At 44.5% G+C, this 576,716-nt stretch overlaps 3 protein-coding genes and 2 non-coding genes across 9 annotated transcripts; 1 reads left to right on the top strand and 4 right to left on the bottom strand.

Annotated features, from left to right (window-relative positions):
- Positions 1–124,925: 124,925 nt before the first annotated feature.
- On the bottom strand, positions 124,926–298,576 carry STS (steroid sulfatase). 5 transcript variants are annotated; one of them, XM_053579484.1, is made up of 11 exons: positions 298,001–298,576; positions 262,656–262,781; positions 215,524–215,667; positions 211,385–211,506; positions 211,152–211,274; positions 207,420–207,843; positions 192,116–192,252; positions 155,816–155,953; positions 140,238–140,397; positions 133,020–133,141; positions 124,926–127,116 (listed from the first exon to the last, which is right to left on the bottom strand). In XM_053579484.1, exons 3-11 carry the CDS (start codon positions 215,661–215,663, stop codon positions 126,740–126,742), a joined length of 1,743 nt encoding a protein of 580 aa, XP_053435459.1. In that variant the 5' UTR covers positions 215,664–215,667; positions 262,656–262,781; positions 298,001–298,576; the 3' UTR covers positions 124,926–126,739. The 5 variants fall into 5 exon arrangements, with proteins under 5 accessions (XP_053435459.1, XP_053435460.1, XP_053435462.1 ...); XM_053579485.1 differs by having other exon boundaries at positions 126,739–127,116; positions 298,378–298,576; XM_053579487.1 differs by lacking the exon at positions 298,001–298,576 and adding an exon at positions 270,766–270,949 and having other exon boundaries at positions 126,739–127,116.
- Positions 297,778–403,884, top strand: PUDP (pseudouridine 5'-phosphatase). The gene is made up of 4 exons (XM_053579489.1): positions 297,778–298,031; positions 339,849–340,067; positions 363,732–363,961; positions 403,064–403,884. Exons 1-4 carry the CDS (start codon positions 297,812–297,814, stop codon positions 403,238–403,240), a joined length of 846 nt encoding a protein of 281 aa, XP_053435464.1. The 5' UTR covers positions 297,778–297,811; the 3' UTR covers positions 403,241–403,884.
- A 152-nt stretch (positions 403,885–404,036) lies between these two features.
- Positions 404,037–405,580, bottom strand: LOC128577311 (uncharacterized). The gene is made up of 2 exons (XM_053579490.1): positions 405,012–405,580; positions 404,037–404,957 (listed from the first exon to the last, which is right to left on the bottom strand). Exons 1-2 carry the CDS (start codon positions 405,045–405,047, stop codon positions 404,304–404,306), a joined length of 690 nt encoding a protein of 229 aa, XP_053435465.1. The 5' UTR covers positions 405,048–405,580; the 3' UTR covers positions 404,037–404,303.
- Positions 405,581–515,966: 110,386 nt separating this feature from the next.
- On the bottom strand, positions 515,967–516,103 carry LOC128578831 (small nucleolar RNA SNORA2/SNORA34 family). Its single transcript, XR_008377935.1, has one exon. It is a non-coding gene; the product is annotated as a small nucleolar RNA SNORA2/SNORA34 family (small nucleolar RNA).
- Positions 516,104–537,771: 21,668 nt separating this feature from the next.
- Positions 537,772–537,877, bottom strand: LOC128578785 (U6 spliceosomal RNA). The gene has a single exon (XR_008377906.1). It is a non-coding gene; the product is annotated as a U6 spliceosomal RNA (small nuclear RNA).
- Between the last annotated feature and the right edge of the window lie 38,839 nt (positions 537,878–576,716).

The following is a 576,716-nucleotide window of genomic DNA, read 5'->3' as shown; positions in this document are numbered from 1 at the left end:
GGTGCAAAGGGGACACAGAAGGTGACGGAGGAACGTGTTTCAGAACCACTGGAGGGACAGCACTGGGGCAGAGTGTGTGGACACAGTGTGCACGCCCCAAAGACCTTGAAAATCACACTTGGAGTGATAACAGGGACCACACAGCAGCTGCACTGACGTTCACAGAAAAACCCGCCTCACTCAAGATTTGATCTTAACTGCCTATGACCATTCTGCACAGGGAATATATAGGTGACACTTTTAAACAAATAATGCTCCATTTTTTTAAATGACAGTTTCCATTCTTCCCTCCCCCAGACATTTAGTTGCTCATCTGTTTTTCTTCCCGTTATTCCAGTGATGAGAGTTTGGCAAAGAGGGGAGACCGGGCTGATTCACATACCCCTCTCTGTCCTCACACTCCTGGGTGGCTCCCAGCACCCCCCGTTCTGATGCCCTCACCTCGCCTGTTCTGTGGAAGATACCCCGACATCTCCAGACAATGGATGAGGTTAAAGTGCAGACACCAAGGCAGACAGAACGAAACACAGCTTCCACATAATACAGACAGACTACAAACCCACCAGGCAGTGAGGGGAAAGAAATAGAAAATTTCCCTCTGTGGCAAAAAGGAACATCTTTTATCTTAATTTCTTTTTAAAGATTGAGTTTTAAAGTTTCCTCATACACCTGAATCAAAAACTCTTGGTTTCAACAACTTACATTGACAAAGATGAAAAAAGTTAGTAACGCCGAATATTCATTTATGATGTCAACAGCTGTGTAGAAGAATGGTGGGAAATAGGTATGAAAAGTCCTTAGTTGTGCACGGTCTTTCTACTCAGCAATTCCTCCTTACAAATTTATCCCAGGAAGATAATCACGCAAATATGCAGAGAGATGTACAAAAACACTCATCATGGTTTTGTTTAAAAGTGTGAAAATGGAGAAACGCTCTCAATCAGTGGTTCTCAACCTTCCTAATGCCTCCTAATGCCACAACCCTAAAGGGTTCCTCATGTTGTGGTGACCCCCACCAAAAAATTATTTCTTTGCTACTTCATAACTATAATTTTGCTACTGTTATGAATCATAAATATTTGATATGCAGGATATATTTCCATTGTTTACAAAGGGGTCGTGACCCACAGGTTGAGAACCGCTGCTCTAAATGTTCATCCGTTAGGGTCTGTTAAGCAAATTACAGTACAAGGAAACATAGGGAGCTACTGAAAAGGATGACAGAGGCTGGGCATGGTGGCTCCCGCCGGTAATCCTAGCACCCTGGGAGGCTGGGGAATGAGGACTGCTTAAGCCCAGGAGTTTGAGGTTGCTGTGAGATGAGGCCACTGCACTCTGGCCTGGGCAACAGAGTGAGACTCTGTCTCAAAAAAAAAGAAAAAAAAAGAATGATAGAGACAGATGATGAAAAGAAAGACAGAAAAATTCTTTTTGACCTATTTTTAGGAGGGAGAAGCAAATTTAAAATAGCCTGAAAAATAACTGACTATCTTTATGTACAAATGTACATGGATTAGAGATTACACCAGGACACTTACGGTGACCCTCTCTGGCTACTGGGGTATGGAGCCACACTTTGACATCTGTTTTATTTCTGTGTTGTTTGGAGTATTTCACAGTAAACATGCATTTATTTCTATAATTAAAAAAAAAAGGCACGTTTCATTGAAATGAGGAAGGAAAGGCCCCTGTGTCACTCAATGGCCAGCTCTGGAGACTTCAGGAATTATGACTTCAATATAAAACTGTTGTTTATGTTTATTATGGAAGCCTATACTCAGGGCAATAATTATGTTACATTTTTTGTTTTTATGCCAGGATGCATTTCCTTGTCTAAAATAACTGAGATATGTTGCACAGATCTAGACAATGTAATGAACAGATAAAGTGTGATGCCCTCCGCCAGAAGGTCACAGCCAGGAAACTGGGATGGCGTCACCAGGCTAATAATACCGTAGACGCATCTGACTGGTGGCAGGTGGCTCAGCTGCAGAGATAATGCTCTCAGCAGAGCCCAGGTAACCGCCAGCAATCACGATTCATGAACAATTGCAGACAGCGCAAAGTCCTCTCCTCCAGCCAAGGTCAAGTCTGCAGACTTCCTTCCAAATGATTCTAGCTGAGACGTTTCTGATGCTGCTACAGAGTTTAAACCATTGACCAGAGACCTCCACTTTGTCCTCTGGAAGGGAAGGATGTCGGCTTTCAGGGTCTAACTCAAGTTTCTCCCCTCCTTCCTTCTTTGACAAGGTCTCACTCTGTTACCTGAACTAAAGTACCGTGGCATCATCACAGCTCACAGCAACCTCAAACCCTGGGCTCAGGGGATTCTCCTGCCGCAGCCTCCTGAGCAGCTGGGACTACAGGCAAGTGCGACCATACTAGGATAACACAGGGAGGCCACAAAGTTCATGTGCAATTTGAACTTGCACACTATTTTAAATTGCACATGAACTTTAGGTCCCCTTGTATTTTTATTATTTTTTTTAGAAGCAGCATCTTTCTGTGCTGCCCAGGCTGGTCTTAAATTCCTGTCCTCAAGCTAATCTCCTGCCTCATTCTCCCAAAGCGCTGGAAGTAGAGGTGTGAGTCCCAGTACCTGGCACCCTCAGGTTTCTTACAGGTGCAAAACCCTTTGGTTACTTCTATTCCTATTGCTGGACACGGCTGCCTGTTCCTGAAACTCATGCCCAGGAGAAATGTGTCCTCTCTCTGCAAATCTCGTGACCACAGAACACACAAAAAAGTGAGAACGCGGCTGTGGCATGTGTGAGTTTTAATTGTCACCATACCATACAAACTGAAGACCACCTGTCCCGCGGGTGGTCGGCGGCGGCACTACCATCATTAACGATGGCACAGGCCTACTGCGCTTAGCCCTAACCACAAGCCACGTCGTGGGTTAGAGGTGCACGGGGATTCGCCCACTGAATCCCATCAGCTGTTACTATTTTACAGATGATTGCATGATAGTGTGAAGCAACTTGTCCCAAACAGAGCCGGCATTTGGGCCAGGAGCGTCACGTAGGAAGCAGCATATGAAGTGAGCTTTTGCTACAGGCAGAGGAACATTCTGGGGCAGAACATTTTGGAGTGCGAACACGGAAACACCCAAAATACTAAAGCCAGAAAAGGGCAGGGTGGTGTGGGGAAGAGCAAATGTTGCAGGGCGTATGAGGAGGCGGCTTTGGAGCTCAGTGTTCACAGAGCCCTCATCTCTCCTCAACTTCTAAATTGCTATCACCACTTGTCATCTGCCCTGCAGAACCATGAGTATCGCCACAAGATTGGAATAGCTTTGTTTTTCAACTAGATTATAACCTTCTGAGGGAAGAGGAGCTCTGCAGTCCAAATTCTAGCATTCAGAGTGGACAGAGAGAGAGAGACTACTCAGGTTGCCCTACTGGTGACTGACCACCCATTACCTCCTCAACATGCTCCTATTTTGCAATAACTCCTTCTTTATGTGTCTATGGAGTGGAAGATATGGAATCAGATCCCATCTGTTCTTTTTTGGAATTATCTCATCTCTGGCCTCATTTCTTCCTTTGGCACTTAAGCTTCCAAATCTAGGTTGGGCCTCTCTTCATACGTGGAAACTCCATAGCCAACCACCTCCCTTCACTGACCACCTCCCTGCACTGACCACCTCCCTTCACTGACCACCTCCCTCCTGCACTGACCACCTCCTTGCACTGACCACCTCCCTGCACTGACCACCTCCCTACACTGACCACCTCCCTGCACTGACCACCTCCTTACACTGACCACCTCCCTGCACTGACCCCCTCCCTACACTGACCATCTCCCTGCACTGACCACCTCCCTGCACTGACCATCTCCCTGCACTGACCACCTCCCTTCACTGACCACCTCCCTTCACTGACCACCTCCCTTCACTAACCATCTCCCTGCACTGACCACTTCCCTGCAGTGATCATCTCTGTGCATTGACCACCTCCCTGCACTCACCACCTCTATGCACTGACCGCCTCCCTACACTGACCACCTCCCTGCAGTCACCACCTCCCTGCACTGACCCCCCTCCCTACACTAACCATCTCCCTGCACTGGCCATCTCCCTGCACTGACCACATCCCTGCACTGACCACCTCCCTTCACTAACCACCTCCCTTCACTGACCACCTCCCGGCACTGACCACCTCCCTTCACTGACCACCTCCCGGCACTGACCACCTCCCTGCACTAACCATCTCCCTGCACTGAGCACCTCCCTGCAGTGATCACCTCTGTGCACTGACCCCCTCCCTACACTGACCATCTCCCTGCACTGACCACCTCCCTGCACTGACCAACTCCCTGCACTGACCACCTCCCTTCACTGACCACCTCCCTTCACTGACCACCTCCCTTCACTAACCATCTCCCTGCACTGACCACTTCCCTGCAGTGATCATCTCTGTGCATTGACCACCTCCCTGCACTCACCACCTCTATGCACTGACCGCCTCCCTACACTGACCACCTCCCTGCAGTCACCACCTCACTGCACTGACCCCCCTCCCTGCACTGACCCCCCTCCCTACACTAACCATCTCCCTGCACTGACCACCTCCCTGCACTGACCACCTCCTTTCACTAACCACCTCCCTTCACTGACCACCTCCCGGCACTGACCACCTCCCTTCACTGACCACCTCCCGGCACTGACCACCTCCCTTCACTGACCACCTCCCGGCACTGACCACCTCCCTGCACTAACCATCTCCCTGCACTGAGCACCTCCCTGCAGTGATCACCTCTGTGCACTGACCACCTCCCTGCAGTCACCACCTCCATGCACTGACCACCTCCCTACATTGACCACCTTCCTGCACTGACCACCACCCTTCACTGACCACCTCCCTCTCTGCACTGACCACCTCCCTGCACTAACCACCTCTTTAATTGACCTAATTTTCATAGACCAGACATGCACCCCATGTATGCATCAGCACAGCAGGCCTGTTTCCTCAGGTTGAGCACCTCCTTTTGTTGACCAGTTTGTTACAGTCCCTTGGGTGGTCACTTTACAGAGCTTCTACTGCATAGTAAGCTTCCCTCCTTGTTGTAGAATTGTCCCTCTTGTTACATGTAAGGTCCTAGAGGGTGGAAAACACACATCTCCATAGCTCCTCTAGCACAACACCTGCCACGCAGCCGATAAACGCAATGTGCATGGCCTATGGCTGGTAACCATGACATGTTTGCTACAGGAAATTGAGATCATATTCACTGTGTCCCTAGGATATTAGCTCACCCTATGGTGTTTGGTTTTTTCTTAATCAATTATCTTACTTATGAAATTGTTGGTTTTACTATAAAGTTCTATAGCAATATACAATAGGGATAAATATTAGGTTATCTTAAATTGTGATAAAACAGCTTCCAGGGACAGTTTTCCAACCGAGGATATATAAACTAAGAATTCCGGTGATATTAATTTTCAGAGTCCATTACAATACCTCACAGGATAGCTCAGGAACAAGGCGGGGTGCTACCACTAGCCAGAGAACCTCCTAATGAATTTGAGAGAGCGTCTGAGTTTATTTGTAAACTGATAGTAGTTAACATTTTTTTGAGCTATGGAGTATCTGACATTCTCTGGAAACTCAAGTGAGACAACATCCTAACTGGGCCTTGGAATCAGCCGTAGCCATGCATCTGGGTTCTCCACCCTCTAGAACAGGGCTCCCCAACCTTTTTCTGCACCAGAGACTTGTTTCATAGAAGATAATTTTTCCATGCACAGGGGCCGGGGAATGGTTTTGATATAAGACGGCAAGCAACTGATTTGTTATGGTCTCTGCACAGACAAAGCCCTCTGCTAATGATGATCCATGTTTGCAGCCATTCGCCAGCAGCAGCAGCACTGCCTCAGCCCTGCCTCAGATAATCGGGGTTCTCATAGGAGCACACAACCTAGAGCCCTCCCACATGCAGTTTACCGTCAGGTTCACACTCTCAGGAGAATCTCATGCCGCTGCGGATCTGACAGCAGGTGGGGCGCAGGCGGTGACCTGAGTGCTGGGAGCAGCTGTAGACAGAGGAAGCTTCACTACCTCACCTGCACTCACCTGCTACTCTGTGGCCTGGTTCCTAATCCATCACGGACCACTGCTGGTCCATGGCCCGGGGGTCGGGGACTGCACCTCTAGAGGGTATATCTGAGCTTGATAAAATGAGCAGGTGCTGTTAGCACCCCTCTACTCTTTCCTCTGTGGCCGGTCTCTACCCCGTTTGGAGGATTTGTATTACCCCTCATTTAAGCCCTCAGGACAACCTCATCTCTTTTTTGTGACTTTAAATGTATTTCATCAGATAAAATAAAACAGACACATTGGATGCCACAAAAATTGCAGAATTTACCAACCCAGGCCATTTTTTCCGCACAATAAGTTAGAAATCTCTTGCTCAATATTCTTTTAAAAGTGATGTTTCCCTTTCTTTTCTTTCAGTGATCCGATGGATAGGACCATGAATTTCCCCCTCTAATGTCAAATTGTGTTTGTTCAACATTTATGAAGCTTGCTGCCTGGGAACATTTATCAGACAATTTGGGAGCAAAATCAGATATATGACAACAGAAAAATATTGGGCAGCTCTCATTTTTCAATTCGTACTTATGGCGAACTTACAGATTAAACAATAACTGCCTGGGGGTGGAATCAAAATGACATTATTGAAGGATGAGGATGTCTGATTCCTTAAACTCTTCTGTTGTCTTCTAGGACTCCTAAATTAGAGAAAGCATAAGCAAGAAAGAAATGTCCATATCTGATATTATTAGTTTTATTATCACAGCAACAGTTCTCTAAAATGACCTCCACTTAAGCATCTTGTCAGATTAATCGACAGAATTCACTGCTTCCATTAGACATTGAGGCTAATTCATGAACAGGCTGAACTCTTGTTATGAACAAGATCCTCTATGTTTCTGATACCCTTCTGCTTCCACGAATGGAGTTGTTTGCCTACCGAAAATCCATTTCTTTGATCCCCAAACAGTTCAAATACTTGTACTTGTTATTGCAATTATGAGATTTAATTAGCCATCGTGCAATCTAATCACAGTTGAATGCGTTAAGAAAAAGAGCAGCTCCTCTCAAGAAAAAGAAGTTGTGGGTTTGGGGAAAAAACAATGAGAAAGGAGGAACTAAGTATTTCTATTGATTTGGTGATGGGCAACATCACTTTGAAAGTTTGAGAAGGAAATCATAAATATCCAATATGCTTCTGCATTGAGATTGCTTTACATGTGCCTGAATTTCTACTTCTATTAAAACCCACCATGAGACTGGCAGTTGTACATAACACAGGGTGTCTCCAAAGCTGCCCCTACCCCGAAAGTCAGCACACACGGGGGAAACAGGAAGTTATAGCTACATGTCCCTTCATTTACAAAATCTCACTATGAAATTTTATAAAGCGGTGGCCAACAGGCAGACAACATTTTGCAAACCATTTCAGAAAATTAGGTAATGAATACTCGGTAAATAAAGGAAACTTTAGCTACAATTTTTCATTTCCCTATGTATGCTGACTTTAGGAATGGCTTTTGGGATACCCTGTACATTAGTCACCTACCACTGTGGAGCACAAATTAGCAAATTTTATGTGGCATGAAACAACACACATTTTTTAGCTAGTGGCTACTGTGAGTCCAAAATCCGGCCATGAGTGAGCTGAGTCCTCTCTGTCGGCATCTGTCACTGAACTACAGTTATGGTGTCAACTAGGGTGCAGGTCTTATCTAAAGGCCTGAAGAGGTGGGTTCCAGCTCATGTGTCCTGGCTCAAGGTGGATATGATTTATATGAAAGAACTCCAAAAGAAAATAAAAGACTGAGTGTAGTTTTAAAATGCAAGATTGATGAAGAGAGTAAGAGAGAGCACCCTTCATCTGTCTACCAACAGAGAGATACGATAGAGCTATAGATGTAGATAAGTTGAAGTACACTCTTTAAAGTACGCATGCACCATTTCATGTGATCTTCCATTTTAACTGACTACTTAATAATTGGGAGTGAAATCCTGGATCTGTTCAGATAAGAGCAAGCTCATGCAAATTCTTTAAAAAAATTAAATTCCCTAAGAGTTTTTTTTAGCTTTGTTCAGATAACCTTGCAAGGCTAGGAAGTGGGACAACAACCTTAGCTTTGTAGTCCTGGTTAAAGAAAGACAGACAGGTCTCCTAACTGTCCTTCCTAATTTGAAGATAGCCAAATCTTTCCAGCAAACCAAGGCACATGAGAACATTCCACCTGTCACTGGCCACAACAACACAGGAAGCAAATGAGACTTTCATCACCTCCTAAACTGTGAAGAACAGCAACTCGGACCCATGTAAAAGAATTAAATCTGACTTCGATAACTGTTCATAGAATTTTGGGGAAAACAAATATGTGTAATGTTTATCTATGAACCAAGGATTTTTAAATAATTTCCTCTAATATCAACTTTTAACTTTTTTTGTTTTTAAACCAAAGAATGTAACTTCATCGAAGAAAATCTAATGTATTAAATCCCAGATGTGTCGGGAAATATTCCATGCAGGTTTCTCGTACCCCTGCCCCTGGCAGTGCTGATAAGACACTAACAAAAGTTTTTGGTTGTTACATTATTTCTGAATCAACCTGATGATGTATTATTGTTCATCAAACTATTCAAATTGATTGAACAAGCTTCCTTTTCCAGATTATAGCCTCATTCCAGGATGGGTTATTCTTGCCAATCCATCGAGAACAACGTTTACAGCATCTCCTTGGCCCGTTGCATTGGGGGCTGGAAAAGTGTCAGAAAGTGACCCTTGCTCCCCTTGACCTGACCTCAGACCCACCATGCAGCTGCATGGCACTTAGCGCCAGGGATAAGGGAATTTATATCCTTCTATAAATCTATAAATGCAGCACTCTGGTGTGGATTTTCTGAAAATACTGTTTTTTATATCAAATACAATTTCTCCTTTTTCTATTTACTGTGAAATCGATAATTAGCAAGTTCCTGTGCCATGTACACATGACGGGTGAGATCACAGCCAGAAGCCTGAAGGCTGGCGACTTAGCTCAGCACCTTGCCTACCCTTGGCACTGATGCTTGGACTTTGAGAAGTCATTTCAGCATTTCTTCCCCTGCTCATGTCTGAAGTGGGGGTGATGGAAACACGAGCACACCCTGCTCACACGTGGTGATGAATAATTAACTCAAGCAGTGTGAGCGCTGGAGTGCCCTGTGCCTGCCACGGCTTGGGAAATCCTGACCTTTCTCTTTGGACTCCTTCGGCAGACAAGTGGGTTTGCGTTTGGGGCAGGAAGAGCCCTGGATCCAAGGCCTTGGCTGCCGTCAGCAATTTGGATCCTTCTGAAGGTCTGCCTCGCTCCAAATTAGGAACTACAATTCAGAGAGGATGAGCTTTTGGGTGTTGGATCATGAAGGATTTCATTTCAGCTGGCAGTGGGTTTATTTGGTTACTAGGAAGATACAGAGGAAATTGGCCAGGGAAGAGCTTAAACTGAGAGACATATGAGGTGTACCTTGACCAAAATGAATAAAAAGGTGATGAGAAAGACAAGTGTTACTTAGGCATCTAATTATCTATTTACCCTCAGATGCACGGCTCTGCAGGGCTTTGGTGACCTGACCCTAATTTGCATTTGCACCTGCCATCCCCACCCCCCACCCCAGCCCCCGCCTAGGCCTGGATGGCCACCCTAGTTCAACTCACCTCTGGCCAACTCTTGAAATGTACAGCAGACATTCATAACCCTGGGACTGGCTCTCTGCATTCTCTTTGAGTACAATTCTCCACCTCCAGTGTTGGAAACAAGGCAACTGAGCTTATAGGTCACTCGTGCAATGTAACCAGAAATCACCTGTAATCCATTAAAGCACAGGTGCACCCCACACAACGGGACACGATAGCCATTGTCATTGATACACCTCAGTATGTGTCCTGACCTGCAAAGTGTTGGGACGGGGAGCTCACTCATCTTATGGCCCCCACGTTTGAGCACAATCCCCAGAACACGGTAGGTACACAATTAATCTACAGGAAAGGAAAATGGGGAGGGACAGACTGAAGGCTGGGCACGTGGAGAACGATGCCCGCACGTTCTATGTACTAATGATTCCATGGATGATCATCACGCCAAGGTTCCATTCTGTTTACCTGGGTGTATCGCTCCTGAGAACGTACCTGCCCCCTCTTAGTCATCTAGATGTTTTCTATTGCTGCTTGCCTCTTCCAGCTTCCTCCCCCTTCCATTTATTCTTCTGTGTGATTTAATCCTGTCTAAACTGAACTTCCTCGGGCCCATTTTGCCTGGAGTTAAATTGAAACTCGAGTGGAGCAGGGATGACCCAGGTTCTTCTGGTTTGCTCTCCTCATCTGCAGTCCCCAGCTTTTCCTACTGTCTCCAGGAATTGAAAGGTCTCACGTCACGTGAACTCAAAAGCAAATCGTTCCTGCCAGCAACGTGCTTCAGGCTCTCCCATCTATGGAAGCCATGGGCACCTCCACGGTGGCCCGTGGCTCCCCACTGGAGTGTCCTGCTGACCCCCAGGAATCACAGTAGCTGCTGAGGCACATGGGGTGCCCAAGATGCAGAGTTCACTACTCGGCAGTGGACGGGAGACCAGCGGAGGAGGGAGATGGGAGAAGGCACTTCTCGTCTTACTGTGAAAAGTGCCATCGGCTGCCAACTCCTAGCTTGCTCTTGATGACTTGCCAGTTTTAGTGAAGTTCTTCTTTGACCTTGTACAGTCCTTGGGCACTTAATAAATGCCAGGCCCTGGCAATATGCCTAATGAACTTGCCTGGTTAATACCATCCAGATACTATCTCCCTATAAAACTGGCGTTTCTGTCCTGTGGCTGAGCTGGAAACAACTTTTGAGTGAGATTCACTCAGGTGGTTGCTTTTGTCCTGTGCTTAAAAACTAAGTGACAGAGAAAGTGCTTTTCTCAGCCACCATCTCTTCTTAGAATGTGTTGTTTTACCAGACATCTTTTAACCCATCTCAGTAGAAGAATGTTAGGGCTGACTCTCCTGCTTGACCAGATGTATCTAGAAGTGTTCAATCCAGGCAGTTCTTCCCAGAGCTGACTGCAGCCCCGAGGTACACGGGCTCAGGAAGCCTCCGAGTCATCACACAAGACGCCGATGCTCCAAACCTTCCAGGGTCAAGGGCCCCACCTCACCTGTATTTTGTCAGGCTTCTTAGGATGCTGTGAAAAGCCTTGAGCCATCAGCTGAACATTCTAGAATAAGAATAAGCTAGAACTGCCATGAATCTCCTTCCTCCACTCCTGCAGGTGTGTCTACTTGGGCATTACCGTGTGTGGCCGGGCTTCCCCACTGCTGTGAACGCTGTCCTAGGCAGTGGCTTCTCCACACCCCTGGCCTCTCCACATTGGGTCCCAGCTTCGCCACCTTCTTCCACCATAACTACCAGAAATATCCTTGGACAATGCTGACCAGCACCTCTGCAAACGCTGTGGCCAAGCACCCTGTCCTGAGTGTCCTCAGAGAGCAAGACTATGGTAAAGGCTCTGAAAGTTCCACGGTACAAAAAAATAAATCTGGTGAACTGGATTTTTCCAAGTATAGTTACCATTTATTAGAGCATACATAACAGGTTACAGCCTTGAACAGAAAGAAATTATAGAACTACTGTTCTGGAAAAATCTTCATCTTTATTTTAAGTATGTGAGAAAACACCTGACCTAACTAACACAGGTACCTGAGAAAATATAGCCCTTCATCAAATATCTATTTTTAAAAACCTCTTATTATTTATTATGAATATTAATACATGCCTGATAGATGCATTTGTAATGGAGATTCAGTCTAAAATTACTTCAATTACTGTGTGATTTATTATTTGTTAGTCTATCTGTGTGAGGGGTGTGCGTGCTTGTGTGCAAAGGGTGTCAAAAAAGTATGTATGTTGAAGAAAGGAAAAAGTGTTAAAATTTCCATACTTAAGTCACCTTTGACTTCTACAATTATAAAAGATAAAATATGCTGCAATTATAAAAGATATAATCAACATGTAACAAATATCAACAGTATATATTATTATAATTTTAATACAATTTTTTCCTTTCTTAAAATGTGTGTACACTTTTGGCATCTTCTATACGTACATAAAATATATCTATTTTTTTCTGTGATTACAGGTAGTCCCTAGGTTACAAATGACATGGGTTGTGTAGGTTTATTCTTAAGTTGAACTTGTAAGTTGGAACAGGTACATTTAGCTGTTGCCTGCAATGGCCTCTGTTCACAGGTGCGAGTTGGCTGTCAGTTGGATGTCTGCAACTTGGGGACCTACTGTGTACAGTGCCTCACAGCAGCACCTTAGTGTGGTGTGCTCTTGTCACATCGATAATATGTTATGCTTAATTATTTATTTGCACACACTTCTTCATGCTTTGAATTACTGTAGGACTTGATAATTTTCATATATGTGAAATACTAAAAAGAGAAGGAACACTGTATCCAACTCTTACCCTTTCCTAAGCAAATGCAGCAGCACAGGAAACTTGCTCAAACCCCCAGCTGACCTAAGAGTGCAGATATTTGGTCCAGGAAAACATTGCCCTGCTACAGGGGAATCTGTGAAATTGCCCCAGCACCAAAGACGCCCATCCCAAGTGGACGAATGTCCAAGGCCAGACCCCCACCGCCTGCAGCTTAACGAGAAGGAATGCCTGTCTGGGGTTTCTACAAGTTTAGATTGTTTTTGTTTTCAATTACTTTTTATTATAGAAGAAATACTTCCAGGCTTATTTTTTAAAAATGCAGAAAATATATAAATAAACAGAGACTAAAAGAAAATTCATCTGTTACTTTATCATCCAGAGATAAATCTTTGTTTAGAGCCGGAGGTGTTTCCCTTTTCTCTAATGTCTGGAGAGTTTTAATAAGAACAATAAACAAGAAAATGCATTGCTTTTCTTGAGATGAATGATAGATCTGTGGTCTTGCTGTCAAAAGTCATGAAGGGGGAGGGGGGAGGTATTACAGTTGTTGGTGTCCACCCAACCCCGAGTGCAGAGCTCAGCAGACATCTGTGAAGAGCCACACACTTCAGTATTTCAGGTTTTATGAGCTGCAGCGTCTCTGAGGCAACTGCTCCCCTCTGCTCTCAGAGCTCGAAATCAGCCACAGATCATCTGTACACAAATGGGTGTCGTGGTATTCCAATAAAACTTTATTTGCAGGACCAGGTGATGGGCAGAGTTTGGACTGTAACTTGCTGCCTTCTGTCTTACAGTCTCGAGTGCTGAGCAGGAATGAACAAGTAATGAAAGTCAGGAAATATATGAGCACCTGTCACTAACTGCTAGAGCACTTCCTGTTCTAAAAAAGAGAAAAGAAAAATGAGCATGCAGGTGAAAACCCATCAGAATGTATGACTGAATCATCATTTACCGAAGGTTTCTATCGGGGAAAACAATCGCTCTTCTGAATTCTTTTCAGATTGAAACTCTGTCACTGCTTTGTGGCCGGCCTTCCCAAACTGCTGTTTTCTTCACAGGCCAAACCTGAATACTTTCTGATAGCCTTCCAAGTTATAACCAGTTCTGCTACCACACAAATCTCATCAATAATCTTCCCCCACTTCAGTCCCTCCCATCTTTTCTGATCAAACGATTTCGCTCCTACAAACTCCAGATTCGATCAGCCACATACAACCTGAATAATCTATTTTTAAAAAAGGACAGTTGGCAATAAAATAATTTTCTTCTAAAATAATTGCTCAGAAAAGACATCAGGATTATTATTTACTTTGCAAGGGATATATTGGAGAGGATTCCTTTCCAAAAGAAAAGAGTATTTCTTTTTTTGTTTTTGAAGTCTTCAATTTGGCAGAGATTGACTCATTGCAGAGTCTATAGGTAAATGGGCCGTGAGTTTCACAAATATCGAGTGGCCTCAGCAGCTAGAGTTGTCGCTCTGGCAACTTCCCAGCAGATCCCATTGGCCAGTTCTGTGTGCCGACCGTGCACCCCGTATGAGGGTGCTGCAGCCCTGAGCTTCCTGGAGAGCTAGCAGCGTCTCCTGTGATTTCTGTCTCTGTCTCTCCAGCCTCTCACCCACCAAAGCCCGAAATTACAGCCCACACGGCCGGTGATGGGAGGGGGGCAGGTGGGAATGCCCAGCTTCCCCACCTCCATGGGAAGAATAATCAGAAGGAAGACGAGGAAGGCGAGGAGAACGAGGAATGACACTCTGTCTCTGGCCTTGTTTAAGCTTCGGTCACCCCCAAAGATCAGGCTGAGCCTGGGACTTTGCAAAAATCACATTCTGTTTGACTTTTCCCTATTTCCTGCCCTGTTTCCTCACTTTCTTGTTGGCCTCCTCACACTGAGATCCCAAGAACCACCCCCATCCAACACGTGCCTTTGGGGACCCTGACCCAGTGAAATTCTCAAACAACAGCAGGTGTTGTGTGCTGACCAGGGGCTTCTCTCTACCTGAGAACACAATGGATGCCGGGAAGCCAAGCTGGGACACCAGAGCTTCACACAAAGGTCTGGAGTCAAAGTGCCAGAGACTGTGGCGACACAACTAAAGGGCGACACCAGACATGTAGGTCTGTAATTATGGTGGCACCAGACTAGCACCAGACACGTAGGTCTGTAATTATCCACATTGTCCTGGATTTTTGAGACTGGCTACAAGGCATTTGTTATGGGTAGGATGTTATATTTTCAGGCATCTCCAGAGAAACAGAAGCGATTGGAGGTTGGTTCTCCAACTGAAGAGGGAGATTGGAGAAAACATGAGAAGGAGGGAAGAGATGGATTAAGAGTTACTGGCTCGTGTGATTATGAAGGCGGAGGACCCCCACCACCTGCCATCGGCAAGCTCTTTTTCCCAGGAAAGGAGACCCTTCTGTAGACACACCCAGAAATAATGTTTAAGCAGACATCTGGGCATCTTTTGATCCAGCCTGGTTGATATGTAAAATAGACTATCACAGGAGATGTGGGTCTGCTACAAGGCATTATAAGGACTATCTGGGGACTTAACTGACTTAAGTATGTTCGAACCACACGATACATCTTGTTCTGCCGAGTCACTGAGATGGCAAAAAGGCTACAGCCTCCTTTGATCGGTACCATTGCCTCTGCTCTCAGATCAATATAGTCTGGACGGGCTCAACAATACAATTCTTATCTATTTACCCAGCATTGATCAAGCCTTGGCAAACTGATTCAAAATGAGGATACAGAATAATGTATGAAACACAAAATGTCAGCTTACATAACAGACAGGAGAAAGAAATTGGAGTTTATTTTTGGGGGCGGGGGATGGGGGAGGTGAGGAGGGTGTGCAGCTCAGCCCATGTCTGCCGGTGGCCAATGAGAAAGCCAGTGGTGCCCTTAGGAAGCAAGATATGGTACCACAGGGAGTCTTTGCTAGAACTAGAGGAAAATTATTTAAGAAGGTTACCAGCTAGGCTTCAGCATAAACGCCTTAAACAGGAGCACTTTGTATTGGGAATTAGCTCAACACTCAGTAGCATGGAATCAAAATGGTTTGCACAGTAGCAAGTGTCTGATAGGAACAAAATTTCCACAAAGGTGACTTTTTCCACCTTCATGCCCGCATCTGTCCAGGTGGTTAAAGATACTTGATAATGACAGTGATTATCTTTATTTTTTATTAGCAGTTAGCCCTGAGTATGTTGTGTTCATTTTATTTCCTGTTATTCAACTATTATAACCCTTCTTGCATCCTAAAGATCGGATTGGACAACTGTTAGAATTCAGAAGCCAGATGATTTTCAAGGAATGCTATTTCAAAAGAAAATATGATCCATTGTACCTGAGTGTGAAAAACAACTTTTAAACTTATTTTAAAAAAATAGACTGAAATGTTGTTATGATTTTCAGCAGACAGAAGACAGATCAAGAAGGAAAGGCTGATATTTTGGTAACCTTAAAAACTTGGGCTGGGTGCAGTGGCTCATTCCTATAATCCCAGCACTCTGGTGGGGCTGAAGCCAGTGGATTGCTTGAGCTCAGGGGTTCAAGACCAGCCTGAGCTAAAGCAAGATCCCATTTCTAAAAGCAGCTGGGCATTGTGGTGGGCACCTGCAGTCCCAGCTGCTTGGGAGGCTGAGGCAAGTGGATCACTTGAGCACAAGAGTTTGAGGTTGCTGGCACTTAGAAAAACAAACAGAAAAAGAAAACAAAAAACAAACAAACAAACAAAAACTATCAAATATCTCTGCTTGTCCAGTGAGAAAGAAAGAAGGAAGGAAGGAAAGAGAGAGAAAAAAAACTATCAAATAAAACAACCACAAAAAGAACACAAAAATAAAAACCATGTTTGGTACCAGGAATGTTTTATGCATGTTACTGACACAGGTTTTAGATCAATAAATACACACATGCACACAGTAGGGCCTCTGTAAGTTGACCACCGAAGGGACTGTAACAAACTGGTCAGCATAAGGAATGAGGGCCAACTGTACTGATAGGTACGTGTGGTGCCTGTCCAGTCAATGAATATTAGGTCAAGGTCAGGACGTGGTCAGTGCAGGGAGGTGGGCAGCTATGGTGGGTCTACTGTATGGTAAAATATTTTGTATTGATAATAGATGCATTATGTGTGAGTATATATGACTCTATTAGAGGAATAATGGTCAAAGAATATGAACAGGAAATACTCAAAAGAGAAAATTTAAATGGTAATAAATATATGAGAAGATATTTGCTGCACCAGTAACCAGGAGAATGCAAATAGAAACTGTGTAAGACATTATTTCATGATAATCACACAGGCAAATATTAAACAATCCCCCTTGTCAGGAGTACATACGTATAAACTGGTTCAAACCCTGCACTGCTGAGCAACACAAGAATGTACCTGCCCTCTGCACCGGCAATTTCATTCCTAATTATTTACATACGTCAAAGAAACACTCATACCTGTGTTCCAAGGGACTCAGACAGGAAAAGGTTCTTGAAGCAGGTCCTAAAACAGCACAAAATTGGAAACAAGTTAATTTCCTGTCAACAGAGAAACAAAATCAAGTGTTGTGTATTCACACAATTGAAGACTTGTACAGCCCATCAAATGAATCAACTAGAGACGCATCAGCATTGAAAAATCTCTGACACAAGAGACAGGGTGGAGGGGGGTGGGGGACGACCAGAGGATACGCTCAGCACGGAGGCATTTACGTGACGTTGTTATCATGAAAACACGCTCATCTACGGTTTCTGGATACCCAACCCATAACAACAATTTTAAAGTCTATATGCAAAAATACAACAGTTAGGTTTTTGTCTATGGGGGAGGGAGAGAAGTCCATATGGAAATGAATGGAGAAAGGGTATCACATGCAACTGTGTCTGAAATCTTCTGTTATTAAAGACAGATACATAGACAGACACAAAGCGTGATGGACACAAAGCGGCGTCTGTTTACTTATCATTCTCTGAGAAGAGCTATCCAATATTTGTCAGACAGTCATTGTGTGTAACTCTATGTCAGACACTATTTATTTAGCGAAAATAATTAAGCCACTCCATTTTCTCAAGGTAAATGATGTGTGTATCTGAGATGTGTGTTTCAAGTGGGGCTCTGGATTCCAGGTAATGAACTGTGCCTGGGTTTTGCTCCACTTCTGTTCAATACACGTGTTCTTGCTAGCTCTAAATTAATTTTATATCACGCTAAGCTGACGGTGACTGGGAAGTTGATTGTTATACTAGAGTTAAAAATAAAATCTCAATGAAAGCAATGCCACTACTTTCTTGTGATTCTTGGACAGCACCACCTCGCTTCATGAGTACAGATTCCAGAAGGTTAAGGGTTTCGCTGAGAATTCAGTGTCCAGGAATCCATTTTCACATGTGTGACTTGAAGCGTGGAGATTGTCATTATAAGCGCTCTCTTCTCTCATCCTCTTTTAATTCACAAGGTCATTTTATGTAACTACCGTCACAAAGTGCTTCTTTAAAGGAAATCCACACTCGGAGAGCATTCGCGGAGATAAATATGTAGAAAAGAGATTTTCAAAAGAGAGGAGCCAATTAACTTTCTGCCCTGTAAGAAAGTCTATACAAATTACTTTCAGGAATCTTAATAAGAAGGTCAGTTAACGCTCAGATATTACGAATAGGAATCAAATCCTCTAATATTTAACATCTATGACTCTCATCCACAGTCATAGAATTGTTAATCTGATAGTAAACATCCCAGGGTTACAACAATTTGTTATTTTTGAACCCACACTTGCCTAATTATAAACATTCCCAGAAAGTTACCTCCACCAAAGTGGTCTGGAGCTGCAACAGATGATAAAACGTGCTCATCATCACAGGCTGAGGCTATAAATTGTGTCTCTATCTGAGTTATTGGCTTCTGACCTTCTATGGAAACATAATTTGAGATCATGTTTTATTTAAATATCTGACGTTTTGACTGACACGCACGATGCTTTTTGTCACTCATGAAAGTTTATATAATTTACTCTTAACTCTGAGGCTTACTGAATTTTAAAGATGTAACTTGTGCATAATAAATGTAACAAAACCAACAGAAAGCAAAAGCAGCCTCAAGGTTACGGTTTGGTTGATTATTTGACACAGAAGAAACAAAGAACACCCCCCCCCATTCTAAAGAAGACATAAATGAGACCATTTCCATATGTTTTTGTTCAATAGCCCTCATAATATGGGCATTTGGAAATTAATCATGAAATACACGCATTGCTCATGTGCACACACAAACACGCCATTTTGTAATATACGTACACACACACATTTTTTGTAGATTATGGCATTGGTCTGCTTAGTGTGTACCTGGTAGAGAGTTGGTAACATATCACATGAAATCCAACCACCTCTTTGAGCATCCACGCACCTCAAGTAATCCCTCAAACATTCCATTTTCCCTTGAAAGTCCCAAATCCATTAAAAAAAAAGCATAAGGCTTATGCAGACGAAAATACCACCTTAATCACTGACATGACGGATATTGGAGAGCGCGGTTTTGGCATCTGACCCCTAAATCACTCTCCTCCCCTCTGTCCCAGCCAGCTCTGGGCTGAGGTGGGCTTCCCTACGAAGACATCCCTCTTGGACTCACAACATTGAAAGACAGCAAAGAACAGCTGCTCTCTGCGCACTGCTGAGGACACCCAGGAGAAGGGAAAGAGGATGGAGCTGAAAGAAGGAACCCTGTCTCTCTTCAATTCAGATAAGTCACTCAGGGAGTGACTACTCAGGGAGCAAGGAAGGAAGTCAAGTGCAAGAGGAGTTTCAAATACTCCACCAGCCTTTGGAAAGACACAGCCACCATGCAGACATGTGCCCTCTCTTGTCAACTTAGAAGACAGAAGTTATTGAAGTGAGGCCCTGCGCCCTGTGGCTATTCAGTACCACATCTATCGACTGCATAAGTATTTATTGGTGCAGCTTCTATGTGTATATTTGCAAAGAGTGTACACTCCTGAGTCCTGCCTGTTGGAGTATGCAGCTCGCATTGGCAGGTGCTATGGAAAAAAAATGTACTTGTGGCTATTATGTATTCAGAATAACACCCAGAACAGTTTCAGCCCAAGATGATTTAGATAGAGGCTTTAACCATAAAACAAAGCTGAACCAACCAGTCTTGATAAGGCTGGATGACAGCCAATGGCTATTTAACATGGTACTGAAACCTCCAAGGATTTAGTTATCCAAGGAGAGGGTCTTATCTTCTGTTGACACAAGAAAGGGAGATTGGAAAGAAGGAAAGGAAGAAGGGAGGGAGGGGGAAGGAAGAAAATAGAATAACACAAAAGTCTGTGCATCCACCTTGCTAACGACGCCGTCATACCCAAAATCAACTTCTCTGATCTTTTCCAGGTTATACAAACCATGGCAAACATTTAATAGAGAAGCTGAGAGAAAACACAGAGGAAGGAATTATCCTAAGGCAGAAATATTTGAATAGTTAGTGAATGGAAAATAAAAATATGAAAATATGATTTGTAGCCCTGATATTAGTCATTGAAGAGGTAATGTTCTGAACTACTAGATTAATCACCACCATTCCTGAAACAGAGACAGGGAACCATTGGGCCATAAAGACACCCTTGTCTTCCTTAAAGAATGATGCTGTTGAGTTTTCATAAAACACTAAATTAAAAATGACTGGTCACGTGTATCTGTGTGTATTTGCAAGGTAATTTTTAATGTCAGAAGGCTCTATAAATCTTAATCTATTAGATATGCATAGGTTCTTCTGCACAAATAATTTAATGAGGTCTTTTCTGTTTAACTTTAATTGCACAGATAAGAATAAAGGATTATTTTGACATGTACATTAGTAATTTAAATCCAAGTAAACTTCTTCAGGGAAGGAAATTCTGGCAGTAAATTTTTCTTCGGTTTTGTAAATATCTTTCTTTGGTTCTGGGTACAACTATTTCATGCTCCAATGTTAAAAAAAAAAAAAGTAGAAATAATGGGGGGGAAATTCAGTAACTGTCTGGTCCTCTGTTACGTAATTGATTGATTATGAATTTTAGGAACATAAATTGAATAATATGTTTTGAATCTAAAGGCTCCATTTCCTGCATTATGAGAGACTGTATATTTCAGCAAATATTCCTCCAGCTATAAAGCCTCTAAAATGACAGACAAAAAGTGAACAGTCATTTTTTTTCTTAAAGCAAATCTCATCTGGTGATTAAGAATCAGATTCTATGAAACTGCACAAGGAATCCCCTACAATAATATTCTGAATCCTGCCTGCCATGACCCTCTCATGTAAGTCTGTCTGAGCTGAGAACATAAATCTAAGGTTTGGGTCTGAAAAATGGAACTGCAGTTTGAAATTCTTGCATAAAGCCAAGATTCTCAAACAATTAGGACCTCCATGGTAAGCTGGTTATGGGAAAGTGTTTCACCTCTGCAGACAGGTAACAATTTCTTTACAATGGCCCCAAATATGTAAATACCAAGAGGTGCCTTGTGGAAGCCAACACTAGTCTTTAGTGAAGAAGAAATCATTCAAAGTGCAGACTGCAAAGAATTTCCACATATCAAGTTCCAAAGGCCAAGGCAGCGTGACCACTCCCCTCTCTCTCTCTGTCTCTCTCACTCACCGCCCACCAACACAGTCACGACAAGCACAAGAAATTATTACAGAATCAACAAACTTTTAGAAATGAAAACACTTTAAATGCAATAAATAAAAACACCAAAGAGCATCAAATACGCAAACATAAATCTAAGAGAAAATGTATTAAACTTCTATACTGAAAATTGTAAAACTATACTGAGAGAAATTTTTAAAAGATACAAATAAATGTAAATATATATCTACTTTTTTGAATTGGGTGACTCAGAATTATTAAGATTTCTAATGTCCCAAAATGCTGTACAAATTCAATTCAATCCCAATCAAAAAAATAAGCAAACATTTGTGGAAATTAAGAAGCTAGTTCTAAAATTTTGGAAATTCAGGGACCCAGCACAGGTAAGACATTCTTGAACATGAACAACATTGGAAGAGACTTATATTACCATATCTTGAGACTTATAATGGTGGAAATAAGGTATCTCCAACCCAGTGCTAAGAGAGGGGAAGGGGGATCTCTGTAAAATAATTTAAAGAGGATTATTCTGAGCTAAATATGAGTGACAATTAATCTAGGGAGCCACACGAAAGCAGCCTTGCCTAAGTGATACTGAGCTGACTGGGTGACAGTTTGGTTTTACACATTTTAGGAAAACAGAAATTGCAGATAAAATCACAAATCAGTGCATGAAAGGCATGCATTGGTTTGGTATAAAAAGTCAAGACATCTTGAATTCAGCAGCGGCTAGACAGAGGATAGCTGGGTTCAGAAATTCTTTGATTTTTAATTGGTTAAAGGAATAAAGTTTTGTCTAAAGACTTGGAAGGTTTCAGACACGTTCATGACTAAACTTTAGCCTGCATGGCCTTGGGTCCTGTCCATAATTTAGTATCTGATTGTCACAAAGAGTCTGTTTTTTGTTTTTTTTTTGTTTTTTTAAATTTCAGATTGATATGAAGGTACAAATGTTTAGGTTACACTGCTTTCATTTCTAAAGTAAAGTTCAAGGTGCAGTTGAGCCCTTCACCCAGGGGTGTGCTGAATGTCACACTGTGTATGTTAGGTGAGATTCCGCCAATCACCCTCCCTCCTGCCTTCCCTCTTTTCTCTCCCCTCCTCCTCACTAGACTATGCTCGTGCTTTTTCTTTTTGTGGGCTTGTGGTTGTTTATATATTGGCTTCATATTGGTATTGAGTACATTGGATTCTTGCTTCTCCATTCTTGGGATACTTTACTAAGAAGAATGTGTTTCAACTCCATCCAGGTAAACGCAAAAGATGTCAAGTCTCCATCTTTTTTATGGCTGACTAGTACTCCATGGTATACATGTACCACAGTTTTTTAATCCATTCATGTCTGTTTTTTGTCTTGTATGATTCCTGTTTGAACACTAATGCTGGTCCTTTGCTGTATCTATACTCTAAAAGGGTTGGGGTATAACAAAGTGAGCCAAACTCCCTTCCCTTATAGCCAGGAACTCAGTTTTAAGGTTTTTCTAGTGTGAACTAAAATAAAATCCTAAGGAATCCTCCCAATGCCCCCTCCATGCTGACTGAAAAAATTACCTGTCACCCCAGGGGACCTCAGAGAATTCTTAAAACTGAGCCATGTTGGATTACAGATCAGACACACATCATTTTACCCCCTCCCTTGCTAAGGGCCATGGGGCTTTTTTTCCTAAGGGCCAGAGCAGCGTTCTCTCCTGATAAAGGACCACCAACCAAGAAGTTGTTGTAAACAGTCTACAGAGCATGTGCAGAGAGGGTTTTCCACGTCCTTTCTTTACCCTTTGGACATACAGGATGGCCATTTCCAAACACAGACCTCGCAGAGAGGCTCAAAGCTCCATTGCACACATGCAGATTTCTCTTGTCATAAATACGCATGATTCCTCTCACAGCTTGTTAAAGATAATATTTGGCTAGGCAGTCAGTATAAATTCCTGTTTCCATTGTCCCTGTTTCGAAACGCGTGTTCCTGGCCTATGGTCAGTGGTCCTTCTGTCCAGCCTGCCAAATGGCAGCTCACAGGCTGCTCCTTTTCAAATTATGAACCCCATCATTTCTCCAATCAACACTAGGGTCTTCTTGGCTAAGAGAGAGACCCATTCAGTAAGAAGGGAGTTTAGTATTTTATTTTTAGTTTCTATGTAAGTGAGAATAGAGACTCTTTCTTCAGAGCTTATTGTAGAAAAGAAGTCAGCCACCATCACTTGTATCTGCCTGAGATTTACAGATAAGTCAGGGAAGTGTTACAGCTTTGCAGTAAAAGAAAAAATGAAATAAGAAAAAAAGAAGGCTTCCCATACAAAAATGGGAGGTTATTGGTGTGAGGAATATCCAGTGAGGCTAAGTAAAAGTAGCATGTTATAGGTGGTTAGTTTCCAAAATAAATTTAGCTTTCTGTAGTTGGTTCTGACTTGGAAGAAGGAACAAAAGTTAGAGAAGCTGGTGTCTGTTGATCATATCATAACTGTTCTGAGTCAGTTGCTGCAGGGGCTGTGCTTTGGCTTTTGGTTGGTCAAAATTCTATTTTTGGCCAAGCATAGGGTTTCATGCCTGCAATCCCAGCACTCTGGGAGGCTGAGGCAGGTGGTTTGCTTGAGCTCAGGGGTTTGAGATCAGCCTGAGAAGGGTGAGACCCTAACTCTACTAAAAATAGAAAAACTGAAGCAAGAGGATCCCTTAAGCCCAAGAGTTTGAAGTTGTTGTGAGTTATGATGACCACATGGTACTCTATCCAGGGCTACAGAGTAAGAATCTGTCTCCAAAATAAAAAAATTTAAAGAAAAAAGAATTCTATTTTTGTATGTGGTCTTGTTGTAAGGGACTGAAGCAAAAATCTCAAACAATCGAGGTTTAGCAAGCCAAAGTTGAGGATGGACCTGGGAAAAACATGATATGTAAAATGAAAATAAAGATCTCAGGGACACTCTCCCAACTCCTTATGCACAGGGGAAGGTAAAGGCCTTGGGCACCTGTGAAGGGCTGAGCCCATGATCATTCATTAAGGAAATTCCTTGCTGACCGCCCATAACAAGGGACATGGAAATTGTAACTGCAGATCTGCAGGCTGAGTCTGGCCTTCTAACTAAAGTCCATTTGATTCCACACTAATGATGAGTCACAAGTTCATCTCTACCAGTGCAGACCGGGAGACAAGGCAGGATCAGACCTTATTCCACCTACACCCGGGACATCTGCATACCCCAGGCTTCCTTCACTCCCTCTTTCTCTTCTAACATACCCCCTTTCTGACTTAAAACGTGGATTCCTGAGCCTCACAAGAACGTACAATTTTTGCCTCATCTCTGGGCACCACCCCGTATTTTTACCTTCTCTTCCCACGCCTTAAATGCTGGACCTTCCAAATTCCCCTTTGGAAAAACGACCACAGGAAAAAAAAACAACCACAGATCTCCTTACAGTTCACAGTTTTTTGTCCTGGGTGCATCCTCAGCTTTGGTTTATCAACCTCCATCAACTGGAATTTTTGCCTTTGTCACCTTTTTCAGCTAACAATCTGGACATTGTGCACTTTGTACTCATTCTATCCATGTAGCAATGAAAGAACCAGACCAGCGCCATCTTAAGAGTTAAGTTTCACTCCCCCGCACCATTTCACTCAGTAAGTTTACTTTCCAGACAAGCCCAGGCAAGCCCAGGCAATTGCCCAAAATCATGAGACAACTGCCCACCAATCAGGAACCCCCCACCTAACCAATCCAGAAGCGCCCCCTTTGTTTCAAGCTGTGCACACCCACCCGCTGCGCGGGACCATAAACCCCCCTGCTCCAGAGCTCAGGGCTCCTGACTCAGATCCATTGCTGTGGAGTCCCCGGGAGCCCAAGTTCGAACTTGCAAGAAAAGGCCCTTTTGCTTTTGCATCGCACTCAGCTCCTTGGTGGTCTTTGTGGGGGATTTCAAGATCTGGGCACAACAGCACTACTATAATTAAGATTGTGTAGTTGCCCCTGACACAAACATAAACAGACCAGAATAAAGAATTCGGAAAGAGAGTAACATATGACGGAGGACAAAAAATGTCACTGCAATTCAAATGGGGGAATGATGGTCTTTTCAACAAATAAAGTTGGAGCAGCTGAATATCTTGATGGGAAAAAGGCAACCTTTGTTTCATTTGAGACTTTAATAAGCTAAAGGTGCATGTTAAAGAATAAAAGCAAAGTGTATACGACTTCTAACTGTGTAAGTGGAAAAATGAAAAGGAGAAAGAACATCAGGGTGCTGCACAATATTTCTCAGGTTGTATTTTTTACCCCTGTGCATCAGTAAATGTAAAATTCAAATCCGAGCAAAAACGAAACCCCACAAACTCTAGGACATCCAGCTTCATGAGCTAAATTTAATTATTAGGGGCACAAAATAGCAATAGCAATTGCTAATGGAATACAAATGGCTGGAGGTTTCGAGACAGACAATAAACAGAAGTTAGATCCATGAATACAGCCCCAGCCTGCAAAGTGTTCTTTGAAATTACAACCTCAAAATGAGGTTGCTTTTTAACCAAATATACTGTGTTTAAGCAACAAGATGCCAGAGCGCATTGAGACTTAAGGCCTTAGCCGCATGCAGTAGTCAAGGGTTGAGAACATTTGAATAAGTAAAGTGATGTGAGTTAAAGTGGTGATGACCGTAGTACCCTCCCACCATTGTTCCCTCAAAGCTTCCTGCGCCAGGTGAATCCTCGCTGACTGTAATATTTCCGTTTCTGTTAAGCACTACTCACCATTCCAAATCAGGAAGAACCCCTGACAGAATGCATTATGCAAGGGGATATAACAGAGGGAATAAATGGCACTCTCAGAATGCAGAATCAGCAGGGATCTGTAGGTTAGAGGAAAAGGGAGAGAGCTGATGTTTCTTCACCCAGTGGCAGACACTGCTATGTTTCCCAGACAGCCCCTTGTTTGCAAATTTGGGATGGGTTAGGCTCCTAAGCCCCTCCATCCACACGTGCCAAAGGGCCTGCACACATTCATTCACGCACACTTAGAAAACTATAGAAAGTCTCTGAGAGTAGGTCACCCTGGTTCTTTGAGGCCAAGGAACAGGACTTCATTTGCTTCCTAGAGTACTGAAGATAATTCCATTGTCACGTGCAAGAAAGCCCGAGGATAAGGAATTCAAGCCTTGTGGAAACGCAATCGTTATTTAAATGAAAAGCCCGGGGTTAAATGTAGGCTTCTCTGTCCTAGGACAAAGTCTGCTGCTATGGGAAAGGAGTCAGCCTCCAGCACTTGTGCTTGGCATAGACTCAAATGCAAGTGGGGCATCAGGACCGTGGAAAGGGGGAAGGCTTCCTGTGTGCCCTGAGTGGAGGGTATCGGCCTGGGGAAGCAGCAGGTGGCTCAACCAGAAGGAGGGCCTCTCACACGATTGTTCTGGATAATATATTTGTATTCCCGTGGTTGTTCCTATGTTGGAAGATAGAGGCAAATATTGAAGAAGTTGGTAGTCATTAACAGGGTACTCACCAGCCAGCTGATGCCCCCAGCAGTTGTAAGAGTTCTATCACTAAGCATGGTCTGGCCACCGGCTTCTTGTATATCCAGTCTTGAGTATGAAACTGTAAGTGAAGCATGTAGCATTATACAAGAGTGATAAGGTTTATAAAAAGAAGAGCAGGTATCTGACCCTGTTATACAGCCAAGTAGATACAACTCATTATATACATGTTCTTAAGATGAATGATAATTAGTCCTCAATTAAAAGGACTTGACATCATTCAGAACACATAGTTCATCCTAAACTCACCTGGTAATTGGGGTGACCACTCGTGTTAGTTAATTAGCTTTAGAAGAAAGAAAAATTCCTCTTATCTGCATGACATGTTAGCTTTGCAGGTGGGAGCCAAGCCCTGCTGAAGTCAGTCTCCTACGCTCCAATAGGGACTGAGAGATAGGGGTCTACCTCCCTTGGTGCTCACAAGTAAAGAAGATGGCTCCCAAGTCCTCAGGAAGACACTCCCAGGTTCCAAACTGGAAAGAATGTCTTTTAGATTTTGAAAGGATGCATCTATCATAACATATTTGAAAGATACTGAGAACTAAAACACTTTTAAAAATAAATATTCTAAGACAAGGGAGCAGAAGTCTTTCTTCCCTTATAATTTAACAGGGAAAATGACTCCTCTTATTTGTCATATTTATTTGCCGTTACAGTGCCTGGTGGGTCCACTTCCCCCTCAGAAGGGCAGCACCAAGGTCTACAGTCATTTGCCAAAATGCTTTCACATTTGCCAAAATGAATTCACCAATGCTAAGTGCTGAGGTTACCTCTGAATATATAATTAGATAAGGGAGGAAAAGAAAACATTTCTTTTTAACTCTACTGACCTAAGTTGATGTTACTTCCCAACGGCCCAGCCCATTCTCTGGTCCTGTCACTGGCCCCTTCTAGTGGGATGAGAAGAAGTTAAGGATGCTGGGTAGATGGGCAATACTTGTCTCGACCCTTCTCCAAGCCTTTGAGAGGATGACAAAAGAGATGCTTCCAAGGCAGCCTGTGAGCAACACACTCCAGATGGCATAATGCTGGGAGGATTCAAGGGTAACAATTTAAAAACTGATTTCAGAATTATTTTATAAAGAAGGAACGGGAGGAATAAAAACTTACCATTTGGTTTTACTTCTGATTTAACAAGCACACCTTTCATGCCATCCCCCATGCCAAACACCATCTTCTTCAAAATCGGGTCCAGAGAGAAGTAACCAGAGAATTAAAATCAAAGAAACACAAGTCTCTTTAACTTAGGTGCCATGTCCACCATCATATAAAATGCTGTTCATCTTGGCATAGATATTCATTGATTCAACCTGCACATCCTAATTATAACACCAAATAAATAAATAAATAAATAAATAAATAAATAAATAAATGTCTTTGCTGAGAAGTAAGGTCAGAGCGTTATACGCGGCCGCCAGCCTCCTGACAATCTAGGAAGGGTAAAGAAAGTCATCTGATTAGTATTCTGGAGCCATTTTTGCTTGTTAATGCCATTGGGAATCACTGTTTCCACGCCTTCCCCTCTGAGCTCTGGTTCTCATTACAGTTGGATCTTGCGGCAGGGCTGGCTGCACGGGCAGGGGACCTGTGCACTGCAACACAGGAAACATCTTTCCTTCTACCCGTCTAGGTTCTTGACTGGGGCCCCTGTAACAAAAGACAGGTTAAGAAGAGAAAAACAAATAGAAGTTTATTAATAGGTATATCTCATCGCTGCATGGGAAAAACTCAGATTTCAGTAACCCTGGAACTTGTCCTAAAATGCCACCTTTAGCTAAAACAAAGGACGAAGGGTGGGAATGAGAAGTGTCATGAGCAGGTACCCAGGAAAAGTAGAAATGATCAGGTTTGTGATGCAGATTTAAATCCTGCCTTCTCCATTGAATCCGTCTCCTGAACTTCATAGTCCAGAGAGGGAGAGACCTTCATACACAGGGACTTCCTTCATGGAAGTACATTTCTCTTCTAGACAGGTGACTTGTATTCTGCTTTCAGAGCTTTTCCTGTGCATTCTGTTTCTCAAAACAGTCATCTCAAAATAAACTTTATACCAAAGAGGACTATTTGGGGTGGCACATTCTGGTCTCCCGTGATAGGCAAACAGACCCTGTGCTTGGTTTAAGCTCTGGTGTCAAGCCATTAGAATTCTTAACAATTACATCTTTGAACTGGTGTCTTGTAAGTGAAATCCCATATCCCAGGGGGTATGCACGTGAGAAGAGGAAAGACACACAAAGTGGGAGTTTGCTGCTCTTTATGACCCCGTGTGCACAGGTAGCACAAGAGATGTCCGGGGGCAGAGACTTCTGCAGGGCTCACAACGCATGGGACATCAGTCGGACTTAGAGGAAGGACAGGGTAAGTATGCGTGAATTAAAATTAAATCCTAAGCTCCCCACCAACTAAACGAACCTCCTTTGGGCCACGGGAACCCCCAGAAAAAGACCTTGAAACTGAGTTCTGGGCCGTGAAGGGGAGGGAGGTCTGAGACTCTTTTTTGCACCCCTCCCTTTTGCAGTTTAGGTTAATTACAAACAGGACCTAAGGTCATGCAAGGCAAAAGTTAAGTCAGACCTGTTGGCTCTCCATTTGCTTAGTAGAACAGTTTGAATCAGTGTATTGTGACTTTGTGATGAACAGACTTCCTTAAGTGTGTGTGTGTGTGTGAACTTTCTCTTCATTCTGCCTCAAGGTTGAACACTGAAAGAGCAACCCACAATAAGGCAGATTATAAGGAAAAGAGATTACAAATTTATTCACCATGCCCATGGGGAGATGATAGAATGATTGCCAAGTCCACAAGTTTATATGGAAACTTCCTCATTTTCCAGAGGGGCAGGGGAGATGAGAAATATTGGTAGTTCACTTTAGGGGCAGTAAATGGTTACCAGGGAAGATGAATGGATAGTGGGAGAATGAATCGATGGTGGGGGAAGACATCGACTTGTAAATGATCCTCTTCAGACATGAAATTAACCTGAGAGACAGGTATTATTTTTAAAATGCATTGGGCCAGGTCTGGTGGCATTCTTGATCTTCTTCCCTACAACGGATATTGGAATAACTGGGTGGAGAGTGAAGGACAGTTGCTCTTCTGCATGGGCTCATCTGGTCTTCATGGAGATGGAGGGAAAATCTCTTCCAACACCTGTTGACCATAAGGACCCCTAATTCCAAATAATCTTTATACCAAAAAGTCATATTTTGGGGTAAAATTCCCCGAGCTCCTTCGCTTATTTTAAAATATTTCTTTCCACTCATTCTAAGCCTGTACACAAAACTGTACTTCTTTGACAAATCAAAGAATCTTTGCACCCACTTATAACCCCCATAAACCTCCCTTTCTCTCTCCCCCTACGCCTCCATACCTTCCACGTATTGATTTATGATTTTATCCATAATTTCTTTCCCCTTAAACTGTGTAAAATCAAACTCTAACCTAACCTTTTCTTGGGACCACTTGCTGAAGACTTCTTGGGCATGGCTTCCTGGGCCACGTGTTGGCTCAGAAAAACTTCTTTAAATTATTTCGCAAAGTTTTGGGGTTTTTTTTTTTTTTTTTCTATTAACACACAGCATGTCTGCAGCTCAGTATGCTAGTATTTTAGGGAGGCCATGCTTTCCATTGGAAGGAATCACAACTTTTTTTCAAGTACAGAAAGAAGATTAGCAGGGGTGTCCAATCTCTTTTCTGTTCTGTTGCACTTTGGAAGAATTAAAGAGTTGTTTGGGGCCACACGTTAAATACACAAACACTAACGAAAGCTAATAAGGAAAACTACCAAAAAAATGTCTGTGGATACCTTTTGCAATGTCTGACACCACAGATAAGCAAAACAGTTCTCAAATAATCTGCATACCTCTTGAGGCCACAGGTTGGATACTCCCGGATAAGACATTCTGAGAAACAATCTCGTGGATATGTGCTTAGGATGAAATCATTCTTTTTCTTTTGCGTAGATGCATAGTGGTGGGATTGTGGGGTCAAATGGGAGTTCTAATTTGAGTTTTTTGAGGGTTTTCCATACGTCATTCCGAAGAGGCTATATTAGTTTGCAGTCCCACCAAAAGTGTTCCCCTCTCTCTACATCCACATCAGCATCTGCAACTTTGGGATTTTGTGGTGTGGGCTAATCTTCCTGGGGTTAGGTGATATGTCAGCGTGGTTTTGATCTACATTTCTCTGATGATTAGGGATGAGGTGCATGTTATCATGTATTTCTTAGCCACATGTTTGTCTTCCTTAGAGGAGGTTCTGTTCATGTCTCTCACCCACTGGTACAGAGGATTGTTAGCTCCCACTGAACGGGTACAATGTAGGAGTGTATGGCACCTTTTGGGTGTAAGACTTAGCTACAAGAAGGATTCTATCTAAGAAAATTCAAAATATTGTGATTTGTTTGTACCCTCACATTAACCTGAAATAAATAAAGATTAAAATTAAAAAAAGACATTCCCAGAAACTGTGACAGCAAAAGGACCCTGCCCTTTCATTTTCAAGGTGACTTCCTCATGTTGGCTGACGACGTAGGCTGAGAAACAGTGACGCGGAGGGAAGTGCAGCCCATTTTGCCTCTTCCATTCAGTCCTCTGACCCATCAGTAACTAATGGTAGAGAATGGCAGCACAAGGTGCTCAGAGAAAGCAGCCACATAAAAGCAGTTGATTTAGTTTTGTGCAGCGTTTCCACTGCTCTAAGAGCAAACTACATATGTATGTACACACCGAGAAACATAAATTGGATAATTTTAGTGATTCTGTACACAAGTTAAATGCTTTTAAATTTGCATTTAGAGCTGGCGCTGCAGCACATAAAGACAAATGGCAATGCTCATGCCAATGATCTAAAATTTTAAATTATTAAACACCATTAAATAGCAAATATGAAACACCGTGACAAGCAAACGAGAGACTGCAGGAGGGAAGAAAAAACTTTTATCTGTTTTGTTCTTCTGCGGCACAGTTTTCTGCTTTTGAAAAAAAATGACCATATTTTCATTTTTACTGGACCCTAAAAATGATATAGTCAACTTTGGCTATGTACTCTTTACATCTTGCACTCAATTTTTCCAGAAGGTTCTAGAAATTATAAGCAAAATTCTGTCATTCTGCTTATTGGCAGCTTCTATTCACTTTGACATTCAAAAAAAAAAATCTTAAAAGCAAACATTGTGCGCTTATGTTTACCTTTTGGAACATTTCAGAATGAATCACTTTAACATGAAAAGTGAAGCTGGCAGGCTTGCACTGAGTAAGCCAATCTTGTGGGAAAGCACATCTTTCTTAGAACTTGAAATATCCCTGTCCCTCTTCCCTAGGATACAACCCACGTGGGCACTTGATACAGTCCTTGACATTCAGTATCAGTTCGCTTGGGCTTTATGTAAACCAGCAGCTCTCAAACTTGGCTGCACCTCAAAATCACCTGAAGGGCAACTACAAAGAGAATGATCCCAGAATGAACCTCCCTCTCAGACAAAGCGCTCCAGACAGCACGGAAGCCCAAAGTGTGAGCAAGGAAGGTCACCATCCATGACCAAAGTGTGAGCAAGGTCACCATCCATAGCACTTCTCAGCTTTGCATAAGTAAAGGGGTACCATGGGGTCTTGATGAATTCCAGACTCCTGGGACTGCCCCCCTCCCCACCAAATGAATGAGTCTGATGACATGAATTCTGGACATTTCACAGCACTCCGGGTTATCCTCATCATCAGCAGCATTTGGAAAGCACTGCTCTAGGATGAGTTGAGAAGGAAGAACAAAAGGTTATCAGGAATAAAGCTTCCTGTGATAAAAGGCTCCAAGAATCCAGCCGAGAGGACGTGCAGTGACAATAAGATGGAGTTAGGCAGGCTAAGGCTGACATGATGGAGCTGGTCTGCTCAGTTTACATCCTAAGCGACCTTTACCTCACGTCTCCCATTCTTAGGGTTTTGCAAATTTAGCTCCCACCCTAAGAGGCCCATCTTGAGTCATTCAGGAGTATTGATCTTTGAAATTGACTTTTGAATTGGAAAATAGATCACTGAGTTTTACTGATTATTATTGAAAATAATGGTTAACATGGTCTTTGCTTTAAATTGTTATGTGTAAAACTGTGATTTTGGAAATGGAAAAACAGAACAGTCTTTGAGAGGCTACTCTCACTGTTCTCCAGAATCTCTGGCCTTCTGACAAACAAGGCTTTGTGGACCCATCCCTGTCTCTGCATGTTGGCTGGCAGTGACAGGTGGGTGGACTCGTCTTCATCTGGCAACTAAGCTGTTCTCTAGACTTCCCTCTCTAAATGTAATAACCCACCTACGTTATTTATCTGTGTAACACCTTACCATGCACTTGGTGACTTAAACCAGCACACATTTATTATCTCGTGGTTTCTGTAGATCTGGAATCTGGGTATAGCTTGGATAGATTTTTAGCTTCAGGACCTCATAAGACTATAATCAAGGAATCAGCCTGGGCTTTGGTCTCATCTGAGGCTCAACCAGGGAAGGCTCCACTTCCAGAAGTAACACGCTTGGCAGAATTCAATCCCTTGTGAAATGTAAGATAAGGGCATCAGCATCTTGCTGGCTGTCATCTGAAGGTGGTCCTCAATTCTTTTCCCTGTGGGTCCCTGCAACGTGGCAGGTGACTTCTATCTTCAAAGCCAACAAGGGAGAGAGGTGCAAAGCCAGATGGAAGTTTTAATCTTATGTAACATCGTCACAGAGGGGCATTGCACCTGCTCTGCTGTGTTCTGTTAGTCAGAGGCAAGTCTCAGGTTCTGCCCATGCTCAAGGGAAGGGAATTTGAGCCTTCCTACCACATCTCACAGAGAGCAGAGCGCTGTAGCTGTGAGGACTGTATGTGAACTCCAGACTCGCCCATGCTCAAGGGAAGGGCATTAAAGTCTTCCTACGACATCTCATAGAGAGCTGGGTGCTGCAATGTGAGGACTGTATATGAACTCTAGACTCAGAATACCTTTGTTCCTAAGCCTGGCCTCTTAGTTTAACAACATTGATGCTTAGCTTCTCAGATCCTCAGTGTGTGTACAATGGTGTTAAAATAGCATAGACCTTCCAGCATTGCTGCGGTGGTCTTTTGAATGATTTCATGCAATGAGTGCAGCAAACTGGCTGGCATGCATTAACAGTTGTTTAAATACAAGTTAGCATTGTCATTGCTATCTGCTGACACTTGCTTGTGGCATATTCTCTTTTGTCCAGTATCAGTGAACAAGCATACTTGCTCTGTATATACTAGCTGTGCCAGACATTGGTAGAGCAAGGGGCAGCCTCTCTGACCCTCTTGGGGCTAAACACTTGTGCCCAGTGGACAGAATGGTGCTCCTATCCCGTTATCACGTGCACTAGTTATCTCACCTCCAGCAGACATGGATTGTGTACGGCACTGCCAGATGGTGGGTAGACAAGCCATGTTCCATAGCTCTGCAATCTACTCACACAACAGGTATGTGTCTGAGGGCTCATGCATTAAGTTGTTCAAGAGAGTGACAAGCCAAATGCTACGGCAGCTCATAGTAAAGAGAGTCACGTCAAGCTGTGGAGAAAAAGAAAATTCCATGTAGAACACACCAAAGGAAACAGCAATAAATAAAACTTATTGCTATTGGAAAGTATATAAAAAAGCCAAGTTATTCAAATATCAATGGGTGGGTGCATTATGTTGCTCAAAGGAGAGAATTTCTGCTTGTTTTGCAAACTGATACTGGGCTCGTCCATGGCACTGCTCAGGGTGGGGACTTAATAGCTATGGTAGTTGTTCCACTGAGGTGGGACAGGCCTCCTGCTGTGCGTGCTCGCGTGCGCGTGCGCACGCGCGCGCACACAGACACACACACACACACACACACACACGATTTGCTTTAGAGGTCAAACTGATCGCATCACATGCATTGGGAATGTATGGAAAGGTTTACTACACAGTAAACTGCCCTCCCTGGGGGCAGCAAGGCCGGCTCGCAGCTGGTAGAAAAATGGCTTCAGAGAGCAGGGAAAGGCAGTGACTCACATTTTCTGGTGGTTAGGGGCTGAGGCTGGGGGGAGGCTTCCTGAACACAGGCTAGACCCTGCATAGTTTCAACCTTTTGGTTTTTTATCTTGCTGGGATGTGGGGACAGAATGGGCGCTGTGGGCATGAAGCTGTCAGCATTCAAACATCCACAATGGACTCACACTCTTCACTGCAGCCTCTTTCTTGTGCGTAATAACCAATCAGATCACAACGTTTCATCCTTTTGCCCAGGGTCACCTGCCAAGGCAAGAACCCCAGAAGTGAGCAAGGATTCAGGCTTCTCTTAACTCTCCTTTTATCCTGGTTAAGCAGAAGAAAAAGAGGCTTTCCTCTTCATGAGACCTCTAGAAATGCATTTTCAAGGATGGAAGACCATGAACTCTCGTCACCCCGAGAAGAGGACAGGTGAAAACACACAGAAGCCAAGGGTAAGGGCTCAGTCCGGGAGGAGGTATGTGTATCATTCCCTATTTTTGTGGTAATGCCCTCAAATTAAACTCAAAGATTTCAAAAAAGGATTCTTTTTAAATAAACAATAATTTTATGCCGGGGGTACGAACTGCACATCTCCAGCGGAGACAGCTCAAGGCTTTTTATCATTATGGTATTTTTATTAAGTAAACAATAACCAGTATCAATTCATCCTCTTCGGATCGCTGTTTTGTTTTTTTCTTTTTTTTTTTTTGTCAGAGTCTGGAGAATCACGGAAGCTTTCAGAGTAAAGGGCCCTCCACTGGTCCTCTTAGGAGAAGTAAATAGAGGTCAAAGACGACAGCCAAGGACTTCACTATCTGGGGTGCCTTTTAGCACTAGTTATCATGGCCTGTTAATATGGCGATGAGAGAAGTTCAATTCTCATTCTCCAAGATCCATTCATCTTTTTTCAGTCGCTGAATCCAATTAGCCAACATAAGTGTTGGAGACAACATAAAACAGATACTCTCCCTTATAATTAAATCTCCTTTAAGCATTTTTTTAAATGACCCTTAAAGGGGGTGGGGCGGAGAAAGCAACAAATGCTTCTATTGCCTGAGAAGTTTTGTTTTTTTCCTCCCCCAAGACAAGACACAAACTTCAGAAGTTATACAGGGATCTATTCTGTGCTCTGAATTACTGCTAGGAAATACATCAGTGAATAACCAGAAATGCAAGTGGGCCAATTCTTGCAGGGTTGGGAAGGCACAGTGAGGAAATGGAATGTGCCCGGCGCTAACTTCAGCAGAAGCAAAGTCAGACCAAATCAGGGACGACATTCAGCTTGTCATTCAGCACCTTGCCTGAAGGCATTTTTCTTTTCCAACATTCCTGGATGACCTCTTATTCAGTCTATGCCTGAGGGTCCGTTAGCTTGTTTTCTATTTGAGGGGATTATAAACAATGCTCCAAAAAAAACATTATTTCCCCGGATGGTGGTGAACAAACATGTGGATTTCCAAGAGTAGAACTGCCAGTCCACAGGATCATGTACGTTCCGCTTTAATCGATTCTTGTATTTAAACCGCTTCCCAGACAGACCAGTTCATAGTCCCTCCCACTGTGCATGAAATTTCCATTTGTTCCACACCCTCACTTTTTACCAGATCTCAAGTCTCTTTTCTATTTTGGCAGATATTGGAGTTCGTGTCTATGCCTTCAATTTTTTGTGAGACAGGGTCTTATTTTGTCACCTTGGGTAGACATAGCTCACAGCAACCTCAAACTCCCAGGCTCGAGTGAGTGATCCTCTCGCCTTAGCCGCCTAAGTTGCTGGGACCACAGGTACCTTTCACAACGCCCAGCCGGTTTTTCTATTTTTAGTAGAGATGGGGTTTTGCTCTTGCTCAGGCTGGTTTCGAACTCCTGAGCTCTAGCCATCCATCTGCCTCGGCCTCACGATTACAGACGTGAGCCATCGCGCCCAGCCTTATGGCTTCCATTTACATTTCTCTGTTGACTAATAAGTGAGAATCTTGTAATATGTTTAACCGGTTATTTAGACAGAGTCTCTTTTTAAAGTGCCGATTCCTGCTCATCTTTCCATTTCATTTTCCACATTTTAATACTGATTAGTAGGAGTTTTCTACGTTTTATGTATGCGGTACATAAGTCTTTTATCAGATGTACATTGTGATTACTTTCTCCAACTTGATCTGGCCTTACCATTTGTTTACTGGTGTGTATTCGTGATCAGAAGTTATTCACACTTTTATTTTTGATTGTGGTATAATTTCTGTTTCTCTGATGACTCTAGTACTTGCCACCCTGACCACTGGAAAGCAGGTTTTTAAGCCACAGTGTTTACTAATGCATCCAACTGTGGTTTTCAGCAAACTGTATGGCGTGCACAGTTCATCGATTTAGATCACCATACGGAGAACATAAATTCCACCACAGAGTAAGTCTTCACCATAACAGGACCTCACTGACACTCAGTAGCTACTTTTACAGTTGTGACAATTTAAGCAACACCCCATAGGTTTACCATAAAAAAAAAATTCAGCAGACAATTTATAATACTGAAAGTCATAGGATAACTTCTTATCAAAAGAGTATGCTCAGAGCGCTGGAGACAGGGCTTGTTCAAAGATGACTCCCGCCTCAATGTGCTTTAATTCACATACCTATCACACATCTGGAATCAATGTGTTTGATTCCAGGAAAGTATAATTAGGAATATGCTATCTCTTGAAAAGTCAGATTAAGGCAGGGTTTTCGCTTAATCTTTTACATTCAAGGTACTTGGAAAACTATTTAACAGATAAATTGTCTAGTTAGCATGACAGTGAACAGGAAAATACTTAAAATAAAGGGTGGAGAAAATTGGACTGGTATTGTCTTGTGCAAAACACAAAGAGGAGGGACAGAGAATGCTGCTGCTAAGTGGGAAAGTGTCATAAAACATCTAACAATCACAGGATTAGACAAGGGGACAGGTGGTTATTAACATGCCCACAAATTCCCAGCAGCAGCCGTAAAGGGGAAGTGATCAGTCAGGGTTTACAGAATTGGTAAACCAAGAGAGGAAGGATTGACAGATTCAGAGGATAACAGACACTGGCGGCTCCCAGCAGATGCAAAGTAAGAGACTTAAGAAGCAGAGGGGTTTACATGATAAAAGAGAGGGGTTTAATACAGTTTTATAACTGTCTTACACTCCCTGGTTTCTGATCTTGGACAAGCTCCTTCAGTACAGTGGCTGGCCCTGGCAGAATTAGCATGCACAGATAAAAGAGTGCAGAGCTGAAAATGTCAAGGTGCAGGCTAGGTCAAAGGGGCTCCCAGCAATATTGTGGACATCACATGAGCAGAATGCTTCCCATCAGTGAAACAGACCACAGGAGTTACATATGCAGTGGAACATCCTTATACTGACTAGCTCCCTACACAGACCAGCTCCCTACACGGACCACCTCTTCACCTTGATCTAATTATCACAGATCAGACATGCACCCCATGTACTTATCAGTACAGCAGGCTTAACTCCTTACGTTGATCACCTCTCTCCGTTGACCAGTTTGTTACAGTCCCTTGGGTGCTCAACTTATAGAGGTCCTATTGTATTTGAAAGGCTTCAAATAGATGAAGATTAGAGCTAAGAGGTTTTTTTGTTTGTTTTTTTGAGACAAAGTCTCACTCTGTCACTCTCAGTAGAGTGCCATGGTGTTGTAGCTCAGCAACCTCAAACTCCTGGGCTCAAGCGATCCTTCTTGCCTCAGCCTCCTGAATAGCTGGGACTACAGCTATTTGCCACAAAAATGGGCTAGTTTTTCTATTTTTAGTAGAAATAGGGTCTCACCCTTGCTCAGGCTGGTCTCGAACTCCTGAGCTCAGGCAATCTACCCATCTTGGCCTCTCAGAGTGCTAAGATTACAGGTGTGAGCCACTACGCCCAGCCTTAAGAGATTTATTTTATCTAAATACTTTTGGAAACCTCATATGATGTTGCCAAAGCAAGCAGAACATGGTTGCCCATCTCGGTTGAATCTCTGAATGAAGAGGCGGTCGTTGAGTGAGTGCACAGATCACGTGGATTGTATACACTTGCAGGCTCTGAATCAGGGGGTCTATGGTGAAATCTAAGCCTCTGCATTTCCAACAAGCTCCGACGTGCTGTCTAGGCTGCTGGTGCACCGACCCACCTGGGGAAGTCTTACATGAGGTGGTTAGGTAGAGACCCCAAACTATGTACACCTGTATGAGTCTTTTCTTGCTGCTGTAACAAATTTCCACACACTTATCAAGTTAAAAAAATACCCATGCATTTTTTTTCTCCTTTCTGTAGGCCAGAAGTGTGGGCTGCTCAGGGGCTCACAATGGTGAAATCAAGGTGTTGACCAGGTTGGGCCTTCATCTGGGAAGAATTCACTCCAAGGCTCATCCAGATTGTTGGCAGAACCTGCTTCCTTGCAGCTGTAAGGCTGAGGTCCTTGTCTTTCTAGCTGTCGGTGGTGGCTGCCGTCAGCTCCCGGAGTCATTGCTACTGACCTAGCACACAACCCACTGCATCTCAGAATAAACATTTCCCCTCTGTTCTTCTTCTGCAACATCCGTTAAACCAACTCTTCTGCCTCCGTCTTAGACTTTAAAGGGGTCAAGTGATTATGTTGGACCTATTCAGATAAGCCAGGATAATCTCCTTATTTGAGAACCCACGACTTTAATCACATCTGCAAAGTCCCTTTGGCCGTGGAATGTAACAACTTCACAGGTCCGAGGGATTTAGGGCCATGGGCATCTCTGGACGATCCTTACTCTGGCTACTGCACCACTGGTGGTATCACTTTCTGATCACCAGTAGTCTAAATTCTCATGTCATCAAGAATGGGTGTATGCAAGGTCTCTTGATTTATCTTTGAAGGACAGCTACACCCAAACACACATTCCTCCCAGCCCTCCATATGCAGTGTCCTTTCACAGTGTAGTGGTTTGCAACAAAGGACCACAGACAGAAGGGGGTGTGGCTGAAATAGGAGACATTGATTCTCTCACATCCTGGAGGCTGGAAGTCCGAGATCCAGGTGTGGCAGGCTGGCCCCTCCTGAGTCCTCTCTCCTTGGCATGTAGATGCCGTCTTCTCCCTGTGTCCTTAGGTGGTTGTCCCTCTCTGTGTGTCTGTGTCCTCAACTCCTCTTCTTAGAGAGACACCAGTCCTGGTGAGTCAGGCCCACCCTAGTGACCTCATTTGACCTTTGTCGCTGCTGTAAAGAGTCCTCTTCAAATACAGCCTCATTCTGAAGTACTGAAATGGAGGGCGGCAACATATAAATTTCTGGGGACATAATTTAGCACATAACACACAGGAAGAGCCTGTCCCCAGCTGTCTTTCCCACTCACTTCCAGCTGCCTTTGACCAACCACAGGCAGTAACAAAACCAGATCTAAAGCTGAGCTTCCACACTCAGCAGGGAGAGAAGCCTTGTGGGTCCGTCCCCACCAACATCTCCGCCCACACGGCAGGAATGTGTATGCTCTCTGCCCTTGCACATTGGCCCTCCCGGGGCTGTGGATACAGGGGGGCACTTAAAGAGAAAAGCTGGTCCCAGCAATAAGTACAAGAAAAGTAAAGCTCACTTCTTCCTAATAGGTTTGCAAAAGTCTTGAAATAGCTTCAATTATACAGTAGTGCACTTTTCTCCACAAGTGGGGCTATTTGTACTGGAGTTATTCTCTGATGTCAGATTACGGGATACAAAAAGCAATTAGTTTGAAAGGGTTTAAGAGTAGGCTTCGGAACAAAGGTAGGTATAAAAACGGAGGAATTCAGCTCTCAAGTATTCAAATGCAAAGTCCAACAGCAAGAATCAATATGTTGTGTTTTTTCTCAATGACAGGCAAATTTGCATAAGAAGATATGTCAATTTTAGGGTCCCCTATAACCATGCTGTCTAGTTTATCCTTCCTATTATGGATTCTACTAAGGATGAGGCAAGGGCTTCAAGCCTTTTCCTTCAGAGGGCAGTCAGGTGGACCTTATTCCATGTATACACGTACCCAAGGCCCTTTGGCAAGGCCTGCTAAGTGTTTAAAGATTCCAGGGTTGGGGTTGGTTAGACTACTAGCAAGAGCCCCAACCAGCTCTCAGAAGTCAACCTGCTGCGCTACAAGAGAGCACCAAAGAGCTGTTCAAACCGGCCACAACTTAAGTGACTTCAGATTCCAAACATAATCACGGCTGTGAAAATACACTTGACCTCAAAATCTGTGCTTTCAGATCTCTTTTACATTTTGTCTTTATTGAGGTTCGATTCCATCTGTTTAATAAGATTAATGTACATCTGGCAATGGGGTGGGAGGAAACCACTAGAACTTAAGAATTTTGTGAGTGTGCTGTTTTGCAGAATCATGCTAAACCCTTATCAGATAATCAAGGAAATGACTTCTAAAAAAAGTAGCAGCGTTCTTTATAGGAACCAAAAGGAGGAGGGTGCATGAGAAGTTTAGAAAGCTGAGGGCTAGGACTTTGAAAAGAGAGCTTGTCTCATTAAGCACACCAACAAAGAAGGACATTCATTTGAAAGGCAATGATGTCTTGTGTAAACTACGCAAGACAGAGGAGGTGGGGGATTGGAATCAAGTTTGCCTTGAAAAGAGTTACAGTTCCATGCCCATATTGGCTAAACAAAGCACTTAGTGGTAATGTCCAAGCATAAGCAGACCACATGGATGCAGCCCAAGATGTATTCAGGATGCTAAAGGTGCAGGCGTTTTGCGTATCTTTGTGCAAGGTATCAGGGCTCAGCCTTCCTGCCTGTCTGGGTGCACGCAGCACCCACCCACATGGGCCAGGAAGAGGCAAAGCAATGCTCTCACAAACATGCCCTTCCTTCTAGGTCACGGCTCTTGTCCCCACATTCTCTCTCTAGTCTTCCTCTTGTTCCTTACCTCCTGGTTCATCTCTCTACCTTCAGGGTGACACAGAGGATGGCCTAAGCCACCAAAGAAATTCCTTATAGTGAAATCAAGGAACACACCTTCCGTGGTGACTTCATTGTTCCCTGCTGCCCCCAAAGTCCACTTTATGGCCAACTTAAAAAAGGCAAGTGTGGTATCACTCTCCAGAGGGCCACTTAGGGCCAGATGTCTTTGTGTCAAGATAGGGGTCCTGTTAAACCTGAGGACTCTGATGACTGGAACATTCCATCTTCCACTGGGGAGATGCTTTGGTGCCCTGGACTCAGAGTTTTCTTAGGCCTAACCATTTCTAATCTCACCCTATCACCATCCTTATAAAGACAAAACCTCAGGAAAAGGGCAAGAAAACATAGCTGGGGCGGGGGGCAGGGGCTCTGGGATATTTAGAGACAGTCCTTAAGGCACCTACACTGGGAACCAAAATAAAAGGAGATGACAGAAAAGATAGGTTTTGCCCACAGCACAGTGTTGACTTCCTGTAAGGTATCATAAAAGTTGTTCCTTCCAGCCTGGCACAGTGGCTCACAGCTGTAATCCTAGCACTCTGGGAGGCGAAAGGGTGGGGGTGGGGTTCCCTTGAGCTCAGGAGTTCAAGACCAGCCTTAACAAAAGTGGCATCTCTTATCTACCAAAAATAGGAAAATTAGGTAGGCATGGTGGCAGGCACCTGTAGTCCCAGATATTCATGAGGCTGAGGTTCATCATTTGAACCCAGGAGTTTGAGATTGCTGTGAGCTATGATGATGCCATGACACTCCAGCCTGAGCAACAGAGGGAGACGCTGTCTCAAAAAAAAAGTTGTCTCTTTCACCTAGACTGTGGAATCATTTCATTTTCATGAACAAAAAATTTTAACTCACCTAAAAAAAAAAACACTTGTTCCTAAATGTGATGTGAACAGCTCAAGCATTTCCAACCATTATTTCTGTTCCAAGAAGCAAATAATTTTCTTTGTGCAAAATCAGGTTTCTTGAAAATGAAAGTCAGAATGAAAGTCATAAAGTCAAATTATTGTCCAGAATGAAAAATCCTAATTCACCTCGTGCCCTTTATTTTTCTCTTGTTCCTTTTTAATGAACAAAATTATTTTAATTTCAAATGAAATTGGGACAACATGGGGCCTGCAAAACAAATGCTGCCAGAGGGCTTTATTAGCACAAAGCTAATAAAAGCAGAGATCTGGGCAAATGTTGACTGTGAACTGTACACCTTGCTCACTAAGAGCAGGCGGAAGCAGGAACAAAGCTTATGTTGTTCATTTCCGGATGCTTTGTGCAAAAAGGTTTTATCTTACCCCAAACTGCACGGGGTGGACTTATTCCTATTGTGTTTGTTGTCAGATTCGGTCTACTATGCTTCTTAAAATTTAAAAGAGGATTAGACTGCATTTATAATTGTACCTATAAATATAGTGCTTGAAAGGTTTTCTTCCTCCTCTTGGGGATAAAGAAAAATATTCTTTGGCTTATATATTCTGCATAGATTCCCATTTTCCTTTATTTTCTACTGAGATCAACTGTTCCCTCTCTCTGTCAAGTCTCTCTTTTAATTTCTCCCTGAGGCCATGTTCCAAATTTTACCTAACTGAGTCATCACCATGTACACTGAAGTGGCAGCTGGCTGCATTTAATATTATTGGGATTCAACATGTCAAAACAGCTTCACTCCAAAGAGATGACATTTCCGTATATTGACTTTGGATTGTCAGTTATGAGTGCCATTTATTATTAATTGCTAGTGATATCAGGAGTGTTTATTAATGCTCAAGATGTTTCTACAGTTTCTGATTGCTCAGAGAAAACTGGGGACAGTGTGTTACTCCAAAGACCTCACTCTACCCCACAAAAAGGCTCTGACTTAACAAAAGCTATCACAACTATATAATAAGCAGGGGAAGGGTCTGACTACTTTAGAACTCATAATTTCAGGAGTTTTGATAACCTCCCAGGAAAAGTTCCCAAATAGGAGTTCTAGTGAGTAGGAATCTCTGACACCAGAGTGCTTGGAATGGTCACCCCCCTCCCTCTAAATCTTACGTAGACAAACGCTGAGTCTAATCTTACCATCGACAGCAAATATTATTGAGTATTGCTGACATCACAATTATCCCCCCCACCCAGACCATTGTGATTCAGAATAATCGAGGTTAATTATTGAATATAACCACTTGGAAATATCACAATTTCATATGGTGCAGCATAATAATATCAACAGAAGGGCATAAACGTGTTTAAAATAGACTTCATTAAATAAATGACCCTGATCATACTCTGGGGTGACGACAGCAACATAGTGAGACACCAGCAGAAAGTTGAAAAGAATCTTTGCTCTTCTCAGGCTCCTTCTGGAAACACAGTGGATTTATTTGAATTTGTTTTGAGTGAAGCGTACTATGTGTTCCGAGGAAGGTGACCAAGTAGCAAAACCTAGAAGCACGCGGCCCTGTGACTGTCTTATAATCTCCCTTCTTAATTTTTGATTCATCTCCTCTTCCTCTACCTTGGAGCACACTCAGAGTCTGCTTTGTTCTACCTGGAAAACTTCATCTAGCAGGAGGTTCTTTCCTGCCCTGGCTGCCTGGAGCCTGGCTATAGTGGTGCCTGAACCAACTACTCTCCCAGGATATGTGTTTGGACAAGATCTTTCTGGGAGAAAATTGAGCCCAACTGGACACAGATTACAGGATCCATTTCCAAAGAATAAATTATATCTTGTCCATCCAGTTCAATGTCATAAAATCCTCTTTCAAAAGTACAGGCCCAAACATTTCCAAAAATTTTTAAATTATATTAGCAATGTTTTTCTTTTTTTTTTTTACACTATCTAATCTCAGCATGTCATTGAAATAGGGAAGGAGGAGGAGGAAGAGAAGAAATTTTGTTCTAAAAGCTAGCAAAGGATGTTAGGCAAAGTTTGATTTTACTGTGCTCTAAATGTTAGCATTTCGAGATGAAAATGTTGGCATTCAAATGCAGTCACTTTGGAATGATGGTGAAATGATGCCCAGACAATGCAAATCAGATCATCCGATTACCGCTGTGGGTATTTATAATCCTTCAGTCTGGAAATGTAGCAAATGTGGTTGTAGTTTTTGATGCTGAATGTCCAAGGCGCTCTCATGAATGCAAGGGCACACAGCTGCCGACAGCAAGTGGGGAAAGGCACCCACCTTTAATGCTGAAAGGGAGGTATTAAAGAGAAGAAACAATAACAAAAATTTACATGGAAAAGAACACAAAGCTACTGCATTTATTTTAGATACCCACACTGAGGAATGACAACAGACAGATGGAAACAGGGATAGCAGTCTGCTCTCTCCTCCAGCCTCCGCATTCCTGAGCTTGAAGACTAATGCTCAGACTTTGCCAATAGATATGTTCAAATGTTTACTTTTTACTTTATTAACATAGATCATCATTTTATTTAAGAAGTAATAACATCTGTCAAAACGTTTTGGGTGGCTTTCCTGTCTAAGGAAAGGAAGAGAAAGAAAAAGTATCTCCTTAAAAGATTTAATGTTAGGAACTCATCAAGTTGGCATATTTTGCACTGCATTTTAGGCAACAGATGAGTTGATGTTGCATTTAGTTGACAACACCGATGCCTTCTAATCACTCGGTCCAGCAAATGTTCCCAAAACCACGTGTATCCTTGCCTTGTGGTTTGTAGCATCTGTCATTTAGCAAAAATAGAAGCAAGGCATATGATTGATCAAGAAGAAATCTACTTGTAATAAGCGTTTTTCACTTTTGCCTTCCTGGAATCCTACCCTTTCAGAGTTGGCAACCTTTGAAATAGCTCTCTAACTCAAGTCTCTTTTTAGTACACGTGTTTTGGCTACGTCTGCATTTGTTTGATTTTTACTTACCTGCTGCAGTTCTGAGTATGTGCGATCAATGGTTGATGTTACGGTAAAATACCCTCCTATAAGGATTAAAAAAGATTTAAAATGATCTTGATGATTGGACATGCAAATCTAAAGAGATTCGATTGTCTTTTCTTAGTTCTGGTCAATTTTGTTGCCCAGACAATTCAAGAAGGTTTCACCTTCCTGTTACAACTTTTCTATGGTTAGGGTGAATAGACAAGTTGCTCCCTTTGTTTGCCATGTGGCAGCTTTCAAGGCACAAGACTGTAAACGGTCATGGTGTGGACAAAGGTGAGTTATTGCTAACTTTCCTCCTCTTTTGCGATTGTTAACCAATCTAGAAAACATCAATCGTTCCCATAATAGTTATATACCAAATATCATATAAGTGTATAAACTATTTGACATCTAATCATCACCAACTTGACTAAGACGAGTGATTTAAAATTATACCGAACCTAAATCAAAGAAGACAACATAAAATCCTTTAGATATTTCTGAGAATTTGAAGTCAGGAATGAATATGAGACCTTATTTTCATATAACTAATTAAGAATATGTTATGAAATGGTTATTTTAGGGGGATTGAGAGTGGTAAAGGCCACCGGGGGGGATGAGTTAGTTTGGTTTAAAAAACAGTGATAACAACAGATGGTAGGAATGAAACTTCTCACGAGACTGGCATTAAGATTGTACGGTCCCCATTAACAGATAAGCTCGATTTTGCTGTAAAAGAAAAGATATGGAAAGTATAAGAATGCAGAAAAACATACGTTTTAGTCACTTTGAGCTGTTATAACAAAATGCCATAGACTGATGGCTTATTCACAAATGTACTTCTCACAGTTCTGGAGGCTGGAAGTCTAAGATCCCAGCACGGCCGAGGCTGTGTCTGGGGAGGACCCTCTTTCTGGTTCACAGGCGACACCTTCTCACTGTGCACTGTGTCCTCACGTGGTGGAAGGGGTGAGGGAGCTCTCTGGGGTCTCTCATCACCTGCCTCAAACTCCACTTCCCAATACCGTCACCTTGGGAGTGAGACTTTCAACACATGAATTTGGAGAGGACAGAAACTTTCATGCCACAGCAGCACCTATATCTAAGGAAGGACCGCAGAGGCACAGAGGAGTCACAGTTCTACGTTACTTTCTTCCCAGATTCATGATACTGCCCAAACTCCATGCTGGGTGCACCAATAACACTCATCCTGTGTATAGCAAATGTTTTCGAGTGTCTACTAGGTGCTAGGCAGTATTCCAGACCCTGAGAACACAAAATCAAGTCCTTCCCTCATGTATTTATATTGAATCTTTGGGGAAAGAGACACGGATGATGGACAGATGGAGGTACATGAAAGGTAGACAGATGATTGATAGGTAGATAGCTGATAGAAAGGGACTAGATGATGGATGGGCGACAGACAGGTGATAGATGATGAATGGGTGACAGACAGGTGATAGATAAATAGATAGCTAGACAGAAATGAGAAAAGATCCAATGGGTGTTGAGGTGGGACTTGAGGTTGCCCTTTTATATGGACTACTTAAGGAAAGTCTCTCTAATAAGGGGATTTTTGAGAAGAGAACTGAAAAAAAATGGAGAGCAACTAACGTGTCTTTCTACCTAGAGAAAGGAAACTGTGAACACTCAAATCTCTGAGTGCCATTGGCAGAGTTGAAGATTGAGTACAGCCAACAAGGCCCCATGCGGGGGTCCTGTAGACAAGACGCAAACAGAAACCGGGTGGCGGGAAGCAAGGAGGGAATGCCAACCAGCACCAGGAGTCTTTACCCAGAGGCTTGGAAGCAAAGATCTGAGTTTTCAATGAGAGCTGAAAATTGGTAGAGATAAAATGCTGTAACTCTTTATTTTGAAGTTTTGCCACAAAAGTAAAACATTGTCTTGGATTCCTGAGATTCCCCTTGACACCCTCACTGGTGTGTTAATCTGCCACGTTCCCTATCTCTTGCATTTTATATCTGTCCACGAACTAATACCATTGGTCCGTTTTCAAATCCCGGTTGGGTAGAGTGTCATAGGATTCAGAGAGACATGTGACGGGCTGTGCTTGCAGTGACCGGCCCTGGAAAAGGTCTCACTTTCTTCTCCCTGGGTTTAGACATGACTTGTGTGGCTCTCTGAGTGATTTTTACAGCCAGATTTTATGGCTTCTTTATATTGTCTTTCCCGAGACTAGCCTAACCATGGTAGAACTGTGCATTTTTGTGTTGGGTTAAGTAAAAATATCTGATTTCTTTTAAGTACTAAGTTTGACAGTTGATTTCTCTGACACTGCACTTTGAAACATTTTTTTTTTTTTTTATCGTGAGGGTCCATCCTCACTCTTTCAAGCACACATGTTGACTTGTGATTATCTTTCAAGAAATTTTTTAAAGCCATTTTTGTGAGTCCAGGGATAAGTCAAAAATGTGTGTTACTTTTGAATAACACAAATTGGTTGTGGAACCAATGCAGTTCAGACAGTCAAAATGTCAACAAAGTATTTGGGGAGAATGTGGCTAAGGAATGCACAGTACAGGAAGGTTTGTGAAGTTCCATTCTGGTGACTTGAACTTCGAAAATGAGCCACGAGGACAACCTGACACCAGGTGGGTAATGGTGAGCTGAGAGCTGTGGTGGGAGCGAATCCATCTTCACCTGTGGCTGAGGCAGCAGCAAGGTTTGATGTTCCTATTCTAACCATATTGGACCATTGGAAACAAACTGGCCAGCTACACCAACCAGATTGATGGGTTCTGCATGAATTAAACAAGTGTCAGAAGAGAAATCCTCTCACAGCTTGCTGTCACAACATAAAGGTGAACCATTTCAATAACATATTGGTAGGAGTGATGAAAAATGGATGTCAATAATTTTTGACAATTGCAAGTGTTGCACAATGGCTGGATAAAGATGAAATCCAAAGACCAAATATTCATCAAAAAAAAAAAAAAAGCCTACCTGGGCCTGTGTGGTGGTCCAGCACTGGTATTATCCACTGCAGTGTCACGAAGCTGGCCAGTCTGTTACAGCAGCTGTCTACTGCAACCAAATGGATAAATTGACGAGGAACCTTGTGATGAAGCGGCTGAGATTGCTCAATGCGGACAGGCCAATCCTCTTGCGAGACAATGCTTGATCTCATATCACACAAACAACACTGCTCAAACTGTAGACGCTGGACTCGGAAACTCTCTGTCATCCACCGTATTCACCAGACCCTGCACCAACTGACCAGCACTTCTTCCAGGCTTTGGACTACATTTTCAAGGAAAAATATTCAATTCTCAACAAGCTGTGGAAAGCACCTTTTACGATTTCATCCCCACTTACTCTCCAGGCTTCTTTGCTGCTGGCAGACACAGCCACCGTTAAGATAGTAAAACCGTGGGGACAGTTTAGGTGAACACTTTGATTCATTGTACTGCCTCGTGTTTGAGATACAATGAAGTTTTAATGTGAAATGGAACATTTCAGATGTAACGTCCATTTCTGCCTCTTTCACTAGAGGGCAAGCTTCCTGAGGTTCGTTGCAATTCTGGGCCACTCACTGGCCTAACACAACCCACAAGGTTATTGCCCAGCAGGTGTGTGCTGCTTTGAAGGCAAATAACAAGAACTATGATGGAGAATGGAAATATGACCAGTGAAAAGGGGATGGAAAGATGTCTAACTAGAAAGACATGCAAGGAAAATGAAAGAAAGGACACTCACGGAACAAATGTATTCATTTTTAACTGACAAACAATTGTGCATACCTAAGGCATGTGATGTTCTGATCTGTGCGTGCATTATAGAAAGACTCAGATCTGTATTCTAAAATACGGCTTCAACATTCTCACCCTGTCTCGTGAAGAAATGTGTCAGGACACACAGAACAAAATGAGATTTCTGTCCCCAGCCTTTAAGTACGCCAGTTTTCAGGATGCTGTTTATGCATCTGTAACCTGAAGGGCACGTTGATGTGCACATTTTCTGGAGCCGACCATTTTATTTGCCATATCAAAAACCAGGAACTCTGCTTAATGGCTTTTTAAAAATGTGACAGTAAGCTTTTGACAAAAGAGTGAACTGCAAGAAATTCTTGATCACAGCTGGGGACAGAATGTGTGAGAACACGCACCTTACAGACAAGTCAGGTGTACTGGAAGTCAGTTAAGTAAAATAAGATTATTATTAGATCTTGAAAAAACCTCTAACTAAATATTTTACTTTTTTCTTTACCTAAAAATAGTTATTTCTGTATGTGGTATAACCATTTCCTCGAGTCTGTAACAGGTTTTGAAAATTGTGAAACTGTGAACCTTTCCCTACCCCACTGATACTAAATTGATATTTGCAGGGATAAAAGTCATATACTTCTAGTCTGAAAACTAGTATTTTTGCACAATTTGAGAGAAGCTTCCACAAACACGCATATAACTTCAACACTAAGGCAGAGCTGAGGAGAACTTTGATACTTGGGTAGCAGTGTGGAACTATGAGAGATTTCACAAAAAAAGAAAACAATAACTTGATCCCAGCAGGGCTGGCTGAACTTGCTTTCTTTCCTCTTACACTAACGGTTCATGTCTCGGTTTACGCTAGCTTATTTAACACAAACGTGCACACGTCTTATTTTTCCCAAGACTCTCCTTTTCAAGTCTTTATTGGAAGTGAGGGCAGTCTGGGGAGAGGCTACTTTTTTTCTCTATGTCCTGTGTCCATCAGAATAACACCAATTTTACTTGTGGATTGCTTCTGTGGCCAATCTCTTTAGCCTTCCTTTGACTCTTTTATTTATTTACTTGTCTTTTGTCTCACTCTGTCACCCTTGCTAGAATGCCATGGTGTCATCATGGCTCAGAGAAACCTCAAATTCTTGGGCTCAAGTGATCTTCTTGTCTAACCCTCCCAAGCAGTTGTGATTACAGACTGCCTAGTTTTTTCTATTTTTAGTGGACACGGGGGTCTTGCTCTTGCTCAGGCTGGTCTCATACTCCTGAGCTCAAGCCATCCACCTGCCTTCAGCCCCCGACAGTGCTAGAGTTACAGGTGTGAGCCACTGCGCCTGGCCCCATCAACTCTTTATTCTTACTTTCCTTGGGAGAAAACTTAATTCTTTTTATCTCACAGAGGAACCTCCTTTAGAAGAATTGCCCAGTCCTTTGCATAGTAGAAAGACTTAATAAATGGTAACTATTATTACTAGGAAATACTATGATTTGCTCTGTGGTCATATAAGTTATATTCTTTCCAAGAGAATGGGCTCTCAAACAACTTCATACTTTATATAACCAAAATAATCATGTATTAGTAAGAGCTACCACTGAGACTCACATTTTCCTCATCTACTTTCCCAGTTTAAGGGAAATGATATGGAATCCAGTCTTATATAGCAATACATGGCTGAAATTCTTTCCCCACATTAGGCCTCAACAGAAATTGGCCTAGAACATTTTTCTATCATGAGTGTTGACAGCATCTCATTTTGGACTTGTGGATTTTTCTGGAGCCATTGTGTCAAAGTTGCCTTATCTGTGGCTCCCCCAAACTGACGTAGCAAATTGCTTGTACCATTTCTTTGTCATCTACAGCCCAACAAGCTTGCCTAAAGATGTCACCATAGCTTTTCAAATTTCCCGCCCTGGCTTTCTGTGACCATCGGCCTTTAAGGGTGAGGCACGATGGTAGAGAACTGAACAAAGATACTATTGCGTTTGATTGTGTAGGCCTGGTGTGCAGGAAAGTTTTCGACAGTCCCCATCCGAAGATACTTTTACTAGGTCATTGCTGCATAATTATCTCTGCTCAGCTTCCAACATTTTCTCCCTTTGTCTGGGAATTGGTCTCCCTCCCCTTCAGTCTTTGAAGTTGAGAATAATTAAAAAGCCATTAGAGTTCTCTCTGTGCAATGCCACTACATAAATTAGATCTTGGTAGTGTTGAAAAGCTACAACGTGACCTAACCCTTCCAAAGTGTCACTTTATCTACAATTCAAATTTCATTTGTGCGAACAGGTCTCCTTCAAATGTTGTTAATTTGAAACTCGAGGATTTGGGTGAAAATAATGAATGTGTGTTACTTGTTAGGAATGCGAGCCCTCCCAGATAATCTTTAGTTTTGGAGATGTGTATCAATAGGTCAAGAGCAGTATTTTCTAAGGTATCCCTAGTAGGAAAATCTCTATTGCTCTTTTAGACGTTGAATATTTGGTTTCCTTGTATTATTTAGCAGGAATAATCATCATACTTTCTGTCAATGTGTATCTAAGCAAAGAGGACATGTATTGGTTTTCAAGTAGAAAGGATTGAGATGAGAAAGAAAGCAATCCAGGGTGATTGTGGAAACAGGCAACAGGGATATTGAAGAGGGTTCCAGAGAACCCCCTGCATTCAACTGGATCCAATGTTCCAACACGTCTGTGTCCTCAGAAGATGCTTGCTCATTTCTCCCTCTTCATTCTCTCCACGTCCTTCCCTTTCTATAGTGGGCAGACATCATGTTGGTGTGTTATAGGAAGACTCTGCATGATCTGCCCCTGTGCCTTCCTTTTAACATCTGAACCCCTCTCCTCAGAGTAGCAGGTGTGGGTAACAGGGGATGCAGGCTTTCTGGCCTGACAATTACATCGATAGCCAGCCATCAAATGGCAGAGGGGAGAGTCAGATGGAGAAAACAATTCTCCACATCAGCAACACACTCCCAGATGCACGATTCACTGGGAGTCCCGGCCACTGTAGGACTTTTACCAGCATCTCTAGTCTCCCTGGGGCAGGGGTGATTGACAACCCATATTATAAAGTAATAAATATATACAATGCACTCACTCATGAATCATGAAAATGATTTTTTTTATATGTCAAAGAATACTTGAAGTGTGTAAGATTGCATTCAAACATCAACATTAAAATTCAGGATATATTAAGAATTTCAGAAAGTGTTTAAAAAATTAGATGAGATATTAGTTTTAGAAGAAAACCAGGTTTGGAAGAATAAGTAATGAAAATACTGGTGTTGATTCTCCTAAAATGCTATAGAAACGAAATACAAATTAAATATGAGATGCTCATGGTTAGCCTCTAATGAGAAAATAAAAGCTCCTCTTCAAATTTCTTCCCCTTCCAAGTGACTAAGCCCTGGTGTGGTAGTTTCACGAACCGTGCTCTCCTAAACTTGAAGACACGTGCGTCAGAGCTCATGGTCTTCATCCCTGAAATCTATTTCTCAAACATAGTCTTTCCCGAGAGCATAGTTTCCTCCACTTCCTGTGACTTTCTTGAAGATAGACACTTTGTTCCCTAGAGACCATGGTCGCTATGTTGCCCAGACTGCAGCAAGGCGGCTAGGCAGAAGTGCAGACCCACTAGTGCTCAGAAGGGGACTTGGGACCTGCCCTGGACCTGCCCTGAACCTGCCCTGTTTCTGAACCTGGTGGTTCCTTGCTCCTGGGACTTCACCATCAGTATAGACGCCTAAAGAGCTATGACCACAGGTGCACCCAGAAAGAGAAACATTTTCCATAGCCCACATTTTCACTCCATGTAACAAAAGTTCCATCTTTGTCTTTGAATCTGATATAATTGCTGAACATGGAAAACAAGAACAGGATTTTGTGATAATAAGATTTTTTTTACCCTGGTCATTTTCCCTTTACCATCTGAATTCTGGGCTTCCCTTAGTTTATAGCCAGCTGCTATCGCGTCTCCTCACTTTAAGGACATTTAAAAATATTTGTAATCTGTCGTAGTGGATAAATGTTACAGGGTAGTTTTCAAAAACTGGGTAACTGAACAACACAAAAAATAAAGCTCAATGCAAACTGTGGACTTTAGTTAATGATAAAGTGTCATTCTGAGCTCCCTGGTTGTGATAAAATGTACCACCCTCCCACTAGAGGTGGGTAACAAGGGAAGGAGAAAGAGGAAAGAAAGTATACAGAGATGGTTTTTACTACTTACTCAATTATCTGTAAATACAGAGCTGTTCTTGAAATAATTGAAAACATATGTTGCATTTAATAATACTCAAACATATTTAACTCCTCCTGACCACCGATCATTAAAATGAAAAATACTCTTTTTGAAATATTAACACTGGAATGTGTATTCTTTTCTCACGTTGATCACATTAATCCCAAGGAAGAATCCAAACATTCTCCCTTTATCAGAAGTGGCCACAAATGGATGTGAGACTATGAACCCTCAGGATTTGGTGCTGCTGGGGGCCCTCAACTGCTTGGCCTCTGGGGCAATATGCTTGGGAGTGAGCCTCGGGCACTTTCCCGTGGGTCAGACACTCTGTGCCCCGTGGCTGACTCAGCCTAGGCCTCTGTGGCTCACGCAGGGCCTCTGAGCCCCCTGCAGTCCCCACCCCACCACCCCCAACGTGTCTCCATCAGGAACGCCGCCCACATCTTTCCCCGAGCTCTCTGTTTCCCTTGTTGTAACATGTGCTGGTGGTACTGTGTGGCCAGAATCCCCTGATTGATACTCATGAGTGCCTCTGGAGAATCACTGGGCTGGTTTCTAGATAGGTAAGTCTACACCTATCACTCCTTCTCTGGTAAGTTTATTCAAGAGAAATGAAGGTGTGTGTCTGAACTCAGACTCATACAGAGTGACCTGATGCACACAGCCAGTTATGAGGCAGAGCCACCATGGCCCCCAACAGGTGACTATGAGAACAAATTACACTTATTTTCATTCCTACTGAGTAAGGAAATACTTTCATTCAAGAGAATCTGACTCAGTCAATAATCCAATGATACATACCAGATGAATCCCAAATCGTTACCGAGGGAAAGAAGGCCAGACACAGAAAGGCGTGTACGGCGTCACTCCATTCATATCAAAAGATAGCAAGTTACATACAGTTCCCGAGAGCATGTCCTTACCTCCCTGAGCTGTGGCAGTGATGGTGACAGAGGGCACAGACGCGCTCTTGGGGTCAGAGGGCACAGAAGCGCTCTTGGGGTCAGAGGGCACAGAAGTGCTCTTGGGGTCAGAGGGCACAGAAGCACTCTTGGGGTCAGAGGGCACAGAAGCGCTCTTGGGGTCAGAGGGCACAGACGTGCTCTTGGGGTCAGAGGGCACAGAAGCGCTCTTGGGGTTTGGGGAACCCTCCACTGTACTCTCATGGTCGTGATTTCCTGGTGTACACGATTCATTTCACAGTTTTTGTGGATGTGGCTTGTTGTCTATAAATTGTACCTTAGTAAAATTATATTTTTAAAGATCCATAGAAGCACATTTCATTCAATGAAGTAGTAGTTAGGATGACTTCTGACTTTTCAATATTAAATGTGGGAAATACTATAATATAATATAAGTATTTCAATTTTATATATAAAACATAAAATATAACTAATGTGTAACAACCCAGACACAGGAGGAGACTCTAAAAGGAAAATGTACAAAGAGGTTGGAACAAACAAGTGCAAGAAAATAAACCTTGTAAATATCAATAAACACTACTTTAAAATAAACATTAATCAAATAAATAAACATCAGACAAAATACATTTTAGGAATGAATCATTGGTTACATAAATAAAAGACATACTAAGAGAAACATAACAAAGCCTAAAAGTACATAAAGCAAAAACCAACAGAACCAAAATGACTTACAGACTAATCTCTATACTAGAGGAGAAATATTTACCAAGGAGGGATTTAATTGGTCTTTTCCACCAATTAATAGAACCAACAGAGAAAACTTGTGGTAGGCCTAGAGGAATAAAGGGAGCTAGATTGTGGGTACGCACGAGCACACAGAGATATTGGAAACCAAGAAGCAGGGAGGTGAAAAGGAGTGAGGGATTAAAAACTTACCTGTCAGATCCGATGAGCACTATTCTGCTGACAGACACACCAAAAGCTCCAACTTAAGCATTATACGAGGCATCCACATAACAAAGACATTTCTACTTCCATAACATTTTAAAATAAAATTAATTAATTTCAAAATGGAGAAGAGATTGGAAGTATTCAATCAGTATACTTGACTTAATGAACATATATAGATTATTGCACTGAAACTAAAAAGTAACAGTCTCTGCAGTCATACATAAAACCTTCACTAAAATTGATGATACACCCCCAAAAAAGCAAAAACAAAAAATCAAGTCTGCATATACAGTGTGGACATAAAGTTTGTGCGCCATTAAAAATAGTAAATTGCGCAAAACCTTTATGTCTACCCTGTACATCAAAAGATGGAAAATACACAGTCCAGATCTCTGATGACTGGTACAATTAACTTTGCAATCTCTATTTGTCGGAACTTTTTAAAAAGTGTGCATTATCCACAAGTAAATGGAGAAAAGTGTAACAGAAGTTGGAAAGCATTTTTCAGTGAATGACTGGAAAAAATACGTAGGAAATCTTTTAGATACATCCAGAACTGTGTTGCGGGAAATGGTGTGTGTTAGCAAAGAAGAAAGACAAAATTCCTAAACTCATAACCATCTTAGAAAGTGAAAAAATGGCAAACATTCAAAAAGGTAGAAAGCGAATGGACACACAAGTAAAATTTAGTTAACCTGAAAAACACACACACACACACACACACACACACACTAGGGAAAATTGATAAAACCAAAAGTTGGTTCTTCAAAAACCCAATAAAATTCACAAATTATCAAGTCTGATTAATAGGTAGTGAAAGAGAAAATGTAATAATAACTAACATTAGTTATTAGAAATGAGAAAGAGAACACTGGGAGATATTACTACATTAAAAAGATAACAGAAAATCCTAGCATTATTAAGCCATTAAAAAGATAACAGAAAATCCTAGCACTCTGGGAGACTGAGGCAGGTGGATTGCCTGAGCTCAGGAGTTCGAGACCAGCCTGAGCAAGAGTGAGACCCTGTCTCTAAAAATTGCCGGGGATTGTGGCAGGTGCCTACTGTAGTCCCAGCTACTCAGGAGGCTGAGGCAAGAGAATCGCTCGAGCCCAAGAGTTTGAGGTTGCTGTGAGCGGTGACGCCATGACACTCTACTGGGGGTGACAAAGTGAGATTCTGTCTCAAAAGAAAAAAAAAGATAACAAAAAAAAAAATTAAGGCAATAAATCCCTGTAAAGATGCAACTGAGCGGGTAAGTACAAAGCCCCTAGTCATGTATTCATTAAGAAAATTGCACCCCTGTCCAAATATTTCTAGAAAGAAAATGCCAAACCCACACACCTTCAGCAGTGAGTTCTGTAAAGCATGGCAATCAATTTGGATTTCATTCAGATGCTCACGGGGAACAGAGAAGGCACACTCAATAAATCATTCTGTGATAGTGGCATAATCTTCATTCTAACACCTGGGTGGCGCCTATGGCTCAAAGGGGTAGGGCACTGGCCCCATATGCCGAAGGTGGCGGGCTCAAACCCAGCTCCAGCCAAAAACAAACAAACAAAAAAAACTTCATTCTAACACCTGACACGGCAGGATGAGAAAGAATCCCCATGAACCAATCTCCCTCAACAGATGAAAAGAAATCTTTTTTGGCACACACCTCTAGCAGTGTATAAAAAATGGTAGTACATCATAAGCAAGTGGTTTTTTTTTTTTTTTTGCCAGTAATGCAAGTACTAATTTTACATATTAGTCTCATTCCAAAGCCCCTTCCTTATCAACTAAGTTTTTGTTGTATGCATTTCCATTCTGGTATGAAATTAATCACTTTATTGGACTCTTTATATCAAAATGATGCCAAATAAAAGATGTGGTCTGTTAGGAAAGATTTGACTGTTTGGAAAAATAAGCTTGGAAGTAAGTCATGTATGAGTTAATATCTGCTTAATGATACTCATGCTATCTTTAACAAGAATTTTTATTTATTATTATTTTTTATTTTTTTGAGAGAGTCTCACTCTGTCGCCCTGGGTAGAGTGTATGGTGTCATAGCTCACAGCAACCTCTAATTTCTGGGCTCAAAGGATCCTCCTGCCTCAACCTCTCAGGTAACTGGAACTACAGACACCAGTCACCACAACCGGCTATTTTTTTCTATTTTTAGTAGAGACAGGGTCTTGCTCTTGCTCAGGCTGGTCTCAAACTCCTGAGCTCGGGCAATCCACCTGCCTCTGCCTCTGCCTCTCAGAATGTCAGGATTACAGGCGTGAGCCTCCACACCAGCCTTTACCAAGAATGTTTAAAGAAAAATTTGTTTTAGAATCTTTTCAAAAGCATTTTTAAAGAGAAAAAGACGTGTAAAAGGAAAACCTTCTCTGTGTTTCTTTCCTTCTACAAACCATACTGCTGAGATAGATGTAAATAGCATTCTCTCTCTCTCTCTCTCTTTTTTTTTTTTTATGGAGACAGAGTCTTACTATGTCCCCTTCAGTAGAGTGCTGTGAAATCACAGCTCACAGCAACCTCAAATTCTTGGGCTCAAGTGATTCTCTTGCCTCAGCCTCCCAAGTAGCTGGGACTACAGGCACCCACCACAACACTCGGCTATTTTTTGTTTGTAGTTGTCACTGTTGTTTGGCAGGCCCAGGCTGGGTTCGAACCCACCAGCTCCTGTGTATGTGGCTGGTGCCTTAGCTGCTGAGCTAAAGGCACCGAGCTGTAAATGACATTCTTGATCAAGTGTTGTTATTTCTCTATTGGGATTAACCACACTGAATGGGACAAGGTACACCAGAGATTTGGGGGAAATGTGAAATGTAGGTTAACCTCCCCTTACTCAGCACCAAAACAATTTGTGGTCTTCTGGGGGCTGAGGATGGTGAATGCGTAGTGCTTGGGAACAAGGTCTTCCTTGAGATGCTAGTGACCTCAACCCCAACAATTGTCCCTGTACCCCTTAACGTCATCCTCACCAAAGCTCAAGTTTCCATGGTTCTCCAGGAGTAGCGTCTTCGGTCTTCCGCCGGCCTCTGTCTGTCTTTGTGTCACTGTGTCTTTGGTGATCTCCAAACTTCCCCGTGGGTCCATTCTTGTTCTTCTTAATGGGCACCCCACCTTCCGCTTCCCCGTAGATGCCGGTCCTCTCTGCAGTGACTTCTGAGGTCCTCTGTCTATCCCTCATTCTCAGGATAAAATTCAATCTTTGCGTCTCAGCTCACAGAGCCCGGCTGGTCTGGTCTCTTTACTCATTAATTAGTCACACACTGCTGTTGCTGGTGACATGGAAATAATACTGCTTCTTCTTTAACTGGTTCTTAGCGGGTCCCAAAATGGTGCAGTTTGCTTCACCAGAATTGTCTTTTTTGTCTGCAACGTGCCCATCATGAGCTGATATTTCCTGAACCTTCTCACATTCCATTTTATGTGTCAATTTCCCTATCAGACTCCTTCTATGTTACAAGATCTTGGAGGGAAAGAGGTTTAATTTGGGTGAGCATTCCTATGCTTTAGCCCAGGCTTGGGACTCGGCGTGCACGGATCACAGACACAGCAATTACGAGAATGTGCTAATGGGAGACTCAAGTCAGCAGTCCTGTTGGGAAGGAGGATACCAAATACTGTATGTACATTTTGTCACTGACAGGCATCAGGCTTTACAGCTCATTTCAAGACACGTGTGGTGGAAAATAAAATAAAATTGGGTAAAATTTCCAAATGATTCAAGGTTGTCCTTCTATTTGGAATTCTTTCCACCACTGGGTTCACTAGTAACCAGTTAAAAAGAAGCCTAACTGCTGAGTTTTGCACAAAATGGATCTCATTCCCCTTTGTTATGGATTTTGTATCTAAGGGAACAGAAGAAATTTTGAATCAACATGAAGACAGAACTTTGGACGTGGCCACCTCAAAGCTTCATCTATGTAGGATCTGGGGACTAGCTACTTTCCTGAACGTAGTCCTGTTTAAAGCAGGATTACCTTGCTCCAAAAGAAAAACAAGTAAGGCACATCCTCAGAAAACAGGGCAGTGTAACTCTTTGACTTTCAAGCAATCATACAAGAGTTTTCTAGTGTCAGGGGGAAAAAAAATCACTGTAATTTTAGACTACCTGGAAATAATGCAACTGAATAGCTTTGCAGATCTATGGCTCAGATTTCAGGGTCATCTCTCCAGGCAGTGACAGTCTGTGCTTTGTAAAATTGACACAGAAGCATTAAATAAAATTCTTATCTCTCAGCTATCAATGTGTTTTAAAGGTCATGCATGCAAGCAAGGTCGATTTACCATCAGCAAATGAGGAGGAATGTGGGCAACCTGCAGGATGTAATTTATTCTCTATGCCATGATCCTAAAACCAGAAGTCAGAAGGAAACACGTGCAAGGGTGCATTTCTGGTAACTCGTTAGCATCCTGCCATATTGGTTGCACCTACATAGACCAGAAGGCAGGAAGCAGGAGGTAGATTCTGGGTAAAGTGCAAAGGTGAAGGGTTCTCTTCTTTGTACTCTGGCTAGCCTGGTGTAAAACGTTTGTCAGTTTGCTTAACTTGCTGGTCCTAATCGTGGCTTTCAATGACTGGAAGTAGATATCTCTGTAAGGCAGGTTTCTGAAACAGCTACAGTGATCCTCACCTTTTAATATTCACATCCTCATGTGATCCCTTCACCTTGGGTATGGGAGGAACTAGCAACCTCCTTCCATGAGAATGTTGCAAAAGTAATGGGTGTTCTTCCTGCTGAGTTCACAGGGGACTGTGACTCCCATCTTTCTAGCAAACTCTTGTGGTGCTCCTCTAACTGTGTTGGAGACTCCCCATTTACAAATTGGTGAGTCCTGTTTCAAGGAATTGGGGGTGAGTGAGCAAGGAACAGAGGCCCTCAAGCCAACAGCTTGCAAGAAACAGAATCCTGACAACAAGCATCAACTGACTGAGCTTGAAGGCACGTCCTTCCCCAGTCAAGTCTTGAGATGAGAACACAGCCCCAGCCAATACCTTAATTGCAGCCTTGGGAGACTGAGCTGGGGTGCCCAGCTGAGCCACAGCTGGACGCCTGACCCACAGACATTGCACGATGATGCCTGTGTGCTATTTTTAAGCCGCTCAAGTTTCAACTTTAAAAATCTAGACTGCCAAGTCCAGTATATTGATAGTGACCTACCAGATGTTCTTTTTTCCCCCCTTACTTTGGGAAATGAAGGTAATAATAATTACACAATTTAAAAAAAAAAAAAGGTTTCTATGACTGAGCTAAGATCATGTTACTTACTTCCCACATCCTGGATAACCTACCATATTTTTCAAGATTTATTAGGGGTGATGTGCAAATAGAAAATACGACATAATTTTGATGGTCGTTCTTTTACTCCCAAACTGATAAGCATGCTTTAAGTATGGGGGGGAAAAGCCCAATAATTTTCTTATTTCTTGCTAGGAAATAACAACAATCATCTTCAAGTCACAAAATCTGTAATTATCTGAGCCCAGCATACAGAGGTTGCCAAAAATAAAAAAAAAGAAGGTATACATGTTTTAAGAAAGGGAAAAAAACACATTAAAATTATAATGCTTGATATATTCCAGTAATGTCTGTTATCTTGTATATTGTATGTCATATAATTGCAGAAGTCAGATGTGACTTGAGTATTACAATTTTAATACAGTTTTTTCCTTTCTTAAAATGTATATTCCTTTTTTTGGTATCTTCTGTATATTATCCAGCAATGATAATTCATGAGGCTAACTTCATAACATGCCAAGCCACACCAAGCCTTCCACGGAGATCCAATAATCTCAGTCATTTGCAGTCACATTTACTTCTAGACAAGAGAATTCTTTACAAAATTGGAATTTGCTTGACTGTTACTTTATAATTGTTTACTCCTTACTTTTTTTTTTTTTTAAGATGGAGTCTCACTCTGTCACCCTGGGTAGAGAGCTGTGGTATCATCATAGCTCACAGCAACCTCAAACTCTTGGGCTCAAGTCATCCTCTTGCTTTAGCTTCCTGGGTAGCTGGGACTACAGGTGCCTGCCACTATAGCCAGCTATTATTTTAGAGATGGGGCCTCACTCATCCTCAGGCTGGTCTTGAATTCCTGAGCTCAAGCAATCCACCTGCCTCAGCCTCCCAGAGTGTTAGGATTCCAGCCATGAGCCACTGTGCTGGCTGCTTTTAAATTTTTTAATGACCAGGTGAGTATAAGGTTATCATAGGATGGGAAGATATTTAACATAACAAGACTGAGGACTATATCCAGGAAAATCAGACCTTCTTCAACATGACACAAAACAATCCTGAATCACACCATTAATTTATAGCACATGTATTAGATCTGTTTTTCAAAATTATGTATGTATCGCATAGTGGTTGCCTCCAAATTAATAAGCACAAACGTAAAAAGAAAAAAACACTCCTGAGAAGAAAAAGATGAATTATTACCTCTGGCAGTCTTGTTCAAAGGATTGTTAGTAGGTAATATGCATTTGTTATTTCAAGATTTATAGAGCATGAAGGAACTCGTGCAGTCTCTGCAGACAGCCCTGATGTAGTGCGTTGCAGCACCAGCCGTGCGCACTCTGTAAGGGAACGTCAGCCTCACGAGTCTGATGACGTGGAATGTGGCAGGGGCCCAGGGAAGAGGAGGGAGTCAGAGACAGATGGGGGGCACCAAAGGTGAGTCTGATGTCTGCCATGTGGTGACCAGGGTATGGACCGGAGTGTTAGAAGCAGTGACGATTTTTACAGGGAGGTTGAAGTGACTGAGCCTGGGTTCTGCAGGAAGCAGGAGGACCTCATAGAGTCATGGCCAATGTAATGGGCAGGATGACCAGAGGGGGCAAGGATGGCGGACCCCACACAGGAGCTCACACTCTGGATTTGCAGACTTGGTAGGTGGGAGATTACCCGCGTCCACCACTTGGCTGCATCTTCAGGTATACAACACCTGCTCCGTGCCAATTCCTGATGGACACTCCTGACCCAGCCACACCTCCCCATGCAGCCGACCTCAGCAGCACTGCTGTGGCTATGACATGGGCTGCTTCTCAGGGTTCCAGAGCTTCTCTGGGTCTGTCGTCTTCAAGAGCAAGTAAGACAGATGCTAGAGCTCCAGTTATTTTTAATTCATGTTAGAATGAGGTTGTCAAAACCATATTAGCTTTGTTATTTAAGTGGATGTGTAAGGTGTTTATATATTGACAGTAATCTAATTGAATCAATCACTGTTTTCCCTTATATAAAATGTAAGGCATTGGACGTAGCAAATTTTATTAAGAGGTCAATAGAGTGTAATAGATATTTTGCAATAGGGGAAACATATCTTTATGGACCTGATTTTGAGTTTAGTAAAGCAGCAAATGTTTCAGGATTGTGGACAGCACTTGGAGCAGGAGGGTAGGAGACAGGGCTGAGACTGGCTGCAGGGGTCTGCAGACAGGGTGCAGGGGTCAAAATGAACAACGTTCATGCAGAAGCTAATGAGAAGGGCTGATAACCACAGGCAGGAATGGGCTTCGTCTGACTTGTCACACACAGAGAGGAGGCGAGAGAATAGAGAAACGTGGTCGAAACATTAATCACGGGCAAATCTCATTCAAGTGTTTACAGGAGTTATTTAGACTAGCATTGCAACCTTTGGGCTAATTTAATGCAAACAGACAAAAATCCCTCCAAAGAAGTTAGGGACAAACTAAGTGCATTGTGGGTGCTTGGTTTTTTCCTAAGCTTTATAATTTTGTTCATATTTCTGCCCCTCCCTCAGGACTTTGTATGGTTTCCAATATAAAAGGAATGGACTCAAAATCACTAAAAATGGGTTGAGGCCCAGGCATCCACTCATTTTCCAATCACTTTTGTTTCACTGCTGTGAAGTTCAAAACCAAAACAAACACAAGCTGGTTGTGAATAACCAAAACGTATCCTTGTGAAAATCTTCTACCAATGATAAAACCCCACCCAAGTATAAACTGTCAGTGTTTTTAATACATGTGTTATTGTTTTTATACATCTTCTCAGCCAGACTCTACTCACATGATTTGCACTATCTCCATTGAAACCATGTAGCCCCTCCCAGGATAGTAATTTATCATGTGCATGGAATAGAATTGCATTTTGGATGTTCGGATGATTTTGAAAATCATTAAAAGGCCATTGTAGTCTTGAGCACCGGGTGTGCAGGGCACTTCATCAGAACTTTGATAGGATCCATATGAACAGTCTTTTATGTCCCTTTAGGGGCAGAAAACCCCTCATCACACTCAATGTTTAGTTCATTGAATGCATTAGTAATGACTAGTTATTAATCTTATAACCTTTTCTAATTAAAAGAATAAACTCTAAAATGAAGACAAATTGAACGCACCCATTCAAGCACAGAAGATGAGCTTATCCTGGAAAAATAACCTATGGATGCTTTACTACAGTAGGAAGCTGGTCTGTGCTTATTTATGGACAAAATGCAAACATGCAAACTAACCCCTCTGTCATTTGCTTCTCCTGCTTCTTTCACAGTGCTGTTGAAATTGCTAGGGATAAGTGCTGTAAATATCATCATTATTGTTATTTATTTCATACAGCATCTCTTAGAAATATCCCAGAGCTGCAGAATAAATAGCAAGACACGGAGAAATAACAAGTAACAATATACAAATTTGCAGCAGCACAACACTTACCCACAGGGAGGGGGAAAAAGCATAAACAAAGAGTTGGGAGGATGTAGGAGGCAAGAATCATAAAAAGGAAGGGGATGAAGGGCTGTGGCCAGCAGTCATGAATACAGAATTTATCTCTGCACAACTACTGCTGAAGAGCAAAGGACTCTTTTTGCTTTTTGCTTTTTTCTAAGAATGATATGTGAGAAACTGAGTTTAGAAATGCAAAATGTAGTGCAGTTTCCCAACCTCTCCTGACGTTGGTATTACTGAATTGTGGGCCAGATAATGCTTTGCTGTGTGAGGGGCGTGAGGGGGGTCGTCCTGTGCACTGTGGGATATCCGCTGCATCGTTGGTCTCTATCCACTAGCAGCAGCCCCACCCCCCTAGCCAGATATAACAGCCAAAAATGTCTCTGAACATCCCAAATGCCCCCAAGTCAAGGGTGGGGCAAGGTGGGATGACCCGCAAATGTGGTGTAAAATAAGGGGTAAGAATTTGTTACGATGTGGGACAGACTGCACAGGGAGACGCGCTATCCTCACGACTTTCTGACTCGGCTTCCAGGCGGTTAGAACCACTGGATTGACAACATCGATTCATGAGAGGTCATGACATTTAGATGAAACCTATCTGGTTTAAAACATCTTATTAGCTCTATGACATCAAGGCAGTCAAGTCATATTTGTGATCACAATATTCCTCATCTGTAAAATGAGAGTAAAAGTTCACAATTCCCAAGGATAACTGTGAGGTTTAAAAAGATGCCATATCCTGCAGGGCTCTATGGCTCAAACCTGCAGGTAACAATAAACAGATTTGCAACAGCACGACACCTACCCATGGGGGGGGGGGAAGCATAAACAAATTGTTTATTGTTACTTGTTATACTTGTTATTCAAATCCTAACACTCTCGGAGGCTGAGGCAGGAGAATTGCTTGAACTCAGTAGTTAGAGAGCTGCCTGAGCAAAAGCGAGACCCCATCTCTACTGAAAAATAGAAAAATTAGCTGGGTGTTACAGTGAACACCTGTACGTCCCAGCTACAGGGGAGGCTGAGGCAAGAGGATCCCTAGAGCCCAAGAGTTCAAGGTTGCTGTGAGCTATGATGATGCCACAGCACTCTACCCAGGGTGACAGAGTGAGACTGTCTCAAAAAATACAAAAAAAAAAGAAAGAAAGAAACTCTACAGGGAAGTCCCTAACCCAGTGGCTGCTCCGTATAAACAGGCAACTTGTGACGATCCTGTGGATAAAGGATTCACGATGCAGCCGAGATGGCATGTTGGAACGCGGATAGAGCAGAAGCCAGTATCCGTGTGAGAATCCCAGATTTTCGGCAAAAGAACCAGCTTTGAGTTCTCTGTTATGAAAAGCAACTAGATCACTGGATGGGAAGCCAGACTTTTTTTAAAATTCCAGATAAAGTCTGGTGGTCGCTTGGGACACCTAAAAAAAATGAAATTGGTAAGATCAACCCCTTGAAAGGAAAGCCAATGTCCCCACATCCCACTGCCTTGAAAGAAGCCAGGATTGTCGGAACAAAACCTGTCATTTTGTTCACTCTGCTCAGAAAGAACGATGGTGAGAAGGAAAATGCTAAAACCATGATCTACATTAGATTCATCTTCAGTCTGGACGAAACGTCCAGAGGGAACTAAAGGGGAGATCCTCCATGCTTCGTCCCTCTTCCTTCCCGGCAAGGGCGCGTCAGGGAGAACCCTGAGTGTGTCTCCGGAGAGACCATCTTAGCACAGCACACACAGAATTAAGGGTAAAGAAACGTCCATGCAAACCGGGTCTGCCAACCAGGACAACACGAGTAGGCAGTCATGTAAAACTCTGTATGGCCAGGCCAGGCGGCTGATGGCCATAGCTGTGATGACAGCACTCTGCCCAGGGCCACTGAGACTCCATCTCAAAAAAAAAAAAAAGAAAAGCTCCTGAACTGAACACCACCCCTAAGAGTAGTGTGTCTGCTGTACCTACATGCTCAGACATACAAATTATCATCACAAATTGGAATTAGAGGTAGAATTTGAACATGACATATCTATGCCAGTAAGAAACATGTATGTTCCAAAGCCTCAGCTCAGGAACACACATGAGGTCCCAAGCCTGTCAGGTGCATTCACAATGTAATCATTTAAATGGAGCGAGGCGGACCATGCCCAGACTCCAAACACTCCCAGGGCCTCACCTGACTCAGCTCAGTGAGACGGCCAGACCACAAGGTTCCGGGATGGTTTCATGTTGCAAAGCCTTTTACTTTATTTTGTTTTGTGTTTTGAAATTTACTTTCCATCAGTAAATTATAATTGTGTATATTTAGGCATAACAATGCAACATTTTGATATATGTGTCCAATGTGGAATGATCAAATCAAATCAATGAACACAGCCATCACTTCTTATAGTTGCTGTCCTTTTTGTGTAGGGAGATAATTTGACATTTATTCATTTAGCAGTTTTGCAATATACAATCTGTGATTATTAACTATAGTTACCCTACTGTGACTCATCAGTTATTTGTACAAAACCTGCAAGAGTGGCACATTTCCCCCCAAAGGCCGCTGTTCCCAATCCACATTCTGCGAGGCGGCAGAGCTCGTCACCTCTGAAGTGCGTCTCCCTCTGGGGCACACTGGGAGAAGAAAGGGCATCTTCAAATTAGGAGGATCTGTGGGAGGATTTTGTTGTTTTAATTCACTGATTACAAGCATGTGCAGGGATTCCCGACCACCAGCACAGAGTGCTCGTGAGAAGGAGGGCGGCCAGCCCACAGGAGCCGCAGGGGAAGATTCCTTGTCTTCTCTGTTGAGGTCACTGCAGCCTAGGTGTCGTCAGGGGAAGGGGTGCCACCCTCGCCAGGACTTCCCGCCAGGGGCCACCATTGCACACACCGTCCCTTGACGGTGAGCGGCACTTGTGTCCTCTGCTCTGGTCAGCCTCCCAGCGCATGGACAAGCAGAGAAAGGAAAGCAGTGAGCACAGGTGTAGAAGCCAGCGGCCAAGCTCACACGCTGCGGAAACGTCCACCCCGCGCCAGAGAGAGTCACACGATGACAGCCAGGCCCTCCACGAGCTGCTAAACAATTCCTCTCCATCCACGGAGCCTGCTGCAGTGGAACTCTCAGCTATATGGTACCCATGGTGGTCAGCACTGGCTGAGTGCCTGTTGCTAACACCAGGCACTGGGTAAATCACTGCTCACGAGCCATCTTATTTGTACCCTTGCTACAATTCAGCATGAGCGGTACTTGTGTCCTCTGCCCTATAGCTAAGACTCCTGGAGCATAGTTCAGGAAGCTCCAAGGGCTGCAAGGCTAGCAAAGGGAAGAGCTGAGGGTGGAGGTTCAGACAGCCTAAGTCCAAAGCCAGACTCCACCCGCATTGCCGCTCATAATAAGCAGGCATTAGGATTACTGGGGGTCCAGGGATTTTTCCAGATGCCCAGAGTGACCTCCGGGAGGACCACAGGTAGCCATTTGAAGGAGACAGATCTAAGCTCTTTTCTAGCTCATAAGCACCATCACTACAGACAGACGGCCGCATTTTCCCTGCACTGCTAGCCAAGAGGGAGCCTGGCGCTGTGGTGCGGTTCCCTGCCACGTCTAAGAAACGACGATGGCCCTGGAGGTGTCCAACACACCCTGAAGGGACATCTCTCCCTCATGCCTCTCCATCCCTGTCAGATGTCTGAGTTGTACTTGATAATATTCTATTTTGTTCTACTTTGTCCCTCTCTTGTCTTTATTGAATCAAAAAACACACGACATTTTTCGTCCTGATATCTTGGAAAGTCCCCATGTAAGTTCAGCTTTGAGGTCTTTGAGTCTTTGGATCCAAGTCTGACTGACGGGATATTTGAACAAATGAAGGCCAGGTGAACGAGCCGCATTGTGTGGACACCTGCTGGGACTTTTCAAATAGTTGCTTGTCTCTTACCTTGATTGTCTTTGTGGACAATTACAGAAAAAGAAAAAAACTGGAATAATACAGGTCTTAGCACTTATTCAAACTCACAGAAGCATGAGCAAAAGTTCTTTGTGGGCTTGGAAAGTAGGAAATCTGTTAGATGAAAACTCACCTTGCTCTGCTGGGCTTTAAAGAGAATTAAAGATAAGACTGTCTGGATGTGGGGGGTTGATTTATGCCTCCTGATGGAAAAGACTGAAGTGCGGTCACTGTGTGTCTATGATCCCTGTGCTGTCACAAGTCCTGGCTGCAAATCAACACCTGACTCAAATACGTCTTTGTCTGCAGGGTGGTGCACAGAAGGCTGAAGTGAAGCGGAAAGAGATCCTGACTACTTTACATTAAATTTGGAACACAGTTGGGTTTCCCTCACTTCACAGAAATCTAAAGAATCTGTGATGTTTTCCACAGTGAACCAAAGTACCTGTGTATGTACGTAAAAAGGCAAAAAAAAAAAAAAAAAAAAAAAGAAAGAAAAGTACAGCATGTAATCCATGCATTCCAGCAAATCTTTGAAGGTTAGGTGTTTGATAATTTTTTTTTTTAATCCAACTCAGAAACCGTCAATTATTCATGATGATCTAACATGCTCATTTTTCATCATGGACACTGAAGAAAGATAGAAAAATACCTGCCATCCTATTGGCTAATGTCTGTTACATTTCTGTGAAGACAATTCATTAGTTTCTCTGGGAAAATAGTAACAAGAAGGGAAATGTTGGCAAAGAAAAGGTTAATAGGATCCATGTGAACAGGAGGGCATTTTGGCCTGTGTCTCCTTCCAAATACTTTGAAGTCTCATTGAGGTGCTTTTCTGATACATGTACTAAAATTAAAAAAATAATAATGACGTGCACATTTGTATTCCCAGAATTATGAGGGCAAGTATTGGGTCTTTCTTGGACTATGTGAGCTGATAATTTTGCCCCAAGAGAGAATCATCTCTGGGTGCCATGGCAACACGAGAGACACCACCAAGTGGGGGTTCAGTCCCATGGTGGGCTATCTTCAGCATGGACAATGGGTGGGCTATCTTCAGCATGGTCAATGGGTGAGCTATCTTCAGCATGGTCAATGGGTGGGCTATCTTCAGCATGGTCAATGGGTGGGCTATCTTCAGCATGGTAAATGGGTGGGCGGGCTACCTTCAGCATAGTCAATGGGAGGGCTATCTTCAGCATGGTCAATGGGTGGGCTATCTTCAGCATGGTCAATGGGTGAGCTATCTTCAGCATGGTCAATGGGTGGGCTATCTTCAGCATGGTCAATGGGTGGGCTATCTTCAGCATGGTCAATGGGTGGGCTATCTTCAGCATGGTCAATGGGTGGGCTATCTTCAGCATGGTCAATGGGTGGGCTATCTTCAGCATGGTCAATGGGTGAGCTATCTTCAGCATGGTCAATGGGTGGGCTATCTTCAGCATGGTCAATGGGTGGGCTATCTTCAGCATGGTAAATGGGTAGGTGGGCTACCATCAGTATAGTCAATGGAAGGGCTTTCTTCAGCATGGTCAATGGGCGGGCTATCTTCAGCATGGTCAATGGGTGGGCTATCTTCAGCATGGTAAATGTCTTCACCACCGCTATGCTCTGTTGCCTGGTGCCTTTATGGACCAGAACACTGTGCTGGATACTCTGCAGGCATCAAAGTTGCTAACTGTGCTGAGCGAGGATGCTCAGGAAAAAAAGAAAAGACTTTGAGAAGAGAATAAGGGAGCTTTTCTAAGAGGTTAGCTCATTGGACCAGTTTCCTGTTGTTGCTCTAACAAATTATCACATACAAGGTGGCTTGAAACCAGGCCACTGTGGAAGTCTTAGTACTTACTGTTCTGGTAGTCCTAAGCCTGAAAAAGGTCTCAAGTGCTAAAATCAAGGTGTCCACAGGGCTGTGCTTTTCCAGAGGTTCTGGAGGGAACCTGTTTTCTTGCTGCTGCCCACAGTCTCTGGATCAGTGCCACAGCATTCAGGCCTGAGCCTCTGTCCCCACACCTTCTCTCCTCGCTTTGATCCGCCTTCTCTAACCCTCGTAATTACGTTCAACCCCCTGTACTAATTCAGGGTCTTCCTATCATCTCAGCCTCCCTGCCTTTTTTTTTTTTATTGTTTGGGATTCATTGAGAGAACAAAGAATTAGGTTGCGCTGATTGCATTTGTTAGGTAAAGTCGCTCTTATAATTGTATCCCACCCCCAATAGGTGGGTCATACACCACGACCCCATCCCCCTCTTTCCTCCCCTCTCCCCGCTACCTCATTCCCCTACATAGACACAGGTTCTGTCAAGTAAAGTGACATATTCAAACATTCCACAGATTAGGACAGGGACACCTTCAGGGTGGGGGGGGGAAAAGCCATTATGCTGACTACTACACTAAGAGTTACTGGTTGCTGGGAACTTCCAAAGATCGTTTCACCACCAAAGCAGGAGACACATGGTGGTCAGCCATGCAGAGAATCCATCTCTTTTCGTAATACTCTAGAATAATAACAAAATACTGACAATATACTACCTCTATAAAAATTGTGGATTAAGTATATAAACATGTACATGCACAAATATAAGCATGTGCATTTATTTCATTTATCAAACTCTTGCTCACTGGAAATTCCATTGAGAATTGTGCTAATTTTAGACTTGTGTGCCCAAAAGCTTTGGGAAAATGTGAGCACACACACCCGATTGGCCTGCAGCACGCTGACTGTATTTTGAAACATCATTGTAAAAGGCGTAGATGTGTTCTGCACTCTCAGGAGGTAGACTGGGAAAAAATTACCTCTTTATTTTAAACTAAGAAAATGAATTTTACATTGACTAGAACACAGGCATACCACAGGCAACTATACCAGATATCACTGACTCTGTATGTGTGCAGGATAATGGGAGGATTATTTGTCCAATTTCTACGCCATTCCACTTTCTTGCCTCCAGTCTCCTTTTCTTATCATCTGCTGACTTCTTTTAGCAAAGGCTAGAATCCCTCTCAGAACAAGAAATTTCCCTCTTCCCAGACTGAGCCCACATTCTCACACAGGTTGAAGGAATTTTCTTAACACTCTGCCTTCTCATGTCACTTTAAAAAGGCTTCTGGGCTCCCAATGTGGAAACAAGAAAACAGGCAAATGCTTGAAACTAATTAGCACAACCAGACATACCTGTCCCAACCATTGCTCTCTGTCCCACCAAGTTAGCCCACAGGAATCCCAGCACCCGTGAGCATGGCCTTGAGAGCGAGCAATTACCTGTCCCAACCATTCTTCTCTCTACCACCAAGTTAGCCCACAGGAAACCCAGCACCCGTGTACATGGACTTGAGAGCGAGTGACTACCTTTCCCAACCATTCCTCTCTCTACCACCAAGTTAGCCCACAGAAAACCCAGCACCCTTGTGCATGGCCTTGAGAGCGAGCAACTACCTCTCCCAGTCACTCTTCTCTCTACCACCAAGTTAGCACGCAGGAAACCCAGCACCTGTGAGCATGGCCTTGAGAGCGAGCGACTACCTGTTCCAACCATTCCTCTCTCTACCACCAAGTTAGCCCACAGGAAACCCAGCACCCATGTACATGGCCTTGAGAGCAAGCGACTACCTGACCCAACTACTCCACTCTCTACCACCAAGTTAGCCCACAGGAAACCCAGCACCCGTGAGCATAGCCTTGAGAGTGACTACCTTTCCCAACCATTCCTCTTTCTACCACCAAGTTAGCCCACAGAAAACCCAGCACCCTTGTGCATGGCCTTGAGAGCGAGCAACTACCTCTCCCAGTCACTCTTCTCTCTACCACCAAGTTAGCCCACAGGAAACCCAGCACCCATGAGCATGGCCTTGAGAGTGAGCGACTACCTGTTCCAACCATTCCTCTCTCTACCACCAAGTTAGCCCACAGGAAACCCAGCACCCATGTACATGGACTTGAGAGTGAGCGACTACCTGACCCAACCATTCCACTCTCTACCACCAAGTTAGCCCACAGGAAACCCAGCACCCATGTACATGGCCTTGACAGCGAGCGACTACCTGACCCAACCATTCCACTCTCTACCACCAAGTTAGCCCACAGGAAACCCAGCACCCATGTACATGGCCTTGACAGCGAGCGACTACCTGACCCAACCATTCCTCTCTCTACCACCAAGTTAGCCCACAGGAAACCCAGCACCTGTGAGCACGGCCTTGAGAGTGAGCAACTACCTTTCCCAACCATTCCTCTCTCTACCACCAAGTTAGCCCACAGGAAACCCAGCACCTGTGAGCACGGCCTTGAGAGTGAGCAACTACCTTTCCCAACCATTCCTCTCTCTATCACCAAGTTAGCCCACAGGAAACCCAGCACCCGTGTGCACGGCCTTGAGAGCGAGCGACTACCTTTCCCAACCATTCCACTCTCTACCACCAAGTTAGCCCAAAGGAAACCCAGAACCCATGAGCACAGCCTTGAGAGTGAGCGACTACCTGTCCCAACCATTGCTCTCTGTCCCACCAAGTTAGCTCACAGGAAACCTAGCACCCGTGAGCATGGCCTTGAGAGTGAGTGAGCAAAAGGAAGTCAACAATCTCTTCCTTGTAGTGAATTGGTTTCCTTGATGGACAGGTTTGGGATATCCCTTTCTCATCCCTAAGATAGAGTTCTTAGCTGCAGAGTACAATGACAGTTTTGCATTTCTGAATTGGCATCTGTGCTGACGATCTCCAAGTAGCGTGTTTACTTCTTTTCTGCCATGAAGAACTTATGCTCAAGAAAATCTATCTCGACACAGGTTGTGTTTCTCCCAGACGTTATTTTATATTTAAAATCCCGTCTGGCTCTGACTCTTCTGCTACAGCAGCATCCAGGGCTTCTTTGGGTAAGGACAGCAAAGGTGAGGGTATGCAACCCGGTCACGCAGCTCCCATGCACGTTTACAACCCTTACTATCGCAAACAGGGGACATGTAGCATTCACAAGGCGAACACAAAGCTTTGGCAGCACTCCATGAACACAGGGGTGAGAGGATTCAAGTGCAGAGAAACGGGCAGCATTAGCAAAAGCCCTCACACTCCTCCGCTGACCTTTACCACAGTGCCTGCTGGAGCGAACGGATTTATGAAGTCCATCAAATGCATATTTTTCACAGGACATGTATAACATTTCATAGAGGCTTTCAATAGAGGCTGTTGAAAACAAGAGATCTCCTGACATTGGAGAGGCTCACAAGGACCAAAATTCAGCAATGTGATGACTTTACAAGCAGAAGTGTTCACGGTGGCAATTGCAGTTTTTTTGTGGATTCTGGGTGGAAGCTAGGACACGTCAATGTGTGCATTACAGTATAGAAATGCAATTAGAAAGTGTTCTTCAAAGGTAGCCAGGGATTTTTCCTCAGTGTATTGGGTTGAGGAAAAGTTTAGGGCTAGACATAAGCAGTTGAATCCATTTGTTTTCCTCGTAAACAATACTAGATTAAAAATACCTTTTTGAATGTCTTTCTCCACCCCTCTTCCCCTTCTCTTGACTCAGTCATTAGATTACATCTTTTGAACTTCAACCCCCATGTCCTACTATGACACATACATTTTTCTTTCCTCTGAGCAAAAAACTAATTCTACTGGCAGAAATTGCATTTTGCTCATGAATATGAGCAGAAGTGCCACAGCACTAAAGGGCAGGCAGGAGATGGATTTTCCTCCATGTGTGTAAAACTTTTCAATCATGCAACTGTAATCACCGTTCCCGTGCCATGTGGTGCTATATTCCCCTGCGTTAATTCTCCAGCTACAAGTGACAAAGTCAAAAACCCTTCCCTCTGATCAACCGGAGTCACATGAATCAACGGGATTTTCCACTGACCTTGAACACCATGAATATTTAAGGAGACTAACTTAGAAATAAACATGGGAAAATAAAAACGATTATGCAGTCTGATTTGCATGTCGACCTCTGACGCTCAGGACCTACACTGTAAAAAGATATTCTGCCCCAGGGTTAAAGGGCAGCTGAGAAGAGGTTGTTGAGGGGAACGCTCCAGAAGGAAAAGAAAATCAGCATTTATTGAGAATGTAAATAAATGTACCATAGTTGTTCCTCCTACTAGTCCTGCCATGTAGGCAAAATGTGGAAATTATTCAGATTTTGCTGCTGAGGAAGGGGAGAGTTTAATAGCTGAATTACTTTGCTCAAGGTCACACAGCTAGTGTATTACCAACCAGGAATTAGAAACAAGGATTCTAAAGCTCAGTCTCTTTTATGCCACGCTGGGGGAGCAGGGGCTCTGTCTAAGCAAGCGTGGGCTGGTCACTAGACACGTGTCCCTGGGAGGGGACAATAGGAGACTGTGGTATCACAACATCTGTCTTCCCTCCCTGCAACTCTTGGAGCCCTGCCTCCTGGTTCCTAGCCTGCAAAAGGGCAGAGAAGTGAAGTGGGAATATTCTAACCAAGTAGAAATGCAGAGGTGACGGGGCAAAGCATGAATCAAGGTGACACCAGGATCAGAGCAGAATGAGTCCAAAGTCGGAACATGGTGATATCCCCAGACTGCCCCTCTCTTCCTTGTGAGGACGTTATGGTGATGGCCAGGACCACTTCATTCCTTTCCAAGATTGACAAACCCTGGGCCAGCTGAATGACAGCATGACCCCCAGGACAAAGGCTGAGAGGGTGTAAATGAAAACTGGAATCTGGGGTGAGAACTTGAACCCACTACAAGCTATGAAGAGAATCTGTCTACATTCTTTGAGGGAGAGAGTGATAATCTGAGATCTTTAGAATTTACACGTCCTCTCAAATCATCCTGCCCTTTATAGTACTAGAATTTGAAATTGCTGCTTCCCCTAATTATAAATATACAAAACTGGCATATTTTAATAAATGGCAGCAGGCAGGGAATCGGTGTAATTTGACAGGAAATATGTGTACAGTATATTGACTCAGGAAGCCGATAATAGATTGAAATCATAATCCAAAATATTCTTTATTCTCCATGGTTCATGAAACTCTCCCCCACTGACCCTGTGGGACTGACTACTCCAGAAGGAGGTCCCTGTCTCTACAATAGAGAACTCATTGTTCCATTTGGATTTGCAGAGGGGGCAATGTTTCAATCTTCAGAAATGGTCTAGTTTTGCATGCCCAGTACTGACAATAAAAGAAAAGGCTTTCTAAGGCCAGAAAGTTTTCCTTGATAAACCAAAAGCAAAACTCAGAAGCACGAGCCTGGTGTGGCTATAAAGCAGAGAGGCACAGAAGTTAAAGTGTACAGAAAGGGCTCCCTGGACATGAAGGTAAAAACAGGCTGTTTGGTATTTGAAGGCAGAACTGAGGAGGGAAAGAGAGAGGGGGAGCGCTAGAGAATGCAGATGTGGTTGATGAAGTTCTTTAGGCTAAAAAAGTTTAAGAGAAAGGAGGAGACTCCAATGCATGGAATTTGCAGTGGAGAACAGAGTGGCATCTCTTTCCTAGGCAGAGAAACACATGCAACAAATAATCCCAGAGAAATCCCCCAAATACATACTGCCCTGACTGTCCATATATCCCACATTTAACTGGCCTGAGATCTGGTAATTCTTATGTGGAAGACAGCTAAAGACAGAAACCAGTGTGCTTTTCTTCTGAATGGAGAGAAAGTGGGATGCTCAAAGCAAGGGACAAACGGAAACACAAGTCAGAATCCAGGAGCAGCAGGGCTCACCAGAGCCAAAGTGGGGCCCCATCAGCAGGTCCCCAGCAGCAACAGGGCACAGCAGAGCCAAAGTGGGGCCCGGACAGCAGGTCCCCAGGAGCAACAGGGCTCACCAGAGCCAAAGTGGGGCCCTGTCAGCAGGTCCCCAGGAGCAACAGGGCTCACCAGAGCCAAAGTGGGGCCCTGTTAGCACTTCCACAGGAGCATCAGGGCACAGCAGAGCCAAAGTGGGGCCCTGTCAGCAGGTCCACAGGAGCAACAGGGCACAGCAGAGACAATGTGGGGCCCTGTCAGCAGGTCCCCAGGAGCAGCAGGGCACAGCAGAGCCAAAGTGGAGCCCTGTTAGTACATCCACAGCAGCAACAGGGCACAGCAGAACCAAAGTGGGGCCCTGCTAGCAGGTCCACAGGAGCAAATGCAAGTATCCTTCTCACCCAGAGAGCTGACCCCAAGATAAGCCACTTCAGATGCTTTAGCAGGGCTGAAAGAAGGAAAGGAAAGAGAAAACCCCTGGCTACACAGGCCACACTCACACTTCATGACTCTACAGCAGCTCCTCCCACGTCCAGACACCATGTGAGGGTGAAAATAGGAGGTGGCTTTTGAGATAAGGTGGGAGAGGATCCCAACCTGATGAGGTCTCAATGCTGAAATAACTGAATATTAACTCCAAAACATAAGATCAAAAGAGGCTATCATCTCCAAGGGTAGGTTGAAATTTGAGAATGTTTTTCTTTCCCACTTTGCCAGAGGAAATAGTTATGACAATTATATGTGGACAAAAAAGAAGGCATACTCTTTAGAATTATTTAAAGAGGCTTATTGGGAGGTAAGTAATGGCGGCTGAGTAACAGCTTCTCTGCAACTGGGCACAGTGAGAGTGGGGAGATAAGACTCCAGGAATCTCTGGCCGGTGGGATCTGCCTGTAATCATCCCTTTGAGGATACAGGGAGTCAGCAAGGGACTTCTGGACCCCAAGAGGAGGACAAAAACAGTGGAAAACTGGCAAGTAGTTGCATGTGTTCGATGGATCTAATCCCGCCGGCAGCTGTAAGTACAAGCAGCAGTGAGACTGCAAACTGGAAAGGCCTTACCTGTGAACTGTTTCAGTGTTTTTGGACTTGGCACTCAGTTGAACTGCCTTGGGGAGAGCTTGAGCAAGAGTGTGGAGAACTTTGGCATTGTCTAGGCCCCAGAGTGAGCCGCTGAGCCGGACAGAACTAATAGTGTTTGGCTGTGGGATGCAGGGAGCCATTGTGAGAGAACTGCCCCGGCAAGCTCCGCCCTCAGGGTTGCAGAGCAAGGATTGGGCTGGAGCTAGTAACCTAGTGACTGAGCAGCCTAAAGGCGGGGAAATGAGCAGCCTTACAGCTTTAACCCTCAGGGGTAGAGTGAGACCGGTTTTGGCACACTGGAGCGTCGGGCTATTCCCCTGGGTAGAGTGCCGTGGCATCACAGCTCATAGCAACCTCAAACTCCTGGGCTTGGTGCCGTCCAGACCTCCATAAGAGCTGCGCAGTGACACCTGACCCGTGACCCACGCCCACCGGGCCTCCACATGCCCTGACCAGGAACTGCGGGAGCCGCGCAACCCTGTGTCCTCCCTCCTGTACGCTCCCTGTCTCCACACCGGCCCACTCATCTGGCCAGGGACTCTGGTAGCCATGTGCCCTCTGGAGCCCTCCCTGCCTCTGCACAGAGCCCTTCTCCTGGCCAGAGACTGCTGGAGCCGTGGGCTCTCTGTGCCAAAGTCACTGGGCGCCAGGCACTCCCAGAAACGTGTGCACCACCTCCCGCCCTGTTGCTGGATCTGGGTGTGTCACACTCTGGAGCTGCTCCCACAACCAGAACTCCCTGGCTGGGGCAGCCCCAGAGGAACCACACAGGGTCACGCCCTACAAAGATCCAGAAACAATAGTGATCCTGCTGGGGTCTAATCTTGAAGAGACACCTCCCCAACTCCGAGGATGGCCAGAGGCAACAGGGAAAAACAATTATGAGGTGAAATCAACAGAAAAACTCTGGCAATATGAATAATCAGAGTAGATCAACTCCCCCAAGGATCAATGGGGCAGACACAGCACAAGATCCCATGCACAAACAAATAGCTGAGATTTCAGAAATCGAATTCAGAATCTGGATAGCAAATAAGATCGAATTAGAATTCCAAGCAGTAACCCAAAAGATATCTCAAGCATTCAACGAAATTAAAGACCAAATGACCAAAGATTTTGACACATTGAGACAAGAAGTTGCAGCCCTCAAAGAACTGAGAAACACAGTAGAATCCCTCAGTAACAGAATGGAGCAGCAGAAGAAAAAATTTCTGACATTGAAGACAAAGCTTACGAACGCTCCCAAACTCTCAAAGAGGAAGAGAAATGGAGGGCGAAAACAGATCACTCTCTCAAAGAGCTCTGGGATAACTCAAAGAAAACCAATATTCATCTTATAGGGATCCCCGAAAGTGACAAAGTGGCCTCACAAGGCAAAGAGTCTCTTCTCCATGAGATTATGAAGGAGAACTTTCCAGACATGGCAAGAGATTCTGAAATTCAGATAGCGGACAGTTTCAGAACTCCAGCACGACTCAACCCAAATAAGACCTCCCCCAGACACATCATAATCAATTTCACTAAATAAAGTTAATATGAAGGAGAAAATTCTGAAAGCAGCCAGACGAAAGAAAACCATCACCTAAGAGGGCAAGAATATTAGAATAACTGCAGATCTCTCTGCTGAAACCTTTCAAGCTGGAAGAGGATGGTCATTGACTTTTAATCTCCTAAAAGAAAATAACTTTCAACCCAGGATCCTGTACCCAGCTAAACTGAGTTTCATGTATGACGGAGAAATTAAATACTTCAATGACATTCACATGTTGAAGAAATTTGCCATAACTAAACCAGTTTTCCAGGATATTCTCAGAACTATCCTCCATAAAGACCAGTGTAATCCTCCACCACAAAAGTAAACCCACCCAGAAAATTTTGATCAAATTCCAACTTCCACAGTCGCAAAAGGATTAAAAATGTCCACTGGACTCTCGAAAGGCTTATCAATAATCTCAATTAATGTGAATGGTTTAAATTGTCCTCTAAAGAGGCACAGGTTGGCTGACTAGATACAAAAACTCAAGCCAGATATCTGCTGCTGCATTCAAGAATCGCATCTTACATTAAAAGACGAATATACACTCAAGGTGAAGGGATGGTCATCTATTCTCCAGGCAAATGGAAAGCAGAAAAAATAGGTGTTGCAATACTATTCACAGACACAACAGGCTTTAAACCAACCAAAATAATTAAGGATAAGGATGGACACTTCATATTTGTTTAAGGTAATATTCAATGTGATGAGATTTCAATTATTAATATTTATGCACCCAACCAGAATGCACCTCTTTTATAAGAGAAACTCTAACACACATGAGCAACTTGATTTCCTCCAGTTCCATAGTAGCTGGAGATTTTAACACCCCTTTAGCAGTGCTGGATAGATCCTCCAAAAAGAAGCTAAGCAAAGAAATTTTAGATTTAACCTTAACCATTCAACATCTGGACTTAACAGATATCTACAGAACATTTCATCCCAGCAAAACTGAATACACATTCTTCTCATCAGCCCATGGAACATACTCCAAAATCGACCACATCCTAACGAATGTGATCATGAATCTAACCTCAGCAAATTTTAAAAAATAGAAATTATTCCTTGTATCTTCTCAGACTATCATGGAATAAAAGTTGAACTCAATAACAACAGGAACCTGCATACCCCCATACAAAAACATGGAAGCTAAACAACCTTATGCCGAAGGATAGATGGGTTATAGATGAGATTAAGAAGGAAATCACCAAATTTTTGGAAGAAAACAACAATCAAGACACTAATTATCAGAACCTCTAGGATACTGCAAAGGCAGTCCTAAGAGGGAAATTTATAGCACTGCAAGTCTTCCTTAAGAAAACAGAAAGAGAGGAAGTTAATAATGGGACATCTGAAGCAACTGGAGAAGGAAGAACACTCCAACCCCAAACCAAACAGAAGAAAAGAAATAACCAAAATCAGAGCAGAATTAAATGAAATTGAAAACAAAAGAATTATACAACAGATCAATAAATCCAAAACTTGGTTTTTTGAAAAGATCAATAAAATAGATAAACCTTTGGCCAACCTAACCAGGAAAAAAAAGAGTAAAATCTCTAATTTCATCAATCAGAAATGGTAATGATGAAATAACAACAGACCCCTCAGAAATTCAAAAAATCCTTACTGAATACTACAAAAAACTCTACTCTCAGAAATATGAAAATCTGAACGAAGTCGACCAAGACTTAGCCAGAATGAAGTGGAAATGTTGAATAGGCCTATATCAAGTTCTGAAATAGCATCAACTATACAAAATCTCCCTAAAAAGAAAAGCCCAGGACCAGATGGCTTTACGTCAGAATTCTACCAAACCTTTAAAGAAGAACTAGTACCTATATTACTAATCCTCTTCCAAAATATTGAAAAAGAAGGAATATTACCCAACACATTGTGCGAAGCAAACATCACCCTGATCCCCAAACCAGGGAAAGACCCAACAAGAAAAGAAAATTACAGACCAATATCACTAACGAATATTGATGCTAACATACTCAATAAGATCCTAACAAACAGAGACAAGATGGCGGACTGAAGCCAGCTTTCAACAAAGGCTCCCGTCCAGAAGGAGAGTTAAGGGACAGGAATTTAGTAAGTATCCTGGTGGACTTGAGCCTCACCAAGAGAGAAGGCTGAAGAACGCACATCAACACCGCTGAGGCAAGTTGTGATCACAAGGACGCAAACAAAAGGTACAAAATCCACCACCAAGCGGACGGGAGTCCCCCTCCCCCATGAGACCGGCTCTAGAGCCCCACAATTGAACAAGCGGGCAGAAATTAAAGGCCCTCCCACTACACTCCACGGGAGAGACCTTCTAAAAACTGGACCTACCTCCCCTACTGGGGTGCCGTGGCGTTCTCCTGCCGGACATAGGGCTGAATAAAACTTTGGGAATCCTTTGCCGGCAACCCTGAATCCCCGTCGCTCCCCTCCCGCCCACTGAGGTCTGGAGGCCTGTCCCCCAGGACTTCGGATCCTTGGGTGATTTCTCAAGGGGAGTGGACAGTCCCCGAGTTGCGACTGGTCAGCATTGACTCTGAGGCGCACCGAGTGAGGAGAGGGCACCGGGCTGAGGGGGAGTCACACCTCGCGGCACTTCCCTGCGGTGCAGTGCACCAACCCTCCCCGGGCATAGGGGGCCCAAGACTGAATAAGACTCTGGCCTCCCCGCTGAGAGCTGAGAACCCCTACTCTCACTCGGGGTCTGAGGGCCTATCCCCCAGGAGTTCGGCTCCTTGGGTGATTTCTCGAGGGGAGTGCACAGTGCCTGAGCTGCGTCAGGTCAGCGCTGACTCTGGGACACGTGAGCGAGGAGAGGGCACTCTGCTGAGGGGAAATCAAGCTTTGGCGGCACTTCCCTGCGGTGCAGTGCAGGAGCCCTCCCCGGACCGTAGTATTGCGTGAAACTGAATGAAACTCTAGCTTCCCCCCGCCCCACTCCCAATCGGGGTCTGGGGGCCCATCCCCCAAGAGTTCTGATTCTTGGGGGATCTCTTAAGGGGTGTGGACCCAGCACAAACTGCGGCCGCTCAGTGCTGACTCTGGGGCGCGGGACAGAGGAGAAAAGGGTCGCCTGAGTGCCCACACCAGAGCAGCAGTTCCCTGGAGGTAGATCAACAGCCGTTTTTTCTTTAACAGCAGAACGCTCACTTCTGGATATCCTGAGGCCACACCCCCTGTCTCCCTGGGCAACCAGAGGAGGCCACCGGTGACACGGCTCACAAACCCAGAAGCCTCCAGGGCGGGGCCGACCCAGAGAGGTGTTCAGACGCAATTCTCCAGCGGCAAAGACGTTTGAACTCAAAACAGCCCGTCTCCTGTAGGCGACGACAGGAACAGAGACAGAACCTCACAAAGTTGTCTGTTCTGTTCTGTTCTGTTAGCAGCATCCATCAGGGACGGGGCTAAGCCTGAGTGAACACCTCCTTCCCATCACCTGCATCAAACACTCAAAGATGTCAGGCCACATCTCCTCCTGCTAGATAGCGGCAGTCTGCGGGGGCCTGGCAGACTTCCTTGTGATTCAGGCAGGTGCAAACCCCTGGAGTGTCTGTTCACTGCAGGCAACTGGGTTAGCCATCTGCAGAGATACCAGTGACTGGGTCCGACGGAGGGGCAAAGTGGGGAAGGAGACGTCAACCTTCCCAGACTGCTCTGTTTGCTGGGTGGCTCCTCCTGACTCCACGCTGCACTGTGGTGAGCTGTGTCAGAGGAGTCACCAGGCCCCTGTGATCCAGTTCCCAGAGACCTCTTGAACCCTTCCACCCTATACAAGTGCCGATTGAGACAGTTGATTCGGACCTTTTGAATTGGGCTAATAGACTGAGGACTTTTCAGGCAGTGCCCTGGGTGTGCGATTGTAGGAAGGTTTGATTCTCCTTTTCCAACTGGGGCCAGAGGTGGGCAGGCGGGGTGACTTAATTGCTGATTTTTCCACACAGCTGAGACTTCAAGCCAGAGTAGAAGTTGCAATAGGATCAAACAGAAACCAGCTGAAAACAAGACAGAACCACTTTGCTCCACCACACCAGACAGGGCCCCAGTTTCTCAGGCCACAACACTGTACGGGCCCTCGATAAAACCCCAGGGGAAAAACCAAAGGGAGTAAACCATGGGGCGGAATCAGCGGAAAAACTCTGGTAACATGAATAACCAGAATAGATCAACCCCCCCAAGAAAAGATACGGCAGATGTGATTGAAGATCCCATTCATAAACAACTGGCTGAGATGTCAGAAGTCGAATTCAGAATTTGGTTTGCAGACAAGATTAATAAAATGGAATTAGGAATTCGAGGAGAAATTCAAAATCTGTCTCAAGAATTTAACGAATTTAAAGACAAAACCACCAAAGACTTAGACACACTGAAACAAGAACTTACAGCCCTCAAAGATATGAAAAATACAGTAGAATCCCTCAGTAACAGAATGGAGCAAGCAGAAGAAAGGATTTCTGACATTGAAGATAAAGTCTTCGAACGCTCCCAATCTCTCAAAGAGGAAGAGAAATGGAGAGCAAAAACGGATCACTCACTCAGAGAGCTCTCAGATAATTCGAAAAAAAAACAACATAAGGCTTATAGGAATTTCGGAGAATGATGAAGTGGCTGCCAAGGGCACAGAGGCCCTTCTACATGAAATTATGAAAGAAAATTTTCCAGACATGCCTAGAGAATCTGAAATTCAGATAGCAGACAGCTTCAGAACCCCAGCACGATTCAACCCCAATAAGCCATCTCCCAGGCATATCAAAATTAGCTTCACTAAAGTTAACATGAAAGAGAAGATTCTCAAAGCAGCCCGGCGAAAGAAAACTATAACGTACAAAGGTAAGAATATTAGAATAACTGCAGATCTCTCTGCTGAAACTTTTCAAGCAAGAAGAGGCTGGTCATCAACTTTTAATCTCCTAAAGCAAAAAAACTTTCAACCCAGGATCTTGTATCCAGCTAAACTGAGTTTCATCTATGATGGAGAAATTAAATACTTCAATGACATTCATATGTTGAAAAAATTTGTCATAAGTAAACCAGCTCTTCAGGATGTTCTCAGACCTATCCTCCACAATGACCAACCCAATCCTATACTACAAAAGTAAACTCACTCAGAAACTTCGGATCAAACTCCAACTTCCACACTGGCGAAAGGATTAAAAATGTCCACTGGACCTTTGAAAAACTAGATACCCAAAATTCCACCAGACTTATCAATACTCTCCATCAATGTGAATGGCTTAAACTGTCCTCTAAAGAGGCATAGGTTAGCTGACTGGATACAAAAACTCAAGCCAGATATTTGTTGCATACAAGAGTCACATCTCAACTTAAAAGACAAATACAGACTCAGGGTGAAAGGATGGTCATCCATATTTCAGGCAAATGGTAATCAGAAAAAAGCAGGTGTTGCAATTTTATTTGCAGATACAGTAGGCTTTAAACCATCAAAAGTAAGGAAGGACAAGAATGGTCACTTCATATTTGTTAAGAGTAATACTCAATATGACGAGATCTCAATTATTAATATCTATGCACCCAACCAGAATGCACCTCAATTTATAAGAGAAACTCTAACAGACATGAGTAACTTGATTTCCTCCAGCTCCATAATCGTTGGAGATTTCAACACTCCCTTGGCAGTGTTGGATCGATCCTCCAGAAAGAAGCTGAGCAAAGAAATCTTAGATTTAAACCTAACCATCCAATATTTAGATTTAGCAGACATCTACAGAACATTTCATCCCAACAAAACTGAATACACATACTTCTCATCAGCCCACGGAACTTACTCCAAAATTGATCACATTTTAGGTCACAAGTCTAACCTCAGTCAATTTAAAGGAATAGAAATTATTCCATGCATCTTCTCGGACCATCATGGAATAAAACTTGAATTGAGTAACAACAGGAATCTGCATACCCATACAAAAACATGGAAGTTAAATAACCTTATGCTGAATGATAGCTGGGTCAGAGATGAGATTAAGAAAGAAATCACCAATTTTTTGGAACAAAATGACAATGAAGACACAAACTATCAGAACCTCTGGGACACTGCAAAGGCAGTTCTAAGAGGGAAATTTATAGCACTGCAAGCCTTCCTCAAGAGAACGGAAAGAGAGGAAGTTAACAACTTAATGGGACATCTCACGCAACTGGAAAAGGAAGAACATTCCAACCCCAAACCCAGTAGAAGAAAAGAAATAACCAAAATTAGAGCAGAATTAAATGAAATTGAAAACAAAAGAATAATACAACAGATCAATAAATCAAAAAGCTGGTTTTTTGAAAAGGTCAATAAAATAGATAAACCTCTGGCCAACCTAATCAGGAAAAAAAGAGTAAAATCTCTAATATCATCAATCAGAAACAAAAAAGACGAAATAATCACAGACTCATCAGAAATCCCAAAAATCCTTAATGAATATTACAAGAAACTTTATTCTCAGAAATATGAAAATCTGAAGGAAATAGACCGATACTTGGAAGCACGCCACCTTCCAAGACTTAACCAGAATCAAGTGGAAATGTTGAACAGACCCATATCAAGTTCAGAAATAGCATCAACTATACAAAACCTCCCTAAAAAGAAAAGCCCGGGACCAGATGGTTTCACGTCAGAATTCTACCAAACCTTTAAAGAGGAATTAGTACCTATATTAGTCAACCTGTTCCAAAATGTAGAAAAAGAAGGAAGACTACCCAACACATTCTATGAAGCAAATATCACCCTGATCCCCAAACCAGGAAAAGACCCAACAAGAAAAGAAAATTATAGACCAATATCACTAATGAATATAGATGCAAAAATATTCAACAAGATCCTAACAAACAGAATCCAGCAACACATCAAACAAATTATACATCATGACCAAGTTGGTTTTATCCCAGGGTCTCAAGGCTGGTTCAATATACGTAAATCTATAAATGTAATTCAGCACATAAACAAATTAAAAAACAAAGACCATATGATTCTCTCAATTGATGCAGAAAAAGCTTTTGATAATATCCAGCATCCCTTCATGATCAGAACACTCAAGAAAATTGGTCTAGAAGGGACTTTTCTTAAACTGATAGAGGCTATCTACAGCAAACCCACAGCCAATATCATATTGAATGGAGTTAAATTGGAATCATTTCCACTCAGATCAGGAACCAGACAAGGCTGCCCATTGTCTCCATTGCTTTTCAACATTGTAATGGAAGTTTTAGCCACCGCAATCAGGGAAGAAAAGGCGATCAAGGGTATCCATATAGGGTCAGAAGAGATCAAACTCTCACTCTTCGCAGATGATATGATCGTGTATCTGGAAAACACTAGGGACTCTACTACAAAACTCCTAGAAGTGATCAAGGAATACAGCAGCGTCTCAGGTTACAAAATCAACATTCATAAATCGGTAGCCTTTATATACACCAACAACAGTCAAATTGAAAAAACAGTTAAGGACTCTATCCCATTCACAGTAGTGCCAAAGAAGATGAAATATTTGGGAATTTACCTAACAAAAGACGTGAAAGATCTCTATAAAGAGAACTATGAAACTCTAAGAAAAGAAATAGCTGAAAATGTTAACAAATGGAAAAACATACCATGCTCATGGCTAGGAAGAATCAACATTATCAAAATGTCCATACCACCCAAAGCAATATATAATTTCAACGCACTCCCTATTAAAGCTCCACTGTCATATTTTAAAGATCTTGAAAAAACATTACTTCGTTTTATATGGAATCAGAAAAAACCTCGAATAGCCAAGACATTACTCAGAAATAAAAACAAAACAGGAGGAATCACACTACCAGACCTCAGACTTTACTACAAATCAATAGTGATCAAAACAGCATGGTATTGGCACAAAAACAGAGAAGTAGATATCTGGAATAGAATAGAGAACCAAGAGATGAATCCAGCTACTTACCGCTATTTGATTTTTGACAAGCCAATTAAAAACATTCAGTGGGGAAAAGATTCCCTATTTAACAAATGGTGCTGGCTGAACTGGCTCGCAACCTGCAGAAGACTGAAATTGGACCCACACCTTTCACCATTAACTAAGATAGACTCTCATTGGATTAAAGATTTAAACTTAAGACATGAAACTATAAAAATACTAGAGGAGAATGCAGGGAAAACCCTTGAAGAAATTGGTCTGGGTGAGTATTTCATGAGGAGAACCCCCCGGGCAATTGAAGCAGCTTCAAAAATACACTACTGGGACTTGATCAAACTAAAAAGCTTCTGCACAGCTAAGAACACAGTAAGCAGAGCAAGCAGACAGCCCTCAGAATGGGAGAAGATATTTGCAGGGTATAACTCTGACAAAGGTTTAATAACCAGAATCCACAGAGAACTCAAACGCATCAGCAAGAAAAAAACAAGGGATCCCATCGCAGGCTGGGCAAGGGATTTGAAGAGAAACTTCTCTGAAGAAGACAGGCGCACGGCCTTCAGACATATGAAAAAATGCTCATCATCTTTAATCATCAGAGAAATGCAAATCAAAACTACTTTGAGATATCATCTAACTCCAATGAGACTAGCCTATATCACAAAATCTCAAGACCAGAGATGTTGGCGTGGATGCGGAGAAAAGGGAACACTTCTGCACTGCTGGTGGGAATGCAAATTAATACATTCCTTTTGGAAAGATATATGGAGAACACTCAGAGATCTAAAAATAGATCTGCCATTCAATCCTGTAATTCCTCTGCTGGGCATATACCCAGAAGACCAAAAATCACAACATAACAAAGATATTTGTACCAGAATGTTTATTGCAGCCCAATTCATAATAGCTAAGTCATGGAAAAAGCCCAAGTGCCCATCGATCCACGAATGGATTAATAAATTGTGGTATATGTATACCATGGAATACTATGCAGCCTTAAAGAAAGATGGAGACTTTACCTCTTTCATGTTTACATGGATGGAGCTGGAACATATTCTTCTTAGTAAAGTATCCCAAGAATGGAAGAAAAAATACCCAATGTACACAGCCCTACTATGAAACTAATTTGGGACTCTCACATGAAAGCTATAACCCAGCTACAACTTAACAATAGGGGGAAGTGGGAAAGGGGGGGGGTGGGTAGAGGGAGGGGAATCGGTGGGATCACACCTGTGGTGCATATTACAGGGGTATTTGCGAAACTTGGTAAATGTAGAATGTAAATGTTTTGGCACAGTAATTGAGATAACGCCGGAAAGGCTATGTTAACCACTGTGATAAAAATGTGTCAAATGGTTTATGAAGTGAGTGTATGATGCCCCATAATCATATCATTGTATACAGTTATGATTTAATAAAAAAATTAAAAAAAAAAAAAAAGATCCTAACAGAATCCAACAACACTTCAAAAAAATTATACACCACGACCAAGTGGGATTTATCCCAGGGTCTCAAGGCTGGGTCAATATATGTAAATCTATAAATGTAATTCAACACATAAACAAACTAAAAAATAAGGACCATATGATTTTTTCAATTGATACAGAAAAAGCTTTTGATAATATCCAGCATCCCTTCATGATCAAAACACTTAAGAAAATTGGTATAGAAGGGACATTTCTTAAACTAATAGAGGCTATCTACAGCAAACCCACAGCCAATATTGTATTGAATGGAGTTAAATCGAAATCATTTCCACTTAGATCAGGAACCAGGCAAGGTTGCCCATTGTCTCCATTGCTCTTTAACATTGTAATGGAAGTTTTAGCCATTGTAATTAGGGAAGGGAAGGCGATCAAGGGTATCCACATAGAGTCAGAAGAGATCAAACTTTCACTCTTCGCAGATGATATGATCGTATATCTGGAAAACACTAGGGACTCTACTACAAAACTTTTAGAAGTGATCAAGGAATATAGCAATGTCTCAGGCTACAAAATCAACACCCATAAATCTGTAGCCTTTATATATACCAACAATAACCAAGCCGAAAAAACAGTCAAGGACTCTATTCCTTTCACAGTAGTGCCAAAGAAGATGAAATATTTGGGAGTATACCTAACAAAGGACGTGAAGGATCTCTACAAAGAGAACTATGAAACTTTAAGAAAAGGAATAGCCGAAGATGTTTACAAGTGGAAAAACATACCATGCTCATGGCTGGGAAGAATCAACATCGTTAAAATGTCTATATTACCCAAAGCAATATATAATTTTAATGCAATTCCTATCAAAGCTCCATTGTCATATTTTAAAGATGTTGAAAAATAATACTTTGTTTTATATGGAATCAGAAAAAACCTCAAATAGCCAAAACATTACTCAGCAATAAAAACACAGCAGGAGGAATAACACTACCAGACCTCAGACTGTACTATAAATCGATAGTGATCAAAACAGCATGGTATTGGCACAAAAAATAGAGACGTAGATGTCTGGAACAGAATAGAGAACCAAGAGATGAATCCAGCTACTTACTGTTATTTGATCTTTGACAAGCCAATTAAAAACATTCAGTGGGGAAAAGATTCCCGATTTAACAAATGGTGCTGGGTGAAATGGCTGGCAACCTGTAGAAGATTGAAACTGGACCCACACCTATTAACTAAGATAGACTCTCACTGGATAAAAGATTTAAACTTAAGACATGAAACTATAAAAACACTTAAAGAAAGTATAGGGAAAACTCTTGAAGGAATCGGCCTGGGTGAATATTTTATGAGGAGGACCCCCCAGGCAACTGAAGCAGTATCAAAAATATACTACTGGAACCTGATCAAACTAAAAAGCTTCTGCACAGCCAAGAACATAGTAAGTAAAGCAAGCAGACAGCCCTAAGAATAGGAGAAAATATTTGCAGGTTATACCTCCGATAAAGGTCTAATAACCAGAATCCACAGAGAACTCAAACGTATTAGCAAGAAAAGAACACGTGACCCCATCTCAGGGTGGGCAAGGGACTCTAAAGAAGACAGACACACAATCTACAAACACATGAAAAAAAGCTCATCATCCTTAATTATCAGAGAAATGCAAATCAAAACTACTTTGAGATATCACCTAACCCCAGTAAGAGTAGCTCACATAACAAAATCCCAAAACCAGAGATGTTGGCATGGATGTGGAGAAAAGGGCACACTTTTACCCTGCTGGTGGGAATGCCCACTAATACGTTCCTTCTGAAGGATGTTTGGAGACTACTTAGAGACCTAAAAATAGACCTGCCATTCGATCCTATAATTCCTTTACTAGGTATATACCCAGAAGACCAAAAATCACAATATAGCAAAGACATCTGTACCAGAATGTTTATTGAAGCCCAATTCATAATTGCTAAGTCATGGAAGAAGCCCAAGTGCCCATCGACCCACGAATGGACTAGCAAATTGTGGTACATGTATACCACGGAATATTATGCAGCCTTAAAGAAAGATGGAGACTTTACCTCTTTCATGTTTACATGGATGGAGCTGGAACATATTCTTCTTAGCAAAGTATCTCAGGAATGGAAGAAAAAGTATCCAATGTACTCAGCTCTACTATGAAGCTAAATTATAGCTTTCACATGAAGGGTATAACCCAACTATAGCACAAGACTATGGGGAAAGGGCCAAGGAAGGGGAAGGGAGTGGGGAGGTTACAGTGGAGGGAGGGTAATGGGTGGAGCCACATCTATGTGCATCTTAGAATGGGTACAGGCGAAACTTACTAAAGGCAGAATACAAATGTCTACATACAATAACTAAGAAAATGCCATAAGGGTATGTTGAACAGTTTGATGAGACTATTTCAGATTGTACATGAAACCAGCACATTGTACCCCTTGATTGTACTAATGTACACAGCTATGATTTAACAATAAATAAGAAAAATTTTAAATTAGGGTTTGAAAAATAACATTTCATAAGGAAACTTGTATCTGTCTATCTTTATTTCCAATTGACAGTTCCTATTATAGTGACAAATCAACAAGGTTCACACAATAATCAAATAAATGAGGCGAAAGCTATGTTGATTGGTTTGATGTAACCACGTCAGAGTGTATAAAAAAATCAACACATTGTACCCCACATATGCATAAACGTATTCATGATCTATGTGCATATGACTTAATAAAAAAAACTGATGAAAAAAATTAAAAAATAAAGAGGCTTATTGGAGCCAAATTTGGGGAGTATGACTCAGAGTCACATCCAAGAAGCCTTGAGCACAAGGACTCGAGGTGGTGGGTGACTGGTTTTATACATTTCAGGGAGACAGGGTGGATGTGGAGAAAGGGGCACACTTCTATCCTGCTGGTGGGAATGCACACGAATACGTTCCTTCTGGAAGGATGTTTGGAGAATACTTAGAGATAAAGCCATAAATCAATATGTGGAAGGGTTACATTGGTTTGTCCCCCAAATGTGGGACATGTCAAAGTGGGGGTCCACAGATGATAGGTGGATTTTATGATTCTTTAGCTGACTGTTGGCTGGAAGAGTGAGGCTCTCACAGACCAGGAGTCAGGGAAAAGGAATGCTGAGTTCAGGTAAGGATCTTTAATCAGAGACAAACTATAGGACACGTGTCCAGACCCAAGAGGTTGGCTGTGTATATTGGGGACCTGCAGGTGTGTCTTGCAGAGCCCTGGGACTGTTAGTGAGTCACAGATCATGTCTCTAAGGAGGGCGGGGGATGATTAGGCAGGTCTGGTCTCCTGGGTCATGGCTAGAAACTCAGTTTTAGGGGATCTCCTGGATCAAGAAGGCATCCAGTCAGTCAGCTGCTGGTGGGGTGGGGGTGGGGTGGGGGCTTAAGGTTTTACTTCAGTTGACAAATATGAGGCCAAATTAAAAATAATGAAACTTCATTTTTCCCCCTATACCTGAAATACAGAGTGAAGTATTTTGACATATTTTTAGTTTTTGGCCTCAGAGTCTATGGCTATTACAACAAGCTTTCCTTTTTATGTTTATTTTTTTTTTTAATTCATCCAACAGATGGAATCCTAAGCCAAAGAGAATCGCAGCACTTCTTCAGATGACTGACAACGCTGCTGGGATTTCTGCTCTGCTTGGATTATGCCTGTGAATTTCCCACCAGCTGATCTGAACGCAAACGCCTCTGCCAGCCACACACAGATGTGCAGCTCTCGTTGCTGGAAGTCTAGATGAATACATGTTTCATGGTTCACAGCTGCAAAACGGGCTAGTGTGACAACTAGGTGCACAGTGCTCAGGCTGTGTGTTTAAGGCTGGCTCTTAGGGCATGCTCGGTGGTCTGTCCATAGTCACTGAGCGTTTGCATGTGCCAGCCACGCACCTATATATAGAATATGGGAAGAATGTTCATGGTCACATGTTTATCTGTATGACAGATTCAGTGGCAATAACAATAACTAATGATATTCAGATAGGACTGTCAACATACAGATCATGCTTTTAAATTAATCATGCTACATGACCCGTGATTCTAGCACTCTGAGAGGCTGAGGCAGACGGATCACCTGAGCTCAGGAGTTTGAGACCAGCCTCAGCAAGAGCAAAACCCCATCTCTACCAAAAATAGGAAAATTAGCTGGATGTTGTGGCAGGCGCCTACAGTCCCAGCGACTCAGGAGGCTGAGGCAGGAGGATGACTTATGCCTAAGAGTTTGAGGTTGCTGTGAGCTATGATGATGCCATGGCACTCTACCCGGGGTAACAGAGAACTTGCCTCAAAAGAAAAAAAAAAAAAAAAGAAAGAAAAAATAATTTTATGAAAGGACAGATTGCTTAGTTTCTGTGCTGTTTCTGGGGACCACTGTGGATTCTCTCGAATGACAGAAACAGTACTGTCCTTATTGTATGTAGGCTGGCAGGAGCCTGCTCTGCTATTCACTAGGGAGCCCAGGGGCTGCCATCTCCAAAGGAGTCATTTCAATGACAGAGTAAATCTCAGTCAGTTGATAAAATATGAGGCTCGTGGCCCCATGTAATATTTTTAATAGGTGCATTCAGTCCTATGGTCCCAAATTATTTCTTCCTGGATATCCTTAGATACCAGAAAAATGTTGAATTTAAAGATATGTTTTTTTCATTACTGCTATTTTTAAACTTCTCACCTGCTGGTCAATGACAGAGGCAAGAGGGTCGCTTGAGCCCAGGAGTTGGAGGTTGCCCTGAGCTATGATGCCACAGCACTCTACCCAGGGTGACAGAGTGAGACTCAGTCTCAAATAATAATAACAATAAATCCGTCTCCGTGACTGGAAATATGGGAAGACTATGTTGGTTTCCCTCGATGAGTAACTTATTTGCCTGCCTTTTTGGCAATTAACAATTAGGCCTTCCGACAATATAAAGTCTCCTGATTCCATGAGAACACACGGTAGAGAAGCAGAATCTGATTCTGTCACCAGGGGTGCCTTCTGTGCACGTGAAATCTCTGTATCACAGTGAAGGTTCTATCAAGGGATGCTAATACCATGTCTTAGAATGTACAGGACGTTGCCCTGAGCACCTCGTATGTGCTGTTCACATTGCCATTTCCAAGGCCCTTGTATCGATGTTTCCCTATGAATGACCATTTTATGGTATGTGCAATAAATTCTCAGAACACTCCAAGACTGTTTATGTGCTGTCTGTGGTTTTGTTTATATGACTACAGAATGACAAGGTCAAAAAGCTGTCATCTAACACTTCTGCTCGCTTCGGAAGTATTTCTTCACCATCCATGGAATAATTACTATGTGAAACAGCTACGTGGTGCCAATTAGTTTGAAAGGTCTTTTTCCTCTCTGCCTTCACCACTTTCGCAACGTGACGGAATAGACCAACTATTTTCCAGAATTTCAGCTTTACAACCCTTCTGAGCTTCTTGAGAGCTTGGAATACAAAAACCCATTTTCAGGATAAAGCACATCAAAGGGCAAATTTATCAGAAGGAGAAATAGGCAGGCTCATTAGTATGAAAAAGAGCTCCATCATTTTATTAAAATTAGATAACTGAGTTTAACGGTTTGACACATATTTATTCCAATTAATTTCAATTAGGAAAAACAAGTGTTAATGGATGTGTAGACATAAAGTCATCAGGCAGCCTGTCTGAGACCATTAGACACAATATTCATGCGTAACTATTAGTATAACTAGTAGATAGTGACTCATTCCCTCTCAATACTCAGTTCCATTGGGTAGCGGTCACGGTGTGGCAGTCTTTGAATTAAATACATCATTAAAGATTCTAATCAATCCTGACACACACACACACACACGTGTGTGTGTGTGTGTGTGTGTGTGTGTGTGTAGGGGGGCTTGGTTAAGAAAATTAATAATGCGTAAGAATTACAGAAATGAAAGCATTCTTCTCTTCATCTCTTTCATTTGCTCTGAGAATACCGCACACAGAGGGAAGGCAAGAATGGGCAGATAATTCTGAAGCAGATCTTGGTCATGAATACTCAAGGTAAACTCTCAGGAGTTCAAATCATTGCACATTTATCTGGGAGCTTGAGATCTATCATTAACGGTGCAAATGAAAGAATTGTGATAGTCACGTCAGCAGATGCCACTTTTTCTGAGGGTTGTAGGCAAGAAGACTAGGAGGAGTTGTGAGAAAGGAAAGGAGATATGTGGGCCTTTCCCCACATGAGTTCATCAACAAAAGATGACCAGGGTGAGCCTCAAGTCCAGAGGGTGGGGGTGCCCAACACAGTGAGCAAATGAGGTGAGGGTGAAACTTGGGTCGTTAGTGACAAGTGAAGTCCTTAGAAGGGGTACCTTGTAGGGGGTGACTTACGGGGATATTGAATTTACAATCATTTTCTTAGGCATTAATGAAATGGGAAAATGGCCATGTGATGAGGGAGAACAGCCCTTATCAAAGCAGCAGTTATGCTTATTAAGTGTCTATCACATGAAGTGTTGTATGGACAGTAGACCCTCCACAGTTGACCAGCTCCCTACACTGACCACCTCCTTCAGTTGACCTAACTTTCGTAGACCACACATGCACCACATGTCAGTACAGGAGGCCTAGTTCCTTATGGTGACCACCTCCATATGCTGGCCAGTTTGGTACAGTCCCTTGGGTGGTCAACTCACAAAGGTTCCACACTATATGATTTGTAACTTCTACAACACTCTTGGAGATATTTTTATTCCCATTTCATAGAAAAGGGAACCCAGGGTCAGAGGGATGCCATGGAATCTCCAGTTATGACCACCTTCTCCTTCTTAGTAGAGCCTAAAACTCTCTCTCACCTCGGTCATGCCTCGGAGAAGACAACGGAAAGTTCTAGGTACAATTTAGGAAATTCGATCTTGGACAGATGGCAAGTGATAACATCCTCAATAAGAAATGATCCATAACCAAAAAATTTGTACCAACTTCTAACCCACATTGTGCAAAACAAGCTTTAAAATGGAGATGACAGCTAGGCCTGGTGGCTCTTGCCAGAAGTCTCACCACTCTGGAAGGCCAAGGTGGGTGGATTGGTTGAGCTCAGGAGTTTGAGACCAGCCTCAGCAAGAGTGAGACTCTGTCTCTACTAAAAATAGAAAAACTAGCTGGGCCTTGTGGTGGGCATCTGTAGTCCAGTACTCAGGAGGCTGAGGTAGGAGCATTACTTGAGCCCAGGAGTTTGAGGTTGCTGTGAGCTATAATGTCACAGCATTGTATCCATGGGGACAGAGATTTGTCTCAAATCAAAAACAAAAACAAAACAGAATAAAACAATCCCCTCCCCACAAATGAGATGGGGGCCCCCACCAGGCCATGGACACTCAGAATCACCACCACATGCTGACGTATTTCCCTTCTGCAAAATCCACTGATTCGAGACTAAAACACTTGCTTTTAAGGGTTATGTTGTTCTTCAATCAATTTTTACTTTAACTCCAATTCATGTCTCTCTCTAGAACTGCTTTTATTTGTGATTGTTAGTGTTGCCTATGGTAGACACGTCATTGAGCTTTTCAAGGTGTGTTTTAATAGAAAAGAACTAAAAGATTGTGGCAGTTTGCTTTTCATTTCCAACTTGGCATTTTGCTGTTACTAAAACAAGGACCGTTGCATTCACTATGTGGCTTCCATACCAAACTGAATCTTCATTTTCTTCATAGTTCAATTTAATGGCACATATTTCTTTGCCTTTATTTAACAAAGATCTTTAAAGTGTTTGATATTTCAAAGTATCACGTTATTTACTAGGAAAGTCACAGAATCTCCAATGAGGTATTGGGTTTGGTTGAACAGACAAATCTTCAGAAAACTGTAAGCAAATGACCAAACTAAATAAATTAGTTAAAAAACAAATCAAAAGCCAACAACAAAACGCGAAGCTCTGAGAACCTAATTTTGGCTGATATGTGGTAGAAACACTCCGTACTAAGTTTTTCCTAAGTTGAGAAGTTTTGCTTTGTTTGGGTGTCCAGGGAAGTGATTGGAGAAAGTGAGAACATTCTGCTAAGTTTTAGCTGAAGAGCAGCTGGCGGGGAGTACAGCTGAGTGATGAATCAAGTGGACCTTCTCCTCAAAGATCCCTCCAGGATGCTGCCTGCCGTATTCCGGAGAAATGGTTTGCAGAAGACAGACCTTGGACCCCTAAGGGTAGGCGAGATGTTTTAAGGGATACGTGAGGACACAGCTATTTCCATACTGAGATGTCCTTGGCCTTTATCACCTTGCCCACCGTGACATGGATTCACCAAAGCAAGGACAGGAAAGCTGCAGGCACTGTATATAAGTCCCCACCAAAGCAGTGGCCCAAACTATATTAATACTTATTTATTACCACCATGTTCTCGCAAAGAATGCTGGTTGAATGGGAGAACAGTGTTGACAATTTTATTAACTTTAATGTTCCTCACTGTCTCTTGAGGACGTGTCTTTTTTATACTCTGCATGATGAGGTGGGAAGCCCACCACTGCACAGAAGGCTCTTCTGCTGCGCAGCGACATTGGGTGGCCGTCACCAGGAAGAGGATACTCTCCACTGAGTAGTGAAGGGAAACAGCGCCTACCATTTTCAGTCAGAAGAGTAACAAATAGTCTGTGGTGACCCAGAATTGGGTATTTGGTGGATAATTTCTCAAACGTGAACAAAGGGAGCCTTTCCGTTCATGGAAAATAACTGACAATGTTACTGAGGATAAAACTGAAGATTTCAGGGAAAAACAGAATCATAGAATTCTTTTATCTGTTACTATGAACTTGATAACCTCCTAAAACTGAAAATTCTGTCCTAATCAAAACAGTGGTGATGTCAAAAAATGTGAATTTTCAATCTTGTGTAATAAAATGCATGAATATTTACAAGTCTTGCATAACGAACTTAGTGAACCAACATTTTCCAAAACCACACATGGGTCAAGTGCAAGATATAATGGATTTTAATGTCACAGAGGACAGAAGGGTTTTTGGTGTGGGCTCCCATTACACATTTAAATTAATCTTTGAGAACTATTAGTGCTGAGTTTTGATGTCGTGTTAAAGAAGAACTTCCACAATTATCTAATTATCCTTTTTCCTCCCAAATACATGTGCATGGCGGTCAGAGTTTCTTCATACATGCCAATTAAAAAACATATGGCCACAGATATGAGAATTCAGCTTTCTATCATTGAAATTGGATGTCAAAACATTTGCAAAAAATATAAAGTATTAATAACTCTACTTATCTAACAATTTCCCTCTGCTTTGGGAAATATAGTTGTATTGAAAAAAATGTTTTTTCTTTATGTTAACCTGAAACAGGGTTGTGATTATTACTTTAAAACAAATTTATAAATATTTGTAAATGTCTCAGTTTTAACTTCTAATTTGATAAACATCAATAGATAAAACACACATCCGTAATATCTCAGGGTGGGTGGAAGGTTCTCAATAACTTTTATAACTGAGATGGAGTCCAGGGAGCAGAGCATTTGATAACCAGTCTTCTAGAAGCATCCTGACTTTTGCACACAGGTATGTGTTGTGTTGAGCTTTCCTATGTGTACAAATGGTTGTTAACTGCTGGGCGATGCCTTGGTTGATTACGTCAAGACGGCTAACTTCAGTCCTGAATGGAAGCCTTTCTCTATAAAGGCATAAAGGCGTCCACTCATCTTCTCTCCATCTACCAAGTCACTTTCCTCAACATTTCAGCCTGTCCATCTTTCTTACTGATCCCAATCCCAGGGAACTCGACAGTCACCTGCTTTCCTTCTGTCCCAGTGCACTGTCTACTCAGGCATGCAGGGTGCTCACGTGTCCGTGTGGCTGTGTATGGGGAGCAAATGATCAGATGAGCTTCAGTGAACCTTCCCGGTGTGTGGGCCATCTTAGTAACTTGCCCTAACTAATAAAAATGATAAGGGTGATGGCTTATGTCTTCCATATTCGGTTCTGAAAGACTATAACTTCTGCCTTGCTTTCAGACGTTCCTGTCTCCTCAACTGGCAGCCTTGGAGGAAGCAAACTACTGGACTGGAGTTGCCCACATGATAAGAAGCTGAGGGAATCTTCTCTCCGCAATGAGCTGGGAAGGAACTGGACCTGCCAATAGCCTCATCAGCTTAGAGGTAGCTCCCTCAACCCAACTTTCAGATAAGACCCAAGCCCTGGGTGACCTCTTGATTGCAAGGTTTGTAAGAGGCCTTGGAACAGAAGATCCAACCAAACATGCCTGCACTGCTTATGTGTGGGGACTGTGAAATAATACATGAGGGCTATTTTAATCCCTAAGTGTGTGATTTTTGTTATTTGGCAACATAATAACACAAGTGGGCAGGGATATTTATTCCTCTACACTCGGCAGAGTGTGACTTGACCTAAGTAACGCTGACAAGTTTTGCCTATCATGTTTAGGGTTAACTGATGTCTTGAGGTTTGCTTATAATCTGGAGGTCACAGTGCCTCTGACGTTGCACAAGCGTATTAAACATTTACTACATTGTTACAGAACACACTCAGCTTTCTAACACATGCACAGAAGGCCCTGTGGTAGATTCTGCACGGGAATGTCAAGGTGGTTAGGGCGTGCTTTCTGCATTCACATAATTTACTAGTGATGGCAGGAGACATCCTCGTTAATAAGCTGCCTTCATAAAATACTGCACCAAGTAAACATCACAGGATGTTAATAATAAGCACAATCTTAGGGTAATACCGTGAAGGAGGCAACTAAGTAAAAAACACACTTCACAGAGACAGAATTTGAAAAATCACAGGGCTTTTGTGGTAGGCAGAAAGCACCCCTGCCAACCAACCATGTCCGCAATCTAGTCCCTGGAACTATGAATATGAATCTGTGGTTACATGACAATTACATTGCAAGTGGATTTAAGGCTGCAGAACTTAAAAGATGGGCATTGGCCTGGCTCTTCCTGGGGGGTTCAATCCCATCACGTGAACCCTGACAAGCAGAGAACTTGCTCTGGCTGCAGTAGGGGAGAGACAGAAGGAACAGATGGGAGAGTCAAAGAGAGAAAGGACTCAGTGCTTGGTCTGGGTTTGGAAATAGAGTGGGCACCTGGACCAGAACTACAGGCAGACACAGGGAGCTGAGGACGCCTCCTGGGGCACAGTCAGGAAGGAAACCGCTGCAGGGCATGGAACTCTGCTGGCTGCCTGGATGAGCTGGAAAGCTGATTGCCCCTCGGAATCTGCAGCGAGAGCTGAGGACATTGACCACCTCGGTTCCAGCCTTTGGACCTGGCAGAGAGAGACCAGCCAAGCCCTCCTGAACGTCTCTCACCTACACAACTGTGGGGTCATAAAGCTGCTCTGTGTGCGATCACTTATTATGGAAGCCACAGAAAACGAACACAGGTGTCTGTGTGTGGAGGGGGGTGAAGGGAGCCAAGTCATTCCAGAGAGCAGGACGTGTCACCGAGATCTAAGACCCACCACCACAAGCAGGGACAGGACACAGCAAGTTATCTGATGTAGCTACAACTTGGGAAATATGCAGAGCAGAGCAAATGGAGACGGAAAAGATAAGGTCAGAGGATGAGTGTCGAGAAAGACAGTTCTTGCCTCTGTCGCCAGAACAGATTTCAGCCTGCAGGAAGCCGCAGGAAGGATGATCAATCTGAAACAATCTAGATCAAAGATGACAGGACCCTAAGCTAAGAGTGCACCATCTGTAATCAATAAGGGCTTACAAGTTCAAGAGATATTTCTAAAGTAGAATCCGTGGAACTCAATAAAAATTGATTGAAAAGTTGAGAAAGAAATAAAAGGTGACTTCCATATTTAGAGGCTAAATGAATCAGAACATGCTAATACAATTAACTGAGAGAAAGGGAAGGGCTATCTCTATTTCTTTTCTAAATTCTTTTTCTTCAGGGAAAGGGGAGGTTAATTCATGCTGTATGGGACACATTGAGTTTAAAGTGCCTAGCAAGGAATTTAGAACACTGATTTATACCATCAGGTGAAGGGGCAAACTCGGGAGGTGGAGGGGACTGGAAGTCATTTCTATGGAAAGTATTATAGTTGCCACCAGGAAAGGGTACCAGAAGAGGATGGGCAAAGATCGAGGGCAAATCCCCATACTGAATAGAAAGGCAGCAGGGGGTAGGATAAAGGAGAAATAGTGGGGAAGCATAACTCATTCCAGGAAAATAAGCAATCTCAGGAGACAATAGGAAAACTTAGGGGTGATTAAGAAAGAAGCATTGATTACCAGTGTCAAATATACCAAGCTTTCCATGCGAGTGAACAGGAGAGGCCACTCAAGTAGGCAGTTAGAAAACTGCCAGAAACCTTTGAAAGGAGAGTTCCCCATGGACAACTGTGGAAGGTGCACCCCATGGTCAGGGGGTGAGCTGGAGAGGTGGCATTAGAGCCACCATGGGCAGACATTTGTCATGTACCAAAGAAGGCCATCAAGTGTCAGGGAAGGAAAGTCGAATAGTATGTTGAGGAGCGGGACACATGGTGGAGAGGAGGAGCTGGAATCTATGAAAGAAAAATGCAGATGGAGAAGGAGTTTGGTAGCTGAGCACAGCAGGGAGGACTCTCAAAGCAGCACACGGGGACACACACAAAACAGAACACAACAGCATGGAGAATGTTGGAGAAGAAGAGTGGGAAACATGAGCAAGTGTCAGCCAGGCACTTCCCCATGCTCAGCTCAGCCTCCAGAGGAGGAGGTGCAAGTGTAGAGACTCAGTAACTGTGAATGTATGTCAATATATGTTCCTGCTACACGGAACAGGACTGAACACGCATTAAATACACAAAGACCTGGGGGATGGGCCAGGGATGCCGGGAACAGGATCGAACATGCATTAAACACAGAAAGACCCTGGCGGATGGGCCAGGGATGCCGGGAACAGGATCGAACATGCATTAAACACAGAAAGACCTGGGGGGATTGGCCAGGGACACCCGGAACAGGATCGAACATGCGTTAAACACAGAAAGACCTAGGGGGATGGGCCAGGACACCTGGAACAGGATCAAACATGCATTAAACACAGAAAGACCCTGGCGGATGGGCCAGGGATGCCGGGAACAGGATCGAACATGCATTAAATACAGAAAGACCTGGGGGGATTGGCCAGGGACACCCGGAACAGGATCGAACATGCGTTAAACACAGAAAGACCTAGGGGGATGGGCCAGGACACCTGGAACAGGATCAAACATGCATTAAACACAGAAAGACCCTTGGGGTTGGGCCAGGGACGCCTGGAACAGGATCGAACATGCATTAAACACAGAAAGACCCTGGCGGATGGGCCAGGGATGCCGGGAACAGGATCGAACATGCATTAAACACAGAAAGACCCTGGCGGATGGGCCAAGGACGCCAGGAACAGGATCGAACATGCATTAAATACAGAAAGACCTGGGGGGATTGGCCAGGGACACCTGGAACAGGATTGAACATGCGTTAAACACAGAAAGACCTAGGGGGATGGGCCAGGACACCTGGAACAGGATCAAACATGCATTAAACACAGAAAGACCCTTGGGGTTGGGCCAGGGATGCCTGGAACAGGATCAAACATGCATTAAACACAGAAAGACCTGGGGGGATGGGCCAGGGATGCCTGTATATGTGGATGTCCAGGGAGCGCTGGAAGATGAGAGTTGGATGTGCAATCTAGATACTGCAAACACACTGATGTGTGTGTGTGTGTTAGCAGTCATCTGATGAATTACCTAAAATTTCTGGCATGGGATCCATTTGGGTCTTGATGTAATGTCAGCCCAATAGATGTTGCAGAACTGTTGAGAATCTGTATCATAAATGGAAAAAATAACATGTGCAATGGCCACATAACACAACTCACTTCACAACTCACTCTCCTTTGGCTTCACACACAACCTGTCACCTTCCCATGGATCTCTCCGGTAGGAAGTGTGATGTAGAGGCAAAGTGTGGCATCTGCTTCACATCAGCTGAGGAACTTAACTTTCCCAGCCTCACTTTGCTTTTTTTGCAAAATAACAGAGTCTATATCCAGAAAGCTTTGAGAATACTGCCTAGTGCTCAGTCAATACTCAATAACCATAAACTAATTTTAAATTAAAGTGAGGCTTGATTTTTATTCTTGTAACAATCAGACATCCTCTCCAGGTAGCTCAAATAGGGGAGTTCTCAGAGTTCATGCAAACTTTAGGACATCTAGAGAAAGGAAATCAAGAATCATTGGAACCAAGGGAGCTGGAAACAGAGTCCCTTTTTTTGCGGAATCATGGCATTTGGGTCTCAGACATGTGCCTCAGTTTCTGAGGTTCCCAAAGTCAAATTCCTGGCAAGAAATTTGACTGTTCCCCCTCCTGCTCTCACAGCAAACCCCACCACCCATATCCTCCTTCTTATCCTGAAAATGACTCTATTGTCCATTCCTAGTCCAAGCTTCTTGGGAGTTTAGAGGGGACAGTGAAGTGAGGAGAGAAGGGGACCACCTTGTTTAGAAGAGGGCATAGCCTCCGATCCCTTTGGGCAGGGATCATTCTAGGAAAGAGTTCTAGATAGCATCATTACTTTGAAATACATCTAGCACACATTGCCAAATGTGGAATTTACTGCACCTCCACGCTCTGTTCTGACATCATTTATTTGATGATGGAGCATTTTATACGGTGCCCCTGAGTAAATAAGGAGAAAGGAGGAACAACCGTCTCTCTGCAGAGATATATTGCTCGGCATAGATGTTATATGTCAAGACAGCCACTGGTTTATTGCAACTGCTACTCCTCAGATTCATTTAAAATCCTAATACAATTTAAATGTGCCTTGGTGCAGGATGCTGGAGGCTCTCACAGCACACTCTGTGCAAAAGGAGGAGGAAGAAAGTACGTAGACAAACACTGACCTGGGCCCCGCTGCAGAAGGGTCATGTCATCTTGAGAGGGGAGAATTTGTTTTTGTTTTCCAGTAAAATAGATTCGTGTATTCCTTGTCTATATAGTTATGTACTGAGTGCCTTGTTTTAATTAGAAAACCTCCTAGTTTTTGTACCTTGCCCTTTCACCCAGCTGATCTACAGAGCCTCTCCAGGCACCACCAGGGGGAACAAAGAAACATATGCAAAGATTAATTTCTGAGAAACATTTTAGCCCCATTCTTATAATCTTCCCATGTTCTCCCTTTCCACCATAGCTCTCATTTCTAGCCCTCCCAGTTAACACAGACAAAAGCATACTCAAATACTTCCATATGAACACACAGACACATGAATACACGCAGAAATTCACACACACACACACACACACACACACACACACACACACACACACATGCACACAGGCACAAGAATGTTTAAGAACCGGGAATTGCCAGAGCATAGAATTCATCCTCCCTTCCTTTACTTCTCTTCTACTCTCTGCCCAGAATTTCTTCACTACTTTATCCCCACCTCCCTGAGCACTAACACCCCCAAGCAACATAGCTTTTTTCTTGGTTGTAAATTGAGAAATTTATTGCTCCTTCACAGATCTAGGATGAGAATAAAATGATGTAATAATGTAAGCAAGACTGATCACGTACTGGGGCATAAGTCATTACAGCAGGTGGCAAAGGCTGCCAGTGGTAAGGCAAAATCTACTCTACACTTCTTCTTTTCTTTTTTAGGATGGGGTCTTGCTTTTGCTCAGGCTGCTCTCAAACTCCTAACTCCTGAGCTCAAGCAGTCCACCTTCCTTGGCCTCCCGTGTTGCGTGACCGGAGATGTGAACGAACAGCAGCTTTGCCGTGGGTGTAAACTCGCTCCTGTAATTATTAAGTCAAGAAGCAGACTACACAAGATGAGATGGCATGTAGCGAAAATCTTTATTCAAGGTTTTGATTTTATACTTTTCTAGTCACGTGCACACTTAATCTATTATCTATTAGTTCATTGTGGTAGAATGTGTTTGTCTGAGTCACAGCTATGCTGCCAGAGACTACACTACCCAGCTTTGGGACCTGCTTTGGTCACGTGACTATGTTCTTGACAATGAGATATGAAAACCATGAAATAACCTCCTTTCCCAAGTAGGACTTCCTGAAAGGAGGTAGAGCGATAGTGTTGTTGAACAAGGAAAACCCAGTAGGACAGGGTCACATTTTAGGTTAGAGAAGGACTGGGCTTAGTAGAATACTATTCAGGAAATATTGACCTCTGCACCTGGAGCACACAGAATTTTGGCTACCAAGACTTTTACTTCCATGTGCAGCTCCTGTGATTAGAGTAGGTTATGTAGCAAAAAGGACTTTGCAGGTGTAATTTATTACTAATCTTCTAAGTTTATCTTCCAAATTATAAGAACTTTAGTTGAATAAGCTAAACCTATCTTCCAGCTTCAAAAGGTCACTCAACTTATTACAGCCGAGTCATCTTCCTACTCAAATGGAGATTAGCCCAACATAATAACATGAGCACTTGGGCGTGAAGATGAAAGCAGAGGATAACATCAGAGACACCTGAGTATGAGAAGGACTTGCCCTGCTGTTGCTAGTTTACATATGGAAGAACCCATGCACAGTGTGTGTGAAGAAAATTAATTCTGCCAATAATCACTGACCTTGGGAGAGAACCTCAAGCCTCAGGTGAGAACAGAAGTCCTCATCTATACATCAATTTCAGTCTAGTAAGACCTGAACAGAGACACTAGGCAAGCTGCTTTGGATTTCTGCCTTACAAAATGGAGATAATAATAAATGGGTATTATTTTAGATTGCTAAAAAATTTTTTTTTAATTTTTTTATTGCTATCATACAACAATGGAAAACTAAGTTACATAGTCCCCTTCAATCTCCATGACAGAAACTTTCCTCCCCACCACAAGATCTGGCCAAAGAAATGTAGGCATAAATGATGATTATGCACATAGATCCAAAGAGCAGCCTATTTCTTCTGACCCGTCTGTGTGCTCTGTCTTCTGTCCATCAAGCCTGACCCTGAATGCAGCACAGAGCCACAGCCACAGAAAAATGAACATGAGAATAAATGCATATTTTTATGTGTTGAGTTAGGGGACAGCTTGTTACACAGCATATTGTGGAAATAACTGACTGATACATGGCCATGTCCAAGCCAAAGCCTGTGAGACCCAGAGGTGATACAGTGCTCTGAAGGCCTATGATCCTCAGGTACAAGGAATTCTAGAGGAGGCCCTAGCATCATAGAGGTGAAGACCAATCTTAAAACTAACAAACTATCAATAGAATGACCTTTACCCACACAAGTAAAGGTCAGCTCTGAACCAGATCTGTTAAATTCCATATACTCAAAAATACCTTTTCTATTTAATATTAATCAATTAGATAAGAATAAGAAAGTGCACAGTTTCTTGCATCACCAAAACGATCAGGTTCATTCATTAACAATCTACGTAGTTGAGATTAAAAGCCAGTGCTTTAATTCCTGATGTCAGCATCACTCCATTAGCTCAGACTAATTCTACTTTGCACTTGGAAACTCTACATCTTCTTTAGAATATCCTTCCTTAGGACAACTGTTTCCAAAATGCAAAACAGCTTAGACAACAAGGGAATATCAATTGATCAGTTTGAATAAGGGTTAGAACAAGTACATGTAAATTGTCTTGTTCTTTTTAAGGCCTTAACTCTATGGATAAAGTTTACTTATCATTGACCAACCCTCAAGTATATGATGTCTTGGATAACTGAAAGTTGAATATACATCACATTAATATATTTTTCAGAACGTGTAATTTTAATTAGGCCAATATCCTATTCCCATGACTATCTTCAAACATGAGTTAAAGCTGCTCTAAATCTGTGCTACCTATAAAAATTAAAAAAAAAAGGTTACCTTTTGCCTTGTGACTCAAGTAGTTTTATTTCTAGAACTGGTAAAGTTTGCATTTTAATTTTTTATCACTAAATTCTACCTTTCCAAATATACCACTATATCAAGGAAAGCTTGAAATGCGCTAACACAGGCGCTTCCAGGAGATGCTTTATTATTTCAAAGTACTGGCTCGAAGAAAGAAAAGAAACTGTCCTCTCAAGAGAGAAGTGACTACAAATGTTCACAACATAAAAGCAGTCGTTAAAGACTTTATTTTTTAGAGCAGTTTTAGAGTCACAAAAAACTGAGTGAAAGACACAAAGATTTCTCACAGGCCTTCTCCCCCCTCTGCCAGGCAGCCTCCCACATCATGGGCGTCCTCCACCAGGCTGGGAAGAATCCACACAGACACATCACCCTCACCCAGAGACCACAGCTGACATTAGCAACCGCCAATCTTTTTATGGTCCCACAGTTTTGCCTTTTCCAGAATGTCCTATCTATAGTTGGAATCACACCGTGTGCAGCCTTTTCCGACTGGCCGTTTGAATTTAATCATATGCATTTAGGATTCCTCCTTGTCTTTTCACGGCTTGCCGGCTCATTCCTTTGCAGCACTGAGTAACATCCCACTGTTCATTCACTCCCTCGTCTGCTAAGACATCTTGGTTGCTCCCAAGTTCTGACCATTAGGAATAAGGTTGCCATCAACACTCACAGGCAGGTTTTTGTGTGGAAATAAGCCTTCAACTCCTTTGGGACAACACTGTTCTTCAGTTGCCTTGACAACACAGCCAGCGGAGGAAGAATGGACAGTGTATGCTGATCTGGGTTGAACTGTTCCCAACATCAAGGGAGAGAGAGTTTTTAGTGTGCCTGGAAAATAAGAGCCATCCCTGCTATGGTGCCTCACCATCTTCTGCACTTCAGATAAGAAGATGAATAAAAATTAGTCCCTCTCTCAAGGACTTGGTGGGCTAAATCACCTGTTATGAAAGATACATTAGCAGCAGCAGTCCTGAGTTCCAACCTGGAAACAGCAAAGTTTTTTAGAGAGGAGATGATTGAGCTGAGGCTTCCAAGAAAGACCACGGTTTACACCCTTGCGAATGGGAGCAGGTGGGTACAGGAGGAAACATTCAAGGTAGGATCAGCAGTGGGAATGCAGACATGAGAGCTTGTCTCACAAGGGAAACCGGAGGAACAAAGTGCCATCACATCTCCACCAATCCATCCTAAAAATGGTGGAGATAGACATTAAACAATTTTGCAATAACATGTGTTCAGAGAGTTCATGTTGAATAACTGGAAGCAAAAGAAACTCACTTTCTTGTTTTTGGGTTCTCATGTGTTGAAATAATGGACTTCACTAAAAACAAAAAGATAGAATTCACAACCCATGGTATCCTGTATTGTAACCTGGACAATTCAGTGATTTGGTTTGAATGCACAAAGTTGTACGCCCATTGTGACTGCCCAGTTTCAGAACCCTCCATGGCTGGGGAAAGAAACCCTCTACCCTTCGGCGTCACTCCTCTCCCCCAGCCCCTGGCAAGCACTGATGGACATTCTGTTTCTATGGCTTTGCCTGCTGTGGGCACATCCTATAACGGGTCCTGGACTGTGTGGTCCCCGCATCTGCCTTCCTCACTGAGCATCCTGTTTTCAACGTTCACCCATGTGTTACCCGTATCTCCACTTCAGTCCCCAGGGAAAAGATTTCTCTGCACTAGGCACGCCCAAGTCGTGTCAAACACAGAGAAATGCACCCTCCTAAGAATGCGGATCTCACGGCCCTCCAGCCACATTCCACTCTCTCTGCCACCAGCCAGCTAGAGATCCCAGGGGCTGTTGCTTTTCAAGCCCCAGTACAGCTGGGGAGCGGAAACTTGCGTTAGGGCAAGCTCCAATGCCACCAAGCACGTGGTGCTTTGCAACCAGTTTTGTTGAATAAATGTTTCCCAGGGTTGCTTTGGCTGGTCTCTAGAGTTGTATAAAAGTTATTTCTGACAACCTTCTCCAGCTTATTATTGATTTTTATAGAGAAGCATTTTTTGGAGGTCCTTACCCTGCTATGCTGATTTCATGTCCTTTGGATCAAACTTTTAATTTTACAAAGTAGGTTGTAAAACAGGTCCATTCTCCCCGCTCTTGTCTGCACGTCCTTCTGCAATGTGCCCTCACAACTCTTCCCTTGAAAAATTAAAGTCTATTTATCAGGTCCTTGCGTCTGCGCTTGACTACACGACTTGTTTGGGCTAAAGAGAAAGCAGTGAAGAGACACAAGTGGAGATCTGCGTGGTGGGTGTCTGGACAGTACCATCTGCTGCCAGTCCTGCAACCGCTAGGACCACAGCTTTGAGTTGGGCTGGAGCCTAAGAGAAGCAGGTGGAGGGAGACCTCTGTTGTTCCTGTCTCCCCCGATGAGGCCACAGTCACCCACGTCCTCTAGCTGTCCATCAGTGAATGGCAGACGCGGGAATGAGCCCAGCCTCGGCCATCCGAGCAAACCACTCACCCATCCACAAAATCAGCACTAAACCACTGCATTTTGAGATGACTCAACACACAGAAAACCCTGATACGCCTTACATCTTTCTGAAATTCACCTCCTTTTATCATTTACACTCAGAAGAAACACTGTCATGGTGACTTATGCAATCTATCTTGAAAACATTAGAATCCTCATTCTCTGCCCCTAATGACAACACAAACTTTCAGAATCTTGCGATTGCATTTATGTTTGAAGACTGGTGGAACGGCGATAATTTCTGAAGCTTGGGGAAAAATGTCACGGGGGTTCAGTCTAAGTATTTCTTCTTTTGTATTTGTTTGAAATTTTTCACAATAATTTTTTTTTTTAAATATGCCTAGCAATTACAATGTGCCTTTTCTATCCCATACTCCCCTTAGGAAGAGCATAGATGAGTTTGGAATTTAAAATTTAAACTTTCATCTCAGCCTGTCTGAAGAAACATGCTTACATTATTTCATTCTAAGCTTTCATTCCAAATTGCTGAGGCTTCAACAGACAGACCAAAAGCATTTTCCTCTCAGCATGAGCACAAAGCAATCCCATGCAAATTATGAATAAATGATCTTTACTGTTATCACATTTAATGTAAACACGCAAAACAATTTAAAAAAGAGTTTCCCCTAGAAGCTCCTGTTATATTTCAGTGTTTGGTGAAGATCTGTGCTTCTGTAACACCCAAGGTACTGCCAACTAAGACGGACCACACAGAGAACTGTGACCCATGCTGCAGAGAACTCTGTTTCTCTGCCAAAATAAAAGAAAAGCTAGGCCAATGTGATTAACTCCCTGCACTGGTAAATCCTTATTTTATGGTTCAGGAGAACATTCAGCAATGAACTTGGAAATACCATAGAGTTTTACTGCAGTTTCCAATCGTCCTTCTGAACCACAATTAAAACAGCAGGAAAGATACCGAAAATGGATGTTAATACGGTACCATCAACAACATTCTCTAATCGGGGGATGCTCTCTTATTAGGATAATTAAAATGTGTTATATAAGATAATTGTGTTTAATCACAATAATGCTTTAAAATTCCGCCGTCACTGCCTTCCCCCTCTTGCCTTCCCAGGTATGAGAATAACTCAGGCTGTGGAAATGGAATTATTTTGTGTTGAAATGAAATCCTCAAAATTACAAGACTTAGGGCAATGTGAATTCTCAAAGTCAAATCCTTTTCATTCCATAGTATGCAAATTTCTGGGCTGATGTGCAAAGAGGAGAAACTAGACATGCAGCCTAGCCAAGGAGGTTGGTCTAGACGGACGTGGTGTTATTGCTGCTTTCAGAATGGGTGGGAACGCCAAGTGTCCGTGACACTCACAGAACACACATAGACATGGTGTTATTGCTGGCTTCAGAATGGGTAGGCAATGCGAAGTGTCCGTGACACTCCCAGAACACACATGAACATAGCTGCCCAGAGTGCCACAAAAATAATCTCGTCATTACCAATAATTCCCAGAAACGGCAGCGTGCCATCTCTCTGTTAGGGACGGCACTCTTTGCCAAATTCCACTGAAAGATAATCTCAGATCATTGTCACTTCCTACAATAAAACTGCATCTCCAAAGGGAAATTCCTTTTATTTTTAGGAAATTTCTGGGGAGCAGAAAAGCACCAAGACAATCTTTTACAGAGAAATCTGTATTTTTGCACACGGTGAGTGATGAGCTGACATTAGATCCCTGCACATTTTAGACAGTGAGAGGTGAAGGTCTGCACTGCTGGCTCTTCTCCATGCCCCAGAGCTTAAATCGTGGTTCGGACAGACGCATTCATCAGACACTTTCTTGTGCATTTTCTAAGATAGCTGGAGATGGACTATTGCAGGGTAATTGCCACATGGAGACAGATAGCACACGCGTTCCCTCAACCTCTATTTTATCGCCTTGAAGAGGAGTGCCCCATGAACACATGTGGGATGATGAAGCTTTGCCTCTGCGTGCATTACTGATCTTTCTGGGGCCTTCCATTCCCTTCTCTCATTTTGGCTGGACTACTGGTCTCATTTCAGCTTGGTAGCCCTGTCACACGTGCCATGGCTATTGAATTTAAACAGCTTTACAAAAAGCGGTACCATGTACAGTCCTGGAAAACCTTTAACATTGCTTTGCTCTGATGGAAATTATACAGTGCACAAGTTGCCCTTTAAAGCATTATCAAGAAAAATAACAGCACTATGTAATTTTTTAAACACCAGGATTCACTCAACATGATTTGGGTGGGGAAGAAAAAAGGCAAATTTAATTCAAATGAGAAAAGGTCAAAAGATTGTTTACTTGCATTCAACGAGCAAATAAGCAGGATGCAAAGATGGTTTACTGTTTTCTACCTTACGTTCTTTTTACTTTAAAAGGACTGTCAAAATTTTTTTTAACATGCAATTAAACAAGATTAAACATTTTTTTCTTTTTCTTTTTTTTTTTCTTGCAGTTTTTGGCCAGGGCTCGGTTTGAACCTGCCACCTCCGGCATATGGGGCCGGCGCCCTACTCCTTTGAGTCACAGGCACCTCCCAGGATTAAACATTTTAAACACATTAAAGTATAGGGTTTTGTTGCTTGTTATTAAAGGGATTTGAACTTGTACAGTGACTGTTAAATTTCCACATGGCGTAACATGTTATGAAATGAAGTTCACTGTGCTTCCCAGGTGCTCATTAATGAGAAGCTAGAAGTATGCATTTCTGAAGATAGCATCGACCTCAACATGAGTTTTGTTTGGTTCTGTCCAGATTTGACCTGGCCCATAAGCATTCTTATTTTTCCTCTCCTTCAACTACTTAAACTATCTTTTCAAGTCATATTGAGCTTCAAATATTCCAGTGTCCAAAAGATCCAGAATTCCTTCAGTACAGAGAAAAACAGGTGGTAAAATATTTTGCAAAACATCTTAATCATGCCTCTGCAGACACAGGATGGGCATCATGAGTTACTCAGGCTGAATGTATTTGTGCTGCTGCAGTGATGTCCCAATCTCAGAGGCTTTACCTGCAGTAAAGGTTTCTTCCTTGCTCACACTGTGTCCATCATAGCCCATTTGGGACTTTGGTGCTGCCTTAACTCTGAGACCAGCCTGAGTGAGCATCCTCTATGTTAGATGTTAAAACGGTGCTAGAGCCTTTTATACTGGTGACAGACGCTCTAACTCTGCAGTACCTTGTGACATTGTTAATCTGCACTCTGACGTTGTAACCATCAGAACACTGGGATTATTCTCACTGTAGAATGTGTGACATCAGTATGCTAGCTTGTGGGCTTGCTGCATGGCTTCCCATAGCATAGTCCTGCAACCCTTGCTAGACCCACCAACATGATCAATCCTGTCCTGGCCTCTGCTGACACAGCCACCAATGTATGTGGCATCACTCTCGGAGGTTGCTACACATGGTGGCACAGGTTGTGCACAAACTTAAAAAACATCCCTCCTGCTGTAGGCTCCGCTATTGCTGCCCCCTGGAGTTGTACGGTATGAAGTATGCACAGTTGTATATGAAGGCTGTGAATCTATCCACTTTTTTTTTTTTTTTAACCAAAAGATCACTCTAAACATCTAAGCATAAAGCAGCTTTTGTCTGTGCTTTTTCCTCATCCATAACAGGACAATAATAACAGCATCTGATAGGTGTGTAGTGAAGATGAAATAGAGGAACTGTGCTCCTGCCTGTGATGTGTGTCAGCGTGTGGCCTCCCCCGTCCTCACCTTCAGCATGATGGATGTGCTGTGGAAACCCACTTTGTCCCTGCCTCAGATGCAACAGCGTGAACGGCTCTCCCTGACACAACCCTGAACAGACGGCCTGATCCCACTTCCTCTCAGCAGTCCCCGGCAGGACTCATTTCTCTGGTCTGATAAAATGCCACCAGTGCCCTTTTCTGAGTTCTCTGAAGCTCTGACTTTCCCCAACCTCTTCCTACATCACTTTCTGCCTTTGTACATATCAGCCTGAGAAGCTCCAGGCAACGGTGCTCTCACACCCTGCCACAGAACATCCCTCAGATTTTAACAGAGAGCCTATACTTTGCACTATCTGCACAATTTAAAATCTAACTTTGAAAGAGAAGTTCAAGAAGGTCCCACCACACCAAACAGGTCCCCGGTGTCTCAGGCTGTAGCACTGTATGGGTCTTCGGCAAAGCTCCAGGGGAAAAGTCAAATGGTGTAAAATAATCATGGGGTGGAATCAGTGGAAAAACTCTGGTAACATGAATAACCAGAGTGGATCAACCCCCCAAGGAAAGATATGGCAGATGTAACTGAAGATCCCATTCATAAACAGCTGGCCGAGAGGTCAGAAATTGAATTCAGAATTTGGATTGCAAACAAGATGAATAGAATGGAGGAAAATTTGGAATTAGAAATTCGAGGAGCAATTCAAAAGTTAGAATTAGAAATTTGAGGAGAAATTCAAAAGTTGTCTCAAAAATTGAATGAATTTAAAGACAAAACCACCAAAGATTTTGACACACTGAAGCAAGAATTTGCAGTCCTCAAAGATCTGAAAAATTCAGTAGAATCCCTAGGTAACAGAGTGGAGCAAGCAGAAAAAAGGATTTCTGACATTGAAGACAAAGCCTTTGAAAGCTCCCAAACTCTCAAAGAGGAAGAGAAATGGAGAGAAAAAATGAATCATTTTCTGAGACAGCTCTGGGATAATTAGAAGAAGGCTAATATCTGCCACATTAAAATCCCTGAAAGTGATGAAGTGGCTTCGCAAGGCACAGAGGCCATTCTCCATGAAATTATGAAAGAGAATTTTCCAGACATGCCAAGATATTCTGAAATTCAGATAGCAGACAGCTTCAGAACCCCAGCACGACTCAACCCCAATAAGACATCCCTCAGGCATATCATAATTAACTTCACTAAAGTTAATATGAAGGAGAAAATTCTGAAAGCAGCCAGATGTAAGAAAATCATTACCTACAAAGGGAAGAATATTAGAATGACTGCAGATCTCTCTGCTGAAACTTTTCAAGCCAGAAGAAGGTGGTCATCGACTTTTAATCTCCTAAAGCAAAATAACTTTCAACCCCAGATCTTGTATCCAGCTAAACTGAGTTTCATTTATGATGGAGAAATTAAATACTTAATTGACAGTACATGTTGAAGAAATTTGCCATAACCAAACCAGGTCTTCAGGATATTCTCAAACCTATCCTCCATAATGACCATCCCAATTTTCTACCACAAAAGTAAACTCACTCAGAAACTTTTGATCAAACTCCAACTTCCATAGTGGTGAAAGGATTAAAAATGTCCACTGGACTTTCGAAAAACTCGATACCCAAAATTTTACCTGACTTATCTATATTCTCCATTAATGTGAACGGCTTAAACTGTCCTCTAAAGAGGCACAGGTTGGCTGACTGGATACAAAAATTCAGGCCAGATATTTGCTGTATACACGAATCACATCTTACCGTAAAAGATAAATATAGACTCAGGGTGAAAGGATGGTCGTCCATATTTCAGGCAAATAGTAATCAGAAAAAAGCAGGTGTTGCAATTCTATTTGCAGACACAATTGGCTTTAAACCAACAAAAGTAAGGAAGGATAAGAATGGTCACTTCTTATTTGTTAAGGGTAACACTCAATATGATAAGATTTCAATAATTAATATTTGTGCACCCAACCAGAATGTGCCTCAATTTATAAGGGAAACTCTAACAGACATGAGCAACTTGATTTCCTCCAGCTCCATAATAGTTGGAGATTTCAGCACTCCTTTGGTAGTGTTGGATAGATCCTCCAATAAGAAGCTGAGCAAAGAAATTTTAGATTTAAACCTAACCATCCAACATTTGGATTTAGCAGACATCTACAGAACATTTCATCCCAACAAAACTGAATACATATACTTCTCATCAGCCCACAGAACATACTCCAAAATCGATCACATCTTAGGTCACAAGTCTAACCTCAATACACTTAAAGGAATAGAAATTATTCCTTGCATCTTCTCCGACAACCATGGAATAAAACTTGACCTCAGTAACAACAGGAATCTGCATACTCATACAAAATCATGGAAGTTAAATAACCTTATGCTGAATGATAGCTGAGTCAGAGATGAGATTAAGAAGGAAATCGCCAAATTTTTGGAACAAAACGACAATGAAGACACAAATTATCAGAACCTCTGGGATACCGCAAAGGCAGTCCCAAGAGGGAAATTTATAGCGCTGCAAGCCTTCCTCAAGAGAATGGAAAGAGAGGAAGTCAATAACTTAATGGGGCATCTCAAGCAACTGGAAAAGGAAGAACATTCCAACCGCAAACCCAGTAGAAGAAAAGAAATAACCAAAATTAGAGCAGAATTAAATGAAATTGAAAACAAAAGAATTATACAACAGATCAATAAATCAAAAAGTTGGGTTTTTAAAAAGGTCAATAAAATAGATAAACCTTGGGCTAACCTGACCAGGAAAAAAAGAGTAAAATCTCTAATCTCATGAATCAGAAATGAAACAGACGAAATAACAACAGACTCCTCAGAAATTCAAAAAATCCTTAATGAATATTACAAGAAACTTTATTCTCAGAAATATGAATATCCGAAGGAAATTGACCAAACTTAGAAGCACGTCACCTTCCAAGACTTAGCCAGAATCAAGTGGAAATGTTGAACAGGCCAATATCAAGTTCTGAAATAGTATCAAGCATAAGAAATCTCGCTAAAAGGAAAAGCCCGGGACCAGAAGGTTTCACATCAGAATTCTACCAAACCTTTAAAGAAGAACTAGTACCTATATTACTCAACCTGTTCCAAAATATAGAAAAAGAAGGAAGACTACCCAACACGTTCTATGAAAACATCACCCTGATCCCCAAATCAGGAAAAGACCCAACAAGAAAAGAAAATTATAGACCAACATCACTAATGAATATTGATGCAAAAATACTCAATAAGATCCTAACGAACAGAATCCAACAACACATCAAAATAATTATACACCATGACCAAGTAGGATTTATCCCAGGGTCTCAAGGCTGGTTCAATATACGTAATCTATAAATGTAATTCAGCACATATACAAACTAAAAAGTAAAGACCGTATGATTCTCTCAATTGACAAAGAAAAAGCTTTTGATAATATCCAGCATCACTTCATGATCGGAACACTTAAGAAAAATGGTATAAAAGGGACATTTCTTAAACTGATAGAGGCCATCTATAGCAAACCCACAGCGAATATCATATTGACTGGAGTTAAATTGGAATCATTTCCACTCAGATCAGGAACCAGACAAGGCTGCCCATTGTCTCCACTGCTCTTTAACATTGTAATGGAAGTTTCAGCCATTGGAACAAGGGAAGAAAAGGTGATCAAGGGTATCCATATAGGGTCAGAAGAGATCAAACTTTTGCTCTTCGCAGATCATATGATTGTATATCTGGAAAACACCAGGGATTCTACTACAAAACTCTTAGAAGTGATCAAGGAATACAGCAGCGTCTCAGGTTATAAAATCAACATTCATAAATTGGTAGCCTTTATATAAACCAACAATAGTCAACCTGAAAAAACAGTTAAGGACTCTATTCCATTCACAGTAGTGCCAAAGAAGATGAAATATTTGGAAGTTTATCTAACAAAGGACGTGAAAGATCTCTATAAAGAGAACTGTGAAACTCTGAGAAAAGAAATAGCTGAAAATGTTAACAAATGGAAAAACATACCATGCTCATGGCTGGGAAGAATCAACATTGTTAAAATGTCCATATTGCCCAAAGCAATATACAATTTTAATGCAATCCCTATTAAAGCTCCACTGCCATACTTTAAAGATCTTCAAAAAATAATACTTCGTTTTATATGGAATCAGAAAAAAAACCTCAAATAGCCAAGACATTACTCAGAAATAAAAGCAAAGCAGGAGGAATCACACTACCAGACCTCAGACTATACTATAAATAGTGATCAAACAGCCTGGTAGTGGCACAAAAACAGAGAGGCAGATGTTTGGAACAGAATAGAGAACCAAGAGATGAACTCAGCTACTTACCATTATTTGATCTTTGACAAGCCAATGAAAAACATTCAGTGGGGAATAGATTCCATATTTAACAAATGGTGCTGGGTGAACTTGCTGGCAACCTGTAGAAGACTGAAACTGGACCCACACCTTTCACCATTAACTAAGATAGACTCTCACCGGATTAAAGATTTAAACTTAAGACATGAAACTATAAAAATACTAGAAGTGAGTGCGGGGAAAACTTTTGAAGAAATTGGTCTGGGCCAGTATTTTATGAGGAGGACCCCCCAGGCAATTGAAGCAGCTTCAAAAATACACTACTGGGACCTGATCAAACTAAAAATCTTGTGCACAGCCAAGAATACAGTAAGTAAAGCAAGCAGACAGCCCTCAGAATGGGAGAAGATATTTACAGGTTATGTCTCCGACAAAGGTTTAGTAACCAGAATCCACAGAGAACTCAAACGTATAAGCAAGAAAAGAACAAGTGATCCCATCGCAAGCTGGGCAAGAGACTTGAAGAGAAACTTCTCTGAAGAAGACAGGTGTACAGCCTACAGACATATGAAAAAATGCTCAGCATCCTTAATCATCAGAGAAATGCAAATCAAAACTACTTTGAGATATCATCTAATTCCAGTAAGATTAGCTCATATCACAAAATCCCAAGACCATAGATGTTGGCGTGAATGTGGAGAAAAGGGAACACTTCTACACTGCTGGTGGGAATGCAAATTAATACATTCCTCTTGGAAAGATGTTTGGAGAACACTTAGAGATCTAAAAATAGATCTGCCATTCAATCCTATAATTCCTCTACTAGGTATATACCCGGAAGACCAAAAATCACATCATAAAGAAGATATGTGTACCAGAATGTTTATTGCAGCCCTATTCATAATTGCTAAGTCATGGAAAAAGCCCAAGTGCCCTTCGATCCACGAGTGGATTAATAAATTGTGGTATATGTACACCATGGAATATTATGCAGCCTTAAAGAAAGATGGAGACTTTACCTGTTTCATGTTTACATAGATGGAGCTAGAACATATTCTTCTTAGTAAAGTATCTCAAGAATGGAAGAAAAAAGTATCCAGTGTACTCAGCCCTACTATGAAACAAATTTATGGCTTTCATATGAAAGCTATAACCCAGTTATAACCTCAGAATATGGGGAAGGGAAAGAGGGAAAGGAGGGAGTGGGGAGGATGGGCAGAGGGAGGGTGATTGGTGGGATTACACCTGTGGTGCATCTTACAAGGGTACATGTGAAACTTACTAAATGTGGAATATAAATGTCTTAACACAATAACTAAGAAAATGCCAGGAAGGTTATGTTAACCAGTGTGATGAAAATATGTCAAATGGTCTATAAAACCAGTGTATGGTGCCCCATGATTGCATTAATGTATAGAGCTATGATTTAATAATAAAAAAATAAAAAAAATGAGATATGTGCAGTGTGTATAGGAATTTGTTCGTAATTTTTCTTTTTAACTATAGTCCAGCCCTCCAACAGTCTGAGGGACAGTGAACTGGCCCCCTGTTTAAAAGGTTTGAGGACCTCTGGAAGTCCAGGAGTTGGAGGTTGCTGTGAACTGTGATGCCATAGCACTCTACTGAGGGCAATAGAGTGAGACTCTGTCTCTAAAAAAAAAGGTTTATAGGGAATTTAAAGAATATATTATAAAATATATCCATTGGAAAACTGTGCCATTAAAAATACCATCATCCCTCAATATATGTGATTTATTTTGAAATCTACTATTCTCATAGACTCTATTGGAGCAGGACGTGTTATTCTAAAAAGAATAGCATTTAAGTAATCAGTAATATGTTTGTTGTATAGATTAACCCACTCTGATTTTCTATTCACTTAAGAGTTTTCACTTATACTGAAGAATCATTTCTCTTCAGTTCCAAGCCCTGGTCCTTTGACGGCCGACCCCACTCTAATTTGTTCTTTATCTGATTCTCACCTTTACCCCCATAGCTGATCCTCTTTAAAGAATTAGTGCATGGGGCTTCTATTGAAAGCAACATTGTAAATCATAGCATCTTTTTGAAATGCAAAGAACTATCAGAAAATGTTTAGGTTTATCCAGTGTGGCTAACCTCTTGTATTAGTCAAGGTAATTAACTCTAGCTGCTGTTACACTAACAGCCTCCAAGTCTCAGTGGCTTTAAAAAACAAAGTTTAATTCTTGTTCAGGTCAGTCACCTGGGGATCAGGCAGGTCTCTGAAGCTGCTCCAGGCGGTGACCCAGGAATTCAGGTTCCCTTGCTCCTTCTTCTAACATCCCTGTACCTTAGAACAGTGAATTTTAACCCATGTGCTGTGGGTTCGATCAATGATCCTTAGATCTTAGGTGTGCCCCTCAAATTTTTAAAGACCTTTAACTGAATTATTTTGAAAGAAGTTCAAAACACAATAAGTTTTTTTTACATTTTTAAAAAAAAATCAACGTTAAGTGTGCGGTGGAAGTTTAACTATAGGTTCAAGTGTGCCATGAGATAAAAAAAAAAAAAAAAGGTTGAAAAACAGTGCATTAGGGCATCCTCAGAGTTCCTACTAGGATGTTCTGCATTAGGAGTAATAGGTGAAGAATACCCACAGAAGACCATGAAGGAGACTTGGGGCTGGACCTCAGAGGCCCATCTGGCCCAATATAACGATAAGAGAAGCAGGAAAACGTCCTCTTACCCAACACTAATTAAGGTAAAGTGTACATTTGAGCCAGGAGATACTTCCTATTTCAATTGTAATTACAACTGGGTCCTATCCCTGAGGGCTGAGGCCTCAGGCCATGAACGGGTAGTGCTCTGTGGTCTGTTAGAGAATCTAGGCTGCAGAGCAGGAGGTGAGCAGGGAGCCAGCCAGTGAAGCTTCCTCTGTATTTATAGCTGCTCCCCATCCTCACTTCACCACCTGAGCTCCGCCTCCTGTCAGGTCACGGGCAGCATTCGATTCTCACAGGAGGGTGAACCCTACTGTAAAGTGCCTGGGAAGGACCTGGGTTGTGTGCTCCTTATGAGAACTGAATGCCTCTCACTGTCTACCCCTGTCCATGGAAACATGCTGTTCCATGAAACTGCCCTAGTGCCAAAAGGTTGAGACCACTATACTAGGGGATACATCATATATTTATAAATATGGTATTTTATATAGTTTTAGACCCTTTATTAAATTAGACAACATACATCTTATTTTATTTTTATTTATTTATTTATTTTGACACAGAGCCTCAAGTTGTCACCCTGGGTAGAGTGCCATGGCATCACAGCTCACAGGAACCTCAAACTCCTGGGCTCAAGGGATTTCTTGCCTCAGCCTCCCAAGTAGCTGGGACTACAGGCTCCCGTCACAATACCCGGCTATTTTTTGGTTATAGTTGTCATTGTTGTTTGGCAGGCCCGGGCTGGATTCGAACCTGCCACCTCAGGTGTATGTGGCTGGCGTCTTAGCTGCTTGAGCCACAGGCACCGAGCCAAAATACATTTTAATAAGCAACTAAAAGTACCTATTTATAAAAATATATTCATTGAAAATTTTTCCTTCAGAGAGATATCATCATATCTGTGTATGGATAGTATAGTTTGAAACCTTATATCTTCACATAATCAGTGAAGCAAATTTTATACCCCAGACCTCCGTATGCAAGTGATGATGTTTGCGCACTGTGTGATGGGTATATAAGGAATCACACAATTTTACTTTGAAGATGGGATGTATCTGCCGGGTAACATAAACACCAAAAAATTGTCCAGAAGAAGAGACGCCCAACTTGGAGGTCTCCTATATGAAAGGCTGATTAAGTTTTATTTAGAAAATAGATACATAGTTACATACCTAGTTACATGATGTTTCCTTTCTACAGAAAGTAGATGTTAAGATGCCTTCTAATTAGAAAAGCTGATGTTTCCTTAATTAGAAAGGCTCTGCTTAACATACTATTTGACACTGTTGAATATCGGTAAATTGTAATTACTTTATTCAGAGCCCAACATACAAAGAGATGGCCTCATGTAACACTGGCTAGTTAGCTGCTGCCACGCAGAAGTGGTTCAGGGCGCGGGGAAACCGAGGATGGTGGAGGTTTCATGAAGCCTAGCACTCATGCTGTCCCAGAAGGTTTTCAGTTGTGGATGACGCTAAAGAAAAATGACTTAACGCCTCTCGCTAAACTACAGTTCAGAAAGTTTTTATTCTAAACTACTGCAATATGTACAGACCACAGAAACAGGGGTCTTCAGTATGAGGAGAGATTGGGCTCAACTCTCAACACAGCAGGGCAAAGTGGGGGCAGTGGACAGCAAATGACTAAGAAGAGACATTTGGGTGGGGGCGGGGGTTCCCGCTGAACTGCTGTGAAGGATTCTAGCCGAAGCCAGGCCAGGGGAAGCAGACATCCCTGGGGTGGGAGGAGGATGAGGCACCTGATCAGATATCCAGGGTCACCAGACATTGAAGGTAAGGGGTCCTTGCTGAACTGACGGATGAGGGTTCTTGTTGTCAAAGCTGATTTTACAAGCAGGTGCAGACATTGCCCTTGGAGAAGTTTAGGAGCCTGGCTAAAGTTTGGCCACAAAGGAACTCTTTGTCCATAAAGTCTGGGATGGATGTGAGGTCTACATGTGATTCAAGATGTTCCAGGGCAGGGGTGTCCAACCTGCAGCCCATGGGCCACATGCTGCTGTTGTGAGGACTCCTTTGCTTATCTGTGGTGTCAGATATCACAAAAAGTATGCACAGACCCTTTTTTCTGCTCATCAGCTTTACTTAGCATTTGTTATTTACCACGTGGCCCAAGACAACTCTTATTCTTCCCATGTGTAGCAGAGAACAAGGTTGGACACCCCTGTTGTAGGGCATTTATACCACACATCACTTTGGGCACTAAAGAGAAAATAATAAGGCTCAGCTTTTATATCATAAAAGTACAAGTCATATCTTCCACCCAGGGTCTTCCAGCCTCAACCAGCTTCCCCATGGATACTTTCTGCCTTCTTCCTCAACGTGGCTAGTCCAGCTTCCCCGTGGACACTTTCTGCCTTCTTCCTCGACGTGGCTGGTCCAGCTTCCCCATGGATACTTTCTGCCTTCTTCCTCAACGTGGCTAGTCCAGCTTCCCCGTGGACACTTTCTGCCTTCTTGCTCGATGTGGCTGGTCCAGCTTCCCCGTGGACACTTTCTGCCTTCTTCCTCGACGTGGCTGGTCCAGCTTCCCCATGGACACTTTCTGCCTTCTTCCTCAACGTGGCTGGTCCAGCTTCCCCGTGGACACTTTCTGCCTTCTTGCTCGACGTGGCTGGTCCAGCTTCCCCGTGGACACTTTCTGCCTTCTTGCTCGATGTGGCTGGTCCAGCTTCCCCGTGGACACTTTCTGCCTTCTTCCTCAACGTGGCTGGTCCAGAGAGCTATGCAAGTCCCGGTACTGAGCTCTTGTCACCAGTCTCACTGCTGCGGGGCATTGTTCTGACTCTCGTTTGCGTTCCCTTTTTCTTTTTTTTATTTCAGATGAATATGAGGGCACATATGATTAGGTGACATTGTTTGCTTTTGTTAGGTAATGTCTAAGTGGTAGTTGAGCCCCTCACCCAGGAGATGTGCCCTGTATCCCTACCTTGTACCCGTTAGGTGAGAGCACACCAAACCCCTCTCTCTTCCCCTGTCCTCCCTCCTCTCTGAACTTTCCTCCTCCTCTGCCCTCCCCCCTTCTTTCTCTCTCCCCCGTCTTCCGCCTGTATCCCTACATTGTCCCTGTTAGGTGAGAGCACACCAAACCCCTCTCTCTTCCCCTGTCCTCCCTCCCCTCCTCCCTGAACCTCCCGCCTCCTCCGCCTGTATCCCTACATTGTCCCTGTTAGGTGAGAGCACACCAAACCCCTCTCTCTTCCCCTGTCCTCCCTCCCCAACTCCCTGAACCTCCCGCCTCCTCCGCCTATATCCCTACATTGTCCCTGTTAGGTGAGAGCACACCAAACCCCTCTCTCTTCCCCTGTCCTCCCTTCCCTCCTCCCTGAACCTCCCGCCTCCTCCGCCTGTATCCCTACATTGTCCCTGTTAGGTGAGAGCACACCAAACCCCTCCCTCCTCCCCCTCCCTCTTCCTCCCTTCTTCTTCAGTTATGTTTTTCTCTTCCGTGGGCATGTAGTTGTTCACCTACTGGTTTCATATTCGTACTGGGTACACTGGCTACTTGCTTTTCCATTCTTGTGATGTTTTTACTTAGCAGAGGATTCTTCAAATTCATCCAGGTAAATACAAAAGATGTAAGGTCTCCATCTTTCTTTATGCCTGACTAGTATTCCACGGAAAACATACTCTGGTTTGCTTTTCTAAGGAATCCATTTGAGAGAAAGAGAACCAAGAACAGTATTCTTCATACCCTATTTGTGCCCTGGAAGTCTGTAGAGCAAGGCAGCTATGGCAGGCACCAGGGTGAGGTCCCTCCCCCAGGGTCAATTAAGACTTTTATGGGCCATAAAGGCAAAACATAGAATATATCTCAACCTAAGAATATACCGCATTCACATAAAACACATGCTAAATTGTGTTTTACGACCACTGGTACAAATCCCAATATGATCTCCAAGCTCCAGGTTCATTTTATTCTCTGATTTTAAAAGGAATTAAAACATCTCTGTGAAACCCCAAATGGCCCTTAACGAGCTGCCTGACAGGTAAGAAGCTGGCTTTGCCCCCCCATCTCATCTATTTTATTTCCCATCGCTCCCTGCATGACTTGGCCCATCTCTTGAGCTAAGAAGGGACTTGATGAATCTTTGCAGAACTGAAACTTGCACTGCCCATCGCTTCACCTCACACCGGAAACACGGGGAACACCGCACACGCTGTTCAACTGAACCCCATTACAAAGGCTGGGACGACAGCACACCATTATTAATTGCCACGACACATTTTATTTTAATTTTGCATTACATGTTCTAAGGAAATGTTTTACTTGATGTATTTTGATGACAAGTGAAGACATGATTTTACTGAGATGCGCCCAACACTTATCCTGTTTTCTTTCCTTGTGTTTTTTCTCCTCCACTATTCATTGTATGTCCTTCAGGGAAACCTGAAGAGTGGGCTTCCTCTCTTGAATCTTTAGTTGTGCAGATGTATACTTGCAATTCAGTTTACCTGCAGTGTTGCTGACCTTGTAAAATGATGCCTTGCATACTTTACTAAATCCTTCGCCTAACTTTTAACATCTGTGCAATGCTAGGAATATAAGCATTTAAAATAAAATTGGTCAAAAGCTTCCAAATCCAGTGAAGTTTGATTGGACTTGAGAGGTAACGGTAATGGACGCCTTGAAAGCAAGTGGCCATGCCTTCCAGCTCTGTAAACAACAAACAACTGCGCCTTTACAGCTTCCTTAGGTTTCTCCCAGACAAAAAAAATTCATAGTTCATGCTGTAAAATCAAAGCAAAACTTTTAGACGGTAATGGCTTGACTATAAGATAATTATGGTCATTATAAATAAACCAGATTTTAAAATGCCCTGAAATACAATGGTGATCTCAGGTACCGGGAGCTGCTTTTACGCTCCACCATTTGCATCTGGAGGTACGTACTGTTCCTGCATTTGCTGGTAGCATTTTACAGATTAAACAGCTAATTCTCCACACAAATAGGCATTCACGTAATCTATGAAGGCTCTTCAAGTTATTTAATCCTCCAACATAATCAAGTGATGTTCCCACATCATCAAGTATTTTCCAAAAGTCCACTTGCATGGAATGTGCTCCGCTCTGAGTGAACACCGTCATCTCAAAGCATCAACTCACGACTGTGACTTTAAATGCCGTCAGCACAACAGCATTAGCAACAATTCTAACTCTTCATCCATGTGCTCGTACTCTTTACTAAGAATGTTTTCTAAATTAGGATGAGAGATTTTCCTCAATTTCTAGGATGAGAAACCATGTGAAAAGGAACAATCCTGTTTGCTTTAGACAATTCCAGGACGCGGGGTGGGAATCACATTTTTTTTGTTTGTTTTTCAGTTAAGAAAAAGAAAAAAATTAAAGTCTGAAATAGAAGAACTTTTAAAGTTCTTCTAAAGGAGTTGAGGAAATGTGGTTAAATCTGGAAACTTCTTAAGGTGGAGGGCAGGCATAGAGGAAATTCTAGTCAACTTTCAGAATGCTCAAGATCGGGCTACCTCCACTCCAGACCAGCCCGTGGGGTCCCGGAGTTTCATTCACCTGCCCTGCCTTTAGAACTGAGCAAATGCTGGGCAAACAGCAGGTGCTTAAATAAATGGGTAAGCAGGTGGGTGGCAGTGTCTCTCGATTTACCCATAAAGGAATTGCATCATTTGTTGGAGAAGGTCTTATGTCTGAACAAGTGACTAAACGGTACACTGCACAGAGGGAGGGCTCTCCCAGGAGGCCGCTGGCTCACTCACACTGCGGCACTGACCTGTGCACTGCACAGAGGGAGGGCTCTCCCAGGAGGCCGCTGGCTCACTCACACTGTGGCACTGAACTGTACACTGAACTGTGCACTGCACAGAGGGAGGTGTCTCCCCAGGAGGCTGCTGGCTCACTCACACTGCGGCACTGAACTGTGCACTGCACAGAGGGAGGTGTCTCCCCAGGAGGCCGCTGGCTCACTCACACTGCGGCACTGAACTGTACACTGAACTGTGCACTGCACAGAGGGAGGTGCTCCCCAGGAGGCCACTGGCTCACTCACACTGCAACACTGAAGTGTACACTGCACAGAGGGAGGTGTCTCCCCAGGAGGCCGCTGGCTCACTCACACTGCAACACTGAAGTGTACACTGCACAGAGGGAGGGCTCTCCCCAGGAGGCCGCTGGCTCACTCACACTGCAACACTGAAGTGTACCCTGCACAGAGGGAGGTGTCTCCCCAGGAGGCCGCTGGCTCACTCACACTGCAACACTGAAGTGTACACTGCACAGAGGGAGGTGTCTCCCCAGGAGGCCACTGGCTCACTCACACTGCAACACTGAAGTGTACACTACACAGAGGGAGGGCTCTCCCAGGAGGCTGTTGGCTCACTCACACTGCGGCATTGAACTGTGCACTGCACAGAGGGAGGTGTCTCCCCAGGAGGCTGCTGGCTCACTCACACTGCAACACTGAAGTGTACACTGCAGAGAGGGAGGGCTCTCCCAGGAGGCCGCTGGCTCACTCACACTGCGGCACTGAACTGTGCACTGCACAGAGGGAGATGTCTCCCCAGGAGGCTGCTGGCTCACTCACACTGCGGCACTGAACTGTACACTGCAGAGAGGGAGGGCTCTCCCAGGAGGCCGCTGGCTCACTCACACTGCGGCACTGACGTGTGCACTGCACCGAGGGAGGTGTCTCCCCAGGAGGCCGCTGGCTCACTCACACTGCAGCACTGAACTGTGCACTGCACAGAGGGAGGTGTCTCCCCAGGAGGCCGCTGGCTCACTCACACTGCATCACTCAACTGTACGCTGCAGAGAGGAAGGCTCTCCCAGGAGGCTGCTGGCTCACTCACACTGCGACACTGAACTGTGCACTGCACAGAGGGAGGGCTCTCCCCAGGAGGCTGCTGACTCACTCACACTGGGGCACTGATCTGTGCACTACACAGAGGGAGGGCTCTCCCCAGGAGGCCGCTGGCTCACTCACACTGCGGCACTATCTCTAGCTCTGTCACTATCCTCTGCTCTCCTGGGCAATGGGTCATTCGTGCATTTTCCCTGATGGACTGCAATTTGGTGGAAATGGAATTAAAACCACGTTGTGCATCTCATCCTGGAACTGGGGCACAGGCATTTCTTGGCCACAGATAAAATTACACAAAACAAGACCAATAACAAACACAAGTGCTCCCGTCACTAAATTCTGCCTATGACTAAAGACAATCACACTTATACCTACACAGAACATGGATTGCTAGTGGGGGGGCTTTTGTTCCTCTCAGACATTCCAAACCAATGATTCTGAATTATGTTCACAGAAATTTCCTGAACTGTAGCACCCCCGAAGTGGTCTTTGTGTTCAGAGCTTCCATTTGCTTAACAAAAACAACCCCCCCCGCCAAATAAAAACCACTGGAATCCAAATATAATTAGATATAATCAGTTCAGCAGAGATTTATCTTGGAATTATTGTTACTGAAGGATTTCACAAAAAATTATTGTGCAAAAAAATCTATTTCTGAGCCTCTCTATATATTTTTAACTTAAATACTGATAAGCTTCTTTGATCCTATTTTAAACATCTCAACCTTGTTGAGGAAAGAGAAACACTGTGTGTGTGTGTAGATATGTGTACATCCATACATGTGGGGAATAGCATTGGATACGTGTTCTAATACCAATAATAATGACTAGTCTTCTGATGAACAAATGGGCACTTACCACGGTCTACTACTGGTAAAGAAGATGTTCCTTTGTCCACTATAAAGTTGCACATGTGAAGATTTACTGAACTTTTTTAAACTTGACTATCTTTTTTTATCATGCTGTTTGGGAGTCTTGGTGGTTATTAAATAACTTCACGTCACGGGGTGAGAGATGCCTTACGCTGTCAATGACACACGTGTGCTGAGCGCTGGATTAAGTTTACCTGGTGCACCTTCCTACCATCTGTCTGCACTGCTGTGGGTGTACTCGTGAGGACGCCTTTCCACCCCGTCAAAGAGGGCAATGGGTCTGGCCAGGGAAGGCACACATTGCCCAACTTCAACCCCCCCTCAGCCCCGAGTTCAGTGGTTGGTGAGTTCCCGCTCAAGTCTTCAGGTGATAAAATAGAGAATTGGTCCAAATCCCAGACTGGGACGGGGCTGGCGTCACCCTGTGCCCTCTGAGGCCTGGGTGTGTGCGTGGACGGCTGGCTCTGCACACAGCCGCCCAGTCCCGCAGGTGTGGCTACAGGCTGGTTCTCCAGTCTTGCTGTCTGTCTCTGTCACACTGGCAGGTCAGGCCGGAGGAGGGGCAGCACAGCTGGAGCCAGGGCTTCCAGAAAATGTTCCCCAGGGACAGCTGGTTGGGGACGTCTCTCAGGGTCTTGTTGTGTCTGTGCACGGCGGCCCGCATGGCTTTCAGGATTTCATGGAATCGCGGCTCGATGGCCGGCGTCAGTGGGTTCCTCTCTCTGGGATCTTTGGAAATGTCGAAGAGCAGAGGAGGGTCATGGTAGGTGACAAAGCTCCCGAAGCAGAAGCAGACGTGTGTGGAGAAGCAGCCGTTGGCACCTTCGGGACTGAAGTTGGGGGTGAAGTAAAAGGCTTTCCAGATAGACGTGCCTGCAGTTTCAAAGGATGGGAAGGGTTAGGTGTCAGGCATCACCGCCAGGGCCCTCGCCACAAATGACCAAGTGACACAGACACTAGGCCTCACGGGTCTGAGAGGGTGAGGGCTGGTGAGCTAGTGGCAGGCACAGTGCTGATGCGAGCATCAGTGGTAAGAAGCCACACACAGGCGCACACACAGCCGGACCCCAGCTATGGCCTCAAGCGCGCGACCACTCAGCCACCACTTCACTTTCTCGCTCTCAGACAGTCTTGTAACACTGAATCAAGAATTAACTGAGGCCGGGAAGTGAGTGTGGGGGCCACAAATGGGGAACAGAGATGACCTCTGGGGTTTGGAGATGTTCTAAAATCAGATCGTGACCAGGGTGGCATAGCTCTACGATTTTGCTAACAACCTTTGAATCCGGGTATCATGGTGTGCAAATTAGACCTTCATGAGCTGACGGAAATTCCACATTGGCTGAATTCGACTACACCAGATGGTTAGTTTTTTAAATGTTAAGTTCTCTGTTAAGTCACTCAATATTGAATGTCTTAGAAAAATGGATTTACAAACAAATGAGAAATTATGACATAACAGACTCATTTCCGGTTTCTTGGCGAGTGTAGGGATTTTCTGAGGAGCTGCCTGCTCTCCGCCTCTGAGAGAGCTCTACAAACACTTCCCGGGTGTGAACATGTGGCAGGTAAAAAGGGAGAACTAAAATGCCTGGAACCTGAGCTGCGGGGGCAGAACGTGGGCGCGGCCCTCTCGGCTGTTCACACAAAGCGGAAGACGCCTCATTCCTGCTCAATCGCCCTCATCTTTGTGGAGATGGACAGAGATAGCTTTGGTATCTCGTGGCCGACTGGTCAGAATACTAAATAAATTAGTGGAACCAATTTAAACCAATTTAAACAGTCTCTGGCAGGCAGTATATTTGCATTGTGTCAAACTAACAGAAGTAATGCCTGGGACTTTTTCATCCCGGTATTAATGTAATCTTAGGTCATGTATGCATTAGTACCTCCAGCCATGGGGGTCCTACCCACACTGACCCCCTCCTTACATGACCTAATTTCCACAGCCTGGACACGCACCATCTGCACATGTACAGCAGGTCTCATTCCTGATGCTGACTGCCTCTGTGTGTTGACCACTTTGTCACAGTCCTTTCCGTGGTCAGCTTACAGAGGTTTTCCTGTACTACAACTTTAGTTGAAAACTGAACACCTATCTCAAAAATCGATCTAGTCTATAAGGCAAGATTAAATTTCACGTGAAAGTAAATGTTTACGAGATGACGCTGGAGCAAACACAATCTGCGAGGGTTTTATTTTCCTCCACTGAAGGAAATGAATGGTTAGGAAAGGTAAGTGTGTTACTGATATACCTAAATGATAATGATACAAAATAAACTGAACAGAAATGTTAGAAGTTTGGGGAAACCTGTTCCAATCTCTGAAGTCAGTCCTTGCCCTAGGTCACCAAAGCAAATTCTGTTCATCTTGGGCTGATGTCATGAGTCTGTGTGTCTACATGGTGCCTTGATACCGGGCTTAGTGGGCATGTAAATGAATTAATGGTTACATGCGAGACAGATCAGAAGCTTAGGGCAAGGCAGCGTTTGGCCAAGGTATTCCTAAGGGGCCAAGAAATCTTAAGACTTATAATACATCCTTGAAATGATTTCCATACATATGCCTTTTGTTAATCACTACCAAAGTGATGTGAAGGTGAGTGTGCGTCCTGTCTAAGGTGAACTGAAATGCGGGGAGTTCTTGGTGAGATTAAATTTGGACCTACTATATTTCACGTTAGTTCAGCTGCATCCCTCACCACTGTTTTATTGGTGACCCTTCAGACCCATCCAACTCCTGATAATCAGATTAGGAATCACATCCAATGTTAGACACTAAAATGACAAGTGAAATTCAACACCAAGCGCACTCTTCCTGACACTGGCTAACTCATGAGACACAAGCAGCTATAATTAGAATCTCCTCTCTTCCATTAGGTGTATTTTAGGGGCAAAGTAAATTGTTTAATTAAATGAAGATTTTAAATACTGAACAATGCAAGCATTTTCCCTCACCACAGGGAGGCTGATTTTAACTTTAAACCATTACTTAGCCCTCACATTGAAAATAATGTGCCTTTCGGAAAGTTACATAAGAACATATTCCTTTAGAATGAATTCTATTGTCCCACTTGTTTTTATTTTATTTCATTTTTTTGGAGAAAGAGTCTCACTTTGTCGCCCTCCTTGGTGGAGTGCCATGGCATCACAGCTTGCAGCAACCTCAACCTCTTGGGCTCAAGTGGTTCTCTTCCCTTGGCCTCCCAAGTAGCTGGGACTACAGGTCCCCGCTACAACATAACACCCAGCTATTTTCAGAGACTGGGTCTCAGTCTCGCTCAGGCTGGTCTCAAACCTGTGAGCTCAGGCAATCCACCTTCCTAGGCCTCCCAGAGTGTTAAGATTACAGGTGTGAGCTACCGCACTCAGCCTCCTATTGCTTTTTGTTGTAATGTTTTTTTACTGAAACCCAGTGGCTATAAATATTTGGGGGGGGGGTGCATGTGGTAATTTGATACGTTCCAATAATCCAGTCAAGATCATTGATTTGTTTTGATCATTGGCATCCATCACTAGTTAATGTTGATTGTACATCTCAAAATAGCTAGAAGAGAATAAATCAAATGTGCCCAGTGTTGTAATTTTTGAAGGGTTTTTTTTTTTTTTTTAATCACAGGGGAAAGAAAAGTTTCCAGCAAATGTGAACTGAAGTGGAATAGACTTTCTGACGTCCCGCTGGTTCACCATGAGAGTGGCTACGTTCTTGTCCAGGAGGAAGAATGGTGTCAGTGTCCTGTGCCTCTGAACTAATTTCTGCAGCTTCCTGGACAGCTTGTTTCCTCACAAAAGCATGACATTTTAAATAAATGTGACTTTTCTTTTTCCCCTCAGAGAGGTCAAGATTCCATGCATGTTGCAGAAAATGCTCTAAGGTACTAATAATTAGGTCTGACATTGAATTGCTTTCCAGAATATGCTTATAGCTATTCCATGGATTTTTGGTATAACCAGCTGGTCTGAGGGCTCCCCCATTAATGTGAGCATTTAATTCAAGATTATATTCATTGGCCCAAAAATCCTGAAGCCAAGAATCTATCTACCTTCTAAGATGAATTTTGCCCATAAAATTCACTTGTCATTATTTTGAATTTTTAATAACATTAATTCATATGTCAAACGTGAAGGACAAAATTTTTCATACACATTGAATAGTAAATTTTAACTCAAAATTCCCATTTTAATGCCAGAAAAGTTATCCTTGTTATAATAATGCTTTCATGAGTTCCTTAAATATAATAGGAATAATGATATCAGAACATAATCAAATTTTGTCATTCACTTTGCCAAGACAACTAAATTATAGAGAAGACTTTGTATATAAAAGTTAAAAGGGTTTCATGCTTTTAAAGGGTGAAAACAGAATCCTAGCTTTAAGTTTTTAAAGCTAAGTATTTAATGAGCTTGACATTGTAACATTTAGGCCTCTAATCAAGACAAATGATAATTGCATCTTAAAAACATTTCCAATCAGCTTTAGTTTACTGCCATCTATGAACTGCTGAGGATATAGCTCTCTGAAGGAGAAATCAAGCCTGGATTTGTGGTGTTTGCCAATTGCTGTGGTGTAAACACTCCTAGCATGGCTGAATTAAAACTGAGGATGGTTTAACACCCATTTGGCAAGATTCCTGAATGGCCAAGAGCTGTTTACAGTCTGGTAATAAACCCTGATCCTAAATTTCTCTTTCCTTTTCTAATAAAGAATTATGAGGTCAGGTGGCAACACTCTTACTCCTAAGATCTATGGCCAGTGTTTGGTCTTGCCCAGTGATTACTGACCATGTCCTGCCAGTGCAGATCTGAGATGCTCTGAGCACTCTGTCTCACCTAGGACATAATACCTGTCTTTCCCAGGGCATGGGAGGAACATACTAAAGAGAGTCCCACTTTCTCTGTGCCTGGCTGTATCCCCAGCACTCAGCTCCCCTAGAGCATCAGGCTCTGAGATGTAAGAATAACTCCTTGGCTGGAAGCTTCATCTGTTTTTATCCCTGAAAGATGCCGTATGTTCATTCTCCGCAGTGAGTGATCAATAAATATCTGTAGAAAACAATCGGTAGATAAAGTAGTAAATAACGAAACCCCAAGCTGTGCGTGGAAGTCGAGACAGAGAAAGCATGGCTACTGAGTGTCAGATATACTCCAAGAAGTGAATCATAAATGATTCATAAAATCCCTGGTGTTTTTAGACCCTTCAGCTTGATGAATGGTTCTACCTTGAAAAACTGTGATTTCTCCTTTTTTGGTGCTGGTTTCAAGTAGAAGAGTTAAGGAACTGAGCAAAGAGAAAATGTTCCTTGTGTCTGTTGAAGAAGCAAATTTTATCCCAGGGCTAGTCGACAGAAACTGGGTCTTGTTTTTCTCACTTACTCCTATTTTCTGCCTCTCCCTGTCCCTCCTTGCCTTTACTCCTCTGCAGAACGTGTTCCTCCAGCCCCTGAGCCAACATGTCTCTTCTGCCTGCTCTCACTGGGGGTTTGGCTGTCTGCAAATGCAATTTCGCAAGGTCTGGGATGTGATATCACCCTTCTACAAACAACCAGGTATCACGGCAACTCTGTTGTTTACATCCTCATGGGTTCCATATAAAAAGAAATGAAGAGAAGTGGACCTCTCTCATTTATTAGAGGGCTCAGCCCCCAATGCTGTCACGCGTCTAATTAGACACAGAGACTAGAAGTGTGGCCACCCTGATGACATACAGCAGAACCTTTTTAAGGTGACCACCCCAGGGACTGTAACAAACTGGTCAACACACAGAGGTGGTCACCACGAGGAACCAGGCCTGCTGCAGTGACACGTTCATGCCACGGCGGTGGTCTCCACGAGGAACCAGGCCTGCTGCAGTGACACGTTCATGCCACGGCGGTGGTCACCACGAGGAACCAGGCCTGCTGCAGAGATAGGTACACGTGGTGCACGTCCTGTCTACGAAGGAGAAACCCAAAGTGCTTTCCAAGGATTTAGGGGAACAAAGCCTGAAATCCATAACCACACTTCGGATTATGACTTGGTTTCCCCTTTGTCCCTTTGTGCTATATGGAAATAGCACTGTAAAACGGGTATCAGAAAACCCAGATTAGACTACGTTAAAGTGTGGATTTAAAAGAGCCCCGATTTGGCAATGTGACGGCAGAGGAGTATTTTAACTTTGCTTTAAATACCTAAACCTAGTAAATATACACGATGAGCAACAAAACATATTTTCAGCGAGTCACGATGTGCCACGTTTGAGGCTGGGAAAAGGAAAATCAGGGAAATCTTGTAATGCCCTTCATTCATTCATCCATTTGCTAGCATTGAGCACAAAGCTAGAGGCTGATGAAAGTGCTTTGAGCGCAGGCAGGGAGGTGGCCTTTCAAGGAGGGTTTTGGGGAGATGGGTGCATGACCTCTGGGAAGGAAGGGACAAGAAGTCCTTCCAGGCAGAGGAACTTGCAAAGGGGGGGGCACAGCAAGGCATAGGCGGGACACAGCAGCTGTATGGGGGAAGCTGAGGGTGAGAAGCAAAGGCCAGAAAATCAGGCGAGCAAGGGTGGGGCCGCAGAGCCCTGTGAAGAGTAGGGACTGCCTCTCCTGGGAAAGAGGTGTCCAGGAGGGAGAATGACACAGCCCGGTGAGGTTCTCCCTAGACAAGTGTATGGCTGCAGGGACACAGAGAGGAGGAAGAGGGCGGAGAGAGGACGAAGCCTCCGCAGCAGGAAGCTGATGCCAACTATCCACGCAGCACAGGAGGCACAAGGCATGCCGAGTGTGACGAGGTCTGTGTACTCACTGTTGCGAGGGTGCCAGCGCACGGCATTCAAGTAGGCATTGCAGTAGTGGAAGAGGAACTCGTGCTCAGAGTGCTGGGTTTCCCCTTGGAGCACGGGCATCAGATCGTGCCCATCAATGATCCTGTGTGAGATAAACCAGCCAGGCATCAGCCACCTCACCCTTGGATGAAGGCGCCCTGACTTCTGAAAAGTCCTTGTGACCAACCACACACAGAAGAGCCACAGGAAGACGTGAACCCCAGCTGGGAGCCGTGGGCGGTCCCCCGTCCCCCAGCTCTGGGCATGCATTGTCTCATCAAACCTGTAAAGGGCAGCATGGCCTGGGACTGTTTCCATCCCCACCACACAGAGGACAAAACAGAGGCACAGAACGTTTAGGAAGCTCCTCTGAGGTCCTGGGACCAGCCCGGGAGCTGGCGGAGTTGCAACCCACGCCATCTCCCACGCACGCTCCCAGTTCTTCCCCTCACCACTTTTCCAAAACTGGAATTTCCATCGTTTGATCAAAGGAAGAGTTTTATTCATGAAATACCCATCTGTTGAAAATAAGGGTACCCCCAAATTACAGTTAAAAAAAAGATACTACAGTAGAAGGTCTGTAAGTTGAGCACCCAGGGACTGTAACAAACGGGTAAACACAGGGAGATGGTCAGCATATGAATTGGGCCTGCTACACTGATATGTACATGGGGTGCATGTCCAGTCTATGAAAATTAGGTCAACCTAAGGAGGTGGTCAGCGTAGGGTGAGGGTCAGTGTAGGGAGGTGGTCAGCTGTCGAGGTTCCACTGATGGGCCACGGGGCAACTTGGTTTGGATAGCCTTCAGTGAAAGCGTATTTGTCCAAGAGAATGAATTTGTATACAATTATGGTGGTGTTATTCAATAGCAAGAGGATGGATTATTCCCAAATGAAAATGTATCTCCTGTACTACTGGGGTATCTATCAAACTCGACAAAGAAGAGGCATTTTTCAGATTGCAAACAATGGACCTAGCACTGGGGCTGAGCAAAATAAGCCTTTCTTTAGTTTCCATGGAGGGAGAAAGCCTAACATGTTGTTTTGAGCTAAACACAAATTAACAGCCACTTGAGAAATTGAAGTCATTGACACCATTAGGTTGCTGCCATCCAAACAAAGGGCAGAGAACTGTTTTGGAAGAGCTGAGTGTTTAACTTGAGGGTTCTTTCTCTGATTAAATTAACCCCTGCGTCCCGTCCTCTGTAGTTAGGAGGCGTTCAGAGTCTGGAAGTCTAGCGTGGCTCTGTAATTTGGGTGAGCATGCCTGAGAGGTCTCACGTCCCCTGAGCTTTTTCCTGTGGTTTATTTCGGTGTCGCTAAAAACCAGTAATGTAATTATAGCCTCGTTGCTTAGCGCTTCTCCGGCCTCAACCCTCGTTATTAAATCATGTGCTCTGCGGAAGTCTAAGGACTGAAAATATTCTATTATCATAAGTTAAAAATAAAGAACAAAAGACAGGCTGGGCTCGGTTCCCAAGCCTGCGCTCCTGTTAACCACGCACAGAAGAGAAAGAAACTGGGTGCAGGCTGTCCTGTTCAGACGCAGCGTGTCCCCTGAAATTCTGCTGCCATCCTGAAAGGACAGGCATTGTACGTCCCTCTTTTCAAATTCCTTTCAAGAAAAGCTCAGGCCTTTGTAATGTGAGATCCTGAATAGGGATTGCAAGAAAGGAAGAGGGGAGAGGGCAGGTGGGCAGGTATGAGACTCCCACCATGAAAAGCCCCCACCCCATGGCTTTTCCATCCTCCGCCACGCCCACCCCGGCTGGACACAGAGACTTTCTGTGACACTCCCCTAAAAGCAAGATGAAACCTCCACTTTGGGGACACAATCTCTACCTCAATTTCTTGACTATGGGTTGGTCTTTTTTTTTTTTTTTTCATTTTCCAAAAACTTAACATCTGATTTGAGAATGTGGGAGATGAAACTACTGACTTCAGATGAGTCTTTGTAACTGAAGTTGGTCATGGTAAGAAGGAAGGGGTTAATAACAAGACACCAAGGCTCATTAACTATTTTTCTTACTTAAAAGCAAGACATTTGTTTTTATCTGTTTTTAAGGGGAGAAACAGAGTCTATTCTGCAGACTTCTTTTTTCTTCAAAAGTGGAGATAGATTCATTTTTTAAAAAATATCCTTCCCTAACACGCTCTTTCCTGAAGGCATACAATAAATCACAGTGCTGTGGAGAGCCACCGCTTAGCAGGGCTGCAGAAAGATGGCCTGTCACAGACAGACTCACTTCTGCAATGAAAAATTGAAAGTGACCCCGTTGAGCTGAACTTTTAAGGCATGTCTAAGCTATCAAAATACTTGGGATTGTTTTACGCCACTTGTGGGATTCACAGTCAACCACGGTGATCACTTGGAGAAGCTGTGCTGAGCACAGACAAGACCACACTGCTGTCGTTGTGGCTGAGACTAAAGTGTTTTTGTTGATGCCATGATTTGGAGGACATGGCCCAATGCACTTTCAAAGTCCTAGAAAGCACTGCTGTTTTTGTATGGAAATAGTCTGATGGGTCTTTTCCTACAAATAAATTCAAGTTTTTACAGCAAGTTTGTGTAGACGCCCAATGACATAGAATTGGCTCAGTTTTTGAGCAATGTCTTCATGACTCTTGATGAAGAAAAAAAGGGTGCTTGTTTGGGTGTGTTCTTAAGTTGGAGGGTGGGGTTATTCCCCTAGGGCTCCCGAGACGAGGACGTTACTGGCACTAACAATCTTTTTTCTGGTGCCGGCGTTTCAGAATTTCAGGTCTGCAGTGCCCCAACATGGAGACCACGTCCCACCATGTCAGGCAGTGTGTCTTGGAAAACTTGGGATGCCATGACCGGATTCCTGCGTGAAGGTGCTGAGCTCTCTCTCGTGTTCAGCCTTTTCACATCCTGGGAATGTCCTTTCCACCTGCCCTTTGGTGACTCTGGGAATGATTGGAGGATGACAGGAGAAGGAAGAGGTTTGGAAGGTACCAAAGGAAAGGTCTTGGGGACCAACGTGGGGCACGGTGTTGATGAGCTGACTGTATGATATTCAAAACAAGGTGATTTCAGCGGAGAACGTAATCACTAGGGGCATACTTTTAGGATATAGCACATCCATCCATAATAAAACAAAGGGAATTCTCGGTATCTGGAGAGTTATTCTCACAATTTAGAAGAATGTGTTTACATCTGTAAACATGAAACCCTCCTCCACAGTTGAACAGGAGGGCAGATCTGCTTTGAGTGACCGCATGAACAAAGCTGCAATTGTGAACAAGAGCATCAACTTTTTTTTTTTTTTTTTTTGTAGAGACAGAGTTTCACTCTATGGCCCTCCGTAGAGTGCCATGGCATCACATAGCTCACAGCAACCTCCAACTCCTGGGCTTAAGCGATTCTCTTGCCTCAGCCTCCCAAGTAACTGGGACTACAGGTGCCCTTCACAACGCCTGGCTATTTTTTTGTTGCAGTTTGGCCGGGGCTGGGTTTGAACCCGTCACCCTCGGTATATGGGGCCAGCACCCCATCAACTGAGCCACAGGTGCCACCCAAGAGCATCAACTTTTATGCTGTGAAACACATGTGCAGTGTGGGTAGAGCCGCCTGACTCAGCCATCAGAACCGCTCTGGGGAAGAGACCTTCTGTGGTGACTCAGCTCTGAGTCCACACACTTCACTGGGAGACGTTAACTCAATCCCTTCCTTATCCTCATTTAAAAATAATAATAATAAGCCATGTTAAGCATTAAAGTTATTAATTTCTTTTCCTAACTGAGAGAAAGAATCAAATTTGATTTCATTTTAACCATGGAATAGAGAAGACTGCAACGTTTTCTCTCTAAAAGGTGACAGTGCAGGACGCCAGTGTCCCTTCCCCTTGCCTGAATCCAAATGGCCTGTGGCTACAATTTAGATGTTTTCCAAAACCCTTCTCTGGCTATGGCACATGGGGAATTTTTATCAAGGTCATGGTCTTGACTGTGTTACACCTGCTTGCAAAGATGAGACCCACAGAAGGCTGTATGTTTTAATAAGCTAATACAGTCAATCAGATGCCTCTTTTATAAAACCTGGGTTACCTGTCTTTTATAACACATACAAAAAAGCCTGCCATCCACTTAATCCACAATCAGCTTACCTGGAGGCATGGGGGGAATGATTTTTCTGAATCTGCCTGGGGTGATGGCCACTGAGAATTCTATTGATAAGTTGTGGCAGGGAATGCAAATGAGGCCTAGACGTGTGCACTGAGCAACAATTCCCCACCGTGGAGAAATCTGCAGGAGCCACATAGTGGGGCTGCATCACAGGACTCTTCTCTGCCCAGAGGGATATGATGCCACAAAGCAAACATCTCTCCTGAGCACCTGTCGACCTGCTCTCTTTACTTAAGTACATACCCTGGATGTCAGGGTTTCTGATCTCCCTCCAAGCTTTGATGGGCCAGGAGCGGCTCTCACCAGACACCATGCCTGCAGAGGGAAGCCTGTGGGGCAGAAATTCTCCTCTGCAGGCAAAGCGCGCAGACAGAAGTGAAGGCACCTTGCTAAGTGCTCCTCAAACAGCATAGGGCCAACTCTCTGAGTGAGTGTCTTCTCCTGAGAAATGCAAATTTAATATTACTTTAGTGGGAGACTGAGGACACGGACTTCCACCAACCTTAGCCACAAGGAGCTGAGGCTGTTTCCTAAAGGGTAGATATCTGTGCCTCAAATTTACAGATGATCGAGACACGAAGGTACTATCTAGATGTTGTTAGTGAGACGTCTAGATGGGATTTTCCATCATAACATATTTTAGGGCAGGATTTCTCAACCTCGGCACTGCTGATGTAGGGGCCAAATCGTTCACGGTTGTACAGGGCTGTCCTGGGCCAGATCATTCATGGTTGTACAGGGCTGGCCTGGGCATAGCAACAACTTGGCCTCTAAGGATGCCAGTAGCATCCTGAGCCAAGATAATCAAAACTTTACCCAGGCATTGATAAACAGCTTCTCAGGGAACAGTCACCCCCAGGTGAGAACCGGTGCTTCAAAGCCTCCTGGACAAATACACAACCTGGACTTGGTTGGTAATGTGCTTTACATAAGACATTTTGTGACGAGTTTACTAGCACAAGGTGTTGGATGTGCCCTCTGTAGGATGACGGAGGCACATCACAGTGGGGCTGTACCAGGCCCTCAGACCCAGACAAGAGACGGTACCCATTCCCACGGCTGACGTAGGTCAGTGAGCGCCACCGAGAAGCATGAAAGCAGCCCGCCTCAGAGGGGCCTCGTCAACATCGTGACTTCATTGTACTGACGACACAAGTTCCCCCACACGACACTCGGGACCCCCTTAGAGGGAGGCTGTGTCCTTCTTCAACCACCACGCAGAAGAAACACAGATTCACCTGCCAGCCTCAGGCCGGAACAGAAAGGGGGTGCGTGGCAGGCCCTCCCTTTGGGGATTCTCCTTTTTGCTTCTGAACTTTGCCCTTTCCCCCACTGTGTGGAAAATCATGTCAAGGTGCTACAAAAATGAAGAGCAGTGAGGATCTTAATATTATGGGCCATGAGAGCAAAGTGTACAGAAGGAGATTGCCAGAACACACTGTTTTTGCTACCTGAGGATGTATTAAGTTTATTCCAAAGTTGAAAACGTGGGCCAATGACACAGGGAACGGGGGTTCTGCCTTTACATTAGAAAAGATTTTCTGTGAGTTACGGACACCAGGTTTTCTACCACTAGAGTGCAAAAGAGAATAGTTTAACTGCAGTGGATCCTTAAAAGTCCCCTCTGCCCTCAGATTTTATGATTTTGTGACCCTGAATGGAGGTTAAATGTGGAAAAGGAAAGAACTGAGCTTACAACATCTTACTACTCCCACAACAGGGCAGGAAGGACGGAAACAGCAAACATCCAAGAGTTCTTTATCTTGCTCTTCATGTGCATGGAAGTTTTATCCTCACATCAACCCTGTAAAGTTGGTGCTATTACTGAACCCACTTTCCAGACAAGGAATTGAAGGCCCAAGAAGGTTCTGGAGACAAGGACCCAATTGGCACAGCTCTAGAACATCCGCCGTCGTCCATAGCACCTTCTAGTCTCAGGGTGTGGTCCAGAGACCCTCAGAAACCCAGAGACTTTGTCAAGAGGTCTGGGGTTTGGGGGGGCAGAATACTTCCACAATAACAGGGAGGCATCCTTTGTCTTTCTGACTGTCACTTTCTCAGGACTGTACAGTGGTCTCTGCTAGTACTGTTGGGTGAATGACACCATCACTATATCGGAAGATGAAATTGTGTGCTTGGGACACTTTTGTGTTTTAAAAACAAATTCTGCTTTAATTGCTAATATGATAAGCATTGATTAACACAGCCAGCACACATAAAGGATTATGGGAGCCCTCAGTCCCGGGCGAATGCAAAGGGTCTGGAGAGCACAGAGGCTGAGAAGGCCTGAAGGTCACCGCTGCGTCCCTCACCTGCCTGTGTCCCTGCGTGTGTCTGTCGCAAACGGTGAGGACACAGGCTGGCAAAGCCGGGCGGTGGGGAAAGCGAACTGTGGGCTGCTTTGGCAGAGCTGTTGTGTTTGATTTGCTTTCTCCTTTCTTCTCCTCCTCACGGCAGCCGCATTTAAATAAGATTTGCAGCCGCCTGGATGACATCGGCCTGGCCTGCCACTAAACTAATGAAAACAATTAATCAGCGAGCTTCCCTTAAAACTCTTCAGATTGGTAATAACACTAAGGAGGAGCCATGGGCAGTGTCACACGAAGTTGTATTTAGATGTGAGGGAAAGGCGTTTCCTTGAGATTTGCTCCTGGAGATGTGCTGGGGAACGGGGCCCTGAGCGGGGATTAGACGCCTTTCTCTGCAGTGGAGGAACAGCAAAGGAGGAGGTGAGGAATCCCACTGTGCCAGACCCAGGGGCAGTCACACTGCTGCCCCTCGTCCAGCCAACGATGGGGACAGGCAGACTGAGAGCGACAGCAGCAGCAGGAGAAGGCCCAGCTAAACACCACTCATCTCATTCCCGTCCACAGAAAATGTTCAGGGCCTCTGAGATTCTTTCCCTCTGGGACAACAGGATGGAAGGGAGGTTTACAGCTGCCAACCCACTCGTGTGCCCCTGCCAAGCCCTGCCGCAGGTGGCCTGCCCTGAGGAAGGCACCCCAGCCTATGAAACTACAGCCAGACAATACCGGCCACCCTCCAATCTGTACCTGTCCTCGGGCTCCGGTGACCCAGCCAGTCTGGCCACCGTGGGAAAGATGTCCATGTTGCTAGTGACGGCATCCGTCTTCTGTCCCGCCTGAATCACGCCGGGCCATCGGAAGATGCCTGGGACCCGAATGCCTCCTTCCCAGTTGTTGGCTTTTCCTCCTAAAATATCAGAAAGGAGTCAGCAGGGAAATGTCAGGCTTCTCAACACTGCCCTGAACGTACTATCCCCCAGTCCACACGGGATAGGAACTCAGTGTCCTAAATTACATGCATTCCGTGAGTACTCTGTGAGCAAACACGCAGTGCCAGAGTAAAAGTCAAATGCACGATACCGTCCCCCCACGTATGGCAGGGTCAGCGTGTTATGCTTGACGAAGGTGACTACGACTCTGTAACCAGAAGAGACGGGGATATCAGAGGAACAGACACTCAAATGCAGGCCTCTGGGGTCAGGAAATTCAAGCCCCATTTCTGCTTCCTACCAGCTGAGGCAGTAAAACAAGCGTGTCAGCAAGCGTCAGTGTCCAAATCCTCGGAACCTGGGGATATGGCAACCTTGCCTTATATGGTAAAAGGGACTTTGAAGATGTGATTGTGAGATATGCTGCCTTGTCTGAGAGGATCCATACAGGGAAAGAGGGTCAGAGAAGCAGGGAGTAGACTCACACAGAGAGGGTGGAAGATGCTTGTGGCTAACCCTGGGGACAGAGAAGGGTGTCCCAAGCCAAGGAGGCTGGCAGCCTCTAGCTACAACAGTGATTTTTCAAGTGGTGTGCCGTGAAAATTTTAAAGATCATCAATTAAATTATTTTCAAAAAAAGATCAAAGCACACAAAATATATTCTTTTTTGTACTCTTTTTTTTGATCAACATAATTTAAGTGTGCCACAGAAGTTTAACTACAGGGTCAGTGCCCTTGGATAAAAAAGGTTGAAGAACACTGGGTTATTCTGTTAACTCTGATCCTCACCATCAGTCTGTGAGGTACACCCCCCGTTCCACAGTTAAGACAACTTGGGCAAAGTTTACATAGCATATAATTTCAATGCCGGTGGAAAATCCCTGTTCTCGAGGCTGCCAGCTTCCTTGGCTTGGGGAGCCCTTCTCTGTCCTCATGGTCAACAAGAGGCAACTTCTGGTCTCTGTGATTCCAACCCCTGCTTCTCCACTCTCCTCTTTCCCCTATAAGGACCCTCTTAGAGAAGGCACCGTGGCCTTCTCATCTCAAAATCACATCTTCAAAGTCCCTTTTGCCACATAAGGCAACATTTCCATAGCCTCAGTGTTGCACGGATTTGGACACTGACAGCTGGAGGGATGTGTATCAGCTGATAGGAAGTAGAAATGGGACTTGAATTCCCTGACCCTGGAGGCCTGCATTTGAATTTCTGTTGCTCTGATATTCACCTCTTGTTCCAGAATCTATCCCAGAAAACACTGGCTCTGCTGACACTCAACATCCCAGAAGGGACACAAAGACATTTGAGTGGGGACTGTGCCCTACACAAACTCCCACTCCCCAAGGACAGCTCAGAAGCGTGGGTCATCACGACAGTTCTAACATATGCAAAGATCAAGACACATCAAATCCGCGTGGATGGAAATAAATGAAGCCTTCCCAGCGACTCAGGTAAGCTGAGCAAGTTGAAACTTGCAGGGGTGAATCAGAAAGGACGCTGCTGACCGCATTCTTGGCAGTGAAATGATGAACCTTAACACTGACAACGTACGCAGTGACCCCCCCTACGTATCCCCACTGATAACTCTTATTGCGGAGCTGACAGGATCCCACAGAGGACACAAACACAGGGACCCTGCCTCGCAGACACTCAGCATCTCAAAGGACGGCTCAAGAGTGCCGAGGAACATCACAAGAACCGTCTTCCACCTGGGAAAACCTGCCCTGTGTTGACTGGTTTTGAGTTAGGTTGCAAAGGAGAAATAAGCTTAGGAACGTCAAAAATTGGTGGCATGTGTGTCAGGATTAAAAAGGAAAAACAGGTGCAGGGGTCCTCAAACTACGGCACGCGGGCCACATGCGGCGGTGTGATTGTATTTGTTCCCGTTTTGTTTTTTTTTACTTCAAAATAAGATATGTGCAGTGTGCAAAGGAATTTGTTCATAGTTTTTTGTTTTTTTTTTTTTAAACTATAGTCCGGCCCTCCAACGGTCTGAGGGACAGTGAACTGGCCCCCTGTTTAAAAAGTTTGAGGACCCCTGGATTAAGGAATGTGGATCATTTCTTTTTCCAAAAATTGATAAGCAGAGAAAAAGGCACGGTCTAAGCTTAAAATCTGGTTGAGAGATCGTCAGCTTCACACTTGGAAGATGCTCGTGGCAAGCAGCAGCGGCGGCGGGGGGATGACGGCTGAGTTACTCCACATCTCCAGGCAGGCCGAGAGGAGATTCTCCCACGACGCACTCCCAGACTCTGGGGAGGAACAGCTGTTTCCAAACCCGGCTTCTATTTTTGTCCTTCCGCACGCGACTGCTCAGCAGGTCAAATCACTTTCAATGGCAGGAGCATATGCTTGTCATCTTAGGCTTCATCTCGGCAGGCTGTTATGGAAGATTCTATTTTTCATTTTTCCCCAGCCGGGATAACACTGATTCCCGGAACTGAGGTGAACCACACTGACGCTCATGATGAGCGTAATTCACACTAAGTGTTTTCTCACCCAAGATGCTACATTTTACACTCCCCTGGGCCTTGTCGTCATGGCAGAGAAGAAAACCCACCAGACGCACGTGGGAGATATAACAGTACTTCTGCGAGTTCTGCCAGCCTGTTACCCACTTGTTATCAGGGCAAACGTAAGGAACAACGATCTCCTAATGGCAGTTCTAAAATGAGGGATAAAGAATTGAAGAACAAACTTACAAGTAACTGACAGAGTTGGAATATAAGACAGTAACTAGTTAGGTAACTCGCCATGCGGCTAAGTCATCTAAGTCAGGGGTTGGCAAACTTTTTCTCTAAAGACCGAGAAAGTACTTAATTCAGGCTTTCTCTGAAATTGCTGGGTGGCTTTCTCAACAACTCAACTGGGCTGTTGTAGCCATGAACCACCCAGGAACCAGAAGCCCACAAATGGCTGTGGGTACATTTCCACATAACTTTATTCACAAAGTCAAATGCCTGTTTGCATTTGGCCTGCATGCTATACTTTGGACAGACGTGCTATACTTTCTGACCTCACTCCATTAATATGTGGGTCGTTATGAAAGTTTGGAGACCGACCGTGTTATGGCCCATTATTTCACTTCCAAGAAACACTGTTGGCAGCATCCTTTCTGATTCACGTGTGCCAGTTTCAATCAGTCTTGCTGGGAGGAGCTGTATTTGTTTCCTATGATTTTACTGGTCATAATAACCCATGTATTGAATCTTTCAGTGTTAGGGGGATATGCCACAGCCAAATCTACTGAAAATTTATTTATTTTTACTTAATAGAACTCCTTCTTCATATTTTCTGCAAGAACAAAACCCAACAACCATCTATCTCATCCTGGAGTATAAAGCTGACTATATCCTGGGCATGGTCTACCTTTCTGACATCACTTCCTAATTGATCTGAGTCTCATAGGAATGTCTCACTCAACAGGCCATCCTTCCTGACAGTCTAGAAACTTCACTGCTCTTGACGTTGGCTTTGACAGGATTTTGCCCCAAACCCACATCATTTCTACAACTGCTTGGAAGTTTGGATAACATGCCCTTCTGATTTTGCTGAGCCTTCTAAGACAACCACTGCAGGTAATATTTGGCCTTCAACCACTGCGGGTAATATTTTACTACTCTCAATTTCCAGGGTAACTTTCCAGTTTTGGTTTGTGGGATGTATGACAACCAATTCTATCTGTGTCTCTTCATCTCAATGGGATGGATAGTAAATAGTATTTCAGAACAGTCTACCTAATTGACTGTTGAGTCAACTGAAGTCTGCAATGCCATCCAAATACATGATGCTCAATGTATTTTTTGAATGAATGAAATAATGAATTAATCAAGAAGAATGTCACTGTAGGTTAAAACAAAACAAAACAAAACAAAACAAAACAACCCTCTAGATGAGTATGGTTACAAATTCCTCTTTCCAGCCTCTTCTGATCTGTCACCTTTACCAGAATGTTTCATCTCCCAAATACATTCCATTCTGAAAGTTTCCTCCACCAGAGTCTTACCTCACAGCTTATCCTTGGACTCCCAAAAGGGAAACTCAACCTTTTTTGTCATCCAGGAAAATGAGTTGATAAACACAAGCTGCCTCAACTCCTTGCCCTCACCAGACAGATTTGACCACTGTGGTCACAATTGTCCTCCTCTCCCCAAATCTCAGCCTTCCTCTCCTGCAGACAGCCCTGGCTCCAGGTGACCGCAATCTGCTCTACCTCCAAAGTGAGGAATTCAAGCATCCCATCGTCCTACTTCAACCTCTTTGCCTGTACACGTGGCTCTTTTGCCCGTGGGTCCAAAGCCCACCACATTGAATGATGTGATATTAGGTCATGCGTTTTGTCAAATGAAGCCAACACAATCAAATCACTTGGGCAATGCCTAAAACTGTGCAGATTTGCCAGTTTGATTCCCTGCTTAAATGGACAGGTCCAGTCACTGCAAATAGCGATTCGATTTTAAGGTTATTTGTTAATTTTGAACCTATCTTTCTGGTCCCTATAGCAGCTCAGAACACATAATGCGCCATTTTGATCACTTTCTTGCTGAAACACAGACATCTATATGTCCTGGGATATGCATTATACCTCTCAGCAAGATACCAGCCCTACATGAAAATATCCACCTTGTGTCAGTGTTGTGCTTCTGACCAAAGAGACCAAATAGGTCCCTTACCGCTACTGCAAATTCCAAAACTGCAACCAGGATGTCAACTCTGCCCTGTCTTTGCACTCGTCACCTCCACGCCCCACATACTTCCCTCTTCCTCCCAACCCGCTCCCCATTCAGCATTAACTCTGCTTCATTCTACAGAGAGAAAACAGAAGGCTTCTTTGGGGAACACCTTCCATGTCCTGCCACCGATGTTCCCACCTGCTGGCATCTGCTCCCCTTCTTCCCCCTTGCCTAGAGAACATCTTTCCTCCTTCCAAAGACCAATCCTCCTTGTGTGTTTTGGATTTCATTTCTTATGATCTTCTCAGACATCTGACCTTCTCAGTTATCCCTTGTATCTTAATCACCTCTGCATTAAAGCACACTCAAGAGAATCCAATATGCTCCAATCTTCCCCAGGACAAATGTCCTCTTTCCGCCTGCCTCTTGTCATAGACAGATTTCTCAACAGGATTTGAAAGCTGTCTCACCTTCAACAACCCTTCAATCCATCAGTCCCCTGCCTCTCTCTCCATTAAAAATACACTTATTAGCACCATGTATGCATTCAGCACAACGAACCTTGTGAGCTGTCATCTGACTTGGTTTTTTAGCAGCATTCTTTCTGACCTACTTTGCCTATCCCAGAACCTTCTCTTCTGTCTTGGTTTTCTTCTCACCTCCCCAATTGTTCCCTCCCTTTTCCCTTTCCTGGGTTTCATCATCTTCCATTTCACTCTCTGTGTTAAAGATCCTCAAGACTTGGCCCTTGAGTCTCTTCTCTCTTCACGCTAAATGACCTCAGACCCTCCCCTCAAGCCAACCAAACAGCAGTCTCTGCCTGTGAGCCCTAAACCCTAAAGAGTAACTCTCTCCACTCAACCATCCAAGCCCAAACACGAGGCATCATTGCTGTCTTCCATTCCCTCCCGCCCAATATCCAATCAATTACCAAGACCGATGGACTTGCCAAAGCAATCATGCTCTCCACCCCTCCTCATCTAGTTAAACTATCTACCTTTCAAACCCAAGTGGCTTTGTTTTTTCATCCATGTAGTCAGTTAGAAATTGTTTCTTAAAACAAGAATCGTTCTGGAAATACAGTAGTGGATAAAATGACTTAGGTACCCTCATAAATCTCAAGCTCTCACGAATAACAGAAACACCTTGTGGCTTGCGAGGCATGGTTTTAGGGCACTTTCCCTGTGCTGATATCTTCACTGTGACAGGAACAGCCAGAGGGATGCGACAACAGTCCTGTGATTTTAATTCTAAACATGAGGACACTGATGCACTGAAACCTTACCCAACTCACCTAAGGCTACAAAAATAATAAGACGCAGGGCTGGGATTTGAATCCAGACCATTCAGGTAAATAGCTTGTTGTTCTTGACACTCTGAACTTGAATGCCTCCATCTCATACATGGTTACTCAATAATCTCGTATCAACTTACTGATGTCTGTCTCTGCCATCCAAGTGTCAATGCTACAATTCTTTAGTGTAATCTTTGCAAGAGTCCTCTCCAAGAGAATCCTCAATCTCTATTACAAAGCCTTACTGAGAGTAGGCATCTGATACATATCTGTCTGATGAATACATGAATAAAACGCCCTTCTATTCTGAGTGAGTTTCCCCAGTTGGTGCTCTTGGAATCAACCATCCCATTCTCCTATCTGATTTGGCTTCATCAGTTTCCCCTCTTTTTCCTCTGTCTTTAATATATCTCCTGTTTTACTTCAGCCTATAAACATTTATACATACAATTGTCCGTCCTAAAAAGGAGATACACTTTCCAGGCTAGAGTGCACAGGTGTGATCACAGCTCACAGCAACCGCAAACTACTGGCCTCAAGTGATCCTCTTGCCTCAGCCTCCCAAATAGCTGTAACTACAAATACTTGCCACCATGCTCAGCTAATGATTTTATCTTTTGTAGAGATGGTATCTCACTATATTGCCCAGATTAAACTCCTGGGTTCAAGCAATCCTCCTGACTCAGCCTGTCAAAGCCCTGGGATTGCAGGTGTAAGACATCACACCTGACCAATAATTCATCTATCAGCTAACTATCTGTCTGTCTGTCTGTCTAGCCATCCATCTATCCTCTCCATGATCTCAAGTATCTATTTATCTATCTATCTATCTATCTATCTATCTATCTATCTATCTATCTATCTATCTATCTATCTATTATCTATCCATCCATCCATCCATCCATCTATCTCATCTATCTATCTATCTATCTATCTATCTATCTATCTATCTATCTATCTATCTATCTATCTATCTATCTATCTCATTTTTGTAGGAGATGTTAACTTGGATGTAGTGTGTCAGATGTAGAGTACTTCAGACTCTAGTCCAGAAATGAACTCACATTTTCCCATCCGAATGATGCCACAGCACCCAGCATGCCTGATCTCAATCACCACCAGTGTGAATACACAATTCCATGAGCTTCTCCCTTCTCCAATCAATAACTGATGCCCATTTTACCACCAAAGTAGGTCCTGACCCCATGCTCTCCTTCCTTCCTCTACATCAGTTTCACAGCACTGCCATCAGCTGCTTGGTGTTGGAGCATGGCCTGCAGATGTCCATCCTATCAGGGAATACTCAAGCTAGAAGGGCCCCTGAATCCGTCCATACTCCACCTTGGCTGAACATCTGCCCATGGCCCTTCCTCACACACGGGCAGAGCTTGGTGTCTGTTCACAGCCCCAAGTCTCCGCCTCCTAATCCTCTGGTCCTCACCAGCCTCATCACCCACATCCCTTGCCTACATTTTTATTTCTGTAAGTACTGAGCTGCTGTTTTAATGACCAAAAGCATCTCACATCTGTGTAGCATATATTTCCTACCACCTGTCCTCCTCACAATCAACGATTCAACACATCAACCTGCAAAACGTCATCTCTTCACCGAATGTTCTCTGCATCCCAGCTTGGACTCCCTCTCCCGTCCTTCAAGAGTCCCCTTACCAGTACATTACACTGATGTGTTCTCTTTATATCTCTACTCCACAATTAGAACAGAAGCTACGAGTGGGCAGGCCCGTCTGCCTTACCCCAGTGCCCCATACCTGACATGTTATAAAGTCAGTGTGCAATGATGCTGCATTAGTTCACCCATAACTGGAGGCGTGAGCAGAGGAAATGATGTTCTTTCAAGGGGGAAGATGCTAGGAGATGCCCCTGGAAGGGCTAAGTAACGACATTGGCAAGAAGGAGCACCTCTGATAACTCTTGGGAAGCTGATGAAAATGTTTGCCAACATCTGAAGATCAAAGCCAGACATAACTACCTTGTGTTAATAATAAACTAGCAGAGTTTCTCGCTGTTATTTATTCCCCCAATAAAAGTATCTGTCATTCTTTGAAAGCTGTGTCATTACTGCATGAGGGGAGATGTCAAATCAGTAACTGCAAGAAGCAAGTCATCAGTGGCCATCGACTCAGCTGCTTTGGGGTTTTAAGATAAAGAAGAAACACACAGGGAATCAGTGCCTTCCACGAGGCCATGGGGGAATTTTAAAAGCATTTCTCTTGATGAGGACAAGGTTTACATTCTTGAATGCTCGGGAAAATATGATTCCCTTCCCCAACACCTCTGTAGAAACCATCTACACAGTAAATTTGTTCTTTACACTGACATTTATTACTTGCCAGTAGGCAGAGGAAAAGGGAGGGAGGAAGTGCCTTCTTCAGGGTGACCTTGACTCGGGAGCGGGATGGAAATGAAGCCAGACCTGTTTGCTCCTGAGGTTACAGGGGACCCTGTACTATGAGGAGGAGGTAAGCCACTGTGAACTCCACTTTGAGAAAATCTGGGAAAAGAAATTCTGGTCCCATCTAAGGGAGGGTATTTTAGGGACAAGGGGGAAAATTCTCCGGGATTTCCTGAACATTCCTTGCTCATATGGAATGGCTACTCCACGGTGCTAGGTAAGGCAGCCCAGATCCCTGCTCCTTGGGGCTCCATTGTAACAGGAGAGGCAGATTATGAGAAATAAACAACAGACAGGTAAGACAGCGGGTCTGCAAGGAATCAGAATAAGGAGGTGGGGTGAACACAGGAACCTCTGATCTGGTGGTCCAGGGAGACCTCACACGGGCATCGTACAAGTGAAAGATCAAATCCAGGCAAAGATGAGCAGGTGGGTTTTCCAACAGAAGGAACAGGCCCTGAAAAGGTCCTAAGGTGGGAGTAAGACTGATATGTTGGGAGACTTGAGGAGAGGGGGAGGACGAAGCTGGACCAGGTTGTGGTAGGACTAGGTACAGTGGGGTGCAGACTCCACGTGTCCATAAATTTGTTTGTACCTCTGTCTGCAAGGAAAGCCCTGAGGGCTTAAAACCGTAATAGAGACAAGGAAAGCTGGGGATGGGGCCACCAGCTCCTTCAAGAAGAGACGTGCTCCTAGTGAGAAAAGCCCACATCACCAGATCCTGCAGCAACAGATGCTGGTGTGTGCAGAGAGAAGGGACACTCCTGCACTGCTGAATTCTCTACAAACTAGGACAGTCTGTACAGAAAGAAGGGTGCAGAGTCCTCAAAGAACTGAACATAGGCCTTCCATTTGATCCTGCAACCCCATTACTAGCTATCTACCCTGAAGAAAAAAGTCACTTCAACACAAGGACATTTGCACTGGAACATTTATAGCAGCCCAATTTACAATCACAAAGATGTGGAAACAAGCCAAAGGCCCTTCACCACCACCCCCGCTCAGCTAAGTACACCTCGTACCTGCTCAGGTTTCAGGAACACAGACTGAAAACCGTATTCCTTGACTCCTAGAAAGAATGCAGGATTGCACAGAAACCTGAAGTTATCTGCTAATTTCAAGCAGTGGCTCCTGCTCCCAAGGTCCCAAAGTAACAACACTGTGTGGACATTTCAATCCTTCACAGCCCCGATGGAAGGTCCACTTTAACAACTTCTGTCTTTTGCCACGTATAATGCACATGCACATTTTTGCTTCAAATTTTCAGGAAAAAAAAAAATCTTTCATTTTAATTCAAATTTTTACTTGTTTATATTTAGCAACTTATTTCTTGTATTAAAAAGGAATATCCGCATTCATTTTTTGACATATTATGGTATAAAAAATTTCATGTGACACATAAAAGAATTTAAAACATTTGTTAGATACAGAATTAGTCCTACTCATGTTTAATGTGTATCTTTATTTTTCTATCAAAAATTTGGACAAAACAGTGGGCATTATACACAGCAGAATACGATATAAAGGATCACGGGCTAATGCAATGGGTGTGAAATATTTTGTTGTTTACTTATTTATCCTGCTGCCTATGAAAGTCATATAAAACAGACTAACAGGACTGTCAAATTAACTTAGAAGCTCTACTGGAGATAATGATTCCTTAATTCTTAAAGGTAAGATGGCTTTTTCCTTAGAAAATCAGTTTTATTAGAGTAACTGGCTCTATGGACAAATTTAAGCGATATATATAAACACACATATAAATATATATGACATACATGTATTTTTATCAGTGACATATATACATTTAAATAGATATATATACGCATATATATATTTACATTTAAATATATTTATTTAAATCCTCTTCCTTAACTAACTACTAACTTGACCTTTTCCCTTATTTCCCTGATTTTCTGTAGGACAAAGGAGCTGAGATTTGGAAGGACCCCTGGCAGACGTCCTGGGGCCAAGATTCACCCCGCCTCACGACCTGCTCAATGCACATGGCCCCTTGTTAGCTACAGCAGACCTACCCCAAGGCACCTGGCCTCTCCTTTAAAGGCTGATGACCTCCATTACGGAGCCAGATTAGAGACAATTTCTTCTATTCTCCTGACAAGACGTTTTCGTATTAAAAGAATTGCATTCTTCCTTGGCAATCCTGGGTATTTCAATTATTGGATCTTCATGCAATGAACAACTGGACCTAGGCCAATACCCCTTTGTGGTTTCAAGAACGATCACTCACAGAATGTGGACAGTAGAAGGAAGTTTGTTTCCGAAGGCTCTCGGAGGGAAATATTTGAGGAATGGCTCTAATGAAGGAGTTATTGCCAACATTTCTAAAATTTGGCCAGACTTAGTTCCAAAATGCACAGTTGACCCTACCCCTATCTCCCAATTTCTTTTTATCCTAGAGCCTTTTGACAAAGACAAAATTTGCTCATATCTAAATCTAAACAAATAATACAAACCTATTTCCTTAACAAAATGAGAGGAAATAATTAGGCGTGTTCCTATTCCCTCAGCCCGGCAGTATTAAATAATACTTTTTAAAATGTAGACAATAGTGATTTACGTTCCTATCATTAAAAAGAATAATCTGTTGAATTCTGTACAAGGATGACCTCATCATCACCATTTTAGCAATTAGCCTGTGGTTTTTATTAGCGAAACATTTGACTTGGGAATAAAGAGGATCCAACAGAGGATCTGTTTCAACCAGTAAGTATCTTTTTTGAGAGGTTTTGATGGGGAGTAAGAAGTCATTGGTGTTCAGAGAGGATGCTCTTTTGATCAGGGCATTAGCTGGCAGGATTCCTTTGCACTGGCATAACCCATGGGTTTGTCTTCTAGAGGCTGCAGCTTTACGGGGTGAGATGTCTTAACATTCAGAAACCCACTTCCCACAGCTGGAAGAAAAGTGCATTTTTCTTTAAGGGCAGCCTCCCCAGCCTTTATGGCACCAGCCTTTGTTTCATGGAAGGCAATTTTTCCATTGATTACAGCGGAGGGACATGGGTATTTGACAGGGGGCAGAGCTCAGGTGGGATACCAGTGATGGGCGTGGTTATAAATACAGATGAAGCTTTGTTCCCTTGCCTGCCACTCAAGTCCTACTGTGTGGGCCCTGCCTGGTTCTCAACAGGCCTTGGACTAGAACCTTTCTGGCGCAAGTGACCAGTTTTGTGCAAGACAATTTTTTAACGGACTGGCGTGGGTGGGGGTGCTGTGGGGACAGGAGGCAGAGCTCAGGCCATGATGCTGTGTGACCTGGTTCCTAACAGGCCGTGGACCAGTCCTAGTCCCACAGTTCTAGAGCAGTGTATTTTAGCAATGTTTCACTGAGAAGTTGATCTCTACTAAGTTTGACAAAACAGTAATGCTTCCCTACAGAGCAGCAGCTGAGCCATTAATAAGTGTCATTTATTGATGATATTTGTAGCACTAAAGTAAAACATTTCTAAGACATCTAGCACATCGCATATTAGATGTCTTAGAAATGTTTTTATTCAAAAAAAAAAAAGAAAGAAAGAAAAAGAAACACACACACACACACACACAAGAAAATCGTGGAGCAGCTACTGACATGCTTTTAGGATTGTACGACAACACCACTTCCTAACTATCGTTCAAGACCCCCGACACTCTCTTGCTGACTGGTACTAATAGAGTCTTCTAACAGCCAAATGCCTTTCATAGCAAAATTCCAGTAAGTTTTCTCGTTCCCACAAAGCCTCCTTTGGTGTCCACAGCCTCTGGCCACCCCTCCCTGCCTCTAGGCTCCACAGAATTGCATCAGTAATTTCCCTAAGCAACCTGCTCCTTTCTAACCATTTCTGTTACTGTGATCTGTGTACGTGTGTCCCCGGCAGCCGCTAAACTGCATTCTGTGAGAGAATGGATGGAACGTGAACTAGAGCATGCAACTCGCCTGGAACTCCGTCCTTAGAGACTCTAGAATCTGCAAAATAAAAATAAAACAACTCTCTCCACCCGGGCCACAGCCTCACGTAAATAAAACTGCAATGCTGTCTTTGCATTATTAGCATTACACATTTTCACTTCTTGCGGCTCCAAGATAAGAGGAAGGCTGCAAGACAGACATCCTGGTGGGTCAGTGCCCTTCATTTAACCCACATCACGTGTGGAGCTGCGACTCTGGGACAACAAGGAAGGGGGTGGGAGGGCAGCCTATGGCCACCATGTGGACACCCTGAATGCCCTGTTGGGCTGGATGTAGGGTAACCACAGGTGTGAGAAACATTCCTTGCCCAGGGTACTCAGCAGGGGACGAGCATCCAGACCTGCACATAAAGTCACAAACAGCGGCATAAGGCTTCCCGGGTCGCATACGGCCTGTGGGACAGCACAGGGACTCTTTCTCTCTGCCTGTAGCGGGGATCCTCCTGCCTTACTGAGCTCCTTGCAGTTGGCAGAGCGAGTTACGTCTCCTCCTCCTGATCACTGTTGAGGACGGCACATGATCAGAGGTGCAGAGGGGAGCCAGAGAGCACGCTCAGACACCGGGCCGCTGCCAGAGAGCACACTCAGACCACCCGCTGCCTCCTCCACCCTGGACCTCCTGGCCAGCCGAGGGTCTCTTTGCTACTACAGTCTGAGCACCTGCTGCATACACATGTTAAGCCTTCATTGAATCACACTGCGTCTCCCTAAATGCACCCACCAGTCGGTCCTGAGTGCCCTCCAGGCAGGGACCACATTTTGTATTTCCTGCAGTCTCTGGCCCACTATCACACATGCAGGGGATGAGCCATCGTTATGTTTAAACTACCTCATAGCTCGAGGCACTCCATCTTTACCCTTGTAGCTCTTTGCCAGTGAACTCTGATTCATCCTTCCCCTTGCCCAAGGAACTAAAACAAATTAGAAGTGTTTTACCCCAAGTCTCACAGATAGAAAGAAGTAACACTGGAAAGCTGTCTTTTGGGAGACGGGAGAGGAGGAGATTTACATCTGTAGAGAATGCGACCAACTCTATCCTCTCTCAAGCTAGAAGGGATTCACCGACAGTCTGACAGAGAATCTGTAGAGAATGAGGCCAAGTCTATCCTCTCTCAAGCTACAAGGGATTCACCGACAGTCTGACACCTTTAAGGTCTGAAAAGAAATGCTTACCGTCCGTTCTCTATGGCAGCCACCACCTCTCAGCTTTCGTCCATGTGACAAGACCATCCTTGCCGGCCACTCAAAGCCTCTTCCTCTTTCCCTCCCAAAACCTGTTTTTGTGCCATCAAGCCCCCATTCCTTAAAAACTCTGTACCTCACTGAAGACCTGAGTCTTCATTTTCTGAGAGTTCCCAAGTATGTATGTTGAAATAAATTTGTATAGCTTTTCTCTTACTTTTTAATTAATTATTTTTTGAGACTCGCCGTAGGTAGAGTGACCTGGTGTTATCATAGTTCACAGCAACCTTGGCACCTGTGGCTCAGTCGGTAAGGTGCCGGCCCCATATATCGAGGGTTCAAACCCAGCCCCGGCCGAACTGCAACAAGAAAATAGCTGGGCGTTGTGGCGGGCGCCTGTAGTCTCAGCTACTTGGGAGGCTGAGGCAAGAGAATCGCTTAAGCCCAGGAGTTGGAGGTTGCTGTGAGCTGTGTGATGCCATGGTACTCTACCGACGGCCATAAAGTGAAACTCTGTCTCTACAAACAAACAAACAAAAAAACTCTTGGGCTCAAGAGATCCTCCTGCCTCAGCCTCCTAAGTAGCTGGGACTACAGGCACCCACCAAAACACCTGGCTAATTTTTCTATTTTTAGTAAGGGAGAGGTTCTCACTCTTGCCTGATCTCCAACTCCTGACCTTATGCAATCCACCTGCCTCAGCCTGCCAGAGTGCTGGGATTACAGACATGAGTGACTGGGTGTGGCCTGTATAGCCTTTTTTTTATTAATCTGTTTTTATTATGAGTTGATTTTTTAGCTAAAGTTCTGAGGCCAAAGGAGTTTTCCTTCATCCCGACAATATCACCTCTTCTTGTGCCTTCAACCCACATCCATGGGCGGTTTGGTGGAGGGTCCTGACCCTGGCACAGACAGACACACTTAGGAAGCTTATCACCTGGGCCATTTTGCATCAGAACTAGATATGCATATTTTATATTAAATATTTGCTGAGTATGAGCCAGGAGCTGGGTCCCACTGAGTATCTCTGATGCAGAGTGATGCGTCATCCATCACAGAACAGGCTCCTTCTGTGCTGCAGACACAATGAAGGCTTGGCTCCAACTGCTGCTGTGGGCTTGCGTAAGCCCAAAGATGCTCTCTCCCTAATCCCCAGAACCCGTGAGTATGTTACACCACATGGCAAACAGGCTTTACAGATGTGCTTAAGTGTGTGGTCTTTACAGAGGGAGGTGATTCTGGATTATCCAGGCGGACTCACTGGAATCCCATGGGTCCTCCTCAGACAGAGGCAGGACAGTCAGAGGAAGCTCAGGAGGTTAGAGAAGCAAAGATCAGAGGAGACACAGGGTGGGAGGTTTGGAGATGCTAAATTGTTGATTGTGAAGATGGGAGAGGGGGCAGAGAGCCCAGGAAAGTGGTCCACTCTGGGATATGGAAAAGGCAGGGGAAACAGATTCTCCAATTTGATTGGAGAATTGGCAATTTGATTTTAGAAGAGTGAGGCATCTCCTTTGGACTTCTGTTATGTTAAGCCAGTCAGTTTGAGTCAGTTTACAGCAAAGATGGGAAACTCCTACACAGGGATGGAGAGATTCTTGTTTTAGTCAACTGGGCAATACGGCCTTGTACTTACACTTGGGGTCACACACCCTCCTTCCAATGTCTTGACATAGGTGTGAGCTTTTAAGTTCCATGGGGACCAGAACAGAAATGGCCACATTGGCCTCCCCATCAACTTCCCATAAGGCTGGGAGGCCCTTCGTATCCCAAAGCCACAGAGGATCAGAAAAACTCTAAGATCAGGGAAAAAGTAGAGAGTACATGAGCTGGGAGGCCAGTGCTCGTGGACGCCCATGCTGCTCACCTTTATAGATCCCGTTACTCCCGCCGTGAACGTCTCCTTTCATATTCACTTCTTCTACATGTGCGCCATGGTCCGACGTGAAGTAGACAAGGGTGTTATTGGTCAAACTCAGTTCATCTAGGACGTTCAAGATCTGCCCTGGAGGGGGGAGAAACACTCGATTTTAAAACACTTCAATCTTCATGAGGGGAAGTGGCTGGCCGGCTCCCTCGTGGGCTGGTCAACCTCCCAAGGAGGGCAGGACAGGCACTTGTGTACGGGGGCTGGTTCTCTGCTGAAACCCCAGGGGGATGATTCAGTCCATGGTGTCAGTGTCATGTAGGGGAATCTGGGTATCAGGATGTGACTCGGTTGGGAGGCCCAACAAAGCATACCCAATAAACAATCACAGTTCCTCTTATATGAAGGAACCTTTATAGAAATACTTAACAAATGTCCTCTTTTCATGTGCATAGTACACACACAAGACTAAAGGTGTCACAGACATTTATGTTCCTCCCCTTTCCATGCTTATGTCCTCACCTTTTCCCCCCAAAGCAACATCAAATACCATCCCCAAATAGCAACCCTTCAAAATAATGATGTCGAGAGAACAAGCCTGATGTGCAACTCAACTCCATCAGAGTTTTCTCTCCAGTGACTTTTTTTTTTTTTTCTAGCAAAGGGTGCCTCTGAAGGAGCGCAGTAGACAGGTTCCAACCAGCCAGGGATATTTCAGGAAATCTGCGGCCCGAACCTCCGCCTTCCAGTAGTTGTGGGATTGCTGCCCCACAGGGAGCCACCCAGCCCGAGGATCAACCGAGCCCTGTCTCTCTGGATCAGGAGAGGCTGTGCAGGCTGGCATTCAGGCGGCGAGCTTGCCCACTCACTCAGCCCAATCCCTCGTCCTCCTGCCAGCGAAGATGCCAGCCAAGCCCGATGTTGGCATAGCCTGCGAGGCTTCTCGGCAGATTGTGGCCGGGGTTTCTGCCATCCTTTAAAACTTATTTTACAAGGGCGGAGACAAGATGGCTGACTTAAGCCAGCTTTCCACAGAGGCTCGTGTCCAGAAGGAGAGTTAAAGGACAGAAATTTAGCAAGTAACCTGGTGGATTAGAGCTGCACCAAGAGAGAAAGTTGAAGAATGCACATCAACCCTGCTGAGGCAAGCTGCAACCCCAAGGATACAAAAAAAGGTACAAAATCCATCAGCAAGCAGACAGAAGTCCCCTCCTCCATGAGAATGGCTCGGAGTGCCCTACAAACAAACGAGCAGAGTTCAAAGGTCCTCCCACTACACTCCACGGGAGAGATCCTCTAAAAACTGGACCTACTTCCCCTACTAGGGTTCCATGGCATTCTCCTACCAGGCATAAAACTGTATAAAAGTATACAGTATACAACTGTATATATTCTCTACCTGCAATTCTGAGCTCCTAGCACTCCCTTCCACTCTCACTCTGAGGTCTGGAGGCCTGTCCCCCAGGAGTACAGATTCCTGGGTGATTTCTCGAGGGGTGTGGACAGGGCCTAGACTGCAGCTGGTCAGTGCTGATTCTGAGGCATGGGAGTGAGGAGAGGACGGTCGGCTGAGAGGGAACCACACCGGAGTGGCGGTGCCCCAAGGCGCAGAATAGCAGCGGTTTTTGGCAACAATAGGACTCACTTCCGGATATTCTGAAGCCACAGCCTCTCTCTTCCTAGGTAACCAGAGGAGGTCGGGCATCTTCTGAGGTGGCAACCACGGCGGAACAGATCTGGGACGGAAACGCAGGCCCCGTGAGTAAAGGGTTTGCCTGAGGTGGTACCAGCCTGGGCGGAGCGTGGGGACTAGAAAACGCAGGTGCAGAGCCGGAAAATTCCCAGGATGAGGCTGACCCAGAGGACTGCTTTACTGAGCCTAAGATGCACCCGGCCCTCAGGAGATCATCAGCCTATAGACAAAGGAAGGCAGGAGGCTAGAACTGACAGCTAACCAAATACAAACCTGCAGGTGCAAAGATAGTGCCTGAGGTGCAGGGTCTGGGAACTCAAAACAGCTTCTTCTCTGCAGGGGAATTTAGCAAGGACAGAAACAAATTCCCACAAAGTTGTTCTGTTCTGTTCTGTCGGTAACGTCAATCAGGGGTGGGGCTAGAACTGAGTGAACACCCCCCCAGCCACCATCAAGTGCCCAAGGTTGTCAGGCCTCATCTTCTCCTGCTGGATAGAGGCAGAGCACAGCAGCCTGGTTGAGCATATATAGATTTCCCTGTTATTCAGGCAGGTGCAACCCCTGGAGTATCTGTTCACTAGAGGCACCTGGGTCACAGTCCTGCAGGGCTATCGGTGACTGGGTGTGACAGAGGTGCAAGGTGGGGAAGGAGGCATCAACCTTCCCAGACTAATCTATTTCCTGGGTGGGTTCTCCTGACTTCACGGAGCACCGGAGCAAGTCATATCTGAGTTGTCAGCAGACACCTGCGATCCAGTTGCCAGAGACCTTTTAAAATCTCCCACCTGAGACAGTTGCTGAACTGAGACACTTGATTTGGAGCTTTTGAACTGAGCCAATCGCCCGAGGACTATTCAAGTGGTGCCCTGGGTGTGTGGTTGTAGGAAGGTTTGATTTTCCTTTTCCAGTTGTTGCCTGTGGGGGGCGGGGTGAGTTAATTGCTGGTATTTCTCCACAGCTGAGACTTCAACCCAGAGTAACTGTTTCACTAGGGTCGGACAGAGACCAGCTAAAAACAAGATAGAGCCACTTAGCCCCACCACACCAAACAGGTCCCCAGTTTCTCAGGCCGTAGCACTGTACAGGTCCTCAACAAAGCTCCAGGGGAAAAATCAAATGGTGTAAAATAATCATGGGGCAGAATCAGTGGAAAAACTCAGGTAACATGAATAACCAGAATGGATCAACCACCCCAAGGAAAGATATGGCAGATGGAACTGAAGATCCCATTCAAAAACAGCTGGCCGAGATGTCAGAAATCGAATTCAGAATTTGGATTGCAAACAAGATGAATGGAATGAAGTAAAATTTGGAATTAGAAATTTGAGGAGCAATTCAAAAGTCAGAATTAGAAATTTGAGGAGAAATTCAAAAGTTGTCTCAAGAATTTAACGAATTTAAAGACAAAACCACCAAAGAATCTGATGCACTGAAGCAAGAATTTGCAGCCCTCAAAGATCTGAAAAATACAGTAGAATCCCTCAGTAACAGAGTGGAGCAAGCAGAAGAAAGGATTTCTGACATTGAAGACAAAGTCTTTGAACACTCCCAAACTCTCAAAGAGGAAGAGAAATGGAGAGCAAAAATGGATCATTCTCTCAGAGAGCTCTGGGATAATTCGAAGAAGGCTAATATCCGCCCATTTGGAATCCCTGAAACTGATGAAGTGGCCTCGTAAGGCACAGAGGTCCTTCTCCATGAAATTATGAAAAAGAATTTTCCAGACATGCCAAGATATTCTGAAATACAGATAGCAGACAGCTTCAGAACCCCAACACAACTCAACCCCAATAAGACATCAGCCAGGCATATCATAATTAACTTCACTAAAGTTAATATGAAGGAGAAAATTCTCAAAGCAGCCAGACGTAAGAAATCCATTACTTACAAAGGGAAGAATATTAGAATGACTGCAGATCTCTCTGCTGAAACTTTTCAAGCCAGAAGAGGGTGGTCATCGACTTTTAATCTCCTAAAGCAAAATAACTTTCAACCCCGGATCCTTTATCCAGCTAAACTGAGTTTCATTTATAATGGAGAAATTAAATACTTTAATGACATTCATATGTTGAAGAAATTTGCCATAACCAAACCAGCTTTTCAGGATATTCTCAGACCTATCCTCCATAATGACCATCCCAATTTTCTACCACAAAAGTAAACTCATGATCAGAACCCACAGCCAATATCCTACTGAATGGAATTAAATTGAAATCATTTCCACTCAGATCAACAACCACAAGGTTGCCCATCGTCTCCATTGCTCTTTAACATTGTAATGGAAGTTTTAGCCATGGCAATTAGGGAAGAAAAGGAGATCAAGGGTATCCATATAGGGTCAGAAGAGATCAAACTTTCGCTCTTTGCAGATGATATGATAGTATATCTGGAAAACACCAGGGACTCTACTACAAAACTCTTAGAAGTGATCAAGGAATACAGCAGCGTCTCAGGTTACAAAATCAACATTCATAAATCAGTAGCTTTTATATATACCAACAACAGTCAACCTGAAAAAAAAACAGTTAAGGACTCTATTCCATTCACAGTAGTGCCAAAGAAGATGAAATATTTGGGAATTTATCTAACAAAGGACGTGAAAGATCTCTATAAAGAGAACTATGAAACTCTAAGAAAAGATAAAGCTGAAAATGTTAACAAAAGGAAAAACATACCATGCTCATGGCTGGAAAGAATCAACATTGTTAAAATGTCCATACTACCCAAAGCAATATACAATTTTAATGCAATCCCTATTAAAGCTCCTCTGTCATACTTTAAAGATCTTGAAAAAATAATACTTCATTTTATATGGAATCAGAAAAAACCTCGAATAGCCAAGACATTACTCAGAAATAAAACAAAGCAGGAGGAATCACGCTACTGGACCTCAGACTATACTATAAATCGATAGTGATCAAAACAGCATGGTACTGGCACAGAAACAGAAAGGTAGATGTCTGGAACAGAATAGAGAACCAAGAGATGAACCCAGCAACTTACCATTATTTGATCTTTGACAAGCCAATTAAAAACATTCAATGGGGAAAAGATTCCCCATTTTACAAATGGTGCTGGGTGAACTGGCTGGCAACCTGCAGAAGACTGAAACTGGACCCACACCTTTCAGAATTAACTAAGATAGACTCTCACTGGATTAAATATTTAAACTTAAGACATGAAATTATAAAAATACTAGAAGAGAGTGCAGGGAAAACCCTTGAAGAAATCAGTCTGGGCAAGTGTTTTATGAGGAGGACCCCCCAGGCATTTAAGCAGCTTCAAAAATACACTACTGGGACCTGATCAAACTAAAAAGCTTCTGCACAGCCAAGAACACAGTAAGTAAAGCAAGCAGTCAGCCCTCAGAATGGGAGAAGATATTTGCAGGTTATGTCTCCAACAAAGGTTTAATAACCAGAATCCACAGAGAACTCAAACATATAAGCAAGAAAAGAACAAGTGATCCCATCCCAGGCTGGGCAAGGGACTTGAAGGGAAATTTCTCTGAAGAAGACAGGCGCACGGCCTACAGACATATGAAAAAATGGTCTTCATCCTTAATCATCAGAGAAATGCAAATCAAAACTACTTTGAGATATCATCTAACTCCAGTGAGACTAGCCTATATCACAAAATCCCAAGACCATAGATGTTGGCATGGATGTGGAGAAAAGAGAACACTTCTACACTGCTGGTAGGAATGCAAATTAATATATTCCTTTTGGAAAGATGTTTGGAGAACACTTAGAGATCTAAAAATAGATGTGCCATTGAATCCTATAATTCCTCTACTAGGTATATACCTGGAAGACCAAAAATCACATCATAACAAAGATACTTGTACCAGAATGTTTATTGCAGCCCAATTCATAATTGCTAAGTTATGGAAAAAGCCCAAGTGCCCATCGATCCACGAAAAGATTAATAAATTGTGGTATATGTACACCATGGAATTTTATGCAGCCTTAAAGAAGGATGGAGACTTTACCTCTTTCATGTTTACATGGATGGAGCTGGAACATATTCTTCTTAGTAAAGTATCTCAAGAATGGAAGAAAAAATATCCAATGCACCCAGCCCTGCTATGAAACTAATTTATGGCTTTCATATGAAAGCTATAACCCAGTTATAACCTAAGAATAGGGGGAAGGGGGAGAGGTAGGGGACGGAGGGGGGAGGATGGGCAGAGGGAGAGTGATTGGTGGGATTATACCTCTGGTGCATCTTACAAGGGTCCATGTGAATCTTAATAAATGTAGAATATAGATGTCTTAACACAATAACTAAGAAAATGCCAGGAAGGCTATGTTAACCAGTGTGATGAAAATGTGTCAAATGGTCTGTAAAACCAGTGTATGGTGGCCCATGTTCGCATTAATGTACACAGCTATGATTCAATAATAAAAAACAATAAAAATAAACTTAAAAAACAAAATGATGATGTCAATGACATTTGTTGCCATCTGTTGAGTGCTCTTCACACCCCAGAGGCTTTATCACATGTTCTTATTCAGCCCCACTGAACCCTCCGAGTACGTAGCACTGGCCCCATCAGACCAATAATCGCAAGCCTGCTGTGAAGAGATGAACAACTGTTCAACTTCACAGGTGGGAAAGAGGGAAGCAGAAAATGGAGGCAAATATGACTCTAAATCCATTATGGTTAGTTTGAAGAAGAGGGTGCAGCACGGACTCCATGCAGGAAGCTATTGCCAGCTCTGCTCTCACGTCAGAAGACATGCCAAAGAAATACGTAACTCCTGCTTTCCACGGGGTTTCCACGTAGTGCTGGGCTGTGTGCTCGAGCAAGGACGTTAGTGAATACAGCTACACATTGATGGCTGTGTTACCGTCTGACTCCACATTTTCTATTTTTTTCGAGATAGAGTCTCACTCTGTTGCCCAGGCTAAAATGCAGTGGTGTCAGCTTAGCTCATGACAACCTCAAAGTCCTGGGCTCAGCTGATCCTCCTACCTCAGCCTCCTGAGTAGCTGAGGGTACAGGTACCCACCAGGGTGCCGCAATAATTTTTCTATTTTTAGTAGAGAGGCAGTCTTGCTCTTGCTCAGGCTGGTCTTGAACTCCTGAGCTCAAGCAATCCAACCCCCTCAGCCTCCCAGAGTGCTGGGATTACAGGCCTTGTGAGCCACCTCGCCCAGCTGCATCTTGATGTTTTTCAGCCTCCCTCTCCCTCTCCTGCTGTGCTGCATGAGCTGATCAGGACTCCTGGCTCTCCTTCCTTCACTGCCACAGGAAGGCTGGGATGACGCACACTCCTGCCTGCACCTGGGCCACCCTGACGTGAGCCCCCACCGCAGGGGTCCGCGAAGCGGAATCAGTCTCTTTTCCCTGTTGTCTCAAGCTATTCCTTGATCAGCTTAGGAACTATCCTGTATTCCCCTAGAGACCCTCCCTCCATACCCATTTGGACTCAAGAACCTGGAAACCTGGCTTGGCCCTCTTTTCCCATCTTCCCATATTGCCTCTATTCATTGACGGTGGCTTAATCTCAAGAGCCACGTAAACCTATAAACCCATTTACCTACATACTAGTTGCTCACACGGAGTGTTATGGCAAGGAGATATTCTTAGATTGATGGTAACAACAAAATAAGTGAAATAATGTGAAAATTGCAGGGGAATTCGCAGGTGGGGCTAAATTGGTATGGATAACTGGGGTCCAGAGGGTTATATGCTCACATCCTCTTTCTGGGTGTGCTGTGCCAATGGCCTCGACACAGGAACCAAATTTTGGGTGGAGTTCATTTAGCCACAAGAGTGACCACAACTGCTATTCTACAAGGACACCAGGTATGTTCTGTGACAGAAATAAGAAACACGGGATGCCAAATATACCGTACCCAGCAGGTAGGTCACGACCTGAGGAGACAGGCTGTGCGCTCTGGGTGCACGCTCACCTCCTTGGCCCAGAGTGAGGGGAGAAGGACCATGGAGTCAGCTGCTTACGGGGGTGGCAGAGATGATTTCTGATGGGGAAACAACACTCAAATCATTCATTACGAGACATATTTCTGCCATTTGAATGCAAATGCCACAGGCTCAAGTGTGCTCAATCTCTCTCAATTTTTAACTAAGTGATAAACATTCGTAGAACCCACACCGTATTCATAAATGTCATCCTCAGAACCAAGCAATAAGACACCCGAGGGCCGCTTTAGTAATTTGTGTCCCATGATAAATCATTAACAGGCAGACGTTTATTGTGGTGTTATCCGGTACAGCCAAGCAGACCACCTGGGCGCTGGGGCTTGGGGTTATTTGGCTGCAACACTAATTTAAGCCTTATTACTTTGAAAATGGTAATTAGCTTAATGAGTTGAAATAGAAGGAAACGATCAGGCAATGTAACCCCTGCTTATACTGTGAAGGAAAAATGCCCTGTTCTGTTCACAGAACAACATGTAAAACTGCACAGATGAGGCAGAGCAGCAGAGGGAGGTGTGTCCTGCCCTCCACGGCACCTCCTATTCACCAAAGGCCATGCAGCTGTGACCTTCATTTCAAGTAGAAGTCATCCTTCATACATGCCGGGGTGCCTAGGCACAAAGAAAGTGCTATGAAGAAATGTCACATAAAAATGGGACTTCCCAACCCAAGTGCCCATCGGTCCATGGACAGACTAACAAGCTGTGGTCTATGTACAACACGGAGCACTGTTCAGCCATAACAAAGACACATCATGGAGCACTATGCAGCCATAACAAAAACACCATGGAGCACTATTCAGCCATAACGAAGACACACCATGGAGCACTATTCAGCCATAACAGAGACATACCATGGAGCACTATTCAGCCATAACAGAGACACACCATGGAGCACTATTCAGCCATAACACAGACACACCATGGAGCACTATTCAGCCATAACACAGACACACCGTGGAGCACTATTCAGCCATAACACAGACACACCATGGAGCATTATTCAGCCATAACACAGACACACTGTGGAGCACTGTTCAGCCATAACAAAGACACACCGTGGAGCACTATTCAGCCATAACAAAGACACACCATGGAGCACTATTCAGCCATAACACAGACACACCATGGAGCACTATTCAGCCATAACACAGACACACCATGGAGCACTATTCAGCCATAACCAAGACACACCATGGAGCACTATTCAGCCATAACACAGACACACCACGGAGCACTATTCAGCCATAACACAGACACACCACGGAGCACTATTCAGCCATAACACAGACACACCATGGAGCACTATTCAGCCATAACACAGACACACCATGGAGCACTATTCAGCCATAACCAAGACACACCATGGAGCACTATTCAGCCATAACACAGACACACCACGGAGCACTATTCAGCCATAACACAGACACACCACGGAGCACTATTCAGCCATAACACAGACACACCATGGAGCACTATTCAGCCATAACACAGACACACCATGGAGCACTATTCAGCCATTACAAAGTCAGAGCTGTCACATGTTTTGTGTTGACCTGGATGGAGTTGAAACACATTCTTAGTACAGTATCACAAGAATGGAAAAGCAAGGATCCAACACATTCATTACTAATATGAAACCAAGAGATAAACAACTGACATGGGCACGTGAAAGCCAAACACAAGTGGGAAAGGAGGAGGAGGGGAGGGGGAAGACGGCAGGTGACTGGCGGAGTCTCACCGAATGTGCACAATGTGATGGTATTCAGGACACCCACTGGATGACGGGCTCAACTACAACTTCAACTTTACCTTAGAATTGAAAACAAGGAAGCCTAAACATTTGTACTCTCATATTAATCTGAAATTTAAATTAAAAATCAAACAAGATTTAGATGGACCTCATTAATCACACAGACATGGCCTGTTTTGATATTGTATCCATATTGGCTCAATTGTAACAAGCATTCCACTCTATATAACTCGAGAATAATTAAGAAAAAGTGTGTGTGGGGAGAAGGACTGTACGAAACCTCCGTACTCTCTACTCAACTTTTCTGTAAACACAAAACTACTAAAAAAAAAATACTCCATTAATTTCAAAAATGCCTTTCAGATGCAATGTGGGACTCCAAGCTTCCTCATTCACTCCTTCAACGTGTGTTTTCGAAGCTCCCCACTTCCACAGGCTGTGTTCTAATGGCTGGGGTCTCAGAGTTCCAGGGACAGCCTTTTTTTTTTAAATAGTGAAAGCATTTTTATTTTAAAAGCAAATTTGTATCCCCAAAGTCAGAGCCTGCTCCTTCCTATGCATGGTTTCTCCTTTCGGTTATTTCTATCTCCACACAAATTTACAGCTGTGTTTATGATACAGATTCTTTCAACTAAAATATCCTGTATCCATCCATATCTGAACACTCTTCCCTAAATATTTTCTCAAATCTCAGTATTTCAAAGGACCACAATCAGATATTTAACATGTCCCCATGAAAGTTTCTTATTCGATGCGCAAAGGGATCCTTTGTTTTATAGGTGCCCTGCACAACCAACCCAGCAGGGACTAACAACAGAGGAACAGTTGAGGCCATCGCACAGGTAGGAATGGTGAGACATTTGGCTCAATCTGCTGACAAAGGCTCAGATTTCTGATTTCCTTTTAGTCCTTTCTTTCCTGAAAGCCATACTCTGCACCCCATACTATTTAAATCTTCAGCCAGAATCTCATTTGTAAAGCCCAGAGTCCATTAAACATTTAATTTTTCATAAGATTGATCTTATAAAGGTCTAACATATTTCTCTCCTAAGACTTCTGAACAGAAATCTCCCATGGGAACAGATGCTGATGTATTATTTTTGCTTTCAGAGCAATACATTGCAAGTCAGAGGTCTGCAAATATTATTTTTCAGTAACATTCTCAAGGTATAATGATACCAATTTATACAGAATGATAGTTTTGAATTACTGGTGGTGGGCTGCGGGCTAGCTTATAAATGAAATGTTCTATTTTCAAAGCTTTCTCACTTTGTTTCCCGAATGAAACAAGCAGGGAAAATGAGCCATTTCAAGAGTACTTTGTTATTTAACTGGAGACGACATTTGAAAGGCAAAGTGAGGGCTTCCTGACAAGACTTCTTGTAAATCTAAGGATGGAAACTTGGAAACAGGGAAATCTGGGTCCTTCTTCAGTCAAGAGTCCATGTAGTTGGCAGAGGAAGGCTAAATTCTAAAGAATTGTTCATTAATTCATTCCACAAACAAGTATTAAGCCATTATTAAGAGTCAGGCTCTGAGCTTCACTGTGCAGGAGAGAGAAGGGCTTGATGTGCACAGGGACAAGGACTGGTGTCCAGAGACAAGGGCACCACCCCGTAGCACCATGTGCTCCAGTTCTCCCTTCCGTGCTCTGAGTTAAGCAGACGTGCTTTGAAACCCAGGTGATAAAGGACAACCATGGGGGGCTGCCAGGAGGAACGGTGTGCAAAACACCATCTAGGACTGGGGCCACAGTGAGCACTCGCTGCCTTCCCTTTTACGGTGCAGTTAAGACACCAGTTTGTGCAAGAGTCACATTAGATGCCACTGCCCTGAGCCACACCACCACATCTGCTCAACTCCTGTGCCGTTTTGCCTGCTCCTCTCTAAAAATACCCCCAAAGCAAATATCAAATGAGAAGCCATGACAAATACCACCCATCCAAGCTCTGAGAGGAAGCACGCCACGTGAGTATTTCCACCCTCTTATGGAATACAGATAAATACAGAATGAGGACGTTTAGGGGGTCCTATATTTTTTCTTCTATGTGTAAGCTTTTGAACTTGATTGTGTTATACAGTACAGATAAATTGTCTTGCTATTTCAGTTAATTCAGCCTTGGATTTTCTTCAACAAGGCAGATAGACTCAGACAAAATATTGAAGAAAACGCTGTGAAGTAACTATACTTTTGGAAATATCAGGCTCATTAAAAAAATAAAAAACAATATATACATATATATATGCACACACACATATATGTAGAGAGAAATGCTATATAAAAATAGAGCGTATAACATTATATACGTGTGTGTGTCTATATATCTGAATACACACTAACAGCCCCTCGGCATCCGCTGGCCATGACCTGTTTAGAGAGCATTTGCACTTGCTCTGTGTCATTCCAGGAAACACAAGGAAATCCTAAATAGTGCCCCCTAACCTATTTTAGTCAGCAAGGTAATCCTTCCCTGACCCAAAGGTTGGTGATGGGACTGCTGAGTGTTAAGATGGATGAAAATTACAGTATTTGCTGACCTGGTGGTGGCTGGACTCCCCCCTGGACATGCGAGACGCCAGGCATTGTTCCAGTGCTGAAGCCCTGAAGGGCTGTGTTCTGGTGCTCATTTGAAGCCCCTGTCAAGTGGCCCAGAGCTATCCCACTGCCACTGACCCTAGAAAGGCAATTCTGTGTCAGCTTATACAGGATTAGCACATCCATCACCCCAGACATCACGGTGTATCTGTCACTGTACAAACAGGACGATCGTCTCTGGTTAGAAGCTCTGTCTATCTCATGTAGGCAAACTCGATCTAGTGCTTTTTAAAATAAATGGTCAGAATTCCCAAAACTTCAGTGCCGCTATTCTCCACTCCTGTGGAGCTCAAGAGACCCCAGTGATGGAAAATTCAAAACCATATGACTTACCTTTACTGTGGAACAAAATCAAGATCAAAAGGTTACACATGCAAGAAATAAATAGGACCCCCTCCACCCCCCCAAAAAAAACCCATCGCAAATTGGATTATTTATCTGTATTTCATATGCTGGGAGAGACACGAAGGTGGCGTGCTTCCTCTCGGAGCCCTCACAGGTGGTGTCCGTCCTGGACGCTCACTTGATATTTGCTTTGGGGGATTTTTAGAGAGAAGCAGGGAAAATGTCACAGCAGTTAAGATGTGGGGTTCTGCTTTTGTGTGCTATGTCTAATGTGACCCTTGCCGTACATGTCACCGGGGACTCCACTGGTCAAACACCACTGGACATCCAGGTTGAAGGCAGGCACTGGAAATGGAACACCTGCAGAATATTTTCCAGAATTGTGAAGTAGGAGGAACAGGTGGACACCAGTACATAGCATATTCCCGCTTCCCGAATGACAACAGAAGGGGCCTTCCATCTCCCCTAACAAGTGAGCAAGAAGAAAGTCGCTTGAACTTTTGGCAGGAACAACGTAAGCTGTGTGCGAACATCCGTACCTGAAACTGAGCAGGGAAGCACCCCCCTCTCTGAAGGTGTCTGATCAGAGGGCTGACCCTGCCCTGACAGCGATGGATCCAGGCACCCAGCACTGTACCCTGATTGGTTTTCATTCATCCGGACTCCCCACACTCATTCATTTTGGGCTCATCATCCTTTTTAATATTTTCCTCACGTCCACATGTCTTAACATAAAAATTTTGCTCACAATGTGTTCAGAACATATCCTTAATCATTTTTAAAATAGCTATGAAAAAGTAAGCAAGTGTGACATGAAGAAACCAATGAGATTAACTTACATGTTCTTCTTTCTTTCATTCTGCTGCTGACCCAAGTAACAACCGAGACATTGTTCTCAGCATCTGGGTCCTCCAGCATGTTGACATCGTGTGTCAACGTTCCTCAGATTTTAATGGGCATATTTGTGACATGGGGACCATGCTAAAATGAAAGTTCTGATTCAGTAAACTGGGAAGGGGATGGGGCATCCCAGGAACTTGAATTTCTAAAAAAATAAATAGCTCTTACAAGATGGTGAAGATGCAGGTCTGGGGACCATGCTTTACGAGGAAAGGTGACGTGTGACTACATGTTAGTTAATGCTGACACAGAATGAAAAGGGGTGTCTGGCATTTCACAGATTTCAACAACTTCACTGCACTGATGAGGAGATTTGGCTGGTTTCAGGCAATTTGACATGTAACGTTCAAATACAGTAAATAATCATAATATGCGTCTAACTGGGGTCATTAAGGCAGTGAAGACATGGAAAACCGTAAGACTAAAAGGTTCTACCAGGGACCCTCTCTGTGCTTGGCTGCCGTCTCCCTGTTGGGTTGGCTCCTCTCTGAGTCCCGACTGCCTCCTGAACTTCCATTCGGCCCATCCCTGCCCTCATCACAGTTGAAATGTGGGATGTATCCTCCTGCACCGCTGTCTGCTCTTGCCACCTGGGACCCCTCCACAGCTCTACTCCACCATCTTCTTGGATTAACAATAACTTGTGTTGTTTCTGCGTTGTTGCATTTGCTAGAAATAATTTGAATGACTTCGACTCATTCTCCTGCTCACAGAGCACGCCTTTGTTTTCCTGAACAAATGAGGCAAAGGCACAGGGAAGAATAGAGTCATTGCATCACTTTGGTGGAATTACACTCGTGTGTCTGGGAGAAAACCCCAAGTCAGCACGGCTGCGGGCCCGTGGAAAGTACTCTGGGTCTGTGCCAGTGGACACCACGACCACAGGGTCATCGACATCACCCCGGGCTGGGGGGGATCACACTGGGAGGAGTATTTTGAAAGGCAGCTTTCTGGGTGAACATTCTGTCCACTCTCCAACCAGGTCCACCACCGTATTGCCTGGGCTTCCCCTTCTTGCAGAAAATAAGGATTGGGTCCTCTGGTGTAGCTCTGTATAGAACTTGCAGCTGAACTTGCCCTGGGAGGTGACCGGGGCTTTGCTGTGCAGTATGAAGTTAGTTGGCCAGAGGCTCATGGGACATTTCTATTGAATATGACAGAAGCCAGTGCAAAGTGACAGAGACCAGCCACAGTTGATGGTAGGTGCAACCTTAAACCTCCTGTCTGACGCAGAGGGCACTGTGAGTGCAGTGTGGCCCAAGGCTATAGTTCTGTACCAAGGAAATTGAGCCCTTCAGATTTCTCCTTACATGGGAGTCGCCACCCAAACTCATCATTATCCCTTGCTTAAGTTTGAACAGATGTCCTTTACAGGATGCGAGGCCAACTCCAGAACTTGGGACTTGATGGGATCCCAGCATGGAGGAGCTGGAAGGAACCCACCAGAGGCCGCTTGTCCAGACAGTCTTGTTGCATAAACACGCTGAGGCCACAGAGTGAGGACTCTCTACCAACCGCAGCAATTAAATCCCCCACGGCAGAAATCCTCTCCTGCTACTGAGATGCAGGGTAGCCTCATGCAAGGGACCCCACCTCCCCTGGCTTTGCTTTCTTCCCTACAAACCAGAGAAGATGAATAAAACACCACAAGGCATAGTTGCAGGGGTTAAATTAAGATACCTGAGTAAAGTGTTTAGTTGCATGGCTGCACTGGACTGTATACTTTTGTATTTCAGTGGCTGAGAGTTAATAACTGTGTATTACTTTCCTTGTGGGAGTGGTGGTGGCTGTTAACACGTTGTTGGTATTATAGATAGCACTTAAGTGATCCCCTGTATTTTTATTATTCTTGCTTGAATTAATTGGGCAACTTGAATCCTGGATAATTTATTATGGTACCTTCTCAATGGAAAGGATTTTTAAAATAATGCTAATCACACTATTCATTTTAATTTGAGATGTAAACTCAAGGTAAAACAATATTAGTCCTGAGCTCAAGAATGTGAAATTAATATTCTGGCTGTTTAAAAATGGTAACATTATTAGGGACATGATAAGACCCAGAGGTTAATGATTTAAGAGCTAAATGAGTTTAGAGAACCAAAATCAATATTCTACACAACGAATTTCCAACTAAGTATTACAGCCAAAGACGGCTTAGCTTTTCAGGCCTGTTTCCCCATCCCTCCCCACTATGTTTCAATCTCTAGGCTAAGGCTGCAGAAACTTCTTCCTGCAGAAAGTTTCCTGTTTTGTCACAAATGCTGATTTCTTAGAAGCTCGAATAGAAAACTGATAGCCGAGAAAAACATTGACAATCTCTGTCCCCTTTGTCCTTGCCGTCCTGTTGTTAGTGGCTTTCCTGACATCCTGATTTGCTCTGAGCTTTCCACATGTGCAGAACTGAGGCACACACACATTTCCAGTCTAGAATAGGGAAGTGAAGAATAAAGTGCATTTTGAGGGCAGAGATTCATCTGCAGGACCCAGGCCTTTAACATCAACGCGGTGGAGAGCACGCCATCCCCTGACTACAGCACGTAGGCAGCATGTTAAATTGGCAGGCGAATGGGTCTCACAAAGGGTCACAGAGGAAGACAGCAGGAAATAAGTTCAATGCCACCTGCCCATATAAGACGGCAAAGAGAGGCGGTGAGGCGTGCTAATCTTTCTGTCCCTCGTGGCCATGACTTGTCCTTACTTTAATCACACTTAGGTTCTCAAAATTGGCTCTCTGTAGGAACTCTATCCTGCAACCCTTAAGAAGTCCAATAAACATGTCTGCGGTACTCACCATGTGCCACAGGGGCGGCTCAACCACCAAACACCAGGAGGCTGTCACAGGGCACAGCAGCCTGACCACAAAATGTGAACGGACGGGCAAAGGAGGGCCAAAGGGGGCAAAGGAGGAGTGGAGCTGGGCACCAATGTTTAGACAGCACCCACCCTGAGGTCATTCTTCTCTTCCCAAAACAAGGGCAGACACTACCACTTAGCCCACTGCTGCTTCAAGAGCAAAAAGAGAAACTGATGCCCAGCACCAGCAGCTGGCATTTAAACAGCGTGTGCCGGGACAGGGGCTTCTGTGTGGGGACCTCAGTGCCAGCCCTGGCTAGCCCTCCCCAGCACCAGTAGCTGCATTTAGAGAGCGTGCGCTAGGACAGGGGCTTCTGCATAAAGACCTCATGCCAGCCAGTCCCATCCAGCACCGGCAGCTGCATTCAGACAGCATGTGTGGGGACAGGCGCTTCTGCATGAGGACCTCAGCGACAGCCCTGGCTAGCCCTGTACAGCATCGGCAGCTGGCATTTAGGCAGCGTGTGTGGGGACAGGGGCTTCTGCGTGAGGACCTCGGTGCCAGCCCTGGCTAGCCCTGTATAGCAGCAAAGAACGGTAAGCTGTCAGATCCAGAAAGGCCTCACCCAAACTGCTGCAACACACATTGGCTCATCACTCTTCCTGGCTGAGCAGTACGCCGTGGTATAGACACGCCACATTCTATAACCCACTCAGGAACTGACATGGTAAAGGCATGCCACATGCTGTGACCCACTCAGGAACTGACAGGTACCTGGCTGATTCCCCAGCTTTGCGATTTGTGAACCATGCTACAATGAACATTTGGGTGTAGTTGTCTTTTTCATAAAGTGATTTCTTTTCTTTTATGCAGATAACTAGTAAAACTACCCATGTGATAACAAAAACATTTGCACCCCCTTAATACTTTGAAATTGAAAAAAAGGAAAAGAAATGCTTCACTTCAGACTTTGGAGCCACTGCAAAGCAGAGGCATTGAGAAAATTGACAAGGATTCAGACCCTCCTACAGGAAATGAGGTTCTAAGGATGGCCGTCTTGGCAGGTAGCACGCAGCACAGAACTAATTTGGAAAGAGTAAACAAGCAGAGGCCATCTGTAGAGTCACAAGTAGCTAAGGGCTTTATTGGCTTTTGGTGCAAGGAAATCAGCTTCATGTGATGGTGCCTATTCCTAGTGTTCTGGTGTCTGTGTTTCACACAAATCCACATGCGCATAAGTGGATGTATATTCTATGGTGTGGATTCAGCCAGTATCACCACCGGTGGCTGTTACAAGTCAGTTTATGCTGTTCTGTGCAAAGATTCCCTTTCCTTCTCCCAAACCAAGAGGACTGCAACCTGCCTTGGCCAATGATACCTTAGCAAGACCCACTCCTGCCTGGAAGAGCTGTGTCTTGTACAGAGCATCCCTCCCCAAGCTGGGACATGCTTTCAGAACCTTCTGCAAAGAGAAAGTTACTAAGAAAGGTTAACAGCAAAGCATCTTCTCTGTGAATATGGTAATCCTCTCTGTTTCAAAATAAACTGTAATGTCATCTCACTTCTCTCCTTTCCCTTCACTTAATTGCAAGGCAGCACAGAACAAAACCAAAATGTCAAGTTGTGTAAACAAAACAAAATAGTTTTTCTCAAAGTCAAGACTCAGAGCATCGAAGCCTGTCAAAGAAGCTTATTTCCTGCAAGCTTCCTCCTTCCTAAATATGGTGTATTTACTTGCTAAAAATCAGCTGCATAAATGCATTCAGAAGATGCTTGTTACCGATGAAACTTGGCAGGGAAGAAACAGCTACTGTCGACACCCGCAGCTGACGGGCAATTCCACCTTCAAATGATCAAAGGTAAAACATTTAAAAGGATATAATTGTGTCATCTTGGTTCTCTTCTGGCTATTGTCTTAACTCAGAATGCAAAAATATATTATGACAACAATGTTCTTTCTCTAACAATTTTCTGCAAACTACAAGTGAGATTGGGTGCAAAAGGTCCAGGTGCCTTAACTAGCAGGAGAAGATGTAGATGACTGCCACCGAGGTGCTTGTTTTAAAATTTAGGTAATTGATAAACAGCACGAGCCAAATCAGTCACAGATACACCTGCTGCGAATGACCTTAAATGAATGAAATTTGTGTTAAGTATGCCAAGCATCAGGTGATTCCAGAAGCAGCAGAGACATTCGTTCTGAGTTTCTGCTTCAGTGCTATTAGGGGGTTGCCCAATGAACAAGGTCCATTTGGTATTGACAATTCATTTACGTGAGTATGTGCTACCTGATAACCTTCCTTCCCTTTCCCCCCTACATCTTGGGAGCAAATGAAATGACTTACAGAGTCCTATTGTAAAGAAAATTTCCTTCCCAAATGCGTATATCCCAAAATTAACCAAGGGCTGTGTCTGACCGCAGGGATTTATTGCAAAAGACTCCACAATAAAATGAAAAAACAACAACAAAAAAGAAATGTAGGAAAAATATTTGCAACATACAACAAAGAAAATCCTAATGTCCTTAATATGTAGATAACATACATAACCAATGAGAAAAAAATGTGTAAACAAATAGAAACGTGCCCACAGAATATGATCAGAGAATTCTTGGGAGAAGGTACACAGTCACAGAGTAAAACGCATAGAGTCTCAGCTTGATGTGCAAGAGAAAGGAAACTTTAAACATTGAAGGAGCATATTTCCCCTGACAAATATAAAATAGAATGATACTATCTAGGGTGCATAGGAGTAGGAGGAAATCGGCTTTCCCACAGATCATCACTCCGTCTCCTATTCTCACGGTGAAAAAGGAGGATACTAGCTTAGGCAATATCAGAAAACTTCACATTTTAAATACTGTCTGATTCAGCATTTTAACTTTGCTGAATTTTTATTTCAAAGTTGTTCTCACAAGAACATACATTTACAGAAAAGAATATTCACTATAGCACTACTTGAATCAGGAAGAAGAAATTGGTGGAAAATTGGACGTCCCTCACAGAGGGATTACACTATATTCTAATAAAAAGGAAATGCAAGTCAAAATGCTGAAAAGGAAAAATGTCCAAATATCCAGTTGAGTGAAAAAAGAAAGTTGCAAAACAGTGTATAGAGTTTGTGTAAAATACTCTCAATACTCATATCTTACTATTGATATTACTATAGAGCGGGCGTCCTCAAAGTGCGGCCCGCGGGGCACATGGTGTGGTGTGAATTGTATTTGTTCCGGTTTTGTTTTTTACTTCAAAATAAGATATGTGCAGTGTGCATAGGACTTTGTTCATAGTTTTTTTTTTTTAAACTATAGTCCGGCCCTCCAACGGTCTGAGGGACAGTGAATTGGCCCCCTGTTTAAAAAGTTTGAGGATGCCTGCTCTAGAGTGTTGGCCACAGATACAAAAAAAAGCTGTGCAGTCACCTGGGAGTGAGGCTGCCCCTCTGGGGTGGTGATACGTGAAACCTTCCCTTCCTGTGTTCTTCCTGCCTGTGTGCTTTGCTTTTGCATCATGTGGGTTACTTTGGTAATGAGAAAAAAGAACTATATGAAGTAGGGAAAACACTAAAAAAAGAGAGAGAGAGAGAGAGAGAGAGAGAGATGACCACGGTAACAATTAAATTTTTTCCCTGCTACAAAGAGTTATGTGAGATGATGCTTCACACACAGCCTAGAGCTCTGTTATTAAACTATTTGAAATATGTGAAATTTGGTACCTCAGCTCTCAGGTAGGGGGCCTGAGCCCCTGTATGAACAGAAAGCTGCCTCAGGGCCAGGCCAGGTGGCTCATGCCAGTGACCATCATGGGAAGGCTCAGGAAAGAAATTTGCTTGAGCTGAGGAGTTTGAGACCAGCCTGAGCAAGAGTGAGACCCTGTCCCTAAAAACAGCTGGGCATTATGGTGGGTGCCTATCATGCCAGCTACTTGGGAGGCTGAGGCAGGAGGATAAGTTGAACCTGGGAGTTTGACATTGCTGTGAGCTAGGCCGAGGCCACAGCACTGGAACCAGACTGAGATCCTATCTCTAAAATAGAAAGAAAAGAAAGGAAAAGGAAAAAGGAAGGGAAAGGAAAGGAAAAAGGTTAAGACAGGATGGGGAGGGATGGAGGGAGGAAGGGAGGAAGAAGGGGGAGAAAGAAGGGGAGGAAGAGAGGGAGAGAGGAAGGGAGGAAGGGAGGAGGAAGGGTGGAGGAAGGGAGAGAGAGAGGAAGGGAGGAAGGGAGGAGGAAGGGTGGAGGAAGGGAGAGAGGGAGGAGGAAGGGTGGAGGAAGGGAGAGAGGGAGGAAGGGAGGAAGGGAGGAGGAAGGGTGGAGGAAGGGAGAGAGGGAGGAAGGGAGGAGGAAGGATGGAGGAAGGGAGAGAGGGAGGAAGGGAGGAGGAAGGGTGGAGGAAGGGGGAGAGGGAGGAAGGGAAGAAGGGAGGAGGAAGGGTGGAGGAAGGGAGAGAGGGAGGAAGGGAGGAGGAAGGGTGGAGGAAGGAGAGAGGGAGGAAGGGAGGAGGAAGGGTGGAGGAAGGGAGAGAGGGAGGAAGGGAGGAGGAAGGGTGGAGGAAGGGAGAGAGGGGGGAAGGGAGGAAGGGAGGAGGAAGGGTGGAGGAAGGGAGAGAGGGAGGAAGGGAGGAGGAAGGGTGGAGGAAGGGAGAGAGAGAGGAAGGGAGGAAGGGAGGAGGAAGGGTGGAGGAAGGGAGAGAGGGAGGAGGAAGGGTGGAGGAAGGGAGAGAGAGAGGAAGGGAGGAAGGGAGGAGGAAGGGTGGAGGAAAGGAGAGAGGGAGGAAGGGAGGAAGGGAGGAGGAAGGGTGGATGAAGGGAGAGAGGGAGGAAGGGAGGAAGGGAGGAGGAAGGGTGGAGGAACGGAGAGAGAGAGGAAGGGAGGAAGGGAGGAGGAAGGGTGGAGGAAGGGAGAGAGGGAGGAAGGGAGGAAGGGAGGAGGAAGGGTGGAGGAAGGGAGAGAGAGAGGAAGGGTGGAAGGGAGGAGGAAGGGAGAGAGGGAGGAAGGGAGGAGGAAGGGTGGAGGAAGGGAGAGAGAGAGGAAGGGAGGAAGGGAGGAGGAAGGGTGGAGGAAGGGAGAGAGGGAGGAAGGGAGGAGGAAGGGTGGAGGAAGGGAGAGAGAGAGGAAGGGAGGAAGGGAGGAGGAAGGGTGGAGGAAGGGAGAGAGGGAGGAAGGGAGGAAGGGGGAGGAAGGGTGGATGAAGGGAGAGAGGGAGGAAGGGAGGAAGGGAGGAGGAAGGGTGGAGGAAGGGAGAGAGAGAGGAAGGGAGGAAGGGAGGAGGAAGGGAGAGAGGGAGGAAGGGAGGAAGGGAGGAGGAAGTGTGGAGGAAGGGAGAGATGGAGGAAGGGTGGAAGGGAGGAGGAAGGGTGGAGGAAGGGAGAGAGAGAGGAAGGGTGGAAGGGAGGAGGAAGGGAGAGAGGGAGGAAGGGAGGAGGAAGGGTGGAGGAAGGGAGAGAGAGAGGAAGGGAGGAAGGGAGGAGGAAGGGTGGAGGAAGGGAGAGAGGGAGGAAGGGAGGAGGAAAGGTGGAGGAAGGGAGAGAGAGAGGAAGGGTGGAAGGGAGGAGGAAGGGTGGAGGAAGGGAGAGAGAGAGGAAGGGAGGAAGGGAGGAGGAAGGGTGGAGGAAGGGAGAGAGGGAGGAAGGGAGGAAGGGAGGAGGAAGGGTTTAGGAAGGGAGAGAGAGAGGAAGGGAGGAAGGGAGAAGGAAGGGAGAGAGGGAGGAAGGGAGGAAGGGAGGAGGAAGGGTGGAGGAAGGGAGAGAGGGAGGAAGGGAGGAAGGGAGGAGGAAGGGTGGAGGAAGGGAGAGAGGGAGGAAGGAAGGAAGGGAGGAGGAAGGGTGGAGGAAGGGAGAGAGGGAGGACGGGAGGAAGGGAGGAGGAAGGGAGAGAGGGAGGAAGGGAGGAAGGGAGGAGGAAGGGTGGAGGAAGGGAGAGATGGAGGAAGGGAGGAAGGGAGGAGGAAGGGTGGAGGAAGGGAGAGAGAGAGGAAGGGAGGAAGGGAGACAAAGAGAAAGGGGAGGAAGGGAAGGACAGAGGAAGGGAGGAGGAAAAGAGGGAGGAAGGGAGGGAAAGAGGAGGGGAGGGAGAGAAGAAAGTGGGAGGAAGGGAGGAAGGAAGGGAAAGCTTCCTGGATGCTGAACGAATGCGGCAGGGGAAGCATGAACTTTGGGCATCAGGAAACGTCTAATACCACTCCCAGTCACCCACAAACACTTCCCAGAGACTATCCTGAGAGTGACAATCGATACAAAATCTCCAATATGTCATTTTATTTCCCTTTGTCATAAATTTATTTTCTTCCTTCAGGAACGGTAGGAATAGAAACCTGGATAAAATCACATTTCAGGAACTATATCGTCTATACTAGCTGGGGAAGCCCTGCATTTTCACAGTATACCGAAAGCACTCCCCAACTACAGGACAGCACATTATCCTGAAGCTTCCTGCCTACCTTTGCGATGGAGCATGTAACTGTGACTTTTAAACATCTCTCTCTTGCTTCCCTCCCTCCCTTCTTTTTTTCATTGTCTAAATGCAGTTACCACTTTGGAGAATTAGTATTACATTAACATTATTGAATTAAGTAGATTTTACCAACTCATTTTTTAAAGTGTGATACAGGATGCAGTGGAAGAGAATTGAACGTAAAAATATTGTATGTAAACACACACACACACACACACACACACACACACACACACACACACGCCTTCTGAAAATTCCAAAAGGGAATTTCCAGTGAAGAAAAACACTAAGTGTGAAAATAAAAGTCCAGTTTGTTGCTTGACTGAAGTTTGAATAACTGTATCATAGATTCACAAGTGAAAAGTGTTGGCTGAAAATGTAAGGCGTACTTTTTAGGCTGAAGTAAGAGGGGACGGCTGTCAGAGGCAAACTCATGGGAGAGTCAGCGGCTGTAGCTTCCACTAGGTCCCCCACAAGTGCTGAGGCTTAAGAATGTGTTTTGATCCCACTGGACTTGAATGGCACAGATTTTTTTTTTTTGAGGGGTGAGTTTAATTAGTTTCTAAAATACCAATATAAAAAATGTCTGACCTTTTAATCAATCAATAGAGTGTAGTATTATTACACATTTTTGAAGTGGAGTTGTCATCTTTCACTCATAATTTTAGCAATTATTTTTTTTTAATTGTTGGGGATCCATTGAGGGTACAATAAGCCAGGTTACACTGATTGCAATTGTTAGGTAAAGTCCCTCTTGCAATCATGTCTTGCCCCCATAAAGTGTGACACACACCAAGGCCCCACCCCCTCACTCCTTCCCTCTTTCTGCTTCACCCCCCCATAACCTTAATTGTCATTAATTGTCCTCCTATCAAAATTGAGTACATAGGATTCATGCTTCTCCATTCTTGTGATGCTTTACTAAGAATAATGTCTTCCACTTCCATCCAGGTTAATACGAAGGATGTAAAGTCTCCATTTTTTTTTAATAGCTGAATAGCATTCCATGGTAAACATATACCACAGCTTGTTAATCCATTCCTGGGTTGGTGGGCATTTAGGCTGTTTCCACATTTTGGCGATTGTAAATTGAGCTGCAATAAACAGTCTAGTACAAGTGTCCTTATGATAGAAGGATTTTTTTCCTTCTGGGTAGATGCCCAGTAATGGGATTGCAGGATCAAATGGGAGGTCTAGCTTGAGTGCTTTGAGGTTTCTCCAGACTTCCTTCCAGAAAGGTTGTACTAGTTTGCAGTCCCACCAGCAGTGTAAAAGTGTTCCCTTCTCTCCACACCCACGCCAGCATCTGTAGTTTTGAGATTTTGTGATGTGGGCCAATTTCACTGGGGTTAGATGATATCTCAGGGTTGTTTTGATTTGCATTTCTCTAATATATAGAGATGATGAACATTTTTTCATGTGTTTGTTAGCCTTTCATCTGTCATCTTTAGAGAAGGTACTATTCATGTCTCTTGCCCATTGATATATGGGATTGTTGGCTTTTTTCATGTGGATCAATTTGAGTTCTCTATAGATCCTAGTTATCAAGCTTTTGTCTGATTGAAAATATGCAAATATCCTTTCCCATTGTGTAGGTTATCTCTTTGCTTTGGTTATTGTCTCCTTAGCTGTACAGAAGCTTTTCAGTTTAATGAAGTCCCATTTGTTTATTTTTGTTGTTGTTGCAATTGCCATGGCAGTCTTCTTCATGAAGTCTTTCCCCAGGCCAATATCTTCCAGTGTTTTTCCTATGCTTTCATTGAGGATTTTTATTGTTTCAGGCCTTAAATTTAAGTCCTTTATCCATCTTGAATCAATTTTTGTGAGTGGGGAAAGGTGTGGGTCCAGTTTCAGCCTTTTACATGTAGACATCCAGTTCTCCCAACACCATTTATTGAATAGGGAGTCTTTCCCCCAAGGTATGTTCTTGTTTGGTTTATCGAAGATTAGGTGGTTGTAAGATGTTTGCTTCATTTCTTGGTTTTCAATTCGATTCCAAGTGTCTATGTCTCTGTTTTTGTGCCGGTACCATGGTGTCTTGACCACTATGGCTTTGTAGTACAGACTAAAATCTGGTATGCTGATGCCCCCAGCTTTATTTTTATTACTAAGAACTGCCTTAGCTATACGGGTTTTTTTCTGGTCCATACAAAATGCAGAATCATTTTCTCCATATCTTGAAAGTATGAGGTTGGTATTTTGATAGGAATGGCATTGAATAGGTAGATTGTTTTGGGAAGTATAGACATTTTAATAATGTTGATTCTTCCCATCCATGAGAATGGTATGTTCTTCCATTTGTTAATATCCTCTGCTATTTCCTTTCTGAGGATTTCATAGTTTTCTTTATAGAGGTCCTTCACCTCCTTCGTTAGGTATATTCCTAGGTATTTCATTTTCTTTGATACCATGGTGAAGGGAGTTCTGCCCTTAATTAGCTTCTCATCTTGCCTGTTATTGGTGTACACAAAGGCTACTGACTTGTGGACATTGATTTTATATCCTGAAACATTACTGTATTGTTTGATGACTTCTAGGAGTCTTATGGTTGAGTCTTTGGGTTCTCTAAGTATAAGATCATGTCGTCAGCAAAGAGGGAGCATTTGACCTCCTCTGCTCACATTTGGATTCCCTTGTCTTGCCTAATTGTATTGGCTAGGACTTCCAGCACTATGTTGCATAGTAAAGGTGACAGAGGACAACCTTGTCTGGTTCCAGTTCTAAGAGGAAAAGATTTCAGTTTTACTCCATTCAGTAAAATATTAGCTGTGGGTATGTCATAGATAGCTTCAGTCAATTTTAGAAATGTGCCACCTATGCCTATACTCTTCAGTGTTCTAATCAGAAAAGGATGCTGGATATTTTTAATTTTTTTTTATTTTTTATTTTTTTTGTAGAGACAGAGTCTCACTGTACCACCCTTGGTAGAGTGCCGTGGCATCACACGGCTCACAGCAACCTCACAGTCTTGGGCTTACGCGATTCTCTTGCCTCAGTCTCCCGAGCAGCTGGGACCACAGGCGCCTGCCACAACGCCTGGCTATTTTTTTGTTGCAGTTTGGCCGGGGCTGGGTTTGAACCCGCTACCCTCGGTATATGGGGCCGGTGCCCTACTCAGTGAGCCACAGGCGCCGCCCAGGATGCTGGATTTTATCAAATGCTTTTTCTGCATCTATTGAGAGGATCATGTGATCTTTATTTTTGCCTCTGTTAATATGGTGGATAACGTTTATGGACTTGCGTATGTTAAACCAGCCTTGCATCCCTGGGATGAAGCCTACTTGATCATGATGAATGACTTTTTTGATGATAAGCTGTAATCCATTGGCTAGGATTTTGTTGAGAATTTTTGCATCTATATTCATGAGTGAGATTGGTCTGAAATTCTCCTTTTTGTTTGGGTCTTTTCCTGGTTTTGGTACCAGGGTGATGTTAGCTTCATAGAATGTGTTGGGGAAGTTTCCTTCTTCCTCAATTTTTTGGAATAATTTGTGCAGTACAGGAATAAGCTCTTCCTTGAAGGTTTGATAGAATTCTGGTGTGAAGCCATCTGGACCAGGACATTTTTTGGTTGGAAGATTTTTTATTGTTTCTTTGATCTCAGTGCTTGATATTGGTCTGTTCAGGAGCTCTATTTCTTCCTGGCTAAGTCTAGGGAGAGGGTGTGATTCCAAATATTGATCCATTTCCTTCACATTGTCAAATTTCTGGGCATAGAGTTTCTGGTAGTATTCAGAGATGATCTCTTGTATCTCTGTGGGATCAGTTGTTATTTCCCCTTTATCATTTCTGATTGAGGTTACTAGAGATTTTACTTTTCTATTTCTTGTTAGTCTGGCCAATGGTTTATCTATTTTATTTATTTTTTCAAAAAAAAACAACTCTTAGATTCATTAATTTTCTGAATGATTCTTTTGTTTTCAAATTCATTGACCTCTGATTTGATTTTGGATATTTCTTTTCTTCTACTGAGTTTAGGCTTAGATTGTTCTTTTTCCAATTCCATAAGATGGCTTGTGAGATTGTTGATGCGCTCTCTTTCTGTTTTTCGAATGTAGGCATCTAACGCGATGAATTTTCCTCTCAAAACTGCTTTTGCAGTATCCCACAGGTTTTGGTAGCTTGTGTCTTCATTGTTGTTATGCTCAAGGAATTTAATGATTTGCTGTTTTATTTCTTCCTGCACCCATGTGTTATTCAACAGAAGACTGTTTAATTTCCATGTCTTTGGGTGGGGTCAAGCATTTTTGTTAGAGTTGAATTCCACGTTTAGTGCCTTATGGTCTGAGAAGATACAAGGCAAAATTTCAATTCTTTTGATTCTGTTGATATTTGTTTTGTGTCCCAGGATATGATCAATTTTGGAGAATGTTCCATGGGGTGATGAGAAGAATGTATATTCTTTATCTTTGGGGTGGAGTGTTCTATATGCGTCTATCAAGCACAGTTGTTCTAGTGTCTCATTTAAATCTCTTATATCTTTGTTTAATTTCTGTTTAGAGGATCTGTCCAGCTCTGTAAGAGGAGTGTTAAAGTCCCCTGTAATTATGGTATTATCAGATATCATATTGCTCAGACTGAGTAAGGTCTGTTTCAAGAATCTGGGAGCATTTAAATTGGGTGCATAAATATTTAGAATTGAAACATCTTCTTGTTGTATTTTTCCCTTGACCAATATAAAGTGACCATCTTTGTCTTTTTTGATTTTAGTTCCTTTAAATCCACATGAATCTGAAAATAAGATTGCAACTCCTCTTTTCTTCTGAATTACATTTGCCTGAAAAATTGTCTTCCAACCTTGACTCGGAGCTTTAATTTGTCTTTTGAAGCCAGGTGTGTTTCTTGTAGACAGCAAATGGATGGTTTGTGTTTTTTAATCCAGTCAGCCAATCTATGTCTCTTCAGTGGGGAATTCAAGCCATTAACATTTATTGAGATAATTGATAAGTGTGGTAGTATTCTATTCATCTTATTTTGTGAGAGTCCATTGCTTAGTTTTGTCTTGTGCACCAGTGTGGAGGTTAGTTTCTGTCCTTTAATTTCTGAGTTCTTACTTTGCTGCTGATCCATTGTGTTGGTCAGTGTTCAGAACAGGTTCAAGTATTTCCTGTAGAGCTGGTCTTGTTGTGGTGAATTTCCTCAATGTTTGTATATCTGTAAATGTTTTGATTTCTCCATCAGTTTTTAAGCTTAGCTTAGCAGGGTACAGAATTCTGGGCTGGAAATTGTTCTGTTTAAGTAGATTAAAGGTAGATGACCATTGTGTTCTTGCTTGGAAAGTTTCATTACAGAAGTCTGCGGTCACTCTGATGGATGTGCCCCTGTAGGTCAACTGGCGCTTACTCCTGGCAGCTTGCAGAATCTTTTCTTTTGTCTTGACTTTGGACAGGTTCATCACAATGTGTCTTGGAGAAGCTCGGTTAGAGTTGAGGCGACCTAGGGTCCGATAGCCCTCAGAGAGCAGTGTGTCAGAATCTTTGGTGATATTTGGGAAATTTTCTTTTATAATATTCTCTAGTATGTCTTCCATTCCGCTGGGGCATTCTTCTTCCCCTTCTGGGATTCCTATAACTCGTATGTTGGAACGCTTCATAAAGTCCCATAATTCTGACAGTGAACGTTCTGCTTTCTCTCTCTTCTTTTCTGCCTCTTTTACTATCTGAGTTATCTCAAGAACGTTGTCTTCTGCCTCCGAAATTCTTTCTTCTGCATGGTCTAACCTGTTGCTGATACTTTCCATTGCATCTTTAAGTTCCCTAATTGACTGTTTCAGTTCCTTCAGCTCTGCTATATCCTTTTTATAGTCTTCATATTGTTCATCTCTTATTTGATTCTGTTTTTGGATTTCCTTTTGGTTATTTTCCTCTTTATTAGCAGTTTCCTTCATTGTTTCCATCATTTCTTTCATTGTTTTCAACATGTGTATTCTAAATTCCCTTTCTGTCATTCCTAACATTTCTGTATAGGTGGAATCCTCTGCAGTAGCTACCTCATCGTCCCTTGGCAGGGTTGTTCTGGACTGGTTCTTCATGTTGCCTGGAGTTTTCTGCTGATTCTTCCTCATGAGTGATTTGTTTTATCTGTTTCCTTGCCCTAATTTTCCTTTCACTTCCTCTTGCTCTTTAAGTTCTCGTGCCTGTGGACTAAGGGTTCAATGAGTCCTGTTGGTACAGGACCAGAAGGGTGAGAAGGTTGAAGAGCAAGAAAGGGATGAAAGAAAGGAGGACCGAGTGATACGAAAAAAAAAAAAAATAGAGAAAGGAGAGGGATGGGTAAAAGGAATATTGACAAAAAGCAGAGAGGCACAGAAAGAGGGAGACAGAGCAATATAGGTGTACAGTAGGGTACTTTGACAGAACCTTTAAAAAAACACACCTTCTGGGGGTGCCCAGTTGGGTGGTTCCCTTGAGGTCAGCAGCTCTTTGCTAACCTGATCAGACACAGTACCCCACCTCCACCAAGTAGAAAGACAAAAATGCTATAAATCAAACCAAAAGAAGCAAACAGAAAACTTTACGGGATAAAATTGGGTGAAAAACCAAATAATAGTGGTAGAAACACTAGCAAAAATGAAGTTCTAGTTATTGAAAAAGGTGGCAATGGGAAATTATAATTAAACTAGAAAAATTGAGAAAGAAAAAAGATCTGTACGGAAAAGGTTAAAATTAAAAAACAAAACAACATCAACAACATCAAAATAAACAAAAAAGCAACCAAACCAAAAAAAAAAAAAAAAAAAAGAAAAACACACAACCAAAAACAAAGCAGTATGTATATGTTGTTGAATATTGTCTGGGCAACACGTGGTCTTCTGGGGTATGAGATGTTAATCACAGTTCTGATATGACTGGAGGCTGCTGATTTCTCAAACCCCAGCAGTTAGACACCCTAAATCTCTCTTCAGCCCACTTAAAAGGCACTTTGAACTTGTAAACTTGCTGAACAGAAGCTTTCCCAGGAAAATGCTTGCGGCTGGAATCACTGCTGAAGTGGCTATCCACTTACCCATTGTGCCAAAACAGGTCTCACTCTGCCCCTGAGGGTTAGGGCTGCAAGGCGGCTGAGACCCCACCCTTAGGCTACTCAGTTGCTAGGTTACCGGCTCCCACCCGATTCTAGCTCTGTGACCCTGAGGGCGGAGCTTGCCGGGGCAGATCACTCACAATGGCTTCCTGTGGCCCACAGCCAAACACTATTAGCTCCGTCTGGCTCAGCGGCTCAGACTGGGGCCCTAGACAACGGTCAAAGTTCTCCGCACTCCCGCTCAGGCTCTCCCCAAGGCAGTTCAACTGAGTGCCAAGTCCAAAGACACCAAAACAGTTCACAGGTAAGGCCTTTCCGGTTTGCAGTCTCACTGCTACTGAACTTACAGTTGCAGGAGGGTTTCGGCTGACTGAACACATGTGACCACTTGCCGGTTTTCCACTGTTTTAGTCCTCCACTTGGGGTCCAGAAGTCTCTTGCTGACTCCCTGTATCCTCACAGGGCTGATGACAGGCAGATCCCACCATCCAGAGATGCCTGGAGTCCTATCTGCCCCAGCCTTGTAACACCATTCCCAAATACCCACCTGGGGCCATCACCTCCAAGGTCCAGAACCCTGCTCCCTTCATGCCCCGCCATTGTGTCCTCCCCCTTGCTAGTCACCCAAACTCCTCTGCCCAGTCACCTGTGGTTACACTCCATGCTGGCAAAGTTCCTATCATCAGCTCATTTGGTAACCCTGCTTCTTATCCCAGGGTTGGACTGAAACTCACACGATTCTACGCACGGGTGCCAACATTACACAATTCCACACACTGATGCCAACGTCCAGTTCAGAGCAGAGCTGACCTCAGACACAGCCCTATAAGTCATCCCTTGGTGCAAATCCCTCCGTTCCTCTTAAAAGCATTATCCAACCTCACCAACTCCCACTGTCTGCCATCTCCATCACCATCCTAAGATTTACGGGAGCTCCACCCTGGTGTCCCTTTCCACCTCTTCCTGTCATCTCTCAAGTACTCCCTGGTGTCCATCTTCCTTCCTTGAAGTGCTCTTTGTGCCTCAATTCCCTGACCCCACTCACTAGTTTCCTTCCCATTCCAAAGACCCGCCTTTGTCAGTGTGCACCAGAAGTAAGCATGTTATTTTCACATTTCAAGGAAGTCCCATTGATAAAATGAAAGGGAGGGAGGGAGGGAAGGAAGGAGAAACTTAACACAGACAAGTGATACATTGACTCCAAGGGCAACACAGGCTGGCAGCTCAAGCTGCATTCTGTGTGGAGCACACACGATAAAGAGAACTTGGACGTTGCTTTTTTAGGTCTTACAGGTTTTTTTTTTTTTTTTGAGACAAAGTCTTACTATGTAGTCACCTGCCACAACACCCGGCTATTTTGTTGTTGTTGTTGTTTTTGTAGTTGTCATTGTTGTTTAGCAGGCCCAGGCTGGGTTTGAACCCGCCAGCCCTGGTGTATGTGGCTAGCGCCCTAACCAATGAGCTATGGGCACTGAGCCTGGTCTTACAGTTTTTGATAAGTAGAAACATGAAGATTGATTTCTAAACTCTGATCCTGGATTTACATAGAAACTGTGGGGCATAAATTCCTCCTGGTGCCTTAAACATCCTTGCAGGGTCATCTTACTCCACCGCCATGGTTGGACCTTTACCTCCGTAGACAGGAGAAAGCCAGGACAGCCTCATCACGATGGTGTTCCTGGCCGTCCTTGGCACTCTGGACATGGCCTTGAAAATATCTGGCACCTGTTCTCCAAGATTTCACATATACAAAGTACTTGTTAAGGCCCTACCATGTTCACTGTCTGTACGGATCTAAAAATTAGTGTCTTCTACATACACTAAACCAGAACACTCTTGCCCAAGTAAGTGAGCCTTTAAGTGAAGGGTTCCACATTGCCTGTTGGTGTCCATTCTCCCACAACTACTTTAGTCCTGGGAAGAGTCTGTTACGGAATGACTAATCCATTAGAACCAGGCCTGTTAAGCCAGACCCTGGTTACAATTATGCTGTATCTTTGAACATTACCCAAGGCTCCCAAGTGGCAGCACTTTCTTTATTCTTGAGGTTCCTGAGAACCTCTAAATCCTTCTCCGACCCCGACAGGGACAGGGTGCAAGGGCCTTGCTGCTGTGTTGAGTGGCGGGCAAGTGACCACACATCCATCCTGGTAAGGATGGAGGTCTCTGTTCAAGAATGCTGACCACACATCAGCATGGTAAGGATGGAGGCATCCTGTGCCAGTCCCTAAGATCACCCTTCAAGAATGCATCCCTTATTCTTTCTCTAGGTGGGTTCTCTGTGCTCAGAGGTGGTGACACTGTCCAGAGCCCCCCAAGGTGGGGGGTGGGCAGAAGAAATCATAGAAACTGAAGGCTGCCTTGTGAGGCTGAGCCACTGCGGGGTGGCAAGAAAGAAAACCATGTTTCTTTGCTTGTTTGCAACTGTGAGCCTCAGAGCAAAGTCTGGCTCTGAAATGCAAAGTAAACCATTGTGCCCAACGATGCAGCAACACCTGAGTTGTATCAGTGGGCAGAACTCTTGAAAAGGAGCTTGCTGGGCGGCACCTGTGGCTCAAAGGAGTAAGGCACCGGCCCCATATGCCAGAGGTGGCAGGTTCAAACCCAGCCCCGGCCAAAAATGGAAAGAAAAAAAAGAAAAAGAGCTTGTTAAACAGGTGGACTAACACAGGGGCTGGAAAAACACCCCTTTCCCTCTTGAATACAGCTAGCCCTAAGACAGATATGACAGATTAGGGTTAGGGGTGGGGTTAGGGTTAATCCTGAGATCGTGACCAACTGAACACCAAACTCAGGAAACCCAATGTGCTGGCATTTCTTCCACTGTGCTTGTTTGAAAGAGAGAACGTCACAAAAACCATCTGATAGATTCCAACCATAGCAGTGGCAGGATTTGTTTTATTTTGTTGTTCATTAGAAAGTCTGACCCAAAGCCAGAGATCTGTCTGGCTATCCACCTGATTGCTCTCTGCCTGCATTTCTCTTCATTTCATAAGAGGACAGTGTTTGCTAGTCTCATCCTGAGCAGGCCTGGTTTCTGAGTCCTTTCCGTGACTCTATTAATAGCACAAGGGGCTCTAAGTAAACGCTGATTGCATGCAAATTCCACCTCACAGACTGGGCCTGTAGATAAGACACCACTGGGGAGGACTCCGTCCTTCCCGCCACCCGCCCCTCCCACCGACCATGCACCAGCAGGTCTGCGGTAAATGTCAGTCTCTTTCCAATGCAAGAAAAACAGGTACAATGACACCCCCCCCCAAAAAAAAAAGTTTGCTGTGCATTTGAAAACAAATGTGATTTTACACATTTGCTTCTCCCCAAGACCTGTTTCAGAATTAGTTGGATTGAAAATCAGACTTTGCAATAGCAGCAGGACTGCCCAGCAGGTTGCACTGTAGGTGTGTCCAGTTGTATCCACCCCCCACATGCCCACCTTCCCACCCTCCTTTGGTCCAAAGGGCACTTCTCCTGCACCTGCTAGGGGTGTTCCTTACAGTCTGCCCTGCGCCCTGATAACATCTCCTGCAAGATTCTTAAATCCTTCGTAGCCTCTCTGTTCCCTTAAGCCAAGCATCTTATCACGATTGCATCCCTTCCACCAAAACAATTAGGCACACAGTTGGCATCCAGGAAACGTGACTGTGGAGTAGGTGGGATTCGTTCCTGGGCAGCACGATGCCACCTTGCTTGTCACTCAGAAAAAAGAGGAACCAGGCAGTGTAGACACCAGCCTCTGGGAGGAGCAGCCGCATCTCAACACCTGTTCCCCCACTGCGCATTCTGGAACCTGTGGTGCGGGTTCTCAACCCTCCCTAGCCTCACCTGTAGAGAGGGGGGTGATAAAGGTGCTGCCCACAGCACAGACGATTGGTGGCACAAAAGGAGGCCACGTACGTGACTGCGGGGCCAGGTGTGGGAACGCTGTCCATAGCGGTCACGAGGATCTCCAAAAAAGTGCTGCCCCTACTTTGGATTTGCATAACACTGCAGCTGTAGGAGTTTAAAGAGCCCCGTGTGGCTTTATTGCAAAGGCCCCCGTAGCTCTCACATCATCTCCATGGCGTCAGCCTCTCTCCAGAATGGAAATGATAAGAAGCAGAGCCCTCTAAGAATAAGCCTGCTAAGAATAAGGCAAGAGGCTGCCATAATGTGGGGTGGAGTTGGGTGTGGTGTACAATTTATGCAATAATCTCTTTGCTGCAAATTTGCCTTTCCAGGCACAAAGAAGCCTGCCATGGACAAAGGGATGCTCCCTGGAAATGATGGTGCCCTCAGGTTTCGAAAGTAAACGCTCTGAATGAGGGACACGTGCCCATCCTGGTGCACTCTGATGCTTCTGTCCCAGCTGTCCTTTGTGTGGGGAGCATGTCTTTGCAAGCAAATATCCCCTTTTAATTTTATTACATTATTATCCAGAGTGTTTCTGTGTAATAATGAAAAGGCCTTTCTTGGAAAGAAGGAAATGTTTCTCAAAACACTCAGATGTATTGAATTTATAAAACAAAAGCTTCCTTAAAAATTCATGTGATGCCTAGGGCAAGGATTTTATCTTTTGGCAAAAAAAATAAAATAAAAAAGAACACAATCATCTGTAATATTATATCAGGGTCTAACGCAGGTGTCAAAGATTGAAAAATAACTCTGTTCTAGAGGGAAGGAGTAGGAAGACGACACTGGAAGTTATCATTTTTAACGCATCCGAAGAGGCATTTGTGCCATTATAATTAAACAAAATCAAATCAACAGGTGTGATGATACAGCAGGAAGTGGCCTGCTCGCCAAGAGAAGGGTGAGAATTGTCTCAGAAATCTGATACATTAAATAAAACACTTATTAAAAACATTAAAAAATTCTACTTATTTACACTACACAATAGTCTGCTGACCTACACCACTAAGATGTGAAATACGTAAATGGGTTTATGTGCAGCATTTCAGAAAGGAAAAAAATACATGAAGGAAGGAAAAAGGCTTGTCCTCATCCATATGAAAGCCCTAAGCATGGTGCATTCTTCTTATAAGTCTTGCCAGGGAGAATGCTGTGGGTTTTGTTTTTCTTAGTGTTACAAGTGACACTCGGTCTTGTTATATTATAAAGCCACATACTGCCAGAAAAAAAAGAAACTTAGAAGTTGCACTTAGTGAATTCTACCATCAAGGTCACAGATGTGTTAGAGATTTAAGACGTCTCCCAACTTCACAGAGACAATGAAAGAAAGATCTAAAAGGTGGAAGACGAGTCAAGTCTTTGTTTTGGTTTTTTTTTGAGACTGAGTCTCAAGCTGTTGCCCTTGGTAGAGTGCCATGGCGTCACAGCTCACAGCAACCTCAAACTTTTGGGCTTAAGAGATTCTCTTGTCTCAGCCTCCCAGCCTCAGCTGGGACTACAAGAGCCCGCCACAATGCCTGGCTGTTTTTTTGTTGCAATCGTCATTGTTGTTTAGTGGGTTTGAACCGTCCAGCCTTGGTGCATGTGGCCGGCACTGTAAGCACTGTGCTACGGGTGCGGAGCCAAGATTCAAGTCTTCTTGTTTCTCCTTTCATGATTAAAACAAGACAGAACCAAACTTGTTCTACAATCCCCATAGGAGGTGTCCATCCCCGCAATCAATTTGCTGCTTAATACAAACCAACAAAGACAACTCGTGGCAATGACTGGATTTCCAAAATGTCCGGATGAAAAGGTTAGAAACTATCAATTTAGTGCCCAAAAAGGAAAAGGAAGGAAGGATAAGAGAGAGAAAGGGAAAGGAAAGAAAGGCATGAAAACCTTTTCATTCTTTTCCATATGTTTTCTTTTTTTCCCTAGTTATAGAGGGTAAATTAACATCGTGTGTCATGAAAATCTTAAGCAGGCCGGTTGACTGCCGGCATTTGGCCAACATCATCCCCGCCCTGTCTCTGATGCTGTCCAAATGGACCCAGCAACGTCAAAACAGCAGGATATCTCACTAGAAAAGACTGACACTCGGAGTTCAGAGTCGCCGATTTTCTACTCCCTTCGGTAACCCAGACGCTACGGCCTTCCCTGTACTCTGCGAGGTCGGCCTGAGATTGCTGTGCTGAGAAAGGGAAAGGAAAGCGTGTGAAGATTACCTCACATGGACACGGGGACTTACTGGTAAACAAAGCCTCAAAAAGGGAGCCTTTCCACTATCTAGGAGAAATGCCAGACACGGACTTCTCAGAAACAGAGTTGCTGGGCCAGGAAAGGGGCGAAAGGACAGGAGATCAACAAAGTGTGCAGTCCTCAGATGGGGCTGTGAGTGTGGCTCTGAGACGCCCTGAGCCCCCTGCAGCTATTCTGGACGGCAAACCCACCACGTCTCTAACGTGCTGATGATGACCAGGCTCTGCCTAGCTTTCCCCGTGACTCTCCTCCGCCAGCAGCCCACAGATGCAGACCTCCCAGAATGCAGCCACCAGCTACTGCAAACACCCACATGGGGCTGACGGTGCTTTCTGTATCCTGTTTCCTTTTAAAATATAGTAGAACCTCTGTAAGGTGACGACTCAGGGACTGGAACAAACTGGACAACACACAGAGGGGGTCCCCATAAGGAACCAGGCCTGCTGCTCTGATATGTACGTGTGGTGCATGTCCGGTCTATGGAAGTTAGGTCAACGTGAGGAGGTGGTCAGTGTAGGGAGGAGGTCAGTTTGGCATTTCCTTTAACACACACACATATTTGCTCTTTAAAAAGGCTTCGGGAACACAATAGAAATTCACAGGAAAGAGGACAGAAGATCAAAGACTTGGCCACACGATAAGCCCCCCCTGAAGACACACGTACCCACACTCCAGTCCAGCTCCTCGACAGCGTCCCCGTATGCTCCGTGCTGACTTCTGCCGGCAAATTCCCGGGCGGCGAAGAGGGCGGTATGCACATGCAGGTAAGACAGGAACAGCAGGAATGGCCTGTCAGAGTTCCTGCAGAGAAAGAGAAGCCCAGGTCATGGCAGTATGTCCACAGCCATTGTGATTACCGTCCACTTGTCCCTGGGCACGGCCCTTTGAAAATTCACTATCAGACTTCATTGGCCCAGGATGGCGGCTGCTAGTCACAGAAAAGGAATTGCCCGAGTGTCTCTGGGAAGTAGGTTATTGTTACCCTCTGTGGATCAGCCACTGAAGTATTATGTCATTGAAACACCGTGCAGGGACACAACGCAGGAGGAAAGGTGATGGAAAGCCACCCGTATGTGGACTTCTGTTTGTACTCTGTCCTCCTTTCTCTATATGGTGATTAATGTGAATCCACCCAGCCTGAAAACAATATTGTCTTTGAGAAAAAAGAATGTTATATATATACTCACAAAAAACAAATAAAGACAGTATCATTTTTTCTTTTTAATCGACAAATAACAATTGCATCCATTTATGGGCTACAATGGAACGTTACCATATAGCTACACATTGTGGGATTAAGCCAAGCTTACAGATACTTCTCATATAATTTAAAATCCAGCTTCTCTTATAATTTAAAATCTACTCGGTTAACAATTTTGAAACAGACAATACACTGCCATTAACTGTGGTCCCCCTGCTGTGCACTGGGTCACACTACTCCTCCCATCTAACTAAAACTTGATATCTTTTGAGCAACTTGTCCCCCTTTCCCACCCACTCTACTCCTCCAGCTCCTGGTAACTACCATTCCACCCTCTGCTTCTAAGAGATCAACGTTTTTAGATCCCGTTTTTAGATCAGGCACAATCTGTTTTTCCATGCCTGCCTCATCACTCTCAGCTTACCGTCCTCTCAGTCCATTCACGTGCCCAGGGGCAGAATGCCCTTCTTTTCTAAGGCTGTGTAATAGTCTATCCTGCATCTGGAGTTCTGTCATCCAGTTCCATCAATGCCTAACACCAATGTAACTCTGTGGCTGACGTTAGTGACACACTTCCCCTGACCCACAATAAAACATGTCTCTCAGAATGAATACCCAATTTCCAAGATTTGGGAAGGTAAATGGCACATTCCTTGAACTGGCATTGTGGTTAAACCTATAGTTCAACCTGGAGAGGTGAATGGTATTGCCAAAGTATTTGTCAATTCGGAGTGCACCGAAATCTACTTCTCTTGAGTGGATTAGAACACATGGGTGCCACAGAGGTCTAAGTCACAGTGAACAGGTTTCCTTTGCCATGGTGGCCATCGCGACATTGTACACAGGCCTGATGGTTCCCACCGAGTGTGTGGAAAGGGAGCAGTGAGGTCTATCACTTATTCTTCATGTCCCGTGACCTCTGATAAACGCGCTTACTTCTGCAGCTCAATGTCACACAGCAGGCCCAATCTTTACCTCTGTGTGCGAAACAAGGGAGTGGCCTTTCCAAAAGCTACTGGGGCACAGGACAGCTGTCCACTGCCCAGAAAGCTACTGGGGCACAGGACAGCTGTCCACTGCCTGGAAAGCTACTGGGGCACAGGACAGCTGTCCACTGCCCGGAAAACTACTGGGGCACAGGACAGCTGTCCACTGCCCGGACAGGTGGCTGCAGCTTTCGGAGGTATATGTGAGGAGTGGCCATGCGGACAGCAGGTGCACCCAGTGGCAGCTGCTGGCTTCCTGCCCAGTCTCCGTGCCTGGCTGTCACCCTGATCCCAGCTCTTCCTCTAACTGCTCCTGTGAGTGGGGGTGGATTCCTAAAGTACCCAGGCTTCTGGTTCATCTTCCAAACACGAAAAGTTCTGACCAAGCCTTATCCTGATGCAAACACTCACAAGTCCCAAACTCTACCCCAGTGAACACAACCAGCCCCCAAACACAGCTTGCACTTTTGCAGCTCAATGCCTGGAACGTGATCATCTCTCTGCCTAAAACTCACTTCCGCCTCTTCTTGGCAAATAGTCATGACTCAGAAGCCGTCTCCAGGGCCACCTTGTCTGTGAGGCTGATCCCTCTGCCCAGGTAGTGCCATGAGGGATGAGCACTTTGGAGCATCTTCAGCTGAACACCTGACCCCCAGCAGCCTGCCCAGTCCCTAGCAGGGCCCAGCAAAACTGCCACAGGGAAGAGTGAGTGGAGGGGTGGCCAGCCGAATGAATGTGGTTTCTAATAAAGCACTTCCAGCACCACGGGAACCAGCGATGTGCTCTCTTCTCTGCACTGAGGTGCCCACGTGTTCCTGGCACCTGCCTTGGGATTGGCAGGTGCTCATACGCAGGAAATCTCTGCTATTGGATGAAATATTTTGTCAGCCCTGCCAGCGTGGGCAGCTCCACTCAGCAGTCAACTTTAGGGACTTGTGAATTCAACACAGTTTATATAAAAATTGCTCCAAAGCAGGGTTTTGTTTTTGGTTCTTATTTGTTAGAGACAGAGACTTGCTTTCTTGCCCAGGGTAAAGTGCCATGGCGTCATAGCTCACAGTAAGCCTAAACTCCTGGGCTCTAGCAATCCTACTGCTTCAGCCTCTGAGTAGCTGGGACTACAGGTCAGCTAATGGTTCTATTTTTACTAGAGATGGGGTCTCGCTCTTGCTCAGGCTGGTCTTGAACTCCTGAGCTCAAGCAATCCACCCGCCTCAGCCTCCCAAAGTGCTAGGAATACAGGTGTGAGCCACCACGCCTGGCCCAAAGTAGGTATTATTGGATCCTAAGTATCTTCATTTTGAAGGGGTCAGAATTCATCACTAAAAACTGTTCAATATGTTGGCCAGCCACTGAAACTTCTAAAGAAATAATACAGTCAATTAAATTAACTCTGGTTCCTTTTTTTATTTTTGGATCCCTTACCTCCTCATGCCAAAGACATTTGAAATTTAGGAATGAATCTCACTACTCTAATAAATGGATGCACACTTTCCTAAGTATACATCCTAATATCATAATGTACCATAAGTACACATCTCTAATATCCTAAGGTTAATATAGCCTGTCTTCCTTCCTGCAGCCCACACAGCTGTTCTGGGTCAGCTCCTCAGATCTGCAGGGTGTAACATGCCTCTCATAAGGTTGGTCCTTGCATTAATTAACCCCTGGCCTTTGGAAACAGAAAATGAGCACAAAATATCACACACACAAACACGAGAGCTGAGCAGGGTGTCTCCTGTCCACTGAACACAAGCGGATCCAATCCAGCCCATCGACGGTAGCCATTAGCACTGTTTCATCATTTCAGCAATTGGTGGGGAATTGAGTCATTTTTTAAATAACAATATGAAATGACAACACATCTCCTGGGTGAAGGGCTCAACTTGAACTTCACCTTAGAAATGAAAACAATGTGACCTAAATATTTGTACCCTCATATCAATCTGAAATACATAAAGTTAAAAAAGGAAAAAAAATGAATATGAAATGAGGGAATGCCGTTATTATTTCCCAACCAAGAAAAAGAAGTTGTAAGTGGCTTGTCTCACCTCTCACCATAACTACAATGGGAAGGCGTGAGATTAGAACCTACAGCATGTGGTCAAAAGCCCTCACCATATCTTCACCAAAAAGAAGAGATACTGATGTTTGGATAGGACCACTGGAACTGCCATCCTGGCTGCGATCTGCACACAGAATGTCTACAAGGCTTCGTCTTTAGCTACTTGTAAAAGCAGGTGCCCTGGAGGAGGCTGGAGGAACGGAAACTCAGCCCTCATGTCAGAGGAAGAGCTGGGATCAGGGTGACAACCAGGCATGGAGAGCGGGCAGGAAGCCAGCAGCTGCCACTGCCCTCCAGGGCTTCCTGGGAGGCCTCCATTCTGGTATTTATCACAAGGGAAGTTTATTCAGACCCAGATGAATTGCACCTCCTTGCACAGCCGCAGACCATGATCCCCCCAAACTGGCTTAGATGTCTCAAAATGAACATGAAATTACACTCTCTACGCTCGCTCCTAAATAGAGAGCTACATTATGGACAAGAACAATTGTCTGCAATTTCACTCTCATCTGTTCTCCCATTTATTTTTAGATTGAAAGTTAAGGGACGTAGAGAAGGAATCTTAAAAAGTCAATCTTCCAAGCGCAATATATGGTCATAGATGCAAATAGGGGAAGTGAGTGGCAGAACTTGCCAGAACCAAGAGCCACTGCACGGACGGAAATGCCCAACACCAGGCTTTAGCCCAGTTCCAACTTGCGGGTCCAATTCTGAATGTTAATCCTCTTGTCCAAAAGTTTAAAAAATATATATATATATACACATATATGAAAGAGGCAGCTGTCCGTGTGATGGGCAGAATCACAAGATATATAGTATCCTGTTAACACGTGAGGTGGGAATTTAAAAAAAAGATAAAGACGGTACAACGAGCAAATGAGGAAGCCCAAGGCAAGCAGTGTTTCAGGAGGAAGGTAGGAAGAGCGGAGTCAAAGACCCCAGTTTCGCAATTCAATCGAGGAGGCACATGACTTCTGTCCTGGAAGGCAGGAGGGTCCTCTGTAGAAGAGGGCAAGGGAATTCGTGTGTTGATTATGAAGATGCAGCTGTTCACAGAATTCGATTCCTCATCACTCTGTACAGCAGTGCCTTTTCATTAAGTAGGGGAGACACCACAGAGCCCAGTAGTTTCATGTGCACACTACTAACCTCTGTGCCGGGTGTGCGAATAGGGATTGGGTCTTATACACAAAAAAATAAACCTGGAAAACATTTTTTAAAAAGCATATTTGACGTGCAAAAATGCTGTAGCAAGAAGATTCACCACCCAGGAATGGAGGTAAAATCAACAGTGCATGGGAATGTGGCCAGACGGACAGAAGTCATTGGCATTCCTGGGAACACCTGGGGGCTGATTGACAGCTCGAAGCCAGGTGAAGCAATTCTCACTTAGTCACATTGTTTTGGAGACCAGGAAAGGCCAAGGCCTCCATGGCCAGGCCTACCAAGAATACGCAGGGGCTGTCTTCCTCTCTCTGACCTTGGACACTCACTGATACATCAGTGGGTTGGTGGGAGGGAGATTTCTCAATAACAGCTTAACTCCTTTTTTATTAGCTGGAGCACTTTCAGTAAACAACTCTTTTGAAAATTTACTGCCACTGTCACGCACAGCGTGTGGAAAGATAGAACTTTCAGCTGCCACATGCCTTTGCTCCATTTGTTAAAAATACAGAAGGAAGCTCCGAGCCTTCCCAGCAATGTGTAATCGTCCCCAGTGCAGAATAAAAAGATTTACATCCTATGGAGTTACCAGGGAAAAGCCTGGTGAGAAGATGGCTGAGGCATTTCTTTTTTTTCCTGTCTGCTGCAAACGAGACTTTTGATGGTTGAGTGTTTGACCTTTATTATCCCGATAGCGTCCTAACTCGAGTGGGAGCAGGGAGTGATGTGAATGCAAATCCGGATGATTCTGTGGGAATCATTCTGTCTGAATGCCCTCTGCTGCTGGCAATCAGACTGTGTGATAAACCAGACAATGGCGTCCGCTCCGTCAGCCTGCCGGATGTCGTGTGACCGCTGATGTGGACGGCAGATGCACGCATATGACCAGCTGTTCATTTCTTCCACGGGTGAATTGTGCAGCTTTTAGACAGATGTCATGCTGACATACCATATTAGGCACTAGAAATGTAAAGGGAGCTGGACGGGACCCTGTGGTCAGCACCCCACGCCTGGACAGGAGCCTGGATGGTTCCTCTTGGCTGTCTTTCCTGCCTTGCACAGCGCTGCAGACAATTCTTTATGGATGTGTGTGTCCTTTGAAATTAAATCTGACTTATCGTTCTTATCATGAATTAAAATCAATACCACCCCTATTCCTTTCCGGCTTGAACTCTCAACTGAACTAATAAGGCCCTCCCAGGATTCCGTTACCCAAAAACATGCTTTGTACCAGATTACAGGTATTTATCATAGCTGCTTACACTGTGGCCCAGCTGGACGTGTGCGAGGCCAGGCTGGAGGTCATCTACAAATGCATTTCAGGATTTGGACTGTTACTGATTGCTATGGCAGCACCCATAGTGGGATAATAGGTTGTATCTCCTGAGGATACATTTACCTTTACCAGCTGTCACCGATTTCAAGGCATTCTTATTATGCGAACAATGTCCCTAGAAAGGAGTCCGTGTTTGCCATAAAACTAAAGCCCAGCGAGAGTAGGAAGGGGAATTGTTCTCCATGACTCCCCACTAAGCAAATATTCTTTCTATGCACAGGTTCCCCTGGTTATTCACGTCTTCCGTAATCCTGAAGTCAGGATAAGTGGTCAGGGACAGGGTTCATCAGAGTTACAAGAAGGTCCCACCACTCTAGAAAGTCACAGATTAAAAACAGATCCCTACATAATTTCCAACTTTTGGATTTGTTATCTGTAAACCCTTTGCTACAGTCATCCCATCTTGAGCTTAACTGAAAATCATTTGCTTTTATTTAATTTGTGATTACAGCATCTCAAAATGCACATGCATCTCCAGTGGGCCCTCTGTAAGTTGACCAGCCAAGAGACTGTAATAAGCTGGTCAACACACAAAGGTGGTCAACATAAGGAACTAGGCCTACTGTACTGATATGTACAGATGGTGCATGTCCAGTCCACGAATATTAGGTCAACTTAAAGCAGGTGATCTGTGTGCACAGGTGGTCAGCTATGGAGGGCCTACTGTCTATCTGATATACTGATAAAACTTACAGAAACTGGGACCTGAAGAACAGAATAATCACGGCAAACGTCACATGAGCTTGTAAACCCAATAGCCAGACACCATCGGCTACACAAAGTATGTGGGTGTAAATGTCACTGCCGTTCTCGGAAACTACTTTGTTGAAAATGAGCTTGTGCGTACTTTCAGAGAAAAATACATGCTGATCTCTTTGAACTTAAATGTTTTTCCTAGCAATGAGGCACTGTTTCCTATGAATTCAGAGAGGAAGAGGGCCAGTGTATCTAGCTTTTCACAAAGCAGAACCACACGGGTCCACTGCTCTCTGTTGAAGATGACAGAAGGCATGGATCTCGTTCTACCCACCAGCATGACACCTTGTGAAAATGTAGCCTTGACTTGAACTAAAGAAAAAAAGAAAAAGAAAAACTGCTTTGTAAATAAAATTAACTTGGTGAATTCACCCACTATCCTGCACCTTTTATTTTCTTTCCAGAATATCCAGATACTTCTCCATCACCATGGCAACAACATTACTGACATTGGAGCTATATAAGAATCACAGAGATTGGTTCTGCTCTCTTGGCTGGGAACGGGCTTGGGACCCAGACTTTTCTATCTGGGAAAAGGGTGTTGAGAGACCTGCACAAAGCCTAGGTCTTCTTTGCTGAGATGCACTTGGACCTTATCAACAAATCTGCTACTCTAGTATGGATGGAAGAGACAACATTCACTCACCTCTCTGGGGTCTCTACTCCAACACGAAGAAGTTTTGTTTCCCTCTAAGCTTAAATCCAGCCTACGCTCTCACCTGCGGGATCCTGGCTATTCACTGGCAGGTTCTGAGCCTCCAACTGTCTCCACTACAACACACCTGCGTATTGATCTCACAAAGCTGTTATGTAGCACGAACGAGTGACGGACACAGAAAGTGTACAAGATGATGCATCCATCTCCGGTGGCTTTGAACAATTGGAAACCACGGGGACAAGCATCCACGGTGCCAGCCCACGCCCCGCGCTGTGTTTCCAGGTATGCCGGGCCCTGAAAGTGATGGTTTCACATGGCGCAGAGAAGAGGGCTGGCCAAGCCCAAAGCTGTGATGATAGGATGACCTTAGAGGACCAGAAGGAGAGCTCTATGTCTCTAAAACAGCACACAGTTCACTCCTCCTTGTAACAATCAGGAGGAATTCTTGCTAATTAAAGTGTATTCAGGATGACCCGTCTCTTGAATTGCTGTACAGCGTGTAACATATGCTGTGCTAATTACCCAGCTCTCTGACAACAGAAGCAGCTCTCCAAGATAAATCCATCCCTGAAAAAGGGAATTAGGTTGAAAGAGTGTAGAGTACATGGTTGTGTATTGTCAATCGTCAGTCTCTTCAACTTAAAAATACGCACATGTAACCCAAGGCTCCGCACCAGACTTGGCTAAGCAGACCTCCTTCACGAGAATCACAAACGGATGAGGCCTCTCTGCTCACGCTCTGTCCTTCACAGCCGGCTCTTTCAAGCCAGCGTCTCAGGAGCAAACCCTTGAGTATAAATCACATCAGCAACACGGCACAGGGAAAGATCGTAAATTTTAGAAATAAGCATTTAAATCATTTTCGTCACTGAAACTTTGATGTATGAACTGAGGGGGAGCTACATACACAAAAATTGTTTTTTATGTTAAACCGTCTAAATAAGGCACAGGCTGCCAGCAGGAAACTGGATTCAGAAGCAATCTGAGTAAATTCCACTAACATTACCACTGCTTTGATGAGGCGTTCGTGTTTTGGCATCTAACTCTGCCTCCATTTCTCACAAAGGTGGAAAGTCCTTCCTGAATTGTTTAGAGTCTTCTGACTAATGAGATCTCACATGTAAATGGTCTTTAGATCCTTGAGAGGGCATTTTATGAACATGGTGGTATCACCCGTTGTTATGACTCTGCAGTGGCACATCAAGACAATTCTCTTAATTCAGCTCATCGGGTAACTAATATAACACAGGAAGACAATTTTACCCAGAAGCTTTAAATCCTTGTATCTTCAGATAATATATATAAGAAGCATCCCATAGGCAAAATGCTATTAATGGTATTTTCACTAATATTAACCATGCACTTCTCCAACATGGACAATACCTATTTACACTAGAATCATCTATATCAAACAAAGAAAAGAAGCATTTTTTTCATAACTCGATAACCATCACCTCCAACTATTGCTAGAATATCCTGAATTTCTAGTTCTGGGAGAAAACTGCAGAAACCTCAGTATAATCAAGATAAACTTCTTCAATATTCTTCAGATAATCAAATTTGGTTCTATCCCCTCGCAAAATAATGTGGTGAGGAATCCATTATCCCTTGTAATTATATGAATATTCATATAGTCAATAGATTAAATCATTTCAAAATACAACATGTTAAAAAAGTGACTCACCCAGGAAGCTGAGTGTCATTTCTGAACCCTGCCGTGGTACAGTGGACATTGCACTAACTTCAACCCTGTCTGAGATTGCTAATAGATGAGTGTTCTAAGGACGTTCCCCTGTCCCAGCAAATCTGCCCAAAAGCACTTAGTCTGTAGCATTTTGCCTTAAATGGACTGGTCTGACATTCCCCACAGAGTACTGCTCCCACTAGGCAAGAGCTTGGTCAGTCATGCAGACTGAGTCACGACATTTAGTGTCACAACCAGGTCCCTTTTTTTTTTTTTTTCCCCAGAGTCTTTCTCTGTCGCCCTGGGTAGAGTGCTGTGGCTTCACAGCTCACAGCAACCTCAAACTCTTATGCTCAAGTGATTCTCTTGCCCCAGTCTCCCAAGTAGCTGGGACTACAGGCACCCACCACGATGCCCAGCTATTTTCTATTTTTAATAGAGACAGAGTCTTCCTGCTGCTCAGGCTCATCTTGAACTCCCTATCCCAAAGGACTGGCTCACCTCGGCCTCCCACAGTATTAGGATTACAGGTGTGAGCCACTGAGCCCCACAATAGCCAGATCCTTTTTTAAGGAAGTAGAATGGGATCAAAAGTGATCAGTCTGGTAAGAATAACAGATCATTTCAGGAATCTTTTGTTTCAGTCACATCTCTGTGTACATCTTACCCAACGATGATATAACATTATATTATGAAGCCCAGAACTAAAACTTTTACGTCACATTACCTGTTGGAATCACCTTCTAAAAAATCTAGGTGACAAATAATTGTGGTGATTGTCCACAGGAGCCAGAACTTACAATCCAGTGCTTCTTGGCATGGCTCATGGACCACCCAGTCTAGAACCCATGGGGTTCACTGTGGTTTGGTATGTCTCCATGAGAACTGCAGAAGTGACCTTGGCCATGTGTCTCCATGAGAACTGAGGAAGTGACCTTGGCCACGTCACGTGTTATTGTACTGCAGGACTTCATTATGCAAAGTCTGTGGAATCGCTCTTCCGCCCCCACAGTCAAGGACTTTCCCCTCTTCCCTTTGCGGTTTACCTGTAGGAAGTCATAATGGTCCTGTTTGATGTCCCACTATGTACTAGGCTAGCAAAGGCCATATGCAAGGGATCGTTCTGAAGCAGGTGCCACACCCTGGAGGAGGGTGGCCAGTCTCTCCTCAGCCTGTATGGGCCGACCTTAGGCTCAGATAAGTGGGCAGTATCTCTGTGCAAATAATACCTGAAATAAAGGTTGAGGGTGTGACTGACGCTGGACATCTTCCTCCTTCTCCTAGGAATTGCACCATGCCCTTCACCATGCCTTTTTGCTGCCAGCAGGATCTGATGAGTCCTTGGTACCCACTTGGTACCTTGGAAAAATGGTCTTTCAGCACAGGCAGGGCATTATGGGGCCAGGCCTTCCCAAAAGTTAGCCAGGCTTCCCCAGAGTTAGCCAGGCTTATCCAAAAGTTAGCCAGGCTCCCCAACGTTAGCCAGGCTTCCCCAAAGTTAGCCAGGCCTCCCCAAAAGTTAGCCAGGCTTCCCCAAAGTTAGCCACGCTTACCTAAAGTTAGGGGAAGCCAGGCTTAACACATAGTTAGCCAGGACAGCCATGGGACTGCAGGAAGCATGCCCCAGAACCAGCCATATCCCTTTCCCTGTAGGCCTTGTAAACTCAGACCTGTGAAAATTATGACAAACAGCCAGGACCCGTGTGGATTTCAATAGTCTGACAAGTAGTGAGTTACTTATGGGACTTGTAGTGGTTATTATCTATCCCGGGCAGGACATTCTCTATGTTTACATTAATAGTTTGTACTGCCCTAAACATACACTTCCTACAGCTTCTGTGGGAAATGAATTTCAATGCTTTTTCTTTTTGTAAACTAAATATATTCCTCTATGCAGACAATCAAACTATTTACATTGTTTTCTTTAATGCACTCTATTTTTCTGTGATGAAAATACTGGAATCTTGATGGACAATACGCTTCACATCAAACCGGCACATGCAGCCCTGCATTGTCTAATGATAGGGATTTGTTCTGAGAAGGGTCTCAGTAGGAGATTGTGGTGCTGTGCAAACATCCTGGAGTGTATTTACACAGCCCCCCTAGACGCCTCATGCACTACACAACCAGGACATGGGCTACAGCCCATAGCTCCTAGGCTCAGTATTTGTAGGCAACTGTAACACAAAGAAGGGTATTAGTGTTTAATCTAAGCTTGTCCAAACATAGAAAAGAAACAGTAAAAATATGGTATAAAAGATGAAGAATGGTGTGTCTGTGTATGGCAGCTCCATTAGAGTCTTACTGGACAACCATCGTATACATGGTCTGGTTGTGAACCGAAATGTTGTTACATGTTGCACAATCATAATTTTATAACATATGAGACCCTTTTAGTTCACACTTATCTATAAAATCGTGCAAATTCCTTCTAACTCCACACATAATCTCCACTCCCATAGCCATTCTTTAATCTCCACTCCCATAGCCATTCTTTTTTTTTAAATTCCAAGGCCCGTGCTGACTTCTCTCATCATTTGCCTGCCTTTTGTACTTAGAAATGTCTGTTAAATATTAATTTACCTACAGCCTGGACTAAGGAGGTGTTTGCTCACACTTCTTTTCTTCTTTTGTTACTGACTCTGCCCTTTCTCTCTGGCTGTTCATTATCTTTCCACAGGGCTTTTTAAATGTCAGCAGTTTCCAAATGCCGTTCTCTGTCCCAGATGAACCCAAGCACTACAACTTTTATTCCTATGACACATTTAGCTTCTAATGAAATCTAATCTGAAATATTCCTCAGCTGTAAAACAATTTTGAAAAACCACTGCTTGTGGTAGACGGTGCTGTGTGTTCACCAAGATGTGTTCTATTTTCTTCTTGCTGGGCACAAAAGGACGTTACATCTTAGCCCATGTTCAGTGGAAGGTACGGAGTTGTGCTACACAGCAAGTGTGGTGGCTCACGCCTGTAGTCGCAGCACTCTGGGAGGCCCAGCAGGTGGATCACTGAAGCTCAGTTCGAGACCATCCTGAGCAAGAGTAAGACCCCAACGCTAACTAAAAATAGAAAAATCTAGCCCAGCATCATGGTGAGCAAATGTAGTCCCAGCTACTTAGGAAGGTGACACAAGATGATCACTTGAGCCCAAGAGTTTGAGGTTGTTGTGAGCTGTGATGATGCTATGACACTGTACCCAGGGTGATGGAATAAGACTATGTCACATACACACACACACACACACACACACAAAAAAAAAAAAAAAAAAACAAAGATGACAGAGCCATGAGATCTTACCACTCTTGATCCCTGGGTCTCCGCATGGAACAAAGCTTCCCTGGAGCATCACCCAGTCAGCCATAAATTTTTCATGGGAAAGACCTATATTCAAGTGCTAACCCAATGAGATTTTTGGCAACTTTGCCTGACAGACACAGAAATTGGTTCCAGAAATGGGATACTAACCAAAATAAAAACTTATGATTAAAGATGATGAGCATTTTTTCATATGTCTAAAGGCCGTGCGCCTGACTTCTTCAGAGAAGTTTCTCTTCAAGTCCCTTGCAGCCCTATTCATAATTGCTAAGTCATGGAAAAAGCCCAAGTTCCCATCGATCCATGAATGGATTAATAAATTGTGGTATATGTACACCATGGAATATTATGCAGCCTTAGAAAAAGATGGAGACTTTACCTCTTTCATGTTTACATGGATGGAGCTGGAACATAATCTTCTTAGTAAAGTGTCTCAAGAATGGAAGAAAAAGTACCCAATGTACTCACGCTTATTATGAAACTAATGTAGGACCTTCACATGAAAGCTATAACCCAGTTACAACCTAAGAATAGGGAGAAGGGGGAAAGGGAGGGGAGGGAGGGGGGAGGTAGGTGGAGGGAGGGGGATTAATGGGATTACACCTGCGGTGCATCTTACAAGAGTATATGTGAATCCTAGTAAATGTGGAATGTAAAGGTCTTAGCAAAATAACTAAGAAAATGCCACAAAAGCTATGTTAACTAGTGTGATGAAAATGTGTCAAACGGTCTATGAACCAAGTGTATGGTGCCCCATGATCATACTAATGTACACGGCTATGATTTAATAAAAAACAAAAAGAAAAAAAAACAAAATAAAAACTTAAATTGTGTGGTGCTATCTGAGCAGATGGACAGCTAGAACACATGGTATCCCTTGGAACCAACTCCCAAGAGGCCAAAACTGAACACAGTTATAAATGAGCAGTGACTTGTTTCTGTATCTCCTAGTTAAATTGCAATTTAGACTTTAAGAAAAAATATGTGGAAACATGAAGGTGATGTGAACTGCAGGCATTAATCGTTCTATTTTTGTCTTATGTTTAGAGACAGGATGTGGGATTATCAAGGGCAACTTTTGTGTAAGTCACTTAGCCGCCTATTCAGACACCCAAGTCAGGAGTACGTTTCTCTTGGAGCTGTCTACCACACCTTTGTGATAATACTAGACACATGCACTAAATGCGCCTTCTGATTTATCTATTGAATTACCAGTGATGCTGTGGGTGCTGGCACATTTGCATCCCAGGTGGATGGGGACCATCATATTGTTTCATAATTGAAAGCAGGAAAGAGTCAAAGGAACCGTCACCCACCGCAGACCGTCCCTGTGCACGATATTGACAGCAGAACCCATCTTGTACCTAAGTAAATCACTGCATGATTCTCAGAGTAAGTTGCCTTTTACCTTTTTCAGCAGCCCTAAAGTAAGTAGCTTCTCTAAATCTGTGTATTTTCTGCTTTGGCTGGCATTACGTCTCAAAAAAAAAAAAAAAAAGAGGTTGTTTTTAAATGAAATCCCTGATAAATTTCCTTTCATTGCATCAACTTCCCTTTTGTTGTCGGGATTGATTTTATAATGTTGCATGATGTAGTTAATTGTTCTGTGTATTATCTCCAACTCCTTGATAGTCTTTCAATCCCCCGAGAAAGCTCTCTTTTAAATCCTTCATATGGTTTAAGTTGCCATAAAGACCCAAGGTCTGACCTTCAGAGGAAATTTTTCTTTAAAGTACTATCCTCCACCTGCGGTGTATCTTACAAGAGTACATGTGAAACTTAGTAAATGTAGAATGTAAATGTCTTAACACAATAACTAAGAAAATGCCAGGAAGGCTATGTTAACCAGTGTGATGAAAATGTGTCAAACGGTCTATAAAACCAGTGCATGGTGAAAAAAAATAAAAGAAAATAAAGTACTATCCTCTAAAGTTACAAATGGAACAAAATAGCTCTACTGGCTTACTTATACTTGTTTTGAATAGCAAGGGTTCCTGGCTATAGAGATATAGCCTCTATATAGGTAGTCCCCAGGTAACAAACATACAACTTCTGTACAAGTTCCACTTAAGACTAGAGGCTATTAACAGGTGATAGGTAAACGTACCTGTTCTAACTTACAAATGCAGCTTACAAACCAACCCATGGAAGCTATGCTGTTGCTGGCCCAGGGACAGCCTGTATTATGCCATTTCACTGTCACGGCGCACATTATAACACAGACACACATAGTTAAGTATCTGTATCACTCAGGGGGTCTGTTCCTCTTTTCACGGGCATTCCATTTGCTGACTGCAACCCCAAAAACTATGAACCCAAAAGACCCCAAAGAGATCCTTCGCTTCACCTGGTTTTCTCACGGAGTTTTGGTTTGGTTCTTTTGTTTTTTGAGGTATTATTTGCTCAGAGGTTGTCCCAAAATATTTCTCATCTTTCAATGCCATTTATATCAGAAGGACAACTTGTAGCCTAGACGTCTACCGTTCTCTTTCTTCCCTTGCCCGCCCTATGTGAAGATTATAAAGACCACGCAGTCTGTGAAGCCTCCTCCATCACCAGCCTCCCCAGCCCAGCAATTCTGAGGACGGCTCACTACCTGGTGACTCTTTTCCCAGGCCCTCAGGTTGGATGGGACAGGTGCCCTGTGCCTCCCCATACTCTTCCTAGGGCACCTGCCTACCTTAATCTGTTCAGGACATAAGGGACAATGTGGTGGCCATCCCCCAGCCGCACCCTCCACCTGCACTGGACAGATTGGCACACGTTCCCTCCTCGGGGCCTTGTGAGAGACGACGAGACACACCTGTGAATGAAGCCGGCCGCCTCCGCCGTCAGCCTCTGCGTGAGGTTGTCGTACAGCATGGGCTGCTGGATGATGTCGTAGTCCCGCATCAGGAAGCAGTTCAGGGGCCGGAAGTAATGCAGGAAGCAGAGGAAGAGGCTGAGGATGGTGGCTGCCAGGAAGAGGAGGCAGAAGAAGATGCTGTGGGGCACGTGCAGCAGCCCCAGGAAGTTGAGCACGGCCAAGGTGAGGATGGTGACCCCGATGATCTGCAGCGGGATGAACACGGTCATGCGGAACACCATGGTGAACACGGAGCCTTGCCCGGGTTTGCAGTCGCGCAGGTTGGTCCCCGACAGGCCGTAGAAGTAATCAAAGCCGTGACGGATCGGGTGGTGACAAAAGTCCGTCTTGTTGTGACAGTTCAACCCCAGGTGCCACTTCCCTGAGGAGACAAACAGGTGGATGATGCCCATAAACACCTCAATTCCAACAGCCTCTGGTGCCCCCATGCAGAGAAGCAGCCTCCTCTGCCCATCCCGCAGGCCTGCAGTTTCTCACTTCCTGACAGCGCGCGCTAACGCAGCCCATTTCTCACCTCCTGACCATGCGTTAACACAGGGGCCGGCTTCTCACTTCCCGAATGCCACGTGATAACACAGAGGCCGGTTTCTCACTTCCTGACTGCCATGCACTAATGCAGCAGCCTGTTCTCACTTACACGGCCCGTTTCTCACTTCCTGACCAAAAGCTAATGCAGCCGCCACTCACAGGACTAGAACAAACAACTGACTTAGTGACCTCAAGACAGAAAAACAACAAAAACAAAACTAGTCATTGCAAAAGAGGAAAACAACAAAAACAAAACCACTGAACATCTTCAGTAGGCAGGAAACAAAACTACATAGAAAAATACAACCTTCCTTCTTTTCTGAACAGGTGTTTTTCTAAGACACATCCTTAAAGTTTTAGCACCAAATCAATTTTTTGTGGCTTGAATGTTAAGAGTTGAAATAAATCCTTACTCAAAAACCCAAATCGTCCCCCTGAGGTATGAAGAAAATCATACTTAGTAACTCAGCAATTATTTTAAACACCTCTGAAAATGTCTTATAAAATGTTAATTATGTCATGAAATTAGGGAGTGCCTCACAAAAGAAAAAAAAAAAGACAATGGTTTTATAAAAATACATCAGAGGAAAGAGAAGGGCCATTTTTCTCCTAGGAGATTTTTTAGACCCACACCTGTCATGCCCACAGGGAGAAATCATCACTCCCACCAATGGGTAAAATCAATGGGAATGTCAACCGAGGCAAATTCTGACACAATTTTAGTATTAAAAACTAAAGTGAAAATCCTTGTCAGTAGCACAGTGTATATGTAGCTTTGTGTGCTCTTTCCGCATTTGTCTGTGTGTCTATTATCTATCATTGTCTTTCTTATCCATCCATCCATCCTCTGTCCACCGGTCCATCTACCTTATCTGTCATCCATCTACCCATCACATCCCTATGTATGTGTCTGTCTATCTCATCCATCTATTTATCATCATCACCATCATCTGCCTCATCTGTCATCTATGCCTGCCATCCATCCATCCATCTCTTCTATTATCATATGATTCATCTATCATCTAGCTCATCCATCCATCCATTAACCCACCTACCTATCTATCCACCTATTATCATCGGTGTTTCCTGTCATCTATCTCATCCATCCATACACACATCCATCTAACCATCTATCTCTTCTACCTGTCATCTGTCTACCGTCATCATCTGCTTCATATACCATCTAGCTCATCCACTCATCCATCCATCCATCCATTAACCCACCTACCTATCTATCCATCTATTATCATCCGTGTTTCCTATCATCCATCTCATCCATCCATACACATGTCCATCTAACCATCTATCTCTTCTACCTGTCATCTGTCTACCATCATCATTTGCTTCATATACCATCTATCTCATCCACTCATCCACCCATCCATTAACCCACCTACCTATCTAACCATCTATTATCATCTGTGTTTCCTATCATCCATCTCATCCATCCATACACACGTCTATCTAACCATCTATCTCTTCTACCTGTCATCTGTCTACCATCATCATCTGCTTCATATACCATCTATCTCATCCACTCATCCATCCATCCATTAACCTACCTACCTATCTATCCATGTATTAACATCCGTGTTTCCTATGATCTATCTCATCCATCCATACACACATCCATCTAACCATCTATCTCTTCTACCTGTCATCTGCCTACAGTCATCATCTGCTTCATATACCATCTATCTCATCCACTCATCCATCCATCAATCCATCCATTAACCTACCTACCTATTTAACCACCTATTATCATCCTTGTTTCCTATCATCTATTTCATCCATCCATATGCACGTCCATCTAACCATCTATCTCTTCTACCTGTCATCTGTCTACCATCATCATCTGCTTCATATACCATCTATCTCATCCACTCATCCATCCATTAACCCACCTACCTATCTATCCATCTACTATCATCCTTGTTTCCTATCATCTATCTCATCCATCCATATGCACGTCCATCTAACCATCTATCTCTTCTACCTGTCATCTGTCTACCGTCATCATCTGCTTCATATACCATCTAGCTCATCCACTCATCCATCCATCCATCCATTAACCCATCTACCTATCTATCCATCTACTATCATCCATGTTCCCTATCATCTATCTCATCCATCCATACATACATCCTTCTAACCATCTATCTCTTCTACCTGTCATCTGTGTACCATCATCATCTGCTTCATATACCATCTATCTCATCCACTCATCCATCCATCCATCCATTAACCCATCTACCTATCTATCCATCTACTATCATCCATGTTCCCTATCATCTATCTCATCCATCCATACATACATCCTTCTAACCATCTATCTCTTCTACCTGTCATCTGTGTACCATCATCATCTGCTTCATATACCATCTAGCTCATCCACTCATCCATCCATCCATCCATTAACCCATCTACCTATCTATCCATCTACTATCATCCATGTTCCCTATCATCTATCTCATCCATCCATACATACATCCTTCTAACTATCTATCTCTTCTACCTGTCATCTGTGTACCATCATCATCTGCTTCTTATACCATCTAGCTCATCCACTCATCCATCCATTAACCTACCTATCTATCCATCTACTATCATCCGTGTTTCCTATCATCCATCTCATCCATCCACACACACGTCCATCTAACCATCTATCTCTTCTACCTGTCATCTGTCTACCGTCATCATCTGCTTCATATACCATCTGTCTCATCCACTCATCCATCCATCCATCCATCCATTAACCCATGTATCTATTATCATCTGTCATCTATCCCTTCCAACTATCTACCTATCTGTCCAACCATCTATCTCTTCAATCTATCATTTATCTATCATCTGCTCTATCATCTATTTCATCCATCCATCTATGGATCCATCCATCAACCATTTCATCTATCATCGTCTGTCTACACACACACACACATAGTCACAGATATGGACACTTATTTATATATTTGGCTACACAGGTGTAGCACTGTGTTTTAATCTAGTATTGGAATTATTTCCTTCCCATTTGAAGTTGTGCAAAGTATATCAGTGCTGACACCCCTAAGAAGGCTGAGGTGACACCCTCTCCCACTCCCTCGCTAACTGCCCATGTCCCTCATCTGCTGCAGGTGCCCGCACCTATAAGGGCGGTTGTGTAGCCTTGGTTCTTCAGAAGCTTGGTGAATGTCATCTCACTGGTGGGAAGTCCTCCAGAAGAGGCTGTGAAGAGGAAAACTCCAGATCGGTCCCGAGATGCCACTCCTGAAGTAGAAAAAAAAAAAAAATCAACCCTTAGAAACCAGGAGAACATTGGGGCTTTGGAGGCCCCCCTGAGGGGGACAACAGCCCTGGCAACACAGCCAGGAGGTTACCTGATCGCACGGAGTACCGGCCCGTCAGGAAGGAGGCCCTGCTTGGAGTGCACAGGGGCGAGGCTGCCAGGTGCTGGGTGAGTTTCATTCCCTCCCTGGCCAGCCGATCAATGCTGGGAGTCCTAGAACAAGAGAACCAGGGCATTTGTGATGATCTTCAAAATGAACTGTTGTGTAGTTTATTATAGTGGGAAATCACTCAATGATCAAGGGCAACTGGGTATCATGTGGAGGAGAAAGGCAGTATGGCAGTCAGAGGAGGCAAGGAAGATGAGGCGCAGAACCAAGACTCGAAGTACAACAAAACCACGGGGGCCCATTCTCGTTCGGAGAGGGCTCTGAGGGCCTGTCTTCTGCAGCTCTGGGTTAGAAAAGAGGAACCATGTTTGGGAATGAACCACTTCTAGAATCAAAAGGTAAGAAATGAATAAAGATCACTTTTCCCCTAAGTTACCTCTGTGCTTTCAAAGGAGAAAGCTCTGGGGTTAGCCTGATTCTTCTTTCCTAAACCACACTTGGACCCAGCCAAAGGGAATCCCACAAGCAGCTCTCATGAGCCTAATCTCTACATGCTCCCAGGGACAAGGGAGTAATCGGGCTCCATGTAGCTCTACCAATGAACATCCACCAATGGGCTAATATGGTCCGGGAGAAAGGGACACAGACCAGAGTAAAGAAGTGATAAGCTGTGACCTCCACACACCCTTTGTTGGCATATTTATTTTATGCTTCACAGATACTTATTTATAACCTCACTTCCAGGAGGATGCACCATGCAAGATAAACCATCCTGCTGTCTTTTTTCTATGAATGGATGGGCTGATCATCTTTGGAAGTCATTCAGGAATGAACATCTCTCAGTTTCTGACCACACCCAGCTGTATCTCCTCTCACCCTGCAGAAACCCAGGCTTCTTCCCCTCTGCCTGTTCACCTTCCATCCCTCAGTTCTGGGTGTAGATGGAATTTTCATGGCTATCCAGACCCGCCTGTCCTGGCCCAGGGGAGGGCACCGATACATGTGAAGGACAGCAGTCCCTCTATTCTCATGGCAGTAGGCTCCTCACTACAAAGCAATGACACAGTTAATTGTGCTCCCCTCCAAGAAGGCTGGCTGTGGGGTGGAAGTCTGCGTCCAGTTCACTGGTCCCGTGGCTTTCCTAGACCCATGTGTGGCCCGTAAAGGAGTGCCACAAAGATGCACAGTGGAAAGTAATTTCATTGCATTTGTAAGGACAAACTAGTTTGCCATGCACTACTTCAGTGTTCCACGTCAATACCCCTACTTTGCTTTTGCCTGAAAAAGGGTGAGATGATTAGAAGATAGAAATTACTTGTGTGTTTGCCCTTAAACCTCAAAATGCCTAGACTGGCCCATGGAATAACTTGACTACTTGGGGGTATGACATTGTAAGACATAAAATGACAAATGTACTTTAGAAACAATAGGACTGACTCCACTGTGGGAAGGAAGACAGATTTTGGGTAGATACTGCCATGATGTTTTCTGTGGGATTTTATAGACCTTTTCTTCTTTTGATAACTGGTAGAGATTTAACCTTATACCATTGATTTTAGTTTTATAATTAAAACATCTTAGTAGAAACAGGTACTTATTATCTCAATAACGTTAGGAATACACACTATTAAAAATAAATAAAATGGGGGAAAAACTCATAGAAATTATGGCCCTGATAACAAAAACTAAGTAAGATCTGTGTTGTGAATGTCAAAACTTTTACAAAAGTCGGCAAAGGTGGGGCAGAAAACACACATGATCAACCAAAATTTTAAGAAAACAACATTGAGTGCAGATTTTATCCCTCTGTTTGCTTCTTTAACATTTTTTTTTTTTGCAGTATTTGGCCAGGGCCGGGTTTGAACCCACCACCTCCAGTGTAAGGGGCCAGCACCCTACTCCTTTGAGCCACAGGCGCCACCTGGTTCTTTAAAATCTTAACTGATGACATAGGTCAGTTTACATATTAAAAAGAAAAAGCAACATTTAATGCAAAGATACATTTGGATATGTCTTGTGGGCAAGTTTTTCCTTTAAAGAATAACTGATTTAGGCTGGGTGTGGTGGCTCACACCTATCATCCTAGCAGTCTGAGAGGCCAAGGTGGGAAGATCACCTGAGCTAAGGAGCTGGAGACCAGCCTGAGCAAGAGTGAGACTTGTCTCTACAAAAAACAGAAAAACAAGTGGGGTGTAGTGCTGGGCACCTGTTGTCCCAGCTACTTGAGAGGCTGAGGCAAGAGGATCACTTGAGCCCAAGAGTTTGAGGTTCCTGTGAACTATGACTTCATGGCACTCTACCCAGGGCGACAGAGTGAGACTGTCTCAAAAAAGAAAAAAAAGGAAGAATTTATTTAATTTCCATTTGATCTTCTATGTAAGGATGAAAGATAGACTTTTCATGGTGGCTTATGACGTGGAAAAAAGATATAGAGTCATCAGAGTGAATGACATAAAAATAAATCTGTGTCTCAGGGCACTTGCCAATAGGTCTATCCCCTGCTTCAGATGTTTAGTGTTTGCAGACTCTACAAGAGAACTGTCCTGAAAGCCAACGCTCTCCCTCCCATCCCCTCCTCTGCGGTAGCTCGCAGGGATCTTCTGTGTGACAAAGCTCTCCACGGAGCTGTCTTCATGTCATCATTGCCTCATTATTGACAAGGGAAAATGACACTTTCATGTCCATATTCTACTCCACAAGGACTCACTTTCTCTTTTCAACTAAATGGCCTTTACAATGTGTCTTACATTGAGTCATTTTTTCTTTTTTTTTTTGAGACCAAGTCTCACTATGTCGCCATTGGTAGAGTGCCGTGGCATCACAGCTCACAGCGACCTCAAACTCTTGGGCTTAAGCGCTTCTTCTGCCTCAGCCTCCGAAGTAGCTGGGACTACAGGTGCCCACCACAATGCCCGGCTATTTTTTGTTGCAGTTGTCACAGTTGTTTAGCTGGCCCAGGCTGGGTTCAAACCCGCCAGCCCTGCTGCATGTGGCCAGTACCCTAACCACTGAGCTATGGGCGCCAAGCCCATTGAGTCAATTTTTGGCAAAGGGCTTAGAAACAAACACACAAGCATTTGATGGTCCTGAGTCTAGTTCTTGTTGTGTTTTATTCCACCATTGTGATAAAAAGTTATGTTATCATAAAGCATGACATCTCTCCCCATGACTGTTTCTTAGTGCCCTGGTCTAAATGTTTGTATCCCCTCAAAATTCACATGTTGAAATTTTCCTCCCTAGGTGACAGAATTAGGAGGTGGGGCCTTTGGTTGGTGATGAGGCCTTGAGGGTGGAGACTCATGATTTATAAAAGGGACCCCAGAGAGCTCCCTGACCCCTTCTACCACATGAGGACACAGCCAGGAGGCGCCGTCTGTGAACCAGGATGTGAGTCCCCACCAGACACAGCATCTGCCACACCGGGATTTTGAACTTCCAGCCTCCAGGACCGTGAGCAGCAAACACCTGCTGTTTGTAAGCCTCCTGGCCGTGGGATTTGGTACATCAGCTTGGATGGACCAACATATCCTGGGTGGCTGAGGAAGAAGGGCCTCATGGGGAAGGAGAGTTAGGTGTGGAGGTGAGGGTGGCTGGCCGACAAGCAGGATGGAACAGGACAAGTTCAGAGTCAAGCACAACAGAGCCAGATGCCAAAAAGTGAAGAGGAGAGTGGCGAACCAAAGGGCTGGACGGGAGAGTGTGTGCAAAGCAGCACGGGACTTGTCCACAGCAAAGAAGTACAGAGCTGTGTGTGGACATGTGCCAGTGGGAGGGCTGGAAACATTCCTCGGTGGTGTGTGACCCACAGATCTGATAGCCATCCCCAGACTAGTGCTTGCCCCGTTTGTGCAGAAGTTCAGTGATACCACCTGAGAGTCTTGTCCGGGGTCCAGTGCCTGCCCCGGGTTTACGCAGGAGCTCAGTGACCCCACCTGAGAGTCTTATCCGGGGACCAGTGCCTGCCCTGGGTTTATACGGGAGCTCAGTGACCCCACCTGAGAGTCTTATCCGGGGACCAGTGCCTGCCCTGGGTTTATACAGGAGCTCAGTGACCCCACCTGAGAGTCTTGTCCGGGGACCAGTGCCTGCCCTGGGTTTATACAGGAGCTCAGTGACCCCACCTGAGAGTCTTATTCCCGTAGCATCCCAGGTCTCCAATGCCAAGGTCATCAGCCATCAGTAGGACGATGTTGGGCCGTGGCGCTTCCTCCTGGCTCTGGGCTCCACACAGGAGTAACAGCAGGATGCAAAGGGTCCTCATCTTCCTGCAAGGGGCAAGGACACAGTGACGTGAGGGACACCAGCTCGTGGCTGGCCACACCTTCCCTTCCCTCAGCCCCTTCTCCCTCCTTGCGCAAGGTTCCCTAGGGGCCATTTTCAAACCCGCCTGCCCCAGACAATAAATGCTCAAAATACAGTTGTCTTAGAGGTTGTAAGGCAAAGAATTTTATCCTCTCTTCCCTGTGGGTTTGTTTGTGAACCGCACACTGCCTTCTCCGAGGCTCACCACGGCCTGTCCTTTCTCTCCTCCACTGGAACAGAAACATAACGCAACTCCCCTCCCTGAATGATCTCAGCACTGAAGGTGGGCTCCTTCATGAGCTAAACAGCCTTTCTTTGAGTGCAAGAAAGACAGGTGTTTCGTCAGTGTCCAATTTTCAATGCTGTATCCTTTGTAAGATTAACTGTGAGTTTCAGTTTAGTAGCTTTTTTTTTTTTTGGCAATTTTGGCCGGGCTGGGCTTGAACCTGCCACCCCCGGTGACCCCAGCCCCAGTATATGGGGCCGGCACCCTACTTCTTGAGCCTTCCAGCATCTGTGCAGTCCCAAGACACTGTCACCTGCTGGCATTTCATTCCCTGCATGAATAGCAGGCTGTGGAATTTAGCACAGAAGGCAACCTGGCAGGCTGTGCACAGAGCCTGCCCTCCCCAGAGTTAGAGGCCCCTCGACAGGGGGGCCTGGGTGGGCGGCCGTTTTCTAGTTCATTTTGTTTTTTGTCTTTCCCTCGTTCCGGATTTTCTGCCCCAGCCCCCGCACCTCCTGGCCCCTAGCCTGCAGCACTTTCCCCAGTACGAATGGGCACCTGTGTTGACAGCAGTCCCTGGCACGCTGCCCACTGGCTTCCCAGGCAGAGACAGGCCGGTCGCGCTCAGCATCACCATTGTTTCACCTTCTTGCCACCAGTGTTACGAGGTGGCTTTGCTTCAGCCACTGGCTTCCAACCCATAGCCAGGTTCTTATTCTCAACAACTTCCAGAGCCAGGTCCCCAGCCCTGTGGCCCTGCACAGGCTCTGAGATTTGGCCTGGGAGCTCATCACCTTGTGTTTCAAAAAAAAATTTTTTTTAATAAAAGCATTCAGTCCCAGGGAATTGGGGATTATTGTTTAATGGGTAGAGAATTTCAGTTTTTCAAGATTTAAAGAATTACGCTGATAACTACTGAGTGGTGGTGGCTACACAACAGTATGAATGTACTTAATGCCACTTAAAAATGATTGGATGGCAAATTTTACATATGTGTATTTTACAACACAATTAAAAATAGCAACAATTTAGCAATAATAATAGCAATCAAAAAATACCCAAATGAGTTAAAGAAGTTCTTGTAATGTTACATTTAAATGGAAATAATAAAATGAATTTATTAGTTGAAAAAAACGCCCTTTTTTTCTCCAGTGGTGTTGCATGAGGCTGGCTCACTTGCAGTAGCCTCCTAGGGAATACAGTACACTTGTGCACACCTTGACTTTGAGCTTGCCCATGTGATTTGTCTCAGCCAATGGGGTGACCCCAGCTATCAGGGGGAACCAACTTTATGTCTGCTTACTCTCTCCGGCCCTCCTGCACTCCTGCCGTCACCATGAGGAGCTTTCTATCACCTACACTACCCAGGAGAGATACATTTTTAGAAGACCCCGCCCCATGTGCAGCCCAGAGCCTGCATGTTGCCGCTGGCAAGAGAAACCCCAGTGAGGATGAGTGAGGACATACCCGGTTAACCCGTTGAGTTTGGGGTGTGTTATTCCAAAGTATTATTGTGGCAACAGCTCAGGGAAACACTGTATCATCTGAATTGACAATTCGCAAAACCAAAGAGAAAAGGTACACACTGCAAATGTCCATGAAATGTCCAAAATAACCAAAATGTCAACGAGATGTCCACAGACTACCCATTGATTAAGGTCCAGAAAAAACAAAAGCCCATGACGTTTTACAGTGGCATTTTTCATGGATGTTTACCTCGCCTTCCAAACTGCCCATTTACAGTGTCTCAGTGCTGAGGCCATGTGTGATTTTCTTTTGCAATTCTTCCCGGTAGCTCTCTAAGGATGTGCACATTCACTAAATTGCTTAATGGAGCCTCGGCACAGGAGTACACACCAATGCAAATGAGACAACCAGAAGAACTGACTCCACTACAGGTCGGGTGTGACAGTGAGTCGGCATTGCTCCACCGCGCACTGCTGACACTGGGGATTGGATGACTCTGGTGCAGGGGCCTGGCCTGGGACGGGGGGATGCTAACTGTACCCCTGGCCCCTACCCACTAGGTGCCAGTAGCATCCATGAGACCATCTCAGTTGAAATATCTGATCTCCAGGGTCTATAAAATGTCCCCTGGAGGAGAAGGATATGGAAACGGCCCCAGTGTATGCACCGTTGTGTCACACAGAAGAAGCTGGCATCAGAGCGTGGGTGCCCAGCAACAGAGAGAGCTCACTGCCGACTACACTTTCCCGTCAGCCCCAACAGACCATTTCCCTTAAAAGCTCCTGTAAGGTTGGTCTATGCCCTCACTAATCATGTTCCCACAGCTAACCTCTTTGAAATTAAAATATTTTGAAAAGCATTTCTTTTTTTATTTTTTCTAAGAAGACAGGTAGGAAAAATTATATAACCAACATGTGTGCACCCCCAACATATTCTCACATAAAAAAGAAGAGGAGGAGAAGGAGAGAGGCGGATGGGGGCAGCTGCGTGGCTGGACGTCTGTGTGTGTTTCCCTCTCACCCCACCTGACTAGTCACAATGAACCACCCCCTCTCTCCTGATAAATGCCTTATTTTGGTTGATTTGGCACTTTCATTAGTCACTTAGATCCTTAAACTTTTAAAGAGATTGACCCTCTCACTCTTAATATTTGAAAAGGACAAAAGCATGTTGTGTGTGTTTGTTCAGATTCAAGCTCCTTCTCTTTAAGGACGGGATGGCCGTGGCGCCGAGCCTGGGATGCAAGGATGTGTCCGATGGCCGTGCTCACTTTCAGTGACAGAAAAAAGAATTGTTTGTATTTTTAAAGATATATTTTTTGGTGTGTCCAGATTATTCAGCTTGGCTACATCCTTAACTATCGTTACAGAATTATTTTATATGAAACATTTGAGTTTTGTTTATATTTTGTAATATCCATTTTGCATGAATTATATACAAAGCCTAGAGATGATTTGGTGCTTGGGAGAGAGGTCTGTCCTCTTCTCTCATTTAAAACAGGCTAGAAAAAAAATGATCCCTTATCTCATCATAAAATTATTATTTTGCAGCTCAAAGACCTAATGGCTTCATGCTGGCCCCGGGACACAGACTGAGGGTGTAACTAATGGATCTTCTGCCTGCAGGGTGAGAATTATCATCCCCTTAATGTTGTTAGTGTTAAATCTGTGCAACTCCCAGAGACCCTCCGTGTGGGCTGCAAACTCTGAACAAGGCAGGACGTGCCGAAATGCTGAAAGTCTCTCCCCATCTTAACTCCTTCATCACAAACTTGACGACAAACATTGAGTAATGAATGGTCTGGTGAATGTTTTTTTTTTGAAGACTAAACTCTGAGGAGGATGTAGGCTCCACCAAATGTCCCTTCTATTAGAAACACCATCCCTTCCTTGGAACAGGTCATTTGAGATATTTTTCATCATCATCAGTGTTAGTTGACTCATTCTTTGGTCAATTCCAGCTCCAGCCCCACATTGGAGACAGAGAAGTTCCAAGTGGCAGCAAACACATCTGTACAAGTCCTGTTCACCTCTGTCTTCAACAGCCAGGAGGACTTCACTTTCCAGCAGTGTGGTAGACACGGTGGTCGTAACAATGAACCTCAAATTTCAATGAGGTGCAGAGAGGTTGACGAAGGAAACACCACAGGGATAATACCGAGAGGCCAATGTTCAGCCTGCACCCCCAACTCTGTGTGATTTCTGCGGGGCACCCTTCCCTCCCGCCCCAGGTGCCCTGAGTAGGAGAAAGTGCCCCTGCTCTTACCACACCTGTGGTTCTTTCTTAACACCAGTGGTACTAGCGAGGGTAGACTTGAGTTATTTTGTGTTTAATCTTCTCTGCTGCACTGATAACAGAGAAGGCTCCCATGTTTTCCTACCAGACCTTAGAACCTGCCCTTCTTGGTCGGCTCACATTAAATAGTCAGTATTTGTGGCCTGAGCCAGTGAGTATATAACCACAGAGAATTTCTGTGGATCCAAGGTCAGGTGGCTGCTCCTCTTCCTGTCTGGGTGGTAGGCCCCAGGAGAGCTCTACTGCCTGAGCAAGTGACAAAGAAAGTGGCAATCCATCCAGAATTGATGTTTATTCTACTTAATTAAAAACCCCTCACACCAATTCAAACAAAGAGGGAAGAAGGGCCATGCACCATTTTTAAAATGGTTGCAAGGTTCTCGTGTGGCAGGAAGGATCCAAAAATTAGCCTCCATGTCTACACATAAGCAGTGAGGCATGGAGATGTTCTTAAGATAAGCAGAAACACCATTAGTAATGGTGTGCAGGGCTCAGAGCCGGGGCACCAGGGGTCCCTAAGTGGATTTAATGGTTTGCCAATCCACAATGAACACCAGGAGTATGGAAAAGAGCTTGGTTAGCTCCTGACCCCAGAAGAGTGCCGGGCGCTGTTCACTCCCAGGGTCTGGGGCCCAGAAGAGGACATTCCACATCTCGGCTGCATCAGTATTTTTACATCTTGCATGAGGTAGAAAATAAACACATAATTTTTCTTATTTTAAAATGACACTTTGAGTGCTTAGCATATAACAGGCATTAAAGTGCTTTCCCTGTGTCTCAACCGTGTGGAAAAACAGCAGGATCCCGAGTTCTAGAGGACCCAGGGACCTTCAGTGCGGTGAGCAGGGCTCCCCACTACTGATGTATGGAGCTGGATAAGTCCGTCAGATGAAGGAGGGGGGCCCTGTGCAGTCTGAGGTGTTCAGCGGCCTCCTGGGTCTCTACCCACTAAACCCCAACACCATGTGGACCAAGCCCCCTCACCCCCACCCCGTTCTGAAACATAAAACCCCTCCATATATTGTGAATTATCCTCTGGGAACAAAACTGCCCCTAGTTGCAAGCCCTGAGTTAGCCCCAGCACGTCACCCTCCCTATCACCTGTAACGTCTCAGCCTTCGAATATGACACAATTGCCACTTATTCTGTGTCCTGCCTGCAGGCCGCCGGGCCTCTACCCAAAGATTCCAGAAATGAACTCCAACCCACTTGAGTAGCCAGGGATGTCTCCTTTGCACCCACACGCACATCTCAGATGCTAAGGGATCACGTTCCCCCAAGTTACAGAAGTCCTTCGATCCCTGTACCCTGAGGCAGCTGTCTCTGGAAAGGCTCTTGGAAGAAAAGGTCATGCTGCAAGCCTCCCTTCTCATGCCTTCCCAGGGGCTTGTTCCACCATCTATCTGGGAGGCAAGTCTTTCCCTACCTTGCTTTTCATCAGGGCTCACCCTCCCCAAATCAGTCAACTTGTCACTCATCTGTCTGGCCCAAATCTATGCATCCTTAGTCCCCCACGTGAGCCGTACCATCCTCTCTCTCCCTGACTTTTGATTCATTCTCAGCCCCATATCACCACCCTCCCTTTTCCAGATCTGTCTTTTCATGAAAAGTGTACGCACCTCCCCGCTACTCCCACCTCTAAAGATAACCAAACCAAGAAACAGGATACGAAGCTTGTTTTCATGGGCCCTAATCTCTCATTCCTAATTTTCCTCACTTCTCTCCTGGGTGGCTTTTATTCCTTATCTATCAAAAACTAGTGGAAAAGAGAATTAGGAATCAGAGGTCTGGCCTCACCTCAAGCCACCAGCTATGAGGTTTTGGCCACAGTACACCGTGTCCTTGTGAAACAGCCTGAGATGCCTCCTCAACGACAGGGAGCCAACTGGGATAATGGAAATAAAAGGTTTCCTCAATGATGGAGTGCTGGACAGATGTGACTTGCTGGAGCATTCTAACCTTTGCAACTGAAAGCAATTAATTCATCAACAACTCAACCAACAAATGTTTATGGGGCAAAACCTGGGAAGAAGACATCACAGCAGTCCCTGTGGTTTCAGGGTTGCAACACACGCAGACTCTCCCCGCAAGACTGTGCCTGGCCAAAGCACTTTCTCCAGGATGAGTTTGTGAACTTAATTGTCAGACCTCATAAGACAACAGCTCTGAGGGCCCTTCCAGAAGAAGAGTTCCACAATTGCTCTGAAGGGTGGCCTGGGCACTGGCGTCAGTGCAGAGCTTTCCAAGGGGAGCGCTTCTGAGGTGACTATAGTGATATTCAGCAATGAGGCAGGTAGCACTGGTTCCGGGATGAGTTCGTGAACTTAACTGTCCAACCTCATAAGTGTTACTATGTGCATAAAATTACACACTTAGTACTTTGATTCCATAATGGGCTCACAGTGAGCAGCCAGTAGTAGCAGTCGTTATTCGCATTATTATGAAGATTTTGTGTGGAATATAATGAGTAGAGGAATACATTTTTTTTTTTTTTTTGAGACAGAATTTTACTCTCTGCCCTGGGTAGAATGCCACTGCGTTACAGCTCACAGCAACCTCAAACTCCTGTGCTCAAGCAATCTGCCTGCCTCAGCCTCTTAAGTAGCTGTGACTATAGGCACCTGCTACAATGCCTGGCTAGTTTTTCTATTTTTAGTAGAGACAGGGTCAGCTTCTTCCTGGTCTCAAACTCCAGAGCTTGAGCAATTCTCCAGCCTTGCCCTGGGATTACAGGTGTGAGCCACCTGCTCAGCTGTGATAGAGACTTTTAGACAAACAGGTCGTAGACCAACTAAAAGACCAACGAATCCTATCATGTATACAGCTTGCAACTGAAACTGCAAAGGGGTCTCCTAGACCGAGTGAGTTAGTTCTAATGAACAGAATAAGGCAAAAGTGATAAGATACCTCCATCTCTATCTCCTGCTGCGACTGGATGGAGTAAGTGTCTATCATGGAGAGACTCACATGATACGGGACAAGAGGGAGGTGTCCAGCCAACACCACAAGCAAACAAATGAGGCTCTCAGCTCAAGACTGCCAGGAGCCCTCTGGCCTACGACCATCCAAGTGAGCTTGCAGGGCGATCCTGCCCCTGTTGAACCTTGAGATGACACTTGGAACCCCCTGTAGAAATTATTAACATCTCACAAGCACAGCTTAGAACAGGTGTTTATAAAGTTGTTTCAAACTATTTTAACAAGGTTAGCTGATAGAAAAGTACTTAAAAATTAAATAAAAGTGTTCCACTCCAAAACATTAACACACGCTAACTTCTGAAAAATCACCTAATTTCCCCTTTAAAATATGATTTTTGTGAACAACTTTAATTTGGCAAAAGAGTAAGAAAAACTTTTATTTTGATAAAGTATCTGTTCCTAGAATTGCATTATTATAAAGGAGAGAGACTAAAGAACATGTTCATAACTAGAGATGTAATTATATTAAATTTGTTCATTGAAGAAAATGAACAGTATGCTTATAGGATGGAAACCTTTACCAGGGCAAAGACAATTTTCCTCATCTATTTGCTAGATAGGTGAGAAGATCTATTAAAAACAGAGAAAAACCTGCATGACAAACCATGTTTTGTAGAAGAAATCCAGTTTCATTCAGTTTCTAAGCTATGTATAGTGGTGAAATTGGGTTTACAACACATTATTATCTAACAGAACTCCTGTTTTAAATCAACAAGAAAAACACTTTAAAGTGAGGACAACAAAAACTCATTCTGATACTGTGTCTAGATAGGTATTTCTATAGACTTAAATACCTATTTAAGGCTGGGCATGGTGGCTCACGCCTGTAATCTCAGTACTCTGGGAGGCCGAGGCAGGTGGATTCCCTGACCTCACAGGTTGGAGACCAGCCTGAGCCAGAGTGAGACCTCCTCTCTAAAAATAGCCGGGCGTTGTGGCGGACACCTGTAGTCTCAGCTACTCAGAAGGCTGAGGCAAGAGAACTGTTTGAGCTTAAGAGTTTTGAGGTTGCTGTGAGCTGTGACACCAGAACACTCTACAGGGCAATAAAGTGAGATCTTTGTCTGAAAAAAATAAATAAATACCTATTTAAATCTCTTGTGATTTTCCTAAAATACATGTTCACATTGTATCAATTCCACTGGCAACAGCAGCTGGTGACCTGGGTGGTTGCAGTTCTCAGTACACTCAATTAGACCCAGTACGATTAAATTCATTATGCTAATACATTTAAGAATATCAATAAAGTATTAGAGTAGCGCCTGTGGCTCAGTGGGTAGGGCACTGGCTCCATATACCGAGGGTGGCAGGTTCAAACCCGGCCCTGGCCAAACTGCAATAAAAAAATAGCCGGACATTATGGCAGGTGCCTGTAGTCCCAGCTACTCAGAAGGCTGAGGCAAGAGAATTGCCTAAGCCCTGGAGTTGGAGACCCAAGCCCTCAGTTGTGAGCTGAGACGCCACAGCACTCTACTGAGGGCAATAAAGTGAGACTCTGTCTCTAAAAAAAAAAAAAAAGTATTAATCAAGAAAAACGTGTTTTTAAGCAAGTAAGTCTTGCTTTGTTCACATGTGAAGACTTTACGTGGACTCTAGCAACGCTAAATGCTGCCTGCAAGAAGACATACTGTCTCACTTTAATTCCCTACCCTCTGCCGTGAGTCCTGCCGATGTGCCCTGAGACAGAGGGGACGGCAGCGGGTGAGGATGCAGAGATGGTGGTTCCCATTCCTGCGCTGCCCCTAACTAGCTGTCAACATGTGAAAATCTCACCCAAACTTTAGCCTCCTGTCAGGGCTAATCCCTGCCATGTTCATGCTACGTCAATCTGATGGTTTTCTGAGTTTACCTGGAACTAAGCCTAATTAGGAAGGAGAGGGGTAGAGTCCACAGGCATCAGCACAAAGCAAGCCCTTCGATAACGACACACCAGCACACTGAAGGTTCTGAAAAACCACTCTGCCTGGTTTTCCTGCTAGCTAGCTATCTGCAAGGCGGAGGGCTCACCTTGAGACACAGACTTGCCAACAGGCAGGTTCCTGCGGGGGCACAGGTTGGCCTATGGCACAGAGGTGGCTGAGCCTGTCCTCAGATTAGATGCTTTCCAGCCGAGGAGCTGGGGGACTTCTCAGACAAAGTGAGAGAGTGTCCTGTGGTCTCCAAAGGACCCAACCAGGTTGGAGAGCTGCAAGGGGCTCCCTCCCTAGAGGTCCAGGACAGCAGACAAGGACAAGTGTAACCCCAGCAGAATAAGAATAGAAGGCTTCTCAGTGAGGGCAACACAGACAGCCATGATAACTGCAGCCAATGGCGCTTTGGTTATAACAAGTTGTTAGCCTGAAGCTACCCATTTTATAGGATCACCATTTACTTTTAACAATCACTATGACCCGCTCTATTATTCCCATTGCACAGATGAGGAAAGTGAAGCTGAGCCATGAAATCACTTGTTCACAGACATGTGGCAACAGGATGACACGGGGGGGGGGAGAGAGGGGCGCAGGAGGGGAACACAGACCCTCAATCCATTCATAGGACAGGTGAGAGTCTAGGAGTCCATTCCTCAATCCATTCATAGGAAAGGTGAGAGTCTAGGAGTCCATTCCTCACTCCATTCATAGGAAAGGTGAGAGTCTAGGAGTCCATTCCTCAATCCATTCATAGAGGTCAGAGTCTAGGAGTCCATTCCTCAATCCATTCATAGGAAAGGTGAGAGTCTAGGAGTTCATTCCTCCATCCATTCATAGAGAAGGTGAAAGTCTAGGAGTCCATTCCTCCATCCATTTATAGAGAGGGTGAGAGTCTAGGAGTTCATTCCTCCATCCATTCATAGAGAAGGTGAAAGTCTAGGATTCCATTCCTCAATCCATTCATAGAGAAGGTGAGAGTCTAGGAGTCCATTCCTCCATCCATTCATAGAGAAGGTGAGAGTCTAGGAGTCCATTCCTAAATCCATTCATAGGAAAGGTGAGAGACCCACCTTGGAAAGGGGCTGGGCAGGGTGTGGCTGGAAGTTTTCTAGTTTAGGTTATAATTACTTTATAATTCTAGTTGACTTTTTAATTGTGTGGTTATTTCATGACAAATAAGCATGAATTGTTTAATTTTTTTGTTTGTTTGTTTGTTTTTTGTAGAGACAGAGTCTCACTGTACCGCCCTCGGGTAGAGTGCCATGGCATCAGACAGCTCACAGCAACCTCCAACTCTTGGGCTTACGTGATTCTCCTGCCTCAGCCTCCCAAGCAGCTGGGACTACAGGCGCCCGCCACAACACCCGGCTATTTTTTTGTTGCAGTTTGGCCGGGGCTGGGTTTGAACCCGCCACCCTCGGCATATGGGGCCAGCGCCCTACTCACTGAGCCACAGGCGCAGCCCTGTTTAATTGTTTTTTAACAGTGTCTCACTCTGTTGCCCCAGCTAGAGTGCTGTAACGCCATCATAGCTCACAGCAGCCTCCAACTCCTGGGCTCAAGTGATTCTCTTGCCTCAGCCTCCTGAATAGCTGGGACTGTAGGTTCCCACCACAATACCCTGCTAATTTTTCTATTTTTAGTAGAGATAGAGTCTCACTCTTGCCCAGGCTGGTCTCAGACTCCCAAGCTCAAGCAATCTCCCACCTCAGCCTACCAGAGTACTAGGATTACAGGCACAAGCCAGTGAACTTGGCCAGAATTACATAAGTTTTCAAAAGAAAACACAGAAAATAAGACATCAAATAGTTAACCACCAGGAATTTCAGTCCTGGACTCCCAACCACCCTGGTGAAGTTCTTTTCTCAGCTATTTGCAGGATTAAACTCTGTAAACATCAGTGTCCTTTGAAATAAACTGTATAACACTCACGGTAATAAAAACACGCTTGGTTATTTTGAGCTGTATTTTGCTGTCTTTGCTTCTGAATATAAGACATTTTATTTATATACAACACAGATGAAAACTTATTCTTCTCAGTGAATTCTTAACTGAAAAAAGTACTTTTTTGTAATATGTATTCATTACATAAATTGTGTATGTATGTGCATATAGGTGCACCCGTGTATAGCTCTGCATATATATCATCCATATTGTAATAGGTATTCATTACATAGATTGTGTATCTATGTGCATGTAGGTGCACCCGTGTATAGCTCTGCTTTTGTAACATACATATTGTAATAGGTATTCATTACATAGATTGTGTATGTATGTGCATGTAGGTGCACCCGTGTATAGCTCTGTATATGTAACATACACAGTAACATGTATCTTTATGTGCCTATATGGGACATATAAATTAACACGTATAGCGCACACATACACTTTTATGTGTACATATTAATACACAGGGTGTCCATAAAGTTCATGTGCAAATTAACATAATAAATTCCACGTGAACTTTACGTCCACTCTGAATGCCAAACATACATAGATTTGTCTCTGTTCATATATAGATGGACAGCCATAGCTACAGACACGGGTTATACAGACCACAGGATGGAGATCATACACAGCCATTGAGATGTAGCCTTGCAGCTCATGTCTGTGAATATCAATGCTTTGTAAACATTAGTATTTTCAATGTCCTCCCAAATTTTATAAAAGAAATTCTTACTGGGGCTGCTTCATGGTCTTCCTCCTAAATCTCTGAATCTCGCAGAGTTAGGTATCAATATCTAGTATCTTGGTTCTGTGAAAAAGGAAGACCAGCAATTTCCCACTCTGCACATGGTTCACAGTCAGTAACCAAATATTTGGTTATATTACGCTCCCCAGGAAGATATTCGATGTCGTGAAGCTTTGATAAAGTATCATTTTGTTAAAAGTATATTTTGTAACAAGTGGGCTGCCTTTGAAGATGAGAGATTATCTTAGTACTACCCTCCATTATTTTATTTTATTTTTTCAAATTAAAGAAAAAAGCACACTTTGGTGTTTCACGGCAGGGCAGCGCTGTACAGAGGGCCTACTGTACTTAAAATGTGCATGACCGATGATGCATGTCCCCGCCGGCTCTCCCATTTCCTTTAACTTCTCTGTGCTTCTGCAAACTAAGTGTTTCCTAAATAGTTCCTCTGAAGGACAGTCAAAGCTCCCTGTGTGAATGACGCAGATGACAGAGGAGGCCGTCCGGAATTAATAATAACAGCCTATCGCCTGGGTGTATGGTCCTGCTGGGTTAGTTCATTTTCCCTTGGGAGACTTTGGAGTGAGTTCAAAGATGGGACCCTCCTGTTGCGATTCCAGTTTTAACCATGCACGCAGGTGACATCCCCAATGTCTGTCTGCTGTCCCATTATCACGCACGCTCTCGCAAACATGTGAAGTGTGCTCCCCACAAGCTACCATTTCCCTCTTGCTCAGAACTAAAACTCCCCCAGCCTCCAACTCTACATGCTCATCACAGCATCCATAATGCTTTAACTTATTTACAGTTTTCCAAATGTGACGGAGAAGACCATCCCATAGCTCTCCTAGCGGTCCTCGACATTCTGGTGAAAGTGAACAGGTTCAAAATCACCTCTCTGGCCTGGGACAGGGGCGCTGTACTCACAGAGTTCTTGGTGCTGAAGAACACTGCACAGACAATTCATAACCCCAGCATGTGGAGAAACGGGGGACAAGGGCAGGTTTCAGTGACCTCTTGGCTGATAACAGCAACGTACAGAAGGATTCCGTAAGAAAAACGTGTAGAGACATAGACTGAGAGTTTGGTATTTGACAGAGGGTGAGCTGACGTCATCTCTCTTCTATAGAAGATTCAAGTTCGAGAACAATAAACTTCCCATGAGGATCAGAAGGGTCGTCACATCCTCAAAATGTCTGAGGAATGCATGGATTTGAAGTCATTGATTAGTTCACAAATTCCAGCTCTGTACACAGAGCAACAGGCCCACCAGGGTCCCAGAGACTGCTCTAGAGCTGCAGCAGGCTAAGAGCCCGGCTGCCTCTGCCTATGGGCTCACTGCTCTCTCCCTGGCCACCCTGTGCCCCTCCCAGGGAGCCTCTGCCCGGCCTGTATTTCCACTGCCCCTTCACTGGCTCTGTCCCTTCATTTCCTCTCCTGCTGAGCCCAGAGAAGTGCCTTGCAGCAACCAACTCAAACACGCATCTGCCCTGAGGAGGAGATGACGGTGGGATGTATGGACACACTTAGTCTTCTTTGGGAGACTTTGGGGGAGCAGTGCTAAGGACAATGAGAAGTGTCGCTCTGCCCACAGAGGACGTCCTACCAAGGACAACGAGGAGCGTCGCTCTGCCCACAGAGGACGTCCTACCAAGGACAATGAGGAGCGTCGCTCTGCCCACAGAGGACGTCCTACCAAGGACAATGAGGAGCGTCCCTCTGCCCACAGAGGACGTCCTACCAAGGACAACGAGGAGCGTCGCTCTGCCCACAGAGGACGTCCTACCAAGGACAACGAGGAGCGTCGCTCTGCCCACAGAGGACGTCCTACCAAGGACAATGAGGAGCGTCACTCTGCCTACAGAGGACGTCCTACCAAGGACAACGAGGAGCGTCGCTCTGCCCACAGAGGACGTCCTACCAAGGACAATGAGAATGAGGAGTGTCGCTCTGCCCACAGAGGACGTCCTACCAAGGACAACGAGGAGCGTCGCTCTGCCCACAGAGGACGTCCTACCAAGGACAATGAGCAGTGTCGCTCTGCCCACAGAGGACGTCCTACCAAGGACAACGAGGAGCGTCGCTCTGCCCACAGAGGACGTCCTACCAAGGACAATGAGGAGCGTCCCTCTGCCCACAGAGGACGTCCTACCAAGGACAATGAGCAGTGTCGCTCTGCCCACAGAGGACGTCCTACCAAGGACAACGAGGAGCGTCGCTCTGCCCACAGAGGACGTCCTACCAAGGACAATGAGGAGCGTCGCTCTGCCCACAGAGGACGTCCTACCAAGGACAATGAGGAGCGTCCCTCTGCCCACAGAGGACGTCCTACCAAGGACAACGAGGAGCGTCGCTCTGCCCACAGAGGACGTCCTACCAAGGACAACGAGGAGCGTCGCTCTGCCCACAGAGGACGTCCTACCAAGGACAATGAGGAGCGTCACTCTGCCTACAGAGGACGTCCTACCAAGGACAACGAGGAGCGTCGCTCTGCCCACAGAGGACGTCCTACCAAGGACAATGAGAATGAGGAGTGTCGCTCTGCCCACAGAGGACGTCCTACCAAGGACAACGAGGAGCGTCGCTCTGCCCACAGAGGACGTCCTACCAAGGACAATGAGCAGTGTCGCTCTGCCCACAGAGGACGTCCTACCAAGGACAACGAGGAGCGTCGCTCTGCCCACAGAGGACGTCCTACCAAGGACAACGAGGAGCGTCGCTCTGCCCACAGAGGACGTCCTACCAAGGACAACGAGGAGCGTCGCTCTGCCCACAGAGGACGTCCTACCAAGGACAGCGAGGAGCGTCGCTCTGCCCACAGAGGACGTCCTACCAAGGACAACGAGGAGCGTCGCTCTGCCCACAGAGGACGTCCTACCAAGGACAACGAGGAGCGTCGCTCTGCCCACAGAGGACGTCCTACCAAGGACAGCGAGGAGCGTCGCTCTGCCCACAGAGGACGTCCTACCAAGGACAGCGAGGAGCGTCGCTCTGCCCACAGAGGACGTCCTACCAAGGACAACGAGGAGCGTCGCTCTGCCCACAGAGGATGTCCTACCAAGGACAACGAGGAGCATCGCTCTGCCCACAGAGGACGTCCTACCAAGGACAACGAGGAGCGTCGCTCTGCCCACAGAGGACGTCCTACCAAGGACAACGAGGAGCGTCGCTCTGCCCACAGGGACATCCTGTTTGCAGCATTTCCCTCTGGCCCTCACAGGGACGAAAAGCATGTTGGATATTTGTACCTTCCAGGATCTGCTAGGCAAATACCACAGAGTACCCTTGTGTCCCCTGGGTATAGCCTTCCATGGAAGAAGATGGGCTTATGTGATAGGGAAGCTGCTGTTTCTTCAGAGATTGTGAAGGTGCAGGTGGCTGTGATGCTTTGAAAGTAGAACATAGAAAAAAAAAAAAAAAAGAAAGTATAACATAGAGACTTCAAAAAAAACAAATGCTTTCGTACCTAGACAGGCAGCAGCGTGGGTGGGGATATGAATGAGCACAGCCGCCACAGAGAACAGCATGGCGGTTTCTGCAAACACTGAACACAGAACAAGCACATGGCCAGCGGTCCCACCACGGGACGCTTTGCCCAGGCAGAGGGACTCAGCCTGTCAGAGGGGCACCTGTGCTCCCAGGTACTGCGGCACAACTCTCCAGTGCAAAGACAGGGAACCCGCTGTGCCACTGCTGGGGCAGGGCCACAAGGTCATCCCTCCAAGGCAGTCTGAGCCTCACGCGAGTGTCCCAGCTTCCCTTCTCCCCAGCGAGGGTGTGACTTTGTGATACCCAACTGTGGGCAGCATGGAGAACAAGGGGGACTCTTCAAAGGCCCAACAAGTTAGCAGGGAGAGCTACCTGCTGAAGCGTCACTAATGCCCAGATCCTTTGCTCTGCCAAAGGCAAAGTGTGGAGGCCCTTGTGAAACACTGTGAAACCAAGGGGGTGAGTGGAATCTATTTAACCTTGTAACAGGTGACAGCTCCTGACCCAGCAGCCCACCAAGGGCCAGACAGATAAAGAGCATGCTTTCTAAGGAAAAATATGACTGACTTTGTCTCCACTCTTCTGTTACACTCAATGTCCCTCCTACACGTCCGTGCGTACCAACACATCTGGGTATGTACATACAAACACACACAGGTATACACACACAAATATGTATGTACGGGACAGGTGAATAGTGCGGGACGTACCAATGTTAAAACTATCACATTCAGCTTTTAAGACATCAATACTAAATATGTGAAGGGATGTATAACCAAACGCAGCAGGAAACGGAAACAGCACGTGTTAAGAGATGAGGAATTCCAGGGGTAAGATGAAAATACAAAAGAAACAGCTGTAAGCACTAGATTCAACAAGAAACACATGTAACATGAGAAGCAAAGAATTCATCTCAGAAAGGAAAGAAACAGACCTTGAAAACAGGGCAACAAAAACTACCCAAATTAAAATATAAAGAGTGAAAGGTAAAAGGAACAAAGAATCTCTACTCATGTTAAGACACTTTTAGAAATACCATAGGCTTCCACCAACAGAAGCAAAAACAAATAAATAAAGCTACATAAAAGTAACAAGGTTTGTGCAGCAATGGAAACAATAAGAGATTGAGAAGGAAAAGGGGAGAAAACATTTGCAAACCATATTGCTGATAACCATTTATCCAAAATACATCAGGAACACCTGCAAATTAATAACAAAAGATAACTCGATTAAAAATGGGGGGAAAGGGCAGCGCCTGTGGCTCAGTCGGTAGGGCGCCGGCCCCATATACCGAGGGTGGCGGGTTCAAACCCGGCCCCGGCTGAACTGCAAGCAAAAAATAGCCGGGCGTTGTGGCGGGCGCCTGTAGTCCCAGCTACTCGGGAGGCTGAGGCAAGAGAATCGCTTAAGCCCAGGAGTTGGAGGTTGCTGTGAGCTGTGTGAGGCCACGGCACTCTACCGAGGGTGATAAAATGAGACTCTGTCTCTACAAAAAAAAAAAAAAAATGGGGGGAAAGACTTCATCTGACATTTCTTCAAAGAAGAGATACACATGGCAAAAAATATATACTAAACTATTTCCAGGTTCTAAATTTAAAAAAAAGAAAAAAAAATGGCCTAAAAAGCACAAGAAAAGATGCTCGCTATCCCTAGTTATCAGGGAAATGCAAACCAACAGCCAGTGAGATGCCTTGCACACTTGTCAGAAGGGCCGTCAACAAAAGGTAACAAGGGGTGGTGAGGCTATGGAGAGACTCTTTGCACACTGTTGGTGGCACTGTGGAAAGGCGTAGACAGCAGCGTCTAAGCACGTCACCAAATCAAAGATGGGACTACCGTATGATCCAGCAACCCCACCTCGGGGAACACAGCTGCTCCATCCAAGAGAACCGTGATCAGGATCTCAAAGAGATGCCTGTACTCCCTTCCTTTCCGCAGCAGTCTCCACGGTCGCCAGGGCCTGGAAACAACCTCCATGTCATCAACAGACCAATGGATGAGGGAAACAGGGCGCACACACAGAGATCGCTGGACTATTCAGCCTACAATGGGAAAGACATTCTGCAAGACGCACCCTGGATGGACCCCCAGGACCGTGATGCGGGGTGAAACAAGCCAGCCTCAAAAAGACAGATTCTGCATGGGCCCATGCATGGGCGGCATCTAAAATAGTCAAATTCATAGGATCAGAATGTCGAGCGGTGGTTTCCAGGGGCTAGAAGAAGGGGAAATGGGGAGTCAGTAATCAAAAGGCATAAAATTTTAATTGGGCAAAATGAATAAGTTCTAAAGATTTACTGTGAAACATTGTAACAGTAGCCAAGGATACTATATTGAATACCTAAAAATTTAAGAGGGTAGATTTCATATATAATATTCTTATCATAATCAAATTTTTTTTAAAACCACATTACATGCATGGAACAATACGATGGCAAAGATTAAGGTCAGGACTCATTATTTCACGTTTCATGTCTATTCTAAAACTTTCAGTTATATTATGCACTTGAAAACTTTTCTTAATAATACGAACATCCATAATGCTCTGATCAGGCAGAAAATAAAGCTTGCTATGGTAAAATGAAAAAGAAAAACCACAATTTGAACAAGGCTAATACAGTAACTAGAACAGAACAATGAGCTACCAGAAATGTTTTCTTTTCTTTTTAGAGATGATTACTTTTGTAGATGCTTCAAATTTATCACTTAGAAATGGAAGCGTGATTGTTAAGAGAAGAATGGGATAACTTAAACTAATTAAAAGAAACATTCAATTAAAAAAATCAAGACATTAAAAAAACTCTGAATAAGTAAGCCACACATCAGGGAGATCCTTGTGAGAAAACTATCTTTAAAGGATTTATTTCCAGTATATAAAAGAACAAATTAGTAATAAAAAGAACAACATAATGAAGTGGATAAATCATTGAATATATGCTTTCTATAAGATATGGTAATAAAAAGAACCAATCAGCAAACAGGTGTTCAGCCTTATTGGTCATGAGAGAAATAAAAATAAAAACCACCATGAGATACTCTTTTACATTCACTGCAGCAGCTAAAAAACCAAAAAACTCTGACAACAGCAAATGTCAGCAAAGATTCAGACCAAGTGCAATGCTCATGTATCACAAGTTGATGTGTAAAATCAGGAAATTAAAAAATAAATAAATAAAATAAAATCGTTAAGATTAGAGAAAAGCTTGGCAGTTTCTTATAAAATTAAATATACATGTTTCTTACTACTACTGAATGTCGAGAAATGCAACTGTATATCCATCCAAAGCCATAGTCACAGTAATCCTGCACCGGAAACAATCCAAATATCTGTCAGCAGGAGAAAGGGCGAGCAGACGGCAGAGCAGGAGTGCCCCGTAACACTACTTAGCTAGAAAAATAAACAGAGTGCTGGCAGCGCAACCACTCGGAGGACCTGCAAAGGTATTATCCTGAGTGAAAGACGCAGGGCACCAAAAAGATGCACCCTGCATGCATCCCATCTCAGACGGGGCTGCCGACCGGCAGTGACACTGGCCAGGGTGCCTGCGCCTGGTGGGGGCGTTTCTCAGAGGAGGGGAAGTCACACGCCCTGAGCCGGGAATGGAAATGCTCGTGTTTGGTCCTGGACTGTGATCATATGCACGACTACAATTGTCCACACTTACCAAGGGGAACACCGAAGATTGAACTCTTTTTTTTGCATGTATATCTCATAAAAATATACTAAAAATAATAAAATTTTAAAAGAATGGATTGGCTTCCTTATTTGTAAAGTGAAGTCATGAGCTAAATTCCAAGATTCTCCTATAGCTTTTATATTCTGAGATGTATCTGGGACTTCACAGTGGCAAAGCTTATTTCCTTACAAAAAGATAATAAACACAAAACACTTTCTAGAAATAGACAGACATAAGATAGCAGACCCTAGACTGCCCTCCTCAGAAAGGCGGCTTGCGAGGTTGGCGCCTGGCTGGCTTCTGGGCTTAGGGTGTGGGGAGGGTTCTGCCCTTCCCAGGATTAACAAGAATGGCTCTCTCTACCTAAAATGCCTGTGTAAACAATGCGGCAGGTGCCGAACATCTGTTTTCCTTCTGGGAGTCTGTGATTTTAGCAGTGCTAGGCAAAGGGGGCCTACGGGAACAGACTCCAAGAAAGACCCTAGATGTCAAGTGTCCAGCGGGCTCCTCTGCTGGGCAACATTTCACAATCGTTGGCAACTCCTTGCTATAGGCATAAGTGCGTCCTGCGTGACTCGTCTGGGAGAGAGGCCTGCAAGCCTGTGCCTGGACTGGCCCAGGCCTTACCCCCCTACACCTTCTCCCCTAGCTGGTGTGGTCTATAACTCTTGCTGAAATAAATCTTAGCCATGCGTTCCACTGTATACGAAGTCTCCAAATCCTCCCAGCAAATCTTTCAACCAGGCAGACAGCAGGGGGCCTCTGAGACAAGAAACAACATCAAGTCATTCTGGCTTTGGGGTTCTTACAGCACCCCCTCTACATCTCCTGCTATTGAATCTGAGCCACATTTAGTCCAGTGAGCAAAAGGGCATCTATCTAAAGGTTGATCTGTAAGTGAGACTGCCTTTAACTAGGCCAGTGGTTCTCAACCTTCCTAATGCCGTGGCCCTTTAATACAGTTCCTGTGGGTCACGACCCACAGGTTGAGACCCGCTGAAGTAGACAGTGGGAATACAGGGAGGATTGATGCTCTAGTCCTCCAGAAACAGTGCGAGCCCTGACCTACAGTTTTAAGTTTTGTGGTCTTCCCAGCTGTTCCTGCACCCTCAGCCAAGTATCTTTTGAAGGGTATCTTCCACGGCCCCCCGGTGCAATTCTAAGTGCCGTACAGAGTAAATTGCATGAGAAGAACAGACTCGGGAAAGGAAGCCAGGATGAATGAAATAAAGTCAGAGAGCAACAGAGATGTTTACCAAGTAGGGAACACGAGCTTGCAAACGGGGAAGGCTCTAACAACCACAGAGTTCTAAAGCCCAGCAGAGGTCTGGAAGATCCTGTGGGCAAATTCCTTCATTTAATAGGCTGTCCTTGTCCATTTGTGCTGCTACAACAGAACACCATAGAACAAACAGCTCACAGACAACACTTATTCTCACAGTTGTGGAGGCTGAAGATCCCAGGGTGGCAGACGCTGTGAGTGGTGGGGACTCACTCCCTGGCCCAGATGGCACCTTCTTGCTATGTGCTCACAGGGTGAAAGAGGTGATTGGATCAGAGCCCTTTATAAGGGCATTGATCCCATCCTTGAGGTCCCACCTTCGTGACCTTATCACCTCCCAAAGGCACCACCTCCTCACACTATCAGCATGGGGGTGAAGATTTCAACATAGGAATTTGGGGGAGGACCTGGACACTCAATCTATTGCATAGGTTACAGGGCTGAAGTCCAGGGAGGTTAAATGTGTGACTCTAAGGACAGTCCTAACAGTGGTCTGAGAAGAGACTAAGCCTACTTCTCCACTCACTGCTACTGGCTACTCAATTATTCACTGCTTTGTAGGCCATTAGATTTTAATTCCTGCTCGAGTCACAAGCTGTCTACTATTAAAAAAAAAAAAAGTCTAGGAAAGCTACTTTTTTCATTTAAAAATTGAGGAGTTTGAGTGGAAAGATCAGAGATTGAAATCAGGTGGTCCTCCTGTCAAAGCCTGGTTGTGTTACTCAAAGCTTTTCTGTCTCAGGGGGGTCCACTGTTAGGAGAACTCCCTGGGCAGGGGGGCGATGTTCAGGGGGCGCGGGGGCAATGTTCAGGGGGTGCGGGGGAGATGTTCAGGGGGTGGTCCTCTTTTCCTTTCTTCTTCTCTATCAGCCCACAGCCACACGTCTCCGCGGTGCTGTCATACATCTCAGGGTATTTCCTTGATGGACAAAGAGCAGAAGACAGATGTCTAGATGGTCTGTGTCTTCAGATGGATTCCACTAGTTTAAAAAAAATACATTTAATTCCCTCTGGAATTTTCTTCAAAAGCAATAGTAAAAGAAAAACCGATAACAAACAGCATGACTTTGAAAGACGAATTCCTGTAAAGGCATTTAATACCACTGCACGGCACTGCTTTTATCTCAAACTTCCTTCACAGCTAGAATTCAAACAACTCAATAAAGTCATTTGAATTTATACAAAATTAAGAAAAGGAAAATATTGGGAATAGAATTATTGATAGAATTACGGCCACAGGCTCTTCTTTTTGCTTACAAAGAGAATATTTACTATTCCGTTAGATTTATATTTTTAAAAGTTTTTTTTTTAATTCCTTTCCTTTGGTGATACTTAAACTATTAAGCAGTTCATGAATTTGAATTCTCACTGTCACTGGAAAAAAAAAAAGGATACTTCAATATACATATAAATGTTCCCTATAGACTGAAAAGGCTTGCTGTGTTGGACTGTTGGGCTGATTCACTTTAATTTTCCTGCATTGTCATGGTTGGAGCACTAAAGCCCCATGTACTAGGAACCCCTTCAATGGTGAGCTGACCAGAACGGCCACTCACCCAATCAAGACTGCTGAAAGTAAATATTTTTTAAAGATTAAAAAAGCAATCACTGTTTATAAGCATCTTAGTTGTTTTTCATCAGTATTGTTATTCAGATAAACAATATCTATAGACTTAGCCAATCAATTAATAAGATAAATAGGAAGAGATTCAAAAATCACCTTCTGCTGAAAGGGAGTTTTGATACAAATGTGTACGTTGACCTAGTCTGGAATCAGAAGTGCAAACCAAAACTCTCAGGCTGAAAGGAAGACAGGCATTTGCTCGTTCATAATTTAGGATGGCGTCCTCTATTCTGAAATGAACAACACTGCAAAAGTTTGGATAAAACAAGAAACGGAGTTTCTGTTCACTGTCTTAGGTTAAACATGACCTGGCCCCTAGGTATGAGGTCTATGTCCACAGCGGCCCACACAGTGTGATGACATCCTGTAAACAACCACAGATTAAAAAGAAAGAAAGATATTAGAAACTAAAGACTAGTTAACTCAAAATTTTTCTGGCATAAGATTCCTGAATTAATATTTCTGTAGAAGGTTTGTGTGCACTTGAAGGTAAGTGGTGACCATTTGGTTCCACCCAGACCTCTCCAGGAACGATGCTGGCCTCCTCTATCTTCTAAGCTAATGCTACCAGAGCTCCTCTTGCTACACATAATATCAACAAGTAGGATGAACAGGCCTCCAAGCACAGGATTAAACAATCTCATGTTACAACATCTACAAATTGTAGCTTGTTAAACACATGTTCCACATGAGCGCTGATTAAAGAGTTGTACCAAATTGTAAAGATTTCTGAAACTGAGCTACATGGCTCTGCATTTCTTAGTAATTTACATCAGTGATCTGTACGAAGGGGCTATTAGAATATTTATCCAACGTGTGGAAGATGGCTGGTGTGTTGGGAGAGAATAGAGATTCAGAAAGACCTTGATAAGTGGAACAAAAGACGAAAACTCAACGGAATTTAATGCAGCGGGTAAAACGTACCATCTACTCATTTAAGGAACACAGTCAGAGGCACAATGATGATCATATTCAGATGTGGCAGACTTGTTAAAGAAGACAAGGAAATAAGACTTTAATCAACTACAAAACAATTTTAGCCAGTTGAGTCAGGCAGTGACTTAGAAGGCTAAAGTTAATGAGAATTTACTATACATTAATATTCATAGGGAGATGTTTTTGAGACAAAAAAGTTAAGTCCCACTCAAGCTTACGCTGAGTGAGACCAGAGTTGGAATGTTACTTAGTTCAGAGCACTGGGATTTAAGAGAGATAGAGACTACAGAATGCTGAAAGACAAAAAATGTTGTGCATTCCTGATTACTTAGGAATTGGTAGCGTTTCACCTAGAGCCTTAGGTAGTCCCTTCATATATACAAATGTCTACGTATGAAAGAGAGGAAGGAGTTAGGTGTTGTCTAGGAAGCCAGGGCGAGGACAGCACCCAAAACAAAACCCAGGAACTTAGAAGAGCTGCCGGACCACACAGTGACCAGCTGGTGAAAGCTCCTGCTTCCCACGCTGAGAGTGGGCAGGGGTCAGAAAGACCCCATCTGTCAGGAATAGTGCACAAGGGATTACTTCATGGAGAATCGGGGAGTTTAAACAAAGTGGCTCTTGGCATCCTTCCCAACCAGAAGATTCCAAAGGCCCAAAGGAAGCCCATCACCAGACACGCGTGGAAGCAGAAAGAAAACATACAATCACACCAACCGAGAAAGGAACCCAACAAAACAAGAACAGTATCAACAAAACAAGCCTCCTCGTCACTCTGTGAACAACATGGGGCTGCAATGCCCTATTAGATGGAGGAGGAGATCTCCTGACGAAATAAACTGGATAGGAGGATGATAACTAACAAACAGTCTGGCAACATTATTTAATTACAGGTCATTTAGACGTTTTGAAACAGCCTCAAAAGCCATTTGCATCTTACTAATTAGCCCCATCTATAACCCCTCCTACACCCTCCCTGGCTAAGCCTCTCAGAAAATCATTATGATCGATGGAAATTACCAAGCGACATGGATTTAAGCAACAATAACATAACACATGTCGTGAGGACACGCAGCTCAGACAAGGAGCTGCTCTGAACTTCCCCACTTGGTTTCTTTGAAGGTTGAAGGTGGCAGCCTGGCCAGCTCAAAGGGCTCTGACCGTCACCATCTCCAGCTTCTGCCCCTGTCCTCAGGGAGGTGAGCTGTGATGAAGGGGATTGCAATGTAATCCACCTGTCCTCCCGTGGCGCTATCTGCGCCCATGTCAGTTTAATAAGCATATTCACACAAAGTGCTCTCTTTCCGGAAGCAGCTCTGCCCACCTAAGTCTCCTTAACGTCCCAGTACAGCTGGGTCTGGTCTGTGCCCAGAACTTGGCCACCTGTGCTTGTGAGGAGGACACAGCCTCCGCCCAGCTGCCTCCATTTGGGGGTTTTAGGTGCTGCTAGTGAAGCAGTTTCCTGGAAGGACTTCTCCGTTCTGATTTGATGAGAGTCAGAAAAGAATCTGGACCCGCCTAACACTCACCAGTCGGATGTAGCTGTGCTGTTGTAAGACAGATGGCAGGTGCAGGCCAGAGGCACGGACCAGGTACAGCCAAGATGACCACTGACTAAGAAGTTAGGGGGTTCAGAGTCTGGGTCAATTAGGAACTTTAGCTATTCTTGTCGGATTAAGCTTTGGTTGCAATGGTATTCAACCTGCAGCCCACGGGCTGCATGCTGATTATTTGAGGACTGTTTTTCTTATCTGTGATCTCACAAAAAACCATGCATGGACCTTTTCTTTTTCTCATCAGCTTTCATTTGTGTATTATTTGCGTGGCCCAAGACAACTCTTATTCTTTCAATGCTTGGCAGAAAAGAAAAAAGGCTGGACACCCCTGGAAGGTGTATAAAATTGCACCTGTGGGTGGCTCCTGTGGCTCAGTGGGTAGGGCACTGACCCCATATACCGAGGGTGGCAGGTTCAAAATTGGTCCTGGCCAAACTGCAACAAAAAATAGCCAGGCCTTGTGGCAGGTGCCTGTAGTCTCAGCTACTCGGGAGGCTGAGGCAAGAGAATCACCTAAGCCCAGGAGTTGGAGGTTGCTGTGAGCTGTGATGCCTCTACTGAGGGTGAAAAAGTGAGACTCTGTCCCTAAAAAAAAAAAAAAAAAAATGCACCTAAGCTGAATTCATCTTGCCTTCTGGAAATCCTCCAGGGCCAAGGTTGCAAACCCCAGGGCCAGGCTGTGACGTGCAGACTATCAAGTGGACCCCAGGGCCAGGCCATGACATGCAGACTGTCCAGTGGGCTTTATGGTGATTGCTGACCTTATAGCCACAATACGTCTCTCAGAGCAGCAGTCCCCAACCTTTTTGGCACCAAGGAGCAGTTTCATGGAAGATGATTTTTCCATGGACAGAGGAAGGCATTAGAAACTAGTCAAGAGCCTGCAACTTAGATTCTGCCCAGTTCATGGTAGGATTTGTGCTGCTATTTGAGGATCTAATACTGCCACTGAGGTGACAGGAGGCAGAACTCAGGTGGTGATATGAGCAACAGGAAATTGCTGCCAATACAGATGAGACTTGGCTCAGTCACCCTGACCCCCAGCTTTGCAACCTGGTTCCATTCCTAGGAGCCCACAGACTGGCCCTGGTCTGTGTCCCTGGGGACCGAGGACCCCAGTCGTGGCATATACGTGCCAGGCTCAGCAAGCATTCTCTTGGGGGACTTCTGCAATATTTTCTGCTGTGCAGCCCAACCACTAGCCCCACAAACAGAAAAAGAGGTTGTTAGATTGAGACCATGCCCCTGACAAGGCTGAATTACACCCGAGCCTATGATCTTGGAAAATGGCAAAGGTTAAGAAAACATTCTGATAAAGACTCTTTGCTTGACCAACGTCAGTCACATTCCTGAGCCTTCTCTGAAGCGTATGTCTGCACTTCTCTGTAAAATCCAGTGTTTTCAAGAAGCCCCCCCGCCCATATCAGATTACCCTGTCTATATGATCGGGTTACTCATCTCCCCTCTCCCCTCCCAGGGGAAGTCTGGTCACCCTGGCCTGGCTTCAGCTAGAATGCTGTCCTTCAGTTCAGCAGGAATCCCCCTTAGCCCTGATGTTTCCTCTTAGCCATTTTCTACCCACTTCCTCCCCACCCCCCGCTCCACATCTGCCCAGCTGTTTTTAGAGTAGAGCCAAATCTCTCTCCAACACTGCAATACCTCATCCCCACTGTCCCTGCACCTGCTACTGTGATGTTCTGCGATGTTCTGCAGAAAGCCTTCCTCACCAGGCTTTGACAAGTGCCACTACACACACTTTTCTTCGACACTTTGCACCCTTTGTGCTCTGGAAAATGGCTGACTGCAAAGAACCACGCCCCAAGCCTTCCCTGTATATCTAGAAAAGACTAGAATGTGCCTTTCTAGGACCAAGCCAGAGGCTGACTCTCCAAACTCTCACCCTTTGTCTTAGAAATGGTTAGCTGCACAACTCATCCCCACCAGTCAAACCCTGGGCCCACTGCCCCTCTTCTCCCACGACCCTGAGCTTTGGTCTGCTGATAGCCTGAGCTCACAGGGGGCCCCTCCTGGGGCCTGGCCGGCCTCAGAGGAAATATTCTCTGATCTACTGTCATATCAGGTCACCTTGACTTTCCTCTTACTTAAAATAGACTTTTCCTAGGCTTGTTTACTCCACTCAATAATAGAAAACCTATTTGACCCTGGCCTTTGAGAAGCTTGTGGACTGTACAGCCACAGCATTTTGGACTCACAATAATCCTTTTGAATAAAAGTATCTCCTAAGTTCACATTTGTTCTTTTATGAGACACCACTCAGAGCAAGCTTGGCTGAGGGGAGACTCTGGGGGCTCAAGGGGTTGGAGCCCTGTTCGTGTTTGAGTTTTTATGTGAAACAAACCTTCCTTTCCTATGAGAATTTCTATAGGCTACAGAATCACACCATGGTGGTCGTTCTGGTGGTTCAGCTTCCATCAGAAATCAGAAGCCACTTATCTCATGTGGATGAAAATTAGTGCAGGCCGGGTCTGCCCTAGCCCACAGGATGCCCCTGTCATAACTAGTGCAGGCCGGGTCTGCCCTAGCCCGCAAGATGCCCCTGTCATAACTATCACTTGCAGGTGGATAATGCCACCCGTGACTCTGATGACTTAGTTACTGCTCAGCTTGAAGGAGCAACATATTCCAGTATGTTTTCAAAGCACACGAGCTCCAAACTACCATCTCTGGCTTCTCTGCTGTGGGACAGCCTTGTGGTATATGAATGAGATGTCATCACTTTTTTGGCAGCGGGGTAGGAGGGTGCCAACAAAGACCTACTATCCATCACAGAGTCCCAGCAGAGAAGATAAGATGCATGCCAAATAGGAGAACTGGGGGGATTTACCAAAAAGATGGCCAGCAGTGAGGACACCAGGAGCAGGGGAGCCAGGAGAGGGCTGGCCCCCAAGGCTGGTACCACCCCAACACCCGAAGGAGGGGGCATTCCCTGGACGGAGCCTATGATGACCCGTGAGCGGTCCAGGGAGCAGTCCTTCCCAGGGGACGTGCAGGGGGAAACGGGGTGAGGATCCCTACACTACTCTCCTTCCCTGCCAGGTACTGACTTTCCGTGAAGGGCCTGAGAACCTGTTGGCCTAGTACACACAGGGTTTCCTCCCTGTGGGGTGGGGGACAGGGTAGAGGTAGGGGGATCCGCTCTAGAGACAGGAGGAAAGATTCCAGTCCAGCCTGCTCCCAAAGGGGCCAGCATCCTCCCAGAGCCCTGAGCGATCCCTGCCCCCCTACCTTCTCACCCACGTTAGGGGCTAGAGTCCCCTCCCTCTTTCACCACAGCATCCCAGGGACCCCTGAACGGTCCCTGCCTCCCTCACTCCCATTAGGGGCTACTGTCTCCTCCCCCTTTCACCAAAAGAACAGTGAGGCTTAGGGGGCTCTTCACACTTGCCCAGGATTTGGAGAAACAGAATACAGAAGGGAAGTCCACGAGTGGAAGTGGCCTTTACCTGGCTGCAAAATACTTTGATGAGTTTCCCTGAGCACAAAATTATCCCAAATGGTGATATACTGCAGATAAGCCTGGGTTTGTAGGTACTGGTTGGATCCCCCAGTGAACCACTTTGTTTTTTTGCAAGAGCTTATTAAACACGTCGTATCTTAAGTCACCTTTTAGTGTTTTGTTCATTTTCAATTTCTTTCCATGTATTACAAAAATGCCAACGATACTTGGGGCAGCCACACTTGCATGTAAAATAGCCACGCATATATGATACATTGTAATGTAAGATTTTCACACCAACACAGCAATTACCACAACTAACTTGAGTTTTTTGAACTATGGGAAACTTTCCATTGTGTGAGAATCTTGCATATAACGTTGACATACACTGACGTTCAAAATAAAGCAGCCATGTACATGCTGAGAAAAAATACCTTATTCTCCTCAGCACTCTGCCTGGCCATGTGAATCCCTTTCATCCCACCGGCCAGGAGACATTAAAAAGGAACAGGGGAGGGACGGCAGTGAACCGGATTCCCACTGAAGTACAGAGACAGCCAGGCGGACAGCAGGTCCACCTGTGTCCAGAGGCAGTGATGCCGCTCACTGAGCACGACAAGGCTTTGGAGCGATGGTTTTACAGGAAGGTTAAGAAAAGGAAGCTGAAGAGAGACCTGCCAGAGTAACCAATTTTGCACTGAGTGCTCCTTGCAATCACTCAACAAGTAATGTGACTCGGAGCAGAAAAACTAAAGATTCTCAAGTAGGAAAAACCAGATAAACAGTGTTTATGCATCGCTATTATGCACTAGGTCCAGCTCTGTGTGTTTTTTATAAATGGCAATGAAGACAATTAGTAGACTCTTCATGGAAGAGGCAAGACTGACCACAGCATATTGCAACCCCGCAGCCACTGGGAGCAGCTCATCACAAATACTTGTTCTGACATCGTCAGAATCAGCACCCTCCTTTCATTCTCAGGGGCACCCTGGTTTGCATGCCGAATGGTATGGTGCTCTTGTATTTGATCCTTATAGAAGCACAGCTATCACCCAACTCCTCAGCATGAAAAATCTAGGGCTCAGTGAGGTTCTATACAATGCTCTCATCAGACGGGAAGCCACCATTCAGACACAAGTCTGTCCAATCTTGGGGGTCTGTGTTTAGCTGGAACAAATGACTCCACAAATTCCCACTATATGCAAAGAATATGATTAGAGAGTCTCTCACTGGGACAGCTACATGGAGATTTGGTCTGAGCCAGATTGGGTCTGTTCCCAGGCCAGCTTCACATACTCTTATGGGTCTATCTCTAGATGACTTGACCTGTGATAAAAATTCTTCTGTAGAAGCAGTATTTGACTGAAGACACAATTTGAGGCCCTTACGGCCGTTAAGACTTAAGTAGTAATGGCAAAAGAGAACTTTTAGTAAAACTATAGAGAAAACTGTAAAACACGACCACTGTCAAATTCCAATGTGAGGCCACCTGGCATTATTTTTTGGCTAACTCTTTAGAGAGTCTAGATATTATTCATAAAAATGAAATTAAAGTACTCTCCACTTAGGAAACTTCACCCATGGAAAGAAAATACTGATTTTCACTTTTACCAGTTTCTCCTTACAGGAAATGCACGCACGTGTGCACACACACCCCACCCCCCATACCAAGTATCTGCTAAAACTGAATTCCATCTCTTAAAACTATTATGGAAACACACACAGATCCAGAACGGTGACTCGATGCTGATCCAGGTGATCATCAAAAGTATCTGCTCTGTTCACTCTAAATATAAAGGTCACTGTCATGGGATGGTCTTTGGACCCCAAAAGACCAATAAGGAAGACACCTCACGGGACATCCACCCTAGAGCTCAGTCTGGTGCCCAGGGCCAATAGAACAGCTCTACTGCTAACCCCCATCCCGCTGCCCTCACACCCGCCTCGAAGCCAACACCCAAACAGCCTCCTGTGGTCCGTCCTGGGTTTTGGTGATCAGGATGCCATTAACATGCTTGACACAGAATAGCACTGGGAGGCACAGCCACCCCATCTTCAGTGATGCAGGACTCTAGACAGAAGTTCCTTGCACAGTAAGGTCATACAGAGCTGGAAACCTCAAGAAAACAGGGCCAACAGTCTTCACAGTAGATACGATGGGTTGGGTGAGATGGCGCAAACATCCGAGAAGGACACACAAAACGCAAGACGACGCCAGGAGGGTGGCTGCAGATGAGCCAATTTGTATACATGAAGGAAAACAAAATGTCTATCTCTAAAATACTCAGGATTCTTGAGCTGACGGTGGTTAACCTGCAGGGACAGACAGTGTGCCCCTCCCTCTGCTTACCTGATGGTAGGACACCAATTCACAAAAACAAGGGTCTTCGCACCCCGCTGTCTGCCTGCCTCAACTCAGACGCAGACCCAGAGGATTCCGGAGCAGAGTTTTCTCTTCCCATAAATTTTCCCTGTCACGTTTTCTTGCCCTTTGGGAGCCCACAGGTGCCGTCCTCTCTGTCTTGTGACTGTATGAGATTTATGGCTGTGGGTTACTATTTTAAGCAGCCTGTAAGGTACTGCCTGGAGAGAGAAAAACTCCAGGACTGAGGCTTCCCTGGGTGGTGTGCACAGCAGACTCGATAAACTTCTGTGCCTTTTTCTCTGGTTAATCAGACTTTACCTTTCAGCAGAGCATACTGACTAACACTCTATGAAGGAAAGAAGAGAAATCATGTTTTCTTCCACACACACAACAAACATGAAGAAAGCTGAATGCCCGGGGGGAAAGAGGGCAACGTGGCCGACTGAGGCAGCTTTCTCCAGGAGCTCCTGTCCAGAGGGAGAAACGCTGGACTGCAGTGAACTCGGAGAAGTTGAGAGTAGGGAGTTGAGCACGGGGAGAAGAAATGAAGGTGCCCACCATCCCACTGCGACAAGCTGCGAGGCCGAGAAGGAGGAGGGAGGACAGAGATCAGTGCGGGGGGACCAGACTGAAGGTGCCTGGTGCCCAAGGTGGTGGAGACCCCTCTCCCAACCCGAAGGCCCGCCCTGGGATTTCCACCAGTGAGCCAGGAACAAAGGACTTCTCACCTCATCCTGCCGGAGGGAGTCGAGAGGTCCCGGTTGTCCTGAACCTGGGAGTTTCCAACTCTGAGTCCAGTCCCCATCTTGGCTGCCACAGAAGTGAACAAATCCTCTCTCCTCATTGGTGAGCCCACAGCCCACCCTTGCACCTCTCCGACTGCCTGAAGCACTGCCCGAAGCACTGCCCTCTGCAGAGGCCGCAGCACTCAGTGAAATCTCCAAGAGGCCCTTGCATAGCGTGACCTGAGCGTGCACTGCCCAGGGGAAACCGTGGCGCTGCAGTGCTAGCTTTGGTGCAGGGAGGTGTGGTCTCTCCTGGCTCTCATTCCTGCTGGAGAATGACCCCTGGAGAGTCATTCCTGGTGTCTGTGCCCAGGGACCCTTGGTGACCCTCTGAACTTGTTTGAGAGGGTGTTGCTCACGCTGCCTGAGTGAGTAACTGGAATTCTCGGTCAGAATAGTCCTCGGAGTCTTGTTCTCCAGCTGCCCCTGCACTCCTTATGCAACTTTGTACCATCAGGGTCTATTGGAGCAGTGAGGGGCAGAATTAGCAGGTCTGCCTGTGGATTTCCCCCTCCAGCTAACCCTGGTGGGGGCAGGATCACAGCGGTGCACATGTTTGTGAGGCAGAGGTTCCAGTGAAATACTGTCACTCACTGGAATGGGTTAGAGGACAGGCTGACAGCAGGACAGACGTGGACGGCACGACCTCCCCAGGCCCGCCCTCACAGCGGTAGTCGGCAAAGGCAGCTTCACCAGGCTGCAGGGGAAAGGCCACCAGCACAAGCTCCAGATGAGTAGCCAGCGGGGTGAGCTGCAGCTCCTGGGGCCTCCTGATCCAGTCTCACTCCACCAGTTTTAGTTGCGAAATAGGCCTGTGCAGTGTTTCCCAAAGGTTCTAAATTTGATTCTCTCTCAAGAACTATCTGGGGACAACCTATCATTTCAACTACAAAAAGTATAAATGATATAAAAAAAGAAGATGAAAATAGTCACGGGGAGGAACTAGCAGACGAATTCTGGCAACATGAACAATCAGAGATTAACTCCCCCAAGAGATTATAAGGAAGATACAGCAGAAAATTCCACACACAGAGAAACTGCTGAAATGTCAGAAATACAATCCATAATATGGATGGCAAATAAGATCACTGGAACTGAGGAGAAGACAGAAATAAAAATAATTAAAAAGAAAAAAAACAGTCCAAAAGTTGTATCAAGAAATTAGTTAAAGACAAAGTAGGCCAGGCGCAGTGGCTCACACACCTGTAATCCTAGCACTCTGGGAGGCCGAGGCGGGTGGATTGTCTGAGATTGGAGACCAGCCTGAGCAAAAACCAAGATCCCTGTCTCTACTAAAAATAGAAAAACGGAGACAAGAGGATTGCTTGAGCCCAAGAGTTGGAGGTTGCACTCTACCCAGGATGACAGCTTGAGACTCTGTCTCAAGAAAAAAAAGAAGAAAACCAATGAATCAATCAACAAAGACAAAGTAACCAAAGATACAGACGTCCTGAGGAAAGATAGAGCAGAGCTTAAGGAATTGAAAAGCACAGTAGAGTCCTCAGTAACAGAGTAGGACATGGCGTGTATCATGGAGCTGTTTGCAGACACCGAAGTCCACGTCTCCAAGAGGAAGGACACGGATGACACGGTGCTAGCTGTCACTTTCTGGATAAAATGCAGCTCCTTAGCATTGCAGAAAAATCAGTCGGCAACTCTTACAAATGTGTTTCCTCTGCATGAAGGAACCAGTGTAATTTTTAATAAAAATGAATAACACAAAAAGAATATCCAATTTGGTTGCCAAACCTAAACTAAGCGTTTTTTCTCTGATAACCATGGGATCTACGTGATCTATCTAATAATAATTAAATTCACAACAGATCTTTCAGCACACCTTTCAGAGCAGTACTTTCTTAGAAACAGGACTCGTAGTTTGTTCACACGGGCCACAGGCCTCTTAATGCCCTTGGATCAGACAGTTCTATGAAAAAGAAGGGCTTTAATTATTGATAAATGGGACATCTTTTTATCAAAGTGTAGGATGAATCCCTTGAAATAGCCATTTTTGTAGGTCAAAAATTGTTGCCTATCAGCAATGTCAGATGACGTATTTGGACAGAGACCAAATTGCCAATAAAAACAAACAAGAAAGAAAAGAATGATCATTGGATCAACCAGTAAGCAAACACATTTAGAAAACAAAACAGAACTTTCGGAAACTCTGCATTTGATAAACGAAATAATTCTGCAGAACGCCGGGAAGATCAATTTGAGGACATCTCAAAGGAAACACAAACAAAAAGGCAAGATGATCGATAACAGGAGAGAAAAGATATGAAAACTGGGATATCATGATGTGGGGTCCAATCTTCAGCTAATAGATATTGCAGAGGAAGACACAGAGCAATTGTCAGGGGGATGAATCACCAACGCAATAAAACAGGACACCGTTTTAGAGCCGAAGGGCATGAATCCATATTGAACAGACCCCTGTGTGCCCAAAGCGATGAACAAAAACAAACCTGGAGCAAAGCCCAATCGTGGACTCTTTGGACACCCAAGTGCCCAGGGCGGAGTTGGGGGGCAGTTATATGCCACAAACAATAAAGCTTTGGTTAACTGACTGACTAGTCAAGTAAAAATACAGAGGAAAAAAAGACATACAATCCAGAGTTTTATGCAGTCAAACGACTCCAGCCAGAGTCACTGGTTCTGAGCTCAGCCCATGACTACACTGAGCGCTAACTATTGACTCCTCAGGCTGAAGGTCTCCGCTCCCAAGGCACCTGCTGCTCAGGGTGGGAACAGAGCCCTCATGTCCAGTTGATTTTCTTACGGTCACACTCTCCCACAGAAGATCCCAAAAGGAAGATCCCACAGTGTAGGGTTGTCACTTCCAGCTCAGGGGAACCGTGAAGCATGTTGTATAATAATCGCTCTAATTAAATTCCTATTATTTCCGTCCTCTGCTGTGAAACCAGGATGTTGGTTATTAGGCAGGAAAACCACCCTTTTCTTAAATGTACTTGAGCCAGAATAAAAAAAAAAAAATCTCTTAAGAGCATCAGTGCGCTAGCCTAGGTGATGGTTCACTTGACCAAGCATCCGTTGTACTGAGAATGGTCTCGCTCGCGCACTCCTTCTGACCTTTCCCGGAGGTTTAGGCACCACACATGCCCAGGCTTACCGGTGTCTGCACAATAGGCAACAGAAGCTCAGTGACTGGGAACAGACTCCCAGAGGGCTACATGGGGGCCACGAAGAAGATGCACACAGTCTGTCACTACTCTCCCTGACCGTACAGTGGGGAATGAAATAATGAATGTAAATAACTGATGAAGAAGGAAGGCAGGGAGGGAGGGAGGGAGGGAAGAAACACAGGGAGACAGAGGAAGGGAGAGAGGAAGGAAGGAACAGAAGGAAGAAAAAAGGGCAAAAAGATGGAAGGATAGAAGCCAGGAAAGAGGAAGAGAGAGAAAGAAGGAAGGAGGGAGGGAGAGAAAGGACGGAAGGAAAGGAGGGAAGGAAGAAGGGACAGAAGGAAGGAAGGAAGGAGGGAAAAAGGAGGGAAAGGAGGAGGGAGGGAGAGAAAGGACGGAAGGAAAGGAGGGAAGGAAGAAGGCACAGAAAGAAGGAAGGAAGGAGGGAAAAAGGAGGGAAAGGAGGAGGAGGGAGGGAGGGAGAGAAAGGATGGAAGGAAAGGAGGGAAGGAAGAAGGCACAGAAAGAAGGAGGAAAGGAGGAGGGAAAGGAGGAGGGAGGGAGACAAGGAAGGAAGGAGAGAGAGAGAAGGAGCAAAGAAAGATCAACAGGAAAAGTAATCAATATCCTAATATTTTTAAAAACTGCAAAAGACAAACTATGGCCTGCATAATATTCTAGTACATTATTTACTTATCTTTCCTTCAAGTCTCCTAGTTCACAATTTTCTAACCAATACTGGTAAGATTATAAAGAATAAAAGACACGGTGTGTCTCTCAACACAGTAGCAGAGAAATTCCTGGAAATAGAAACACTGCATAGAAAAAAGTGGGAAAACACGGAGGCCCTTGCCGGACACTGTCACAGTCGCTCCCAAACACAGAGGCTCTCGCAAGACACTGTCACACTCGCTCCCAAACACGGAGGCCCTCTCCAGACACTGTCACACTCACTCCCAAACACGGAGGCCCTCGCAAGACACTGTCACACTCGCTCCCAAACACGGAGGCCCTCGCAAGACACTGTCACACTTGCTCCCAAAGTCTGTCCAGTTTGCATGTGGATGGTCAGGCACAGGCCTCTTGGTTTTCTCACCTGTTTCCGGAGATAGAGTGTTATCCTCTCATAATATTGGCCAAATCAGTAGGTTGAAACAGAGTTTTCTTTGTGTTTTAATTGCAGTTTTCCTTCATTTCCTGGTAAGGCCGACCATTTTTCATGGTCTATATAGTTTTCGTTTTGCCCATCATTTGTCTTTCACCATTTTCAAAATGAGTTTGGGGACAGTGGGATTACCAGTGGTTTTTATATGAGGCTTAATACATTCTCATATTTAGTAAATGTTCTACTTATTTTTATAATCAGGAAAAAAGAGTTTGGAAAATACAATTTAATCATATTGTATTCTTGATGATGGGGAAAGACATTGTCGTAGTCAAATTTATAAGCCTCCTCGAAGATGATAATTTGCACTAATGGGAATAAAAAGAAAATGAGCCTGGGCTTACAGTTGGCTTGAAGAGACTCCTAATTTAGAGAACTTCAATTTGATGAGCTCTGATCACTCTGCAGCTGGCCCTCGTCACATAATCAGAAAAAAAAAAATTATAAGGTTCCCTTTTAAGAGAAATTTGTTGAGTCCTTATTTTTAAAGCACCAGTCCATGTTAAATGCCTAATAAATATAATACTTGTTGCAGAGAATTGAATTAGCACAAATTTCTTGTCTTCAGGGCTTTTCTCTGAAGACATTAATTCTCATTTTGAGGCTGAAGGCTACCTGGGGGGTGCCGGTTTTTCTCCTAGAGTCCAACAGCAGAAAAACTGGAGTTCTGATGTTCAGGGCAAGAGAAGAAGATGTCCCAGCTTTGGGAGGGAAAAGGACACAGGGAGAGAGACAAAATCCACTCTTTCCCTTCTCATTCCATCTGGCTCCCCAGCCAATGGGCTGATGCCATGCTGAGAGTGGGTCTGCCCCACTCCACCTCTGAGCCGCACGCCAAGCTCCTCTGCACACCCCTCACAGACACGTCCAGGAGCAGTGGTTACCCAGTTCTCTAGGGATCCCTTACTCCAGGCAAGCTGACACGAAGATTAGCCATCTCAAATGCAGTTCTCCTCAGTTTGGCATTCATATGCATCTCTTTAATCTCCAAATAAAAACAGTAAGAAGACAGTATTTCCACTTAATGTGGCACAGCTACCCTGCATGCCACTAAAAATGCACTCCACCCCCCAGAAGAGGAAGGTCAGCCCTGGGTGGCATCGAGGCATCTGCTTCCGTTCTCTCCACCCCCCAGAAGAGGAAGGTCAGCCCTGGGTGGCATCGGGGCATCTGCTTCCGTTCTCTCCACCCCCCAGAAGAGGAAGGTCAGCCCTGGGTGGCATCGGGGCATCTGCTTCCGTTCTCTCCACCCCCCAGAAGAGGAAGGTCAGCCCTGGGTGGCATCGGGGCATCTGCTTCCGTTCTCTCCACTCCCCAGAAGAGGAAGGACAGCCCTGGGTGGCATCGGGGCATCTGCTTCCGTTCTCTCCACCCCCCAGAAGAGGAAGGTCAGCCCTGGGTGGCATCGGGGCATCTGCTTCCGTTCTCTCCACCCCCCAGAAGAGGAAGGACAGCCTGGGTGGCATCAGGGCATCTGCTTCCGTTCTCTCCACCCCCCAGAAGAGGAAGGACAGCCCTGGGTGTCATCGGGGCATCTGCTTCCGTTCTCTCCATCCCCAGAAGAGGAAGGTCAGCCCTGGGTGTCATCGGGGCATCTGCTTCCGTTCTCTCCACCCCCCAGAAGAGGAAGGACAGCCTGGGTGGCATCAGGGCATCTGCTTCCGTTCTCTCCACCCCCCAGAAGAGGAAGGACAGCCCTGGGTGGCATCGGGGCATCTGCTTCCGTTCTCTCCACCCCCCAGAAGAGGAAGGACAGCCCTGGGTGTCATCGGGGCATCTGCTTCCATTCTCTCCACCCCCCAGAAGAGGAAGATCAGCCCTGGGTGGCATCGGGGCATCTGCTTCCGTTCTCTCCACCCCCCAGAAGAGGAAGGTCAGCCCTGGGTGGCATTGGGGCATCTGCTTCCATTCTCTCCACCCCCCAGAAGAGGAAGGACAGCCCTGGGTGGCATCGGGGCATCTGCTTCCGTTCTCTCCACCCCCCAGAAGAGGAAGGACAGCCTGGGTGGCATCAGGGCATCTGCTTCCGTTCTCTCCACCCCCCAGAAGAGGAAGGACAGCCCTGGGTGGCATCGGGGCATCTGCTTCCGTTCTCTCCACCCCCCAGAAGAGGAAGGTCAGCCCTGGGTGGCATCGGGGCATCTGCTTCCGTTCTCTCCATCCCCAGAAGAGGAAGGACAGCCCTGGGTGTCATCGGGGCATCTATTTCCCTTCTTAGTGTCTCCTTTCCACCACTGAGTAAATAAAGGGAAGTCTATCTTGCCTCCTCTCACTCCCAGTCCAACAAATGTCCAAAAGCAGCAAGAAAAAGAAGGAACCCCACAGCAGGGCTTTCAGCGCATGCCTTGGTCCCATTTCACTCATTCTGACTCTTGAAATGAGAATACGGAGCTATTAATTACACGTAGGAGGCAGGGAAACCCAAGCATGTTTTTACGTCATAGACATTACAACATGACCAGAACTTTTAGCATCTAGAGTTCCTGTATAGAATTTCAAAATTTCTGGAAAGCCTGATGAAAATTTTTCTTAAGGGAATTAAATCCTAGTCATTTGAGGCTTTCCCCATGTTATAAAAGAATGATACAAACATTACTTAAATAATACTTTCAAAAAACCAAGAAGAAAACTAGAGATTGCAGACTAAACTGGTTCTTGAAATTCTTATAGATGAGGACCAAAAATATATTTGAAATCAACCACAGAAAACTATTATTAAAAAAAATGAGGTTCACAAAGTTCTCTAGTACTTCAAATGTGTGACTGCTAGATAGGAAATCAAAATTACTTTTAGTTATCATTATGATGCTCAGTGTTATTAAATGTGCCTCACACACTTATCTTTTACATTTGTATGGTAATGTCTCCAAAGCTAAGGATGTTATTAGGCAATTTCCTATCCCAGCAAAGAGAAATGTCTTTTAAAACTGAATTTATTCTGGAGTCAAAATTTTGATCTCAGAATAACTGGTCTGATGCTTATGTTAAAAAGAACTTAGTAAGTAAGCAAGGAAATGACAACTGATTAATTATTGGAAATATACATTACCTATGCACTTAATCAACCCCCCCACCCTAAATATTAGAATTTTGAAATAAATAAACTTGACAGATGACTAAAATCAACTGGCTTTCCATTCACCTGGTGTGAAATGTTACCCAGGTAAGCTCACAGCAAATCCCCTCAGGCTCAGGAAATAAACTGCAAAAATGCTGACAGATGGGTGGTGCCTGTGGCTCAAAGGAATAGGATGCCAGACCCACATATGGGAGGTGGCGGGTTCAAACCCAGCCCTGGCCAAAAACTGAAAAAAAAAAAAAAATTGCTGACAGACTACAATAGCCATAAAAATGTAGAATTTGAAGAGAGAACTTAAGTTCTAAGTTATAAAAACAAGGAAGTATGAAAACATTCTTTCAAATGGTAAATTTCCCGTATGTTATCAAATTTGGAGATGATTTTAGTAAAAGTAGAGTTAAAAGGTAGGGTAGGCTAACAGAAATACTATGCCACTTGTTATCAACTGATTATTCCAAAACCAGAAGGCTATGCCCCTAAAACGTAAAATCAACCTCCTTTCAGACATTGTGTTTCCATCTTCTAACATTTTATATTGAAACATGATGACGAATTTGAACTTGTATTATAAATAGGTCACATCTTGACTTACTTCCTATAATATCATATTTTGTACTTGAAAACTATATTGCAGGCTTACTCCTCACATGAAGAATTTCCACAGAACTTTCCTAAGAAGTCACTCTTAAGATGGAGGATTTAATATGTACTTCAGACGGAAAAAAATCATAAACGAAATCGCTCACATGCACTAGGAGCTAAGGAGCTGCTACCCTTCTTAAATAATTGTCAGCCACCGTGCTGAACCACATGCACTGGGCTGTGGCAGGAACTCCACTGACCTTACTTTAAAATGTTGTAAGAAAAAGAAAACAAAGAAACAAAAATGCTTGCTGCTGACAGGGAGCAGATGCTTTTGCTCGCTCATGAAATCTCAGGTAGGTTTAATGGAAATAATCTTTAATAGGTGTTTTTTATTTATTTATTTATTTTTTTTTTATTGAGACAGAGTCTTACTTTGTCACCCTGGGTAGAGTGCCGTAGTGTCACAGCTCACAGCAACTTCAAACTCTTTGGGCTTAAGAGATTCTGTTGTCTCAGCCTCCCAAGTAGCTGTGACTACAGGTACCCGCCACAACACCTAGCTATTTTGTTGTTGTTGTTGTTGCAGTTGTCATTGTTGCTTTAGCTGTCCCAGACTGGGTTCGAACCTGCCAGCCTCGGTGTATGTGGCCGGTGCCCTACTCACTGAGCTAGGGTGCCACCTTTAATACGTATCTGGTGTCAGCAAATTGGAGGATATACACTTGCGAAGTAAAATAAAATTGTAACCCTCCCACTGACTGATGAACCTCCTCTTGGCCAAGGGGACAACAGAGAAATCTTTTTTTTTTTTTTTTTTGTAGAGACAGAGTCTCACTTTATGGCCCTCGGTAGAGTGCCGTGGCCTCACACAGCTCACAGCAACCTCCAACTCCTGGGCTTAAGCGATTCTCTTGCCTCAGCCTCCCGAGTAGCTGGGACTACAGGCGCCCGCCACAACGCCCGGCTATTTTTTGGTTGCAGTTTTGGCCAGGGCCGGGCTTGAACCCGCCACCCTTGGCATATGGGGCTGGCGCCCCACCCACTGAGCCACAGGCGCCCCGACAACAGAGAAATCTTAAACTGAGTTTCCAGTCATGATAGGGCAGAAGGTCAGACACGCCTCATTATAACTCCTCCCTAGCTAACAGCCACCAGGCTTTCTTCCCTAAGGGATAAATAGAAACAATCTCATGATCCTCTCCTTCTTTTTTGTGGTTTTGGCATTACAAATGACCAGCATGATTCCCTGATAAGACACCACCCACCCTGCAGTGCTTCTGATCTGTCCATGAGGCTGCGCACAGTAAGGGTTTTCTTGTCCTCAGCTTCACCTTTTGACATCAGAAGGCTGAAAATTCCACCCATGCTAACATTGCTTTTCCCTTCCCTTCTCTTCCCTTCCCCTTCTTTTCTTCCTCCCTCCCTCCCTCCCTTCCTTTCTTTGAGACAGAGTCTTACTCTACTGCCCAGGCTAGAGTGCCATGGCCGCAGCCTGGTTCACAGCAATCTCAAACTCCTGTGCGTAATTGATCTTCCTGCCTCAGCCTCCTGAGTAACAGGGACTACAGACACCTGCCACAATACCTGGCTAATTTTTTCTATTTTTAGTAGAGATGGGGTTTTGCTCTTGCTCGGGCTGGTCTGGAACTCCTGAGCTCAAGGGGTCCTCCCCCTTGGCCTCCCAGAGTGTTAGAATTCTAGGAATGAGTCACTGTGCCTGACCAACCCTGCCATTTTCTGAACATGAACTCCAGGAAGGGGCAGGAAGCTCAGCTGCACAAGGCATGCTTCTCCTTTCATAAATCTCCATGACTCCTCCTATAGCTTGTTAAATGTGCACATTCAGCCACCCTGCTTGGCATACATTTTTGTTCCCTACACCATTCCCTGCAAGTATATGTTTACGGCTTTTAGCCAGAGGCTATTCTTCCCAGAATGGCCGCCTACAGGCTGCAAACCTTTCTCTTTTGAAATATACAAACCTTGCCATTTATTCAGTTGATACCATCAACAGACAATGAGAAAGTCTGTGAAATCCCAGAAAGGGTTAAAGATCATTTGTTATACTGGTATAAATTATATATCAGAAAAGTTTCCTTCCTTGTGGTTGAAATCCAAAGAATATCATTTAATACCAACATTGTATTAATATGGCATTGGAACCATATTCTTTTCATTCATGTATTTGGCAATTGTTTACTTACCTAATACTAAGGTATTCTGTGTATTGTAAGGATATCATAGTCTACTGTAAGACTGTGTAGTCTTGCCCTCATAGAGTTTGCATTGTGTTTGCAAAGGCAGAAATTATTCAAATAATTAGTACTGGACAAATATAGCCTAACAGTATGAAACTGCATGGGACAAGAGTGCCTGAGGCACGGAGTGGACGTTACTAGTGAAAGAGAGGAAGGATGTCCACTGCAAAGGGAGTTGACTGGTGAGGTGGCACCAGGGGAATGGAGCCGGCCAGTAGGGTAGAGTTTAAGACAAGGTGCCTGATGGGGAGAAGGCAAGCAAATGGCAGGCAGACGACAGGAGGCCTGGGGGTAGGACACAGGTAGGAGGCTACTGACAACACAGGGTGACCTAGTCCTGATTCTGAAAGTCCAGCTTCCTCCCAAGAGAAAGCAACTGAAGTGTTCCAACAGGGCCAGTGGCAGGATTAGGCTGGGCTTTTGAGAGGGCATCTTCAAAGATGAGGATAGAAGAAAGACCTTGCTGGGTGCAGACAGACCACGAGGAAGCCAGAATTTTGGATACCTAACAGATGACAAAGGCTTAGCCCAAGGTGTCCAAGGTACAGATAGATAAGTACACTGTCAAGAAACAGCTAAGAAGCAAATGTAAGAGAGCATTGCATCTTTTACATTAAAGATCTTTGAATCTAAAAATAATTCTTCCTAGTAATTCATGCATTTGTTTGCTGTTAGGGAGACTAGGAGATAGCAGGGGCAGTGATTTGGAGAATCTATGACCAGAAAGCGTGAAAGACCAGTACATGCTGAAAGAACCAGACCAGCGCCATCTTAAAAGTTAAGTTTCGTCCCCCCCCACCGCCATTTCACTCAGTAAGTTTACTTTCCAGACAAGCCCAGGCAAGCCCAGGCAATTCCCAGAAATCATGAGACAACTGCCCACAAATCAGGGACCCCCCCACCTAACCAATCCAGAAGCGCCCCCTTTGTTTCAAGCTGTGCGGGACCATAAAAACCCCCTGCTCTAGAGCTCAGGGCTCCTGGCTCGGATCTGTTGCAATGGAGTCCCCGGGAGCCCAATTTCAAACTTGCAATAAATGGCCCTTTTGCTTTTGCATCAGACTTGGCTCCCTGGTGGTCTTTGTGGGGGAATTTCGAGACCTGGGCACAACAATGCCACCCCAAAATATACCTCTTTGGTATAAATCGAATCATTTTGAGAAACTGCAGATCCAGAGAAGCCCTGAAAACAAAGCAGATGTCACTCTTTTGTAAAAGAAATGTGCATCTATGAAGGAAATCTCCCTGTGTCAGGGTGTCATCTCTCACAAGGTACCAGGAAGAGAAGGAGGGCTGAAGGCACCCAGCTGAATCTGCATGACAAACCTTACCCTGGTTTACCATACTTTTCCTGGGAAGCTCACCATAATAGTTTTCCCCACACCCTTCTTTCTCTGTTTCTGTATGATGGTATTTAAGCCTCAACTTAAAACCACTTCTTTGAAATTTACTCACTTTCCCCTGTGTATCTCCAGTGAATAAACAAGGTGTGCGCTGTAACAAACATGTTTGTTCTTCTCTCACTAATCTGCCTTTTGTTACAAGGGTCTGTCTGAAGTAAGAACAAGACGGGCTTTGTTGCTCTTGGTCTACTTCAAGAGTCCACACAGCCACAGCACCTGAGCTAACCCTGCTTCAGCAAACCATGCAGAGACAAACTCAGAATGGGAAGTGTGAACCATATCACTGCTGCTGGAAAGCCTGAGACAACCCCCACGATTGTACCAAGTAGTGATTATACTACCTTGTGAACTCTGTCTCAAGGAAAAGAAAGTAGATGGAGTTGGGAAGGAGGGGAAGGGGGCATTCAAATTACCAGAGTTCTGAACGTGCCACTTTGCAAGAATATACTGCATGCAGACTGCCACAGAAAAGCGAGATGGCAGGCCCCACAGTTCTTTCAGAAACACAGTCGTGCTTCACATCATCATGTCAGTTACTGATGGACCACGTGGACGATGGTGGCCCCGTAAGATTATAATACCATATTTCTGCTCAACATCACCTATGTTTAGATACACCAATATTTACCATTGTATTCTAATTGTCTGCAGTATTCAGTACAGAAACATGTTTCATGCGTGTGTAGATTAGTAGCAATAAGCTACATCGCACAGTCCAGGTGCATAGCCAGCTGAATCGCCTGTGTTTATCTACATACTCCCTACACTGTCCACATAATGACAAAATTGCCTACTATGGGATATCTCAGAACATATCCTTGTTGTCAAGGGATACATGACTGCATCATGAAACCAAGAAAGACAGATTCATCATCTTGACCTTCATAGTGATGAAGGGTAGCCAAGTGCACCCCACACAGTCCAACCCTGGCCCAGCACAAGTGGCACCAGACTCTGACGTACATTGCAATGAGAATAACCACCCTTGATTCAGCAAAGGACAGCACGTAACAGGTGCCTCTTAGGAACTGGTTCTGAACAAGACCAAAAACACAAAACAAAGAGGACAAAAACATTTCCTAAACATCTCCTCAAACAGGTGAAGCAAAATAATAGTTCAGGCGTAGGATTTTCCCCCAAAACTTTTTATTTTGAACAGAGTCAAACTTACAAAATAGTTGAAAGAACAAAAAATGAATACAAGTACACTCCTTCACTTAGGTTTCCTGATGGTTTACATGTTTCCCACATTGCTTTGCTTTCTCTCTCCCTCTCTGCAAGTGGACGGAGGGACGGGGAGAGAGAGACAGAGAAAGAGTCAGAGATAACATATGCATACACATATATACACACATAGGCATACTTTTTCTATACCAGTACAGTAAGAAAGGATAAGGAATATATATGCATTTGTACATTATGATTTTTGTACCAATTTGCATATACTATGACACTTTACCCCAGTGATTTTCAAGCAGTGTGCCAGGAGAGGATCTTAGCTATGCCAAGAACATTTTTAAAGATCATTAATTAAATTATTTTCAAAGGAGGTTCAGAGCTCAGTAAGTATATTCTTTAGTTTTAACTCTTTATTTGGATCAACATCATTTAAGTGTGCGGTATGGGTTCAAGTGTGTTGTAAGAGAAAAAATCTTGGAAAACACGGCTTTACCCCTGACACATGAGCATGGTTCTCCTAGAATAAGGACGTAAACACAGAACTGTGATCCCACCTGTAAAGACAGACAGATTCCATGACCTCAGCTCCCACACAGTCCCCAAATACGTGTACCAAGTGGTTCTTCTTCCCGACCCAGGAACCATTCATGGGTCAGGTATCGTTATTGTATTCCCTGGTCTTCTGAAGCCTGCAGTAATCCTCTGACCCTTTCTTGTTTTTCCTAATATGGTCTCTTTAAGCAGAACCTGGGTCAGCCGTCCTCAAGCTACGTGCTACACCATGAATGGTTCTCATGTCTCCTTACGAGCTGAGTCAGGTTGAGCAACTGTGGCAAGGACACTGCACAGGCATTTTTGTGTCTGATAGCATGTGATGCCTGTACACCTGGTTAAACCTGGAACCTTCAAATTGCTCCATCTTCCCTTATCACTGACCCCTTCACTTGTCCTCCAGGATTTTTTCCCAGATGCACACCACAGTAGATAACATTCTTGTGTGTGTGGCCAGGATTAATGTCTTGATGCTGAAACATGCTTCTTATCATGCACATTTGCTGCCCTAAACAGGATTTCAGTCCACTTGAAAAGCCTTTTCATCACCATCAAAGGATTTAAAAGACAGAGCAAGAAACCCTACTGACTATCATAGTATGTATTTAAGCAAAATTAAGCCAAGAGATTTCTGACAGCTTCCTTCAAATAAAATGACATCCCACAGAAAGGAACTTTCCTTTTGCATTGCTGTGTTATAATAAAACTACATTTTAACATCACAGACATTTTCTTTGGAGGGGAATGAAATCAGAGAAAGCAGATAACAACCAAAGTCCTCACCAGTTAAGGACCAGGGAGAGAACTTAATACGCAGTACTCAGGAATCCTGGATTCAGACTTATGAGACAGGTCAGGAAGGTTTTCTGATGGTGAGACAGAGCAGATGCCCTTACTAGGTACTTAGGAAGCGACACCCCAGGCTGCTTGGGAAGACCCCACCCCCCGTCCGAGCAGCAGGACAGGATGACATGACGGATGCTGCCTTCCTTGAGCATGAATTAATCATGAGCCTTTTGAAGCAGAGTTCTAATTAGCTACTAAGTCTGTCAATTTTTTCAGAGCCCTTCTAGCTGGGTCTAAAGAACGTCAATCACCAACCACTACAGACTAAAACGATCCAAAAAAAATGCATTTTAAGCATATCGCTGTAAAATGTACGGTTGTTTTCCAGAGGAATGAAAACCTTAGTCTCCTACTTAGGGAGTACAGAAGGCCTGAAAGGTAGGTCAGAAATCAAAGTCGGTCCTGTATTATCAATGATTTTAGAAAATAAATTATTCTTTAAAACACCCCAGAAATTTGTGTCTAAAACAAGAAAGAAAAGGAACAATTTGCTCCTTTTAAAGAGCAAGTTGCAGAAATCACAATAGAAAATGAATCTGTTAAGCTGCTCAGTATTTGCAATGAACAGAAGCCGAGGCTCTAAGCCTCCCCATGTTCCTTTCAGAGGACAATCCCACGCTATGGGGTTTAAATGTAATAGACACTAAAATCCTAAAAGGTCATTGTCTTTCTGTTCTCTTTACTTCTTATTCTAACTCAGATCCTTCCAAGTAAAAGAGCATTGAATATCCTAGGAAGAAAGAGAAGATTAAGTTAAAGGCTCTCGTTCCACAGGGCAGGGCTTCGCAGCTTGGGCTGCGCTGGGGGCTGTCCTGTGCCTTGCAGGATGGTCTGCGGCATCCTGGCCTCTGCCCAGTAGTTACCAGGTGCAAATTCCCCCTGGGGGCAAAGCCCGCCAGGACACACAACTACCAGCATCACCTCTCAGCTACACCTCTGACCGCGTTTGAAAGTCAATTACATCACTCTGTAAGACTATCCTTTCCTACCTTTCCTGCTGGAAAAAATCAACAGATCTTCATCACATTCCCCCCCCCCCCAAAAAAGGCCATCACTCACTTTTTATAACCTCCTCACAAAACTGTCCTTTTCACCAGTCTTTGAAGAGGAAGAGCAGAGAAAGGAAACAGCCATCTTGGCATCCACGGGTCCCCAGTGTCTCTGACTCCAGAGCATGATTCTACTTTGGGGAAACTTTTCATGCTCATCTGAACAGAAAAACATCTACTTACCCATTTCTCTGAGCTTGTAGTTAAGGAGAACAAGAAAATGTTGTGAATACCAAAAGTGACCCCTTGATGTACTTACTGATGGCAAAGTGTCATGACAGTGCAGATGGGTCCAAGAGAAGGGGGTATAGTAACAGCTGGGCTCCTCAGCTGCACTTGCCTCAACCTGTCCCTACAACTGCACCCCCACACTCACCTCTCCAGGTGGAATGAGCCCTCCCTGCTGTGCCCTCAGCCCTCACCTCCACCAGGGGAGCCTCCTTCCTGCAGGGAGGGACCCCACTCTGCCTTCAGGTGCTGCATCAGAAAAGCAGTTGAGAACAACAGGTGCACCATGATCCCTCGCAGGGCCCCAGGATTTGCTCCTTTCTGATTGAACTAGAGCCTCCCCAAAGGCCCAGGAGAGGCAAGAAGTCATGTATGAAACCCCAGCTGAACATTCCTCCAGACTGCACTGGTGACATGCTACATGCTCACACTTGTCACATGTTGCACGTTGCCCCTTCTGGCCCTGAACACCTTTTCTCTAAAAAAGCATATTTGTTCACTAATGCTTCCCTTTGGCCAAGGTGACCTTTAACTGAACAGTCCTTTTTCAATGAAAGGGACAAAAGGGATAGCTCCGTGTTCATATCATCCTCACATCAGAATGTCCTGATCACCACCTGGTACTATTGGACCTGGGCAGCAGAGTCCAGGCGAGTCAAGCATTTGTGCACAGTGCAGGCTGCTTTCACAGTGAAGGTCCACACACATGCTTGCCTCATACTTACAGTATTGATGTGTGAAGATGACCTTGAGCAGTGTCCTCTGGAGGGTCTGAGTAACTGAGCTCACCACGTGCGGGTGCAGTGACTACGTGGCTCTCAGCAGAGATAAACCAGGGTCATCAGGCTCATCTGTGAATGCATTCAAAAGGAGAAGAATCACACACAAGATCACCACATGTCAACACTTAAATGAAACCAGCCCTTTGTTGCCTAGGGGACTCCTCTTCCAGAGATTTTCTTTTCCCCCTGGCCGCCTAACCCCCAGCCATCTTCATGTCTCAGTACACTGCCACTGCCTCAGAGAAGCCGTCTGTGACCGCCCCATACAAGCAGGTGCCCCCTTACTGACTATCAACTTTTTTCTCCTTGATGGCAATTATTAACTTCTATAATAATATATTTACTTTAGTTATTTATTCATTGCATAGCTGCTATCCCAGCAGACTCCAAGGATGCAGAAGCCAGAGCCCACATCTCATTTGTTTGCCACAGAAAGGCTCAATAAATATTTTTTGAATAGAATTGGAGTCACAAACTATGGCCCACAGGACAAAGCAATTGTGACATCTGTTTTCACAGTGAGCTACGAAAGTTTACACGTTTAAATGGTTGAAAAGAGAATAATACTTTGTGATAAGTGAAAAAGTACATGATATTCAAATTTCAGTGTCCACAAATAAAGCATATTGGAACACAGCTATGTTATGTTTATGCATCTTCTGTGGCTATTTCTGAGGTACAGCGCTGGAGTCAAGCAGTTGAGAAACACTGTTTGGCCCAAAAAGCTGGGAATATTTTCTATCTAGCTCTTGGCAAAACATCTTTCAACCTCTGAGATGCTGCCCTTCAGAGTGCACTCAAAAGAAGGCCAAGAAGATAACCTTTGAACGTCCTGAAGAATTTTCCTTTACAGTTGTTGACATTTAGACAAAACTACTGTACATCTTGAACAATTTACTAATGTATAAGTCTATTGCTTTAAAATATAAAGTGTAATTCCACTCGGTTAAAACAAAATAATAATAATCACAAGAGAACATTATGTTAGAGACAAATTAGTACTCGCAGATGTTTTTACGGTGGCTTTTGCTGTATTGAAGTTAAGCTTCCATCAAGAATTTCTTAGGTTCAGAGTCTCAGAAATGTTATCGCCTCCCCACCGAAGATGGCATTTGCAGCCACAATCCATCTTCCAGCTTGGCTTTTCAAGTTGGATTCTTGTTGAAATGGAACACTGTGCTATCAACATTGACCCTGGATGGGTCTCAGCAGGAATGACAAAACCAAGGGGCAGGGTCACCCCTGCTGTGCATTCATTATGACATCAGCCCGGGAGACCGAGATCACAAAGATGTGGATGTGAACAACTGGGCACTGAGCTCAGGAGTTGAGACCAGCCTGAGAAAAAGCAAGACCCCATCTCTACTAAAAATAGAAAAATTAACCCGGTGTGGTAGCAGGTGCCTGTAGTCCCAGTTATTTGGGAGGCTGAAACAGGAGGATCATTTGAGCCCAAAAAGTCTGAGGTTGCTGTGAGCTGTGACATTACAGCACTCTACCCAAGGGGACAGAGTGAGACCCTGCCTCAAAAACCAAAAAAACACCACAGTGTATTCGTTTGGGTCTCTGTTTGTAATCTTCATGACTGTCGCCTGTTTGACCATTGTTTTTGTCATTCTCATCTCCCCTTCAAATGAGGTTTCACTTGTACCTTACTGAGAATGACAGCCATCTAAGGGTGTCACCGAGATCTACCATCTTTTGCCTGTGATTCTGAGACACAGATAGCCCTGAAAACCACATGATCTTTGTAACTTCCAGTTTTTGTTTGGCAGCAAAACCCAAACTGAGCTTCCTGTCCCCGCCCACGGGCCGCTGCTGTTTGCTGGCACTGTGTTGCTCTGCTGTGACTTCAGTTCAACTGCCCTGCAAAGACGTCAAACCGAGCTGAAGACATTCTGTGTGCGACAGTGAGAAAAGAAGAGGAAGTCTCTGTCCTCAGAGACAGCTCAGGAAGTGCAGTCATTAGCAAAGCTGGTGCCATCCATGAGCTGGCGATGGCACGCAAAGGCAAGGTGCTGAAATTGGACTGGTTTCCCATCGGGTGACCAATCATCCCAGCGACTCCAGGACCCAGAGGCTCTAGACTGCAAACTAACAGAGTTCCACATGAACCGTGATGAGCAGACACCCTGCTTTCTTATGGAAGTACAAAGCTTTGACTCTGCCTGCAAATGCAAGATCAGGGTTGTCAGTGATCAGAAAAAGCCAACATGCACAAAGATGGGGCTGTAAGCTCAATATACCTATTCATCCTTGTGCAAATATGAACAATTTCCTGAGCGATATTTTCCAATTAGTCCAACAGACCAAGAGCAGGCAATATGCACTAAAGAAAACCATAAAATAATACCGTTTCTCGCATGCCCTCTAAAAATACCATGTTTTAGGTACTGATTGTTTTTCCTCAATATAAAACCCTGTAATACGGCTTTTTCACCAACACATATTTATTCCATGAAGGGCAGAGACACTGCGTTTGCTATGCATGAATAAGCATGAGAACGATAGTAACAACAATATTGTGAACAATAGTGAGAAGAAGCCTATAAAACAGGAGTCTCCAAATTACAGCCCACAGGCCAAACCCATTTTTGGTCAATAAAGTTTTATTGGAACACAACACGCCCATTCCTTTATACATTACCTAGGTCTACTTTTGCATTACAATAACAGAGTTGACGACCAGATCCGCAAAGCAGAAAATATTAATTATGTGGCCCCTAGACAGAAAATGTTTGCCAAGCCCTGACCTAGAAGATGAGGCTGGAAGGTGGGGATGTGTTCATTGGTGGCCTCAAGAATGAAAGATGAAGGCAGTTTCCTCAATTAGAGAGAGAATGCTCTGAGAGGGTTCCCAGGACAGGGGACAGCGGTGAAGTCTTTTAAAGGCTCATTTTTCATGTTGCCGTGTTCTCCTTGGAGAATCTTATTCCCTGACCGCAAACACCTGGCCGCCTATGACATAATGAGAGACCCAGGACAGCCCGATGTAGCCTCTTGGCCAAGGAACGGAAGCATTCAAACATCTTATACAGCCATTGCAGGTGTGTGTGAAGCTATGTGACTTACTTGGACTTGGCTCTATCTGATGTTTACTTAGAGGAGGTACCAGGCATGTGTGGTCTCTGGCCACACAACTTAATTTACCAGTGCATTACTACATAACTGCACTTTAAATCAACTGTCATGCCCTTTGTATCCTTGACGCATCCCACTGGGAGGAACATTCATGCGTTTTTCTTCAAAACTATTAACGTATTTGATTATTGAATGTTGCCCCATTCTCTGAGGGTGTCGTGGGATGTACACTAAAGGCACACATTATCTTTCTAAATTTTAAAATATGCATAACTGAATTCTAGACCCACCTGGCTCTGAGGATTTCCGATAAGAAATTGTGGATGTATATCAATATTCAGCATGAGTCCCGAAAGCTTGTGTTACCCAGGACTATGGAAATACTGTGAATTTAATCAAAGCAAGTGTCAAAGTGTCATTCTTTACCTGAAGAACATGTGCAATTCTCAGACCACATCAGACAATTGCATTCTTAATTCCTAACACACCTGTTTTGCAGGAAAAGAATTTTAATTGCCAATGGGACTGGCGATGAGCAAAATTAAAAATTGTCAGAATGGTGCGGAACGGATTCCGTGTGGTTATTTTCCCATTTTGCACAGTGGCATTATTAGTTGGCTTTTCAATGCCGAGACGGTGCCTGCTGTGACTCCCCATTGCCCACTTTCCCTGGCTTTTCTATGGAAGCTGTCCATAGGAGTGTCCACTTCTACCCTGGCTACTGCCTTCTGAATGGGGCGTCCACTGAGGGGCTTAGACTGAGAAGGATCAGATACAATTTGGGAGGAACGGACAGGATTAACTGAGCAGGTCGCACCCACATCTATTAAAAAAGTCAATCAATTTGTTCCCCATTGTCAACTGCACCCAGGGTTCCCTTGGGAACATCTGAACTGGTGCTGGGCCTGCATCCTATGAGCTGAAATCCCTGTATCTGAGTATTTTTTACCTGCAGTGTCAGAGCAGCACTGTCATTCTCCCCTGGCACAGCCTCAGTTCTATTTATACTTGGTATCTTTTGTCTTAGAGATTCTATTTTAATCAGTCTTATGATCTCTGTTTTAACAAGACACATCAAAAGATGACCTCGCTTCTCTTCATGGTTAGGAACTCAGTTTTTCGGATTTTGGGGGTCCCTTTGTCAAAGAGAAGGTCCATCCACTTAGCTAGGTGTGTGCAATATTTTATTTTAGTTCATAAATCTCCCCTTTTGGCTAAGATAAGCCGGAGGCAGTCTCAATGGCCAAACATTTACGTGGTATTCTGCGCCATCGCTGCCTCGGTGACGTGACTGACTGCCTGCCCTGGGTCCACCCAGGCCCTTGGCCTGACCTCTGTGGCTAAAAGGCTTAGAGCAAAAAGGCTCAAAGCTCAGTAAGCACATCAGGCAGGAGGGGAATGGATGTGGGCAGCATTCATCATTGCTTTAAAACCTCTTAGGCAACATAAGAACATAACCCCCCAAATGCCAAACATTATAAAATTAACTCATCCATACACACTCAGAATCCTGTGTTTAGATGCCAACTTGTAGGGATTTTGACACAGCAAAAATTGAACTTTTCAGATGTAAATCTCGGAAATTTTAGAAAGAAGCACATTATAGAATTAGAATCAAAACTTTTTGCAATTTCATTGGGAATAAATCAATACTTCAAGAAATTAGCTAGAAAATATTCCCCCCTAATGATAGCCAACTTGATCACATAAAGAATTCTTTCATGAATTTTCTTATAAACATCATAACTTACATGCACCATTTACAACATGCTTTGACTTTCTGTTTTGGCCTAAATTTTCCCTTTTAAAAAAAACAGTTTATTTTCAGACAAAAATTTACTATGCAAGATCCCTTCCTAAATTATTCTCTTTTCTTTTTAACCTTCCTTATCAAAAAACACATCTTTACATCTATAACTTTTTTCATATTTCTCTCTCCTACTTTGTTGGTTCCCTTCTATCTTATGCTTTTACCAAAATTTCTATTTTGAATTAACCTTTAAAAAACATCTAAATTGGATAAAATTATTCTTTTCCTTAATAAAAACATATTTTATGCCTCTTTCATAATTTTATTTGTTATTTTTTTCTCTTCCCCCTCTCCCCTGTACTTCCCCCATAATTTTTTTATTAAAAACATTTTTTTTTTATTCTTTGGTATCTTATATACAGAGTGTGAACCTTACATTTTAGGGAAAACTTAAGCAACAGGAAATCTCGAATTGCCTGTCATAAGCTGGTATTTTATAGATGAGACCGTTTTGTAATATTCAGAAAATATGTTTCTATATAACATACTATTTATGTTAATTGGAAATGACCCAGACTTTTACTGAGTGTCTAGTATTTAACAAAATAATAGATATATAATATAATATAATACTAGATATAATAATTATATGAAAAGTATATAATTTGAAAAGTTCACATACAAGTATCTATCCCATTTTAAATGTACTATATTTAGTTACTTTTAGCAATTACAATTACTTGTGAAAACTGTGATAATAGATAAAGCTGGTCATCAATTTTTTTCCCCGTTAAACATTTTTCTAGTCTGAGAATATTTAGATATTTATGCATAAATCTTAAAGTTAAATATTTTGCTATTTTTGCTGATAACTGAGGAGATTTAGCTGTTTTCTTTAAACCAACAAAAATATTAAATTTCTCTCATTTATCAAGAATCAGACAAGCACAGATCATTTATTTTTGAGGGGCCATGTTTAATTTTAAAACATTTGTGTCAAACCCTGACATCTTAAAACATCTAGTAGGGGCAGGCCACAAAAATGACCAGTAAACCCAGGCAAAAACTTATGCTGACAACTTTAGACATGCTTTAGTTTTTTTTTGTTGTTGTTGTTGTTGTAGAGACAGAGTCTCACTTTCTTGCCCTCGGTAGAATGCTGTGGCATCACAGCTCACAGCAACCTCCAGCTCCTGGGCCTAGGCGATTCTCTTGCCTCAGCCTCGCTGAGTAGCTGGGACTACAGGTGCCTGCCACAATACCCAGCTATTTTTTGTTGCAGTTTGGCTAGGGCCGGGTTTGAACCTGCCACACTTAGTATATGGGGCCGGTGCCCCACTCACTAAGCCACAGGCACTGCCTGACATTTAGTTTTTTATTTTACCAATAATTTTTTTTTTTTTTTTCATTTTTGAGACAGAGTCTCACTATGTCGCCATGACATCACAGCTCACAGCAACCTCAAACTCTTGGGCTTACGAGATTCTCTTGCCTCAGGCTCCCAGTAGTTGGGACCACAGGCGCCCGCCACAATGCCCAGCTATTTTGTTTGTTATTGTTATAACTGTTGCTTAGCAGGCCCAGGCCGCATTTGAACCCACCAGCCCCAGTGCATGTGGCTGACGCCCTAACCACTGAGCAACAGGTGCCGAGCCCTATAATAATATTTTTAAAGACCAGGTTACTTAGGCCAGGCATGGTAGCTCATGCCTGTAATCCTAGCACTTTGGAAGACCCAGGTGGGTGGATTGCCGTGAGCTCACCCATGCAAGACCACCCTGATTAAGAATGAGACTCCATCTGTAAAAATAGCTGGGCATTGTGGGGGACACCTATAGTCCCAGCTACTTGGGAGGCTCACTTGAGCCCAAGAATTTGAGGTTGCTGTGAGCTGTGACACCACAGCACTCTACCAAGGGTGACAAAGTAAGAGTGTGTCTCAAAAAAAAAAAGACCATATTACTTACCAAAGATTTACTAATAAACTTGAAAAGCATTTAGACTTCCTTAAGTTACGAGTGGGCCTTCAGTTTGTATTGCACAGACACAGCGTAATAACATATTATGTGTATGTACACAGAAACACATCTGAAAACATAACCGTGTGCACACGGATCTCATAATTTTTGCCTCCAAACTCCAGTCTTAAGATAACAAGTGCATAAGAGATGATTGGATTTAAGTTGTTTCTGGCAAAACTGTAATTTGTTTACATGGCTGATCTTTATTTACCCCAGGAGTTAATATGATGAAAGCTTTGGACCAGAGTTTTGGGTAAAGCAGCTACACGGCACTTTGAGTTTCTTAAAAAAGCCTCCTTCAGGAAAAGAAACTCTTTAAAGATTATCCCCTCTATCACTAAGTAAACTAAAAGCTTACAAACATAATATATTTAAAATATGAATATATTTGTATATTTAAAAATATAAAAATATTTTATATATTTAAATAAATAAATATAAATAAAAATATATATAAACAAAAATATATAAATATATATTTTTTAATGTCTCTTTTACTCCTTTTTTCCTTCAGTTTCAAGTGAATTTTTAATGTCTGTTTACATTGTAGTGAGAACTGGCTGATCCGAGTAGCCCTGAATCAGTGATACCATGAACAGTGAGTTTTATCTCAACACCAGGAACTCAGCAACCGCAGAGTCAAAGCAAGGAGAAAAGAGACAGCTTAGCAGACTCCACATTTGAACTATAATGCCAGCCCGGCCACTTGACCTCTGAGTTTTCTCTGATGCCACTTGCCCGCCAGTGGAAACATGTGCTTGAGGATAGACACAGCACGTTGTAGCACATGGAGTGTTACAAAACCCGGCTGCCTGTGAACTTTCTCCCAGTGTATTGAAGAGATTTCCAACAAAAGCCTTGGGGAGCACCAAATCAAACCAAACAAAACTCAAACTCCCAAAGTCCCCCAGAGGAAGATTGGAGAGAAACTCCTAAGAGTTGGGTCTCACACTCAACGTTGCCACCCATGACTTCTCCTAAGGCCCAAACGGGACAAAAGGCCAACAGCAGAGACAGAGGGTTCTGAGTATCACACGAGTTTGACCCACCCAGGCTCAGAACCTGTCTCCCCAAATACTGTTTTCCTTCACCAAAAAAGCATTGCAGACAGCTGGGACCCTGGATAGGAGGGAAGGGAGACGCCCCAAAATGAGAAGGTGCTGGTTTGCCCTGTGATCGGAGCTGTGGGTCAGCTACTCACCGCACCTGCCATCTACAAGTGGCCGTCACTCTCTTGGCAGCAGGTACAGGTAAGCTCCAGGACACTGAATGGACACCTGCTCCATCTGCTGGGAAGCAGGCTGGCTGACCCACTCAGGACACACAGCCCCACGCCACACACCCCATCGCTCGTCAAACTCAACCACGGGCCTGCCGCTGGGAAAGCCGACTCAGGAGACAAGTGCGGGGGACGGGAAATGCAGGTTTATTTAAGAGCCAGTAGCCTGAGGAGAGGGTGAACTCAAGTCTCAAATACCATCTCAAATTCCTTGGGCTGGCTGAAAGGTTTGAGAGGGAAAGGAATTGCAGCAACTTCCCGTGGCTCTGCTGATGGCTGTCTGGAGCAGTGGCCATCCGGCAGTCAGCCCTGTGTCTGCTAGGCCACAAGGGAACTGAAGGTTAACTGCTCAGTGCTTTTCTCCCAGGAGTGAATCCTGCAATCTTGGGGCCAGGGTTAGTTGTTCAAGGTCAGATCCTGGGGAGTCCTAAGCAAGCACACTGCTAGAATGATTGGTTATTTTTAAAATGGAGTGACTGTGAGTATTCCTGACTTATAGCTACAATGAGGGGAGCTGAGTTTATTTCAAAACCACAATCAAAACTGCTAGGATTTTTACTAGTTGATGCCTTAAACAGAGCCAGATTTGAATTAGTAACACAAAACAAATTCTTTCCATCAGCTGAACCTACTAACGCTGACCCAGGCAAGGAGAAGAATAACAGCTATCAGATTGTCTTACCCTCACCTTAGGGATGGTTTCAGATTTGCCAGTAAATTTGACTTGGGATTGCTTAACTGGTACGGCGAGTTTTTGGGTTGCTCAAGATGGGAGATTCGTTAAACGTCTTGCGTTTATGCTAAGGGTATTGTAATTGTTCAAAGAGTCAGTTGGTGATTTGATATTCCCCTCCCCCCCAAAAAACAGAAGATTATTAGAATCATTTCATTATTGTCATTCATATGCTACATAATCGAAGTGTTTTCCTTTGCAAAAGTGAACTGGGGATGCAATTAATAATACCCACTGCAACCAACTCTGTGTGTCTTAGAAAGTTTTAAAAGCCTTAGCTGTGAATGGAGGCTCAAACTGCAGTTCTGTGAGTTATTCCTTGTGTGACCTTGGCTGAGTGCTTTTGAGCTTCCACATCCTGGTTTTGGAGGCATTTACATCCTGCCTCTGTCATTGCGTTGTGTGATTCTCCCAAGGAAGGCCACGTCTTCCTTTTATTTCCAATGTCCACAGGGTATGTACGGCAGCACACATAAGGAGGTCTTATGAAACACTGCTGGATCTGCTGCTTCAATTGGTTGTACACTAAGTTCTGGAGGCTTCTCCCAGGGAACTGTGAATGGTATTAGGGTTTAAGTTTAACAGAGAATTAGAAATGAACACCCATGAAAAGGTAAAGCTTATACACATTGACCTGGATTAAAAACCATGAAGAAGAAAGAAGAAAGAAGAAGAGGAAGAAGAAGAAGAGGAGGAAGAGGAAGAAGAAGAAGAGGAAGAGGAGGAGGAAGAGGAGGAAGAAGAAGAGGAAGAAGAGGAGGAAGAGGAGGAAGAAGAAGATAAGGAAGAAGAGGAGGAGGAAGAGGAGGAAGAGGAAGAAGAGGAAGAGGAAGAAGAAGATAAGGAAGAAGAGGAGGAGGAAGAGGAGGAAGAAGAAGAAGAGGGGGGAAGAAGAAGAGGAAGAGGATGAAGAAGAAGAAGAGGAGGAGGAAGAAGAGGAAGAGGAGGAAGAAGAAGAAGAGGGGGGAAGAAGAAGAGGAAGAGGATGAAGAAGAAGAAGAGGAAGAGGAGGGGGAGAAGAGGAGGAAGAAGAGGAAGAGGAGGGGGAGAAGAGGATGATGAAGAAGAAGAGGAGGAAGAAGAAGAGGAAGAGGAGGAAGAAGAAGAAGAGGGGGGAAGAAGAAGAGGAAGAGGATGAAGAAGAAGAAGAGGAAGAGGAGGGGGAGAAGAGGAGGAAGAAGAGGAAGAGGAGGGGGAGAAGAGGATGATGAAGAAGAAGAGGAGGAAGAAGAAGAAGAGGAAGAGGAGGAGTAAGAGGAGGAAGAAGAAGAGGAACAGGAGGAGGAAGAAGAGGAAGAGGAAGAAGATAAGGAAGAAGAGGAGGAGGAAGAGGAGGAAGAAGAATAAGAGGGGGGAGAAGAAGAGGAAGAGGAGGAAGAGGAAGAAGAGGAAGAGGAAGAAGAAGAGGAGGAAGAAGAGGAAGAGGAGGGGGTGAAGAGGAGGAAGAAGAGGATGATGAAGAAGAAGAAGAGGAAGAGGAAGAAGAAGTTAAGGAAGAAGAGGAGGAGGAAGAGGAGGAAGAAGAAGAGGGGGGAAGAAGAAGAGGAAGAGGAGGAAGAAGAAGAAGAGGAAGAGGAGGGGGAGAAGAGGAAGAAGAGGATGATGAAGAAGAAGAGGAGGAAGAGTTGGAAGAGGAAGAAGAAGAGGGGGAGGAAGAAGAAGAGGAAGAGGAGGAAGAAGAGGAAGATGGGGGGGGAGAAGAGGAGGAAGAAGAGGAAGAGAAGGAGGAGGAAGAAGAAGGGGAATGGGAAGATGAGGAAGAAGAAGAGGAAGAGGAAGGTGGCTGCTGCCACTCCTTGGCCTTCTTTGGCTCCTAGATCATCATGCTCATGTGGGACGCGGTGGACACGTGGCAATCTCCCTGTATCTTCATATTGTACTCTGTGATTATCTGTCTAGGATCTCTCCTCCTGTTCTTACAAGGGTACCAATCCTCTTGGATTAGAGGCCCACCCTATTGCAATGTGACCTGTCTTAAGCTAACTAATTACATCTGCAACAACCATACTTCCAAATAAGGTCACCTTCTGAGGTTCTGGAAACGATATGCATTTGGGGGAAACACTACTCAAGACAGGGCAAGTGGCCTTGTGTAAGAATTGATGGGGTCCCCACACACCTTCCTAGACTCTAAGGAGAGGGGAAAGGTGTAGGAATGAGCTGCAGCTCCTTCACAGCACACCCGCTGCAGTATAGCTGTGTCTTGTCAGTGACCTTTTCTTTCCATCTTTTCCCAGATCAGCATTGTACAACCCATATACACTCAGTTCAGCCTTGAACACGAGGCTCAGGAAACTGTTGTCCATTTCTGAGTCCAGAGGCTTCCTCAGTGGGCCTTAAACACCTCCTTCTTTAACAGAGTAGGCTTGAGCTGTGGGATTTAGAAGCACGCCATCATGCCATCAAAGAGACATGGCTTTGGGTTTTCTCTGCTGCTAACAGTAAGAAGCCTCTGACTTATGAGGACAGTTTGTCAACTTTTGAGTATGGATTTTAAACAGTGATTAAGAGGCAAATTCATAATTACTTGCCTTCAGTGTAAAAATATTAATTGTGGGAAGCCACAGAAATTTATGGAGCTTGTCAGCTCTCCCAGGTGACAACTTTTATAAATGACCTAAGACTTGATTCCCCCTCACCCACATGCAGTAACATGCACTACATCAAACACTCCATTTTAGAGCCAGAAGTAACCTCAGGACAGTTGACCTTGAATCTTTGCCTGGGAGCTTTGGGGAGTGTGGGAGTTGAGGCTGTTCACAGAGACATGCTGACTCTGTAGAGTTTGGGGAACCCTGTCTGGGACTCATAGTTCCAAGGCTTCGCTTTATAGGGGAGAGGATGGAATCACGTAAACACTCTTTGTTTATGTCCCCAAAGAAGGCAGCTTGCAAAGCCATGGCAAAAATCCCATCCCAGAACATCCCAGTTCTATGTAATACCATGTTGCCTTGACCCATCTAGTAAATCTTCTTTTTTAATTTTTTAAAATAAGATATATAGGGTGTTCATAATATCTGTGTGCAATTCAAAATAGACAACTATTTAAAACTTCATACAAACTTTATGGATGTCCTGTATTTAACAAATAAAACTAGTATATACTTGTGGTATATGTGATGTTTTAATGTAGCCTGATTAAATCAAGCCAATTAACATATCCGATTGCCTCTCACATCCCTCCTAGTTTTTGTGGAAGATCCCACAATCCCTTTACTAGGCATCTATCCAGAAGAGAAAAAAAAAATTTTAAAAACCCATTTCATCATAAGGACATCTGTACCAGAATGTTTATCATGGCTCAATTCACAATCATCAAGATGTGGAATCAACCCATGTGTCCATCAATCTGTGAATGGATCGATAAACTGTGGTCTATGTACGCCATGGAATACTATTCAGCCATAAAAAGATGGAGACTTTACCTCTTTCATATTAACCTGGATAGAATTGGAAAACCTTCTACTTAGTAAAGTAGCATAAGAATGGAAAAGCAAGAATCCAATGTGCTCAGTACTAATATGAAACCAGTAGATGAACAAATACAAAGCCACACAAGAGAAAAAGACGATTAAATTCAAGTGGGGAGAGAGGGGGGACTGCTGAGCTGAGCACGATGTAAGGGTGTGCAACACGCCTCCTGGGTGAGGGGCCTAACTGCAACCCAGACTTTACCTAACAAACACAAACAATGTAATCTCATCGTCTGAACCCTCATATTAAGCTGAAGTTAAAAACAAAAATATCTACTCTGTTAGCAATTTTCTGGGAGGCAATACATTATTACTGACAGTGGTCACCATGCCCTAGGGAAGCTCTCCTGCCCTTGTTCCTCCTGCCTAATTGAAACGTTGCCCCCTTTCATCAACATCTCCCCAGCCCTCCACCACCACCTGCCCTCCATTCCACTCTCCGCTCCCGTGAGTTAAGAAGCAGATATTCTGGGTATTTCAGAAATGTCTGGTCAGGACTGCAGGATGGTAACTAATACCAGGTGCTTTGTGGTCATCAAGAAATGCCTTTGATGGGGACGTTGACACTTAGCTGCCTTGTGGCCCGTTGGTTGTGAAATCAGAGACTCAGGCAGGGAACCTGTGGCCCGCGGAAAAGAGGATGGTCTACAGAGGAAGCTTGCTGTGACTCTCATGAGAAGTTTGAGTGGGGAAGCGGAGGAAAAAGGGGTTCAGATGAAAAGAATTCTGCAGAAAATCAGCTCCTGAGGATGTGGACAGACTGAAGAGGACAAAATGAAAGTTACCAGTGAGGGGAAACTCACAAACTCATCTGACACAGCCGTTGTCCCCGCTGCAGACCACGGGGCATTGTAAGGACAACATGCTGGCAGGTGCTCCAAGTTCCCTCATCGTATCTATGGTAAAGACTCCTTTTCCTCCAAAGCAAGCTCGATTAAAACATGTCAAACAAACACCAGAAAAGTGGCAATGACACTTGGTAGCTAAAAACAAACAACCATAAACACCTTCTGATTCTGTTTGTGAGCTTTGTGTTAGCACGATTCATTCATTTACTGTCTGAAAATATGTGGTCTGTCTGCCCATCATATGTCACTGAATGGGCTGAAGTATATTGACTAGATGAAAAAGTCTCAGTCATATAAAATCAACACACAATGAGACAGCAAGCAAATTCATGTTCCAACCACTCATTGATGAGAAAATAAGTAGTATTATTTACATAATGATGTCATCAAGGTCCACATCTACAAACTACATCAATAGAAATCAAGTGTGGGGGACAGAATAACGGCCCCCAAAGAGGTCCGCATCCTACCTACCCTGGTCCTGACCATGTGTTTCCTTCCACAGCAAAAAGGACTTTTCAGATGGGATTATGCAAGGATCTTGGGATGGGAGAGATTATCTTGGGATACCCCAGAGGGCCAAGAGCAAGCGTTTTCCCAGTAAAATGAGGTAAGTTTCTAAAGAAAAATGATATACACTGTGGGGAAATTATCCGCACACAGTCTTTTAGATTTAACCACACCAGTGAGAAGATGATTCCAGCAGCCTAACGCATCAGTCTTCAAACTGGGGCTGACATCCTTTTAGAGAGATTAGAAGCCTTGCTGATAGCCGTGAGTGGTGGTGCACACATGTAGTTCCACCTACTCAGGAGGCTGAAGCATGAAGATCCCTTGAGCCTGACAGTTTGAGGTTGCTGTGAGCTCTGATACCATAACACTCTATCCAGGGCAACAGAGTGAAACTTGGTCTAAAAAAAAAAAAAAAAAAAGAAAGAAAGAAAGGAAAGGAAGCCTTTCTCATGGTGTGCAATGGGTTGGTAATTTCTAAGCAAATAGATTTCTGCATCCTCACCACCCAGCTGTGCTCTGGTCCAACCCTGAGCTGCTGGAGGATGGAGGATGCCTGATATCTCAGCACCAAGCAGTTTTCCAAGCCCACCTCTTCCAAAGTCAACTTTCTACTTCAGACCCAGGCATTCTCCCCAGGAGTGTCTTCCTTATCTCTAAAACCCTTCCAGATGCCTCTGTGACAATGTGAGTTCATGGGATTGATGAGAAATTGGCCACATCAACCATAAGTGATTTTGGAGCTAGATGGATTGGGTGGGGGTGGGGGGGTGGTTACCAGGGAGCAACATACGTGGCTCCAGAATGTCAGTGTAAGACTTTCAGGAAACATTCCAGACAGAAAGAAGGAGTTGTAGCTAAAGAACTGGGAAGAAGCCAGGTGAGTGCAGAAGCGGGGGGTGAGTGGAGAAGCGAGGTAGGGACAAGGAAATAAAAACCATGGACTTTGCAACAGAAAGGTCTGTGGTGCCCAGAGGTCCTTTTTATTCAGTGTGGCCAAACAGTGCATCATTACAGAAGTCCTAAGTTGACAAGCGGTAACCATGGAGACAGAGAGAAGGTAAATTCAAGAGATACTTCAGAAACCAAGGCAACCAGATGGATACCTCGCTGGATAAGGGTATGGGAGCTAAACACCAATGATTCTAGAACATGGACTGGACCCCGGGGACGTCACTGATTGGACTAGGGAGCCCTGAAGGTGCAGTAGTTGTAGAAAAGAGACACTGGATTTGCAAAACTTTTGCAGCTCATGCCGATGAGACAGACAAGGTCCTTACCGTGATCATGTATATGGGGCTAACATGTGCCAAGCATTACCCTCACATTGTTAATAGTAGAATCGGTAATTGTGATCTTTATTCCTTCTCATTTTACAAAAAGACATTACAGAGGTGGTTTTTATTCATGGCTGAGGTCAGAAAGACAGGATTTGGATCGAGGTTTTCTGAGTCTGGTAATGTCCTGACTGTGGATACTGGAGTAAAGTGGGGAGGAACCAGGGACGGAGGATAAAACCAGTGCCATGGGCTTTGGGTGAGATCACCCACCATAGGGGCTGAAGGAGAACATGGTGCAAGGATGACCACGGAGCACAGTGGAGCTTCCGGGGCAGAGAGGGCAACAGGAGCAGGGAAGACGCTGACAGTGAGCAGGGAGACTGGGAAGGAACAGATGTGGGAAGCAGCCCAAAGGACAAGGTATTGGATTTCACAAGTCAATGGTCAATTCGGCCCTCGGAAGAGGCCACTGCCACTTAGACACAGGTGGAGACGAAGGCACAGACATGGACCCTCTAGTAGGAATGGGCCCTGTGGGACGGAGCGTGGCTCTGTGAAGCTGGGGGGAATCACAATAGCAGACTGAAATCACAGCAAGTCTAAGGATTGAGTAGAACAAACGGAATAGTTAAATTTGATCCTGGGCAGTTGCTGGCTTATCTGTTCAGAGTTTTCCTACTAAAAGGGATAGGAGACCGAGTTTTGAGATTTGCGGAGAGTGGATCTGAGACACTGGAGAACACAAAAGGAGCCTTACTTCATGTCCATAATTTTCAACATTTTCTTTTATCTCATGGCACACTTGGACCTATAAACTTCCATGGCACACTTAAATTATGTTGATAAAAAAAAAAAAGGAGTTAAAAAAAAAGAATATATTTACTGTGCTTTGAACGTCTTTCTAAATAATTTAATTAATGATCTTTTAAATTTTTTGAGGCACACATATGATACTCTGATGGCACAGCAGCGTGCCGCGGCACACCGGTTGAAAATAACCACTATGAATCAATCAATAAGCTAAAGCAAAGATGCAGGTGAGTCCGTGAGCAGCACTTTGGAACGAGTCAAGTGAGCATTCCCATGCAACTGTCTCAAAGAAACTCTTCAGCACTATGTAGACTCATAAGGCAAATGGGGCAAAACGTTAATCCCCTGCCAATTCTAGGTCTAATGACGCATACACACGGTGTCTGCTGTTGGAGTTCCAGGACTCATGTATGGTTTAAAGGGCGCGTTAGCGGGACGCAGTTGACGTGCTCTCTGCTGAAAGAGCCACGAAAGTGGATCAGGGTAGAGCTAGGAAGCAGGACACCAAGCGGGAATTGTTTTGTCTGTTTCTTTGGGTTTTGGTCTTCTGACATTGTGGGAAGAAAGGTAAGCCATTCCCTTCATGACAGTGTGGCCCTTCTCCACCTCTCAAATATTCCCTTTCAAAGTCTGAGTTCATTAAAGAGAAACCCTATCCAGCCACACAGATTCCTTTCAACGCTCCATCGCTTCCCTTCTCGGTGGGATCCTTCGTGGCTCTGCGATTGTACTGGTGGTACATTTCTGTGCACGGCCTAGTGCTTGAGCCATTCTTTCCTCAGAGTCCCTGGCCAGGAGATAATATCCATGTTTCTATCGGAACAACTCTCATGTCTGTTTTCCCAAACTGCAAAGAACACACCAAACCAAGCACACTGGCCATTTACTACTACAGATTTTAAAATTGTATGGCCACTTCCTCCCAAGGATTCCATTACTGTCACTCCACCCTCCAATCTGCCCTCGTTCATTACCATCCACTTCAGAGCAATGCTCGATGTGTGGGATGGAGTTCCCCAAAAGAGAAGAGTTTATCAGACAGCAAGCTCTCAGCTGTGCAAGGCTTCAGGCAGATGGCCCATTGCCAAAGTCCCATATCACCAATGTATCAGGCCTCGCTGTCAAGTCTGTTATCGGCAGGTGAGAACTCTTTATTCCTTGTTGGGACCAGGCCTGGCTGTTGATTGTATATTCCCGAATTACACTGGCTTTGGATTTTTCTCTCTCTTTTAAAAGTCCTTACTGATTCATACCCCACATGCTTCCATGTACAGACATAGAGCTCTGCTCTTGCTTTTCTGTTCTTTTTACAGCTGTGTTATTTGCCCATATTCAGTATGTTTCCCTGACTCTTCCTATTAGCTGTGTATTTTGAAATGATGATATATGTGTTCAGATGAAAGCAGCCTGAGATACACAAGTACTTGTTTATAAGAGAAATCAGTCCTAAGGGCCTAAGCATGGGAGAGAATTCTAAGGCAAGTCTCAGAACATGACCATAATTATAAGTGGGAAAATCCACCAGCCAGACTGGCAGAAGAGGGTTAGCCGGCTTCACGTTGAGCCTGTGAACACACAGGCATTGCACACAGTGAGAGGCTCCAGGGTTTACAGATCGCCTGTGTTTTATTTCCCCATGCCTGAGTAATTTATGAATAGTTCTGGGTCCTTCCAGGACTCTGATGATAGCCTGATAAAGACCCATGACTGGTAATAGCCTCATAGACAGAAGGATATGACTGAATGATTGTCAACACCCCTGAGGGTAAGGGACTGATGTTTGCACACCTAGAGTTCATGGAGATACGTTGAGATCCAGAAAAATCTGAATTCTTAACGATACATTCAGGCAGGAGTTCAGAAGAATAGCAAAGTATACCAAGAATAGAAAAGGGTACCAAGAATCTCACCTAAAGGATGAATGTGTTCTAAAACGGGTTTATAGTGGTGATCCCACGACTTGGTAATTTAATAAAAACCATGGAATGTACAACTAGGTGAGTGAAATGAAATGTAGAACAGGCCTCAAAAAAGCCGTAAACATGTTTTTCATCAAAAGTATTTAAAGAAGAGAAATGGTTCTAGATGGGTGGTGCCTGTGGCTCAAAGGAGTAGGGCACCGGCGCCATACACCAGAGATAGTGGGTTCAAACCCAGCCCCGGCCAAAAACTGCAAAAAAAAAAAAAAAAAAAAAAAAAAAAACAGAGAGAGAGAAATGGTTCTAGAGTAGCTGGGTATGTTTGCATTTCTTTAATTATTTAAAGAAAGCTGCTGAGAGTTCGATATTGATCTTTCCAGTGAATCTAACCCAATATATAATTAAATGCAACATCTATTCCCAGATACCATTGTACCAGGGGAGGGGAGCCTTATTTCCTATTAATGGCTGGGCAGTCTGCAGGAGCACTTTTTGCTGGAAAATAATGTGTAATTAGTCACTCGGCCACTTCTATGCTAGCATAGTTATTATGCTATAAATTCGTCATTTATCAGTTGGATGCAATTGTTTTTGTTGATGAGGAGGACCCTCAGATTGCCGAGAGGCTGTTTCCACTGGTTGCAAATCAGTACAGTAAGCCCAAAGATAATGGTTCCTAGGCAGCGCCTGTGGCTCAAGGAGAAGGGCGCCGGCCCCATATGCCAGAGGTAGCGGGTTCAAACCCAGCCCCGGCCAAAAACTGCAGAAAAAAAAAAAAATAGATAATGGTTCCTGAAGGCACAGGAATTTGTATGTTTTTGTGTGTGCGTGATACAGAGTCTTACTCTGTTACCCTGGATAGAGTGCTGTAGTGTCACAGCTCACAGCAACCTCACACTCCTGGGCTCAAGCATTCTCTTGCCTCAGCCTCCCAAGTAGCTAGGACTATAGGTGTCCATCAAAACACCTGGCTAATTTTTTCTATTTTTGGTAGACATAGGGTCTCGCTCTTGGTCAGGCTGGTGTCTGACTCATGAGCTTAAGCAATCCACCCACTTTGGCCTCCAAGAGTGCTAGCATTACAGACATGAGCCAGCACCACACCTGGCCTAAATCACTGGAATTTGAATATTCACAAGACCAGGGCAGGCTGGGACTGGGCATGACATTTGGGGGAGGGGAGACACCATCCTGGAGAGCACTGAACCTTACAGAACCTGCTTTTGTCTGGCCCAATCTCCCAGTTCAGACTCGGACCAGGTCCAACTCCCGAACTTGGAGACTGTTTGAGACTGCTCTGGAATGCCAGCCAGACACAGAAGCAGAACGGCCCATGGACGGTTACGCCTGAGCAAAGACCTACCAACAGGGGATGGTAAACTGCAGCCATGTCAGGAAGGATTGGGACCCACCACCCAGACCCCCAGGACTGCACGCCAGGCAGGGCTCAGGCCTCTGCCTCATTAACATGACCTCGCAGCCACGTGCACCTGTACATTGTGTGGCTGGCCTTGCTGGGCCCCCATCCCCACCAGTGTTGTGTTAGGACAAGTTTTTCTACACCTTATCTGATTTGTCTTTGATACTGCTTTTCCTGGGATGCCACAGGGCAGACAGAGATCAGTCTTTGGAATGGAAACTGAAGCTTTGCCAAGCTCCACTTCCTCGGCTAACCAATTTTGTCTCCTGTGTTCCACAGGAGATACTCTGAGAGCTCCGTGATGAAAGTAGACAAATGCCTCTATGGCAAAGGCTTAAAAAGTCAAGAAATAGTAAAACCTGCTGTGGAAAACAGTAAGGGTGGATCCTCGGAAAGTTAACAGAATGAAAGACCACATGACTCAGAAATTCTCAAAAGAATTAAAAGCAGGGACTGCAAGAGGTGTCTGTATCCCAATGTTTGCAGCAGAATTATTCACAACAACCAAAAGGCAGAAGAGCCCAGGTGTCTGTGGAGACACCTGGAGAGATGAGTAAACAGAAGGTGATCTAGTGCCACAGTGAAATAGCATCAGCAATAAGAAGGAAGGAAGTTCTGGCACAGGCGACGACATGGATCAACCTTGGAAACACTGTGCTTGGCGAAGGACGCCAGCCACCAAAGGCCACACCCAGTGTGTGTGACTCTCTTCACGGCATATGTCCATAGACACGAACAGCAGATGCGTCTGAGGAGTGGAGGAGATGGGAGAAGTGTAGAATGACTGGCTGATGAAGGCTTTAGAGGGTGATGATAAGGTCCTGGGACCAGACACCTGGTGGTTTAACAACATTGTCAATGGTGCTGGGCACTGTGGCTCATCCCCTGGACCCTAGCACCTTGGGAGGCTAAGGCAGGTGGGTCTCTTGAGTTCAGGGTTCAAGACCATCCCAACATGTTGCCCCATGAGCAACATCTCATGACCCCATCACTACAAAAAGTAGAAAACGTAGCCAGGCACAGCGGTGAGAGCCTGTTGTCCCAGCCACTGGGGAGCCTGAGGAAGAAAGATCGCTTGGGGCCATGAGTCTGAGGTTACCGTGAGCTATGATGATGCCAGGACCTCATGCACAGGAAAGAAAGTGACAGTTTGTCTAAAAAACAAACAATACTAAAAATCCCAAGGAAACAAACTAAAATGTCCAAAAGCCACTGTGAGTATACTCAATGCCTTTGGATTATGTGTTTTAATGTACTTAATTTTATGTTATGTGAATTTCGCCTTCCATTAATAAAGATAAATATTCAGAGGTATGAAAGCTGAACTCTCAAGTACCATTAAGCCTTCTGATATCCCTGGCGTGACACCACATTCCCCCAAATGAAATTTGGACAAATACATATGCCCTTTTGTGGGTGGAATGTGGACCCTCATTGTACAACTGGTGAGCATCTGATCCAAGCCAGGCTGGCCACAGACCCAGGGATGTGAGCCGCTGTTCCAAGGCATGTCCTGGATGGGAGGAAAGGAATCTCTGAGGATGCTGGGGAAATAATTATCAAACACCAGAGATCACATCCTTTTGCAAGGCCTGGCTGGCCACAACACAGGAGCAGAGATGATCCAGTGTCCAGGGTAGCACGGGCAGGATCTGGGTGGGCTCCTGTTCATAAAGGGCGGCTCAGGCCAGGAGGGATCTCTCCCGATCACCTCATGTCTGCAGAGGGGCCACCAGACCCCATATCCCTCCTTCAGCAAGTACAGAAAATGATTTTGATGAGTCAGAATGGACTCTGGTATGACCAGCATCACATACCCAGTTCTGCTGGGGATTTTCCATAACTTTATTGCTCTCAAATATAAATCAATGGCATTCAAAGTGGCTAACTAGAGTTGAGGTTGTCAGCTTCACCCTAGACACGAGTTTTCCCCAGATGTCTGTCATTAGGTTATCTAATTCTCAAATCCAGAGTTATCTAATTCTCCAGGTTGTGACACCACAACCAGGAGAAAACAAACGTGCCATCCCATCACCCAACACTCAGCACCACGGCGGGGGAAGAGCTGACCCTTTCCCAATTGCAATCACACTGTCAGGTCCACAGTCCAGAAACAAAAACTTTGGGGACTAGATATGTTTCAGAATTCAGATTTTTTTTTTTTTTAATTCAGAAGATAATGGTGAATAGCTCCTTGAAATATATGACACCTTGAACAAAGCCTTCAATACCAACCTAAAGTCACTCATATTAAGTTTTGCAGGGAAACAAAACTGAATATCCACGTTTGGTGAGCTGAATGAAGACTATTCAGTGTACACTAATTTTGCATAAGTTGGTTTTGAACTGATGTCCCCGCCAAATACCTTATAAAAACTCTCAGTTTTCAATGCTTTTTCTTTTCTTTTCTATTTTTTGGTTATGGACAAAGGACTGTAGACCTGCATTTCTGAAGGCAGAACTTGAAGAGAAATCAGTGGTGTCCTGGAGGCTAAGAAGTCAGGTAGTAGAAAAACTACCTAAGGCAAACAGTGCCTTGGCCAAGTGACTTGAACATAGATAACTCTAGACTTTGCTCATAGGCCAATAAGGAAAGGATGAAGGGCTCCTCGCCCAACCATTCAAGTCAAAGCAGCCGTGCCAGGATCCTACAAAAACAGAGCTACCTAGCCAGCGGGAAAAGGGCTAAGAACAGACTCCAAAGGGCAATCCCCACACCTTTAACATGGTCCCATGTGGTGCTGATTCCTTGACTGCCTCTAATCTGGTGATTCTAGATCAGGGGCAGTTTTACCACCCAAAAAACATCATTAGGCAATGTCTAGAGATGAGTTTGGATGTTGTAACTCAGCCCCATGTCCCTGTGCATGTGTGAAAAGGTGCCCTGGCACCCAGTGGGATGGCCCCCAGCACAGACAAAGAGCCACTCTCAAATGTCTCCAGGGGGAACAGTGAGAAAGCCGGCTCTGAGTAGCCTCTGCCTTACACATATTACACACTTATTCCAGGCCAGCAATTGTGAACCAGGAAGATGATTCTACCCACCAGGCCCGGGGGGTGAGGGGGCATTTGGCAACACACTAACCTCCCCACTCTGCACAGGAGGGCCCTACAGCCAGGAATCAGGCAGCCCAGTAGCAACAGTGCCTCTGCTGTGCAGCAGAGAACCTCCCCATCTCTCTCCTAACAGAAATCCCCCCAATCCTGGAACCACCATGATGACGTGCCCAGACCTCACGGCTGAAGGAGCCACTCCTCATGAGCAGTGACTACCAAGCCTTATCCCTACACCTCTTTCTCATGATAAGCATGTAATTATTATTGACGTTGGCACCTGCGGTATTTATCCTGATTTCCTTCTTAGACAACACTGGAGGTGAGATCTCGCAGACTGCAGACTGCTCTAGGGTTTCATCATTCCCACATCCTCTGTCACCTGCCTCAGGGCACGAGGGAGGTGCTTGTTGACTCAAAGGCCAAGTTTAACAGGGGTTAATTTCCAAAACAAGGCTGGCATTTTAATGAGAAGATAAGATGGAAACAAAACAAAGGCCACGGAGACTGATCTGGAGACTGTGTCTTAGACTGATCTGCAGAGCGTGGCATAAAAAGTTGTTTCCTTTCAGTCACAAACTTTTAGGTTTGTTTTTTTTCCATCTTTTAAGGGATGTCTGGCCTTTACTATTTAGATTTGTAATGTGAACAAGAGTCATTATCATTTTTTTTTTTTTTTTGCAGGTACTGCAAACTTTTAGATTTCTATATCCCAGCGTTGCCATCCTCAACCATTAGGTTATAATCTCATTATAAATATAGGGCAATTTATCAATCAGAAAATACTAATGTTGCCAAGGACATCGATTTGCAGGTACATTTTGTGAGACGAAGAGTACATGTTATAAATGACGGCAAAAAGGAATCATTTTTTCTACAAAATAGTTTCAACACCTTCAGTGACATAGTTTTCAATGAAATTTTTTTTTATTGTTAAATCATAGCTGTGTACATTTGTGCAATCAAGGGGTACAATGTGCTGGTTTCATATACAATCTGAAATATTCTCATCAAACTGTTCAACGTAGCCTTCATGGCATTTTCTTATTGTATGTAGACATTTGTATTCTGCCTTTAGTAAGTTTTGCCTGTACCCATTCTAAGATGCACCGTAGGTGTGGCCCCACCCATTACCCTCCCTCCACCCTAACCTCCCCCCTCCCTTCCCCTTCCTTGGCCCTTTCCTCATAGTCTTGGGCTATAGTTGGGTTATAGCCTTCATGAGAAAGCTATAAATTAGCTTCATAGTAGGGCTGAGTACATTGGATACTTTCCTTCCATTCTTGAGATACTTTGCTAAGAAGAACATGTTCCAGTTTTTAACATCCCTCTAATTCAATTGGCAAAAGTTAGCGCAAAGGACAAAACTGATGTGTCCATGAAATATGTTGATACTCGCAGCAGAAGTAAAGTTAGCTAGAACTGGACATATTCATTCATCACAATCACTTATATAATTCACTCACAATAAATAGATGGTTTATTTGAAAGGGATTAAATGAATTTCTTTTTCTCTTTGGAAAAAAAAATTCATTTGGTTGGTTCATAATTTGGTAGTTACCAGTATACAATGCAAGGGTGATGTGCTCCCATTTTCTGTAATTAATATGAATTTTCAGAAAACAGTCACAAACCACATACTCATTCCTCAGTTAACAGAGATCTTTTATAGAGATGATGTACACATACACATTCTTACAAAACAGAGTAATAAACACCCCATCTTAAAACAAAACCAACGCAAAAAAAAAAAAAACCAACGCAGCCTGTTAAAAAGCATTTGAGACTCCACGGTCCTGATAAATTCTGCAATCTATGTGTATGTCAAGAAGGTAGGAAAAGTTGTCATTTTTCCATTTTTTAAGATATGTATTTAACATGTCCATGATAAGTTTTAATTCTGTACATTCAAAAAAATTTAAAGCAAAAAGGAAAAAAACAGAACTACTATTAATTCCTTCTCAAATGTATGTTTTAGAACAGCAATAATTAGCAAGCTTAGAATAACACCAGTCTTTCATGGAATGCCCTGGATGGCAAAGACATATTTATATATATATATACACCTACTATCTAACTCAAGCAGGTCTAATATTTTGACGCATAAGGTTAATTAATTAAATTTCTCTTTTCACTAAACGCACCTCTTCCTTTGCTGATTTTCTTTTAGGTTTCCTTCTTTTGAGCTCTGCCTTGTCTTTCTCCCTCTCTCTCTCTTTTAAAATCAACCATGTGTTTTCAAACCACTGCTTTACTCCAGAAACAAAGACTATTCTGCAATTACTATCTTCTCCCTAAAGACCGCCTTGTTCCTGGGCAAACCAACAAATGAAAACCTATTAGATAAATGGTTGTAGGTGATTTTACAGATATTTTCTTTAATGTAATACGGCAAATAAAAAAATGTACAAACACAGAAGAGAGTTTAAAACTCTTATCTCCCAGAGGTAAGGCTTCGCCCTTGTACTTATTAACTCCTACGCTGCCTGCTCTTCAGCTATTCCAGAAACAGAAACCTTTAGACTTCCTTCGAAATGGTACAGCCACAGTAAATCTTCCCTGTAGCCACTGTCTTCCATCATGTATCTTAACATCTTAGGGTCAGAGAAACAAAATAAGGATGGTAAGAATAACAACCCAACTCACCAGGTCTCCGGAGGCTCTCAGACTGGTCTTGTTCTTGGGAACCTCAGACTCTCTGCACCTTTCCTCTGAAAACCTCAGACAGTTTTTCACCTAACCACACTGGCCAGCACCCTAACCAGATACTCCCCATCTATGAACAGTCATTGGACAGCCCAGGCAGTTATACAGCTGCCAATAAAGTCATCCCTGAATAATTAGTGAATCTGTCATTAAAAAGTTATTTTAACAGCATGTGTCTCCCCACCTGCCCTCTGCAACGTCCCACATATCTCAGGCATCAATCAGAGGCAAGCTGGACTTCTTTCGCCAAGTCATCATCATGTTGGAGGAGCACTGTGGGCCACTTTTGAATACTTAACCGCAAGCCTCACTCACCATCTGGCTGCCTGACCCGGAAAAAAGTCCCAAAGTTCACTGGGAGTGTTGTCTGCGTGCACTAGATTTTGGTTTCCGCTGTGCACGGCAAAGAGACAGAGCATGTGTGTTCTTGAGGAAGGGAGAGGCAGCAAAGAGGTGGGTAGGCAGGGCAGATAGCCGGTGACTACGGCTTCTCTCTCAGTATCTCCACCGGGTGCAGGTTTAGGGCAGGAACAGCACAGGCTACGGTGGGAATGACCTGTCCAGAACAAGCTGCGCTTAGCCCCTGCAAGCCTGTTTGTTAAGTGAGTTACACATACAGCACCACACAAAGAGCCTTAAGGATTTCATCGTTTGTCAACGTCAATGGTTAGGCAATAGGCAAGGTCACCATTCAGCCTTGTAGGTGCTGAATGCTAAAAAAAAGGGAGGTGTCCCATCAATGCTGACATAACAGCAGAGAATGCTCTGATCTTACACCTTGAGGGAAATTCAGACCCCAGGAAAAATAACTTCCACTGTTTGCTTTCTGTTTATTTGCTATATTTCATTTAGGAAACAAGGTGGGGGGTGGGGAGGGGCAATGGTAAGGAAAGCCTAACTCTGAGCTTTTGCATTCATGATGTTACTTCCAAAACTGAAACAATGCTCATTTTTAAATTACTTTGCATGCCACTGGCTGTCCGTAGATGCTCATATTATATATAACGTAGCCATGTTAACCTGTTTTCCATTCTTAATAGTAACTGATTGATGCACAGAGCACACTGCAAGCTGAAAAATATTTTAACTTGAGTAAAATGCGACTCAGATTTTGCCAATAGGCAATGTTTTGTCTCCCAGGGTCTCTATAAATCTTATCCATTGTAGCAGTGTTTTATGTGAGCTAGTATCAAAATTCCAGAACTTCCCAAGACATTCCTGGTCACTAAATGCCTTAAAGCTCAAAATTAGATTTGTAGTGTGACACCTAATGTCTGCAGTTTCAATCCCAGAGCAAGACTTCTCTTTTCCTCTGCATCCCACCCCCTTCTAGGGCATGGCTTGGGTGCTCCTGAAAGGAAGGGCGTGTTCAGGGAAGCTTCTGGCTCCTTCATTTGTCCTCTGCCTCCATTCCCACTGTGGCCACTCACCTCTCCATGCCCTGAGGACAAGGGAGATAAAAAAAGAAGAAGGTTCTTTTCTCATTGGTGCTGTGACAACCTGGTTTTAGGAGAACCAAAAAGGTAACCTCTTAGATTCTCAGAAGCCGTCTCAGCTGGCGTCTCCCTTTTGCAATTCTGGAGATCAGGGCGGGGTGTGTGTGTGTGTGTGTGTGGGGGGGGTTTCCTAGTGGTGACTCTTCTCCTCCCAGGAGACTTTGTGGAGCAAAAGTCCAAATGTCTGCAAACCTTCCTCCTGTTGGTCCCCCTCCAGTCCTTGGGGTCATCTGGTCATGCATGTTTGTTTGAGGAGTCTCAGAGTACAGCTTATACAAACACGTAGCCTGTGGCCTCAGGACACTTTTTAGCTGTATCAGCCAGGAAGCACGTGCCAGCACCTTAGGGCCCAAGACACGCACCGAAAGATCTGACCCTGAGGAGTATACCACTGAAGCCTCTCCACTGGCCTCAGGTCAGGACAGATGCATGCTCTCACTGGGGAAGGGGCAGGGCTCCAAGGCCACCGGGGCTCCAAGGCCATGGTATCCTCTGTTCTCCCTCTTTCTCTGACACCCTTGCTATGGAGCCAAAAACACATGGGTTCCCGGCCACTGTCCTGGAGGATGACTCCAGGCCACCAGCTCTTCACATTTCAGCTGATGACACTGTCAATCAAGTACTCTGTAACAATAAATACAGAGGGTGCCAAAAAAATGTAGACCCATTTTAGGCAAGGAAAATTCTGTATTAAAATGGTAACACTCAAGTCACATTTGACTTCTGGACCTGCAAGACACACAAGATTTTATACATACAAGATGACAAACATGATGGGCATATAGTGAGTAAAATTACAATTTTAATACACTTCTTTTTTCTTTCTTAAAATGTGTATATATTTCTTGGCACTCTCTGTATTTCCCCAGAACGATTTATCCTAATTTGTGAAAGGAGGGCTTTGGAGTCAGATGGAAATGAACCCCATCCTGATTCCAGCACTCACTACCTTTGTAACCTCAGAAAAGCACTCACCCTTTCCAGGCACTGGTCTACTCATCTGTAACAGGCAGCAGGCAGGGCTATTGATAAGAGATCATGGCCTAGGGCCTGGTGCCTGACTAAGAAACAGAAGCTCCTTTTGGGTAGTTCTTAGAATGCAGAAAGTTTCATTTTACAGAGCTATGAAAACCACAGTGCTTTGAGGTTATAACAGGCAGGGACTTTTTCAGATGTCCTGGAAGACTGCAAACAAAACACAACAAAAATGTGGGTACTTTGTTATATGAGTCTGTGTAGGTGCTTAATGAAATTGTTGGGGTTGATCCTACCTGCAGTGTGACATTCCCATAACTGTACTGACCGATAGAACGCCTCTTGGGAGTGCTCAGGCTGGCACCGGCCACGCCTTCTCCTGAGCCTTATCCAGGAAGAGCCCAGGAGAGAGTGCTGGTGAGAAATCCTAGAGTCAAACAGAATGAGGCAGGGCACCACAGGCATGCCATCATTCCGGGCTACGCCACGCCATTGTTCCCAGCTTCGCAAGCAAAGAGTCACTCATGAAGACCAGACATGCAGCAAATGAGTGAGCAAAGACCAAAGCTCGCTAATTAGGGCCCTGAACCAGGAACAGGCACCTCCGTGTAAATCAGGCCATGGTGATAAGAGCATCAGGGCACTCACAGATGGCCTCTCTTGGGCATATGGAGGGGACGTGTCCAGAGCCCCAGAATCCAGCCAGTCTTCCTACGGTATACTCCATGACAGCAAGGCTCAGCAGTGAGGAGTTCTGTCTACACCTAGAATGGGCTCTGTGGTTCCCCACCAAGGAAGCTATCTGTCACCTTCATGATATTTAGAAATGTTAAAATATCTCAACTGATCCTACATCTCCAGTTCTGCTTTCCTGGTATTGAAATGAAAAGTCATAGCTCAGCAAAGGGCAAAAACACATGGGAAACCCCCTCCCAAGAGTCCTCCTACCTGTGCTTTGAGGAATACAGGCCAGGTGGTGAGGGAGTCACTATCAAAGGAGGAAGAGGGAAAATTATGAATAGTTTCCAGGTAGATATTTTTGGTCATTTGGGATTTAATTATCATTCAGTTTTCGTTCTTCATTCACTAGCAGGGCTAATCGAGGCCCTGTGCTGGATACACTGCAATTTGGCATTTGAAGTTATAGCTTTATTATTAAACCCCAAACTAAGTCCTAGTAAATTACCTTTCTCTAAATAGCACCCTACTTTACTCCAGAAGGCAGGAGGCATGGAAACTGATTGCCTCCAAGGTTCTTTCAGAGCAGTTTAAATGGCCCCAGGAAATTGAGTTGAAATATATGCTTTTCAGATGTTATTCTTTATACATTAATATAACAGCAGCCAACAAACATAATTCAACTGAAATGTGCTCACCAAAGAACAATGCATTTATTATCCCCATTTGATCTATCTGCTTCACTTAGCCTATTACACAATGCTCAAAGCAGTGCAATTTTAATATAACTATATGTATTACATAGAAAGACCTTTCATAACTATATGTATTACATACAAAGATCTTTCATAACCATGTGTATTACATAGAAAGACCTTTCATCTTAAGTGTCTTAAAACCACATGAACCTATATCTACATATCTGTACACTTATATAAATTAACTATGACAACATTTCCTCTTAACTTTCCTAGGAACCACACACACACAATTGTTCATATAATATTTAATATGTAACATAAAAATGCATGTGCATATATGCAAATTAAATATATTTTGATTATATATAAAGATATTTCCTCTAAAGTTTGTTAAAATGAAACACTCCAATGTGTTATTTACATATACAACCACTTCCCTACTCTTTTTTTTTTTATTTTTTATTTTATTTTATTATTTTTTTGTGTGTGTGATTTTTTTTTGGCCGGGGCTGGGTTTGAACCCGCCACCTCGGGCATATGGGACCGGCGCCCTACTCCTTGAGCCACAGGCACCGCCTCTCACTTCCCTACTCTTGACTGCCTCCTCAAGTTGACTTGATTTTCATGGCCCGGACATGCACCACATGTACACATCAGTACAGGAGGCCTGGTTCCTTATGTGACCACCTCCGTGTGTTGACCACTTTGTGACAGTCCTTTGGGTGGTCAACTAACAGAAGTTGTACTGTATACTATTAACAGAGGTATGTGTACATAAATGATTTATCTTAATTTGTGAAAGGAGGGCTTTGGAGTCAGATGGAAAAGAATCCTATAAGAGATCAAGGCCCAGGGCATGGTGCCTGACAAAGAAACAGATGCTCCTTTTGGGCAATTCTTAGAATGCAGAAGTGAAAAGGATTCATTTTACAGAGCTATGAAAACCACAGTGCTTTGAGGTTATAACAAGCAGGCTTTTGCAGATGCCATGGAGGACTGCAAACAAAATAAAACAAAACAGAAAAAGTGGGTACTGTGTTATGAGCGTGTGTGTAGGTGTTTCCTCTTTTCCCATTCCCCTTCCTCACCTTTTAACCATTAGGGGTACTTAACAAGATTCTGTGATTTTTACTGTGTGAATGTCCTCCGCTACTCTGACATGTCTGGGATCACGGTGACATGGCAAGGCCCCACATCCTTACTGAAGGAAGGCTTCAAAGGAGCAGGTGGTGAGCAGCTGAGAATCAGAGCCCAGTAGTAAGCAGACTGCCATTTCTAAAGTGTGTTTGAGGGAGATACTGTAATCTTTTTAAAGAGGGCACGTGATGGTTCCCATTAAGCTTGTTAAACGTTGTGTTTAAGAAAAGAGAGAGAGAAGACCATGATTCACGACAGCAATGGCAGTGTCTCAGGAAAACACGCGGCCTGTGGACAGAGAAGTGGGGAATCTGAACAGCACTTTTTCCAGCTTATGTGATTGCAGGGAGGCTGAGGATGGAGTCCACACAATCAGCCTTGTGCTCCCCCAAACTCATGCCTGCAGCGGGCAACACAAGAGGCAGGCACCAGTCAAACAAAGGGGAAACTCTGCAATTCTAGACTTGACCGGCTGGACCATGTTGTCGCTGCCACTCCAAATTGACATCAGAATTGCAGGGAAAAAAAAAGTTTCTTCTTATTTATATTTTGAGGTTTCCTTTTATCCCCTTCAGTGTCTTGCTGGTGATTCCTAGAATACTTTTTCCTTTATTTTTACCATCATTTTTGTACTTGATTTTCATATTAAATATCTATTCGGGTTGTGTTTCTGATTACTTATCCACAATACGAAGAATTTTTAAAACACATAGCAAAATAAAATAATGGGCTCTGCCTTTGGGTTTCTTCTGAGGAATTAAGACCAACTTCCCACCCTGTTCCTTCCAGGCCTATTACCTGCCGCAAGATACTAACTTCCCCCAAGCTCCACTTCCTTACTTCTGTGAGAACAAGCGTTGCATTGCTGACACTGTGGAATTGGTGAGAGCACGAACTGAGACAGGGTTTGTGAAAGCACCGAGAATGCCCCTGTAACCTGAGAGCAGTGGCCATCACCCTAGTTGTAAGAACGAATCATTTTTAATTGTGGACTCTGAGCACAGGCCCTTCAGAACTACTGCGGAGCCATCAGAGTGCCGCGCAACTCTTACAAGATGCAACACAGGATGAAAACATTTCTGGTGAGCCAGCGGTTTCAGGAGAAGCCGCGGGCAGGCAAGGCACAGGTGAGAGCCGTGCTCCCTGCCTGGAGCTCAACCTGCCATTCTGTCATGCACAGAAGATGCAGGGGCAGGGCTGGGGGCAACCCTCCTTGGGAACCTCCTGAAAGAGGCAGCAAAGGCCCCAAGGGCACTGTCACCAGTCCATCCAGTGTGGGTACAGGTACTCCCAGCAGGTCCTGGGGGAAGGCAGCTTTGCCAGAGGGAAAGAAGAAAGGAAGAGAGGGAGGGAGGGAAGAAGAGAGGAAAGGGGAGGACAGGAAGGAAGACAGAAAAGAGAGAAGGAAGAAAAGAAAAGAGGGAAGGAGCAAGCCAGGAGCCCCAAATGCTAGCACAAAGCAATGATGAGGGGTCCTCCTGCCAGGGGGTGTGGTGAGCCGGTGCCCCGTCCTCAGGGTCCACAGTCACATCTAGTCCCAGAGGATCCTCGGGCCAGAGTTGAAATTCTAAAGCATGGAAATTCCAAGGCCCCAGATCTTTGGAGCGTTTAGCACATACACCATTTTGGAACCATATATATACCTACTAACATTGTGGACATCATAAAACCTGTTTTACTTAGTTTATTTTTTTCTTTTTGATCATTAGTGAAGGCCATAAAGCTGATGCCAATCCTTCTACTTGCTTGTCACGGACTTGAACCTGCATTTTGTTATTTTTGTAGGTATTTCTTTAAGCTCTCCATCTTGTCCGTTTTTGCAAGAGTTGGTTTAAAAATTAATAACATACACTGTCCATACGCTCTCCTCTCATATGTACATTGCATTATACAGAAATAAAATAAAATGGCTGAGGATAATGGTCTCTCCTCTACACCCCCACAAGGATCCCAGGACAACTGACTAGGACACAGGACCAATCGTCCAAGCAGATACTACCTGCTAGTCAAAATTAACATATTTCTTAGTTCTTCACACTAAAATCACAAGTAGAGATTCTCATGTATCCCCATCTCATAGGGGAGTGTCTGGAATACCCTGGGGGCAGGGGTGATGGCCAGGGCCACATGAGGACCTGGATGGAAGGCAGACGCTGAGTCAGCTGGTCTGGGGGTGTGCCTGGGAGTCTGCATTGCTAGTGAGCACCCTGGGGGATATTGCTGCTGATGGTCCAGAACCAGCTCTGCTGTTCACCACCGCAGGGCAGCAAACTAGGCCTCTCTTCTGGAGCCAGATTGTACTCCGATGGCAAATAGGATCAAGGACAATGACCCTCCCCACCAAAATATCAGATAATTCTACCTAGAGTATAAAGCCAGGGACGGCAAACTTAGCCCTCTCCATCGGGCTCCCTGCCAGAATTTACTGGGCTGGGGGGAAAACGAGTGGGAGGAGGTGAGAAAATTCTCCTTAGGTCCCCGTCCCCATGCCAGGTACACAGAGGATGAAATAAGGCAAACGGGTAATGCGGTGCTAAGGTGGAGGCCCCGTCTGAAGAAGTCAGAGCTTCCTGGTTTCTCAGCCTCATCCAGGAACGTGCCATGGTCAGCCATGAGAAAGGCGGTCCCTAGCCCAACCTGCCACTACTGATCTGAGGGGAAGGGGAGGATCCATGCTGCATAGACATAAAGAGAAGAACGAAACAGAAGAGAGTGTTGCAGATATAGCGCATCGGGGACCAAATCCAACAAAGAACACAAGTACATTATCACAAGAATCAAGGCAGCAAACTACTGAGTTTGAATAAGCCAAGACTCTAAAAACCATGTCACACATACACATGTATTTATAACATATGGCACGTTTACATTGCATAGTATGTGAGAAGGTATCATCTCTTTATCTGCTCCATCAGTTGTTAAAGTTCTTTTCACACCATTATACTCTAGTTCACTGGGTCTTCTCTGCTGGATTTTAAAGTTGTCAGGAAAAGGAGCTATTGTCCCAAGGGGAAAACACAATTATGCAAAAATAAACTGAAATTCATGGAAGGACAGGCATTGTCATTCGGCAAAGAAGCTGTCCATCTTTGGCCGTTGGAAGAATTATGAAAAGACGATTCTACATTGCTAGAACAAAATTTCATTCTTTTCCAATCTAGCTTGTGACTAAAATATTCATATAATCTGGGTTTTTGGTAGTTGTTGTTTAAACAAAGTGGTATATTCCATCTATGCATGTCACAGATGTTTCTGAAGATTGTGGAAAATAAGAATTTAAAAAGCTGGGTGTGGTGGCTCACACTTACAATCCTAGCACTATAAGAGGCCAAGGCAGGTGCACTACCTGAGCTCAGGAGGTCAAGAAAAGCCTGAGCAAGAGCGAGACCCCATCTCTAAAAAAAAAAAGAAAGAAAGAAATAGCTGGGCATTGTGGTAGGCACCTGTAGTCCCAGCTATTTGGGAGGCTGCGGCAAGAGAATCTCTTGAGCCCAAGAGTTTGAGGTTACTGTAAGCTATGACACCACAGCACTCTACCAAGGGTGACAAAGTGAAGTTCTGTCTCAAAAAAAAAAAAAAAAAAATTTTTTTTTAAAGATTTAAAAAAAATCTTTTTATATGCACTAGGACTTTTTCCCTGATAAGTGTACTCTTTCTATCTGATGAATAAACAGAAACATGAGGGTTACAACAGAAAAATACACATGTATAACTCTCTCATTTGTGCGTCCATTTGTCTCCGGAGAATGGGGAAAAGGCAGGGTTGAGAATTGTAAAGACAGCAGCTGGGAAGGGCTGCACACCACAGCACCACACCGGCACTTGTGGAATCAATCTGCTATAGGTTAAAATAACCAAAAACATATGCTGGGGTCCTCATCCATACCGCCTCATGATGTGATCTGATTTGGAAACAGGGTCTTTACAGGGGTAATTATGTTAAAATGTGAGGATGGTCCTTAATCCAATATTACTTGTATTCTTATAAAAAGAGGAAATTTGGGCATAGAGACACATACAGAGAAAAGATGATATAATATAAAAGGACAACAGGAAAGGAGAGCCACGTTGAAGCACAGGAGAGAGGCCTAGCACACATCCCTTCCTTCAGCCCTGAGAAGGACCGTACCCTGTCGACACTTCCATCTAGTACTTCTGCCCTCCAGATCTGTAAGATAGTAGCGTTTCTGTTGTTTAGTTCCCCTTGTTTGTGGTTATGGCAGCTACAGCAAACTGAAACCATGAATGGCTGCATTTAACTAACAGTCACCTTCCTAATTTGCTCCTGAAACTGGCTTCCCTGAAATCCAGTATCTTTAGGATCGTATTAAATGGGGGAAGTCTTAGATCTAAACATACAGTATTACCGACTATATACAATGCACTTGTACGTGTACTACGAGCTTCACCTGCCTCGCATCTTTAGTACGCCTTTTCTATTCCTGGGGAAGCTGAAACATGGAGGCTCACTCAGTATGGTAGATAATAAACATCCTTTCTGAATCCCCCTGAATGCACTGGCCCAGAATTACACCTTCACGTTTTAAAGTCTTTGGAAATTTCTTATTTCTGTTTCTCAAAATGTCTACTGTCTGTTATTGAATGCGTGTAACGCTAAATGACCACCAGATAGAAACAGCGACACAACGGTATTTTTCTGAAAATGTGGGGGTGCGGGGGAGGGGCTGTGTGTGTGAAACGTGTTCTGGTTGCATTCAGAAAAGTTGGAAAAGAAAGAAAACTCAGCGCACTCAAAGGAGAAATAAGACCTACAAGACGTTTTTTAAAATGATTACTATGTCCGCCTCCTCCCCACGCAGCTGGCCTAGGAGCCAGGCACCAGCCAGGATGCTCTGAGATGCAGGCTGCGCACCCTCCCAGCCACTGCGCATGCGTCGTGCGGCTGCCGCCCGAGTCCAGGTCCCGCTCCAAGACCGCAGGGAGGCGGCCTGGCGGGCGAAACGGGACGGGAAACCCGCCCAGGGTCCAGGGGCTGGCGCTCCGTACTCGGACGAAGCCTCTGGTTGCCCCAGTGGCCAAATCCCTTGGCCGCAATCTGAGCGGCCACCCTGAGCATCTTCAAACCCTGCTCCCTAATGCACAGCGTCTGTCGTATGGTCCCTACTTCGTCATTTGTCTAAATTCAAAGCATGAATTCATCCCCAGAGGAGAGACGCGGCTCTGCTCGGCCCGTATCCCGTGGGAAAGTGTGAGCGCGCACCGAGCCGATGGCTGCGGGAAACCGCGCCGCATCCCAGCCTGGCGGCGGCGGCGGCGGCGGCGGCGGGCCTCAGTGCGCGTGCGCGGGCCGGGCGGCTGCGCGCGCACCTCCGCCGGGCCTCCCTCACCCCCCAGACCGAGAAGGCGGCACCATGGCGGCGTCCCCGCCCGCGCCCCCGCCGCGCCCAGTCACCCACCTCATCTTTGACATGGACGGCCTGCTTCTGGGTGGGTAGTCTGCGGCCGCCTCCCGTGAGGCGCTCTCCCGGGCGGGCTGGGGGTCGGGGACGGGGTCCTTCAGGGCCGGGGGGCCGCGGCGCTGCCGTGTTCCGGCGGGGACCCTGGGGCTGCCGCGCGCTGCGTCCCGGCCCGGCCCTGAAGCCGGGCGGCGGCTGGCGCCCGCGGGTCCATGTCTAGGCTGACCGGCGCGCGTGGCTGCGGCGTCTACGCGGTCCCGCACCCGTTTCCGGTGGGCCGGCCGCGCGTGGGGCCGCAGCACGTGGGGCGCGGTCCGCGGGGACCACCGGGTGGCGCGCGGCCGCGGGTCCCTCCCGCCCTCCTTCCGGTTACCCACCCGTGTGGCCCCGGGCGGCGCCCAGCCTCAGTGTCCCCATCTGTCTACACGATGGCTTCCCGGATGCCCGCCCCGCGGTCGCCGCAGTGACTGGAGCATCCTTTGTGGCGGTGGTTCTCAACCCGGAGGTTTTGCGCAGTCCCCTCTTCCTCCCCCCGCAAGTGCATTTGGCGATGTCTGGAGACATTTTGGGTGTCGCAGCTGGAGTTGAGGAGGTGAGGTCACTGGCATCCAGTGGGGTGCAGGCCAGGGATTCGGCTACATTTTCTGCAGTGCCGTAGAGCTCCCCAAGCCACGCGACAAGCAATTATTCCACCCCAGCTGTCCATGGCATGGTGGTGCAGAACGCCTGCTCGGTGGCCTGGCTGCTCACACTGGCCAGTGCCATGGGTATCACCTGAAAGCAGAAGCTGGGATCCCTCCACACCCCACACCTGCCTGATCAGAAGCTGCATTTTAACAACATGGGTGCCTGAAAATTTTAGAAGCACTGCTCTCAGGGAGCTGAGGCATTAATGAATCTTTGACAGTGTGCTAAGCAGATAGTCCATATTAGTATACCTGAAGTTCACCAGCAGTGAGATAAGTCAATCCTAGTATACGTGAACCTCACCAGCCAAGAGGAATTCAAAGTAGCATTCAAAGAATAAAACATTCCCTTTATAACTCAAGGGAGAACTATGCTGAAGTCTACCCCAAACTACCACACAATTATCATTATGAAACGTAAGTTCTAACCTCATATCCACCAGAAGGCTTCATAGATCTGTGAACATGTCTGTATACTTGATGTGCACTGCTGGCCTGCTGGTTTACATACACATATATATTGCTTCATTTCAAAACCCCCGGAAGGAAGGAGGAAGTATTTGCATTAGACTAATAAAAAGGGGGTAAAAAAAAAACCTGCAGCTCAGAGACGTAATGCTACTTGTCCAAGGTTACACAGCTGATAAGAAGCCAAGGTAAGCCATGATTCTGGATTGATCTGGTTCTAAATATAAGTGATGTTGAGCTCATCTTAAATGGTGAATATGACCTTGCTCCCAGTCATCATTCATTGGGTGCATCAATAGTAGCAGTGATTTTTTTTAAAAAGCACACAAAACATTGTATGGGCACAGATCCCAAAGGAAAAAGAGAAAACTCTACAGAGGCCACTAATTAGAGTGAACGGTATATGTAGCTACGAAATTTAAAGTTAATTCATTTTCAAAAATCTTCTGGGATGCCCAAGTGTAATTTGTAGACATGAATTTTCCCACTCCTGTGGTCAAGAAGTTAAATTGTCAAATAAATCCCTTACCCTGTAATGAAAGGTCCAGAGAACCTGTTCTGGGAGTCTCATGAATTTTAATACCAACCAAAATGCCTCGTTAAAATTAAATTTATTAAACTTCAAAATGAGCTTGATACCTAATTCTCATTCCACATTCACTCCTAGCCATGCCCTGAAGTGATGAATGTTTATTTAAATGTCAGTACAAACATTTGACCTAACACTGTTACCCAGCCCCCCTCTCATCTGGTCAGATAGTCCAACAGTTAAAGCTACTTGGAAAGATAGGCCCTACCTCTTTTTTCCCCCTCATTTTCTGCTCCTTTGCTGCCTTAACTTTTCTTTGAAGTGGAAAGGCTTTGCAGAATTTTCTGAGAAATTCACCTTTGCGTACTCTGTTCTTTTGCAAAGTGTTTTATATAAAACAGCTTTCCAAAATAAACCACTTTATCTCATTTAATCTACTGACTAAATTAGGCCTGCTGCAGTTCTTTAGCACCTCACTTCAGTATAGCTGTTGTTCACATAACAATATATCATCAATTTATACTGAGTTCTTTTGCAATAGATCTGTTTTGCAGAATTTTTTTTTTTTTTGAGACATTCTCACTCAGTTTCCCTGGGGTTGAGTACCATGGTGTCATAGCTCAGCAATAGCAAACTCCTGGGCTTAAGCCATTCTTTTGCCTCAACCTCGTGATTAGCTGGGACTATAGGCACCCTGCTCAGGCTGGTCTTGAACTCCTGAGTTTAGGCAATCTTCCTGCCTTGGCCTTCTAGAGTGCTGGGATTACAGGCATGAGTCACCTCACCCAGCCCTGTTTTTCAGAATTTTGAATGCGAGTTCTGTTTGTCGATGATGTAGCCTCATTGTTTGAATTCTTAGGGAAGTAAACTTGAAAACAAATAGTTTCACAGAAAATTCTTGTATTACAGGGGACCCTGTTTAATCAGAGGAGAATGGGGAAGTAAAATGGAAGTTTCAGAGGAAATAATGACAAGAAAGAAAGGTTACTTTCCCATGCTTTCGAAATGTGTGGTCTATGAGTTGGCCTTTCCAACAAAAACACTTTTGGAGTCTGTTTTTCTTGACACTTGGTAACAATTAGCTAAGATTTAGGTAGCCATTGTTTGCTCTTGGGTGCCATTCAGAGAAAGAGGAAAGGGGATTGAGACTATAAACTCAACAAGATTTTGAGGAAGAAGTAAGATAACAGCTATTAAACAGTATCTCACCGTGACCTGTGTAGGGAAGATTATGCAGTTTGTAAATAACTGAAATTAGGAGCAGAAAAGATGGACCCAGTTTTTTTTTTAAAGAGAAGGTAGTTTACTATCCTGAGCAACTGTGTCTCATAGAAGTAGAATTGGGCCAGGTAACATTTTCTGGTACAAGTTTCAAAAACCAAAAAGAAATGGAACTGAATTGGATGCCATATTTTTTGTAACCTGATGTGTCCAAAATACTATTATTCCACATGTAGTCCATGTAAGAAAATTATTGAGATATTTGGCATTCATTTTTGATAGTAAGCCCTGAAAGTCTGTGTGTATCTTATAGTCAGATCTCAGTTTGGACGAGTCTCATATCCAAGCACTCAACAGCCGTGTTTAGTTGTGGGGCTACTGCCTTGGACAGCGCAGGCCGAGGTTTCTGTGGAGCAGCCCACAATGTCTGCTCTTGAGAGCGATGGGGGTGGTGGGAGGGCTAGTCAGAATGAGGATGTTAAGAATATTTAGAATTTGGAATACTGGTATATGTAAAATTTGCTATACTGTACATAAAATGTGTTTTCTAGGAGTCTGATAGACTATTTAAAATCCTTTAAAAAATCAGCAATGAAAGATAAGCTTATTTTCAAATTCTTAAAAAGTCAGCAGAAAATAATAAGGTAAATCTGTGAGGGGCACTGAGAATATCTTCAGTATTGATCATAGCAGGATTTATTGAGTGCTTTCTGCATCACCATCCTATGATCGAATAAAGACTTGGGCTGTGCCTTTTTACATTCCTATTGCTTTGTCCTTGCCCAATAACAGCACATGAAACTGTTTAGAAGTGCCTGCTCACTGTCTGGGGCTACAAGATCCCGGAGGGCCTTGGAGGGAGGTGTCTGGTTTTCACCAAGCCTGGCACTGAGGATATTCTAGGCCTGCAGCCCCCCAAGCCCTGGGCCAGTCTAAGGGAGTGGAGCTTCATCTGTGTTTACAGTGGGTCCCTGTCACATCACCACCTCCTGTCAGACGCCCCCCCACCCAGGTCCGTGGAAAAATTATCTTCCATGAAGCTGGTTCCTGGTGCCAGAGTGGTTAGGGACCATTGAATTAGCTATTTCTTTAGTCACTGGACGTCATTAAGCTGCCACCACATTGCCACTTGACCCCATGTAACACATTTGAGGTTTGAAAGTGGAGTTGACGAGCAGTGCAGGGCCAGTTGGTTCTTACCACTGACTCTTACAGAGTCATTCATTCCAAGTGAGATTTCTATGAACTTTGGCATGTTTCTCCAGGCTGTAGAGCAAAATTAAGGATCGTTTCATATGCTCCCGTATGTGCTTAGAGTTTGGCCTCAGAACTTGGAGAGATTCCAGTTTCAATGAGATAATGATCACATGCTCTTTGTTTTGGAGATGGCCTCCCACCTTTTGTCTTAAGGACTGGGTCTGGTTCCTGATGTCAGAGAAATTCTGTGGTCATAGGTTCACATTCTCTCTTTGTTCTGGCTCCCCTGCAAGCTGACAGTACACCCTTGGGTTTCGTTTCATCTTGCTAGGTAAAATTTAAGTTCTTATCTACATTTGGAAAAAGATGGCTGAAATTCGGAGGCCAGCCTGAGGCCTTGGGCCAGAGGTAAGCACCTAAGGGGTCACAGCTGGCCTCATGACACTGTAATCAATGAGTAATCTATTGTTCCTGGAACCTGGAAAGTTTTCTGAAATATACAAAGGACAGAACACGTGTGTTCATGTTCAGGGTTCAAAGAGATTTGGAGTAAGATGCTGTATTATGTGATGGAGAAAAAGCATCATGTTGTAGTCCCGGCTCCTACTAGTTCCACTTCCTGACAGACCTGCACCATGCTAGCCTGACCCTTGTTCTTAAAAGGGTTGGGTGTCGGGTGGCGCCTGTGGCTCAAAGGAGTAGGGCACCAGCCCCACGTGCTGAAGGTGGTGGATTCAAACCCAGCCCCAGCCAAAAACTGCAAAAAAAAAAAAAAGGGTTGGGTGTCCACTGCAGCTGTTTCTCTTTCTAGAATAATTGAGAAGGAGGTAAAATTTGAATTGCAGAATTCTGCAGACACATGAGAGTTTGGCCCAGCTCACAATATAACTCAAATATTTAGATTTCCAGATGGGCGCATGTGTTCTTCCCTTACTCTCCTACCTGCTCTCCTGCACAGTGTGGTTTTATTAGGATTCTTAGCTATGCAAGCTGGGGCGTAGGCATACCTTGGAGATACTGTGGGTCCATTCCAGACCATTGTAGTAAAGTGAATATCCCAGTAAAGCCAGTGCACATAAACGTTATGCTTACTCTATGTTGTAGCTTATTTGCAATAGCGTTTTGTCTAAGAAAACAAACAAAAAACAATGAACATACCTTAATATACTTCATTGCTAAAAAATGGTGAGGATTATCTGAGCCACCAACAAGTCATAATCACTTTGTTTATGGAGGGTCTTGAAGCCTCCATGTTGACAGCTACTGACTGGTCAGGGTTGTGGCTGCTAAGGTTGGGGTGACTGTGGCCAATTCTTAATACAGGACAATGAACTCAGCCACATCAGTATACTATGTACACTACCTTTTATAAAAAGTTTCTCTGTAGCGTGTGATGGTCCTATTTGATAGCATCTGACCCAGAGTAGAACTTCTTTCAATCTTGGAGTCAGTTCTCTCAAGTTCTGCTGTTGCTGTATCAGCTAAGTTTATGAAGTATTCTAAATCTTTTGTTGTCATTTCATCGACATCTTTACCTCGAGTAGATCCTACCTAAAACACCACTCTTTTTGCTCATCCATAACAAGTATCTCCTGAATTGTTTGAGTTCTACAGGAATTGAGTCCCGTTTTCAGCCTCTACTTCTAACCCTAGTTCTCTTACTGTTTTCTTCACATCTGCAGTTAAGCCCGCCACTGAAATTTGGAAGACCTCAAAGTCATAGATGAGGGTTGGAATCAGCTTCTTCTAAACTTGTGTTAATGTTCATTTCAGACCTTCTCCCTTGAATCATGAGTCTTCTTAATGGCATCCAGAACATGAACCCTTCCCAGGTTTTTTTTTTTTTTTTTCCTCTGAGCATTCTCAATGGTGAACTTCAAACATTCAGTAAAGCATGCTGTGAACAGAAGTGCTATCATCCAGGATCTGTTGTTCCATTTCTGGAGCACAGTCAGGTCTGATTTAGCATCATTCTTCAAGGCTCTAGGATTTTTGGAATAATAAATGTGTATTGGCTTTCACTTACAGTCACCACTGCATTCACCCCCGACGATGGGGGTCAGTCTGTGCTTTGAAGCTTTGAAGTCAGCCATTTACTTCTCTCTCACCAGGCGGGTCCTAGAACACATCTCTCAGTAGAAGGTTGTTCCATCTGTGTTGAAACCTGTCATTTATGTAGCGCCTTCCTCGATGATCTCAGCTGGAGGTACATCCACCCCTGCTCTGTCATGGACACGACTTCATCCCTTAAGGCTCAGGCACCAGCCTCTACTGGTTCAGACTTTAATTCTGGCACTTCTTCGCCTCCCTTAGCCTTTGCAGAATTGAAGAGAGTCAGGGCCTTGCAGGGGTGGGGAACCAGAGGCCTTAAGGAAAAGGCCTGATATGCCACCTTTCGAATGAATGCAAATTTTACATAACAAACCTTCATTAAAAGGAGTACAGCCGAGAAAGATGAAGCTTTTCTTGTCTCCTTTGGTGGTTAGAAAAAGAGCGCTGTTGAAATCTGAGGGCTGCAGGTTCCCACCGTGGAAGGGAGTCTTGGGGTTGGTGGCTCTTGTCACCTGAACAGCCAGCTTTCTGTTCAGTACACAGCTGTATTGCTCCCTTATTATTTGTGTGTCCACTGGAGTAGCGCTTTTCATTTCCTTCTAGAACTGTGTCTTTGCCTTCACAACTGGGCTAACTGGGCATAAGAGGCCTGGTTTTTGGCTTAAGTCGGCTTTTCAACATGCCTTCCTCACTAAGCTTAGACACTTCTAGCTTTTGGCTTAAAGTGAGAGATTTAGGACTCTTCCTTTCACTTGAACATTGAGAGGCTCTCTCAGGGTTGACCTGATTTCAAAATTGACCTGATTTTCATATTGTATCTCAGGGAACAGGGAGGAGGGGGAGAGATGGGAAGAGCTGTCAGTGGAGCAGTGAGAGCACACATTGTGAGGTGAACTTTGCTGTCTTATGTGGGTGCAGCTCGTGGTACCCCAGCAGTAATGTCAAAGATCACTGATCACAGGTCGCTGGAGCAGATACAGCAATAAGGAAAGAGTTTGAAGTATCAAGAGAACCACAGAGACCCAAGGTGAGCACGTGGTGTGATTAAAAATAGGAGGGGGACGTGTTCCACACAGGGTTGCCACAGACGTTCGTCAGGTGAGGACCACAGTGTCTGTGATGACACGCTGGAAAACAAGCGTCTGTATCATCATGAGAGAGTAGTCACCAGGGTTTGCTTTGCCTTTTTTTTTTTTTTTTTTTTTTTTGTAGAGACAGAGTCTCACTGTACCGCCCTCGGGTAGAGTGCCGTGGCGTCACACGGCTCACAGCAACCTCTAACTCTTGGGCTTACGCGATTCTCTTGCCTCAGCCTCCCGAGCAGCTGGGACTACAGGCGCCTGCCACAACGCCCGGCTATTTTTTTTTTTTTTTTTTGTTGTTGTTGCAGTTTGGCTGGGGCTGGGTTTGAACCCGCCACCCTCAGCATATGGGGCCGGCGCCCTACTCACTGAGCCACAGGCACCGCCCGCCTTTTTTTTTTTTTTTAAAGAATCAGTTCTTTGTTCCTTTTCCTTGGAAAGCTGCATGTTAGAGATTATCTGGTCCTCTTTATCTCTCTGATTATTTGCTCTTTACTCTGATTTTATTTCTTTTCCTTAAAATGACTGTAATTTAAATATGAGTTATTTTCTGTCAGTTATCAGAGATGGGGAGAGATCTAAAGCAGTGCAACAGAGCGGGGTAACTAATGGCTCCTAAGACATGCCCTGGGAAGCACTCCTTCCAGAGATGCCCGGGTCACATGCAGACCTTTTGCTGTGATGTTTGGGAAGTGACTGATACACAGCCTATAGCTGGAACATACAGTGGTGTTATCCTAGGATGAATTACGTTTGAAAATAAAGCTCCTACCCTCAACTCTAAGGGAATGCCACTGTCTAATACATGTAGTGTTTCATATAGTAAAAGCTTCATTTATTTGTGTTGAAATGGTGGGGGGCAGCCTTGATTTTTGTGGTGCAGATATTCGTGGTTTAGAATTGCCTTGTTGGTGCTTAAAGAGAATTTTCTTGAAAAAATTGTAATTCTAATACATGCTTTTCTCCTACATAAGACTACAAGAAGGAGAACTTTTTCTTTCCTTTGGCTTTGCATGGGTGGCTCATGCTTCTCACTCCTCTTACAGCTTTGAAGCAGGTGGGTCACCACCTTCCCCAGTCGTCCTCTGTCCCCTGCCTCTTGGGACCCTTCTCTGTGAGGCTGGCTATTGACTGCTGGGACCTGGGTAAGGCACAGCATGGTCAGGTGCCTGGACGTGGGACGGGGTGGTCCCTCTGCCGCACCCTTGCCTGACAGCCTTCTGTGGCGCTGCTCATGAGACTAGATGGGCCCGCCAGTCCGCTCAACTCTCCCTAGCCTGAGAGCCTGGCTGAGTGGGTGCTCTTCGTGATCAGTGATGCTCTGTTTTAAAAATGTTGCAGATGACACAGCTATTCAGGGACAGACCAAGGAGCAAACCAACATTTGTGTGACTCCCAGTGGACTGTCCAGTCTGTCTGTGAGGTGAGAGCAGATGAGCATAAGTTTGCGTGTCTGATAAGTGTGTCCAAAGCTTTGAGACAGAGGCCAAAGTGAGCATCTGGCCTTCCTCCCTCTTAGGTGGCCCCCACACCTGGAAGAGAAGAGAATGGTCCTTGGTGAGAACTCTACCCTGCCTACTCTCTAGAGCTATGTCGTCCCTTGGGGACCACCATTACATTGGTCTTGGGCAGACCATTACAGTTCTGCCTCTGTACTGCATGGGTGCAAACCATGGCTGGACACCAGGCCTGGAGGTGTGGCTGCTGCAGCTGAGGGATTGAACTTTCTCATTGTTTACTTTTATTTAAGTTAGATTTAAGCAGCCACCCCAGGGCTGTCACCACTATAGTGTACAGCCCATCACTAGAGGAGTCTGTTCATTCATCCTTATCTGTTAAGAAAATATCCTGCTGGGTGCTGTAGGAGCATCAAAATTAGCCTGTCCTTTTAGGGATCATGGGCCAAGTGCAACCTAAAACACAATTGATGAAATCAGTGAATAATTGCTGACGATTACTTAGTAAAGGGTGTGGTGATGATAGCATATTGGACAGAAATTATGTGGGAGGTGGGACACGATTTTTTCAAATACAGATAGGAGCCGTGAAGAGAGATGAACATTCCAGAGCAGGAGGAGGAACAGCCCAGCAGTAAGCATATATTCTAAAGCACAGGAAGGATTGTTTTTTATGAGGCAAAAACTTGATATGTTGTTTGTTTGAGAATGTCTCTCACTGCGTCACCCTAGTTGGAGTGCAGTGGAATCATCAGAGTTCATTGCAGCCTTGAACTCCTGGGCTCAAGTGATCCTCCTGCGTAGCTGGGACCACAGGCACTCACCACCACGCCTGGCTAACTTTTCTATTTTTTGTAGAGATAGGGTCTCAGTCTTGCCAAGGCTGGTCTCAAACTCCAGAGCTCAAGGAATCCTCCCGCCTCGACCTCCCAGAGTGCTGGGATTAGAGCCATGAGCCACTGCCTTCTGCCAAGCAAAGACTTAACATTTTAAAAAAAAGAAAAGAGAGATGTTACTGATGATCAAGGCTGAGGTTGTTCTAGTGTTTCTCAAACAAGGCCCCAGTTGGTAGGTAAGTCCTTTAGCCTATGGTAAACTAGAAAATTTGACCCTGTTCACGGCTACACACCTGCGTTTCTCCCCATGGTAGTGACTTTTAGATAAGCCCGGAACAGGTACTGTGCAACTGCCGTACGTTCCAGATGGTTTCCACATGCTGCTGCCTTACTTATTCCTCCAACTCTGGTGTTTCTTCTAGTCTAGAGGACATAGCACCTCACTTGGACTTAGGTAGGCAGCTGCTTCTGAAGAGAATAGCACCGCATCCATTTGTCACATGGGAAGATGTTCTGTGTGGTCAGTGTGAAGGCAGTACCCTCATGAGGCCAGCAGTCCCAGCTCCACTGTGTAGCCTTGTCCTCAGGAAACTTGCCCACTCAACTCTTGGCTTCCTGGTGGCGCTTGGGACATTTGGTGACTGTAGGGCTGGCTATCGTGCGTGTGTACCTGTGTGGACAGCCTACACCTTCAGGCAGGAAGTAATGAGGTGGGGAGAAGACCTGTGCCCTGGGTTTTGCTGTTGGGGGGACGGCGCTCACAGGAAGCTCAGGGCTGGGAGACCGTGGGTCCGTCTTCCCTGTGCAGTGGGACACAGGGAAGAAACAGGCCCTGCAGGTTGGATTGTGTGAGCTCTGCCTAAGTCAGATCACAGTCTATCATCTTCCTCAGCACTATTTGCCGGTGAGATCTAAGGACGCTCATAGCTTTGGCATAGGAAGGCTTAGAAAGCTTAGATTCATTTAAAGCAAATGCAGTTGCTGGCACTGTCTGCTTTTGAAAAGTAAACTTAGCGTTTCAGAGCGGTGCACGTAGGTGTCTGTGGAGTGCTACACCCTGTACGTCTTCACCACACAAAGCGGGAGTCATTTATAGTTTACGTATATTCAGCCAGCCTTGAGACCCTGGGATAAATCCCACTTGGTCGTGGTGTATAATTTCTTTGATGTGTTGTTGGATTCTGTTTGTCAGGATCTTATTGAGAATTTTTGCATCAATATTCATTAGTGATATTGGTCTATAGTTTTCTTTTTTGGTTTTTGACTGGGGCTAGGTTTGAACCTGCTACCTCCGGCATGTGGGACCGCCGCCCTACCCCTTGAGCCAGAGGCGCCGCCCTGGTCTATAGTTTTCTTTTCTTGTTGGGTCTTTCCCTGGTTTAGGGATCAAGGTGATGTTTGCTTCGTAGAATGTGTTGGATAGTATTCCTTCTTTTTCTATATTTTGGAAGAGGTTTAATAATATAGGTACTAGTTCTTCTTTAAAGGTATGGTAGAATTCTGACGTAAAGCCATCTGGTCCTGGGCTTTTATTTTCAGGGAGATTTTGTATAGTTGATGCTATTTCAGAACTTGATATAGGCCTGTTCAACATTTCCACTTCGTTCTGGCTAAGTCTTGGTAGGTGGCGTACTTCCAGGTATTGGTTGATTTCTTTCAGATTTTCATATTTCTGACAGTAGAGTTTTTTGTAGTATTCGGTAAGGATTTTTTGAATTTCTGAGGGGTCTGTTGTTATTTCATCATTATCATTTCTGATTGATGGAATTGGGGATTTTACTCTTTTTTTCCTGGTTAGGTTGGCCAAAGATTTATCTATGTTATTGATCTTTTCAAAAAACCAACTTTTGGATTTATTGATCTGTCATATAATTCTTTTGTTTTCAATTTCATTTAATTCTGCTCTGATTTTGTTTATTTCTTTTCTTCTGCTGGGTTTGGGGTTGGAGTGTTCTTCCTTCTCCAGTTGCTTGAGATGTCCCATTAAGTTATTAACTTCCTCTCTTTCCGTTTTCTTGAGGAAGGCTTGCAGTGCTATAAATTTCTCTCTTAGGACTGCCTTTGCAGTATCCCAAAGGTTCTGATAATTCATGTCTTCATTGTTGTTTTGTTCCAAAAATTTGGTGATTTCCTTCTTAATCTCGTCTATAACCCATATATCTTTTTGTTTTTGTATCTATATGTTTTTGTGTGGATATGCAGATTCCTGTTGTTATTGAGTTCAACTTTTATTCCATGATGGTCGGGGAAGATACAAGGAATAATTTCTATTTTTTTTTTCTTTTTTATTGTTGGGGATTCATTGAGGGTACAATAAGCCAGGTTACACTGATTGCAATTGTTAGGTAAAGTCCCTCTTGCAATCATGTCTTGCCCCCATAAAGTGTGACACACACCAAGGCCCCAATTTGCTGAGGTTAGCTTTGTGGTCTAGGATGTGGTCAATTTTGGAGTATGTTCCATGGGCTGATGAGAAGAATGTGTATTCAGTTTTCTTGGGATGAAATGTTCTGTAGATGTCTGTTAAGTCCAGATGTTGAATGGTTAAGTTTAAATCTAAGATTTCATTGCTTAGCTTCTTTTTGGAGGATCTATCCAGCACTGCTAAAGGGGTGGTAAAATCTCCAACTACTGTGGAACTGGAGGAAATCAAGTTGCTCATGTGTGTTAGAGTTTCTCTTATAAATTGAGGTGCGTTGTGGTTGAGTGCATAAATATTAATAATTGAAATCTCATCATATTGAGTATTACTTTAACAAATATGAAGTGTCCATCCTTATCCTTCCTCCTTTTGGTTGGTTTAAAGCCTATTGCATCTGCGAATAGGATTGCAACGCCTGCTTTTTTCTGCTTTCCGTTTGCCTGGAGTATAGATGACCATCCCTTCACCTTGAGTCTATATTTTTATATTTGTATATACATAAATCTATAAATGTAATTCAGCACATAAAGAAACTAAAAAATAAAGACCATATGATTCTTTCAATTGATGCAGAAAAAGCTTTTGATAATATCAAGCATCCCTTCATGATCACAACACTTAAGAAAATTGGTATAGAAGGGACATTTCTTAAACTAATAGAGGCCATCTACAAGCAAACCCACAGCCAATATCGTATTGAATGGAGTTAAATTGAAATCATTTCCACTTAGATCAGGAACCAGGTAAGGTTGCCCATTGTCTCCATTACTCTTTAACATTGTAATGGAAGTTTTAGCCATTGCAATTAGGGAAGAAAAGGTGACCAAGGGTATCCACATAGGGTCAGAAGAGATCAAACTTTCACTCTTTGCAGATGACATGATCATATATCTGGAAAACACTAGAGATTCTACTACAAAACTTTTAGAAGTGATCAAGGAATACAGCAGTGTCTCAGGCTACAAAATCAACACCCATAAATCGGTAGCTTTTTAGCCGGGTGTTGTGGCGGCCGCCTGTAGTCCCAGCTACTTGGGAGGCAAGAGAATCGCTTAAGCCCAGGGGTTGGAGGTTGCTGTGAGCTATGTGATGCCATGGCACTCTACCGAGGGCCATAAAGTGAAACTCTGTCTCTACAAAAATAAAAAAATCTGTAGCTTTTATATATACTAACAATAGCCAAGCCGAAAAAACAGTCAAGGACTCTATTCCTTTCACAGTAATGCCAAAGAAGATGAAATGTTTGGGAGTTTATCTAACAAAGGACATGAAAGATCTCTACAAAGAGAACTATGAAACTTTAAGAAAAGAAATAGCTGAAGATGTTAACAAATGGAAAAACATACCATGCTCATGGCTGGGAAGAATCAACATTGTTAAAATGTCTGTACTACCCAAAGCAATATATAATTTTAATGCGATTCCTATTGAAGCTCCACTGTCATACTTTAAAGATCTTGAAAAAATAATACTTTGTTTTATATGCAATCAGAAAAAAATTCAAATAGCCAAAACATTGCTCAGAAATAAAAACAAAGCAGGAGGAATCACGCTACCAGACCTGAGACTGAACTATAAATCGATAGTGATCAAAACAGCATGGTACTGGCACGAAAACAGAGAAGTAGATGTCTGGAACAGAATAGAGAACCAAGAGATGAATCCAGCTACTTACCATTATTTGATCTTTGACAAGCCAATTAAAAACATTCAGTGGGGAAAAGATTCCCTATTTAACAAATGGTGCTGGGTGAACTGGCTGGCAACCTGTAGAACATTGAAACTGGACCCACACCTTTCACTATTAACTAAGATAGACTCTCAGTGGATAAAAGATTTAAACTTGAGACATGAAACTTTAAAAATACTTGAAGAAAGTGCAGGGAAAAACTCTTGAAGGAATTGGCCTGGGTGAATATTTTATGAGGAGGAGTCCTGAGGCAATTGAAGCAGTATCATAAATGCATTACTGGGACCTGATCAAACTAAAAAGCTTCTGCATAGCCAAGAACATAGTAAGTAAAGCATGCAGACAGCCCTCAGAATGGGAGAAAAGATTTACAGGTTATACCTCCGATAAAGGTTTAATAATCAGAATCCACAGAGAACTCAAATGTATTAGCAAGAAAAGAACAAGTGATCCCATCTCAGGGTGGGCAAAGGACTTGAAGAGAAACTTCTCTAAAGAAGACAGACGTACCATCTACAGACACATGAAAAAAAGCTCATCATCCTTAATCATCAGAGAAATGCAAATCAAAACTACTTTGACATATCACCTAACCCCCAGTAAGAGTAGCCCACATAACAAAATCCCTAAACCAGAGATGTTGGCATGAATGTGGAGAAAAGGGCACACTGATACACTGCTGGTGGGAATACACACTAATATGTTCCTTTTGGAAGGATGTTTGGAGAATACTTAGAGAGCTAAAAATAGACCTGCCATTTGATCCTATAATTCCTTTACTAGGTATATACCCAGAAGACCAAAAATCACAATATAACAAAGACATCTGTACCAGAATGTTTATTCCAGCCTAATTCATGATCGCTAAGTCATGGAAGAAGTCCAAGTACCCAACGACCCACGAATGGATTAGCAAATTGTGGTACATGTATACCATGGAATATTATGCAGCCTTAAAGAAAGATGGAGAATAATCCCCTTTCATGTTTACATGGATGGAGCTGGAACATATTCTTCTTAGCAAAGTATCTCAAGTATGGAAGAAAAAGTATCCAATGTACTCTGCCCTACTATGAAGGTAATTTATAGCTTTCATATAAAGGCTATACCCCAACTATATCACAAGACTATTGGGCCAAGGAAGGGGAAGGGGGGGGGTTAGAGTGGAGGGAGGGTAATGGGTGGGGCCACACCTACGGTGCATCTTAGAATGGGTATAGGCGAAACCTACTAAATGCAGAATACAAATGTCTACATACACTAAGAAAATCCCATGAAGGCTATGTTGAACAGTTTGATGAGAATATTTCAGATTGTATATGAAACCAGCACATTGTACTCCTTGATTGCGCTAATGTACACAGCTGTGATTTAACGATCGTAAATAAATAAATAAATTATTGTTCAAATAATGTACTTGGTTCAAAATTAAATCCAATTTATGTGAGAAAAAATAAAAGTGGGAGTCATTTGTGCTTAGATTAAATACTCGATTTCTGATCCATCATGCCCAGTGAAAGGAACCAAGACCCTGAGGGGAGGCTTCTTGTCCAGGGCCAGAAGTTTGCAAGGTGCGCACAGAGCATCTTCTTGTTCCAGAACACAGGAGAGGCAACTTGTAATCAAGAGAGTGACTGCAATGGAGCATAATGCCCTGAATTTAAGAAAAACGTTTATTCGTCATGATTCTCAAAATCAAAGACACAGGTGTTGTGGAGAGTTCCTTTACAAAGAAGAAAGAATGGAAGAATTAGACCTCCATTTTGGAATCCTTGCTGTACCTGGTTAGTGCAAGTGTCACCAAGGCACCCATGGGTGAGGAGATGACAAGGGCGTCTACACAGTCCCACAGTGCCATGTGACAGTCACTGACGGAGACAGGCAAACTGGGGCCCTCACAGCGGGCAGTCCTGGAGTCACACACGACCCACAGTCTGGAGCACTTGGCTCTGCCAGCAGCAGGGCAGCATGCCTAATGCAGGGACATCAGGAATGGTCAGCCCAACTCCAGTCAGGCCTCCAGGGATATTTTCAAGAGGGCAGAGGAGCAAGTGAGGTGGGATGGGTGTATGTGGAAGCAGCACACAAAGCCAGAATGTGGGCTGAGGTTACTGACTGGTACGGGGAGATACAGAATATGCTGGAGGTTGCTCTTGGGCGGAATCTCGGGGTGGAGGTCAGGCTTCTCTGGTTTAAAAGAGGCAAGGAGAACACAACAGCCTAATTCAGCAGGCCTTAGCTTGGGGGGACAAGTATAATGTAACTGTTTTTTGGCCTGGGACAGGCTTGAACCCACCACCTCCCGTATATGGGACCGGCGCCCTACTCCTTGAGCCACAGGTGCCGCCCGGGGGACAAGTCTATAAAAGGCATTTAAGACATGTTAATGGCAGCTGGAGAGCTGTGGTCCTCCCTGAATATTCAGATGATCCCATCCAACACCGAGCTTGATGGGGATGGCCTGGCTGTGGCAGAGCGTCCCTGTTCTGAGAACCATCAGAGGGTAAGGAATGACGTGTGTAGCGGCTGCACGCTGTCAGGTGTGTTCCTGCAGCTGCCGGGTGTGTGGGTATCTCTCCTATTACTTTGGACTCAACAGAGGATAAAATCCTGAGCCTGAACCACTGAAAAACAGAAATCCTAAGTAGTGATCAGTGGATTCTGTTTGAGAGACAAGAATGCAAAGCATACATCTTTGAAGGTTCACTTGAGAGGCAAAAAAGAAGCACTTCTAGACCTTTCCGCAGTGCTGATACAGCAGAGAACGTTCAGAAGAGGAGAGTCCCACTTCACCTTTCTCATCCTCAATTTTCTCGTCTTTGTCTCATAGTCCAGTCCCGCCAAGATTTGTAAAGACAGAGGCTTACAAAATTTTACTGTGGTGGTGTCCTAAATGGAAGCTGGTATTTTGTCAGGAAGTCACAATCCAAAAAGGAACGGAAGTGTGCTAATATTCTTCAAAAGGTAGCCTCTGGGGCAGCGCCTGTGGCTCAGTGGGTAGGGCACCGGCCCCATATACCAAGGATGGTGGGTTCGAACCCAGCCTGTAACAAAAAATAGTCTGGCGGTGGGCGCCCGTAGTCCCAGCTACTCGAGAGGCTAGGACAAGAGAATTGCCTAATCCCAGGAATTGGAGGTTGCTGTGAGATGTGATGCCACAGCACTCTACCAAGGGGGACAAAGTGAGACTCTGTCTCTTAAAAAAAAAAAAGGTAGCCTCTGGTACCTGGATCTCCGTCTCCTGCTGAGAGGACGAAGTGGCAGCTGAGTGTCTCTGAGTAGCCTCCCTAGCCATTCTCTGGGGAGTCTCATGATATCGCTCGCTCGCGCTCTCTCTCTCTGCCTCTCCCTCCCTCTTGCTGTACCTCTTAGCTGACTCTGCACCTCAGCCGAGTTCTGCACCTTTCACCTGAGATCTGTATCCCTCAGCTGATTTGTGCACCTCTCAGCTGAGTTCTGCCCTTCTCACTGACTTGTGCACCTCAGATGAGTTCTGCCCCTCTCCCAAACTTGTGCTCCTGTCAGCTGACTTGTGCCTATGGGTTTGTCCTATTGCCTCTGGCCTGGAAGCTTCTTAGTCTCAGGAAGCTGGAGCCTGGATCTCCACCTGACAAGTGATGAGATGATTTCTGCAAGTGATGCCCACCATCGTACTTCTGTTCTCTTCCACACAGTTTTATCCCTGGTGTGGGAGCCCTGGAAGATACCTGTATAAACCCCTTTATTTTTCTTTCCCTTATTCATCTCAACTTTTAGCTCATGCTTTTTAACTTTTATTATTTTTTTATTTTTATTTTTTCAGACAGAGTTTCACATTGTTGCCCTCAGTAGAGTGCCATGGTGTCCCAGCTCACAGCAACCACACACTCTTGGGCTTCAGCAATTCTCTTGCCTCAGCCTCCCAAGTAGCTGGGACTACAGGCTTCTGCCACGACACCTGGCTATTTTTAGAGATGGGGTCCCTTTCTGGCTCAGCCTGGTCTTGAACTGGTGAGCTCAGGCAATCTACCCTCCTCAGCCTCCCAGAGTGCTGGGATTATAGGCATGAGCACTGCGCCCAGCTCACCCCTTGCTTTTTAACAAAGAAAATCATTTGGTTATGATAGAAACATTTTGTGTCATAAAGCGTTACTCATATGTTTCTTGTGGCCACAAATAATTATGCATTTCACTAAACGTTAAACGTTTTGCTGGTTTCATTACTGCCCTTTACTGTATTCTTATTTTTTTCTGCATGTTTTAATTTATTTTCTTCATTTATGTTAACATAAAGCATTTCCTTTGATTACACTGAAAACTTCTCTTTTCCCCTTTGTGTGACTGCTAGGCAGAAGCAAGACCAGCCTAAAAGTTGAGCTTGGGCCTTTCGCAGCCCCATGTTCAAGGCTGACACTGTGATGAATACTCCCCAGCTACTAACTGTGGCACGTTTAGGGAACAGGCTCTTAAGGGTGGAATCATACTCAAATTTGTGATTTGTCCTCTCTATGAAAAACTGAGGCAGGACCACCTGGGAGCTAGTTGTGGGGGCCCAGTGAATGTGAGCAGCTGCACCCTTATCTAGAGTGCGCCATCTCTACACTCATGGGCAGTCTGGGCACCGTTTCTCAGAATTTGGGGGCTGCATACAAGCCCAACCGTACATCCCGAAAGATCCACCAACTCACATTTAGTTCTCTAATTTTATCTTATAAGTGATTTATTGGCACTATTGGTAGCCCAAGACCCCTTTAGTTTGGGGAAACATTTGCTGCTTTCGTACACAAAGCCTGAATGGAGGGATGAAGACTTGGAAGAGGAAGGGCGGGGACTTAGAAGAAAGGCTCACAGTGAAGCCAGAGAGAAAGACTAGCAGGGGACAGGGGAACATCAGAGGAAGCTGGAAGTTCTGGAAATGTAAGAAAAGGGTGCCACACTGCACCTGGCACTGTGGATCCCAGTCTGTGGGAACAATTTCTGTGAGAGGCAGGGCTGGAAAGCCAGCACCCAGTGTAGAAAGCTGGCTTTCTTGGAGGACTAAATGTGGCCCAGCTCATTGCCAGTTTCCTCCTGTACCGATTTGGTGAAACTGCCTGTCCCCAGTGTCCCTAGGTCTGGTCTGCGGCATATCAGGTGGTGCATGATGTCTTCCAGGACATTGGAGGTTTATCAAAACAAAAACGATCAGACAGAAGACCACATTAATATCCGACCCAAGGCCCTAACTGTTCTATGATTTTGCAAAAGAGACTGAATTGTCTGAGTATCATGTATTGTTTTCCCTTCCAGTACCATTAGTGTTTGTCATTAGCAGACAGAATCGTGTCCCCACCTAGGAGACATCGCCTGAGAAACTTAACCCCCTTGTGCAGTCGCTTCCAGGACAGTATGTACTAAATGCAGGGTACGTCTTGCTGTGCTTGTTTCTATCAGCTGGGATAGTGCTCTGATTTCAAGGACCTACTGGCTTGATTCTCTTCTGGCTTCCATTCTCAACCAAATTTGTGAAAAGGCTGGTGTTTCACTGTCCTCCCTCCCTTATTTCCCGTCCCTTCACTGGGTGCTGGCTTTCCAGCCCTGCCTCTCACAGAAATTGTTTCCACAGACTGGGATCCACAGTGCCAGGTGCAGTGTGGCACCCTTTTCTTACGTTTCCACAACTTCCAGCTTCCTCTGATGTTCCCCTGTCCCACAGCAGTCTTTCTCTCTGGCTTCACTGTGAGCCCCTCTTCTGAGCCCCCACCCCTCCTCTTCTGAGTCCCCACCCCCCCCCTTGAGTCCCCACCCCTCCTCTTCTGGGTCCTCATTCCTCAGTCCTCACCCCTCCTCTTCTGAGCCCCACCCCTCCTCTTCTGAGCCCCACCCCTCCTCTTCTGAGCCCCCACCTCTCCTCTTCTGAGCCCCACCCCTCCTCTTCTGAGCCCCCACCCCTCCTCTTCTGAGCCCCCACCTCTCCTCTTCTGAGCCCCACCTCTCCTCTTCTGAGCCCCCACCCCTCCTCTTCTGAGCCCCCACCTCTCCTCTTCTGAGCCCCACCCCTCCTCTTCTGAGCCCCCACCCCTCCTCTTCTGAGCCCCCACCTCTCCTCTTCTGAGCCCCACCCCTCCTCTTCTGAGCCCCCACCCCTCCTCTTCTGAGCCCCCACCTCTCCTCTTCTGAGCCCCACCTCTCCTCTTCTGAGCCCCCACCCCTCCTCTTCTGAGCCCCCACCTCTCCTCTTCTGAGCCCCACCCCTCCTCTTCTGAGCCCCCACCCCTCCTCTTCTGAGCCCCCACCTCTCCTCTTCTGAGCCCCACCCCTCCTCTTCTGAGCCCCCACCCCTCCTCTTCTGAGCCCCCACCTCTCCTCTTCTGAGCCCCACCTCTCCTCTTCTGAGCCCCCACCCCTCCTCTTCTGAGCCCCCACCTCTCCTCTTCTGAGCCCCACCCCTCCTCTTCTGAGCCCCCACCCCTCCTCTTCTGAGCCCCCACCTCTCCTCTTCTGAGCCCCACCCCTCCTCTTCTGAGCCCCCACCCCTCCTCTTCTGAGCCCCCACCCCTCCCCTTTTGAGCCCCCACCTCTCCTCTTCTGAGCCCCACCCCTCCTCTTCTGAGCCCCACCCCTCCTCTTCTGAGCCCTCACCGCTCCTCTTGTGAGCCCTTATCCCTCTCTTCTGAGTACTTTATTTCTCCTAAGTCCTCATCCGTCCTCCTTTCAGACCTCACCCCTTTCTCCTCTTGCATCTGTTTGGTGTCCCTGTGACCTTGGGCTGTCTTCCCTGTCATTGAGGCCTCTCTATGCTCATGGCTTCAGCACACACTTGTGCTCTGATGACTCCCTGACTTGCTTCACCGACCCTCACCCCTCTGTCGAGCTTGTGTCTGCCTTTCCCAGTGGGTACCGTGCTTCCTCCCTGGGTGTCTCAGGGGCAGTGCCCAGGCCTGTGCTTCAGCAGCGTCCGACTTCTTCAGAGCCGCCTGTCTTCTGCCAGCCACCCTGACTGCTGCACCGCACAGGTTGGGAGGCTCGTCCCATCTTCAGTGCCTTACCTGCCGGGACCCTGCACATTCCAAGCACTTATTTATAAATATTTCAAGGCCACTTTTGTGTCATCCCAGCTTTCCTTTCTTTCTTCAGGCTCTCAGGCTTTTTTCTGGTCTCCTATCAGTGCTCACTGAGAACTGTGTGTGGTTGCGTTGGTCACTTGCAGACGAGTCCTTGGGTTTGGGTGCTGACTTGGGTGAAATTGCACACACAATTCTGTGGCCCTGGTGTCTTTGGCTGAATGTGACTTTGGGGAGAGGGAAGACTTCACCCAGCGGGTTTGGGTTCTCTCCTCCCTAGTATATTTTCACAGATTCTTTTGTCAGAGCTATTTGGTCACAAGCTGGTACTTACGTACTTTTCAAGGGAAGGAGGGATTTTTTTATGTAGATAAAATCAGCTTGCACTTTGCTGTGCTGGCAGGGCTGCCCTCTGTGGCAGCTGGTTTTTTCTGGCCTGTGTTCTGTGGCCTGAACTACAAGCATGTGAGTTATCCCTGGGTGTGGCTGTGTGAATTGTTCTTTCTGAAAGCTCCAGCCCACACCTTGTTAAACCAGTTGTGCTGACCTTACCGCCCAGAGCAGCCTGATGAAGGCGTTCAAAGTCACCCGCCTGCAAGGGCATGGAACGACGCAGGTAGCCAGGCATTAGAGCAGGGTCAGGACATGGCTCAATGTCCGGCAGTTGGGGATTCTTGCAGATGACTGAAGGCGGGTGGCACTTTCTAGTGTGGAGTGTTTGGGAAGGGAGCTTTAAGTTTAAAAGGAAAAGAAAGCATGACAACATGGATCCATTAGAGCACTTGAGAAGAGATGGAAACGTTTGGGGTGCTCCTGAACCCCAGTGCATGTACTCCAGAGACTTTGATAGTGGGTTCTCCAACTGCCAGATAGAGAGAGGCAGTGCAGATGAAATCAACACCATCCCTGCCTGCCCGTCAGTGGCCTGGGTCAAGATGCTATGGAGGCCTGTGTTCTGTCTTTGGCATCATTATCATCTGCAAGAGAGGACTTGGTTTCCTTGGAGTAGAGAGCAGGGCATGGACGGAGGTAGCCTGTGCCTGCCGGGGTTGGGGGAGGGACGGAGGTGGCCTGTGCCTCCCAGGGGAAGGGGAAGGATGGAGGTGGCCTGTGGCTGCCTGGCGGGGGTGGTTGCTGAGTGAGCAACGTGGCAGGTAGGCACACCAGGGGCAGGCCCACTGAGGAATTCACGTCTTACTTCCTGGCCTTCCCGCAAGCTTGCAAGTAGAGGGCATGTGGAAAGGTGTGTCTGATGACGTGGATAGCTAAAGCATGGATGCTGGGGACTGGCTGAGAAACTGTTGCAATTGTCCAGGTGAATAATGTAAGGGCTTTTTGAGTTTCCCACAAACTGGGGGGCTGTGAATAGCAGGAGATTATTCGCTCCCAGTTCCAGAGCCCAGAAGTCTGAAACTGTGGTATGCTCGGGCATGTGCAGGGGACTGTCCCTCCTTGACCTGTGGCTGCATCGCACCAGCCTCGGCCTCTCTTCACGTGGCCTTTCTTCCCACGGCCTTCTCCTCTCTTTGTCTTGTAGGAAGCTCCGTTGTTGGATTTAAGGCCCACTCGTATGATACAGAATGATCTCTTCTCCAGATGCATAATCACATCTACAAAGACCCTTTTTCCAAAGACGGTCCATTCACAGGTCCTGGGGATTAGGACGTGCACATATCCTTTTAGGGGCCACTATTCACCTCCCCACAGGGACCTCTGGGGTTGGAGTGACAGGGAGAGGAGAAGCTGATTCAGACAGAGGCTGTTCTGCTGACAGCACGGTGTAAAGGGAGGAGAATGGAGGCAGGGGCTGGGGTTTCTGTTCTCCTGGACTAGTAGCAGTGGCTTGCTCTGACGTCGAGACTGGATAGAGTAAGTAGTGAGGCTTCAGACAAGGTGAATTCTCTTTTAGGGACCTAGACACGTCAAGTTTGAGGCGACCGAAAGTCTGAGTTGCTGTGATGGATGGAAACACCATGATTTCCTATTTAAAACACAAAGCTTGAGGTGCTATCATCCCACAAAAACACTGAAGTCGGGGTCCATCTGCCTAAGCCCCTGTCTGGACAATGACAGCACCTACAGACCATCTTAAACTTGTATTTTGAAGTCCCCTTCCCCATAAATAGCCTGTGTGCCCATGCACACATGCACAGATTTGCATAATTGGTGTAGAAGGGGTCTAGAACAGGGGTCCTCAAACTACGGCCCGCAGGCCACATGCCGCGGTGTGAATTGTATTTGTTCCCGTTTTGTTTTTTACTTCAAAATAAGATATGTGCAGTGTGCATAGGAATTTGTTCATAGTTTTTATTTTTAAACTATAGTCCGGCCCTCCAACGGTCTGAGGGACAGTGAACTGGCCTCCTGTTTAAAAAGTGTGAGGATGCCTGGTCTAGAAGTTTGGCTATATTGACTTATGCTCACCATGTTTCGGGCTTCCTTTTCTTTTCTTTTTTGGTTGGAAATAGAAAGAGACTTGCCATGAATGGGGGGAGAAGGTGCTGGATCCTTCCTCTCTATCCAGGCTGCCTGGATTCCCATTTAGGTTTAATCTTTGTTGACTCACAGGTGTTAGAGAATTGAAATTGGTGAGGTCTTTTCGTTCCGTGTCCTTTTTCCCACTGGTTCCGGATCCATTGTGAATATGAGGGAGGCATAGAGGGCGCAGCTCGACTACCAGAAAGAGATGCCTGTGGGATGCACCCGGCTTCCAAATAGAGCAGTTAATTTTCCAAAGAAGGGAGAGAAAAGGAAATGCTTTGGGGTCAATGTGGAGGGTCCGATCACCCTGCCCATATACCCTTGGAGCATGACCCTTTCTGTGCTGCCAGTGTCCCGCGGAGTTTTACCCCCAGGGTCGTCTTGCCAGTTGGCTTCTGTCAGGTCACAGTGGCACCCCAGTGCTCAGCACTGGCTGTGATGTTACCAGAGGTAGCCCAGGTTAGGATGGCCTTCCTGTGCCTTCCCCAGAGTCCTCCTGCCCAGATGCGGGGTCTTTAAAATATTGATGTCTTTGAATAAGAAACAAAATTGTATTCCAAACTAAAAGTCCGAGAAGCTGTACAATGATAAGCAAGCAGTGTGTCCCAGAGAGGCAGAGGGGCTGGGCACTGTGTTTGCATCTTACTCCTCTTCTCAGAGAGGCAGTGGGCTGGGCACTGTGTTTGCATCTTAACTCCTCTTCTCAGAGAGGCAGTGGGCTGGGCACTGTGTTTGCATCTTACTCCTCTTCTCAGAGAGGCAGAGGGGCTGGTCACTACGTTTGCATCCTGTTCCTCTTCTCCTCTGGTGACGCTCCCTGGGCGTCACAGCTCCAAACGCACTGCAATGCTCCATTCCCCAGGGACAGGAGCAAACGCCCAGCAAACGTTGGGTTGCAGAATGTGTCCTGCACCGAGGCTTGGTGGGTGTTGAGGTGTTGACTTTCACAGGCTTCTTTAACACATATGTTTGCTGATAGGGAAGTGCCAATTGATAAATACGTTTCGTCAGAATGAACAGATGCATGTCCCAAAACAGAGCGCACACGTCAGATCCCCTTCTCTCCATGCTTTGTGTTTGATACGGTTCAGACAACATGAAAATACAGGGTGTCCATAAAGTTCGTGTGTGATAGTCTAAATAGTTTTAAGGTACTTTAAATTGCACACCATCTTTATGGACACCTGTATGAAGTGGGACGAAAGGAGGAATATTGTTTTGAGTGTGCCCTGTGATCCTTAAGTGTCATTAAATGTTGTTAATTAAATGCTGCGCTATAACTAATTATATCCCGGCTGCTCCTCCCCACATCCTTGCGTTCTCTAATTATGTTCAAAGCAGTGGTTGCCCGCAGTGCCCACAGCAGAGGATTTTCACTGTCCTGCCCTCCCCATGAGGATGACTGTGTTTGAGCTTGTCAGTTCCCCTGCAGGAGCTCATGGTCCAGCCTCAGTTAGGTATTATTGTACTTGATTTATAGCTACCAGTAAGAGTGAAACATGGGGGGATTGGGCTGGGCATTTATATAATCTCATATATAAACACGTGAATTCTCGATTACTTATGGAATGATCATCTTGGGCCCCACTGTTTCATCTAATGGCTGCCTGAGTTTTGTCTAATAATCATTCAATAATATCCACACCAGAGTGTAAACAAAGGGCCTGAAATAGTTTTGGGTTGCAGCACTTGGGTAGTTAACATTTCCCCCCAATGGAAATGTTAAAAACAGACCTTATTTACCCAGACCCACATGCAGAAACCCCCTCATGCACCTGCTGAGTGGTTGTGGTTCCACATTTCCCCACGGACATATTACTTGTTATGGGAATGTTTCTGCTCATGATTCTGCTCCAGAGCAGCCCCCCTGGGTGGTCCTGGATCCCAGCTGGGTCTCAGTCCCTGCTCTTCTGATAGGATTGCATGCACAGGCTTTGGTGCATTAATAGTGTGTGTGATGCCATTGATGGGGGTTGCCACTATATGCTTTAGTTTTAAAAAATGTATAAACTATCCAAATAGAGATTCAACAACTTCCTTGTTCCCTAAACTTTTAATTTCTGCTTATTCTGTTTATTAATCTAATGTATTTTAACAGTCACTATTTAGAAGCTCTAACAGTGATTCTATTTACATTTTTTAAATAAACTTCACCTTTATTCTTGAAGCCACATTTATATAACTAATATATTTTATTTCTTAATTGAGTCTGAATTAACAATTGAAACCTTTTAAAGCCTACGTAAGCGAAGTTTATAAAAATGATGAACCTCAAGTTCTTAATGTGCTATTGAAGTTGTGATAATCTCTAAATTCCCAGTAGATGCTATTCAGGTATGCGTTTAAACTCAGGGTACATTTAATTAAAAAGTATAGGTAAGAAAATAAGTAACAGAAAATGGACTCAGCAGTCTTGCTTCTCTTAAACATCTCTAAATGTTTTGGGAGTTGAGAGATGTCTGTCCATTACAGAAAGCAGTGCTCCTCCCAGCCACCTTCGGTTTACATCCAGGTAATTAGATTTTTTATTATATCATACGTAAACTTCTTTGCACCCAAATCCAATAATCTTTGAACTTGATAAGAACTCCGCATTCTTTCATTATACTTCCCAGGTTAGCACAAGTCCTTGGGATAGCTATTAAAAGGAGAGCTGATTGAATTGTGAATGTCTTTCATGTAGTTTGTCTGACTGACTTGCAGTAACACCTCCCAAGGCCTGACATAGTTAGAAAATGAACATCGAGCTAGCCTTAATTATGTGTCTGCTGAGCCCCTACCTGTTCAAAGCAAAGGCGGTCTCTCCCCAGCTGTCCTTCCCAGGTAATTGGAGCTGTGGAATAAAGGGCAGTTGGTCTTTGAGAACGTGCGTGAACGTTTCTGCTCATCTTTTAGAGCCCCCATGTATGGAAGGCTTGGTAAATTGAGCTGTGCCTGTGGTTACCACGCTATGCCTCTTTTTGTCAATAAAACTTCCATTACTTTTGAGTATCGGAAGTGTACTCTGCGTAGGAGGGAACCACACCGTGTGCATTTAGATAGCCTCTTTCAAGAAATCGTAGGTAGAATTAAAATCTGAGATAATATCAGCCAGTCTTCACATACGTATTATGCAAAGGTCTATTCTTTAAAAAAAAAAAATCTTGATCCTTGTTTCTTACTGATGTTCCACATCCCTTCCCCATGTTGAGATAACCCCTATCCCTTAACAAATAAGACATATAGGCATCATTTTAACTGGCTGCTCTTGGCTTTTATAAAAAGAAATACTGAGTACTTAAAGGTTTTTAAGCCAGTGTCACAAGCTGAATTGTGCCCTCACAAAATTCATATATTGAACCCCTGACCCCTTGGACCTCTGAATGTGACTGTGTTTGGAGACAGGGATTTTAAAGAGGTGGTTAAGGTAAAATGGGGTCACTAGGGTGGGCCTGACCCATCAGGACTGTTGTGTCTATAAGAGGGCATGAGGACACAGACACACACAGAGGGACGACCCCATGAGGACACAGGGGGAAGAGGGACTGAGGACACGGGGGGAAGAGGGACGACCATCCGAGGACGCAGGGGGAAGAGGGACAACCACCCGAGGACGCAGGGGGAAGAGGGACGGCCACCCGAGGACGCAGGGGGAAGAGGGACGGCCACTCGAGGACACAGGGAGAAGAGGGACGGCCACCCGAGGACGCAGGGGGAAGAGGGACGGCCACCCGAGAACTCAGGGGGAAGAGGGACGGCCATCCGAGGACGCAGGGGGAAGAGGGACGGCCACCCGAGGACGCAGGGAGAAGAGGGACGGCCACCCGAGGACGCAGGGGGAAGAGGGGCGGCCACCCGAGGACGCAGGGGGAAGAGGGGCGGCCACCCGAGGACGCAGGGGGAAGAGGGACGGCCACCCGAGAACTCAGGGGGAAGAGGGACAGCCACCTGAGGACATAGGGGGAAGACAGCGTCTGCACACCAAGGAGAGAGGACTCAGGAGGACCAGCCTGAGACCCCTGCATCTCTGTCTTGTAGCCTCTAGGATGTGACAGGGTACATTTCTGTGGTTCAAGCAGCCTTGTTTATGCCATTTTTCTTTTGTCAGCCCTAGCAGATTAATACTGCCAGGAATTTAACATTTTTGACACTGTGAAGGGGTCAAACTATCTGGACCAATGTTCCACAGATTTTCTGGGTAAACCTATCAGTGAATGGCCCAGGGCTATCCAGTGTGTGAGCTGGCAAGATTACCAAGGAATTTTCTACAATCTTAACCCCGCTTGTGTTTTCACAGTTGAGTTTTCTGACATTATTCTACCCACACTGACGCAAAACAAGTGAACAAGAAACATGCTGTAGTAGCTAAAGGAATATGCTTGTCATGTGACCACCTTTGTACTTGTCAGGAAGCACTTTTGTACTGTTTAGCACTGTTCTCTTATTTCACGAGTTTCCTACATTTAATAATAATTCACATTGCCTTAAATTAAAAAAAAAAAAAAAAAAAAGTCCAGGCAAGGTGGCTCAAACCTGCAATCCTAGCACTTTTAGATTCTCAGGCAGGTGGATTTCTTGAGCTCAGAAGTTCACAACCAGCTTGAGCAAGACCAAGACCTTATCTCTACTAAAAATAGAAAAACTAGCTGGGCGTGGTGGTGGGTGCTGGTAACCCCAGCTACTTGAGAGGCTGAGACAGGAGGATTGCTTGAGCCTGGGAATTTGAGGTGGTTGTGAGCTGTGACATTGTGGCACTCTACCCAGGGTGACAGAGTAAAACTCTGTCTTTAAAACAAACAAACAAACAAAAAAGCATAATTTTGACATGATCTTCTTAGTAGTAAATGCATCCCTGGTAGTGATTCCCAGCAGGCCTTGGATAGGAGATGGCAGGAGCAAGGGTGGAAATGGAAGGGTAGCAGAGGCCCCTGGGGAGGCCCTGTGGATAGAAGCAATCCTGTTTGGGCGGAAGAGGTCATCTTTAAGGAATACCTTTGTGCGTGCTGTGGAGGGCAGTTGCTGGCTTCCATTTGTTCAAAAAACCTGTGGTATATGAATTAAGCCTTTCTGCACAAAGCCTGGGACACGTGGGAAGCCAGCCCTGAAGAGGGTTTGGACAAAGGTACCTACCTCCGTCCGGAGCGCTATACGATTTGAGATGAATTTAAACATTGGCATTAGCTAAGTGGAAGCATTATAGGGTGTCAATTTGAAATGGAGAAATTGAAAACAGAGATTAGCAGGATTTATACTTGTGTGATTATTCATTCGTGATAATGAAGGCCCAGGGGGCTATTTTTTTTTTTTTTTTTTTGTGGTTTTTGGCCAGGGCTGGGTTTGAACCCGCCATCTCCGGCATATGGGACCGGCGCCCTACTCCTTGAGCCACAGGCGCCGCCCCAGGGGGCTATTTTTTACTAAAACTGATGGGCGGCCTCGAGGACTTTAGTCACACATAGTTCTGTAAACCCCGTTTTCCTCTTAACTGACCTTCAGTTGTGAATGAAATGATGCAAAAGGTTTATTCTTATGTTTGTGTTTACTATATATTTGAGACTAATTATATAGAAGCCCATTTAAGGGAAAAAAAGTTAAAGATTTTTAGATCATTCTTGTTCTTTTGTTGTGGTAACTATAACAAATTGCCACAGGCGGAGCCTAAAGCTGGTCGTGTGCCAGTTCTGGAGGTCGGAGGTCTGAAGTCTCAACCCCAGTCTCAGGGGAACATCAAGGCTCAGTTCCTTTCTGAAGGCTCTAGGGGAGACTCTTCTCTTGCTTCTTCCAGCAGTTGGAGGCCACCCACATTTATTTTCCTGGCCCATCTTCAAAGCTAGCAGGGTTTCACCTCCCGGGCCATTCTTTCTTAACATGGGCATTTGTAGTGACACACATCCCCCCCCCAGCACTGCTTTCTCTCTATCCTGTAGGTTTCAGTGTGGTGTGCTTTTGTTTTCATTCTAATCATCTTCTGATTTCTTCTTTGACTCATGAATAGTTAGGAGTGTGTTTTTTTGACTGCCACATGATTTGTGGATTTCCCAACTCTTTTTCCGTTATGGATTTCTAATTTCAGTTCATAGTTGAATGGGGAAATACTTTGCACGAATTTAGTTCTTTGTAAATGTATTGAGACTTACTTTATGGCCGAGCATGTATCTTATGCCGGGACATTCTTCGTGTACACTTGAGCAACAGAATCTTCTGTTACCCTTGTGTGGTGTGTCCATAGACGTCTGTAACGTTCAGTTGGCTTAGACTGTTAAGTGGTTTAAACCAAGTCTTGCATTTCTTTTTTAGTCTTCAGTCCGGTTCTACCCATTACCAAGAGTGTGGTTTGGAAGTCTCCAGCCCCTGTTAGAGGATCAGCTGTCCCTCCCTTCAGCTCCTCAGTGGGTCTCCTGTCTTTTGGGACCATGTGCTTGGGGTCCTATGTGTTTATAGTTGTTACCTCTTGTGACAGTTATCATTTATCACTATAAAATATTTCCATTACAAGTTTTGGGGTTTTTTCCTAGTAAAAAATATTTGCCTTAAGTGTACCCTGTGTGATTCTACCATAGGCACTGCAGCTCTGTTGGAGACGTCCCACGCTGGCTTGAGGTGTGTTTCCCAACCCTTTAATCCCACCTTTTTGCACCAGCCTACCTGATGGCTCTCTCTCGTAGGCAGCCTACATTGGGATCTTTTTAGAAGTCCATTCTGATTGTACCCTCAATGAATCCCCAACAATAAAAAAAAAAAAAGAAAAAAAAATCCATTCTGACATTTCCTGCTTTTAATTAGAGTGGTTACGTATCCATTTCCGTAAAATGCCCTTGTTGATAAGTAGGACTTGTGTGGCATTTTCTTACATGTTTCCTTTATGTTTTTGTTACTTTTTTCCTCCATTGTTGCCTTTTTTCATAAAGATCCCCTTAGTGTTCCATTCTAATTCTTCTCTCATTTGTTTTACCATGTGTTTTTGAGTTACTTTCTTGGTGGTTGTTTTGTGCATTAGGATTATGATAAACATCCTAACTAATGTATTTTAAATAATTCACAAAACCGTTGCTCCTAAGGGCTCCATGGCCACCCCCTTTTTTGGTGGTGTTGCTGTCATACAGATTACGTCCTTATACCTTGCATATCCATCAGTTGAGATTTGTAATTATTGTTTCGTGTGTAGAGGAGTGTTTTAAGTGAAGAGAAAAAAAGGCTAACAAACTAAAAATACTTTTGTGCTGTCTCCCAAGGGACAAAATCCGTGCCCAATTCTGGACCATCATGTTACGGTGTGAAGAAAACTGTTAGATAGCATCACTATTCGTTATCTCATTTTATAGTTACTCAGTACAACTTAGATTACTCACAACGAGTAATTTTGGAATTGGTTATTGGATAGTGAACCAAAACAATGCATGTATTAAGGATGTTGCACTTTTAGGTGTGTCTAACCTTGGCTTAATGATGCTCTTAAAAACAAAAAATAGGCTCAGCACCTGTGGTTCAAATGGCTAAGGCACCAGCACATACACCTGAGCTGGCAGGTTTGAATCCAGCCCGGGCCCGCCAAACAACAATGACGGCTGCAACCAAAAATAGCCAAGCGTTATGGAAGGTGCCTGTAGTCCCAGCTACTAGGAAGGCAGAGGCAGGAGAATTGCTTGAGTCCAAGAGTTGGAGCTTGCTGTGAACTGTGATGCTATGGCACTCAGGGCAAGAGCTCTTGAGGTTCTGTCTCAAAAAAATAAATAAAGCAAAAATCTATCATTGTTTCTGGTTACTACAACCTCAAGTTAGATGTTTTCTTGCTTTTTTTTTTTTTTTGGTTCCTTAATCTCTATTTAAATATTGAAAGTTGCACTGATTGAGAGATACACAAACACACAAGATAACGCTAGTCATAATTGCCAGTGAATTTGACCAGGAGAGGAAGTCTTTGCAGAGAGAGTCACTCGTAACTAGGTGAAGAGGATCTAGTGTGGTGTGTCAGACCCGCCTTTATGAATCATCTCTAATGCTCAGAGTGATGCCCAGGACAGGTGCTGGCCCCAGAGAAAGGCTTTAGTCCTGTGACTCTTGCTTATGGAGCCCCAGTTCAAAATGGGGAGCAGGAGAGGAAGGTGAATCTGTCACTTCAAAGCATAACGAAATGCTTCCTACTTGCAGGAAATAGTGGAGCACTGTTTTGTCAGCATCTGCACCATCTGAGATTCTGCTCTGAAGAATCCCAAGCAGGAAAAATGAGACGGAAAGGAGATACATAGGCAAAGGAGAGGGGATGTGGATAACTCACCTGAAGGAGTTTGTGGCTTTGTTAAATCTACAAATGCAGATCCCTTCCCACCCTGCCTATCTACCTCACGGTGGCTGGGACCAGCACTTAGCATACTGGTTGGCAAGCCCTGGCGCTGACCCCAGGTTCCCCGCCCCCATCTGCCTGCCACCCCTTGGCACCTGCCTATGGGTGGGTCTCTTCTCTGGGAGCCTCCCTGTGCTCCAAGCTTGGGACAGGCTGTCACCCTCTGTGAACCAGGGTGCCTTGCTTACCTCTTAAATTATCCCTTCAATCCCACCTCCCCCATAATGAAATGGAAAAAAGGAGCACAGCCTGCTTATACCCAGGAGGCTGTGGGTGTGCTATACACAGGGGCTGGCATCTACCTTGTCTCTGCTCACCTGGGCCCTAGGAATGGTGGGACTGGGCCAAGAGCCTGAGAAACATGGGCATCCCCTCCTACCTGAGAAAGCTCAACAGGGGCCCTCAGGGCTTCCTCCCCTGCACGAGGGAGGGGGCACTTTCTGAAGGGAACTGACAAGTCCCAGGGAGACTTCCTTACTCTGGCCTCCAGGCCCATTGTGACCGTCACCAGCTATTCTTTTTTTTTTTTTTGTGGTTTTTGGCCGGGGCTGGGTTTGAACCCGCCACCTACAGCATATGGGACCTGCGCCCTACTCACTGAGCCACAGGCGCCACCCTCACCAGCTATTCTTAAAATCATTCTGGGTTACTTTTATTTGTTAACATTATAACTGTGCCTTCCCCCCAACCTCATAAGTTTTCTTTTTCCTTTTTTAAACTACTTTATGGAGGTACAATAGGAGTGCAGTGAGCTGCCCATATGTAAAGTGTGTGGTTTGACCCTTCCCGGGATTAGCCACCCGTGACACTATTTCCTCACGCGAGATGACAGATACTCCCACAATCCCAGGAGTTTTCTCGTGCCCCTTTGCAGTCCCTCCTGTCTCCAGCCCCAGCACAGACAGCTTAGCTGCCCCGCTGCAGATGCACCTGCACTCCCTGGCATTGCTGGGGGGTCCTGCAGCTGCTGCTCTTTTCTTTCCTGGCTTCTTTCATTGGGGATGGCTTCTGGGGAACTCAGTCAGGTTGTCTTGTCCACCCACACTTTTTCTGCTTTGTGTTGCTGTGTGGTGTCCCACTGTGTGGACGCAGCACGGTGTGACTGTGCATGCACCTGTTGAGGGTGTGTCGGGTTGTGCCAGTTGACACCTGTTGCAGTTAAGCTGCTGTGAACGTCCCTGCGCAAGTCTCAGTGGGACTGGGCCACACACACATTCATCTCTCTTAGGTCAACACCTGGCTCTTTCCTGGTGGTTGCATGGTAGCTATAAACTTGTAAAGAAACTGGCCAAATATTTTTTGTTTTGTTTTGTTGCAGTTTTTGACTGGGGCTGGGTTTGAACCCGCCACCTCCAGCATATGGGGCTGGCGCCCTACTCCTTTGAGCCATAGGTGCCGCCCCCAGATGGTTTTTATGTTGGTGTGTGTGTCAGCTTCTTATTGCTGTGGCCAACTGACATAAGCCTGGTGGCTTAAAACAGCACACTTTTATTATCTGATGGTCCTAGGGGTCAAAAGTTTAAAATCAGTCTTGGTGGATAAAATCAATTGGCACAGAGTGGTCACCCAGTAAGGCTTGGCATGGCTCTGTTTCCTTGTGGAGGCTATAGGGACAGAAGCTATTTCCTTGCCTCCCCCACTTCCAGGCCCAACTTTGTTCTCAGGCTCCTTGCAGATCATCCCTCTGTCCACAACGTCATGTCTGCATCTCCTCTGCCCCTGCCCTCCTGCCCCTCTGGTGAGGACCCTGAGATTATATTGGGTCCACCTGGTCATCCCAGATCACCTCCCCATCTCAAGATTCTTTTTTTTTTTTTTTTTATTGTTGGGGATTCATCGAGGGTACAATAAGCCAGGTTACACTGATTGCAATTGTTAGGCAAAGTCCCTCTTGCAATCATGTCTTGCCCCCATAAAGTGTGACACACACCAAGGCCCCACCCTCCTCCCTCCGTCCATCTTTCTGGTCCCCCCCCCATAACCTTAATTGTCATTAATTGTCCTCATATCAAAATTGAGTACATAGGATTCGTGCTTCAAGATTCTTAATCACTTCTGCAAAGTCCTTTGGGCTTTGAATTTTAGCGTATTTATAGATTCTGGGGATTAGGACTTGGACATTGTTGGGGAACCATTATTCTGTCCACAGTGGGTCTTTTGTCTGGCCACTGAGGTGTGAAGTTCAGTTCTTTCTGTATTCTGGGTGCAGCTTCTTTGTGTGTCTGTGAGTGTGTGTGCATGTTTAAATATGTTCCCCACTCTAGCTGGCCTTTTGTTTTCTTACTCATGTCTTCCCATTTTAAAGAAAGCCCTTTTATCCATATGGCCCCTTATGGCTCTTTTTGTATTCTGAAAATATGAAGCCTTCAGGTAACCCGAGGCTCTAAGGATTTTCTCCTAAAAGTTTTATAGTTTGTGGTTTATGATCAATGTTTTGTTTTTTTTTTTCCTTTCCCTAATACACACGTATGTTTCCAAACAGACATATATCCAGCAGTGTTTTTGAACAAGTTAATTTTTTGAGTGATTTTTTTAAAATCTAGATGTGAAATAATCAGGAAAAATTCTTAGCCTGGTACCTATACCTAGTACATGGAATAATTGCTAAGGCCAATGGATTATGCCAAATGCAAATCGGAAGTTTTACATTGCAAATGATCACTCAATGAAGTTGTCATTACTTATCTTTAAGCGATATTATTTTTTCTTTATAGTTCAAAAATGATAGCTTACAGCCACAGGAAGCAATATATCGAATACTTAAATACTTTCTTCTAAGCCCACTAGGGTAAGCTTCTAATTTGAAGCAAATATTCCTGAAACTCACAATTTCATGCTTGTTAATTATTCATTTCATTCTTCGATTGTCACCAGCCCTGGGAAGGAGCACTTCAGTGCTCTCCGCGTGTGGAGAACTTGCAGTGTTCGCTGAAGAGCAGACCGTGGCTGTTCTCTCCCTCCTTCCTTCTCGCCTCCCTCCCAGTACAGTGAGGGGTTTCTGCTGGCACCTAAAATAGGTTCTACACGACTTCGCTTTCAGGAATTTAGAGGAAATTCTTCGGAGGGCAGGTCCCTGTGGTTAGGTGACGGTGACACATTGGTAGGTCTTCTGGCGAGAAAAACACTGTGATTCATATAGTGGCATTTTCTTACTCATTCTTTCTGCAAGGTTTCTCTTACCTCTGCAGACATTTCTTTCTGTTTACTTTGTGGGACAAGTATTAATGAACTTCTCTAATTACTGATTTTTGTAACCTTGTTTGCAAGAGTATTTCAGTCTCAATTGTTATGTTTTTTTCCCAGTGCCTACCATGGAGTAGCCACTCAGTAAACGTTTGTTTAATTGAACTCCTGACCACGTCCCATTTCTATATACTCGAGATGGTTATCTGTGGTTCTTATCAATATTCCATGTTACATTTACTTTGGGGACTCGAGATGTTCTCAACTTAACAAATGTTTGTCTCAGAAGGACCACTGTGTTCAGTCATTTGAAAGCTGGACTGAATTTTAAGTAAATTTTAGGTTGCTGTGGATTCGAATTCATACCATTGCAATTTGTTTTATACCCAAAGTTAACTAGCATAGCCCCTGAGGCACGTGCAGCAGCAGCGGGCACATCCTGCAGCAGCAGAGGGCACGTCCTGCAGCGCCACGTTGAGTGCAGTCTCATCAGGGAGCCGGATAAGCAAACCGCACACGTGGGACCGGGCAGGCTGGTTTCTGTCACAGGTCACAGGTGGTGGTTATTCGTGGAGGGTGTGCTGCATGGGGGTTGTGGGAAGCCTGAGGGGAGTATTAACATTCCTGGGCTGGGATGGCACTGCGTCTGACACTGTCATCCTTTGGTTTCCCTTTCCTGAGACACCGTTGCATCTGACTTTTGTGCCTGCTATGCCTCTCTGGTCTGCAGCTCTGAGAGTTTCCCACAAGTCGCAGTTTCCTTAGGATCATATTGGAGTAAGAGAATGTCTGTGACTTAGTCCAACCGCAGGCCTGGAGAGGGGGCAGGGGGCAGAACACAGATATGTTGGTGTCCAACCGAGAGTTGTGGCAGGTGTCCAAACTATGCTGAGGTTTCCTGACATGCTGGAGTGCAGCCCACAGAGTTATGGTAGTTGTCCAACTGTGCCAGGGTTTCCTGACCACTGCCATTCCCGCTCTTAAACACTATCTGTCCTGTCCCAGGGCCTTGGTGTTGACGTGTTGTAGAGTGGCTGTCACCAGAGGTGGGGAAGCATGGCTCAGGATGCAGGGTACCTTGGAACAGGGTGGTAAGTGGGGCTAGGCAGGGTGGGGCCACCACACAGCTGGGGGTGCACCAGGGATTTGCTTATGGATCCCCTTGGTGGCCAGGAAGAAGCCCAGGAGCAGCTCACAGGTAGCTATGCAGGTCTTGTAATGCTAGCTGGTGGCCCAGTGTTTGGCCAGCTCAGTGACTGTCTCCTTCAGTGGGACCTGAGTGGCTCAAGCATGCCGGGGAGTTCCCTTGTCAACCAGAAAGCCAAGTGAGCTTCCCAAGCTAGTCCTATGGCATGCCTCACTTCTAGGGAGCTGTCCTCAGTGCCCCTGGGCCAGCAGCCTCCAGTTAGGGGACCCTGGACACCCGTTTCCCCCAGTGGAGCTTCGCCAATCCTCTGACTGCCTTTGAGCCCCCGCAGAGGCAGGTGACGGTGGCCGACTTTGCCATACAAGCTCCCAATAAATAGTCTTTGCTTGTTCTCATTTGGGGACAGCTCCATTTACCTTCTCACATGTAAGGGATTTCTGAAATTTAAGGCAATGGCTCTTCACTTCCTTCGTCACCCTCAACCAGAACCTGAGTTTTCCACATGCTTTGCCTCCTGTCTTCCTCCACATTTAACAGTGCCTTCCTACGACACTGGGGTGACTACCTAAGTGACCATCCTCACAGGGGTGCCCGGAGCAGACACCTTCCTCCAGTCCCTGGGAGAAGGTGGCTGGCTTGGCCTGTCCTGATGGAGGCCGGCTGCATCTGACTCACTCTCACCACCTGTGGGGCACTCTGACAGGTGGGCAGCGCTGTGCACTGGGAGCATGAGGAGCTTCCTGCAGTAGCTGGCTTGGCCTGTCCTGATGGAGGCCAGCTGCATCTGACTCACCCTCACCACCTGTGGGGCACTCTGACAGGTGGGCAGTGCTGTGCACTGGGAGCATGAGGAGCTGCCTTCAGTAGCTGGCTTGGCCTGGCCCTAATGGAGGCCGCCTGCGTCTGACTCACCCTCACCACCTGTGGGGCACTCTGAAGGTGGGCAGCGCTGTGCACTGGGAGCATGAGGAGCTGCCTTCAGTAGCTGGCTTGGCCTGTCCTGATGGAGGCCGGCTGCGTCTGACTCACCCTCACCACCTGTGGGGCACTCTGAAGGTGGGCAGCGCTGTGCACTGGGAGCATGAGGAGCTGCCTTCAGTAGCTGGCTTGGCCTGTCCTGATGGAGGCCAGCTGCATCTGACTCACCCTCACCACCTGTGGGGCACTCTGAAGGTGGGCAGCGCTGTGCACTGGGAGCATGAGGAGCTGCCTTCAGTAGCTGGCTTGGCCTGTCCTGATGGAGGCCAGCTGCATCTGACTCACCCTCACCACCTGTGGGGCACTCTGAAGGTGGGCAGCGCTGTGCACTGGGAGCATGAGGAGCTGCCTTCAGTAGCTGGCTTGGCCTGTCCTGATGGAGGCCAGCTGCATCTGACTCACTCTCACCACCTGTGGGGCACTCTGACAGGTGGGCAGTGCTGTGCACTGGGAGCATGAGGAGCTGCCTTCAGTAGCTGGCTTGGCCTGGCCCTAATGGAGGCCGGCTGCGTCTGACTCACCCTCACCACCTGTGGGGCACTCTGAAGGTGGGCAGCGCTGTGCACTGGGAGCATGAGGAGCTGCCTTCAGTAGCTGGCTTGGCCTGTCCTGATGGAGGCCGGCTGCGTCTGACTCACCCTCACCACCTGGGGGGCACTCTGAAGGTGGGCAGCGCTGTGCACTGGGAGCATGAGGAGCTGCCTGCAGTAGCTTGCCCACAGTGGCCTTCCAGGGTTTTTTGCCATTAGGGTTCTAGAAATTATTAAGTAAGCTTGACTGCGTAAGAAGGTAAAAATAAGTCCCAGGCAACCCCTGGTAGCGGATCTTGCTCTTTCCCAGGGTGCGCACCCTTCCCTTGTGAAGGGCCCGCTTTCCAGGCTCATGCAATTCACAGCTCAGTGTTGAGGGTAGCTGTCTACTCACCCAGTAGTCGATGTTTGGAGATGTGCCCTTACTTTTCAGTAATACCCTTCATGAAGCTGGAAACATACATATACAGCAGATATGCACATGTTTCAGTAGTCACTCTCAAAAGGAAGTCCCCAAAGACAACTGTTATATTATTTCCTAGGGAATGATCCCAAGACTGCCGGGCAGTGCCAGTGCTGTGACCACTGCCTCTGAGCTTGCCCTGTGTGCTTGGCCCTCACTGCACTGTCACCAGGGTGACACTGATCCAGGCCCCAATGCCTCCACCAAGTCGTGTCTTCACTTGGCTAAATCTGCTGCTGTCCACTGCGGTACAATGATGGGCTCGGCAAGGATTCCAGTGTGCTCTCCATGAGGAATTTTGCACCTGGACATTAGACAGAAGCCGAGAGGCTACGAGCCCAGCCTCCTGCTGGGTACTGAGATTCCTTCTTAGCAGTGCCACTGACACTGGACGTCCGCCTCACATTCCCACCACGGAACCAAGCTGCCACTCAGCATGAGAACAGGCTTGGGGCCCTGGCCCTGCACCATCCTCTGAGCCCTCCTACACGTGGTGCGGCCTGCCTAGGCTTCCCTGTGGCGTGTCTGGGATTTCCCACAGCTGCCCACAGCTCGCGCTGCCTGGACCCCAGCCAAGAGGGAATCTTGTTTTGCACAGGACATTTTTCTAACTCACCCATGGAAGGGGAAGGTAGTGCTTTATGCATCTGTAAGCATGCTATAAACAATATCAAGTTTCACGGTGAAAACTGACGCCAAAGAAGCAACTTGAAAAGTTTAAAGCTGGTTATCATCCAGGAAAGGATGTGTCTCATAGCTTGGCACTGCTGGGTTGGGCTCCTTTACCTTATTTTAGCCTTTTTCCTTTATAGCTCTGGCCCTTTAAGTGTGCCGTCATGATTGGTATAGTCCCGTTGGATCTGAGGAGTTTAATTACTTGTTTAGATCCTTCCTTAATCCATGGGGGATTTAGGATGATTTTATCTAGATTGTGAAGAAAAGTGGCTGTCTGCACAGTCCCCTACAGGTTTATAATCCAACAGTTCTGTATCTTTTAAATTAAACGCACTGTGACATTTTAAGCTGTAAATGAACAGTGTTTAAAGCAGTTTGGAGGATCCAGTCTTTCTGTCGTTAGAGTCTGCGTCCCCCCTGGCTCTCCTGCCTTAGCCGCAGCCCCGATTGGTGCCTCCGTCCCCCGCCTGCTCTGTGCTCCTTGGCCTTGCTTGTCAACCTGACAATTCTTTCTCACTTGCTCAGTGCCTCCAATTCATCCTTGCCAGTCTTCCTCTCTCAACTACTAGAATAAAATTTCAAGTCGAGAAAGCAAAACATAGCACCTCACTGCTGACCCGTCCACCTCCTGGCCCCGAGAGCTCTGGCTCTTTCTCCTGCCCACAGAGAACAGGAGCTTGAAAGGAGGCTCATTACAGGGTGACTCTCTCTCAGAGGAGGCTGAGAAGGTTTCCTTCTTTCTGTTGTGAAACTTCTTTAGAGAGACCAGGTGTGAGGTGGGTTCCAGAAAAGCTCAAGTTTGTGAAGCTATTCTCTACACTATGGCTTCCCCCATAGTCCATCCAGTGACACTTGTCTTGGAGACCTGTTGCCTCCATTTCAGGGGTCATGCCTCAGCAATCTCAAGTCCCCAGAAGGGTGGAGATTCTGAGGTTTGTGCACTGCATGGCATCCATTGACATACAGCTCAGGACGTCGACAGAACAACAAGGAGAAAAATAGCTAATGTGCCGAGGATGAACTTGCACCTGACTCAGGGCTATGATGAGTTTTGTCCTGAAAACCAGGGAAAGCAGAAAGGACAGACAAGTACTCAAGGGGCCAAGGGGCCGCTGTAGGGAGGAGGGGAGGCAGAGAGCTCAGCACACACTAAACAGGGAGCGAAGGGGCACCGGCTCAGCAGCGCAGCCGAGAGCCACACAGAGAAGCCTGTGCTGGCCCCTGGTGTTGGCACAGGGAGGAGGCCGTGGGGCTGTCTCTGCCCACTCTTAGGAGGGAAAGCCTGAGAGTGCCCAGAGCAAGTGCAGTGAGCCCTGGCACCAGGAGGGGTGCACACTCTGGGGTGGAGTCCACAGTGGGCAGCCAGAGTGACCGGTGAGCCTGGTCCTGCCAGTCCCTGAGTAGGCATAGCAGATACCACTGGTGCGGCCGGGACATGTGGTTGGGTGCTGCTTAAAGGACAGGGTGCAGGGTCTGTGAAGATCATCTCCCTTGGCCAAAGAATCCTCTCTGCCTTCTGTTCACGGACAGGTTCTGACAGAGGGTGATGGATGTGTGGAGCACTTACGCCTGGTGTCGGCAGGCCCACACCTGTGTGCGTACAAGTGTGTGTGAATGTTTACAACCTCGTGTGCACACACAGCTTTCTCTGCATTTTCTTATTGTTGTATTTTGTTGTTTCACTGCAGGAAGGCCAGTTAAAAGCCCTTAAAGTTGCCCAGCTATTTTCAGGAACCATTGTTGGATCCAGCCTTGCAAATTCAGGGCCAACTATACCCTGGCATGTGGCTCCACACCTTATAGGAAGGCTTCAGTGCCAAATCTAAGACAGGATGGCCTATGTCCTAATGAAATCTGAATTTGAATTTGGGCAAAGTGTCTTCCCTGTAAGGTGTGTGTGAAAGGCCCCATCTACGGCCTCCCAGGTTTGTGGAGCTCTTCTGTCAGTGCCACTGCAGACAGGAAGGTGAGGGGCCTGTCCAGGCTCCAGGACAAACCCTTTCCACCTTCACTGGGGGCCTGAGATGACTGTCACCAGGAAGCACTCAGCTTCATGTGGCTTACCTGGATTTGAAATCGTCATATTTGGTATATAGTAGGACCTCTGTGAGGTGACCAGCCAAGAGACTGTACCAAAGTGATGATCACACTGAGGCAGCGAGCATCAGGAATGAGGCCTGAGGTGGTGACGTGCGCATGTGGTGCGGGTCGGCCTGTGAGAATCTGCGGTGGTGACGTGCACGTGTGGTGCGGGTCGGCCTGTGAGAATCTGTGGTGGTGACATGCACGTGTGGTGCGGGTCAACCCGTGAGAATTAGGTCAGTGCAAGGAGGGCTCCGCGGAGGGAGGTGGGTAGCTATGGAGGCTCTCCTGCATGTTCCTCAGTTTGCATGTGTGGCTTTTCATCATGAATCACACCTCCTAGCAGAACAATCAGTTGGTTTGCCCGGAAGTGCTCTTGACAGGCCTCTGCCAAAGTGCTGTTGGTGTGAAGGGCAGCTGGCCTGTGATGAGCGTGCATGGCGTGGCCAGCACTGGTCTGACACGTTTACCTGCATGTCGTGCCCTGTCAGTGATGTCTTTACACTAGTGTAGCACTCACAGTAGTCCTTCTGTTGGTGAAATAGCAACAGCACAGTATCTGTACAGTAGTACACACAGAGAAAGAACCGCGCGTAAGTCAAGTTAATACAGACGGAGTTCCTCACCCCATGTAGTGTGGTAGACTGTGTGTCAGTGGTCACAGTGTCAGAGGTGATAGAGCAGTTCTCTCTGACACTCCCATTCACCTTGTCTGAACACCAGGAAAAGGAGGCAGCAGGTGCCCCACTGCTTTCCTGAGGCTGTACCCCTAGCGAGTGCGGAGCTAGGGGCCGATTCTCAAACCGTGTCTGCCATCCGATGCCCTGCCCGTACCCAAACCTTCTCCCCTCGCCTAGGAGCATTGCAGCAAGGCCCACAGCCAGGTGCTCTGTGGCTGGGAGTTGTTCCTCTGGGCAGAAGAAATGTCCAAGAGCATGCTGTGTGCTGTCCTCAGCACTCATGGGAATGCCGGCTACTGATACCATGTATCTCAGGTGGAATTTACCATCCCAGGTATACATTAGATTCAAATACACAGGCGTGAATAGAAAACCAGATTGTACACACTTCATTCTCTCCACATTTCTTTAACTTTTTACAGATCACAACTTCAAAGATAATTCCAGCAAACTTGAGGGGAGGCTTCGCAGGGTAAGAACAGACCACAAACATGTTCATTTTGCTTAGTTCTCTGTGAAAGCCTTTTTTCAGGGAACGTGACCTCCCCGGCGTCTGTGCGTGCTGGCATATGCATGCTGGCCTGACCCAGACCGACCTTTCACATAGTATGCACTATGAACGTCTCTGTCTCGTTTTGTTTCTGCAGATACTGAGCGGCTGTATTCAGTGGTGTTTCAAGAAATATGTGATCGCTATGGAAAGAATTACAGCTGGGATGTAAAGTCCCTGGTGATGGGTAAGAAGGCACTGGAGGCTGCTCAGATTATAATAGATGTCCTGCAGCTCCCCATGTCCAAAGAGGAGCTGGTGGAAGAAAGCCAGACCAAGTTAAAGGAGGTGTTCCCCACGGCCGCCCTCATGCCAGGTACGGCTCCCTGGCCACCTGCAGGGTGACGTTCGTGAATGTTAACAGCACTGTTCTCAGTTACTTTTAAGGTCTATCTGTTTTTACCTTGTCAGGTCTTGGAGTGGAATCTGTCCTGGGTGCTCCCCAGAGACCTGGGTCGATGGTGTGCAGTGCTGGGGTTCAGTCTTCTCTTCACAGGCTTCTTAAAACAACGTGCACTGCTTTCACTGATTCCTGGGGTCCGAAAACATTGGAGTTTTGTTTATATCAATATTCTATAAAGATTATGTTCGTGATGGAATTGCTTCAGAGTTTAACTTGAATAGATGGCTTTGCCTTTTTTTTTTCAAAATCTGATATGAGATTAATATTTCAGCAACTCTTCAAACTTAAACAAACTGATAAGCAGCTAAATCTTTCTAAAGACAGTTAATTTTTGTTTCTTAGAAAGAGAAAGTTCAAGAGCAGAAGTCATTTTTAGCCTGTGTACGCAGTGCAGCCTTTCTTGACTCGCATCCTATTTTCCTTTGAAAGGAAAGACGACTTTGTTCCCTCAGGGCTTGTTAAGGAACCTGCTCAGAGCTGGATTGTTGCTGCTTCTAGCTAAAACTGAGAAGGTCAGGAATGTTCTAGAGTACAGATCCAAAAATGCTTGAAAGGGGACTGTTTGAAGATCCCTGTAGGACAACGTGGTAAATTCTTTCTTTACTATTTCTGGTGCAAAGGAGAAAACAAAAATTGCAGTCACGGTAGTAATTTTAGATATAAAGTTGTATTATTATGAGTCAGACATGTTTTTGAAATGTGTTATTTATAAATAGTATTGTTTGCATGTGAGGAACCTTAGAGTTTTCTTCATGTAAAAACGTATCATCTGCAAACAGAGATGATTTCACTTCTTCTTTTCCCATTTGTGTGGCTTTCATGTTCTTTTCCTGCCCCGTCTGCTCAGAGTGGCACGGCTGTGTTGGTAGGAGGGCCAAGACTGGGGCCCTCGTCTTCCTCCTGCCTGTAGGGGAGAAGCCTTCAGCCCTCCTCCACTGAGAGGGATGTTTGCTGTGCACTTTTCACTTGTGGCCTTTACTATGATGAAGTGGTTTTTTCCATCTCCTTTCTACTTACCCGACTGTTCAGATGTTCATCATGATTCAGTTTTGGTAGGTGTGAGTTTCTAGACATTTATCCATTTCTTTTAGGTTATCCATTTTATTACCCTGTACCAGCAAACGTTTTTCTCCTTTAATTCTTTCTGTGGTGTAAATTATAATGCCACCTGCGTCCATTTCTGATATTAGTCATTTGAGTCTTTTTTACTTTAATGTAGCTGGGGGTCTGTCCATGTGGTTCCTCTTTGATCTAGAGCCCCTTACGGTTTAACATACAAACAGCTGCGCGAGCCCTGCAAATGTCTCTTCTCCAGTGCTTTTCCTTTTAGAAATTGTGTCCTGTGTTCTGAGGTAGACTTGAAATTTGTTCTACTACAATTCTAAGAAAATGACGTTTCACCTACCGAGGCTGGTAGTTTGGTTGGAAGGCGAGTGGATCCGTTTTATGGAATTTGCTCTTTATGTGCCCAGGTATCAGAGGAAGTAAGGTGGTCATCCTAGAAAGTCATAGATGGACAACGAGCCGGGAGCTGGTGTGTCACAGGTAGTTTATCCTGCAGAACTTACCTGGATGGCTCCTTTCTTTCTCCTACTTTTTGACCTCTTCCAGGTAAGAGGGTCAAAGGAGCTATTTAAAGTTTGGGGGAGGGGGTTGGGTTTTTTTTTTTTTGGACTCTACCATTCTGGTTTTGTACCTATTTTAAGTTCTACTAGTCTCCCAGTTAAGAGTAAGTACTTATTAATGATACCAACAGTCTGTATTTGGAAGCATGAGATGTTATCTATAGACCACATACACAGTTCAGTTTTGATAGGGAAGTGAGCAAAGCATGTGGGTGCAGGTCTCCCTCTGACAAACTCTGTTGGATAAATACCCAGTAGTGTGATTGCTAGATGGTCAGATAGGAATTGCAGCTTTACTTTTTAAGAAACCTTGATACTGTTTCCCAAAATGGCTGTGGTAATTTGCGTACATGAATATCCTGAAATACTTCACTGGCGTTTTCTTCTAATAGTTCTGTTGCTTTTGGTCTTGAATTCATTTGGAGTTTGATCTGTGTACATGGTGACAGATAGGCGTCTAGTCTCTTTCTTTTGCATATGGATATCGAATTCTGCCATCCCCGTCCATTGAAGGTGGCATCTTTTCTCCAGTGCATGTTCTTTGTGACTTTGTTGAAAATCATTTTGCTGTAAATGGGTGGATTTACTTCTGGGTTCTCTTCTGTTCCATTGGTCTATGTGTCTGTTTTTATACCCATAAAAAAAGAAATCCCATTGCTTCTCGGCCTTTTGGCTAAGATCAAGTGTAAAGAAGAAATCCCATCTGTAATAGCTACAAAAATTAAAATACCTAGGAATAAATTTAACCAAGGAAAACTACAAAATACCTATAAAAGGAACTGAAGAGAAGACACCCAAATGCACAGATGTCCCCTGCTCACCTGTCAGAGTAATTGGTGACAATGCTAGCCAAAGCAACCTATAGATGCAGTGCAGTCCAATCAAAACACAAATTACATTCTTCACAGATCAAGAAAACAATCCTAAAATTCATAGGGTACCACAAAAAACCCCAAGTAGCCAAAACAGCACTGAGCCAAAGGAACAAAGCCAGAGTCCTCATAGTACCGGACTCCAAAACACACTGATAGCTGGAGTGATAATAAGCTAGTTAAACAGATTCCGAGAAGCAGTAACTTTAAAAGTGATTCAAAGTAAATAAAATTAGAACTGGAAGTAGCTTTCAGGAAGACAAATGAAGGCGCAGAATGATGTATATTTTCCAGGATTGTTATGATAGGAATCCTAACTTTTTTCTAATGTTAAGAAAACCAATAGAAGAAAAAAAATTCCAGTTAAATGTATCTTTGCTCTGAGTTTCTGTCTTTCCTAGGAGACTTAAATTTCCCTGTTGGGTGGTAAACTAAACACACATTGATGAGGATAAAATACTGCTATTGTGGGTTTTTTCCCCCCTCTTCTTTTATTGACCACTGACAAGAGACATTGCATAAAGAATGCTGTGTGTCTGTAAGGACAGGAAGCTTCTGATGATCAAAAAGCCTTTTTTTTTTTTTTAATTTAATTTTTTTTTTTATTGTTGGGGATTCATTGAGGGTACAATAAGCCAGGTTACACTGATTGCAATTGTTAGGTAAAGTCCCTCTTGAAATCATGTCTTGCCCCCACAAAAAGCCTTTTTAACCGAGTCACCAGTGACACTCTGCAAGTGTTGGTGCCATTTCTTCACGTCAAGGTAATGGCAAAGTTGTTTTCCTTCTCAATCGTCTGTTACTAACACAGAAGGACAAGTTTTCCTTGATTTGAAAAGCAGAGATAGCAGATTCTGAGACTGAATCTGTGAGCAGGTTTCTGGACTTGCCTGGGAATTTACCAGGGGCACCCTTTGTCACACGGGTGGAACACGATATTTCTGAGAGGATGGGGGCAGGCCTAGTGTTGGGGTAGGCAGGGCTCTCCACAGAAGCCTCCAACGTCTGGATGCTAAGAACAAAGGAACTTCCTATGTTAAAACTGGATATCCCTGTAAAATTCAGACTGGACAGGGGCCTCTTATTAGTTAGCTCTGGGGAAATGGCCATTTTCTGAATGTTCCAAGTTTCAGAAAATACTGTGAAGTTTCCAACCCAGACACTGTTTGGGTCACATGCAATGCACTCAACTGGCTTCTCCATGCACGGTGCACAGGCTGATGGAAAGGCAGCTTCCTAGGGAGATGTTGAGGATGCTCCTGGAGCAAGTTGATGTCATGTCTGTATTCTTGCTTTCTGTCTACTGGGGATTTATATGAATTCAGTTTTATAGGAGTAAGAACATTTTATAAAAATATAAAACTTTCTGCTCCTTTCTAGTTGTGTTGAAGACTTATAGAATATTAATAAAATATTCTGTGTTTGGCCAACTAACAGATCTCTGTAATCGGGACTAGCTTCATAGCACAGTCATTGAGCAGGAGACGTTAAGGAACATTAATAAACCTGCATGCTACATGTTTTTCCGTTAGATATGATGTCTTATTATGTAGGATACATACTATTTAAGCACTATATGAAATTCTCAACATTATTTTGATAATTTGCTATAATAATTTGAGCATTATTAAAGCTAATTAAATTGGGTGATATAAGAAAGTTGTTGGAGATTCTGGATTCAGTTTCTAGAGAGTAATTCTCTAATGAGGCTAGTTTCCTGTCTGACATGTGTGTCGATTTCTTGAAGAGTTCCTATTGTAACTCTTCTCTCTATGCCCCGGGCTGCAGGGGTGCAGGGCTCACATGTCAGTGCCCGGCTGACAGCGTTACACAATTCACCTCTTCTTTTCCTGTCCTTTGCAATGTTACTGCTTTTCTTTTAACTCTTGTGGTTGCCTGAGTTGTTATCTTTCAGGGCCAGCAAACCTGTCCTGTAGTTTTGGTTTGTGGACCCTACAGCATCTGTGTCAACCTCTGAGCATTGCCATTTTAGCCAGAAACTGGCCAGAGGCAATATAAGAGTGAGCTGGTGTCCTGTGCACCCATGAAACTGTCTCATGGACACTGAGAATCGTTTTCACGGGTTAATAGAATCAACTTTTTTGACTCTTTTTCCATTTAAAAACACGTTTTCCTTGATTTTGAAAGCAGACAGAGCAGATTTTGAGACTGAATCTGATAGCAGGTTTCTACAGTTGAACTCGGAATTTGCTAGTGGTAATTTCTGCCACATGGCTCATTTCAAAGAAGACAGGATAAGACTAAGGGCTGAACAATAGGCCCAGAATCCTGGGTGTGAAGCAGGGAAGGCCTGGACCTCCACCCCAACTGGTGCATCTAAATTGCTGCTCTGCATAGAAAACAGCATCTTTATTTTGTTTATGAACAGACAGACTTTATATCTTTAGTGATCAGGCACAGAATAAGGGGGTCTGTGTAAAAACTGGGAAAGGCAATAGATGTCTACGCTGTAAGCTATGGGACCTCCATGCTCCTTCACCCTTTTGTACGTAGTTTAAAAAGATGCTAGAAAGCTTTTCTGGGGAAAGAAGTAACTTCTGTAAGAGAAACTGTCGAATACCATTTTTTTTTTTTTTTTTTAGAGACAGAGTCTCACTTCGTTGCCCTCGGTAGAGTGCTATGGCGTCATAGCTCACAGCAACCTCTAACTCTTGCCCTAAAGCGATTGTCTTGCCTGAGCCTCCCAAGTAGCTGGGACTACAGGCGCCACCACAACACCTGACTATATTTTTAGAGACAGGGTCTCGCTCTGGCTCAGGCTGGTCTCGAACTCGTGAGCTCAGGCGATTCACCCACCTTGGCCTCGCAGAGTTCTGGGATTACAGGGGTGAGCCACCACGCCCAGCCTGGAATATCTTTCTTTTCAGGCCTATCATGGAGAAGGGATTCTACCTGCGGCCCAGGCTGGCACTGTGCATCTCACTGAGGCTCCATCCAGCCACCTAGATCCCGGTCTTCTGTTGTGAGGACCCAAACCTGGAATCCTGTCCTCTAGGACACTTGGTCCTCTCCAGATACCACTGTAACCTATACATTCTTTATTTCCTTCCAAGAGCCCTGGAATTTAAAACTTCCATCAGGGCGTGACAGACACAGGGAAAGGAAACATTTCCTGTTATTTGTAACTGTCATCTTAGGGCTCTAGTGGCTGCTTTTATTGAAATCTTACCGTACAGCCCTAACAGCCATTCCCTGACAGGGGAGAAAAGCTGGGACCACAATCAGTACCTGATCTGAGTCCCAGGGTCGTCCACATGCAGTCCTCACAGTCCACCTGGAGCTCATTGCAGCTCACGTCCTGTGCCTAGTCATGCAGCATTTCACTGTGAAGTTCCCATCTAGTCATTGTCTGCAAGGAAAAGAAAGGGGATCAGCGGCCCGGACCACAAGCTAGAGTCAAAAGATTTGGGAGTAAGTTGTTACAGAGGCAGACCTGCAGCACAGGTGGGCACTTCCTTATGTGACGATCTCAGAGTGTGCCTGCAATAGGGGGCTTCCCTCTCAAGTCTCTGCTCAGCAAAGGGGCGAGAGAGATGGAGGTTCATTTTCATGGTCACTGGAGTCCTCAGTCGACTTCATAGAACCTGAGGTTGGGTTCCCGAATCTGTTGGCACCTAAATAAAATCTCCATATTACTCTCAATGTTACCTTGTTGGTTTTAGTTTTCAAAGGCAGGAAAAAAATAAATATTGTTTTAATTTTTATTATTTGATCTGGGTATAATTAATACAGACATCACCCAATGGTTTGAATGGCCCTCTCGCTGGTTTTCTATTTTCATCCTAAATTCTCTTATAACTTAAGTTTTTGAAATTGGACAACACAGACTGTAGCTACCATCCATCTGTGGTTCTGATGAGGAGATCCTGGAGACACAGGCTGTGGCTACCATCCATCTGTGGTTCTGATGAGGAGATCCTGGAGACACAGGCCGTAGCTACCATCCATCTGTGGTTCTGATGAGGAGATCCTGGAGACACAGACCGTAGCTACCATCCATCTGTGGTTCTGATGAGGAGATCCTGGAGACACAGGCCGTAGCTACCATCCATCTGTGGTTCTGATGAGGAGATCCTGGAGACACAGGCCGTAGCTACCATCCATCTGTGGTTCTGATGAGGAGATCCTGGAGACACAGACTGTAGCTACCATCCATCTGTGGTTCTGATGAGGAGATCCTGGAGACACAGGCTGTGGCTACCATCCATCTTTGGTTCTGATGAGGAGATCCTGGAGACACAGGCTGTAGCTACCATCCATCTTTGGTTCTGATGAGGAGATCCTGGAGACACAGGCTGTGGCTACCATCCATCTGTGGTTCTGATGAGGAGATCCTGGAGACACAGGCTGTAGCTACCATCCATCTGTGGTTCTGATGAGGAGATCCTGGAGACACAGGCTGTAGCTACCATCCATCTGTGGTTCTGATGAGGAGATCCTGGAGACACAGGCCGTAGCTACCATCCATCTGTGGTTCTGATGAGGAGATCCTGGAGACACAGGCTGTACCTACCATCCATCTTTGGTTCTGATGAGGAGATCCTGGAGACACAGGCTGTGGCTACCATCCATCTGTGGTTCTGATGAGGAGATCCTGGAGACACAGTCTGTAGCTACCATCCATCTGTGGTTCTGATGAGGAGATCCTGGAGACACAGGCTGTAGCTACCATCCATCTGTGGTTCTGATGAGGAGATCCTGGAGACACAGGCCGTAGCTACCATCCATCTGTGGTTCTGATGAGGAGATCCTGGAGACACAGGCTGTAGCTACCATCCATCTGTGGTTCTGATGAGGAGGGAGACCCAAACTGTGGCTACCATCCATCTGTGGTTCTGATGAGGAGATCCTGGAGACACAGTGTAGCTACCATCTGTGGTTCTGATGAGGAGATCCTGGAGAAGGCACCTCTTTCACTGGGGGAGTTTAGACACTAGCATTAGGCAGGCCGCCAGGACATTGGGATGACCCCTCAGAAGGGCAGACCACGAGCAGTGTATCTTCATGAAGCGGGCCACAGACCACAGGCACCACCGCAAAGCATTGATGCTTGACCGGACCTGAATTGCTTGGGACAAATAAACACAAACTGGACTCTTTCAGCTGCTTTTTTTTTTTTTTTTTTAATTCATTAATTCGTTTATTTTTCAGCTGCTTTTTTAAGGACTGGAAAAGAGTTAGTTTATATTTATTTTCATAATTACTTTACTCTGTCAACACTAATGTTTTTCAAAGAAGAAAACACAAGTTTCCAACATTGTCTCTCTGTCTCTTCCCCCCTCCACATTTACACCCCCGACCCCCACCCCTGATCAAGTATCACAGATTTGCATGTCAAATGCTGAAACTTTACAAGGGAGACTTAAAGTACTTTGAAGTCATCCATAGATTGGACCTGAGTCCCTTCAAATTTTCTCCTACACTGTCAACTAGTTGTGTTACTTTCTTTGGAGTACTGTAATAAACTAACAAACGGAGTGGCCAAACACAGCAGAAATTCGTTCTTACATTTCAGAAGTCAGAGAGGAGGGTGTGGGTGCGGCTTCGTCTCACCAAAGGCTGCAGGGTAAGATGCTTCTCGCTGCTTGGTTGGGGTCGCCAGCCATCCTGTGGACTCCTAGCCACGGGTCCTCAGTCTCTACCTCCATCTTTTCTCTGTGTCTTGTCTCCAAATTACCTTCTCTTCTCTCTTACAGAGAGACCAGTCACAGGATTGAGAGCCCAGCCCTCAGTGAATAGGGCCTCATATTAAACTTGATGACAACTACAAAGACCTTATTTCCAAATTAGGTCAAGTTCCCAAGTTTTAATTGAACATGAATTTCTGAGGAAGGTGACTTCCTATACATATCCTAGCCTGTTGTTGATCTGGGTGCCCCAGAACCTCAGGACACACAGATGCTGGGTCAGTCACCCCTGCTTTGACACGCCCTCATATCTGCCATCTGGGTGTGTTGCTTGGTTCCATAGGTCAGACCCAGTTATGCAAACAGCCATGATTCCCTGCTATCAGCTTTGCGTCGTTGCAAGGTCCGTAGTAAATTCCGGTTGAGGATCTTGCAAATACGGATGAGGCCCTCTCCATCAAGCACCTTTTCAGAGCATCATGGTTCATTTGGAAAAACTACAAAAAGGAAAGAGGGCTTCCTCTAAGTTCAGTGATATCCAAGAAAGAGGCATGTTCCCAGGAGTTTGGGAAGTATCTGAAAGGATGGCTGTAGGTTCTGACTTAGAAGCCCTGACAGTAGCCCTGGCCAAACTCCTGTCAGGGAACTGAAAAGCAGACAGGAAGGTTTCTAAGTGAGGGCTCCATTTTAATGGGCAAATAGACAGAAGTTATTAAAAATTAAAATCTGCATGTTTGCCAGATTTCCTAAGTTATATTCCTCACTGTGTGTCTTTGGAATCTATACTTAAAGCTACAATCTTAAAAGTATCCATAGCAATACGAATACTATCTGCTTTGGGGAGTTTGATTTTGGTTATTTTCTGGTATCAAAAGATAATCAGAGTTTGATTTTGGTTATTTTCTGGTATCAAAAAGCCAAACACTAGTTAAAGTGTTAGCGCCAGTTTTCATCAGCAGGTCTGTTGCTGTTAAGGAAGAGTCCAGCATAAGACTGGCCTCAACTTGGGCCTTTTAAAGGGAAATTCAAAGAGCAGGGTGGGGCTCAGCTGGGGCTCAAAAGAGCTGGGAAGTGCAAAGTTATAAAAAGCATGATTGGTACCTGGGAACCAACCATGTGGGTTTGTCAGCTGGCACTTACGGGAGCCACAGAGGCTTGGAGGAACTATAAGTTGTATGGGACCTTATAGGAATGTGATTCTGGGCCCTGCGCCATGTGACAGGCTGTGTTACCGTGGTTGCTGTCAGTGTAAACGGGCCTTCTTTATTACATCTGTTGTTTCATCAGATGTCCTAAAAGCCTGGACAGTGCCAGGGACCCCTTCCCTCTGCCCTGGTGGTCTTTATGGGCATGAGCTCCCCTCAGTCCTCTCTCCTGGAAACTGCATGCCTGTCACACTGTCTGAGGATGCAGTGGTAAACACACCCTAAAATTGGAAAGGAAATGAACATAAAGTGTCTGGGAGAAGAAAACAAACTAAGTAATCAAACTGTCAGAACTCATAAACCAGCCTCCTGCAGGAAATGTTATGTTCCTAGTATAATTTTATTTGTTTTCTGCCTGTATAAACAAGACCTTACCTTTTAAGTTCAGAGCTGGGACCCCTTTTCATTGGAGTTTCTTATCTAGGGGCCATTCTCACCTTGCATTTGAACCAGCTCTTTCAAACTTGGGCTCTGATCCTTTCCATTATTTCAGGGTGACATTTCCCCGGTGGCTGCTTCACTCTAGTCTCTGCCTCTTTCTTCAGGGGCCTTCTCCCCTGAGTCCTTACCTCTGTCCCTTATAAGGATACCAGTTCTCCCTAAATCCAGGCTTGATCTCATCTCAAGATCCTTAACTTAATTACATCTACAAACACCCTTTTTCAGACAAATTCATGTTCAGAAATTCCAGGGATTAGAACACGGGTTTATCTTTCAGCCCACTGCACCTGCTTGGGTAAGCCACTGACCCGTGACTCCATCCTGTTACTGACCTGCCTCACAGGTGCTTGCCACAGCACCTTACAGGCGGGAGGGTTGGGTGAGGGGCTGTCTGTGTAGGCGCGACTGGGTACTCCATGGTGTTACTGACCTGGCTCACAGGTGGGAGGGTTGGGCGAGGGGCTGTCTGTGTAGGAACTCAGGCTCTGCAGAGACCCACACCATATGTCTGGCCCTAGGACCCTGTCGGTGTCTACTCAGCTTTATGACTGTGTAGCATCCGTCAGCTGACCAAAGGGCCGACTGCAGTGGCACATATGGCCTTCCTTGCCAACTCAGCAGAGATCTTGTAGACTCAGGCGCAGGACACGGTTTGAACGCCCACAACCTGGACGGTGTAGTCACTCCTTGGCTGCTTCTGCACCTTTGTATGATCAGCCCCCCAGGACCCATCTTCCTTCTCTGCCTGGATGCAGGTCTTGGGGCAGGGCCGTGCAGAGAATCCTGAGCTCGTGGGGTTTGGATGGGTGGGTTCCCTCCGCAGGTGGACTCCAGGAGCCCACCGGGAGGGAGTCCTCCGTGTGTGTTCTCACATAATCTACTTAATGGCAGCAGTCTTGTTCTCACTGGCCTTCCCTCTCCAGGATGAAGCACAATAGAAGCATTCTTCCTATCCAGAGTGCTCATTCTTTGTTCTTCCTTTTCCTGCCCCAGATGAGTTCTGTGAGGGCTGAATCTCTGTAGCAACACAGATCAGTCTTTCTGCCCTTCCCTGAAGCTGATGGAAACACTCCAGGTGCTGGGGGCTGGATTTCCTTTATGCCCCTAGTTAACCAAGTGCTCCCTGGGACAGAAATCCACTTCACATTTTTAGCCTTTTACTTCTCAGAGAGAGCCAATGAATAAGAAAAAGCGTGCATGGGACATGGAAAGGATACACAGATTTTTGAAGGAATTGGGCAGTACATGTCAAGAGATGAGAATCATTTCCTCCTGGCAGTACGCTGCAGTTTTAGCTAATGGTACAATGCTGGCTGACGTTTATCTGGGGCCTCTCTCGTTCATGGAAAGTGTGCGCCCGTCATTTTGCACACACTGCCCTTCTCACGCCTCTCCTTGCCACAGCTTGTGAAGAAGCCATCTACTACCCTTTGAAAGCTGACAAAATTGAGGCCCAAACAGGGCATGTGATTGCCTGAGTCCTGTGACCTTGGGACTGCAGACAGAGCCTTGTCTTGCAGTTCGTCTTCAACCTGGCCCCAACATTATAAAGGATCCTGGTATACTGTGGGTTCTTTAAGACACTCCAAAACATTTTCAGGTCATTCTGCTGTAAACACATTGACACGCACTCCAATACAAGTTCCTTGGTTTGTTCATGCGTACGGCCACACTGGCACATCAGGGACACTACAAAGCACATTATAGGCGCTCCCCACGTTACAAACATCTGTGAGACTCACATAAACAGAGGCTCTGATAAGTAACAGGTAAATGCACCTGTTCTGAGTTAAATATTAAGTTCAATTTAGGAACATACCTGCAGAACCTGTCTCGTTCATAGCCCGGGGACTGCCTTTTTTCACAGAAATAGAAATGTTAGAAGCATAGGCTGAAATAAAGTAACCTATATTTAAATTTTTATGATGAATAGCACCAGAGTGCTTTAACAAAATTTTCTTTTTACTGTCTGTTTTAGAAAGAGCCATGTGTTGTTTTAAATGTGCTCCATTATTTTTTTTTCAAGCATTGGTAGTTGCGTAATACAGTAATTTAAAACTCTGTTTTAAATTCAAATCCTTTTGATACTCAGCTTTAATCACTATGTGTATTCAGACAGAAGTTCATTATTGGCAGTTTTTTTTATTATAAGCATTCTTTCATCTCATCCACCAGTTAGGTTATGGTTTAAATTGAAAGCTAGCTAATAAATTTAATCTTCCAGATACTAATCAGTGGTTTTTGCAAACTAGTTAAATGGTGTGACATTTTAATATTTTTAATCAGTACATTCAAGTTCCGTTGAGTCTTTTCATGTAGAATATTTTTACACTGGATGAATATTGTTGGAGGTATGTGTATGAGTTCATGAGAGCTCTGGTTTTCTTGTCTGGTGTTTTATCTGTTTTGATGCCAGGGAAATGCTAATATCATAAAATGAGCTGGAAAGTGTTCCTTACAATTTCCTGTAAAATTTGCTTAGAATTGGAATTATTTCTTTCTTGGGTATTTGGTATATTCACCAATGAAGTCATTTGATCCTGGATTATGGCAAGGTTTTTAACTACAAATTCCATTTATTTGATAGAGGGGTATTCAAGTTCTTAGTTTCTTCCTAAGTGGGTCTTGTATCTTTCAAAGATTATCCCATTACATCAGAATTGTCGACTGTATTGGAATTAAGCTCACAATATTATCTTTTATCTTTTTGTTTGCTTTAACATCTATAGTGATATTCTCTCTTTCATTACTAATATTGGTGAATTTGAATCTTCTTTCTTTTTTCCTGGTCAGTCTAGCTAGAGGTCTCCCAATTTAATTTTTCCTTTCAAAGAACCAGCTTTAGGTTTAGATGATTTTCTGTATTCTGTGTTCTACTTTCCATTTTATTGATGATCTCTCTTGTTTTTGTATTTCCTTTCATTTGTTTTGAGTTTAATTTACTCTTTCACTTTCTTTTTTATTGTTGTTGTTGAACATTTATTTATTTTTTTAAGTTTTTAATTTTTTTTATTGTTAAATCATAGCTATGTACATTAGTGCAGTCAAGGGGTACCATGTGCTGGTTTCATATACAATCTGAAATAAATCTCATCAAACTGTTCAACGTAGCCTTCATGGCATTTTCCTAGTTATTGTATGTAGACATTTATATTCTGGATTTAGTAGGTTTCGCCTATACCCATTCTAAGATGCACCGTAGGTGTGGCCCCCACCTATTACCTTCCCTCCAACCTAACCTCCTCCCTCTCTTCCCCTGCCTTGGCCCTTTCCCCATAGTCTTGTGCTGTAGTTGGGCTATAGCCTTCATGTGAAAGCTATAAATTTAATTCATAGTGGGGCTGAGTACATTGGATACTTTTTCTTTTTTTTTTTTTTTTTTTTTTTTTTTTTTTTTAATTTTTTTATTAAATCATAAGTGTATACAATGATATGATTATGGGGCATCATACACTCACTTCATAAACCATTTGACACATTTTTATCCCAGTGGTTAACATAGCCTTTCCGGCGTTATCTCAGTTACTGTGCCAAAACATTTATATTCTACATTTACCAAGTTTCGCAAATACCCCTGTAATATGCACCACAGGTGTGATCCCACCGATTCCCCTCCCTCCACCCACCCCCCCCTTTCCCACTTCCCCCTATTGTTAAGTTGTAGTTGGGTTATAGCTTTCATGTGAGAGTCCCAAATTAGTTTCATAGTAGGGCTGTGTACATTGGATATTTTTTCTTCCATTCTTGGGATACTTTACTAAGAAGAATATGTTCCAGCTCCATCCATGTAAACATGAAAGAGGTAAAGTCTCCATCTTTCTTTAAGGCTGCATAGTATTCCATGGTATACATATACCACAATTTATTAATCCATTCGTGGATCGATGGGCACTTCGGCTTTTTCCATGACTTAGCAATTATGAATTGGGCTGCAATAAACATTCTGGTACAAATATCTTTGTTATGTTGTGATTTTTGGTCTTCTGGGTATATGCCCAGCAGAGGAATTACAGGATTGAATGGCAGATCTATTTTTAGATCTCTGAGTGTTCTCCATATATCCCTCCAAAAGGAATGTATTAATTTGCATTCCCACCAGCAGTGCAGAAGTGTTCCCTTTTCTCCGCATCCACGCCAACATCTCTGGTCTTGAGATTTTGTGATATAGGCTAGTCTCATTGGAGTTAGATGATATCTCAAAGTAGTTTTGATTTGCATTTCTCTGATGATTAAAGATGATGAGCATTTTTTCATATGTCTGAAGGCCGTGCGCCTGTCTTCTTCAGAGAAGTTTCTCTTCAAATCCCTTGCCCAGCCTGCGATGGGATCCCTTGTTTTTTTCTTGCTGATGCGTTTGAGTTCTCTGTGGATTCTGGTTATTAAACCTTTGTCAGAGTTATACCCTGCAAATATTTTCTCCCATTCTGAGGGCTGTCTGCTTGCTCTGCTTACTGTGTTCTTAGCTGTGCAGAAGCTTTTTAGTTTGATCAAGTCCCAGTAGTGTATTTTTGAAGCTGCTTCAATTGCCCGGGGGGTTCTCCTCATGAAATACTCACCCAGACCAATTTCTTCAAGGGTTTTCCCTGCATTCTCCTCTAGTATTTTTATAGTTTCATGTCTTAAGTTTAAATCTTTAATCCAATGAGAGTCTATCTTAGTTAATGGTGAAAGGTGTGGGTCTAATTTCAGTCTTCTGCAGGTTGCCAGCCAGTTCACCCAGCACCATTTGTTAAATAGGGAATCTTTTCCCCACTGAATGTTTTTAATTGGCTTGTCAAAAATCAAATAGCGGTAAGTAGCTGGATTCATCTCTTGGTTCTCTATTCTATTCCAGATATCTACTTCTCTGTTTTTGTGCCAATACCATGCTGTTTTGATCACTATCGATTTGTAGTAAAGTCTGAGGTCTGGTAGTGTGATTCCTCCTGTTTTGTTTTTATTTCTGAGTAATGTCTTGGCTATTCGAGGTTTTTTCTGATTCCATATAAAACGAAGTAATGTTTTTTCAAGATCTTTAAAATATGACAGTGGAGCTTTAATAGGGAGTGCGTTGAAAGTATATATTGCTTTGGGTAGTATGGACATTTTGATAATGTTGATTCTTCCTAGCCATGAGCATGGTATGTTTTTCCATTTGTTAACATTTTCAGCTATTTCTTTTCTTAGAGTTTCATAGTTCTCTTTATAGAGATCTTTCACGTCTTTTGTTAGGTAAATTCCCAAATATTTCATCTTCTTTGGCACTACTGTGAATGGGATAGAGTCCTTAACTGCTTTTTCAATTTGACTGTTGTTGGTGTATATAAAGGCTACCGATTTATGAATGTTGATTTTGTAACCTGAGACGCTGCTGTATTCCTTGATCACTTCTAGGAGTTTTGTAGTAGAGTCCCTAGTGTTTTCCAGATACACAATCATATCATCTGCGAAGAGCGAGAGTTTGATCTCTTCTGACCCTATATGGATACCCTTGATCGCCTTTTCTTCCCTAATTGCGGTGGCTAAAACTTCCATTACAATGTTGAAAAGCAATGGAGACAATGGGCAGCCTTGTCTGGTTCCTGATCTGAGTGGAAATGATTCCAATTTAACTCCATTCAATATGATATTGGCTGTGGGTTTGCTGTAGATAGCCTCTATCAGTTTAAGAAAAGTCCCTTCTAGACCAATTTTCTTGAGTGTTCTGATCATGAAGGGATGCTGGATATTATCAAAAGCTTTTTCTGCATCAATTGAGAGAATCATATGGTCTTTGTTTTTTAATTTGTTTATGTGCTGAATTACATTTATAGATTTACGTATATTGAACCAGCCTTGAGACCCTGGGATAAAACCAACTTGGTCATGATGTATAATTTGTTTGATGTGTTGCTGGATTCTGTTTGTTAGGATCTTGTTGAATATTTTTGCATCTATATTCATTAGTGATATTGGTCTATAATTTTCTTTTCTTGTTGGGTCTTTTCCTGGTTTGGGGATCAGGGTGATATTTGCTTCATAGAACGTGTTGGGTAGTCTTCCTTCTTTTTCTACATTTTGGAACAGGTTGAGTAATATAGGTACTAATTCCTCTTTAAAGGTTTGGTAGAATTCTGACGTGAAACCATCTGGTCCCGGGCTTTTCTTTTTAGGGAGGTTTTGTATAGTTGATGCTATTTCTGAACTTGTTATGGGTCTGTTCAACATTTCCACTTGATTCTGGTTAAGTCTTGGAAGGTGGCGTGCTTCCAAGTACCGGTCTATTTCCTTCAGATTTTCATATTTCTGAGAATAAAGTTTCTTGTAATATTCATTAAGGATTTTTTGGATTTCTGATGAGTCTGTGGTTATTTTGTCTTTGTTGTTTCTGATTGATGATATTAGAGATTTTACTCTTTTTTTCCTGATTAGGTTGGCCAGAGGTTTATCTATTTTATTGACCTTTTCAAAAAACCAGCTTTTTGATTTATTGATCTGTTGTATTATTCTTTTGTTTTCAATTTCATTTAATTCTGCTCTAATTTTGGTTATTTCTTTTCTTCTACTGGGTTTGGGGTTGGAATGTTCTTCCTTTTCCAGTTGCGTGAGATGTCCCATTAAGTTGTTAACTTCCTCTCTTTCCGTTCTCTTGAGGAAGGCTTGCAGTGCTATAAATTTCCCTCTTAGAACTGCCTTTGCAGTGTCCCAGAGGTTCTGATAGCTTGTGTCTTCATTGTCATTTTGTTCCAAAAAATTGGTGATTTCTTTCTTAATCTCATCTCTGACCCAGCTATCATTCAGCATAAGGTTATTTAACTTCCATGTTTTTGTATGGGTATGCAGATTCCTGTTGTTACTCAATTCAAGTTTTATTCCATGATGGTCCGAGAAGATGCATGGAATAATTTCTATTCCTTTAAATTTACTGAGGTTAGACTTGTGACCTAAAATGTGATCAATTTTGGAGTAAGTTCCGTGGGCTGATGAGAAGTATGTGTATTCAGTTTTGTTGGGATGAAATGTTCTGTAGATGTCTGCTAAATCTAAATACTGGATGGTTAGGTTTAAATCTAAGATTTCTTTGCTCAGCTTCTTTCTGGAGGATCGATCCAACACTGCCAAGGGAGTGTTGAAATCTCCAACGATTATGGAGCTGGAGGAAATCAAGTTACTCATGTCTGTTAGAGTTTCTCTTATAAATTGAGGTGCATTCTGGTTGGGTGCATAGATATTAATAATTGAGATCTCGTCATATTGAGTATTACCCTTAACAAATATGAAGTGACCATTCTTGTCCTTCCTTACTTTTGATGGTTTAAAGCCTACTGTATCTGCAAATAAAATTGCAACACCTGCTTTTTTCTGATTACCATTTGCCTGAAATATGGATGACCATCCTTTCACCCTGAGTCTGTATTTGTCTTTTAAGTTGAGATGTGACTCTTGTATGCAACAAATATCTGGCTTAAGTTTTTGTATCCAGTCAGCTAACCTATGCCTCTTTAGAGGACAGTTTAAGCCATTCACATTGATGGAGAGTAAGGATAAGTCTGGTGGAATTTTGGGTATCGAGTTTTTCAAAGGTCTAGTGGACATTTTTAATCCTTTCGCCAGTGTGGAAGTTGGAGTTTGATCCGAAGTTTCTGAGTGAGTTTACTTTTGTGGTATAGGATTGGGTTGGTCATTGTGGAGGATAGGTCTGAGAACATCCTGAAGAGCTGGTTTACTTATGGCAAATTTTTTCAACATATGAATGTCATTGAAGTATTTAATTTCTCCATCATAGATGAAACTCAGTTTAGCTGGATACAAGATCCTGGGTTGAAAGTTTTTTTGCTTTAGGAGATTAAAAGTTGATGACCAGCCTCTTCTTGCTTGAAAAGTTTCAGCAGAGAGATCTGCAGTTATTCTAATATTCTTACCTTTGTACGTTATAGTTTTCTTTCGCCGGGCTGCTTTGAGAATCTTCTCTTTCATGTTAACTTTAGTGAAGCTAATTATGATATGTCTGGGAGATGGCTTTTTGGGGTTGAATCGTGCTGGGGTTCTGAAGCTGTCTGCTATCTGAATTTCAGATTCTCTAGGCATGTCTGGAAAATTTTCTTTCATAATTTCATGTAGAAGGGCCTCTGTGCCCTTGGCTGCCACATCATCAGCCTCCGAAATTCCTATAACCCTTATGTTATGTTTTTTCGAATTATCTGAGAGCTCTCTGAGTGAGTGATCCGTTTTTGCTCTCCATTTCTCTTCCTCTTTGAGAGATTGGGAGCGTTCGAAGACTTTATCTTCAATGTCAGAAATCCTTTCTTCTGCTTGCTCCATTCTGTTACTGAGGGATTCTACTGTATTTTTCATATCTTTGAGGGCTGTAAGTTCTTGTTTCAGTGTGTCTAAGTCTTTGGTGGTTTTGTCTTTAAATTCGTTAAATTCTTGAGACAACTTTTGAATTTCTCCTCGAATTCCTAATTCCATTTTATTAATCTTGTCTACAAACCAAATTCTGAATTCGACTTCTGACATCTCAGCCAGTTGTTTATGAATGGGATCTTCAATCACATCTGCCGTATCTTTTCTTGGGGGGGTTGATCTATTCTGGTTATTCATGTTACCAGAGTTTTTCCGCTGATTCCGCCCCATGGTTTACTCCCTTTGGTTTTTCCCCTGGGGTTTTATCGAGGGCCCGTACAGTGTTGTGGCCTGAGAAACTGGGGCCCTGTCTGGTGTGGTGGAGCAAAGTGGTTCTGTCTTGTTTTCAGCTGGTTTCTGTTCGATCCTATTGCAACTTCTACTCTGGCTTGAAGTCTCAGCTGTGTGAAAAAATCAGCAATTAAGTCACCCCGCCTGCCCACCTCTGGCCCCAGTTGGAAAAGGAGAATCAAACCTTCCTACAATCGCACACCCAGGGCACCACCTGAAAAGTCCTCAGTCTATTAGCCCAGTTCAAAAGGTCCGAATCAACTGTCTCAATCGGCACTTGTCTCAGGTGGAAGGGTTCAAGAGGTCTCTGGGAACTGGATCACAGGGGCCTGGTGACTCCTCTGAGACAGCTCACCCCAGTGCAGCGTGGAATCAGGAGGAGCCACCCTGCAAACAGAGCAGTCTGGGAAGGTTGACGTCTCCTTCCCCACTTTGCCCCTCCGTCGGACCCAGTCACTGGTATCTCTGCAGATGGCTAACCCAGTTGCCTGCAGTGAACAGACACTCCAGGGGTTTGCACCTGCCTGAATCGCGAGGAAGTCTGCCAGGCCCCCGCAGACTGCCGCTATCTAGCAGGAGGAGATGGGGCCTGACATCTTTGAGTGTTTGATGCAGGTGATGGGAAGGAGGTGTTCACTCAGGCTTAGCCCCGTCCCTGATGGATGCTGCTAACAGAACAGAACAGAACAGACAACTTTGTGAGGTTCTGTCTCTGTTCCTGTCATCGCCTACAGGAGACGGGCTGTTTTGAGTTCAAACGTCTTTGCTGCTGGAGAATTGCGTCTGAACACCTCTCTGGGTCGGCCCCGCCCTGGAGGCTTCTGGGATTGTGAGCCACCGGTGGCCTCCTCTGGTTGCCCAGGGAGACAGGGGGTGTGGCCTCAGAATATCCAGAAGTGAGCGTTCTGCCGTTAAAGAAAAAACGGCTGTTGATCTACCTCCAGGGAACTGCTGCTCTGGTGTGGGCACTCAGGCGACCCTTTTCTCCTCTGTCCCGCGCCCCAGAGTCAGCACTGAGCGGCTGCAGTTTGTGCTGGGTCCACACCCCTTAAGAGATCCCCCAAGAATCAGAACTCTTGGGGGATGGGCCCCCAGACCCGGATTGGGAGTGGGGCGGGGGGAAGCTAGAGTTTCATTCAGTTTCACGCAATACTACGGTCCGGGGAGGGCTCCTGCACTGCACCGCAGGGAAGTGCCGCCAAGGCTTGATTTCCCCTCAGCGGAGTGCCCTCTCCTTGCTCACGTGTCCCAGAGTCAGCGCTGACCTGACGCAGCTCAGGCACTGTGCACTCCCCTCGAGAAATCACCCAAGGAGCCGAACTCCGGAGGGATAGGCCCTCAGACCCCGAGTGAGAGTAGGGGCTCTCAGCTCTCAGCGGGGAGGCCAGAGTCTTATTCAGTCTTGTGCCCGGGGAGGGCTCCTGCACTGCACCGCAGGGAAGTGCCGCCAAGGCTTGATTTCCCCTCAGCGGAGTGCCCTCTCCTCGCTCACGTATCCCAGAGTCAGCGCTGACCTGACGCAGCTCAGGCACTGTGCACTCCCCTCGAGAAATCACCCAAGGAGCCGAACTCCTGGGGGATAGGCCCTCAGACCCCGAGTGAGAGTAGGGGTTCTCAGCTCTCAGCGGGGAGGCCAGAGTCTTATTCAGTCTTGGGCCCCGTATGCCCGGGGAGAGTTGGTGCACTGCACCGCAGGGAAGTGCCGCGAGGCGTGACTCCCCCTCAGCCCGGTGCCCTCTCCTCACTCGCGGGCCTCAGAGTCAATGCTACCAGTCGCAACTCGGGGACTGTCCACTCCCCTTGAGAAATCACCCAAGGATCTGAAGTCCTGGGGGACAGGCCTCCAGACCTCAGTGGGCGGGAGGGGAGCGCCGGGGATTCAGGGTTGCCGGCAAAGGATTCCCAAAGTTTTATTCAGCCCTATGTCCGGCAGGAGAACGCCACGGCACCCCAGTAGGGGAGGTAGGTCCAGTTTTTAGAAGGTCTTTCCCGTGGAGTGTAGTGGGAGGGCCTTTAATTTCTGCCCGCTTGTTAAATTGTGGGGCTCCAGAGCCGGTCTCATGGGGGAGGGGGACTCCCGTCCGCTTGGTGGTGGATTTTGTACCTTTTGTTTGCGTCCTTGTGATCACAACTTGCCTCAGCGGTGTTGATGTGCGTTCTTCAGCCTTCTCTCTTGGTGAGGCTCAAGTCCACCAGGATACTTACTAAATTCCTGTCCCTTAACTCTCCTTCTGGACGGGAGCCTTTGTTGAAAGCTGGCTTCAGTCCGCCATCTTGTCTCCCTCCTCTCGGATACTTTTTCTTCCATTCCTGAGATACTTTGCTAAGAATATGTTCCAGCTCCATCCATGTAAACATGAAAGAGGTAAAGTCTCCATCTTTCTTTAAGGCTGCGTAATATTCCATGGTATACATGTACCACAATTTGCTAGTCCATTTGTGGGTCGATGGGTACTTGGGCTTCTTCCATGACTTAGCAATTATGAATTGGGCTACAATAAACATTCTGGTACAGATGTCTTTGTTATAGTGTGATTTTTGGTCTTCTGGTTATATACCTAGTAGAGGAATTATAGGATGGAATGGCAGGTCTATTTTTAGATCTCTAAGTATTCTCCAAACATCCTTCCAAAATGAACGTATTAGTGTGCATTCCCACCAGCAGTGTAGAAGTGTGTGCCTTTTGCACCACATCCACACCAACGTATCTTAAGCGGAAAGCTTGAATCTTCATTGACCTTTCAGGTTTTTATGGTGACATCTTAGGTCACTGATTTGAGACCTTCTTCTTTACTTAGTATAGCATTTAATGCTATCATTTTTACTCTAAATTGTGTTTGGGCTACATTCCACAAATTTTGATATATTTTTGTTGTCTACAAAATATTATCTAATTTCCTTTGGCCATTTCATCTTGGACCTGTGTCTTACATAGAAGTGTGCTAGCTTCCTAATATTTGTAATTTTCCAAACTCCTTTCTATTATTGATCTATTTTAATTCTGTTAAGATTAGAGAACATATTCTGTATATTTCAGTTATTTTAAAATTTTCAGAATAAAGTGTTCCCATTAAATGTTCCAGGAGCCCTTAAAAATAATGTGGACTCAGCTGGTATTGGAAGAAGTGTTATATAAATGTCAATTAGATCAAGTTGCTTGATACTGTTTTTGATGTCGGCTATACCCTGACTTATTTTCTGCCCACTTGTTCTATCAGTTACTACAGAGGAGTTTGAAACCTCCTGTATTTGCCTATCTCTCCATTTAGTTATATATGTATTAGTTTTTGCTTTATGTATTTTGAAGTCTGTTATTTGATGCATATGTATTTATAACTATGTCTTGTTGATAAAGTGGCCTATTCGTCCTTATGAAACATTCCTATTTGTCTCTGATAATAGTCATCCAGTATAATTCATTGTCCCATAGTCATGTCTGTTAATACGGCTATGTCATCTCTCTTTTGAGCAGAAGTTATGTGATGGAAGTTATGTCTTTTATCCTGTTATTTTAAATGTATCGGTGTGTTTATATTTAAATTAGGTTTCTGTAGATAACTTATAGTTGTGTTTTATTTTGTTTTGTTCTCCATTTTGATAACATCTTCCTTGGATATTATAAAATTTATAAAGCTGACGTAAGTCCTGAGCTGCTGATTCCATCTGTCCCTGTCACATCCGCATCCATGTTCACTGCTGGCTTGCTGCCCTTCCTCCTGGTCGGGAGCTGCACTTTTCTGCTTCTTTAAAGGCCTGGTGACTTTGTATGATACGTTAGATGTCGTTAGTTTTACATGCAGAGTGCTAGATTTTTCTTTAATTTATTTGCTTTATTTAGCTTTGTTGTGGCTCAGATTGAAGATCTGTCTGTACCTGCCTTTTAACATCTTAAAAGACTTCTTTCCCTAGAGCAGTGGTTCTCAACCTTCCTAATGCCACAGCCCTTTAATACAGTTCCTGTGGGTCGTGACCCACAGGTTGAGAACTGCCGCCTTACATGAATGGTTTTAGATGTTTGGAAAAAAATGACTATGTCAGGCTTTTATGTGACAGTTGCCACCGTAGGGATGTTACTTCATGTGGTTATTAAAATAGGTAGGATTATATAAATTGCCACTTTAGATAAACCATAATGTTTTGTATGCATTTAGGTGTTACTTCTGTCCTAATTAGCATAGGTTAAAAGTGGAAAGCACTCCTGTTATTTTTGACACATTTCTAATAACTGGCTTTCTCTTAATTGGCTCTGTGAATAAGTCTGTTAACCTCTGTGTTCCCTGTAGTTAATCTGTACGTTTAGTGACAACATGGGACATGCACTTTTCATGTGGTGGTGTTGGGTTTGTCTTCAGCAAGGGTCATTGACTTCTCTGACGCAATATTGAGTGGTGCCTTGGCCCCTGGGGAGGCTGTTTTGTGACTTCCTTTCCTGAGCAGTGTGAAGAGTGACTGAATTGCTCTCTGGAATGCAGGGGTTCCTCAGACTAGCAGCATAGTCCTTGGACCAGGCGTCCTCAAACTTTTTAAACAGGGGGCCAATTCACTGTCCCTCAGACCGTTGGAGGGCCAGACTATAGTTTAAAAAAAATCTATGAACAAATTCCTATGCACACTGCACATATCTCATTTTGAAGTAAAAAAACAAAACGGGAACAAATACAATCACACCGCCTCCTGTGGCCCGTGGGCTGCAGTTTGAGGACCTCTGCCTTGGACATTCATAACTTTGGAAAATGAGCATGGCCCAGCAGGGCCCTGCAAGGGCGTCCCCTTCCCCACACCGTGGGCAGCTCCAAGTGGAACAGCCCCCTGTTCCTGCTTTGCCTGTTGTCCACCTTTCAACGAGGGGGCCAGGAAACAGCAACAGTTATTTATGGTGAAATCATCTTTACTGTGGAAAATATGATACAGCTAAGTTGTGTGTGTGTTTTTACTTTTTTGTTTGCTTATTTTGAATAGGGCTGTTTCAGAGCTGATGCCCCTCTGAAGACAGTCTGTCACAGGTGAGAGAATTCCTCAGAAGGAGAAGCCAAATGGTGCCGTGTCACACGGCTGGACGAGCCCTCCCTGGGAAGAAGGCCTGGTAGACACCCTGCCCTCCTCACTCAAGCCTTTCCCTCTTCCTCCCCAGGGGCTGAGAAACTCATCCACCATCTGCAGAAACACAACATACCCTTTGCTGTTGCCACCAGCTCCGGGTCTGTGTCATTCGAAATGAAGACAAGTAGACACAAGGAATTCTTCAGTTTGTTTTATCACATCGTTTTGGGAGATGATCCGGAAGTGAAGAATGGCAAGCCAGCACCTGACATATTCCTGGCCTGTGCCAGGAGGTTCTCCCCACCTCCGCCTGTGGAGCAGGTAAGTGGCTACTGGTGAGAAACAGCTGAGCAGCCACCTTTCAGCAGGCAGCATCCACATGGTCACTGTGCCCAACAAAAGGTCTTGGTTTCTCCACTGTTGTTCTATCCTTAGAACGTGGCTACACAGCTAAATGTAAGGGTTTTATATGGAATCAAGTCCACACCAATAACATTAGGCCTCTGAGACTGGGCCAGAGTCTGCTGGGTGGCAGGAACGTTTCCAGGAAAGGTCATGTTGGCCAAACACTGCCTGTTGAGAAATGCTGCAGGGAAGGGGGCTTGCAGCCACGTGGGACTTGCAGCACCTCATTGTCAAGGAGCAGACTTACAGGGCAGGTAGGTGTCCCCTGCAGGTCAGGCGCCTCAGCAGACCTCACGTCCTCACCGGTGCTTGTCAGGTGCTATCTGTTACTGCAGAGGCTTTCTTTTTTTCTGCAGTTTTTGGCCAGGGCTGGGTTTGAACCCGCCACCTCTGGCATATGGGGCCAGCGCCCTGCTCCTTTGAGCCACAGGCGCCGCCCATGCAGAGGCTTTCTTGGGTCACAGCGTGTGGATTTGGTTGTGGAGGTTTTAGATTTCCAGCTGTTTCCTTCCCTGTCTGAAGTGAAAGCAGTGGGACCCGGTGCTGTGCCTCCCGTCCTGCGTCATCACGCAGGTCCACAGTGCAGACAGCGTGTGGCTTCCTCTCCCCATCTGTGCACAGTTCCCCTAAGGCTGGGGGTCCAGTCTGAGAGCTGCCCACAGCCATTTAAGGCTTGTTTTCCTCATCTGTGCTGTCAGATATCACGACAGTTAGGCACAGACCTTTTTCATTTTGCAGATCACCTTTCGTTAGTGTTTGCCTATTTAACACATGGCCCAAGACAACTCTTCTTCTAATAAGTGGCAGTGAAAGTTAAGAAAAGGTTGAACACTGCAGAAGGGGACCTGGAGAGAGCAGTCAGAGAGGGGAGCTGGTGGTGTCCAGCCTGAATCTGGCGTCTCCTGACCACCCTGTGACTGTGGGGATAGGGTGGGGCCTGGGCTGCCTGCATACACAGACTCTGGCATAACAGGAGACACTGAGAGGGACTCTCCTGCAGGAAAAGCCTTCATAAGCATCTGGGGAGGGTACCCTCGGGGGATGCTGCCAGTGCCACTTTCCCTCTAGGTTCCTGTGTCTGAAGACGTTGGTAGTAGGGGACTCCGTTCATTGAAGGGCGTTTCTGTGAGAGGTCCCTTACAGCAGAACAGAGATGGGGTCACTAGGCCCCAACTAACCCAGTCACTACCTCAGGAAAACTACTCAAAACCTTCTACTCAGAAAATCTGAGCAGCTGAAGTATTCTTGAAAGATGTGGGTTTGGAGCCAAGGTCCCATTTACTCGGTGGAAGCTGTGAAGGAATAGAATTGGGGCTCATTCTGCAGATTCCCCCACAGCAGGTGGTGTCTAACAGCGCAGCCTAGTGCTGGCACTAATGCCCAGACTGGGCACAGACTGCACAGGTGATGGGCTCAGGCCCATAGCCTGCCCCCACAAGAGACACACAGCCCAAGTGTCAGAGCTTATTTGTGCTTCTCATCAACCAGCTAGAAGTAGGAGGTTCCTGCAACGCCCCCTCCTCAGGTGTGGTAGTCCCCTAAATGTCTCACTGAGCCCAAGTGGGCACTCTGCACATCTGCCGGTGTGTGTAAAGGAGACAACTCAGGAGCAGCCAGAGGGAAGCAGTGCGTACACGGTGGGGCGGGACAGAGGTGTGGAGTCCCCACGCCCTATATTGGCGCCAGCCCCCGCTTCTGCCCGTCCCCCCCACCCCTCCGTATGTTCAGCAGCTGTAGAACCCTGTTGGAGCTTTCCTACTGCCGGCATGAGTGATAAAATCACACCCATTGGTCACTGAACTCAATCTCGGGCCCTGTGCCCTCCTGGAGGTCAGAGTAGGGCTGCACGCTCCACATCTCTGATTGCATATTTGGTCTTCCTGGCACCCAGATTCCATCCTGCAGCTGCCCTGGGGCCCGCTAAGGGACACCTATTAGGTTAACAGGTGCTGGTCAACCACTCAGAAAATTCTGAGTGTTTTAGGAACTCCATGCCGTGAACCCAGGAAAGGACAAGCATGCGTTTTATATGCTGCCACGACTGCGAAGATTCAGGGAAGGGCAGTGAGGCGTTTACAGCAGGTCACATCTCTTGGCTGCTCAGATTGTCATTGATGAGTTTGGCTCCACTGCAGTGGCAGGACATGGACTGTGCCTGAGACTACCCCGCTGGTAAGTACAGGGCCACCTGAGCCTCCTGGTTTGGCTAGAGCCAGCCTTTTCCTTTCAAGGAACCGCGTGTCTGCTTCCCACATCTGGACACATATGTGCCTGTGTGCTTGGTGTCCTGCTTCAAACCCCACTGAAATGTGTTCGTTATCCCCAAGGATTTCCCCTCAACGAAAAATTATTCCAAAGCTTCAGGTTATGAAATCTTCCTCTCCAGAGCTCCATTTTCTTGTTTGTTTACTAGGTGTTGCTGTTAGCTGATAAGGTTAAGGTTCTGGTCCTGAGGGGAGTTCAGAGTATCCTCACTTGCTGTCAGCGTGGCAGAGGAAGGACACTGTGCCCTCATTTGCTGTCAGCGTGACAGAGGGAGCACAGGGTGTCCCCACTTGGTCTCAGCACGGCAGAGGGAGCACGGTGTGTCCCCACTTGGTGTCAGCTCGGCATCTGTACACAGGCACACAGAGTGAAAAACCACCTGGCTGGCATGGTCTGTTCTGTGGCAGAGGCATTAAACTGGCTTCCACCTGCGGGCAGTCCCTGTTTGGTATGGCCCCGTGTGAATGAAAGTGTGGTGTTTCTGTGTTGTGCAGTGTATATGAGAACAAGTATTTATGGGAACTGTGTGCTGACTTCTCCCGAGACCCACAGAGTAAAACCTCAAAGCTAGGGCCCTCCTGAGTAGGAATTTCTCTTCACCTGTAAAAACAGCCCTGCTCAGTGTTTTGACATCCTGGTGTTCCTCTCACGGACGGTTTTGGAGACTTAACAGAAGAGAAATGTGTGATTGGGTACTTTAAAATTAGTTTAGGGCTTTGGGAGCTCTGACTGTTACCCTTGTTACTAATCCACGTTTACTTGTGGATGTATTGGCCTTACAGAGAAGAGTCTCTTCTCTGTCGCAACCCCTAAGACCCTGGTCGCGTTCACTGCAGGAAGGAACCAGGCGTGACAGGGATTAGAAGTACAAGCTTGCGGGAGGCAGGCTAACCTTATTTGCAGGGTAGCCCCGAGCCCCCGCCTCCGCAGCGGCTATTTATTAAGGTTATACACAACAGGTGTGGACAGTTAAGGTCATTGACATACACGACAGGTATGGAGAGTTAAGGTCATTACAGATGAGGGCTGCATGTGTAAGGATTGCCAGGTGCTCTCCCCACGCGTTCTTTCCCCCACAACCCTCATGAAGAAGTACTAATCATCAATGTTTATCACATGCTTACTAATGAGTGACCCGTCTAATCTCATTCCGGAACACCGAGTTACTTGGGGGATTGCCTCCAAGTCACAAAACATCTCTAGGCTTGCCAGGGGAGTGTCCTATTCTCAGCCTTTCCTTTTAATGTGATAAGAATCAGTAACTGTCGTTTGTAAGAATGGTGTCCATTCCTCTACACTGCTCGTCATCCTTCCTGTGTAGGTACAGTGAAGGGTGTTACTGTCATAGTGAAAGAAGCTTCCAAGGAGCTTCTTGCAGGCAGGCACCCCTGACTTTGTACCTGCTCTTGTCTTGTGCGGGAAGCCTAGGCCTGGAGGAAGCAGATGGAGCTCTGGAAAGACGCCCAGCTGCCTTCCCTTGGTCTGGGTACAAGTGGGGTCCTGTGGGGCAGACCCCTGCGAAGGCCATGGCACTCTATGCAGACTGCAGTCACTGACCACATTCAAAGTTGCCCGAGGGAGCCTATGACGCTGTGGGTGACTCTGCATGAATTACCTATGGTAGTCCTCATCCCGGGAAAGTGGCCAAAAGCAAGGACCGTCAAATGGCCATTCATTACATTAAGTATCGATTTCTGTTTTGCTGGGAGGTGCCTAACAGCCAGCATTAAAGAATTACATTCTCATTAAGAATATTTTCTTTTAAGTTATTTAAGTATTATACTTTTCTGCTTATAAAAGATATAAAAAAGCAAATATAAGGCCACCTTCAGAAGTCCACCCAAGGAGCAAGCACCTGCAGCCGTCTTCCCCTGAAGCTCACGCACCCTGTGAGTGATGACATCTCCCACAGCTCCACAGCAGCGGGGCCTGGAGACTGCAGGTGTGAGCAGGCGTGCACTGCGACACAGGTGAGGGCCAGCAGGGAGGCACCCAGGTCCTCTGGGTATGTGAGTCCTGCCATTGGAACTCCTGACCACAAAAATTCTTGTTTTTGTTATGAAACAAAAGTGACACTGTCATTTACACTTGACTTCTGGGGCTGATACTTACTGTAAGTAAAACCAGAAACCAATTTCTGAAAGCCAGACCATCACTACTTTGCATATTTTAGTTCCCTTGTTAATCCTGTTTTAGGAGCTGAATTTCAGGGTGCTTTTAAAAAAATATTGTTGTTGTTTTCAAAAAAGTCCTGCATATTAAACTTTTATGTACCTGAAGAGGAAAGAAAGAATGGCAGGCGTATTTTAACTGGTGAGTACTGATTGTGTCACCGTCCTCTGTAAACTCCAGGCCATTTCTCAGTTAGGGAGGTAAGGATTTGAGTTGACTTTGCCACATGGGAAATGGATTTTGTACATGCTATCTTGACAAATAAGTATCTTTCTTTGAAAATCATACCCTGTGCTTATATGCTGTCATCTTACCACATTCTGAAAACACCAAATGTGATAACAAACAGCTTTTCATCCTCTTTGTGTAGCTGCCTGTGTTCACTTGCTTCTGTTGCCAAACCCTAGAAGGGGTCATTGGCTGGACTTTGAGTGTATGTGTTTTTGGTGTCTTATCTTTTTTGGTTTTGTTTAAACACTGGAGGTGAAACCAAGAGATAACATTCCCAGCTGGTAAACAAGGGAGGTGGTAGATTCTCTTGTTTTTCCTGTAAACCTGCATATTCATTAATGAATAGGGCTAAGTCCACACGGGTGTGTCCAGTGGGCTTGGGTCAGCAATCTTTAGACATTCCCTCTTCATTTTCATTCACATCGCAGAATGTGATGCCATCTCCTGCTGAAACAGTGCCGGCTGGGTGGGTGGGATTCGAGTGTTCTACAAGGTGCTTTCAGGCCCTCTGGAGGGTGTGACACGGGGGGACAGAACCCTGCTTGGCTTGGCCAAGCGAGGCCCCAAGTTGACTTAGGCAGGAGTAATCCCAGCGTCACAGCGGACTCAGGTCAAACAGGGCTGGGACAACCATGCAGGGATTGAGAAGGAGCTGAGGGTGCAATCAGCACTGAACAGGACATGTCCAACAGGAGTGGAAGCCACGTGGAATGAACCGTGAGGGCCACATTGTACCACAGTTGAGGAAGCTTCCCTCCGCAACTGTTTCCTAGATTTAAAATAAAAAGGTGTAGCTAGTTTTTAAACATGTTTTTCCTAATACGTGTACTTGGACATGAAGCTCATCAAGGTTTAATTGTGATTTACCCTACATTGTAAGTGTCCCCAGTGTCTGTGGGCAGGGCTAGGCTGTGTGTCAGCCTGGGAGCACCCGCTGTGACTACAGCCTCCTCGTCTCCCACAGCAAACAGACAAGAAGTGAGTGAAGGTCTGGTAAATTTCATGGGTGTAGCAGGGAGCCCTGCCAGTCCTCTGCCTTTGGGGGACAGGGTGTTCCTCAACTCAGTCTCCCCCACTCAGTCAGGTCCACCGCTGGTGTCACCTGCTACGGTCGGCCTCCCTGTCAACCTCAGGGACCTGCCGTCTTGGTTGTCACTGCCCCCTCTTTCTGCTGCCACCTGTGACCATGAGAAGGACTCAGGTAGCTCTAGTCACCTGTCCTCGGGGTTATTGCATCCCCTTGACCGGGTTCACTAGGCCCTCCCTTCCTTCATGGTAAGGAAGCAAGCACAGCCACCTCCACACGTATCTCCTGGCATTTCTCTCCAATGGCTCTTTCCTCTGGGCTTGGTGTCCCTCCCAAGTTCCTTGGAAGAGGTTTCTTGCTTTCCCAGATTCCACTGTGAGGAAAAAAGAGCTACCCTTTAGGTTCTACCCTTTTAGGTTCCAGGCACCCGGGCCTGCACATTAAACTGGAAAAAGGTGTCTTACCAAGAGAAAAGACAGATTTTGATCTCCTGTGACCAGGGAATTCACAGAAAGGTGGGGTACACAGAGGCAGTTGACTCTGGGACTTCTGTGTCACATTCACAGGGTTGGGGAGGCATAGAGAGCAGTTCTGGAAGAATGAGTGATTTAGCAGAAATCAGTGGGCCCTCGGGAGAGCAGAGGCAGGGTACAGTACTTCATGGCGGCACCTGTGTGGGTGAATACTTCTCCCCGGCGCTGACCTGTGTCGACGCACTGCCTGGGGTGGTAAGACAAAACTTCCCTGGTTGTGCAAGTCCTGGGGGGTGGACTCTGAACAGCTGAGCTCTTTCAGTAGATAAGAGCAGTGCAGAAAAAGCCCCTCCTGTAATGGCCATGCTCAAACGATCAGCTCCCAGTGAGCCTTGGGTCTCTGTGGCCTTCTGGGGCCCTTCTCCAGACACCCCACTGCAACTGTCTGCACCTGCTCTGGACGTTCAGCATCTGACTGGCCAAAGACCAGACCTGTGCCTGCTGAGCACTCATAACCTCTCGTTCTGCACAACCCAGTGGGTGCCGAGCCTCTGGTTCCTAGGTCCTGCCTCTTGGCTGAGCAGCTTCACTGTCCACATCCTGGGTGCTGGGTCCGGGCCTTTGGCTTCCTGGCTGAGCAGCTTCACTGTCCACATCCTGGGTGCTGGGTCCAGGCCTCTGGCTTCCTGGCTGAGCAGCTTCACTGTCCACATCCTGGGTGCTGGGTCCGGGCCTGTGCCTTCCTGGCTCAGCAGCCTCACTGTCCACCTGCTGGGTGCTTGTCCTGGGTGCTGGGTCCGGGCCTGTGGCCTCCTGGCCTTGCTGTAGGTCTTGCCTCCATCTTGGTCCTCAGGCTTCACAATCCCCATTTGTCACTCTCCTGTCCACTTCCTGCATCAGAGTTTCTCCTTATCCGCGGTGGGGCTGCCCCAGGCCCTGCTAGTGACTGCTGGGGACCAGTCCCTGCTGCCCCATCCTCTCGGGGCCTCTGCAGCAGCTCCCTGTCCACGGCTGCCACCTACTCCCACCACTTCCTTCCAGGCTTTTTGTGGTCCCAGGGGACCTACCTACTTCCCCCTGCTGCCCATGTCCTGAGTGTTGTGTCTGCGGGTATTGTTCTTCGGCCTCCGTTACTGGCCCGTCCCCAGTGTTCTCGTGTTCTCTTTGTGGTTGCTGTGGTCAAACTCTCAACCCTCAACCTCTCAAACCCTGCTTTCTGGAAGCCTCTGGAGTTCTGGCACCTGGAGGCCTGGAAAGGGACCTTGGGAAGAGCCCAGATAAGGGCGTTCAGCCGAGTGTCACTCGTTTGGAGTCACAGCAGATGTTTTCCCCACCTCTGGGGCCCTGCCGCAGCCCCCAGGGCCATGGCCACCTGGACATCCCCCACACCACAGTGCCGTGCTTTCCCCCTCTCCTCAGGCTGCTCCTCTCACTCTCGGCCACCGTGGACCCCTGGGCCGAGAGAGAAGCTTCTGATTGCAGGAGGGGTCTCTCCTCCTACCCTTCTGTGGTCAGCAGCCCCCTGTGGTCTGTCCTGCTTCCCCAAAGCTCCGGGTCGCCCCATCTCTTCTCCGTGGCAGTGGCCGCCCAACAGGTCCCCAGCTCAGCATGTTAACGATTCTTTGTGAGAATTATGTCAATTATTTTCAGACCTTTTTAGCTTTTAACTAGGAATTAGAGCTAATAATAATTGGCTATTTTGTGCTAACATCTCGATTAATGTAGTACTACCACACATTATTTGCAAAATTGAAAGAACTTTTTTATCATTGATTGCAAGGGAACAGTAAATTCAGAAAGCCCTGGAGACAGGAATCGCACCAGTGCTTTTAGTATGTGTACTTCTCAGCTTGCCTTTCATGGCACTGCCCTAGTTAATAATACTGTTTGTGAATGGTGTTTGGTCTAACTTGGAGGTGAAGCCAGTGCACTGTCCTAGCCCTGTACACGGTGTCCCCTCCTCCTGTCCCTGCCCATCAGGCCTCTGACTCTTGTGTACACGTTCTTAGGCATGCTCTCAGCTGAACTTGAGTACTGAGAATAAGCAATGAATTCAGCCCAGTGATGTTTGGAGATTTGGGGGGGATCAGGGTGGCATTTGGGGCTGTTGTTCAACAGGTGGATGACTCAGTAAATAATACTGGGATAGGTTTCTTGCCAGTGGAGAAGGGAAATAAACACTGGGCTCCTGGCTGACACTTCTTATGCTAAGATGAATCCCACGCAGGTTCAATGTTAACATGTGCAGCTTGAATCAAGGGGCCCTGTGTCTGGTAATGGGAGCTTGGTGAGCAGCACTAACTCTGCCTTGTAAGAACAAAAAACTGGACAGAAAACTGAAAGCCTGTCTTCCATGCGGGCAGGGAGCAGGTGCAGGACCCAGGCCCGAAGAAGGCTGAACTAGACAAGCACCACCCAGCATTGGGCCCTCCCTTAGGGCTGGCCCAGAAGTGCTTAACAAGGAGAAGCCTGATTGAGCTTTTATGAGCTTGGGGCTTGGAGTAAAAACTTGGTGTCCGGGACATGCCAAATGGGTGGTAGGGGAGGAGGGTGGCTCTGCTGAGTCCCCTATGACAACAGTCACAGGAAGGAGTCATGAGGCACAGAGGGCCAGAAATAGAGTGGCCCTAGGCAGTCATGGGCAGCTGCTAGCAGAGAGGACACCTGGTGATTACAGAAAGAGAGGAAAGGGCAGATAGCCAGGGGTCATAGGTAGTAACAAGTTGTCAGGTACACACTCTAAAATAAGAGTGCTTGATATCAAGGGATGGGAATGCACAGTGCCAGGGCATACCACGGGGCAGTCAGCAGGAACCAGGTATGCAGGCCGCCTGGGACAGCACGGTGACCCTCCGACGGGAGTAGGAGGCACGCCCGAGAGCGAGCCCTCAGACTGAGTGCAGTGTGCATGCAAAGCCGGGTGCATCTGGAAACACGCTTCTCCCATGTCCAGCCGTTTCTGCTTCCAAGCAGTTAGAAGAAATAACCTAAACGTCCATTAGGAAGAGACTGGATTTAGTGACTCCTGCACCAGCAGAAAGAACAAATGGGTCACATCTCAGAGCTAAAGTCGCTCTCGACTTGTCCTCAAATGATAAAACAAATCTTAGGGTGGTGTGTTTAGAAAGATTTCATTTCTGTAGAAGCAAAAAGCAGGTACTGTTGAAAAATGTTAAAAATCACCAAATGGTTGTCAGCAATTACCTCTGGCGGGTGGGATTCCAGAAGACATTGGCTTCTAAGTCCCCTTTCTACAGTCCCTGCACACAGCTGGGTGCACATGTGCTTATGCATACAGAGGACACAGGCGAGTGTGTCACACTTCAGTACTAGTGAATGCCCTTGTAATTACAACACAACAGTGCCCCTTTTAAGTAAAAGCGAAGTTGCTATGCCAGAATTTTCCCTTTGGGGATCAGGGTATCTCATTTTTACCTAGCTTAGAAAGAAAGCAGCTTCCAAACATTTTGGGGTCTCGGTTTCCCTCACACTCTTGAAACTTATTCAGGATTCATGAGAGCTTTTGTATGTGTACATTACATATGAATAACATATGTATTTGCTATTTCATTGTGTTAAAAATAAAAACTGACATTTAAGAAACTTATTTTATAAGGACAGTAATAAACCTCTTACATGGTCACATAAGTAACATTTTCTAACAAGAATAGTTATATTTCCAAAACAAAAAAATGCCAGAATGGAATATTTAAATTTTTTACATATTTGTGAATATCTTTAGTTTCTATTCTTTGAGGGAGACTGGGCATGTGCTAGAGTGTAGTTGGGTCATCACAGCTCAGAGCCTCACACTGTTGGGCTCAAGCAATCTTCTTGCCTCAGCCTCCCGAGGAGCTTGGACTGCGGGTGCCCACCACAACACCAGGCTAATTTTCTTCTATTTTCTCAAACTCCTGGCCTCAAGTGACTCTTCTGCCTATCCACACCCCACCCTCAACAGTGCGAGGATTGTAGGCGTGAGGCCCTGCACCCGCCCCATGTCCTAATGGAAGGCAGCACAATTCTCCTTTCTGCTTCCATATAGTCATTATATCGGGATGTCTTATTTGGGTTCTAGTATTTGTTAGAAATCTGGCCTTATGCAGGTATTAGGTTCAAAAAGTAAGGGGTATTGTAATAATCTTTTCAGATAACTTTCACAACTTTTCTTTGATACTACACCAAAATTCAACAAGTAATACTTTCCTGTTAGTTGGAAAATAGAAATTGAAGACTTAGCAACTTTTTCATTGTCTTCTCTATGAAAATCTTAGACTTTGAATGGATCTTTTATCTATGTATGATTTTACAATATCATGTATTTATAAAATACTGGTTAACTGAAAAAATCGGATCTCCAAAATGTTGGCACATTTCATCATACCAGTATCAAAAATTCACGTCTGTTCCTGTCACCATCAGTCGTGTTAGAAAAGTCTAAATTCTTTTATGGGAGCAAGACATGATTGCAAGAGGGACTTTACCTAACAATTGCAATCAGTGTAACCTGACTTATTGTACCCTCAATGAATCCCCAACAATAAAAAGAAAAGAAAAGTGTAAATTCTGGCAAATTGTCAAGTTTACGGTGGTAGATTCACGTTTTCCAGAATTATAATTTTCTCTTTAAAATTCAGATTTTATTTTTGGTAGCAAACAGTCTCTGTCATTTTTCTTTGAAGTAGCTGGCTCACTCAGCAAATTTTCAAGAAAAATTGTGTCAAATGCCCAAATTTTAGTAATCATTGCGTGTCTTTCAGTCATTCTTTTAAATAAAAATGATCCTCCATGAAGGAGACTAAGATGAAATATGTTGTCTTGCCATCCGAGCTGGTGGGCAGCTGTTTCCCTGGAGCCCACGCTCTCGCCTGCCCATGCTGCACACATCTCAGCGTGCTCTGCTGTTTCTCCAGCATCTGAGGAAGCCGTCAGCCCCTCTGGTTGCAGTTTCATAGCTACTAGTGGGCACTGCGTGATGGTAGAGGTTCTCAGGTAGACCTGGCTCTTCATCTCACTGCCCGGGTGTGGTGGGGCAGCAGAGCGCAAGACCCACCATCATAGCACCTAAGATGTCTCTGTGCACCACTGATACAAAATACTGACATATAAAAGGCAAGCCATTCTTTAGTGTCAATGTGTGTGTAGATGCCATCCTGTGCGTCCCTGAACATGTCTTGAGAACCCCACACTGCAGACAGCTCACGTGGAGAATGGTGCTAACCGTGAGGACAGCTGAGGAGTGCTGCCTGTGGGAAGGATTTCCTAGGACACTGTCAGGACAGTGTCTCCAAGCATACCGTGCCGGTGTGCTGGCAGGCCCTGGCTAGGATGCCACATGCATCGGGAGACTCACTGGTTAACCCCCAAGGCTGTGAGCCCACCTGCAGGGACACTTCTTGGTTAGGCCTGAATTTGCTGAGGAAGCAGCTCTAGTGGCAGTGGTGGGGGCGCTGGTGTGCCCCCACCACTGCCACTAGAGCTGCTTCCTTATGACTTTCTAAAAGATGTGGCTTAGCAAAAGCAGAGAAGAAGTTCATGTTGCACTATCATGTGGCAGTGGGCTCCAGCCTCCTCACTGGGACGCAGGCAGGCAATTTAGGAGCTGGTGTGTCCTTGCCCACACGTGGGTGCCCAGTAACAAATCATCCTTCCATTTGGGTCTGGCACTATGGCGTGTTCCTGGATAGAGAACTAGCTGACAAGGGAGGAAGGGTGGGTGGGTGCACTGTGAGATGAGCATGTGCAACGGGGGGCCCCTGTGGGCCCGGGCTGGACAGCACTGCCCTTCAGTGCTTGATCCTAGAGAACGTCAGCTCCCAGAGACCCAAATGGTATGTGCGTGACTGGCAGGTGGTTATTCACATATTTGTCTTTTCCTAAGAAAGTTAAACCAGGAGAGCCTCCTCTTTCATGATGTTTAAAAAGGGGAAAAATAAAATAAAAATTGGTGAGGGACTAGTTTTCTTAAAAACATCCAAGCAGGCTTGGTGCCCGTGGCTCAAGCAGCTAAGACGCCAGCTGCACACACCTGAGCTGGCAGGTTCGAATCCAGCCCAGGCCACCAAACAATGACTGCTGCAACCAAAAAATAGCTGGGCATTGTGGCGGGTGCCTGTAGTCCCAGCTACTTGGGAGGCGGAGGCGGAGGCAGGAGAATCATTTGAGCCCAGGGGTTGGAGGTTGCTGTGAGCTGTGACCACACAGCACTCTACCCAGGGGGACAGCTTGAGGCTCTGTCTCAAAAACAAAAAAAATCCAAGCATTAACTTGCCCACTGAATAATTGCATTTCTGGTTTAAGGCACTAGGTTACTCTGGCTAGGGTTGAGGAAACATGTTTTCTGTAGAAAAGATGATTTCTGTGGATGATTCTGCACTATTTGAGCTTAATTAAAAAGATGATTCTGTGGATGATTCTGCACTATTTGAGCTTAATTTCTACAGTTTTAGCAAACATTGTTTGAGGTCAGCCTGGGAGATTCTGGAAGCCTGAGATACAGGGGGCCTCACTACCCTGTACCTTTCTTGGTACAACAACACACAAAAAACCAAACTGGGGCCCTCGGGTCACAGCCTCGGTGTCCAGCCAGTCATGGAAGGGCATCTTCCACCCAATGGAGGCCGACGGGAGCAGGTGGGGTGACCTTTCTGTGGTCCCTGCCTCCTTACTCTCCTCTTTGCGACTCTGTGCATCCGTTCTCAGCGGCCTTGTGAGTGTAGGACCAGCAGGACGTGCTGTTCTGTGCTCCTGGGGAGCATGCTGGCTGCCCGGCACCAGGGACTGCAGAACACCGTATTACTTGTTTGTAGACACCCCCAAGTGCTTAGCCAGTGGCATTTTCTGGCAATGTATGAGGGTTTCCATCCTTGTTCCTGTTGCATACGTGACCTGTCAACTCACACTGAACTCACCATCCTGTAAGAACCTACATTTACATGTGTTCCTTCCATGAGAAGGGAGAAGCCTGGGCTGTGAGCTGTTTCCGTCCCCCGCATAGATGCTTGAAATGAGGATGCTGGCGTCGGTCACTGTGCTTCTGGGCTGAGGATGGTGGCATCGGTCACTGTGCTTCTGGGCTGAGGATGGTGGCATCGGTCACTGGGCTTCTGGGCTGAGGATGGTGGCATCGGTCACTGGGCTTCTGGGCTGAGGTATATCGTCACCAGTATATTTTTGCAGTTGTCATTGAGAATTGCACTATGCGCCAGTTCTCAGGCCTAGGAACACGGAGCGAACAGTGTCCTGCTCATAGTCCTTAAAGACATGGTTGTCCGGCACACCCAGTGGCTGACGGCCATCGGGGAGACCTAACCTCCTGGACAGCAAGAGCAGCCTCCCTCACACACATCTTCCCATGCCGGTGGGGTGGGCACACATTTCCATTTTAGGGTCCAGGTTGGTAAGTGCCCTGCTGCTTTCCCAGCCCCTCAGACAGACTTACTTTCGCCCCCAGAGTGAGGGCAGCAGTGGTTCCCTTCCCAGCTACAAAGGCCACTGAGCCCAGGGCGCCGCGCTCCCGCTGCCTACTGCCAGTGGTCTCTGTGCATTTTCTTCCACACGGCTCCTGATAAGTGCACCACCCAGCAGGTGATTTTCCACCTCTAGATTCCACACACAGGGACATACGTGTCAGACAACATGGAAACTATTAGTCCAATATGCCACGTCTTTGTGGCTACGAATGTAGCACCCGAAGGGCCCCTTCGTGTATGTCCTTATGAAGCTGCATTTGCCATTGCCAGGCGGCACCGGCTTCTGTGTGTCTTTGTGCATGCATATGCTTACAGAGCTGCATGTGTCATTGGCCAGAAGGACACCTCTCCTCGTTGGCTGTCACAATAGCATGCAGCACAGAGCCCATGCTAAGCCACCATCACAGGGGAAGCATTCACCCCCTCAGCCAGACTCTTGTGCCTGGAGTTTCTAAACAGTTAACTAAGCCATGAGTTGCCCCTCAACTAATCTCATTAGGGTGCACGTGTGGCTAGGGCAGGGGGGCTGGTGTCAGCAGTGGGGAGTGCAGGGGTGCTGCTGTCTTCAGTGGGGAGAGTAGGGGCGCTAGTGTTAGTGGAGAGCAGGGGTACTAGTGTCAGCAGGGGAGAGCAGGGGTGCTGGTGTGGGCAGTGGGGAGAGCAGGGGTGCTGGTGTCAGTGGGGAGAGCAGAGGTGCTGGTGTCAGCAGTGGGGAGAGCAGAGGTGCTGGTGTCAGCAGTGGGGAGAGCAGGGGTGCTGGTGTCGGCAGTGGGGAGAGCAGGGGTGCTGATGTCGGCAGTGGGGAGCGCAGGGGTGCTGGTGTCAGCAGTGGAGAGAACGGGTGCTGGTGTCAGTGGGGAGAGCAGAGGTGCTGGCGTCAGCAGTGGGGAGAGCAGGGGTGCTGGTGTGGGCAGTGTGGAGAGCAGGGGTGCTGTGTCAGCAGTGGGGAGAGCAGGGGTGCTGGTGTCGGTAGTGGGGAGAACAGGTGCTGGTGTCAGTGGGGAGAGCAGGGGTGCTGGTGTCAGTGGGGAGAACAGGGGTGCTGGTGTCAGCAGTGGGGAGAGCAGAGCTGCTGATGTCAGTGGGGAGAGCAGGGGTGCTGGTGTCGGCAGTGGGGAGAGCAGGGGTGCTGCTGTCGGCAGTGGGGAGAGCAGGGGTGCTGCTGTCGGCAGTGGGGAGAACATGGGTGCTGGTGTCGGCAGTGGGGAGAACAGGGGTGCTGGTGTCAGTGGGGAGAACAGGGGTGCTGGTGTCGGCAGTGGGGAGAGCAGGGGTGCTGGTGTCGGCAGTGGGGAGAGCAGGGGTGCTGGTGTCAGTGGGGAGAGCAGGGGTGCTGGTATCGGCAGTGGGGAGAGCAGGGGTGCTGGTGTCGGCAGCGGGGAGAGCAGGGCTGCTGGTGTCGGCAGTGGGGAGAGCAGGGCTGCTGGTGTCGGCAGTGGGGACAGCAGGGCTGCAGGGCTGTGGGCAGTGGGGAGAGCAGCTCCCTCAGGCAGTGGTTTTTGCCGCTTGATGTGCTAAAGGCCTGAGCACATGTTGTGGCTCCCTGTGACACCACCTCATGAGCCCTGTTCCCTGGTCACCCCCTGGGGCACAGACCCCTCAGCCTGCCTGCTCCTGCTTCCTTGTGGCTCCCTGTGACATCACCTCATGAGCCCTGTTCCCTGGTCACCCCCTGGGGCACAGACTTCTCAGCCTGGCTGCTCCTGCTTCCCTGTTCCTGTGTCAGCTTCCTTGGTAGCCACCCAGGACAGGTTCTCAGGGGCTGAAGTATCTGCTTGGGTCGCTCCTGTCCTTTATGACCTGACTCTGAGCCATCTTCCCTGACCCACCTCCCCCAGACCACCTCCGAAATTCACAGTCTGGTGAGTGGACTCTGAAGCCCCCCCCCCCCGACTATGTGCCCTCCCCCATCCCACCCCCCCCCCCCGACTATGTGCCTGGAGCAGTCTCTCTGCACAGTGGGCTTAGGTGAGCAGCGGCTCCCTCGGGCGTCTCCCCTCATAGACCGTGAGCTCAGGAGGGCAGAGTAGCCTGCTGTACTTTGTGCCTCCAGCTACCCAAAAGGGGACTGTGTGCAGCTGTTAATTTTCTAGAAACATGTCTAGCCTGCTTGAATTGCTAATAGCTATTGAATAAAACCTAGATTCTAATATAAATATGCATTTTTAATGAATCTCAGAAAAACACAAACAGGAAGGAAGAGACAGATATCATTCATTTGTAGTTAATTAATATTCTGAGTGTCTATTGAGATACCTGGTGGTGTAGTCATTAGACTACAGAATGCAGGTAGTAGTGCCATCGCAGGCTGGGATAACTTTTTTTTTTTTTTATTAAATCATAGCTGTGTACATTGATATATTCATGGGGCATCATTCACTAAGGCTGGGATAACGTTAAGCATCGTAGTGAATTTTTTAGTACCTCTGAGAATGGGTCGCCATCCTCATAGTAATAGCTGATTCCGTCGGAGCACTTCCCAGCTGCCAAGCACTGGACATCATCTGTCTGTTCATATATAAAAGGTGGCTTTGGCGGCAAGGCATATTTCAACAAAGCTGTGGTCTGGAATAGTGTTGTTTGTTACGGATTCATTCATTTCCTCTCCACACTTTGAACAAGAGTTCTTCCATGCAACTGAAAGAGCCCAAGCAAGCCAGAGCTGTGAGGTTCTGTGTGTCGACTTGAGACGATTTCAGTGCACTGTGACCTTCCTGGCACTTGTCTATGGTGGCAGTGTGTCCTCCAAGCCATTAGCTCCTTCCTCCTCTGTGAAGATGCCCTCCCCTTCCCACTGGGACCCACCTGCTTGCCTCCCTTCCTTGAGAGAAGAGCCACCGCATTGGCTGTAGGACCAAAGCTTCTTCCACCCACTGTCCCTGGGTTTTCTTCTCTCCATGTCCTTCCTTGTTTCTTCCAGAATGTTCTCTTGGAGGTTCATAGTTCTGATTCTCCCAGTTCCTGGCTGCAAGCCACCCCATTGCTCCCCCTCAACTGCTCGCCTCAGCTACTGAGCCGACTTAGGCATTGAGTGAGGGTGGCACCCGTCAGGTGAGGAGGATGGTGTCAGGGCGAATGTGAATCTGGACGCTTACAGCCCCTCTTAGTTGGAGGCAAACATAGGTTAAAGGTAAGAAGATAACTTCAGCAGCTGCAGCGTTCTAGTCCCACATGTTATTAGTTCAGACAAGAAAAGCTGCTGTCACACAGTGCTCTTTGACTATTTTTTTTTTTTAAACACACTACATTATCGTTGCTAACACGTTTTTGGAGGTTGCTTGTACTTCCCTACTTTATTTTACTGAAAGCTTTCAGGAACTATGGCGTGTGACCAGGCAGGTATGTCTGGGGGTGGGACCAGAGGACCGCAGAGCCCCCTGTACTGGGGAGGTCTTGGGTTCTCACTCTGTCTTGGTGAACACTGCTAGCCAGGCCCCAAGCTTCAGAAAATCTGGAGGTTGGTACCATGATTGTACACAAAAGCGAATCAGCACAAAGTTTTGGAGTCGCCTTGGCACCTGAGTTAGCAAATAGCCCCCAGCCCCTTAGCAAACCCCAGGAGAGCCTTCCTTGTACTCCTCGAGAGCCACTCTTGACTCCTGTGGACCCAGGACCCTTCCTGACCCTGCCAGGCACACCCATAAGCTCTGGAGTCTGGTCCACAGCGTCCTCTGGCTCGGGCCGGTAATGCCCCACCTCCCACTGCCCTTGGGGTCCCGCCACTCTGAGACCAGGCTGCAACAGCAGCACACCCTCTCTGCCCTGTCACCTTGTGACCCTGCGCCGCAGGCTTCTAGATTACAAGGCACCTTCACAATCGCAGGTGATGAGGGGGAGATGACCTCTGTGTTCTAAGTTTGAGAAGGTATTCGTGCTCTTTGCTACCTAAAGAACAGGGGACAGGCATGGACCCGTGTGTGCTACCCTCATATGTGCCCTCAGGAGCTGACCTGTCCCCAGAGCTCTGCGGAGCAGCCCTTGTGGTGTCAGTCACCACAGCTAACCAAAGAGGCATCTCAGTGTCCTGGGAGCAGAGTTCTTGAGAGTGGGTTAAGGCTTTCAGGGTAGAAATCTGCCTCATATGTGTTCATTGATTGTCAGCACTGCGAAGTTGTTATCTGCTAGGAAGATTTCAGAGCACATGGAGAAAACAGACATTTGTATTTGCATTTCTGTGAGTCCTGTTACCTTCAGGTGTCTGTTACTTAAGAAAGCTTTCCCAAAATAGTTTCCTCAGAGGCTGCTTTGTGGGACATCCATTGGTTTTCTCTTCCATCAGGCTTCCATGTTTAAGAGACTTCCTTAGCAAATGTGCTAATTGACAGAGCTGGGGTCCCTCATGGGGGGACATTCCTCAAGAGGAATGTCCTTGAAGAAGATTTCACTGACCTGGTGTATCATGGGACATTTTGCACACGCCATACTTCATGACCTGATAGTTAAGACAGTCGAGTCATTAATTTATTTAGTTTTGAGAGGGGTCTCACTCTGTTCCTCAGGGTGGGGTGCAGTGGCGTGATCATAGGTCGTGCAACCTCAAACTCCTAGGCTCAAGTAGTCCTCATGCCTCAGCTTCCTTGCTGAAGCTATAAGCACGCACTACCACACCAGGCTAATTTTTTTTATTTTTTGTAGAAATGCGATCTCACTGTATTGTCCAGGATAGTCTCAAGCTCCTAGGCTCAAATGAGCCTCCCACCTCAGCCTCCTAAAGTGCTGGGAGTACAGGTGTGCACCACCATGCCTGGGAACAGTGTAGGGTGGAGCATTGACAGGAACATGGAGGAACAGGTTAAAACAAGGAAGCCCACCTGGGATCCTGCACATGTTCATCTCTGCAAGTACTAACTCTGCAGCGAGGGTGCACACGCTAGCTTGTTCTTTACAAGTCAGCAGTTAATATATTTGTGGAGGAGAATGGATGGCATCCTTGTGAAAACCAGAAAATAAGTCCTCAAGGGCACTGGCTTTGCTGGCTTCCATGTTAAATGTCCCCGAGAGGTTGCTGGCCCCGCACAGCAGCTATCAGGGCTGAGGAGGCCTGAGAACAGGGCCAGGGAGGCCTGAGGACAGGCCTCTGCATGCCGCCTGCCACACATTCCCGCAAAGCTCATCCCACAGCTAAGGGGCAATTAAGAGTTTTAACCTCTCCAGGTCTCTGTTTGTGTCACTACTCCCCGCAGTGATTGGCAACTGCTCTTACATGGGGCATTTGGAGACAACATGAAAGTCCCTGCATGGGTCAGTCCAGGCCCGCTCTGTTCCGACAGTCCTGTGGTGGACAGTGGCCTCTTCAGTCACTGCTCTCAAGGGCAGGCAGATGTCCCTGTGCTGTTGCTGTCCTGAGGTTGTGTGGGCCCACAGGAAGCTGTCTTTTCTAACCCCTGGGCCACAAGCACCTCTCATCTCACATGGGGTTTTCTACAGGGAAGGTACTGGTTGAAAATTAAATAGAATTTGTGTCATACATATCCGGGCATTTTCTTAGTGTAGACAGGTGATCTTCCTGGGTCTGCTGTTGGAATACTGCCCCGACCCACCATGCATCTCCACCCTGCTGGCACAGTGCCACTGCTGTCTGCTGGCACAGCGCCCTTCCCCCAATGTCACAGTGCCCCTCCTCTCTGCTGGCACAGCACCCTTCCCCCAATGTCACAGTGCCCCTCCTCTCTGCTGGCAGGCTGCCCCTCTTACCGGATGTCACCAGGCATCTCCTACCTGCTGGCACAGTGCCCCTCCTCTCTGCTGGCAGGCTGCCCCTCTTACCGGATGTCACCAGGCATCTCTTACCTGCTGGCACAGTGCCCCTCCCCCTGATGTCACAGTGTCCCTCCTCTCTGCTGGCATGCTGCCCCTCTTACCTGATGTCACCAGGCATCTCCTACCTGCTGGCACAGCGCCCCTCCCCCCTGATGTCACCAGGCATCTCCTACCTGCTGACACAGTGCCCTCCCCCTGATGTCACAGTGTCCCTCCTCTCTGCTGGCACAGTGCCCCTCTTACCTGATGTCACCAGGCATCTCCTACCTGCTGACACAGTGCCCTCCCCCTGATGTCACAGTGTCCCTCCTCTCTGCTGGCACAGTGCCCCTCTTACCGGATGTCACCAGGCATCTCCTACCTGCTGACACAGTGCCCTCCCCCTGATGTCACAGTGCCCCTCCTCTCTGCTGGCATGCTGCCCCTCTTACCTGATGTCACCAGGCATCTCTTACCTGCTGGCACAGTGCCCCTCCCCCCCTGATGTCACAGTGTCCCTCCTCTCTGCTGGCACAGTACCCCTCTTACCTGATGTCACCAGGCATCTCCTACCTGCTGACACAGTGCCCTTCCCCCTGATGTCACAGTGCCCCTCCTCTCTGCTGGCATGCTGCCCCTCTTACCTGATGTCACCATGCATCTCCTACCTGCTGACACAGTGCCCCTCCCCCCTGATGTCACAGTGCCCCTCCTGTCTGGTGGCATGCTGCCCCTCTTACCTGATGTCACCAGGCATCTCCTACCTGCTGGCACAGTGCCCCTTCCCCTGATGTCACAGTGTCCCTCCTCTCTGCTGGCATGCTGCCCCTCTTACCTGATGTCACCAGGCATCTCTTACCTGCTGGCACAGTGCCCCTCCCCCTGATGTCACAGTGCCCCTCCTCTCTGCTGGCATGCTGCCCCTCTTACCTGATGTCACCAGGCATCTCCTACCTGCTGGCACAGTGCCCTCCCCCTGATGTCACAGTGTCCCTCCTCTCTGCTGGCAGGCTCCCCTCCCCCGTGATGTGAAAGTGCCCCTCCTCTCTGCTGGCACAGTGCCCCTCCTCTGTTGGCACAGTGCCCCTCCTCTGTTGGCACAGTGCCCCTCCTCTGCTGGCACAGTGCCCCTCCTCTGTTGGCACAGTGCCTTCGTCCCTGCTGGCACGGTGCGGTGCATTTCTGACCTGCTTGCTCCATGCATCTCTTAACACAGGAAACTCATAGGGCCGTCCTGTCTCACCTGTGGATCATGAGTCTTACACAGAAAGCTATGAAAACTCTGATGTGATTTTGTGCATTCTACATAGCAGAGAAGAAAGAGAAAGAAATGAGTCTCTTGAACGTCTAGAAACTCTTAAGCCTAGTTTTATGACTAAGAAAGTCAGCTCTTTTGATGGCCTTCCTAGGCTTTTCATTGGTGTCCGATTGACCAATGGACATGAAGTCTGCATTATTGAGAGAAAATGTGGGAAGGTTCTTTGAGCTGTCTGAAATCCTTTGCTCTGCCCCTAGTTTGCGTCCATGCACTTGGGTGTGGATGCTGAGAGCTTTGCCGTGTGTGCTTCATGAATAAAGTGACACGGAGAATTCTGTAGGAAGCTTTCTACCACCCACCCCTCCAAATTGATAAATCCTAAAGTTCTTAAGGATTTTTCTCCAAAGGAAAAGGAATCAATTAAGTGTTCCTTTGTTCAACTAGCTTATATCCCCAGAGGTTTTGGTTACAGATATGTTTATGTCAGTGCCACGTTCATAGTGGATTTTCAGACTGATATTAATTCACTAAGACAGTGTCTATGCAGTGTGCCAGGGACAGTGACCTCCACATCAGACAGGACCACTCAGGAGAACAGCACAGATGCAGCTCACGGCAGGTGGGTGAATGTGGGGGTTGAAGGGAGGGAGGGGTAGATGATGGATGGGTAGATGGGTAGGGATAGCTGCCTGGGTGGACAGGTGGATGGATTGATGGATAGGATGGGTAGTATACACAAAAGTACTAGTTAATAACAGAAAATACATGCATACTGTAACAGTCATTTTTATGGTATTACTTGAAGATTTCATACTTAAACATGAAGCATGTGTAGGGACCAAGACTCTTGGCCCCCCAAAGATTCATCAGCAAACCACTAACATAAGGCAGATTGATCAACAGGAGAAAAGGCTTACAAGTGTATCGAACATGTGTACACAGGACCCTTCAGAGTGAAGATCTAGTCGTACAGGGAAAAGTGTCCCTTTTTATGCTTAGGTTGAACAATGTGTGGACAGCCTTGTAGACACATGATTGCGCCAAAGGGCAGATCTAATGCTAGCAGACTGAGTGGAGACCTAGCAAAGCTGCGTTGTCCAAATTCCTCTCTGCTCTCTGATTGGTGTCCTTCTTCCTGGGTGTGGAGCAGGACCCTCTCTGGAATGGGAATGGGGTGGTTTGTGACCTGTAGTCCTACAAGGCAGGTCAGAGAATTTCCTTCTGGCTAGTTTTCCATGGACCAATTATAGGTCTTATGGCTGGCTTTAGGGAACAGGGTTCTGGATTTTATGGCCCGCCTTGAGGAAGAAGGATTCTAGTACCCATGTCCAGCCAGGGGGAGGAGGAGATTGAGAGGCCAGAGGGGATTCAGGAGAAGGGAGAGAGACACTTTTCACAACTGAAGCCCTTTTCAGGCCTGATTTTTCTGAGCCCCATTGTGCGAATGCATTCAGCCTTAAGTGTTGGTGTGCTTATTTGCAATAATTAATTTTCAGACCAAGATAGTGGAGACAGACTTAAACCTTATATGTGGTCAAAAATGAATCAAAAATAAAGTTTAAGGCCCCCATGAAGTTTTTCTGTCTCACAGTGTGAAATTTTTTTTTTTTATTGTTGGGGATTCTTTGAGGGTACAAGAAACACCAGGTTACATTGATTGCATTTGTTAGGTAAAGTCCCTCTTGCAATCCTGTCTTGCCCCCAAAGATGTGTCACACACCAAGGCCCCACCCTCCTCCCTCTTTCCCTCTCTCTGCTCTTCCTTTCCCCACCCGTTCTTCCTTCTTTCTCTCTCTGCTCTCCCCTTCCTCCACCCCACCGTGTCATAAATTGTCATTAATTGTCCTCCTATCAAAATTGAGTACATAGGATTCATGCTTCTCCATTCTTGTGATGCTTTACTAAGAATAATGTGTTCCACTTCCATCCAGGTTAATAGAAAGGTTGTAAAGTCTCCGCTTCTTAAATGGCTGAATAGTATTCCATGGTGTACATATAGCTCAGCTTGTTAATCCATTTCTGGGTTGGTGGGCGTTTCCACATTTTGGTGATTGTAAATTGAGCTGTGGTAAACAGTCTAGTGCAAGTGTCCTTATGATAAAAGAATTTTTTTCCTTCTGGGTAGATGCCCAGTAATGGGATTGCAGGATCAAATGGGAGGTCTAGCTTGAGTGCTTTGAGGTTTCTCCATACTTCCTTCCAAAAAGGTTGTACTAGTTTGCAGTCCCACCAGCAGTGTAAAAGTGTTCCCTTCTCTCCACATCCACGCCAGCATCTGCAGTTTTGAAATTTTGTGATGTGGGCCATTCTCACTGATGTTAGATGGTATCTCAGGGTGGTTTTTATTTGCATTTCTCTAATATAGGGATGATGAGCATTTTTTCATATGTTTATTAGCCATGAATCTGTCTTCTTTAGAGAAGGTTCTATTCGTGTCTTTTGCCCTTTGATATATGGGATTGTTGGCTTTTTTCATGTGGATTAATTTGAGTTCTCTATAGATCCTAGTTATCAAGTTTTTGTCTGATTGAAAATATGCAAATATCCTTTCCCATTGTGTAGGTTATCTATTTGCTTTGGTTGTCTCCTTAACTGTACAGAAGCTTTTTAGTATAATTAAGTCCCATTTGTTTATTTTTGTTGTTGTTGCAATGGCAATGGCAGTCTTCTTCAAGAAGTCGTTCCCCAGGCCACTATCTTCCAGTGGTTTTCCTGCTTTCTTTGAGGATTTTTATTGTTTCATGCCTTAAATTTAAGTCCTTATCCATATTGAATTAATTTTTGTGAGTTGAGAAAGGTGTGGGTCCAGTTTCAGTCTTTTACACATGGATATCCAGTTCTCCCAACACCATTTATTGAATAGGGAGTCTTTCCCCCAGTGTATATTCTTGTTGAGGTTATCGAAAATTAGGTGATTATAAGATGTTAGTTTCATTTCCTGGTTTTCTGTTTGATTCCAAATGTCTATGTCTCTATTTTTGTGCCAGTACCATCCTATCTTGACCACTATGGCTTTGTAGTACAACTGAAAATCAGGTATGGTGATGGCCCTGGCATTGGTTTTGTTACTAAGAACTGCCTTAGCTATACGGGGTTTTTTCTGGTTCCATACAAAACGCAGAATCGTTTTTTCCAAGTCTTGAAAGTACGATGTTTGTATTTAAATAGGGATGGAATTGAATTGGTAGATTGCTTTAGGAAGTATAGACATTTTAACAGTGTTGATTCTTCCCAGTCATGAGCATGGTATGTGCTTCCATTTGTTAATATCCTCTGCTATTTCCTTTCTGAGAATTTCATAATTTTCTTTATAGAGGTCCTTCACCTCTTTTGTTAAGTATATTTCTAGGTATTTCATTTTCTTTGAAACTATGGTGAAGGGAGTTGTGTCCTTAATTAGCCTGTCATCTTGACTGTTATTGGCGTATACAAAGGCTACTGACTTGTGGACATTGATCTTATATTCTGAGACATTACTGTATTTTTTGATGACTTCCAGGAGTCTTCTGGTTGAGTCTTTGGGGTTCTCTAAGTATAAGATCATGTCGTCAGCAAAGAGGGAGAGTTTGACCTCCTCTGCTCCCATTTGGATTCCCTTTATTTCCTTGTCTTGCCTAATTGTATTGGCTAGAACGTCCAGCACTATGTTGAATAGTAATGGTGACAGAGGACAACCTTTTCTGGTTCCAGTTCTAAGAGGAAAAGCTTTCAGTTTTACTCCTTTCAGTAAAATATTAGCTGTGGGTTTGTCATAGATAGCTTCGATCAGTTTAAGGAATATGCCACCTATGCCTACACTCTTCAGTGTGCTAATTAGAAAAGGATGCTGGATTTTATCAAACGCCTTTTCCGTGTCTGTTGAGAGGATCATATGGTCTTTATCTTTGCTTCTGTTGATACGGTGAATAACATTTATGGACTTGCGTATGTTAAACCAGACTCACATCCCTAGGATGAAACCTACATGATCATGATGTATGACTTTTTTAATGATACGCTGTAATCTATTGGCTAGGATTTTGTTGAGAATTTTTACATCCATATTCATTAATGAAATTGGTCTGAAATTCTCCTTTTTAGTTCGGTCTTTTCCTCGTTTTGGTATCAGGGTGATGTTTGCTTCATAGAACATGTTGGTTATAAGAGAAACTCTAACAGACGTGAGCAACTTGATTTCCTCCAGCTCCATAATAGTTGGAGATTTCAACGCTCCTTTGGCAGTGTTGGATCAATCCTCCAATAAAAAGCTGAGCAAAGAAATTTTAGATTTAAACCTAACCATCCAACATTTGGATTTAGCAGACATCTACAGAACATTTCATCCCAACAAAACTGAACACACATACTTCTCATCCGCCCACAGAATATACTCCAAAATTGATCACATCTTAGGTCACAAGTGTAACCTCAATAAATTTAAAGGAATAGAAATTATTTCTTGCATCTTCTCAGACCACCATGGAATAAAAGTTGAGCTCAGTAACAACAGGAATCTGCATACTCATACAAAAACATGGAAGTTAAATAACCTTATGCTGAATGATAGCTGGGTCAGAGATGAGATTAAGAAGGAAATCGCCAAATTCTTGGAACAAAATGACAATGAAAACACAAATTATCAGAAACTCTGGGATACCGCAAAGGCAGTCCCAAGAGGGAAATTTATAGCACTGCAAGCCTTCCTCAAGAGAACGGAAAGAGAGGAAGTTAACAACTTACTGGGACATGTCAAGCAACTGGAAAAGGAAGAACATTCCAAACCCAAACCCAGTAGAAGAAAAGAAATAACCAAAATTAGAGCAGAATTAAATGAAACTGAAAACAAAAGAATTATAAACAAATCAATAAATCAAAAAGTTGGTTTTTTGAAAAGGTCAATAAAACAGATAAACCTTTGGCCAACCTAATCAGGAAAAAAGAGGAAAATCTCTAATCTCATCAATCAGAAACTGAACAAAGACAAAATAACAACAGACTCTTCAGAAATTCAAAACATCCTTAATGAATATTACAAGAGAATTTATTCTCAGAAATATGAAAATCTGAAGGAAATTGACCAATACTTGGAAGCACGTCACCTTCCAAGACTTAGCCAGAATCAAATGGAAATGTTGAACAGGCCCATATCAAATTCTGAAATAGTATCAACCATACAAAACCTCCCTAAAAAGAAAAGCCCAGGACCAGATGGTTTCATGTCAGAATTCTACCAAACGTTTAAAGAGGAATTAGTACCTCTATTACTCAACCTGTTCCAAAAGGTAGAAAAAGAAGGAAGACCACCCAACACGTTCCATGAAGCAAACATCACCCTGATCCCCAAACCAGGGAAAGACCCAACAAGAAAATTATAGACCAATATAACTAATAAATATAGATGCAAAGATATTCAACAAGATCCTAACAAACAGAATCCAGCAACACATCAAACAAATTATACATCATGACCAAGTCAGTTTTATCCCAGGGTATCAAGGCTGGTTCAATATCTGTAAATCTATAAGTATAATTCAGCACATAAACAAATTAAAAACCAAAGACCATATTATTGATGCAGAAAAAGCTTTTAATAATATCCAGCATCCCTTCATGATCAGAACCCTTAAGAAAATTGGTATAGAAGGGACATGTCTTAAACTGATAGAGGCCATCTACAGCAAACTCACAGCCAATATCATATTGAATGGAGTTAAATTGAAATCATTTCCACTCATATCAGGAACCAGACAAGGCTGCCCATTATCTCCACTGCTTTTTAACATTATAATGGAAGTTTTAGCCACCGCAATTAGGGAAGAAAAGGCAATCAAGGGTATCCATATAGGGTCAGAAGAGATCAAACTTTCGCTCTTCGCAGATGATGTGATTGTATATCTGGAAAACACCAGGGATTCTACTACAAAACTCTTTAAAGTGATCAAGGAATACAGCAGCATCTCAGGTCACAAAATCAACATTCATAAATTGGTAGCCGTTATATATACCAACAATAGCCAAGCTGAAAAACAGTTAAGGACTCTATCCCATTCACAGTAGTGCCAAAGAAGATGAAATATTTGGGAGTTTATCTAACAAAGGATGTGAAAGATCTCTATAAAGAGAACTATGAAACTCTAAGAAAAGATAAAGCTGAAAATGTTAACAAAAGGAAAAACCTACCATGCTCATGGCTGGAAAGAATCAACATGGTTAAAATGTCCATACTACCCAAAGCAATATATAATTTTAATGCAATCCCTATTAAAGTTCCACTGTCATACTTTAAAGATCTTCAAAAAACAATATTTCATTTTATATGGAATCAGAAAAAACCTCGAATAGCCAAGACATTACTCAGAAATAAAAACAGCAGGAGGAATTACGCTACCAGACCTCAGACTATACTACAAATCAATAGTGATCAAAACAGCATGGTATTGGCACAAAAACAGAGAAGTAGATGTCTGGAACAGAATAGAGAACCAAGAGATGAATCCAGATACTTACCGTTATTTAATCTTTGACAAGCCAATTAAAAACATTCAGTGGGGAAAAGATTCCCTATTTAACAAATGGTGCTAGGTGAACTGGCTGGCAACCTGTAGAAGCCTGAAAGTGGACCCACACCTCTCACCATTAACTAAGATAGACTCTCACTGGATTAAAGATTTAAACTTAAGACACGAAACTATAAAAATACTAAAAGAGAGTGCAGAGAAAACCCTTGAAAAAATCAGTCTGGGCGAGTATTTTATGAGGAGGACCCCCTGGGCAATTGAAGCAGCTTCAAAAATACACTACTGGGACCTGATCAAACTAAAAATATTCTGCACAGCCAAGAACACAGTAAGTAAAGCAAGCAGACAGCCCTCAGAATGGGAGAAGATATTTGCAGGTTATGCCTCCAACAAAGGTTTAATAACCAGAATCCACAGAGAACTGAAATGTATAAGCAAGAAAAGAACAAGTGATCCCATTGCAGACTGGGCAAGGGACTTAAAGAGAAACTTCTCTGAAGAAGACAGGCGCACGGCCTACAGACATATGAAAAAATGCTCATCATCTTTAATCATCAGAGAAATGCAAATCAAAACTACTTTGAGATATTATCTAACTCCAGTAAGATTAGCCCATATCAGAAAATCCCAAGACCAGACATGTTGGCATGGATGTGGAGAAAAGGGAACACTTCTACACTGCTGGTGGGAATGCAAACTAATACATTCCTTTTGGAAAGATGTTTGGAGAACACTTAGAGATCTAAAAATAGATCTTCCATTCAATCCTATAATTCCTCTACTAGGCATATACCCAGAAGACCAAAAATCACATCATAAAGAAGATATTTGTACCAGAATGTTTATTGCAGCCCTATTCATAATTGCTAAGTCATGGAAAAAGCCCAAGTGCCCTTCGATCCACGAGTGGATTAATAAATTGTGGTATATGTACACCATGGGATATTATGCAGCCTTAAAGAAAGATGGAGACTTTACCTCTTTCATGTTTACATGGATGGAGCTGGAACATATTCTTCTTAGTAAAGTATCTCAAGAATTTAAGAAAAAGTATCCAATGTACTCAGCCCTACTATGAAACTAATTTATGGCTTTCACATGAAAGCTATAACCAGTTACAACTTAAGAATAGGGGGAAGGGGGAAAAGGAGGGGAGGGTGGGGGGAGGTGGGCAGGTGGAGGGAGATGGGTGGGATTACACCTGCAGTGCACATCTTACAAGGGTATATGTGAAACTTAGTAAATGTGGAATGTAAAAGTCTTAGCACAATAACTAAGAAAATGCCAGGAAGGCTATCTTAACTAGTGTAATGAAAATGTGTCAAACGGTCTATAAAACCAGTGTATGGTGCCCCATGATCACTTTAATGTGCAGCTATGATTTAATAAAAAAAAAAATACAACATGTTTGGAAAGATTCCTTCCTCCTCATTTTTTTGGAATAATTTCTGCAGTACAGGAATAAGCTCTTCTTTGAAGGTTGATAGAATTCTGATGTGAAGCCATCCGGGCCAGGGCATTTTTTTGTTGGAAGATTTTTTATTGTTTCTTTGATCTCAGTGCTTGAAATTGGTCTGTTCAGGAGCTCTATTTCTTCCTGGCTAAGTCTAGGGAGAGGGTGTGATTCCAAATATTGATCCATTTCCTTCACATTGCCAACTCTATTTCTGGGCATAGAGTTTCTGGTGTAGTTAGAGATGATCTTTTGTATCTCTGTGGCATCATTTGTTATTTCCCCTTTATGGTTTCTGATTGAGGTTACTAGAGATTTTACTTTTCTATTTCTAGTTATTCTGGCCAAAGGTTTATCTTTTTTATTTATTTTTTGAAAAAACCAACTCCTTGTTTCATTAATTTTCTAAATGATTCTTTTGTTTTCAGTTTTATTGATCTCTGATTTAATTTTGGATATTTCTTTTCTCCTGCTGGGTTTAGGCTTAGATTGTTTTTCTTTTTCCAATTCTATAAGATGGCTTGTGAGTTTCTTGATGCACTTTCTTTCTGTTTTTTTCAAATGTAGGCGTGTAAAGCGAACTCAGAACTGCTTTTGCAGTACCCCACAGGTTTTGGTAGCTTGTGTCTTCATTGTTGTTATGCTCAAGGAAGTTAATGATTTCCTGTTTCATTTCTTCCTGCACCCTACTGTCATTCAACAGAAGGTTGTTTAATTTTCATGCCTTTGTGTGGGGTTGAACGTTTTTGTTGGAGTTGCATTCCACCTTTAGTGCCTTGTGGTCTGAGAAAATACAAGGTAAAATTTCAATTCTTTTGATTCTGTTGAGGTTTGTTTTATGTGCTAGGATATGATGAATTTTGGAGAATGTTCCATGGGCCAATGAGAAAAATGTATATTCTTTAGCTTTGGGATGGAGTGTTCTATATGCGTCTATCAAGCACAGTTTTTCTAGGGTCTCGTATAAGTCCCTTATATCTTTGTTTAATTTCTGTTTAGAGGATCTGTCCATCTCTGTTTGAGGAGTGTTAAAGTCCCCTGTTCTTATGGTGTTATAGGATATCATATTGCTCAGACTGAGTAAGGTCTGTTGTAAGAATCTGGGAGCATTTATGTTGGGTGTATAAATATTTAGATTTGAAATGTCTTCTTGTATTTTTCCCTTGACCAATGTAAAGTGACCATCTTTGTCTTTTTTTACTTTAGTTACTTTAAATCCACATGTATCTGAAAATAAGATTGCAATCCCTCTTTTCTTCTGAATTCCGTTTGCCTGAAAAATTGTCTTCCAACCCTTAACTTGGAGTTTTAATTTGTCTTTTGAAGTTAGGTGTGTTTCCTGCAGACAGCAAATGAATGGCTTGTGTTTTTTAATCCAATCAGCCAATCTGTGCCTCTTCAGTGGGAAATTCAAGGCATTAACATTTATTGAGATAATTGATAAGTGTGGTAGTGTTCTATTCATCTTATTTTGTGAGAGTCCGTTGCTTAGTTTTATCTTTTGCATCATTGTGGAAGTTAGGTTCTGTCCTTTAATTCCTGAGTTCTTACTTTGCTGTTGATCCACTGTGGTGGTCAGTGTGTAGAACAGGTTGAAGTATTTTCTGTAGAGCTGGTGTTGTTGTGGTGAATTTCCTCAGTGTTTGCATATCAGTAAATGATTTGATTTCTCTGTCAATTTTAAAGCTTAACTTAGCAGGATATAGAATTCTGGGCTGGAAATTGTTCTGTTTAAGTAGATTAAAGGTAGACAACCATTGTCTTCTGGCTTGAAAGGTTAGAGATGCCTGCAATCACCCTGATGGATTAGAGAGGCCTGCTGTAACCCTGATGGATTTTCCCCTATAGGTCAACTGGCGCTTACTCCTGGCAGCTTGCAGAATCTTTTCTTTTGTCTTGACTTTGGACAGGTTCATCACAATGTGTCTTGGAGAAGCTCTGTTAGAGTTGAGGCGACCTGGGGTCCGATATCCCTCTGAAAGCAGTGTGTCAGAATCTTTGGTGATATGTGGGAAATTTTCATTTATAAGATTCTCTAGTATGGCTTCCATTCCTCTGGGGTATTCTTCTTCCCCTTCTGGAATTCCTATAACTCGTATGTTGGAACGCTTCATAAAGTCCCATAATTCTGTCAGTGAACGTTCTGCTTTCTCTCTCTTCCTTTCTGCGTCTTTATCTGAGTTATCTCAAGAACTTTGTCTTCTACCTCCGAAGTTCTTTCTTTTACATGGTCTAACCTGTTGTTGATACTTCCTATTGCACCTTTAAATTCCCTAATTGGCTGCTCAGTTCCTTCAGCTCTACTATATCCTTTCTATATTCTTCATGTCGTTCATCTCTCATTTGGTTCTGTTTTTGGATTTCCTTTTGGTTATTTTCCACTTTATTAGCAGTTTCCTTTATTGTTGCCATCATTTCCTTCATTGCTTTCATCATCTGTATTCTACATTCCCTTTCTGTCATCTCTAACATTTCTTTATAGGCGGAATCCTCTGCAGTAGCTACCTCACGGTCCCTTGGAGGGGGGTTGCTCTGGACTGTTTTTTCATGTTGCCAGGATTTTTCTGCTAATTCTTCCTAATGAGTGTTTTCTTTTATCTGTTTCCTTGCCCTAATTTTCCTTTCACTTCCTCTTGCTCTTTAAGTTGCTATGCCTGTGGACTAGGGTTTCGATGAGTCCTTTTGGTAGAGGTCCAGAAGGATCAGAAGATTGAAGAGCAAGAAGGGAAAAAAGATTAAAAAAAAAAAAAAAGAATAAGAAGAAATAAAAGAAAAGAAAAAAGAGAAAGGAGAGGGGGTAAGTAAAAGGGAATAATGACACAAAGAAGAGAGGCACCAAAAAAGGGAGACAGGAGGAATATAGGTGTACAGTAGAGTACTTTGACCCAACCTTAAAAAGCCCCTACCTCTGGAGATGCCGATTGGGTGGTTCCCTTGAGGACAGCAGCTCTTTGCCAGCCTGTTCAGACACAGTACCCCACTTCTACTAAGTAGAGAGGAAAGACAAAAATACTATAAATCAAACCAAAACAAGCAAACAGAAAACTTTATGGGATAAAATTGGGTAGAAAAGCAAATAATAGGGGTAAAAACCCTAGCAAAAATGAAGTTCTACTTTTTAAAGAAGACAACTATGGAAAATTGTATTTAAGCTAGAAAAATGAAAAGAGAGAAAAATCTAGAGGAAAAATGTTGAAATTTAAAAAAAGTAAAACCAAAAGAGAAAAACCAAAACCAAAGCAGTATATATACCTTGCTGAATATTGTCTCAGCAACAGTTGATCTTCTGTGATATGAGATGTTAATCATAATGCTGGTACAGCTATGCAAGATGGAAACTGGAAGCCTCTGCTGATTTCTCAAACCCCGCAGAGTGGAGAGCCTAAATCTCTCCTCAGCCTACTTTAAAGGTACTTTAAACTGTCAACCTTGGCTAAGCAGAAGCTTTCCCAGGAAAGCACTTGTCACTGGTATCACTCCCGAAGTGGCTGTCCGTTTACCCAGTGTGCCAAAACCAGTCTCACTCTATGCCTCTGAGGGCCAAAGCTGCAAGGCATCTCAGTCCCTGCCTTTAGGCTGCTCAGTCACTAGATTACTCCCCCAAGGTCTCCCACCAGATCCTTGCTCTGTGACCCTGAGTGTGGAGCTTGCCAGGGGCAGTTCTCCCACAATGGCTCTGCACAGCCCACAGCCGAACATCATTAGCTTCATCTGGGCTCAGTCCAGGGCCCTAGACAACGCTTAAAGTCCTCCATACTCTCGCCCAAGCTCTCCCAAGGTAGTTCAACTGAGTCCCCAAGTCCAAAAAAACAAAACAGCTCACAGGGAAGGCCTTTCCAGTTTGCAATCTGTGCTGTTGTACGTACAGCTGCCGGCTGGATTGGACTGAATGAACACACACAATGCTTTTGTCCTCCTTATGGGGTCCAGAAGTCTCTCGCTGACTCTCCGTGTCCCCAAAGGGATGTTTCTGGGCAGATCCTACCAGCCAGAGATGCCTGACATCTTCCTCTCCAGTTTCACCGTGCCCAGTTGTAAGGAAGCTGTTATTCGGCCTCTATCTTGCTCCAACCCCTGAGATAGAGTATAATGGTGTGAAAATTGATATTACAGAATTAGTGCATAGGAAAAATCTACTGGGAAAAAAGTATTGTTTGTAATGATTAGGTTTGGGTCATCTGTTCTGTGACTCGCCCAGGCAGCTGCTGTATGTGGATGTATTTACAATGTGCAGACACCTGATTGCAGCTTCCTTCTGAGGGCCAGAAAGGAACCCTCCAGTGACTGCCTTTCAAATGTTTGATTTCACCCAGCAAAAGGAAATAGCTTTACTCCCCAGAGAAGATACAATCAAATTTGAAAAGCGCACTAGTTCCCTTAAGGCATATAGTTTGAAGTAGACATAATGGTTTTATACGTAAAACCCTTTCCACCTATGGTGCTGAATAGGTGTGCACAGCATGTGTGGGGACCTGAGGGTATCTGAGGGCACAGGACAGGCAGGGTGCTCCCTCCTGGCGCGTCTCCCTCCCACTATGATCCTGCAGTTCCCTGCCTGGGCCTTGCAGTCCCGCTGGTGAGGGGCTGTGTTTCAGAGCACTGCAGAGTAGGGATTGGGACACAGCCAAGCTGGGTGTTAAAGCATGACCTCTGGAGGTAAGAGCCTCACCAGTCAGATGAGTGTGTTTGGAAAACAATAATCCCAAGCTTTGGTGGCTCCATGCCTTTTGCAAACCGTGAACTGTCTCCTGGTGCTTCCCTGGGTGGCCTTCCTGCCTCAACTGTCCCTAGAGCTTTGTCCCCAACTCTCCTGCTCCTGCAGAGAGATGCCAGGGCCACCCCAGGGGCCCTCTCTTCTCAGCCTCCTCTGCCACCTGCCTGTGGTTTCAGCTGCTTGTCAGCTCCATGATGCCCACAGCATGGCAGGTCCTGGCCCTTCTGCTTGGGGGTCCCGTGTGACCTCAAACCCAGCCTGGCAGGTCACAAACAGCACTTGTCCTCCCCCTCACCAGGATGACAGCCCCACCATGTCAGCAACTATTATTTACTCATTAATCCCCTTGTGTTATCCACTGAGTGTGTGCACCTCCTCCAGCCCAGGTGTTGAAATACTCACCCCTGCCACGATGGTCTGGGAGGCAATGGCTCTGGGAGATGACCAGGTCATGGGGAGCCCTGGTGAGTGGGATCACTGCCCTCATAAAGGGGACCCAGGGAGCTGGTTTGCTCTGTCCCCACCCGCCACATGAGGGTGCAGTGAAGGTGGTATCAGCACACCAGGGTGGGGGTCCCCTGTCCTGAGACCCCAGCCTCTAGGACCGTGTATGAGAGTCCACATCTGCTGTTTCAGCTGCCCTATCCGGTATGCTTTGTGACGGTAGGCTGAAGGGACTGTCAGACAAAGATATTGTTACGTGGAACTTCAGAGTTATAAGATGGGACTTATGGTTATATGAGATTTATCTTAAGGAATTAAAGTGCAGAAACCCTTTTATTCCCCTGGCGGTTCTAATAAGCATCCCAGGACGTAGGCCATCTCACAGGGCACAGCTGAACTTAACCATTGTCGGAGAAGCAAGTGGGTACCTCCCGATGATAACATGCCCAAGTGCTGTACCTCCCTTCCAGATGGAAATGTCATTCTCTCTCAAATCCCTCAAGCTACAGTTTAATCAAGCTCATCTCCTGGCTTAGAGGTGGAAATCAGCTGACTTCTATCCTTCAGCTTGGCAAGGTGGAGAGAACGCTGGATTCTGCAGGCTCAGATCCTGTTCCAGACGTTTTGTGACCTCCAGTTTTACCTCTGACCTTCCCCAGCTAGGGGAGGGCTACATTTGCTGCCATGTGTCCCTCCACTCTGACATCCGTGCCCCTTTGTGTCTCAATCCTGTACAGGACCTCTAGCTGCCATCTCTGACTTGACAAACATTGGCCATGGTGCCATGCGAAAGTACAGTTAAAACAGGCCCTGTGTAATGACAGCTCACACATCCGTGTCTGCACAAGTTGTGAGAAGAATATTCTTCTTGCCAGGATGATTGTTTGTTGTCCTCGCCACATGTACTAGAATGTCCCTGAAATGCACTGTGCTACAAAGTAATCACTAAGTCACTAGCATGGTATCAAGCTTGCTAGTCCACATGCACATCCAAGTGTACCTCTGGCAGAAAGGTGAAGAGTGCGGTGGAGGAGGGAGCTCCCTGGAGGAAGGGGGCCTCCTGGGGCATGTGCAGATCCCCCCACCACCTGCCAGACCCAGCCCCAGTGCTCAGAATTCACTGACCGTGCCAGGGCCATCCCAGTTTACTGCCCTGGCCACCGGCCAGGTCCACCTAGGGAAGGTCAGCCTCCCCCACCACCCAACTTGAACTGGAGTCCCTCACTTGGAGGGAAAGGTCTCCTCCTGCCCCTTCACCCCACACAGGGGCAGGAGTCCCTCACTTAGAGGGAAACGTCTGTTCCTGCCCATCCACCCCACACGGGTGCTGGAGTCCCTCACTTAGAGGGAAAGGTCTCTTCCTGCCCCTCCACCCCACACGGGGGCTGGAGCTCTTACTTAGAGGGAAAGGTCTCTTCCTGCCCCTCCACCCCACACGGGGGCTGGAGCCCTTACTTAGAGGGAAAGGTCTCTTCCTGCCCCTCCACCCCAACACAGGGGCGGGAGTCCCTCACTTAGAGGGAAAGGTCTCTTCCTGCCCATCCACCCCACACGGGGGCTGGAGCCCTTACTTAGAGGGAAAGGTCTTTTCCTGCCCCTCCACCCCACGCAGGGACTGGAGTCCCTCACTTAGAGGGAAAGGTCTCTTCCTGCCCCTCCACCCTACTTGGGGGCTGGAGTCCCTCACTTAGAGAGAAAGGTCTCTTTCACAGGTGCCACACTGCATGGCGTGACCCACTGTGTGCCCTGGTGAAGGAATCCGAGGTCAAGTGTAATCAGTCTATCATAGGGGCCCAGGATGGGCCAGTCCTTAGGGGGAAAACGAGGCCCCAGAAAACAGGTGTGAAAGCCAATTGTAACCAGGGTGACCTGCTTTTCCTGTTTTGGGTGTGACTGGTGGAAGTGCACCCAGATTTTCCCTCTTTGAATTGAAAAAACATGCTTCTTCCTTGCTGCTACTGGTGCGAGAGATAAGCTACATTATTCTAAGTTACATGGGATGGGCAGGCAGAGTGTTTGCAAGTAACCTGTTTTGTTCCCTTGGTTTCAGTAGATGGACACACCATGCTGTGAAGCTTTTCTGAATGTCTAGGTTTTTACCTGCCACGTGGATATTTTCTCGTAGGAGAGGTCCTGTTGAGAAGCGCAGTGCATCTGTGGAATCAGGAGGCATAGGTGAATGAAGAGTGTTCCCACCTGCTGGAACTTCTGTAATGGGTACTCCACAATGCAGTCCTTGTTGTGCGGTGTCATTCCCTGCGTCTGAGAAGACACACGCACACACAGGCTGAACCTGCAGGTGCTGTGCAGTCTCTCAGAATTCATCCCCGAGTGTGGCTGGCCGTCTAGAACCTAGCTCTAGGGGCTGTGCTCCCAGCAGGACTCGTGTCTGTGTTCTGTCCTGTATGTGGCAATTTCTGAACGTGTATGCAGACAGCTCCTGGTCCTGCAGACCTGCCACGCCTGTGTCCCGTGAGCTGCAGACTTCCTCTCCATTCCTCTTCTGCTGAGTTTTCCTATGTGTTTCTGTCATGGCCCACCTGCTGCAGACAGTTCCTTCAAGTTCTGAACTTCAGTTCCATTTTCACATTTCACATTTCTCAAGTGAAATCGCGTGGGCCAACTGACGTGTAAGAGTCTGGCTGATGTCAGTGGAAAGCAGCTGTGCCAGCCGTTAAGTGAAAGGGCCTTGTGTCGGGAGGAGGAAGAAGGGAGCTTCAGGTGCCACCAACACAGTGTCTGCAGGCAGCGCTCCCGTTCATGTCCGTGGCTGAGGTCACCGGTGACTGCTGACAGCATAGACCCTTTAGAGCAGTTGGCGCTGCTCATGGCTTGCTGTAGAAGCCCTAACCACCAGCTGTATTCTGGGGGTGCCCCTCAGGCATAGAATGCTCATGGTTTTCCTTACTTGCGTACTCGGGCCAACTTCAAATACCCCTTTTGCTGCCTAAGCTTGTTACATCACCGCCTTAGTGTGACTAATAACAGTAGTGACCATTGTTACCCACATTAGACTTGTCACCATTCTTTATCCCTTTTTGGTCTCTCTTAAATTATTTACCGCCTCGTTTAACCCCTGTACGTAACACTGTGATACATCAGTTATTACTGCTGTCTTTAACGTACTAAATCTAAAATTAAGTGGGGACAGATTATGAATCAGTAAAATGTGAAAGCCCTGAAAATAGTTAAAATGTCGCGTGGGTCCATGTGGACCCCTGCCCTGGTCAGTGCTGTGACATGGACAGTCTCGGCGGTCCAGCTGTCCCCCTCAGCTCTCTTTATGTCCTTCTGCACCATCTGGGAAGAACTGTCAAGCGTGAACACACACAGTGTCATCCTCGTCACCTTTAACCCAGACCCCTATGGGTGGTGTATGGCTGCCCCCCGTTGTATCTATTGTGGTGGGTGCCCCGGTTTGTCAGCCACCCACTCCCCAGCCCACCCAGCTGCCATGCCTCATGCCTCCGAGCCAGCCTTGTACAGGTGCAGAATAAATGCTGCTTTTGTGACTTCAGCCAAGCCGAGTTTCCCCAGGGGTAAGCAGTCTCCTCCACTATCCCAGCCCGTTTTTTCCTAGGTGGACTGCACAAAGCTTCAGAGTCTCCAGAGAAGGTGAAGGCTATTTCAGAATGTCACTTGACATTTAAACGCCTATCTCTGGTCCCAGATAAAAACAGTTGAGCCCATTTTGAATATGATCAAGTCATAACTTTAAAGGACTGGGACAAAAATATCAAAGGCAGGTAGTCTGGCAATCAGATAATGGAGAAAACAATCCAGACGGTCTGAAGGGCAGTCACTCCACTCCCCTCAGAAGGAAACCGTGAGTCACAGAGAAGAAACCCAGGGCTTCGGCGCTCTCCTAAGGGAGGCAGCAGGTCCAGCTGCTATGGGCAGCCCTGTGCTGTCAGACCACAGCGCCATGGTCCTGCCTCCCTGAGCCCTGCAGTTCCGAGCTAAGCATTCGCTCTGTGAAGGTCATGTGGCATCCACGGGCCATCATGATAGGGATCCACTCACTTACTCCACATGTCGGCCCCTGGGACAAGTTGGCTAATGCCATGTCTTAGGCCTGGATGGAATCAAAGGGCAGGAAGAGAGAAGAAAAGAGGGAGGGGAGAGGAAAACCATCCTCATGCTTTCTGCGGCACAGCCCACAAGTTGGTTACGTGTGAGTTTTCCACTGACCTGAAAGCGTCAGAGCACATGGAGCCTCTCTTACTGCAATGGCATCTGGGCCCTCCTAGGACAACAGCACGTTGGGTGTCTCCTGTATCTAAATTTTTGTACTAAAAGGGCTCAGAGCAGAGGTGAGGGCAGAGCTGCAAGCCCAGTCAGGACAGCCTCTGGAGCCCTGGCCATGTGGGGAGCAGCTGTCCCTCCACAAGTGTCTGGGCCCCCACAGCATCTCAGCTGAAAACCATTCAGAAGCCCGCTTTCACGTTCTGTGTGTCTAACTCTAGGAACACAGGGAAGAGGCTTGCCAGGGATGTGCTTTCTTGATGTGGAGGGTAAGAGAAAGGTGTACCATTGTGGGACTAGGCTTACTGCTGACCATCGGTAGATGTCAAGGAATCCTGATGTCTTACTCTGAGGGAATCCTCATGTGAAACTTCCTGTGGTATTGTTGACAGAATGGTGCGTTTCAGAGCTCTCTGGCAAGTGCAGCGTACTCTCACCCTATTTTAAATGCTGTGTCTAAGCAAAGAGCACAGGAGGGCTTGAATGTCACTGTGTCAGTGACCCTAATAATAAAGTGGATTTGCACAATCACCGGAAGAGCGTGCCTGTAGACGTTACATCACCACCTCTGTGCTCTCCACTATTGGCACATAACCTGATGCACAGAAACTGAGTTCTTACCTACATCACCCCGACCATTTAATTTTCAAACTAGAGTACATAAAACCTGAGCAGCTCTCAAGTGGCTTTACATTTAAAAACTTCATTTTTATTCTTGCAGTTGTCTCTCCTGCTCAGAATGATCCATCCTTGATTGAACAGGTGGTTACGAGCTGAGTAAATAAAGCTTTAGAGAGTACTGACTCCATCCTGATAATGCCTCGCCTGTAACAAAGTCTCCCCACTTAGAGGCACCATTGCCAGTGCCACGAACTGTCCTCAACACAGTCCCTGGGCAGGAAGCCGCCACCTCATTTCTGTCTCATTTTGCGCAGTAGCAAAGCTGTTGGTTGTGTCAATGACAAAACACCTCATTTAGGTGTCTGGGTACACAATAGGCCATCTCGACTTTCTTTTTCTTCCCACAGTGCCTTGTCTTTGAAGATGCACCCAACGGCGTGGAGGCGGCCCTGGCAGCCGGGATGCAGGTGGTCATGGTTCCCGATGGAAACCTGAGCCGTGAGCTGACGACCAGGGCCACGCTGGTGCTGAGCTCCCTGCAGGACTTCCAGCCTGAACTGTTGGGCCTGCCCGCCTACGAGTGAGGTGCCATCAGGGTGCTCCTGGCCCGCTCAGCGACCATGCTGCAGGGACGGAGGGGAGGACAGGGACAGCCCCCAGACCCCAACTTGCGTGTCATCCTGATTCCTTGATTGTCTCAGCCCACTCTGAAGTGCTCATAAAACATGGTTTGGTGGTGGGGAAGAAATGGAGCAGACAGCCCAGAGGTCACGTCAGACCTGGACTGCTGCCTGAAATCCAGGCTGGTGCTGCTGGTGCTGTACATGCTAAAGAGTGTGGACTCCACACGTGTGTGCAGCAGTGTTAATGTGCATGCCTTGTGTATGTGAAGGAATATGTGCACACACGTATGTGTAAAGGGTGTACTTCTCCAAGACGAAAACAAGTTGTATGTGTGTTGGTTTTTCTGAACACTTGGCTGGGGAATGTAAACTGTGCATGCGTGTATGGATGTGTCTCTATGTCCGTGTGCATACGTGTTATATTTACATATGTATTACACACTGCTTACCCTCCTGCACTGCTGTTAACATGCGGTAACAGCTGGCTAAGTGTGCTGTCGACTGTGTCTGGTTGTAGTCTGCCGGGGAAAGCCATGTTTGTGATGAGCACTGAGAAGTCATTCTCCTTCTTGGCTAGCATTAAAGTTCTTCTCGTGACCTTGGCATCTCTTTGGGCCTCTACTCGTTGATGGACTCTGACCAGTGTTTTACAGTTGATCAGTAGTTGATTTTCAGTGTGCCCGTGATTGTAACGTTTATCTTCTATCTCCATAGAGATAGAATGTTTTCTACCTCAGAAAAAACACTCCTTTTTCTTAAGCACACTGATCTTCTACATTTCTTTGGTGGAAGCAGAATTTGATTTCAGGATATGTACTTGATGAGGCCAAGAGCCACAACACACTTGAAATATTTGTCAGACATTAATACACTTTTATAACTAATTCCTTTTATGGATTTACTCAGCCTTTGAAATTTGTGATTTGTTAGAGAAAAATCCTGAAAATGATGAAAACAGAGCACAGGGGCACTGTGTGGCACAACTTTCCCGGGGTCTCTGCCCTTTGGTTTTCTGGGGCTCCTTTCACCTCCAGAAGCAGCAGGCAAAGCAGAGGCACATATGTGTGGTACCCTGGTCATCCCAGGTGGGCTTCCCCTCCATCGGCACACTCATGTCAGCATTCCTAATAGTCTGCAGGGTGGGCCTGCCATTGATCAATGCACTCATGTCAACATTCCTGACAGCCTGCAGGGTGGGCCGGCCATTGATCAACACACTCATGTCAGCATTCCTGACAGCCTGCAGGGTGGGCCTGCCATTGATCAACACACTCATATCAGCATTCCTGACAGCCTGTGGGGTGGGCCTCCCATTGATCAGCACACTCATATCAGCATTCCTGACAGCCTGCGGGGTGGGCCTCCCATTGATCAGCACACTCATATCAGCATTCCTGACAGACTGCAGGGTGGGACTCCCATTGATCAGCACACTCATATCAGCATTCCCATCAGCCTGTGGGGTTGGCCTCCTCCCATTGATCAGCACACTCATATCAGCATTCCTATCAGCCTGTGGAATGGGCCTCCCAATGATCAGCACACTCATATCACCACTCCTGATAGCCTGCGGGGTGGGCCTCCTCACATTGATCAGCACACTCATTTCAGCATTCCCGATAGCCTGTGGGGTGGGCCTCCCATTGATCAGCACACTCATATCAGCATTCCCATCAGCCTGTGGGGTGGGCCTCCCATTGATCAGCACACTCATCACAGCATTCCCATCAGCCTGTGGAATGGGCCTCCCTTCACTCAGCACACTCATATCAGCATTCCCAACAGGCTGTCTGTGGGTCGGCCTGTGACTTCTCCACAGCAGTTGTAACGTCTTACTATTGCCCTCACCACTTGATTAAGTTCAATAAAATCTTTTGACATGTTTTTCATTTTGGATGAGTGTCACAATCTTACCTTTCTCTTAAAAAATCCTCTAACAAATGTGAGATATAAATGTGACTAACTGGCTTTTTCTGTTGACCTAGAAGGGACTCAACCTGTAAAAGGTATGTCCTTGTTTCTGTGAACCATAGTGGCTTCACATTCAGTAATAAAGCCTCTTGATGAAAGGTTGCCTATTTGATTGGTGTGTGTCTTGTCCTTCCATGAATTTAGGTCAGTAATTCCAGTCAGTAAGTCATTTTGCTGGGCAGGACAAAGAGGCTTGATGCATGTCTAAAGGACATCAAGGTTAGTTTCCCCGTAGGATAACTTGACCTTAAAATTGTGTTTTTTTTTTTTTTATTCTTGGGGATTCATTGAGGGTACAATAAGCCAGGTTACACTGATTGCAATTGTTAGGCAAAGTCCCTCTTGCAATCATGTCTTGCCCCCATAAAGTGTGACACAAGCCAAGGCCCCACCCCCCTCCCTCCGTCCCTCTTTCTGTTTTTCCTCCCCCCCCATAACCTTAATTGTCATTAATTGTCCTCATATCAAAATTGAGTACATAGGATTCATGCTTCTCCATTCTTGTGATGCTTTACTAAGAATAATGTCTTCTACTTCCATCCAGGTTAATACGAAGGATGTAAAGTCTCCATTTTTTTTAATGGCTGAATAGTATTCCATGGTAAACATATACCACAGCTTGTTAATCCATTCCTGGGTTGGTGGGCATTTAGGCTGTTTCCACATTTTGGCGATTGTAAATTGAGCTGCAATGAACAGTCTAGTACAAGTGTCCTTATGATAAAAGGATTTTTTTCCTTCTGGGTAGATGCCCAGTAATGGGATTGCAGGGTCAAATGGGAGGTCTAGCTTGAGTGCTTTGAGGTTTCTCCATACTTCCTTCCAGAAAGGTTGTACTAGTTTGCAGTCCCACCAGCAGTGTAAAAGTGTTCCCTTCTCTCCACATCCACGCCAGCATCTGCAGTTTTGAGATTTTGTGATGTGGGCCATTCTCACTGGGGTTAGGTGATATCTCAGGGTTGTTTTGATTTGCATTTCTCTAATATATAGAGATGATGAACATTTTTTCATGTGTTTGTTAGCCATTCGTCTGTCATCTTTAGAGAAGGTTCTATTCATGTCTCTTGCCCATTGATATATGGGATTGTTGGCTTTTTTCATGTGGATTAATTTGAGTTCTCTATAGATCCTAGTTATGAAGCTTTTGTCTGATTCAAAATATGCAAATATCCTTTCCCATTGTGTAGGTTGTCTCTTTGCTTTGGTTATTGTCTCCTTAGCTGTACAGAAGCTTTTCAGTTTAATGAAGTCCCATTTGTTTATTTTTGTTGTTGTTGCAATTGTCATGGCAGTCTTCTTCATGAAGTCTTTCCCCAGGCCAATATCTTCCAGTGCTTTTCCTATGCTTTCTTTGAGGATTTTTATTGTTTCATGCCTTAAATTTAAGTCCTTTATCCATCTTGAATCAATTTTTGTGAGTGGGGAAAGGTGTGGGTCCAGTTTCAGTCTTTTACATGTAGACATCCAGTTCTCCCAACACCATTTATTGAATAGGGAGTGTTTCCCCCAAGGTATGTTCTTGTTTGGTTTATGGAAGATTAGGTGGTTGTAAGATGTTAGTTTCATTTCTTGGTTTTCAATTCGATTCCAAGTGTCTATGTCTCTGTTTTTGTGCCAGTACCATGCTGTCTTGACCACTATGGCTTTGTAGTACAGACTAAAATCTGGTATGCTGATGCCCCCAGCTTTATTTTTATTACTAAGAACTGCTTTAGCTATATGGGTTTTTTTCTGGTTCCGTACACAACGCAGAATCATTTTTTCCAAATCTTGAAAGTACGATGTTGGTATTTTGATAGGAATGGCATTGAATAGGTAGATTGCTTTGGGAAGTATAGACATTTTAACAATGTTGATTCTTCCCATCCATGAGCATGGTATGTTCTTCCATTTGTTAATATCCTCTGCTATTTCCTTTCTGAGGATTTCATAGTTTTCTTTATAGAAGTCCTTCACCTCCTTCGTTAGGTATATTCCTAGGTATTTCATTTTCTTTGAGACTATGGTGAAGGGAGTTGTGTCCTTAATTAGCTTCTCATCTTGACTGTTATTGGTGTATACAAAGGCTACTGACTTGTGGACATTGATTTTATATCCTGAAACATTACTGTATTTTTTGATGACTTTTAGGAGTCTTGCGGTTGAGTCTTTGGGGTTCTCTAAGTATAAGATCATGACGTCAGCAAAGAGGGTGTGTTTGACCTCCTCTGCTCCCATTTGGATTCCCTTTATTTCCTTGTCTTGCCTAATTGTATTGGCTAGAACTTCCAGCACTACGTTGAATAGTAAAGGTGACAGAGGACAACCTTGTCTGGTTCCATTTCTGAGAGGAAAAGCTTTCAGTTTTACTCCATTCAGTAAAATATTGGCTGTGGGTTTGTCATAGATAGCTTCAATCAGTTTTAGAAATGTGCCACCTATGCCTATACTCTTCAGTGTTCTAATTAGAAAAGGATGCTGGATTTTATCAAATGCTTTTTCTGCATCTATTGAGAGGATCATGTGATCTTTATTTTCGCCTCTGTTAATATGGTGGATAACGTTTATAGACTTGCGTATGTTAAACCAGCCTTGCATCCCTGGGATGAAGCCTACTTGATCATGATGAATGACTTTTTTGATGATAAGCTGTAATCTATTGGCTAGGATTTTGTTGAGAATTTTTGCATCTATATTCATGAGTGAGATTGGTCTGAAATTCTCCTTTTTGTTTGGGTCTTTTCCTGGTTTTGGTATCAGGGTGATGTTTGCTTCGTAGAATGTGTTGGGGAAGATTCCTTCTTCCTCAATGTTTTGTAATAATTTGTGCAGTACAGGAATAAGCTCTTCCTTGAAGGTTTGATAGAATTCTGGAGTGAAGCCATCTGGACCAGGGCATTTTTTTTGGTTGGAAGATTTTTTATTGTTTCTTTGATCTCAGTGCTTGAAATTGGTCTGTTCAGGAGCTCTATTTCTTCCTGGCTGAGTCTAGGGAGAGGGTGTGATTCCAAATATTGATCCATTTCCTTCCCCTTTTCAAATTTCTGGGCATAGAGTTTCTGGTAGTATTCAGAGATGATCTCTTGTATCTCTGTGGGATCAGTTGTTATTTCCCCTTTATCATTTCTGATGTTACTAGAGATTTTACTTTTCTGTTCCTCACTAGTCTGGCCAATGGTTTATCTATTTTATTTACTTTTTAAAAAAAAACAACTCCTTGATTCATTAATTTTCTGAATGATTCTTTTGTTTTCAATTTCACTGATCTCTGATTTGATTTTGGATATTTCTTTTCTTCTACTGAGTTTAGGCTTAGATTGTTCTTCTCTTTCCAGTTCCGCAAGATGGCTTGTGAGTTTGTTGATGTGCTCTCTGTTTTTCGAATGTAGGCATCTAAAGCGATAAATTTTCCTCTCAAAACTGCTTTTGCAGTATCCCACAGGTTTTGGTAGCTTGTGTCTTCATTGTTGTTATGCTCAAGGAAGTTGATGATTTCCTGTTTTATTTCTTCCTGCACCCATGTGTTATTCAACAGAAGATTGTTTAATTTCCATGCCTTTGTGTGGGGTTGAGCGTTTTTGTTAGAGTTGAGTTCCACCTTTAGTGCCTTATGGTCTGAGAAGATAGAAGGTAAAATTTCAATTCTTTTGATTCTGTTGATATTTGTTTTGTGTCCCAGGATATTTGTTTTGTGTGATCAATTTTGGAGAATGTTCCATGGGGTGATGAGAAGAATGTATATTCTTTATCTTTTGGGTGGAGTATTCTATATGCGTCTATCAAGCACAGTTGTTCTAGGGTCTCATTTAAATCTCGTATATCTTTGTTTAATTTCTGTTAGAGGAGTGTTAAAGCTCTGTAAGAGGAGTGTTAAAGTCCCCTGTTATGATGGTATTATCAGATATCATATTGCTCAGACTGAGTAAGGTCTGTTTCAAGAATCTGGGAGCATTTAAATTGGGTGCATAAATATTTAGAATTGAAATGTCTTCTTTGTATTTTTCCCTTGACCAATATAAAGTGACCATCTTTGTCTTTTTTGACTTTAGTTGCTTTAAATCCACATGTATCTGAAAATAAGATTGCAACTCCTCTTTTCTTCTGAATTCCATTTGCCTGAAAAATTGTCTTCCAACCCTTGACTCGGAGCTTTAATTTGTCTTTTGAAGCCAGATGTGTTTCTTGCAGACAGCAGATGGATGGCTTTTGTTTTTTAATCCAGTCATCCAATCTGTGTCTCTTCAGTGGGGAATTCAAGCCATTAACATTTATTGAGATAATTGATAAGTGTGGTAGTATTCTATTCGTCTTATTTTGTGAGAGTCCATTGCTTAGTTTTGTCTTTTGCATCAGTGTGGAGGTTTGGTTCTGTCCTTTAATTTCTGAGTTCTTACTTTGCTGCTGATCCATTGTGTTGGTCAGTGTGCAGAACAGGCTGAAGTATTTCCTGTAGAGCTGGTCTTGTTGTGGCGAATTTTCTCAATGTTTGTATATCCGTAAATGATTTGATTTCTCTGTCAGTTTTTAAGCTTAGCTTAGCAGGGTACAGAATTCTGGGCTGGAAATTGTTCTGTTTAAGTAGATTAAAGGTAGATGACCATTGTCTTCTTGCTTCGAAACTTTCATTAGAGAAGTCTGCGGTCACTCTGATGGATTTGCCCCTGTAGGTCAACTGGCGCTTACTCCTGGCAGCTTGCAGAATCTTTTCTTTTGTCTTGACTTTGGACAGGTTCATCACAATGTGTCTTGGAGAAGCTCGGTTAGAGTTGAGGCAACCTGGGGTCCGATAGCCCTCTGAAAGCAGTGTGTCCGAATCTTTGGTGATATTTGGGAAATTTTCTTTTATAATATTCTCTAGTATGGCTTCCATTCCTCTGGGGCATTCTTCTTCCCCTTCTGGAATTCCTATAACTCGTATGTTGGAACGCTTCATAAAGTCCCATAATTCTGACAGTGAACGTTCTGCTTTCTCTCTCTTCTTTTCTTTTACTATCTGAGTTATCTCAAGAACTTTGTCTTCTACCTCAGAAATTCTTTCTTCTGCATGTTCTAATCTGTTGTTGATACTTTCCATTGCATCTTATGTTTCCTAATTGACTGCTTCAGTCCCTTCAGCTCTGCTATATCCTTTCTATATTCTTCCATATCGTTCATCTCTTATTTGATTCTATTTTTGGATTTCATTTTGGTTATTTTGCACTTTATTAGCAGTTTCCTTTATTGTTTCCATCATTTCTTTCATTGTTTTCATCATGTGTATTCTAAATTCCCTTTCTGTCATTCCTAACATTTGTTTATTGGTGGAATCCTCTGCAGTAGCTACCTCATGGTCCCTTGGCGGGGTTGTTCTGGACTGGTTCTTCATGTTGCCTGGAGTTTTCTGCTGATTCTTCCTCATGAGTGATTTCTTTTATCTGTTTCCTTGCCCTAGTTGTCCTTTCACTTCCTGTTGTTCTTTAAGTTCTCGTGCCTGTGGGCTAAGGTTTCGATGAGTCCCTTTGGTACAGGACCAGAAGGATGGGAAGGTTGAAGAGCAAGAAGGGGATGGAAGAAAGGAGGAACGAGCAAAAAGAAAAAAAAAAAATAGAGAGAGAAAGGAGAGGGGGTGGGTAAAAGGAATATTGATAGAATGAAGAGAAGCACAGAATGAGGGAGACAGAGCAATGTAGGTGTTCACTAGGGTACTTTGACATAACCTTAAAAAAACCCCACCTTCTTTGGGTGCCCCGTTGGGTGGTTCCCTTGAGGTCAGCAGCTCTTTGCTAACCTGGTCAGACACAGTACCCCACCTCCACCAAGTAGAGAGGAAAGACAAAAATGCTATAGATCAAACCAAAGCAAGCAAACAGAAAACTTTACGGGATAAAATTGGGTGAAAAACCAAATAATAACAGTAGAAACACTAGCAAAAATGAAGTTCTAGTTATTGAAAAAGGCAGCAACGGGAAAGTATAATTACTCTAGAAAAATTGAGAAAAAAAAATCTGTTCAGAAAAGGTTGAAATTAAAAAACAAAACAACATCAACAACATCAAAATAAACAGAAAAACAACCAAACCAGAAAAAAAGAAAAAGAAAAAAACACAACTGAAAACAAAGCAGTATGTATATTGTTGAATATTGTCTGGGCAACAGGTTGTCTTCTGGGTTATGAGCGTTAATCACAGTGCTGATATGACTGGAGGCTGCAGTTTTCTCCAACCCCAGCAGGTAGACACCCTAAATCTCTCTTCAGCCCTCTTAAAAGGCACTTTGAACTTGTAAACTTGCTGAGCAGAAGCTTTCCGAGGAAAGTGCTTGTCGCTGGAATCACTGCTGAAGTGGCTATCCACTTACCCATTGTGCCAAAACTGGTCTTACTCTGCCCCTGAGGGTTAGGCCTGCAAGGTGGCTCAGACCCCACCCTTAGGCTACTCTGTTGCTGGGTTACCAACTCCCGCCAGATTCTTGCTCTGCGACCCTGAGGGCGGAGCTTGCGGGGGCAGATCACTCACAATGGCTCCCTGTGGCCCACAGCCAAACACTATTAGCTCCGTCTGACTCAGCGGCTCAGACTGGGGCCCTAGACAACGGCCAAAGTTCTCCGCACTCCCGCTCAGTCTCTCCCCAAGGCACTTCAGCTGAGTGCCAAGTCCAAAGACAGCAAAACAGTTCACAGGTAAGGCCTTTCTGGTTTGCGGTCTTGCTGCTACTGTAGTTACTTACAGTTGCTGGAGGATGTAGACTGATTGAACACACGTGACCACTTGCCAGTTTTCCACTGTTCTAGTCCTCCTCTTGGGGTACAGAAGTCTCTCGCTGACTCCCTGTATCCTCACAAGGATGATTATAGGGAGATCCCACCAGCCAGAGATGCCTGGAGTCCTATCTCCCCAGACTCACGGTGCCCAGATGCAAGGAAGCTGTTACTCAGCCGCCATCTTGCTCCAAAAGCCCGACCTTAAGATTGTTTTAACGAAGGCTGCAGCCAAACTCTACTTTTGTACAGATGAGAAATACTGTCTGTGGAGCACATAACAGTCTTTTTTACTCTTCCACACTTGCCAATGACTTTCACACATTGTGGTGCTACCGACCTGCACAAGTCATGATTTTTAGAGCTTGATGATGGTAGACATATACAGCACCATGACATGGGCCTACAGAGCTTAAAAAGGCACCCAGATGCTTTCTCCACTCATTTAACGTGTGTCCTGTGAGGGACACACAGTGACCAGCAGAGTCTGTGTCATGGTGCCCTCCGGGGCAGCTCGTGTCGTGGGCTCCACAGAGGCTTTGTGGTGAAGGAGGGTGTCTGAGTCATGGAACATTAGTGTTTCCTTAATCCCGCCCCCGTGAAGTGTGCACAGCACTTGTGAGAACTTCCTAATCACTACTTATTAGAGCTGCTTCCTACCTCCCGTGTCCTGGGTGAAGTGTGGGGGTTTCAATGGAAGATGTGCCTGTTTCATCCTCAGCAGGATCCCTTCCTGGAGGAGAGGAGCGCAGCTTCTCGGCAATGTAGTCAGCATCTGCAGACTGCACTTCCTGTTTGTTTCATGCAAAATGCCATGTTTTTCTAAACCTTAACAAGTCTGCAGTTATCACCAGTTTTATAAGGAAAAATAGTGAGTTTTCGCCTATCTGGATTAACTCCTGCGCTGAGCATTGCTCTGCCCGCCATCTACACTGTACTCCACAAGGGTAGTTGGAAGCTCCTTGATCTCACGCGAGGCCCTCTTACCTGAGTCCCACAAAATCGGTCTCTAGAATTATCTTCTGTATAGAGAAAGTGGTGTAGTGTCAAAGACCAAGGGATTATTACTGTAGGAAAGTCAGTAGTAGTCTCAGCTGGGGATTGTGGTTCATGCCCATAATCCTATCACTTTGGGAGGGTAAGGCATGTGAATTTTCTGAGCTCAGGAATTTGAGACCAGCCTGAGCAAGTGTGAGATCTCATGTCTACCAAAAATGGAGGGAAAAGGGCGGCGCTTGTGGCTCAAAGGAGTAGGGCGCCAGCACCATATACCGGAGGTGGAGGGTTCAAACCCAGCCCTGGCCAAAAACTGCAAAAAAAAAAACACAATTGTTGTGGCAGGTGCCTCTACTCCCAGCTACTCAGGAGAGGATCACTTAAGCCTAAGAGTTTGAAGTTTGTATGCACTCTGACGCCACAAGACTCTATCCAGGGAGAATGAGACTCTGTCTCAAATAAATAAATAAATAAAATGAAGTTTAAAAAAAAATGTATTATTCTTCAGCGCTTTTCTTACTTGAAGATACTTGGTTTACAAAGTATCTTGGTAAAGATATTTTCAAATTAAAGAGCACACATTGTCTCTGAAAGCATATCTTCAGGACATCTCAAAATTTTCTGGCTTTTCAGTGAATCCCTTGAATAGATAACATCTTATACACAGAGCACCAGGGTTTCTTTTTCCTTCATTAGCCACAGGATATTTCCATGGGTTTTACCTGTTTGCATCAGAAAAAAAAGAAAATTGTTATCTAGATTTAATTAAGAAATACAGTTTGCGTATTAAATTGCCAACCATCTCATCTACAGGACATCACGTCTGCAGTGGTATCATCGTGCTGCCTGGTCCAATGTCCTTGCTCCTTGAATTAACTAGGTTTCTCTGTGCATCCTTTGACCCTAGCTGTTCTCAAAGGATTAATGTAGGATAATATTTAGAAATAAACTTATCCTACATCAAGCACACAAAGTAAATTCAGTGTGAGTTTAAAATGACATGCTTTTCTTCCAGAGGCTTAAGACGCTTGGACCCCCCCCCCCCCCCGGGTTACTCGCAGAGTTAGGCTTTTTTGGAATTGTAAAATTCCTTAGGCCTTTTCTCTGAAGCAGTACACCCCGTGAAGCCTGAGATCCAAGGGCATGCCGCCCTTCCTCAGAGATACGGCCAGAGGGTTGACATATGTTAACAACATATCGTCAGAGGTCTATAGGTGCTCTGCCCTGAAGGAAGGTCACAGTCATTACTTCATACTGAGTAAACTGAGTGAATGCTTGAAGATATTCTTCTATTAACTCTGTTCCCCTATAGCTGTTTTCGTCTTTCTGCCCTGCTTGGAAAACTAGTCACTGTTTAGAGGAAGAGATTTACTGCACAAGTGGTTACATTGATATGATAAATATTTCCTTTCGAGTTAAAATTCAGCTAATAGATAATGGATTAGGTGTGTACGTGACTGGAAGAGTATAAAACTTAAACTTGGAATAAAGAACTTTGCTATGGGGCGGCTCCTATGGCTCAGTTGGTAGGGCGCCGGCCCCATATACCGAGGGTGGCGGGTTCAAACCCGGCCCCGGCCAAACTGCAACCAAAAAATAGCTGGGCGTTGTGGCGGGCGCCTGTAGTCCCAGCTGCTCGGGAGGCTGAGGCAAGAGAATCGCTTAAGCCCAGGAGTTGGAGGTTGTTGTGAGCTGTGTGAGGCCACGGCACTCTACTGAGGGCCATAAAGTGAGACTCTGTCTCTACAAAAAAAAAAAAAAAAAAAGAACTTTGCTATGTGCCATCCCACGGTGTATAATCTGTTTCTTGACTTAATAATTACAGGAGCGAGTTTACACCTACAGCAAAGCTGCTGCTCGTTTGCGTCTCCGGTCACGCAACAATTAAGTAATTGCCTCTCTCCAAGAGTTTGGTAGGGGCTTGTCACAAAGTTGCTTTGAAACTTAGAAATATCACCTTTGTATAAATACCTTGCTTTTTCTTGATTGCAAATGCTGGTACTTTTCAAGTTCTACCTAGATTTCAATGATGTGGCATATGAAGTGAATTTTTTTTCATTAAAGTATTTCTAAATATTTATCCCAAGGTTAATAATGTATTTCTCTAGGACAAAAAAAAATGTATTTAAAAACCTCTAAGAATCGTCATGTTCTCTGATCCCTCAGAGAAAGGGTGAAGTCTTGAGAAGGGCCACTGATAACACACATCTTGCTTATTTTCAGCCTAAGTCACAAAGTCCTTTACAAGGCGTGTTCTCAAAATTCACTTCATAGAAGAAGTAGCATGCACTCCGTCTGAATTCAAAATGCATTATGAAGAGCTCTTTAAGATGAGAAAGAACACCTATTTCTTCATAAAGCAAGTGTCAGCATGTACTTACTGTGTCCTCATGTGGTCATCCGTCTGTGTGTGTCCTAATCATGTCCTATAAGAACACCAATCCTCTTGGATTAGGGCCCACCCTGGTGAGTTCATTTTACTTTAGTCACCTCTTTGCAGGCCCTACCTCCTAACACAGTCGTGTTGCGGTTTGGGGCTTTCATATATGAATGGGGTGGGGGACAGCACAACTGAGTTCATGATGCAAAGAAACAAAAAGAATTCTTGCCGTCAATGGACTTTCATCATTCTTTTCAACAATGCCATTTAACATTGGAGTACATGGGTCTGATGGCCACCCATCGTCTTAGTTGTTGGTCTGACAATGTCTATTTCACTACTCTATTGAATTCTGGTCTGAGAGCTTCCTTTGTCACTTTTTAAAGACGTGGTTTCCTTGTTATATGACTTTCTTGTTTTCAGTTGAAGGGCCAGCGACGGGTCTTACACCTTTGCAGGCTCTCTCCCTGTCCTCTACCCACTCAGACGTTGTTCTTGGCCTGTGGTCTGCCAAGGTGCATCTGACTTGGTCTGGGTCCTGTTCGGACTTTGTGGCTCCTCCTGGGTCTGTGGTTTGTTTCAGATTTCACTGAACCACCAAAGCCTTCATCCCTGAAGGGAGCCGTTCCTTCCCTGCTACTCAGGTCTGTGTGTTCTTTGTCTAATGCGAAGGCAACATTGAGCACCACCACTCCTGCCATCCTGTGGAAAAGCGCTTACCCAGAGAAGAAAGGCAAAGAGACAGGACAGTTGCTGACATGGGAGAAACTCATGGGAAGCACTCTTAATTAGTACAAGGTATTCACATTTGGTCAGCACCCGAAAATCACAAAGCAACTCTAATTTTCTGCGGAACTAGGTGGTCTAGCTCCTATCACGTTGTGATCACATGCTAGGCTTTTTAGGAACATACACGCCTGGGCCTTTCCTTTTTCCATGTGCATGCCCGCCTTGCAGTGGTACAGGGTTCCTTTAACATCCTCATGTCTTGCCTCTGAGGAAACTGAGGCACAATTAGCTCATGCGATTTGCAAGGTAATTCACTCATGAAGTGGAGCTGAGGATTAAAGCTATAAGGTATATTCATTTCCCACTCTAGAAAACTAAATCATTTCTAATATCATCATCTCCAGCCATTGGGAAAGAAATAATTTTCTGGGTGATTAGCACAGAAAAGTGTGTCTAGTGTTCTATTGATGTGTTCCTAGTGTAGACCTGAGTGGTGTGAGTCCTTACAGAGATTTAGCATCTACCGGCGCTGTTCAAGGCAGTGACTGAGCACAGTCCTGCTTTAGCTGCGCTATCAAGTTTATAAAGAATTTTGGCTTGGTCCCCATAGCTCTGTGAGTAGGGCACCGGCCACATACACTGAGGCTGGCGGGTTCAAGCCCAACCCGGGCCTGCTAAACAAAAATGACAACTACAACAAAAAAATAGCCGGGCATTGCGCTGGGCACAGCGTAGCTGTAGTCCCAACTACCTGGAAGGCTGAGATAAGAGAATCACTTAAGCCCAAGAGTTTGAGGCTGCTGTGAGCTGTGATGCCAGAACACTGTACCGAGGGCCACAAAGTAAGTCACCAAAAATAATAATATTTTCCTTAAACAAACTTAGGATACCCCCTAACTGGGAAAATAATTAAGCTCCTTGAATGCCTCTGCTTGTCTTTGTGTGAGATGCCTCCCTCATGACCTTGGCCTTTAATTTTTCAAGATGTCATTCTTGAGTACCCCTTCTTTGCTTGTGTGATGAGCTATTTATTCTCTGCCGATTTCCTTGCTAACATACAGTGACATTTATGAAGCAAGTTATTAGCCAGTTTAAGACTGGATCTGAGACAACAATGATTGCCTGTGTTGGCACCCACAGCGCAGTTTCCTAAAAGTCCTCATGTGTCTAGGCTCAAAGTTCTTGAAGAATAGCATCTAATTACTACTAAGTAAGTTCTGTTTAAGACCTCTCAAGGATTAAGGCCTGAGCTGCTTCATCAGTCCCTTCCTTCCCCGGACTCTTTCTAACTTCAGTTCTTCTGCTGTCTACCTTGATGTCTTCTCTCCACAGCTAATTCTCCATACCACCCTCCCATCACGGCCACCCTCACCATCCCTGCCACCCTCCCATCACAGCCACCCTCACCATCCCTGCCACCCTCACCTGCTCCCTCAGCAAGCACAGTCTTGCTACTCAGATTTCAAGATGAGGAAAATCAGCCTTCAACCCACTGGCCGCATTGTTCCCAGTGCCTTGAAGTTCTCAGAGACAAACAGCTGATACACTGTCTTAGTCCATTTATGTCTTGCTATAATGGAATACTTGAGGCTGGGGGATTTATAAAGGAAAGAGGTTTCTTTTGCTTACGTTCCTGCAGGCTGTCCAGGACGCTGTGCAGCTTCTGCCTCTGTTGAGGGCCTCAGGCAGGTGCTGCTCATGGCAAAAGGTGAGGAGGAGCTGGTGTGTGCCGAGATCACATGGCAGGAGGGGGCAAGAGAGAAAGAAGTGGCTCATTTCCGTGAGGAGGGTGCCAAGCTATTTATGAGGGACCTGCCCCCAAGGCCCAACCCGCCCCACCAGGCCCCACCTCCAACTTTGGGATCAGATTGCATCATGAGGTTTGGGGGACACACATCCAAACGGTAGCCACACCCCTGCAGACCCATGTGCAGTCCACTCCGTCCCGTTAGCTGTGAATAGTTACCAGCTCTTCACAGATCCCTTGAAGGCATAGTTTAAAATGAATCCCAAGAGTATCTGGGGAGCGGGGGCAAAATTAGGACAACTTCCCTAAGTTTTGTCTTCTAGTTTTGGTCACAGGTGTGCTGTCTTCAGGGCACTCTGCTGGGCGGTGGCATTGGTCAACAGGAAAGGCATGGCCCCATTCTCGAGAAGCTTACAGTGTCACAGGGGAGACAGAGGAACCCCAAGAAAAGGTGCCGTTGCAGATTGCTGTGGATGCTACCTAGTACGAGTCAGGGTCCAAGAGAGGACCGCAGGAGGCCCCTCCTTTAATTTGGGTCTTGTAGGGTCCAGGAAGGGGGCTTGCTACAGAAACAGCCTCGCAAATGTGAAAAGCATTAAAAGTTAGCATGGCCCCGTTACTTAACACGGGTTTACCATACAACCCACCAGATACACTGTTTGATGTCGATCCAGGAGAAATGAAGACATTTCTCCATACAGAAGTGGGCACAGCAGCTGTACTGACAACAGCCCCAAAGAGGAAGCAGGAAAAAGCGAATTCTGTGAATGGCTGGGAGCAGGGAAGTCGGTTCTCCAAAGAAGTCGCGCAAACCCCAGTGTTGTTGGTACCGTTGGCCCACACCCCGTGTGTTTGCTGCCATTACTGCACGTGGAAAGGATCTCCCTGTATTTCTGACACGTTCTGTACTTTGGATAAGAGATAGGAGAGGCGGTCTCAGCTGGGGAGTTGGGCATGCCTGCGGAATCCCCAGGCGGTCCGTTTTCGGAGGTAGCACGGTGCATGTTTTAGCCACACTGCCTCCCCAGCATTGATGAGGGGAGCTCAGATTGCTTCATGGCTGTGCTGTATGTCAGTTCGTATTGTCACTGAGGCTGTGTTTCTTAAGAGGAGCCAAGCCTTGGCTTAGGGTACATGTGTCACTGTGGGCGGAGCTGGGTCTTAATAGATGCAGAAGAAGGAACAGGGAATTGACATTGACGGCTGAGAATCCACCCAAGAATGGAGTTTCCTGAAACTGGAGGTCAGCAAAGGGAAGGCGTGGGCAGCAGGATCAGGTGACAGAACTGGACGGTCCTCTGTGGCTGGGGCAGGATCAACATGGGACCCTGGGACAGCAAAGCCACTGGAGAAGGTCCAAGTGGAGAAGGAGAGGTTGTGAATGCAGAGGACGAGCTTCGCTGATCGGGGAGGACAAGGCACGGGCTGACCCTCCACGGCAGGACAGAGCTGCTGGGAGACTGTGTTACAAGAGCCCTTGTCCTCTGCTGGAGTTTGCTGAGGAACAACAGGTTCAGAGAGTGTTGACAGAGAAGGGGACATGTCCTCGTTCCAGACAGTGAAGGATCTTGCCCGGCAAACTTAACGTTCTCCCAGAGCAGAGAGGACCCATCAGAGGGGGGTCTTTTAAGAAAGGAGGCTTCAGGAGTGGGAAGGACAGAGAGGCTAAGGGCCCCACCAGGTGGAGGAAAAGCATTTTTTCCTTTAAGTCGATTTTGTCCTGCAAGACTGACACAGCCAGATTCCCCACCCCCACCCTCCGCCCCCAAACCCCACTCCTGAGAAGGTGAGTTTGCTTACGGCTTGCCGAGGAAGCAGCCACCTGTTCTTTCGACCTCGGTGCCTGGAAGACACCGAGATCCAAAGCCCCCTGCACTGGAGGGAGGTCATCCCTGCTCTGCTGTGACTGGGTGACATTCCAGGGTGACATTGTCTGCTACGTTCATTAATCTCCTCTTAAAAATGCAAATGCCCTAAGAACGTGACTCCCCTCATAGTCTGTTTAATCAGATCTCTTCCTCCTCATTTGGAGCTGAGAGCTGCTTCTGAGAGGGAATGAGCCAACAGGGCTTGGGAAGAAGAGGGGGGTGACAGGCAAAGCACTTTGCGTAAGAGGCACAGCAGGGGAAGCAGGCTGGAGGTCCTTCATAGGACGGCGTCGCAGAGGTTGAGTGCGGCAGGCTGCAAAGAAAGGCGGGACTGAGAAAGGGGTGCTCGGAGGCAGGAGGCTCTTAGCAGGCCGTAGCCTCTCTACATGCTCACACCTGCTATTTCATTCTTGGGTGCAGGGGTCAATGTGCCCTTTCTTGAATATCAGAGGAGCCCTTGATGTCCTTGACAGCGTAACAGTGCGGCACACACCGTGTGTGATTCAAGTGTTTCCTTTTCTTGCACAGTTTGGGGCCTGCTGTCGTCAAAAAACTCAGCCAAGGTCCCACGGTGCGGACACAGCATAAGCACAGCCACATCTGGCTTGCAGAGAAACATCCCCTCATCTCCCCAGGAAAGGGTGTCCAGAGGCAAATCCCTCTGACTGTTATTTTTGTTTGTTTTCATTTGGGGGTTATTTACGCAGGCCTTCTCTGAGGATGCCCTGCCAGGGCAACTGTTTTGTACGTGAGCAGCCTTGTATTACCATGAACCTCCTGGTTCTTCTCTGTGGTGGGTGCAGGTTGGCGGGAAGTGTCTTGTCCACAGCCGGCTCCTAGGCAGACCTCAATCTCCAGGGAGGCCCACGTGCCCATGTCTGGGAATCTGTGTGTGAGGGTGGCAGTGTGCGGGGCCCCCTTTCCAGAGGAAGTAGAGTTAGCATCCAAATCCAGGAAAGCTCTGCCCCCAGACTGACGTCCATGGGTGAGGGCGCAGCAGGCCCTGGTACCCTGAGATTCTCTCTGTCCTGATTTCAGCCTTTTGCCCGGTAGGAAGAAGGGAGTATGAGAATGGCATCAGTCTGCGTGATCTACTTTGCTGTGAGGCTCACAGCGTGTGCACTCACCTGCGTATACCCCATATCACTACATTTCACCTGTTAGGGTTGGAATGACAAGTATTCCTCCTCGTAACCCAAACCGTGGGATGGCGTAGAAGATATCTTTAAAACAAACATGACTCAGTGCCACTTTCTTTAGTGCCTGAATTTAGAATTTTTCCCCAAACATTGTCCATGTTATTATACTCAAAGAATGTTCATGTTATTATACCACATGCCCACAGGAGAACCTGTAAAGTCTTTGAACTCATCGCAAGAGAGTCATTTCCAAACTAACATTGTTAGATGTTCAGAAAGTCCTTGTACTGGTATTAGTCTGCTGGCGCTGCCTTAACAAAGCAGACAGAGTGGCAGCTTCCACAACAGACATTTATTCTGTCCCCATTTTGGAGACTCAAGGTGTCTCACGCTGGTTCCTCCTAAGGCCCCTCTTGTGGGTGTGTAGACACCATTTCTCCCTGTGTCCTCTTATGGCCGTCCCTCTGTGCATGTCTGTGTTCTAATAACTTCTTATAAGAACACCCGTCCTGTTGGGTCAGGGCCCAGTCTGCTGACCTCTTTAAAGATCCATCTCCAAATACAGCCACATCTAAGGCCTTGGAGGTCAGTACTTCAACCTGTGAATTGGGCGGTTGCAGGGGGACACAACTCAGCTCATAACAGCCCTGTTACAAAATACACTTACAGGCCGGGCGCAGTGGCTCACACCTGTAATCCTAGCACTCTAGGAGGCTGAGGAGGGTGGATTGCCTGAGCTCGTGGGTTTAAGACTACCCTGAGCAAAAGCGAGACCCTGTCTCTAAGAAACAACCAGGCATTGTGGTGGACACCTGTAGTCCTAGCTACTTGGGAGACTGAGGCAAGAGAATCGCTTGGGCCCAAGAGTTTGAGGTTGCTGTGAGCTTTGATGCCATGGCACTCTATTGAGGGTGACAAGGTGAGACTCTGTCTCTAAATAAATAAAGATAAATAAAAATAAAATACCCTTACAAACATCAGGTTGGTTTTCATATAAAAACCAACTGTTGATGCTTGCCTCAAACCTGCTCTCGTCTCACAAACATCTGTTCTGAAGGTTTCCAGGAAGACCTTACTTCCTCAGAATGAAGGGACAGTATTCATCCCAGTGCAATCTTGAGCTCTGAGTTAAAACTAAGATTTTTTTTCCCTCTCTTTTAAATGTGTGTCTTTCCCCCCGTAATTGCCTTATTATTCCTTTATATAAATCCCTTGTAACATGAAGTGACCAAGTAACATGATTTTTCAGAATAATGTTGGTTTATTTTTCCAGTTTGAACATTTTCCCCTTACCCATTTAGTGATTAGCAGTGAGAATCCCCGTCCTTTTAAATCTTTTGTTTTGTTGAGATAAGTGCTAAAGTAAGAGATATCCAAAGCCACGTCTTCCTCTAATCTCCTCTCAAAACTCCACAGACTTCACCTAATTTTAAATATTCTAAAAATCAAGCTTAAACACCGTGAAAATTAAAAAAGGCCCAACTTGTTTGCTCTTCGGGGCTCCGAGAATGATTTATAAAGCAAATGGAAGCTGTCCTTCTGATACAGCCAAAAGGAGTCCCATAACCCAGATGGCCCCTTCTTTGCTACTTCATGTGAATATCTCCTGCTCTCAGCAGGGCCAGCAGACTCTGCACAACAGCATGTAAAACTCAAACCAAGAAAATGCACTCTCCAGTACAGATAAAATTGAAAGAAAGAAGAAAGTAGAAATTAAGGTAAAAAGAAGAAGAAGAAGAATATATATATTTATGTGTGTGCGTATATGTATATACCCTGTTTCCCCGAAAATAAGACATCCTCTGAAAATAAGACCTACTTACAGGAAAGATAGACGTCCCCTGAAAATAAGACCTAGCGCATCTTTGGGAGCACACCTTAAAATAAGACCCTGTCTTATTTTCGGGGAAACGGTATGTATACATATACACATATATACATATATGTATATTTATGTGTGTATATGTATATTTATAATATGTGTCCATCCTATGGTGCATTTCAGTTAAATAACTTATGAAGAATTGAATATGTCTATCTATATAAGCAATCTAATTGCTTTGGATTAAAGCAAAGATTGCTGTGGCTATATACCATTTCTGTGATAGAAGAATTAAAATTTCCCATCAGGTTTGTTGCTATCCATCATCCTTAATCCTCTTTTTGCACAGCCTGTTCTTAAATAGTGTTAGAAAGTATCACCATTGTGTTTCTAGAATTTCCTCTGCTCTTAACCTGTGACTTTTTGAATGTAAGTACAGTCTCTTCAATCTCCTCACTCTTCTATTCCAACCAAAGGGCATAAAAACAGACAAATATTGTCTTTGGTGCAATTAGGGATCCTCTATAACTCCAACCGCAGCACGTATGGGAACATGGCCCAGGGTATGCAATCAGACGGAGGTTACTGGGGACAGCAAGAGATGGTGCCTTTCTGTGTGCTTGGGGCAGAGGGGCCCAGCTCAGAGTTATCCAAGTGTGTGACGCGCTCTGAAAGGGAAAACACTGGCCCCATGCTTGCGTGAGTAAGGGGAAGACTCATAGGGTCATTGGGAAGCCTTCCTGAAATCATGCTTCTGTCAGTAAAGAAAATAACCTACCCAGCCATCTTTGTCCAAAGCTGTCCATATTAAAACCTTCTTTAAATTGCACAGCCTCATTGTGAGCCTGGAGGATGCCCTGCTGGCCTAGAGCAGCATCACCCACAGGCCAAGTCCAGCTGAGAGAACTCCCAGAAGGAACAGCTGCAAACTCCACCTTCCCATCAGGTTGATTTGCCCCCTTCCCCCAAATTTTCCTCAAACACCTGATCAAAAAAGATGAGAAATGATACTACTTAGAAAGGACAGAGCCAGCCAGAGGCCATTAAAAATATCAAAAAGGAAGGAAAGAACAGCAAATGATTGATTGATGGAAGATAATAATGAGAATGATGACGCCAAGCAGCATCCAGAAACTATGAACAAACAGATCTCCAAGGAACCAAGGAAAGACAGTAATTGTATTTTTCTGAAACAAGAATGTGAAGAAGGGATAGAAGGCTTTGAGAAAGAACTGGAAATATACACCCTGTACATCATGTTAGACCGGAATGAAAGGTGCGAGGAGGGAGCCTGGGAAATGATTTAGAAATAAACGTGAATGAGAAGTAAACAGGAAGCGCTTCAGAGTCCCTGAGAGTGGGAGAGACAGACACAGAGAGAGAGGCCGCAGAGGCAGATCACAATGAAAGGTCATGACAGAAGCAGCAAAAGGACATGAACAACAGTTTTGTGAAAAACGGGGCATTTGAAAAGGAGATGAACAAAAACTAAAATGGGTTAAGTAGTAGATATGGAGAGAAGAGGAAGGCAGGGTGGTAGGGAAGAAATAGAACGTCTACAACGCTGGTGCCCTTGACAAGTTAGAAAATACATGGAACGAGGAAAAAATATACGCCAAGACGTAATTCAAGGTGAAATGACTCCACTACAGGGAAATTCGCATCTCCAGACAGAAACAGCACATGAACCCCAAGGCTGTGTTTCTGTTGATCAAATAACAAGGAAATTATGCTAGATAGTTACTGATATTTGAAGTTATGGAAAAAATTCTGCTGATACTCAAAAAAAAAAAAAAAAGAAACATACAAGCCAAGATTTCTTTATGCCAATCATGAAATGCTGGGAGACAGTGGAGCAAGATATAAAAAGTCCTTTTCTTAGTCCCTTTTGTGTTGCAGTAAGGAATACCTGAGGCTGGATAATATATAAGTAAAAAAAAAAAAAACATGTAGTTGTCTCATGATTCTGCTGAATGGAAAGTTCAAGTCTGGGCAGCTGGCTCTGGTGAGGGCCTCAGGTTATTTACCCTCTTGGCAGAAGGCAAAGCAACCAGGTATGTGCAGAGATCAGGTGAGGGAGGAAAGACATAAGAGTGAGAGCAGGGAGTTGTTAGGATCCCTCACGGGGGCATTCCCCTATTCCTGAAGGATCTACCCCCATGACTTAAACACCCCTAGTGAAGACCCCCTCCACATTGGGGGTCAATTTCAACATGAACCTGGGAGGGAAGAAATATCCAAACCATAGCAGTCCTGGAGGAAAGAAAATACGTCCCAAGAATAAAGCCAAATTGTTCATAAATTCCAAAGAGTTCACATAGCAATGTCCAAATATATATTTATGAAAAAACAAAAAAAATTAAGGCTGGATTCTCAGCACCCCAGAGGAGCAGTGTTTAAAAGACTCACTGTAGGGGCGGTGCCTGTGGCTCAGTGGGTAGGGCACCGGCCACATATGCTGAGGGTGGCGGGTTCAAACCCAGCCCCGGCCAAACTGCAACAAAAAAATAGCCGGGCGTTGTGGTGGGCGTCTGTAGTCCCAGCTGCTCCGGAGGCTGGCTGAGGCAAGAGAATCACATAAGCCCAAGAGCTGGAGGTTGCTGTGAGCTGTGTGACACCACGGCACTCTACCGAGGGTGGTACAGTGACACTCTGTCTCTCCAAAAAAAAAAAAAAAAACACTCACTGTAAACTTAAAGGATATCTTCTGGTTAAGCCCGTGGGAATTATCATCACAGAGAAGAAAAGAAACACCATCAACCATGACAATATAGAGACAATAATATAAACAATTTTTTATAAAAGCAACTAGTGCAGTTGAAATCAAAGTGAGATCTGAGATGGAGGGAATGCTGGTTTTCTCGTTTTTCATTCCAAGCTTTTGATTGATGCTGTTTTTTAAGCTGTAAAGCAAAACTGCATATATTGCATGTGTATTCCTTGCAAAAAATGATTGCATAAGATACCAGGAAACCTAATTTTTGCAGATTATATATTATATAATTATATATTAATTATATATATTACCTCAAAGTAAGAATATTATTTTACCTATTTTCCAGCAAATAGGTTGTATAGTGCTTGAGTAGATTTTGTTTCAGTACAATAAAAGCCACCAATATTAATTAGGCAACTTCTATATAAAGGTTTCCAACCGTGAGTGTTGTCTGAAGGAAGTTTGTACCCCTTCATCCAGACTTTCAAATGAATGTGCAAGGAACAGAAATGTCATCGTGCATTAGTTGAGAAAACACGTGCTCATGTACATCATCTATTTGAACCCCTAAAGAGATCATCATATTTTGATATCTAGTCACTTACATATAAAACAAGAATTTATTCCCTAGTAAAATTAAAATAACCTCCTATGATGATTCGAGACTCGGACCTGCTGGTGTAGAAAATGAAAAACCTAGTTGGACGTTGCAAGTTTTCATGAGCATCAGACTGTCAGCCCATTGGACATGAGTGAGCTGTTTCATTTTGTGGTTAACAACCTTGTGTCTGGAAATTTGATTTGGAAGATGAGAAAAAGTGTAAGAGAGGGGGATGGGCCAGCACTATAAGTTTTGCATTTCTGGATATGTAGGTATTTAGATAGATGATTATGTGGATGAGATAGACAGATAGGTGATGAGATGGACGGATGGATGACAGATGGATGGATGCGTGGATGGATGGATGGATGGATGAGTGGATAGTTGGGTGATGGATGAATGGTTAGATAGATTGTACATAGATGGATACCTAGATGGATGGATGGCCTGACAGATGGACAGAACTTCTTGTGTGTGCAAAAATTGAAACTAAAAGAAGCACCCACAAGAGCCAACAATAATAATTAGACTGAAGTCTGTCACAGATGTGTGTTGACATTCTGGGCTAAAAATGGCATTCTCTTCTCTTTTGAACTCCTATAAACACTTGCATGATTATGACCTCTTAAGGATACTGTTGGGAAAAAACATCCCCAATAGAAAGTTGAGCTTTTCATGAAAAAAAAGTACATGGGCGAATTCAGAAAACGTGTTTGTTGCTAAATGGCTCAGTGTCCCCATGTATATAGCTGCTGGATGGTTCAACTTCAAATAACATGACACCTTCCTCACATTGGCTGAAATAGTGCAGACGTGGATTCCTCAAGTTAGAGAAAGGTGGAGCTGGTGTCCTGTTTTGTCTAACAACATTGACATCCTCCATGGCCAATTCCGCTGTCTAACCTGCCTCACCCCATAGAGGGCAAACTGTCCTACATCCTCACATGTTCCTGGAAACATTCTTGTCAACTTCTCGCCTTAATTAAAACTGAGCTCTTCATTAAAACCATTCCTATCCATCATCCCTTAGGGCAGCGCTGGTCATAGATTTTGCCACTACTTGGGGACCATCTTCTTTCCATTCCCCTGTCTCTTTACAACTTGCCCTCGTCCGCTGTCTAAACATTTCCCCTTTCTCTGTGCAGTTCCCTTTCAGTCTGCCGGTCACACCCCCATTGTCATTGACAGTTCACTCCCTGGGGGGCCCCTTGCATACTTTCCACCTCAGTCTTGGCAATGCATTGGCTGGATGCAGCATTGACATAGACGCCCTCCTTGTACCTGCATGTCTCAAATCCTACCTCCTCTACTCCTAAGATCCCTTCCTGAACCTTGTTGTCATTACCTCCAAAATCACAATTTCAGAGATCCCAATTCCCTCCAACTCCTGGACCACAGATTCCAACGGGGCAGGGACTACTTCTCGTACTCACCCCTCTCACACCCCAGCACTCAACCCCTGCCACAGAGAACATGCCCAACTCATGCTTATTAAATAAATTAAGGTCAGAGGCGGCGCCTGTAGCTCAGTGAATAGGGCGCCGGCCCCATACACCGAGGGTGGTGGGTTCAAACCCAGCCCCGGCCGAACTGCAACCAAAAAATAGCCGGGCGTTGTGGTGGACGCCTGTTGTCCCAGCTACTCGGGAGGCTGAGGCAAGAGAATCGCCTAAACTCAGGAGCTGGAGGTTGCTGTGAGCTGTGACACTATAGCACTCTACTGAGGGTGATACAGTGAGACTCTGTCTCTAAAAAAATTAATTAATTAACGTCAAAGGAATTATACTGTCTTTTACAAATTCATTATTAAATGTGAACTTCAAACTTATCTCAAGTTTCAAACAGAAACTCTTTTTTGGAGAGTTGAGAAGGTATTTCTTTTTATTAAGATGCTTAATTTCTGTGCTGCTTTTCTCTATTTTGAATTGTAGAATGTTTTTATATTCTGGTGAGTTTTAACAAACACATTCACCTAGGAAAACATCCTCCCAATAAATTTATAAAACACTAACATAATACCAGAAAATTTCCTCATGACATACATCCCCCAAACTGAAGGCAACTGCTTTTCTGGTTCTTAACATCGTAGCTTAATGTGGGGTCTTCTGAAACTTTATGTATATAAATAGAGTCACACGATATGTTCTCTTTTATATCTAGTTTATTGAACAATATAACTGTTCCTAGGATTTTTGTTGCATATAACAATAGTTGTTTTTTTTCTGTTTCTGAGTAGTGCCTGGTCTGCCATTATACAGGTGGGTATAAAACAATATGCATATAATATAATTATTATTCATCTATTGACCTATATTTGGACTCTTCAGTTTGCAGGTCTTATGAATTATACCACAATGAGCATCTGTGTCCAGGTCTATGAATGGACGTGTTTTCATTTTTCTTGGGCTTTTATCTACGTGCAGAGTTGCTGGGCTGCAGGGTACTTCTGAGTGGTTGCACCATTTGAATCCTTACCTCAGTACCTGAGAGTTCCAGTGGCTCTGTTTCCTCATCAGCACTCAATACCGTTGGTCACTGTAACAATAGCCATGCTAGTGGGTGTGAGGTGAGCATCTTGTGATTTTACTTTTTTAATTTCCTTGATAACGAATAATGTTGAGCTTCTATTCCTGTGATAGCTAGCATATCTACTTTCATAAATTTTCCATTCAAATATTTTGCCCATTTTCAATGTTTTTTATTATTTGGGATTTTTTTGCACATGTTTTTATTTTGTTTTTGTCTTTTTATGTTGAAGTTTGAATTCAAAATCTATGAATTGCTTTTTCACCTACCTTGAATAGCAGATTTATTTCTAACAAATCTGATTTATGATTCTTTAATGTTTTGCTATATATTTGTCTAAGGAACCTTCATCTACCTTTATTTTATTCTAGAAGCTTCCTAATTTTAGATTTGACATGTTGGTCGATTTTCATGCTTGCCTAGACTATGGGTAGGAGCTCAAAGTTCATTTTATCCATTTTTTTTTCAATCCCAATTGTTGAAAAAGACTATTCTTTTCCTAATGATTTGTCTTGCCAGCTTTGTCCAAATTAAGTGGAATATATAAGTATCAAGCTATTTTTTTTTCACTATAATTGAGCCATTATCAAGGCCAGTCTTAGCCCAGTACAGGATTCCTAGCTGGTCAGCCCTGTGGCTTTAAAACAGAGAGTGGAAGAAAGTGTACAGAAGCTTATCATGAAGCTTGAGAGGGATGCTTGCGGCTCTCTTTAAACCCAGAGATAAATCAGTGTGTATATATTGTGTTATAGACTATATTGGCTCAGAAGCCAGCATGTGGGTATTATTTTCTACATTCCCCCATAATTATTTCTTTTGGCAAAACAAACGTGAAGGCTGGATGGCACCTGCTAGTTTGTGGTGACCTCTTACATATGAGGACAGACAGTTTACAGAGAGATGAAGGGACTCCCATGGTCACCTCCCCAGGTGTGTGCCAGAGCCAGTGCGCGCGCGCGCGCACACACACACACACACACACCCCGCCAGCCAGTGGTGTGGCTTCACGTCTGCATGTCCCCAGGATGTGTCCTGCACACCATGCACACCACCCAATGGCCTGAGCAGGGCTGTGCATGTGGCCACACATGTCTGGAGGAGGGCAGCCCCGTTAAGGATTCTAGAATTCTCCCAGAGAACCAATTCATTTTGTTTGGTTCAACTTTTGCCATCTCATTTCCTGATGGAGCCCTTTTATCAAGTAGCTCGCATTAACTTACTTCAGGACACACCTGAGAGGGGTGGATGTGGCAGGGGGAGGGGTGGCTGTTAGTTTTCTTTGTCCATCATTTTTGTCGTCTAGACAGCAAATGTTTGCATGACATGTCAGCAGTAGGTTGTGATGGTAGCCATGACCATCCAAAAGCCCTGGGAAGTCTCATGTGTGTGTGTGTGTGTGTGTGTGTTCCACATTCTGCAACCTCCAGTGAGGTGTGGTAGAAGAATTGGGAGCAGGTGGGCATAACACACAAAAAATTGTCATTTAAGATTGGCTTAGAAGAGCTTCAGGGGGAAAAAAAAAAAAAAGTGAACCTTCCCGAAACTGTAAATGCCTCAAATTAATCTTTGTTGAAATAACATTTTCAAAAACCCTTTCCAAGAGCCAGTTCCCAATCTCCATCATCTCTCCAGCCAACGAGCATTGGGCAAAGTGAATGAGATCAAATTGCCAATTAAGACTCCGAATGAAGGCTATTGATTTACCTGACGGCGGTGAGGAGGTTATCCCCAGAAGGTGGCCAGTGAAATGCTTCATTGGATTCCACAAATAAATAAAGCAATTTCTCCCCACCAACGTAATCCCTCCAGTGTGAGTGTCTGGAGGGACATTTTCTTTTACAACGCACTAAACGAAAATCTACCACAAGATGGAAATTGGCACTTGTCTGTGAGCATTTGGGGCCCCTATCACCCTGTTCTTGGTGGATGTCCTTGACAGATCCAATTCTTCATCTGCCCCATGGTGCTTCTGCGAGGTCCCCTCTGTCCTGGGAGGACTATATGACTTACATTGACTCTTTTCCATATGCCATTGTTTAAGTGCCCCTGCCTCAAAATAAGGAGCTGTAGAGTCACCACTAGAAGTATGTCTGCTGCTAGGTACTGACCTGTGTCTCTCCCATATCCATGGGTTGAAGTCCTAACCCCTGATACCTCAGATTCAGGCTGTCTTTGAAGACAGGGCCTTGAAAGAGGGGTTTAAGGTACAATGAGGTCACTAGGGTGGGTGCTGGTCCAGTAGGGCTGGTCTCTTTGTAAGAGGGGGAGGGGAGGACACAGACACCCACACAGGGACAACCACACGAGGACCCAGGGAGAAAACGGCAGACGGCATGTACACACCAAGGAGAGAGGCCTCGGGGGGACCGGCCTGAGACACCTTGATCTCCGACTTCCCGCCTCCAGGATGTGGGAGAATAATGTCCCTTATTTAAGCTTCCCAGGCTGTGGTGCTTTGTCATTTCAGCCTTGAACACATGTGCACATTGGTGCTGTTGGAGTCTGCCCCATCATGGCAATTTGCGTGTCTCAACTGGTGTTTCTCACCTGTTGCAGTCTCTACGGAGGCCAGCTCGTGTGACATCACGACTCCTGACCCTCGTGTCCTGTTCCCCGTGTGAGCCCAGGCTTCTCCATCCAGTCTGTACTGCCCATGTGCCTCAGCCTATCTGTACCATCGTGTGGTTAGTCACAGTGATTTGGCTACGAGGTCAAACAGCCAGACATTTTTGTTAATGATTATATAGGTTATTGGGTATGAAATGTTCAGTTTCCTTAAGAGCTCAGTTTCACAGTTGACAGCTCTGACATTTCCCTTTGACACTTCTTGTTTTATTCTTGTCATGAAGGTACATCCTCATTCTTTCAAACTCACATTTTGGCTTATGATTATCTTTCCCCAGAAAATTTTAGAGCAATTTTTATGCAACTACAGATTAATAAAAAAAAAATCATGTTATTTTCGCATATGAGTTCTGTTGTGAAACTAATGCACCACAGACAGCTGGAAATGTCAGTGAAGTATTTGGGAAGGATGTGGCTAATGAAGGCACAGTACATTGATTACCTGAGATGTTTCATTCTGGTGGTTTTAATCTCGAAAATGAGCCAGATGGGCGACCTGAGTCCAAGGTGGATAACGATGAGCTGATAGCTGTAGTGGAAGAGAATCCATCTCAGTGTGAGCATGAGTTAGCTGCAAGGTCTGACGTTACTCTTCCAAGGATATTGGACCCTTGAAACAAATCAGCAAGGTAAAGAAGCTGGAGAGATGGGTTCTGCGTGAATTAAATGAGCATCAGAAGAGGAATCGTCTTGAAGCTTGCCTTTCTTTGCTGTAATGATACACAGACAGACCATTTCTACACTATTTTGTTATATGTGATGAAAACTGGATCGTTTTTGACAATTACAAGCATTCCGTACAATGACTGGATAAAGATGAAGTGCAGGAACACAGTCCAAAAAACTGAGTATTCATCTAAGAAAGCTCATGGTGTCTGTTGGGTGGTGCAGTGCTCGTAGGATCTATGGCAGCTTCAGGAGACCCAGCCAGTCAATGACAGCAGATGTCTACTGCAACCAAATGGACAGCACGATGAAGCAGCCGAGATTGGTCAATAGAGACCGGCCAATCCTCTTGCAAGACAACAGTGTTACACAAACAACTCTACTCACGCTATAGAAGCTGGCCTTGGAAACTGTCCAACATCCACCGTCTTCACCAGACCTGGCACTGACTGACTACCCCAGGCTTTGGACCAATTCTTGCAAGGAAGAATATTCAATTCTCAGCAGTCTGTGCAAAACACCTTTTGCAATTTCATTGCAACTCACTCTCCAGGATTCTTTGCTGCTGACATCCACAAGCTACTGTTAACATGGGAAAACTGATTACAATGTTTCCTATTTGAGATATAAACTAAATTGTTGTTTGAGAATTGGACTTTCCATATGTGATACCCTGAAATAAGTTGAGTTTTCTTGTCTCCCTTTTCTCAGGCATGCCTGTTTATGAGTTTCACCTTGGGTGAAAAGTGCGCTATATACCTTCCTTCTTTTTTTTTTATTTATTTTATTTTATTTTATTTTTTTGTAGAGACAGAGTCTCACCTTATCGCCTTTGGTAGAGTGCCGTGGTGTCACACAGCTCACAGCAACCTCCAAATGCTTGGGCTTAGGCGATTCTCTTGCCTCAGCCTCCCAAGTAGCTGGGACTACAGGCACCCGCCATAACGCCCGGCTATTTTTTTGTTGCAGTTTGGCCGGGGCTGGGTTCGAACCCGCCACCCTCGGCATATGGGGCCGGCACCCTACCCGCTGAGCCACAGGCGCCGCCCTATACCTTCCTTCTTTAGAGCATATATAAATAAGTAGATTTATGGAGAGAGTTCCTGCTTTGCAAATGAAGTGTGAAAATGTTCTCTTAAGATAGGCTTAGAAAAATCAGCAAAAATATTAGAGAGTGCCTGCATGCATGACTGGTTCTGCAGAAAAGCTTTATTTGTTCAGTTGGTGGCAGGCATCGTGCCAGCTGCCCCCTGAAGGTGGCTGTGTTTGAAGTTGGTTCCCGGCCACAGTGTGATCCCGGTGAAGCAGGCTCAGCGGGGAGGCAGGGTATGTGTGGAGCCTGAGAGCAGGAGAGAGAATGCCAGGTTTCCTTGTCAGACAGGCTGCATTCCCCAACCTAGGCCCTGTTGACGTTCAGACAAGGTCATTCTTTGTTGAGGAAGGTGGTCTGTGCACCCACTGTTGGTCTTAGCACCATCCCTGGCCTCTACCCACTTGATGCCAATTACACCCCCTGCGCCCGCTTATAAAAACCAAACATGTCTCTGTTTGGTGGTACAGGGTGGGCGTCACCCTGGAAGGACACCCACTGAGCTGCAACTATGGAATGGGGGGGAGGGGCAGGGAGGGAATCATGTAGAATCTCAGCACCATGGACAAGACCAACAAGAGCAGTCCAGTGGTCGCCCTTTGCCACTTCCCAAGATGTAAGTGATATGGGGTGTGAGAAGGACCACAGGCTGCCTTTCCACAGGAGAGGAGTCAGTGATCCATCAGTGATGTCTGGCTGGAGCAGAAAAGCAGGGCCTGGTGGCATGTCTGCTATCTTGTTTTTATCTCAGGACGAGGGGAGAGCACAGAAGGGGCTGTGACTCAGTGTGCCTCAGACAATGGCTCTGCTCTGCTACAAGGATCACAGCTCTTCCCCATAAACGAGGGGCTGTGGATTTTCCTGCCATCCCTATTGTGCCGTGATTGACTCACAGGCTATGATGCCCAGGCGCTAAAACGTGTAGACAAAGGGGAAGAGTGCATGGTGACAGCCCTGTATATTGCATGTACAGCCCCTCTCCCACTGCAGTGTGAGAATAAACTACCTCTATTCTCTAAGAGGTAGAAAGAAGACTGATAATGTTTAGACTTTCAGTGGAAATTTCCATCAAGTGAGGTGTGCAGGGCCTACCTCCCCCTCCAGATGTCACTGGACGGTGTGTCCCCAGTACGTACCCTGATGCTCACGACATAAAACAATTAAGCAGAAGGCTCTGTTTGCCTCCCTAAGACATCTGAAGTTTTTACAGTGGAAAGTGCTAAATCAGTTTTCAAAGTTGACATAGTGTATTTATCAGTTTCTGCCTAATGGTCTTTCTATGATGAATTGACTTCAGCGCTATGCATGGGAGGATTAGCACAAATTACCTTTTTAAATAAGGGGAAGGCTTCAGTAACAAGTGTGTCCCCCCTGGGGTTAACACATGCAGTTTTCTCTTAGAATAGAGCATTTTAAAGTAGGAAGAGCTCTGAGAGCTCAGGGGTCATTTCGATTGCAAGGTACCCTGATCACCAAGCGATTCAGGTTGGGAAGAGGGAGGCACAGATCTGTGACGTGATGTATGAGAGTCTCCACCGCATCCCTGCAAAGGCAGCCCCGCACTCTCCGTCACTCCTGCTACATCTGAATTTTGTGCCCTTATGCCCAGTGTACTGGCAGAACCTTGGAATAGCTTAATAATCACAGAAGGGTGCAGGAAATAATGCAGAGAGAAGGCTTGCTGAGAAAAGACTTCGACAGAAATAGAATGCGGGAAATGGAAGCTCCAGGGAACGGCATTAATACCAGCAGCTAGACAGAGAGAAGATCAACTTCTCGCAGGGTGGATGGACCAGTGAGGAAGCGAACTGTTAATACACCCAAGAAAGCAAAGGCGTGTGCTAACAGGTGGAGCAAGGCTCTACATTTAAAATAACATACAATAAAGTAAAAGGAGGGCGGTGCCTGTGGCTCAAGGAGTAGGGCACTGGTCCCATATGCCGGAGGTGGCGGGTTCAAACCTAGCCCCGGCCAAAAAAAAAAAAATAAAGTAAAAGGAACAACAACTACAGCAGTTAACTAAGTTAGGAGGAGACTGAGGAAATCCAGCCAGGGAACAATCTGTGAGGACACAAACTGGGTTGAGGGAGGAAGGCCTTCATGCCTGGCAGGTTCAATCCCTCCGCCCAGCTGCATGTGAAGGCGCTGCTCAGATGCGGGTGCTGCTCTGCTCGCAAAGGACGGTGTTGAAGTCCTGCAGGCTGTTGCAGAACAGGAAACCATCATCTACTTAATAACCCACACCCTGTCAGCCAGAGCCGGCCAGTGCATTCACAGGAGTAAGCTCTGATATAACATCTTTTTTTTTTTTTTTACAGTTTCTGGCCGGGGCTGAGTTTGAACCCACCACCTCTGGCATAATGGGCCAGCGCCCTACTCCTTTGAGCCACAGGCGCCGCCCTGATATAACATCATTTTAAAATATTTGAAAACCAATCAATGTAATCCACAGTATTATTGAAAACGACAAAAGAAAAAAAAGGATACGATCAACTCAACAGATGAGGGAAAAAGAAATTAAAAATCCAACATCCATCCCTATTTAAAAGCCTGCAACCAACTAGGAAAAGAAAGAAATAGTCTCAAGACTGATACAGGGTGTCTACTGTAAACCTAAAGATAATATCCTCGTTAATGGTGAAAATGAAAACTTTTTCTTTAAGTTCAGGTACAAAATTGAGATTAGCCACTCTGTTGGTTCTATTCAGCATTGCACTGGAGATTCAAACCAGACTCTGTGCAGTAAGAAAAGAAAATGAAATAAAAGCCACTCAGATCAGAAAGTACGGAGTAAAGTTGTCCTTATGCAAAGACAACATAATCACAGGAGAACCTCTGTGAGGTGACCACACAAGGGGCTGGACAAATTGGTCAACATAAGGAACTAGGCTTCTGTACTGATACGGGCATGTGGTGCGTGTCTGGTCTAAGAAAATTAGGTCAACTTAAGGAGGTCAGTGTGGGGAGGTGGGCAACGATGGAGGTTCTACTATATCCAAAAATCCAATAGCATAAAAGCTACTGGAGCTATTCTTACTGAGTTTGGTAAAGGTACAAGACACAAACCCAACACACACAAAAATTACTCTTTCTATGTGGTAGCAATGAACAGCCAAAAACTTAATCAATGCCATTTCTAATAGCATCAAAAATATGAAATATTGGCTCAGTGCCTGTAGCTCAGCGGCTAGGGCACCAGCCACAGGCACCAGAACTGGCAGGTTTGAACCTGGCCTGAGCCTACCAAACAACAACAACTACAACAACAACAAAAAAGTAGCAGGCATTGTGGTGGGCGCCTGTAGTCCCAGCTACTTGGGAGGCTGAGGCAAGAGAATCGCTTAAGCCCAAGAGTTTGAGGTTGCTGTGAGCTGTGACACCATAACACTCTACTGAGGGCACATAGTGAGACTCTGTCTTTAAAAAAAAAGGAAATATTCAGGGATATACTTGGGAAAATAGTATGTGTAAGACCTGAACACTGGAAAGTACGCAACATTCTTAGGAGAAATAAAACAACACCTAAGTAAGTGGAAAGATACACATTGTTCATAGGTTGAAGACTTAATAATGTTAAGATGTTTAATCTCCCCAAAATAATCTACAGATCCAAAACAATTCCAATCAAAATCCTGATAGGCTTTTTCTTCCCCCAGAATTAGCAAGCTGATTCTATAACACACTGAGAAATTTGAAAGGCCCAAAATATGCAAACCTTGGGGGGTGGGGGGGAGCACAAAGTTAAAAGACTAAAACTACCTGGTTTCAGGCTGTGTTATAAAGCTGCAGAAATCAGTCAAGAGTGCGTTTGGCATAAAGATGGACAAGTAGAAGAGTTGGACACTGTAGACTCAGATATATATGGACAGCCGATTTTGACAATAAAACAAAGGCAATTAGTTCAGTGAAGAAAACATTATCCTTTCTATAAACGGTGCTGGACCAACTGGATATCCATGTCCAAACAAATGAACTTTGATCCATGCTTACAAGAAAAACACAAACAAACAAACATACATACATACATACTAATATTAGTATGTTCACGGATCAATGAACTCTGATCCATGATTACAAGTAAAACACAAACAAACACACATGCATACTGATATTAACCCAAAGCAGATCGTAAACTCGCATGTAAAACCTAAAAACCACTCTAGAAGCAAATACAGGGCAAAATCTGGGGACGTACAGGCACCATCTAACACATGCATCAGTTCTGGGTCAGTTTTAGATGATTGCTTTTTCTAATTACGAGTCCTTTTTTCCTGCTTCTTTGCATTGCCTAGAAATTTTTGACTGGACGCCAGATGCTGTGAATTTTACTTTGCAGGATGCTGGATATTTTTTTATCCCTATAAATATTCTTGAAATGTCTTGTGGGTTTTAGTTAAGTTACTTGGACATAATTTGCAACTTTCGAGGCTTGCTTTTGTGGGACGGGTTAGGCAGGTTTAGAGCAATCCTCAGTCTAGAGCTAAGTATTCCCCATTGCTCAAGCAAGACCTTCCTGAATAATCTAGCCAAAGGGCTCATGAATTATAAGATTTTTCTTCCTATCTGGCAGGTAGAAACAGGCATCCTTCCCAGCCCTGTGTGAGCACCAAACACTATTTTCTCTAATTACATCAGATGGTTCTTTCCTCATCTTCTGGTAGTTTTTCTCACACTTATGCATTGATTAGAATTCTGCAAACTGCTCAAAGGCGACTCTTAGGTAATCTCCTGGGCTCCCTCTCTTTGAGACACTCTCTCTTTCCCAGGGCTCTCCCCTTCTGACTCCTGCAGGCTCCATCTCCCGAGAAGTTCAGCTTTATCCTCTGTGCCCAGAGAGACTGTCCAGCTCTGCCACGGTTTCTCCTCTCTGCTTCACGTTCTGAAAACTCTTGCCTGGCGATGAACATAGTGTCCTGCTCCGGGATCACCATCCTTCACTCCCTTATTTCCATGGTCATGAAAACCCCTGCTTCATAGGTTTCATTTATTTTTCTGGTTGTTCCAGGTGGGAGAGTTGATCCAGTTCTTATTATTCCTAATTGGCCAGAGGGGAAATCCTTCCATTACCCCTGTTTAATCTTCCAGAAACAAAAGTATGCGATGGGAGTAGGAAAATGTGGAAGCTCATGGAAGTGATCCAACTTGTCAAATGACTAGTTCTTGGCGGTGCCAAAATTTGAACCCGGGGAGTCTAGTGACATAGTTCACCATCTTGCATACCTGCTCTGGGGTAATTTGGTTGCCTTATTTTTTTTTTTGTTCGTTTTTTGATAGAGTCTCACTCAGTCATTCTAGGGTTGAGTGTCGTAGCATCATAGCTCACAGTAACCTCAAATTCTTGGGCTCAAGCTATCCTCCTGCCTCAGTGCTAGGACTACAGGCACCTGCCATGACACCCAGCTAGTTTTCTATTTTTAGTAGAGATGGGGTCTCGTTCTTGCTCAGGCTGATCTTGAACTCCTGAGCTCCAGCAATCCTACTTCCTCGACCTCCCACATTATAGGAGTGAGCCACGTCACCCGGCCTTCTGTTGCCTTATTGATTGGACATGTGACCACTGTGTTATTCAGAAAGGGACCTGGGGCAGAGCCTGTGGCTCAAAGGGGAAGGGCACTGGTCCCATATGCCGGAGGTGGCGGGTTCAAACCCAGCCCCGGCCAAAAACCACACACACAAAAAAATAAATTAATTAATTAAAAAAAAAAAAAAAAAAAAAAAAGAAAGGGACCTTAGGATACTTTCAGTCTGTCACACACCTACCACCGGGAATCTTAACCATGGCTTATTCCCAGTTTTAATTGAACACAGGCCTGCTCGAATCAAGTCACAGGCATTTCCAGAGCTCTGTTTCATGAACCTAAGATACAGGAGGTGCTTCAGGAAATACCAGTGAGCAAAGACATCCCAGAAGCATGCAGGAAAGCTCTGAAATTATCATGTGCTGTGCTGCCGTTGCAGTCAGGACTTTTCTTGGTGTGAATAAAAGAGTGACTTGCAGGCATTGGGCCCTGCCCTTTGTTCAACGTGGATCCTTAAAACAGCACAGGCGGCTCCACCCGTGCCTCAGCACCCTCAGTAGGAAGGTAGAGGGAAGGACAGTAGCTGTGGACGGGGTGCCCACAATCCAGTTTGTTAATGATGTGAGTAAAGTGTTCTGAATGATGGGATAAGCCAGCGGATACGCACCATGTCCAGGGAGGCGATGATCTCGAAGGTGGGTGGAAAAAAAAAAAAAACACTTGGGCAAAGAATGGATCCTCCTTTAATGCTGTGATTAATTTTGCATAAAATCAGCTATCTTCTATTGTCCTGAAAATTAGGTAGTAGTGTATCCTTCACTTGCTTTTATGGATTTGCAGCAAGTCTCAAAAATGCTGGGTAGCATGACAGGTGTTTGGTGAGTGCAGTCTTGTACTGTATGTCTCCAAAAGCTTATCAGCCAAGGTTCCAGTCTAAAAGCCAATAAATAGAGACATCCACATTTATAGCTAGGATTTCAGTAATAGGAGTATGAAGTTGATATCCATAATAATAAACCATTAAGACATGATTAATGATGATTCCTGGAGCTCCACCCACAACAATTTGCAAGTGTATAATTTTAAGCAAATTTACTAAAGAAAAATTTTTCATTTGACATTTAAAAGCATAAAAGTTTAACCAGCTGTTTGTGACAGTTAAATAGGACAGGCATATCTCCCCTGGCAGTGTTTACTAATTGAGATGGCAAGATGATGGGAAATGAGGGGTAGGGGTAGCTAAATGGGATTTGGGATGGGGGACACTGCATGTGTTTTTGGCACCTGAGGGTCTCTAGTGTGAGCACAAGCCCTTTCATCCAATTATTGCCAAGTTGCAAAGCAGTTAGACCCAAGTCAGGCTGGTCCACCAGGTTGTCTTCCTTGTGAGTTTGTCACAAAGCAAAAATAACTTTCCCATACCGTGTCTATTTCAATAAAAAGGCCATGCATTGCTTTTATTATTAGAAGGCCACTTATTTGAGCAGAAAGGCCCTTTGCAGCCAGGAAAGATGAAATCCTGGCCATGGTGTATGTGGTGCCTAGAAAAGACCCTCAGGGCTCCATTGTCCTCATGACCTCTGTCCTCATGATCTCTGTCCATCTGCTGGAGGTCAGGAGAGCAGCCGGAAAGCCCCTGCTCAGGCCATCCCAGCAGGCACATGTGTGGGTTGTCTGTGCAGACTCTCCAAATCCATCAGGCGGCTCTGGGAATGGCTCCAGGCCACTTTTCCTGGCCAGCCCAAGGTGGTAAGAACAATTCTGTGTCCAATTGCTTAAACCCAGTAGGCCTGAGCTAGCCAAATCCAGGCCAGATTTATGGCACTGGGAGCGGCCACTTGCTGCATTGTGGCAACCAGCATCTGGGGATGGACAGCCCCAGCCCTGAGCATGAGGCTCCACATTCAAACAGGAACAGCAGGTCCCCAAATGCATTTTATTTTTTGTCGGAGCATCTCCTTCATGTCACTTTGTGTAAGCAAGTTGAGCCTTCTTCTTCTGGTGGCAAAGAGCAGCGCCATCTGGGAATAGCAGGGAAAATGAAGGCTTCATCTTAAGCCTTGGCAAAGGTGCAGGTCTAAGCTGTGTGCTTGTGTGTGTTACAGGCACGGTATTAATATCACACACGTCTTGATGACAGCTACCCTCAGGAGGTGTTCTTCACATTTTGATATCATGACCAAAGGCTCTTAGAGCAGTCAAACTGTCTGAAGTGGGACTCAGGGGAGAGAGGTGAGGTGCTGAATACAGCGCTGATCCATGAACAAATAACTGCAGTTAGGGAGAGAAGGACCCAAAGGTTCTAGCTGCACGTCAACGCAGCGTGAGTGCCAAAGATTTGGAAAACACTGATCAACTGTGAGGCTCCTTTCAAGTCAGCTTGGGAAGGCTCAGTGTGGTGGCGTCCCATTCAAATGGAAACCGTCTCCTACACCCAGAGAAGCTCTGAAAAAATAACTTTTTCACCAGTTTCTAGAAAAGGCAGAGAGCAGAACCACTCAAAGGCATATTGCCCTCATTTCTCATCTCAGTAATCTATCCAGCACGTCAGGTGTGCACAAACCCTCCTTCCACCTCCCCTTCCCCCCTCTCTCTCCCCACACTCCCTCCATTCTTCTTTCCTTAAAGTAATTCCAGGATCCTTAAAAATGCAAATCCTCTCCGGGTTTCAGAAATGGTCCCTGCTGCATCTGCGTTCATTAGCTTCCTAGGGGCCAAGGGAAAACATCGCCTTCACCCTCTGAAAATTCAACTCACAAAAGGCATATTTGTTGGTAAACAGGAACGTGCATTTATTAACGTGTGTACTAGGGATAACCCAGAAAGATGACCCCAACCCCCCATGTCTTGCAGAAGCAAATATAGCATCTTGAGATAAAGAAAGTATGAGAGCTCAGAGCATGCCTAGTGAAGGAGCTAAGGAAATTTCACCCCAAAATATGATTCCTTCATGGAAAGACTATTTTAAATGAAGGCCATTTTTTATTAGAAAGCGCTGGCCTCTCTATAAAAGCTGAGTAACCTGATTTAGAATCAGAAAAGCTTGCCAGCCTCCTTATCACATGCTAATAGACCTGGCTACAGGTCATTTGAAGCACAATACCTGTCTCTCAGGTTAATTTACAAACCAATCTGTTTCCCCCCCCCACCTACCTATCCTCCCTAGCAACCACTTGCTAGACTTATACTTGCCAGTTTCTCTCCCCCCCTCCCTTCTAAAAAGCATCTTTAAAAGCTACTGACTATCACGGAGACTTTGGGAAATCATTCTTATGGTTCCTCCCATGTGCATGATATTTGGAAATAAACCTTTCTCTTATTAATCTACTGTAACTGTGAGTTGATCTTTTCAGTGAACCAACCAAGGAGAAAAGGGCAAGTTTCACCATGATCTCTTCACTAGACACCAGTGAAGCTGGCGCCACAGAGTACGGGAAGGAGAGCCAAGGAGGCCTGGGTAGCAGAGATGTAGATGGAACCTCTCAGGTGGCTGCCAGGTTCAGACAGCAGAGATGTTGAGTGTTTCTTTCAGACTTTCAAACATGTCACACTCTTCATTTGGCCCTTCCAAGGGTAGTGAGACTGGGCTCTTCTCATTCAGGGCTTGACAGTCCCCATTTTCCAAACCTAAGCAAACATTCCTTTTCTCTCCAAATTGCACTCTCTGAATACAAGGAAGATGGAGAAAAGCAGTTTTTCTAGTACTTCATACAAGTGGGGCATCTTAAAGAGTGGACCTCCTGCCTGCTTTTGCCCAGATGTGGAAGAACTACATTCATTTGTTAATACCTTCATTCATTTGCTGATTCAGCGTGGAAGTCTGCCAAGTCCTGTCTCAAGATCTCCCTATTTATAAAACAGTGTATAACCCCTGGCCTGACAAAAGACCTAGACAAAAGATCTGCACACAATTTCCCCCTTGGGTCTCCCTGCCCCCCCAAAAGGAGGATGCCTTTTCTTCCTTCTATTCCTTTCTTTTTAATAAATCCTATCTTATCACTGATCTGTGCGGTCTGTGGGTTCATTGTTGAGACCGAGGACCTACTGCAGAAAGAAATTCCGTCAACAGTAGAACAGAGGACAGTCTCAGAGAGGACCTGACTGCATCCATGCAAATCCCTCTGCAGGTGCAAACCTCCCTGCTGGAGGCAGACTTACAGGGCTCCTGTCTGTAGCTCCTCTGAGCACCTATTTGAAAATACACTAAAGGCATATAGGTGGGATTAGCTGTTTTTATTGCTGCCATTCTGATAAGCGTAACAACCACCCCTAAAAGGTGGACACAACACCCTTCTTGGAAAGGTGGGGAAACAGGCTGCTTCCATGACTTGGCACTTATGAATTAGTCTTCTATACCCAACATTCTGGTGCAAATGTAAAGTGATTTTTATTCATCTGGGTAGATACTTGGTAATGGAGTTGCAGGATCAAATCGTAGGTCAACTTTAATTCCTTGAGGATTCTCCATACTTCTTTCCCAAAAGGGTGTGTGAGTTTGCAGTCCCACCAGCAGTGTGTAAGTGTTCCCTTCTCTCCACATCCACACCAACATCTGCAGTTTGGGAATTTCGCTATGTGGGCTAATTTTACTGGAGTTAAGTGATATCTCAAAGTGGTTTTCATTTGCATTTCTCTGATGATTAAAGATGATGAGCATTTTTTTCATGTGTTTGTTGGCCATTTGTCTGTCATCTTCAGAGAAGTTTCTGTTCAAGTCTCTTGTGTGCAAAGAAATGGGGTTGTTTGTTCTTTTTTTAGTGATTAATTGGAGTTCTCTGTAGATTCTAGTCATCAGACCTTTGTCGGAATCATAACCCGCAAAAGTCATCTCGCATTCCCAAGACTGTTTGCGTTACTTGTGGTGCCCTTAGCTGTGCGGAAGCTTTTTAGCTTGATCAGATTCATAATTGCCAAGTCATGGAAGCAGCCCAAATACCCATCAACCCATGAATGGATTAACAAATTGTGGTATATGTGTACCATGGAATACTATGTAGCCATAAAAAAGATGGAGACGTTACATCTTTTGTGTTTTACCTGTATGGAGCTGAAACATATTCTTCTTAGTAAAGTATCTCAAAAAAAAGTATCCGATGTACTCAATAGTATTATGAAACCAATATATAATCACTTACACATTCATAAGAATGATAAAGCACAAATATAGTATAGAGAGAAGGAGGGGAGAGAAAGGGAGGAGGGGAAAGGGGAGTGGAGGGAGGGTATTTGGTAGGACCTCACCTAATGTGCACAATGCCAGGGCACATTTCAAAACAACTAAGAGCATATTATAAATGTTTTACCACAAAAAAATAAGTGAGGTGATGGTTATGTTAATCAGTTTGATTTAAGCATTCTACATTGTATATCAAATTATCCCATGTACCCCATAAATGTATACAGTTATGATTTAATAAAAATTAAATTAAAAAAATAAAAACATGGGCGGCATCTGTGGCTCAAGGAGTAGGGTGCCAGTCCCATATGCCGGAGGTGGCGGGTTCAAACCCAGCCCTGGCCAAAAAAAAAAAAAAGGAAAAAAATAAAAACATAAAAATAAAGGCATTGTCAAAGGAGAAGAGCAACGTCTCTTTGCCTTGTATGGGAATCCACCCTGTCGCCACTGCGGAAGTGAAAAACAGGTAATGTGTGCCATAAAACGCGAATTTTTATTTTCTTTAGCTCTTCTGCAGCAGGTTTTTTTTTTTCCCCCCAAATGCTGTAAAATACTGAAAAGGCATCTGTTCGTTTCCCCCAGTTGCTCCTTGATTTGTAACACCTGACAGACGTGAGACTCACTGCACCAGCCGTGCGCTTGTCCTGAGACGTCACATTTAGGTGACGTGTAAAGTTCCAAGTACATATTATATTTTTATTTACAACTGGGCATGTTTAATGATGACCAGCAGGATACAGGACATGTCTTGTGTGTTGTTACGTTACTCTTGTTTGGGAAGGGTGAGTTTGAACCCTGGGAGTTGCTCAGCCTCTGGTATGTGGACAGGTGGGCATGTGTAAAATACATCAAGTGTTAACATCCAATTTCAGGAAAAACTAAGAAATCTCAGCCACCAAGAGAAAATAAAGACTTGCTTTTTCTGCAGCCACACAGCAAGTAAAATGAAATCTATTCTCGCTCCCCGCAGTCCTGCCAGCAGAGGCCGTTTTTACGGCGGGCAGCAGACACCGAAGCAAGTGGAATTTGCTGGGGGTGTGCTCCCTGCTGCACGGGAGAGACACGGCCTGCAAAGGCAGGTTTGGTAATAAATAACATCTTGGGGGGGTGCTTCTGTGCTAGGCTGTGAAATACAGAGGCTTTATGGTCCTAGCAGCCTTCAAAGCTAGAACCTTTGGTTATTAACTGTTCCCCTCGCCCTTCCCAAAATAGAGTGAACAGAAGCCTTCAGGGGAACCTAAGAAATGTGGTGCCCCCAAAGAGTTTAATTTCAGGACAAATGGTCTCCGGGCTCCTGAGAAAACTATTGCACCTACACAGTAATGTGAGGTGAAAACAGGTGACGGGGCAATGTTTGGATGCTGAGTGTGCTGCCGGCTAATAGTGGAGGGTTTGGGGCGGAAGTGCAAAGCCCTCTGACTTAAACTCAAGAAGTCTGATGGCAGTAAGGGCAGGTTGGTGGCCAGGTGGTTAATTAAGAGGGTAATGTAGAATTTGAAGCCAGACCTGATGGCAGATGGGGCCAGAGCTGCACCCCTGGCAGGTGACAACAGGTGCCAGGGATATTTTGGACATAGACCAAATCTCCCAGACGCCTGTGGACTTGGAGTCCTGTGGCCAGCTAGGGCCCATTCTTGACTTGAGTAAGGATCATTCCCAGGGCAGGTGAGAATTCCCTATCCAGGTGAGAATCTAGAATGCTTTATATAATCTCGATTTTGATTTGCTATTACAAAACACTATTTAAAAAGGAATGTCAGTAATTAGTGGATAGTTTGATCTTGACTTACCATTCCTGGAAATAGTACAACCTTCCTAGATATCTGAGTTGGGTAAAATGCCCCAAGATTGCCTCAAATGCTTCTCCTTGGTGCTTCATCCTGTTTCCAGAATGTTCTAGATGAGATTTATCTGTATTTTTTGGTTCTTTCATGCTACTTGCCATTCGTTTGGGGAGAGAGATGAGTCCCACCTCACTCATCTTTGTTCTTGTGACCTTGAACACAGTTCTGAGTACATCGAATTACTGAAGAAGTCATCTTTGACCGAGAAGTGAGAGGCGGTGGAGGTAACTGCGCTGACAGCTAGTATTTGATTAATTTTAAAATCCTTCTAAATTTTGAAATTCTCTTAAGTCTGCCTCCATCAAGAGATGTTAATGCTGACTCATCATTACCAAGGTAGATGATTTGAATGCACAGGCGTGGAGTCCCTCAAGCGTTCTAGTTTTCAAATTCCTAGTCCATGTTGAGGCCACACATTCACAAAATGGCTGGTGGAGATGGTGAAGGGTAAATTAGAACTTAAATACCCTGGAAGGGCTTGTAGCCAACACGGTCTTAACCAGCTTAGTCGACAGCATTCTGCAAAGCTGAGAAAATGCAACTTATTCCCCAGACAAGAAATCTCCCCAATCAGTATTCCCAAATCACAACCTTTGCTGCAAAATCATAGAATGGAAACACAGCACACTCTTGCTATTCTAATTATTTTCCCCCTGATTTCGTTTCTGGCTTCTGGCCTATTCCCTGGAAGGTTCTATTGAATGGATTAGATTCCATATTCTAGGGGTAGAAATTTTTAAAAGTCAGTCCAGTCTATTGTTTGGAAAACCAGTTCAAATCTCAATTGTCATTTTTCAGAGCTGCTGAGCGATACATGTGGTTTCCTAAGCCAGTTCTCACCCCACAGAGGAAGCTTTTGTTATTATTAGGTCAGAAGTTTTTTATTTTTTAATTTTTTTTCTCTATGCCTAGACACATCTTGAAAAGCAATCAGGAGTAAGTCTTTCAAATTCTAGTTTTCTTTTATTCTTTACAGATTTAATGACATTAAATCATTTAATTTTATGTCCTCTTGATAAATTACTCTCCACTTACAAAAATGAAGAGAAAAACAGGGTGAGCTAAATAGTACTACAGAGAGAAAAGTCCCCCTTCCTTCCCTCCTTCCTCCTCTCTCTCCTCCTCTTCTCTCCTCTGTCCCTCTGTCCCTCTCTTTCTCCTCCCTCCGTCTGTCCCTCTTTTTCTTCTCTCTCTCCCTCCTTGTCTTTCTGTCCTCCCTCCCTCTCTCTTTGTCCCCGCCCCTCTCTTCCCTTTCTCCTTTCTCTCTCTCCCTCTCTCTTCCACTTCTCTCTGCCTCTCTCCTCCCTCCCTCCCTCCCTCCTTTTCTCAGACATTTATATTTTCACAAATGATTTCTGCCTATGTTGCTGAATGGATAACACTTTTAGCAGAAGGAAGTGCCTCTGAGATGAAGAGATGATATTACATTTCAGGTGAGGGGGCAGCAGACTCCTTCTATAGAATGATCAGTGTGTCCGGAGGAGGCAGGACCTCTTTCCTTTCTAGTCTGTCCTTCCTGTGGCCTGGCCCGCATTTGGAATATGGAGTCCAAACAACAGAATGGACTGACTTTTAAAAATGTCTACTCCCAGAATATGGAATCCAGTCAATTTAATAGAAACTTCGAGGAGTAAGCCAGAAGCCAGAAATGAAATCAGGGAAAAAATAATTAGAATAGCGAGAGTGTGCTAAGGAGGAATCCAGAGAGAGCTCCGGGGCCTGTTTGGGTCTGAACTGCTGGCGTCTGCCTCCAGCACCCCATAACGTGGTGTCCATCACCTTTGCAGCCTGGCTCAGCAGTGCTGGCCTCTCCCGGTGGTGTGTCCCTGCAGGGGTAAAGTGGCCTCAGTGAGGGGACCGCTTTCCTTCTCAGTCTGTTCTTCCCATCACCCAGCCCACCTGGCTGGACAGCTTCCCGGAGCCGAGCACCTTGTATTTGAACACTGAGAGTCTGAGCAGAGAACGGCGGCTCCTCTCCAGGATCTGTGAAGACAGCGCTCCCAGGAACATGTGCCCAGGAGCTGAAGATAGGAGGTTTTAGAAGAGAGATACTTGTTAGTGTCCCAAGATAAAATCTCTGCAGCTTGCTAATAATATTTATGTAGCACTTAACTGCCGCAAGGCCGAACCTTTTTTCTCATGTAATCACAAACCGGCCAACCAGATGGCATCAAAACATTTCTCTAAACCAGCTAAGGGGTGTCTCTTATCCCCATTTTCTCACAAAGGAAAGCAAGATAAAAGGTGTAAGTGGTTTCCCCCCAAGGGACACAGCACACAGTAGAGGAACTGTCAGGAGAATCAGGCAAGTTATCCTCTGCTGGTGTTGAGTCATACAACTTCCTGAAATAAACACATGCTTTGAAGTGAGTATGCGTATACGTCAACATCTCTCTCTCTCTCACAACACACAGACACACACACACACACACGCTATTCTGTCATATTCTGCAGTGATGCTGACCCTTCATGTAGCAGGATGCTACAAGACCCACATGATTTGAATAAAAACACCTAAGTGTCAGTCCAGGAAGACACCTGATGTAAGTGACAGATTCACATCTCAGACCAGAGCAAGCAAGTCTTGTGGCTCCTACATCTCGGTTTCCTTTGGAATTGCATGGTTAGTACTTGAGCCCTTGCAAGATCCAGACAATGCCTCTCAGTGGACAGACAGAGAACCCTTTGTGCTGAGGAAACCAGCACACAACACCAAGCAGGGAAGGATGGAGATGCCATGCCAGGGCTGTGGGCTCCGGGAGGTTCCTGCCCACTTGCCCTTGCCCCGCAGCCCCAGGCATCCCCTGTCTTCATGCAGACGGAGTTCCCTGGTGAGGGAATGAGGATGTGGGCTACTGAGTAGAAGTCTCTGTTGGTAGAGAAAGAATAGTAAAGAAGCCAGGCATTGACGTGTGATAGTGAAGGACGGAAGGGGGGAAAGAGTGATGGAAGGAGGGAGGGGAGATGGAAGGAGGGAAGGAAGGAAGGGAGGGGAGAGGGAGGAAGGAAGGGAACAGAGAGGGAAGGAAGGAAGGGAAGGAGGAAGGAAGGAGAGGAGAGAGGGAAGGAAGTAGGGAAAGAAGGAAGAAAGGAAGGAAAAGTGGGAGGAGAGAAGGAGCTGGGAGGCAGCAAGGCCGACTAGAGGACAGCTAGGCAGGCACGGCTTGTCCAAAAACAGTAACGCTCAGAATAAGATTCTCATAATATTGGTATGTTCCACAGCCAGACGGTGGCATGAAAGGTGCTTGTCATCGCCCACCCTCCATCAGTGTCACCAGTAGCTGCTTGTCATCACCCACCCTCCATCAGCATCATGAGTCTCTAAACTAAATCCCAAACCAAATGAGCTGCTTCCAAGCTGATGCCCAGAACTTCACAGACAGAAGACTCTCTTGGTTCACAGGCAGTAAAACTGAGGAAAGAAAAGATTCTGGAAGAGAACCCGCCAGCCAGCTCAGCGTCATGAGGCTCTCCCTGCTATCTACATGTGGCCTGGGGCCTGAGGGGGTTTGTGTGAACAAGAGAGAGAGGGGTTCTCAGTCCCTGTGCCGAGATTAATTAATGATTATGCTAGTGACCAAATTTAAAGGGTCCATTTGTGGGAACATTATCAACCTGAGAGCCTTCCAATGAAGAGTCATTGTAACTGGGTTGGAAGTGCTAATTCATGGCTGAATGGGTAAGGTGCCACACATGTTTTGTGTAAAGCATTTAGTTTGATCCAATTCCAGGTTCCCTGTAGTGACAGCGCCCACCCTCTCGGATCACACCCTGCCATCCCTAAAAAAGGAAAGTGTTAGAGTTAGCAGCCGTCATCCTGTGTCCATGGGTGGCAGGTGCCAGGGAACAGAGGCTGGGGACAGCAGGCTGCAGGCTGTACTGCAGATCAGAAATGTACTGATATGAGCGGCTGACCCGGTGACATTAAATCAGAACCTCAGTGGGGGGAGCCAAGGACTTTGCTGCATTCTTTGTTTCTGTCGGTGTCTTTTGGATGAAGAAGTAGGGCCCCTGAATGGCATGAGTCAGCAACCATGCTGTCTGTGACAACGTGAGCCTCTGCACATCTTTTCACAGAGCACTGTGTCACACTGAGGGATCTTAATGGGGTTGTTCTACCCCTGGATTCAAAACCTGAGGTGCAGAATCCACACTGAGCGTGGCGCCTGGCTGGCCAAGATCGTGGGGAATCTTAGCCACGATCAAGAGCTGGTGAAGACAGGGGGAGTGTTGGCCTTTGGAGGTGGGAGACTGGGGCGGAAGGATTGTCCCAGGACGTTGAGACTATGCCCCTTAAAACGGGGGTTGATCAGCTTTCTCCTACTCTGGCTATGAGCAGTTGAAGGTGTTTTCAGATTACTCTCAGCTGCCACTGGGTCCTCACCAATGTGTCTTCAATCACGTTCCAAAAAAGATTGCGAGGACAAATTGTGGCTAGGACATGGTAAACATTACCTCGACTTGGGGGGACTTTTACCTGCCTAGTGTTTTGGAGATTCTGGGGAGGGATGATAGGAAAGACAAAATTCCATGACTTCTTTTCATTATTCCAAATGTTAGAACCTTCCCTTCATGACATTAACCTTCACTTCATTAACATTTGACCTTGGGACATCCAGGGCCAGAACACGTCTAGCTTGAATTCAACCCGTGTAGAAATGTTTTCCTTTTTCTATCTGGCTCTTCCCAAAAATGGGTAGTATCACGCATTTGACTCATGCCCCAAATGGGTAGTATCACCCACGCGGTTGATATTGCTGACAAAGAAACAGTCGGTTCTGTGCTCACTTTCATCCTTCATTAAACAGCTACCTGCCACATTAATTCATAATCTTTGCAGTCTTTTCTATGCATGCCCTCCATTCTAGCTGCCTGGCCACTGGGCACTTAAAATCACACTCGCTTCCTTGGACCCCTTTGCTTCAAAGTAGCTATGCTTTTCTTTCACAGAGTGAATGAAAAAAAAAAAATCTTACTATCCCCAGTGTCTTCCTATCTTTACCCTTCATTTAACCTGCTCCTTTCTTTCCTAAAATGGTGAAAATCATCTTGGTTCTGTATGACTTATTATCATGACAGTTTGAATCCCAGGAAGAATATCCTGGGATATTCCAAGATCTTCAACTAAAGAAAGGTTCCCTGATGCCAGCATCACAGACACTTGATACTTGATGTTTACATAATAGAAATATTTTTATTTCAACCAGTAGTAGGGTGTTGGTCGAATGTTCTACATATTTTCTTATGCACTGCAATTTTGTGAAAGTATTTACTTCGTGGGATAGATATTCTGGTTTTCTTAATTAAATTAGATGTATCTTTATAAAATCTGTCTCATTATTTTCTGGTTCTCCTATTTCTACCTCAATAATTCCATAAAAGCATACGTTAGAAAATATAAATAGCTGGGCACAGGGTCTCATGTCTATAATCCCAGCACTCTGGGAGTCTAAGGCCGGTGGATGGCTTGAACTCCGGAGTTGGAGACCAGCCTGAGCAAGAGCAAGACCCTGTCTCTACCAAAAATAAAAAAATTAGCCAGGCATTATGGTGAGCATGTATAGTGCCAGCTACCTGGGAGGCTGAGGCCAGAGGATGGCTCAAGCCCAAGAGGTTGAGATAGCTGTGAGCTGCAATGATGCCAGAGCACTTCTAGCCAGGGCAACTGAGTGAGACTCTGTCTCAAAGAAAGGAAAAAAAGAAAACGTAAATAAGTAATGATTATTTTAAAAACAACAACAACAAAAAAGAACTAGTGTTCAGCTGCATTGTAAACATCCCAATGGAAATTCAAGTAGTTTTATTCTCTCTAAATTATTTAGACCTACAGCCCCAAGTGTGATTGTGAGTGTTCCAGCCCCACAATGTCAGGTTATATGGACAAAAACCTTTGAATGCAGCACTTTTCTGTAGGTCAAATTTACTTTTTGACTGTTATCTTAAGGCACGGGTTTGTGCTATTTTATTTTAAAGCATATTTTATGGAGAAGAGAGAACGCCATTTTAATGACCTTTATGTAAGGACCCCTTTTATTAATAGTTACTTTGTGTACAGAATTTGTGGGAAACACCCTTATAAATGAAGAGGTCGGGGAAGTTTTCTTTCTTTCTTTCTTTTTTTTTTTTCTTTACCTCCAGTGCAAAATCAGAGATTGAAAATTCTTTGAATGCTAATGGCCTGGGGTAGACAGAAGGAATGTGTCCTGGGGTAGCCACAGTGATGTTGAGTTGCTGAGCCCAGAGGACCACCTATTCTTAAGGGTTTCTTTGTCTTGCAAGCATGGTACCAACATTATTTGCACAAAATTTAAGTTGTGGCAATATTAAGAGAACATTAGATAGGCTAAGAAGCACCTGCCTTAGAGGTGATTTACTATCTTGGCATTATCTTGGAAAGAGAATGCTTTTAAAAAAGAATTTCGTTTTGAGTTACCATACTTTAAAACTTCATCATACATCATCTGGTCCTTGGGTACCTATTAGACTTTGGAATTTATATGGTTTTCTTGGCGTTTCAAAGAAAGAAATAATCGTTCATTAAGGATAAAAATCCCCGCAATCCTTTTACATAGGGTAGGCGGTGTGGTGACCTTCATTTAATTGAGGTTGGAGATTACAGAACTAATCCTGAAGGCTGTCTGTAAAGTTGGTCGTGGGGCTGGCGTGGGTACTTGGATCTAGGCTCCTGTTTTTGTGCCAGACGATTTGCCTGTAAAGAAAACATGGGGAATGATTTAAGCCGAGATCCCACCGGCTGTGCTCATATGGGTGCATCTGTGGAAATGAATGGGGGAGGGTATCAAGTGGTATCATTAGAGAGGCGTGGGGCGTGGCTGGTGCTTCCCAGGTATTGCAGCATTCCCTCCTCATCATGACAACTGCAGGGAAACTGAGGCATGTTATTATCTAAGTTAGCCAGGATTTGAACCCAGTTTTCCGGACCCGTACTTTTTCCTCCTGGCTGCTGTAGCATTCCCTGCTTTCTGCTTGCCAGCTCCTTAAGGGTGACTGGTGCATGTTGGAACCACCTGTTTCCAGAGAAAAGCCTCCTTTATCAGCCTGCCCCTGTGTCTAGCTCCCATGAGCCTTATTGCTGTCACTAGACTGAAATTCCCACGCAGGGAGCAGCCAGACCACGTTCCCGCCCAGGACCTTCTGTGGCATTCGATGAATCCGTGCTCTATTTATTTGGACAGTGCATTCCAATCCATCCGTGATCTGAATTGAATGCCCACTCCCAGACAGAATGCCTGGTACATCTTCTCTACGGTGTGCATGAGCCTGGAGGAGTGCTAAGTGCCATAAACCAGTCACCAAAAGACAAACACTGTGTGGTTCCATTGCTTGAGGTCCCTACCGGAGTCAAACTCACAGACCAGTGGCCTGGTTGTTATCAGGGGGTGGGGCAGTAGAGAGAAGCAGCTGTTAGTATTTAATGGGGACAGAGTTTCAAAACGAGCACAGGCCTCTCAAGAAGGGAGGTGGCGGCAGTTGTACAACAACTTGAGTGTACTTACGGCCTCTGAACCGCTCCCTTAAAAATGGTTAAGGTGGTAAATAGTGATACACGTATTTATGACCATTAAAAAGTAAAAACTCCTTGTCCCAGACTTTGCTCCCACACCTGTGCACATTCTCATCCTCCCTTCTTCCAGGGCCTTCCTTTTAAACGCCTAAAGGTTTCAAGTTCAAGTATGACCACCTCGATGACACAGTCTTTGTTGCAAACTGTTGTTGAGTAGAACTCTGCCTTCTCTGAACGTTTATGTAGCTTTTGATGGCCTTCGATGGTTCCTGAGTCCGTGGGTCTTATTCTGGTCCTGGGGGGTCCATGCTAGCTGCCGCGTGACTGCAGGCAGGGAGGCTCCACTCCCCAAGGGCAGAAGTCACATTTTCCTGCTCCCCGTACCTGCAGAATGATCTGCACATACCACGTATTCAAGGGAAATAATTTGACAGTTATTTTCCATTTTTTCTTTTTGCCTGAACTTTGGAGAAGATATTGGAATTGTTTCCAGCACTTATGAGACTTTGCATTCTTTCAGCGTTGGGGGAAGAATATGGTCTTTCGTTTAGCAATTTGAATTTTGCTGAAAGATTTCACACTGGCATGAAACTCTTTGAATGAACTGCGATAAGCTCCTTCCTAAAAAAAGAACCTTCTGACCTCTTAATACTTCTTTCATGCCCTAATCTTTAAATGATGTTTCTACCAAAAGTTCCATTTTCCACATATAGAGCAGATGATCTGAGTCTGCTCTAAATATAAAATCACTATTTTTCAAATTTATTAGATTTCTGTTTAACCGAGACTCAGAGCTCTATCTGTAGGACGGATCTAAAGCTATGGTCCTTTAAAGGATGTAAAGGCCAACTTATATTTTTGTTCTGTTACACTGTATATGTTGTATAGATAATTGTGGGAAATGAAAGAAATGTTTTTGGGGGACCAACTATTTCCTACCAGACTTCGTTTATAAGCTGCCGAATTGTTAAGGAATCCGTCAGAAGTTACCTTTTCAGTAATTTTACCTGGGTGCACCTTGGCAGATCTGGCTCTGAGTAAATGCATATTGTTCTATCTGTCGCTATGAAATAAGTGATTTTAGAATAGTCGAAGCGTTCTTTTCTCTTGCTTCATTTTCACTGTTTTGATTTTTTTGAGAAAGTTGATCTAGTTGTACAAATTAGACTATTTTAAATTTCTTACTCTTTTCCCCAACTGTTCTCTGCTATTTTAAACTGCATTTATTCACTTTCAGATTGGTTCAAGGAACATCTTTCCACATGAACCTGCCATGCCCCAGCTCATCCTGGAACATGTTATTTCAATTTAGTTCCCGTTCGTTGGTTAGCTTGGCGTTGTCTAGTCTGGGTCCCCGGACAAGATGTCAGTGGCTCATGTGGATCATTTGCAGACGCAGCCTCTTACTCAGGCTCACCACTGGCCGTCTTCCACACCTGTCTTCCTCTTCAAGCATGTGGTGATCTTTCTTTCATCTCGGACCCTATGCATCTGTGCCGTCTGTCCAGCTGGACCCTGTCTAAGGCTCACATTTTCCACCCTTCTCATGATGTAGCTTTGCAGCCCTTTGTCGGCCGAGTTCAATTCTCTTTGGCAAATGAAAGTGTAAGAAAGAAGGGCTCCACTCCTCACACACAGAATTCGTGTGTGGAGTCATCGATGCAAGGAAACTTAGGAATCATTTTCTTGTTGTCCTTAATTTTTCCAGGAATTATGGTGAGTGTTCAACACTTTGAGGAAGGAACACATTTAGACATGTGTGAAGTTAGTGTTGGTTACAGATATTTCACTGGTGTACACCCTTTGCTTTTAATCCCAGCAAATTGATGCACTTAATGTTGAAAACATTAATATTTGTAGCATTGTGATCAGATGAAGAGCGTCTGGCTGTCACTGTCAGCCAACTATAGAGACCAGGATAAGTCCCCCAAACTTTGTCAGAAGGCTAACAATTCTGGAGAACAGTGAGAGTAGCCTGTTCTGTTCTTCTATTTCCAAAACCACAGTTTTATACAAGAAAGTTCAGAGCAAAAAGCATGCTAACCTTTATCTTAAAAGGCAATAATCAGCATAACCCATGACCCATGATAAACAATATCAGCATAACCCGTGACCCCAAAACAACATTCCCATTCAAAAGTTACTCTCCTGAATCAACTGCCCTAAATTACTCAAGATAAACACTTTTCAGTTAAAGCTGAATTTACAGAACAGCTACAATGGGAGAAAAGAGGTGCAGGTTACGTCGGACCTAAACCAGGCAGACCAGCTAAGTGGTGTTGGCCCTAGCCTGAATAACTCCATCGTGGTCTCAATACATGGTCTATCAGCTTGATGAATATTTGTCTTCCGTGGAAGACTGGAAGAGAGTGAAAAGAGGAATTATTAGCAATCAACAGAGCGGCAGGGATCAATCAATAAATATGCTTTCTCTGAAAACCAGTGCATATGAGGTCTGGCAATCAAGTTCACGAACTCATCCTCCACTTTCAAAGTACTGCCCTTGGCCGTATGGTGAGGTAGTGATATTCAGCAGTGAGGTATGGAGCACTTTTTTTAGAATGAGTTCATGAATTTAATTGTCTGACCTCATCTATACAATATCTGCGGAAATATGAGAAAGGATTGTTTTTCTGATATCTTTGCTCTTAGAATTGCCATTTGCTCTTAGGGTTGGGGCCGTTGGCTCCTAGAATTTGTAATGCAATGAAGCATTACCATATGGAGGATTGTGTATTATTATTATTATTTTGTGCTTTCATTTTATTTTTTAAAACTTCATATTAATATAAGGCTACAAATGATTATGTTACCATGTTTAATTTTGCACTTTTACGTAAGTAGAAAAGTAGGGTTTAAAGTTGGCTTATGCTATTGAATTCTTATTTTTAGGGCATCTTCAATGCATTATAAACTGGGCTCAGACACAAAATATCAAGTTTAGCTCCTGATTCTGGACAATCTGAATATACATGAGAAGGGAACACTACAAAGCAAATAATTTCTGCTTGTTTATTTATTACATAAGTAGTCCATTCTCTTTAGAAAGTCTGGAACCAATAGCACATCATAAAAAACATAAATCACCAGTAATTCAACCATCTGGAAGTAAAGACTGTCAACATTGTGGGCATTTTTGACATCTTACTGATGTTTTCAGCCTCTCCATAAATGTTCTCTTCCCCAGCCACACCTCTATACCCCTTTCAAAAAACTCTGCGGATATGTGCTCATGGCCTGGGGCAGACACTTCTAAAAGAATAGTATGTAGAGAAAAAAATTCCTTCCTTTGCTTTTTGAAAATCTAAATGCATCAGGGACCTGGGCTATTAATGGCATAAAAAGTATATTTCAGATCGAGTAATTGAGAATAGGAAAAAATAAAAGAAAGTTATTTTTTGGTCAAGTAAACAGGCACCTATGTTGTCTTGTAGTTCTTTTATGGTTTCCCTTTAAAGTGTTGTTTTACACTAAATATCGGATACTTGGAAAAGATGATCAAGGCATCAAGAATCGCAATACATTGGCCGCCACACTTAGCGTCTCAGGTCACAGATTGCTGCCAGCCCCCGTACTGCCCTGGCGTGCCCCCTTCTTGGTGCCACCCTTCTGGTCTTACGGGGCAGTCAGCTGGCTTGATGCCCCGTTGCACGTGGCATTCATTATGATGGCACTGGTTTTTGAGAAAAGAAAGGATCGTTGCAAGTTGCTGGCAAGGAGACAAGAGAAAATGCTCAAATCTGTCTCCCTGAGCTGGGGGCTCGGTTGGGTTTTCTAAGTATGGAGTCAAGATTGGGACTTGCAATGAGGAAGGCGTGATTTGACTGGACACTGCCAAGGGCTCCAGCCACTGCTTCCTCTGGATTTTGGATCTGGCTATATGGTGTCCGACTGTTAATTCAGTCCCTGCTCCTTGGCGTGACTGAGCACTTAGGTTCCACCCATGCGTGCCTGCTTGGTTCATTTGGGCATGCTCTGCTTATGTGACCTTCAACCTGGGGTCTATGGCAACGGAGAAGCCGCTCACAACTTTGTTACATAAAAGTCCACCCAGATTGGTCTGATAGGGTTACACTTGCTCTGCTGCCCACCATAAACAGTCTCCCCAAATTTTGTTCATATCATCCTAGCTTTTCTTTATACTTTGACCTTCTGTGAAAACAATATAGACCTAGGGTGTTGAACCAGCATATGACTTTATTTTGGTCTCTGACTATTCTTTTAAAATACTTGGAGAGACACCTGTGGCTCAAAGGGGTAGGATGCTGGCCCCATATCCTGGAGGTGGCGGGTTCAAACCCTGCCCCGGCCAAAAACTGCAAACAAACAAACAAAACAAAAAACAAATTTCAATGCAGCAATCGTCTGATTTCTTTTCTGAATGTATTTATCTTCGTTCGTTTTTTACGAGGTTTTTGTTTCTAGTCCTTATCTTAAGCATTGTTATTGTTATTAAGTTTTAAGCCTTTTTAATTTTGTGAAGGCAAAAAGTAGAAATCTAATAAACCCATGTATATGTGAAAAATAAAAATAAATAAATAAATATCCTCCCATCCGTTTTGGTTATAAAACTGTTTTGTTTGGGGAACTGGAATCTCTAGTCCCATGTAATAGCCAAAACTCCTACACTAGTTTGACATCATGTCTTCCCACCTCTGCACCTGCAGCGTACTGAGTGGGGTGTGCGTACACATCAGTCTCTATGTGTGTCTGCAGAGGGCTGGGATGGCCCCTTTTCTTACGGATGCTTCCCAGGGCTCATTTGTGGTTTTCAGCAGAAAACCACACCAGCCTTCTTCTGGCGGACACCTCTAATATAAGAAATGTGACATTCCAAGACTGCAACCTCTGTTAGCTCTGGCCATCTTCTGCCCAATAGACTCCCCACGTGAGAGTCAGAACCGGGGCCAAAATGCAATTTAACGTTCCCTTCCTTCAGGTCTTCCAACTGCAAGGAACAGTTCATAGCACTGGAGGAATCTCCTTGAAGTTCGCTCACTAGGTTTGGGACCGGTTATAACCCATTTTGCCCTCCAAAATGTAGAGATACTCTTAGCATGGTGGCAGCAAATTTCTCCAAAGAAGGGCTCTTCACAAATCCCAGATTTGTCCCAGTTTTTATATTCTCTAAGTAGGTGAAAACATTTGACAGTCTTCAAACAGATTGTGGCGTCTTCACATACATTTTCCTCATTTCCTATGAAAACCTGTCATAGGCAATTTTGCCCTACACTCACCTTGGTAGCTGATATTTCTAGATTTTACATTTCTGTCAATGTGATGTTGAAAACTGTATCTGTGTCTTATTTTCCCGGTAACTAATGAGATTAAACATATTTTCAGAAGATTTTCTGTTCACTCTTTTTTGAAATCCTGGTTCAAATATTTTTCTAATTTTTTTTTCCTGTTGGCTGGTTTATCTTTTTTGCATTGATTTGTACACATTACTTGTATATTTTAGATGCTAAGACACTGTAAGTCATATGTTGCAAATATCATCTTTTATTTATGACTTAATTCTTCCTGTCCATGGTATTTTTTAGACAGACAAATGTGTTGGATGTAGTCAAATTTGTGTTTCTTTTCCTTAATGGCTTATGATTTAGGGGTTGTTGTTGTTCAGCATAAGAAATTCTTTCCTGTCCAGGGGACATCAGGTAGTCTCCTAAATTGTCTTGTAAAGTGTTATAACTTTGCCTTTGGCATTTACATTTTTTAACCATCTGGATTTGATTTTGTGTAGAATGCGAGGTGGAGTTTCAGCTCTATTTTTTTACATGTGTATAAATAACTACTTGTCCTAGTAACATTTCTTTCATATTTTTTCCACCCATCAGAAAACCTCTCTCTGTTTTATATAAAAGTTCTGTATTCTTAAGTTTGTTTCTCTGATCTTGGTTTACTTTATTGCTCAATATGTCTGTTCTTACCCCCAAGCAACTCTTTATTCTTTGAATTTGCTAGTATATCTGTTGTAGCCCAAGCCATCATGGGTTTAGCCACAATAACTTTATACTAATTCTGAGCAGAAGAATTCTTTTTCTCCAGAACCATCTTGCTTATTCATAGCCCTTTGTTCTTCTACATACATTTTAGAATCAACTTGTTAAGTTTTTCCTAAAACTCTGTTGCAATTTGACTGAAAATACATAAAAGCTATAGAATGAATAGAAGAGTAATGATTTCATGAAATTTTGTCTCACTGTTCAAGGTTATATTATAGCTCTTGGTTTATTTTTTGTTTTGTTTTATTTTTTTCTCCTGGTTTATTTTTATCTTCTTTATTATTTTTCAGCATAGTTTTGTGATTTCTTGATAAAGTAGTAGATTTTCTTTTACCAGTTTTACTCTATTCATTATAAATTCTTTATATTTTTGTGGCTTTTTTGAAAGCTATCTGCTAATTTTTTTGTTCTAATGTTGCTAATGTTAGATATACAAGTGCTTATCAGTATTTATGTTGTATCTAGCAACCTTGAGAGACCCACACTAATTCTAATAATATGTCCAAATATTCTTTGAGGTTTGAGGCTTTTCTCAGTAGAGTAAATAATGAAAATAGTCTCTTTCTTTTTAATGTTCATATACTTAGCATTTTCTTATTTCATTGAGCTGGACTTTAGTACCTCCAGTTCAAAGCTAAATATTATTTTTTAATATTATATGTTTTATAATATAATTTTACTTACAGTATTAAATGGGAAAAAAATTTCATTTTTTCCCTTAAATACATTTTCATTAGGTTTTTAAAAATAAATATTATTTTTTAATAAATATTATACATCAAGTAAGGAAGTTACTTTCTATTTCTAATATGCTAAGAATCTATAAAAAATTAGGAATAGATAGTGATTTTTTTCTAATGATTCATTAAAATGATCATGTAGGTTTTTCTCTGGTGACTGGTGAATTGCTCTTCCTAATATTAATCCGGCTTTGCATTTCTAGGATAAACCCAATTTGTTCATTATGTGATTGCTATTCTTTATACATAGCTCAATTGTTTTGTTCATATTTTGTTTAGGATGTTTATTCCTATATTTCATAAAATAGTCTTTTCTTGGGTGATTTGGTTATTATAGTTAGCTAGTCTCATAAAATAAATTGGGGTAAATTTCTTCATTTTCTGCTCTCTGAAGGAATTATATTGCTTTGGTTTTATTTGTCGATTATTTGTGAAAATTAATATATAAAACCATCTAGGTCTAGACCTTTCTTTGTGGTAAGATTTTTAAACTACTGATTCAGGTTCTTTTTGCTGGTTTCTTTTTGTTTTAGTTTATTTGTTTCTTGTGGAATCACTTATCTTTTTCTAGGATTTTCAACAGTTAATTTGTTTTTAGATTTATCGGTGGAAACTTGTTAATACTATCATTTTTTATTATCTCTATAGCATCTATACTTATGGGCTTTAAAAATTCGAATAGTGTACATTTTCCCTCTCCTCATCATTCTAGCTGGGGGCTTTTCTGTCTTAATACTTTCTTCTTTCTATTTTGGGGAAGTTTAATCTGTTCTTTCCTTAATTCCCTGTCTGCTCAACTTATTGATTTCCACCCTACTTTCAATCCTAATATCCACAATTAAAGCTTTAAATTTTCCTCTTCCTGTTGTTCTATGGTTTCCTTTTCTTTTCTTTTCTTTTCTTTTTTTTTTTTAACATTTAGTATTGCTGCTGTTTACATATGCTTACTGTTTCCATCATGATTTCTTTTTGGAGCCTTGAGTTTTTTTAAATCTTTGTTTTAAAATTTGTGTTTTATTTGTTCATTATTGATTTTAATTATGGGGAGAAAACTTGACGTACAAAATACCAAGCTGGTGAAATCTATCGATAACCTGCTTTATGAACTAATAAGTGGCCAATTTTCATTAATGTTTCATATATCGTATCATACTGAAATAATATTATTTTTCTTCATGGGCCACAGTGTTCTGATACTGACTTGAAATGTATTGTTTCTTTCTATTACATTTTCTGTTTTTAAATTTCCACCCTGTGAGCAAGTTATTGAACAAAAATGCATTCAGATATGTTCCTTATGTTTTCTATATGCTTTCATATGGCACGGCTGGAGCCCAGACATTAAGAATAGAGTGATGAAAGTGACCAACACCCATGGCTGTACGGTAGGATCTCGAGGGAGAGAGAAATATGGACTCACACGGTTAATTAGTATTGTGTGAAATGCTACAAAGGGAAATCACAGTGTGCCATAAGGGAGGCTGCTCTCAGGTACTGCGGTTGTAGCATGGTACTTATCCCTAGTTGCACCCAGAAACTACTTGTGTCAGGCTCTCTTCTGTTCTTTGCTTTTCTTCCATTCATCCAGGCATCGGCTTTTTCGTTTCTCATCACCGTAGTCATCTTTCTCTGAAAACGTAATCTTGTGTGCCCGGGACAAAAACCGCACAGTTGTCTTGTGGGCGGGTGTCATCAGAGACTGATGCCACTCACGCTGCATAAATTCACGTTTCCAATCCCAAAGTTACACGACTCATTGAATTTTGTTCTTAATTGTGAATTTGTGTGAATGAATTATCAAAAACATATTTTCAAGTCATCAGTATGCTCTCTTGTTATTCTAATGAAGACAATCACCCTCAGTGAGGTACAAACTGAAGTCACCTTCACTGCATTCAATACTAACATTCATATTGCAATTGTTTGAGGTTACGGGAGGTTTTTGACTTTGCAGTTTTTGATTTTTTTTTAAATTAAGTAATTAACTGAAAACTAATATTGAGAGAGGATACCTGAGAAGGGTGCGGTCTAGAAGAACAGGTCTTCTCAAGGAGACCACAAGGATACACCTGCAGGGTCCTCTCCACGGGGACTCAGCTCTTGGGAATTTGTAAACTTAACTTCCTGAAACTTGGAAATTTCCAAGTTCTGTGAAATCCTGTACTTCTGTAGGGGCGGGAATAGCATCTCCCGCTTGATTCAAACTGGCCAATGAGAAGGGTACCTGTGGGGTGGAACTTTTTGACTGTCAATTAAAAGGGAAAGACCAAGGCAGTCGGGAAGCGCGGCCATTTGGAATTCGTCTATGCCATTAAGCTCCCAGCTGGTGAACAAAGCCCTTCCTCTTATAAACGTGGTGTTTGGGTGCTCTTTCTCTCCACTGGGCCTTGTCTTCCTGCAACAATATTGCCGTGACATCGGTTGAAATGACAGCTTATTCCTCTTATGCTGTCCTTTGCCCTGTCTTAATACTTGGGGGTCGTGTGACCAGGAGTAGCATTTAGCTGCTGTCCTTGTCCTTCTCAGTAGAGTCGGTCCACTGACCTGGCCCAGCAGATCTCCTCTGGAGCTCTTTCTTTACTTCTCTTTTTCCTTCCTGGTTTCCTTTGGTCTAGTTAAAGCGGCTCACAGCAGAGAGCCAAAGAGGGGCCAAGGAAACCATTTGACCCTCCAGGTAGCTCTACCTGCTCTACTCCCCAGTTTGAATAATTTTAAGCTGATCTTAATTGTGTCATCACACAGTCCACAAGACCAGGAGGAAAAACTTGTCAAAAAAACAATTTTTTTTTTTGGCTCAAATGGAGATACTGTCCTTCTCGCCTCCTCTTATTCTTGTACTTATCAGTCCAGAGAAATAAGTTTAGTCTGGCATGACTTATTCTCAATGAGCCCATCCTGACTCACAATGACCTCTACTCTTTAAGTACTCACCAACCATCCTTTTACATAATCCATTTCCAAAGTGCCCTCAGGGATGACATTAAGCACTTGTTCTCTCAAGGCTGAGTTGCTTTCCTGGCAAGCTCAGGTGACCTCTGCTCACCAAGCCCTGGGTGTGCTCCCCCGGGGGTGCTCCCCAGCTCCCTCTACCCGGCCTCCCCCTGGGTGCTGGACACTGCCCACCACATCTCTTCTTCCCTGATGCATCTTCTCATCATCTTTGGAAAGTCAGAACATTTGTTCATTTTCAGTTTTCTGGATGGGTATCTCTGCTGTTTTATAAATTATTTCTTACAATGATTAGTCCAGAAGCTTTGTAAGCTTCTCTCAAATTTGAGAGGCAGCTTGTCCGGCCTTGGACATCTTTCTTCTACAAATGAGTTTTCTTAAAACCTTTTCATGGTCTGAGGATTTTAATGTTCTTGTCTATTTTAACTTCTCAATTGGCTCTGTGTAATTTATTCTCAAAGACAGCCACAAGGAAGCAAAACAAAAATCCAGGAGATACTCTTATCTTTCTGTAGAAGGACTAGTGAATGGTTTTGATAATATTTTAGATGAGCATCGACAATGTACAGTACTCCCTACAGAACACCTTAATATTGTCAAAGACCAGGATTAATAATATCTTCATCTTATGATCAAGTTGGATAGGCAAAGTTATTGCATATGACAAGTACTCTAATAACATAAAATGATAGCTATAAACAAATGTGCAGTCTACCCCCTGCCCCAATATAAGTTATCAAATTCATCAGATTCTGTGGTTTTCTGCTGATAATTGCTGTTGGTTTATTTATTTAGAGTTAGTGCTTAAAAAGCAGAGAAGACAGAGGATTCCCAACCAAGTAGGTAAAATAATCATTGGATGAAATTTTTGCAATTGATACTACTTTATTATTCCAGTAAATTTGAGTGAGCTGTGAAAAGAACACGGCCATCACATAATTTTAGAAGCCAGAATCTAAAGAAACCTTGGTAGTGCTAACCTGAGTTTTAAGAGGTTGGGAGAGTCCTAATGTCCAACTACTTGACAGAAGCAGTTTGCCTGAGCAGAGCTAATTCCCACCTATGGTTGTACCTAGGACTAGTGGTCTTTGTGAAGGAAAAAAAGAGTCAGTAAAATCCATACCCCTCCCTTCCTGTTGCATAGAAGGATTAAAGATAGTGTCAGCTTCCTGCAAAGAGAGACAGATGTCTGTGGAAGGTGGAGAAAATGTAAATGCTCCAAGTCAGAGAAGAAGTAGTTAGATTGCCTTAACATGGGGGTTGTGTTTGATATCACAAGCTCGTTGTCACCTACCCATGTGCCCAAGGTGATGATTACTTAAGTCCTTATAGGACTGAAGGATGTCCTCCTGTTTATCTGGTATAATATTAACTCAAAGCCACTTTTGATGCCTTTCATATTTTTAGGTGACTTCTCATTCTCTGCTAAAGTCTTCCTAATACTTTTCCTGTAAGTTTCTGCAAAGACTTTATATTTTTTGGTGTATTAGGTATCCTTCCTTTTCTATCTGGTACAGTGTGATAGCTGAGTTCATTTAGTGGGCTTCTTTGTGGTCATAATAATTTCTTTTCCTTTTCTTTTCTATGGCTTTATTCCTTTTTTTCTTTTCTTTTCTTTTTTCGAGACAGGGTCTCACTCTGTTGCCCAGGTTAGAGTATAGAGGGATCATCATAGCTCACTGCAGCCTCAACCTTTTTTTTTTTTTTGAGACACAGCCTCAAGCTATTGCCTTGGGTAGAGTGCTTTGGCATCACAGCTCAAAGCAACCTCCAACTCATGGACTCAAGCGATTCTCCTGCCTCTGCCTCCCAAGTAGTTGGGACTACAGGCACCCGTTACAACCCCCGGCTATTTTTTGGTTGCAGCTGTCATTGTTGTTTGGCGGGCTTAGGCTGGATTCGAACCTGCCAGCTCAGGTGTATATGGCTGGCGCCTTAGCCGCTTGAGCCACAGGTGCCGCCCAACCTCAAACTCTTGAGCTCAAATAATCCTCAGCTTTCCAAGTAGCTGAGGTTATGCAACTACAGGTATGCTCTAACATACCCAGCTATTTTTTTTTTTTTTTTTAGATTTTTTTTTTGTAGAGACAGGGTTTCACTCTTTCACCTAGGCTGCAGTGCAGTGGCATCAAATTCCTGGGCTCGCGTGATTCTCCTGCTTTAGCCTCCTGAGTAGCTGGGACTATGGGCACATGTCACCACAACCATCTAATTTTTATTTTAGAGGTAGTTTTTGCTATGTTGCTCAGGCTTGTCTTGAACTCCTGGCTCAAGCAATCTTCTACATTTGGCCTCCCCAAATGCTGAGATTATAGGCATGACCCACTGGGCCAGGCCCAGCGTAGTTTCCATTGACATGTCAGTCTTCTTTATGTCTTTAGGATGATTCACCATTTTATTCTACACTTTTATTTTTGAAAGTTGCCTGTCCATTCTCTGTTCCGCATATCTTTTTCCTTTCTTTCTTTCTTTACTTTTCTTTTCCTTTTTTCTTTTTGAGACAAGTTCTTGTACTGTCACCCTGGCTAGAGTGTGGTGGCTTTCTCACAACTCCCAGAAACCTCAAACTTCTGGGCTCAAGCTGTCCTCCTCCATCAGTCTCCTGAGTATCTGGGACTACCATTGTGCACCACTGTGCCCAGCTAATTTCTTTTTTCTTTTTTTTTTGTAGTGATGCGTTCTCACTATTTTCCAGGCTGGTCTCAAAATCCTGGCCTCAAGCAATTCTCCCACTTCAGGCTCACAAAATGCTGACATTACATAAAGCCTGAGCCACTGTGCCTGGCCAGGGACTTCTTATCATAAGCATTTTTTTTTTTTTTAAAGAAAGTCATGTCTCTCTTTAAAACAGAGATTTCTCTATAACAATTTTACAAGTCCATGCAAAGATTTCAGATTCTTCTTTGATATATAGATGCCCTTCCTGTCATTTCTTGTCATTTTTTTCTCTTTTCCATATTTATATTTTTTGTTTTTTTCTTTCTTTTTATGAGAGTGCCAATTATACACACATTGGAACCTCTGTGCTAGTTTTTTCTTGTGTCTTAACATTCCTTCTCACCCATCTGCACTTTACATTATGTTGTGGTGTTGCTAATACTTAGGAGGGAGTCTCTCTGCCTCAAAAGAAAGTCCATTTTTTTGTTTTGGGGAGAGGGGTGGTGAAAAAAAATCACTGTTTTGTGCTGACTGTAATTATCAGCCCTGTCGCTTCTCTTCTCTCACACTGTGTTAGTAGCCTACATTTCTCAAAGGTGTTAGGTCTGAATGTTTCCCTGCTCAATCCAGAGTTTCCAAATCCTTCTCCACATCTTTCCCTTGTGTCTGCACTATTTTTTCCAAGCATCGTTTTGCCAGCTTCTCTAAAGCATGTGCCAGGGGCGTGCCCTCTCTCAGTCCCTCCCGCTCACACTCATCAACTTGTATTTAATTTCATGGCTGTTCTTCCCAGATTATGTTCCAGCATTTGTGTGGTTCTTCCCCTCATCAAAAACAAACTTTCATTTTAATGTTTCCTTTCTATTCATTGCTTTCCACTGCTTTAGTGAGGAGAGAGGAAATATCTGTAACAAAGCTTATCAATAGGGAAGACATAGTCATTTTTGTAGGTTTGTTTCTTTTTTTTTTTTTAGGTAACTTCTTTTTTCTTTTTTAAAGAGATTTTATTTATTTATTTTTTGCAGTTTTTGGCCAGGGCTGGGTTTGAACCCGCCACCTCTGGCATATGGGGCTGGCGCCCTACTCCTTGAGCCACAGGAGCCACCCATGTAGGTTTGTTTCTAGTGGACTGCATCACACTTAAATTTGTGACCCATAAAAGAAATATAATATTCCAATTCTCTCCATCCCACCTGCCATACAATATCATGTGGATTTCATATGTCCCTTTGAGATTCTGCCTTGAACCCTATGTCCCCTTACTGGACTGCTCAGTGAACGACTCCTGGTTCCTTAGTTCATGTGGGGCGAGCTAAGGATCTAACTCAACTAGAGAAATGGTTTAGGCACTACTACTTTGATACAAAAATATAGTAGTCCTTAGGAGGGAAGGAACAGCATGAATTTGAACACATTTATATTTATATATAAGATTAACAATATTAGGTTGTGGCGGGCGCCTGTAGTCCCAGCTACTCAGGAGGCTGAGGCAGGAGAATCGCCTAAGCCCAAGAGTTAGAGGTTGCTGTGAGCTGTGTGAGGCCACGGCACTCTACCGAGGGCCATAAAGTGAGACTCTGTCTCTACAAAAAAAAAAAAAAAAAGATTAACAATATTAGTATGATTGACATCATTCTGTATAATTCCTTACGGCGGTTTTCCCTGCATTTCTGAATTGGACTGTTATCACAGCCATGTATCAAATCCCCATCAGATTGATTCTATCTGAATATGGGAAAGTGTATGTAACATAATGAGTGTGTCTTTCTGAGCTTCTGGGAAGGACTTTCGACCTCCTTTGTTTCACTTTTCATAGAAGCCTTTATTATCCTCCTCTGTATTTTCACAAATCCCAGCTGTACCTGCTTAGAAATCAATAGTTTTATCCTTGGTTTTATCAGGCTTCCTATTTTTGGCATATTTTATATTTTCTTTCCTATCACCCAGTCAGTAAATAATACTGGGGGATTCGGGGAAAGGAAATAATCTCAGAAATCATGGATTCCAGCTCTCTTATTTTCCAGATCTAAGAATGAGACCAAGGTGTGATGGGACACAGGTGAGTTCTCACCCCTCCTGCCCTGTAGGGCTGATGTGCATGAGGCCACATCTCCTGGTCTTTCTAATGCACCTCACTGCCTTTGGCCAATTGTGTTTGAGGTCAAACAATACTAAAAAAAAAACCCTGCTCATTTACAGACATTTCCCATGTTAAAAATGTAGCTGTATTTTGAACTTGAGCATCAGCTAGGTAGACAACTACATCCGATGTAATTGCAATTATGTATTTGGAAATTTATAGCATTACTCTTGAGCTCAATAACTTTTTGGAAGCTACCCAAATTCCAATTTTACCTCTCATTAAAAATAAAATACAGAGAGTCTCCAAAAAATTAATATACATTTTAAGAAAGGAAAAAACTCTGTTAAAATTGTAAAACTCAAGTCACATGTGACTTCTGCAATTACAAGAAATACAAAATACAATATAGAAGATAAGAAATGTTATCGGTATATGTTAAGTATTACAACTTTAATGCAGATTTTTCCTTTATTAAAATGTGTAAACATGGGCGGCGCCTGTGGCTCAGTGAGTAGGGCGCCGGCCCCATATGCCGAGGGTGGCGGGTTCAAACCCAGCGCCGGCCAAACTGCAACAAAAAAAAATAGCTGGGCGTTGTGGCGGGCGCCTGTAGTCCCAGCTGCTCGGGAAGCTGAGGCAGGAGAATCACATAAGCCCAAGAGTTAGAGGTTGCTGTGAGCTGTGTGACGCCACGGCACTCTACCGAGGGCAGTACAGTGAGACTCTGTCTCTACAAAAAAAAAAAAAAAAAAAAAATGTGTAAACATTTGGCACCCTCTGTATAATGCATGTCCTTAGCATAAATATGACATTTAGGTAAACTGAGATGAATGTATTTATTTTTCTTTATGTCTTTTCTTTACATCTACCATGGTCTCAAATTCTTGTCTTCCCAGGAGATGGTATAACCAGAATATTTTCTTTTATCATTCACTTTTTCTCTATTTTAAATGATGCTGCTTTTGAAAACATGTATCAATGGCTGGGCATGGTGGCTCATGCCTGTAATCCTAGTGCTCTGAGGCCTGGGTAGGTGGATCCCTTGAGCTCAGGAGTTTGAGACCAGCCTGAGTAATGCAAGACCTCCGTCTCTATTAAAAATAGGAAAACTAGCCAGGCATCTTGGCGGGTGCCTGTAGTCCCAGCTCCTTGGGAGGCTGAGGCAGGAGGATCTCTTGAACCCAGGAGTTTGAGGCTGCTATGAACTGTGATAATGCCATGGCACTCTACCCAGGGTGACAGAGTGCGAACCTGTCTCAAAAAAAAAATAAATAAATAAAACCATATATCAAATAAATGGGAAACATAGTGGACCTTAGCAGTTGATTTTGGTCAACACAAACAAGGCACTTACCTGCAGGGTGGGCAAGGAAAAAATTTGTAAAAGGCCATCTACAGGGCAGGTGGTGTGGGTCTGAGTGGTCAGTTGGGCAGCAGTAGCATATACACCATGACCCCGTGGGAGGGCGTCAGGTAGAGACGAGTGTCTGTGAGGGCAGGAGCACAGGGGAGCCTGGGGCTGGAGAAGTGGACTGCCAACATTCCGAGGGACTCATGACATTTGTGGCAACACCACACATCCAAGCCGGACACCTTCCCAGGCAAAGGAGAACAGAAACAGCTGACCGTGTAAACATAGGCGTGCTCATTCCCGCGCGAGCCAGAGGACCAGCAGAAGCAACCCTGGTACCCCTGTCTTCCCTGCAAAGAGGCGAGAATCCTGTCAACAGGCACCTTTTATAATTTGTTAGTAAATCCTGAGATGGGGAGGATTTACTAACAAATATGGGAGATTTCTGTTGTGACACCTTTATACTCAGCGTCCAGCAGCGTGGCACAGCCTCAGCCCTCCCACCCTGCTCTGACTTTACAATTCTTCCCATTTTTGCGTGTGTGGAGGTGCTAATTCCCAGTGATCTGACACTCTCCTGCGTGGTATTGGCATTGCGTTTTCAGGGAGAGGCACGCCCCCTCTGCCTGCCCCTAGGAGGGGTCCGGTTCCTGCCACCCACCTCTGCGACATGCACAGCCCCTCTCTGGTTCTGCTGCAGGTGACCAGGGCCATGTCATTGGCACACAGCCACTGAGGGGCACCTCTCTGCCTCAGGTCTCAGCCTGGAAATGAAATGCTGCTTTGGGGACATTCGCATGCAGAAGAAAATGCAACATGCACTCAATTTATTTTCTTCCGATGCCTCTAAATGTACATTTCATTCCCCACTAGCTTTTCCCCAGCTCTGAGCAGTCGCCTGCGTGGACGCCCAGGGCAGGTGGCCCCCAGGGTGTGCGTGCATTTCATCAGGGGCCTGGGAGAAGGAGACTCGAAATTCAGAGTCAAGCACAACTCCAGAAATAGCAAAAAGGGAAGGTTCATGTTAGAACAGAGCCCCTGGCAGCTCCCTGAGTTTTCTCCTTTGTGGTCAAGTTGAGCTTTTACAATGGTTCCAAATGTGTCCCATCCTCTGGGTGCAATTTGTGGCAGCTCCGTTAAAATACAGGGCTGCTGCCTTCCTGTTCGTTGTCTGGCTCCACGGGGACATTGTGATGTGCAGTGGCTTCTCAGTGTAGTGACAGTGTAACTGGACTGTGTGTGCAGGGGCCAGGCACTGGGGCTGTCCTGAGTCGGAGGCAGTGTGAGTGCTCAGAGGATGTGAGAAGTCCAGCCAGTCCAGCTCACAGGGCCACCAACTGACCCCTCAAGGAAGGCAGGCACTGACACTCAGGGAATCCTCACGGAGCAATAGGCATCCTCCAACATGGCCAGCTCGGGGAAAGCTTCCCAAAGGCTCTTGACAAACCCAAACTTGCTCCTCTGTAACAGAACTTGCAAAAATCCCAGATGAATTCATTTTTAAAAACAGTAGCCCTGCGATGGGTCAGGTGCTGATTTTCTGACTCTGTGGATTCAGCGGCCAGGCAGGGCCGAATCCCCCAGTGATTCTGGGATTCTATCGACAGAACTGAGCCTTTGGGTGTGCAAGTCGTGTGAAACCCCACGAGTCCTTAGGTCCACTCCTGGACCCCGGGGCAGGCTTCCCCAGGGATGTAGAGGCAGGGCTCTGCTCATTGCATCCAGGATTTCCTAGGGGCACAAAGCATTTGGATGTTTTTTAAACCTTCAGTGGCACAATGTAATTAATGTAGCAGGAAAGCGATGCTTAGCTCTGGGGGCTACATACGTTGATTCCCTGACTGAGGGAATCTTTTATGATTTACTTATTTATAGGAATTTACAGAATGATGGAAAGACATTGAACTGAAATTTAACCCCACCAGCCTGCTTTCGTCCCTTTCCATTTAATTTTTCTGTCCCGTGGTTATAGCACCCTGCATTTTATAAATGTAATGGCTGTGTTGAAATATGATTCGCATACCACCCAATTTGCCCATTTCAAGTGTACAACTGAACGGCTCTCCATATGTTTGCAGGGCTGGGCAACTGTCACCACAGTCAGTTTTAGGCCATTTTCATCATCCCCAAAAAGAGCCCTCCTGCTCAGCAGCTCCCAATCGTCCTTCCCCCGCTACTGCTCCTGGCAGCCCTGAGTCCATTTTCTGTCATTCTGGACATTTCCAATAAACGGAACCGACAATCTGTGATCATTTGTGTCCAGCTCCTTTTGCCGAGGCTCTTGTTTTCAGAGTTTGTGGGTTGGAGATGTGTCAGACCCGCAGTCCTCTTCACTGCTGAATCATAGTCTACCACATGGGTGCAGCACGTTGGTTTCGCCACTGTCCACTAATGGACATTTGGATTGTTCCCACCTCCTGGCTGTTGTGAAGATCACTGTGCCCGCCTTTGTGTGTGTGCTCGCGATGACTTTCCCTTCTGCTGGGCATGCAGCTAGGACTGGGCTGGCTGGGCGCTTTGGTTCAATTCCGCTAGAGTGTAGCCTGGACGCTGCTGCACCTGTCACTCATTCTGCCTGGCATGATGCACAAAGAAACATTGACAGAATGAACCCAGGAATGAGAAAACCTCATCCGGACGTGTCCAACCAGCTTTCTTCTGGTTGAGTCTGATTTGGAGAAAGGCGGAAATGTTCATTGACCTCAGTTTTCATGTCTCTATGACTTTGGTCTGGACTCGAGGATTTCTAAGACACCTCAAGAAGCAAAATATGAAGGGGTGGGGTTGGCGATAGCTTTGCCCTAAAACATAGGGAAAAAATGAGCATTTTTTTTTAATACGGCTTGAGATTCATGGGTTACAAGAAGGCCTTTGTAATGTTTTCCACCTCCTGGAACAGGAGATATTTTTTAAGCAAGGCTCTCTGGTGAAACTGTGTGTGTGTGTGTGTGTGTGTGCGCGTGCGCGCGCGTGCGTGAACACGCATGTGCACGTGCTTTGTGGAGACAGAGTCTCACTCTGTCATCCAGGCTGGAGTGCAGTGGCATCATCATAGCTCTCACCAACCTCAAACTCCTGGCTCAAGCAATTCTCCTGCTTCAGTCTCTCCAGTAGCTGGGACTACAGGTGCCTACCACTAAACCTGGCTAACTTTTCTAAAATAGTTTTATACTTTTCTATGCTAACAATGGCTTTAAAAGTGCTACATCTTCTGGTAATGTAGGAATACGGGAAGAACCACAGTAAGAAGCAGTTATTAGCACATAAGCAGTAGCAATGAGAGCGTAGCACAGGTTTAATTAAATATATGCCAATTTAAAGACATTAGAGTTTTTTGTTCTAATCGTCTCTAAAGTAAAAAACTTGAAACGTATACAACATAGAGAACATCTCGGCCACGGTCACTGCCCACCAGTAACTTAGCTTCAGCAATTGCGCACCGCTGACCAGTCTCGCTTCAGTTACCCACCCCCCACCAGCGGGGTTATTTTGAAGTAATTCTCAGACTCCCCATCCAATTACCCCTCTATATTTCTGAAACATAGGGGGTGTGGATGAAGAGTTGAATTTGACTGATGTTGCAATTGCCTCTCAATCCAGTTAGGCATCAACCTGGAGCTTTTGTCTGCCCCATGCTGGGTTGTTTGGGAAACGTGAACATGAGCGTGGCAATGTTTTCTGTTTCTGCAGGGTTTTAGAGGGGAAAAAAGATGCCTTAGAGGAGTGGGAGAGAATACTGCTGTCCCTCAGAAAGACAAGTTATTCTACCCTTGTACTTTATGTAACACTGTGTGATAACATCATATTACATTAGATATTGAATAACACACTTTTAATGTGGAAGCAAACCTTCCCCAGGTCTTGGTTTATCCTCTGCCCCTTGATTCGTGGGTACACAAGGGCAGTTTTGAGCTGCTCTGGTTTCTTAACAAGCGAACTCAGCAGCGGCTTTGAACTCCACACCTGGACGTCTAAAGTGATGTTCAGAGGTCATGAGGTTGGTGAGTGGACTCAGGAAGTGGAAAATGAGGGCAGTTTTTTCAGGAGACAAGAAAGCAAGATGGTGGAGCACAGCTGCTACTGACTGCCGCCCCAGAAGTCTTCCATTTTGCTTTTGGTGTGGTCATAGTGCCGTGATGACTGAGCATCCCAAACCGTGAAAATACTCCTTGCCTATGATGGTCCAGAATTGATCATCGAAAGGTTTTTTATTTTTATTTTGCATGGTTATGCCTTCTTTGTGGTTTTCTTTTAAAAGGAAAAAAAAACCTGAAATGGTTGTCATTCATTCTTTGTTAATAATCTTTTATTAAACAGTACTACCAACACTTGACCAAAATTGAGTCAATTAACAGTTAATGGTTACTGGTTAATTGGGTCACCATTCCTCACTGGTGAGTGCGATCTGGACAACTATGTACATATATTAAAAACAAATTAAACTGAAATTAAATCAATGGCACTCTATTCCAGTGTTTTCAACCGTTTTTTTTTTTTTTTAAACTCATAACACATGTGAACCTATAGTAAAATTCCATGGCACACTTAAATTATGTTGATTTTAAAAAAGTAAAGAAAAAAATAAACTTATTGTGCTTTCAACCTTTTTGGAAAATAATTTAATTAATGATCTTTAAAAATGTCTGCGGCACACTTAAGATCCTCTCACACCACACCAGTTGAAATTCACTGCTCTGTTTCAATAATGTGAACACAAGGAAAGAAAGAATACAAGTATGCCGTTCATTGCTGACAAGTTGCTCTCTTTTAGAAAAAACATCACGCAGTATTGCAGAGTTAGGATGGAACTTAACATAAAGGCCATCATGTATTCCGTCAAACAGGGGTCCTCAAACTACAGCCTGAGGGCCACATGTGACGATGTGATTGTATTTGTTCCTATTTTTTTTTTTACTTCCAAATAAGATATGTGCAGTGTGCATAGGAATTGGTTCATAGTTTTTTTTTTAAACTGTAGTCTGGCCCACCAACGGTCTGAGGGACAGTGAACTGGCCCTCTGTTTAAAAAGTTTGAGGACCCCTGGAAAGAGGCTATCAGAGTATCGAAAGCTCTCTCCTGTGCACAATTCTCCTGTGCCTTCCACCAAAGTGTATTGAGAAAGTGAAGAAGGCAGATGGAGTTTATAGTAAGTTTCCATCTTAGTACGATGTTCTTGAATTCCTAGCCATGGGATTTCTTAATAGAAAAAAAAAAAAAAAAACTCTGTAAAATACTTTAAAGAGGGTTTTCTGCACCAGTATGAGTTATCATGGCCTGGGGATATAGAAGCCCAAGCAGCCTCGAGTACAGGGACTGATGGCAGTTGGATTGCAGGTTGGTTTTTGCACAATTCAGGAAGTCAGGAATTATAGGCAAAGACATAGAGTCATATATGGAAAAGTGTAGATTGGTTTGGTCTGAAACGCTGGTACATCTCAAAGTGGGGGCTCACACATCATAGGTAGATTTAGGGATTCTTTAATCGCCACTTGGTTGAGATAGTTGAGCTTTGTCTAAAAATTTGGAGTCAGTAGGAATGAACGCCTAAGTTATTCATAACCCGCGATGCCTTAAAAGCAGCTGTTTTACGCTACGTTTTATGGATTGTGAGCACGACTTAACTCTAGCCTGGCATGACTTTAGGTCTTGTTTAGAATTTGCTGTCTTAGTACCTTGAAGTTTGTTGCATATAAATTGTTAAAGGGAGGGAGTATAATGAAGTATGTTCGACCTCCCTTCCTGTCATGGTCAGGAGCTCATTTTTAGGACTTTTCCCGTTGGCCAAGAATGGGTCCATTTTATTTGTTGGGGAGATTTAGACTTAGGGTTTTATTTTTAGTTTATAGATTTGTTTTTTGAATTCTACATATTGTCTGAGGTCCTGTTTAATGGACATCTATTACTATAGGTGGATTTGTCTGTGCAGAGTACCACTCTATGACAGCCTAGAAGTCTGGCGCAAGCTCACGTGTCCAGGCTACCCCTGCGGGGCCATGTAGAGAGCCTGTTTTCCAAGGACAGGAGGTCACCAGGAGGTTTGCCAGGAGCCCAAACAGTGTCCGTGATGTTCTTGAACATCTTCCCAGCAAGGCATATTGGAAAATGTCAGAGCATGGGCTCAGATTCTCACTGCAACCCTCAACGCTTTCTCCTTTGCGCTAACTCTCTGTGCCACGGTAGAGCATCTCGTGGCCTGGCTATATACAGGCCTCAGCATTGCAGCTTCAGCTGGCAGAGCCTCTTTCTCTCTGCCTTGATTTTCTGAGTCACTGTCCAAGTGGCAACAAGACATCAGGTTCCAGCTGCTCACCCCTCCAACGTTCCAGCTTCAGTAGCTTTGATTTTCTATCACTTGCCTTCCGCAGTCAAGGTATCCAAAGCCACAAACTCAAACCCCAATGGAAGAAAATAATAATTTGTTTCACAGCTGTAAAAATGCAATCCAATGTCTCAAATTTACTCCATTGATTAATCTTTTTAAACTGGAGGAGGTATGTGTCAACAGAGAAAAGGTCTTTATTATGGAGAAGAGATTCCTCAAATGGTTATACTATCAGCTCAGGTCAAAAATGTCATTTTCCTATTTACAGGGCAATGATGTATTGCCCCATTTCTCTCCTGGGTGATTGCAGCAGGCACCTTACGGTCCACTTCATTTTCTGCTTTTTCCAGGTGAGGCGGCAGTCCCTGGTCCACTGGAGAGATACAGCTCTTCCTGACTGATGGTGGAGCAACTGAAGGAAAGAACAGCTAATCTGCTGCAGAAAGGCCACTTGCTATAGAGAGGTAAGAAACTCTTCATTTATCTAAATGAAAGTGCAAATATGAGAAATTTAGCAAAACATGTGGGCAGATTTCTCTTGCAGATCAATTTTCTGTTGCCTAGGATATAACTCGTCAGGTGCTTCTCAGTAGCGATCAGCAGCCACAAACAGGATTCTTCCCCGTTTTACAACGGCTACACGTTGGTTGGTTAATGTTTGAAATGCCTCTTGAGTTACTAATTATTTTGTTTGTATTCCACGCGCTGAAAATCAGAGGGGACAGGTTTCACCTCAGCTTTTTGGATCGAAGCGTGCTACAGAGGAAGCTTTGATTTTCAGGGCACAGGGTGTAACATGAGGCTGAAATCTCCAAAGGAGCAGGAGAAAGACGGTCCTTTGATGCTGTTTTGTTCTTCTGGTGACTGCATTTAAGAGTTCTCTAAGGCAGCAGCTGGGTTGAGGGTGCTAATCCAATCGCAAGAAGTAGCCCAGGGGCCACATCTGGGAGTCTTTCTGAGCTCTCTTGACCTTTTCTGTCACACAAGTGCTTCTCTTTTTTTCCCCTCTCTTGCCTAACTTTGTGCGTGAAAAGCTCGGCTGGTTAAATTCCTAGGTCTAAATGAAGTCCTAAAAAGTCTGTGTGGGGAGGCACCCCGTGAGTAGTCGTTATCCTCTTCTTGGAAGAGATGAATTTTTATTCTCTGGGGCAGTTTGGTTTCAGAAGACAAAAGCAGACAGCCTCAATGCGTGTGTCCAAATAGGAGACACACGCGTCACTCCTTAAATAGAGTCCTGCTGCTCTGGGGTATGGTGAGATGTGTAATTCACCCACCAAACACGGACCCCACACTCCCCTACCTAGAAAAGACAGTGAAATTATCTTTTTGTGCCAAAAAGGATGAATTTATTTAAAAGGCCTTTTGCAGATACATTATTGTATTCTACAGTGTTGCATATGCAAAGCAGTGGTTGTTCAAAAATTTTCACTTTCCGTAAGAGCATACCTTCCAAACGCAGATTTTACAAAATGGCCAAATGGTAAGCCCACTGCTAAGTTACACTAATTCAAAGTATGTTGCATAAAGCTACAGGTATTTGGGAGAAAACTCATCGAATGATTTCATTTTCATTCACATGTGTTAGACAGAGGAAAGTATGCTGTGCTTAGAGAGTAGGGGTAGCTCTTCGGTGCTATCAGAGACCTACATGCTGCCCTGCGGCTGTAATTACGATTTAGGGAGGTGATTTTCAGCCCGTGTGCCGTGGCACACTCGTGTGCTGTGAGAAGAACTTAGGTCTGCTGAGAAAATTTTCAAACATCATTGACTAAATGATTTTCTAAAGAACTTCAAACCACAGTAAACATATTCTTTGTTTTTTTTTTTTACTCTTCTTTTTGATCAACATAATTTAAGTGTGCTGCAGAAGTTTAAGTATAGGTTTGAGTGTGGCGTGAGATAAAACAGGTTGACAAAGCTGGTTTAGGGGATGATGGCCTTGTACAAAGAGATCCGTTCCCAAGAGCTGAGGGGATCTGCCTTTCGTCCTAGAATGCGGACTGACATGCGAGCATCTCCTGGCACCCGCCGCTCCCTGGGATAAAGGGGGCCTGGATGTGGTTTCCCAGAGGCCAGGATGCCTGTGGCTCAGATCTCTTCCCACAGGCAGGTGGCCCTGCTGTCTGTGGAGAGGGCCACACCCCTGCCTGTTCTCACAGATGTTTTGAGGGGGGACTGATATGGGCAGCAAAGAGTCAGCCACACCCACACTGCTGACATGGACTCTATTGCCTTCTTGTCACAAATGCTGTGGACACAGAGGCATGGCTCACTGTCTACTCAGTGTCCTGGGGAGGGACCGTGGTCTCAGTGGCTCCCACAAGTGAGTCAACAGCACTGGCCAGCACTAGAGGGGCAGGGAAGATACTGGTGATGATGGGGGGGCCCCTCTTGAGTGCAGAAAAGGTGAAGAAGATGGAACCTAATGCTCAAGGTGGGCGTCACAGATGGCAGGTCATTTAAACCAGCAGACCTCTTCCTAACCATTGGTGAGATACCTGAAGGCGATTTTTAAAAGGCACGAATGAAACTTTCAGTGTTTGGACTGTTACTGCCTCCAACTCCTGACATAAAGGGCGTATAGTGTTGGGGGAATGCTTGAGAGAAATGGCAGGGTGAAAGCGTCGTTTTGACCCCAATTCTGCTAACCTTGATGCACCCTATCATTTATTTCACTGTCTTTGTGGTAGGCCCGGAACCAGGATTTATTCAGTTATAGAAAACTCAACCTTTATGGGTGGGTGCGTACGTGAAAAGACGCAATGTGTCAAGTGCTCGGTGAACCTGAACGATACTTATGTGCAAACATATGTTTGTAAAAGTACACATTCTTATTTTATATATTACAAGTATAACATACATATAACTTTTACTTTTTTTTGTAGAGACAGAGTCTCACTTTATTGCCCTCTGTAGAGTGCTGTGCTGTCACAGCTCACAGTAACCTCCAACTCCTTGGCTTAGGTGATTCTCCTGCCTCAGCCTCCCCAGTAGCTGGGACTACAGGTGCCCGCCACAACGCCCGGCTATTTTTTTGTTGCAGTTTGGCGGGGACCAGGTTCGAACCCGCCACCGTTGGTATATGGGGCCGGCGCCCTACCCACTGAGCCACAGGCAGCACCCAAGCACAATTTTTTTCATACATATAACTTATTTTTTTTGGCCGGGGCTGGGTTTGAACCCACCACCTCCGGCATATGGGGCCAGCGCCCTACTCCTTTGAGCCACAGGTGCTGCCCCCATACATATAACTTTTAATTGCAGGAAAAAAAAAATTGTGCTTGAGTGGCAACCGATGTATTACCTAGAGCATAGGGTCTAGGATTATCAGATTCTGATCCTGTGAGCCCAGATATACAACTCGGTAAGTTACGGATAACTGACTTGCCTAGTTACACAGATATGTGGAGTGCAGCGCAGAATAACTCCCTTCCGCGCATGGCCTTCAGACATATGAAAAAATGCTCATCATCTTTAATCATCAGAGAAATGCAAATCCAAACTACTTTGAGATATCTTCTAACTCCAGTGAGACTAGCCTATATCACAAAATCTCAAGACCAGAGAAGTTGGCGTGGATGTGGAGAAAAGGGAACACTTTTGCACTGCTGGTGGGAATGCAAATTAATACATTCCTTTTGGAAAGATATATGGAGAACACTCAGAGATCTAAAAATAGATCTGCCATTCAATCCTATAATTCCTCTACTGGGCATATACCCAGAAGACCAAAAATCTCAACATAACAAAGATATTTGTACCAGAATGTTTATTGCAGCCCAATTCATAATTGCTAAGTCATGGAAAAAGCCCAAGTGCCCATCGATCCACGAATGGATTAATAAATTGTGGTATATGTACACCATGGAATATTATGCAGCTTTAAAGAAAGATGGAGACTTTACCTCTTTCATGTTTACATGGATGGAGCTGGAACATCTTCTTCTTAGTAAAGTATCTCAAGAATGGAAGAAAAAGTACCCAATGTACTCAGCCCTACCATGAATCTAATTTGGGGCTTTCACATGAAAGGTATAACTCAGTTACAACCTAAGAATAGGGGGAAGTGGGAAAGGGAGGGGAGAGAGGGGGATGGTGGGTAAAGGGAGGGGGATTGATGGGATTATACCTGCGGTGCATCTTACAGGGGTATTTGCGAAACTTGGTAAATGGAGAATGTAAATGTCTTGACACAGTAACTGAGATAATGCCAGGAAGGCTATGTTAACCTGTGTGATGAAAATGTGTCAAATGGTCTATGAAGCGAGTGTATGATGCCCCATGATCATATCAATGTACACAGCTATGATTTAATAAAAAAATAAAAAAAAAAAGAATAACTCCCTTCTACGCACACGCAAACTCTGCCTTGTCTCACAAAGCTTCAATGGATTTCCTTCCCACACTATGGAGGAAGCTAGTTTTATCTACTTACATTTCAACCCTCCTGATCTATAAACGTGTCTGTTCTTTGGATTCCACCGTGAACTGGTTGAAACATCTTCTCAGTTCCCTCTTTGATGAGTTAATGTAAATCTTTACCAGTTCCATTTGCATAGCAGTGTGGGTTTTGACTGTACCTGCTTGAGGAAATGACTTTTTAACAAATAATATAACTTTAGATAAGCGATCAACATAATCCCATCAATGAGGGCGCGGTTAGCTTTCTATACACCGCATACATAGTTATTTTCTGTGTGATTCCTATTTAATAACATTAACAAACATCAGCACAGTTCATTGTGTGAACACTCTGCACCAGGGTTCATTCTTTCCCCTGGTATGCAGTCTGGGATTTCATTCAATCCTGGAGGCAGGATTGTGTTTTGTACTCTGGAGGTTATTGAGCTCAAACGCTTTGATTTCTCAACCAAATGGGCATAATCAATGAGTGCCTTGTCTGGGATTTACATCCAGGCCTGCCTGACTCCAGCCTTCACTCAGACGTTCTATTCTAGAGCCTTCTATTAGTTCCCTGATTTATATTGTTACATAAGTGATCGGCATATGCCCAGCTGTCAGAGAAATGCATCTTTTCTCTGCCTCTGGAATGATTTCTCTCAATGTGTATTTATGAACAATCCTCCTCCTCTCCAGGGTGTTAAAAAGTAATCCTAGGGCTGCATTAAGTCTGTGTTCATAACCCATCGCCTCTCTTCCGACCTTCAGCTGCTTATTGTTTTAAAACAATACTTGGAAGAAAATGAATGGTGGGCTCTCCTGGCAGAGCGCTGGCGCCAGGCTCCGGGGGCTCATCACCACCTCATTATGCATCAGGAACTGATTTTCCAGATGACACTTCAGTGACCCCAAAGAGCCTTAAATCAAAGCAGAGAAGAGCCTCGGCTTGTGACTGTGTCATGCGAAAAACACTCATGGACTCGGCTTTTTACAAATAATCAAGCAAATATCACACAGGGGATAAAGTGATTTAGCTCTTATCTCCTTGGACGCTTCTGGGGCCCAAGTAGATGTCACCGTTTTCTTGCTTCTGTTACTGAATGTGGATGGTGTGAAGAGGGAACAGGAAAACAATCTCAGAAATGTGTTATTACGTGGCACGGTGATGGGGAGTGCTTGCCTGAAATCCTCTAAAGCTACGTTACAAATTTCTAGGGGGAAGAAACCAAATCTTACTCAAGTTTTTATCCCTGGCAGCTGGAAGACACAGCAGCTCAATACTGATTTCTTGAATTGTGTTGGCGAATCTCCCAACGTCACCCGTCCGGTCTTCTCATAACTACTTGGTTTTCTTTTGTGCTCAGCGGCTTACTTCTCCCGAAAGCACACGGAATGTGCACTGCTCACAGCTTCCAATACATTTTCTAGAAAAATACCACATGTGCTAATGCCATTTCAACTGAAAGAGCTTTTGACTAGGAGTATTAGGACCATTCGAAGATAATAACTCTCCATTTGTATTATGCAAAGGCTTTGTGTAAAGTGCTTTGTTTGTAAATAAAGCCCTCTCTTGCCCATAATACAGACGTGGACCCACACAGCCCTTCCTAAAACAGTTGTTGAAAATGGACCAGAATAGTTCTAACTCAAGCCACTTATCCTCGAGTGATTGGAAAAATTTCTCTCTCTCTCCCTCCCTCCCTCCCGCTCCCTCTTTTCTTTCCTTTCTTTTTTTTGCCAGAAAAATGTAAGACGTGACGACCAGACCAAAAAGCCATTGCTGGTTCCTCCCTCAAATGCAGCATTGCTTTTCAAGAGACCAAAGTGCTACCTTTAGAACCTCTCAGTTTCTTTAAAACAGCCAGAAAGAGGCTGAATGAAAGAGTTAAAACACGCTACCCAAATCTCTTCCCTGGCCGGGGGTGGTGAGGGGCATTTCTGTGTGTGACAGGAAGGATGACCTGGTACACGGTCACTTCTCCATGTCACTTGTGCTCAGAATTGGGGTTCTCCCTTCTCAGGACACCTTGTCTTGCTCACAGAGAGGGTCCAGTTCCCAAGTTGAGCCCTTCTGTGTCTGTTAGCAACAGTTGACACGTGTATTCTTTCCTCACACCAGTCCTGGGCTCTCAGGGTGTGTGTGTGTGTGTGTGTGTGTGTGTGGTGGGGGGATTCTCCCCACAAACCAAGCAATTCTCCAGTGAGCACCCACGGGGCATCCTACAATTCCAACTCAAGTCCAACATTACCTGGAGCTGGCATCAGACTCCACAGTAAGGGCTCAGTCCCACAAGCTGCCCCATTTCTGCTGCCAATAAAAAGCACAAGGTCCCCTACTTCTGGATGATGCACAGATAGAAAGCGGGTTCCCACACCTCCTTCTCAGGTTCAGCTAATTTGCTAGGACAGCTCACAGAACGCAGGGAATTGCTTGATTATGCCCCCAGCTTATAAAGCAATACAGGATGCCATGGAGGACACAGAAAAAGACATGTGCCCGTGAGGTCTGCAACGGTTCTGTGCACCACCCGTGTGTTTCTCTTCACCAACCCAGAAGCTCTCTGCACTCCCCAGTTCAGGGGTTTCTAATTGGGAGGCCTGATCAGTTGTTAACTGTCTGTTAATAACTGGCCTGTCTCCCTTTCCCCAAGGATATGGGTGTTCAGATCCCTATCTGGCCATGCTTATTCTGGGGCTTAGCTCTCACCTGGGAGCCACCTCATTAGAACAAAAGAAGTTTGTAGCACTCAGGAGATTCCAAGGCCAGTTAGGAGCTCTGGGTCAGGAACCAGAGTCAGGGACCAAATATCGGAACAAAAGATTCTTCCGGCACTTTTATTGATCAAGAAATTACAAGAGGCTTTAGGAACTCTGTGATTTGATTTTGTGACCAATAAAAGTGCCAAGAGAATTGTTTGTTATTCCAAGCTGGCTACATACACTTTGATAACACTCAGTATTTCAAGGAATTGCCAAAACAAAATAAAACAAAACATCTTTAATTTAGTGAAAAGAAGGCATTCTGGGCACAGATTTGATGGTGAAAGCAATAAATCTGGAGCAGAATTCAGATTTGAAGGGATGTGGGTCCATGGCCGCCTTGCCACCAGCCTTAACACCACGTCCTAGCCATCAGGGATGTGGGTCCATGGCCGCCTTGCCACCAGCCTGAACACCACAGTCCTAGCCATCAGGGATGTGGGTCCATGGCCGCCTTGCCACCAGCCTGAACACCACGGTCCTAGCCATCAGGGATGTGGGTCCATGGCCACCTTGCCACCAGCCTGAACACCACGGTCCTAGCCATCAGGGATGTGGGTCCATGGCCGCCTTGCCACCAGCCTGAACACCACGGTCCTAGCCATTAGGGATGTGGGTCCATGGCCGCCTTGCCACCAGCCTGAACACCATGTCCTAGCCATCAGGGATGTGGGTCCATGGCCGCCTTGCCACCAGCCTGAACACCATGTCCTAGCCATCAGGAATGTGGGTCCATGGCTGCCTTGCCACCAGCCTTAACACCACGTCCTAGCCATCAGGGATGTGGGTCCATGGCCGCCTTGCCACCAGCCTTAATACCATGGTCCTAGCCATCAGGGATGTGGATCCATGGCCGCCTTGCCACCAGCCTGACCACCACGGTCCTAGCCATTAGGGTTAACAACAGCAGGCCAAGATCTCTTCTGCCGAGAATTAACTGAACGTTGCATTCAAAATGCTTTGTAACCGTACGTTATTAAACAAGCATCTACTGCTATTATAGAATCCAGGCAGATGTTACAGCTGGTTGTTTTTTTTTTTTTTTGGCATGGAAAGGTCGTAAGCATGTAGTTTTTAACAGAAAACAGCAAATAGACTAAACAAAATTAAAAGCCTTTAAACATTGTCATGGTATCAAACTCAAAGAAATAATAAAAACACTCCTTTCTTGTGGACATGGGGATCTTAAAAGAAACTTTTTCACTAACTCCATCTCCTGGCATAAAAGTTGGCATTTCCAAGAGAGTAGAATTACTTAGATATATGTCCAAGGACACGTTTAAGAAAATAAAGCCTTCCTAAAGTGTCTATGTTACCTAGAAGACAAGTTCATGCTGCAGAAATAATAGAATCTAACCCAAACAGGGACTTCCTGGAATTGTCTCCTACTTTATAGGGAAGAGTTGATTGAAATCGAGACAGAAACATAGGGGATTAATACCTACAATGGTGAGCTTCTTTAATTTATTGTGCGTGAATGCGTTCATAGACTCACACTCTAGGGTACAGTATTTCAATCAAGCAAATTTGATGGAATCAGGCAAGTTAATGAGAATACATGAGCTACTTTATTTGAATTTTTTTTTTTTTGACCTCTCAGAGGCAGGCCTTGCCAAATTAAAGTAGTGATCCAACAACAATGACTGGCCTTTCTACCTCTGGTTCAAATGGCGCCTTCAGGGCATGGGGATGAATTCGGTAAGCTCCACTATGAGAAGAATGTTATGGATTCCTCAGACATGCAAAATTATAATAATTGTTTCCACTTGTTATTTCCTTAAGAATCATTCATCGATTTCTCTTTTTATATTCTAATTGTAAGATACACTTAAAATGTTTTATTAATTCCTACCACACTTCAGACTCCTTGAGAGCAGATTTCCACTCTGCGGAAGCGGCTGGCTTGTGTTTGTATTTGTACATGAAGGACATGTTTATTCTTTCTCACATAAAAGAAAATGCTGCAAGTGCTGCATTGCTGTGGAGATGCTTGCAAGAAATCACAGTTTCTAGCACCCGAGAGAAGCTAGATAATCGTCTTAGGAATTAACGAACAAACCAGTAAGAATGAAGCATGCCACGTGTGGAATTCCCGAGGACGCACGGGACAGGCTCTCGGCTCCGTTCTGGGGTCTTTCTCTTAGTAAGTGTGTAAACTTGGGAGTGTGAGGTGCAGTCCCCGGGCCTCGTTTTCCTCATTTATAAAATGCAAGTGATGATTGCGATGCCCCCTGTAGCGTTCCTGAGAGGAAGAAGGAGATACGCAGGACGGTTGTTGACGTCTTGAAAACGCTTCGTGTAGGTGAGTTATGCTGATGGCCGATGCTTGCTTCTCACCGGGTTTGTTCGTTTATCCCTAGATGATCATTTAGCATCTCTCAGGTGCTAGAAACTGTGCTGGTTTCTTGCCAGTAGAGGGACGAACCCAGGCGAGCTTCTGTGGGCTTCATGTGTGAGGGGAGACCCTGAGAGTCACATAGCTTCTATTCTGTGTTGTGGTTGTGACTAAAAGCAGCAGAAGGGCTTCCGCCTTGCCTTCCATACCTTAGGCCTCTGGTTTATAATTTGGTACCTTACTGCCACAAAGAGTCTGCCTTTTCAGTTAAATGATCTCTGTTTTAACATTAATGATGGTCAAATGTTTTATCTAAACTCCAAAAGGGGGGGGGGCATAACAAGGCACGTCTGGGAACTCACTTTTAAAGGTTTTCTGGGGTCCCCTTGGCCAAGAGGGGGTTTATTCAGTCAGTGGGGGGCTTCAGATTTAACTTTTAGTTTAAAAATGTCTTTAACTCATCCCGTGGACTCACACAGCCTGTGTCAGAATTACCTGGGATGAGGCCCGACACTGCCATTTCCACTAAAAGGGTACTTGAGAATCTAAACTGTCCCTCACAGAAGGGATTTTCCTTGACTTGGTTACAAAGTCATTCACTCGCATTGCACTGTTTAAATGTGGCTTCGCTGGATGGGATGGAGTGAGTCCGAGTCAGCCTCGTCTCACACGGGGACTGGTGGTGCCCTTTGGGTACACGTCAGTGATGGTGCGTGGAAGACGCCCCGTGGCGGACAGGAGAGGGCTCTGTGAGGCAGATCCCACTTCCAAAACCTCTCCGGGGTGCCTGGCCTTTTTTTGATTACTTCTGTAACTGATTTCACAAGATATCAGGGAGGAATTTCTATGTCACAAAATGCATAGCACATAACTCACTGGGAACTGACTCCTACCGCTAAGAATGCCGGGTTTTGATCACAAAAGTGAACAAGCACGGAGTTGTGCCTGGCTAGCTCGGTGAGAACGTAGGCAGAGGTAGACAATCCGGTCTTCGTCAATAAGCAATGAGCATTGGGCATTTTGTGTACCACAGGAGCAAAGCATGCTTCTGTCTCTAGCAACACATTCATAAAGAGTTTACTGAAAATGAATACTGCTGAGGAGCGGAGGCAGAAAGCTGAAAACTTTCTGCAAAGGTCACCTCCTGCAGCCCCGATAGTTGCCACTGGTGTTTCTCTCGGTTCCCTCCTACAATTTGGGCAGTTTTTTCCATAATGCGTACATTCTTTCCTCTCCCCTAGAACTTTAATACCCACAGTTTCTGCATATCTGATTATGCACTGCCTAGGTGAAGACGGTATGGTTTCCCCCCGACTTAGAACGTATTTTGGCCTCTCTGATCACAGTTTTTGCTCCCTCCCCATTGACAATGTGTGCTGTGGTGGCCCTGGACGGGCAGAAGTGGAATTCAGACAAGGCACCGAGGAGCTTACCCCTGTTATCGTTCTAGGTACAGACTCTGCAGCGCAGCCTCAGACCTGCATCGGAGTCCAATTATTTTTATGTGTGTGTGTACTTGGTTTGTGTTTATATTGTCCAGATGTGTATATTTAGATTACTGCAATTTAAACCGTAGGTAGCTCTCGTTAACAATTGAAGTTTAAATTATACTCCTTAATATTTGTAAGCCGTTTTTTTTTGTTTTTTCTTTTGTAGAGACAGAGTCTCACTGTACCGCCCTCGGTAGAGTGCCGTGGCGTCACACGGCTCACAGCAAGCTCTTGGGCTTACGCGATTCTCTTGCCTCAGCCTCCCGAGCAGCTGGGACTACAGGCGCCCGCCACAACGCCCGGCTATGTAAGCCGTTTTTTAATATCATTTTGAGGAGCAAAGGCATGCAGCCTTCCAAATATTATTTCATACAAATAATGTACTGAGTGGACACATTTTGGGACTCAAAGTGAGAAAAGTGGTTAAGTGATATATTTTCAAAAGCTTCATCAAAATATCTTTTTCCATTGTAATGATAAGAAGCAACATTTTTATGTAAAATATGGATATAATAAAAGAGTACAAATGAGAAACTAAAAAAGATCTTTTTGTGATCCCAGCCCTGAGGGAAACATCACTGTCTATTTCTTTTGTTTGTTTTTTTGAGACAGAGTCTAACTCTGTCACCTAGGCGAGGTTGTTGTGGTGTTAGCCTAGCTCACAGCAACCTCGAACTCCAGAGTTCAAGCAATCCTCCTGCCTCAGTCTCCAAGTAGCTGGGACTACAGGCATCTGTACTAAAAATAGAAAAACTTTTTTTTTTTTTTTTTTTAGTTTTAGAGTAGAGACAAGGTCTCGCTGTTGCTAAGGCTGGACTCAAACTCCTGAGCTCAGGTGATCCACCCCCCTCGGCTTCCCAGAATGCTGGGATTACAGGTGTGAGCCAGCACATTGGCCAACATAACTGTCTTGACATAGGTTTGCACATACGTCATATTGTGGTTGTATAATAAGTTCGCATCAGAAGGTGCTCTCCAAGACGGTCAGAGGTACCAAACTGAAAGTGAAGACTTTAACCTTGTTCCAGAGAAGTGTGGCCCTGTCAGGAGACCCTACAGCCCTTGCAATGTCCTGCCTGAGGGAATGCCTTTTTTTGCCTGGTGGCCGGGGGTCACTGGAAGCTTTACTAATGCCACGTAGGGCAGGGAGCCAGCCAGGCCAGAGGCTAACGGTGTGGTGCAGGGCAGGAGCTTAAGGTCAGAGGCCTTCAGCTTGACCGCAGGAGGAGCTGGGCACTAATTTCTGTCACAGGGTCAGTCAACCACATTTAGATAAGGAAGCACCAGGGGAAAGTTCTGGACTCCAATCTCTGGTGACTTTGCCTGGTCGTCTGAAAACAGTCCCACATTGGGGTTGTGAAACGACTTTATCTGGGGCTCCCCAGGCCCAGGACATCTGTGAGTGGGGCCTGGGCTAGTGTCCTCCTCCCTTGTCCCCTGGGAAAGCCCAAACTGAGAGCACAGCAGCCTTGGGAGAGTTCTGTGAGTCCGTGTAGCCAACCCCTGAAACCCACGCTGGCTTTGTGAGCCCACTTGTAGGGTGTGTGAGCAGGGTGTTGGTGGTCCTGAGGACAACTCCCCCTAACTGTGCAGGTGGCCGACTTGGGGGACACACAGCCGCATGCAGGGGGACACAGGAGGAGCCGGGTGGGGTGAGAAGGCACCGAGCCTGGTCCCAGCCACGATGTCACAGGGGCTGCAGGGGCTTCCTGGGATGGTGCCCTCAAGTCAGGACTGGAGTTTGTATTCTCTCCATGGCGGGTGCTCAGATGGGCTCATCCTGTTGAACATACTGGGAGCAGGAAAGCGTGGAAATATCATGAAGGGCCAGGCAATGTTAGAAGTGGTGCGCTCAGCACAGGAGGACAAGTCATCACAGGTGTAGTAATCGTCAAGAGAGCCCTGGAGGAGGTGGGCTTCAGCTAGGGTGGTGGTGAGTGGTATTTGGAGAAGCCTTTGGAGAACGGGGGCTGCCGGAGTGAATTTCCAGGCTGCAGGCACCGATGGTTCATTGTGTGTGGGTGGGTGGGGGAGAGGTCCACAGCAGAGTTCCAGGAATCAAATTTGAAAGTTTTATGGCTCATCTCAAAACTCTGCTTAAACAATTGGGGTTCTATCTTTCCTGTTTTATTACTTCCTGTCTTTCCCTTTGGCCTTGGGAAATTGGTTTCCTTATTTCTTTTAAAGCAGTTCCTTAATATTTAACTTACATTTCTTGTGAAAAGCAAGTGGAAAATGTGTATAAAATCTTTATTACATTTCCTCATACCTTGGACATGCACAAAATTTGGGCTTTATCCCTTTATCCCAATCATAAATAGCCTCTGGGTGTAAGCAGGAGCATTCTGTGAGGACAGTGATGTTTAACAATACTCTCTCCTAGAATAAGAAAATGACAAAGATGAAATTGAATCAGAAATAAACTGAAAACAAGATGATAAGCAAACTCAACAGAAATAAGCTGTAAATACAACATCAGGTGTTTCGAAAATTGGTACTTTTAAAAGAACTCTCAGTCTAAACTGTCGCCTGTCATTAGAGGTGATCCTAGTTAAGATCATTAGTGATGGGTTGTGTGGACACCAGCTCCCTGGATACGAGGATCCTGGCATGGCAGAGTCTGAGAGGCCTTCGTGGTTCACTTGGTGGATTCCATCTCTGTCCTCACATGGCAGAGGGCAAAGGGGCTAAAAAGTTTCCTAGCACCTCTCGTAAGATCATTAATGCCATTCATAAAGCTCCACCCTCCTGACCAGATCAGCTCCAGAAGGGTTCACCTCCTCATGCCGCCACATCGGTGGCTAAGTTTCAACATACACATTCAGACTGAAGCAATATCAAGTCACACAAGACAAGGAAATTGTGAGGAACACACTGAAAAGGAGACTGCCGGTAACTATAACAATAACCTGGATCAAATCCTGACGTAGGGAACAGGTCCTACTAGGAAAACTGGAGACATCTTAACACATTCTGTAATGTGCTCAACAGGAGTGTGCCAATATCAGTTTTGTAGTTTTGACAAGTGTGTCTTGGCCATGGAAGATGTTAACGTTAGGGGAAACTGAGGTATACGGGAATTCTCTGTGCTGTCTTTGTAACTTTTCCGGGTTATGATTCTGGGTTTATTTTTTAAAAATATTAAACAAGGAGAAAAGGGTGAAGGAAAGGAAAACTGTCCCTAATGCACTGTGTGCCGTAGGAGCCATGTAGTAGTTATCTGCATGATGACAACCTCTCCAAGTGGCCCAGGAAGGCACAGAGACAGCGTGAGGCCCTCCAAACACTGCACTCCCTTTGAACCCCACACTCTCAATCATGGGCAGGGGGCATCTGCATGGCCAGAGGCAGCAGGGTTGGGGACCTGCATAAAATCTTGGTCTAGACATATTCTAGTACAACTTCAGCTGTATGACCTGCTTATCACACCGATGAAGAGTAAAATTAATAACTCAGGTTTTAGTTCCCATGCAAGCCTTCTCCTAGTGCTTGCTTTGAAGACACTGGTATGTCAGAACTTTTCCTCTATTCTAAGAGGTGAAGGGCAACAAGAATCGCTTGACATTTGCAGCTACTCTTGGCTCTGGCACTGTATTCTAAACACTTAGGAATGACCTCTTCACAGATGTTCTTAATAGGTTCTTGCCAGTTCTGAGTTTTGTGCAACAAGAAGGCGTGTTAATGGACAGCACCAGGGCACATTAGCTGCAGGTCCACTGCTCATTCCTTTCCATATTTTACGTTAGGGACCACATGGTCCCTGTTGTGTGACATCCCCAGAGGACCCAGCACCATCATTCTGCTCCTCCTGCAGGTGTTTCCCAAGGGGTTGGAGCTGGGCATCCTTTCTCCTGTGGCCAGCTAATGCACCACAACATCTCCCAGTGGGGGACAGGTGGCTGCTGAAGCCATGTGATAGTTACCTGCATCATGACAACCTCTCCAAGTGGCTCAGGAAGGCACAGAGACAGTGGTATTTCATGCTCTTGAATGGAGGAGTGACCATCTCATGTACAACTTTCTGCAGACCGCAGTGCACAGTGTCTAGTTTACCCTCCGTGGGCACACACACATTTTTAAGAGAGTAAGTGAACACAAGTGACCATCAGGGCAGTTGATGGGGTCCAAATCCTACAGATTCAATTTTTCCTGAACCCTGGGCTTTGGGTGGCACCTGTCATTGCTGAAGAGCCAGCATGCTCGCCCATGCTCCCTCTCCTGATGTGTCTTAGTGAGGGTAAGCTGCAGAGAGAGTTGTCAACGCTTATTTGAGTGAGCAGCTGATTCACGAGGCCAGAAGAGATGAAGAACAGAGATGGGGGCCAATTCCAGTCCTGAGAGTGTCGGCACCACAACAAGGAGAAGGGGCCGCATGTTAGGACATGCTGTCAGGTTCTGCAGTGGGGGAACTAGGGTAACACTGAGTACTAAAAGTCAATTCCTATACATGAATACCTCCCAAGGAAGGGAGAACACACTGTCAGTGTTTGGAAACAAAATGGAGCTCGGTTCACTTGAGGAACATGTGCAAAGAATGTGAGGCTTGGTGCACAGGTCAAGGCTGGAGCCAGGATTGTGTGATCCAGGCCAGATTACACAGACCCTTATGCAGGAGCCTTATGGGGGTGCACGTCTATGGTGGCTCCCTATGTCGGCCACGGTTCTCCAGAGAAACAGAATGAACTGGATGTGCCTGTGTGCAGGGTTGGGGAGAGGGATTTATCGTAAGGAATTGGCTCATACAGTGATGGACGCTGACAAGTTGCATGGTCTTCAGAGTGTTTGCAAGCTTAAGACCCAGGAGAGCTGATGGTGTAGATTCAGTCCACAGTCTGAAGGCTTGAAACCCAGGAAGGGCTGATGTTTCAGTTTGAGTCTGAAGGCAGGACAAAAACAAAATAAAACAAAGGCAGTGTTCTAGCTTAAAGGCAGACAGGCAGGAAGAATTCTCTCTAACCCCTGGGAAGGTTAGTCTTTTTCTTCTACTCAGGTCTTCACCAGATTAGACAAGTCTACCCACATTAGAGAGGGCAGTCTACTTTACTCAGTCTATATATATATATTTTGAGACAGAGTCTCACCATGTTGCCTTGGTAGAGTGCCATGGCATCACAGCTCATAGCAAGTGATTCAGTTTAAGTGATTCTCTTGCCTCAGCTTCCCAAGTAGCTGGGACTACAGGCACCTGCCACAACGCCCAGCTATTTTTTGTTGCAGTTGTCATTGTTGCTTTAGCCGGCCCAGGCCAGGTTCGAACCCGCCAACCTCAGTGTGTGTGGCTAGCACTGTAAGCACTGTGCTACGGGCGCCAAGCCCAGATTTTAATATTGTTCTCATCCAAATCTATTTAAATGTTAATTTCATCCCCAAATACCCTCACAGAAATACCTAGCATGATGTTTAACCAGCTATATGGGCACCCCATGGACGAATCAAGTTGACATATGTAGTTAACCTCCACACCCTTGATTATGGGCTGCTCTGAGTGAATTCCTACCTGTAGAATACAGCAAAAAGATATGCAATCACTTACATCTTTTAGGCAATCTCTCTGTTAGAAAGAAACAGTACTGCTGGAGGCATGACAAGATTCCAGTTCCACATGACCAGGAATTGAGAGTGGCCTTTAGTCAATAGCCCATGAGGAATGAACTTCTGTCAAGAGCCACATGAGTGAGTATGGAGTGGACCCTTCCCTGGTAGACCCTTTAGGTGGATCAGATGAGAGCCCAGCCTTGGCTGACACTGTGACTGTCACCTCATGAGAGACCCTGAAGCAGAAGAGCCAGCTGAGCCATGTCCAGATCCTCAACCCAGAAAAATCATGATAAATGTGTGTTGTATTAAACAGATAAAATTTGGGCATACTGGTGAGTTTTGACATTATCATTTTACGTAAGTGAAACACAAAGTAATTTTTATAAAAAAAAAAAAAAAAGGAGAAAGGATATTTTATTTGATAGGATTGCAGAAAGACCACTTCAAGCAATTAGAAGCTTGGGATGGGATATTAGCCCTTTCTGACATGCAAGAAAAAGAAATGCACCATTTCTACATGGCCTCTTGAAGGGGAGCAGTGCCCTTTGGTTTTTTGTAGCCTGGAGTTTGGTGGAGCATATGGATTTAATGGCCTTGCTTCTTGGGGGAGTTAGAAATACTGAGAGAGAAAAAAGCTGAGGAGGGAGAGAAATTTTGAATGGCACCCAGTGTCATAAAGGTCCAGAGGCCTGAGTCAAACCCCTACCATCTCACTTATGACATTTAATAAAGCTTGTGGAACAAATTGCAAGATGTTTTTTGAGCACAGACTTCTCATGGAAAACAAAGAGGTCACATTCTGCAAACCATCTGTCTCAGGCCACTTGGCTAAACATACCTCCTTATCTGGGTTGTTAGTGTGTGATTCTAGAGTTGGGTGGTCCTGGGTGTTCACACTGCTGTGACGTCATGGTGTCTTGGGTGGATCTGGGGTGTTGCAGTCTTTACCTTCTTTACAATGATGCAGGCCTAGAGTAGGAGACGCTGACACCATGGCCTCCATTGTGAACTCCATCCTGGCTCACTGCGGTTGCGCCTTAAATCATACTGTTTGTTGTTCAGCCTCCTCACTAGGTGTGAGGCCAACCCATAGTTGCTGTTTACATTTCCATGCAAGTGTAAGTTCGCCCAAAGTTCCAGAGCTCTGAGATTTCAAAACCCCAGAACATCGATGTCTTTACTGTTTTATCCATTTCAGGGACCAGTGGATATTCACTCCATTAGAAATAGCCAATTCACCTTCTGGGGTGACACATGAGTGCGTCCACAGACACTGCATTGTGTCAAGCACATGGTGTGCAAACTATGGGAAATTATCAGAGAGGAGGAGATAATATTCTTTCCTCTGTCATCGTCTACAACTTTGATATTGAGGCATGGTCTGGGACCAGCAGCATTGGGTTGGCCTCGAGCTTGTTGGAAATGGAGACTATCAGAACCCAAGCCCAGATCTGCTGAGTCAGAATCTGTAATTTTAACAAGACAGCCAATGGATCTGTGTGTACACAAAGTTTGAAAAGCTCTGCTCTAAAATATGAAATGTGAAATCTCAGCCAGCCCCACCAATGAGCTATGATGGAAGCAAAGGAGAAGAGACTTCGTATCCAAGGGCCTGACCACAGAGCTGGAGGGGACGATTCCAGACCTCTGAGATTCTCCATTCCCTGACAGTCTTGAAGGAGTTTCATAGAAGACAAGGTGTCAGTTTAACCCAAGAACACTTATTCAAACTGTGATTGAAGAAAGGCAGTCCTTCCCTCCCTTTTGCCAAAGGCTGCAAATAGCTGTCAGAACCAAAGAATAATTTTAGGTGAATTCTCTCCCGAGTCAATATAAAAATAGTGCTTTTGTGTACCAGGAGAATGGGCTTTGCCCTACCTAAGACCTCTTTATTTGTTTTACCTGCAGCTACAAGGCGTGGTGGCCCAGAGGGCAGGGAATCTTTCATGATGTCTAATTTTCCTCTTTTTCTTTTTGTTTTTGCTTTTAAGAAGCTGGCTGTGAAAGCTGGTATTTGAAAGCCCGAAGGACATCAGTGTGATCAGACGCTTGCTGACTGACAACATTAACCACCGTCAAATTAAGAACAATATGGACCATGATTTTCTCTGGGCTTACGCTCCATTCACATGATGTAATGTCTTTAAAAAGCCCATTTTATGTGGTTGCTCCTTTGATTAGTAACTGCTGAGTCCATCTTCACGACAGTGTGACAGTTGTTGATGCTATTTTGTGTGTGTTGATTTCAAATCAACTTACAACTATGAAACTTTTCAAACAACCTCTTTTTTTTGTGCCCCCACGGCACTCTACTGAGGGTGACAAAGTGACATTAGGTCTCTAAAAAAAAAAAACCTCTCTTTTTTTTTTTTTATTGGGAATTCATTGAGGGTACAATAAGCCAGGTTACACTGATTGCATTTGTTAGGTAAAGTCCCTCTTGCAATCATGTCTTGCCCCCAAAAGGTGTGACACACACCAAGGCCCCACCCCCCTCCCTCCTTCCCTCTCTCTGCTCTTCCTTTCTCCTCCCCTCACTCCTTCTTTCTCTCTCTCCTCTCCCCTTCCCCCCCAACCATGTCCTTAATTGTCCTCCTATCAAAATTGAGTACATAGGATTCATGCTTCTCCACTCTTGTGATGCTTTACTAAGAATAATGTCTTCCACGTCCATCCAGGTTAATACGAAGGATGTAAAGTCTCCATTTTTTTAAAAGGCTGAATAGTATTCCGTGGTGTACATATACCACAGCTTGAGAAACCTCTCTTTTTCAAAGCATCAACATAATACAACTTCACTTTAAACTAAGAAAATGCTCATCAGTACAAGGAACGTGCTGACCACCAACAATGACCCATTACCGGAACCATTGATGTTCACATTTTACTGCATTTTTTGTGTTGTGTTGTCTTTATTCCACCCTCTGCAGCGTAACAAAACTTTTAGTTGTTCTTACCAGATAGAATCAATGTGTCATCACCGTTTTGTGATTTTTTTTTCTTTCTGCGCTTAGACACCACTCACATCTTCCTGCCCCATCCACATCGTTCCTTAGACCCTCGTTATTGGATCCACGTTAATCCATTCAGGAATATTACTCATTTTGTTTCTCCTGCCTCACTACTGAGCATTAAAGTTGCTGCCAATTCTGCTAAAACAACATGGTAATGACATCAATCCACTACGGTTATGTTTCTCTCCTTAGGATAAATTCCTGAGTCCAAGTGTGTGCACAACTTTATGACTCTTAGGTTTCCCGGTTTCTAGGTTTTTCCAGCGTATGCTTCTCCGGGGGTGGAAGCCACATGGCCCTGCTGTCCCTGCAACTCTTAGGAAGACTCTTAGAAAACATCCTTACACATGCAGTGCCCGTGGCTCGAAGGAGTAGGGTGCTGGCTCCATATGCCAGAGGTGGTGGGTTCAAACCCAGCCCCAGCCAAAAAAACTGCAAAAAATTAAAAACAAACAAACAAAAAAAAACCATCTTTGTGATTTGGGTAGATTAAAAAACAATCGTTTCAAATTTTTGACATGAGTTTCTTTGATTTCCTTGTCCATTGACGTTTTAGATTTCCTTCATCAATTGTTGCTTCATTTTCTTTGCATACTTTTAAAATTAGATTTCCTAGGAGTTATGGTTTAAAAGCAGACATAACGAAAATAGACTAGATTTTAAAGTACATACATAATGACAAATATTTCAACATTTGTTTTTAATGACAAAAGAAGAGAACAAACACCGAAGTGTTAGTGTAAGTTGGAAATCTCTTTCTTGTCACTCGCAGACTTTTTCTGTGCCCTCAGTCCACGTTCCAGTTTCCTGATGTAACCAGTTTGGGCCCACAAGCTTCCAGACCCTGTACTGTGCACACATCATGCACTGCCAGCGCATAAAAATTTAAGAAGTTGGGTCGCATCACAATTGTTAATGTCCCTGGTGTGTCTGCCTGTTTTTCCCAGGTGCCCCTCACAGGCAGTGGCCCCAGGTACACATACAAGGTGGCCTCCTGGGCAGGCACAGTGTCGGCTTCAAAGAAACAGAAGCCCCCTTCTCTGGCCTGGTCCCAGGACCCTGGGGCACCACCCCCCTTGCTTCTCTTCCTCTGAGCATGTCTGGTGTGCAGGTGGGTTCTGCATCTCTTTATTTTTTATTCTAGAGGTAATGAACACCCCATAAGTAAATGATACTTTACTGAAACACTTGCTATAGGCTAATTGCACGTGCTTGAGAAGGACAGAGCAGAGGGTCAGCAAAGTTGGAATTTCAAAGCAGTAGACAGTGGCCATGCAGAAGGGCAGCATCTTGGAGATTTGGGGCAGAATGACTGTCCCCAGCAGCTGAATACACATTCCTCTCAGCAGCAGCTCACAGCCCACAGGATGGCAGGTTCCCCATCACTGTGAACGTAAGTCCATCAGTGTAACCATGTAAAACCTTCAGAATAGGAGCCTATAATGAAATTGCAAGCTGGCTCCCCAGAAATGACCATATCCAAGAAACAGAATTTGGACTTCTCTCTCTCTCTCTATTGCTTCTCAGCCTCTTGGCTAATAACTCACATGTGGAGTTCTTTCTTTTTAATTTTTTTTTCCCCCCAGCTCGGTTCGTTGAAAATTGTGTCCTCATGGACTGAGGTCACAAACCCTTGAGTGGTGGAGAATGGATGTGTCTAACTCTTTTATTGAGGGACAGTAAAATATTGGTGTCTGCTCAAGTGGCCATGTGCTTGGTGCTTTGTGAAGTGTTGCAAATGTGGTCCCATCTACCAGGGAAGCAGAAAGGCAGTGTCTCCTTATTGGTTAAATGCCAACCTCAGACTTACGAGTTTTAGATGTTGTGAAATGCAGTGACACCTCCCTGCTGAATATTTCTGGTATGAATAAAACCCTCTCTTTCTGTAACATCGGGGTTTTATTCCTGATCTGTGTTCCTCAATGTCTAACATTTAGTGTAAATGTTGCACGCTTTTTCAATACCTCACACTGAGTAAAATATTGAGCAAAATTTTCATTCAGTTTCAAATTTCTGAACCAAAATAATGAAAATGCAAATTAAAAAAAAAATCCAGGGTAATGAACGAAATGGTTTTACATTCTGAGCTAAAGCCACCTTTGAGTCACAGCTTCCTGGGTGGAAAGAATTTCTACCAGGATGAAAGGAAAATTGAAAATATTTTAGATATTAAAGTAACTGCTGAAATGTTAATTGGCAAAGGAGGAAATGTTCTATTATTGTACTAAATATTTTAAGAGAACTAGTGATTAGGACTCTTTAAAACGTGTAGGTGGTAGTATAATTTGGAAATCTGTATGAAAGTGCTGAAAGGTATGGACCTTCAAAGGCCTTGCGTAGTGCCCGGCTGTGCTAAGGCCTCGAGAGGCAGTAAAGTGTATGTACATACCGTGACAGCAGTGGAGAGACTGCAGGGAATCTCAGGATAAACAGAAATAACTGTGGCATCTCATTACTACAGGACTCGGCAAGGTGCTTCTTTGGGTATATCCGTTGCCTTTGGCTGCTAAAACATAATGCTACAGACAACATGGTCTAAAACAACACAAATTTATTTTCTTACCATTTTGTAGGTCATATGTCCCCAAATCAAGTTTGTCAGCAGGACTGCGCTCTCCCTAAAGGGTCTAAGAAAGGATCTGTATTTGCCTCTTCCACCTGCTGGGGCCCTCTCCTTGGTCCCTTGTCTTGTGGCACCATCAAGCCAGTCTCGGCCCCATCTCCTTGTCTCTGACGTCTCTGTCGTCTCCCGGCCCTGTCTCCTTATCTCTGTCATCCCCTAAGGATGCCAGACATTGCAATGAGGGCAGATTCTAAACCCAGGACGATTTCACGTCAAGATCCTCAACTCACGACATCTGCAAAGACCTCATCCCAAATAAGGTCATATCCTGAGATTTCAAATGGTGACATCAATTTTTAGGGAACACTATGGATCCTTAGGGTACCTGAAAAGTGGGAGAATATACCAGCCCAAAATATGTCATTCAGGACTAAGAATTGAACGGAGCTGAAGCCAGTTAAGAAGGAGCAAATGTGGAAAGGGCACTTTTGTCCTTTTATGAAGGTTTTTTTTTTTTTTAACATGGTATTGGCATAAAAATAGAGATATAGACATATGTAGACATATGGAATGGAATAGAAAACCAAGAGATGAAACCAGTCTCTGATTGCCCATCTGATCTTCCATAAATGAAACAAAAGCATACAGTGGGGAAAAGAATCCCTTTTGAATAAATGCGAGAACTGGATGCCCACATGTAAAAGACTGAACCTGGACCCACACCCTTCACTACCTACAAAAATTGACTCCAGATGGATAAAAGATTTAAAACTAAGACATGGAACGATAAAAATCCTAGAAGAAAATGTGGGAAAAACACTTAAAGATATACACCTGGGGAAAGATTTTTATGAAGACTTCAGTGACAATCGCAACAACAAAAAAAACTAAACAAATGCAAAAATTTTCTTGCTCTCTCTTCCCTCACACCAGGAAGAGAACGACTCTCATTGCTGGCAACAGAAAGCTGGTGCTGAGATGGGTCTCCACAAACAGATGTTACTAAAATAACTCTGATCTTCCCTCCCCACAATGTACTATTAGGATCCCAAACCCGTTATTCTCTACCACTTATTACCCTTTGTTAAAATAAATGGCATATAAGCCCCTGGGTCTAACTGCTTTTGTGAGGTCTTCACAGACATATATATAACATAAGCCCTTTGGCCTGTTAATCATACTTTTGTAAGTTTAATTTGCAGACCCCAGTCCCTGTACCTAACAGGATAGAGGAAACGTTTTTCCCACCTGTCACCCTTTGTTAAAATAGATGGCATATAAGCCCCTGGGTCTAACTGCTTTTATGAGGTTTTTCATAGATATATATATAATAAACCTTTCCTCCTGTTAATCATAAAGTTTGTGAGTTTAATCTGCAGACCCCAGTCCAAGAACATAATAGGATATAGGAAATGTTTTTCCTCCCCTTCATACCCAAGTATGCTAAATTGTGTCCTCAACATCTGCCCACAAAACACAAGCATGGAGAACAGTGGCTGGAAGTGACTATTCACCTCAAACCATGACATGGAGTGCTCTTGGAACACACAAAAGTCATGGTGCCACTCCTTCAGCCCAGGCCAGAGGACGCCTGGACTTGTGACCCAAGCAGATGGCGCATATATAGGGTGACCCTGAAGTTTGTGTGTAATTTTAAATTGCATACTATTTTAAATTGCACACACACTTTAGAGCCACCCAGTATTCCACCACCGCCCCCACAAGCTCATACTTAAGCCTTGAATATATCCCTCTCTCCCCCACCCAATGTAAAAGAAGAAAAGAACTGGTGCCAAAGCCCAGGACAGTCAGACTCAGAGCTTCCATTAGGCTTATTCAAGTGGGCTCACTTGTGATCCCCAGACTCACTTTTCCCTCCCTGCTAACCACAAGCTAATTCCTGACAGGTTTTATATCATAGACAACATGAACTTTTGATGCATACAATCTAAGTATACAATCCAGTATTATAATAATAATAGATTGCTATTATAATAACCTGGTATGTAATACTACCAGGTTATTATAATACTGGATTGTATGCTTCAAATTTAATAAGAGAGATCTTTTTTTTTTCTAAGAGAGGAGGTCATAACTAGTTTTGCACACACACAGAAAGAGGTAACTATGTGAACTGATGGATATGCTAATTAGCTTGATTGTGATAATTATTTCAGAATTATTCATATATCAAAACATCACATGTACACCTTCAATGTATATCATTTTATTTGTCAATTATACCTAAATAAAGCTGGAAAAAACATTCCAAAGTTTTGTTCTTATTTTCTGCGAGTTGACTCAAAATGAAAACCAGTTGGCATCCTTGAACTCAGGCAATGTTTAGCAGAACTTGTTCTTTTTTTTTTTAAGGGGTGAAGTCAAGTTGGGATGAGATTTGAACTCCCTTCCCTTAAGAGGTCAATATTTACTATAAAGGACTCAATTGACAATATCTTGTTGGGTACATAGCAGGGGATTCCTTCTTTAGCAGCTATCCAGAATTCTTGATGGTTTTCCCCCCCTGGAATATAATTTTCAAATCCTAATAATAAATATGCCTTTTTCAGGTATTGGGAAATTTATGTTAAAAATAATAGATTATTTGATCTAATACTACGACTTTTCTAACTCCTTTAAGGAAACCTCTCATAGGTAGTAATGTATTTTACCCCATACACTTTTGCAAGACTATTGATAAAGATAAAAATCTATCATGCCTGGAAAAGAAATTGAATTTCACCCACTTCCTTAAGGGTAAAAGTTTCCATCAGATCTCTTAACATGAGGGATGGAACCCAGAGATAAAAATGTTATGGTTCACATAAATCAAAAGAACTGGGGAGTTGAGAACGAGTTTGTAAAAAGATAATTTTTAGCATATGTTATAATTGGTCCACCAGAGGACTTATCCATTACCTGCCTTTTAAAGTTACTACCAATTTTCTGGGACATAATGGATAATTGTGCTGAGGAATTTGAAAGTAAAATGTGACATTTGCATAAAGGTTTTTATTGCAAAAAAAAAAAGAGAGAGAGAGAGAAGAAGAAAGAAAAAGAGAAAAAAAGCTGCTGTAGAAAGGTGGTTCTTAAATTGGCGTTAATTCATGTGACCCTGCACGTGAAACAGGCAGCTCGTGAGATGTGCTACGCGCTTTAATCTTTTCAGCTGAATTCTTTAAAGATGAAAGCACGAGGGTTACCAAGCCCAAAGCATGAGCTGTGCCCTTCCAAAAAGGGAAACCCTGTGTGCTTCAGCCCGCGCAATTAGAAAGTGCAGAACCACAAACCTCACGTGCAATCCCAGGTCCAAAGGCCTTTTTGGCTGGAACAGTCCACCATGGGGCACATGCTTATAACAGGGGACAGAGCTCAGGTGAGCCTGCCTTTGCCAGCCACTCATAAAGTCGTCAGCCCACCTGGAACCCTCTGCTCCCCGCCTGTGAGACGGAATTAACACGGCCAGGACCAGACCCAGACAGGATTTCTAAGTTTGCTTTAAGAAGTATTTTAAAATATATGATACACACGTAAAGTACACACATGTACGCTTATTTACAAACTGCTATTTAATTACAGAAGAAGATTCTGGCTTAAGGTATTTACTGAGGTGCAGGATGAATTAACTTTTGCTCCTTTAAAAGCTTTTGGACGTGAAACAGCTTAAGAGTTAAATATCTTTAGCATTTCAAACATTAAAGATGTTCTCTTAAGACAGCAAGATACACACACACACACATATATATTTTTTATTTTATTTTTTTATTGTTGGGGATTCAGTGAGGATACAATAAGCCAGGTTACACTGATTGCATTTGTTAGGTAAAGTCCCTCTTGCAATCATGTCTTGCCCCCAGACGGTGTGGCACACACCAAGGCCCCACCCCTCTCCCCCCTTCCCTCTCTCTACTTTTCCTCCTCCCCCCATAACCTTAATTGTCATTAATTGTCCTCATATCAAAATTGAGTACATAGGATTCATGCTTCTCCATTCTTGTGATGCTTTACTAAGAATAATGTCTTCCACTTCCATCCAGGTTAATACGAAGGATGTAAAGTCTCCATTTTTTTTAATGGCTGAATAGTATTCCATGGTGTACATATACCACAGCTTGTTAATCCATTCCTGGGTTGGTGGGCATTTAGGCTGTTTCCACATTTTGGCGATTGTAAATTGAGCTGCAATAAACAGTCTAGTACAAGTGTCCTTATGATAAAAGGATTTCTTTCCTTCTGGGTAGATGCCCAGTAATGGGATTGCAGGATCAAATGGGAGGTCTACCTTGAGTGCTTTGAGGTTTCTCCATACTTCCTTCCAGAAACGTTGTACTAGTTTGCAGTCCCACCAGCAGTGTAAAAGTGTTCCCTTCTCTCCACATCCATGCCAGCATCTGCAGTTTTGAGATTTTGTGATGTGGGCCATTCTCACTGGGGTTAGATGGTATCTCAGGGTGGTTTTGATTTGCATTTCTCTAATACAGAGGGATGATGAACATTTTTTCATGTTTGTTGGCCAATCGTCTGTCTTCTTTAGAGAAGGTTCTATTCATGTCTCTTGCCCATTGATATATGGGATTGTTGGCTTTTTTCATGTGGATTAATTTGAGTTCTCTATAGATCCTAGTTATCAAGCTTTTGTCTGATTCAAAATATGCAAATATCCTTTCCCATTGTGTAGGTTGTTGCTTTGCTTTGGTTGTCTCCTTGGCTGTACAGAAGCTTTTCAGTTTAATTAAGTTCTATTTGTTTATTTTTTTTGTTGTTGCAATTGCCATGGCAGTGTTCTTCATGAAGTCTTTCCCCAGGTCAATATCTTCCAGTGTTTTTCCTATGCTTTCTTTAAGGATTTTTATTGTTTCATGCCTTAAATTTAAGTCCTTTATCCATCTTGAATCAATTTTTGTGAGTGGGGAAAGACACACATATGTATATTTTTAATCAACTGCAGCTGAGACTATAAAGAGCAAGAAAGACCTGGGAAGAAATACGATTTATCTTTTTATCTTTGTAATGTGTGCTCTGGTTTCTGCAAACTCAATGCAGGCTGGATTACGACCACAGTGCCAAGGACTCACGGACCATTCTGCAGATCGGAGTCCTCAGGTTTCAGGACTGCCACCAGGAAAGCCGCCTCCCTGCCTGACATGCTCTGTTTTTTTGCTGACTGGTTCTGTAGCAATTACGAACAGAAGTAGCAAACGTGATTATTTTGTTGGCCAGACACTCCCCTGCTATGCGGTATAACAAACTTGCTGAATTACCCCCTTTCTGTTAGGCATGTTTGCTTTCAAAACAATACAAGTCAAACCCTCGCACCTTTAGCCCCTTGCTTCCACGGCAAGCTTCTCAGGAGAGTGGCCCTTGCTTGCTTGCCGTCTACACTGGGTCGGTGACCTTCAGGCACTCCTGGGCCACTTCACCCTGGCTGGTGGCTCCGTCAGTCCACACAGTAGTTCTCAGGTCACCAGAACTGTCACCCCAGTGGATCTGTTTTTAAAACATTATTCTGGGGACTTGTCACTAGCACAACACCTCTCTTGCGAGTGGCTGCCTCCCAGGCTCCATGGCACCCTTCCTTACTGGGAGGGCTCTTCTCTGTCTCCCACTCAGCTCCGTCCTCCTCTGCTAGGCCTGTTATGTGCCAGAAAGGAGCAGGGCTTTGTCCTGGGCCCTGGACTTCACTGAGAAAGTGCCTGCAAACGGTTCCCGCAACAAAGTGACAGGGCCACACGCTTATATGTCGTATAGTGTATCCTCTGCACCGCACGCCCAGTTTGCCTCATCTGCTAGAGACTGAATATTTGTGTCCTCAAAAAATTCGTAGCTTAAAATCCTCACCCACAAGGTGGTGGTGTTAGGAGGTGGGGACTTTGGGAGGTGATGAGTCCTGAGAGTGGAGCCACATAAATGGGACTTGTACCCTTATAAAAGAGACCCCAGAGAGCTCCCCCACCCCTTCAGCCATATAAAGCAGCGGTTCTCAACCCATGGGTCATGACCCACAGGAATTGTATTAAAGGGCCGTGGCATTAGGAAGGTCAAGAACCACTGATAGATGGTCACAGTGAGAAGGAGCCATCTCTGAACCAGGAGGTGAGTCCTCACTAGACGTAGCCTCTGTCACACCGGGAGCTTGGACCTCAGCCTCCAGGACAGTGAGCAATAAGTGTCTGTGGTTTATAAGCCTCAGTGTCCTTATAAAAAGGGACCCCAGAAAGCTCTCTTGCTCCTTCCACCATGTCAGCACACAGTGAGAAGGCGCCATCTGTGAACCAGGAGGTGAGTCCTTGCCAGACACAGCATTTGCCACACTGGGAGCTTGGATTGCAGCCTCCAGACCTGTGACCAATAAATGCCTATTCCTATAAACCCACCCAGTGTACGGTTCTGAGTGAACAAGAGACCATGACAGTGCTCCCATGACATAGATCCTGTTACTTTTCTTCCCCTTTAATAAATGAGGAAACTAAAGCAAAGAAAGATTAATTAAGTAGCTTGCTTAAGGTCAACATCTGGGATACAGCAGAGTCAGGCTTTAACTCAATCTCTCTGTAATCTTAAACAGTATACTCCCTAGACTATATCCTGAGCTCCACTTCTGTTTATCCAACTGCCTCTTCTAAGATTTCTCCACGTCGTCTCAAGCTTACGCAGATGCCCAATGAAACTTTATTTGAAAACCTGGTTCTTTTTCAGTCATTCACTGTCTCTATGAGCAGGGTCATCATCCAACCAGCTCTATAAAGCAGAAACCCAAGAATCATCATAGTCAGTAAACAGTGACACCCAGGCTCTTGGGGGAGTGACTCTACCAATGCAGAGGTTGAGACTTGTGTGAGAGGCACAAAGCATTTGAGGAAACAGACATTTTCCCCTTCCTGGAACCTCCATTGAGCATAGAATCTGATGTCCATCCTCCAGGTCACAAGATGGTTGCAGGAACCGAGCATCACGACTAAGTTCCAGGAGAAACAAGCAGAAGGACAAGGCCAAGCAATAGACAGCTCAGAGGTTGGCCTAGAGGATCAGTTGCAAGAACACGCCCTAGTCTTCAGTTTCCATTTCTCCTGGTGAAGCAGGCCCAGCTGCCTTGTCTTGGGGGGAGGCAGTGCACGCTCAGTAACATCACCCCATCTTATGGAAGGGTGTCTAGTCACATTTTCGGAAAGAAGGTGGAGGCGAGAGCTGAGACAGAAAGAGCCCTCCCAGCAGGGCATGTGGGGAAAGTGTCATTCTTTTTTTATTTTTTTGTATGTCATCACCAAACAGGTTTAATTTGAATAATCACATCAACATGGGACATGCATACACTAAAAAAAAAAAAAAAAACGAGATGAAGTAGTTGTTCATAATTCAGATTTAACTGTATATCCTGAACTTTTATTTGCTAAGTCTCGCAACCCCACGGTTCCTGTGGGATCTGAGTTGCTAAGTCTCGCAACCCCGCGGTTCCTGTGGGATCTGACATGGGCTTTACTATGATGTTGGCTTCCGATTCCTGGTCTGAGACCACTGGATGGGGACGATTGTGTGTCTGGTCATGATCCTCTGAGACCAGGCTTTTCAAATGGATTCGTGGCTCCCTAATGTGTACGTGAGTGATACAGAGCATACAAAGCGATAGGGGAGTGACAGCTCCATTTTTTAAAAACATTCAGTAATAGAAGTGGCGAGTATTTTGTGACACATCATTTTGGAGGTGCCAAATTGGTGGTAACTTAGAATTTTAATGTTATATGACACCTAATATTCATCTGCTATTGTAGAGTGGAATGACAAATTCATTTGAACTTTTAAAAATAAAATGTAAGAGTCCAGATGTGGTGGCTTGCACCTGTAATCCCAGCCCTCTGGGAGACCGAGATAGGGGGATCACTTGAGCCCAGGAGTTTGAGACCAGCCTGAGCAAGAGCAAGGTCCCGTCTCTATTAAAAATAGAACAATTAGCCGGGTGTTATGCGTGCCTGTAGTCCCAGCTACTCGGGAGGCTGAGGCAGAAGGATCTCTTGAGCTCTAGCATTCGAGGCTACAGTGAGCTATGACGATGCCACTGAAGTCTGGGCAACAGAACAAGAACCTGTCTCTAAAAGTAAATTCAATAAAATGATTCAAATAGAAGATCTCAAAGCGATCTCATAGGCTATTCCTATGCATGCCAAGAATCGCTCTGTGCTAGAGTCATGGCAGCTGAGAAGACTGTCCAGGCCGTCAGGTGCCCTGGAAGTGAGATGCGCAGGGAGCTGATGTGAACCGAGCTGGGGTCCGCCCAGGCACCTACGCTCTGGGACAAACTGAAGGTTCCGGCTGCGGGATGGGTCCCCTTTCACTGGAAACATTGTCTGATAAGGAAAGTAAGAATAAGAATATTCTTTTCCTCAAAGACAGGAAATCACTGCCTAGAATTTTCAAAGTTACTTACTAAATAAACACCTATTTAAACACACACACACACACACACACAGAGCAGCTTTTTCAGTTGATGCATCCCATAGCGAAAGTATGGTGAGTTTGGCTTTTTGTAGCGCTAGCTGCACCGTAGTAAAGACTTATCTTCTTTGTACTCGTAAGAGGCAATGGCTAGGACCACCTGTGGGGAGAAGAGTTAACACAAACAGGGTCCAGTCGCTGAAAAAAAATAAAATAAAATAAAAGGATGATTTTAAAGCTGTGGTGGTGGAGACTTTAACTGACCCAAAGCAAGCCAGGCCAAAAGGCGGACCTCCCTACCTACCGAGGCCCCAGCTCTGACCTTTTGCTTTTGCCCAAATTCCTCTCTAAGAGGCCTGGTGAGTCACATCTGCGAACGATAAACTCTCACTAAATGGGTTTATTACCACACATAATGTGGTTTGCTCCCCAACCTGGTTCCAGTATAGCACCTATGAGACAGGACCCCTCCACCCCCTACCTCCACCCCGCCCCTGTAACTCCAGCTTCCCAGCACACCCCTGTCTTGACTCAAGCTTTTCTTACTGCTGGCTTCAGGTCTTTAAGACAAAACTTGCTTTCTCAGCTAATTGTCAGCTAAAGAGTCCCTAAAACCCACCTATAATGTGTAAGCTCGAGTTGTCTCACCTTTTCGGGACAAACCACCATACACCTTGCAAGTATTTATTTATGATTTTATCTGTAATTCCCATCCCCCATGAACGTATCAAACCAAGCTATAATCTGGCTGCCCTAGGTGCATTTTCTCCAGACCTTCGGAGAATTTTTTCCTGAGCACGCACAAATTCGGCTCAGAATAAACCACTTTCAATTAGTCTGTTTTTTTTCCGTGGACAGTCTTCCAAGTGTTACTAGTACACTGAGCGCATTCTGCAGGAAGCAAAGAGATACCGTTGGAATAATTTAGAATTCCATTCTTGATGGCTCTGAATGGCTTTTCAAAAGAACAGAGAGCAGTTAGGGAAGGACAGATAGAGCTATCTTGCATTTTTAATAATTATTTGTGGACTAAAGAACAGGATGGCATTAATTAAACGGAATTGTTGCTGAACTGCCTCATTTTTTTTTTCCCTTTCAAAGGCTTTGTGTTAACATTCAGTTTTCAAGGAATTAGCATCATTAAAAAAGAAAAAGAAAAAAAAATGGAGAACAGAGCCTTCCAAGAAAAGATCACACTTTTCAGACCTGTAATTCAAGTCCTGCCGTTCCCATTTGAGGGCAACCATAATTCCCATTCCCTTTGTATTTTGCATTGTGTGTTTATTCAGTTATATTTTTAGACACTGATTCCGCTGTCTGACTGTCAGCAGAAGCCTGAGAGGCAGGTGCAGCGCGGAGTTTGCCTGAAGGCACCTTCTCTGAAGAGCCACATCTCTACCTTCAAGCCCAACAGCATCTTGATTCAGAGCCGGTTGAGCTCAGTGGCCCCTTCCCGGGACCCCGCAGCATTAAGCTCCACCAGCCTTGTTCCTCAGACATCACACCCTCCACCACAGATACACACAGGGACATTTGGCTGCACAGGGAGACACCTGTTGCTTCAACAGGGTTCCAAGGAGGAAAGGCGCACACTAAGAAATGGAATCTTTGGCTTATGGCGGATCAAGGTAGGAGAGAGAGAGAAAAAGGGCATAGCAGAGGAAAGGCAAGGGAAAGGGGCCACCTGGCCACCAGCTGATCTACGACCATGTCACTCACATCCCTTTGTGAAGTAAAATAAAATCTTAACCCCACCCTCCCCCCCCCCGCCATGAATGGACCCGCTCTTGGACTAGAGGACTCCCCAACCCTCTTGCTAAAAAGAAAAGGACTCCTTCAAGCCACGTTGGCAGCCGTGAGGAGAAGGGAGTCCAGATGCCCCTAGATCCACGTGGAGTTATTTTTTGTAACAATTAGATATAAAATCATTAACAAGACTAAGGCCTTATAAGAGAAAGATTAAACCACACCTGCAGGTCATCAGTTTACTTAACAGATCAATTCAGCCTGGATATATATGTCTGCTCATTTGCCATTAATTAACAGACTTCCTTATTCCACTTCAAACATTCCAAGCCTTTGGAAAAAGCTCCATGCCTCTAACCAGTGGCAAATCAAAAATATCTGTAAACCCACCTATAACCTGTTATCCCCCTGCAAAACCCTTCTATACAAAATGGTGTCTACTTTCAAAGTCTAAAATCGGTTTAGTAGGAAAGACAGACGTTTGGAATATCATTTTGGGCCACGTGCGAAGTCTATATTTGCTCATAATTACAGATCTGTTTCTTTCTTTTTGCCCTCCTTTGAGTATTTCTCCATCCCTCCCCTTCCTTTCTTTCTTTCTCCTTTTCCCAAGGTCAGACAAGTCAGACCACACGTGCCAAACCCTCCCTGTAAGCCGGTGTATGGAATGGGGCTGGGCAATCATGAATTCATAAATGCACTCAAAAGATCTGTGGCTGAGGAGAAATACATCCACATTACTTTAAAATGCTGGGGAAAAAAAAATCCAGAAGCAAAATAGCAGGGAAAATATATAATTACTCGATTTTATATAGTGACTGAAAACAAACAAATGTATTTATGAATTGAATGCATAAAGGCAATTTTTAGAAAAACATCTATGGGAAAATGAGTAGCTATTTGAAGCAGCCCTTCAAAAAGAACCGCTTAGAAATAGCTGTGCAGAAATATAAAGGCTAATTCTCTATGTTTGCTGAAAATAGAGTCTCAACATAGTTAAAGGGGATTTGTTTGAAGGATGCATTTTTTAAAAATGTAATACCGGGAGCTTACGTTACTATATGTGGAAATTGAACGCTAATTTGCTCTATGAAACCAGGCTCCATGCGACTTTGTAGTATGCTTGCAATTTTTGAATATATGGTTACTTTCAGATTAGAATGAGAAAAAAAGATTCTTGATAGCTTGTGAAGAAAGGGCACTTCACTCCGTATCTGTGTAGAAGTGTAATTTAATTGTGCGTGAAGGCAGCCGTCCCCAATCTTTTTGGCACCAGGGACCAGTTTCATGAAAGACAATTTTTCCATGAACTGGGGTCAAGGACATGGTTTTTTTTTTGGGGGGGGGTACAAGTGTATTACACTTATCATACTTATCATGCATTTTATTGCTATTATTACTACATTGTGATATACAATGAAATAATTATACAATTCACCATAACGCAGAAAAAGTGAAAACCCTGAGCTTGTCTTCCTGCAACTAGATGGCCCCATCTGGGGGTGATGGGAGACAGGGACAGAGAAGCTTTGATCCCTCACCCAGGGCTCACCTCCTGCTGTGTGGCCGGGTTTCTAACAGGCCCCTGAGCAGTCCAGGCTATAGCCTGGGGGTAGGGACCAGTCCAGTACGCAGCCTGGGGGTGGGGACCAATCCAGTCCAAAGCCTGGGGGTGGGGACCAGTCCAGTCTGCAGCCTCGGGGTGGGGACCAGTCCACTCCACAGCTTGGGGGTGGGGACCAGTCCAGTCTGAAACCTGGGGCTGGGGACCAGTCCAGTCTGAAGCCTGGGGTTGGGGACCAGTCCAGTCGAAACCTGGGGCTGGGGACCAGTCCAGTCTGAAACCTGGGGCTGGGGACCAGTCCAGTCTGAAGCCTGGGGTTGGGGACCAGACCAGTTGAAGCCTGGGGCTGGGGACCAGTCCAGTCTGAAACCTGGGGCTGGGGACCGGTCCAGTCGAAGCCTGGGTGGGGACCAGTCCAGTCCACAGCCTGGGGGTGAGGACCAGTCCAGTCCGAAACCTGGGGGTGGGAACCAGTCCAGTCCACAGCCTGGGGGTGGGGACCAGTCCAGTCAAAGCCTGGGGGTGGGGACCAGTCCAGTCAAAGCCTGGGGGTGAGGACCAGTCCAGTCCGAAGCCTGGGGTTGGGGACCAGTCCAGTCAAAGCCTGGGGGTGGGGACCAGTCCAGTCTGCAGCCTGGGGGTGGGGACCAGTCCAGTCCACGCCTGAGGTGGGGACCAGTCCAGTCCGCAGCCTGGGGGTGGGGACCAGTCCAGTCCACGCCTGGGGTGGGGACAACAGCTCTACTCGTTCAGATACCTTAGCAGTGGGGATGCCTTCAGCATCATTATAACACGGTTGTGGGATGTGCTGGTGTCAATCATAACAGAAGTCAGACCTGGCCTGGGACACAAAGCAAGGGAATATTGTAGAAGACACACAAATAAGGAATTTTGCCGAGAAGATTTTCTGCGCATGCTCCACCTCCAGGGTACCTATTTATAGACGGCAACCCTGGTTCCTTCAGGGCCACTGCGCACAATCTGAATAAATTCAAGGATGCACCCAAACCAGCTTCTTACTGCCTAAAAATAACGCGTGTGCAACACCCTGTAAGGTTAAAGGGACACCATGGAGACTCGCTGTCAAAACACAATTCTTTGCAGACGTGGTTCCAAAACGGAGGTGAAATCTCTCCCTGCGTGGGTGTGTGGGGCTGCACACAGGTGAAAGATAAGAACGGCCAAAGCAAATACAAGAGAACATCTTATTGTCTGTCATTTTTTTGTTTTTAATCTACTCCAGCTTGTTGGCCCTTTAGAGTTCTAGGTCCTGTGTTTTCCCCACATCTATGCCTCAGGCCCCGGCGCAGGGAGTCTTGAAAAATGTTTTAAAACTCTTCACTTGTGTAATGTTTATGTACAAGTTGAAATCAGCAGGGGATAACACAACTAATATCACTGGGAACATTTTAGGCTCTCAAGTGAGAGGACTGACAATGAGGTGGCGATTGCTTTGTGAAGTATTTTTTTCTATATAAAGTGCTGCACACTAGGAATTTTAGCATACTGCAAAAAACGTAAAGCTTGAAATAAGTTTCTGATAGTATAAGGGAATAAATGTATTTAATTCTTTTTTTTTTTTTCTTTTCTGAGACCGAGTGTCACTCTGTTGCCCTGAGTAGAGTGCTGTGATGTCATAGCTCACAGCAACCTCAAATGGCTGGGTTCAAGTGATCCTCCTGCCTCAGCCTCCAGAGTAGCTGGGACTACAGGTGCCCACCACCACACCCCGCTAGCTTTTCTATTTTTAGTAGAAAGGGGGTCTGTCTGTTGCTCAGGCTGGTTTCGAACTCCTGAGCTCAAGCAATCTTCCTGCTTCAGCCTCCCAGAACTACAGCCATGAGCCACTGCACCCGGCCCTAATTCTTCACACAAAATATTTTCAAGAAAGTTTGGAAAATTGGAGCGGGTAGGATAGAAAGTATCCTCTTTTAAAATTTATAACAATCAATCTTTTATGCAAGAGATTTTTAATATAATGTCTCACTAATATATTGATACACTTATAAAAAGATTATTGTTACTAAGCCTAGATTATACTGAAATTTAGATTGTGACACTCCTGCCCCCCAGAAGAATCTTGAAAACTGAAAACATTTTCAATAATGTTTCCTTTATTAAAATTTTGAGGGTTTTCCATAGAGTCTTTTCATAACATGGTAATGAAATAATATATTTTAGAGACTGAAAATAAAATGCCTACGAAATGTATATTGTATAATACAGACAAATGCTAGTTTATCCAATTCAAATCATGTACATAATAGCATTTAGTTATTCCAAAGGTAAAAGGAAAAGAGTCGCTAATAATCTAAGCAAGATATAAATATCTTGATCACTTAGACTCAGTAATTTCATTTCTAAAAAATCTACTCTAATAAATTATTCATGGTTTGTCTAAAAAATAGAGGCCCCAGAATATCTGCTGAAGTATCACTTATAAAAATGAAGGATGAGGAACAATGTACACGCCCAACCACAGTGGATTGATGGAATTAACTTTGATACATTCATGTAATAAATTACGATATAGAAATGATTTATTGACATGGAAAAATGTTTATGATATTAAGAGGAAAAGGCAGTATTTGAAACATATTTTGTAAAGTGTTATTTGCAAATGTAAGCAGAGGAAATGAGTTGGGGTGATCCATTTCAAGCTATATGGAGAATTATTTCTGGGTGAGAGGATTCCAAGCATGTTATCTATTTTTCTTTTTCTTTTGGCTTATTTTATACCCTACTTTCTCTAAAATAAAAACATGTGATATTTCAGTAAGAAGGTTCCAGTCAAAATAGTTTACTCGTCCTTTTGTATGTTCCTTAGCTCAGAACACATGGGAACAATAAAATGAAAATATAAGGAGAAAATTAACAGGGCAAGGCTGCCTTGCAAGCAGGATAAATATCCTGGTTGACAAGGAAGTGTCAGGAAGTCAAGTTGGCCTTGGCCTTGCTAACTTGCTAAAGATGACAATTCTTTAGGAGAAATGTAGACCAAAGAGAAAGAATGGGGTACATTAAATATCCAGAAAGAGAGAAAAACAAACCTATTGGCAAATTTAATGAAGTATCAGTTAAGAAAAAGACACACACATACACAAAAAGCTCAAATTAAATTCTTAGTAACAATATCAGGAGACTTTGGGGAGGATGGTGAACAAGTATGATAAAATCATACAAGGGGGTGTTTTCCTCATAAGCAAGAAAGACACTCACATCAAAAAACTAACAGCCTTGTTAAACTTGTCGCTTCTGAATCAACAGAGGAAATTTAAAAAGCAAGCAGGGCAACAGAAATCAGCGAAGGAGAAACATAAAACAATAAAAAAGGCATAATAGAGGGAAGAGTCAGCAAAAAATATACCAGTATTTGAAATAAAGAAGGGCCATTAATTCAGATAAAAGGAACCAGCCACCCAAATCTGAAACAGTGCAGCGATTTTATCCACTTGGCCCATTACCTCAACCTTTTCAAAAGCCACTGTTGCGTGAAGATTGTTGGAAGAGCATCTGATTTATTTACGCCCAAGTCTGATTTGCTGATTAAAAACGAGCCCATTCCACGTGGGTGAAAACCGACACCGTGTCTCCCGGGGGTGTGATAATCCTGGGACCATCCTTCCCATTGCATTACCCTTTCTAATTCTATGTGGGAGCTCATCCCACATACTGATTTCCCTGTTCTGCTCCAGCGTCGGAAGGCATCAGACACATTCCTTTTGTTGCGTCTGTTGACATGGCTCTCTCGTTCCAAGACAAGAGGTGAGTGACAAGCTGAGTACCTTCTTTGGCCCTCAAACACAGTTGAACCGAAGAATTAGCCTGTTCACTTTGAAAAACCGACAGTTCCTTTAGAATACACACAGCTCATGGGAAGAATGGACAGAGCCGCTCAGTACTGGGGATGTTACGCATTTACAAGGAGGTCTTACCAGTGGGGGAAAAATTTATTCTTCTAGCTGATGAAAGGTACGGTTGTAAATAGCTACATCCTTTACTCATCAGATATGAAGGAGAGTGCAGAAAAGTGCAGACACATCTTCCTTACAAGAGAAATCTCATCACTCAGTTTGGGAGCAAAGTCACTAACAGAAATTCAGGCAAGAGGGAAGACCATCTTTTGACACTGAGGACAGACTAAACGGGAAGATCCACTTTATAATGAAAAATGAAAAAAGAAAAAAATCAGCATAGAATTAAATGGAAGCCTGGATTTCTCCCTAGAGATTGCTTCAAGAAGTATCATGGAAGATAGCGTCCACTGTATTATGACTGAGAAGGAGAGAGAAAGGCTTTTGGTGGGCAGCTGGACATCTCTGCAGAGTCTCACATTACAATCAGTGGATGCTGCCTAGCACCAGACACATTCTCCTGCAGACAAAGTCCACAGATGAGCTTGAGAGCGCCTACCGTGAGTGGAGGAGGGTGCCTTCAAACGCAGGGCTCCTAGAAGACATTTTTCACTTCTTCATTTCTGTGCTGACTCGTAATGTTAAGAGTGTTGATAACCAGGCCTTGAGACGGTGGCTTGGCTAACATTTCCCATAGACGCCCATGCAGAGTGTTCTCAGGCTCTGTGGGCTAGTCAGGGTCTCTGTATCACGTACTCAACTTTGCGGGTGTAGCCTGCAAGCAGCCACAGCCCTGATGTGAAAACATGGGTGTACACCCACGGCAAAGCTGCTGTTCGTTCGCGTCTCCGGTCACGCAACACATGGGCATGGCTGTATGCCAATAAAACTTGCAAAAACAAGGCAGCCAGCTTCAACCTGTGGGCCAAAGTTTGCCTCATTTAGATTAATGAAGACAAGGGTGGGTGAAATGCCTTTGGACCACCTTGCTTAAAGTCCCAAGGACCTACTAATCTCGACGGATGGCTGTTGGAAGAACTGAAAAGACTTATGAGTGCTGTGCATACCACCATTAATCTAAGCAGACAATATGAAATCTTTAGCTTTAGGGGTATTTCTAAACTCTGTTCTTTTAATGAAATAATTTTTAAACATCCTCCAGTAAAGCAGACAAAAATATGTAAATATAAGCTTCCTAAAATGCCATCATTAAGCACTTACTTTCCTATTAGGATGCTTAGATACCTGTGGGCCTGCCGTGTAAAGCACGTGGGTCTCGTTCAGTGAAAAGGTGCAGCTCCAGAAATCTGTGCGCTTTACAGTGACCCTGACCCGAGTCAGTCTCATACTGAGCTGCTGGAGAGAGGTTCCCAAGCTCTGTTCTGTGCACTTGGATGTGGTGGGCACACAGGAATCTCTTGAAGATATCCATACAGCTATTGAGTTCTAGTTTCTAGCCCTCGAGGCTTGATTTAGTAGGTCATGAGTGATATCCAGTAATATCTCCCTCGATGAATCTGATGAGGTGATGGTTTTGGGGAACGATGGGTATATCTTAGTCCATCTCAATGCCATAACAAAATACTATAAACCAGGTGTCTTATAAACAACAGGCATTTATGGCTCACAGCCCAGAGGCTGGAAGTTCAATATCCTGGCATGGCAGATGCTGTGTCTGGTCGGGACTCGCCTCCGGGTTCATATGTGGCACCTTCTCACTGTGTCCTCGCATGGTGGAAGGGGTGAAGGAGCTCTTTAAGGTCCTTTTTATAAGGACACCAAGGCTTATTATGGAAAACGCACATTTATTGCTCACAGTCCTGGAGGCTGGAAGCCCAAGATCCTGGCATGGCAGATGCTGTGTCTGGTGAGGCCTTACCTCCTGGTTCATATGTGGTACCTTCTCACTGTGTCCTCACATAGTGGAAGGGGTGAGAGAGGTCTCTGGGGCACTAATTCTGTCCATGGGGGTTTCACCCTCAGGACTTCATCACCTTCCAAAGGACCCACCTCCTAAGACAGTCATTTTGCAGGTTATATTTCAACATATGAATTTTGGAGGGAGAAAAACCCCTCCAAAAACCTCTCCAAAATTTGGAGGGACTAAAGCCATGTCCAAGGAAAATTTTGCCCTTCCAAACATCTAATGCAGTTTTTCTCAAAGTGTGGTCCTTGAACAGCTGCATCATCTCACGTGGGAGATTATTTGCAGTGCAAATCCTTGGGACCTCCTAAATCAACATTCTTGGTGGGGGGAGGGGGCTCAGTCTGTGTTTGATGGACTTTCCACATTATTCTGATTTATGCTCAAGTTGAGAGTCACCTCTCTAGAGCATTATCCTTCAACCATTATGAGTATTAAACTTGGGAAGCTTTTCAAAGGTAGGATGCCATATCTCAAGCACCAGAAATTTGAATTAGGTTGACCGAGGATAGAGCTTTATCACAGGACTGTTTCTGCTGTGTACCAGCTGGTTCTGCAGTTTAGCAGGGCTATAAACAATAGGTGGAGAATAGGAGTGCTCCAATTTCAGGGTCTCCAAGGAGCTCCTTGTGTGTTTGTGATAATGCTGATTCCTGGGCTATGAGCCAAGGGATTCTGGTTCAATGGATCTGGCTATAGCTTAGGAATCTGCATTTATAACCAGCAACCCATGATGCTGGTTGACTTGATGCTGGTGAATTATCAATCATGCTTTCAAGAATGCTGGTATTGAATTTCCTAGCATAAGGCGGCAACCTGGGCTACATTGCCCTAATGCTTTTAGCAGATGGTTTCCCAGGCACACACAGTCTTACCTCAGGTTTTACTGAGGATAGATGATAGTTAAGTCTTACAGAATATATTTCTGAGTTATTTGTAAAAGCCCAAGGAAAGACTTTGTTCAATGTCTTTCATAAAAAACAAAGGCACAAGACCAAGTTATTATTATAGCTTAGTGTTAGGGTCTTGTGAAAAAATGATTTATGGGATTTTTTTTTTTATTAGCTATCAAATGCTACTGAATTTCTTTCTTTTTTTTTTTTTTACTGTAGAATTATCTTTTTATTTTGGGTAAAAACCCACAGTCATTTTGGGGAGTTGTAATTAAGATTTAACAGCATTATAATTCTAACAAATAACTTAAATATCCTTGTGAGATAAATATCGTAATAGTTTATGGGTATTTTGGAACCCGACAGTATTAAGACTACAAATCACACAAGCCTAGATCTATCACCAATGACTCAGACTGGTTCTTTCTAATGAATTGACCATTACATTTCCAAAGTTCTGAAATGGCCAACAGACCATAGAAAGATAATTCTTTAGGCTCCTGCTTGAAACCAACAGCTTCAGCAAACTGCTGGCCTTGATTCAGGGCCAATGCTACTGAATTTCTTATGTCTCTCTTGCTTGGACTATAAGGAAACTGAACACTGAAATTTAGAGCTCAATTTTAAGAATTGTCCTTAGTCTTATGTTTCTGATAACTAGTCACTCCTCTACACCTTCTCTGAAGATTTGTTTTTGTTAAGGAACCATTTTATCAGAGGTCAGACAATTATGTTTTTGAGCTCATTCTAGAAAAAGTGCTACATACCTCATTGCTGATGGCTACCTTCACCACTTCAAGGGTGACCATAGTGATATTCAGCAATAAGATATGTAGCACTTTTTCTAGGATGAGTTTGAAAACTTAGTTGTTCAAACTTGGTATTGATAGGTATTAAAAAATATAGCTTTGTCTAAAAAGAGGTCCAGCCTTTGACCTGGGCTCCTGGGAGGTCATCTAGAAGCACTTGGAAATGTTCTGCCAAACAAAAGTTATCTTTGTTTACTTGCATGGTTTGGGCCAGCAAGAATTGGGAGTGGAAGGTGGAATCAGAAAGGGATTTAGGGTGGGGCTCTTGGGCCACCCTGACAAGTGACTTCCAGTAGGAGTTGTGGCATCAGGCAGCTTCAGCTGGGATGCTGGAGACAGAGGTCAGCCTTGTGAGTGGCCAATCAATTTTATATGATGGAGCTCCCAAAAAGGACAGTGAACGCCGAGGCTCAGAGGGGCTTCCTTGGTGTACCCCACAGGGACAAGACTACTGGAAGTTCTGCAAGTGGATTCTGTCCTATCTTCTTCATCCCCTGGACTGTCTCTAACCTTCCTCCTTCCCTGTAATAAACCATAACCAAGAGTGTAAAAGTTGTACATTACTTAGGCACATCCTTTTAATGAATCATCCAGCCTAAGGGTGGTCTTGGCAACCTCTGAACTTGGAATTGGCATCAGAAAAGAGGGAGGTCTTATGGACTGTTCCTTCAAATGCAATGCGTCAGGCTCTTTCTCACCTTCCCTAGAGTCGCAGAAGAAACCCCTGTAGGCAGGCATCCATGTCTGTGCTTATGCTCTTCTGGTGGCCCAATTTAGTAACTGCCCCAGGGCTGGACATAACAGGCCCTGAAGTCTTCAGCTGCATATCCATGCTGTCATTCACCCAATACATTGTCCAGTGTCGGACGGTGGTAGCGCCCAAGTCAGGCACTGGGGAGATGGCAGTGAACAAATTAGTCCAGGTTCCTGCTCAGATGGGGCTTGGAGGTGACATAAGACACAGCAGGTCGAGAAATGCGGAAAAGCCAGAGAACAGAGATGGTATCTCCTCCCAGAGCCACCCTCCTCTTTCCCTTTGTGACTTTTATATACTCACAGGAAGCACTAGCAATGTTATTACTCACCATAGCGTATATCAAACAGATTCCTCCTGTACAAAACTGTACAACAGCTTCCTATCTTAAAGTGGTTCTATATTCAAAGCATTTTTCCACTAGATTAAATTTATACCTAGTCAACACTTCACTACGTGCACAGAGTTCCCTCGGTCCTTGACCGGTACCCTGAAGTCCCGTTCCCCAACTTATCCATGACAGTAGCCTGGGAAGTGAATAAGCCATCTCCAGATGTCAGCACGTAGGCTCCTCTGGGCTTGTTAGGGCCCGACCAGCAGCGCCCTGCATGAGATGGCCATTGATTCAGGTGCACAGTGGCTGGTAAGACCCTCTCTGCTGGGATTGTAGCAGGCTGCCCCGTACAGAGTGTCCAGGGAACCTGACACACAATACGTATGCAGGGTCTGGTCAAGCTCAGTGCTGTGGAGAGGATAAAACAGGGTAAGGAACAGGGGATGACAGGCAGACACAGGGGAGGGGAATGCAGAGCGGCTCAGTGACCCAGCAGTGACTGAGGGACAGGTGTGCTAGTAAGCCCAGGGACAACTCACAGCAGCAGACACAGGGGAGGGGATTGCAGAGCGACTCAGTGACGCAGCAGTGACTGAGGGACAGGTGTGCTAGTAAGCCCAGGGACAACTCACAGCAGCAGACACAGGGGAGGGGAATGCAGAGCGACTTAGTGATGCAGCAGTGACTGAGGGACAGGTGTGCTAGTAAGCCCAGGGACAACTCACAGCAGCAGACACAGGGGAGGGGAATGCAGAGCGACTCAGTGACGCAGCAGTGACTGAGGGACAGGTGTGCTAGTAAGCCCAGGGACAACTCACAGCAGTGGGTCTTGTCCAGGGGACAGAGAAACTAAGAGTTGTCAGGACATTCAAGAAAATGCAGAGACACACACCTGGCAAGTGAGGGGAAGCCAGAAGTGGGAGGGAGCTGGACCACTCCCAGCCTGGGCTCCCACATCAGGGTTCAGGGTGATGGAAGGTTCTGGAGAAGTCCTGTCTGCAGTGTGAGGTCATCGCATTGCTCAGCACGTGGTCATCCCACTCTGCGATCAGATTCCCACTGTTTACTATCCCCAAGTGAAATCACACACGGGCATCCCTACCCTCTGAACTTGATGATGGCACCAGGTGCTTTAGGGAGCTGTCCCCAGATATCTCCAATTTCCTCAGCCCTCATTTCCGCCTCAGTCTAGCATCTCCTCCATGCCCAGCAGGCCTGTTCCCCAGGGGCATCCGTCATGGTCTGAACTCTGCCAGGAGTGAGCACCACAGGAAACCACCGCATTCACGCACTCAGGGTCTCCCCACAGAACACATACTTGGAACCTCACCATTTCTCTAATCCCAAAGCCATTGTCAATGCACCCAAGGGGTAGGATGGGCAATTAATACTAATTCCGTTTATCTCTTTTTCTTGGTGTATCATTTCTTGGTGTCTGCACCATCCCTAGCAGCTGTGTTGTACATTTTTCTCTAAGTTATTGGAAAGTTGCACCTGCTGTCACCAATTATCCCGTGTCTTGTGGTATGAAGCTGAGAGAGCTGCCAAAGAGGAAGCGACATCCGGATACTTCTTTGGAAGTACATCGGGGTACTCCATTGAAGTGGCAAGCAGCAGGTGCTTCTAAACCAAATTCACTCTGTGGACACCCTGGCCACCCACCAGAGCCATTGGATGGTAAGGTATCTCCCACGGAGCTCTTTGAACAACATCCTGGGCTTTGGGGCTATGCGAATGATAATGAAAAGGTTTTGATTAAAACGCTCCAGGGAGAGAATGCATCAAATGTGAGAATATGTAGATTGCTTCCTGAGGACCGCAGAGAGGAAAACAATTCAGCATATTCCGAGGGAAAATAGCCAAATCACGGATTAAAGCAATTTCAAATTATTCCTTGGTACCTTTGGTGAAGGTACAGTGGTAAAGGATGCGAGTCCATTCAAAATGATAAATATCATTATGATGCCTTTGTATTTTAAACAGTGCACAGTAGAGCGTGGCATCCTCATGATGACCATGGCAATAATGACTCCATCTGCTGTTCTGTTTGTGACCGTCTCTGGCCCGACCACTGCACGCACGTCATCGTCATTGTATAACCCTCACCATGTTCCCAGGTGGTTGGTCCTATAATCCTGATTTTATCATTGAGAACACCTTAGAGGTAGGCAGCTTTTGATCACTCGACCAGGATGCATTGAAGCCTTGGAAGCCAGGGGAAGTCGGACCAAACTCCACTTAGAACCCAGAATTTTCCCAAGAGAGACAGAAGGATTCAGTGTCCAGGTTATCTCTTGTCAGACTGTCAAGGTTGACTCCATTGTGGAAATCCAAGGGCAACTTGGGGAAGAGTGTAGGCACCTGTGAGACAGCACACCACCAAAGCTACGGTTGGCTTTGCTTAAGCAGCGTGGGGCGGGCCTACCAGGGTCCCAGCACAGTGCCAGGGAGGCCTGGCACCCAGGGAGCAGAAGTGAAACCGGCGGAGGCTACCAGAGTGTGCACCATATGCTGCAAATGAGAGAGAGCCTGAGGACGGGCATGGTCTCCTGTCCTCGTCCTGCGCTCTCTCCCCAGGTCCACACGCTCAGCAGACCTCCTGTACTTCTGCCTTCCTGGACAGTGTGTCCAGTGGGTGGGACAGTGAGCAGAAGAGAAGAGACGTTTCAACTGCCTGGCAATCCCTCCTTGGTGGCGGCCACCTTGCCCGGGCACCTTGCACTTGGGTGGATCCCTGACTGAAGGCCACAGCTCCTCTCAGGACAGCTGAAGCTGCAGAGGGCTCCCCTTTCAAGCCCCAGTCAGGGCTCCCTCTCCTCATATTTTCAGCCTAGTGGGAGAGAGAGTTTGGCCTTTGGGTTACTGTCTTTTCTCTGTGGCTGCAATGCCCACATCTCTCAGCCTTGGCCTGTTGACATTCAGCGGTGGACGGTCCTGCTATGGGTGTGTAGGACTCTCTGCGCATTGCAGGGTGTCTAGGACTCTCTACGCATTGCAGGGTATCTAGGACTCTGCGCATTGCAGGATGTTGAGGACATCCTGGGCCTCCACCTGCTAGATGTTGCTATCACCCCCGCCACAGTTGGGACAATCAGAATGCCTCTTGAGATTTGCCAAATGTCCTCTGGGGGTGGGTGCGTGGGAGATCCACTTCCTCTTGAGGACAGTTGCTGTATACACACATTTTTATAAATAGCCCCTTGGTGAGTAGATTCATCTCTACTCTGTATGCCAGTGAGACTCTGATGGATTCAAAGAGGAAAAAGTTAAGCAAATGAAGCCATTTATTCTCTGGAAAGTGAAGGGCGATTTGAAAGCCCTACATGTACCTAGGTAATTACTGAAGAAGACACCCGAGGAACAGGTTTGCCACAGAAGCTGGAGTGACATTCGTGGGCTATAAAAAGATGATGCTCCTGGGTGGTGCCTGTGGCTCACTGGGTAGGGCGCCGGCCCCATATACCGAGGGTGGAGGGTTCAAACCTAGCTCCCGCCAAACTGCAACAACAACAACAAAATAGCCAGGTGTTGCGGTGGGCGCCTGTAGTCCTAGCTACTTGGGAGGCTGAGGCAAAAGAATCACTTAAGCCCAAGAGCTGGAGTTCGCTGTGAGCTGTGACGCCACTCTATCAAGGGTGACAAAGTGAGACTCTGTCTCTTAAAAAAAAAAAAAAAAAAGATGATGCTCCTTTGCTGGCACCAATCTTTGGCTTTTAGAAATTTAATCTTGCCAAAAGTGGTATCACTGAGTTTAGAGGCACACCAGCGTGTCTCCTGAGTCACCCCTAAAGTCACCGTATATAGAGGAAATAGGAGATTATAGCTAAATGTCCCTTCATTTATAAAACATGACAAAATTTTTCGAAAAGGTGGCCAACAAGTAAAGAACATTTTGTAAAATTTTGCAATGAATATTTTGTACTTTTACAAAACATTTACAATATGTTCTCTACTGGTTGGCCACCCCTTTGATAAAATTTGTAGTGACTATTATGTAAATGAAGGGACATTTCGCTATAATTTCTTATGTTCCCTATGTATGGTGACTTTAGGGTCAACTTTTGGGACAGACACCCTGTATTTTGAATATTAATGTCCAGATGAGATAGATCGAGTGCAGTGATTCTCAACTCGGGAGATTTTGCCCTGGGCATGGACATTTTCTAATATTTGGAGGCATTTTGGTGGGGGAGAGGGGTGGCTGTTACCGGTAGTATATCTAACAGTTGGAGGCTGGGAACCCTGCCAACCCTCGCAGAATGCACGGGACATCCCCCACCACAAAGAATCATCCAGCCCAAATGTGATTAATAAAAGTGCCGAGGTTGAGAAGCCGTGGTGTAGGCCAGGAGAACTGAAGTGGGGCCACCAGACTGGCTTCCAGCATTGTCTTCCCACAAGAGCTAGGTGATTTTATTTTATTTTATTTTTTTAGAGACAGAGACTCACTATGCCATCCTGGGTAGAGTGCTGTGTTGTCACAGCTCACAGCAACCTACAAATCCTAGGCTTAAGCGATTCTCCTGCCTCAGCCTCCCAAGGAACTGGGACTACAAGCGCCTGCCACAACACCTGGCTATTTTTTTGCTGCAGTTTGGTCAAGGCCAGGTTTGAACCCACCACCCTCGGTATATGAGGCTAGCACCCTGCTCTCTGAGCCACAGGCACGGCCCAGAGCTAGGTGATTTTATGCATGTCATTTAATTTTTGAGAATTCAATGTCCCGGTTATGAAACCCAAGCATTAGAACAAGAGTATTTATCATGGTCTGTCCAGCTGTAGCTTTCTACGACTCCAGCTGCATTCCCCTGGAATTTTTAAATCATGAAATCAAGGATCTGTACATTGCAGGGTCCTGGTGTGATACAGTCGCCTCTTCTACTGAGATAAAGTTATTTGGAAGAAAGGCTGCATCACATTCAGTGACTTTTAAATATAGTGTGACTGTCAGGAATTATCATCATTGCTACTTTTTGGGAGAGTGGAGCATCTTTATCACAGAGTGCATTTAAACAGAGACAGTCACATTGTGCCCCTTGACGCATACAAAGAGGTGGGAAGCCTGGGCTTCTCCTTCAAGTCGAGATTCAGTTTTAAACAATAGCTCAAACAAGGTGGTGAGTTGCATGGTGTTGGTGTTGACTGCTCAGCTGCGCATGGCCTGCCCATAGGATGTCTCCTTTCCATCTTGGACTTGATGTTCCATTGCTGTTTACTTGGCCGCCCCACTTAGAGAGCGTTTCCTTGAATGTTTTTACCATAATGCTCAGAGAAAGCTTGTTGGGGTTTCCTGTGTGCAGTTATGCACAGTCGTGGGTTCAGGGGAGTCCTCATCTGACCTCTCTGCAGCCCTGTCTTCACTGTCTTGGGAGAAACACACTTCTGCACCCTAAGTATAATTATGCCATCCAGTTGCTGAGAGCTCATCTTTTTTGTCTTGGGGTCACTTCCTGTATTAGTCCTCAGGAGCAATTTTTAAAAATAATTGGGCATTGGGTATACCCTTATATAATTAATGTTTAGCTCCTTCTCTAAAAAGCAAAAACAGAGGGCCTTTTAGGTCATAGGTATTTAAGAAAGTGATTTAATTGTCTGAAAAATCAACTTAAAGAGGACAGTGCCTATGGCTCAAAGGAGTAGAGCACTGGCCCCGAATGGAGGTGGCGGGTTTAAACCTAGCCCTGGCCAAAAACTGCACACACACACACACACACACACACACACACACACACACACACACACACACACAGAATCAACGTAAAGAGAAAGGAGAATGCATTCCCCCCCACCGCCCCACACACATACACACACAACTCACTTCATCTCTCATTTTTCTCTAGCACAGACTTTCTCAACCTTGGTACATTGCTGTTTGGGGCCAGCAAATTGTTTAATGCAGGAGCATGGGGGCTATCTTGTGCACCCAGGGATGTTAAGAGCATCTCCGGCTGCTCCCCACCACATGCCAGGGGTAGCCCACTCCAGTTGTAACAACCTAAGACACCTGTCCAATGTCCCCTGAGGGAGAAAATTGTCCTGTTTATGAACAACTAAGAAAAACATAGATTTTAATAACTTACCATAATTTTCCCACATAGACCTGAAATACCAGTTTGAGGGGGACACATGTTTTGTGACTTAAAGCATTTTTCATTCAAAACGGGCATTTATATTCCATGGGGACATGCTCAGCTTTGCTATGGAGTTGTGAGGATTGTCCAAATACACCCTGTTGAGTAACCAACCTAGGCCACCTTGTATGGTTACAAGTCATCGTCACCATCATTGTCATTCTGTCCCAGCTCCGTGTCAGGCCTTCTCCATTCCGTGACAAAATCATCCCGGGTGTTTTTAGTGTGCTGCTTTTTGTTGTTGTTTCTTTTAATCCTCGCAACAGGAATCTTATCACTAAGTATTATGATAACGGTTTTCCACACAAAGAAACAAGGAGTGGAGAGGTCCGTGCAAGCTGCCGATCAAGTCCTGCCTGGCCTGTCTTCAAAGCTCTTGCCGTTGTCCTTGGAAAGGGAATATCTCGCATTGTGCCAAAGGATGGACAGATGTTTATAAATGTGATGAGAGGAACTAGAGAGATTGGACAGGCTTCACAGAACAAGTGGGTCCTCAGTTAGCCCTTTAAGGATAGAGTTTGATGACATGACATAGTGCATGTATGGAAAGGCCTTGTCTTGGGTAGGATGGTGAGAGAAAAACCTCTGAGATCCTGGAAATCGCCTGCCAAGATACGGTATTTGGATAGCTACAGTCCACAGGCTAATTCCAGCCTACCGTCTGTTTTCAGCATTCTTACCCATAAGCTAAGAATGCTTGTTATAGTTTTAAATTTTTAAAATAAAAAATGGCCATCTATTATCTCTCCTGACAACCTGGATGAAACTGGACACTATTCTTCTAAGTCAAACATCACAAGATTGGAGAAAGGAAGACACGAGCTCAATACCAAATTGGAACTAATCGGTCAACACATAAGTGCACATATGGCAATAAATCTCAGTGAAAATCAAGCTGGGGAGAGGGTGAACTCACACCTGTTGGGTACAGTGCGCACTTTCTGGGTGAAGGGCACACATCATTTTGACTCAGTCTATACAGAAACAAAGTATGTAAACAAAATGTGTACCCCCTAATATTCTAAAATTAAAAAATGGGGAAAATATCAAAAGAAGAATATTTCTTGGCACACAAAAATTATCTGAGATTAAAATTTCGTGTGCAGAAGCAAAACTGTGCGGGTCCTCAACCGCCCGTTCACTCCCCGTGTCTAGCCCCCTTCTGATGTCACTGCAGCGTTGAATACTTGCAACAGAGGCCGTACGCCCCATGAAGCCAAAATTAATTGCTATCTGGCTCTGTGCAGAAAACAGTTGCTGACCCTTGCTTTAGTTGTTCAGAAGTAACCACAGTTGCTTTGTTTGCTAAGCAGGAGGATGGACCCTTAGCACATCTATTAATCAAATCTAGCCATTCTAACAGTAAATGTGGTACTTGAAGGCAAGATCAGGAAACTAGTTATTGCCTTTGGCAACTTCAGATATTAAAAAAAAAATGAACTTGGTCAAACTTGACATGTATTTTTGTGAGATCAAAGCTGAGTTGAGTTGAAAGATATCTAGACGTTGTTTCTGCATTCAGGCAGCTACCTGCCAAAGGGGCCTACAAAAAAGGGCCCGTGCCCATGAATGTTGGATGGAGGTACTCAGAGCTCCTGAGGACCAGGAGCAGTCGCAGGCTCAGCCCTTCCTCTTGGGCTCTCTGTCTTCTGCCTCCCATCTCATGCAGGAGGCTATGATAGCAGAAGAAAGCCATAGGGTCTTTCTGAAAGTCTCCCAATGTGATACCCTGAAAAATTATGTCGGCTACCAGAAAGTGAGCACATATCTCACCCTGTATGGGAAAACAACATTTTTTTCCCATTTCAGATTCCTATATTGAAACCCTCATCCCCGTGGTGATGGTGTGTGGAAGTGGGGCCCTTGAAAGGTGATGAGGGCCCAAGGGTGGAGCCTCATAAATGGGACCAGTGTCCTTATAAAAGACACCCCAGAGAGGTCCCTTGCCTCCTCCACCATGTGGGGACACAGTGAGAAGGCGCCATCTATGAAACAGAAAGTGAGTCCATATTCTTCTTAGTAAAGTATCCCAAGAATGGAAGAAAAAATACCCAATGTACATAGCCCTACTATGAAACTAATTTGGGACTCTCACATGAAAGCTATAACCCAGCTACAACTTAACAATAGGGGGAAGTGGGAAAGGGGGGGGGTGGGTAGAGGGAGGGGAATCGGTGGGATCACACCTGTGGTGCATATTATAGGGGTATTTGCGAAACTTGGTAAATGTAGAATGTAAATGTTTTGGCACAGTAACTGAGATAACGCCGGAAAGGCTATGTTAACCACTGTGATAAAAATGTGTCAAATGGTTTATGAAGTGAGTGTATGATGCCCCATGATCATATCATTGTATACAGTTATGATTTAATAAAAAAAATTAAAAAAAAAAAAAAAAAAAGAAAGTGAGTCCACACGAGACTCAGCCTCTGCCATGCCAGGATCTCAGGCCTCCAGCTTCTGGAACTATGAGCAACAAATGTCTGTTGTTTATAAGCCAGAGAGTTTATGTTATTTTGTTATGGTGGCCTGAATGGACTCAGACAGGAAGAAACTGAGGCACGGGGAAGTGAAATGATCTGTTCAAGGTCACAGATGCCAGTTCACAGTGGACGTAATTCCAGGCAGTCTAACTGGAGACAGTCTGTACTGAATAAGACAAGCTGCCTCTCTTCAGGGAAAAGAGGATGTCTGACCATGTAAGTGCCATTCCCATTACTGCCAGTGGCTGCTGCTTTGATTTCTTGGCTTTCACGTTAAATAATACATAGGGTTTTTCAATCTACTCCAGTAGATATCCGGTAATGCTATATAAACTCATACACATATGTATATTAATTTTAAGACTCACATACACATTAAAGAAATCAAACGATACTGAATTACATGACGTAGAAATCTTAGTTTTCATACTCAACTGATGTTTAAGTTACTTACTCAGTTAAATTACTTTCTCTCGCTAAAATGTATTGTCTCCCTTCTTCCTGGCTGGTCTGCTTATACATCTGACATTCCCATGGGGTGAAGCCATAGGCATCTGAGGGTTGGAGGCCAAGGCGTAGGTGTGTCCTTTTGGAATTTGTACTGCCTTCTGAAAGTGGACGACCACCAGCACAAATCTAAATCCCAAACTCTTGTATCTGCAAACTACTTAAACCTGGTGAAATACTTTATTTTAACCTGACATTTAAAACTGGCTTTAAGAAATGTGTAGTAAAAACTCCCAGACAATGGACTCTCAGTAACCGTACTTATCAGAAGTCCACAAAAGAACAGAATGTACTAGCAGCCTTCTGTCCCTAGCAACTTTGTAGAAACAAGGGTGAGAATAGCTCCAAGGCAGAAAATTCTATATCTGCAGGTACCAGGGTCACATAAAAATTTAACTCCAAGTGTAGGGCTCTTGACAGATTCTGTTAAGCAGAAACTAAAAAATCAACAGTGTTACGCTGTAGGAGAAAAAAATGGTTCATAAGATGACAGGAGTTTCTGGCCACATCACACTTCTTGGCCACAGCCAATTAACCAGATTCAAGGGCGAAATCCACCTTAGTCAATGACCCTCATCATTTGATGCTCAAAATAGACCCAGAGTGTTCACAAGTGTTCAGGTTCAATGTATGGACACATTTATACTGTTTCTTCTGCCTTTGTGTCATTGATAACAGGCATAGGTTAAAAAAAAAATGTTCAGGCAAAGAAAAACAATTTTCTAGTTAAAACGTGTTAAAGAACTTACCACATCACCATATTCCTGTGTCATTTGTTCAGATCAACTCATTCTGATTCAAAACAAAGATGTATCCAAGATGCTGAAATATCTTCTCTGCGTGATTCCTGCCAGTTAAAGAGCATGGAATGAAAGTGTAAACCAATCATGAGAACTCAGTGCACAACAACATGTTCAATAAATCTGTTCCTAAAGAAAATAAAACACCAAGCTGCAGTCTAGAATATAAACTAGCATAGAATTCTAAACTCCTGTCTATGTGGTGGATTGAGGCAGTTCCACAAATCCAGTAATAAAAAGGTCCTTGCTGTGGTCTGAATGTCTGTGTCCCCTCAAAATTCCTATGTGGAAATACTCACCCCCAAGGTGGTGGTGTGAGGAGGTGGGGCGTTTGGGGGCTGATGAGGTCCTGAGGGTGGAGGCTCATGGATGGGATTATTGTACTCATAAAGAGAACCCCAGAGAGCTCCCTCACCCCTTCCACCATGTGTGGACACAGTGAGAAGGTGCCATCTGTGAACCAGGAGTGAGTCCCCACCACTCACAGCACCTGCCATGCCGGGATCTTCAGCCTCCAGACCTGTGAGCAATAAACGTCTGTGGTTTATAAGTCTCAGTGTCCTTATAAAAGGGACCCCAGAGAGCTCCCTTGCCCCTTCCACCATGTGAGGACTCCGTGAGAAGGCACCATCTATGAACCAGGAGCTGAGTCCCCACCACTCACAGCACCTGCCATGCTGGGATCTTCAGCCTCCAGAGCTGTGAGCAATAAATGTCTATTCTTTGTAAGCCTCTGTGTCCTCATAAAGGGACCCCAGAGAGCTCCCTCACCCCTTCTACCATATGAGGACACAGTGAGAAGGCGCCATCTATGAACCAGGAGCTGAGTCCCCACCACTCGCAGCATCTGCCATGCTGGGATCTTCAGCCTCCAGAGCTGTGAGCAATAAATACCTGTTGTTTATAAGCTATCCTGTCTATGGTATTTGTTACAGCAGTGCAAATGCAGTGCAACAGTACTGATAGGGAAAAATATTTGATCTTCTGATTGGTTTGATCTGCTTAGAATTATCCCTTCACAGTGGTTATGTGAGTTTAGTAGTTTGGAAATCTGATTCACTCCTTGGGGAAGGGTAGTGCGTACTGGTTTATTTTAGTTTTCATTCCAAAGTGGTAGGTGATTTTGAAATTTAAAATGGAATTTCAACACATCGACTACCAGAATATAATTATTTTTTTCTCCTTGGGGCCACAATGTTTTATTAGGCCAAGATAGGGCAAGCGATGTGTGAGTTATATATGCTTCACGAGGTCCTGGGCTCAAAACTAGCATAAGTTAAAAATAACTCACATGGCACTTAGTTGGTTAAATTGGCACTTGGACTTCTCACATATGATATGTAGTGATACACAATATTTCGTGGTGCAGGGGGAATTACATATTCTACTTTCTTGTTTTGCCTTCTCTCTTGCAAATATAAGATGTTTTAAATCACTTTTGCAACTAACAGAGCCCCAACCCTTAGGCCCATCAAACCTCCTATTCTGGGATTCCTCCTTTCTCCCTGTCTCTTCACATCCATTATCAGAGTTAGCAGTTGGCTTCCCGGTGGCCAGCAGCGGGAAGTTGTTGTTGGCTGTATGTTTTCAGAAAATGGAGCTGCTCTCATCCTGGCAGCATAAAAATACGACTTTGCATTGTCTCACAAATCTCACTCTAACAAGAGCAGAGGCAGATAAACTTCACAAGTCCTGACGACAGAAACATCACTGAAGTAACCGAGAGCTGAAATCCTTGGGAGCTCACTATAGGAAGTATTGGATTAGAATGTTTTCTTTGCTCTGGTTATGGTTGTGAATAAAGTTCACACACACAAAAAAGTTCCAAGTATTTGACAATACCCGTGTCGCCTTACTGGGAGTTTTGAGAGTTGGCAGGCCAGAGATTTTTACAATTGTTGTTTTCAAGTTTATGTTCATTGCATTGAATAATATTATCCCGTGGGGATTTTCATCATAAATCATCCTCATAACATGCACAAGTCCAGCCTCACAGTTTCCCACCCTTCTTCTTAGAAGTGGATACTTTTTATTTCCCCAGCCCTTGTGGATGCCTGAAGAAGGTCCTTGGAACAGTCCCTAGTGACTAGTAAGATCAGGCTACATAATATTTGGGGATAAAATGGTACAAACAAACAAACAAAACACCCCAGTGACACTAAAGGGGAAAAGCAAGAAATGAATGAATAACTGTGGGTAGATAGTCATCTACTTGGTCTCTTCAACTCATCTAAAAATCCAGGCCTTCTCTTCTCAAAAATCAGCTTGAACGCCTTGTCCTTGAAATCTGCACCGATTCCTCTACCCTGACTCAGATCCTATCTCGTACCTCCTCAGCCTTTGTATTCACAGGTTGATTTGCACACGTTTGCCTTTGACTGCAAGTTCCTCGCAGAGACTTCATCTTTTTATTGTCTTCATAGAAAAGGCTGGACATCTGTTCCCCTTTGGGGTTCCTTCCGAAGTAGTTTCGTCCAATAATGTATCAAAAATTAAAAACTGTTGTTGATAGATGTATAAGTCAGCTCACACTGCCATAACAAAATACTGCAGACTAGGGGGGCTTAAACAACTGAAATTTATGTTTCCCTATTCCAGAGGCTGGAAGTTCTAGATCAAGGCCAGGATGTTTGGATTCTGGTATGAGCTGTCTTCCTGGCTTATAGGTGGGCTGCCATCTTGCTCTGTTCTTGTGGAGAGAGAGAGAGAGTTGTAATATATCTTCCTGTACTTGACAGTGCACCAGCCCTATAGGATTAGCATCCCACCCTTAGACCCCATGTAACCTTCACTGCCTAGCTCAGAGGCCCCATCTCCAAATGCAGTCAAAGCAAAGGTTGGGGCTCCAACATATCCATTTTGCAGGTGCTGAGGTGGGGGAGATACAACTCAATCCATAATAGCAGGGTTATCAGAACTGGCAAATGATAACATTGAACAATCTCTTTAAGTTTTAGATATTCAAATTGAGGTTTTAGTACAGGTATTTCTCATGCAATATTTGAGATAGACTCATCCTAAAATAAAGCATTCACTTCTCTGACATGAAATTTCACTGGACATCCTATATTTCTCTAACCACCCCAGTGGTAGGAAGTCTTGGTTTGTTGGAATGGGAAGTCAGATTTAATCAACATCAGCGCCAAGTGCTGTGGACAATCCCAAGATGCACAAAGAACTAACTGTTTCTGTCCATAAGAAACACTTGGTCACACAGATTGCACAAATCAAGAAGGGTGCTAACTTTGTTAGTTTTTCAGGTAAGGGGACCACAGGAACTCAGAGCATGAGGAGAAGAGAATGTGGAATCTGGGCACCATGGAGGGCTTCCTGGAAGACGTGGTCCTTCCAGTGGACTTCGCAGATGTGGCCATGACTCACTGGATGAATGAGAAGGTGCAGGACATTGAAGGTGGCTGCTAGTGGCTTGTCCCAGCTACAGAAAGGAAAGCAGGAGTGAGGAACTGGGGAGAAGAGCTCCTCTGTGACAGTGGTGATTCAGCTATAAAACAGGTGCTGGAGAGAGAAGCTAACATTTACAATGGAGAGGGCTCAGCCGTAGGAACTTGGCGTGGCCTTGGAGGTCTAAGAAGGTGTTGTGATGAAAGGCAAGTTTTGCCTGAGTGGAGGGGACTGGGAAACAAATGCTTGGAAAATGGAGTTCGTCTTCTTTATTCACTGTAGCAATGTTCTCTATATAAAATCACCAAAACGGTGAATTAGTGAACAACGAATATCACTCCTAGGGGAGATACAGGAGCCCATGAGCCTCTGGTGACAACACTTTGATCAGCCAATCAATATGTAACCTTGTTTTATGTGTGTTTGTGTTCCAAGACACTTTATTGAGTAGAGACTGTTAATTCATTCCCGTGGTGTCCTTGGCCAACAACACTATAACTCATTCAAAACAAAGCTTCTCTAAAACACAGGTTTTGTCTGTAAGGCACATCCCAGCTTTCCTGACCTTGAAGACACCAAGCCACACTTGGGCTGTGCTCTTGGGAGCCATTTCCAAACAAGAAAAATCACCAAAAGAAAGCACAAAAATGCGAAAATGGTAGCACTATATCATGACCACGAAAAGGACACTCATTTTAAGGCTGAGAGTGAAAACATGAAAGCAGAGTGTCACTGCCTTCAGCCTTGGCTGGGAGGTTGGGTGACTGAAATTTTTCACTGCTCTGTGCCTGTCTGCAAGTGACCTAAAAAGTGATGTGGGTATTGATTTGGGATTACAAATAAGTTTTAGTGAATAGGAGAGTTTACAAATACAGATCCCATGAATAATGAGGATCAATGTTTGCTTTTACATACAGGTTCCTCGGGGTAAAGGGAAGAAGGTTAAATTCCAAATGTCCAGGGTGTTTGCAGCGAAAAATAATTGCAACCGTGAGTAGTAAAGAACTGGAAAATTGTAGTGTAAGACGTTGCCTCGTGTATCCCTTTAAGGACAGTGCATCGCTGGCCTCCCAATTTGGGGTCCTGGGGGAACATAAAGCAAAACAGGCCCTGTGGAATCAAGCAAGTGATAAGCACACCTCGGGCCTACAGGCCATATTTCATCCTCTCCTTCCAGTCTGCAGCCACACCCCAGTCTGAGCTTGCTACCCTGGCTGTGCTTGTCTTACCTTTCATAAATGTGCTGAAAAACAAGAACAAAATCCTAAGCCATACTCACTAAATGGACATCCCTCATAGCCAAGGGGTGAACCTGAAACTGAGTTTCTGGCCAGGTGGAAAGGGAGGTCAGACACACCTCATTATACCCCCTCCCCTTTGGACTTTAGACACAACAACGTCCACCATTAATGTTAGCATGGAGGTTATTAAGACTGACAGAATAGACCTTTTGTAGCAATAAGATTTTATATTACAAACAGGACGTATAGTCATATAAGGCAGAGAGGTTAAGTCACACCTGCAGGCCACCAATTTGCTTAACAGATAACTTTGAGGGGGTTGCTTTATGATTAACAGACTTCCTTAATCTTAAAACATTCGTCTCGACTGATTCCAAGCCTTTAGACAAATCTTTATTCCTTTAATCAATTATGAATCACAGACTCTGAATTCTCCATAATCTGTAAGCCCCCACTTCAGGATGTTCTGCCTTTTTAGGCCAAACCAATGTACACCTTCCATGTATCAATTTATTACTTTACCTGCACACTGCTGTGTTCCTGCACTGTATAAAACCAAATTATAACCTGGTTCCTTAGATGCATTTTCTCAGGACCATTTGAGACTATGTTCCCCAGGCCAAGGTCATTCATATTAGCTCAGAATGAAGCTCTTTAGAATGATTGTACAGTTTGTTTTTTTCCATTAATGGCTCTCACCTGCCTTTCATTTGGACTTCCCTGCACCGCTGAGGGAAGGTCTCCTCATTCACCGAATCCTGACTCCAATCCTGTCTGCCCACACTCCCCCAGTTCAACCTGTTTGATCAGACCCCCAATGTGGATGGTCTGTCCCTAGGTCTCTGACACTTCTCATAGCCTTCCCACCCACACATTCTGCAGGTCATAACTTAATTAAATGAGAACTGATAAGATCCCAAAGATAGGAAAACAGCTGAGTAACGATTCTTAAGGACCATCCACAGATAACATAGAGAAAGTGACGATGAAGCAATAAAATTAAACAGAAAAAGAAAGGTGGGAGATGAATAAGAAAAAATTTGCACAGTTAATCAGTTAGATCATTCAGCCATCCATCTATCCAACAAACATCTCTGGTATATGTAATGTAGTAAGTTAAGGTCTAGGAACGCACATGTCCTGTGCCACATCAGAAGAGAATGCCAGAGACACGCCGGTCAATCATTTCAAACTCAAGAGAAAGGTAATGGAAAATGTGAATCCAGATAAGGGAAGAACCGGAAAACACCACAAATATACAAGAAATAAAAGAGCACTTACATTCACACAAAGAGGAAAAAAAACAGCAAGCAGCAGCTTTTCCTCTGAAGACAGGAATAGGACAAGTTGGAGTTGTGTTTATATTTGGCAACGCCTTCGTCTTTTTATTGTACTGAGAACATGTCTTCTGTAGTGATTCACAGTGTGTATCCTGGGTAATTAGCTCAGCCAGTCATGTTTAATTTCTTCTTCTATTTCCCAAACTCTGTTTTCCAAACCAATGGCCAAATCATGTTTCTTCCTTGCCAGAATCAACGTGAACCCTCAAACCTATCTTTTGTCCAGAGTGTATTCAAGGGTGCCTTCCAGTCGTGTGGTTCCCTCGTTAGGGGAGAGCTGGCTGGGAAATGGCAGTGCTTCTTAAACGGAATTTGGAAGGAGCTCCCTGCTTCCCACTTAGCCAAAACATGAGGTTTCAGTCCCCTTTGTCACACGCAGTGCCTGGCAGCTCTCTGAAGTCATTAAACAAGGTGCCAGATACCGTCAACCCTGCTGGCTGTGGTTGGGGATTCAGTGCCACAAAATGAATCTCCTTCTTGATAATAGAATGTTCATCTGCCATGTGGTAAATTACCTTTTCTGGGGCGATTTAAATCAGATGTAATGTAGTCTTCCTTCCCCCTGTGCAATGGAAGAGGGATGGTCAGCCCTTGCCACACCTCATTCCAGCTAGCAGTCTTGACGGATAAGAAGCCATACTTTGTAAAACAATTTAAAGAGGTTTATTATATGAAGCCAAATTTGAGAACCATGACCCAGAGCCACACCCAAGAAGCTTCCAGCAAGTGGACGTATAGTAGCAAGGTTACAGGGTGGTTGTATACAGTTCAGGGAGACAGGAATTATAGGTAAAGCTGTAAATCAATACCTGGAAGGGAAATGTTCCTTTGTCCCCAAAAGGTAGGATATCTCAAAGCTGGGGGCCACATGTTACAGGTGGATTGGAAGATTCTTTAGCTTGACTGTTGGCTGAAAGAGTTAGGCTGTAATAGACCAGGAGTCAGGGAAAAGGAATGCTGTGTTAAGATAAAGGTCCATCAATCAGAGACAAACTACAGGGAACCTGCCCAGACCCAAGTGGTTTGCTGTGTATATTTGGGACCTGCAGGTGTGTCTTGCAGAGCCTTGGGCCTGTTAGTGAGTCACAGAGGACATCTCTAAGTGGGGAGGGGACCATGATGAGGCAGGTCTGATCTCCTTTCTCATTGCTAGCAACTTGGTTTCAGGGGTCCCCTTGGCCAAGAGGGTGTCCAGTCAGTCAGTTGCTGGAGGAGGAACCCCTATGATTTTATTGTAGTCACAGCAGTGTGCCAGCTTCAAGAAGTCATTCTTAGGACTTGGAAACTAATTTTTACATTTCACAGTAGCTAAATTCACGGTCTTGCTTTTCAAACTTTTATCAAATAACAGTTATTAATTTTTTGGAATGACTGTGCTCTCTCTCAAAAAGGAGCACATTTTGGGTTAATATTGGTGCCAGTAGGTTTTCTGGAAAATTGACTGCAGTCAGGTTTCAGCCCCAACGTTTGCTCTTGTGGTTTGGGTGGGACTGTCTGTCTAGTCTGCTAGCCCGACATCTGACCTTCATCATTTTGCTTTGTACAACTCATTGCTACAAAACCTTGGGGCCTCTTTCCCCAAAGGCAAGCCCTTTTCAATAATGCTACCCTATAGAAAACCCCAAGTTTGCAGGAAGGTGACAGACAACTGACTTTGGTGTGTTGCAGGACACTCAGGAGTCTCGGTTATGCTGTTGGATCCTGCGTGAAGGTGAAGACACGTGGATTTCAAATAAGTGCTTTTGAAGATGTATTTTAACAAGCCGTGGTCATTAAGTGACTAACGCTCATATACTCAGAGCCTTTCTAATGCACCTGTCACTTATTAGCTGTTCTATTTACAGCCTTTAGGATTTTTTTTTTTTTAAACAGTCTCCACTCTGTCACCCTGGGCAGAGTGCCATGACATTATCATAGCTCACAGCAACCTCAAACTCCTAGACTTAAGTGAACCTCTTGCCTCAGCCTCCAAGTAGCTGGGACTACAGGCACCTGCCACAGCACCCAGCTAGTTTTTCCATTTTTAGTAAAGATGAAGTCTCACGCTCAAGGGATCCTCCCAGCTTGGCCTCCTAATTAGTGCTGGGATTACAGGTGTAAGCCATCACGCCTGGCCGTGGCCTTTAGGCCTGATGGGTATGCTTTACTCCTACCTGCAATAGTCCAGCGTGATCTCACATGGGAATCACCTGAGGAATTTGAAAGACGTTGGCTTCTGAGTCCCGCCCACAAAGACCCAGATGTACCAGAATGTGGCATGGGTATCAGAGTTCATATGAATTTTTAGGAGATGCTTAGGTGCCCCCAACATTGGCAATCCCTGCCCAGATGGGACCCTCTTTCTACATCTTGCTTTGTGGTGAAGATTTAAGGAATTTTCTGCCATTAACAAAACAATCTAAGGAAGCTTCTTTTAAGAAATCAGAGCCCAAAGGCTTTACAGCCAACAAGAACGAAAAGCATATTTGACAATATTTTTCTTTTTAGTATTTGGACCTGCATTTTTCTCTTGACTGTTCAACTTCATTTTTTTTTTTTTTGTCTGTAATGTAAGGCTGTCTCATAAAACACTTGCAGTCCATCAGACAATAGCTGTATTAAATGATATGATTTTGAATACTTGATCCTCAGTTGCTTTTAAGAAAAGACATAGGGAACAAGAAACAGTGGCCCATGCCTATAATACTAGCCTTTTAGGAGGCTGAGGCAAGAGGATCACTTGAGGCCAGGGTTTGGAGGCCAGCCTGGACAACATAGGGATGCCCCATTTCAACACAAAATTAAATTAACATGCACGGTGGCAGGTGCCTGTAATCCCAGCTACTCTGGTGGATGAGGCATGAGGATCCCTTGAGCCCAGGAATTTGAGGCTCCAGTGAATAATAATGGTACCACTGCACTCCAGCATGCGTGGCAGAGTGAGATCCTGACCCTAATAAAACAATACATTTTTAGTAAACATTTGAATAAGTAAATAGATAAAAAATAAATAATAACTATGTAAGACAAGGATTTCCTAGTCCTTAGGCAACTCTTTGTATTTTGGATTTGTTAATGCTGTTGCCCTCATATTAGTAATTGCTTGCAAACTGGAAACATGTGCTTTTTAGGGAGTTAAGAAACTACATTCTATATACCCAAAAGTAAAGGTAAGGGGTAAACCTTACTCAGAGAAGAATCCTGCCAATTGTCAGCTTAAAGAATGTGTGGGATCCCAAGGACTTACCATAATGCAGGGGGAAATGGTTTATATCCATATTTCCATTATGGTTTCAAAATTTTCTTTGAAGAAACACTAACCTATTATATTTTTACAGATATTTACAAAATAAATGGCTCATCTGATATCAAGGCAGGTGTCATTATAATTAAACTCATTGCCTTTAAAACTTCAATTATCAGCCTCATGAAAAATTTTATATAAATTGAGAAAGGACTTGCCTTTTTTATATAAAGCCATTTCTAGAACAACTGCCATAAGAGAGATTTAAAATTATATGCCCTTTGGATTTTATTCTGGGAAATGATTCAGCTTAATGCAAATCGTATCGGTAGCAGGATAAGCTCCTATTTGCATAGGTATTTTGGGATAGCTGTTTATTTTACGGCGAGACACTGATGGCCGGGGAATGGTGCTAATAATTTGACACAGAGGATGTTTCTTTCTGTGCTTCCCAGGAAGGCCAAGAAACATTTTTACAACAGAAAAACATTTGGAACTTCAAGTCTTGGGAAAGTTAAAATGATCAATTTGTACATTATAGAAAGTCATCCCACATGTTCCTGGGAAGGGAGATGAGAACAGACTTAACGACAAGCGTAAATATACCTCTTTATTGATTTCCATTTGTTGGGTTTTGGAATATCACCTTACAACTAGGATATCTGATGTATAGTTATGAACTTTCATTTCCCCCCCCCAAACTTTCATTCCCCCCACCCCGCAAACTATGCTATTAAATAAATAGGGATTGGCAAAGTGTTTCTGTAAGGGCCTAAATCATTGATCTTTTCCGTTTTGCTGGCTCTGTGGTCCCTGTCTTAACTACTCACTACGGATGTAGTGTGAAAACAGCAGAGACAGCAGGCAGACAGATGGGTGTGGCTGGATTCCAATAAAACTTGGTTCCCTAAAACAGGCTGTGTGCTGGATTTAGCCTCCTATGAACTGCCTGGACGATCCCAGTCCAGTTTTCTGTGGTGTCAGAGGAGAGCAGGCTTGGTGAGGGACAGGATTAGTTCCATCTTTGGAGAGGGCCTCCAGCTCTGTTTTGTCAGAGGCTCATCAAAGCCTACACCTGCTGAAGCTCTTCCTCAGCTGATGTAAAACTCTACCAGCCGAGTAGAAATTTTATTTCTAGTTCCTTTGTGTTCGGTGCCACAAGTTGTGATCTTTAAAAATTAACCTGTTTTTATAAAACGATGTGAAACGCGTCCTGAATTTGCGTGTCACCCTTGCCTGGGGGCTATGCTCCTATTGTCTGCAGCATTCCAATTTTAGCGTACGTGCTGTGAAGTGAGTACTAAAAGCCTAATCTTGTCTGTGAGTCTTCTAGGCACTGTTGTCTAGACGCAGTGGTCTAGTCATTGGCTGTCCAGCACCCACTATGAGGACCGGCATAAAGAACACCCTCGAATATTCCTTCACTTCTGCCCTCAAGTTCTGGAGTTTCTCTTTCCCCTGCTCCGAGGACAGTGGGCAAGGACTCTAACTGCCTCCTTCCTCCCTACACGTTTCTACGGCATCTGGGTTGCCAGTTTTCTGCCCTGATTTATCTGCCTCCGTTTCTCCTCCACGTTGTAAGACTCTCCCATCTACTCAATTGCCAAGTGGCCACCTGGCACCTCCCATCTCCTTCAGGTTGCATTTTTGGCGTTATGTTCATTCCCGCCTGCTGCTCCCAGATCAGACTGAGCTGGTATTCAATGACCATAAAACCAAAGATGAGGCTCAGATAGGAAATTTAACGGCTGGTTTAAAAGTAAACTAGCTGACCTGTTTTTATTCTGCCTTGCTCAGCTTATTTCTGTTTCTCCCTTTTCTGGGGGTGTTTTCCATTGCCAAGAATGGGGTCTTCGGTCCCCATTCTGCCTGCAGGGGGGGTGGGCTTACAGTGAAGCCCCAGTCTGCATTGTCCCTTGCTGCGTACCTGTAGGTAATAAGCCTGCTTCATATGACTTGTGTCAATTCATGGTCTGTGTCACCAGACTCAGACAATGCGAGGACCATTACACAGTAAACTTGCTGCACTATTGAGCAAAATCAGACCCAGGGTTCTGGCCGCAAATGCCACATTCAGTGGTAGGATTAGACCAAAGCGTCCACCTCCTGACCCCAGGTGGTTGCTCTTGCGTCAGACTGACAGTGTGTGATATGCACACGTATGTGTGTGACCAGGCCTTCCACCACATATGCATTCTGGAGCATGTGCTGAATGTCAGAGGGGAGGAAGCCCAGAAAAATTTGAGGCTCTTCTGCCAAACAAACAAATCTGATCCCGCTTTGATATAATCCAATCTTAGGCAGGAGGGAGGCCTGCAGAGTTTCCCCAACACACTCTGGTGCCGAGCTCTTTTTGAGTGATGTCGTCTTCGGCTTCTGTTTTCTTCATGATGTGTAGAACAGTAGACACTGGGCTAGGCGGGTTCTGGGCCCCATCTGGGGAATGGATTCAGGCCATCTCCAGTGATTGAGAATGTGTGTGTTACATGCTGGGAAGTTTTTGTTTAGGAAACTTCTTTTCCATCTAGGAGGATGTTTAATAGACACTTGCACCAGGGAACTGACCATGGAAAATTATTTTCAGTATCCTCACAACATTGACTAGCACTTTCCCAGGTGTCTGCCCAGAGAGAAGGCTGACATTGAACTAGGAATCAGTGTTTTGCGCAGAGCAATGGCAATTTGTGCAGTCAGGAGGGATTCTGTTGTTGACTGTGAGGGTGCCATCACGCTGGGCAGAACGTAGAATGCACTCCGTGGTCTCTACCCCATCAGCTGTGGCCAGAGACTGCACTGCCACCTGTGACGGGGAACGTAAACAATACCTGACAAAATCCCAACTAAAAACTTAGAATCTCATCCAGCTCAACATTTTGTAACACACATACCATCAAGAACGTTCCTGAGAAGTGGGTAATACTTTACCTAGGACAGCTTAGGGGGTACTTCTGATGGCAGGGATTTCACATTATTTCATATTCTTCACGATAACTGAAGGTGCAGCAAGAAGCATCATTAATTCCTTCACTTCATGACAAGGTCAACACCACCCTGTTACCAAAACTTGAGGTAGGCAGAGCAGAACCCCCTGGGCTCAACCAGTTTGCAGTCATAACTGGAAAGTATTGAGTGCTTACGTTTTATACTGGTGTGGAGGAGGTTGTTGGTTCTCAGACACACCACGCTGGCAGCTTTATGTTTGAAATCTAAGTCTCTGAGCCAGTTTCAGAAATGCACTTTGCTTTGCAGTAGCTCTCAAGTCCACTTCTCCAGAGAAAATTCAGATACCTGAGAGGGTCGGCTGTTTTGCTTTGCATTGGCTTTGCCTGACCTAACTTCTTTTCCTCCATGTCCTCTAGGGCATGGGCTGGTTTTTCTGCAGCCCCTATGTGGCCCCGTCTTCATTAGTGGTGCTCAGGAGGCAGGGCGCAGGTCCTCTGGTCCAAGCCCAGGTGCATGGGAGGTAGGACTTGATGACTTTATTTTCACAAGCTGCTCAGGAGCTTTCGTTGTATACTGAAGACTCGGCTGAGTTGTAATTAAGACTCGTAATAAGCTGAGTTGCAGTGTTTCGGCCACTGGGCAGCCCCTCTCCAACTGAGGCTTTGTGAGTTCCCCCGACAGATGCCTGTGGATATTGCCTATTGGAGTGGACCGATTGATAGCACTCATCAGCTGACTGCTGTGACTTCACCAGGGACTCTCTGCATCATCCTCAGACACTGCTGTGAGTGGTTTTGGGGGAGTCTAATCCCTCCTTAATAACACCACAGGAAGACTTTTCACATCACTGTCCCCCTCTGCCCTGGCCCCACATGCTTTTCTGTCATCTGGCAGATCCCATGAGTCTGAAAGATCAGGGTTAGATGGAATTTTTCACACTGCAGGCTATTTTCCCTTAAAATTGCTTCCTATTCTTTCTGATGTTAGGGTGTGAGTTGAGTGTTGTCCTCTGAAAGGAAACTTGAGGTACAGTAGTTTAAGTACAGAGATGCTCCTTGGCTTACTATGTGATTACACCCCAGTCACACCATTATATTTTGAAAATATAAGTTGAAAATGTATCGACTCCACCACAGCTTAGCCCAGCCTATTGTACATGTGGTAAGAACACTGGCATTAGCCTACAGCTGGGCAGAATTATCTAACACAAAGCCTCTTCTCCAATGAAATGTCAACTGTCTCATGTAATTTATTAAATCCTGAATTGAAAATGAAAAACAGAATGGTCGCATGGGTACTCAATGCATGACTTCTACTGAATGACATCACTTTCTCACCGTTGGCAACTTGAAAAAAACCTGCAAATGGAACCATGATAAGTTAGTGAGTATCTGTATGATTGGGTGTCAAGATTTAGCTTTTTAACTCTGCCTGCTTAATCATAACACAGTTCTAAAGGTGGAAGCAGCAGAATGATCCCATTCCTTGAACAGGGAGTTAACTACGTAATAAGGAAACAGCGTTACTTTTAAGATGAAAGATGTGCTGGGAAACCTGCATGGACGGTAGTTCTGCGAGAAGCTGGGTTAATTGGCTGATTCAGCATGGACTCCATGTCCCTCAAGGAAGCCACCCAACAGTGCTAAGCATGGAAGGCTAAGGAGGACATTTCCCAGACTCCCTTGCAGCTAGAGTTTCAGCTGGTATTGCCCCACCAATCAAGGCAGCCTTAACACTTGCTGCTATTACCCCACCAATCAAGGCAGCCTTAACACTTGTTGGTATTACCCCACCAATCAAGGCAGCCTTAACACTTGCTGCTATTACCCCACCAATCAAGGCAGCCTTAACACTTGCTAGTATTGCCCCGCCAATCAAGGCAGCCTTAACACTTGCTGCTATTACCCCACCAATCAAGGCAGCCTTAACACTTGCTGCTATTACCCCACCAATCAAGGCAGCCTTAACACTTGCCGGTATTGCCCCACCAATCAAGGCAGCCTTAACACTAGCACCTGACTAGGGGCAAGTGGAGAGGAAGGTTTGGGAGGTGAAATGGGGCCCTGGATGAAGTTGTGGAGTCAGCCTCCTGGTGTCCCATCCACAGCAGAACAAGCAGCTTCCCAGAAGGCTGTTTTGGTGATATTAGTTTGGGAGTTCTTTCCAGAGATCTGGCCATACCGTTTGTTAATTGTTTTCTGCAGAAAATAGCTAGATTCAAAATCAAAAATACACAGATGTGTATTCATGTGGAGAATGTGACAGTGAGAGAGACAATTAATGGAAGCTATAGCCACATTGAATTTCCAAATTTCATTTTGCATTGCCCAAACCCTCCTTTGAATGAACATTAATGCCAAAAGGTGTGAGAAAACCATTTACAACTTTGCAACTTTGTGTGTCTGTGTCTGTGTATTTTTTTCTTTTCTTTTCTTTTCTTTTTTTTTTTTTTTTGAGTGCTGGGTAGAGTGCTATGGCATCACAACTCTCAGCAATCTCAAACTGTTAGGCTCAAGTGATTCTCCTGCCTCAGCCTCCCGAGTAGCTGAGACTACAGGTGTCCACCATAACCACCAGGTAGTTTTTCTATTTTTAGTAGAGATGGGGTTTCATCTCAGGCTGGTCTTGAACTCCTCAGCTCAAGCAACCTACCTGCTTTGGCCTCCCAACCATATATATTTCTTTTCTCAGGTTGTTTCTTTGTCCAAGACCTTGAGTTGTCATCGGTATAAAAAGAGAGGGTGTTCTTATATTTTTTAATTCAGGTTTTTATAGCCACATAAGCATCACTTCTCAGAGAACAGGGATCTTCAGAATCTCTTCTGGAAGGAAACGTGATTATTGCTTTAGCCTCCCAGAAGGAACTTTAGTGAACAGTAACAGTATATTTATTTACTCCAAGTGACGGAGCACAGTGGGAAACTTAGCCACATAAAAAGAAATACAGCCGAAAAGAAGAGAAGATACACTTCTTGTTTTCACTTAAAATCTTTGATTGGCATCTCAATGGATCCAATTCCCCAGAGTGGTACCACTTCGCAGTTCATTTGACGTGTGTGCACAGGCGGTATTTCCCCTTGAGTTTGTATTCACTCCTGGGCAGCCTCACGCTACACCCTTCAGTAATCAGACTGACATCTACACTGGAAGGAGAATTTTCTGCAGACAACTGCTCATATTTCCAAAATATTTACATCTCTATTGGTGCTCTGTTTTCTCTCTGCTTGCCCTGAAACAATTTATGGGAAATTGAACAAATAAATGATCCCTATCAATGCACTCAGATGGGGTTCTTCACTTCTGTTTTCACAGTGGAGTGATATTTACTACCCCAGGCTTAGTTACCCCAACAGTCTTCACATAAAGTAGATAAAATATTTTTAAAACCCGTAATAGAGTAAGACCAAAAAGAAAAGAAAAAGAAGACATGGGAAGGGCAGGCTTATGAAAAGAAAATCTTCATCATAGCATTTAGTTGAATTCTGCCAGAGGTGTTTAAATCTTAATTGTTTTTTTCTGGTTAGTGTTTTACTTAATAGAAAAATTACTGTATATTCTTACCTTATGTTAGGTTATAATGCAATTTGATGTAATGGCAATACACAAGACTAAATTGGTTGCTCAATCTGAGTGACAACCAGCTCTTACGGTGCCGGTACAAAGTGTATAATTACGTATTGCCCATGGGTGCCGACAGATACCTAATACCAGGTGAGTGTCATAGAGGATTGAATTTTCTGTACTGAGCACACTTTTAAACTACATAGGATATGACATTATGTAATTGCCAACTCATTATTTGATATAACGCTGATCCATTTGATGAGCTTACTCTGTAAACACAAAGTCTATGAGTCATGTTAACATAGTGCATGAAACCATGTTCGTGGTGGTTTGGGGGTGAACTACTCATTGTTTGATGACGAATGAATGACTGTGGATCAGGAGCCCGTCAGCATGTATTAAAGCAAATGTTTCCTTAGTGTCAATCTAGTAGACTAGAAGGATTAATTCTCTTTATAGACCAATGTATGTTATTGACATTTGCTTCCTCAGACACCTGCTGCCATATCCCTTGTGCTTGGGGGGCGGGGTCTACCTTTATTGCCTGTCTCTTAAATTTAAGATGTTTGCTGTTACCTCACGTTACTATTTGCCTGGATTCAGATACTTCTGGAATTCCGTTCATGAATTGGGTGATTTTATTTTTAAGTTAGCTGTATGTAATAGGACTTGGAGACTTCTAGGGGAGACCCTGAACTGCTAATTCTTCCCCTAAATTACTGGCTCAGGGTTTATCTCACCCACTAAGTGGACTCCTCTCCCTGACGTTTGGCACCTGTGTCCCAGGTGGGACTTGGTGCCCCCATCACTGGTGTAAAGGGTGCAAGAAAACTCGCCCTTTATCTCACTGTTGAGTGTATTTTGTCCAAAAACTGTTATGGGTACACGTGAGAGTCGATTTTGTGTGTGTTGACACTGGCACTGGCTTTATTCATTATGATGAGGTGAATTGTAACTCCCCTCGCCCTTTTGATATGTTGATGTCTTAACCCTTCAAAGCACCAAACGTGACCTTCCTAGGTGAGGTCTTTATGAAGCTAATCAAGTTAAAATGAGGCTGTTGCAGTGGTGGTTTCTAGTCCAACAGGACTAATGTCCTTATAAAAGAGAAAAATTTGGACTCTGAGATGTGGAAAGATACAGCAAAAACACACACAGAAAAAGCAGCCGTCTACAAGCCAGCAGGAAGAGAGACTTGGGACAGGTCCTTCTCTTTCAGCCCTCAGAAGGAACCAAGGCTACAGCTAGGGACCAAATGTTTCTGTCCCCCCAGTATCCTTATGTTGAAAACTAAGCCCCAATTGATGGTATACTGAAGTGAGTTATTTGAGAGGTGACGAGGTCATAAGGGTGGGGCCCCCTCATGAATACAATTAGTGCCCTTATAAAACAGAGCCCAGAGTGCTCCCTCACCCCTTCCACCAAGTGAGGACACAGCAGGAAGATGCCTTCTGTGAACTGCAGAGTGGGCTCTCAAAGACACTGAATTTGCTGATGCCTTGCTCTTGGACTTCTCAGACTTCAGAACTGTGATTAAAAAATATAATTATTAGTATTATTTTCCTTTTTTTTTTTTTTTTTTGTAGAGACAGAGTTTCACTTTATTGCCCTTGGTAGAGTGCCATGGCGTCACACAGCTCACAGCAACCTCCAACTCCTGGGCTTAGGCAATTCTCCTGCCTCAGCCTCCCGAGTAGCTGGGACTACAGGCGCCTGCCACAACGCCCGGCTATTTTTTTTTTTTTTATTGCAGTTTGGCCGGGGCTGGGTTTGAACCCGCCACCCTCAGTATATGGGGCCGGCGCCCTGCTCACTGAGCCACAGGTGCCGCCCAGTATTATTTTCCTTTTAAGTCACCAGTTCATGACTCTTTCTTCCAGCAGCCCCCTGGAAACCAATACCATGCAGACAGCAGCCCCCTAGAAACCAATACCATGCAGAGTCATTTTAACATGAGGGTTACAAAGCCTTACAGATTCATGAGAGATGACTGCAACCTGGCCACATGTAACCAAACTCATCCTAGTTCATGTGTGAATCTCCTGGCTTTGTCAAACAAAAGACAACTGGTCATCCTGGCTTCCCTCCAGTGTCCATAGCATGCTGTCTCCCTGAGTTGGCACTTTATTCCTTACGAACAGCTACTCAAAAGGAAGAGTGGCATTTATGGCCTTTGCAGGAATAGGGCTAAGTGACCAGGACAGGTCCTGTGAGTAGCTGGCAGCCTCCAGGGCTTACTCAGGAGGAGTGATGAAAAGACTTCTGATTTCAGAATATATCCCCTGCAGCCCTGCAAAAATCTAAAATTCCACTGCCCTTTTGATTTTTAATAGATTTTTCAGTGTCAAAGTGTGTTTTAGGTCAGGTTCTTTGGCAGCCCGGAGTCTGCGATGGGGATTCATTGGCAGAGGTCTCAGAGGAGAATCCTCCCAGGAAATGAAGGAGGCAGAAGTGCATGGGCAGAGCAGGGAGATGGGCTCTGATTGCAGCAGAAGCCTCAGCCTGATCCCCTGAGGACCTGAGGGACATACATGGCAGCTTCGAAATACACCAGCAGTTTTGCAAGAAGAGACAGTTTGCATTCCTCTGCCCTAGAGTCTTGGCAGACCCATAATTGCTTCCACCAATAGACTATGGTGACAGTGACATCAAATGACATTTTAAAATGATTTCTACTTGCGAAATACACAGAAGATAAAATTTCCTGTCTTCACCATTTTTAAGTGTGCAGTTCAGTAGTGTTAAGTGTTCATGTCGCTGTACAGGGATCACCACCTTCCCTCTTCAGAACTCCTCCGCCCTTGCAGAGCAAACACTCTGTACCCATTAAATAATATAGCGTCTCCCAAAGGTCACTGTGCATAGTTAAATTCACAAACTTTTATTACATTTTGTGTTATATAGTTTTAGGTTTATGTATCAACATGGAAGAGAATATTTTGTAAATAAAGGTACATTTCTCTACAATTTCCCACTTCCCCTATGAATGTACATATAGTGTGATGAATAGACTTCCTGTTCATTCTGGATACCTCATAGGCGTGGAATTATATGGTATTTTTGCCTTTTTGTGATGGCATATTTTACTTCACACAATTCCCTTCATGCTCATCCATGTTGCAGTATGTTCCAGAATTTCCTTTTTTGTTCAGACTGAATAGTAATAGTCTGTTATGTGGCTAGCCCACATCAGTGTGTATTCATTTTCCTCTTGGTGTCCACTTGGGTTTTTCTACCTTTTGGCCATTGTGAATAATGTTGTTATGAACACAGGTACACAAATATCATTTTGAGTTCTTGTTTTCAGCTCTTTGGGGGTATTGTCCACAAGTGGAATTGCTACATCACAGAGTAATTCTATTTTTAACTTTTTGAGAAACTTCCATAGTGTTTTCCATTATGCCTGCCCCCATTTTACACTCTCCAAACAGTGAAATTTAGCTTCTCTGCTTCCTCAGCACTCCTTGCTATTTTTGGGGTGTGTGTGTGTGTGTGTGTGTGTGTGGTGTTTGTTTGCTTACTTTTGTTTTTGTTTTCCTGATTGTATCCATGCCAATTGTGAAGTGGTATCCATTTTTGGTTTTGATTTGTATTTCTCTAATGATTACTGATGTTGAGCGTGTTTTTATGCATTTGCTGGATACTGTGTGAATTTTGAGGCTGGATGATAAAAAGCTAATGAGACTCCCCTTATTTGCTGACACACTCACACCTGGAATCTTAATTCACCATCTACAGAATCCTAGGACCCTGAGGCTGCCATGTTATAAGGAAGCCCAAGCTATGTGGAGAGACCATGTGTAGGTGGTCTCAGCAGTGTTCCATCTGAGGGCAGACTTTCAGTCTTGTCAGCCCAGGCACAAGACAAGTGAGTAAAGAAATCTCCAGATAATTCCAATGTCCAGTTTTGCAGGAGTCATTTGAGTCTTCCCCCATTCAGTCCCGGACATGGAACAGGACATACTGTCCCCAGTGTCGCAAGTACAAATACTCAATCCACATGTAATGAAGTGGTTATTGTTTTATGTCATTAAGTCTGGAGTCGTTTACTGTGCAGCAGTAGATTATAGGTGCAAGCTCAGGTCAGCCATGGCCTTGGCCACCTGGGGAGGGATGTGCACTCCTGGGTATTTCCATCTGGCTGACAGCAGTTGGTGCAGCTTTGAGCTGCTCCAAGCAATATTCCTCTCAACCGGGGGTTGGGTATCCTGGTAGGTAAATTAGCAAAGAGTGAACCTGCATAGGACACCAGCAGTTATCTACTACCGAGAACTTTTGATAAGTCATCTGCCCTGGGATAGGAGTTAATATTTTCATAGGAAATTTGTAGTGTTGAGTTAAAAGTAGATTGGAAAAGTGAGCAAGGAGGATTAAGACAAAGGTCAAGAGAGAAGAGTGAGTGAGATGTTAACCCCATAATTTTTCCATTTCCCAGCCCAGGACTAGGCTGGAAATTCCTCATTTAAAGATGAACAAGGACAGCTAAATCAATAGTTAGGAAATTGCCAGAAAAAAGACTATTTTCTGCAGATGACATAAAATTTCCCAGAGACATTCTCAAGAATATAAAGATGCCAGAATAAATAAAATAGATTTCCTACTTGGAGCAAGTTCATAGGAGCAAAAACACTTTCTAGAAGCGTAAGAAATGACATTTGAGTAGACAAACACAAAGCAGGCTTTAAAATAAATACTAAATGCTAATCTGAGTCTTTTTCCCTTTATGGTTTATGTGATGTGATGGAAAAATTGTCATGAGAAGTCCTCAAATGTTTATCAAGAAACAATCTAAGATTACATGGGAGCCACCTCATTCTATTTTGACCATCAACTTTCTCCGTAAGAGTCTGCTCTATTACTAATATTCTTGAACCTATAGACCTGTTCAATCCAATTTTCATCATGAAGTGGAGCACAGGTTGCCCTTGGTCAGGATACTCAGCTTTGAGAGCTCAGCTTAAATGTCACTGGGTCAGAACGGTCTTTGTTGACCATTCATTTGAAGTAGCAGCCTGGGTCCACTATATCACATTGAATATTTCCCACTTTCTGTTTATCATGACCTGCTACTGTTATTTCTCTTGTACATTAGTTTGTTTCCTGCCTTAATATTCCTACAACCACCTTCACCTTCACCTTCACCACCACCACTGCCAGCATCGCCGACATCACCAGTGCTATGGTTTGAATGTCCCCAGTGTTCATATGATGCCACAGTATTGGGAATTGGGGCCTCATAAGAGGTTCATATGATGCCACAGTATTGGGAATTGGGGCTTCATAAGAGGTTCATATGATGCCATAGTATTTGGAATTGGGGCCTCATAAGAGGTCACGAAGGCTCTGCCATTATGAATGGATTAATATCATTATTATGAGAGGAATTAGTTATTGAGAGTGGTTTTGTTATGGGGATTAGTTACTGAGAGAGTGGCTTTGTTATAGAAGTGAGCTTGGCTCTCTCCTGATGTCAACCTCTTTTGCCTTTTGACTTTCCATCAGCAGATGATGCAGAACAAAGGCCTTTGTCAGATGTTGGTGCTATGCTTTTGGACTTCCCAGACTCCAGAGTTGTGAACCAATACATTCCAGTTTATTATACATTATCCAATCTGTAGTATTTTGCTGTAGCAACACAAAATGGACTAAGACCAGCCCCATTACCACCACATCACCACCATCACCAGTACTAACACCATCAACGCCACCACCATTACTATCATCCCTCCATCCCCCCATCACGACCTCTGCCACATCACCACCACCATCACTTCCATCTCTACTAACACCATCCCACTATATCATCACCACTGCCATCACCCCTACTATCACCACTACCACCATCTCCACCACCATTATGACGTCACTGTCACTGCCATCATCATCACCATGAATAATACCACCATTAGAGAGGCTAACACCTCCATCAACATCAACACCATCACTGCTAACATCTCCACCATCAGCACCACCCCCACCAGCAGCACAACTACAGCTCTGACTTCAATGTAGCCCCCATGACGGTGAGGGCATTATTTTCCCTGTTTGCTGCTGAACCACCATGCCTGGAATATAATCAAGCTCAAAGAAGAAAATCGGTAATTCAGTAAATAGGCATTTGTTGAACCATAAAACAATGGGAAATCCCACACCTTTGACAATAATTTTGAAGGGTAGGGGGCCATGTGTTCTCAGGGGAAGCTTTGGTACAGTGACTTAGATCTCCTTTGCAGAGGACTTCTGAGGCCTCTCAGGAATCAGAAAACATAAAACCTGGTGGGAAGGTTCAGCACAGCACTAGTGGTCTCTGGAGAATAATGAAAAGAATCTGGAAACGTAGTTTGTATGGCCCCTCTGATATGAGTGCCCCATAGCTGAGGCTCTCATCCGCATTGTCCTCTGTTCATTGGTGATGCCCACTACAGGGAATGTTCTCACAATTTCCCAAAAGCACTGACTAAACCTATGTTGAGCCCTGCCCCTGCAAGTAGATCTTCCCAGGTGCACTCCTGGTGGACGACGTTGAATCAAAAGGAAAGTGTTAGGAAGATTTGGACTCAGGTTTCCATTTATTACTTTTTCTGGTTGTTTGTTTTTTAGAGGGTCTCACTCTGTGCCCAGGCATGAGTGCTATGGGACGATTTGGGGCCTTGGTGTGTGTCACACTTTATGGGGGCAAGACATGATTGCAAGAGGGACTTTACCTAACAATTGCAATCAGTGTAACCTGGCTTATTGTACCCTCAATGAATCCCCAACAATAAAAATAAATAAATAAATAAGTAAAAATTTTTCAGAGTTGAGATCTTACTATGCTGCCCAGGGTGGCCTCAAACTTCTGGCATCAAGAGGTCTTCTTCCCTGAAGCTGCCAAAGTACTGAGATTGTAGGCATGAGCCAGTGTTCTATCTATTAATTTTTATTTATTTATTTATTATTTTAAACATTTTTTTGGAGACAGAGTCTCACTTTGTTGCCCTTGGTGGAGTGCCGTGGCATCACACAGCTTACAGCAACCTCCAGCTCTTGGGCATAGGCGATTCTCTTGCCTCAGCTTCCCGAATAGCTGGGACCACAGGTGCCCACCACAACGCTCGGCTATTTTTTTGTTGCAGTTTGGCCAGGGCCGGGTTTGAACCCACCACCCTTGGTATATGGGACCGGTGCCCTATCCACTGAGCCACGGGCGCTGCCCCTATTTATTAATTTTTAAAAGTGTGCCATCCATATACTATCTCACATTCTGTGGTGCAGGGTAAATAGTATGACCAAACAATAATGTACATTTTAAACAAGAAAAGCAAACTTTCATCGCCATGAGTACTTCTTTTCAAAGCAGATTTGATGCCTTATTTGTCTGTAAAGTTTGTAACTCTCAAGAAAAAAAAAAAGTTTCTTTTAGCTTAATCAACTGTGTTTAGATTTGTATTTTTACTTGTGAGGTTTGTGTACTTTTATTCCCTTTTTTTTGCGTGCTTCGTGATAAAGGACTCGGCGGACATACCGAATCCAAAGCAATCAATTTGTTCGCCCTCCTCCCCCAAGTCACACTCTTATTTAAAATTCCACGACTTCCTCATATAATTTTAAAAAGGAATGTGCTGTTCTGAACAAGGAGGCGCTAGAGAAGATGTTACTAATGGTAAGAACATCTAGCTTTGAGTATGCGGTTCCGTTCCCCAAATTGACACATTTACCAGGCGACTAAAAGTGTTATGTTATACCTCGGCTTCACTTTTGCCATATGTCTCATGGGAAAAATTACTCTGTGATGTGTGCGACAGTTGCAAATCTCTGAATGAGAGAGAATTTATGAAGATATGCTAAAAAGTGTTCTTAATGGAAGCTTGAAGATGGTAGTACGTACATGGTTGTTGTGTATAGAAAATCAGCTAGTTATTTTAAAAGTCAATTTTTAAAGACATGCGAAAATCACTTTACTTCAGCAGAACTGCTATAAAACTCTAAGTATGAAGAATCAGTACTAAGTCATAGTTGCCGATAAATTAAAATACATCTATGCTCCGGAAGAAAACATTTGCTTCTTTCATGGGGAATTTTGTTTCAAGAATTTATGGTTTCGAAACAAAATAGTATTAGCAATGAAAGAGAAATATAATGGAATGAGACCAGCTAAGGCAAAGTAATTACACCTCTATTCCCACACAGCTGGGTCTTATTTTTCACCACCTGTGACTATGTTATGTTAGCTGGTGAGGGAGGAATTAATGTTTCTATTTATTTATTTTTTTTTAAGAGATGGGGTCTTGCTGTGTTGCCCAGGTTGGTCTTGAACTCCTGGCTTTAAGCATTTGTTCTGCCCTCAACTTAGGCAAGTCTCCCAGTTTGGCCACCAAGAGTAGTAGGATTACAGGCCTGAGCCACTGCTCCAGGCCTGACATTTCAAACTATAAATCTGATCATGGGAAGGACCCTCTGAAAATCATATCATTGTGTCTAAAATACAGAGTAGCCATGCTGCACACAAGTGTGCCCTCCAAGGTGTCACTGGGGACATTCGGATACATGATTCTCTTCCTGCAGAGATCTTATAGTGACTATTCAAAAGGAATTAAGAAGATAAAAAAGGACCGTGGGAAAAACTCAGCCCGTTTCTGTGGTTCTTTTTGTAAATTTTTCACTTTCATGGCTTATTTTATGTGCTGTCCAATTTAAAAATGAAATGGGGAGAAAAAAGCTGTAGGAAAAAAACCATTCATTTCTTCTCTCAGATTTCTGAATGTAAAATGGACATCTTCTGGAATTTCAGCAAATGAACCACTATTCATTTGAACTGAACATGTAGGAGATTGGTCTATTCATCTGCTCACTGTTCATTTAAGGAAGTGATTGAGGGCATGTCACCCACACGGGAGACTTGTCATCTGCCCCTCCTGGCCTTTTGGTTTCTAGCAGGGAGAGGTGAGCAGGGAGAGGTGACCAGGGAGGAGAAAGCAGAGATGCTCCGGGGTGCCAACGCTGGGCTTTCTAGATGGGGAGCTGCTGCAGACGTACCCTTAGAAAGGATGGGATTTTCTCTAGCATTCTAAGCATCTGAAAATAAGGCCTCAGAACAAATGTGTCCAGGATCACTTTCAGTAGACGTGGAAGGTGCATGGACGTGTCTTTGCCTGGGACCAAGTTCACCAGCAGGTGTAGCAGGTGGCCCTGGACAGCAGCTCCTCATCCCCCGCACGCCCCCTCACCCCCCTGGACCTGCATACCTTCTTCTCAGCTCGCAGCTGGCTCCGTCCTGGGGAAATGTGCCCGACTGCGTGAGACGGCCCTGTGATATTGTTGGAGGGAGAGTCAGGGCTGTTGTGCCTCCCTTCCTGGGGTGGGGATGATACTTCCAAGACCACGCCTTTCCTCTGAGCTCAGCGCAGCGACTGAGCCTCCACTTCCTAACACATTTTCTCTTTGATTTCTTCTCCAACCCCACTTTCTCCTTCCTCACTTGCATTTCCTAGAAACACCTCCTGAATAAGCTGTCTACACCCATCTCTTGCTCTCAGGTCAGCTCCTGGCTGAACTCAGACTGACGAGCCACCAGAACAAGGTGCCAAGGCAAGACTCCCAAGCCAAGGCTGGCAGAATTCCAAAGCAGGTGTATTTTCTAAAATGCTGATATATGCACACTTCAGGCATCCCAATTTGGTTTTTCAGAGTGTGTGACGTAATGACACACGGGATATTGTCGTTACGTGTGCTGTGTAATGTTAGGGAACTTGTTTAGAAGGCAGTGAAGATGATGAGGAAAAGCCACAAGCCCCCTCCCACCCCCCCAGGGAAAAATCCCATTTTAATTGTGTGTGTCCGAAAGCCTCTTCATCTCACAGCTCATCAGACTTTGTGCACGATCCTTGCTTTTTATAGCACAGAATTGTGTCAGGTGCTGCCTTCCCAAGCCCACCGGCACCCCTGGGGACTCCAATCCCTCCTGCTCACGGGGGCGGATTAAAGGCTTGGCTCCACGGAGATGTAAACTCGGCATGAGCCCTGAGTGAAGTGGAGGGTATTACGCCACGAAACCCCCGTCAGCTCTTTCTGGACTAAAGTCAATATGGATGGGATTTTCAAGGCTTTTATCACGTTGAAAAAATGTCTGCATATGCAAATATGGCTCCTGGGATGGTCTCAGCTATCTTTGTCCCTCTGTAAAATCCCAGAAAAATCACTTAGATTTGCAGCAATAAAGATATCCCTGTGTCCACACCAGTTTCCGCGAGTGTGTGGGTGTTTACTTACCTTTCTCTCCCAGGGGCTGAGCATCACGGGTGATACCCTGGTCATCACTGAATGGGCGATGTTGTTCTCTCTGTAGGAAGGTGTGGCAGTGACCTCACTGATCTGTCCTCCTGGATTTTGGATCGAACAATAAGCATTTCATTAGGAGGCCAAACAGGGAAGTAAGATGAATGTGGACTTGAAGCTGACCTGTGCGGGTTCCAGGCCTAGCCCCACCACTCTCCGACTTTGAACAGAGTGTTTACCCTGGAACCTCAGTTTCTTCATCTGTAAAATGGGATTTGTCACAGTGTCTACCTCAGTGTCTGAAGGCCGTGGGAGAATCATATTAGTAGGTGTCAGTCTGTTGCACCACCAGCTGGGCGTACAAGATGATGGGGGCCACTCTGCTTGGGCACTAATCACCCAGGGTGAGCTCAGACCCCCACAAGTTAAAGGATACGGTCATTAAAAGAAGACTGCCCGTACCTCAGATTACAGCCACACTTTTTGTGGGTCTCCAGGCTGTCTACACTTTGTACCGACTGACAGTAAACCCAAGGTCTCTTCCAGTTCTGTAATTCACTGAAACAGCTCATGAAACTCAAGCAAGCACTGATCACAGCTGTGTTATACAGGATGCGCACAGGGCGAAAGTCTGGCAGGGACGTTGAAGCTCCATGTCCTCCTGTGGAACTGGGGCACATCCGCCTGCCAGCACCCCAAAGTGTTCACCAGCCGGGAGCTCCCCTGTGCAGAGTTCTCACTGAGGTTCTGAGTGGGAGGGATGGCTGATTAAATCAGGACCCTTCTGGTCTTTTTTGAGAGTGAAGCCATTTTCCTGTCCTGCCTTGAGTCACCTCCTTAGCATAACAAAGACACTCTTCTCGGGAAATTCCAAGGGCTTTAGAAGTTCTGTGCTGGGAACCCTGGACAAGGGCCAGGCACACTATTCTCTGTCCCTTGTGTGTTAAGTGTCTGTAGTGGAGGCTGGCACGGGGTGAGGGCTCGTTATGGGGCAGCCAAGGTTAGAGTAGAACGGCGGCGTGGAGGATCAAGACACATATCCGCATCTCATTTTAAAGTCTCCATCATTTGGAACATGTTCAGATGCATTTAAATTCCTCTATTTGCACTGTTCTCACCACTCGGAAGAAAGTTCTATGAGAACAGCGTTACCAGGCTGCTCTGTCCTTCTGCATATATCTTTGCCATTTTATTCTCTCTCTTTTTTTTTTTTTTTTGCAGTTTTTGGCCGGGGCTGGATTTGAACCCACCGCCTCTGCCATATAGGGCCAGCGCCCTACTCCTTTGAGCCACAGGCGCCACCAACCATTTTATATTCTGATTATTCTGTTCCCCAAGTCCACTGGGGTAAGATTTTTATTCTTCATGCCCCACAGGGAATGCTCAGGGTGGTTTCTTGTTGTTTTGTTTGTTTGTTTTGGGAGGGCAAAAGAGTCAATGTTTGCTGAATTTCCTCTGATTTTCACCTCTTCCTTTTGTCCTAAAGGACATGCCTTATAATTTTCTTAATAACATTTTCTTTTCTCTTCTTACCCTTTCCCCCAAGAATACAATATATAATACATATAACATACAAAATATGTGGAAATCAACTCTGTGCATTATTGGTAAAGCTTCTGGTCAACCATAGAACCTTAATAGTTAAGTTTTTGAGGAGTCAAAAGTTACAGTTAGATTTTCGGCTGTGCGGCACCCCCACCCCCACCACCCACTTTGCATTGTTCCAAGATCAACTGTACTCAAAAGTGCATAGAGCAGGCATGTTCTCTGATTTGCTAGGTCTTCAATTCATACTAGCAGGTAGATCTAAACCACCTCTGTGCCCTAGTAAATATCCCCTGTTACCTTGAAACAAGTTAATATAAGGCACAAACAGACTTTAATTTGAATGTGTGTAGAGAAGTCACATTTCTCTTCTTCCTTGGCTTATTTGAGTGAAAGTGGCAGAAATCAGGTAAAAAATGAATGGATGGGCTGAAATCCGCCAGGCTGGGGAGGTGACCTGCATTCCTCAGCCTGCTGATTCAGACCCCATTGTCACCCAGAAACACCCTCACTGACACGCCCCGATAAGGTATAGCCAAATCTCTGGGCACCTGTGGTCAAGTGAAGTTCACACATAAAATTAATCATTGCGTGTGGAAAGTACTGCCTTCCCACCTTTAAGCAGAGCAGCTTTCTCTGTGCAGTTGAGACTGCCTGTAGTGAGAATTAGATGGAGTTAGTAACCTAGGTTATTTACATTGTTTTTATTTTCGAGGTAAAGTTCCAGTTGTAGTTGAGCCCTTCACCCAGAGGACTTGCTGAACACCCTCACATTGTGCACATTAGGTGAAATCCCTGCCAATCACCCTCCCTCCCCTGCTCCCACTCGGTAGACTGTACTTGTGTTTTTTTCCCCTGTGGCTGTGTAGTTTTTTATCTACTGGTTTCATATTAGTATTGAGTACACGGGGTACTCGCTTTTCCATTCTTGAGATATTTTACTGAGAAGAATGTGTTTCAACTCCAGCCAGGTAAACACAACATCTCCATCAAAACCACTCTGAAGGAAGGTTTCTAAGATTCAATGAGGCCTAGGCAAACTCCTGACATCTACACCCTGCAGGGAATATGAGCATGGCAGAGTTATGCAAATCGGAAAGTCTCAGAGGTGGGAAAATGTTTGAAGCTTATTATTTAATTCAGAACTTTTCACAGTCGTTGGATCATAATGCCTCCCCCACACCCAGCACTCCATCTTAGCAACTGCTAGGGTCTTTCCAAAGAGTTGTTCCCTTGACCACATTTTTGGTTAAGAATTTTTTTTTTTTTTGGAGAAGGTCTCACTCTGTCACCCAGGCTGGAGTGCCTTAGTGCTAGCCTAGCTCACTGCAACCTCAAACAACTGAGTTCAAGAGATCCTCCTGCCTCAGCGTCCAAAGTAGCTGGGACTACAGGTGCCTGCCGCCACACCAGGCTAGTTTGTCTATTTTTAGTAGAGATGGGGTCTCGCTCTTGCTCAGGGTGGTCTCAAACTCCTGAGCTCAGGCAATCTTTCCACCCTGGCCTCCCAGCATGCCTGACGAATTTTTTTTTTTTTTAATTTCAGATTATTGCAGGAATACAAATGTTTTTGGTATCACTTTTTTGGATCCCTTTGGTACTGCTTGAGTCAGGGTTTTAAGTGTGCAGACCACCCAGCTGGTGTTCCTTGTCCCTAGTAGGTGTGATGCCACCCACGCTTTCCTCCTCCACTCCTGCCTGACTTCCACTGAGTTCTAGAAACCACATTACTTTTTTGGTCTCGAAATCAGTTTTAGTAGAATAAGAAAATTCCAGTTTTTCAACAGTCCTTTATCTCTCCATTACCTTACCTTTATGCTTTTCATAATAAGATAAAAGGTTCCAGGACCATGTTATCCATCCCCAGTTGTAATTCTTTTTATTTTATTTTGGGGGGGGTACATTGCATGGGTATATAGCATACTTTCTTGGACCAGGACACACCTATTACTCTGAATTCATCCACACAAGAGCAAACTACGTAACCAAAACGCATATGTACCTTTGTAAGACCTCATTTTGCAAAATGCTTGTCAAACGCATTGAGGCAACTCAGAGTGGTGTCTGCATTGAATGCAGGGAAGCTTTAAATGGAGGGCTCCGTTTCTAACCCAGGAGGGGGTGGGAGCATCTGAAAGGGAGGCTGCCAGCTCCGCACACTGGCAACATCCAGCTGGGGACACGTTTAGAGAAGAGGGGCAAAGATGCATCATCTGTTTCAAATTCAGTTCTCTAGTTTGTGGGGATAAAATTGACCCCTTGGTATTATTTCGTGAGAGGTAGTCTTTGAAGTGAATTCCAGTTGATCCTGAACAGTACAAGGTTGAACCATGTGGGGCCACTTATCCGGGAATTCCTTCTACTCTGCTCCCCTCCACACAAGAGAGCAAGGCTGAGCCCTGTTCCTCCTCCCCATCAGCCTGCTCAGTGTGAAGGTGATGAGCATGAAGACATTTATAATGATCCATTTCCACTTAATCACTAGGAAATACGTGCTTTCTGCCTTACAATTTTCTTAATAACATTTTCTTTTCTCTTCTTGCCTTTTCCCCCAAGAATACAATAAATAATGCATATAAACATACAAAATATGTGGAAATCAACTCTGTGCATTATTGGTAAAGCTTCTGGTCAACCATAGGACCTTAATAGTTAAGTTTTTGAGGAGTCAAAAGTTACAGTTAGATTTTCGGCTGTGCGGCACCCCCACCACCACCACCCACTTTGCATTGTTCCAAGATCAACTGTACTCAAAAGTGCTCAGCCCAGGATTAAAAGAGTAGATTTAAATTTTCAAATCCTGAAAGGAAAGAATAACATACAACAATTTTTATCATCTGAGATGATTGCTAATATGGAGTTCTACATTTCTAGATGATTTGTTTTATTCTTTTTCTCTCATACTGAATGTTTTGATATTTGGAGTCTTAATTATTTTAAATCATATGTATCTTATAATGCCCTGCAAAGTAATCTCTGAATCAGAGAGAAGGAAAAGAAAAGGAAAGGAAAACAGAGGAGAGGAGAGGAGAGGAGAGGAATGGAGAGGAGAAGAGAGGAGAGGAATGGAGAGGAGAGGAGAAGAGAGGAGAGGAATGAAGAGGAGAAGAGAGGAATGGAGAGGAGAGGAGAGGAGAAGAGAGGAGAAGAATGGAGAGGAGAGGAGAAGAGAGGAGAGGAGAGGAATGGAGAGGAGAGAAGAGGAGAAGAGAGGAGAGGAGAAGAGAGGAGAGGAGAGAAATGGAGAGGAGAGGAGAGAGGAGAGGAGAGGAATGAAGAGGAGAAGAGAGGAATGGAGAGGAGAGGAGAGGAGAGGAATGGAGAGGAGAAGAGAGGAATGGAGAGGAGAGGAGAGGAATGGAGAGGAGAAGAGAGGAATGGAGAGGAGAGGAGAGGAGAGGAATGGAGAGGAGAAGAGAGGAATGGAGAGGAGAGGAGAGGAGAGGAATGGAGAGGAGAAGAGAGGAATGGAGAGGAGAGGAGAGGAATGGAGAGGAAAGGAGAGGAATGGAGAGGAGAGGAGAGGAGAGGAATGGAGAGGAGAGGAATGGAGAGGAATGGAGAGGAGAGGAGAGGAGAGGAGAGGAATGGAGAGGAGAGGAGAGGAATGGAGAGGAGAGGAGAGGAATGGAGAGGAAAGGAGAGGAATGGAGAGGAGAGGAGAGGAATGGAGAGGAGAGGAGAGGAGAGGAGAGGAATGGAGAGGAGAGGAGAGGAATGGAGAGGAGAGGAGAGGAATGGAGAGGAAAGGAGAGGAATGGAGAGGAGAGGAGAGGAATGGAGAGGAGAGGAGAGGAGAGGAATGGAGAGGAGAGGAGAGGAATGGAGAAGAGAGGAGAGGAATGGAGAGGAGAGGAGAGGAATGGAGAGGAAAGGAGAGGAATGGAGAGGAGAGGAGAGCAGAGGAATGGAGAGGAGAGGAGAGGAATGGAGAGGAGAGGAGAGGAATGGAGAGGAGAGGAGAGGAGAGGAATGGAGAGGAGAGGAGAGGAATGGAGAGGAGAGGAGAGGAGAGCATAGGAGAGAAGAGGAGAGGAGACGGGAGGACAGGAATGGAGAGGAGAGGAGAGGAATGAAGAGGAGAGGAGAGAAGGAAAGAAAAGTAAAGAGCTCATGTGAAAGTACTTGGTCTTATTTAATATCCACATTATAGAAAATTAAAAACTAAAATAAAAACTAACCTAGGTGGAATATTTTTCATTCCTAAAAAGGCATACAGTACTGGTATGTGGTGTAACAGGATGTTTCTTAGAAATGCTGTGCTTTGTAATAGGAGCCAGACAGAAAAGGTCGCACGGTGTGAATTCCATAGGAATAGGAAGGTCTCCCACCAGTGGATCTACAGCGACAGAGAGCAGGTGGGTTGTCCTCAAGCGCTGGGGTCTGGGAATGGAGAGTGACTCCTTAGTGAATATGGGATTCCTTTAGGGGTGCTGAGAAGGTTTTGGAACTTGATAACACTGATGGTTATGCAACATTGTTAATGCACTAAATACTGTGACGTTAATTGCACACTTTAAAATGGTTAATTTTATGTCATGTGAGCTTAACCTTAATTTTTAAAAAATGCAGGAGCATGGACTGTGGTAAGAATTAGAAGGACTCCTCTAATAGTAGACTACGTCTAATTACAACGACTTTGGACATGAGATATATGGGGGAAAATTTTAACGGGAGCCTGTGATTCCCACCCAGCTGCCATTAAGCCCACCTTTTATCATAAGAACACTTGTACTAGACTGTTTATTGCAGCTCCAATTTGCAATCGCCAAAATGTGGAAACAGCCTAAATGCCCACCAACCCAGGAATGGATTAACAAGCTGTGGTATATGTACACCATGGAATACTATTCAGCCATTAAAAAAAATGGAGACTTTACATCCTTCATATTAACCTGGATGGAAGTGGAAGACATTATTCTTAGTAAAGCATCACAAGAATGGAGAAGCATGAATCCTATATACTCAATTTTGATAGGAGGACAATTAATGACAATTAAGGTCATGGGGGGGGAAGGAAAAGCAGAGAGAGGGAAGGAGGGAGAGGGGTGGGGCCTTGGTGCGTGCCACACCGTCTGGGGGCAAGACATGATTGCAAGAGGGACTTTACCTAACAAATGCAATTAGTGTAAACTGGCTTATTGTACCCTCAATGAATCCCCAACAATAAAAAAAAAAAAAAAAAAAATTTCAACCTTGGCAGGGCGCAGTGGCTCACGCCTGTAATCCTAGCACTCTGGGAGGCCAAGGCAACTGGATTGCCTGAGCTCATGAGTTCGAGATCAGCCTGAGCAAAAGACCTCACTCATCTCTACTAAAAGTACAAAAACTGAGGCAAGAGGATTGCTTGCGCCCAAGAGTTGGAGGTTGCTGTGAGCTATGATGTCACAGTACTCTACCAGGGGTGACAGCTTAAGACTCTATCTCAAAAAATAAAATAAAATAAAAAAATAAAACAAAAACTCAACCTCACTCTATGGTTTTAATTTGAAAATGTTTAATTATAAATAAGGTTGAATATCTTATTAAAATGTTCTATAAACCATTAAAAAAATTAAAGATAGATTATTATCTTTCTTCAAAATAAATCACCCCCTTGTTTCTTCTGTCTTTGAATGAGATGGTGTGAATGTAATGAATGGAATTTGTGAGCAGTGTTTTGGGAAGGAGTTTGCAATCACTTGGTGAATTGTCTGTTTTAACAAAACTTGGGCAGTTTGGCTACCAGTATACTCTGAGGACCACCAGGATGCCCGAGTTAGATGGCTCCGTCCTTTTCCTGTGGGTTTCTACTGTGGCTTGGACATAAAAAGGCCAGTGCCTCTTTCAGGCTGGAAATTTCATCTGAAGCCCTATCTGCTGGCGATCAGCAAAGGGATTCCCAGCTTGTAGCTGCTACGTGGCCCATGCAGGGTTCACCCCACCCAGACACAAAGGTGTCACATTCTAATGTGTGGGGCACGCACCTCTGCTGCCTGATGGCAGGATGCCTCTCAGTAGAGGGACAGCTGGACTTGGTGGTCAGAGACCATGCTTGGTTTTGCTTGTTATTCCTCCTGCAGCAGTGCACACAGCAGGTGCTCCCAGGATAATGGAAGCCTGCTGGTCAGATGCAGCTCTGCTCAGGTCTCTGCACTCCTCTGCGTGACGCCCTCCACTGTCAGGAAGAAAAGACCAGAGTTGGGCGGCACCAGTGGCTCAAAGGAGTAGGGCGCTGGCCCCATATGCTGGAGGTGGTGGGTTCAAACCCAGCCCCAGCCAAAAGTGGCACCCCCCCAACAAAAAAAAAAAAAAAGTTTAATTTCACAGACAGAAATAGAGACACCAGTGACTCCCTCTCCATATGTGCCCAAATTCTTCTACTCTGAATGAATGGCCCACAAACACCTGGGTAGGAGTTGGACAGTCAAAATTGGTTACCATTAGGTATCATAGACCAGGCACGGTGGCTCGGGCCTGTAATCCTGGCACTCTGGGAGGCTGAGGCAGGTGGATTGCCTGAGCTCAGGAGTTCAAGACCTGCCTGAACAAGAATGAGACTGTTTCTAAAGAATAACCAGGCGTTATATTGGGTGACTGTAGTCCCAGTTACTTAGGAGGCTGAGGCAGGAGAATCACTTGAGCCCAAGAGTTTGAGGTTGCTGTTGGCTATGATGCCACACACCCTACCCAGGGGGACAGAGTGAGACTGTCTCAAAACACACACAAGAAACTGGTTACCATTAGGGCATCATGAACTCAGAGGAGCTCCCTGGGGATAACGTGGTCTCACCTCATCACTGCATGGGAGAAAGGACAGTGAGACCTGCCAAGGTGTTTTGCCTTTGAGGAACGGACTATGAGTTGGACTGCGTGTCTCAGAGTCTGATTTTGATGTTGCCTGGGTCAAGGGGACATCTGCCTTGCTTCACGTTCCCCGGGGCCAACCGCACAGCTGAGGTCTGACATTCTGATGGCTGTATCGTCCTGTGGACGCATCACAGAGGGTCTCTCTGCTAGAGTTTATCATTATGTGATGCACGCTAAAATGGCTGAAAATTCTTCCTAACTATAGTAACAAGAACATGACATTTCAAAGTTACGCCATTAAACAGGTTGATTGTGTATGCCTAGCATCCCGTTCACCCCCCCCTTCCCTGTCCCTCTCCCCTCCTCTGTACCCCTTCAAGGAAAATTATAGTAAGATTCCTTCCTGCCCCACCTTATTTTAACAATGACAAAGTGCCACCTGCACTATGTGTATCACCACCAACGTGTCTGCAATCTTTGATAATGAGATTCTGAGCAGAAGAACTGAAGGATACTATCTCATCGCTTTTGCTTGTGCAGACATCCTCAGAGGAATTTTAACATCTGGCTTTGTATCGTTCCTTGAAAAGCAGTCGGGTTTTTTCTGAGAGTGGCCCCTTTCCTGATTTTGCAAATTCTCCGCCCTCTTCAGAGATGCTTCAGAATTCAAGAAAGGAAATGATGATCTTTTCATGTAAATGTGATTTTTTTTTTTTTTGATGAGGTTCTAGGAGGTATCTTTCCTCAAAGAATGGCAAATCTCTTCCCCTGGAAGAGGGGGAAATTTGTACATATCTGTGTGATTACAAAGCCTACAAATACGTTACGTGCCTGGAAGATTGGATTAAAAATGAATTTTTCAAAATGTTCAATGGATCTTTCCCTTTTATCAATTTCCCTAAAGAGGTTCCACTATTAAGTCAGATGAATAATCATGTGATTGTGTACTTCATTTTTCTGCATAATACATCACATATGCGTTGGGTTGTTGGGTTAACCTTAGATTAATGTTTTTATATACATCTCCAGAGGGTGACTCGGCCAGATGTCAGCTATTTTAATTTAAATGTGTGTACTTGGCAACAGCAAATGTACATGGCAATAGATCTTTGGAGAAGCCCTAAAGAATAGTCCTGATTTTTCTCTTCTTCAGGGATTATGAACAAATATGGTATGAGACTCCAAAGTATTAGGCTGTAAAATTTAGAATAATGTTGTCTATCAGGTAAATTTATAACAGCACCAGCATTCTCATTTATTTCTCTTTCTCGTGTGAACCTTCCGGTCTTGGGTGCTGCTGCCTGTGTGGTTGAGATTCACAGGTAATTTATCACTTAGATTAATTAAATACTCAGATTCTGTGTATTTCTCGAGGATCTGTGACAAATCGGTGTTGGCCAGAATTTCAATTTTCAGTTTAAAAACAGTAATTCTTTACGCTAGGACATTGTCTGTAACAACCACCTTCCCTGCCTCTTGTCAATCCTATTTTGTAAAATGAATGTAGCCATAGCAAAGGTTCTTTGCCAACTGGATATTAAGTTCCTGAACAGCTGGTGTATATTTTATTTTTCTGTCCAAGAACTCTGAGCCGAGTGTGACGACCCCGGCAGGTGGGGACAGTGTTTGCAGTAAAGTGCACAGCCCTGCAACTTTGGATTTGCCTTGCTTTATGCAGTTGGGGGGAGTCTTACGAATCTTATTCATTTAAAATTCCGGGCTTCACCTGTTTTTTGACCTGTCTTGCTTCTTCTAGAACCACACTGATTGTGCCTGCCGAAGGACCACATCGTCTCAGTCCACAACAGAAATGTAGAGAAACTCACATATGCCATTTTAAGAATGGTGGATCAAAAGCCCTCCAAAACCTCCAATGATTTTCTACTTTGATTTGTAATGTTAGAAATAGATGATGTCTGTGGTTCTTAATCCCCAGGTCGTGGACTGATACTGGCCAGTGGCCTGTTAGGAATGGAGCTGCCCATCAGGAGATGAGCAGCAGGTGAGGGAGTGAAGCTTCATCTGGACTCACAGCCGCTCCCCGTGCCCACATCACCACCTGAGCTCTGCCTCTTCCTGGATCAGCAGCAGCATTAGAGTCTCGTAGGAGCAGGAACCCTACTGTACACTGTGCATGGGAGGGATCTAGTCTGCACATGAAAATCTCATGCCTGCTGATCTGAGGTGGGGCTGAGGACAGAAGCAACACCCTTCAGGTGTCCCTGTCTCCCATCACACCCAGCTGGGACAGTCTAGTTGCAGGAACACAAGCTCCACTGATTCTGTGTTATGGTGACTTGTGTGATTGCTTCATGGTGTAGTACAATGTAGTAATCACAGGAATAAAATGCACCATAGTGTAATGCACTTAAATCATCCCCAAACAATGCTCCCCCACCCAGGCCATGCAAAAAGTGTCTCCCATGAAACCGGTCCCTGGTGCCAGAAATGCCGGGGATGACTGAGCTATGTTACGTGTCTGGAATGGGAACGGTCTAGGCATTGAGAGCGCTGTATGGCGTGATGTAAGCACAAAGACAGTTTCTGGGTTACTTCCCTGGCAATCGTGCTGTTTCTAAGAGATGCTCATTCATTCCTTTATGGAAGCCTCCACCTCTGTGTTGTCAAAAGGTTAGGGAGGAGGAAATAGAAAGCTTGGGTCTCTTGCCCGGTATCCCACCACTCACGTGTGAAGATCCCAGTGTGTCCACTCACAGGTCTCTCCACTCTGAGTCTTATGCCAGATTTGCATGACTTGAGGCTTTCCTGAGATGCCCAGAGCTGAATAAAAAAAAAAAAAAATCAAACTATTGGAAAATACTCATTAAATCATTGTCACCCATTCATTACAAGGCATTCAAGCCTGTTGGGTGGAAAACGCTGGGAACCCTGAGAGAATGGCTCCCCTGATCCACTCTCTCTGCTCAGCTGTGCAATGGGGTACAGTCTTTGGTACGTCTCCCCTTCAGGAAACAGCTCGCAGGAGGCTTTCCCAGAACTCAGGTTTTATACACGGACATGCAAGTCTATATACCACACACGTCCAGCTAAAGGGAAATGGAAACCACGCTCTCTGTAACTCCTCCGAAGGAATGAGCCTTTCACATTATGATCAGTTTTATGTCCTTGATCTGGAGAAGGGACCTGAGACAAGCTGGGGATTATGTCCTCTCTAAATCCCACGCTTTCACCTGTCACCTTAGTTTGGTGTGCAGCCTCTATTGCATCTGCTGCCCTAGTCAAAGTCTCAATCCTCACATCCTTTACACATGTAACACACACATTTAAACTTTCCAACAAGTAAGCTGGATAAAGTTCATACTCTTAGTACCGTAAAATAGAGATGAGATGGCTTTCCAAAAAACAAAACACAGACTTTGGGGTCCTACAGACTTGTTCCCACATTAGTAGTTATCTGAGCACAGACAAAACTTGTTAAATTATGTGAGCCTTGCTGTACTAGACTCACTGCATAAACTGCCCTATTTAATGACCTCTCTATACACCTGCCCTTTGCAATTAGCTACTTACAATTCCGGTCTCAAGGGCTGAATTTGCATAAAGATCTTCAGGCCCCCAATTCTGACAAGTGTCACTCTGCTTCCTGTATGTTTATGAATTTGGTCAGCATAACTGGCCGTTGGGTTTCTCAGGACTCTGAAGTAGGTAAGGATTAATTATAACCATTTGGTGATCGTGCAGAGAATCCCTCAGTGTCACTCAAGTGTAGCGTGGCAGAAAGGACGGACAGTGGATTCAGACCTGATCCCTAAGCCAACTCAGGACTCAGTTACTTTGGAGTAACTCTTAGCCTCAACTCTGGACTTGATCTTGGACTTGCTTGGCTGATGCGATATAGGCAAGGGTTTGAAAAAACACTTCTGTCCTCTGCTTCTTTCCTTTAACTTCAGTCACTGCCAGGAGGACACCTCTTAAACTAGACAGCCCACTAGCTGGCCCATGATCTGGTCACGAACACAGTATCAAGGCCCCCCAAGATCAAAGAACTTCATCCAACATCAGAAGGGCTTCCTAGATGATCCACAGACGTGTTACAAATAATAAGGGGCTGTAGTTTTAATCCATTAATTTTGGGGGTAATTTGTTACACAGAAGTAGCTCACTGATACACTTGTTTTCTTCAATTTTTCTTCAAATGTTGGATATTATGAGAAATAAATGAGAGGCCATACATAGAGAGTTTTTTCATTATCTGAGACAAGATATCCAGATGGTAACTATGAATTTAAGGATGAGAATATATAAAGACTGGAATCTTTTTTGTGTCACATAGAAGTAAGAGTGTGATTAAAGCAGAACAGATTTTTTTTTCTTTTTTTTGTAGAGACAGAGTCTCACTTTACCGCCTTCAGTAGCGTGCCATGATGTCACAGGACTCACAGCAACCTCTAGCTCTTGGGCTTCAGCCATTCTCCTGCCTCAGCCTCCCGAGCAGCTGGGACTACAGGTGCCCGTCACAACGCCCGGCTATTTTTTGGTTGCAGTTCAGCCGGGGCTGGGTTTGAACCCGCCACCCTCGGTATATGGGGCCGGTGCCCTACTCACTGAGCCACAGGCGCCACCCAGCAGAACAGATTTTTAATGTGAGACAAAAATTCTTGTTTTCTTGTCTATACTGTATTTAAAGTTTTGTTATTATGGTACTTCTTCTAAAAGAGATTGAATCTAGGAAAAACATTAGTTTTTTTTTTAAATTTCTTTTCTTGTCTTGGAGGGGTGGGAGTACACAGTTCTTAAATCATTTTTGTTTCAAATCTTTCTACTATAAATTCTTGGTATTAAAAAATACATTTGCATCAGCAAATGTCAATTCTTGACAACCTGCCTTTCAGAAAGTGAAGGTATATAAGTGACTTTTTCATGATTTCTACAAGAGACATTGAGCTTTTATCAAAATTTATATCCTATTTAAATGATGCCTTTGAAATCATTAATTTTACTGTTTAGCAAAGAACCTTTGCAATTAGCTACTTAAAATTCAGGTCTTTAAAGGGTTTTATGAAAAGCGTCTTCCTGTAGAGTATTTTTTCTTTTTTAATATAGTTTTAGGTCAGCATGACTGGACCTTAGATAGATAATGACCCTGAACTAGAAAATGATTAAATTATAATTATTTGGTGAAACTAGGCATGATCCCTGGGTATAAATTAAGCATGGCAGAGTGGAAAGAATGTGGCCTGGCTCCCAAGCCAGCGCAGACAGTTGCTCTCTTTGTTTTGTTTTTTTTTTTTTCCTTGTCTATAAGGTGCCTTACTTATGTCATATTATTGTAATTGTGAAAATATAATACATATAAAGTGCCCAGTAACTTTAGGGACAATGTAGACATTCAGTAGGTACTAATTTTTTTATTAATACAAGTTAGTATTTTGAGGACATGGCATGTTTGTGTTTGAATTTAAAGTTTAAGAGCAAAGTTTACGCTACCAAAGCCAAAGTCAAAGACAGTAACAAGGGATGGTTGGGGAGGGTTGGCTGAAGGATCTCACAGCCACCCACCTGCATCTACTGAATCACAGCGTCGGAGAGATGGGACAGAACATAAGATCCAACAATCCCACAGCTGGGTATATATCCAAAGGAAACGAATATCATTTCATAAAGAGGAAACCTACACTCAAATGTTTATAGCAGCACAACCGAAAATCACAAAGATGTGGACACAGCCCCAGTGCCCACCAATACATGAACGGAGTAATAAAATGTGATACATGCATGCTATGGAGTGCTACTCAGCCGTGAAGGGAAGCGACAATCTAGTATCTTTTTGGACAACTTGGAGGGAACTGGAGACCATTCTTCTCAGTAGAGAAACAAACACATATACTCAATACTAAATTGGAACTAGTTGATCGGCACTTAAGTGCACATAAGGAAGTAAATCTCAGTGAAAATCAAGCTGGGGGCAGAGGGGAGGAAGGAATGGTCACCTTCACAGCGGTTAGGTGCAGAGCACACCACCTGGTTGAAGGGCACACTTAGGTGCATAAGTTTGACTCAATCTGCCCCCAGACAAGTATGAAAACAAAACGTGTATGCCCTAACATTATGAAGTTAAAAAAATAAAAAAACATCATATAGTATAAACAAATTCTTATGTTTCCTGGACCAACAGTTGCATAAACCAAAACAGATTATGTACCATAAGGATGAAAGAAGAGATCTGGAAACATAAGCTCGTGCTTTTATTATTAGATTCAGCAGGTGTGTGACTATGAAAGTGTTCTGCCAATTTCGCAGTCCTTACTTTCCATTCCAGTACTCAACTCAACTGGCTGCAGACTGGCCACAGTTTGGGAACGGCAGCCAGCCCTAGAGTCACTTTGGATGGCACCATGTTAAAAGACACCCAAGCAAAACTTCTTTAGAATAAAATTCTTCCTTGTGTAGTATTTGTATAAGGTTTTCACATTACCATTAATAGATCGAATATTTCTAGGGAGGGACCACTTGCTGTTTCATGGGTCGGTTTCTTCCAGCTTTGAAAAGCATTACTTTATCCTTCCAAGAATCAATGAGTGTCAGGACAAGACAGGAACCCCTAGCTGAGTTAGGCAATGCGATCCTTTGTTCTGGGTTGCTCTACACTGGAACTTAGCTAAGTCTAAAGCAGGTGTACTGGGGTGTTGGATTTACCAGGTGCCAAGAGATGGGGATTGCAGGATGTTATTCCAGCCCTTGTAAGGACTTGGAACAAGGGCCTGTAAATTAGAGTGTGGGATAGCAAGGCAGCAATTTTTGTAATGCAATGTAAGGCTGGTTGTTTACCACTAATAAAACAAACAAAAAACAGAGCTTGTTGTTGAAGTCAGAGCACAGGGCCTTCTCGCCCCCAACCCTTGCTCCCTTGGTCTGTTGTGATGGTTGTACCATGCAGCTCTGGCAATGTCCTACCCCAGCCTTGTCCTTCTCAACACCCCTGCTCATTTTATGTGGAGTCTCCTTGTAGATCTAATATTCTGCATACCTTTACCAAGAGCTCAATACCTTCCCTTCCATCTTCAGTTGTGTCATGATTAATTTTATGTGTCACCTTGGCTAGGCCAAGGGATGCCCAGACAGCTGGTAGAACATTATCTATGGGTGTAGGAATCAGTAGACTGTGTGAAAAAGATCCACCTTCTCCAAGATGGGCAAACACAAAGCAGTCCATGGTAAGCACCCAAATGGAACACAAAGGCAGAGGAAAGGTGAATTCACTCTTTCTACTTAAGCTGGGACTTGCATTTTTTTCCCGCCCTTGGCATTCCAGCTCCTGGTTCTGAAGCTATGTATACTGTGTGTGTATATATACATTAAATAGATATTAAATTTGTAATGCTCAAGTCACGTTTGACTTCTGCAATTACAAGAGGTGCTCAACATGACTTGTATTCATCTTTTAGTATTGACATATATTATTAAAATTTTAATATATATTTTTTTCCTTTCTTAAAATGTGTATACTTTTTTGGCATCTTCTCTGTGTGTATATACAATGTACACACACACACACATATAATTACCCCCATATATACTTGTTCTTCTTCCCTGGAGAATTCTAATACGTTTGGTAAGAGTCTACATGTTCTTTAAAATTTAGCTCAAATGTTCCCTCCTTGAAGAGACTTTTCCAGCTCAGGGCTGCAACACATTTTCCCTTCTGTCTTTTTCTAGGACCATACAGTTGAAACATTTGGTTGCACACCTTTTTTCCTCTTTGGACCACGTGAGCCTGTAGTTGTTCACCTCTTGTGGCTACAGGTGCACAGGGGGGATTTAATTCATATTAGTATTGGGTATGTTGGATACTTGCTTTTCCATTCTCATGCTCCTTTACGGAGGAGGATGTTTCAATATCCTTTCTTGACTTACAACTTCTAGAACTGTACAATTAAAAAATGGGTCTTTCCCCTTTCTCCCTATTCTTAGGTTATAACTGGGAAAGGGAGGGGGGAGGGAGGCGGAAGAAGGGGGACTAATGGGATTACACCTGCGGTGCATCTTACAAGGGTATATGTGAATCCTAGTAAATGTGGAATGTAAAGGTCTTAGCAAAATAACTAAGAAAATGCTACAAAAGCTATGTTAACTAATGTGATGAAAATGTGTCAAACGATATATGAACCAAGTGTATGGTGCCCCATGATCATACTAATGTACACAGCTATGGTTTAATAAAAAAAAAATAAATAAAATAAAAAAATAACCCCCCCCCAAAAAAAAGAATAAACAATGAAAATAAAGGAAAATTTGAATAAAAAAAAATAAAAAAGAAAGATAAAAAATGGGTGTTGTTTTGTGGTGATTCATCACAGCCACTATAGGAAAGTAATACGGTCTCCTAAATATTCGATGCTTCTTTCTAAATACCTGTTTGGATGGATGAACGAAGGCACGGTTCACCCAGGGAGTGCAGGGAGAAGGCTTTGATGGGTAGTAAGTGAACCTGTGATTCTGAGTTCCTGTCACAGACAGGATGGGAGTTTGATCTCAGGACAGTGTAGAATGTGGACGGGAGTTGGTTCTGTATGGTGTAGATTTCCAAGACAAGCGACATGTCCATCCTTCTTGGACTATGCCTTCCACTAGTCTATGATGACCTGTGGCTGAACCTGTCCTTTTCAACAGTCAAGGGACGTTTTTGATATAAGCAAAATACTGCTGTTGTTTTATTTTTGTTGTTGTTGTTGTTTTAGAGATCCTCTAATTGCAAAGCCTATTAATTTGACAACAAGACCTAGTGTAACATTTGCAGCACTCCTTTTCTTTTTTACAGATCTTTGTGTCCTGTTTCTCATTAGCACCCTCCCTTGGGGGTCCCTGAACCCACAGCAGAGTTTGCTGACAAATTCAAGGCTTGGTTTTCAGTTCTTGTGGCTACAGGTGCACAAGGGGGATTTAATTCATGGAAGCTTTGCCATTTAGCTTTGCCATTTCAGGGGTCGCAGGGCTCAGGAGACACCGAATTAAGTTCTGCGTACCTCAGGGATCCAGGAGAATAAAGTCCATTAATCAGAGCCTGGTGCCCTTTACTGAGGTTCCCTTCAGTCACTTGGGGCTCTGCCACTGGTCCCTGGAAGCTTCTGGACAGCACAGGGGAAAGAGAGGGTTGCATCAGTTACCTAACAGCTGCCTAAGAAATCATCGCGACACTCAGTGGTTTAGAATGCCCCTTCCCCCGGGGCAAAACCCCACAGACTTTTTATCTTTTAATTTCTGTAGGGTCAGAAATTCTGGGGCAGCTTCACTGTGCGACTGTGATGCTGCGGTCCCTCATGAGGTTTTAAATCATCTAACACAAGAAGAAAAGCTGAAGACATTTTAAAGAGCTTAGACCTGCTGGAACAGTCCCCAGATAAGTTGGCAAAAAATGGCGTGATCTTTAACTGATGGTCCAAAACCAATGGCAGCAAAAACTGTTGGAACAGTCAGGTTCTCATAAAACCTGTGACCAGCACACAACAAAGTCCTTCTGTGCAGCTTAGCAAACACTAGCTATTAAGAAATGCTGACATGTTCTGCTTTTTTTCTAGCTTCCATTTTATTAATTTGCAGACTGTAATGGGTATGTTTTCATAGTAGATGTAATAACCCATGAGGAGCTTTGAATTTGCTTTTCCTTCCTAAGTCCCGTCTTCAGAGGCAACGCCACAGACGGGACTGTTTCCATCATCCTTATATACCCATTTAACATTTTTACCGTTTTAGGGGTTTTTTTGCAGTTATAGAAATTCTTCTAGCTAAATACTACTGAGACACAACACCACTTTTTGTTTTGTCTTATTTTTAATAATCCAAATAAATGCAATTGGATGACACACAATGGCAATATTCGGTTTATAGCTGCAGGTAAAGTATCAGCAGGGAGGTCACAAATGGATTTTTTCCTAACATGGAAAAACATAAATTCTCGGGTTTTAAAAGAGATTGAGCGAATGCCTGAGACTGACAATGAGATGTTTGATATTTAAATATCCACATAAATAGATCTGTGAATAGATACATTGGATTTTTCAGAATAGTAACATACACATTCAGAAAGTATTTCTCAAAAGTGAAAATTAAACTGGCTGAGAAGGTCATTTCTCAGCTCCCTCCAAACTGATCTTAACAGAAGAGGAATATGAATGAGAGATATTCTGAGCTGTTCACATTGAAACCAGTGTCCCGTCATGCTGTTCCAAAATTCTTTCATTGAAGAACGGAATTCACTGAAATACACGCAGCACACACAGACCCACAGCGCTGACGTGTCCTCGCACATAGAGCACACGCCAAAGACATAACACACGTAACCTACACACTTATATCGTATAACACACACACAGAATCTGCACGCATGAAACCGTTTCTTTTAGTTAATTAGGATTTTCTCAACACTCTGCAGGCATCACAAGATAAAGAAAGAAATTTGATGCTCAGACTGATAAGACAGCGGCCGTTATCTTTAATCCTTGGTTTCAAGCATTTATGCACATTTTAGCAACTCTGTGGCTCCTGGTCACTGAATTTGACATTAAATAAACATAATGTATTTGCTCCTAAAGAATTACTTTCTATAAATAAAATGCTGCCTTTAGCTGTTTTTCTAAAGTGAGACTCCAGGTAGTGAAGTGCCACTCCAATTTTTTTTTAAGATTTCGTTTTTTAGAAAAATTTTAAGTTCACAGCAAAATTGAGAGTAAGGTACAGAGAGATCCCAGATGTCCTCTGCTCCCCCGCCACACACACACACTCATGCTCAGACTCCCCTATAACCAACATTCTCTCATGAAACTGGAGCATTGGTTACCCCCCTGAACCTACATGGAAACATCTCTGTCACGCAACGTCCATAAATGACGTTTGGGGTCACTCTTCGTGTGGAACAGTCTGTGTGTTTGGACAGATTAATTTTTTGTTTTCATTTGGGCAAGAGTCAGATTTGTCAGGAAATTGCCTTTTCTTTGTTGTTCATTAAATTTTAACTAGATCTCCCCTTACATTCTTGCTGATAGATATACTATATTATAATAGATTACATTACTGTGTTTGTTTTCTGTTATTGCTTAACAAACTTTGACTCTCTTAGCAGCTGAAATCAATGCCCATTTATCGTTTCCCAGATCTGAGAGTTAGAAGTCCGGCACAGAGCAGCTGGTTCTGTGCTCAGCGTCTCACCGCGGGGGGAAATCAGGGTGCCCACCAAGCTGGGTTTCCATTTGGAGGCTTTAGGGGAGGATCTGCTTTTGAGCTTATTCCAGTTACTGTCCAGGTTCAGTTCCCAGCAGTTGTTCGGGGAGGGTCATTGTTCCCATGCTAGCTGTGATCTGGGGCCATCCTCAGTTCCTAGAGGCACCCAGAATCCTCACCTTCTGAGTCCTCAGCTTTCTTCATTCGTAGAGTCAGCCAAAGCAGGTAGAACCCTCATCATGCTTAAAGGATGTCTAATGTGTGTAATCTTCCCTTGGCCCACATCTCCCAGCTTTGTGTTCTCCCTCTGCCTCTAAGGCCTCGCAGCACTGCATCAAAGACCCTCGACAATCCAAGCTGACCCTCTGCTATGGTTTGAAAGTGTCCTCCAAAAACCATGTGTTGGAAACTCAATCTGCAATGTGACCAGAGACATTTGGATCCTAAACGCGTGACCCTCATCAAGGGATTAATGCCGGTCATCAATGGGCTTGAGGCTTCCACTTTCGTCTCTTGTTCGCTCTCATCCTCTCCTTGCCCTTCCACCAGTGGACAGCACTGGACGGAGTCCCCTGCCAGACGCTGGCCCCTCCATCTTGGACCTCCCAGCTCCAGAACTGTGAACCAGAGAGTTTATGTTTATGATAAAGCACTCAGTCTGTGGTCTTCTGTTATAGCAGCACAAGATGGGCTGGGACATCTGGCTGTCTGAAGACGAATGGATCTTAATGACATCTGCAAAATGCCTCTTCCATCTAACATGACATATTCCAAGACCTTGGAATCAAGGCATTCATTCTTCTTGGGAAACACAATTACACTCTACATATAATAATGTAATAACATTAATAGCATGAAACCTAGTATTGAGATCACATGAGCCAAACAAGAGGCTAGGCAAATTTCAGCTCTCACCCAAATCTTTTCTTTCTAGGTGTTTTATGAAGCAGATCTCCAGGGCCCTTAGCAGATAAAGCAGGTCAGGTGCATAATTAAATATTCTGATTGATTACAAATCATGAAGGAGGCTATTGAGCCAGCACTCAATAAAGTAATCCTTGAAACAGATGATGCTGTGGGGTGACTGCACCTCCATTCATAAGGCAGCACACGTTATTTACTCTTACGGGAACAATTTAAGAAATCAAATAGGGAGCTCTTACTTTTCCTCTTTTTTTCCTTTCCCGCCCCTACCTTATAGATAGACAGTTTATGAACATCTGTTTTGATCTAATTCTCTGCATATCTCTTTCTGTTCCTACACTCTTGGTCATCCTAGATTTTCTTAAAATGTAGTGTCCAATTATAGGACACATATATTTTGTAGTTTGGGATTTGATTTTCACTTTCCCCCAAATGGTGCAGAATTTAACGTTGCTTATTTTGAAAAATGTTTTTATTAGGGTAGTGTCATTACAAATTGGAAGGAAACTATTAATTTTTTAAAAACTCCCATAGTTCAAGCTCATGGCAACTACTAGCACTGTGCTCTGTACAAGAACTAGGCTGAATACATGTTATTATTCCTGCTTTACATATGAGGAACTAAAGCTCAAAGAACTGATAGCTTCTGCCCCCAGATTGCTGAGCTGCAAATGCTAGAGACTGGGTGAATGACTTCAATCAACAACCTATTGGAATGTCTGTCACAATGTCTGTCTGTCTACCTATTTCTATGAACTTTTCCCTATCCAACCACCTACCCATCCATCCTTGCATCCAACCATCTATCCATTCATCTGTCCATCTATTCATTCCTCCACCCTCCATATATTCATACATCCCCCCATCCAACCATCTGTTCATCTATTCTCCCATCCTTCCATCTACCCATCCATTCTACCCTCCATTTATCTGTATTGAGGCTAGGCAAATTTCACTCATCCATTCATCCAGCCACCCACCCATATATTCATTCATACATACATCTTTCCATTCATTAATCTAACTATCCATCCATCTATCCATCCATCCATCCATCCATCCATCCATCCATCCATCCATCCATCCATCCAACCATCCATCCATCTAGCCATCCATTGATCCATCTACCCATCCATCCATCCATCCAACCATCTATCCATTCATCTGTCCATATATCCATCCACCCATCCACTCATTCATCCACTCATCCATCTATTCATACATCCACCTAGCCAACCATCTATTCATCTGTTCTCCCATCCATCCATCTACCCATCCATCCACTCATTTATCCATCTATCCATGCATTTCACTGTCCTTCTTCTGTATTGAGGCTAGGCAAATTTCATTCATTCATCCACCCACTCGTCCATCCATCCATCCCTACATCTTTCCATCCATCCATTTATCCAACTGCCCATCCATCCATCCATCCATCTATCCATCCAGTCCACTCTCCATTCATCTATTAATCCATCCAACAATTCATCCATCCATCCATCCACCCACCCTGCCATCCATCTATCTGTCCATCCACTTATCTATCCATCCATCCATCCATCTGTCCACCTATCCATATATCTATTCATCTATCTATCTATCCATCCATCTATCTATCCACCCACCTATCCATCTATCCATCCATCCACCCATCCATTCATCTATCCATCTGTCCATCCATCTAACCACCCACCTACCCATCTATCCATCTATGCATCCATCTATCTTCTCGTCAGTGTTCCTATTCATCTATTCATTTGTCCATCCATCCACCCATCCATCCATTCATCCATCCATCCATCCATCCATCCATCCATCCATCCATCCATCCCTTCATTTCCTATTTACCACATTGCCTTGATGGCCATGGAAGGGGACACTTTCTCACATCTTGTGAACTGGTCATAGCCTTACCCTTTATCATTCCATTTATATATCCATTCATCCATTCGTACTTCCTTTATTCATCCATCTACCTACCTACTTTATAATTACATGTGTATATTAGGATAAACTTTTTAAATAAAGTTTGTATCCTGAAAATTTGGTTTTGCATTTCTTTTTATCCTAACTTCCTATTCACACCATCTTTACAACCTTGTAAATGTCTATTTTTAGTAATTTATTATCTAAATACTTAGGCAACTCTTTATCAACTGAACTTAATTGGCTGCAGTGTGTGTGTGTGTGTGTGTGTGTGTGTGTGAGAGAGAGAGAGAGAGAGAGAGAGAGAGAGGAGAAGAAGAAGGACTTCTGAGATAATCTTAGATTATTCAAAGGCAGATTTCAATTCAGCTTTGAACTTTGGTTTGTTGAAGAAGAATTAACCATGTGCAGGGTGACCTTCATAGCAGATTTGGAATTTGGGCAGCACCTGAGTAGTTCAATTCCAGGCAGCCAAGGGGCAGGAAGAAAAGAATTGTACCGCAAGGCAGAACCCATGGTTTCCAAGCCTAACTAAGTTGGAAGTGGCTTCTGATTTCCAGGGCAGATGCTTGTGGAAGGGCTTCACTCTTCACTGGGTTGTCTTTCTGCTATAATTCTGCAGCTCTGAAAACGGCTTCCAATATATTGGTCCTCATATCTTTCACAGTTAGCCCTTGCTCCAAGATCCAAGAATTCCCAAGCTCTCCATCTTCCTCTTATCCCAAATGGGAGAGGATGAGATACCTGTTCATAAGGCAGCTTTGAGAAAAATTACAAGTACACGCCCACCTTTCCATTTCTTATGTGTCACATTTACTTGGTGGCCATGGATGGGGACACTTTTTCACATCTTGTGAACTGGCCACAGCTCTACCCTTTATAGTTCCAAAGTAGATGATGCTATTTGAGTTTTCCAGATTATCTTGCATTTGCTTTCCATGAAAGTACACCTGTCTCTCAGGAGGAGGAGTTGTTTAGCTGCTTCTGGTAGACTCTTTAACTTAGGTCAATTTGCTCTTA

The sequence above is a fragment of the Nycticebus coucang genome, chromosome X, assembly GCF_027406575.1.
Source record: "Nycticebus coucang isolate mNycCou1 chromosome X, mNycCou1.pri, whole genome shotgun sequence".
NCBI lineage: Eukaryota > Metazoa > Chordata > Mammalia > Primates > Lorisidae > Nycticebus > Nycticebus coucang.
Note: the sequence above shows the minus strand (reverse complement) of the source record. Positions and strands in the feature narration are given on the sequence as shown.

What these genes read in the sequence shown, in the direction of transcription:
- PUDP (XM_053579489.1), top strand. Translation starts at nt 297,812, where the DNA reads ATGGCTGCGGGAAACCGCGCCGCATCCCAGCCTGGCGGCGGCGGCGGC. An exon ending in CACGGCCGCCCTCATGCCAG is followed by an intron (nt 340,068 to 363,731) that starts GTACGGCTCCCT and finishes CTTCCTCCCCAG; the next exon opens with GGGCTGAGAAACTCATCCAC. An exon ending in CACCTCCGCCTGTGGAGCAG is followed by an intron (nt 363,962 to 403,063) that starts GTAAGTGGCTAC and finishes TTCTTCCCACAG; the next exon opens with TGCCTTGTCTTTGAAGATGC.
- LOC128577311 (XM_053579490.1), bottom strand. Translation starts at nt 405,047, where the DNA reads ATGAGTGTGCTGAGTGAAGGGAGGCCCATTCCACAG. An exon ending in AAGGGAGGCCCATTCCACAG is followed by an intron (nt 404,958 to 405,011) that starts GCTGATGGGAAT and finishes CCCACCCCACAG; the next exon opens with GCTGATGGGAATGCTGATAT.
- STS (XM_053579484.1), bottom strand. Translation starts at nt 215,663, where the DNA reads ATGAGGACCCTTTGCATCCTGCTGTTACTCCTGTGTGGAGCCCAGAGC. An exon ending in TACGGGAATAAGACTCTCAG is followed by an intron (nt 211,507 to 215,523) that starts GTGGGGTCACTG and finishes CTCTTGTTCTAG; the next exon opens with GACTCCCAGCATTGATCGGC. An exon ending in GAGTAACGGGATCTATAAAG is followed by an intron (nt 140,398 to 155,815) that starts GTGAGCAGCATG and finishes CTGATATTTTAG; the next exon opens with GAGGAAAAGCCAACAACTGG.